Below are 543,585 nucleotides of genomic sequence, written 5' to 3' on the forward strand. Positions count from 1 at the left end.
AAACTCAACAACATATCAGTCATTGCTGTTGGTGATGTTACACTTTGTGGTGATATGGTTAATGTCTGCCTACCTCCCATTATACGCTGCTCCGCTAAGAAAGAGGCCTCAGGTCTTATTCATCATTACCAAGCACCTACTGTAACACTGTAGGATCTTGACTAAAGTAATGAGGCCATGATGAATGAATCTTGCAGCCATGAATTCAATACTGAAATCAACCCTGGCATCATGGTCAAGTGGCCCCTAAACAGAAGGCAGGAGCAGGGGGTTTGGTCCCAGCTCTGCCACTAGCATGAGTCATTTTTCCTAAACGAGAGTTCATGCTGCCCTCACCGCCAGCGCTCGTGATGTGCGCCCAGCGGGTGCTGACCAAGTACTTGCTATGTGCAGTCACCCCTCCAGGGACCCAGGACACCTAAGAAGACAAAGTCTTGCCAGCGTGTGGCCCAGGCCTGTCCTGCAGCTCTTGCTACAATTGTCTCCCAGCCTCTTCCCTGGAATGGTTTGTGAGCTCCTCAAGGGCTTGCTGCTTGGAAGAAAAGCTATGACAAACCTAGACAGCATATTAAGAAGCAGAGACCTCATTTTGCCGACAAAGGTCCATACGGTAAAAGCTATGGTTTTTCCAGTAATTGTGTATGTTTCTGAGAGTTGGACCATAAAGAAGGCTGAGTCCTGAAGAATCAGTGCTTTCAAAATGTGGTGCTGGAGAAGACTCTTGAAAGTCCTTTGGACTGCAAGGAGATCCAACCAGTCAATCCTAAAGGAAATCAACTCTGAATATTCATTGGAAGGACTGATGCTGAAGCTGAAGCTCCAATACTTTGGCCACCTGATGCAAAGAGTCGGCCCATTAGAGAAGACCCTGAAGCAGGGAAAGATTGAAGGCAGGAGGAGAAGGGGATTACGGATGATGAAATGGTTGGATGGCATCACTGACTCAGTAGACATGAGTTTCTTCAAACTCCTGGAGATAGTGAAGGTCAGGGAAGCCTGGCGTGCTGCAGTCCATAAGTCACTGAACAATAGCAGCAAGACTGGGGATCAAGCCTTTCTCATTCCTGAGGACATGTTATACTGATAAAAGATATAATCCATCAAGAAGATGGAGCAATTATAAACACATACATTTCTAATAGCAGAGCCCTCAAAGCATATGAAGAAAAGCAGATAGAATTAAAGGGAGAAATAGTTCTGCAATAATAGTAGAGATATTAGTACTCATCTTTTAATAATTAATTTTACAACCAGACAGAAATCAATAATGAAATAGAGAAATTGAACAACACTATAAACCAGTTAGATCTAACCCCCTACCCAACAAGACAAAATACGTACTCTTCTCAAGGGCATATGGAACATACTCCAGGATAAACCACATGTTAGGCCCCCAAACAAGTCTTAAGTTCAGTCGCTCAGACATGTCCAACTCTTTGCGACCCTATGGACTACAGCATGCCAGGCCTCCCTGTCCATCACCAACTCCTGGAGCTTACCCAAACTCATGTCCATTGAGTTGGTGATGCCATCCAGCCATCTCATCCTCTGTCGTCCCCTTCTCCTCCTGCCCCCAATCCCTCCCAGCATCAGGGTCTTTTCCAATGAGTCAACTCTTCGCATGAGGTGGCCAAAGTACTGGAGCTTCAGCTTCAGCATCAGTCCTTCCAATGAACACCCAGGACTGCTCTCCTTTAGGATGAACTGGTTGGATCTCCTTGCAGTCCAAGGGACTCTCAAAAGTCTTCTCCAACACCACAGTTTAAAAGCACCAATTCTTATGTGCTCAGCTTGCTTTATAGTCCAACTCTCAGATCCATACATGACTACTGTAAAAACCATTGCTTTGACTAGACAGACCTTTGTCTTAGTAAATTTTTAAAAATTAAAATCATGAAAATTGTCATTTCTGACCACAACAGAATCCAACTAGATATCAACAACAGGAGGAAACTGGGGGAAAATAACAAATATGTGGAAATTAAACAATACACCATTAAACACCCAATGGGTAAAAGTTGAAAACAAGGGATACTGAAAATATCTTGAATCAAATGAAAATGAACATGAACATACCAAAACTTATGACATGCAGAAAAAACAATGCTCATAGAAGAATTTATAGCTGTAAATGTCTACATTAAAAAGAAGAAAGATCCCAAAACAATAACCTAACTTTACACCTTGAGGACTAGGAAATGAAAAATAAACTAAGCCTGAACAAGAAGGTAATAATATGAATAAATGTAAGATCGTAGATACACAAAATAAAGAACAGGAAAACAACAGAGAAAGTGAGTCAAACCAAAAGTGGGTTCTGTGAGATCAACAAAATTGACAAATTTTAAGCTAGAATTGCTAAGAAAAAAAGAGAATAGACCAAATTATTGAAAACAGAAATGAAAGTTGGATAATACTACTAACTCTACAGGAATAAAAATGATTATAAAAGAATATTATGAATATCTGTACTCCTACAAATTGGATAACCTACATGAAATGGATAAATTCCTACAAAGACACAACAAAGTTGACTCAAGAAGTAGGATTTACTAATAGATCTATAACAAGTAAAGAGATTAAATTCTTTAAAAAACAAACACAAAATTGCAACAAAGACAAGCCCGAAACCAGATGGCTTCATGACTGAATTCTACAAAACATTTTCAAGTATGAAAACACATTCTTTTCAAACTCTCCCTAAAAAATAGAAGAGAAGGAAACGTTTCCTATCTCATTCTGTGAGGTCAGCTTAATGTTGATAGGCAAGCAGACTAAAACTTCTGAAGCAAAGAGAACTACAGACAAATATCTCTTATGAAAACAGATGTGAAAATCTTCAAGATTATAATTATATGAACGAAAGTAAAAGCGTTTCTACTTGTAGATATCATGATTTCATATGTATAAATTCTGAAGGAATAAAAAATAGAAGCAAAAAGGAACTGTAAAGCTAATAAATGAGTTCAGCAATGTTACAAGATACAGATTAGCATTCATATATCAACTGCCATTCAATACAACTATGGAAATGAAAAATTGTTATAAGTCTATAGAAATGAGCAACCTGAGGAAAATTATTCTATTTGCAAGAGCATTAAAAATAATAAAGTACTTTAAAATATATTTAATCAGGAGATACACTAGACTCATACTCTGAAAGCCACAATATATTTCTGGAAAAAAAGGTAAAGAAATTATAAATAAATGAAAAGATACCCCATATTTATGGATTAGAGGACTTATGATAAAATACATCACTCTATATATCCAATGCAGTCCTTATAAAATTGCAATAAATCTTTGTTGCACAAATGGAAAAGCTGATCCTAAAATTGATTTGGAGTTGCAACTAATAGCCAAAACAATATTGGAAAGAGTGAACAAAGTTAGAAGACACACTGCCTGATTTTTAGTTTTACTACAAAGCAGTGGTAATCAAATAACACATCATTGACATAAAGATAGACATATAGACCAGTGAAATAGACTGAGTCCAGAAATAAACCAAATATCTATGGTCATATGATTGTCAACAGATGTTGAAGTTCAACAAAGGGAACTTCGAATGCAGAAAACTGTTTTTAGCAAATGGTGTGAGGAAAATAAAATATCCACATGCAGAAGAACCAGTTTGGATCCTTACATTACATCATATACAAAACTTAATTCAAAATGGAGCAAACCTAAATTTAAGAGCTAGAACTATAAAGTTCTTAAAGGGATAAATATCACAATTTGGATTTGGTAAAGGATTCTTGGAGGACTCAAGAAAAAGAAATACAAAAAGGCAAAATGGTTGTCTGAGGAGGCCTTACAAATGGCTGAGAAAAGAAGAGAAGAAAAAGGCAAAGGAGAAAAGATATACCCACCTGAATGCAGAGTTCCAAAGAATAGCAAGGAGAGATAAGAAGGCCTTCCTCAGTGGTCAGTGCAAAGAAATAGAGGAAAACAATAGAATGGGAAAGACTAAAGATCTTTCAAGAAAATTAGAGATGCCAAGGGATCTTTTCATGCAAAGATGGGCTCAATAAAGGACAGAAATGGTATGGACCTAACAGAAGCAGAAGATATTAAGAAGAGGTGGCAAGAATACACAGAAGAACTATACAAAAAAGATCTTCATAACCCAGATAATCACGATGGCGTGATCACTCACCTAGAGCCAGATATCCTGGAATGCGAAGTCAAGTGGACCTTAGGAAACATCACTATGAACAAAGCTAGTGGATGTGATGGAATTCCAGCTCAGCTATTTCAAATACTAAAAGATGATGCTGTGAAAGTGCTGCATCAGTATGCCAGCAAATTTGGAAAACTCAACAGTGGCCACAGGACGGGTAAAGGTCGGTTTTCATTCCAATCCCAAAGAAAGGCAATGCCAAAGAATATTCAAACTACTGCACAATTGCACTCACACTAGCAAAGTAATGCTCAAAATTCTCCAAGCCAGGCTTCAACAGTACGTGAACCGTGAACTTTCAGATGTTCAAGCTGGATTTAGAAGAGGCAGAGGTACCAGAGATCAAATTGCTAACATCTGTTGGATCATAGTAAAAGCAAGAGGATTCCCAAAGAACATCTACTCTGCTTCATTGAATATGCTAAAGCTTTTGATTGTGTAGATCACAACAAACTGTGGAAAATTCTTCAAGAGATGGGAATACCAGACTACCTGACCTGCCTTCTGAGACACTTGTATGCAGGTCAAGAAGCAACAGTTAGAACCGGACATGGAACAATGGACTGGTTCAAATTGGGAAAGGAGTACGTCAAAGCAGTATATTGTCACCTTGCTTGTTTAATTTATATGCAGAGTACATCATGTGAAATGCTGGACTGGATAAAGCATAAGCTGGAATCAAGATTGCTGGGAGAAGTATTGATAACCTCAGATATGCAGATGACACCATCCTTATGGCAGAAAGCGAAGAGGAACTAAACAGCCTCTTGATGAAGGTGAAAGAGGAGAGTGAAAAAGCTGGCTTAAAATTCAGCATTCAAAAACAAAGTGATGACAACCAGTCCCATCACTTCATGGCAAATAGATGGGGAAACAATGGAAACAGTGACAGACTTTATTTTCTTGGACTCCAAAATCACTGCAGATGGTGACTGCAGCCATGAAATCAAAAGACGCTTGCTCCTTGGAAGAAAAGCTATGACCAACCTAGACAGCATATTAAAAAGCAGAGACATTACTTTATCTACAAAGGTCCGTATAGTCAAAGCTATGGTTTTTCCAGTAGTCATGTATGGATCTGAGAGTTGGACCATAAACAGTGAGTGCCAAAGAATTGATGCTTCTGAACTGTGTGGTGTTGGAGAAGACTCTTGAGAGTCCCTTGGACTTCAAGGAGATCAAACCAGTCCATCCTAAAGGAAATCAGTCCTGAATATTCACCAGAAGGACAGATGCTGAAGCTGAAGCTCCAGTACTTTGGCCACATGATGCGAAGAACTGACTCATTTGAAAAGTCCCTGATGCTGGGAGAAATTGAAGGCAGGAGGAGAAGGGGTCGACAGAGGATGAGATGGTTGGGTGGCATTACCAACTCGATGGACATGAGTTTGAGCAAGCTCCTAGAGCTGGTGATGTACAGGGAAGCCTGGTGTGCTGCAGTCCACGGGGTCACAAAGTTGGACACGACTGAGCAACTGAACTGAACTGAGTCTACATTTTCCCCAAAAGTCCACATCAAGTACCTGGAGCTGGACTGTTTGTTTATAATTTCAGTAATCATTAGCCACTTAGGCAATAAGTCCTTCTTCCAGGCAATAATATCAAAAGGCTCAAGAAACCAGAGGGCTAGTCTGATGTTTACACTAGGAAGGTGATTGGCTATTCTGACTTTTCACAAATGCTACATAACTCCAGATTAAACAGCATTTCCTACATAGTGGGTGGCTGCTTTGACTATGGACTAGGTATTACTTTTGACATATTAATATATAGTTACCATTATGCTTTTGACATAGATATTTTTCATGTTCAGACCATATCATCATTTCAATTTTTAAAACTGTTAGAAATTTTTTCTTCCAAAATAGTCATTTTGAACATTTAACAAATATTAAGAATCCTTATAACTCTATTTAGAACTAATACATTATTCTTCCTCAACCAGCACCCATGTGAAGAATAGCCAAGTAGCAACAGTAGACTGAACTAAACTGAAAGGATTCTTAGATATGACTTCCAAAGCACAAGCAAAAAAAGAAAACTAATACGTGAGTTATAAGACAATCTGTTAAGACTTAGTAAATATAATAAACTTGTGCATCAGACGACACTATCAGGAAAGTGAAAGACAACCCATGGAATGGAAGAAAATATTAGACCAGCTTAGCATCTTATATTTACAACACGTACAAAAGAATTATTACAACTTGTGATGGTCCCACATGTCAGGTTGGTGAGATTATAGTTCCTGGTTATTTAATCAAACACATCTATAATCAGCTGACTTTAGAGGATATGGACTAGTGCTAAAGAATCTGCCTGCCAACACAGGAGATGCAAGAGATGCAGCTTCCATCCCTGGGTCGGGAAGATCCCCTGAAATAGGAAATGGTACCCCACTCTGGTATTCTTGCCTGGAAAATTCTTTGGGCAGAGGAGCCTGGCAGGCTACAGTCCATAGAGCCAAAAAGAGTTAGACATGACTGAGTGACTAAAAACTCACACGCCTTTGAAAATGTAGTAGGTTTCAGTCATTCAGTTGAAACATTTAACAGGCACCCAAGGGATCCCTCCGTCCTCATTCCATCCAGGTCCTACCTATTCTCATAGATGGGTGTAAATAGCCCCTACTCCGGGAAGTTGTCCTTGATGCCAACCCCCTCCCCCCGTATGTGGAGTCAATGGGTCTCCCACTTCTGTCTCACCAAACTCTTCCAGTAAATGTAAGATGCAGAGGACAGAGCAGAGAGTATCCTGCCCAGAGGGTCTCTGATTTCCACTCTCTACCACTCCCCACCAGTGAGTGCCACAGCTGTTCACCTTATTCTTTTCACAGAGGAATATTCCTTTTCTGTAGGTTGATCTGATTTTCCTAGGAGGAAGACGGCCAATGTTCTTCAGAAAGAATCCTCTAACACCCCCAACCATCCTCCTTCATGTTGCACTACCACAAGGGACCTCGGGGGGACAGTGCACACCCACAAAACAGGACGTGGACCTGGGCGGGGCCTCAGTGCAGGAAATGGGTGGCAGACAAGGGAGCCGAAACTCCGGCAGAAAGGGACTTGGAGGAACCCAGATCTCTTTCTCCTCCATGGTACCATCTGAGGGGGAGGCTGACTCCAGCTTCAGACCAAAACCTCCTGAAGCTTTGCAGTCCAGCAGCGCTGCCGCTTTGCCAGCCAGGAAACAGGATTGGGTGTCTTATGTCCCTGATCCTGCCATTTAGACCCAAGGTTTGGCCGTCTGTTCATTTGTTCACCTGGCGCGTGAGAGTCCCCAGCAGTGCCCATCCGTGCTGCAGGCAGGGTGCCCTCCCCTGGGGTATGGAATGGAGACAGGAGGAGCAGCAGAGGCCTGACTTCCTGAGAATAGACTGGCTGGGATAGTGAAGAAAGGAACCTCCACCCACCCCGACAGCCTGGAGGAAGCTAAGTGCCAGCAGGATGGACCAGCATGAAAGCCAGAGAGTGTTGATTCCGCCAGCTCAGCATCCCTTCCTGGAATGGCCAGCTGCCACCCTTTTATCCTATTACCGGGGCCTCCTACTCCCAAACTGTCTCCTACCTGCCCACAGACCAAACACACGCCTCTTCCTGTTTATCTAGACAAGACTGGAATTTTTCAAAGGCTTTAAGTGAGAAGCTCACTGCGCCCCATCTGGTGCCCCTTCCCTGCTCGCCCCGGCCCTCCTCTCTAGACCTCCAGCCTCCACTCGGCCCTGATGAGCAGCTCCTGGCTTTGTGAGTGTCTTTGCAACCAGCTTTTGAAAATCTAGGGAACCTTTCCTCAGGGGAGGGGAAAAGAAGGAGAAATTTGTGAATAATGGGAGCGGCATGAGAGCAAATCCCTTCTATTTGAGAACTCAAATGATCCAGACTGTCCAGATGCCAGCGGGTTCCTCTGAGCTCAGAAGGCTCTGTGGGCTCAGAGGAAGCCCTTGCGTCAGTCGCCTTGGGCCTCCACTCCAGTTTCTTCTGATCAGTTTTCATTTTGGCCAGATTCAGTTTCAAATGAACATAGAGTTTGTTGCTATCAAGGAAGCACTTGAGAACCTCCGATTTGGCTCAGCCCAGTCTCTGACATTTAAGGAAACTGAGTTTTGAAGCAGGACTGGTGGCCTAAGTTCCCAGGGAGGCTTAGAGATTCCACCCAGCAGCCCCGTCCCTGTCCCCAGGGGTTGCTGCCTCCCAGGAGGTCCGGATTATTCAAAGAGAGGGCAGTGCCAGCCCTATGGGAGACTCCTCCTCCACCTGATGCTCCTAGGGAGAGAGGCCTGCACCTGGAAACTTTTCGCCAGGATTTCTTTAGATGGTGAGTGGAGGTGCTCTGCCCAGAAGGAAGGACGTCATGCACTGAGAAATTCCTGAGGTTCGGCACTCCTGGGGAAGGGCAGAGGGTGAGCTATCAGGTGGGGAGCTGTAGCCCGGCTTGCCCTCACTGAGCCTTACTGAGCACTCTGCTCACTGAACCCGCAGCTCCGCTCGGGATGTGTGTTCTTTGCCATCCTCCCCCCCCCCCCACCACCACATGACACCTCTGAGTACCCCAAGTCTCTGGAGCAGCACAGGCACCCCAAAGCACTTGGGGGGAGGGAGTCTATGCAGTGCTGGATCTGGTGAGTCTGGAAAGTCTGGAGAGGAGGTATCACTTTTGTATTTCTCCCTCAACTTTAAAATGAATTGTCACACTTTAAAATTTCATAATTTTGTGCTATTATTTATGACTGAGCTGAAGTATTTACCCAAGAGTGGAATTTTTGGGTCAGTGAGTATGTATAAGTTCATTTTTAGGAAATACTACCAAAGAGTTTTTGAAAGTGGTTGTAGGAGTTCACACACCCAGCAGTGTATGAGTGTTCTAATTGCTCGGATCTTCACCAACACTTGGTATCGTCAGCATTTTCCAGTTATTCTGGTATAGGTGTAGTGGTGTTTCACTGTGGTTTTTATTTGCATTTTCCTGATGAGTAATGATGTTGTGCACCTTTTCATGTCCTTTTTAGCCAGTTGGTTATCTTTTTGTAAAATACCTAGTCAAATCTTTTGCCCATTTTTTTTTTCAGGTGTGTTGTCTCTTTCATCTCATTCATGGAAGTCAGTTACATATCCTTTATGAGGCTTTTTCCATATGACACATGTTTATTTTCATTCTGTTCTTGCTTTCTTACTCTTGAGGGTGTTTTTGATGAAGTGAAGTTCTTAATTTTGATAAGGTCAAGTTTATTAATTTTTGTCTTTATGCTCCAAGGTCATGAAAATATTCTATGATATCTACTGCAAATGCTATTATTTTTAATATTCCCCATTTAGATTTAAAATCCACCTGGAATTGATTTTTGTCTATGGTGTGAAGTGGAAGTCAAGACTAATTTCTTTCCCATATGAATAACCAGTGGCCCTGGGCTGTTTACTAAAACTGTCTTCTCCCCATTGCTTTGCTGGTCACTTTGGTGTTTATGACATAAATGTTCACATGTGTGGGTCTGGACTGGACTCTGTCTCTCCTAGTGTTTTTCCTTGTACTTCTATGGCATTTTGCCCTGTTGACTGTAGCTTTATACAAAGGCTTAATATCCGGTTGTGTAAGCCATCCAAGTTTATTCTTGAGATTGTCTTGACTGTTCTTGGTAATTGGCATTTTTATGGAAAATTTGAAATTGAATAGTCAGTGTCCACCAGATATCTGGACAAACATGGGCTTCCCTGATAGCTCAACTTGTAAAGAATCCACCTGCAATGGAGGAGACCCCAGTTCAATTCCTGGGTCGGGATATGGAGAAGGGATATGCTACCCACTCCAGTATTCATGTGCTTCCCTTGTGGCTCAGCTGGTAAAGAATCCGCCTGCAATGCAAGAGACCTGGGTTCGATCCCTGGGTTGGGAAGATCCCCTGGAGAAGGGAAAGACTACCCACTCCAGTATTCTGGCCTGGAGAATTCCATGGACTGTACAGTCCATGGGGTGGCAAAGAGTTGGACACGACTGAGCGACTTTCACTTTCACTGGATATCTGCTTAGATACTTTATTGTGATTATATAAATCTATGGGTCAATTTTTGGGAGAAGTAACATCTTAACAATACATAGCAAAACAAACGAACAAAAACACACAAAAAAACCCCAAACCAACCATCATAATAAAAAGGAAGAAATTATAAACTGAATATTTGCAATTCATATTAAAAAGGGGCTCACATGCCGAATATGCAAACAACTGCTAGAAACTGATAAGAAAAAGAACACACACACAGTAGAAAACCTGGCAAAAGACATGAACCCAGAGTTCACACAAAAAGAAATAAAAATAGCCTTAAATATACGAAAATATGAATAGAAATAGAATAGAAATGCCTACATATGTTCACCATGCAAAAGAATGTTCAGAACAGCATTATTTGGTAATTCTCTAAACTGGAATGTGCACCAATAATAGAAAGAATAAATATTATGCAATGGGTTCTATTTTTTTGTAATGGAATGCTATACAGAAATAAAAGTGAACTACAGCCACATTAAAAAAGATATTTGAAATTTAGAAATACAATGAAAGTAGTCCAACATAAAAGTCCAACATTCTATATGATTCCACTGAAGTTCAAAAACAAGCAAAACTAATTCAGGAGTTAGAATATCTGCTACCCTTGGGGAGGAAAGGGCAGTGACTTGGGATGGGTACATGTGGGGGGCTCCTGGAGAGCTGGTAATGTTCTATTTCGTGTGGTACTGGTTACCAGGTGTGTTTCCCCCTGGATAATTTACTAAGCTATACACATTATTTCCATAATTTTCAGTATGTGTGCTATGATTCAACACACAAATCCTATCAATTGGATCCAGAACTTGTTTTCTGGCAAGTCCCAAAGTCAGATGGCGTAGTGTTTGGTTCAAGACTCTGAATTACGTGGTCTAGATTCATATCCTGGATTTAACCATTTTCTATCTTGGAGATCTTGGCCAAGTTACCAACTCTCTGAGCTTCAGTTTCTTCATCTGTAATATGGGCTAATTGTGGTAGCCCTCTCATAGTTATTGAGACTATTAAACCCTCTCAATAAATATTAGCTCTTGAGTGGTCCTTCTTGGTCTTCTTTCTGTGGACTATGGAGAAGATGGATGAAGGCCTATGGAAGAGAAAGGAAAAGGATGATGTTCGAGTCAAGAGACATTTTCAAATGGGGGAAGATATGATGTTAAGGTGCAGGAAAAAGAGTCCAAAGCCTTGGCTTCACGCCTTCCATTCCCTGTCTCACCTCCTATGCCTCTCTAACACAGGAGGTAGACTCACCGGGTGATCTCTAACTGGTTATTCTTTCCAATTACAACACTTTTGAGTTAGAGAGGTAATACAAATGCCATCCAAAAGCCAAACACAAATTTTCATGTTTGCTCCAAACCCAAATCAAAGGCCCAGAAACTTGGGAAGTAAGGAAGGCAAATTCTCAGCAATGATAATATGGGTTATTTTTATTTTCTCCATTCATTTTTTTTTTCTATTTTAAACAATGTGTGTTGCTTACTCTGAACAAAACATCATACCTGATATATCCATGCCTATGTATTTATATCTATACATTAAAAAATTTTAAAAACCTACATTATAGATATGCCAGAAAGCATTTGGGCAGGGAAAACATGGCTTCTGATGTACAAGCCAGTAGGACCTCCTCGACAAAACAGAGATCTTGCTAACTGTAAATAATTCCTGAACATTTCCAATTGTTTTACTGTGTTTTTCATCCATAACCTCAGGTAAACATACTTTCTCTGTTTCCAGCTAAAATTAGTCCAATCATTTATTATAATATTTCACCTTGTTAGTAAAATCTGGGACCAAAGAAGGGGAATAAAAGGGCTTTCTACTCACTGTTTCTTAACTGGCAGACAGAATGACCACTTGTTTAAGGAAGTTGTCATAGGGAGCATTTATGAGCAATTGGGACAGGGATCCCTCTGAGAGCAGTCGGGAACCCCAAGTCTGTAGGAAACCTGCACTGCGTTCAGCGTCCACCACAAGTACCTTCTGCCCTGGCAGTGCAGAACTCTGGGTGCTTGTGTGGGAAAGAGCCACCTCTGGGAGTCAGACCAGGACACTCCGGTGTTCATGCACTTACCAGGAAGCACTCAGTACGTCTGAATTATGTGCAGGACACTGTGCTGAGGGCAATCAAAGCTGGATGAAAGATAGGAGGCCATGCCTTCCTCACAGGAAACACCTTCCAACAGGATGCCCTTAACTCCTGCATTTGACAACAACCAATGCACAAGCAATCAATGCAGAGAAATAGAGGAAAACAATAGAATGGGAAAGACTAGAGATCTCTTCAAGAAAGTTAGAGATACCAAGGGAACATTTCATGCAAAGATGGGCACAAGAAAGGACAGAAATGGTATGGACCTAACAGAAGCAGAAGATATTAAGAAGAGGTGGCAAGAATACACAGAAGAACTATACAAAAAAGATCTTCAGGACCCAGATAATCATGATGGTGTGATCACCAACCTAGAGCCAGACATTCTGGAATGAGAAGTCAAGTGGGCCTTAGGAAATATCACTACGAACAAAGCTAGTGGATGTGATGGAATTCCAGCTCAGCTATTTCAAATACTAAAAGATGATGCTGTGAAAGTGCTGCATCAGTATGCCAGCAAATTTGGAAAACTCAGCAGTGGCCACAGGACTGGAAAAGGTCAGTTTTCATTCCAATCCCAAAGAAAGGCAATGCCAAAGAATGCTCAAACTACCGCACAATTGCACTCATCGTACACACTAGTAAAGTAATGCTCAAAATTCTCCAAGCCAGGCTTCAACAGTATGTGAACCATGAACTTCCAGATGTTCAAGCTGGATTTAGAAAAGGCAAAGAAACCAGAGATCAGAGATTACCAACATCTGTTGGATCATCGAAAAAGCAAGAGAGTTCCAGAAAAATATCTATTTCTGCTTTATTGACTATGCTGAAGCCTTTGATTGTGTGGACCACCACAAACTATGGAAAATTCTGAAAGAGATGGGAATACCAGACAACCTGACCTGCTTCTTGAGAAATCTGTATGCAGGTCAGGAAGCAACAGTTAGAACTGGACATGGAACAACAGACTGGTTCCAAATAGGGAGAGGAGTACGTCAAGGCTCTATATTGTCACCCTGCTTATTTAACTTATATGCAGAGCACATCATGAGAAGTGCTGAGGTGGATGAAGCACAAGCTGGAATCAAGATTGCTGGGAGAAATATCAATAACCTCAGATATGCAGATGACACCACTCTTATGGCAGAAAGTGAAGAAGAACTAAAGAGTCTCTTGATGAAAGTGAAAGAGAGTGAAAATGTTGGCTTAAAACTCAACATTCAGAAAACTAAGATCATGGCATCTGGCACCATCACTTCATGGCAAGCAGATGGGGAAACGGTGGAAACAGTGGCTGACTTTATTTTCTTGGGCTCCAAAACCGCTGCAGATGGTGAATGCAGCTATGAAATAAAAAGACGCTTGCTCCTTGGAAGAAAAGTTATGACCAACCTAGACAGCATATTAAAAAGCAGAGACATTACTTTGCCAACAAAGGTCTGTCTAGTCAAAGCTATGGTTTTTCCGGTAGTCATGTATGGATGTGAGAGTTGGACTGTGAAGAAAGTTGAGCGCCGAATAATTGATGATTTTGAACTGTAGTGTTGGAGAAGACTCTTGAGAGTCCCTTGGACAGCAAGGAGATCCAACCAGTCCATCCTAAAGGAAATTGGTCCCGAATATTCATTGGAAGGACGATGCTGAAGCTGAAACTCCAATACTTTGGCCAACTTATGCAAAGAACTAACTCATTTGAAAAGACCCTGATGATGGGAAAAATTAAAGGCAGGACAAGGGGATGACAGAGGATGAGATGGTTGGATGGCCTCACCTACTCCCTGGACATGAGTTTGGGTAAACTCTGGGCGTTGGTGATGGACAGGAAGGCTTGGCATGCTGCAGTCCACGGGGTTGCAAAGAGTCAGACATGACTGAGTGACTGAACTGAATTGAATGTACAAGCATGTTCAGAGGAGAGTGGGTGAGGTGAAGAAAGGGAGAGGAGGTCAGATTGAGTGGATGGGATCTTGTCACTGGTAGTGGCTGGAAGTATGTGGGGGTTTGGAGTGTGTAGAGACAGAGGGATCCCAGCAGAGGAGCAGGGTGAGGAAGGGCGGGTGAGGAAGGGCGAAGGAAGGGTGAGGAGTTTGCTGAAGTAGGAGACTCAGGGTGGGAGCCAGATGCGGGGGCCTCCGTGGTCATCTGGGGACTGTGGCTGGGTTTGGTGGGGGCTGCGGTGAGGGCCTTTTGAGCGGGAGAGAGAATAGGTGAAAGAGCTGTATTTAAGGAGAGTTACGTGGCATGGTGAGTTGGGTAAATGGAACTCAGGGTCTTATAAATTAGCCTTTTCATTAGAATTCCATTCAACCCTGAGGCCTGGATTCTAAGCCCTTATGAGAAAGAGATGGTCTCTTTTAGAGATGCTTTCCAGTTCTTACTTGTAGCCAAGCACCACTCTATGCTACTTCCCAGCAGAGATTGGTTTTAACCAAGACAAAGAAGATAAGGCGGTTTTTCTCGACCACAGCGGCTCAGAGCTGCATCTCCTATTAGTTTTCGGAATATTCAGTGGGCTGCTCTGGATGCTCCGGCCAGCCCTGAGATATCCCTCCGCCAGAGAAAATGGCCAGGAGTTTCACTACTCCGCGTGGGGGCTCCGGTCCCCAAGGGCAGCCAAGCCCCCTCCCCGGAAAGGAAGTGAGGGCGGGGCCAGCGGAGCTCCCGCCCCTCTGTGTTGCCTCGGAGACCAAGTGTGTTTTCGTCGCAGTTGAGGTAGGACGCGGCCCGGCTGGCTGGAGTGCTACTTTCTGCCGGTGTGGCCGCAGCCGGGCGCCTGAACACAGGGCCTCGCTGCAGGCGGGGCTGAGAGGGCCTGTCCTGAGACCGCCGCCCTCCGCGGGGGGCTTGGGGCAGGCGTGAGAGGAGGGGGCTGCGCTTCCCAGCACTCAGTAGGTGCGGAGGTGGCGTAGGCGGCCTCGGACAGCTCCCTCCTACCCAAGTGTCCGTTTTGGGGAGGGGGGTGCGGCGGCGGAGGTCCTCGAACGGCTTCCAGCGCCAGTCAGGAGTTCAAGGCCAGGCTGAAATCTGCGTTGACTCTTCCCCGAAGAGTTTGAAAGAGTGAAGTACAAAACAGTAACCGTCATTCTTTGCCCTCAGCGTCAATCTCGAATTTGCGCCGGGCGCGTGGCTGGGAGCCCAGCCTTCTCGGTGAGTTCCAGTTAGGTTCGTGCCTGAGGGCTGCTTCCTTTTTGCTTCTTCGCACCGCTCCCCCCGCCCCCACCTCCGATTCTTCTTTTAAAGGATCAACCCTGAGGCCTGAGAGGGGCTCTGGTGCTTTCTGCTAGAGCTGGGGCGCCTCGGCCCCGGTGGACTCGCCCAGCCCGTCTGTCTGTCTGGAGACACTTGTCCTCCAGGGAGGACTTTTCCTTGGAGGCGGGCGGAGAGGCTTCTCGGTATCCGCCTGGTCTGAGACCAACCCGCAGACGACGGCTTCCCTGCAGGGGGTCCCGCTCGAGGCCAAGATGTCTTCCGTGGGGAAGGTGACCCAGATTCCCAGCGGGAAGGTCTACCAGCAGATCTTCGAGGCTGAGGTAGGCCTGTCCTTCTAGTCCCCGTTTCCCTGGCCCCCTGCTTCCCTCAGCTTCCCGGGAACTTCCCTCCCTCAGAAGACTTCCTTGCCTGGGAACCTAATGAAATAAGGGCTTTGAAATTGTGTTGATGAAAAATAATTATTGTTTCCTAAAATGTAGGAATACAAAATTAGAATGTCTATTCCTGAAAATTGTGAAATCTATTTTAAAATTTAATTTAAATTCCTCAGAAATAGCCAAAATTAACCATTGGGTGTCCTGGATCTTTTTTCTATGCATGAAAGCATCTCTAATTTTTCTGTTTAAAAAGTGAGTGTGAAAAAAGACAACCTCTTTAACAAGTGGTGCTGGGAAAACTGGTCAAACACTTGTAAAAGAATGAAACTAGAACACTTTCTAACACCATACACAAAAATAAACTCAAAATGGATTAAAGATCTAAATGTAAGACCAGAAACTATAAAACTCCTAGAGGAGAACATAAGCAAAACACTCTCTGACATAAATCACAGCAAGATCCTCTATGACCCACCTCCCAGAATATTGGAAATAAAAGCAAAAATAAACAAATGGGACCTAATGAAACTTAAAAGCTTTTGCACTACAAAGGAAACTATAAGTAAGGTGAAAAGACAGCCCTCAGATTGTGAGAAAATAATAGCAAATGAAGAAACAGACAAAGGATTAATCTCAAAAATATACAAGCAACTCCTGAAGCTCAATTCCAGAAAAATAAATGACCCAATCAAAAAATGGGCCAAAGAACTAAACAGACAGTTCTCCAAAGAAGACATACAGATGGCTAACAAACACATGAAAAGATGCTCAACATCACTCATTATTAGAGAAATGCAAATCAAAACCACAATGAGGTACCATTACACGCCAGTCAGGATGGCTGCTATCCAGAAGTCTACAAGCAATAAATGCTGGAGAGGGTGTGGAGAAAAGGGAACCCTCTTACACTGTTGGTGGGAATGCAAACTAGTACAGCCACTATGGAAAACAGTATGGAGATTTCTTTAAAAACTGGAAATAGAACTGCCATATGACCCAGCAATCCCACTTCTGGGCATACACACCGAGGAAACCAGATCTGAAAGAGACACGTGCACCCCAATGTTCATCGCAGCACTGTTTATAATAGCCAGGACATGGAAGCAACCTAGATGCCCATCAGCAGATGAATGGATAAGGAAGCTGTGGTACATATACACCATGGAATATTACTCAGCCATTAAAAAGAATTCATTTGAATCAGTTCTAATGAGATGGATGAAACTGGAGCCCATTATACAGAGTGAAGTAAGCCAGAAAGATAAAGAACATTACAGCATACTAACACATGTATATGGAATTTAGAAAGATGGTAACGACAACCCTATATGCTAAACAGAAAAAGAGACACAGAAGTACAGAACAGACTTTTGAACTCTGTGGGAGAAGGTGAGGATGGGATGTTTCGAAAGAACAGCATGTATATTATCTATAGTGAAACAGATCACCAGCCCAGGTGGGATGCATGAGACAAGTGCTCCGGCCTGGTGCACTGGGAAGACCCAGAGGGATCGGGTGGAGAGGGAGGTGGGAGGGGGGATCGGGATGGGGAATACGTGTAACTCTATGGCTGATTCATATCAATGTATGACAAAACCCACTGAAATGTTGTGAAGTGATTAGCCTCCAACTAATAAAATAAATAAATAAGTAAAAAGAAGAAGAAGAATATATTTTTTTTAAAAAGTGAGTGTGATTCTACAGCAGTGCCTTAAAACCTCCTTTTTCCCTGTTTACAGTATCTCAGCTTTCTGTGTCAGTGCAAATTCAGGTACTTCACAATGTTTAGTGGCTGCCTGGTTTTTTATATAGGACTTCCTGTAATTTATTAAAGTAATGCCCTCTTGGTAATTATATAAGTTGTTGGCATTGCCTTGTCATCTATAAAAAACTGCACGGATGACATCTTAAACACATACTCAAACCCTTCTTTTGAAGTTCTGTACTGCTTATTTAAAGGGGATTTTTATTCCTACTTTGAGTCCTAAGTAATGCTCTTTGTGGAGGGCTTGGAAATTATAATAGTGTAAAGAGACCGTAGAAATTGCTCACATGATCCTGCTCCCTGGAAGCAACCATTCTTAACCTTTGGCATATTTTCTCCTTGTTGTTTCTCCATGCGTTTAAAATTTTGAAATCATAATGTATAATTTTCATCATAATTTTCTTTTATGCTCTTAATTACTAGGTTTTGTTGTATATCATATCATAAGTATTTCCTCATGCCATAAAAAATCCTTTGTAAGTCTCGTTTTTAATAAATTCCTAACATTCCATTGAACGGAGATACTGGGTTTACTTAACCAATCCCCTCTTGTTGGACAGTTCCATTTTTCCAATTCTTTGTGATTATAAAAAATGATGGGATGCACATCTTGGTTCTCATTAAAATTTCTTAAAAGATGACCTCCCAGAAGTGTCTGAATGACCAATTTGGGGAGTAGAGAGCCCTCCTTCATGGGGTATGCCCTGGGGTTGAGGGCCTCCCTCAAACTGCCTTCTTGCTGGCAGGCTCACACTTGACCTTCTAAGGTGCACAGGCAGCCTGGGTGCTCGGGAGTCTACAGTTCCAGCTCCCTTCACCTGGTTCTTCCATGGATTCAGGTGCAGCTGGTCCGCTCCCTGGCATCCTCTAGGAAGCGAGCTGTGGAGCGTTCCATGATCCCAAAGGATGGCAAGAAGCCCTTGATGAAGAAGGTGGATGTTCGTGAAGGCGAGATGGTGTCTCCTCGGCAACAGAAGTGGATGCGCAGCCTACCCAATGACTGGACCACAGAAAACCCTGTTCTCTACAGGTGGGTCCTGCTTTCCAGGCCACAGCCCCACACACCAGGCGTGGTTAGGATTTTCAGAAATGCAAGAAGAGCTCCCACAAGATGAGTACTGGATGGGAATGAAGTCCCAGGTACCTCCTCTGAGAGACGGAAATAATAATGATGTCTACTTTGCAGGACTGTTTGCTTCTCCTTCCCTCCCTCCTTTGACAGGCAGCAGGTATGCAGATCCCAACCTCCTGGAACTTGAATTCGACAGTAAATAAATAAGCAGGTCTCCCCAAAGATGGAAAGGTTCTGACACTGAGGACAGGGTGGTGGGGACAGGAGTCAGGAGACCTCCACTGAGGCCAGAGGATGGGAGCAGGGAAGTACAGGGCGAGGCTCGGAGGCAGTACCACTTTGATCTTCTCCAGAAGACCGGAGACATCAGCGGGCCTGGGGAGGGGAGTGGGAGATGAGGCCAGGAGAGGCTTGCCGGCCACAGGCAGTATTTCGAAATTCACTGGAGTGACTAGAGTGAGCAGTGATTTGCATTTTTGTTTTTTGTTTTTTTAATGGGTACAGGGTTTCTTTTATTATTTTTTAATTAATTTATTTTCATTGGAAAAGAATTACTTTACAATACTGTGATGGTTTTTTCCGTACATCAACATGAATCGGCCACAGGTTTACCTGTGTCCCCCCCATCCTGAACCTCCCTCCCACCTCCCTTTCCCTCCCCACCCTTTCCCTCAGGGTTTTTTTTTTTTTTTTTTAAGACTTTCAAGCAGTGGTGTGCAGAATGTGGGGGGCTGCAAGGAGGGGCAGAGAGGCCAGGGAGGAGGCCACGGTAGTCCATGTCAGCTCTGTCGGGCTGTGTCAGCAGGGCACTTTGGGTTTATTTTGGAGGCAGAACCCAGGGGACCAGGTGACGGATTGGGTGGGAGGAGAGGGCTCCTGAGAGTCCTAGGTCTCTGGCCTGAGTCCTTGGATGGACAGCCATTCCCTGAGATGGGAGCCAGTGGGGTAGGAGCAGGGAGCTGAACTTGAGATTCCCGAACGTGCCATTTCAGCTCCCTGGGCTCACACTCCTCAAGTAGGAGGAAAGGAAAAGGAGGGGTTGCATTTTCCTCGGGGGGTGGGGGGCACTTTGGAGAATGTAGCAGGAGCTGGGCTGCCCCTAGGTTCTTTCATCTCTGCACCAACCATAAACGCTTCTCAGGTGTGGGACGCTGGGACAGGGAGTCAGTCCAGCTCTATCTGCCTTTGTGTCCCCTTTAACCTTGTTGGAGCAGGGACTGACCCCCTGCTGGGTGAAGGTCTCTCCCCTGCCCTGCCCTTCGAGTCTCCCCAGGCAAAGTTCCCCTACAGCTCCTGAGACTCAGCACCCTGAACTGTTGGGCAGACCCATTAGCCGCCCAGGCACAGGCAGGAGGTCAGCACTCTCCAGCTCATGTCCCTGACGCTCAATGCAAGGATCCAGAGGCACAGACAGCTGGGATCTGACCATGATCCCCCCATCTCCCAGGGGGACAGTCTCGCAGCCTGACTGTAACTCTGGATCCTTTAAAGGACAGGCTCCTCTCCGCTGACCTGTTTTCTATTAGTCCCAGGGTCTCCTGAAGTCCCCCTTTCCCCTGAGTTTAGGCTTGAACCACCCATCATCCCCATAAGTGGATATGACATCAGTTAGGAGCTCTTGGCACCCACAGGACAGTATTTGGGGAAAGGCACTGCTCATGGAGGGCGCTGGCATTGTGCCGGCTTCCTGGTGCAGACTAGGTCCACTCTGCTATGGATGTGAATCCAGAGCACAACTCCCTGCCCAAGAAGAGAGATGTGTTTATAACCAACCGGGCCCTGCTACCCTCAAAGCAACTGAGGTCACTAACTCAGCATCAGCACTTCTCTGAGGGCCTTGTCCCCTTCTTGAAAATTCAGCTAGCTAAACCAGTCAACTTGTGCATTCATTCACCCAGGACAGGACATCTGGGTAAGTGGAAGAGGAACTCGGGGTACGGGTAGGTCACCACTAGCATAAACCAAGTCCCCAGGTTCTGGGGGCAAGTGACCGAGAAGCCAGAGCTGTAAGCAGCTCCCATAGTCGGGGTACCCCGGCTCCAGTGCAGCTGCCTTAATCCAGGGGCATTTGGTTGACAAAGTTGAGAGATTCGCCTCTGGAGGGTCAGCCTGGGCCCCATCAGCTACCGCCTTGCAGTCTCCCTTGGCAGTAGGTGTCCATGAGGACTACATCAGACAGTGTCTGGAAAGTGCTCCATGTGTCGGGGCCCCCAGGCACAGCAGGTGTTGCTGAGAACTGCGTTTCTGGGCACTTGTCCTGTGGACTGCACATTCCAGGATTTTCATTCCAAAGCTGAGTTGTGCTCACCCAGCCTGTGCTCACCCAGCTCCTCCCTGCTGAGACAGTTTGTCCTGGGGTCCCAGCTTCCTCCTCCCTCACCCAAACTCTGTGGACCATGGACCTGGGCATCACAGGCAGGGATCTGGGCGTCCCAGGGCCAGTTTGTCCAGGGACTTCCCTCCCACATCCCCCACCCTGGACAATGGGGTCACCCCAGGTGCCTCATCTGATGGGTTGCTGAGGAAGCAGATGAGGGCCTGCTGAACACTGAGCCTCGGTCCGGCCTTCCCAGGCTGGCCGAGCCCCCAGTGGCCCCCAGTTTCCACGTGCGGAAGACGGCTCATGCTCACCACCCACACTTGGTGTGTGGCCAGGATGGAGCAGGCCCCTCTTCTCATCTGAGGACTGTGCGGTGTCTTCTGGCCGCAGATACCCTGGCAGTGTCTGTTGGGGGTGCGTCTTCAGGGCATTCTGGAATTGGGTGGCCCCAGGCCATTGCCAATTCCCAGGGTCTCTGCGGACACTGAGAGCTACCCTGGGGGGCAGGGGTGGTGAGGCGCCTGTGGGGGTTAGTATTTCCCTCTGCTTATGCCTCAGGGAAAAGGAAATAGCCAAAAAGGAAAAAGCTCAAGAGAGTGAGAACACCATCGCCGCCAGAGAAGTCCGGGGCCTCACGGATACCATTGGTGAGCCTGTGTTCAGCTGTGAGGGCAGGCGTGGCCTGGGCCAGACAGTGCTCCGTGGGGAGCTCCTGGAAAGTCTAATGTGGAGGCACCTGCAGGGCCCACTGTTCCTTGCTCAGCCTCATAGGACGCCATCCGCCTGGACCCTCTCCCCTGGATCTTTCTCCCCACCTCCTGCCCTCAGCCTTGTCCCCTGAACTTCCTCCCCTCAGCCTTGTCCTCTGGGTCTTTCCCCTGAACCCTTGTCCCCCTTTCCCCTGGGCCTTCTCCTCATGCAGGGAGCTGGGGGAGGAAGGGGGCCGCCTGCAGTCAGCACTGACTGATGAGACCGGTTGGTGAAGGGTGTACTGTAGCTTGATCTTCTGTGCTTTCACGGAAGGATCTTTCAGCTGACATTGCCTTCCTTCATACCTTCACACGCACATTGTGCTTCCCGGGTGGCTTAGATGGTAAAGCGTCTGCCTGCAACGCAGGAGACCCGGGTTTGATCCCTGGGTCAGGAAGATCCCCTGGAGAAGGAAATGGCAATACACTCCAGTACTCTTGCCTGGAAAATTCCATGGACGGAGGAGCCTAGTGGGCTACAGTCCATGGGGTTGCAGAGAGTCAGACACGACTGAGTGACTTCACTTTATTTCCTTCTTTCTTTTCCTTCACACCACATTACCCTAGTTTGACTTTATCCTGATATGGAAGCTGTTTCTCCTTGTGATTAAAAAAGTAGTACTCGCTCAATGTAGAAAAACAAAGGAAAGAGATAAAGCAGAAAGTGAAAAGTCCACCTCCACAGTAGCACGCATTCTCTTCCCAAGAGTGCCCACTACCCAAGAGACCACATAGTGTCCAGGGTCCCACATGTATTCAGGGGACAGCAGGGCAGAGGATAATGGAACCTACCTCTTGGCTTCATCCCTAGAAGTAATTGACTTAGAACAATAACTAGCTGGTAAGTGCTGGGAAGTGTCAGTAATTCTTATCTGTGTCTGTATTTTCTTCTATAAAACTTTTAATTAAAACCTAGATGGCCTTATTCTGTACATACCATTTGGAACATTTTTCCAGCATTCAGTTGTATATGCAAGTTGTATATGTAACTCCCTATAGCACTTAAGGATCACCTTCTTTTTCCTTAAGACTCTGATGAGACTCTGGGGGTGGGCATCTCCTGAACCCAGGCACCTGCTGTCTTGCTGTCTTCCCCTGGGTGCTCTGACCTCACCTGGAAGCTCTGAGGGCAGCCTCGTCACCTCTGTTGTTCTCTAGTTCCTGAGAGGATCAGCACCACCACCTTTCAAAAGCAAGGAGATAACAAGAGGAGGGCCTACGAGAGTGCCCTGGCGAGCTTTAAGGAGGAGATCGCTCGGATCGGGATGGTGAGAATTCTCCCTCTCACCCCCCTTCTGTTCCTGGGCCATTCCGACGGGAGGGTGGGCTCCGTACAGCACCCGTGCCCCTCCCCCCTGGCCCTCAGTGGCTCGCCGCGGTGTAGACGGAGTGGTGTAGACGGAGTGGTGTGGACAGGATTGCCGGAGTCACGTGTGGATGGCTCATGGCAAGTGCTGATGGTGAGGGCAGCCCTGTATGTCAGGTACTGTCACAACCCCCGTTTTACCGGTGAGGCCCAGAAAGTCCTGCCTGATTGGGCACATAAGGGCCAAGTGGGAGTTGGACTCTGGGTCTGATGCTTAAGCCAAGTCTTTGATCACCCTGCTCGATCCTGCTAACAAGGGGCCAAACGTCCTGCCCTTAGGCACTACCCTTACTTGGCTCCCTGTTCCTTTCCGGAGACCTTGTCTGTAACCAGACTGACCCCTTGAATATTCCCTAAAGAGAGCTTTTTTGCCCTTCCGGGTCCATATCTCTAGGCCCTGAATCACACTCTGCACTTTCTGTGTGAATTCCCTGGATCCTGGGAGACGGCTGTAGACCCAAAGCCCCAGGAACGCACTCTTGCAGCCAGCTCCTCACTTTTCTAATACGTCCCAACCGGACATGCGCTCTGCTCTCCATGAGCTCTGCGCCTATGGTCACACCACCTAACTGAGCCTCAGCTTCCTCATCTGAAGTACTCTTGGAATTATTTCCTTGGCCACTTCTTTAATGAATACTTGTGGAGCTCCACCCATGGGCCGGGCATAAGGTCAGCCCCTCCTTCACAGGCTGTGACGAGGACCATGTGAGTCTGAGGACGAGGGCTCCCACACGCTGTGTGTCCCAAAGGGTGCTGCCCTCGTGCCGTGGCTGTGCACAATGAGTAAACCTTAACTCTTTAGGTCGAGTTACGAGTCACTGTTTTTGAGAGGGGGCCACAGCTGGCGCTTCCCTACCACAGGGTTAGGGAGGAGTCCTTCCTGTCCCAGGGGTGTTGATACCATCGCCCTCGCCCTCCTGGCCTGTTTTAGGAAATGGAACCTCTCATCTTGGAACCAGGAGCACTTCTTTTAAAAAAGCTGGCTGAGTCTGAAGAGGATGTCGACAATCTCTTCAGAAAGGTGGAAAACGACAGCAACCTCGAAGACTACACCATCCAAGTAGGCGTCCCCCTCGTGGTGGGGCCTGCCCCGCCTGTGGCCCGCTCCTGCTCCTCCTTCCCTCTGTCCCACCAGCTCTCACAGTCCAACCCAAGCTTCTCTGCACAGACCCTGTTGGAGCTGAGGGATCAGGTGGCCGAGAAGTTCCTGCTGCAGAAGCAGGAGATCAAGGAGCTGGATGAGACGCTGCACTCACTTGAGTTCTCCCGGGTAGATAAAGTGAGCTGGCCTGCAGATGGGCTCTGGGTGACTCTCACTCTTGTGCGATTTATGGGGCATCCCCTGTTTTCAGTCCGCTAGGAGAAGAGAGTCACTCACTGTGGTGCCTTTTCATTTCTAGCTAAAAAGCGTGTTGAAGAAATATGTGGAAATCATAGAGAAAACTTCCTACCTCATGCAGCCCGACGTATATAGGCTGATCAATAAAGAAGCCATGGTGAGTGGTTTTCACGCAAACGGGATCAGCCTGCAAGAGCAGGACCACAGGACGCCCTAGAGCCTGGGTCTCAGCAGCGATGGGCTTCTCACATGTAACGTTTCCAAGTAACTCAGGCTGGCCACTTGAGTTCAGAACCGGAGTCTTTGTTAAGTACTTCCAGTGGAAATCCCTCCAGTACATTTTGTGCTTCCCTGCCATGTTCGTCCCAGTGAACCTAGCACAGTGTCAGCAGTCTGACCGACGCTGATTCTGCAGGCACCTGCGGGGCTGTGTCTCAGCAGCCGCGTGCAGTGCGGTGTGTGCTGCATGACAGAAGCGTGATCTCATAGCTCTCGTGGGCTCAGGGTGGTGTGTGCACTCATAAGTGACCTCTTGGGATTAAAAAGAAAAAAACACACAAGAAAATCAATGTTATTCATGACAGGATACTTCTTCTGGCTCCTCAGAGGCACATTTTCTTAGGTGGGTTTCTGCGTCTGGTGCAGAAAGCTGGGCTTGCCAGGTCACGGGCCTCCTGGCAGCACGCAGAGTGGAAGGAGCACCATATTCAGAAGCACAGATGGGCGCCAGCCCAGGCGTGTGCCTCGGGGTCCTGGACGAAGCTCGGACGGGGAGGAAGCACAGACCCCTTCCTCCACCGTCCAGACATGAATGTTCCCCAAAATTGCTGCACCTGGAACTCCGTGTCCGTAAAATGAGGACAGTGATTCTCAGGCGCCAGTACTTGTTGGGAGGGCTCCATGAGAGGGCCCAGCCGTGGCCGCTCTCATCTGAGACAAGCAGGAGTTCCTGACTCTGAATTAACCATTTGCTCGACTAGGCGTGTCAGAGTTAGCAGTCTCCCAGTTGCATTTCAGCGTTTGACCTCGCTGGGCTCATCGTCCACAGAAAAACGGGTGCTTTCTCCTTGCTCTGTGTGCGTCTGTCTCTCTCACCTCCAGCAGTACCCTATGCTGTGGAGAGCATCGTCTTCACATTATGGCTACAGATTTGGCGGTTCGGGAAATACTTGCCAATGCCCCTCAGCTAGGAACAGGTGGCATCAAACCTCAGCTTCTGGTGGAATTTTTATGACTGGAATTTCTGCCCGCTGTGTGTAGTGGTTCTCAGCCCTGCACCAGGGCGGTGCATAGAGGGCTCTGGGACATGTAGGGAACATTTTTGGCTGTTCCAATCCTTGGGGACATGGGAGAGGCCATTCTTATTGAAGGGGCTTGGGGAGGCTAGATGACAGATGAGTACCACCCAGTGAAGAATCGTCTCCACTGCCATGCCAAAGGTGCCCTTGTGAGGGCACCTGGGAGGACTGCTAGAGAGTGTTCTAGCTTTGGCCTCATTTGGTCACTGGGTGCCGGTTCTCATCACAACCATGTGTGACCGGTCCCTGGTAGCATGAGCATTCTGCTGTTGGAGCAAATTTACAAAAAGAACAGGTCGACACTGAGAGCCCGCTGAAGTGCCTAACTCTAGTGAATTTAGAACCACCTTTTTAAACACTCTGAGATGGCCTTGGGGCTGGGTTGAAACTCACCTGGCCAGGATTCACTGTGAAGCCTTCAGGACAGACCCTTGTCACTGTCTGTAGCTGCTGAATCCCGGGCAGCTTCCTTGAGTGCCCAGTGACCTCCCCTCCCAGTACTCCTCAGATGCTGCCACCACCCTGCTCGGTGCTCGGCCCACAGCTCACCTGGCCCCTCTCCAGCTGCCCACCACCCCTGTCCTACTGAGCCCTGTTCTGACCTTGGAGAGCCCCTGCTCCATCTAGAACCTGCCCGCCTATGACCGCAGATCATAAACCGCGCCCTGCTGGGCAACCGGAGGGCCCTTGCCCAGCTGTTCGTCAACCTGATGGAGGCCAGGCTGCAGCAGGAGCTTGATAGCCACCGCCGCTGGCAGTGCCTGATGGACGCCTGGAAGGCGCTCAAGAAGGACAGCCTGGTGCAGGCGTTCAGGTCAGCGGCTGCCCGCACTGCGGAGGCTCTCCCCTCCCCACCCCACCCCACCCCCCGCCAGCATGGGTAGGAGAGAAGAGTGCGTTCTCCCTCCGTTTGTCATTACTTTAAAATGCCGTTGCTTTTTCTGATGGTAAAAGTAATAGGGGCTTCCCGCCCCCGCCCCCCCCCCCCCGCCTTAGAGTCAAAATAGATAGAAGTATAAGGAGAAATTAAAAGTCACCATTAATTTCTCATCACAGTGAGAAGCACAGCTGATATTTTGGTATTATTTTCTTCCGGGCTATTTTAAGACCCATACTGCATGCGTAGATTTGTATCTTATTTTCTTCATACACATTTTCTCATATGTATCTTCTTGAAAGTGCAAGTGTCATTCACTCAGTTGTGTCCGACTCCTTGTGACCACATGGACTGTAGCCCACCAGGCTCCTCTGTCCATGGGATTCTCTAGGCAGGAATACTGGAGTCAGTTGTCATTGCCTTCTCCGGGGTCTTCCCGACCCGGGGATCAAACCCAGGTCTCCTGCATTACAGGTAGATTCTTTACCATCTGAGCCACCAGGGAAGCCCAAAAGTGAAAGTGAAATTCGCTCAGTGGTGTCCAACTCTTTGTGACCCCATGGACTATACAGTCCATGGAATTCTTCAGGCCAGAATACTGGAGTGGGTAGCCTTACCCTTCTCCAGGGGATCTTCCCAATCCAGAGATCGAACCCAGGTCTCCCGCACTGCAGGTGGATTCTTCACTAGCTGAAGCCCACTGTACAAGTGGTTTGAAAATGTTAGCCTGATCACCTGCCCACTGTCCACTCTTTACTGTTACGGGGCCAAGGAGAATGGCCATCCCTCAGGCTTGGGCCGCTTCCCACCCCGTGGTAGCAAGTTTCACTCCTGGGAAGGAGGGTGAAGAGAGGGCCCAGCTCCAAGCTTCCCCCATCACGTGGCACCCTTGTTAATACTGACGCAAGGGTCGTGGAGGTTTGGGCCAGCAAAGAAGGCTTTCTTTTGCTAAGAAAGGGGCACTTGGAACCAGGATGTCTAAGGGCACCAAAGAGTGTCTGTCTGTGCTGTAGGTGTGGTGGTGAGAGGCCCGCTGTCCACCTGCATTTCTAAACGGAGACCACCGGAGTCTGAGTCTAGGACGGGTGGAGAAGTGTACCGAGGTCTGACTGCCCTGTATTTTCTCTGTGACCTTGGTCAAGGGCTTAAACATTCACAGGCCTTGTCTGCAGATACCAGGATGGACTGGTGACAGGGTTGCAGTGATGATCAACAAGATGCTCTGTGGAAAGTACCTGGTCCAGGCCTGGGCTTGGACCCGGGAGGTTAAGACGTCAGTAACCATCACGGACAGCAGTGGGAAGAGGTGACATTTACTGGGCATTTCCCAGGAGTGAGGCATGGTGCTAATGGTTTTGCGCGCATTATCTGGTGGGGTCCTCCCAAGTGCCACTTGAGGAAGGTATTGTCATTACCTTGACAGAAGAGGAAACCAGGTTTCAGGGCAGGGGCGACCTGCCCAAGGTCACAAGGCTGGAGGCAGTAGTCAGGACCCACACCTGAGCTGTGCCTGCCGACCCCTCTGTTCCTCCCTCCCCCACCCTCCCTCCCTCTCTTCCCTCCTTTCCTCAGTGTCCCTGAGGCCCGGATGTGGGGACAGGGTTGGGAGTGGTGTCAGGGTGCTGAATGTTCTTACTGTGGGTCTCATGCCTTCTCTCCCACCCACCCTGCCCCTCCTCTCCTGTCCATGGTGCCAATGTGTCTGGACGCCCAGTGAGTTCATGGCCAGTGAGAAGATCCAGACTCCTCCGGCTGTGAAGAAGGAGCTTGAGACCATGATGAAGGACCAGAGCATCCTGCAGCAGAAGCGCCTGGACCACCTGTGCACCATCTGGTACAGTAGGAGGGGAGGGCCCCCTGGGGAGGGGCACCTTTGGGGGTCCACGGGGGAGGCAGGCACAGTCCTTACTGTTGGCTTTTCTCTTGAGGCATTGTCCTCCAGACCAGGCCATCTCCCTGTTCTCGGGCCCTGGGCTGGTCACCTGGGTCCACGTTCTGGGGTGTCCCAGCCCAGTAGCAACAGGGAACGTGACACATTTTCTGCAGAAGGAAGTTTAGTGTGACTCTGCCAAAGAGCTTGGAAGGAGGCAGTGGCTAGGGGTGAGGTCAGAGGAGAGTAGGGGAGTTGGGGGGAGCCAGGTCAGGAGTTGGACTTTTTCCTGAGGGCAGTGAGGCATGGAGTGGCTCCATCAGCTCTGCAGTTTGGAGCGTGGATGGAGGGATGTGGAGCTGAAGGCCCAGAGGTTGGTAAGGAGGCTGCTGTCATCTGACAGGGACCTGTGAGAGGCTGTGGACAGAAGCTTTGCTTAGGCCTGTGTTCACCAGCTCTGATCCCATGATAAGCTGTTTGGTGGGGGCACGCTGAATGTTCTAGATCCTGGGAGTCTGTAGCATCCACCCTCAGCATCAGGATGGAGCCTGCATGGTCCTGCGAGGCAGAGTCATTTCATGTGCTGGGAGCCATGCACCTCATTGGTCCCTTTCATCCTGGTCCCTCTGGGATACAGGTTCCTCCCATCACCTCACTACAGAGCCCAAGTTCTCCTAGGATGTTAATGACTGTTAGGACCCTACACAACTCGAGCCAGAGAGACTCCACCAGGATGGGCATCTGCTGCCCCAGGTGCAGCCACATCTTCATGCAAGCATGAAATTCACAAGGTGGATTAAAAATCTCAACACAAGGAAAAGTGCTTCTGTTGTTTTCTATGACTCCACTCGGGCTTCCCAGGTGACGCTAGTGGTAAAGAACCCTCCTGCCAACGCAGGAGACATAAGAAACGCAGGTTTGATCCATTGGTCAGGAAGGTCCCCTGGAAGAGGGTGTGGTAACACACTCCAGTATTCTTGCCTGGAGAATCCCATGGACAGAGCAGGCTGGCAGGCTATAGTCCATGGGGTCGCAAAGAGTTGGACATGACTGAAGCAACATAGCACACACACACACATGACTCCACCTACTTCTGACATTGAGTCCCTGTTCATAAAGGTGGGCAAAACTTAGTCTTTCTTGGGGATCCTGCCCATCAACAGAAAGCCAGGGAATCCCACCCAGAGCCAAGCCTGGGAAGTCTGGTCGTCAGTGTTTGGTCCACACACGTTGTTCAGTCGCTCAGTCGTGTCCGACTCTTTGTGACCCAATGGACTGCAGCACTCCAGGCTTCCCTGTCCTTCATTATCTCCTGGAGTTTGCTCAAACTCATGTCCATTGAGTCAGTGATGCCATTCAACCATCTCATCCTCTGTCGTCCCCTTCTCCTCCTGCCCTCAGTCTTTCCCAGCATCAGGGTCTTTTCCAGTGAACTGGCTCTTCACATCAGGTGGCCAAAGTGTTGGAGCTTCAACTTTAGCATCAGTCCTTCCAATGAATATTCAGGGTTGATTTCCTTGTGGATTGACTGGTTTGATCTCCTTGTAGTTCAAGGGCCTCTCAAGAGTCTTCTTCAACACCACAGTTCAAAAGCATCACACATGCTCCTGGGCCACTGCTGCTGCCTCCACACAGCTGGATACAGGAGTCTTGAGGAGACTGCTCTGAGCCCCTGAGTGCCCCCACCCAGGCAGCCGTTTCTTTCCAGAGACCTGGGTCTTATAGTTGCTCCAGCAGTGGCACCAGGAAGCAGGACCCACCTGCTGGCCCTGCCAGGCGCCCGCCACCCTGCTGTGTCCGCCTGTCCCCCAGCCCCTTCCTGTTGGGTGAAGAGAGTCCTGGGCCACAGCATCCGCTTCCTCCCCAGGGCGCTCTGCCCAGTCCTCCAGCGCCTGCTCATCACCAATGCTCTCGACTCCCCTAAGCACTTAGACTTTTGCAAACCAAAAGCAGAAAGAGTTGTAGGCTGATGTCTTCTCTGCCCCAGCACTTCCTTCATACAGGCTGTGAGTGTGGGGCTGGCTGCTGCCCACGTGGAGGGGAAAGTTGGGGCCAAGCACATGGAGAAAAATGCGTCCTTTGGTGCTTCTGGCCACAGCTGGGGCAGAGCGTATAGTGGCAGTGTCTTCAGGCAGCGTGTGCAGCTGGGTGTGTGATATGACCTGGCTTGGAGGAAGTTGTGGGCAGCTCTGAGATAGCAGAAGCAAGAGCACATTTATAGGACAGAGGACCCGGCAGTGGGGATATATAAAAAGTGAAGTCAGGACATAATTCCAGCATCTGGACGCATTGCAAACACATACAACTTCAAGGTAAAGTTGCAAAGTCTTGATCCCAGGATTCCAGTGAGTGTCAAGCAAAGGTTTGGGTTTGTGGTATCTGTGCAGGCAGGTCTGGACAGCTCCCACAAAGTACACCAGATGGACCCCACTTCTCCTTGGCCTGTCAGAGCTGGGGAGCCTTCTAATCAAGCCCGAGGAGCTGCCCAGGGAACTTAACCGCCTCATGTGGGACCTCAGGCAGGCCCCACGTCCCATCCCAACCCGTGGCTGCAGGCCTCCCTCTGGAAACCCGAGTCCCAGCCACCCGGTGAGAACCTTTGTTCTGGCTCGTGCCAGGTCCTCTGTAGGCTTGTGGGTAGTGATGGCAGAAGGGTTGGGAGTTTTATTAAGAGTCCCAGGGTCTCTCCCAGGAGAATTCCCGTGGATTTTCTTGGATCCAATAAATACATGTGCATATAATTTTTTAAAACAAAAATTTCATTTTGGAGTAATGTTAGATTTACGGAAAAGTTACAAAGATAACACACAGAATTCCTATATGTTCCTAATCCAGTTTCCCTAGTGTTGTCATCTTACCCTGCCACCGGATGCTCGTCAACACTAAAATTAACTTTGATGCATTTTCACTAACTATAAATTTCACCAATTAATTTTTCCACTTTTCCATTTCCATTCCATATCCTTTTTCTGTTCCAAGACCCAATCTAGGACACCACATTGCCTTTAGTACAATGTTTAGACTTGAGATCATGCCCTGCACACTCTAGTATTTCCCTTTTGCTCTTTTCAGTTCAGTTCAGTCACTCAGTCGTGTCTGACTCTTTGCAGCCCCATGGCCTGCAGCACTCCAGGCTTCCCTGTCCATCACCAACTCCCGGAGTTTACCCAAACTCATGTCCATCGAGTTGGTGATGCCATCCAACCGTCTTATCCTCTGTCATCCCCTTCTCCTCCTGCCTTCAATCTTTCCCAGCATCAGGGTCTTTTCCAATGAGTCAGCTCTTCACATCAGGTGGCCAAAGTATTGGAGCTTCAACTTCAGCATCAGTCCTTCCAATGAATATTCAGGACTAATTCCTTTAGGATGAACTGGTTTGATCTCCTTGCAATTCAAGGGACTCTCAAGAGTCTTCTCCAACACCACAGTTCAAAAGCATCAATTCTTCAGTGCTCAGCTTTCTTTATGGTCCAGTTCTCACATCCCTACATGACTACTAGAAAAACCATAGCTTTGACTAAACGGACCTTTGTTGGCAAAGTAATGTCTCTGATTTTTAATACACTGTCTAGGTTTGTCATAGCTTTTCTTCCAAGGAGCAAGCATCTTTTAATTTCATGGCTGCAGTCACCATCTGCAGTGACTTTGGAGCCCAGGAAAATAAAGTCTGTCACTGTTTCCATTGTTTCCCCCATCTATTTGCCATGAAGTGATGGGACCAGATGCCATGATCTTTGTTTTTAGCTCTTTACTATCTCACTATAAGTAGGCTGCCCAAGACCATCTTGGGCTACATGTCTTGTCTTGGCATAATTGTTCTTAGCATCTCCCCTTCACTGTCAAAATATCCTAATGTGGACAATAAGTAATTTGTGATATTCATTTTTTCCACACCACTAAACACCACCTGAAACTTAGTGACTTACAGCAACAATCATTTTTTGCTCCTCATGATTCTGTGAGCCGGCTGGGCAGTTTCCTTCGGCTGGGGCTGGATGGTCCAGGGTGGCCTTGCTCCTGTGTCTGGAGCCTTGGGTGGGACAGCTGGGGCCTCTGTCCACTTGCTGTCTCACCCTCCAGGAGGCTAATCCAGGCTTGGAGGCCCGGTGGTGGTGCTGGTGCTGGCAAAAGGGCTCCCTGCAACAAGAGAGGGCAAGCAGAAGTCTCAAGCCTCTGCTGAGACTGGTAAATATGCTGAGACATATTTACTGGTGTTTCATTGGCCAAAGCAAATATCATGGCCAAGCCCAGAACCTGGAATGGGGAAATAAACTCAACCTGCTGGTGGGAGGAACTAACAATGTTGACAATTTTTCAATCCGCCAAATTCTTTTTAGTGACTACAGTAAAGAATTCATGTATTTTATTTAAGAAATTCCCTATTGTTGGACATGAATGTTGTTTTTTATTTTTTGAGTGTTTATAAACAACTGTTAAGCAACTGTCTTAATGCATAAACTTTGTATATATTTTATATTGTCTGTGATTGGGTTCCTTGAAGTGGATTCCTGGGTTGTGTGATACAAACCATTTTTTCCCCCATTAGGAAAATTCAATTTTATTTTCTAAGTAACAGGCTCACTGATATTAATAGACCTTTTCATATGTTTTGGCACCAGAAAATCCCCAACAAGTCACATATTTCTTCAGTGTCTGTGTAGATACTCCCCTGGACCGTTGTTCCTTGAAGATGCTTCCAGTCTTGGTCAGTGAGTGTTTTACTCAAGCGTGGCTTACGTGTCACACCTTCCTTCCCCAGTGACCTCCTGCCCCCCAATTACAGCAAAGCTCAGCTGATGGAATGGCATTCTTCTCTCAACTCGTTGAACAAGCACCTCGGTGAGTGAAGTTTGTGGGATCCCACTCGGGTCTCTCCAGAGCTCTGTTCAAGCAGAAGCTTTGGAGCAGTTTCCGTCTGTCGGCCAGTTGTTTATGTCAGGGTCTATTATAAACTCAGAAACAGGTGGCAGGTCACTCCTGGGGAAGATGAGTGGGGGCGTGGAGGGAAGAGTAGGCTCTGGGGGTCCATATCGGATCCCGAGACCTTACCTGGAAGGGCCCCCCTCCTCCCCCCACCTGCCACGTCCCTGCTCAGCCCACGGCCGTGGCAGCGCCACGCTCTGAGCCCTGACCACAAGCATGACCTAGAGGGGTGGCTCCCAGGCCAGATCCCGGGTGTGTGAGGCGCGCTGTGCCTGCTCTGTGACCTCGGGGGAGTCACGGCCTCTCAGTCTCACATTCCTCTTCCGTAAAGTGGGGATCTCAGGAGTAATAAAGATACCTACCCTGTGAGGTTCACGTAAGAAACACATACAGTTCTGTGGTCCAGTCGTAGTTCAGTGCCTGGCTGATTTGGTGCTCAAGAATAAATGGTGATGTTTAGAAATTCTCTATAACCTGTCCTCACACTCCAACCCATCGTCGGTAAATAAGTTTCCCCGGGACACCGCTCTGCTCATGTTCACGTGCTGCCTCTGGCTGCGTCTGCTCTGTAACAGCAGAAATGAGTGGTTGCGGCAGAGACTGTATGGCTCTCAAAGCTGGAAATATTTACTATCGAGCAGTTTGCCAAGCCTTCCTGTAGAATGTATATAATACTTTCATCTCCTTTGAGATGACCCGGTGAAGTCAGTGGTGTCATTGCCCCCTGTGATGGAGAGAGATTCAGAGGCACAGAGGGCTAAAGCATCCTGCTCAGGGCCCACAGCCAAGGACACGTCACAGCTGGACTTGACCTGACTGCTTTGGTGAGCGGTACCCACCACTGCGCCCAGGACTCTCAGACTTATAATTCTAAAGATACTATAACTGTATTATAACACCAAAGGTCAGAGCCCTGAGACCCTAAATAAAAGCAATGGCGGCCATTCATCGGGCACCGCCTAGGAACAAGCAAGGTGCTGGGCCCTGATAACCCACAGAGTAGGTCTCTAGAGTCCAGACCACACAGGATGTTACAGCAGGGGGTGGACGGGTGACCAGCTGCTTTCATTTGGATTTGGGACAGAGCCTGGTTGAGGGTTATGTGAGACCTTGGCCAACGAAGTGACCGTCCAGTTGAAAGCTGCAAGATGAGTACAAGTTAGACCCGTCCAGGGGTCAGGGTGGCTTTCCAAGCCAGAAGGCTGGTATGTGGGGAGGCTGAGAGGCCAGACAGAGCCGGACCTTTGGGGGACAAGAGAAGAGGCCAAAGGGCCAGGCTGTGCTGGCCACGTGGCCACGTGTGGGAGGCTGAACTTCATCCTGAAGGCAGTGGGAACCCGGTGGAAGATTCCGAGCTGGGAGTGATAAGGTGGACAGTGGGCAGATCAGAGGGGAATAGGAACAGAAGCACAGAAACCCTGGAGAGGGGGGCTTCATCACAGTGACTTCCTAGGAGGGGTGGGGATGTGCTGGCCTAGGCGGTGGCCCCGGAGATGGCAGGAACCAGCTTTATGGCCTCTCGCCACCAGTTCTACATCTACCCTCCCCAGGGTCCTCACTGGCCCCTAACCTGCCCTCCTCCCCAGCTCTTGTCAAGGAGCAACCACCACACCATCTCTGGGTCATCTTTCAGTTTCTAGAAGTGACAGGAACATTAAACTTCAGTTCCTTACCTTAGACACCAAGAGTCACACTGCGGTGACTATAAACCAGAAACAGCAGGGAGGAGGAAGAGGAGAAAGACCAGTCGGTCACATTCCGAATGTTCTGCTGGTCCCATCACTTCTTAAGGGATTCCTCCCAGACCTGATCTGTAAATGCGCTTAATTCGCACCTGGTTACTGTTCTGTCACTCAGTACAGCTACCCTGAAAGAGTTTCATCAGCCTTGAAACCGATTCAGGGGTCGGAATCAGAACAGAAAACTGTGGTTGCTCATTTGAGGTCCTTGTCTTGGGGTATTGAGGACTTTGAGGTGAGGGAGACAGCACCCCCTGATGTAAATGGCCCCTGCTCTGGAGGCACTTTGCTGGGGAGAAGCCACTTCCCGCGAGGTGGGAAACCCCTCCTCCCGACCTGCCCTCTTCTGGAAGAGCTGCTGACGTGTTTTTTTCCCCACCCGTGGAGACGCCTACCACATGGACTGCATGATGCGGATCCGCTTGCAGTATGAGAAGATCTGGCAGGAGTGCCTCGCCCAAGTGCAGACGTGCAGGGTGGGTGTCCCTCCCGGCCCTGCCCCTGTCCACCCTGCAGCCCCAGCTTTCCCTTCGCCTTGGTGTCTGGCCATTCTGAAGCCATTCCCTCAGCCTGGACTTCCCCCTCCCCAGCTGTTCCCACCTACCCCTCCATGGCCCTGACCGCCTCCAGGGAGCCTTCCTTGACCCCACAGACAAAATTTACACTCTGGCCACCTCAGCCTTCACCCTTGACCCTCTGTATCACTTGACTTTATTTATTCAGTGGAGGTGATGTCATGGGAGTTATTCCACCAGTTCCCTTTCATAAACAGTGTTGCCGTTGCTATCACACCCAGCTTCACTCTCTACCGGCCAGCCTCTGTTCTTCAGAGTGTGAGACAGTGAGACCTCCCACAACCCCCTTCAATGCCCAGGCCTGGTTTCCTGAGCTATGAGGACATATTGTGTCAAAAGGCCCCTTCCCTGCCTCCTTTGTCAGACTGTTTAGATGAAAATCCCCCACACCTAATCGTTTTGAAGACGGTCTAACATGCTCGGTGGCTGTCGGAGTCTCCAGGCCGTGACGGTCTTGCCTGTAGGCCCCAAGACGCGCCTGCTGCCCCAGGCCTCACACGTGTGTCTGTCAGGCTTTGGCTCTCTGCCATCAGGACTCTGAACAGAGTTCACGGGAGCAGAGGGCTTTCCAGTGCGCTCCACCCTGCGGGTGCTGTGGTCCCGGGGGCTGTGCCGCTCTCTCGCACCACTCGTCAGATCCTGCGAGGTCCTACAGGGTGGGTGTCGCTGGCCCGATCTGAAGATGAGAAGACCAGTTTGCAAAAGGTCCAGGGGCTGTCCCAGTCCACAGGGCTCTGCCTGCTTGCTCTGGGGCCTTCGGGGCCATCACATGCCTCCTAGTCAGCCCTTTAGGGACATAGACCTTAGGAGCAAAGCCTGGAGGGAAGCCTTGTGCTCCAGAGAGCCTCCCCAAGACCACGCCCCCAGCACTCACCTCCTCACTCACCCCTGCCCCTGGGGCTCCACGGCCCTGTGGCCCTAGAGTCGGTTCCTTGTGCCCCTGCTCACGGCCCTCTGCTGGGCACGTGCTGGGTGTGAGTGCAGAGCTCACCATGTCCCCCGGGAGCACTTTGAGCCTGACAGAGGGCGTCTGATGTTCCTGGGCAGCAGCATTGGAAGTCTACAACTGGAGACACGTTTCACGTTTTATAATAATGGGGGGAGGTTGATTTATTCTAGGTTTTGTGCACAGATCAACTCTTTATTAATATAGAGAACTGGCTTTCCAGTTGGCATAACTCCAGACAGGAAATGGGAGGCCTGCTGAGAGTGTGTAGCAGCAATGCTGAGGGTGTGCAGGATGGCAGTTTATGCCTGTAGGGTCAGAAGTAGGAGAGTTCAGGTCCCAGGCCCACCACTTGCCAGGTTTGTGCCCTCCAGCAAGTCCCTTCACTTCTCCCCCAGCTTTAGTTCCCTCATCGGCCAAGGGGGGCCAATGAGAACACCTCTGGCGGAGTCAGCGGCCAGGGGTGGCACTCAGCCAGCACCTGGACACGGTGGGCAGATGAAGCTGGCCCGACTGGGCACTGTGGGGGCTGCTGCCGAGGCTCGTGGAGACGGGTGGGAGGCTGGTCTTGGGGCAGGACCTGTCCTGAGGCGAAGCCCCCAGCAGCCTAAGCCGGGCTCTGCCTTGTCCGCCTCCAGAAGCAGCTGCTGGACTGGAAGGCCTTCACTGAGGAGGAGGCAGAGAGCCTGGTGAGCCCGTCCTTCTTCCAGATGGTGGGAAGTCTCCAGAGCAAGGTGGAGGAGGAGCTGGAGGCCTTGGACGTGCGTAACTGGGGACCTGCGCAGCTGGGCGGTAGGGTGGGGGTCACCCGGGATGCTGGGCTGTGAGAGGGGTGGGAGTCCAGGGGCTTCCAGCGTTCTTGTCGCTGGTGAGTGCCTCTGCCTCGTCATGGCCAGCCCCTCTGGAGCAATTCCCCTGAGCCGCCAGGCACTCCAGGCTCACCCCTGGCTCCCCAGCCACCCCCAGACTCCAGTCAAACGCTCTCGGACAGTGAGTGCCCCCTCCAGGCCCTTGCCAAGTCTGGGTGCTAGAGATCAAAAGGAGCAGTTAGCCCGAGTCCCAGATGCCTAGAGTCTGGAGCAGGATTCAGCAGATGTTTCCTCTAAACATGGTGAGTATTTTAAGCCCTGTGGGGCGGCAGGCTTCTGACCCAAATTCTCACTCTGCTCGTATCACAGAGAAGCAGCCCTAGGCAACACAGAAATAAATGGGTATGGCTATGTTTCAATAAAACTTTATTTCTGGACACTGAAGTTTGAATTTCACCTAATTATTACATGATTGATTATCTTCTTTAGTATTTTTTTCCCCCCAGCCATTTAAAAATGTAAAATCTGTGCTTAGCTCCCAAGGTTAAATACAAAAGGCAGAGGGCTACATGTAGCTCACGGGCCATAGTCTGCCAACCCCAGGCCCTTTGAGAGTATAAGAGACACATATGAAAGAGGGAGAGGTGAGACTTCAACAGTAGGCTCTGGTGTTTGGCTCTAGTGCTGTGTCAGAGAGCTCCAAGGACGGAGAGATGCCCAGGTCAAGATGGGCATGGCCCACTGGATGCCAGAGCGGTGCCTTTCTCCTTCCAGGCCCCGAACCCCGTCTTCAGTGGACAGGGTCCAGGTCTAGAGATGGGACTTCATGTCAGCCAGTCTGAGGGTGTGGCCATGGACAGACCAGGAATGCTGTCCCGGAGAAGGGAAGGCTGGATGTGAAGATAACCTTGAGGGATGGTGTTCAGACCCCAGTCCCTGGAGATCTGGGCCTCCACGGGCTGGCGAGGCAGCCCCACGAGAGGGGCCCTTCTCCTTTCCCCGGGGGCCGGTTGACACTTAAAGGCCCTTCCTCTGGGTTCTGCCCCCGCAGAAATCCTTCGAGATCGTGGCAAAGCAGACAGAGCAGCAGAGCTCAGACCTCTTCAGCTACTTCCAGGAGGCCGTGAGCCTGTGGGAGACACATCAGAGTGTGCTGCTGACGCAGGAGCTGGAGCTCGAGAAGAGGATGGAGCAGCAACGGCAGAAGGACAGGCGGGAGAACCAGGTGTGGCCCCGGCATCCAGGTGACCCCAGCAGGCGAGGAGCCAAGGGCCACACCCAGATTGTCAGCTGCCCGTGGCTCTGCTTGGGGGCCCGTGAATTCAGCTAGCATTCAGGTGCAAAAAAAAAAAAAAAGAAATACATACTTCACACCATATTTTATTTTTATGTAAAAATAAGCCCCCAGTGTATCTTAGACTCCAATGTAAAACCTCAAGCTATGAAACTTGAGCAGGTGAGAAACTGAGGCTCACCCTGGTCATGGGGAGTGGGTGGCAGTAAAGTTCTGGTGGAATTAGGTCTGGACTATGCAATGAGTCCCAGATCCAGACACGACTGTGATGGGGCTTGCCTGAGAGACAGACTAGGGGGCATGGAACATCTCCCTCTGGCAGTCATCCTGACCCCAAGGACATGAGCTGGCCCCCACCCACCTGCCTTCACGTAGCCGAGGGGTGGAAGGGATGCCCTCGGCGTCTGACATCAGGCACAGCAGTGAGAAGGGGAGTGAGGCACAGGCGTCTCTGGAAGGTGTAAGGGGGGCCGGCCCAGGCAGGGTGAAGGGAAGGGGCATGTCCCTGAGGAGCCCCATCTAAGTGGGGTCATCAGGGATTCAAAATAGAGAAGAACAGTCCAGGCAGGGAGAAGCGCCCACAGGCCCAGAGCAGTGAGAGTAAGAATGGTGCTTCTCGTGTAGAAAAGCCTGCCTGGGGTACCTGGACCTCATCTCCAGGGGCAGGGTCTCTGCATGTCACATCCTCTCTGGGAGCGCTGGTGACTCACATCTGCTTCCTTCCACTCCTGGTGTGGCTGCCAGGCCCAGGAGGCTCACCTTGACAAGCTCTTGGACCAACTGAGGCAGCAAAGCTATGAGAATAACCTGAAGTCACACCTGGAAAAGGCCAAGGATTTTCTGAAGAATATGAAATGCAGGTAGGCAGACCAGACTCTAGACGAGGATGGCCTAGAATTCATATTCACGGTCAGAGGCTGCCTGCCTGGGAGCCCAGCCTACGGTTGCCTCCCGCTTCAGAGCCCATTGTGCTGCTTTGCAGCTCTGCCCTCGGTCAACACAAAAGCTTTCAAGGAGAATTTAGATCAGAAAAACTTATGGAGGGATGTTTCTGGGTCGTGTAGTTTAAAGGTCAAGAGCGTGGGTCCTCCCTGCTTAAATTTTAAAACATACATGCTTTGTTAAAGAAAAAAAAAAAACTAACCAGTACTAACATATAGGAAATTCTCATTTCTGCCCAACTCATCCATTTTGTGGACATAGGCATTTATAAATGTTGGTATGTATACACCTGTAAAGTGTCTTTAAAATGAGAATTGTTCTATAACTTTGTTTCATTTTTAAAGGACCATCCATTCGTTAATATGGATGCTTCATAATGATTTAACCGTGCTCTAACTGATAAGCTTTTTAAGACTGGTGCCCGTTTCTCCACATTAAAGACAGTTCCCTGTGAACTATCTTACATCTTTGTACAACTAATATTATAAGAATTGGGATTCTTATAATATTAATAATCCCACAGAAATGGGATTGCACTGCCAATTGATTGCAGTACTTAGATTCAGAAGTACATTGTAAGGCAAATAAATAACTCCCAGAACCTTGGCCTTCTGACCTCAGGGACAGATGAAATCTGGGGCCTTGGTTTTGGAGCGTTTGATGGGATGATGTAGGTGAAGTTCTAGGACGGGGTTAGGACTGTAGACAGAAAGTGGGAACCCTTGTTACCATATGCAAAGAACTCTCTCTGTAGGTGTTTTCTAAAATGCTCTACAAAGAGTAGGCACTGCTTGTATGATCAGGAAAATAGCAGAACAAACCGAGGACCGTTACTGTGAAAGGAAGCCTCCACAGCAGCTCCGCACAGAGCTCAAGGCCGGGTGCTCGCCTGCCTCCGTGAGGTCCGAGGCGTGGCCCTGGCTGGGGTCCCTCGCCCCCAGCTGGCCCTCCCACTGACAGTGCTGTCACCCGCCTTCCTCCAAGGTACGAGGCTTTCCATGGCCTCCTGACCAAGGAGGTGGTGGGGTACCCAGTGACCACGCTGAAGGAACTCAGCTCCTACAGCTCCCGCCTCAGCCGACACTTCTGTGTGCGTGAAATCTTTGAACAGGTACGAAAAGGGATACAAAAGCTCCCAGCTGCTCACCCAGAAGTGAAGAGGAGAGGATGACTTCTAGTTCATATTCGCCTCAATAACCCAGGGGGAGTTAGAGTCTATGCCAGGATATCAAGGAGTGAGAAACTAAAAGCGTCTCCTAAAGAGACTCTCTTTTTCTCAGACTAGAAGAGGTCAAAGGCTCAGAATCCAGGCCTCAAGTCTTGAATAGAATTATAATTAAAAGGCTGATTTTATAGGCCTCCGAGTCCTACTCATCCAACTCACCATGCCGCATAACCATCCTGAAGTCCAGCTCTGACCTACCCATTCTCCTGCTCAGAAAGCCCTCCCCAGGTCTGCAGCCCCAGCCAAACCCAGCCCACAGTCGCTAGATGACCATGGAGGCCGCCGCCTCTGACTGCCCTGCTTCAACCAACTCCTCGCCCTTCCTACACGTGCCACTGCCCCCCGCCCCTCCTCACCCTGCTGCTCTGCGGGGATCCCTCTGTCCCACACACCCCAGCCCCTCAGACACTTCCAGCCACTACCAGTGACAAGGCCCCACCCACCCAGTCTGGCCTCCTCTCGCCTTCTTTACCCCGCCGCCTCGCCTCTCTCCGAGTGTGCTTGTGCGTGGGTTGTTGGCAAATGCAGGAGTTAAGGGCCTCCTCCTGGAAGGCGTTTCCTGTGAGGCAGCTGTGGCCCCCGTCTTCCGTCCAGCTCTGATTGCCCTCAGCACAGGGTCCTGCACGTAATTCAGACGTACTGAGTGCTTCCTGGTACAAGCAGGAACACCCGGAGTGTCCTGTCTGACTCCCAGAGGTGGCTCTTCCCCACACATGCACCCAGAGTTTTGCACGACCAGGGCGGAAGGTACTTGTGGTGGACGCTGAACCGGGCTCGGGTTTCCAACAGATGTGGGGTTCCTGACTCCTCAGAGAAGCCTCCTCTCAGCAGAGATCCCTGTCCCGATGGCTCGTAAATGCACTGTGTGGCTCCTGGGTTGAAGTGGAACTCAGGCTGTCCAGAGGTGGAGCTTTGAGATCAGTCTGGATGCCTGGGTTAAAACGGAGGCGCTGCTATGATGGGAGTAACACAGGAAGGACCTGGGTCCCTCGGGTTTAAGGGGCTTGTCCACGGTCACCCAGCTTGTGAGGAGCTCTAGTTCCAGCCCACTGCTGTCAGTGACACGGTGTTTCCACAGCTTCACCCACAGCCAGTGAAACAGGGAACATGTAGAGTGAAGAGGGGGCCCAGGTCATGCACATCACGGTCGTTGTGATGTTTACATCCAGCAACAGGTGCGGCAGATTCCTGCCCCTTGGATGCATCTCTCCATTTACACTTGCTTGTTCTTTGCTCCAGATCAGTACCAAAAATGTCAGAATGAGGGTTTATTCCGCGATTTTCATTGTATGATAAACAAACTTTGCTAACGTGCTTGAGATTAAGGAAAGCTGATCAGGAACACCCTGCTCACCCCTGTGAAATAAGTGGTCAGGGCCTGCATCAGATGTAGAAGGCAGGGAGGACGGGTTTTTCCTTAAAGCAAAGAGATGCCCTGAGAAGTGGCACATGGAGGAAGGCAGCTTTGTGTACGTGTCTGTGTTTTTGCCTCGTAGAACCTGGAGGGAGAAGTCATTTTCCAGTTGAGGGAACCAGGTAACACTTTTACAATTCAAGTCTGAGTCTCCCCAGCTTCACGCTTATGTATCTGGGGGCTAGGGAGGCCCAATCAGGCTGCATTGGTAACCTGTCTCTTCCTGTGCTTTGGGGCCAATCATCAACAGAACCACATGAAAAGCAGTTCCAGAAGAGAACGGGAAGTCCGAGAGGAAAACGAAGGTTCAAAGCAAATACGCGCAAACGTGACAGAAGCGGCAGGAGGAGGAGGAGTTTCCTCAAGCCAGCAGAAGAGATAGAAGAAGAAGAAGATCAAGAGGTCGAGTCCTCCACCACACAAGAGGTGGTCATGAGCCCACAGAAGTCCGTACTGAGTGAAGAGACGGATGAGTCCAGGGAGGACTCTATTCCAGGACTGGAAGAGACACAGGTTGACAGAGACAGCTCCTTGAGATCACCCCCAAACCAGGCCAGTGTGCTGGTTCACGAAGAAGAAGAGGAAGAGAAGAAGAAGGTGGAGGAGGAGAGGGAGGAGGAGGAGGAAGAGGAGGAGGAGGAGGAAGAGGAGGAGGAGGAGGAGCAGAGGAGCTCATCTGTGGATGAGGTAGGCCAGCAAAGGTTCGCTCTTGGGTTTGGAACGTGTGCTGTGTTCACTGTCTGTGTCCCTAGCACAAGCCGGGGTCCCCAGTGGGGACCATTAGCCCTAATGGAGACCAGCAGTCTCCATTAGGCTGTGTCTAAAGAATAACAAACGTATGCACACTTTTCATTGCTGCCAGCAGAGATCCCGTTCTCACGTCCCAGCAGTACTTTTTAAATTTCACCTTCCTGTCCTCACATCCCATCCGGCAACCGACTCTGTCGTCCGCCCTCGACTCTTCCCCCCTCCCAGGTCCTCTGTCTTCCCCCAGCGCCTCTTTATTGCAGAGACCAGCTTAGCTGCTCCGTTCCGCCTCTCTCCCCATTCTCTGGTTGTGTAAGAGCACAGATCCATATCCAGGTTGGCAGACAGCTCTCCTTAGAGTGCAGGGAAATGACTCTCATATGAATAAATCTCATCCTCAAAACACATGCAGACTCACAGGACAGAAATTTGAATTCCATAACCATGACGTTGCAAAGACCCCTTTCCTGTAGTGCTGTGGAAGAGTTGGCGTATGAGGCCTCTGGACAGGGACCACGGGCAGGTAAGGGAAAAGGGCTGGACGCCAGGATAAAACAGTGACTTGGTGAGGCCTCCTGTCTTGGTCGGTTCAGGCTGCTATAATGGAATACCGTGGACTGGGTGGCTTATAAACACCAGAGATTTACTCCTCACAGTTTTGGAGTCTGGGAATTCAAGGTCCAGGCACTGGCAGCTTCAGTGTCTGATGAGGACCTACTTCTTGGTAATAAACAGCTCTTTTTTTTTCTGTGTCCTTACATGGTGGAAGGGGCAAGCTCTCTGATATTTCGTTTTTAAGGGCACTACCGCCATTCATGAGGGAGGGCTCTGCCTACTTGCCCTAATAATCTCCCAAAGTCCACCTCCAAATACCAACACACTGGGGATATGAATTTTGGAGAGGCACCAACATTCAGTCTATGGCAACCATGCAACCATTATTCAGCTCCAGCCAGTGATGCCATATGGGAATGCAGACTCAGAATTGTCAGATTTTCTGATTTTTAAGAGAAATCAGAAATTCAGATTTTTAGGTGGCATTTCCCAATTTTAAAATATAAACATAGAAATATATAAATGTATATTTATATAGAAACATATATATAAACATAGACAACTTTCATCCCACAGGTTTACAACCTCTGATGTCAAAGGACCTATGGTAAGGATTACCAAGTCTGTTCAATGACGCCGAGCTTAAAGTCTTGTTTTCTGCTTAGGTCAAAGCCCAGGAGGAGAGTCTAGGGGAGATCTCCCAGGAGGAGATGGAGTTCTTCACAACCTCTAGTGGGAACACTTACTTTGTTTTCCTACCCCTGAAACAAGAAGAGAACAGCAAGACACCCCATTCCAACCTTCCTGCCATTTTCTTCAAGGACATTTCCAGTGCCAGGGTCTTAGAAGAAGTGATCATTCCATCCAGACTAGTTTTAGAGATTAAGAAACAGTGAGTGAAAATCCCTTTTATTCTCATTCTCTTTGAGTTTTATTAACAAGGTGAAATATAATAACAAAAGATTGGACTAGTTTCAGATGGAAAAGAAAGCAAATACCATATGCTAACACACATATATGAAATCTAGAAAGACAGTACTGATGTATCTATTTGCAGGGGGCAGCAAGCATTCTAACTTCTGAATTAGTTTTGCCTGTTTGTGAATTTTATTTAAATAGAATCATATAGAGTGTATTCTTTTATATCCAGCTTCCCCTGGTGAGCATGTGTATATATTTCTGTTAGATATATAACTAAGAGTGGGTTATTGGGAAGTTGACTTATATATGTGTGTCCATCTTGAGAAGATATGACCAAAAGATACTACCAAAGAGTTTTCAAAAGTGGTTTGTTTTAACAGTTTGCAGCAATGTATGAGAGTTCAGTTGCTCCATATCCTCACTTGGTATTTATTGTCGGTCGTTTTTATTTTAGGCACTCTGGTGTGTGTGTGTAGTGGTGCTTCATTTTCCTGATGAATAACAATGTCGTGTGTCTTGTTATATACTTATTGGCCATTTAATCATCTTTCTGTGAAATGCCTCATTAAATTCTTTGCTGATTTGTGGTAGATTACCTATCTTTTTTCTTACTGATTTATGTGAGTTAGTTGCCTGACTTAGACCGGAGTTTTTTTGTTAGTTAAACACATCATGAATGTTCGTACATTCTCTGTGCTTGTCTTTTTTTTTACTCTTGTAAAGATAGCTTTTGCTGAAAAGATATCTTTTTAGTAAGGTCTTAGTCATCAGTTTTTCCACTAGGGTTAGTGTGATTTCTGTCTTCTCTAAGAAATCTTTGCTTACCCCAAGGTCATGAAAATACTCTCCTGTGTTATCTACCAAAAATGTTATAAACTTTCATAGTTAGATGTACAGTTCAACTGGAATTGATATTTGCTTACGTGTGCGGTAGGAGTCAAATTCACTTCTGTCCTGTATGAATAGCCAGTTAAGGCCAGGCCATTTGAGAAGACTCTTCTCTCCCCACTGCTCTGCCAGGCCTCCCCTGACTGATGGTGTGTGTGCCATGTACTCAGTCATGTCCAGCTCTCTGCTGCCCACCAGGCTTCTCTGTTCATGGACTTTTCCAGGCGAGAATATTTGCCTGCAAGTGGGTTGCCATTTCCTACTCCAGAGGATCTTCCTGATGCAGGGACCCCGACTGATTACCATAGCTTTATACTAAGTCTTATTATCTGGTTGTGTAAGTCCTCCAGACTTGATTTCTCCAGAATTGTCTTGACTATCCTTGGCCCTTTTGTATTTCTATATAAATTTGAAATCAGCTCATCAGTTTCTGTAAGAAGACATCTGCTGAGCTTTTAATTGTTATTGAATCTATAGATACATTTGGAGAGAACCAACATCTTGACAATACACAGCCAAGAACATCATGCTGCATTTCTAACAGGATGAAACGATCAACTAGCAAAAATATTTGCAGTTCACATCTCAGTCAAAGGACCTTGTGTTCCCAATATATAAAGTGCTCCTAGAAATTAACAAGAAAAAGCGAAACTACATACTAGAATGATGGGCAAAAGATATTAGTGAATGGTAGATAGAAAAAGAAATTTAATAGTCTTGAACTCATAAAAATATGCTCAGTCTCGTCATAATATGACAAAATTGTCAGATTCAAGGGTTTGACAATACAGTCTGAAGCTATGGAGAAATTGTTGTTCAGTCACTACATCGTGTCTGACTTTACAGACCTGACTGCAGCACGCCAGACTCCTCTGTCCTCCACTACCTCCCAGAATTTGCTCAAATTCATGTCCAGTGAGTCAGCGATGCTATCTAACCATCTCAGCCTCTTCCTCCCCCTTCTTTTACTTTCAGTCTTTCCCAGCATCAGGTCTTTTTGATGAGTCGCTATTTGCACCAGGGGTCCAAAGTATTGGAGCTTCAGCTTCAGCATCAGTCCTTCCAATGAGTATTCAGGGTTGATTTCCTTTAGGATTGACTGGTTTGATCTCCTTGCTATCCAAGGGACTCTTAGGAGTCTTTTCTAGCACCATAATTTGAAAGCATCAATTCTTCAGCACTCAGCCTTGTTTATGGTCCAACTTACACCTGTACATGACTACTGGAAAAATCTTTGACTGTACGGACCTTTGTCAGCCCAGTGATATCTCTGCTTTTTAATACACTGTCTGAGTTTGTCATAGATTTTTCTTCCAGGGAGCAGGCATCTTTTATTTTCATTGCTGCAGTCACCGTCCACAGTGAGAAATGGAGAAATAGGAACTTTTATTCACTGTCATGCAACAGAAGCAGTTTGGCCATATCAACCAGATCCACAAATGTATTTTAGGTTTTGATTCAACAATTCCCTTTCAGGGAATTTATCCTATAGAAATTATTCTACACTTGACATATATATGAGGTTACACATTACAGTCTTCTTGGTAAGAACAGATGAATGGAAACCACGCTATGTCCACCAACCAGGGGATCTGGCTAAATGAATGATGGTCCACCCAGACAAAGAGATACAGTGTAGTGGGAAATTAAATAGGAAAGAAGGAATGGAAGAAGGAAGCACTTTATGTATCAACCTGGAGAGATCTCTCCCTGGTCACAGTTGCTGACTCTCGCTGGCCTCTCCCTCAGGCTTCGAACTGGCTTTTTTGAGCACTTGGAGAAATGGTTTGACCAATGTGCCCTCAATGCTCGGGTCATCATGGCCAGGAAGATTGATGAACTGGATTCAGAACTGGAGCTGCGTCTGCACCTGCACCAGCCAAGAGCCCAGCGCATTGAGAAGGACATCCACAACGTCAGGGCAGGTACCGTGGCTCTGCATTCATCAGGCAGCCCCGGTTTGCACCGCACAATGCTGAGCATGTTGTCGTCACACCCTGGAAGATGTGTGTGAGGGTTCACACCTCCCAGGCTGGCAGAGAAAGTTGTACCCAGAATCCTCATCTAAGATCTTTTAAAGAGGGTGTTAGATGCAGAAATGAAGAATATTGTCTTATTTTAGCTTTATCAGTCCCAGATACATTCCCACACCTGTCACTCACACTTTCATGACGGATGCCCTAGAGGCAGGCCTGTAGCTCAGGAATCGGAGCTAATAGGCTCAACCTCTCTAGCTGTGTGACTCTGGGCAGGTTATGTGACCTCTCTGATCTGTTCCTAACCTCCTGAGGGTATTTTGATGGTGGTAATTAACTCTCCTTGAAGTGGTACAGTGCAGAATCATGAACAACTGGTATAAGCCAGAGTCTCCAAAAGTGGTAGCCATTATTTTCAGCTTATAGTTTTTGATACTTAAAAAGACATGCCATTTCTCTCTAAGGCAGAAGGCTCCATCATTTGGGGGGAGGGCACTTTTATTTGAAAGCTTCAATGGTGCCCGTCAGGTTTTCACCTGAGTCATACTTTAAACTTCATCATAGATCCTGAGAGCTTCCTGTGGCCTTAGGAGACCTGCTTGACTTTTTGGGGCCTCGTTGTCCTCATCTGGGAAATGTGTGCATTAAATATAAATATAAACAAAGATGCTCCCTGAAGTCTGGTTTCCTTTCTCTTCCCTGGCTCCTGGCCCAACGCACAATGTGAATCTGGAGGCCAGAGAAGCGAAGCCCCAGAGTCCCGCCTTTGTTTTTGGCAGAGCTGAGCCCACAGCATATCCCCCATTCCTGGCAATAGGAGGTCAGATGAGGTAACTCAAGGCTCTCTGCTAGCTCTTAAGGCCTATGATGGAGCTCTGAAAGTCCGCCATAATTCAGGCTTGTTGGAAATCAGTAACCACTGATAGAAAGGGTCAGATGCCAACTGCCAAACTTTGTGGTGGTCTTTTGCTCCCAGACCCTCTCACCAAAATCCCTGCCCTCCTCAACACTCATCCCACTGCTCCCAGAATGGGAGATGCTCTAGCTCCCAGACCTTGTTCCCTTCCACTTCTGGCAGGGTATTTCCACCACTCACAGCCAACCAGAGCCTCCTCTCCAATTAAGGACACTGGGACTGTCTCGGATGGGTTCCCCTGAGATCTGAGTCCACTCCCAGGCTGAGCCCTGGAGAGGGCAGTGGGGACTGGACCTTGGCTAAGAAGTCCCTTCTCTGTAGCTCGCCTGGGACAGGCGCATCACTATCCAGGAGAACGCTGTCCGGAGCGGACCCAGGGTCCCAGAGGGCCTCAGCGCCCCCGCCCCGTGTCCTCTTTCAGCTGAACTCTTGCTTCACCAAGAACGGCTGGACAGCCACTGTGCAGGGGTGATGGAGACACTGAGGAAGGAGAGGATGATGTTCTGCCAGTTCCAAGAAGAGCAAAACCTGAAGAGCAAACACTTCCGCCGCAAGATTTCTGACATGGAGCACATCTTCTTGAACGCCACCAAGAGCCAGAAGTAAGGGTCTTGGGGGACTCAGTCATGGCCTGGCAGCCCCAGAACCCTGGCCAGGTGTCTCTGCTCAGAGAAGCAGTCCTCCCATCCGCTGTGGGCAGCAGAAGAGTTGGGGTTTCCAGAAGGATTTTCATCTCGTCATGAGAGTAGGAGTCCAACTGCGGTGACACATCTGGCCAGGGGCTTGGTTCTGGGGGTGGGGGAGCAGCCAGAGAGAGAAAAGGGTGCGAATGTCAGAGTGCAGGGTACCAATGATGTGCCCTGACATGTCCATGGTGGGAAAGACCCAGGGAAATCAGGACGAGCTTCCTGGAGGTGGCCCTGGGCATGGAATGGAGGGAGGTGAGGAGGAGGCGGAATTCTCCCACCAGAGAGGCGCACTGGCCCAGCTCCAGGTGGGGGTGTGCTCAGGTAGAACCAGGCTTTCCTGGAAGGCCATTCAGGGATTTGAGGTGAGGCCCCGGAAGGCCTCCATCTGGTCACAGGTGAGGAGACTTCACAGGTACTGTGGTCAGGTACCCAGGAGGCAGCTGGTTAGGGTAGACTCGGATGTAAAGAGGAAGCCTGCAGGCTGCTCTTTCCGGAAGTCCCAGGGCACAGGAGCCATATTTCTTGGAGTTAAGAGGGGGTGGCGGTAAGGGGAGGCCCTGGGGATTCTCTTAGCAATTTGGTGGCAGGAGCCAGACGGGGGAGAGATGCCCTCCGACCCAGCTTCCTGAGAGTCTGGCACTCTGTCTGCACACGCTGGCATTCTGAACGCCCTTCTGAGACCGCTTTGTCTGCCCTGTGAAGAGAGGCGTGCTTCTGCTGACCGCACAGCTGGGCTCGGGGCGCACGCCATCCCCCAGGCAGCCCTCCCGCGCCCGGTCGCCGCCCTGCCCTCCTGCTCGGGGCGCACGCCATCCCCCGGGCCGCCCTCCCATGCCCGGGTCGCCACCCTGCCCTCCTGCGTCCTGCACAGCTGGGCTCGGGGCGCACGCCATCCCCCGGGCCGCCCTCCCGCGCCCGGTCACCGCCCTGCCCTCCTGCTCGGGGCGCACGCCATCCCCTGGGCCGCCCTCCCGCGCCCGGTCGCCGCCCTGCCCTCCTGCTCGGGGCGCACACCATCCCCCGGGCCGCCCTCCCGCGCCCGGGTCACCTCCCCCCGCCTCCTGTGTCCCCCAGGCTGGCGACCCTCAGCAGCACTCTGCACCGGGAGCTGCTCAGCTATGTCGACGTCATCCAGGTGTCCCTGCGCAGCTTCCGCCAGTACCTGGGAGAGAGCCTGGGCAAGCTGCGCGACACCAACATTGAGTTCATCAAGCGCTGCAGGTGGGAGCCAGCGCCGGGCCCGTGGGCCCCTGGGCTCTGTCTGTCGAGAGGTGGTCTTGTGTGCCTCTTCACCTTTCAGTTATGACGAAACACCCGTGGCATAAATGTGTCCATTTTAACCACTGTGCGGTGGTCCAGCGGCGTTACGTGTGTTCACGCTTTTGTACACCATCCCCACCATTCATCTCTAGGACACTTTCGCCCTCTCAGCTGAAGCCCTGAACACTAACTGCCCGTTAGGCCTTTCTTCAGCCGCTGGGAACCACTATGCTATTAGTATTTTCGGTCTCTATGAATTTGACTACTCTAGGGGCCTCATGGAAGTGCAATCACAGCACATTTGTTCTTTTGTGTGCTTGACTTTTTCACTTAGCATGATGTCTTCAGTGTCTGTCCGTGTGTCAGAATTTCATTCCTTCTTAAAGCTCAATAATACTCCATCATGTATGATGTGTTTATCCATTCATGCCTTGATGGACATCTGGGTTGTTTCCCTGCTCGTGTCCTTGAACTTTTTCCATGATCTTGTACTTTTAATCTAAAGCCTTGCCTGCCACAGTAGTTGGGATGGGTGGAATGGTTCAGGGCTGATCAAAGGCTTTTTTTTCTCCCAAATTATTTTCAGATTGTTTTCAGAGGGAGGCAACTTTTCTTCTGAAGAAATTGACTCGCTGTGTCATCGACTAGAGAAGGAAGCTGCCCGGATAGAGTTTGTTGAAAATTTAATCATGATCAACATGGAAAAGATGGAGAGCGATTACCTGGACCAGGTGAGTAGGCCCCACCCTGACCTCTAGCCAGACTCCTGTGACACCCGGTTACATAGTTGCCTTGCTCACTGCCTAATAGGCCAGCCAAGCCTCCTTTCCACCCATTAATTGGGCCTGTCCCCCTCTGCTTCCAGAGTCCAAAAGTTCCAAATTAAGTCCCACTCCTTTACTTTTTTCTCTTTCTTTAAGGCTAATGAGTTCATCAGCAAGTTTGAAAGTAAATTCCATAACCTGTCCGTGGACCTTATTTTCATAGAGAAAATCCAGCGCTTGCTGACAAATCTGCAAGTAAACATCAAGTGTGAGGTAGGACAGATACGTTCTTCATCTGCTGGATGTTTTTGTGGTGTTTTTTTTTATCTTCTTCTTCTTCTTTTTTTTTTTAATTGTAGTGGGTTTTGCCATACACTGACATGAATCAGCCATGGATCTACATGTGTTCCCCATCCCGATCCCCCCTCCCGCCTCCCTCTCGATCCCACCCCTCTGGGTCTTCCCAGCGCACCAGCACAGGCACGGCCCCAGGTGCTGGGGATGCCGGTGTGGTCTCTGCCCACCTGGGACTGGCACTCCAGCCAGGAAGTCAGAGATTAAATCATAATAGCTTCTAACATCCACTGAGTTATCAGGCAGCATGCATCTTAGTGGGCTTATTTTGATGAACTGTATGAGTCCTCACAAGAGCTGTTCTTAGCCCACTTTAGAAACAAAGAAATTGAGGCAGAGAGTCATTAAGAACACAACGTCCCTAAATTGTGGGGCCAAAATGTGAACCCATGTCTGTGACACCAGAAATTCAGGCAATGCCTGGCCATTTGGGCGACAGAGGACTAGAGGGCCTCATGAGGTGTGTGGGGACATAGAGGAGAGGATTTCATCTGGACTGCGGAAGTAGTGCTTCCCAAGGCTTGATGGAGAAGGAGGAGCCAGCCAGGCAGGAGGGTGTGGAGCAGTGTCCTGGAGAGATCATGAAAAAAACCCTGGGGGAGTTGGAGCCAAGGAGAGAGAGAGAGCTCAAGGAAGACGACGCGGGGGTGCATTGAGGCTGGAGCTGTGGCTGGGTCAGCAGGGTCCCATGAGTTGGGCTCCGTGGCACTGGAGTGAGAGTCAGGGCAGTGGGGATGAGGGTGCTATTGATTACAATTTTTTAAGCTGCAGTAAAAACTTTTTTTAAGCTGAAAAGTTTCTTCAAAAACATCACTTTGATGGCTTCTGTCTCCCAAATGTGTTGCCATCTTTATTTAACCATTCCTATTTGGAGGAATTCTTAGTGGGCTTCACTTATTACACACAGAGGTGTGATAGACGTGCTTTCACTGGAAGCCCTGATGGTGTCCGTAGGGTGCCTCCCAGAGCTGGAATTCCTGGGCTAGAGCAGGAGTGTTTCAAGGCTCTTTGTGCTTTCCAGGTGGCTTGTACAGATACCCGCTCACCAACAGGGCCTGAGTGTGTCCTCCTAACACCCTCAACCAGTACTGCAGGTCACCAATTTTATTTTTGAAACTTATTTATTTGGCAGAAAAAAACAATCCTTTAAATTTGCATTGATCTAGTTTCTAATACAGCTTTGCATTTTTCCCTCCAATTTCATTTTTCTCATATTCAGCCCATCTCTCGGATAATGATTTGCTAAACTTTTTCTTGATCAAAATAAGTATTCTGGAAGTAAATCTCTGAACCTCTGGTTTTTCTAGGTAGCAAAATCCAATTTGCAGACAGAGGGATTAAATTCTTCTCTAGAACAGCTTCAAAGCAAGGTACAGATGTGCCGAAGCTCAAAAGGGGATAAACAAGTAAGTGTTCAGTTCAGTTCAGTTCAGTTCAGTCGCTCAGTCATGTCCGACTCTTTGCGACCCCATGAACCGCAGCAAGCCAGGCCTCCCTGTCCATCACCAACTCCCGGAGTCCACCCAAACCCATGTCCATCGAGTCGATGATGCCATCCAACCATCTCATCTTCCATTGTCCCCTTCTCCTCCTGCCCTCAATCTTTCCCAGCATCAGGGTCTTTTCCAATGAGTCAGCTCTTCACATCAGGTGGCCAAAGTATTGGAGTTTCAGCTTCAGCATCAGTCCTTCCAATGAACCCCCAGGACTGATCAGTAGATGCTAAGCTGTGAATAGTAAAGATGCATGCTAGAATTGTTAACTGGAAATAAACTCACATTTGTGGTCTAGATTTCTCTACCACCAGCAGGGCCTCTGAACCTTCCTACTTCACCTCTATTTTATTCAGTGGAATTAAGGAAGAGAAGAGAAAGCAGCCATTGCCCCTGGCCCCCAGCACCTCCCTGGCAGGCATATAGAGGCCAGTGAGCCCGGGGTCTTGAGTCTGGCCTCCCTCCCACTCTGAAGTCATGAGGCCTCCCTCCTTATAATTGGAATGCAGCCCTGGATGAGTAAGGGAAGCAGGACTCTGCCCTCTGAACAACCATCTTTTGTTCCCTTTGTTTCGACTGGTTACTTTGTGCGTAAACTGGTTCCCTTTGTGCGTAAACTGGTTACTTCCATTTTCTATGTGTAAGTGGTGAAAAGTCCAAATTGGAGTGAAGTCTGAGAGAAGTGAGGTTCTAAGTGCCCGCAGGGCCCTGATCAGCAAAGCAGGTCTCGGCACGCTTACATCGTTGACTTGCTTGTTCTGCCTCTCGTGCATGTCCCTGTCCCCTGTGACACCCCTGTGGTCAGGGTGTCCTGACCACCCTGAGCCCTTTTCTCCCCAGCCCAGCCAGGCACTTGTAGACCTGGCGTCCTGGCCAGCAGGTCTTTGCGCTCTGGTTTCGGTAACCGAGTTGAAGTTTTATCATTGTTAGCACTGTTGTTTGCTGTTGTTTAGTCGCTCAGTTGTGTCCAACTCTTTTGCGACCTCATGACCTCTGAGGCCATGGCTCCTCTGTCCATGGAATTCTCCAGGCAAGAAAACTGGAGTGGGTTGCCCTGCCCTTCCCCAGGGGATCTTCCTGACCCAGGGATGAAACCCGGGTCTCCTGCACTGCCGGCAGATTCTTTACCCATCCTCTGAGCCACCAAGGAAGTCAAGTAAGTTTAAGCCATTTGCTCAGAACAAACCCATAGAACCAGGATTAGAACTCCTGATGCCCCATCCAGGAAGGGCCCGCTGCCCAGTAGAGTTGCCCAAGAGAGCTGGCCCAGGGCTCCTCATTCTTCCAGGGCCCTCCCTGCAAGAGGGAGGCCTCCCTGGAGCCAAGAGGTGTCCTCGCCAGCCAGCCGGTTCCTGCAGTCCACATGGAGTCAGCCTGCCCGCCTGCAGTCTGCTTCCTGTGGCTTTTTTCCTCCATATCCTCACTAGGTGGTGAGCACAGAAGACCTCCTTGGCCTTATTCGAACTTGGAAAGAAAAACTGAGCCAAAGGATTGAGTATCTCAACTGCAAGCTGGACATGATATCCATGACTCACCTGGTCTTTTCCGTAAGGAATGGGATGGGGCAGCCATGGGGAAGAGCATCTGAGCTGTGGGGGCTGGGCTCCCAGGTGTCCTACAGGGCTCAGCAGATCCCAGGGAGAGGAGACCCCTCAGGCCCCTGCTGGACATCAAGCCTGCAGGGATGCGTTAGAAAGGCCACAGGCTGTGGTGTCAGATCTGGGTTCACATCCCAGATGGGCCACTTCCTTGCACTGGTCCCTTTGGAGATCTGTCACCTCCTGGCAGCACCTCCCCACCCCATGGGGCCCTCAGCTCTCAGGGAAGTCTCACCTCTCAACTTATTCCTTCCTACTCGTTCCCATTAGCAGCCACCAGCTTCTCCCCACCCCACCCCCACTACCTTGTCCAAGACTCCCATCTTTTGTACATACGGCTGTCCTGATCCTCGCACTTCCCCCTGTGATCCATTCCCTGAGCTGCAGCCAGGCCTCTTGGACAAGGCCAGTCTGCCCATGTCCCTCTCCTGTCCTCAGGATAAGATCCAGATCCCCACCAGGCCTGCCTCGACCCCTTCATTTCTCTGGTCCCCCTAAGAGCTCACTTTCCCCGAGGCCTTCACTCACCCACTAGTTTGGGCCAGCATCTCCTGACCCCCGTGGCATGTTCTACTTCCGCATGAACCCACAGACCATTCAGTGAGGTCCCCCTTTTAGCAGCTGTCTCCCCTAGACTGTGTGCCCCAAGAGGGCAGAGCCTGTCGCCCTCAGCCCACACTCAACCTCTCTCACCAAGCTTTCACCAGAGGTCTCAGCCAGCTTCCAGGAGGACCTGTCCCAGAGCCGATGGCATCCTAAGTGGATGCCCCGCGAGCTGAGCTCTGCCCGCCCGCAGGCCCCGCCTCTCGCGGCCGTGCTCTGAACCAGCCCTGCTTCCTGCTGTGCTGCCAGCGCCAAGCTTTCATCACAGCACCAGCGCTGAGCCCCGCTGGACGAAACTCAGGAGTCCCGCTGGAGTCCTTGCCTCCAGGGCTTACAGGGCAGCCATGGCACAGAATAAAACAGGGCAGAGCTCACCTAGGTGCTCGTCGTGGGTCCCGCGCTCACTGTTTCTCCAAGGTCCCACTCGAGGTGGAGGTGGCCACTCACTTATCCACGCACTCGTTCATGTACTTGTCCTTTGCTCAAAAGCACCACCTGGGCACATCTGCGAGTAGCCCAGTTCGTGACCCTCAGCCTCAGGGAAGATGCTGTAACTTTGTTTTCATTGCACTGGCCCCAGTTGGACCATTTATTTGTAGAGGTCCATATTAAATGTCTTGTCTCTCTGACCAGACTGTAAGCTCCATAAGGATAAGAGTCACATGTGGCCCCTTTATCCTGTGTCCCAGGCCCAGGGAGAGCCTTGCAGAAAGCAGGCACTCAAGAAATACTTTTGAAGGTCTCGTCATGCACACATGAATGAATGAATGAATGGCCCTCTAAGATATATATAATCCGTGCTGCTTCACAGAAGGGGCAAGAGAGTCTAAAGTGGTCAGCCTGCAGCACCTGGGCCCAGTGGTCCTGGGATGGGAACCCAGCCTGCCTGCCTCCCTGATGCCCACAATCAGGCCCTGCTCTTTGGCCTGCAGGACAACGTCTTGACTGACCTGGAGGTAGACAGTGACATCTTGTTATCTTCAGAAGTCTATGAAGAAGAGGCTAAGGCAGACATAGTCACCCCTGAGTCCTTTGCCCAGCCAAGCCGCATGGGGAAGTCCATGATTGAAGACCCAGCTGTGGAGGTGGTCAAGAGGATCCTGCAGTGAGTGGCCCGGGTGTGAACAGTGGGGCCCAAGCCTTCAGGGGCCGGTCCCCATGTGAGCCCACCCTAACAGCTGTGGCCTTGTGCAGGCCTCCTCCTCCCCTCAGAGCCTCAGCTTCCTCCTCCGAAGTGGAGCTCACGATTGGGCGGATTCACATGGCATTGTGGGCTAGCCAGGATGGGGCCCCGTGCCTGGCCTCAGCCATCCTCTTGGTCATTGGGGAAGAGCTCACATCCTTTCCTTTGGTTTCAGGTTTCCCGACTCGAAGTCCTCAACCCATCAGTGTGACAAAGAACGGTCCCAGACAGGTAGGGGCAGCCAGGCCTGTGGATTTAGGGCGCTGACAGTGGGGTAGCCAGGGGTGCCACCTCGTCCCTCCTCACCTGGGATCCTCTGTTGTTCTCCTGGGTGCCCATCACCCAAAGCCTTGAGGCGACTCCGGAACCGAGCGGAGCACTCCCTGAAGAAGGCCGTGTCCATCGCCAGTGCCACCTCGGCAGCCAGGTAGAGAGGCTAGGCTGCCTGCAGCCTCCCCTCCCCAGACCCGACCCCGACCCCCAGATGGAGGCCAGAGGCTGCCCTGTACCAGCCCATGTCCTCAGAATGTGCCTCCTGTGCTCACAGGCTCGCCAAATAGGGGCCCTCCAAGTTGGGACCCCGCAAGGGGCCGGCTCCAAAGCCTGCCTTAGACAGGTCTGTTCTCATCCCTGCCCAGTGGCTTGACTCCCAGAGCCCTCCACCTGAGAACCTGTCAGGGCGTTGGGGGGTTATCCACAGTGACAGCTACCTCCCATACACACTGTCGGTCAGAGGGCGTGACCTGGGAGGTGGCTTTCCTTGGATGGCATCACAGAGTCTTGGGAGCTCTGGGTCTCTGCATCCTGGCCATGTGTTCTGCCCACTGTGCCCTGTCAGGCTTGTTAGAGTCATGGCTCAGTGAGCGTGGGCCCTGGATGGCCCCTGACACCGATTTTATAGAAGGTGGATGACAGAAGCCACATGGCTGACCTGACTTTCTGAGTCTTTGATGAGCCATATTGACCTAGTTTAATTCTTGGTTTTGAAGCAGTGACACTGAAGAGGTTCCTGCTTTGCATACATCCAGAGAGTCTTTTTGAACAGGCGTGCCATCTGCAGTGTGGACATAAACAAAGACCAACCAAATGGGAAAAGCAAGCGCTATGCAAAGCTTGCTACAACCAGGGAAGCAGCCACTGTCACTTGCATTTTAACAGAGACACAAAGGCAGGCAAGAGAGTGGGAAAGGGGTGTAGTGGAGAAAAGGGAAGGCTTCAGATGTACCCTGTTGGTGGTGGTTGCCCCGGGAAGGCTGGAGGAGGCCCAAGAGCAGTAGGCGTCTTGTGTGATTGGTTAGGGGTATACATTTGACTTGTTTGTCCTAAGTCGGAAGCAGGGACAAAATCTAAGGGAGCTGTCCTACTGAGCAGGTCCTGGCCCCGTGGGGTGAATTGTTACAGGGGGTATTATTTGGCTTCCTGGATTGTTAGTGAAGATATCAATCTGTCTTCCTGCAAGTCTGGCTTCCAGCAGGCCGCCTTCCTGAATGGTTTATTGTAGCTAAGGGCTTGGTGTCCTAGGCAGATTGTTACAGCTCATGAGCCAGGGTTCTCTGTTTATACATGGTGTAACCATTGTCCATTTGTATAATCAACCTCTCAGTGGTTACCAGTGACATATACGTGCTGCTAAGGCTGCCAGATGAAAATTCAGGATGTCTAGTTACATTTGAATTTCAGGAAAACAACACAATATTTTTTAATATGAGTATGCCCCAAATAACACATGGTGTGTATGCAGAAAATTGCTTATTGCTTATATGAAATTCAAGTTTATTTTAAAAATTTATTTTATTGAAGTATAGTTGGTTTATAATGTGTTAAGAAATTCAAATTTAAGATGTGCTTGTATTTGAAAATTTGGCATTGCTGCCTGCAGCTCTCAACCTGTGTTTCTTTGGGTCCTCACCACAGGGAAGCAAGGATTCTACTTTCGGGGCTGGAGCCCCTCCATCCCTCCCCCGGCCTTGTGTGGGTTTCATCCCTACTCTAAGGCCATCTGCAGAGCTGTCGAGGGGGGGGCCAGCAGCTCAAAGGGCTGGGCCGCACACGCGGGTCTGGGCAGGGCTCCTGCAGACGCAGGTCTGCTTGTGTCCGGCTCCGGCTTGCAGAGCACTCACTCGCCTTTGCCCCACAGCGTCACGAGGTACACCAAGCCCAACCGACTGGATAGAAAGTACCAGGTGCTCGGCGACAGGCCTCCTCCGGCGGAGTAAGTGTCAACGCCATTCCTTTAACTCTGCTTTAACCTGTCATCGTTGTCACTTGGCAGCTAAATCTGACTCACTGAGGGGGAAATAAGCAATAGAAGGACAGAGCAGGAGAGGTTTCGAGGGGCTGGTAAGGGTCAAGGTCTGTCTGTCTCAGCCTGTTTCACCTAAATCTATTGAGAGACGTTTTCACCGAATGTAGGCATTCATCAAGAAGACATTCTTCTTTCCTTTGAACAATCTGTTTATTTCTGTTCAGTCACCTGTTGTTTATTAAAGGCTGGCTGCTCCATCTCTTGCGGCTTGGTTGTAGGGCAGCCAGCCAAGGAGCTTTCTAGACATTGGGCCTGAAGCCCCAGAGTGGCCCACTTGGGAGCAGCTCCTGGCGTTCCAGTTGCCCATCACCCAATTCCACCTGGCGGGGCTTCTTTGGATCCTGGAGGAAAAGCCAGCTATAGAACAACTGCGAGTCCCAACAGGGACCCGGACAGTTAGGGTTCAGCTGTCAGTGGCGTCGTCAGGAGGGTGGGAGAAAAATTAGAAATATTAATATGAGGAGTTGTAGCCAGATATGAAGGAGGCTAGAAAGAGTTGAGCCTGGAGAAAGGAATGGCACCCCACTCCAATATTCTTGCCTGGGAAATCCCATGGACAGAGGTGCCTGGTGGGCTACAGTACATGAGGTCACAAAAGCGTCAGACGTGACTCTGACTAAACAACAACAGAAGAGTTGAGATTTGATAAGAATTGACAAATATGCGTGATGGCAAGATCTGGTCCAGTTTCCAGGGAAGTCGTGAATCCTCAAGGCTAACAAATAAGGTTCAGTTCAGTTCAGTTCAGTCGCTCAGTCGTGTCCGACTCTTTGCGACCCCATGAATCACAGCACGCCAGGCCTCCCTGCCCATCACCCAACTCCCGGAGTTTACTCAAACTCATGCCCATCGAGTCGGTGATGCCATCCAGCCATCTCATCCTCTGTCGTCCCCTTCTCCTCCTGCCCCCAATCCCTCCCAGCATCAGGGTCTTTTCCAATGAGTCAGCTCTTCGCATGAGGTGGCCAAAGTATTGGAGTTTCAGCTTCAGCATCAGTCCTTCCAATGAACACCCAGGACTGATCTCCTTTAGGATGGACTGGTTGGATCTCCTTGCAGTCCAAGCGACTCTCAAGAGTCTTTTCTAATACCACAGTTCAAAAGCATCAATTTTTCAGTGCTCAGCTTTCTTCACAGTCCAACTCTCACAAATGGGGTTGGGATCTACTAATCACGAGAGAGTGCTATAGTTATTGAAACGTAAAATTTCTGTTGCCGTTCTTTTTGATTCTTGTTTATGAAACAAGCCTGGTCTCTTAGATTTGGCCTCTGATTATTCACATAAATGCAGCAAGAGTGGCAGCTGACCACTGAAACTTCTATGTTTGCATTTTTGCTGGAGCTTTTCATAAAGAATCTCAAATTAGAGTCTTAAAAGCCTCTTGAGACTAGGAAGACAAGTCAGATTTCACGCACAGTACCTATCGATTTGGGTGAAATCCTCTCTTCTTAAGGTCCCCACAAAACTGTAAGGTTTTCCTTACCCACCTGTGAAGCTGGGAACCCCGTAAACCAGGTGCCAGGTTGATTTTCCAAACAGGGCTTAAAAGCATTTCTCCATCAAGACGATCTTAGTTTCTTTAAAATGTTTGATCATGTCCTATCTTATACATTGTTGTTCATATGACATTTCCGTCAAAGCCTCTTTTATCTATCAGTGTTTCCAATTATATCCCATCACAAGAAGGACAACTTCTTGTTGAACTCACATAAATAATTATAAGAGGTTTTGAATTCTAGAGCACATATGAGTGGATGAAACGGCCAGCATGCTTCTCATTAACCTCTTTTCCCCTTTAGCCTCAGGCAGTTGCTTTCAGGAGTCCCTCAGTCCCTTGAGAGCCTTGATAGGATCAAGGGCCTAAACTTAGTTCAAGTATCTGTAGGGAGTTGACGGCTGGAGTGGGAAGGGAAAGGATTGACAGGAAGGACAGAGAGGTGGAGGAGGTAGCAGTTTAGAGGGGGACGTATCGGAGGAAACTGAAGGGAAGGTGGAAGGCGGCAGAATGGGGAAGAGGGAGCAGAGGTGCTGATGGGCAGGGAGGGAGAGGTCTTAGAGGAGCCAGTTTAGGGAGATCTTGTTTTCCCACGAGGCCAATAACGTTCCAAACTATCCTTAGTAAAGCCACGCCAGGAGCGTGAGTCAGGCAACAGAAATTGGGGAAGGCACAGTGAACGCACATAGAGAACCTGATGCTTGCTCAAGGGCAGCTTTTGTCAAGGTCAGCAGAGAGCAACTCTCTTCCTAGAAAGGGTTGGGAAAAGTAGTGGGGAAAGCCATGAAGTTAGACCCTTTGTGCAGCTCCCTGGGTCCCTCTCCCAAAGAAGCCATCTCTCAGGAAGGAAACGTTTGCATGAAGATGTACCATGCAATACTTTTTATCCCAGCTAAAGATGGGGGGGAAACCTAAAGTCCAAAAATAGGGGATTGTAAACACAGTACATACATACCCAGTGGTGTTACACAGCCATTTAAAATGATATCATCATGTAGGGGGAACACCTTAAAGGGTGCAGAATGTAAAAAGCACATGAGCCTAATTCCAAACCAATTTAAACATCAGCAGAAGGAAATATAGTAAATGTTAGCATTAATTTTTCCATCTTGCTTTTCAGCTTATTTCTAATTTTCTTTAATTATGATGAGTGAATTTGTAAATGAAGGATCACATCACACACACATACACACACAGATTTTTCGGCAAAGAGGCATGCAGGGTCTTAGTTCCCCAACAGGGAACTGGACCTGTGCCCCCTGCAGTGGAAGAATGGGGTCTTAACCACTGGACCCTCAGAGAAGTCCCTTTTTTAATTTGGTGGTGGTTTAGTCGCTAAGTTGTGTCTGACTCTTTGCAAGCCCATGGACTGTAGCCTGCCAGGCTCTGCCCGTGGGATTCTGCAGGCAAGAATACTGGAGTGGGTTGCAATTTCCTTTTCCATTTTTTTTTAATTTGGGGGACTTTAAATATATATATACATATATTTTAGAAACTGGTCAAAAATGATGTGTGTGTAAAACAGTCACTGCATCACTTTACAGAAAGTTTGAAAAGATAGTTGTCCTCCAGGTGTGTGCAGTTCTAACACATCAGTCCCTTATTTCACTCTTAGCATTGAGACAGCTGACCTACTGACAGGAATATTCGCTAGATCCGGGCAGATTTGTTCAGTAAGGGACCTCGTGTGCACAGTCAGCCTAAAGGCCAGATGTATCAGAAAGAGGATGTTTGGTCCTACAGGCAGTCCTGCCATTTGATGAATGTTTATAAGGAATCGTTCTTTCTCCTCTCAACCAAGACAGAGACACTGATGGGTGTAGGCAATACACTAGACAGGGGATTCTATGGGGAACGAAAGCAGACAGTGTGTGTCCTGCTGGCCTTTACCAGCTGCTGGGAGAGATGGGGCTAATCAATCAGCCAGCCACACATATCAATCCCCAGAGCTCCTATGGGGAAGCTAGAAAGCTGAGAGCTGCTCAGGGCGTTGGAACGAGGCAGTCAGGGGTTGCCACTGAGCCAGGGCCGGAGGAAAAGCAAATGTGACCAAGAGGAAAGTTATTTGTGTTCCCTGGAGAGGAATCAGTGTGAGCAATGGCCCTGGGGCAAGAGTGAGTAATTCCAAGGAGTAATGAGGAACAGAAGAGAACAGAGACACTTGGAAGGGGCCAAACACAGCTCGGCACATGCACGCAGCATTCAACGCGACAAGCAGAAGTGCCAGGTGGGAGCGTGCTTAGGCGACCCACGCTGCCCAAGGCCACTTCAGGCTGGGCCGCTGAGTGCTCAGAATGTTGTGTCCACTTGGTCTTGTCCACACCATTTGCTGTGATTAGACAAGCCCTCTCAGGGATCTGTCTCCTGTGTGTTGCAGGGATTTTAAAGGCATCATCCTGAGCCTCCTCTGGGAGAGCAACGAGCTCCTGCTGACGGTCGTGGAGGTGAGGGCTCTGCCTGCCCCGCTGCCATCTGCTGGCCACACGCCCCCAGCAGGCTCTCCCCCCGCCTTCTGCCAATAACGACCTTTGGGTAAAACTGAGGAGAGGGGAGTACAGCCCCCGTGACCACAGCTGCCCAGCTTCTGTCACCTTGTGTGGCGTTTCTCATCCTAGAATTAAAGCTCATCCATCCATTTACCCATTTATTCCGCCACCAAACATTTCCTGGGTCCTGTGTGTCAGACATTTGGCACACCCGATAGCAGGAGCAAGCCTGGTCTCTGCCCCGGAGTGGCCAGCGCCCAGCAGAGAACGACATGTGATGGCACCACAGAGGGAGGGTGGGGCCGTGGGGGCAAGTGTCTGGGGCGGGCGGCCTCTGGTAGGAGCAACCCAGGGCCCCGGTCCAGTGCATCCCACACGGGGTGTCTGTGTGCTCCCTGTCGGCGTCCCCCTGGGTGTGAGTCTTTGGAGCAGAGCTCCGGGCCATCTGTGTTACTGGCCCCGCTTGGCAATCCGTAGAAAGCTCTTGGTCTCATGGTAGAAGACCCATCTTTGTCTTGAAGGATGCGTAGAGTTTTACCATTGACTTGCTTGTGCCTTGCGTAGCCCTGGGACAGTGACAGTGGGGACAGGGACAGAGGGAGGAGGGAGACCCCAGAGGAGGGGACAGGGACAGAGGGAGGAGAGACCCCAGTGTGGGGACAAGGACAGAGGGAGGAGGCAGACCCCAGTGTGGGGACAAGGACAGAGGGAGGAGGGAGACCCCAGAGGAGGGGACAAGGACAGAGGGAGGAGGGAGACCCCAGAGGAGGGGACAGGGACAGAGGGAGGAGGGAGACCCCAGAGGAGGGGACAAGGACAGAGGGAGGAGGGAGACCCCAGTGTAGGGGACAAGGACAGAGGGAGGAGGGAGACCCGAGAGGAGGGGACAGGGACAGAGGGAGGAGGGAGACCCCAGTGTGGGGACAAGGACAGAGGGAGGAGGGAGACCCCAGAGGAGGGGACACGGACAGAGAGAGGAGGGAGACCCCAGTGTGGGGACAAGGACAGAGGGAGGAGGGAGACCCCAGAGGAGGGGACAGGGACAGAGGGAGGAGGGAGACCCCAGTGTGGGGACAGGGACAGAGGGAGGAGGGAGAGCCCAGTGTGGGGACAGGGACAGAGGGAGGAGGGAGACCCCACAGGAGGGGACAAGGACAGAGGGAGGAGGGAGACCCCAGTGTGGGGACAGGGACAGAGGGAGGAGGGAGACCCCAGAGGAGGGGACAGGGACAGAGGGAGGAGGGAGACCCCAGAGGAGGGGACAGGGACAGAGGGAGGAGGGAGACCCCAGTGTGGGGACAAGGACAGAGGGAGGAGGGAGACCCCAGTGTGGGGGACAAGGACAGAGGGAGGAGGGAGACCCCAGTGTGGGGACAAGGACAGAGGGAGGAGGGAGACCCCAGAGGAGGGGACAGGGACAGAAGGAGGAGGGAGACCCCAGTGTGGGGACAAGGACAGAGGGAGGAGGGAGACCCCAGAGGAGGGGACAGGGACAGAGGGAGGAGGGAGACCCCAGTGTGGGGACAGGGACAGAGGGAGGAGGAAGAGCCCAGTGTGGGGACAGGGACAGAGGGAGGAGGGAGACCCCACAGGAGGGGACAAGGACAGAGGGAGGAGGGAGACCCCAGTGTGGGGACAGGGACAGAGGGAGGAGGGAGACCCCAGAGGAGGGGACAAGGACAGAGGGAGGAGGGAGACCCCAGAGGAGGGGACAAGGACAGAGGGAGGAAGGAGACCCCAGTGTGGGGACAGGGAGAGAGGGAGGAGGGAGACCCCAGTGTAGGGGACAAGGACAGGGAGGAAGGAGACCCCAGAGGAGGGGACAGGGACAGAGGGAGGAGGGAGACCCCAGAGGAGGGGACAAGGACAGAGGAAGGAGGGAGACCCCAGAGGAGGGGACAGGGACAGAGGGAGGAGGGAGACCCCAGAGGAGGGGACAGGGACAGAGGGAGGAGGGAGACCCCAGTGTGGGGACAGGGACAGAGGGAGGAGGGAGCCAGTGTGGGGGACAAGGACAGAGGGAGGAGGGAGACCCCAGTGTGGGGACAAGGACAGAGGGAGGAGGGAGACCCCAGAGGAGGGGACAGGGACAGAGGGAGGAGGGAGACCCCAGAGGAGGGGACAGGGACAGAGGGAGGAGGGAGACCCCAGTGTGGGGACAAGGACAGAGGGAGGAGGGAGACCCCAGTGTAGGGGACAAGGACAGAGGGAGGAGGGAGATCCCAGAGGAGGGGACAGGGACAGAGGGAGGAGGGAGACCCCAGTGTGGGGACAAGGACAGAGGGAGGAGGGAGACCCCAGAGGAGGGGACAGGGACAGAGGGAGGCGGGAGACCCCAGAGGAGGGGACAGGGACAGAGGGAGGAGGGAGACCCCAGAGGAGGGGACAAGGACAGAGGGAGGAGGGAGACCCCAGTGTGGGGACAAGGACAGAGGGAGGAGGGAGACCCCAGAGGAGGAGACAGGGACAGAGGGAGGAGAGACCCCAGTGTGGGGACAAGGACAGAGGGAGGAGGGAGACCCCAGAGGAGGGGACAGGGACAGAGGGAGGAGGGAGACCCCAGTGTGGGGACAAGGACAGAGGGAGGAGGGAGACCCCAGTGTAGGGGACAAGGACAGAGGGAGGAGGAGACCCCAGAGGAGGGGACAGGGACAGAGGGAGGAGGGAGACCCCAGAGGAGGGGACAGGGACAGAGGGAGGAGGGAGACCCCAGTGTGGGGACAGGGACAGAGGGAGGAGGGAGACCCCAGTGTAGGGGACAGCAGTTGAGAAGATCAAGGGGTGAGGAGAGCACAGAGGAGGATGCCAGGATCTTGGGCCAGGGCCCCCTGAGAGGGGCCTGGCACCCACCCTGTCCACCCTCTCCTGTAGGAGTATTACCGCAAAGATAAACGCTCAGTCGCCAGGCCCGACTGCATGTATGAGACCTTCGACCAGTGCGCGGAGAACATCTGCAGGAAGATCCTGGAGTACCACAGCCAGGCAGACGATTACCACAACTCCTGCCTCATAGGTAGGTGTGACCGGTAGGCAGGGGCAGGTGGGGCTACAGGAAGGTGGTGGCCACTGACGGCCTGAATGGTGCCCTCCTGACCTGGAGGCACATGGAGGCAGAGGAACCTCCCTGTGAAAAGCTGACATCTTAGAATGAGGCAAAAACCTTGATCAGATTTAACTGGGGAACAAACAATGCCCTCCCCGCAAAAAGGTTAAGTTTTCTTGAGAAATATAGTGATTTGTATCACTAAAAATGTTTCACTCTTTGAAAATTTTTTGCAGCTTTATTGAGATATTCCCTCAATGAAGTAGGGGGGAAAGGGGGAGTGGGATGAACTGGGAGATTAGTATTGACATATATATACTACCATGCGAGAATCTGCCGGCAGTGCCGGGGGTGTGGGTTCAGTCCCTGGGTCAGGAGGATCCCCTGGAGGCGGAAATGACAGCCCACTCCAGTATTCTTACCTGGGAAATCCTGTGGACAGAGAAGCCTGCTACAATTCAGGCTACAACTCAAAGGGTCACAAAGAATCGGACGTGTGACCGAGCAATTGAACACGCACACAAATGTGAGCTAGATAGCTAGTGGGAAGCTGCGTTACAATTCAGTGGATCTTAATATGTTCAGAGTTGTGCGACCATCGCCACTGTGAACTTCAGAACCGCTATCCCTCTATCATGTCCCCAGCCCTCAGCAACCACTAACCTGCTTTCTGTTCGTCCACTGTTGGTATGTGTCAGGTAGCCTTTTTATGGCCGGATCATATTCCCTAGTGTGCGTATACCATAGTTGGTTTGTTTATTCAGTGACAGACCATTTGGCAGTTATGGACGGCGCTGCTATAAACATTCATGTGCATGTTGTGTGTGGATGTATGATTTCATTTCTCTTGGGTGTGTACCTAGGAGTAGAACTGCTGGGTCATATGGTGCCTCTGTGTTTAATCATTTGAAGAATCCTTCCACCGTGTCTAGTGTGTGCCTGGGCTGTGATGAACTTAATAGACACAGCCTCCTAGAGAACAGGGACATGAAAACAGGCAGGCGGGATATATCTTGCCATTTATGTTGATTATAACAACATAAAAGGAGCTGTGAGAACACACCCATAGCCGCCTCTCTCCTTGCCCAGTTCTCCATGTCCACAGCCTTATGTGTTTTTGCTAATTATCTCTAAGTCGTTAACTCCTGATTACCTCCACTTGTAAGGCAGGGGACCTAAGGGCCCATCACAGGCCTGCTATGGGTTGAGGGGCAGCAGGGGTAGAAAAGGAGAGGATTAGGGGGTAGGCAGACTGAGATCAAGACCCGGCACTGCCGTCCCCAGCTGTATGACATGGACCAAGTCCCCTCCCCTTGCCTGTAAATGGAGCCAAGGATAACAGCCACCATGCAAGGGTTTTTTGAGGACTAAGCCCCTCACAGCCTTGCCGTATCCAGGGGAAATCAACAATGGCTCTCATTCCTGCAGTTGTAGAATGACTGGAATTGAAACCACAGGCAGCATTTGGTTTCTCTAGGTCAGAGCTTCCCCCGATGTGGGGTTCCATCCTACGTGATCTTCCTCAAAAGAAAGGTTCCATGGTCACATGGGTTTGGGAAGTGCTGCGGATCATGTCCCTCCCGGGAAGGCTGACAGTTCACGTGAAGTGAAGACTTCCATTTCCTACAGGGAGTCCAAGTATCCTGGGCAACTCGCCCACTGAACACATGTAAAAATCCTGGGTATAACACTTTTGTGATAAACTTTTAAGTGCGTGGATGAGCTAGCTGTAAAGTAAGAAATGCGTAAGGCCTCAGGATTAAGCGAGAATAGGAACACAGACTAACCGAGCAGTGACTCTGGCTTTGGCCCTGAGGGCTTGGCTGACTCTCAGGCCCTCTTGAGCCTCTGTTGTCACCGCCTCCAGGGCACCGGGGCCAGAGACCAGGCCCCAGACCGCCCAAGGCGTGCAGCCTGAAAGGGCACGAGCCGCAGAGAGCTGGGACTCCCCGGGGCGCCGTCTGCAGAGTCAAGGGAATGAGACAGAAACCAAACCTCCTCCCCCACTAACTAGAAGGAAAGTGTCTTGTTAAAAGCCATGGCGCTGGGCAAAGAAGAAAAACTCTAATGAGAATCTATAAGTCAGGTCTTTTGTGATGTTTAAACTGAAGTTGCACTCAGATAAACCTAAATTCAACTTTGTGTTTGTGGATCATCCAAAAGATTTCTAGATGATAGCTTAAAATGATTTGGAGTGTGTCATGCCCAGATGCTTGTTTAGTAGAGATACTACAAATCCTCTCCAGGCCTCCAGGGATTCCCACACATAAAATGCCCCCAATAAGAGCTCCCTGTAAAACAAAACACACACACACACCCAGCAAAAAGGTACCCTCAGCATGAGGCAACATAATGAGATCAGTAAGGACTTCAGATATTGAATGTGTCAGACACAGAATATAAAATACAGTAATTATTTCGAGTTAAATAAAAGAGGAAATTAGAAATATGAGTAAGGAGCAAAAGACTATTAAAGTGAGCAAGTAAATATGAACCAAATAAAGAGAAACCAAATAAAAAGAGAACCAAATAAAGCTTATGTATATTGGAAAAATAAATTGTTGAAATTTTAAAATTATGAGTGGCTTTAGTGCCACACAAAATAACCAAAAATGTAACACAGGAAAACAAAGGACTAGAAATACAGGAGAGAGGTGAAGAGAGATGAAGGAAAAAGTAGGTCTGGCATGCAGCTACTTAGAGGTCCAGAGGGAGAGGAGGAGACCTGGGTCTGGGTAATATTTGAAGAGAGAATGGATGAAATAGAACTGCTTAAAGATGCAGTGCGGTTTATAAGGTGCTGGCAAGTCCTACAGTGTGAGACGTCCTTTGAACTTGCTTAATCCAGTGTCTTTAATACCAGTTTGCCCACGGGACCCCTTTTGATGGAATAGCTATTACCACACTGGAGACCGAGCCTCTCTTTGGGAAGCTGCATCGAGCCTTTGTTGGAGAGATGGCCTCGGCAGCTGGCTCGGCTCAGTCCTCCCCCCGGCCCCCCGCCCCGATTCCTACAGAATTACGGGCCCAGATGAGGAGATTTGAGGAGCTTCTGCCCCAGGCGTGTTGGCTGGTGATGGAGAATTTCAGGGAGCACCACTGGAAAAAATGCTGCGCCTCCACCAAAGATATCCGAAGACAGTTCTTGAATCACCAGGAACAGCTGGAGAAAAGGAAGGTGGGGCCCCGGGATCACCCTGGGATTCAGACATAGAGGCAGGGCATCAGCAGAACTGAGTCCCAGGAAGGAGCTGGGCCAGGCCTGGGGTTGTTGGGTGGGGGTGAGGGGCAGTAGGCACTTAAGAGCCGAGCCAGCTCGGCTGCTGGGTTCAGCACGTTCCTCGTTGGATATAACAGGTAGGTTGGCTGGTTCTGTGGGGCTGTGGACCCTGAGGTCAACAGTGATTGTCCACTTGGTCCTTGGAACCAGGGGACGTTCATGCTGTTGATTTTATTGGACTGAATCCCGTTTGTTCCAGGGAAGATGCTCAGCTCTCCCACTTCCTAACCCTCGGAGTTGGCTCCAGCCGTGCCTCAGTCTTGCGTACCCTGCCACTCCTCTGCCTGTCCACAGCCCTTCACACACACACGGGTCAATGCACACATCAGTGTAGCCGTGGCCATAATTGGCAGAGGACATAGGCCAGTGACGTCTTAATCCTGACCTCAAGACCGGGTCAAACAACCCACTGATCTCTGGATTGTCTGAAGGATGAAAATGCCCAGAAGCTCCACCCGAATCTCGGACACCCTGCGCAGCTCCAGGATATGGAGTCTCTCTGTCAAGTGGAAGAGGAGAGGCAGGGAGATCTGGACAGCTTGATTGTGGTAACCAAGGAGAAGCTGGAGGTCAGTAGTGCCTTCTGCTCCCAGGTTTGGGTGCTGAGGGCTGCCCTGCCCTCCCGAGGTCGCCCCAGCTGACAGCCCACCAACAGCAGCGCTGAGCCCGGCCCTATGCTGGCACCCTGGCCAAAGCAGCACGTGAAAGTGGGCAGGTTTTATAGTGAGGTGGTCTTTATTGGCTGTTTTAGCTTGCCTTTTAGAATTTCTAAATTAATTAATTAGTAATGAGAAATTTTTTTCTCCCAAGATCCATGTCAAGTTGTCTTTCGTCTTTGGTAAATTGTGTGTATGCCTTGGCCATTGCAGATTCATATCCTGTCTTCAAGTCACTCTCAGGAGAAGCCTCCTGGAGAAGACCAGACGCCCGTTAACTTGGACACAGTCGACTCATGGCCCTGGTTTTGTCTCACGCATAGCTCTCCAAACCCATCTTCGGCCTGCCTTTGGAGGCAGGGTCCTCTCCTTATAACACCGTGCTCCCCGTGTCTCCTCCAGGAATGCACACGGAAGTACGCCCGGTTTTTCATAGCCAGCTTGGCCACCTTCACCGAGAAGTTCCTGCTGCAGTTGGATGAGGTGGTCACCATTGACGATGTCCAGGTTGCAAGTATGCACCCCGCTGGCCTTGTGCCCTGGCTCCAGGGGGTTGGTGACATAGGTGATGGGTCTGGAGGGGTCTGCTTTCCCCCAACTCCACCAGTATGAAAACAGATACTCTAGACCAATGGGTTTTTTTGCTTCTTTTTTTAATTAAAATTATCTTTTTTTAACTAAAACAAATCTCCAGTGAGTCAGATTATATATAAAAAATGAAATCCTAATACTAAATATTTTCATAATCTTGGGGTAGGGACAACTTTCCTAAGTTTGAGAGCTAGAAGCTATAAAAGAATGGTGTGTACCTCCCTGTGGCCAAAACAAAAATAAGGGAAAATGTCAAAAGATAGAAGGACAAACCACAAACTGGAAAAATATTTCTGATAACTAATAGGTCAGAGAATGGCCTGATATTCCTGTGGTATGAAGCATTCTTAACAGGTCAAGTTTTTAAAAAGGACAAACATGCAATTCAAAAGGTCAATAAATGTTGAAAGATGCTTGACTTCACCAATGATGAAAAGTGCAAATATAAACATTGTTAAGATATCATTTCTCTCCAAGAGCCTGGCAAAGCTTTTAAATTCAGTGACACCCAGCTCTGATGAGGCAGGAAGCCCCAGCACCGCAGAACCCCTCGGAAAGGTGTACCCCCACCCCTTCTCTTGGAAAACCCTCCGTCGGTGACTTCAAAGTTCTGAACGTGTATGCTTCGACCTAACTGTTCTAACCGTGGGAACTTATCCGGCAGAAATACTTGCATACTTTTCTAAACATATATTTTCAAGCATATTCTTCACAGCAATGCTTGAAATTGCCAAGAATTGGAAACAGTGTTAATATCCGTGTATAAAGGACTGGATAAATTATGGCCCAGATATAGGAGGGAATTCTCTGCAACTGTTCAGGTGGGTGTGGTAGGTCTCTGTGCCAGCTGGAAACCCCTGAAGGAAAACTGTCACAGGAAAAAGCAAGGTGGCAATTATACTTACCCGTAATACTATTTTAAAAAGCACATAGGTGCCATAAACATGCACCCTCACTTGTATATAAATGAGTCTGTGTGAGAGAGAAACAGAGGCACAGAGGGACAGGTTCCCTCTCAGGCAGGTACCTGACTGTTGATGACCACCTCTGGTGAGTGGGATTGTGAGAGGTTTCTGAAGGCTTTTCTTTTTCCCCATTAGAGGATGTTTAAATTTTTTATACTGTGTGAATTGCTTTTATAACTATGCAAAGACTCAAATCATATTTATCTCTCATCTATTAAGTAATTAAAATGTTATTTTTATTTTTTTAAGCTTGTATTGCAAAGACAGTGACTATTTTTATAGTAAAATAAGAAATCCAACATGAGTTACAAAGAAAGAGAAGAGTATGGTCCTTCCTCCCAAATAGGTGCCAGTAACATGGGCTCCTGGTCATTCCCCTTTGGTCGCTGGCCTATGTGTGTGTCAGTGGGGGGGTGGGAGGGTGGATCCCAGGTGCGTGCTCCTTTGTAACCTGATTTCCGCCTGGGCGGATGCTGGCCAAGCCAGTCACTGTCTCCGTGAGCACTTCAGTTGCTGTGCATCTTACTTTATTAGTTAGTCCCCTGCGGGTGCATACGGGCCATGTCTAACTTTTCACTCCTCTAATTGTGCTGGAAGCAACATCTGCATTGATATTTCTCTATTTGGAGGCAACAACTTCCTAGAAGTGGATTTTCCAGGTCACAATGTATATGCACGCTGAGGTGTTGGCCACTGTCTAGTAGTGGAGGTCTCTTTGGCAAGTGTGAGCCTGGTTTGGGAAAGTGGAGCCTGCAGAGATGCTGGGGTTCAGACTGGAGGGGGAACAGTGGATCCGGCAGGGAGGCAGCCTCGGCACCTTGGAGGGAACTCCTGGGCCAGGAAGACCCCCTGCATCAGGCCCATGGGATCCCCGCCTGCTCTGTAACTCGGGCTTCTGAGCCAAGTGGCCTGGCCTGGCTGTGCCTGCAGACCAGGGTGCAGAGAGCTGCTGTGACCTGCTGGTCTCACTCCAGGAACAGAGCCCCCTTCTCTTCATGTCAAACAGCAGGGCAGTGAGCCAGACATGAGAAAGACAACCTCGAATGTGTTCATTCCAGGAGAAATTCTTAGTTCAGGACCCCTTTGAGCTAGTATAAGCCAAAGAAGTCTCCAAAGAGCATATTCACGAGCTCATAGAAGCTGCAAGAAGGTCAGAGCATCATACATAGGATTTTGGAGCTGGGATGCACACCCAAACCACACCTCACATATTCCAGCTTTAACCCTCCTGCCTGAGACTCTTAGTGTGGAAGAGGGGAGCAAGGTTTCACTGCTGTAAATGTAAGGTCGGGGGTCCCCCTGATATCAGGCTGTGGGTGAGGCCCCCATCAGTAACCCATCTCTTGCTTGCCAGAGATGGAGCCACCCAAACAGAAAACCTCAATCCTAATACGGAGGAAACTGGCCGGGCTGTCCCTGGAGGAAGAGAGTGAGAAGCCCCTGATTGAACGGGGGAGCAGGTGAGAGCTGAGAGCAGGCTGTGTTTGCTGGGAGGGGTGTGGTGGGATGGTGAGGGGCACGAGCTCTGAAGTCAGACAGACCTGATAACTTTGGAAAGGCTTTGTGTCTTAAGCCTCAGTTTCCTCATCTGTGAAATGGGCATGGCGGCCTCCCTCACATGATATTATGAAGAGAAAGCTCAATGAGATTGTGCTTGAAGTGCCCATGGCTCAGCAGCTGTTCGTTCGTGTGATAAGGACCCATGAAAGGACCCCCAAATAGAGAGAGGCCTGTCCCAGTGTGGGGCACCTTCTCAGATTGCTGGCAGTCCTGGGGTTCACTACAGCTCTCTGTCATGTATGACAAGAGCTGTAGATGTGCTTGTCCCCGGTACCCCAGGAATGTGACTCTGGAAGAAGTAAGGCAGTGATTTACCCAGCTAAATTGTCAGCAGTGGTTTTTTTATCATGGTAGGAAAAGCAAGCCAGGAACTGATGGCTGGCATCCGGCTGGGCGAGTGATAAGGAAACCGAGATCCAGAAAAGGGAAACCCCTAGAGGCATGGGATTCCGCTTCCCCATGCAGAACCCAGCTGTCTATGCACATGGATATAAGCTGTATGAAAATGCCAAAAAGAACCTGAAGGAGCTTAATCTTAAATGCTCGGTAGAGTTTTTCTTTTAATTAAGGCATTTAAAGCATGATAATTTTTTTTTAAAGAAATGCTAACCGTTTCCACCAGAGACAGAGGGTGCATAGTAAATGATGAAGCTAAGCCTGTAGGACTTTTCACGCATGTTTATTTGTAGAAAGTGGCCAGGAATCAAACCTACTGAGGTCACCATCCAAAACAAGATTCTCCTCCGGAAAACGCCATGTATCACAACCACCAAAACGACCCTGGGCCACCTGGCATCCGTGGAAGCCCGAGATGCCGTCTACCTGGTGAGTGAAGAGACGCGGTGGAGGGGGTGCGGCCCCGGGAGCACGGGGCAGCTCCGTGTGCTGCCGTGGGAAGGAGGGAGGGGGCTTGTCATCACCAGGGGCCCTGGCGTCTGGTCAGATGGCATGCATCAGGGTACCGCAGGGCACAGCCCTGGTGACAGCCAGCATCCTCAGGCACCGGGACAGGGGCCACAGCTCCGGTCCAGAACCAGCAATAGCTCAGGTCTCTCGGCGTGAGCCCCAGTGCCGCAGGAGCCCAGCTGAGAGACGCCACACCCAGGCTGGAGGGCAAAGGAAGGCGCTCCAGCGAACAGTGAAGACAGTGCGCGGGGACAGGGTCGCCAGAGGCTCGGAGGCCATGGGAGCAGGCAGTGATGATGGGTGGGATAATTACCGAGCACCTGCTGCAGCTTCTGTCCTCGACACAAGGCTTCCGCTGGCTCCTTGTAGCAAGCCCATGAGGAAGGTAGAAGGTCCCCGCGTTACTGCAGAAGACAGCGAGTCATAAAGAGGTGTGTCCCCTCTATGCCACCAAGAGTCACAGCCAGGATTGGAGCCAGGCCTGTTAGACCCGTGGGGCTGCCCGAAGAGGAAGTTGCTCCCAAGGCTGCCTGCAGGACCTCACAGCTCCAAGGATGTCTGGACTGACGGTTCTGGTTCCTCAGAGAGAAACCTCGTACTGCCCAGAGATATGCTGACCCTGGTATCTGGATACCCCTTAGTGCGTAGGCAGGCCCTTCCCCAGCCACCATGCTAAGCCCCAGGCAGTGGGCACAATTCTGCTGCCGAGTTCAGTGAGGACTTAAGGCCTGTTGGGCTCAGCCTCTCGAGGAAGCCAGGACCCCTGCGCTTCACGGAGACTGCAGTGTGGTGGTTAGGAAGGAGGGCAGAGTCCAGAATCAGGGGGACCGGGAGCCTAGTCACTGCTCAGTCAGTTCTTAGTTACGTAACCTCAGGCGAGGCTGTGAGCCTCAGTCTTCCCATCCATAAAACGTGGAAAACAGCGAGGCCTGCCTGAGCTTTACTGGACAGAGTACATGAGAAATGACCTGTGGAACTCTTGCCAGTGCCTAGAGTGGGTTCCAAGCCCCCCGCCAGCAGGTCACAGCATCCCTCTAGAGCACAGAGTGTCCTCTAGGGGCACAGTCCAGAAGTCCTTCCTCACGTGGCCTCTTCCTGCTGCTTGCTCCCAGAAATATTTAGCGTCATTTGAAGAGGAGCTGAAGAAGGTCCAGGAGGACAACGCGCTGCAGGTGAAAGAGGCTCAGCGCTGGAAGGACAGCTGGAGACACTCCGTGAACATCATCCAGGGCCTGTACTTGTGACACTCTCAACCCTCCTTCAATAAATGGCTTATTTTGTGTGGATTCCTCATCCTTCTACCCACCCTTCCATCCATCCGTCTCTGCCCAGGGCTGTAGCCTCACAGTGATGAAGACATGGCCTAGTTCCTGCCCACACGGAGATTACTTCCAATGAGGAAGACAGAGGTGAAAGGGGGCATTCCACCTGATCAGCCAGGATGGTGGATAACAGGGGTGGGTGACTTAAATAGAGACCCACAGTTCAGGGGAAATAACTTCCACAAGGCATGATGGGCACTTCATCTTGGAAAATGAAATAATTAAAACTTAAAGCTTTACAACTTAAAGTAGCTCTTAGAAGGAAATTTTAAAAAAATAAAACTTAAAGCTTACAGGGAAGAGTATATTGCACATTTAACAAAATTCGAGTTTTCATTGCAGCTGTGCACTGATTCCTAGACACAGCAGAGACTTCATCCGGTGTTGGCTGGGTATCTGGTTATTTGTATGACCAATGATAACCTTTTGGCAGAAATCTCCTAGGCCTCCTTAACTTGACTACCGGTCTCTTAGTCCGGTGACAACTCAGATCACTGTCTCTGGAAGCTGGCTTCCCACCGTCGTCCTTGTCGCCCTCCTCTTCCTCGGTGGCCCCGCAGCCTCACTATGACCAGTGGCAGTGGTCGGCAGCTGTCTGCGCCCTGTGGGCCGGCGGCTCACGTCCTTCCTCCACTTCCTGAGAGCCTGCTGTGCCAGTGTGGTTTGTATGTTGATGGTGCCTCAGTTCCTGGTTCCATGCGCTTTGTCTCGACTTGATGAGGTAAGTATCACCTGCATTTTACGGCTGTGGAGACGCAAGCCCAGAAGGTCAAAGCCAAGGACTTGGAGGCACATTGTTTTGGGGATGATCCCAAGAAGCATGAGTGAGGACATGGGAAAAAGGAGCCTGAAAGCAGAGAAGTCACTGGAAGGCGCGTTCAGGAGCGGCCCCTGCTAGGGGTGACCAGGCTGTGACTCACTGGAAAACAGCCTCCCACCTGGCCTGACTCTGTCCATGCGGGCGGAGAGTTGCCCGGGCATTAGCGCCGCCACACTATCCCTCGCCCCAGCCTGCAGGACAGGAATCTCCTGTGGTACCAGAAGAGCCCCCCGGGCAGGGGCGTCTCTCGTTACGCTGGCTGGACGCAGCGTAACGAGCTCCCCAGCCGCAGGTGGACGCAGGTAAGCCACGGGGGTGTGAGTGCAGCGTCACCGCCTGCGGGTTTCCAAACCTGAAGCCAGGCCCCTACGCAGCGCTCTGCCACGGCGCCCTCTCTCCTCCAAGTAGCAAGTGACGCCTGCACAGCCCCTTCCAGCCTGGGGCACGCTCTGCGGGTACACGCTCTAATTCAGTCCTGCCGCGGGCAGGGTGGCAGTCACCGTGTAACCCCTATTTTGTAAGTAAAGAAGCTGAAACGTGGAGAGAAGATCTCTCCAGTCACTCAGCGCCAGTGTGCTGCAGCCGGGGTTCCAGCCTGGCTCTGGCTGTCCCGGAAACTCAGCCTGGAGTGAATACACCTGGGTGCTTTGTAAGTAAGACAGGACCCAGAGAAACGAGGGGTGCTCCCTCTCCCCTCTGCCAGCCTTGGAGTCTCTGCATCACCACCCACTCCGGCCAGCCACGGGGCAGCAGGATGGAGGACAGGGTGTAGGCGTGGGAGCAGGACAGCCTGTGGTCAGTCCCTCTCCGCTTTGATGTTGCTGAGGTCCCAGTGGGCAGAGAAGGCTCGAGGAAGTGCGCCTGCTACGGCAGGAGCCCTGGGAGGGGGCACAAGCCTAGGGCGGGGGTCGGGGGCCCCCGCTGCCCAGACAGAGCCTGCACACAGTGGTGGAGCCAGGGAGCTGGAGGGGGCGGCGTTGGGAGGCCCGGGCCAGCCCCTCAGTGCTGTGTGTCCCTCTGAGTCCAGCTTGCTCACCTGTGCAGTGGGGACACGGGCTGCGCCCTCCCAGCCCACTGCACCCGTGAGACCCGGCCTGCCTGGCTGGGCCAGCCTCTGGGCACCAGGCCACAAAGCTCAGGGCTCAAGGCAAAAGCCATGCCCTTTCCACTTCTCATTCCCCACCTAGGGTGCCGCCGTCCACTGTTTTCCTTACGATTCCAAAGGGAAGAGACATTCGTCACAGGAAATAAAGGACCAAAGGAGCAAAAAGAAGACTATAAACACCCTGGCATCCAGAGATAGCTGTTCCCTACACCATTTTTCATGTGTGTGTATGTGTGTGTGTTGTATTTGCCAAATGGAATCATAATGTGCGTTCGGTTGTATACATTGGTTTTCAGATTTCAGCTGGGTACACGGTCTCCTTATCTTTAAATAGCCACTTACACCCTCGGTTTTCATCCCTGCCAGCTCTGCCCAGCATGTGGAGTGGACCTCACACGTGTCAGTGTCCTCACACTCCCACAGCTGAGACTGAAGCAGGAAGCAACACCCATCCTTACGGGGAAGACTGCTCTCCAATATTTTTGTTTTTTCTGGACCCTAACATAATCCACTGACTGAGTTCATGGCCCACCAAGGGGTCTTGTCTGCAGTGTCCCACTGCCAGAGGAGCCAGGTCCCCTGTCGGACAAGGTGGGGTGTCCAGTGTGGGGCTCTTAGACACAAGGCGTCATCCACCCACACGGACTCTGTGCACGTCTCTAGCCCTTGCCTCTGGCTTCTGGAAGCTGACTCCCTGAGTCAAAGGGGAAGGCATCTGGGGACCCGGCACAAATCACCCTCCAGGAGAAGACTCGGGGTCCCTCCCACCACGGAGGACTCAGCGCCTGCTTCCCTCACGCACACCAAGCATTGTAGTTACAGCAGCTTTGGGGGAATTTTTTTTCTTTTGGCTGGCTCAGCAGATGACGAATGACCTCTAATTCATAGTCTTATTTTTAGTTTTCTAAGGATGAGTGAAGGTAAACTTTTCATCACTGAGTCATTTCCAAAATGTGGCCACTTTGCCCAGTCCTGGGGTAAGCCTGCTGGTCACGACCCCCTGGGCATCTCCAGGGGGCACAGTCCATGTTCCATGTCTAGCCAAGAAGCTCCACTGCTTGTGCTGTTGCAGAAACCAGTGATCAACAAACCAAGCCCCACACCTGGAGAGTTGGCAAACTCAGGTTTATTACATCAGCGGGCCCAGAGGAGTTAACACTCCAAGCTCTGAGCCCCGAACAAAGGGGTTACAGAGTTTTTATACACGGACAGGCATGATTAAGCGGGTTTGCGGGTTTGCAGGGGCCGGGCAATTGCAAAGAGCAGGACAAGGGTGAGTGAGATGAGCTCCAGTCTCTAGTGTTCTAAGTCCCCACTTTCTGAGACTACGTGACCTATGTGATCCAGACTTTGCAAGAAGCAAGCTGAGTTACAGAGGCAGAAGGAACAGGAGGTTATGTAAAATTTTAACTTTTCCTCTTCAGTGCAACTGCTAAGTGGTTAGTGACTGACTTGTGACCCACAAGATGCAGGAAGCATGATGGGAGGTCACTTCCAAAATGTAATGACAAAAACATCTGTCCCTTCCCTCTTACCTGCTCCCTCCTGTGTTCCCTCTCCGACCCTCCCTCCTGCTCACTGCCTCCCCTCCCACTTCTCTCTCTCTCTCTGTTCTGTCTCTGGATCTGTGGAAGCAGGCACCCGTGTTGTGAGCTGCCCGGAGTAGTTGTCACAAGGAGAGAACCAAGGAGCACTCAGGCCAACAGACAGGGACTCAGACTCTCCGTCCAAACGCAGCCCTGCAGCCTGCGGGTGACTTGGGAACAAATCCCCCCCAAGTTGAGCCCAAATGAAGCCACTCACCAGCCTGTGGGACACCCAGAAGCAGAGCAACCTAGCCAAGCCGTGAACAGTACCCAGACCACACTGGGTTGGATAGTAGGTATTTGTAGTTTTAAGGTGCTAAGTTTTGGAGCAATGAGGAACCGACAGCTCACACAGTCCATGGGCCCTAGGTTCCAGTCCCACCCTCCTCCCCATGACCTGCTCCTCCTCCCTGGGCTCGCTCCAGCCGCGCCAACTACCTTCCTGCCCCTCTGCTCAGACTCACCTCTGCCTGACAGTCTCTGCCCGAGCGCTGCCTTCTCCCTCCCGTCACCTGTGAAGTGAGTCGCTCAGTCGTGTCTGACTTCTTGCAACCCCATGGACTGTACAATCCATGGAATTCTCCAGGCCAGAATCCTGGAGTGGGTAGCCTATCCCTTCTCCAGCGGATCTTCCCGACCCAGGAATTGAACTGGGGTCTCCTGCATTGCAGGCGGATTCTTTACCAACTGAGCTATCCGGGAAGCCCCATCTGGTTCCTACCAATTTCACCCCAGGGAGGTCTCTCGGACTGTCCTACCAAGTGACTCCCAAGTCCTTCCTCAGAGCTTCATCTCAGGCCCTTGAAAGGCACTCTCCTTTCACATGTCCTTAGTTTCAGGCTTCTGTCCTTGTCCATCTCCCTCCAGACTGTGAGCTCATGGCAGGCAGAGACCAGTCCGTCATCTTCAGCATCACACCCGACCTCCAGGGCACCTGGGCAAGGTGAGTGACTGCTCGGTGATGAAGTGGGGGGATTTGGGAAACCCTTTCTTGATTTTGACCAGCTGAGTCTGGAGTTGAATGCTAATAACAGGAGATGAAGTTAGCTCTGAGGCTGAGGGACAGCCAGAATGACCTATGCATAACTCTTTCTGCCCCAGTTGCTCCCCGGAAAAGCTCAGTGGGCACCTCAGACAAGGGAGGCTGCCTGCCCCCTGGTGTCCAGCGCCAGAACTGCAGCCCTAGGAAAGAACGTCACAAAACCAAACACGCATACTTCCTTCTGTGACCTTTCAAGCCAATGGCTCTCAAGTCCCAGATGAGCAAAGAAGCAGGACCTTCAGGCCCCAAGGGACATGCCAGGGACCTTGGTAGCCTCACTGGCCACTCTCTCTGTCCACCCCAAGTGTCCTCTTCACACATGAGACATCCTCAACTGGGCCAGGATGAAGCCCACCCTCTCTCCAAGCTGAGAGCCCCGAGGGTCCAAGAAAGACCAGTCCTGTCCCTGGACCCTGGACTTGGCCTGCAGTGCCTGTGCCACTATGGAAAGGGGATATATGCTGGAGGAGAGACCTGGCTTGTCCACGGTCACACAGTGATCCAATGGCAAAGCTCATACTTTGGCCGGGATTAGATTTGGCTACATACAGCGGCAAACCCAAAATAATGGCATAAACAGGGGAGAGAGATTTATATCTTTCTCATGTAAGAGAACCCTAGAGGCAGGCAGTCCGTGCTCATCCTGGGCTGCTCTTCATGGAAGGTGATAGGTGATCTGTCCTGCTCAGTACCTCAGCACGTGATTGTAAAAATTTTTTTGCTGGTTAAGCACAGACTTACCTAAGATTTGTGTGTGTGTGTTGTGGTTTAGTTGCTCAGTCATGTTTGACTCTTTCGACCCCATGGACTGTAGCCCCCAAGGCTTCTCTGTCCATGGAATTAATTCTCCAGGCAAGAATACCTGAGTGGGTAGCCATTCCCTTCTCCAGGGGATCTTTACCACCCAGGGATCAAACCCAGGTCCCCTGCATTGCAGGTAGATTCTTCACCATCTCAGCCACCAGCGGGGTGGCTTCCTAAGATTTTTGGTTGTGTATTGAAACTTGCTGGGAGTTCCCTGGTGGCCTAGTGGTTAGGATCCCAGGATTTCACTACTGTAGCCTGGGTCCAATCCCTGATTGGGGAACCAAGATCCTACTTTCTATCATCAAAATGGTCCAAAGTGGCTGCTGGGGCTCCAGTCTGAACCCGCCACCATTGCTGCCTTTCAGATGCAGGAGGGAGGCAGGCGTGAGGGCAAAGGGGACCGGCTCAGCGCTGGCAGCTCCATCTGACCACCTGACCTCCCCCCAGAGTCCCACACCACACTTCTGCTCACATGTCATGGGCCTAAACTTTGTCTGGTCACTCTTAGCTGCAAGAGAGAATGGGAACTCTGGTCTCTTAGTCTGGTGAATTGCTGCCTATAGTCAAACTGTCTCTGTTTTCAAGCAAGGGGAGAATGAAGACTATGGAAACAACCAGCGCTCTCTCCCTACACGGAACTCCAAGATGAGGAGTAGGAGACGGCTTGTTTTCGGAGGCACGGGGCATTTGTTCACCTACCACAGCCTGACTTGTCTTGGTGTTTTTCACTCACCAACAGAACAAAAAGTCTTGGTTCCAAACCAGGATATATGAGCGGGACGCTTGCTTTTAGTTCCCAGAAAGATTATCAAAGCCACACTATTGGCCCGTCTGCTTATCACTTGTAAGTGGGTCTGAGAAAATTCTTTTCTATTTCATAAGCGGGGTGGGGTAGGGATTGTGGGGATTTAAAAGCAAGCAGCATGTTTATTAAAAATCTATTCAGAATTATTTCTCTGTAAATAAAAGTATAAAATGCATTTTCCTCAGCATTTTTGACCCTCATGATAAATGTGGTAGGAAAGATAATCCACAAAAAATAAAACTGATAGTGGTTAAAACTGCTCACGGTAAAATGTATCATTAACTAAAATTAACAGAAGGAAAACTATATTTGAAAATATTTTTACATGCATAATTTGACCCCAGTAAAGTGACTTAGTTAAAATAATGATCCCTAAAATTTATAATAGCAGAATCCATAGTCAATAAATTGCAATGTGGACCGCAAATCAAGTAATTTAGATTTAAAAAGTGATCCTGACAAAAATAATTGCAGTGAATTAAGAATAAAAGTGGGCAAACTAGAATTGGTTTTCTGTGTTATATGTTTTGCATGATATCATCTCATGTACTTTTTAAGATTTATTTTATTGTATAGTTTAATTACAATATTGTGTTAATTACTGCTGTATAGCAAAGTGACGCAGTAATATGTTCTTTTTCTTTATTTAATTTACTTATTTATTTTTGGCCGTGCTGGGTCTTCTCTGCTACATGGGCTTTTCTCTATTTGGGGAGAGTGGGGGCTGCTTTCTCGTTGCCGCGCACAGGCTCTTTATTGCGGTGGCTTCTCTTGTTGCGGAGCGCGGCTCTAGGGCATGTGGGCTTTAGTAGTTGCCGCGCGAAGGCTCGTTAGCCATAGCTCGCAGGCTCCAGGGCAGAGGCTCAGCAGTTGTGGTCACAGGTTTAGTTGCAAGTGGGATCTTCCTGGACCAGGGATTGAACCTGTGTCTCCTGCACTGGCCAGCAGATTCTTTACCACGGAGCCACCGAGGAAACCTACATTCTTTTTCAAATTCCTTCCCATTATGGTTTATCACAGGATGTTGGATGTAGTTACCTGTGCTATACAGTAGGACTTTGTTGTTTATCTGTTCTGTATATATCAGTTTGCATATTCTAATCCCAAACTCCCAATCCAACCCTCTCCCACTCCCTCCCCTTTGGCAAACACCAATCTATTCTCTATGTCTCTGATTCTATTTCTGTCTCATAGATAGGTTTCTTTGTGTCATCCCTTAGATTCCACATTAATTTACTTTTTAAATACCGAATAAGCTTCATATTTTAGAGCAGCTTCAAGTTTATAGAAAAATTGAGCAAATAGCACAGAGTTCCCAATTATTCCTTCTCATTAACCCCTCTTCTCAATTTACTCTATTTTTAATCTTGCAGTAATACAGTTCATTTGCTAAAATTTATGGGCCAATATTGGTACATTATTAACAGCTAAAGTCCATAGTTTGAGGTGTCTATGCATTTTGACAACTTCATAATGTCACGTATCCATCAATACAGTATCACCCAGAATAGTTTTCCCTCCTCAAAAATCCCCTGTGCTTGACCTATTCTTTCCTCTCTCCTTCCCCCAAACCATTGACAACTGGGATCTTTTCACTCTCTGTGTAGTTTTGCTCTTTCCAGAGTGTCAAATTGTTGGGATTGCACATTATGTGGTCTTTTCAGACTGGCTGCTTTTACTTAGCAATATGTATTTAAAGTTCCTCCAAGTCTTTTGGTGGCTTTTTATTGCTAAGTAATATTCCATTGTATGCACATATCACTGTTTGCTTATACATCAGCCTATTAAAGGACACCTCGGTAGCCTCCAGTTTAGGACAATTATGAATAAAGCTGTTAAGTATTTGTGTGGAAGTTTTTGAATAGACATAAATTTTCAACTCTTATTGGATAAATGCCTAGGATCATGATTGTTGGATCATATGGTGGGACTACGTTAAGCTTTGCAAGAAATTGCCAAGCTGTCTCCCAAAGTGACTATACCATTGTTGCCTTCCCACCAGCAATTCTGTTTCATACCATCACTAACATTGGATGTTGTCATTTAGCCCTTCTGATAGCTGTTTGCTGATATTTCATTGCTGTTTTAATTTGAAATTTCTTAATGACATATGATGTTAGACATCTTTTCATATGGTTATTGCTATCTGCTTATCTTCTTTGATGAGATACCATGTTCAGATCTATTGCCTGTTTTAAAATTGTTTGAGTTTTGTTTCTTGAGTTTACAAGAGTTTGTTTGGTTTGTGGGACCTTGTTTGTTGAGTTTTAGGGGTTCGTATGTTTTGGATATCCTTGTTTGCCATCTTTATTCCTTCTTCCTGAGGTATCTATTCAGATCTTTCAACCATTTTTAAATTGGATAATTGTTTGTTTTCTTATTGTTGAGTTTGAAGAGTCCTTTGTATATTTTGCACAATAGTCCTTTATTAAATAGATGTTTTACAAATATTTTCTTCCAATCTGTGATTTATCTTTTCATTTTCTTAACAGTGTTTTTTGCAAAGCAGAAGTTTTTAATACCAATGAAGCTCCAACTTACCAACTTTTTCTCTCATGGATCAAGATGTTGGTGTTTTATCTAAAAAGTTATTGACAAACCTAAAGGTCACCTAGATTTTCTCCTATGTTATCTTCTAGGCGTTTATAGTTTTCCGTTTTACATATAAGTCTGTGAACCATTTTGAGTTAGTTTTTGTGAAAGGTCTATGTCAAAGTGTTTTTTTACATGTGGATGTTCAGTTATTCCAAAATCCTTTGTTGAGAAGACTATCCTTCTCCACTGAACTGCCTTTGCTTCTTTGTTAAAGATCAGTTGACTACATTTACATAGGTCACTTCTGGTGTCTCTTCTATTCCGTTGATTTCTTTGTCTATTCTTTCACCAATACCATACTGCATGATTATTTTAGCTCTACTTTATGGTAAGTCTGAAAATCTGGTAGTATCAGTTCTTCAACTTTGTTCTTCTCATTCAATGTTGGGTTAGTTCTGGTTTGTTTTTTGTTGTTGTTGTTGTTGTTCTTGTTTGGTTTGATTTGGTTTTTATCTTTCCATATAAACTTCAAAACCAGTTTGTCAATAGTCAAAAAATTACTTGCTGTGATTTTTATTGAGATTACATTTTATCTATAGATTAATTCGGGAAGAACTGACATCTTGACTACTTTGAGTCTTCCTATTTGTGAACATAAAGTCTCTCTTCACTTATTTAGCTCTTCTTTGGTTTCTTTCATCAGAGTTGTTCAGTTCAGTTCAGTTCAGTCACTCAGTCGTGTCCAACTCTTTGCAACCCCATGGACTGCAGCACGCCAGGCCTCCCTGCCCATCACCAACTCCCAGAGTTTACTGAAACTCATATCCATTGAGTCGGTGATGCCATCCAACCATCTCATCCTCTGCCGTCCCCTTCTCCTCCCGCCTTCAATCTTTCCCAGCATCAGAGTCTTTTCCAAGGAGTCAGTTCTTTGCTTCAGGTGGCCAAAGTATTGGAGTTTCAGCTTCAGCACCAGTCCTTCCAATGAATATTCAGGACTGATTTCCTTTAGGATGGACGGGTTGGATCTCCTTGCAGTCCAAGGGACTCTCGAGAGTCTTCTCCAACACCACAGTTCAAAAGCATCAATTCTTCTGTGCTCAGCTTTCTTTATAGTCCAACTCTCACACCCATACGTGACTACTGGAAAAACCATAGCTTTGACTAGATGGACCTTTGTTGGCAAAGTAATGTCCCTGCTTTTTAATATGCTATCTAGGTTGTCATAACTTTTCTTCCAAGGAGAAACCTTCTTTTAATTTCAAGGCTTCAGTCACCATCTGCAGTGATTTTGGAGCCCCCCAAATTAAAGTCTGTCACTGTTTCCACTGTTTCCCCATCTATTTGCCATGAAGTGATGGGATCGGATGCCATGATCTTGGATTTCTGAATGTTGAGCATTAAGCCAACTTTTTCACTCTCCTCTTTCACTTTCATCAAGAGGCTCTTTAGTTCCTCTTTGCTTTCTGCCATAAGGATGGTGTCATCTGCATATCTGAGGTTATTGATATTTCTCCCGGCAATCTTGATTCCAGCTTGTGCTTCTTCCAGCCCAGCGTTTCTCATGATGTACTCTGCATGTGAGTTAAATAAGCAGGGTAACAATATACAGCCTTGACGTACTCCTTTTCCTATTTGGAACCAGTCTGTTGTTTCATGTCCAGTTCTAACTGCTGCTTCCTGACATGCATACAGATTTCTCAAGAGGCAGGTCAGGTGGGTCGGTATTCCCATCTCTTTCAGAATTTTCCACAGTTTGTTGTGATTCACACAGTCAAAGGCTTTGGCATAGTCAATGAAGCAGAAATAGATGTCTTTCTGAAACTCTCATGCTTTTTCAATGAGCCAACAGATGTTGGCAATTTGATCTCTGGTTCCTCCGCCTTTTCTAAATCCAACTTGAACATCTGGAAGTTCACGAGTTGTGGTTCTCCTCAAAACTATCTTATATGTACTTCTTAACTCTCTTTTTTCTTTTTAAGCCTCAGGTGGCCACAGCAAGGTACTCTGGCTGGATAATAGCATATACTGTGTGGTTAGTGCTATTTCTTGACCCACTCAATTCAACACACATTTCTTGGGCACCTGCAGCATCCTAGCTATGAGTAGGTAGAGTAAAGGTAAGGCAGAAGTATCTCTAGCCACCACCCTGAGGAACCTTCATCATGGAAGAAAAAAATACACACTTGAATAAGTTGTCATCATTACCTGTTCTGAGCCAACAGTTACTATGTCAAAGGCGGTAGTAACCTAGAGGAGGAAGTGATTATCCACACCCAGGGCAGAGCATGGAAGCTTGCCAGAGGAGTTGATATTTGAACTGGGCATGGCACAGTGAGTAGGAGGTCAACAGGAATAAAGATAGTCCTGCCAGGCAGAAGGAAAAACATGAGCAAGTGTTCTCAGACATGGGACTACATGGCCTTTGGGCGAGGAGGTTAGAGGGAGGGTGGACTACAGGAAGAGGTATGCAGGGCTGGGTTGTGAAAGTTCTTGAGTGACCACGTCTACCTCTGTCTGCAGACTGCCTCAGAGGTGAGCCTGTGTGGCATGGTGAGCGTGTGCAAGTTGGTATTGCCAGGAGAGCCTGGAGATGCTCCCAGCGCTAGGCATTCTAAATCTATAGCAAATCCAGTTTGAATTGGGACTCACTTAGCCTCGATCGCACACGAAACTCTGCTCCTCATACAGCTCCTTCGCTCCGCCTGTCCTTTACGCTGCTGTCACAAATCTTACCTTTTATATTATGTGCCCAGTGACATAGATTTATAATTACTTCTTGTGTTTGTATTTTAAATTATGTAAGAAAAAAGATTCACAAGCCAAAAGTACAAAAGCACTGCCTTTTATATTAACCTATGTAATTACCGTTACTGGCGATCTTTATTTTCCCATATGGCTTCAAGCGGGAGAAGGAAATGGCAACCCACTCCGGTGTTCTTGCCTGGAGAATCCCGTGGACAGGGGATCCTGGCGGGCCGCTGTCCATGGGGTCGCACAGAGTCGGACACGACTGAAGTGACTTAGCGTGCATGCGTGCGTGCATGGCTTCAAGCTGCCGTATTACATTGATCCTACTACTGAAATGTGTACAGACAGCATGTCCTTGTGTCCCTTATACAACCCTAAAAAGCAAAATAAGTTTACAAACTAAAGTTATTGCTTCATTCAACAAGTACGTATTATTTATGATGTGTTCTGTGTCCCAGGGGTTCAGTGTTGTATAAGAAATAGACAAGGTTTCTACCCTCTCCTGATTGGTATTGTGGGTGGGGGATGAGGAATGGGAGAATCCGTAAACAGATAACTCTCGATGATAATATGCTCCTGAAAAACAACATGGAAAATGCGCCAGAGATTGACTAGATGTGTGTAGATAGGATGATCCTCACAGAGCTGAGGTTGAGCCAGAAAATTGAACTACAGGGGTGAGGGTTTGTTTAAACAAACAAAGAACCTGACAAAACAAGCAAACTGTCTGCATTTTCACTTATTGTTGGCCTAACTTGATTTTGATCTTAGCGAGCCATTGTTTGAGTTACTGTCATTACGACTTGCTTTATTTTTCACCTTGAACAATAAAAAGACCACTTGACCTTCAGACACATTATAAGATCAGGCCTGAGAGAGGATGACTTGAACTCATCTAGAGCCATGCTTTTCTCAGCTTTAGCATTATGGCTCCAAGTAACTCCAAGGAAAGATCTTGACCAAGCAGTTGCTAATTCTGCTATTTAAAACATCCAGCCACTGTCTGACTAAGTTACATATATCTTTTTAATGGGTCTTGTTTATTTGCAAGGAAATAACCAACTGGAATTTAGAATTTTGTCCGGGTGCTATTTTCAAGAACGACATCATTTGATTAATTAAAGCTTGCTTAGAAGAGGGAAATGTGACACGTGGCCAAGATAAGACATAGGAAAGTTGTGACAGCATTCTCCAAATTATCAGACAAGCCCCGCTCCTTAGGGAGGATTCTACTCTTTAGCCAGTGGGTGGAATTAGGGCCCGTGGGTAGACACACTAGAGAGGGGTCTGTGAGATCAACACAGCATTGTAACCTTCAAGCACTGCCTGCCCAGTAAGGACAGGCTCACACACAAGGGGAAGTCCCCTCTGACACCGAGGTGGTCCACACAGAGGTGTGACATGTTGGAACTCGCCAAGAAGGGCTCCCAGTTGATTGACATGTTGATGTCAACAGGAGGCTGGAAGAAAAGTCGGTCTCAGTTCTCCAGCCTGTTCTCCATTGTACCACCGAAGACCCACCAGGCCTGGAGGCGAGCAGAGAGCCTATCTAACTTCCCTAGGAAGGAAAATGTGCAGGGAAGAAAATCGAAAGAGTGAAAGAAGAAAGAAGAAAGAAGAAAATCTGAACTCTGTCTGAAAAGAGATACTCTATGGATAAAGAGTAACAAAGTAAAACTCAAGGCTCTTTCTGAACAATTTCCAGCCCATAAATTGGTTTCTAGATTTGGTGCAAGCTATTTGCTAACCTATATTATACAGATCTATGGCTCCTCTTAGAGGTTTTGATAGGGGAAAAGCTTTTTACTCTGTCTTTATGCTTTTTTATACATTTTCTTTCATTTGCTTCTTAAATCCCGTATTTAATTCACCAGGTATACAAAGAGGTGGCATGGCATTGTAGGAGGAGGATAGACTTGACATTTGTTGAATAAATGTTTATTACAAGCCTATACATGCCAAGTATTGGAACACTGTGGTGACTATGACTAGGGATATATAATATGCTTTGTAAATAGAACTCCCATAATTACAGTGGTATTTACAAGTGGCTTATAGATCAACCTTCAAACACATTTTCAGCAACATGTACTGCACAAAGGGAGGGAAATGCCATGTTAGTGCTAACATATTGCACTGCTCTCAGATTAATTATCACTTTCCTAGAGGAAAATCTCCTTTGGGGGTTTACTCTAGCCAACAGTTTCCTAGCTCCTTTCTTAGCCAATGGGCTTCACTGGTGGCTCAAAGGTTAAAGCGTCTGCCTCCAATGTGGGAGACCTGGGTTCGATCCCTGGGTCGGGAAGATCCCCTGGAGAAGGAAATGGTAACCCACTCCAGTATTCTTGCCTGGAGAATCCCATGGACAGAGGAGCCTGGTAGGCTACAGTCCACGGGGCTGCAAAGAGTCAGACACGACTGAGTGACTTCACTTTCTTAGCCAATAGCTGGTCCCCAGGACTATAAACTTCTAATTGCAAATATAAAACATCCTGTTTTAAGAAAGTTGCTGCTGAGAGTGAGGAGCCCAGTTTTAAATGAAAAAGACTAAGTGTGAGGGGATGAGAAGACAGTTGGGCAGAAGACCACCTCCTCTACTTAGGGTAGGGAGATACAACTTAGTGCAAAGTGAACTCCAGGAAGAACCCCTCTAAGAGTGGTTTTAACTTCCTCAACTGACGGTGAGTGGTAGGGAATGTCAGGTGATTTGGTAGTGGGGAGATGCAGAATTCTAAGCAATACATGCGTCCATCCCTGTGTCTGTGGAGTAAATAAGAATGTCTTGTTCAGCTTCTCTTTGGGTGGGATTGGCTGCTGGGGAGTTTCTAAAAGCAGCACCCAACCCTACACAACTCTTTTAAAACAAATATTTTGTAATTCCGCTCTTCTACTGCCCTGAAATGAAATCCACAGATAAAATAACCTAGAAAATCAGTTGTATAGTGAAACTGTTAAAAAAAAAAAAAAAAAAAAGCTACTTGTGTTTATACGTAAAGCAGAGCTTTTCTCACCTACAGGAGTGACTGGCAAGACATTCACGTGTTGACTAGGACAAGGACAAGGCTAGAGATGTGGGGGACTCTTGTACACGGCAGGACAATGAGCATCCAGCTGGCCCACTAAATGCCCCTGATCATTGTGACAACCAACAATAACTTTGTGAAAATCCAAAGTGCCCCTGAAGGGAGAAGTTGCTCCCATGGAGAACCACTGGTGAACGGGGATTGACCAAACATCCCCCAAAGAAGCTCTTTTGCTATTTATTGGGTTAACTTGGCCACTTAAGGGAATCTGAGGCTAGAACAAGACCAAAGGGCTCCTGATTTAACAGATCAAGAGCCCCAGATGATTTATCCAAAGTCAGACAGCACAGGGACAAAGGTCCTCACCGAATAGTATACTCTTAGTCTGAAGCCACACTTTGTGAATACTGACTGCCTGCTTCTTTGATTTCAGGGTCAGCTAACTTGCACTTGAACACCCCCTGTGTGGTTTCTTCTCCCTGCTTCCTCTCTTCCTCCTCCCTAGCACCTAAGACAGTGTAATCTTTGTACCAACTGGTTTATGGACTGTTACAGAGTTAGTAATGTTGTAGTTAACTGCCTTGCTTACAGTATTTGTTACCCTGCCTTCATGCCCTACCCCAAAACTGGACCCTTAACCAGCTGCTAACTCATACAGGGTTCTAACTGTTGCTTCTGACCCTCATACAGGTTTCATCCGTGGAATCATCCTTGCATATGGGCCTTGTCCAAGGCCAAGCCGTGTAAATGACCCACAGCTTGAGAAGGGATAGAGGCAATCTCTTAGAGAGCCATGACTCTCCCCTGTTGGTCTATGACCTTTCTCTATACAATATGGCTTAAAGCTTTCATTATCCCCTGTTTTCCAGTATTCGGTGCCTGTGTGGCCTCTACGGCTTTAGCTATCAGTCCCTTCTAGGGATTAGCCTCTTTCAGCTGACTCACCTTGGAGGCCTTTGTGGGCAGATTAGGGAGTTTTGCTTGATCAGCACATCCTTAGCTTTACCAGAGCCGGGATTTTAGCAGGGTTCCTGGAATCTGTCCCTTTTATTTTTTGTTTTGTTTTGTTTTGTTTCTCCTTACTCAGTTAAAATGAATGCAGTTGTCTAGAAATTTCTCTGCATTTGTTCATGAAGCAATAGCTGATGGGAGAGGGAATGATCATAATGTTAATGATTAACCAAAAATAGATCTGTCTAAAGATTCCTTTTGTCATGGATCTATTTTTCCTGACCTTTTATGAAAGCAGAAAGTACCCAGGAGGCTGGGTTTCATCCATATACATACCTTTGAACATGTTGTTGTCTAGTTTCAAGAAGGAGTTAAAATTGTTATTACTAAAGATTATTTGCAGTTAAATAACTCAGGGGGAAAAGATGAATAAAATCTAAAGTCTTTTCAAGTTGTTTACAAGGGAGATGAAACATGGAATCACTTCCTACATCCTCCTCCACAGTGAGCAAGTTTGAGGGATAAATAAGGGGCTCCAAGAGCTCAGCCACAGGAGGCATCATTTCCAGGTCAGGGCCTCAAGGAAGATTACCTGGGAGAGTAATTACATAGGACACTGATTAATGTCACAGTCAGGTCCCTGGGACTCATTTCGTGGTACATAAAGTGATAGATACATAGGCTTCAGCATTATGTGAACCAAGAACTTCCAGATGTCCAAGCTGGGTTTAGAAAAAGAAGAGGAACTAGAGATCAAATTGCCAACATTCGCCAGATTATAGAGAGAGCAAGGGAATTTCAGAAAAACATCTCTCTCTGTTTCATCAACTACACTAAAGCCTTTGACTGTGGGGATCATGACAAACTGTGGAAAGCTCTGAGAGAGATGGGAATACCAGACCATCTTACGTATCTCCTGAGAAACCTGTATGAGGATCAAGAAGCAACAGTTAGAACCCTATATGGAATAACTTATTGGTTCAAGATCAAGAAAGGAGTATGACAGGGCTGTCTGTTATCACCCTGTTTGTTTAACCTATACACAGAGCACATCATGAGAAAGGCCAGGCTGGATAACTTATAAGCAAGATAAGCGGGAGAAACATCAACAACCTCAGATACGTGGATGCCACTCTAATGGCAGAAAACAAAGAGGAAATAAAGAGCCTCTTGATGAGGGTGAAGGAGGAGAGTCAGAGAGGTGGCTTAAGACTAAATATTAAAAAAGAAAAACAACTAAGATCACAGCATCCAGCCCCATGAGTTAGTTTCAATCCAGTCGCTCAGTCATGTCCGACTCTTTGTGACCCCATGAACCACAGCATACCAGGCCTCCCCGTCCATCACCAACTGCTGGAGTTTACTGCATGGCAAATAGAAGGGGAAAAGGTGGAAGCAGTGACAGATTTCCTCTTCTTGGGCTCCAAAATCACTGCGGACAGTAACTGTAGCCATAAAATCAGAAGACAATTGCTTCCTGGCAGGAAAGTGATGACAAACCTAGACAGTGTGCTGAAAAGAAAAGCAGAGACATTACTCTCCTGAAAAAGGTCCGTCTAGTCAAGGCTGTGGTCTTCCCAGTGGTCATGTACGGTTGTGAGAGCGGGACCGTAAAGAAGGCAGAACACCAAAGAATTGATATCTTCAAACTGTGGTGCTGGAAAAGACTCCTGAACGTCCCCTGGACAGCAAGGAGATCAAACCAGTCAATCTTAAGGGAGATCAACCCTGAATATTCACTGGAAGGACTGATGCTGAAGCTGAAGCTCCAGTATTTTGGTCATCTGATGTGAACAGATGAGTCATTGGAAAAGTCCCTGATACTCGGAAAGATTGAGGGCAGAAGGAGAAGAGGGCATCAGAGGATGAGATGGCTGGATGGTATCTCTGATGCAATAAACATGAACTTGGGCAAACTCTGGAGATGATGAAGGAAGAGAGGCCTGGCGTGCTGCAGTCCATGGGGTCACAAAGAGTCCAACACAACTGGGCAACTCAACAACAAAGTGATAGAAATAAGAGTTTTGGTTTTGGAGAGTCTTCTTTTTGGAGACAGTATAGAGAAGAAACAGGTAAGTTCAGATGAGAAGTGAGATGAGGGCAACCAGGGGTATCTGAAGTCACCGCTCTCAATTTTGGGGTGTATTGCAAACTCCAAAACATCCATCAGGTGAGATAAAAACAAGGTGAGCTATTGGTGTATTCTTGGAACACTGTCACTATCTCCCCTTGATTCTAAAGGGTGCTTGCCGAACTGAGAAAAGGAAGGGATTCAACTCAACCGACAGCTTTAGTTCTCTCTGTTTTTACAGGTGTTTCGGTGCTTGTGTTCAATGTGGTGCCTCTTTCCAAACAAACAGGCCCCCAAATAGAAAAATGCTTGAAGGGTTTTAGATGAAGGTTTCACGCTTGAGATATTTCCACCTGTCTCAGCCCAGGATAAACTGGCAACAAATCCATCTTCCTTCCTCATCCTTGGGCCTCTCACCTGGGCATGCCCTTTCCATGATAGCCTCTCTTGAGAAATATCTGGATGAGCCTGTCAGGCTACTGCCTACCCCTGAAAGCCACCTGAGCAGATCACTGAGGACCTCTTGACAGCCCTTGGGAATGGGAAGTGTGTCTGCCTTTCCTGAAAGAGTGACCCAGATGTTCCTGCCCCCAGATCCTGTCTTCCAAGCTTGAGCTTGAGCTTTTGCTGAGAGAGAATGCCTTTGCAAGAGGCAGAGAATGAACGCCTGAGTCTTGTCCATTCTGAAAATTCTGCTTCACGGCCCCATAACATAGGCTTTCATCTAAGGAAGTTTTTAACACAAGTTCGTAGTAGGACTTCAAGAACTCTGAACCCTCTAAAATCATATGTCAAATTTTGTGTCTGTGTGTTGCTTTCACATATTCTAACCCCACCCCTCACAAAATGGTAAGAAACATTGCTTAAAGAGTAATCAATTTGTGTCATCTCTGATGTCCCTTAATTCCCCTGAAATCCAGTTATATTCAGGGCATGGAGGTTAATGTTTAAATTCCCTGGACCTTGGACCAGTCCCAGAGAAAATTAAAAAAAAAAAACTTCCTAGTCTGCCCTTGGTATGCCAGCTATTCAAGGACTTCTGAGAACCTTCTGATATGTGTCAGCCAAAAATCTGTAGAATGGACACTTCACCCAAAAACAAATCTGAAGAGACAATCAGCACACGAAAAGATACTCGGTATCATTAGAGATGCGAGCGTGCTAAGTCGCTTCAGTCGCGTCCGACTCTTTGTGACCCTATGGACTGTAGCCCGTCAGGCTTCTCTGTCCGTGGGGTTCTGCAGGCAAGAATACTGGAGTCGGTTGCCCTGCCTTTCTCCAGGGGATCTTCCTGACTGACCCAGGAATTGAACTGGTGTCTCTTACGTCTCCTGCAATGGTGGGTGGATTTTTTACCACTAGCGCCACCTGGGAAGCCCCATAATTAGTTATGGGGAAACACAAATTAAAATCTCAATGTGATATCTTTATACATGCACTGAAACGGCTAATATTAAAAAGACTGACAATTCCAAGTATTAGAGAGGATTTGGAATACCTGGAATTCTCATTCATGGCTGTAAGTTAGAAGAAGGGGAGCCCAAAATGATACAGTCACTTTAGAAAACCGTTTGACAGTTCTTAAAAAGTCAGACATACACTTATCCTAAAACTAGCAATTCTATTCCCAAAGTCTTTATGCAGGAAAAGCACATGATCACACAAAGACCTGCATGTAATTGGTATGGCAGTTTTATTTACAACAGCCCCATATTGGAAACAACACAATTGTATATCAAATGTAAATAGATAAAAACACTATGACACAGCTATACATTTGATGACACAAAAAGGAAAAGACTGCTGAGATATGTTACAACCTGGTGATTCTCAAAAGCATTATGCCAAGGGAAAGGAGCCAAAAGGACTACAAATTGTATGATTCTGTTTATATGACATTCTAGAAAAGGCAAAGCTGTAGTGACAGAAATCATTATCGGTGGCTGCCAGGGCCTGGAGGTAGGAGAAAGAAATTAACTGTAAAGGGCCACAAGGAAATTTTTTGGAATGACGAACTGGTTCGAAAAGTGATTGTGGTGGTAGACACATGATGAAATATATTTGTCAAAATTCATCAAACTTTAATTTAAAATATTTATTATATGTAAACTATTCATCAACATGGCTGATTAAAAAAAAAACTAGCTGCTGAGCATTTACTTTATATATAGGACAGTTCAAACATGGAATTCTTTTTTGCAAGGATAAAGGATCTCAGACTTGGGGTCAATGAACATCATTTTTAGGATTTATTTTACATATTGGACCCTGGAGTTTGTCCTAATTTCCTACTCCAACTGGCACTCTTTCAATTGGAAGCTGCTGTTTTCATCTTTCCCATCTTAAGGGTACAGCCAGAAGATGTTATGAGCACTGCAGAGTCCAAATTGTGTCTGGTTGTATATTACATCTATTAAATCCACTGCAGTGTTTGGAGCTGACTGAAGCAGAGAGAAGGAAGAGAGAGAGAGTTGAGATAGAATGAAACACAGCAGCAGGGACAGAACAGGTGCCGGGGAGAGACATTTCAGCAGACTTTGTCAGGGACTAGATGTAGGAGTATAAAAGACAGCAAGCATTGTTCAGAGGGGACTTTGAACACTTCCTCGTTGCCTTTGAGAAAAAGCCCAAACTCCTGATCATGAGCTATCAGGCCTTCCATAATCTACTTCATATCTCCCTCTTCATTGCCCACTACCCGTTTTCACTAAAGCTGAAGCTCCTCAAGCACAGGCTTGTGCCTTATAACAAGCAGTCCTCCATAAACATCTGTTACTTAACAGCAGTTGTTCAGTATAAACTGGTTGTATTATAGATATGTACAAATGTCCATTCACCTACTGATGAGCATTTGTATTGTTTTCTTTTTTGGCTATTAGAAACAAGAATATGTTTGTATGTTATGTATGTATGTTACGAATATTCTTGTCCAAGTCATTGTGTGGACATATGCTTTCATTTTCCTTAGATAAACCCTGGGAATGGAATTGCTGGGTCATACTGGCTCAGTTGGTAAAGAATCTGCCTGCAATGCAGGAGACCAGGTTTTGATCCCTGGGTCGAAAGGAAGATCCCCTAGAGAAGAGAATGGCAACCCACTCCAGTATTCTTGTCTGGAGAAATCCATGGACAGAGGAGCCTGGTGGGCTACTGTCCATGGTATTACAAAGAGTCAGACATAACTGAACGACTAACACTATGTTATGTTTAGTAGATCCATACAAGGGAATACTACTCAGCAATAAAAAGACATAAACTTTTGGCGCACACAACAACATGGATGAATCTTAACATGCTTACGCTGAGTGAAAGAAGCTGGATGCTGCCCCACTCCACCCCCTGAAAAAGACACCCCCTCCCACATTGTCTGATTCCATTCATATAAAATTCTAGAAAAAGCAAACTAATCTATAGCAACAGAAAGCAAACTAGCAGTTGGGAGGGCAAAGGACAGTGAGGCACATCGGTTGACAGTTATAAAAGTACATGGGGAAAGTCTTTTGGGGTCATGGATATGTTCATTATTTTTATGGAGCAATAGTTTCACAGCTGTATACATATATCAAAACATATCATATGTGTTTAAACAAGTGCACTTTATGTCAATTATTCCTCAATAAAGCTGTGAAAAATACTGTTTGAATAAAGAGCAGGCCCTCTGTAAATGCACATAGAATGAATGTAGAGAAATGTGCAATGTTGGTTTAAGGGACACAAACCAGTATGCCCAATAATCGTTGGTAGAATTAATGTACAGAAGAAACAAGTGAATAAATAGTAGGTGTTCAACAATTTTATAATGAATGAATGAATTTGACAAATGTTTAAATCAGCCTATTGTGTGCCAGGGATTAGGGAACAAAACGAATATCCCAAGGCTCACAGAGCTTTAATTTGAGGAGTAAAGAGATAAATAAAACACGTATTAGGGTGCTAGACAGTGCCAAGGAGAGAAAAAGCAGAGAAGGCCCACCGGGACTGTCAGAGGAGACTGACAGTTTTGAGAGTGTGGCCACCCTTCTCCCAGGATGACGCCTGAGAAAAGACCTAAAAGAAATGAACGGGCCAGGTGGGTGTCTAGGAGAATAAAAAGTAACTGCTCTAGAACTGAAGAAAGGAATGAGCAAGACTTGAATGAAACTTATGACGCGTGAACGCAATAGCCGGCGCGCGTAAAGGCTAATAAGATCGGCCGGGTCCAAGGCCCTCCCGGCCAGTGAGTCCTTGCATGGTCCGCGAGGAAACGCCCCCGCCATCTCCTTTCTCCGGCCCGTGCGTGGGCACGCGCAGAAACCGCTAGACGGCGTCGGTTTCCCTTCCCACGCGCGGACGCCGGCGTGGGCTGACGCGGCCGGGGCGCCCGCGCGTGCGCAGAGCCGAGGCCGGCGGCGCCCGGGGCGGGGCGGAGCGGGGCGGGGCCGAGCAGGGCGGGGCGGGGTCTTGAGGTGATTTCCCAAGCCGCGGCGGCGCCTCAGGCGGTGCGGGGAAACCGAAAGTGGGCGGCTGCCGCGGCTGTGGCGGTGAAGAAGAGGGCGGCGGGAGCCGGGCCCAGAGGCGCTGGGACGGGCCGCGGGCCCTCAGGACGAGGTGAGCGCAGGTCCTGCCGGCTGCGGGAACGACAGGTGCCAGGCGAGGTCTGACGAGGTTTGGGGCGGGCGCGGCACACCTGTGTTCCTAGCGGGACAGGCGCCCGAACAGGACTCCAACGGGCTGGGGCCTCTTCCCTGCAGCCGCAGAGGCTGCCCCGGTCCCCACTTGACCAAAGCAGGCTGGGCGCCAGGGGAGTTGGAGTTCCACAGCGTTGTGTTTTAAATCTGTGACGGGACCGTCTGGGCGTTCACCCCGGAGTCGGACGGACCTCTGCCGCTTGGAAAGCTCAGTGCAGAGGAAAATACCGCGCGGTGGGTGTGGACTAGGGGCGGATGGTGCTGACCAGGAAGTGGTTCCCGGCACCAGCGCGGCCGGCCTCAGCTGCCCGCCCGGAGGAAGGGATATCCGAGCCCCCTGGCTGTTTGAGCTCGCGTCTTTTACACCGTCCTCTTTAAGTTCGTCTTTACAGACGAGCCCCTGCAGGCCGCTTAAGCAATGCAGGACACAAACACTATCCGTTTCTCTCAAACCGTGAGCAAGCACCCTGAACCCTGGGTGGGTACAGAGCTTCAAGTTAGGAGGGAAATATGAATCCATGAGTGAGTATCTCTTAACTTTCACCAAATCCCCCAACAGGATCAGGTTCTCAGCCTTCATTTAATGGGAGGGAGCTTGAAGCCCACACAACTGTTCTGCTCCCATTTCCTTGAGGGGGTAGGTACATTGCCATACATAACCAGACATCACTCCTTCCCAAACCATTTCAAAGAACCAGAAAGGGAAATACCTTTATTCGAAACAGCCTTGGCCCAGTTCTGAAAGCCACCCTACAAAACAGAAACAAAAACACCACTGACCTGGGTCATCCCTCCCTCCCTACCCGCCAGCCCTGGTGCTGGCCGGTAGGGAGGAAAGACTGCAGGTGGAAAGACTGCAGAAAAGTGCCCTGCCTATATACAACAACTTAATGACAGAAGTGAAACTTAGACCAACTCCTGGCTGCTTTGATGTGGAGGTGTTGCATAATGCAAATAGCATGGACTTTGCAGATTCACGTTGGATTCTGGGTTTCTCCGCATATTAACTGTATGCTCTTGAACAAATCACACGCTTGCTTTGAGCCCGATTTTCTCTTTATCAGTTGGAAATATTTCACTTACCCTGCAAGGCTTTTCTTAGATGGCTACTGCAATTCATTTGACTCAGAATAATAGCCAAGAAGTGTTAACTCTTTTCCTCCCACCAAACTTCCTATATTTTACCTGATTGGATTTCAGTTTTCTTGCATGCAGGGACACATTTTTAAGTTCTCTATATAATGTAAAATGGCCCATGGTAGAGATTATTGCAGTTCCACTCAACTGAGCTTCATGGAGCATCAGTTACATGCACAGTCCCAGCTGGGGGAAGGAAATAACTCTGGGGCCAGCTGGATTAGAACCCACATCTTTTGTGCAGCGCCCTTTGCTGGCCTATAGCCTCTCTGCTAGTTCAACACAGTGAGACTCTGAAGCAGCAGTTGGTGGTGCCTTCAAATTTCAGTCCCTGTAGATTGGAAATGTAATCCCTGCTAATGCCCTTTTAAGTGTATCGGTTGAACATGGCTGAATGAACTATTGAATTTTGTACCAAGAGATTTAAACTCCTTGAAGGACCTCTCTTTAAATTCTCTCTCTTTAAATTCTCTGTGCAGTGTAATCTAGTTGGAGACTTAATATGAATGTAAGAAAAAAACAGTTTGTAAGTATTTTAACTCTTAGGTGCCTACTCTGTGTTTGGTCAGTTGCTATTTGTAAGGTCTAAGATTTGACGTAGAGTGAGCGCTTTGCTTCTGGACACTTTCAGGGTCAGCACATAAATCCAGAAAGGACAGTTCCTTGGTGCTTGGAGTGAAATCTAATTTCATATTTATATGAACTGATTTTTCTTTCTTTATGCAAAACCGACTTTCTCCTCCTTCTATTCCCACCTTTGTGCTTTGAAAAGCTTTGTTCTTTTCACTCTCCTCATTGGGCCAATTTTTAAAAAATTTTGTCTTTCAAATAAACCACTTAAAAGTAATTTGTCATTTTTAGCTAAAGGTGTGTGTTAGGATATACGGCAGTTAGTGCTTCTGATTGGCACAAAATACTCAGTGGGACCCCAAAACAAACTCAGTATTTAGCTCTGCAGCTTTGTCCAGAGGAAGCAAACCCATTTTCATTAGATCTTTGGACCCTCTTTCAGCCCTTGAAGGACTCCAGGGAAGGTTGAGAACCATGGATCTTGCCCATCCTCCTTAGGTTCCATATGAAAAAAACAACCTGAAGTGACTTCCTCAAAGGGTCATAGCTAATTAGAAGCAGAACTGGGATTAAGGCCCAAACTCCTAACTAAGCCACTTATGATCTCAGAGCTTTTTCTCCAGTATGTAGATATATGGAGAGCTGTTATTTATTCATACTATGTAATTAGTAATGCATGTATAATTTGGAGGTTGAAAGTATAGTAATAAAAAAGAAAACTGCCCTCTGAAGGAAGTATATCACCACCTGAGGGCATTAATTACCATCTTCAAAAAAAAAAAAAAAAGAGTTGGTAAAGGAGTAACTCAGGTGGTAACAAATAGACTGTAATTGGAAATAAAAGATAACATGTAAACTGTTGCCGGATGAGAAACTGCCTCCAAAGGGTCTTAGACAAAAATCTTCCTTCTTTTAGGCTCAGTTTATTGATGCATAATGAGGGGTTTGGGATAGACTAGATTATGCCTAAAGTCTTTTCAGCACACACATTCTGGATTTTAGGGGCCTGACTCATTGCTAAAATAGTATCTTCATGGAGAAGGGCAACCATTTACCAGAAGGATGTGCCCTAAGGAGACACCAAAAAATTGAGTAGCTGACCAAAGAAGATATGAGAGATTGGTGATTTCAGTTTACCCTAATAATTCTTTAGATTTATTTAAAGGTTGAGTGCCACTCTTTTACTCAAATTTATGACACAAAAAAATGCAACAAGGAAAATGAATCAAATAGTATAGTTGGAAATAGTTGAAAAAAGAGAAACTGAGAGGAGAAAGCATAGATGGGAGCATGACCAGCTTGACCAAAGGTCTCTGGGCAGCAGGAGTGAGGAAACCGAAGCTACGGAAAGCAGATCAGATGTGAAATGACTGAGCCAGGGAGGATGAGCTAATGGTAAAGGCAGGTGTCCAGAGGACACCAAAACCTGCTTCTGCAGAATAAGACTCTCCAGGGGCCATTTTCGGGTGTATTAGAAAAACTGAATTTACACAATGTAATATTGAAAGTGAAAGTTATTTTAGGCTGTTTACATTGTTTAAACCTTGCTTTCCAAAAGGTGGTCATTACTTTCCCCTGCCCCCTGCCCCACTTGGTGCACATTGTTGGCATTTTGGGGTACTCGTGATTAATTGTGTAGCAGAATAGAAAAGTAATAGTGTAAAAGAATTGAATTTTTACAGCAGTTGGAAAGTATTTTGGATTTGAGTGCCACACCCTTAAATCAGAATGTGACAGATCCCCATTTCATGCCACTTTAACAGCTAGTCACTAAATACGCCTCAGGGTTGCTCTCCATGTTCTCCAAGTCAGATTTACTTTCAGAAGCCAATGCTGTACATTTGGAGCAGCTGTCTGAAAGCAAGCCCTACGTTTGGGAGCCAGACCTGGATTCTTGTTGTGGTTCTGGCCATAAAAATGTGTGAGTCCTGGAATAATCACCTTGTACCTCAGTTTCCTCATTTTTAAACTAAGCAGTTTGGAGATGGTGAGAAGGTGCCCACAAGCATTCCACGCTTCTCTCAGCTCCCCACTCTGAGGTCAGGCCACCGTCCTGTGCTGCCATACAATGGTCCAGGGACATTGTATTGACATAGCAGTCAAGTGACTTCTGCGTACAAGTTAGGTGAGAAATCTTAGGGGAGATCTGGTGGTTTTACTAAGCTTGCCTGGTCAAGTATGTTAATGAGGCAAGTAAGAAAAACTGGGAAAGTTGCAATGTTTCAGATTTGATGCTGTACTAAAAATGTCTCCAGTAGGCCAATGCCTGTATCTTTGCACTCTTAGCCATGTAATGCACATATTCATAGGTAGTTTCCCATCCATACCAGGCTTCTAGGAAAATATAACCACTGAATGCCAAGTATTGTGCTAAGCACATATAACTCTATTTTTGACACTTATCATTCAGAAAGAGAGGCAAGGAAAGGAGGAGAAAGGGTGAGAGGAAGGCCATGAAAGTCAAGTGCAGTCTGTTGTGATCATTGTGGCTGATTTCTTTCTCCTTGACTGAGGTCTTTGCTAGCTGACCTTGGTCAGTTTCTGAGATTAAAGTATCGTGATTAAATAATTCCCCAAATTCACCTCCACTTTACTCTTCTTAAGCAGGGGATTCTTACTCAGCTCAAGCAGCCCCTTTATTATCCAGGGAAACCCTTTAAGAATTCTAACCTGAATTTTAAAAGATGACCAACCTTATTTCTCCCAGCCTAGCCTAACTTACCATCATCAGGGCTTGCATAACATTCTCAAAGTAAATTGAATTCTCTTAAACTCTAATCACAACACTTTTAGAGAGTAGAAATAAGGAGGAAGATTGAAAGAACAAAATGGCAGCTTAAGCAGTCGGGGAACCACTTTGAAAGGATTGCCGTTGAGGCTCTGCACTGAGTTGAAATTCCCATGGTAAGCTTTCTTCTACGCTTCTAATGGATGACACCCAAGATAATAAACTTGATTTTTATAGTTAGAGGAAAGTACTCTTCTGTGTATACTTTTTATAAAAGTTCTTGAGAATAACTGCCATCTTCAGGAAAGCTGAGAAAATGCCATGATAACCAAGGAATTAACAAAACTTAGAGCATTCTACAGCTGTATAGGAGATTAGAAAATAACATTAGGTTTTTTAAGCTTTAGTTGTAACATTGTTTTTGTTCAGTGCCTGAACTGATATTGCTGATGTAGAAATTGCAAACTGGACAGACATGAGAACACAGACCCGAGAGTAAGACGTCCATCTAAACAAGATACACAACCACATTCACCCTTCCAGGTTTTATTACGCTTCTCACCAGCTTTGAAATCCTCAGTCATATAGTCCAATGGACTGCTCTTCCCTCCAAAACATTGTTTACTAATGGAGAATTATAGTATTCCATGAAAATAGCATGCTTAAAAAAGGGGAGGGAGAGAAATGCTTTTCATTTTAGTCATGTGGTCAAGTGTTGCTTCCCAGTCTCCTCAAGTGTCAGGCGCTTTTTTTAATGTTTAAAAAAAACTTTGTGAAACTTCACACACAAGTAGTTGTACTTCTAATATCCACTGGTTGACAAAATATATAACTACAAAAAGCTATTGAAAATTCATAGCTTTTGAACTGAATGAATTGAATGCATTTTCAATTCATTCACAAAGTTGTGTTTTTGAATCTCAACCATGTCTGCATATTGTTTGAGAAATAGGAATACATGTTAGTATGAGACATTTACCAGTGTTCAAGCAGTACATGCTTACACATCGAGGTGTGTGAACTTCTTGCAGTAACTCTATGGCCCAGACCTGAGCCTGCTCATTGAGAACTTGGAGTCAGAGTGGAAAGGCCCAGAAATAATCTATGTGATGGATCTCAATCATAATTTGACATAATTAACTGTCTCAATCAGTTTACAACAGCCATTAAAATTTGAAAATAATTTTTTGAAATTAAATTGAGGATTATTCCTTTAACTGCCTGCATACAATATGCTATTATTTTAGTGAGTAGGAGAGAAAAGGAGTGGTGCTAGCTAGATAGAGAATTTTTCATTCACTCACTCAGGATTTACTGAGCTCTGGTTGTGGGCTGGACACTAGGGATTCAGCAGTGAACAAAACCCATCCAAATCCCTGCTTCCATGAGCTTACATTCAAGTCAGAAAGTTGTTACTCAGTCCCCAAATCTTGTCCTACTCTTCACCCCCCATGGACTGCAGCATGGCAAGCTTCCCTGTCCCTCACCATCTCCCAGAGTTTGCCCAAGTTCATGGCCATTGAATTGGTGATGTCATCCAACCATCTCATCCTCTGTCATCCCCTTCTCCTCCTTCCCTCAGTCTTTCCCAGCATCAGGTTCTTTTCCGATGAGTCAGCTGTTCACATTAAGTTGCCAAAGTATTGGCGCTTCAGCCTCAGTATCAGTCCTTCCAAAGAGTATTCAGTGTTGATTTTGTTTAAGATTGACTGGTTTGATCTCCTTGCTTTCCAGGGGACTCTCAAATGTCTAATCCAGCACCATAGTTCAAAAGCATCAATTCTTTGGAGAAGGAAATGGCAACCTACTCCAGTATTCTTGCCTGGAAAATTCCATGGACAGGGGAACCTGACAAGCTACAGTCCATGAGGTTGCAAAGAGTCAGACACGACTGAGCGACTAACACTCTAACACTGCCTTCTTTATTATCTAGCTCTCATATCCGTACATGACTACTGGAAAGACCATACATTTGACTATATGGACCTTTGTCCACAAAGTCCACAGTGGTTTTTAACACACTGTCTAGGTTCGTCATAACTTTTCCTGCCAAGAAACAATCTTCTAATTCCATGGCTGCAGTCACCATCCGCAGTGGTTTTAGAGCTCAGGAAGAGGAAATCTGCCACTTATTCCACCTTTTCCCTTTTTATTTGCAGGAAATGATAGGACTGGTTTTTTTTACTCTCCTCCTTCACCCTCATCAAGAGTCTCTTAGTTCCTCTTCACTTTTTGCCATTCAGTTCAGTCACTCAGTCGTGTCTGACTCTTTGCGACCCCATGAACCGCAGCACGTCAGGCCTCCCTGTCCATCACCAACTCCTGGAGTTTACCCAAACTCATGTCCTTTGAGTCGGTGATGCCATCCAACCATCTCATCCTCTGTCGTCCCCTTCTCCTCCTGCCTTCAATCTTTCCCAACATCAGGGTCTTTTCAAATGAGTCAGCTCTTCGCATCAGGTGGCCAAAATATGGGAGTTTCAGCTTCAACATCAGTCCTTTCAGTGAACACCCAGGACTGATTTCCTTTAGGATGGACTGGTTGGATCTCCTTGCAGTCCAAGGGACTCTTCAAGAGTGTTCTCCAACACCACAGGTCAAAAGCATCAATTCTTCTGCACTCAGCTTTCTTTATAGTCCAACTCGCACATCCATACATGACTACTGGAAAAACCATAGCCTTGACTAGACTCATCTTTGTTGACAAAGTAATGTCCCTGCTTCTTAATATGCTGTCTGGGTTGGTCATAACTTTCCTTCCAAGGAGTAAGCGTCTTTTAATTTCATGGCTGCAGTCACCATCTGCAGTGATTTTGGAGCCCAAAAAAATAAAAGTCAGCCACTGTTTCTACTATTTCCCCGTCTATTTGCCATGAAGTGATGGGACTGGATGCCATGATCTTAGTTTTCTGAATGTTGAGCTTTAAGCCAACTTTTTTACTCTCCTGTTTCACTTTAATCAAGAGGCTCTTTATTTCTTCTTCACTTTCTGCCATAAGGGTGGTGTCATCTGCATATCTGAGGGTATTTCTCCCAGCAATCTAGATTCCAGCTTGTGCTTCTTCCAGCCCAGCGTTTCTCATGATGTACTCGGCATATAAGTTAATTAAGCAGCCTTGACATACTCCTTTTCCTATTTGGAACCAGTCTGTTGTTCCATGTCCAGTTCTAACTGTTGCTTCCTGACCTGCATACAGGTTTCTCAAGAGGCAGGTCAGGTGGTCTGGTATTCCCATCTCTTTCAGAATTTTCCACAGTTTATTGTGATTCACACAGTCAAAGGCTTTGACATAGTCAATAAAGCAGAAATAGATGTCTTTCTAGAACTCTCTTGTTTTTCGATGATCCAGTGAATGTTGGCAATTTGATCTCTGGTTCCTCTGCCTTTTCTAAAACCAGCTTGAGCATCTGGAAGTTCACAGTTCACGTATTGCTGAAGCCTGGCTTGGAGAATTTTGAGCATTACTTTGCTAGCGTATGAGATGAGTGCAATTGTGCGGTAGTTTGAACATTCTCTGGCATTGCCTTTCTTTGGGATTGGAATGAAAACTGACCTTTTCCAGTCCTGTTACCACTGCTGAGTTTTCCAAATTTGCTGGCATATTGAGTGCAGCACTTTCACAGCATCATCTTTCAGGATTTGAAATAGCTCAACTGGAATTCCATCCTCTCTACTAGCTTTGTTCATAGTGATGCTTCCTAAGGCCCACTTGACTTCACACTCCAGGATGTCTGGCTCTAGATGAGTGATCACACCATCGTGATTATCTGGGTCGTGAAGATCTTTTTTGCCTTTACAGTGGCATCATCCAGATATCTGAGGGTGTTGGTATTTATCCTGGCAGTCTTGATTCCAGCTTGTCACTCATCCAGCGAGGTGGTTCACGTGACGTGCTCTGCATGTAAGGTAAACACACAGCGGGACAGTCAGCAGCCCTGTTGAACTCCTTTCTCAGCCCTGAGCCAGTCAGCTGTTCCCTGCAGGCTTCTGACTGTGGCTTCTTGACCCGGTTCTCAGGAGACAGGTTTGTTATGTTCCGCGTAGTCACAGGCTTCAGTGTAGTCCCACCCTTCTCCTCCTCGGGAAGCATAAGTTCTGTTTTTCAGTACCAGTCAGGGTAAAATGATAAAATAGACCTGGACTAAAATCCTGGCTTCCACATATCCTGTAATATGTTGATTACTTAACATCTCTGAATTTGGTTTTCTCATCTGCAGAATGAGGATAATACGTTCCTTGTGTAGTTATTATGGATGTTAAATTTTCAGAAAATAGAGTTTACACAAGAATAAGAAAAATAGCTTTGCAGAGCAGCTTTATTTACTCTCGTACTGAACTGTGGTGGATTCGCAGCGTTGTTCTGGGTTGTTTTTGCCGCACAGCAGAGTGACTCAGTTATACACATATATACATTCTTCTTTTTAATGTATCCTTTCTCGTTATGGTTTATCTCAGGAGATCGCACGTAGTTCCCTGTGTTATACAGCAGGACGTTATTGTTTATACATTCTGAATGTAATAGTTTGCATCTATTAAAACTAACCCCAAGCTCCCAGTTCACTCCTCTCTCACCCCTCTCCCCTTTCGCAACCGTAAGACCGTTCTGTATGTCTGTGAGTCTGTTTCTGTCTCATAGATGTGTTCATTTGTGCTATATTTTAGATTCCACATATAAGTGATATCATATGATATTTATCTTTCTCTTTCTGACTGACTTCACTTAGTATGATAATCTCTACTTGTACCCATATTGCTGCAAATGGCATTATTTCATTCATTTTTATGACTGAGCAATTTTCTATTGTATATACGTAGCACATCTTCTTTATCTGTTCATCTGTCTATGGATATTAAGGTTATTTCCATGTCTTGGCTATTGTGAATCGTGCTGCTATGAACATAGGGTGTAAGTATCTTTTTGAATTATAGTTTGTCCCAGTGTATGCCCAGGAATGGGATTGCTGGATCATATGATAACTCTACTTTTAGTTTTCTGAAGAAACTCTGTACTGTTTTGCATAGTGGAAAGCACCTGACCTTTTTAAAAAATTATTTATTTATTTTAATTGGAGGCTCATTACTCTACAATATTGTGGTGGTTTTTGCCATACATTGACATGAATCAGCCATAGGTGTACATGTGTCCCCCATCCCGAACCCCCCTCCCACCTCCCTCCCCGTTCCATCCCTCTGGGTTGTCCCAGTGCACCGGTTTTGAGTGCCCTGTTTCATGCATCAAACTTGGACTGGTCATCTATTTCACATATGGTAATACACATGTTTCAATGCTATTCTCTCAAATCATCCCACCCTCGCCTTCTCCCACAGAGTCCAAAAGTCTGTTCTTTATATCTGTGTCTCTTGTTGTCTTGTATATAGGGTCATCATTACCATCTTTCTAAATTCCATATATATGCATTAGTATACTGTATTGGTGTTTTTCTTTCTGACTTACTTCACTCTGTGTAGTAGGCTCCAGTTTCATCCACGTCAAATGTGTTCTTTTTAATAGCTGAGTAATATTCCACTGTGTTTATGTACCACAGCTTTCTTATCCATTCATCTGCTGATGGACATCTAGGTTGCTTCCATGTCCTAGCTGTTGTATACAGTGCAAGCAGCTGAACTTTTAATACTCCAAAAGTGGAAACAACCCACATGTCTATCAACATGGATGAACAAATGGTGGTATATCCATACAGTGGAATACTACTCAGCAATAAAAAGCAACAAACTCCCGGTAACTGTAGTAACATGGATGATATTCAAGAACACTGCTACTGCTGCTAAGTCACTTCAGTCGTGTCCGACTCTGTGCGACCCCACAGACGGCAGCCCACCAGGCTCCACCGTCCCTGGGATTCTCCAGGCAAGAGCACTGGAGTGGGTTGCCATTTCCTTCTCCAATGCATAAAAGTGAAAGTGAAGCCACTCAGTCGTGTCCGACTCTTCGAGACCCCATGGACTGCAGCCTACCAGGCTCCTCTGTCCATGGGATTTTCCAGGCGAGAGCACTGGAGTGGGTTGCCATTGCCTTCTCAGTCCTAATCTGTACTGACAGCAGATCACTGGACAGGTTGGAGCCAGGACAATATATGTGTGATGGGGAGAAAGTTGACTGCAAAAAGGGCACAGCTTGAAGGAACTTTTTTTCGGGTTTATTGAGATCTACTTTATGTAAAGTAAAAGTCACCACTTTTGGCTTATAGGTCTATAGGTGGTGGTGGTGTTCAGTCGCTCAGTCAATGTCTGACTCTTTGTGATCTGGTGGACTGCAGCATGCCAGGCTTCCCTGTCCTTCACCATCTCCTGGAGTTTGCTCAAATTCATGTCCATTCAGTCAGTGATGCTATGCAACCATCTCATCCTCTGTCATCCCCTTCTCCTTCCCTCAGTCTTTCCCAGCATCAGGGTCTTTTCCAGTGAGTCAGCTCTTCATATCAGGTGGCCAAAGTATTGGAGTTTCAGCTTCAACATCAGTCCTTCCAATGAATATTCAGGGTTGATTTCCTTTAGGATTGATTGACTGGTTTGATCTCCTTGCAGTCCAAGGGACTCTCAAGAGTCTTCTCCAACACCACAGTTTGAAAGCATCATTTCTTCGGTGCTCAGCCTTCTTTATGATCCAACTCTCAGATCCATACATGACTACTGGAAAAACCATAGCTTTGACTAGATGGACCTTTGTCGGCAAAGTAATGTCTCTGCTTTTTAATATGCTGACTAGGTTTGTCATAGCTTTTCTTACAAGGAACAAGTGTCTTTTAATTTCATGGCTGCAGTGATTTCATCTGCAGTGATTTTGGAGCCCAAGAAAATAAAGTCTGTCACTGTTTCCATTGTTTCCCCATCTATATGCCATGAAGTGATGGGACCGGATGCCATGATCTCAGTTTTTTGAATGTTGAGTTTTAAGCCAACTTTTTCACCCTCCTCTTTCACTTTCAGCAAGAGTGTCTTTAGTTCTTCTTCGCTTTCTGCCATAAGGGTGGTGTCATCTGGATATCTGAGGTCACTGATATTTCTCCCCACAGTCTTGATTCCAGCTTGTAATTCATCCAGCCTGGCATTTCGAATGATGTACTCTGCATTAAAGTTAAATAAGCAGGGTGACGATATACAGCCTTGACATACTCCTTTCCCAATTTGGAACCAGTCCATTGTTTCATGTCCGGTTCTAACTGTTGCTTCTTGACCTAGCTACAGGTTTCTCAGGAGGCAGGTAGGGTGGTCTGGTAGTCCCATTTCTTTAAGAGTTTTTTCCACATTTTGTTGTGATTCACACAAAGGCTTCAGCGTAGTCAGTGAAGCACGAAGTAGATGTATTTCTGGAACTCTCTTGCTTTTTCTATGATCCAGTGGATGGATGTTGGCAATTTGATCTCTTGTTCCACTGCTTTTTCTAAATCCAGCTTGTACATCTGGAAGTTCTTGGTTCTCATACTGTTGAAGGCTAGCTTGAAGGATTTTTTTTTTAATTAAACAGATTTTATTAAACTTTTTAGGATGAGGAAAACAAGTGATATAAAATAAGTCATAAGAAATGCTCCCTGGTACTACTATCTCAAACCATTTTCAAGGTTTTACAAAATACTCATACAGCAAATACAAAAAGCTTCAACATACTCTTCTGACTTCTGCTGCAATAAATGCAACATTAACAAACATACAAATTTCCTCTGTACTTCTTAAAAGCAGAATTACTGAATTACTAATTTTTACAATGTTATTCATACACATTTTTATTCATATGCTACTATGAGATCATTGCCAATACATACATTATTTTCCTTTAAGCCAAGAGATGTCATGCAGCCATCAAAAACCTTATAGTAAATTACACAGGTTTGTAGTCCAAGTTACACTCTAGCTTCTTAGAACCAGCCACTTTCCTGACTGCTTTCATGAAGTCTTCCTGTACTCCAAAATCATGATCAGCACGAATTGCAAACAACCTGCTTCAGTGCAAACATTTCTCAGGTTTGCTCCATTAAAGCCGTCTGAAAGCTTCACAATTGCTTCATAATCTATTTCACCGTGCTTTGTAACAGGACCTGCATGGATTTTCAGTATATCTAACCTTGCTTGTTCATTTGGTAAATCAATATGTACTTTTCTATCTAATCTGCCTGGACGAAGCAAAGCAGGATCCAGTGTATCTGGTCTGTTGGTAGCCATGATCATTTTAACTCTATGCAGAGTATCAAATCCATCCATTTGATTCAGTAGCTCCATTAAAGTGCTCTGAATCTATCTATCGGCTGAAGTACCCTCAGAAAACCGACGACCGCCAATAGCATCTATTTCATCCATAAAAATGATGCGTGGCTGATGGTCCCTGGCATTATTAAACATTTCTCTGATCAAACGAGCACTTTCACCAATGTACTTGTCTACTATAGAACTAGATACAGCCTTTAAGAAATTGCAATCCAGCTGGCTAGCCACAGCTCGTGCCTAGAGTGTTTTTCCTGTACCTGGTGGTCCATATAACAAACAGCCTTTTGGAGGTATTATTCCTACACGCTGGAATAATTCTGGGTTTGTAAGAGGTAATTCTATTACCTCTCTTAATTCCTGAATCTGTTCTGAGAGTCCTCCAATCTCAGAATAAGTAACATTCCCAGGGTCCTCATGAGACATGTTGTAAACCAATGGATCCACTTCTCTTGGCAAATATCTCATGATAGTTAGTGTAGTCATATCCAAAGCAACTCTTGTTCCTGGCTTCAGCTTACTTTTGTCAAGCTGTCGACGACAACCCACAACATATCTCGGTCCATTTGTAGCTTTAACAATGAATTTTTCTTCAGTTAACTGCTTAAGTACTTCACCCACAATCTGCCCAACACTTTGTAGAGCCTTCAGATCATTTTCAGATTTTTCATACTGCTTGGTAAGTTCTTTTAATTGTTCCCTTAACTCCTTGAGACGGCCGTCAGTCTCTTTGTGCTCCAGCAGTTTCTTGCGGTAGTCCTGAGCACCTTATCTCTAGGGTCCGCCATGATGAGAAGCCATCGCTCATAGGGGATGCCGGGAATGGCCATGGCCGCCCGGCATTAAGGTAATTATTGATAAGTATGATCCTGTTGCCATTTACTTTGTTGTTTTGGGTTCAAGTTTATAAACCTTTTCTGTGTTTCCTGTCTAGAGAAGATCCTTTAGCATTTGTTGGAGAGCTGGTTTGGTGGTGCTGAATTCTGTCAACTTTTGCTTGTCGGTAAAGCTTTTGATTTCTCCTTCATATTTGAATGAGATCCTTGCTGGATATAGTAATCTGGGTTGCAGGTTTTTCTCTTTCATCACTTTACGTGTGTCCTGCCGTTCCCTTCTGGCCTGAAGTGTTTCTATTGAAAGATCAGCTGTTATCCTTGTGGAGATCCCCTTGTGTGTTATTTGTTGCTTTTCCCTTGCTGTTTTTAATATGTGCTTTTTGTGTTTGATCTTCGTTAATTTGATTAATATGTGCCTTGGGGTATTTCACCTTGAATTTATCCTATTTGGGACTTTCTGGGTTTCTTGGACTTGGGTGGCTATTTCCTTCTCCATTTTAGGGAAGTTTTCAACTGTTATCTCCTCAAGTATTTTCTCATGCCCTTTCTTTTTGTCTTCTTCTCCTGGGACTCCTATGATTCAAATGTTAGGGCATTTAACACTGTCCCAGAGGTCTCTGAGGTTGTCCTCAGTTCCTTTAATTCTTTTTTCCTCTCTGCTTCATTCATTTCCACCATTCTATCTTCCACCTCACTTATCCTATCTTCTGTCTCAGTTATTCACCTGTTGGTTCCCTCCAGAGTACTTTTGATCTCATTTATTGCATTATTCATTATTGATTGACTTTTTTTATTTCTTCTAGGTCCTTGTTGAACATTTCTTGTATCTTCTCAATCCTTGTCTCTAGTCTTATTTATCTGTAACTCCATTTTCTTTTCAAGATTTTGGATTATCTTTACTGTCATTATTCTGAATTCTTTTGTCAGGTAGACTCCCTGTGTCTTCCTCTTTTGTTTAGTTTGGTGGGCATTTATCATGTTCCCTTACCTGGGGAGCATTTCTCTGCCTTTTCATTTTGTTTAGATTGCTGTGTTTGGGGTGGCCTTTCTGTAGGCTGGAAGTTTGTGGTTCCTCTTTATTATGGAACTTGCTTCCGTGGGTGGGGTTGGACTAGTGGCTTGTCAAGGTTTCCTGGTTAGGGGAGCTTGCGTCTGTGTTCTGGTGGGTGGAGCTGGGTCTCTTCTCTCTGAAGTGCAGTGAAGTGTCCAGTAATGAGTTCTTGTGTGTCTGTGGGTTTGGCATGGCTTTGGGCAGCCTGTGTTTTAATGCTCAGGGCTGTGTTCCTGCTTTGCTGGAGAATCAGCGTGGTCCGTCTTGCTCTGGAGCTTGTCGGCTCTTGGGTGGAGCTGGATCTCTTGTCTCTGAAGTGCAATGAAGTGTCTGGTAGTGAGTTTTGGGGTGTCTATGGGTTTGGCATGGCTTTGGGCAGCCTGTGTTTTAATGCCCAGGCATGTGTTCCTGCTTTGCTGGAGAATCAGCGTGGTCCGTCTTGCTCTGGAGCTTGTTGGCTCTTGGGTGGAGCTTGGTTTCAGTGTGGGAATGGAGGCCTTTGGATGAGCTCTTGTCTATTAATGTTCTCTGGAATGAGGAGTTCTCTGGTGTTCTCAAGTTTTGGATTTAAGCCTCCTGCCTCTGGCTTTCAATCTTATTCTTACAGGAGCCTCAAAACTTCTCCATCCATACAGCACAGATGATAAAACATCTAGGTTAATGGTGAAAAAATTCTCCACAGTGAGGGACACCCAGAGAGGTTCACCGAGTTACATGGAGAAGAGAAGAGGGAGGAGGAAGATAGAGTAACCAGGAGGAGAAGAGGGGGAGTCAGAAGGGGGGAGAGCACTCTAGCCAGCAATCAGTTCCCTAAGTGTTCTCCACAGCCCAGAATACCCAGAGAGGTTCACAGAGCTAAGCAGAGAAGAGAAGGGGGAGGGAGGAGATAGAAGTGACCTGGGGGAGAAAACAGAGAGTCAGAAGGGGAGAGGGCAGTCAAGCCAGTAATCACACCCCAAGTGAAAATAGATACTGAAAATTAGATTCTTATAGGTACAAAATTGATAACAAATACCAAAAAGCAAAGTTTAAAAATCTAGAGTAGAGGTTAGACTCTCAAAAATACAATATTAGAAATCCAAAACAAAATCAGTCACAAAAATTATAAAAAATACATATGAAGTTTGCTTTAAAAATAGGGTCTTTTTTTGGCAAGGTAATAGTAGGTTATAAAAATGAAAATAAAAGGAGTAATAAAGAACTTAAAATAAATTTTTAAATGATAATAGTAAAAATATATCTAGGAATTTCTCTGGAGCTGTTGTGGGCAGTGTGGGGTCAGTCCAGTTTCAGATAGTTCCTTGTTTCAGCTTGTACTTCTGAAGGTCTATAGGCCTCTTCCAGTGCTTAGTCAATGTTAACTACAGGGTTTTAATCTGTTCACCTGTCACTCCCAGGGCTTTTCCGTCTTCTTTGTTTATTTTGCCTTCCTCTGCTTGCAGGTCTCTTCAGTGTCTAATTTCCGCCCTGACACAAGGGGGTGAAGGTGGTCACTTATTTAGACTCACTTGTTCCGTTGTGCTGCGGGGAGGGAGGGACCCTGCAAACAAAGGTCAGTGGTGCGTGTGGGGAGTGCTCGCAGCGTGTGGACCACACTGGGTTTGCCCCAGCTCAGGGCGGCGTGTGCTTTCTGGGTCTGCCCTGCTCAGGCTCCAGGTTGCTCTGCAGGGGTACTGTCCAAAGTGGGCCCTGCATTTCGTGCACTTCCCAGGTGTAAGCTGCTCAGGTTCAGGTTCTTGGCTACTCCGCAAGGGCACAGACTCAGCTGGGCGTGCGTTTTGTGCCCTTCCCAGGTCCGAGCAGCTCAGATGGCCAGGTGCTTGACGAGCGTACTGTCCCAGGTGGGCCGTGTGTCTTGATCACCACCCTGGTCCCGGCCGCTTGGTTTCCTGGGCAAGCCCCAAGAGCATTGTCTCAGGTGTGCCGTGTGTCTCCTCTGGGGAGCTGATCTCGGGCTGCGACCCTCCTGGCAGATGTCAACCGTCTAGGATCCCAGGAAGATGTGGTTAGCAGCTGGGAGCCTGCTCACAGTTTGGTGGAGGATGCCGGTCCCTGGGGCTGAGATTGCCCCTTGCCTTCCAGCTCTGGCTGTCACACACCTGCCTCTCTGCCTCGGGCGGGGGGCAGTGAGGGGGCCCTGTACCCAGCCAGCTAGCTCTCTTTTGCTGTTGGCTCAATTTAGGTTAGAGCCTTTTGTGGGAAAGTTCTCTCTCTTTTTTTCTCTCTCTCTAGCTGTCCCACAGTTTGGGTTACTATCTCACGTTAGCTCCCTCAGATTGTCCTCAGGGCATTCAGGCCCTGTCCTTACCCTAAGCATGCAGCCCGTGCTGCCCTATCCAGCACAGATGTGAACATCTGGGCTACTTCTCCACTGGGAGTTGTGGTTAGGCGCGTATTCTGTGGGTTGTTTTTTTTTTTCCCCTCCCAGTTATGTTTCCCTCTGAGATTCCAAAACTCCCCACAGACCCACTGGTTTCCTGCTGTTTGGAAACTTCTCCTCCTTCACGACTCCCTCCCCATGATGGGTCTCGGTCCCTAACTCTTTTGTCTCTCTTTTTATCTTTTATATTTTGTCCTACCTCCTTTCAAAGAGAATAGGTTGCCTTTCTGGGTGCCTGGTGTCCTCCACCAGCGTTCAGAAGTTGTTTTGTGGAAGTTGCTCAGCATTCAAGTGATCTTTTGATGAATTTGTGGTGGAGAAAGTGGTCTCCCCATCCTATTCCTCTGCCATCTTGGGACTGCCCCCTCTCAAGGCCTTTTATGGATACTCCCTTCTCTGCCCGTCTCTTAAATGACAGCCTTCCACAGGAATCCTTCCTTAACCTTATTTTTTTGACTCCTTGAATACCAAATACCACATATATGCTGAAGACCAACAAATCTATAAGCAGCTCAGACTTGTAACCAGAGTTCCTAGTGAATATAACTACATGGCTGCCCTAAAGGCATCCCAACTGCCATATGTCCAAAATGATTTCACTCCCTCCCTCTCCTGCAAACTTGTCTCTTCCCATTACTATCCACCATGCTTCTAAGCTAGAAATTTGGAGGCTTCCCTTGTAATTCAAACAGTTAATCAATTCCTATTGATCCCACTTTCTGATTAGCTCTGATACTGATTTTTTGTATCAGTATTCCAAGGCCCTGTTTTCTGATCTTCCATATCTTCAATTCATACAACTCATTTATCTTTCTCTTTCTAGTTTATTTATTTCCCCTGATACTAATGAGTGATCTTAAAATGCAGAGTTGATCATTTTATTATGCTATTTAAAATCCCTCCAAGGGTCTCACATTAATTTTGGCAAAAATGCAAACATACTAACATAATATAGTAAATAGTCTCTTCTGGGTCTGCCTCTCCTCACTTCTCCCATTTCCCTCTTTCAATCCTTAGCTTTGGAGTCTTTATTCATTCATGTCCTACCACTCAACTGCCTAGAGTTCCCAGAACCAACCATGTACTTCTCTCTCACCTCTGTGCCTTTTGAATTTTCTCTTCCCTCTTCTTGTGGCGGATACCTTTCCCCATCCCTGACCCCAACCTCCACACATCCTTTTCTTCCTTGCCTGACTGATTGTACCTTGTCCTTTAGAACTCCATCAGACCTCCTCTCATCTGGGAAACATTCCCTGATATGTTCCTTTTCCCAGGCTAGTCTTTATGCCTTTCTGACTTCCCTTGTTTTCTCATAGTATTCCATGCTTTTCTCTACCATAACAGTTATTTCCCTGTATTGTAACAGCACATAAAGTATTCAGTAGCAGTTTATGAAATACACAAACAAGTGAAAACTCTGAAAATATATTTGAATTCACAGCCTAATGCATCGTTATAGTAACCTTTTACCATGTTCTCATAGGTGAAGATGCTGGAAGCAGATCTGGTTTCAAAAATGCTTCGGGCTGTTCTGCAGTCTCATAAGAATGGAATAGCATTACCCCGGCTCCAAGGAGAGTACAGATCCCTAACTGGAGACTGGATTCCTTTCAAGCAATTGGGCTATCCTACGCTAGAAGCCTATCTGAGAAGTGTGCCAGCAGTTGTCAGGATAGAGACTAGTAGGTCTGGAGAGGTAAGAAGGTAACTGTGTTTCAGAAGAGGCAAGCCAGTTCTTAATTGCCTGTCCAGTACTTCTAGTCTCATAATTAGGATAGAAGTCAAAGTGAAAAGCACTAGCCAAGATTAGTGAAGAAGTGAAGGGAAGTGAAGTGAAAGACTCATGTCCAACTCTTTGCGACCCCCGTGGACTATACAGTCCATAGAATTCTCCAGGCCAAAATACTGGAGTGGGTAGCCTATCCCTTCTCCAGCAGATCTTCCCGACTCAGGAATTGAACTGGGGTCTCCTGCATTGCAGGCGAATTCTTTACCAACTGAGCTATCAGGGAAGCCAGGGTTAGTAGTGATAGAGAATTGCATCCAAAGCACAGCCTAGATTCTCATGTCTTTTGTTTTACTCTCAAATTCTTTGTTATAAAAATTGGATTTTAACCATATTCAGTTAAAAAATTTGAAGTTTACTCAGCCTCAGTGTACATACAAAATAACTGTATTAGAGACCTTAACTGCCTAAATATCATACCACTCATTATAGGCCTGCCACAGCTGTTTGGCTAGGTCACTAGTGACCTCCTGATTACCGAATCCAATAAATACTTTAAAATTCTGATCATCTGACCTGACCCCTATCTGTTCCTATTGTCTTGATCCTAGTCAAGCCTCTGCTTGATCATTCAGCACTTCTGGTTATTACAGGGCCTTCCCTCCTGTTCTCCCTGTCTTTAGTCCCTTCCGTCCCTAGCCTGTCATCACCTTTACTTTAGTAATAGTGATTATCCTACAATCTTAAATCTTCTAGTTCCTCTGGAATCATGTTTTATAAATAATGTGGGCAACTGAGTGGTAGCAAGTAAAATTTTTTATTACATATCCCCTATGACTCAGTAGTTTTGATTCTGGTTGTCTGCCCAATATACAGTATGAAAGATTGGACAGACTACCACCCAAGACAGAAAGGTGCCCACCCCCCCCCCAAATCAGTATATTTGGGGATATGTTTCATATGTAAATATGTAGGACAGGTCTGGGGTATTTCTCACAAAAATTAGAATAGTTGTTCCTCTGGTGAGGGGGTGGGTCAGAGAGGCATTGGTAGAGGAGAAAAGGGACCCAGGGGTAGGAGCCTGGCCTTCCCTGGTGGCTCAGATGGTAAAGAATCCACCTGCAATGCAGGAGACCTGGATTTGATCCCTGGGTTGGGAAGATCCCCTGGAGGAAGGCATGGAAACCCACTCTAGTATTGTTGCCTGGAGAATCCCATGGACAGAGGAGCTTGAGAGGCTACAGTCCATGGGGTCACAGAGAGCTGGACATGACTAAAGCGACCAAACAGCTCAGCACGCAGCAGAGGTTTGCCTAATCTGTAATACATTTTATATAAGGAGAAGGTATGAATTAATCAAATATTCTATTAATAGTAAAACTTTCTTCAGTGTCCCTGGTTCTCCCAGAAATATTTGAGCCCTCCTTTCTGTCTGCTTGGCCTGTTATAATACATTCAATATAACACTTGACATAATGTTTTCTGTTCAGTCTCTTTGCCTCTCTTTCCTTCATAAGTTCCTTATGGATAAGGGATTTGTTTTTTGTTTTGTTTTGTTTTGTTGCCCCTAACTTTTGGTGCTTAATAAATATGTGTTGAATGTATAAATGATCAAATGTCTGAATGAATTAATAATTTAGTAGTGCTTCATATAGTTACTGTGCTATAAATTACTCAACTCTTTATTCTTCTTTTTGGGACATTTTTAATGTTTCCAGGTTTTGACTATTAAAATAACCCCTAATGCACATATTCGTGTAGGTTATTTTTCTTCTTTTGAATTGTATTCTCATATTTTCACAAATAGAAATACTGGATGAAAGATTATGAGCATGTTTTGGCTGTGGTGTAAAGCCTCCTTGCTTTCCTGTCTTGATTTCAACTTAAAATTAAAGACATTACCGCTAGATGGGGCTCTAGAGATCATCTAACCTCAGCAGTCTACATTCTGTTTTCAAATCCTTTTTCAAATATCCTGTATATCCTATCTTTTTTTTTTTTTTTAATATAAAAAGCTGAGCTACTGTATTTTAAGTAGATGCCAGAGGCTCCAGGGCCTTTGCTTGCCCTGTCTTGCCCTCACACCTATGAGGCACCTCCATGGAATCCTATGACTCCACTGAACAGTTTGAAAACCCCAGATCTAAGCTATTCCCTGTTTTGTAGCTGATAGTACTGGGGTTTTTGAAGTAAACTGATTTGCCCCAAGTCACTCAGGTAATCCATTTCACTGGCAAGACTAGAATTTAGTGGTCTCTTGGAGGTAGTACAAATAGCAGTTACAAGTATGTACTTTGAATTCAGAGAGATAGCCTCGCTGCATGGCTTGAGGAGTTTGCTTAACTTTCCTGATCCTCTGTTTTCCCATGTATAAAATGGGAATAAAATAAATCTCACAGAGTATATGAGATAATAGATACAAATCACGGGTTTCTTTTGGTTCATTTGTTAAGCCTATATACCTAGCACATTTTAGATGCTTAATGGAAACATGTTTAAGAAATAAGTGAACTTTTCAGTTTAAGGAAAAATGATTATTTAGTGTGCTGGACTATGCTTGGTTTCTCTTGCAGAAAATATAATTTAGCTCTAACATTATGAAAGAGAGAGACATGAATATTTGCATACAGCTTGATTTGGGACACGTAAACTCACAAAGATACACTTTGAAAAGTCAGCCTCTGGTTACCAGTGAATCTGAGAAATGTTTCTCCTCTCCCTTACCTTTCATAATTAGATAACCTGCTATGCCGTGGCCTGCACAGAAACTGCAAGAATTGCTCAGCTTGTGGCTCGACAGAGGAGTTCTAAAAGGAAAACTGGTCGGCAAGTTAATTGTCAGATGAGAGTAAAGAAAACCATGCCATTTTTTCTAGATGGTAAGATCTTTTCGCATGCTAAAATTGTAAAGCCTGTTTATGAATACATTGCCATATGAAAATATTGCTTGTATTCATGATAAACACATATGTTTGTTAACATTCAAATGTCAAGGGAGAAATCCTGAAGCTAGTGCTTCCATTTGAATTTAAGTGAACATAATAAGAATGACTTATTAAGTGAAGTAACTCAGTATAACTTACTATGGCAAAGTGTGGTTTTGCTCTTTATTTGAGGGGAAAGCCTCATATAGAATGTGGGATGAACCAAGAACCTCTGAGTTAATACCTTATTTAGGAAATTGTATCTTTTACTATAAATCCTCTATTTTCAGAAAAATATGAATTATATAGTACATAAAGATATAGGCAACTCAGCCTGTATTTACTGATCATTTATCTCACGGAGCTTATAAAATAATCATTTCTAAAACTAAGTTCTCAAGAAATAGTCTAATGATAGTATAGAAGAGTAGATGCTGAATACCATGACGAGCATTTTAGGCAAAAGAGCGATCCTTGTGAGAACCGCAGTGGAGAGCATCATGGCAAGGGGGAGACCTGAAACTAATGTTCGGGAGACCTGAAACTAAGTTAGGGAGACTTGCAACCAGACCCCTAACGATTGGAAGAATTCAGATTGGTGGGGAAGCAATGGGAGGACTAAGATACCGCTACGTATGCTGCATTTGTAAGAATGTGAGGTGACTGCTACCAGGTTAGTTGGTGAGTGGAGGAAAAGTAACAGGCTTGCCCAGCAGATGAAGCCACATTTTGAAGAAGCTCATCTGCTAAATACACACCAATCTGCTCTTCCCCTGCTGACCGACCCTTTGATGGCCACCCCCTCATATTCTTACAAACTGTTCTGAGCATAGAGACCAACAGAAAACATCTGGGCAAGGGAGTGACGTAATGAAACCAGGGTTTTGGGATGGTAATTGATTCCATTATGTTTGCCTGACTTCATAGGAAAACCAAAAGCAACCCTCAGACAACCAGGATTTTCTTCAGATTTTCCTGTCAGCAAAAAACCTAATTCAACACTATTAAGAAGCAAAGGAAACTCTCTTGGAGTTAAATCTGATGCTGAAATGCTGCCTTACACATTACAAACAACTATTGGAAATGAAGTATTCAAAGATGTTCCAGTGCAGAGTCATGTGACCATGTCTACCAACAACAGGTATTTGGGCTTTGTCTGGCTAAAAGGAGAAGTGTGGTGAATCTAGGATGATAAGTCTTAAACATGTGTGTCCAGGTGAAGAAGGAAATACTTTGTTTTGTGCAATGTACACATATGAGTAGAGAAATGCGTCGTTACTAGTTTCTCCACTGTTTCTGGCTGCCTAAACATCATTTTCTGAATGTCTCCATTTTGTATTTGCTGTGCATTGTTGGTAGTCTCTGCTTGTAGCATTCATTTTAGAAGGTCTCACAAATTGTCCTGAGATGCTACTTCAGCATAACTTAGTTTGGCTGAAGATCTCTCTTCCAATTAGTTTTGTAAGTTTTAAATAAAATCTCATTGATTTGTGTGCTCTACTGTGTTCCAATAATCATACCCATAATGCAGTAGATTACACGCCCATGCATCAGGAGACTGAGCTGGAAGTAATTCCGCATCCTTGAAGTTTTTGTTTGGATGCTGCCATTCATTGGCCAGGTGAAATAACTGAAATTATTTCATCTACTGGGGCTGTGGTATCCTCATTTGCCCAATAAAAATGTTAACTCAGTGATCTCACAGTTCCTTTCTGGCTCTGAATTTTATGCTTTCATGAGGTAATTCAGGTGAGCAAACTACAACATACGGACCGAGTCTGGCCCATTGACTGTTTTTATAAATAAAGTTTTATTGGAACACAGCTACATTCCTTTGTTTATATATTCTCTGTGACTGCTTTTATACACCTGCAGAGTTGAGTAGTTGTGCATAGACAGTATGGCCTGCAAAGCCTAAAATGTATACTGTTAGACCCGTCACCCCAAAAGCTTGCCATCCCCTGATGTAGATGAGTCAGCGTCACATTCTTCCATCCTGTTTGTACCTATACAGAACAAAATTTTTGTATCATTTTCCTTTAAATCAATGCTCGAAGATTCCATTTTGTATAAAAGATAGTTCCCCTCCCCCTAAGTGATCCCCCCACACTAGAATATTTAGAAAGAAAGAATATTTTTAAGTAGGCAAAAGGGTACTAGTTTTTTATATTTTAGTATTTTTTAATAAAGCAACCTTTAAATATTTTTCATAATGGTGTATATTTAATTGTGTTTATGATTAGTTATTATAAATTTTTAATAAAGTCTAGAAAATATATAATTAAAACTTGAATCTTGACCCAAAGCACAGTTGGTGACTTTGGTGACTGAGGTACTGTTGTCTCTGCTGGTTCTGGGCCTAAATTTCAAGATTTTGAATTGAATTTATAAGATGACAGCAAAACCAGGTATCCTGGATTGTGGGCCCAGAGGAGCACTCTCTACCCATGGTCTGGTATCTTCAACTTCTCATCTAGTGGCACTGTGTGGCCTAGATGAGAGCCTTCCATCCCTGCAGGTAGCACCAGCAGTGACTGAGTGGAGGACCTTGCCACACCATGCAGCCCTTAGGGCCCAAGGTAGTGCTGTCTGACCTGCTGCATATCATTTTCCCGCCCTCCCACCTGGCAGCACTGGGCCTGGGGAAGTGTGTTCCGCTTGCATGGGCAGCACCTACAGAAATCAAACAGGAACTCCAGCAATAAGCAGGAGCTCCATCAGCAACAGGTGAGTGTACCAGACCAGAAGAGTACCACAAGGGCCCTGAAAACTAAATTATTACTGAAACCGCAGCCTACAAAAGTGGGCCAGGAGGTATGTGATAAACCTAAACAGAAAAACTGCCTGCTAAAATTAGACATTTAAATAGGATTCCGAGTCTCCTAATATGTGTTCAGATGTGCAGGTTACAATGAAAAATATCAATCATTATATAAAGAACCAGGGAAATGACAACTTGAATGAGAAAAAACAATCAACAGACACCAACATTACCTTGAATCAGATGATGGAATTATCTGACAATGATTTTAAAGCAGCTGTTGTAAAAATGCTTTAATTTGCAATTGCAAATCTTTTTGGAAAAAAAAATAGAAAATTCACCAAAGGAAGAGAACATACAAAAAAGAACCAAATGTTCATGGTGTTTTTCAAGTCTACTATATCCTACTTTTCTGTATATTTTAAAAAATAATTTTATTTGTTTGTTTATTTTTGGCTGTGCAGGGTCTTCACTACTGTGCAGGCTTTTTCTCTAGTTGCAGAGAACAGGGGCTAGTCTCTAGTTGTGGTTTGTGGGCTTTTCGTTGTAGAAACTTCTCTTGTTGTGGAGCATAGGCTCTGGGACTTAGAGGCTTCATTAGTTGCAGCACATGAACTCAGTAGTTGCTGCTCATGGGCTCGAGAGTGCAAATTCAGTAGTTGTGGCACACGGGCTTCGTTGCTCCATGGCATGTGGAATCTTCCCAGACCAGGGAAGGAAACCTGTGTCTTTTGCTTTGGCGGCAGCTTCTTTTACCACCGAGCCGCAAGGGAAGCCCCTACTTTTCTGTATATTCATTCCATTAGTTTTTGAGAGTTTGATATTGAAACTCCAACTAAAAATCTTAATTTATTTACTTAAAAATAATCATAATATATAGTGGGCTTATATATAACTTTGTTCTATATTTTCCAAGTTTCCTGTAAATGTATTATCATACTTTCATAATTTAAAAAATAAAAAAGAGGGGAAAAAAGAACCAAATGGAATGACCAAAATAAAAATTCAGTGTATGAGCTCATTGGCAGAATGAATATGACAGAGAACACAATCAAAGAACTTGAAGCTAGAACAGTAGAAATTACCCAATCTGGACAACAGAGTAAATAAACTTAAACAAAACAAAATAACTAGTTGAGACTGAGAGTGCTGTCTCAGGGGGAAAAAAAAATCTAGCAGAGTCTTAGGGACCTGTAGGGAGAATAAGAAAAGATCTAGTATTTGTATCATCAGATCCTCAAAACAAAGAGTAAGACTGAAGGTATATTTGAAGGCATAATGGCTGGAGCTTCTCAAATTTGGCTAAAAACATAAATCTGCAGGTTCAGGATGCTTAGGAAATCCCAGATAGGATGAATTCAAAGAATCCCACACCAATAATGAAACTTATGAAAACTAAAGACAAAGAAAAAAATCTTATAAATAGCGAGAGAGAAATGATACATCACCCATAGGGGAATACCAGTTTTAATGACAGTGGTTTTTCATTCACAGTCATGGAGAAATCATGAAGGAAAGAAATGGCACATTTTTAGTGGTGAAGGAAAAAACCTGTCAGTCAAAATTCTATATCCTCCAGAAATGAAAAGGAAATAAAGAAGATATTCTCAGATGAAAGAAAACTAGGAGAATTTGTCATTAGCTGACTTACTCCTAAAGAGGGACTAAAGGAAGTTGTCTCAACAGGACAGAAATAATCTAAAATGGTTTGGAACTTCAGAAAGTACAGGCATAAGCCCTAACATAACAGTAATTACTTTAAATATAAAAACACATAAAAATATGTTCAGCTTCATTAGCTACTGCTGCTGCTGCTAAGTCACTTCAGTCGTGTCCAACTCTGTGTGATCCCATAGACGGCAGCCCACCAGGCTCCCCCGTCCCTGGGATTCTCCAGGCAAGAACACTGGAGTGGGTTGCCATTTCCTTCTCCAATGTGTGAAAGTGAAGTCGCTCAGTCGTGTCCGACTCTTAGCGACCCCATGGACCCCAGCCTGCCAGGCTCCTCCATCCATGGGATTTTCCAGGCAAGAGTACTGGAGTGGGCTGCCATTGCCTTCTCTGGTAAATTAAAGCTACATTGAGATTCAACTGGCCAGTCGGGGTCATGAGCTCTCCATCCTAGAACCATGACCCAGTTTGTCCATAACCTCACAGAAAAGGTCCCAGCACTGCTGTGGCTTACTCAAAGCCTCGATTGGCCACATTTTGGCACTATGCCAAGGTTGATCTGGTGCCTCCAACTCTGCTGAGATCCTTATAGCTATTCAGAGCTGGGGGAAAAATATCAATAGTGCTCAAACAAGTAGCTTTAAACAGCTCCCAGTTAAGGAAACTCTACTGAATGGTGTGGTGACCACTGAGATGTGAATGTGGTTTTATGTTGGTGAGATTGTAGGCAACAGTGACATCATTGGCTATGATGTTTGAAGACCAGTCTTTAATATATGATTATATTTGCTTTATTATTTGAGTGTTCTTAGATTATGTGTGAGCAGGCTGTTAATTGAAGATGAGATAAGATGATAGTAATAAGATAATGTGTCAGAAAAAAAAAAAAACCTATATTGAGACACACCTATCAGAATGGCTGAAATAAAAAATAGTGATACAGTAATAATAGGGGACCTTAATACCCACTGACATCAATGGACAGGTCATCCAGACAAAATCAGTAAGGTAACAGAGGTCTTAACACAGCAGACCAAATGAACCTAATAGATATCTTGTTTTTCAGTTACCAAGTCGTGTCCACCTTTTTGCAATCCTGTGAACTGTAACATGCCAGGCTTCTCTCTCCTCCGCTGCCTCCCAGAGTTTGCTCAGATTCATGTCTATTGAGTTGGTGATGCTGTCTAACCGTCTCATCCTCTGCTGCCCTTTTCTCCTTTTGCCTTCAGTTTTTTCCAGCATCAGGGTCTTTTCCAGTGAGCCAGCTGTTCACATCAGGTAGCCAAAGTATTAGATCTTCAACTTCAGCAACAGGCCTACCAATGAATATTCAGGGTTGATTTTCTTTAGGATAGACTGGTTTGATCTCCTTGCTCTCCAAGGGACTCTCAAGAGTTTTCTCCAGCACCACAATTTGACACCATCGATTCTTCAGTGCTTAGCCTTCTTTATGGTCCAATCTCACATACATAACACCTGGAAAAACCATAGCTTTGACTATATGGACCTTTGTTGGCAAAGTGATGTCTCTCCTTTTTAATATGCCATCTAGGTTTGTCATAGTTTTCCTTCCAAAGGACAAGCATCTTTTCATTTAATAGATATCTATAGGACATTAAATCCAAAAGCAGCAGAATACACATTCTTTTCAAGTGCACATAGGACATTCTCCAGGATAGATCATATACTAGGTCACAAAACAAACTTCAACAAATTTAAGAGGAAGAAATTATATCAAGCATTTTTTCTGAGCACAGTGGTATGACACTAGCAACCAACTACAGAAAGAAAAATGGGAAAAGAACAAACATATGGTGAGTAAACAGCATGCTACTAAAAAAAAAATGGTCAACAATGAAATCAGAGAAAATCAGAAAATATCTTGAGACAAATGAAAATGGAAATATAACTTTCCAAAGTTGGGAGGCATCAAAAACTGTTTTGAGAGGGAAGTTTATAGTGATACAGACTTGATGTCTATATCGATGTATCACCAACTCAATAGACATGAGTTTGAGTAAACTCTGGGAGTTGGTGATGGACAGGGAAGCCTGCCGTGCTGCAGTCCATGGGTCCACAAAGAGTTGGACATGACTGAGTGACTGAACTGAACTGAGACTTCTCACAAGAAACAATGAAAGAAAACCTCAAAAACCTAACCTATTGCCTAAAAGAATTAGAAAAAGAAGAGCAAACAAAGTCCAAAGTCAGCAGAAAAATGAAATAATAAAGATCAGAGAAGAAATAAAATAGAGATCATAAAAACAATGGAAAAGATCAATGAGACTAAGAGCTGGTTCTTAAAAAAGATTTAAAAATTGATAAACTTTTAGCCAGGCTCACCAAGAAGAAAAGAGGACCCAAGTAAGAATTGAAGAGGAGAAATAACAACTGATACTTCAGAGATACAAAACAATCCTAGAGAATATTATGCACAGTTATGTGCCCATGAATTGGACAATCTAGAAGAGATGGACTTCCCTCATAGCTCAGTAGTAAAGAATCTGCCTGCAATGCCGGAGACCTGGGTTCGATTCCTGGGTTGGGAAGATCCCCTGGAAATGGCAACCCACTACGGTATTCTTGCCTGGAGAATCCCATGGACAGAGGAGCCTAGCAGGCTACAGTCCACGGGGTCGCAAAAATCAGATGCCACTTAGCAGCTAAACCAGAAGAGATGGACAAATTTCTAGAAACATACAAATAGCCAAGACTGAAACAAAAAAACAGAAAAGACAGTTTGAACAGGCTGGTTACTAGAAGTGAAATTGAATTTGTAATAGAAAAGCTAGAAGCAAAGTCCAGGACTAGATGGCTTCACAGGGGAATCCTACCAAACATATGAATAAGAACTAATATCTGTTCTTCTCAAGCTATTCCAAAAAATTGAATAGGAGGGATCACTCCCACATTCATTCCATGGGTTACCATTGTCTCAATACCCAGAGATGCCAGAGAGAAAATCACAAGCCAATATCTTTGATGAATATAGATGCAAAAATCTACAACAAAATATTAGCAAACCAAATCTGCCTGTATAAAAAGGGTCATATACCATGATCAAGTTGGATTTATTCCAGAGTTGTAGGGATGGTTCAACATTTGCAGATCAGTCAATGGTGATACACCACATTAACAAAGGAAGGCTCAGAATCACATGATCATCCCAACAGACACAGACAAAACATTTGACAAAATTCCATATCTACTCAGGATTAAAAGCTGTCATCAAAGTGGGTATAGAGGGAACTTCTCTCAGCATAATAAAGACCGTTTATGACAAACCCACAGCCAAAATCAAAGTCAGTGGTAAAACCCTTCCCACTAAATTCAAGAACAAGACAAGGATACCCGCTCTTTTTACTTCTGTTTAACATAATATTGGAAATCCTAGCCACCGCAGAAAAGAAAAAGAAGTAAAAGGTATCCAGATTGGAAGAGAAGAAATAAAACTGTCACTTCTTGCAGATAACATAATACTTTATAGAGAAAACCCAAAAGTCTCCACCCCAAAACTATTAGAAATAATAAATGAATTCAGCAAGGTTGCAGGGTACAAAATTAATAGACAGAAATCTGTTGTATTTCTATATGCTAATAATGGAATATCAGAGAATAAGAAAGCAATAGCATTTATAATGACATCAAAAAATAAAATAACTAGGAATAAACCTAGGTAAGGAGGTGAAATACCTATGCTCTGAAAACCATAAAACATTGATGATGAAAGTTGAAGATGATACAAAGATGGACAAAGTGCTCCTAGATTTGAAGAATTAATATTGTTAAACTAGCCGTACTGCCCAAAGCAATCTACAGATTTAATGCAATCCTTATCAAAATACCCAGAACATTTTTCACAGAACTGGAACAAATAATCCTAAAATTCATATTGAACCATAAAAGACTTTGAATTGCTGAAGCAATCTTGAGAAAAAAGGAGCAAAGCTGGGGTATATCCCTCCTAGACTTCAGACAGTACTGCAAAGCTACAGTAATGAAAGCAGCATGCTGCTGGCACAAAAACAGACACAGGTCGATGTAACAGACTAGAGAGCCCAGAAGTAAACCCACACACCTATGATCAATTAACTATGACAGTGGAGGCAACTATATACAATGGAGAAAAGACTGTCTCCTTAACAAGTTGTTGCTGGGATAACTAGACAACTACATATAAAATAAGATATTAGAGCATTCTCTCACACTGTATACAAAAGTAAATTCAAAATGGTTTAAAGACCTAAATTATTATTATTAAAGACCTGAAGCTATAAAAGTCCTAGAAAAACATTGTATAGCACAGGAATTATCTTATTAGCCATTATCTGTAATAACTTACAATGGAGTATTATCTGCAAAAATACTGAATCACCATCTGTATACCTGAAAGTAATTACAAATTACAGTATTACAAATCAAATATACTTCAATTTAAAAATCTAACACTATCTGGCAAGCATACAGAGAAAATGGATCACTCATAGCATTGTTTTTGGGAATATAAAATTGTACAGCCATGTTAGAAGATAGTTGAGGATAAGTTAGAAGTTAGAGGATAAGTTAGAAGATAGTTTCCTTAAAAAAAAAGAAAGGTAAACAAATTTCACTCCTAGACATTTATCCCAGAGATATGAAAACTTTGGTTTACACAAAAACCTGTACACAGGTGTCCATAGTAACTTTATTCATAATAGACCCAAACTAGAAACAACCCAGATGTCCTTGAGAAGTTGAAAGATTGAACAAACTGAATACATCCGCACTACAGAATATACCTCTCAACAGTATAAAGGGATGAACTATGGACATATGCAACATCAGTGGATTTCAAGGGAATTGTGCAGAGTTGAAGGCAATCTCAAAAAGTTACATGCTGTATGACTCTATATAACATCCTTGAAATGACAAAATTTTAGAGATAGAGAACAGAGAAGTGACTGCCAAGATCAAGAGCTGGAGAAAGGGGAAGGATGTGGCGACGCAAGAGGGAGCCTTGTAGTGATGGGGTGGTTGTGCATGTTGGTCCTAGTGCTGGCTCCATGCAGCTGTGTGTGTGGCAGAACCGTACACACATACATGTAAGTGAAAGTTGAGTGTGCTCTGGATTATACCAGTGTCAGCTGCTTGGCTTTGATATCGTACTATGCAAGCTATTACTCTTGGAGGAAACTGGGTGAAGGGTACATGAGACGTCTATGTACATTTTCTTGAAAATTCCCATGAATTTATTATAAATATTTCAAAACAAAAGATTAAAATTGATAGCAAAATCTTTCTATATGGTTTTAGTTTTGAGAATTAATATAGGATATGCTTTTGTTTTTTGCCTTTCACCGTAAGAATTTTGAATTCCGTATAGTGTAGAATGTCTTCTGGGCTTCCCAGGTGGCTCAGTGGATAAAGAATCTGCCTGCAGTGCAGCAGACACTGGTTTAATCCCTGGGTTGGGAGGATCTCCTGGAGGAGGGCATGGCAACCCACTCCAGTATTCTTGCCTGGAGAGTCCCAGGGACACAGGAGCCTGGTGGGCTATAGTCCATGGTGTCACAGAAGGGCAGACGTGACTGACGCAACCAGCACGCACGCACAGAATGTCTCCTACCTTCTTGTGCAGTGAGTTCTAGAACTGCACACCTGTCTTCAGTTGTCTGTCTTTGTACGGATGTGTTCAGACTATTTTAATTAAAGCTGTTGAAGTTGTTGTAAAACATCGTCATCAAACCTTTTTTTAAAGAGTATAGTACAAATTGAAAGTTACATAAGAGGAATCTAAACACCATCTGGTGGCAGAGGGTATGGGCTGCCTTTCAAATTATAAAATCAAAGAAGTTGCTCTTACCAAAATACAATAATAGCAAAAGATTTTATTTCTAAACTTACGAAATATTAAGGAGTAATCTTAAGTAGTATAAGCTATTATGAGTTTAAACTTTTTAAAGTCACCATATGTTTTGAGAAGCTAATGAAAGCTATGTAATCTTCCCAGAAAAATTAGTTGGTGCACATATGCATGCATGTTTGTCTACGAATGCAGGAAATATATGGACCCCAGAGCCCATTCTCAAAAATTCTGCTTAAAGAACTCATGGCTGCCAGTTAACAAACTGGAAGATTCTAGAAAACTAATGTAACTGATATTCTCTAGTATTGTAGGTATCAATCTAAGTTTACTATGGTCTATAGTGAAATAGAAAGAGGAGTCAAAAGTGAGGATATGTGATTGATTTGTGGTTTTTCTGGGAAATGTTTATTATTAAAAAAAATATAATTCACAACCATTGTATTTTGTTAAAATGATGATTATTAAAATGGGGTGTTTAAATATATGTATGCATGAAACATAGGTGAATATGGTGCTGAAGACCAGTGTTTCATTAGGCCTAGAATGAGACAAGAAATCACTGTATGTATATCATAGTAAGATCATGGACTTTGGATATAAATAAAGGACTGTTTGGCATTAGCCAATGGGAACCATGATTGAAAAGGTATCTTGCAAGTATTAAGCTAAAGTAAATGAATGTATATTTTTGAGATCTTGTAGGTTTTAAAAGTTGTATACTAAATAATTATAGGAAACATTTTCTAAAATACATTTATTGTTTTGTTGTGATTACAGAAGTATTAATGTGTATTGTGTGGAAAATTTGCAAAGTATAAACAAGTAAAAGAGAAAAAAATCACCTCTAATCTAAACACAAATGTAAACATTTAAAAATATCTTTCTATATTATTTATGTAAGTTTTAAAAATACAAATTGGGCCATGATGTATATTACTGTTTTTTAACCTGTTTTAAAAGACAACATATTAACATTTTCCATATTGTTAAATACGCATCTACAGTATCATTTTTAGTGTCAGGCTCATCCATAGTCTAGTCATTTATTGTTAAATATAAGTGATTTTCACTATTGCAAGCAATTCTACAATGAACATATATGTAGAATAATCCTTGCCTGTATTCACAACTAGTTATTTAGAGTAAATTAGTAGAAATAGACTCTCTGGGTAAGAGGGTATACACACTAATGCTTTATTAATTTGTACTCTAAACAATGATACCAGATAGAGTTTTCTAGAAGCACATGGGAATGATAGTTTACTTGTGCACTCGCCAACACTGGGCATCAGTTTTTTATTTGGTGTTCTAAAAGGTAAAAAGAAAATGTACCTATGCTTTAATTTCTATTTCTTTGATTCTGATTCTTAAGGAAGTTATGTTTTTCGTATGTTTATTAGCCCATTTAGGATCTTTTATAACTTAGATATTTTGTCATTTGTTGGTTTTTCTTTCTAATTTGTGAAAGTGATTTATAAATTACGATGTTGACCTTTTTGCCCTGTAGTATGTTGGCAGCGCTTCCTCAGTTTATTTCTTTAATTTTACTTATTTGTTTATTAAGGCTGTGCTGGGTCTTCATTGATGTGCAGGCTTTTTTCTGGTTTGAAGAGTGGAGCTACTCGGGTTGCAGTGCACAGGCTTCTCGTTGAGGAGCACAGGCTCCGGGGCACTCAGGCTTCAGTGTCTGTGGCCTGTGAGTTCAGTAATCATGGCCTGTGGGCTCAGTAGTTGCAGCTCCCGGGCTCTAGGACGCAGGCTCAGTAGTTGGGGCACACGAACTTATTTGCTCCACAGCGTGTGGGATCTTCCGGGATCAGGGCTTGAACCTGTGTCTTCTGCATTGACAGGCGAACTCTGTACTACTGAGAGCCATCAGGAAGGCCCCTCCCTTGTTTATTTAATTATGATATTTTGGGTATACAAAAACTTTAAAATTTTCTAGTTACATCTATTAATCTCTTCCTTTATGGCTTTTGCCTTTAGGTGTTATGCTTAGAAAAGCATTTCTACCCCCAATTTATGTAGTATGTCTTCTGTTTACTTTTAGAATTTTGATGGTTTTTTTTTTTTTTTTTTTTTTTTTGCATTTAAACCTTTAATTCACCTAGAATTTATTTTGCTGTATAGTGTGAGAGATGACTCAGTGGGTAAAGAATCCACCTGCAATGCAGAAGATGCCAGTTCGATCCCTGGGTTGAGAAGATCCCCTGGAGGAGGAAATGGCAACCTACTCCAGTATTCTTGCCTGAAAAATCCCATGGACAGAGGAGCCTAGGGGGCTACCGTCCATGGGGTTACAAAGAACCAGACACAACTGAGCGACTGAGCATGCACATTGAAATTGTGTGAGAGTAGGAATCTTTCCTGTTATGATGTCCTAATATCAATTATGACATAATACTTTCTTTTCCTGATGGTTTGAAATGCTGTGTCTGCCAATACTAAATTGTTATAAGTATATGATTCCATTTCTGGGCTTTCCGTTCAGAGTCATTGACTATACCTATCTCTTCTTTCACAGTGCCAAACTACTCAGGTTATTATAAATTTATAATAAGTGTTCATACCCTTTCCTTTCTACTTGCTTCTTTCTGTACCTCCTAATTTGGTTTGTTGCTTTTGTCATGTGCTTTTATTACACCTACTGCCCCTATTACAGCACTTGGTAGACTTTGTTTTTATATATATATTCAGTCAGTGCATTAATTATCTATTATGTAACAGATAACCACAAATTTAGCAGTTTACAGCACATGCTTATTATTATCCCATAGCTTCTATGGATTAGGAATCTAAGAACCACTCAGCTGAGTTTCCTGTTTCAGAGCTTCTCATGCAACTGCAGTCACACTGTCAGCTGTGGCTGGGGTCGGCTGAGACGAATCCCCTCCCAGGCCCACTTACATGGTTGTTGTTACAATCTATTCCTTTTGAGTTGTGCCTTAGTTTCATCTGGCTGGCCAAAGACCAGCTTCAATTTTGTGCCATGTAGGCCTCCCTAAGGTGGCCATTTGCCTCATCAGAGCCGGCAAAGAGAGATTATGCTAGCAAAGTGGAAGTTAGAATCTTCTGTAATCTAATTATGTATAATCCCCTCAACCTTGAAGTACCCCATTGATTAGAAGCAAGTTCCTCAAAGGGAGGGGGTTACACACGGCTGTGGCACCAGAGGCAGGGGCACTGGGGGGCCGTGTTCTAGCTGCTTGCCACGGTCAGTTTTCTCAGTGGTATGTGTAGTCCATGAGACTAACGCTGTCTTTCTCTTGTGTATCGTTGATCATTACGCTCTGACACAGTGGCATGTAATAGTAGGTCCTTAAATACTAGTGGGATAATAGTGTGTCTCTAATAAATGGCATATGTTTAAATATGGCTTTTTTTAGGAGGGGACAGCCTAAATATTTGTCTTTTAAGAAACAAAGTAGTAAGTCTTTTATACTGACTGTTACAAAACTGGTTGGACCTGTGTTATCTCCTTATGTTTGTTTTTCATGTGCCCCTGTGGTTTTCCTTGACTATTTTTCTTTTGCTGTGTTGACTGTTTTCTTTTCTGTGCCTTGGACCCAAAGGCTTGAACCAGAGCAGCCCCTACCATATCCTTGCTGTGCTTTCTGTCATTCTTCACTCGTGACCCCCTGCTTCCTGCTCAGGTCCTCACAGCTGACTCAGAGCAGGCAGAGGTTCCAGTTTACACTTCTTAGGGTTCTGAAGCAAGGGAAAGGATTGCTGTCTCCCTGCCAGTTCTGCATAAGTAGAAATTGGATATGTTTTTGGCATCTTCTGTATTATCCAGATGCATTAGTACACGAATGTGATGCTCTTATAATTGCAGAGCATTGTATACTAAATAAACGTTTGCTTGTAGCCTACAGTCTAATCATTTCTTTTAGAATTTAGCAGATGTGCTTCATTTCTTTTTTTTCCCTCCCGGTTATGTTGCCCTCTGAGATTCCAAAACTCCCCACAGACCCACCTTGTGGAAACCTCTCCTCTTTCATGACTCCCTCCCCGGGGCGGGTCTCCATCCCTAAATCTTTTGTCTCTGCTTTTGTCTTTTATATTTTGTCCTACCTACTTTCAAAGAGATTGGGCTGCCTTTTTGGGTGCCTGGTGTCCTCTGCCAGTGTTCAGAAGTTTTTTAATGGAAGTTGCTCAACATTCAGATGATCTTTTGATGAATTTGTGGGGGAGAAAGCAGTCTCCCCATCCTGTTCCTCCACCATCTTGGGACCTCCTCCGATGTGCTTCATTTCAGAGAATTGATCTAATTTTTAGAGTATTCCATACTGTTGAAAAATTGTGAAATAGGTATACTGTGTCACAATCACCTCTAGTCCCATACTCACTGCTGGGAAGTCTTTGATTCATTCAATCATCCTATTCCTTCTTAGAGCATTCCGTCCTCCTTGCATGTACCAAGCACTGCCTTAGGCACTAGAAAAACAAATAATTAGTGCTCTAGGCACTGGAAACACAAGTAATAGACATCTGGAGTCTAGTGAGACAGGCAGACATGAACACAGATTATTTCTGTTTGTGGGTGGGGATGGTATTTCCTTGTCCTTATGTTTAGAAAATTTTTCTATGTATTTCCAGTACAATTTACACAAAAATTATTTTAGTGAGGGTATGAGGTGGGAAATCTACCTTTCTTTCCTAAGTCGTTAATTGACCATCCCCTCTCTGGCTTGAAATGCCACTTTTATCTTGTGCTGAGATATTAATATAATGTAAATTGAGTATTTATAAGCTCTCTACTATTTTACTTATCTGTCCAACTATTTATAAGCTCTCTACTATCTTACTTATCTTGTCCAACTATGTTGTACCTGTATAACACATTTCAGTATCTGGTAATGCAAGTTTTCCATTTTTTAGTTACATTCAAAAATATTCTTTATGTTCAACTGTTTGTTCTTTGCATAGCTTTCTTTATTTTGGATTGCTAGTTTCTTAATGCGCTTGTGTGCTCTGTCGTGTCTGACTCTGCAACCCCACGAACTGTAGCCCACCGGGCTCCTCTGTCTATGCGATTTTCCAGGCAAGAATACAGCAGAAGGTTGCTGTTTCCTTCTCCAGGTTATCTTCTGGACCCAGGGATTGAACCCGTGTCTCCTGCATTGCAGGTGGATTCTTTACCCACTGAGCCATTGGGGAAACGTGACTTCCAAGTTCTTTTAAATTACTAGTTTAAATTCAGCCTCTAATATACTTTCCTTCAGTGAATATGAAAGCTGTTACAAGGTATCATTTTAATTTTCCCCTTTTGAAATACTTTAGTGACTTATTTTGCTGCTCAATGCCACAGAGACTTTAAATGAAAAGTATAGTGTTTGAAACTTGGTTACTGACTTTGCTATTTGAATTCTAATTTACCTTTGTTTTATACCTTAGGTTTAGCCCAAAGGCATCCCTTCCTCCACCTTTTCAGATGCATCTTTCAAGAACCTGTACTAAGGAAATGAGTGGTAGGTTTTCTAAACATTATTTGTGTGATACATTATGACTTCCTGAGCCTCAGAACCCTAAGAAGAATATCTAGTGGTGGCTTTTGACATTTGTTCTCACCTCCCACTTGTAATATCTCTCTCCTTCTCTCTTTTCTGATTTCTTTAAGTTATGAATTGTAGTGATCTAAAGACAAAGTAATACCTCCAACGGTATCATTATTGTTCTGACTTGAGACTTTCCTCACACCAGACCTGTTCTGTCACTTCCGCTTGTTACCTACAGAGATCCTGTGTCCCTTGTCACTTTCACTCATTAGAGAGTAAGATTTAAAGCACATAAATAGGGAACTTTGACTCAAAAAATAGTTTCAGATACTCATAAAATACTTTCACATACTTAACACTATGTGAAAACTGGTCTCCTAAACTGTGTGCAATGACCGTAAGCACCTAAATATGAATATAAATATATACAATCCAAAAGGACAATAGAAGACATAATAAAGTTGAAGAATCTGAAGATCAAAAGTGCACACACTTGTCTTCTCCAACCAAAGTGTAAATCCCTTGCTCTTAGACTCACCGGAGGAATACATGGTTTTCAGAATTTGTACTTATACTGCATGAAATTTATGTGGTTTTAAATGATTTGCTGCTTTACATGTGATTCTTACTGAGTTGAAATTATGGAAATTTTTTTCCATAGGAATATATCTCCAGTATTTCTCATGAAAATTGATGGAACAGTTTGATTTTTGTCTTTATCAATTATAGTTACCTATGCATTTTCTGAAAAATGACCACTTAGTAAAGCCACATACCTTTAGAGGTTGTAAATCCTTTAAATTAGAATAAGCTTTTTCTGCAGAACCAAGAGGACTTGTTTCAGGAGGATTACGATTCACCCAGGGGCTGGGTTAATAACCTCTTACACATAACGTCTTCTAATTGCTGGCAGCCTTGATTACTTCCTTGATTTGTTGAACAAAAGGCACAGAAGCTTAAATAACTCCAGTAGCCCCACAGAGCAGGTGCATTTGCAGGCTCCAACTACATGCCAACTGCTGACTCTCTCTTTAAGGGAGGGACTGGCCAATTCCAAGAAATTCATCTTTTCCTTCTTCCTAGTTCTTTTATATACCATTATTTAGGAAGAACTTTATAAATTAACTGTGCCTTTAATAGGAAACAGATGTGGAAATCTTGGACCCTTCTACTGGCTGAGCCAAGCTAAGTCTCAGCAAAAGGAAGTTCTCATGCCCTCTGGTGGGTAAGGCAGAGTCAGCATCCAGCCATCCCCAAGGGATAGCTCTCCTTTCCGTTTCCTAGCATCCTCAGAGGCCAGCAACCACAAACCAGCCTAAGTGTCTCTACAAGCCAGTTTTTAAAATAAGATAAAGTAAAAATTGTTGAATCCCAGCAGAAATACTGTGTGATTAAAATGTGAACATATTTTGTTTACAGACGGTAATTTTTCATATACTCTGGTCTGTATCCCAGTAAAATTTTAAAAAGGTTTGGAATGAATTTCGTAGTTCTTCCAGAAATGTCAGCTATTGTGGACACTTAAATTAAGATATTAACTCAGGTATTCTAAGTTTTAAATAAAAAATAAATGTAAGAGAGCTAGCCAAAGCTCTGTAGTATTCACTTATGAAAAATGAATGACTTGTTTTGGGGAAATAAAAGCAAATCATTAATAGTTATCTGTGGGTATCAGATCTTTTATTTATGTTCATAAACTGAGGCTAGGTTGTTTATTACATGTGCATCAATTTTTGAACTTTTGCTTAGTGCTTAATTATTTTTTCTTATTAATAAAGGGCAAATTGATCATGTCTTAAAACCTGGACAGTTGTTTATTTTTTATGAAGTGTTTCTTTGATCTTACTATTAAGGCATTATTCTTACACTTTGTAAAATACAGCTTTAAATTTAGCATTACATATATACTATTATTGTCTAAAATTTAACCTTTCTTGGTTGGAATTAGAAAATAATTGGTTAAATAATTTCATTATTCTTTATGAAGCAAACATCATCCTGATGTTTAAATTAAACTGTGACATATCTTTGCAAAATAAAGGGGCTAGGTTCCCTCTTTGAGTGGCCGTTGACCTTCCTGATTATTTCAGGATTAAAACTTAGAATGAAGTTGTTACGGTCTTGCTCTCCTAATCCTGTTCCCTTTGAAGTCCCTTAACCCCCACAAGCCTGAAGTGCCACAAAGCCTAAAGACAGAAATACTGGATAATAGGGATAATCTGAAATGTTAAGCATTCTGGTTAATTCTATCATTTTTTTAATTTAAAGATAATTTAAATCAGGCTGTTGAAAAACCAAATGTCACGCCTCCTGCCTCTTACACTTATAAAATGGATGAGGTTCAAAACCGCATAAAGGAAATGCTAAACAAGCATAGCAATGGCATTTGGATATCTAAGCTTCCACATTTTTACAAAGAATTATATAAAGAAGAACTAAATCAAGGAATTTTACAACAGTTTGAACACTGGCCTCATATTTGCACGGTACGTTTCTTCTTATTCTTCCCTCTTGATGCTTCCTCCCTGCCTCACTTTCAGATTTTGAGTTATTAGTCGTATCATCTTTTATTTAGGGAGCACAAAGCACTTTACATAATATTGCTTCATTAATCTTTTATCACTAAGTTTAACACATATAAGTTCTTATTTATAGGAGAAATACGTCTTGGTTGAGAGCTGTGTGTGTTGTAACTGCTGTGTGTTTAATATATGATCATATATATATACACATACACACCATTTAGTATTGAACTGTTACCAGTAGATACTGATGGCTCTGTCAATTTAATAATTTAAACTTAACTGGTAATAGAACATTTTTTGTTGGCCTCAAATTTTATATGCTTGTTCCTGAGCATTTTTAAAGACATTCAGCTGAACAGATTTTAGTTATTTGGCTAATTATTTATAGAATACCTTAAAAAATTAATATAGAATTCAGATTTTAAATTTTTAAAAACTCCTTTGAAGGAAAAAATTGAAAGGTGAGCTAACATCAATTTTCATGCCTGTTCCTACTTGAGAGTCTATTATGGTAAAATGATGGATCAGAGTAGTTTATCAGAAACCTTAGTTCAGCCAGAGATAGAGAAAACTAGCTTCCTAAAGGTAAATAACTAATCTTTAGATATTTCTCTTTTTTAATATAATTATTTATTTTCGGCCACACTGGGCCTTGGTTGCTGCTCGCAGGTGTTTCTCTAGTCGTGGCGACTGGGGTCTACTCTCTAGTTGCAGTGCACAGGCTTCTCATCCCTGTGGCTTCTCTTGTCGGGAACACGGGCTCTAGGCGCCTGGGCTCAGTAGCTGTGGCACACGGGCTTACCCCACAGCTTGTGGAATCTTCCCAGGGCAGGGATCAAACCCATGTCCCCTGTATTGGTAGGCAAATTCCCAAACACTGGACCACCAAAGAAGTCCCTTAATGTTTCTTAATGCTGTTTACATAGACTGTATTCAACAAAATAACTTCTAAATAGTAGCATTAGCTTTACTTGGTGCTTCTAAGCTTATAGAATTAGATATGCATGACAATTATTATTTGACACAGGGCTTTCATTTCTTTACCTTAATGTATATTTTGGTCCCCAACGCTGGGCGCAGTATGGGCCACTCCCTCTTATAGGCACCTGGCCTAAAGACGGCATGTATTTTTATAACCGCTGCTTCCTCCAGGGCACTAACACCTGCCCCAGTCCCGTGGGCTTTCCAGACAAGGGTTATGTGTCCATCCATCCATCCATCCATCCATCCATCCATCTTGTTCGTTCTCTACACCTGCAGGTACCAGGCAGTGCCTTAGGTACTGAGGCCACCTTAGGGCAATGTAATATGCTGATGAATACACAGTGTGAAGTGAGAAAATAACAAATACCAAACTCTGGAAGTATGGCTATTTCCTTCCCTATAAAGTCAAGAATGATCATAAGAATGTTTTCCCTGATTTATGTTGAATATGGGGTTTGTTCTTGTGGTAGGAATTTCTAAGGTCGCTATTTGATTTATTCCATTTTTATTCTTTTCTGGGAAGGATATTCTTACTGGATGCAGGCTGAGCAGCATTGAGGAACCTCTCAGGTTTTCATAATCTTGAGGAGATTTTTGAGGTTTCACCAGGCCGCTCAATCTGAAGGTTCAGGGGCCTGGAGCTTCTTTTTGAAATGCATATGGTTCTTTTATTTTTTAAATCCATAGGTATTCATGAACTTATGTTTTCAATGAACTTTTAAGTCCTCTTATTGTGAAGATACACGTATAACTCACTATTAAGTTTCCAAAAAGAAGGATCGTCAGAGTAAAAGAATTTTAAATTAACTTCACAGATTCTTCCTAATGTAGTATATTTCTGGTTGAGAGTTCCCAGGTGGCTCAGACAGCAGAGAGTCTGCCTGCAGTGCAGGGGACTTGGGAAGATCCTCTGGAGAAAGGGATGGCAACCCACTCCAGTGTTCTTGTCTGGGAAATCCCATGGACAGAGGCACCTGGTGGGCTACCGTCCATGGGGGTTGCAAGGAGTCGTACACTATTGAGCGACTAACACTTTCTTCACTTTTCTGATTAGTTTGTTTTAAACTGCATGATAATAACTAGTATTTGTGTAGCTAAATATATGGCTTTGGGAGAGAAATTCTCATCCTTACTACTTTACATGTCTCCAGACCCTCACAATTTCTTTTGCCAGGATTGCAGGTGACAGAAGAGCTGTCTCTTTGATGTTGAAACTTTACCTAAAATGGGTGGTTTCCTGCTAAATTTCAGGTGCTAAAATAATTTTTAATTTTTTGGTTGCTCAAATGCATCTTTGTTGCATGATTATTTCTGTCTAGGCAATGAGGGTAGAATATGAAGCAGAAATAAAATGTTATCTTTCTTATCTTCATGCTGTTTCTCTCAATTTTAATAGGACTGTTTCGATGTAATCACTATCAGTTGTCAGGTGTGAGAAATTGATTAATGAAGCATTGTGTCTAGGATGACAAAAACTGGCAGTTTTAATGAGATCTATCAGTATTTTTCAAAATGGTCTTTTTAGTAGCCTGATTTTTTAAACAGACTGGTAGTAAACAGTTTCAAAATGTTACACCATGGTCAATTTTAGACAGTTTTAAATAGCTACACCATGATTATTTTCCCTTTCTTCTGACTTCTTGCTTTTCACCTTGCTGGAAAGCAGGAACACTGATAGAATTCCCAGGGCTGATTCTACTGCAGATAGGTCAGACAGGTGAGAACGACTTAGTGCTATGTATCTCCATATGGCTTGTTGTGTAACTGAAGAAGAAATCTGAGTGCACTGTATTTCTTCCTTTTTTTTTTTAAAGTGCTTTCTCTCCCAGTCATATAAAATATCCCATATAAAAGTACTGAAAAATAACATTGTAAAAGAAATAAAAATCACCCATCATCCTAGCACCCAGAGATAATCACCTTCAGGAGTTCTATTTGAGTGTAGCATGGGTCGCATCAGCTCAAGGGACCAAATAACAGCTCTGAAATTTTACCTTGACAAAGGTTTCATCAGCTCTATGCTACAAGTCACTTTACAAGTTTTTTAGATGGCATCTTGATGCAGGCAGAAGTATGCTTTGAATCTGTTGTTTTTAACCTTTTGATCTCTCTAGCAGCAAAATGTGTACTGAGAGTTTTCAAGGCTAAAGAGAATATAGAGCCATGTTAACAATGATGACCCAGTTCCATAGTGTTCCTTAAGAACTTGTGCAGAAGCTGTCTTGGAAAGCCTCAGAGCCCAAGATGGCAGACTGTTGACCAAGGATACAAGCATCTAAGAATCGCTGTTGGATCCTAGGAGAAAGATAGCAACACCTCCTGGCTGTTCTGAAAGGGTGGCCTTATTAATAATGTTTTCTTTAACGGTTGTATTTGGCTGGTATTATATTTATAAAATGCTTCTGTGAGCCACTCACTGACCTGGGTGCTAAGAATAACAATAAACAAGACAGACCTGAGTTTTGCCCTTCTGGAACTTAAGGAACTTTTCCCTGCCCAACAGGGAAAATAAGCATTGAGCAAATAAGGGTAAGCCTGCACTGGTTATGAAGAAGAAATGTAGGGTGTTAAGGAAACATGTAAACAGGAGGGTGTGGCATCGTCAGCCAAGTCAAGAAAAGCTTCCCCGAGGAGGTAGCCGTTAACACAGAAATTTCAAATCTCGTGACAGTGACTGTGGAATACCAGAGGTTTTGTTGGAACCCTCCACTTTCTGAAACATGGGTGGCGAGAGAAACCTCTCCATTTGTGCATGGCATGGAGTATGTCTTCAGTGCCTTGGCTGAAGCTGTGTGGAGAGCTGGGGGGTGGACGGGGGCTGCTTCAGAGCCAGACAGGATCAGATGCACCTAGCTGAGAAGACTTTGCTGGTACCTCAAAGGCCTCGCAGAGGAGCACGGGGGGGTAGCTTCAAGATCGTGGGAAACATTCTGAGTTCAGCTAGAAGCACATCAAGCCTTAATCACAGAACATAACATCAGTGAATAATAACATAAAATGATATAAATGAGAAAAGTACCTAATGATGCTAATTATTCATGCTTTTATAAAAAGGTTTTACTGTTAGCCTGTATTTTATATGCATTTTTTTGTTTGTTTGTTAGAAATCACTGAGCTTTAAGTCATTTAGTCCTTCTAATACCTCAGACTTAAAAATACCTGAAGTTCTAGATTGCAATTTCTGTAATATCAAAGGCGGCAACAGCAGTTATGCCACTTACATACTTTTGTATGTTCAGGAATTTGCCTTAACTTTATTTTTTTTTCTGCCTTAACTTTAATTATGATAATTACATAAGATAAAGCACCTGTCAGCCCATGCAAAATGAATTGCCTCTTTTTTTGAAGCCTGGATATGTCCGTGTAAAAAACACCTTGAATTCTAAGGAAGTGAACATAAATGAAACAGCAGTGATGTATCCTCAGCCTTAACAGTATTGATACAATCTATAGGGCCATTCCAGCAGAAGCAGCTGCTGCTGCTGCTGCTAAGTCACTTCAGTCGTGACCGACTCTGTGCGACCCCACAGACGGCAGCCCACCGGACTCCTTTGTCCCTGGGATTCTCCAGGCAAGAACACTGGAGTGGGTTGCCATTTCCTTCTCCAATGCATGAAAGTGAGAAGTGAAAGTGAAGTCGCTCAGTCGTGCCCGACTCTTAGCGACCCCATGGACTGCAGCCCACCAGGCCCCTCTGTCCATGGGATTTTCCAGGCGAGAGCACTGGAGTGGGTGCCGTTGCCTTCTCCAAGCAGAAGCAGCACTGAGGAGTAAAGCCAGAACTTGAAAGTACGGCCGTAATAGCAAATTGAAATCCAGTGTCTTTTCTGACTTTTCATCAGTAAAAAGAAACACAGAATGAACACATTGGAACAGTTTTAAAATTTAAATTCAGTGACTATCTGAGTAGGGGAAAGATAAAATTGCAATGCAGTGAAATCAGAATAGGACACTTGGGGAGTAATGTGATGTTGCTGTTCCAGAACTTGAAACAGAAAACTACCCACAGGCCCAACAGTACAGGTGAGTTTGGTCTTTGGGGTTTGGTTTTTGCCTTGACCATCTGTTAGTGGTATTACTTTCAGCATACAGATCAGGGCCTCACTCTGCTCTAAAACATGACTGTCCTTCCCGTCTCTTAGGGTTGTTAGAATTAAGTGATAGAAACGTTATTATAAAAGAGCAGCTGCCAGTACAGTCTAGAAACATAGCAGGTATATAGGAAAAGACAGCTGTTCTTTTTCCCGGGGCAGCCCAGCTTAAATGAAAGCAGGTTAAAACCCACTGGTAAAGCAGAGGCGTTACCAGCAAATGCTACAAAGGAGCTTCTATCAATGAAAACAGAGGTAACGCTAAAAAGGACAGAAAAATGGAAAAATAAGGAGCAGTGGATAAAGAAAATGATACTCTTAGATGAAGTGAATCTCTGCCTTCCTAAAGACGCAGATCCTGCTCCCCCTAGAGGTAATGAGAAGCGTATCTAGTACCTGCTTGGCTTAGAATACACAGTGAAAGCCAGAGCTGCCACCCAAGATCATGCCCCAAAGACCTCCACACATTTAACCAGGATAATGTTTTCCTGCGGAGACCTGTGAACAAGTGCTGAACCTCAGGCCATGCTAAAGGACAACGGCTAGAAATTGATCCAAATACAAATGATTGTAGTCAGCATCAGTGCAAAGTCCTTAGTAGAAAAGGGGTAAGAGTGAAAGAGTATTGACCTTGAAATATTATAATGTCTATAAAACTACTCACACAAGGTGGTGGAAAAAGAGTTTCTCTGGGTAGATGGTTTGTGAACACATCGGGTACCATCTGCAAGGAACTTTCTCCTTTCCCTCTGATTAACTCTTTCTGGAATATACCACAAACACCTGTACTTTCTTAAATAGAAGTGACTAAAAATTATAATTTTCTGAACTATCCTGGGCATAGCGGGAGCCTCTACAGAGGAGGGTGGCAGATGTACGTGGCCTGGAAAAGGTAAGTTGGGTACTAACTCATCTTCATGTAGTATACTGTGTGAAGTATAAGCCCCACCCACTGCCCTTAGAGGCTTCAGATCTTAACCTATCAGTTTTTTCTTCACTGGGGACCATTTCCTCATCTCTTTATCAATTGTCCAACTCTTCCAGAACTTCTTGGCTTTAACACAAAAAGCCTAAGCTCTGTAGGAGGTCATCAACCAGTCTTTCTTTCTGTGAACTGGCTAATCATAGGGTGCATGCTTCTGGTCAAGGACTCTCTGATGTTTTAGTTGTTGCTAGGTACCCAGGGGTCTTTACTCCTTGCTGAAATTGACTTTTTTAATTGGTTTGCTTTTGAATTACAAGCCATTGCTAATACTTGGGATACTGGATGGCAGGTCTCCAGGTGAATGTGATTTATCATCAGTTGAGTTCAGTCGCTCAGTCATGTCTGACTCTCTGCAACCCCAGGGAATGCCTCACGCCAGGCTTCCCTGTCCATCACCAACTCCTGGAGCTTGCTCAAACTCACATCCATTGAGTCGGTGATGCCATCCAACCATCTCATCCTCTGTCGGCCCCTTCTCCTCCCGCCTTCAATCCTTCCCAGCATCAGGGTCTTTTCCAGTGAGTCAGTTCTTCACATCAGGGGCCAAAGTATTGCAGCTTCAGCTTCAGCATCAGTCCTTCCAATGAACACCCAGGACTGATCTCCTTTAGGATGGACTGGTTGGATCTCCTTACAGTCCAAGGGACACTCAAGAGTCTTCTCCAACACCACAGTTCAAAAGCATCAATTCTTCTGCGCTCAGCTTTCCTCACAATCCAACTCTCACATCCGTACATGACTACTGGCAAAAACCATTGCTTTGACTAGATGAACCTTTGTTGGCAAAGTAATGTTTCTGCTTTTTAGTATGCTGTCTAGGTTGGTCATAGCTTTTCTTCCAAGGAGCAAGTGAGTGCCTTTTGATTTCATGGCTTCAGTCACCATCTGCAGTGATTTTGGAGGCCCCCCCCAAAACAAAAGTGTGTCAGTGTCCATTGTTTCTCCATCTATTTGCCATGAAGTGATGGGACCGGATGCCATGATCTTAGTTTTCTGAATGTTGAGTTTTAAGCCGGCTTTTTCACTCTCCTCTTTCACTTTCATCAAGAGGCTCTTTAGTTCCTCTTCACTTTCTGCCATAAGGGTGGTGTCATCTGCATATCTGAGGTTATTGATATTTCTCCCAGCAATCTTGATTCCAGCTTGTGCTTCATCTACCCTGGCATTTCACATGATGTTCTCTGCATATAATAAGCAGGGTGACAATATACAGCCTTGATTTACTCCTTTCCCGATTTGGAACCAGTCTGTTGTTCCATGTCCAGTTCTAACTGTTGCTTCCTGACCTGCATACAGATTTCTCAGGAGGCAGATAAGATGGTCTGGTATTCCTGTCTTTTGAAGAAATTTCTACAGTTTGTTGTGATCCACACAGTCAAAGGCTTTGGCAGATTCAGTAAAGCAGAAGTAGATGTTTTTCTGGAACTCTCTTGCTTTTTCTGTGATCCAAAGGATGTTGGCAATTTGATCTCTGGTTCCTCTGCCTTTTCTAAAACCAGCTTGAACATCTGGAAGTTCTTGGTTCATGCACTGTTGAAGCCTGGCTTGGAGAATTTTGAGCATTACTTTGCTGGTGTGTGAGATGAGTGCAATTGTATGGTAGTTTGAACATTCTTTGGCATTGCCTTTCTTTGGGATTGGAATGAAAACTGACCTTTTCCAGTCCTGTGGGCACTGTTGAGTTTTCCAAATTTGCTGGCATATTGAGTGCAGCACTTTAACAGCATCATCTTTTAGGATTTGAAATAGCTCCTTTTTCCTATTTATTGGATAGTGATTTATCATACTGTCTCAGGTTTGTATTGAGTGGTGCCCATATAAAGTGAAATTTAGGACATAATTTAAAAGCTTCAACACAAAGAAACCACTACCCAATGGAAACAAAGCTGTGGCTGAATAAGACCCATACAACTGCTTTGAAAACTTTGATTTAATTGAACAGTACCAATTCCATTACAGAATCCCAAGGAAAATTCTAATTCCATTAGAAACAGGAAGTTTACCTTAGCAACCCATGCTGCATAGTTAGCAGGTGAACCTTCATAGATTCAAAGGAGTTTGGCTTCAAGAACTTTACAGCACAGGTAAATTAGGAAGAAGTGAAGACTTCTTAGTATTAAGAGATAATTTCTAGGCATATAGGATGAAAGCTTTTATTTTTTGAATGTGCAGAGCTCCTGAAAAAGTTGATGTTTTAAATCCTTGGGTCTCACATCTACCAAACCTCATCTGTCAACTGCAAACTTACAGAAGCTCAGAGGGATGTGAGAGAAGTATGTCATTCAAGTTGTGATTCCAGACGAGGCAGAAATCAAACTAAATACAGTGGACTTGTGGGAATAGTATGTTTAAGACATGTTGGATTCTAGAATATTCTGGTGATCACCAGAGGAGACCGTGCCAGTTCCCAGTCATGGGACTGGTGATATTTGGGGTGGATATCCAAACCCAAAGGAATAATGTAGAGCCCAGAACAAAGAGAATGTGGAGGAAAACGGCAGGACCATGATCCCGAGGCCCCTATAGACAGGAGGCCTTTCGAGCCCCTCCTCAGGTATGTACCTGAATCAAGTAGACTAAAGGGTCGAGAAGTTGTAAAGCACCCTCTTGAGAGACCCAGTGGGAATGTTCAGCAGCAGGTTATCACACTAAGGAAGTAATAGCAGCCATGTTTCAAGTAGCAGTTGACTTCCCTTGGTCGTCTGTGAAGGCCAGAAGACAGCTGTTCTGCTCTGGGGGGTGAGCCAGTAGAACAACATGTAAATCTGGTCGGATGTACCCGAGCACAGTGCAGAGTGGACACCATCCTGTAACCGCATTCCAGCAATTTCTTGCCTCTGGAGAGATTCTCACAGGCTGGGGATAGGTATTGTAATAGGTGTATTTTCTCAGGCAGTTGACCAGCAAATTAAAAAAAGACAAGACACATGCTGTGGAGGACAGATGGTGATCACATTGGAATTCCTGAGAAAAAATAAATTTTCACTTCCATGAAAAATTTAAGACTTTAAGTTAGAAGAATTTTATTTGTCTTAAATTACATATATTTTTTAAAAATATGAGTTCCATGATTTTTTTCCTTTGAGTTGAGTGACCTTTTCAGCCATTCCCCAAAGATTGGCTAATGAAGTATGTGGACAGGGCATGTTTTCCATGTCACTAAATTATCCATGAATATTTGTCTAACCTGTTGAAGGACCTCTGAATCAACTCCAGTTAAGTGTCAGGTTCAGTTCCTAAAGTCAGGCCTATGTTTAACTTTAGTAAATGCTAATTTGAATTTAAAGAGGCCAAATCACTAGCCAACAAAGTGTATTTAGGCATATAACCAACCTTCTAGAGATCAAAAAGAAGTCAGTAAGAACTGGAAAGTGCCTGCAATTCAAGGAACTAGTCGTTTTGGTGATTGGCAGAGGTGGGATAGGGTATCGACCTTAAACAATGAAAATAAAACTGCTGAGGAAACAAATATACCTTCCAGATTAGATGATTATTTGGCTATTGTTTGTATTTTGGATAAAATCAGGCTTATTGGTCAAAGATCTCTTTCATGGGCTGACTGGCAAAGCTTAATATAAATGCTCCAGATGGAGCCCTGGAAGCTTCCTACTTAAAGGTGATTTTTAAACATTAGTCTGGAATAAAGGCCAGAAAAAATGTGAATTCTCCTCTTGCCCTGAACAAGTTCACATCAAGTGGACCAAATATTCATAACTTCTGTTAAGACAGGAAGCCCTAGTTGGAAGAATTCAGTGTATTGGTCATGTTTAGAGGTCATGCTTAGAGCTTTGACAAAGTACATTGTTAGGTAATTGGTTCTGATTACATCTAGAGCACAGATGGGAATGGAAGCTTTGGGGCCAAGAGTGGGGAAGGCTAGTAAACAAACATTGAAGTATCTCATATTCCCAGTTAACTCATTGGAAAGAAAAGGATCATAAAGCTAAAGAACTCTTATCCTCATTTGGATCAGAAGAAGCTATGGCAACAGTTGGTCATGGGGCTAGTGAGAGTTATTTTAGATACGTAAGATGGGCTATATTCCATTGAAATGAGTCTCTGCCATCTAGCGAGAGAGTTCCAGAAAAACATCTACCTCTGCTTTATTGACCACGCCAAAGCCTTTGACTGTGTGAATCACAACAAACTGTGGAAAATTCTTCAAGAGATGGGAATACCAGACCACCTGACCTGCCTCCTGAGAAATCTGTATGCAGGTCAGGAAGCAACAGTTAGAACTGGACATGGAACAACAGACTGTTTCCAAATCGGGAAGGGAGTACGTCAAGGCTGTATATGTCACCCTGCTTATTTAACTTATATGCAGAGTACATCACACTGGACTGGATGAAGCACAAGCTGGAATCAAGATTGCTGGGAGAAATATCAATAACCTCAGATATGCAGATGACACCACCCTTATGGCAGAAAGCAAAGAGGAACTAAAGAGCCTCTTGATGAAAGTGAAAGAGGAGAGTGAAAAGGCTGGCTTAAAATTCAGCATTCAAAAAATGAAGATCATGGCATCCAGTCCCATCACTTCATGGCAAATAGATGGGGGAACAGTGGAAACAGTGACAGACTTTATTTTGGGGGGCTCCAAAATCACTGCAGATGGTGACTGAAGCCATGAAATCAAAAGGCACTTGCTCCTTGAAAGAAAAGTTATGACCAACCTAGACAGCATATTAAAAGTAGAGACATTACTTTGCCAACAAAGGTCCATCTAGTCAAAGCAGTGGTTTTTCCAGTAGTCATGTATAGATGTGAGAGTTGGACTATAAAGAAAGCTGAGCGCAGAAGAATTGATGCTTTTGAACTGTGGTGTTGGAGAAGACTCTTGAGAGTCCCTTGGACAGCAAGGAGATCCAACCAGTCCATCCTAAAGGAGATCAGTCCTGGGTGTTCATTGGAAGGACTGATGCTGAAGCTGAAGCTGCAATACTTTGGCCCCTGATGTGAAGAACTGACACTGGAAAAGACCCTGATGCTGGGAAGGATTGAAGGCGGGAGGAGAAGGGGCCGACAGAGGATGAGATGGTTGGATGGCATCACCGACTCAATGGATATGAGTTTGAGTAGACTCTGGGAGTTGGTGATGGACAGGGAGGCCTGGCATGCTGCATTCCATGGGGTCGCAAAGAGTCGGACCCAACTAAGCAGCTGAAATGAACTGATCCACTTTAGAGAAGGTGTTGCAGAGAGTTAAGAAGATGCTTTTAGGTGAAGACTGAAGAAGGGTTTTAAGATGGACCCAGAAGGCTCAAGTGACTTTGGATAATGGAGGTTTGCCATGTCTAAATCTAAAATTATAAAAAGTAGGATTCTGCATGATAAGTGAATAACTCACATAAAAATAGAATTCTGGTTTATTTTTTGCATTTTCTCAAAAAGTATGTTTTTCAAACTTTCTCTGGATAACTGATGTGTGTTCATGTATCTTAAGTGTCTTAAAGCACAGTGAAGATTGGCGTTTTAAGATACCAGATGTTAAGGCATGAGCCTCTAGAGAGGTGGGCTAACCATTGTGAGCAAGATGAGGAGTGCCCCAGACGTTTTTGTTTCTAGCCTTAACATTAAGGACACATCTGGAGTATCTAGAACCATCTAGAAGGTCTCATAGTGTCAGCAGGGGTGCACCAGTGATGACAGGGGATGCCTGCAGATGCCGAACACATGCTGTATTCCTTCTGCTTTCATTGATGCCTCAAGTTTGTCAGGCATGGACCTTTCCCAAGTCTTAAGCACACGTTGGCAGAAGAATGAGGAGGAAAACCTAACATTTTACATGTATACTAGCATTCTTAAGATGATCTCTTAGCTGTCATCCAGAATATAGCAAGATTAAAAGCAATCTAATTTAATATTAAATTGACTTGCGTCTTTTGACTTATTAAAGCTCTTCTCTGGTAACAAGAGGATACCTTCTTTATGCATACATACAGTTGACCCTTGAACAACACGGGGGTTAGGGGCACCAACCTCATGTACAGTTAAAAACCCTTGTATAGCCTTACAGCCCCCCATATCCACACTTGCCACATGTATTAGGCAGTGTTTGCCCCTGAATTTTCACAATCGAGATGCAATTCACACATCATCGAATGCATTTAAATGTATTTTATTTATTTATTTTTGGCTGTGCTAGATCTTCATTGCTACGGATTGTGTAGTACTCTAATGCATATTTAGTGAAAGAAAAATCTGCATGTAAGTGGACCTGTGAAGTTCAAACCTGTGTTATTCAGGGGCAAACTGTATTTATGGTCTCTCTTCCTAAGCATTATACAGAAAATTAGTATTAATGAACTCAATGTTTTTGCTGACAAGCTACGTACCCAGCATACTTTAACAGTCTGTTCTTTTGGGAGAAGAGGGTATTTCTCATAAGCTTGCATTATCACCTTAGTGGTCTGGGTAGCCTCCTAAGGGCTTAAATTTTAGCTAAGGAATAGGTGAATAGGATCTGACAAAACAGAAAATTTTGGGAGGGCTATGCATACTAATTCCTGTCTAATCAGAAGTCGAGAAACTTTTTCTGTAGAGGACCAGGTAGTAAGTGTTTTAGGTTTTGCAGGCCGTGAGCGATGTGACCGTCACCCACAGTCTGGCACGACTACTTGGCTCTGCCGTTGGAGCGCAAAAGTGGCCACGTGCTCTGCATAGAGCATGGCTGGGTACCAATAAAACTTTGTTGGTGTACACTGAATTTCATTTTCATATCACAGAGTAATTCTTTTCATTTTTTCTAACAATTTAAAAATGGAGGGACTTCCCTAGCAGCCCAGTGGTTAAGACTCTGCTTCCACTGCAGGGGGTATGGGTTCGATCCCTGGTTGGGGAACTAAGATCCCGCATGCCACACAGTGAGGCCTAAATAAACAAATAAATAAAAGAAACACCTTTAAAAAAGTAGAAAAGTCATTCTTAGGTCACAAACTAGGCAAGAACAGGTGGCTTGCCGCATTGGGCTGTAGCCTATAGTGTGTGGCCCCTGGTCTAGAAGTAGACAGTCTTAGAACTCGGGGAAATGGTACCAGGCTTGTTTTTCTTCTCCTTCTCTTCCATTAGGAGATGCCATCATGCCATGCCTCTCTGGAATGTTGCGAAAAGAAAATTGGATTATATGCAAATGCTGGGCATTTTTAAGTCTTGTTCATTAAAGGGGCAACACATTTAGTTCTTTCTAGTGTGGTGATTGGAAAAAGCATTCCTTACCACTGGAGCGACCTTTCTCTACAAAATGAAAAGCTGAGGGTTTTCTCAGGATATTGCAGGAAGAAGAGAGCTAGCGCTTCATTTTTGCCTGCATATTTCCAGCTTTCTTCCCAGTCATTTATTCCTGACAGTCCTGATACCTTTCCATGGTTTCATTCCTCCTCATATTCTGTCAGTTTTCTAAGCTGCTGCTTTGGCTTTGTCAGAGAGAATGAGGTGAGATGTGGTGTACAAGGCAGAAGCGCCTGTGGTTTCCTAGGGTTATTGGAAGTCAGATCCTTCACAGGGAGATCCATATTATTTCATTTCCCTGCCTCTTTCTGAAATGCAGTGCATGATCATGTTCACAAGTAAAGGCAGTGATTGAGAAGAGTACAATGTACACTTTTGTGTTCTCTTCATTCATTTGAAAAGTTTTTCTCAAAGTTAAAATGCATTCATGTGTTTTCACATTGTTGATAGCCATTAAAATATCTGTAATTTGCTTTATTTAAAAATTTCAGGTGGAAAAACCTTGCAGTGGTGGTCAGGATTCACTTCTTTATCCACCTAAGAGAAAGCAGCTTTTGAAAAGTGAACTGAACGCTGAAAAAGTGCCTCCATCCCCACTACCTGCTCCAAAACAAATCCCACCGCTCAAAGGGTGTCCAGCAGTTATGCCAGGAGACTTTAAAGAGAAAGTCGCAGAGCTGCTGGTGAATTACTCTAGTGGTCTTTGGGCCAGTGCACTCCCGAAAACATTTGAGGACATGTACAAAGTGAAATTACCCGAGGATGCCTTAAAAAATCTTGATTTGCTTTCTGACGTATGCACCATAGACTACATTTCTGGAAATCCCCAGAAGGCCATTCTCTATGCTAAACTTCCATCTGCCGCTGACAAAATCCTAAAGGATGCAGAGCAAGCACGTGGCAATTATGATATCAAGTCTATGGTTGAACAAGAATATTTGCAGATAGAAGAAAACATTGCTGAAAGTACGGACACCTTTATGGAGACTGTGACAATTCCTCCGTTAATCATTCCAACGGAGACATCACCATCAGTCTTGGTGGTTGAACTGAGCAACACAAATGAAGTGGTTATCAGGCAAGTTTATTTTCTAATTCTTTAGAATTCTGGTAAAGATCTCTGGGAGAAGGAAATGGCAACCCACTCCAGTATTCTTGCCTGGAGAATTCCATGGACAGAGAAGCCTGGCAGGCTACAGTTTCATGGGGTTGCAAAGAGTCAGACACGACTGAGCAGCTAACACTTTGACTGTCACTACTGTTGCTACTTGGCTTTTCTTCACATGGGTGCTGGTTGAGGAAGAATACTATATTTTTAGTTATAAATAGAGTTATAATGATTCTTAATATTTGTTAAATGTTCAAAATAACTATTTTGGAAGAAAAGATTTCTAACACTTTTAAAAATTGGATGATATGGTCTGAACCTGAAAAAAAATCTGTCAGAAGCTTAATAGTAACTATATATTAATATGTCAAAAGCAACCACCCACTATGTAGGAAATGCTGTTTAATCTGGAATTATGTAGCATTTATGAAAAGTCAGAATAGCCCATCAGCACCTTCCTAGTGTAATATCAGATTAGCCCTCTGGTTTCTTGAGCCTTTTGATATTATTGCCTGGGAGAAGGAATTATTGCGTAAGTGGCTAATGATTACTGAAATTATAAACAAACAGTTCAGCTCCAGGTACTTGATGTGGACTTTTGGAGAAAATGTAGACTCAGTTCAATTCAGTTGCTCAGTTGTGTCCAACTCTTTGCAACCCCGTGGAATGCAGCACGCCAGGGTTCCCTGCCCATCACCAACTCCCAGAGCTCGCTCAAACTCATATGTGCTGAGTTGGTGAAAAATATGATCCAACCGTCTCATCCTCTGACGTCCCCTTCTCCTCCCACCTTCAATCTTTCCCAGCATCAGGGTCTTTTCCAATAAGTCAGTTCTTCGCATCAGGTGGCCAAAGTATTGGAGCTTCAGCTTCAACATCAGTCCTTCGAATGAGTATCCAGGACTGATCTCCTTTAGGATGGACTGGTTGGATCTCCTTGCTGTCCAAGGGACTCTCAAGAGTCTTCTCCAACACCACAGTTCAAAAGCATCAATTCTTCTGCGCTCAGCTTTCTTTATAGTCCAACTCTCACATCCATACATGACTACTAGAAAAATCATAGCTTTGACTCGATGGACCTTTGTTGGCAAAGTAATGTCTCTATTTTTTAATAAACTGTCTAGGTTGGTCATACTTTTCTTCCAAGGAGCCAAGCGTCTTTTGCTTTCATGGTTGCAGTCACCATCTGCAGTGATTTTGGAGTCCAAGAAAATAAAGTCTGTCACAGTGTCCATTGTTTCTCCATCTGTTTGCCATGAAGTGATGGGACTGGATGCCATGATCTTCGTTTTTTGAATGTTGAGTTTTAAGCCAGCTTTTTCACTCTCTTCTTTCACTTTCATCAGGAGGCTCTTTAGTTCCTGTTCACTTTCTGCCATAAGGATGGTGTCATCTGCATATCTGAGGTTATCAATATTTCTCCCTGCAATCTTGAGTTCAGCTTATGTTCATAGCTCAGTTGGTAAAGAATCTGCCTGCAATGCAGGAAACCCCAGTTCGATCCCTGGGTTGGGAAGATCTGCTGGAGAAGGGAAAGGCTACCCACTCCAGTATCTGGCCTGGAGAATTCCACAGACTGTATAGTCCATAGGGTCGCAAAGAGTCGGACACGACTGAGCGACTTTCACTTTCACTTTTTTTATCCAGCCCAGCATTTCACATGATGTGCTCTGCATGTAAGTTAAATAAGCAAGGTGACAGCATACAGCTTTGATGTACTCCTTTCCCAGTTTGGAACAGTCCATTGTTCCATGTCTGATTATAACTGTTGCTTCTTGACCTGCATACAATTTTCTCAGGATGCAGGTAAGGTGGTCTGGTATTCCAGTCTCTTTAAGAATTTTCCACAGTTTGTTGTGATCTCCACAGTCAAAGGCTTTAGCATAGTCAATAAAGCAGAAATAGATGTTCTTCTGGAACTCTCTTGCTTTTTCTGTGATCCAGCGGATGTTGACAGTTTGATCTCTGGTTCCTCTACCTTTTCTAGATCCAACTTGAACATCTGGAAGTTCACGGTTCACAAACTGTTGAAACCTAGCTTGGAGAATTTTGAGCATTACTTTGCTTGTGTTTGAGATGAGTGCAATTGTGTGGTAGTTTGAATACTCTTTGGCATTGCCTTTCTTTGGGATTGGAATGAAAACTGACCTTTTCCAGTCCTGCGGCCACTGTTGAGTTTTCCAAATTTGCTGGCATATTGAGTGCAGCACTTTCACAGCATCATCTTTTAGGATTTGAAATAAATAGCTCAGCTGGAATTCCATCACCTCCACTAGCTTTGTTTGTAGTGATGCTGCCTAAGGCCCACTTGACTTCGCACTCAAGGATGTCTGGCTCTAGGTGAGTGATCACACCATCGTGGTTATCTGAGTCATGAAGATCTTTTTTGTATAGTCCTTCTGTGTATTCTTGCCACCTCTTTTTAATATCTTCTGCTTCTTTTAAGTCCATACCATTTCTGTCCTTTATTGTGCCCATCTTTGCTTGAAGTGTTCCCTTGGTACCTCTAATTTTCTTGAAAGATCTCTCGGCTTTACCATTCTATTGTTTTCCTGTATTTATTTGCATTGATCACCTAGGCAGGCTTTCTTATCTTTCCTTGCTGTTCTTTGGAACTCTGCATTCATATGGATATATCTCTTCTCCTTTGCCTTTTTCTTCTCTTCTTTTCTCTGCTATTTATAAGGCCTTCTCAGGTAACCATTTAGCCTTTTTGCATTTCGTCTTCTTGGGGATGGTTTTGATCACTGCCTCCTGTACAATGTTACAAACCTCAGTCCCTGGCTCTTTCGGCACTATATATGTTAGATCTAATCCCTTGAGTCTATTTGTCACTTCCACTGTATAATTATAAGAGATTTGATTTAGGTCATATCTGAATGGTCTAGTGGTTTTCCCTACTTTGTTCAATTTAAGTCTGAATTTTGCAATAAGGAGTTTGTGATCTGAGCCACAGTCAGCTTCTGGTCTTGTTTTTTCTGACTGTATAGAGATTCTCAGTCCAGCTGCAGAGATATAGTCAGTCTGATTTCGGTGTTGACCATCTGGTGATGTCCATGTGTAGAAGTGTCTCTTGTGTTGTTGGAAGTGGTTGTGTGCTATGACCAGTGTGTTCTCTTAGAAAAATGCTGTTAGCCTTTGCCCTCTTCATTTTGTTCTCCAAGGCCAAATTTGCTTGTTACTCCAGGTAACTCTTGACTTCCTACTTTTGCATTCTAGTGCCCTATGATGAAAAAGACATCTTTTTTTGGTGTTAGTTCTAGCAGGTCTTGTAGGTCTTCATAGAACCGTTCAACTTTAACGTCTTCAGCATTACTGGTTGGGGCATAGACTTAGAATACTGTGGTATTGAATGGTTTACCTTGGAAACGGACAGAGATCATTCTGTATGTTCCTTGAGCCTTTTAATATCATTGCCTGGGAGAAGGAATTATTGCTTAAATGGCTAATGATTACTGAAATTATTAAAAAAAAAAAAAAAAAAACAGTCCAGCTCCAGGCTCTTGATGTGGACTTTTGGAGAAAATGTAGACTATATAGGAAATGAAACAGTAATTTGCCCTTTCTGACTTGGGATAAACAATAGGAACCAGTAGAGCTGGATCTCCAGAAGGAGCAGCCCAAGGTGTGGCTGTGGATAGACAGACTGGGCAAAGGCTGAAGCAGAACAGGGTCCAGGCTCCTTCAACCAAAATGTCCCTTGTGATGTGGGCTCTCCCTCCTCCTCAGGGTCGTAGCTGAGCTGGGAAGACCCAAAGAAAGGCCACAAAGAATTGTGGCCAAGTTCTTTAATAAAATGTTGCCGCAAAACTATTAAAGCTGTTCTATATGAACAAACTAAGTCTGATAAAGAAGTGAGAATCAAGTATCTTTGAATGTTAAAACTCCAACATGCTGAAGCTTTGTTGAGGTCTGTTTTATATAGGGGTGGTAAATGCATGGAGCTTTTATTTGAAAGGTGAAGTATGGGCTGAGGATAGAAAGCGCTTGCTGAGGGTTTGGGTTCCCACTGTGGGTCACTAATAAATTGAGGTTAAGGAAGGATGTTGAGCACATTGCTAACATTTACCGTTTGATGTTATAAAGGAAAAAGTCTAAATCTGCTTCCTCGGCAGGATCCTTGGGTTTGTGTTACCAATAGTCCCTGGGGCCACTTTCAGAGACCAGTCACCCAGCACAGGACTGAATCAATCATGTGATTTCTTAAGTTCTTCCCAAGAGTTGGCAGGAATCTGGATCAGTTCCAAGACTTCAGTAGGAGGGTTCCAGTCTATTCCAGGATGATTAGGTCCAGAGTCCTCTGGTTACCTGAATCTGCTTTTTCAGTGTAAATTAGAATCCCAGTGTCAGCATTCTGTGTGTTCAGCAGGGTGGCAGGCAACCAGCAAGCATGGTAGGTGCTATCTGCCCTCGGCCATTGGTATCCCCCAGCTACCCTGAAGACTTAGCAGATCCGGCAGGCTGAGCTCTCTTCTGTACCCATAGCTTTACCCAGGCAGGCAGTAGACTCTGGAAACCTGTAGGCTTGTAACTCACAAAGTTACACAGAGGTGCTGTGGCGGGGACCCTTAGGTCAAGTAAGGGAATCTGTTGTCATCAATCTCAGAAATTAACTTTGTATAACCTTTATTTGTGGCCCACCTAAGTGGGCCTACATATCATTCTTTGTTCACTTGCTCAGGTAATTTGGGGGTAATGACCTCATTCTTGCCACCACCCACTATTAAACCAGCTGTAACATTACCTCCCTATCCCCCGCAAGGCACGTAGCTGCTAGCATCGTTCTCTGCTGGTGGCTGCAGAGAGCAAAAGCTGCCTGCAGAGCTCATGCTGCTTCTCACCACCTTCCTCCTTCCTGGCAGGATCCCATGCTAGGCAAACCACCAAACTACGGCTGGAGCTAGGCCTCTGCCAGTGGAACATCCAGGACTGCATTGCTACCAGGAGTCCCCGTGAGACTCCAGGTCCCAGGAAAGGGCACTCAGGCAGAGGTGCAGATGTCCCAGGAGACCCCAGAGCCAAGAGTGCAGCCAGTACCTTAACATTTGTAGAGCTCAATAAACAAGTGTTAGAGTGTGGAGTGAATAATATGCACGTCATATGTGGGTTTAAAACAGGCTTTGCCTCCCAAAGAGACATTATTTCCATTCTGTGTAGGACTTTTAAAAGCTTCTTTTCTGCTAGTAACAAATAGGTTGACTCTAGCGTTTTCTACCCTGCTAGTAGTTACCAAGAATATAGGAAGACACTCCTAAAGGAATAGTTTCTTAGAGCTCTAATAGGACTCTTTGGGCCCCAAGTAGAAGCTGGAACAGTTCAGAAAGCCCTGTTCTTGTGGCATATCCCCATCTCCCTGGCCAGGGGACTCTAGTGCTGGTGCAGCATAGCCTTAAAACTCAAAAGGCTTCATCCCATGGCTGAGATAGCTCCTGTTACAGGAGCCACACTTGATTTGCCAGGTTTTCCATTCTGGAAGGAGGCCTTTGTTGGAATTGTCTCTGAGTACTTAGGGCCAAGGAAACAACAGCCTATTTATGGCAGAAAGGAAAATAGTGAACTGGGACAAGGTGATTGCAGTTATCAACAGCAGAAAATTATAGAAGGAGGTAGAAGAGTATCCTGAAAAATAATTTTTCTTAGGAAGCGTACAATTTAAAGAGGCATTTATCTAAAACATGTCATCTCTTTAAGGGTGTCAGAACTCAGCAGTTTGATGTGATTTGTTCAGTAAGTTGGAGGGAGGGATTGTCACGTGATTTTGTTTATTTTCTAGGGTTTGTTTTTCTCTTGGAGAAGTTAAGTTTCATTGGTTTTTCAGAGCTTGAGACTTGTCCATATGCACCTTAGTTAAGGCAGAACTACTAACTAGATTTTCTTCTCAGTAATCCACACAAATCTCCAGCAGCCTGAGTCAGAATCTCAGGTTGATTCCTGCTCATCAGGCCTCCTCTGGTGTCTTTCTTTCCACTTTCTTTCTTCCCTTCCCTTGAGTCTTCTCTCCGCCTAGTCCTCCTCTAAAACTCCTTGACTGCTTACTGTTACATCCGCTAGGTCATTGCATTGTTGTTGAACATTTGCTCTGCTTTGTGGTGTGTTGGACTTTGGTCTTGTTTTATGATCCACAGTATTGCATTCTCCTTTTTCAAGATATAAATGTTTACTAAATCCACATTCTCCTCCCTGTTGATGTAAGCAAATCTGAGCCTGGCACCAAAGATGACAGTAGAAAAACAGAGTAATATTAATGAGTCCCTGTAGCTTTCCTTCTTCCAGCTTGTTTCATCTGTGTTCTTTTCCTTTAATTCAGGTACGTGGGCAAAGACTACTCTGCTGCTCAAGAATTAATGGAAGATGAGATGAAGGAGTACTACAGTAAGAGTTCTAAGGTCAGCCCGGTCCAGACTGTGCAGGTTGGCCAGCTGCTGGCTGTAAATGCTGAAGAGGATGCTTGGTTACGAGCGCAGGTCATTTCAACAGAAGAGGGCAAGATAAAGGCAAGCATTATGAAGACAAGCACATTATTTTTCAAATGAAAATATTGCTTCTAATATTGTATCCTCTAACTGTATTTAGTTTCCTCCAGAAGTTAAAAAGATAATATCTGTTAAAAATAATAATAATTATCCCTGTCAGCTTTTAAGTCAGTGGTAGTTATATTATCTTAGAGTTTTAGTTTAAACAAAGAAAAAATTCTTCTCCATTGGAATACCATAACCCATGATGTAATTAATCAGGAAAACAAACAAACAAACCTGTATTCCTATTCCTCAGGGTTACCTAATGAATACTGATCAGAGCTCTGTGGGCTTTTTATCAAGGTCAGTACTGGGAAATGAGGGAAATCATACAGATTGGGAGAGATGACATTCTGTCCTCTCTTGCACAGCCAGCTGAGGGGAACCCCAGATAAGACTCGACCGTGCCCCAAGTCTTGCCCTCTTGGTCATCTCAGAAAGGTCAGAGGGCTCTTTCACTAGTCTCTTCCATCAGAGGCTCCAGTACTTCCAGACTTGGCCGCGTTCATGGTGACCAGCCCCTGCCCTTGCTGCCTTTTCTTTCCTTCACCTTAGAGACCCAGAATGAGAACTTGCTCGTCAAGGCACCGTTTTGTCTAAACTTTGGAAATCAGGGTTAGCACATCTTAGAACGCTTAGCACTGCAGGGGGTGGGAAGTCCAGATGCCTGGGACCCCAGGCAGTATGTGGCCCTGTTGCTGCTGTGTGTTTGGTGAGAAACCTGAGTGATCTCTGGATGAAGGGGAGTAACTGTCCTAGATGTTAGCTCAGCTTCAGTCCACTTCCTGACTGTTTCCCTGTCCTTAGGAAGTTCAAAAATTAGCTGCCTGAAGGCACAGGGATCGCTTATGAAGAGAAGAACCGTACAAACCCTGATGATATGTTAAGAGTGCGTCAGGGTTTATGATAAACACTGCAAATCCTCCACAAGGACATCCCCCAGTCTGAGATCTACAGGGCAAAAATCACTTGGGCCTCCCTTCCTTCCTTATCTCTGCTTTGAGAATTTAAACTCTGGAGTCAGTCAGACCTGAGTTTGAGTCCCAACTCTGCCACTTCTAGCTGTGTGACCTTGGGACTTCTCTGATTCCTTACCTATAAAATCAGACACTGTCATCATGCTAGTATCTGCCTGTTATACTTTTCATTCATTTTTTTTCCATTGTCTTAGGGAAAGAGACAAGACTGACAAGGCTTGTTCTCGAGAAGCTTTTATGCTAGTAAAAGAAGACAGATAATGAACAAGTATACAATAAATGAAAAGGCAGGGAAAAGCAGTGAAGGAAATAACCAGGGTGCTGCAATAGAAAATAACTGTGAAGGAAGGGATAAGCAGGGAGATGTTATCTGGTTTATTTGCTTCGAAGGTTGTTCCACTGCCTGTGTGGGGCATAGGTTGTAGTGTAGGGCAGAGATCAAAAGTAAGACCTGTTAGTTGGCTGTTGTGGTAGTCAGCAGTTGCAACCTGAGTTAGGGTGGAAACAGTGGAGCCAGAGGTAACAAGACAGACTCAGGATGTGTATGGAGGTAGAACTGATAGGACACTAATTCATTGGATGTGGAAGAGAAGAAAGGAGAAGGTTCAGGATGGCTGATGAGCTCAGGACTTGAGCAGCTGGGTGGATGGTCATGGCATTTATTGAAACTGGGAAGTCAGGGAGAAGAATCAATATATAGGAAAATCAAGAATTTTGTAGGACCTATTAGGTTTGAGAATAGCTATCTGATTTCACCTGGATGAGCCTGGAGCTCAGGGAGAAGTCAGAACCAGAGGCGGGGCATCGGCATATAGGTGCCACTTGCAGCCCTGGGACTGGGTCAGGTCACCTACAGGAAGAATCACCCGTAGAGCAGAGAAGGGGGCCCAGAACCAGGCTCTGAAACACTTCAGCATTTAGGTGGTGGGTGTGAGAGGAGCAAAGGAGACTGTGAGAATGGCCCCAGAATGAGGAATACCAAGAGGACCATGTTATGGGAACCAGAACACGGAAGTGCCTCATGGAAGGAAGACAGAACAGGAAGCAGCCCGCTGTGTCATTGCTTCTGAGAGCTGTGGGCTAGTGTTAGGAATAAAAGGGGTAGCTTAGTGTGTTGTAGATAGTAAGCTCTTTAAGATAGCAGTAGTTGTGGCAATCCTGGCCTGATCTTGTTCCCATATCCCTGTGAACCAGACAAAGATGAATTTTACCCCTTACTAGGAGAAACACTAGCTACTCAACAAGTCTTGTTTCTCTTGACTTTTTCTATGCCTGATGGCAAGTATCCATTCCCTCCTTGATTTCCACAGATTTTGGTGAACATGAGAAACAGGAACTGGTGGTCACCCCTCAGGTTGTTGCCAGTTTTACCTGGTCCAGACCCATGTCCCAGAGGTGTCTGCTGGTTATTCCTCAGAGGGCACTGTGAGACCTGTGGCCACTTGAGGGAGCCAGAGAGCCAGGAGTGGACTGGGGCCCACCGCCAGGATCGTGAGCCTGCTTGTGCTAATCCAGGGGCTGAAGGGCAGAGGGCTGTGAGAGTCCAGCCGGATGTCCACGGGCAAATGTTTTATGAACTAACAGCTGACATGCAAATACATGGTATCGTGATTCCAAAGAATAAAGAAAGAAAAGAAAAGCTTCAGAGTTACAGAAACCCTTTGAAGAATTTAGAACAGTATTCTTTTGTCTCTTGCTGCTGGGATTACATTCTGAATTGCCCAGGAATCATGATTTCACATATTATGTTCTATTCTCAGAACACGTTGTCTCCATTTTGGGCCTAGGAAGAGCAGAATCCAGGTTGTGGGTGGTGATTACTATTAAAGGAAACAAAAGCTGCGTGAATCCTGAGGTTTTGGGGAAGGAAATGCAGGTGCTAATTTGGGGTTGGAGAAATTGCTGGCTGCAGTGTGGGGACCCCGCCAGGGATTGAGGCCTCAGGGAGCATTGAGTCAAGATATGAGCTCCAACAGATGATCCTTTTCAACCTGGGATACATAAGCTGCACAGCCCCAGTTATCAGGTAGCCAGGGAAAGACTTTAGTTGTCTCTCTGTGCTTTTCTTCCTTAGATTCTCTGATGGGGGAGAGTTTTTGGTTTTTATACTTAATAGCAGAATCTCAGTACTCAGAAGCTGTGGACTTCATTTTACTGCAGAAAGCAAAACTCTATATTACTTGGTATTTCTTTGCCAGCCTTTGCCCTGATTTGTTTTGTCTTGTTTTTGTAATAACTATCATCTGCTTTAATTAGAGAAGTGTGCTAAATTTTCAGCACTTTCCCTCCTATTCCTAGGTGTCATTATAAATCAAAGCTTAAGGTCTCTAGATTTTATTTTTCTCCAAATGGAAAAAGGCTTTGGTTATATAGTCCTTTTCAAATAAAGTTTTATTAATACACTAAACATACTGTCCAGGCCCTCAGTGTTGGTGATGAGAAAGCATCATGCAGGTTTCTGTAAACACAGAACTCTGTCCAGCAGACTTGGGATCTTTACCTGAGCTGGATGAAAGCCTAACCCAGCTTCCCAGCCCTGAGAAAAAACAGAATTGTCTACTTTTACAGTGTAGGATTTCATGTTATCCAGCTGCAACATCCTTGCTGTCATGGACAACATCTCACTCCCTGGGAGCATAACAGCTGAGAGCAGGCCATCATAAGTGCTGCTTTGGGGGTATAGAATCTGACAAATACCCTAGTGTGTACCTACTCTAGAAACAAATAATGGAGGGGTGTAGATCAGAAAAGAAGGAGGTGATGCAGGCATTATGATAGTAGGGCAAGAGTGGAGCAGCCAGGGTCGGCAGAGCAGATACGTGTGCTGCTGACAAGCTGGTGACGGAAGGTGTCGGAGCTCAGCAGTCCTCCCTCTGCTCCCTGTTGGCAAAGGAGCAAACTGAAGCCACTTAAGTGCATCGTGAGTTTTTTTTTTTAAGAAGTAAGGATAAAGAATTTTATTTGAACCTAAACGTTGTTTCTGTTATCATTAGGTTTGCTATGTTGACTATGGTTTTAGTGAAAATGTCGAAAAGAGCAAAGCATACAGATTGAACCCGAAGTTCTGTTCACTCTCATTCCAAGCTACAAAGTGTAAGCTCGCAGGTAAAAAGAAACTTTTTTAAAAGAGCTCTCCACTTTGGTGTGTATTACCATTGTACTTTGGGGTAGTTAAATCCTAAAGCATACTAAGTATTTACAGGTGTTAAAATGTGTTATTTCTTGAAAGATATAAGTAAATTCATGTTTAATGTTCTCTCTATAGGATATGATCATTACACAAATGTTATAATGTTTTTGTATGTTTTTGTTGCATTATACATAACATATGGGCTTCCCTCATAGCTCAGTTGGTAAAGAATCTTCCTGCAATGCAGGAGACCCGGGTTTGATTCCTGGAGAAGATCCCCTGGAGAAGGAAATGGCAACCCATCCCAGTATTCTTGCCTGGAGAATCCCATGGACAGAGGAGCCTGGCAGGCTATAGTCCGTGGGGTCGCAAAGAGTCGGACACGACTTAGCGACTAAACCACCATTCAAACCACCACCATACATAACATATAGCATGTTTAGTGTTATTATTCGGACATCTGCTGGACATCTGAGAGGGTTTAGTGGTTGCTGCCCTAACTGCCCTAGCAGCAGCTTCTCGAGGCCCTGTGTCGTGGGATTTGGTCAGTTTAAACTGTGTCATCCAACCTGTTGTGACGTGACTCCCAGCTTTCCTGCCGAGCTAGACTCTGCCGGTACTGCTTATCACCATGGAGCACCCTCTCACGCCCTCAAGCAGGAGCCTGGCTGTAGGTCTTGGTCAGTCTCTGGTACTATCAAGTACTACTGCTCTTTTTTCCCCTCCTCGAGGAGGCATGGAGAAATGCATGTGTGTGAGGATGACGTGTCGAGATGGCCTAAAAGTATGGGGGACAAATGTTAATGTTGAGGAAAGGCATGGAAATATATGTGCATCATGCAGGAGAGCTGGAGCTAGATTCAGAAAATGATCAAAATTGTTTTCATGAAAATTAGACCTGTGAAGAAATACCTTCTCCCAGCAGGGCTAAGTCTCTGTGTCAGAGGAGCTGGATTCAGCTCTGTCTGTGAGATACATCTTGAGTAACTTTAAAATCTTGTGACAAACCTGTGGAAGTTAGTTTTGAAAAGAACATACCAGGAGCACAGGTGAAGATTTAGGATGCTGAAATGAAAGGTTTAATAGAAACTTAGCTATGGAAAACAGGATAAGACCAAGAGAAAGGTAGGTCATAAGGAGTCTGTGAACTTTTGTTTATGGATTTAAAGGGGGAAAACATAGAAATAGACACTGTAGTACCATTGGGGAAGTGATGCCCTAGTTTAATAGATTAACTTTGAGTGGTCATATATATGATCTATGAAATTGCAATTTTCTAAGAATAAAGAATAATTAGACTATGATAAAATTCACCTAATACCCATATTACATTAAACAGTATTTAATCTTTCTTTCATAAATCAGAAAGTTCTTTGGTATTCTCAGTGCCATCATGGTGTACTTGAAAAGAAAGGGCGGGGGGACGCCATCTAAATTTTCAATAAATGCATGTTTGTGAAAGAAATAATTGTGTATACTTACTTAGAAACTGGAAAAAAAAAAAAAACACCAAGGTTATACTTTTAAGGAGAATGTTACAAATCCATGACTATAACACATAATTGGTTGCTAATTTTTTATATGCATTAGTCTCTTTGTTTTAAATATGTGCTTGTATATAAAGTGAAGCCTATTTCTCCTAAGGTAGAAATTCAGATTGATCATCAACTTCTCTTCTTGCTGTAATATTGCCTGCAGCTAGTGTGATCATTCAAAAAGACTCACATTATAATGAATATTTTTAAACCTAAGGCTGGATATACTACAAAGAAGTTTGTAAAACAAAGCTTCCCTATAAAATTTCAGAATTTTGTAGCAGATTCATAATTGTAATAAGTAGCCAGAATGAATACAATCAATGTATCTTAAAATGTTTCTTCTAATTAAATAGAAATTTAAATATTCAATATTTTTCAGGGTTGGAAGTTCTAAGTGATGATCCCGACTTAGTGAAAGTGGTGGAATCTTTAACTTGTGGGAAGATCTTTGCAGTGGAAATACTTGAAAAAACTGACATTCCACTGGTTGTTCTGTATGATACCTCAGGAGAAGATGACATCAACATCAATGCCACGTGCTTAAAGGCCATATGTGACAAGTCACTAGAGGTTCACCTTCAGGTACCACCGTGACCCCTGTTGTCTGTTCACACATATCACAGGAAAGAAATTCACCAGAATAGAATGCGGTACATTTTAGGTTAACATTAGATAGGGACAGAATACATATGTATTGAGAAAAAAAAAATAGAGGGGAGTTAAAAGTGGGGGGAAATGCCAAAACATGAATAGTAATTGTTAAGCATTGGATTTTATTTTCAAGTTTCTACAAAGAGCATATGTTAATTTTATATGAAATTTTTTGCAAATATAAGGGAAGATAATTCAAAAGAAGGGAAAATTAGATCAGTGAAGATGTACATTGAATTGCTAGCTTTAACATTTTTAAAATGTGAAGAACATAGATGTCTGTAGGAAAGGACACCTTTAAATAAATTATGGAGCAGCCACTCATAAGAATAGGATTAGGTGTTAAAAATGATTATTTTAGAAGCTTCATAACAACATTGGGAAAATATTGTTTTAATAATTATCAATAGAACAAGAGTGAATTGCCTTCATACTTCATATTATTATTTGACTAAAAGTGGCTGAAACTAAACCTTTTCTGTTTTTTTAAAGTTACTAAAATTCACGTGGGCCATTGGCAAGGATTAGAAAGTAGACTAATGATGGGATTGATCTTTTGAGAGTTGTTTGTTTTCATTTCTGTTAATGTTACAAAAATATTTATATAATAATTCTTTTTCTAAATTAATGGGACTAAGATCTTGCCATCCGGTCCCTTCCATGGCAAATAGATGGGAAAAAAGGGGAAACAGACATTATTTTCTTGAGCTCCAAAATCACTGCAAATGGCGACTGCAGCCACAAAATTAAAAGACGCTTTTTTGCTCCATGGAAGAAAAGCCATGACAAACCTAGTGTTGGTTGCTCAGTCATGTCTGACTCTTTGCCACCTCAAGGACTGTAGCCCGCCATGCTCCTCTGTCCATAGGATTCTCCAGGCAAGAATACTGGAGTGGGTTGCCATTCCCTTCTCCCGGGGATCTTCCTGACCCAAGGATTGAACCTGGGTCTCCCTCATTGCAGGCAGAGACTTTACTGTCTGAGCCATCAGGGTAGTCTCAAACCTAGACAGCGTGTTGAAAAACAGACATCGCTTTGCTGACAAAGCTCCGTGTAGTCAAAGCTGTGGTTTTTTTCCAGTAATCATGTACAGATGTGAGAGTTGGACCATAAAGAAGGCTGAAAGTGAAAGTGAAAATCACTCATTCGTGTCCGACTCTTTGCAACCCCATGGACTATAGAGTCCATGGACTTCTCTAGGCCAGAATACTGGAGTGGGTAGCCTTTCCCTTCTCCAGGGGATCTTCCCAACCTAGGAATCAAACCCAGGTCTCCCACATTGCAGGCAGATTCTTTACCAGCTGAGCCACAGGGGAAACCCAGAGAAGGCTGAGTGCCAAAGAATTGAAGCTTTTGAATTGTGATGCCAGAGAAGACTCTTCAAGAGTCCCTTGGACAGTAAGGAGTTCAAACCAATCAATCGTAAAGGAAATCAACTCTGAATATTCACTGGAAGGACTGATGCTGAAACTCCAATATTTTGGCCACCTGCTGCAAAGAGCTGACTCATTGGAAAAGACCCTGATGCTGGGAAAGATTGTGGGCCGGAGGAGAAGGGGATTACAGGGGATGAGATTGTTGGATGGCATCATTAACTCAATGGACATGAGTTTGAGCAAAGTCCAGGAGATGGTGGCGGACAGGGAAGCTTAGCATGCTGTAGTGCATGGGGTCACAAAGAGTCAGATAAGACTGAATAGCTGAACAACACAATTAATGGGGAGAAGTAAACCAGAGTTAAAGATACTCTTAGCCTATTAGACAGGGGAAGGTGGTAATAATATAATGCATGCAAAATGTCTACTCTGTGCCTGATACAACTGAGAGCAGATACTCCTTTTGAAAGAGAGACAGCCACACTAGTTTTTCACATCTGCATTATGAATTTCATTCTGTCCTATCTGTCCTCCTGCTTGCTTCGAAAATTGTAAAATGCAGAGACTGTGAGTGAACCAGGTCTGTCCCCTCAGGGAGGTGAGAGCCGCACTCTGTTCTCAGCATCGTGGTGTGCCCTTTGTTCCAGGTTGATGCCATGTACACCAATGTCAGAGTGACCAACATCTGCTCCGACGGCACCCTCTACTGCCAGGTGCCCTGTAAGGGTCTGAACAAGCTCAACGACCTGCTGCATAAGATAGAGGAATACTTCCACTGTAAGGTATGGCTGCGCAGCATCTGTTCCCGAGACGGGTCCTAGCGTTGCAGACAGGAGGAGTCACTAAATTGTACTCTTGTAGTGAATTTTGAACAGTTTAAGGTAGAATCTCTAAAATAGAGGGTAAGAGCCCCAGACTTGAGAATTTGAACAAAACCCCTCACTGGTTTCTGCAGGGTAGAATGAGGATGGTAATAGTGAGTATCCACAGGACGGTCGTGGGGACTGGTCACAGGGCTGCTGAGCCCAGGGCCTGGCCCACAGAACGTGCTCGGCGACGGGTCGAGGTGCAGCTGGGGAGCCTCCAGTGCAGCCGCCTGTGACTGTCCTCGCGTGCAGCTGGCTCCTCTGCCTGGACAAAGACAGAGCCATGGAATTTACAGGAGAATAAAACTTCCACGGCATCATTCCCCAAGCTCTTTATGGTCCCCGAGAGAACCTGTACCCTGGTAAATGTGGTTCTACAGTTATACTTATTAATAATCTCTTACCGCCTGTGATGCAGGAAACCTGGGTTCAATCCCTGGGTTGGGAAGATCCCCTGGAGAAGGGAAAGGCTACCCACTCCAGTATTCTGGCCTGGAGAAGTCCATGGACTGTATAGTCCACCGCGTTGCAAAGAGTCGGACACGACTGAGCGACTTTCACTCTTAGTTTACCCTTTAATTCTAGTATCATTTTCTCTGAATCAAGATCTGTAGAGGTTTTCTTTTAAGTTCCTAAAGGGATATCCTTGCCTCCATCAGGACATTGTAGTCATAATCCACAATATGCTGTGGTTTCCGAATGACAGAACTCCTATGCCCCTTCAACTCTGACCCCCTTGCCCTGGAAGTGAACGCTTCTCGCTAACCTGCAGAACACCCCAAGGCCTCTGAGTACTTGCTTGCAGCATTGTTTCAGCTGTTTGGACGTTTGTTTGCTTTACTAGAGTGTAGGCTTCCTGAGGGCAGAGACTGAGCCTCCCCAGGTTCTGGTAAGTACCTAAGTCACTTAGGTACTGTAGTACATTATCTAGTGTCTTACATAAAATCAGTTTTCCAAAATATTTGCTGAATTGGAATAAACTTGTGTTCAGACTACAGCCTAGAATCAAGATGTTAGATCTGTAACTTTACCTCTTTCTCCATTGCAGATGTCTTAGAGGTATCTCAGGAGCATTACTTAAGTTTGATTTGCTAATCTATCCTGAAGAAATCTGAGACACCCAGAGGGTGGACTATAGTTATTCATTTACATGCATGTGCTTATTATCTACAGTAATGAAAAGCACCCTTGATAGTTCTTAGTGCCCTGGGAACTCAAGGGGAGGGAGACATTGCCTTTGGGGAGAGTGGAAACATTTACCCTGAAGGAAAGAACCAATGGCAGGTCCCCAGCTTCAAGCTACAGAGAGGAGGAGGAGGAGGAAGATACTGAACTGGCGCTGATGGCCACATTTGTGTTGATAACATTTCTTTTGTTTTCGAATTAAAATCTTTTATTTGAATCTGAATGTTAGCAGAAGAGAAGAGAAGGCCTAATGGACAGCTAACCTAACCACCTCCCTCTCATCCAGGCTGTTCTTTTTATCAGATTCATCCTCCTCCTTTGTATTTAACTGATGTTGCCAGAGCCTAGATGAATCATCCTGACCTCCATGCTATCATTTTTAGACATGTTTTAACAGGGCTGATTTGTGATCCATGTGCAAGGAAGGAGAGTAGAAACATTCACACTAAAGGAAAGAGTAGATGGCTGCCGCCAACTAGCACTGGAGAACAAAAGCCGAAGCCCTGCGAGCCCAGCACACGCGCTGTGTCCGCTGTCCTGCAGGCCTCACGGGAAGTCTGATCATGGACGGGGACACAGGCAGCCTGCCCTCGGCAGTGGTGTGGCAGCGTGCGCTTTGCCGGGAGTCATGAAAGTGTCTCGTCTTTGTGTTTTGCAGCACATGACCTCTGAGGCCTTCGTTTCGTTGCCCTTCTGTGGGAAAGTCTGCCTCTTCCACTGCAAAGGAAAATGGCTACGAGTAGAGGTAAAATTAGTCACTTGACTATTTTTTAAATTTAAGATGAGCTATTTCAGATGTACAAACAAGATTTTTTTGTTGTTGTTTAAAAAAAAATCACCAGTTTAAGAAATGAAACATGACTGTTACCGTTGACCCTGCCTCTCGGCAGCCCTTGTTTTTACTTCCTCCCCTGGGCACACCAGCTGAATTTCTTATTTCTCATTCCCCTTCACTGCTTTATATTTTTACTATATTTGTGTCTATATAAACACACTTTTTTTTCATTTATTTTATTAGTTGGAGGCTAATTACTTTACAATATTGTAGTGGTTTTTGTCATACATTGACATGAATCAGCCATGGATTTACATGTATTCCCCATCCTGATCCCCCCTCCCACCTCCCTCTCCACCCGATTCCTCTGGGTCTTCCCAGTGCACCAGGCCCAAGCACTTGTCTCATGTATCCAGCCTGGGCTGGTCGGTCATCTGTTTCACCCTAGATAATATGTTTCGATGCTGTTCTCTTGAAACATCCCACCCTCGCCTTCTCCCACAGAGTCCAAAATTCTGTTCTGTACATCTGTGTCTCTTTTTCTGTTTTGCATATAGGGTTATCGTTACCATATTTCTAAATTCCATATATATGCGTTAGTATACTATATTGGTGTTTATCTTTCTGGCTTACTTCACTCTGTATAATGGGCTCCAGTTTCATCCATCTCATTAGAACTGATTCAAATGAATTCTTTTTACCAGCTGAGTAATATTCCATGGTGTATATGTACCACAGCTTCCTTATCCATTCGTCTGCTGATGGGCACCTAGCTTGCTTCCATGTCCTGGCTATTGTAAACAGTGCCGCGATGAACATTCGGGTGCACGTGTCTCTTTCAGATCTGGTTTCCTCGGTGTGTATGCCCAGAAGTGGGATTGCTGGGTCACATGGCAGTTCTATTTCCAGTTTTTAAAGAAATCTCCACACTGTTCTCCATAGCAGCTGTACTAGTTTGCATTCCCACCAACAGTGTAAGAGGGTTCCCTTTTCTCCACACCCTTTCCAGCATTTATTGCTTGTAGACTTTTGGATAGCAGCCATCCTGACTGGCGGGTAATGGTACCTCATTGTGGTTTTGATTTGCATTTCTCTGATAATGAGTGATGTTGAGCATCTTTTCATGTATAAACACACTTTTACTGTCTGTATATTTCAAAATAGAAATAATCAAAATACAGAAATGAATAGTATATATAATGTTGTTCAGTTGCCCAGTCATATCTGACTCCTTACAAGCCCATGGACTGCAGCATGCCAAGCCTCCCTTTCCCTCACCATCTCCCAAAGTTTGCCCAAGTTCATGTCCATTGCATCGGTGATGCCATCCAGCCATCTCATCCTCTGACGCCCTCATACTTACAGTAATACTTACAGTAAAACATAAATACTTAAAGTAATACTTACAGTAAAAACGTGAATAAAGTATAACTGAATGAATGTTTTAAAAATTTGTATCAATTGTAAAGTGTGTTGATTCTTCTGAAACATGCTTTTTCATTCCTTACGCTTGTGATGTAACCTGTTCTCCTGCTGTGTGATGTAACCGTGTGTGAAGATGCCGACCTTACCACTCCACGCACCTGACAGAGGGTGTTTAGCTTGTGTCAGATGTTCTGTCGCAAACGGTGCTGCCCTGAAACTTCCCCTGCACACCTCACAGGTGCATGTTCAGGAGCTGGGTTTCTGGGTGTAGGGAGTTGCTCTCCAGTCCCCCTCCCTTAACGGGGTAACCCTTTGAAAGTCCTGACTTCATGGGGGGGGTCTCGTGTCCTCCCTCCCCCTTGCCTAGGATTGCTTGGGTTCCAGTTTTCATATACTGTTTCCAGTGCCTAATAATTGTTTTATTTTTCTTGCAAGCTCAGTTATGAATTTTAAAAGAGGTTTGTTATATTTTATCATATATTTCTTTATGTTTTTCAGAGGCAGGTTTTGGATTTTTGTGGTTGCTATTTCTTTCTATTTCTTTCTTTTCTTCTTCTTTTTTTTTTTTTTTTGATACCTAGTTTCCTCAGTTACTAAATTGCAAATCTGGGCTCAATTTCATTTTTCCTGCTTTTCCTTTGTTATAGTGGTTCTTAACCTAGGTGCAAAGACCTCTACTTACAGGGGGTGCCTGAACCCATCTACCATAATCATATGTATATTGTGTGTGTGTATGTGTGTATGATGTATTTTGGAGGGAAAGTATTCATAATTTTCATAAGATTCTGAAAGAAACCAACCCTAAGAAGGTAAGAATCATTGCTTTATTGAGTTTTAATACAACATAGCAACATTTTGATAACTTAATTGTACTGATTTTCCCTTTTAGTAAATCTTAATCATGACCACTTCAATAAAAGCATCAATTTTGAAATAATTATTGTCATTAATGTGAATGTGTCTTAGAAAGTCGAGATCTGGGTATATGACTCAAAATTATATGCTTATCTATAAAGGTCAAAGCATGACTTGTTAAAAAGAACACAACATTATTTGAATTTTAAAGCTCTGTGCTGTTTAGTGTATAATGTATAAATGCATAAATACTTAATTTTTAAGCCTTTTATTTTGAAATAATTTCAGACTTTTAAAAAGTTGCAAAAATATTTCAAAGAGTTCCCATATACCTTTTACCCACCATCGCCAATTGATAACATCTTGTATAACCATTATCAAAACCAGGAAATTAACACTGGTACAATGTTATTAACTAATCTGCAGAACATACTGACGTTCCCAGATTGCCCTCCAGATGTCCTTTTGCTGGTCCTCCAAGTTGTAGTTAGTGGTTCTGTCTTAGTTTCCTCTGACCTGACAGTTGCTCAGTCCTTGTTGTTTGTAGCCTTTTGAAGAATAGCAATATTTTGTAACGTATCTCTCAACATTAGTTTCTCCATGTGTTATAATCAGGTTATACCTTTTTGGCAAATACCTTCTCATTGCATGCTCAAATACTTTAGATAAATATCTAGTATTATTTTTATTGCTATCAAATTGTGATTATCTACCTTTCAGGTAGCAGAGGTATTCATTCTCTTAATGATGCATAGAAAGTTAGGGAAAGATGATTAATGAAAAGCAGATCCTTAAGTGATGTATTTGCTCTTGACATTTTAACTTGTCTAACTTTAGCACATACATTTTTTGAACTGATTCCATACATCCAGGCAACTTTATTCAATGCAGAGGCCATTACTCTCCGTTTCCTTGTAGAAGTGATCAGCCTTCACTCTGCACCATCTTCCAGTCAGTCTTCAATCACGGACACTTGACTTCTGCCCACACTCCATCAGAGAGCCTGTTCTTGTAAAAGCATCTTTATTATGCAGTCAAATCAGTATCTTCCAGGTCTTGTCTTTCCAAACCTCTTCACATCAAATAGTGGTGAAACCTGAAATTCTCTTCTCACTAAGCTACCATATTATCAGATCCTAATCTTCCTTGTGATAGTCTAATGATTCTTTCTCTTATTTTTCACCCCACACCTCCCTCCATCCCCATTTCTGAAACGTCAGTGTCCCCAAGTCCTATTTTGGCTTATCAGTCTTCTCCACCTCTTTATCCTTCTGGATAATCCTATCTCGTAGTTTCAGGTACCATTTCAGCCCTAATGACTTCCAAATTCATTTCGAGCCCCTGGTGAACTGTAGATTTAAGCAAAAATCCAGCCTAATTGTTCATTTCACAAACTTTAAGTTCTCTGTGTCTGAAACCAAAATACTTTCTCCCCATCCTTACCTTTCTCCCGTGTCTCTGTAGTGGTGGTACCTCCCTTTGTGCAGCCGTTCAGGCTGTTTCTTAAGAGTTATCTTTGAATCCTACATCTTCCTCAAGCCCGCAGTGTAACTTATCACCAAATGCTGCTGATTTTACATCTTCATCAATTCTTGCCCAGGTCACTGCAGTGCCACGCCAACTGTTTCCTCTGCCTTCACCGTTGTCTTCCTCAAGTCTGTACCTCTGTACCACTAAGAATGGGCAACCCAAAATGCAAATATAAGACATCCAGCTTACGATGAGATTTACTGTTTCCACAGCACTACTTCGTTAAACATGACTGATCTCATTTAATGTTTGCAAAACCCTGTTATCTCTGTTTGTACTGATGAGGAAGGTAACTCAGCTGATAAGTAGGGTAATTGACATGTAACTGTCTAAGCCACCAGGGAAGCCCAAAACCAAATTTATCAGAGCCCAAAGCCCTCATTCGCAATTTTATAAAGTTGACCACCTCATTCTTCTACTTAAGGCTTGACATTGGCTTCTTATCTGCAGAGTAAAGTCTCAGTTCTTGGAGACGTGTCTGGCTCTGCTGACCTTCCCTGTGCCTGTCTCCCAGCCTCGCCTCTTGCCTTGGCCGGCCTCTCACTTGATGCTCTGATGTAACCACAATGCTTGTAGTCCCCACATGTGAGAAATACATGTGTGCCTTTGCCCATCCTCTCCCCTCTATTTGAAATGTCACAATTAGCCCCTAACTAGACTCCTACATTCAGAAAACTAAGATCATGGCATCTGGTCCCATCACTTCATGGGAAATAGATGGGGAGACAGTGGAAACAGTGTCAGACTTTATTTTGGGGGGCTCCAAAATCACTGCAGATGGTGATTGCAGCCATGAAATCAAAAGACACTTACTCCTTGGAAGGAAAGTTATGACCTACCTAGATAGCATATTAAAAAGCAGAGACATTACTTTGCCAACAAAGGTCCATCTGGTCAAGGCTGTGGTTTTGCCAGTGGTCATGTATGGATGTGAGAGTTGGCCTGTGAAGAAAGCTGAGCACCGAAAAATTGATGCTTTTGAACTGTGGTGTTGGAGAAGACTCTTGAGAGTCCCTTGGACTGCAAGCAGTCCATCCTAAAGGAGATCAGTCCTGGGTGTTCATTGGAAGGACTGATGCTGAAGCTGAAACTCTAATACTTTGGCCACCTGATGCGAAGAGTTGACTCATTGGAAAAGACCCTGATGCTGGGAGGGATTGGGGGCAGGAGGAGAAGGGGACGACAGAGGATGAGATGGTTGGATGGCATCATCAACTCGATGGACATGGGTTTGAGTAAACTCCGGGAGTTGGTGATGGACAGGGAGGCCTGTGATTCGTTGTGCTGCGATTCATGGGGTTGCAAAGAGTGGGACACAACTGAGCGACTGAACTGACTGACTGACTGAGACGCCTACTAATCTGGTTTACTCCCGTTCATCATTTAGGGTCCAGCTCTGAAAGGATATAAATTTGTGAAACTTATGAAACTTCAGTTTGTGAAAAAGGAAATACTCATATCTAATAAACATGATGATTTCTTAAAAGTGACGACAATTTACACAACTTAAATTATCCAAAGTGATTTGTTAGATAAGTCACAATGGATAGACTTAGGTAAAATTACATAGAAGACAGATGACATGAAATATTTTTATGATACACTGTGTGAAAGGCAGTAAACTATGAAATAGTATCTACAAACATGTTGTAATTTTTGTAAATCTAATTTTTGTGAATCATAGATAAAAGACTAGACAGAGAACTGTAACGTAGATGACAAGTGATTTTTATATCATTCTTTTTAGGTATCTAAATGTTCTATAGTGTAGGCATTTTATTAAAATAAGAAAAGTAAATTTGGGGGGAAAAAAAAGTACCAATTCTAGGCTTTCCTTCCTCCTGAAAGCTAGCTCTGACACCTGCCTCCTGCTGGATCAGTTAACCACCCTGTGTGTTCTCATAATACCCCATGCATGTCTTCATTATCACCCTCACTACAGTATAGTGTGGCATGTATTTGTATCCTCTCTCATAGCACTAGGAGCTCTTTGAGAAGGGGTGATATATCTCTGTAGCCCACTTATGCCTGGATATGGCAAGCATCCATTCCAATGTATCTGTTCAGTATGTGTGTATGAATAAATGAATAACATTTTAAAATATTGTTCCATGGGACTGTTTGTGTTTATCATGTCTTAAGAGGTTTAGAAATTTATGCTGTTAATCAGGCATTACCTGGGGCAGTAGAAAAAGGCTTCACTTTTGGTGAATCGGACGTCAAGCTGAGAGTGGCCCAGTTCTTGACAGTCATCGTTTTGAAGGCACCACCACCACGCTTAGGTAGCAGTCCATGCAGTTGTAGATGTGAAATCTTAACCCAGATAACCACCCCAGTGGGGTTGTATTTGGCCAATGTAAATACTTAAGGGGCTTTTCTGATGGTGAAGGGAAAGCCTTTCAGCAGGTAAAGAGTCCACCAGCAGTGCGAGAGACACAGCAGACACAGGTTCAGTCCCTGGGTCAGGAAGATCCCCTGGAGGTGGGCACGACAACCCACTCCAGTATTCTTGCCTGGAGAATCCCATGGACTGAGGAGCCTGGTGGGCTCCAGTCCAAAGAATCATAAAGAGTTGGACAGCTGAGCAGCTGAGCCCAAACACACACAAATATTTAACAATGGCAGATACCACAGTGGCATTTGGGGGGCGCATTAGAGGAAACTGGACTCACCTGGTGGTTCAGACGGTGAAGTGTCTGCCTATAATACGGGAGATCCGGGTTCAATCCCTGGGTCGGAAAGATCTCCTGGAGAAGGAAATGGCAACCCCACTCCAGAATTCTTGCCTGGAAAATCCCATGGATGGACAAGCCTGGTGGGCTACACAGTCCATGGGGTCGCAAAGAGTTGGACACGACTGAGCGACTTCACTTTAGGGGAAACTGGGCATTTAAAGATACTTCCAGAATCTTATATTGTGATGTTGCCATTTGACCACAGGTAGGTGATTATTCAGTATTCTTGGGCTTCCCTGGTGGCTCAGCTGGTAGAGAACCCGCCTGCAATGCAGGAGACCTCGGTTCAATTCCTGGACGGAGAAGATCCCCTGGAGAAAGGATAGGCCACCCACTCCAGTATCCTGGGACTTCCCTAGTGGCTAGATGGTGAAGAATCCACCTGCAGCGCTGGAGACCTGACTTTCTTAGTTCCAGTTTGTAGTTAGGCCAAATGATACAGATTATCACTGGGCTTTCTGACTAGGCTACGAAATAGCAAAATATGTTTTAAAAATATATAGTATTTACCTACTACAAGTGAAATTCTGTCTCTGAATTCTATTAATTTCCTCATTACTGCGACACAATAGTTTTTCTGTCCCTCATGTGCTAATATTTTGGAGAACAGACTGCATCTTATACTCAGCAGCATATAATGATATACCAAATTGTTTTATAATCAGTAGTGTCCTAGAGTTGCAAACATAGTAATTATTACTATATTTATGAATTAACAGCAAGGTGTCAGTTCTACTGTGCAAGAATACCTATTTGAGAAACAAGTACATTTTAAAATAGGAGAAAATTTAGCCAGCATATAGTCTTTGTTGTTTTCTATAATGCATTTTAGAGTTGTGCGGAATGGAATTGAACAGAACCATTTGGCCTGTTGGGTGTGCTCGTAAGTCAGCCAACACTTGTCTCTTTGCAGATCACAAACGTGCACAGCAGCCGGGCCCTTGACGTGCAGTTCCTGGACACCGGCACCGTCACGTCCCTGAAAGTGTCCGAGCTCAGGGAAATCCCCCCGCGGTTTCTCCAGGAGATGATCTCAGTGCCGCCCCAGGTACTGTATGCGCAGCCCGGGAGACTGCCTGGGGGCTTTGAACGCATTCATGGTCACTCTGTGAGACGCTCTCTCAGGTTCTGGTAACGACTGAGCTTACAGCAAGACTGGAAATGACCCAAATGTGCAGTGGCTGACTGGGCTTCAGGTGTAAAATTTTGCTTAGACAAGAAGGCCAGTCAGAGAATGTTGTTTGATAAATGTTTTTTCAAGCATGTTGAGTCATCAGGCTTTATTGTCCAGTTAGAGATTATGTTTTAATAATTGGATGACAGTGCTGGCTTCTACACAGTTTCAGGATATTATATGTCGATATTTACTTCCAGAGTTCTTAATTAAGTAACCTGTCTTGGATATGTTTATGTTTAACCTTTTCCACATAGGTTTTGGGGTCTTGCCTGATAGCTCAGTTGATAAAGAATCCGCCTGCAAGGCAGGAGACTCTGGTTCGATTCCTGGGTTGGGAACATCCACTGGAGAAGGGATAGGCTACTCACTCCAGTATTATTGGGCTTCCCTTGTGGCTTTGCTGGTAAAGAATCCACCTACAATGCAGGAGACCTGTGTTATATCCCTGTGTTGCGAAGATCCCCTGGAGAAGTATTCTGGCCTGGAGAATTCCACGGACTGTATAGTCCACAGGGTCGCAAAGAGTCAGACATTACCAAGCAACCTTCACTTCACTTCCATAGGTTTCAGTGAAAAGATTAACTGCAGTCTATCATTCCCCTCTTGATAGAAATCCAAATGATAAGAAGTTTGAACACCTCTGGCCTCTGTACCCCTTGTTAGAACACCCATCCAGGGCCAGCCTTACCTAGAAAAGGCTCCCGGGGCTGGAGTGGAAGGGGGGATCTGTCCTGCTGCTTCTGAGTGTCTGAAGGTTATGCAAAGTGTACCATCTTGGTAAAAGCCACTATAATTTTTTCTGTTAACCTTACTGGATTTGTCATTTGATCATTGTGAAGTTGGGAGAACCTTTATAACAGCATCTCCCTAGAGGTTGAGGGTAGCAAATGGATCGCCTTTGGCCACGGCTGACCCATGAATGTTGGATCTGAGCTGTTGGCTCGTATAGTGTTTTAAAATGTGAGTTAGTCGTTTGCCTCTATCTTCTGAAACTAGAAAATATGACTGTACTGAGCAGGCCCTGTTACAGGACAGCGCTCTAAGGGAGCTTGGGAGTGCCGCTCTCTATAGGGGAGGGTGCGAGCTCACCAGTGCCCCGGCCCAGCCGGCCTGCCTCACTCCCTCATGCCCACCAGGCAGAATCTGCGCTCTCTGCTCTCGGTGACCTCCACACCCGGAAAGGAGCCTCATCCAAGGGGCACAGTGGGAGATGGGGGGCCCTCATGGGTGAAGAGAGGCGTGACAGTGAGGATGGGGCGCAGAGAGGAGAGGAGGAATGTCAGATCCTGGAAGTGAGTTTGATCTCCTTCACAAAACTGCCTCCATCAGTTCAAAGGCTCCCGTGAGACTGGAGGGAGTCCCTGGGGTTATCTTTTCCTCCCTGAGGTAGACATTCTACAGACGCTTGTGCAGTGATGGTGGGAGGTAGAAAGCCTCAGGAAAAATGAGGTATCAGGAAGAATGAGCCTCAGGTATCGACGGGTTTCAGTTTTTCTTAGCCTTCTTAATTCTCATAACAACCTCCTTCAAAAGTGAAAGTGGCTCAGTCGGGTCCGACTCTTTGTGACCCTGTGGGCTACAGTCCATGGAATTCTCCAGGCCAGGCTACTGGAGTGGGTAGCTTTTCCCTTCTCCAGGGGATCTTCCCAACCCAGGGATAGGACCCAGGTCTCCCACATTACAGGTGGATTCTTGGCCAACTGAGCCACAAGGGAAGCCCTCCTTCAAAAGAGTGAGCACAAGTGCCTGAGGTACTCCAGAAATGCTTCATTCAGCAGTAAATCTCCACAAAGAGTTCTACAGTGAGTCAGGTTTCCTCCAAATGACACTTCGGGTTTTTTTTTTAAGTTGGACTTAGAGGGAAGACTTCAGTATAAGTCCTAATCTTGTCTTCATGACTTTGTGACCTTACTTAAACAGGTTAGTATGTCTGAGTCTGTTTCACCATCTGTAAAATCAGATGGCAACACTAGCCTGCCAGTATTGTAGTATTGTATTGTAGGGTGAGAAGTCCGTACCAGGCCTTTATAACCCTGGCTCATAGGAATAAAGATAATGGTAGTAATATAAATAGGAACACAGACGCTCCAGCCCAAGAGCTGTGATTGTCACTATTAGCTGTTGCTTGCTTTCTGTCTTGGCAACATTTGACTTGTATGAAAATAATATTGACGTTACTCTTAAGTACCTATTTTAAGATGGTGTGCCCTCTTTTCCATTGTGTTTTCGTTTCAGGCTATCAAGTGCTGTCTAGCAGATCTTCCACAATCTATTGGCATGTGGACCCCTGATGCTGTGCTTTGGCTAAGAGATTCTGTTTTGAATTGCTCAGACTGTAGCATTAAGGTTAGTTATCTTAATGGTCTCGATAAATGGGAGCTTGTCAGCCAGAAGGACTCGTTTGGTTTTTGTGAAAGAATTTTATCTTCCTGTAAATTGATGTTTTCGCATCTGACACACTTTTGTAGTTAGGAGATTGATTACATATGTAGCTATGAGACATTTTGTGGTTTAATTTTTATTTAAGAATTTATCCTGTATCTGCAGTATTATGTTTAAATATATATATTTTATATATATAAATAATATATATATTATATAATATATATAATAATATATATAAATAATATATATAATATAATATATATAATAATATATATAATATAATATATAATAATATATATAAATAATATAAATTATTTATATAATTTATTGATTATTAATAAAGTAGCAGATAGTTTTCAGCTCTTAATTTGCTCCATGATAAGGAATTAAGTACCCAACAAAGGACCACATCTCTCTCTCTCTCTCTCTCTTTTTCTTTAAGATTTATTTATGTATGTTTGTTTTTTCGGCTGTGTTGGGTCTGCATGCTGCCCGAGCTTTTCTGTAGTTGGGAGGGCAGGGGCTGCTCTCTTGTTGGGGAGCAAGGGCTCAGCGCACTGGCTCAGCAGTGCTGGCACGTGAACTGGTCGCCCCGCAGCATGCGGGGCCTTCCCAGACCAGCGTACAAGGTAGATTCTTATTCGCTGGACCACCAGGGAAGCCCTGGAGCATATATTTCTTGATAAATCTTTCTAAAGACCATTTAAGTAAGTCCTGTATTTCTTTTTTTTCCTAAAGTAAAATGAATTATAAACAAATTTTGCTTATCATCTTGGTTTTTTGTCTCTTTTCCTAAAACTTATATAAACTGCTTTCTTTCTTTCACTAATGTGTTTCTTTTTCACACTCTTCAATCTTCCTATCAAAAACACTGCTCATATTTCCAAGAATAGAAATGCAACATTAAAAAAAAGAAATGTGAGATAGTATTTCTCTATTTTAGCTAATATAAATACTGTTATCATTTTATATAAGCATGTAACAGTTAACAGTGAAATGTCCTTGAGAAATCTCTTCATGAAGATCTCTCAGTTATTCTAGCCCACACTGATTTTCCTGTCTTCATTCTCCTCTAGGGCTTATCATGTACAGTCACACAGTTATGTACCATTTTGTAATCATCAGTTACCACACAAATATTGTTTTCTCAGCTACGTTTTCAGCTCCTAAAGCCAGGGTATTGGTCAATAAAAATATTTTTAGTGGTTGATGTTTGAAATAGTGTTTCTGTACCATTAATATCAAAATGAATTAGCAGTCAGCACTTCATTAACCCTCCAAAAGATGAATTTAAATTGACTCCTCTTGCTACAAGGAAAACTTTTAAAAGTAAATGACTTTAGAAGGATTGCCATGTGGTGTTTCTTTGTCTTCACATCTGTGTTCCTGCCTTTCATTTCTTAGCCCAGTTTGATCAAAGATAGAAGTGTCTCATTTTTGTTGTTCCTGAGATAAACCAGAGGAGCTGGTGAGAAGAATTAACAGACACCCAGCCCTCGGGGGCATACAGCAGCCTAGCCCCAGTCACCAGCATGTGGGGCTTCTGTACAGACCCCCCCCCCCCACTGCCAACAGAAGAATGTAGACAGGTCGTCAGAGGTCTCCTGGGCAAAAGATGCAACGTGGCGACTCATTTTGGCCTATTCAGTGGAGCTTTCTTCCTCTTTTTCTCCCAAGGCCCCTCTCCTCTTATGTAACTAGGGAAGAGGAAGAGGGGTGAGAACAGATATTAGGACCAAATAAGGAATTTGGACCCAAGGTCCCAAAAGATACGGTGAAAGGTGAAGCTTTTTCCTTCCCCTCCCTGTCTGAGGGTGCACCAGCGCTAAACAGAATGCTTCTGGGATGTTTTGCTATTTTTATTGTTTTTATTGTTGAAGTTGGCTGATGAGCACATGGGGATTCATCATGATATTCTTTCTGCTTGGAGTGTTTTCACATATCGTTAATTTTTAAAAAATTAGTCATGGTAATAAGAATCAGACCTTTAGCAAGTCATAGGTATTTTCAGTTTTAGAGGTTAGTAAAATTTCTATTTCTACAAGGTGCTACTGGTTTCTAGATTGCTTGGATCTACGAGCTTATTCTTTGCTTCCAGCTGTGATAGACAACTCATCTGACCTTAAATAAACTGATTTTTAGCAAGTTGGGTTTTTTGCAGAGTACTGTTTTTTAATATTTAAAGTTAACATAATGACCTCTGGGAATCCACCATGAACTTGGATTTCTTAAATTGGTGTTTTGTGTTTTCCAAAGGTTACAAAAGTGGATGAAACCAGAGGTATCGCACATATTTATTTATTCACCCCCAAGAACTTCCCCGATCCTCACCGCAGTATCAATCGCCAGATTACAAACGCCGACTTGTGGAAACATCAGAAGGATGTGTTTCTGAGTGCCATAGCCAGTGGAGCCAGCTCCCCCAACACCAAAAGTGCAAACACCCCCATTTTGGGCAACACTGGAGAGAATTTCAGAAAGAGCCTCACGGATGTCCTCAAGAAGTCTGTGGTCAACCACCCCAGCTCTTTCTTTACAAAGGAACTGCCGCCTCCCGTCCACTTATCCAAGCCAGGGGAGCACATGGACGTGTACGTGCCTGTGGCCTGTCACCCCGGCTACTTCGTCATCCAGCCGTGGCAGGAGATACACAAGCTGGAAGTTCTGATGGAAGAGATGATTCTCTACTACAGCGTGTCTGAAGAGCGCCACGTGGCCGTGGAGAAAGACCAAGTGTACGCTGCCAAAGTGGAGAATAAGTAGGTCCCTAGACAGAGCCTTTATTCTCCTCCTAAGAAAAGTCTGTAGAGTGGTGCCCAGAGCCCTTAGCCCTGCAGGGGGACTTGTGTTAGTCTGTCGGTCGTGCCCGACTCTTTGGGATCCCGTGGGCTGCAGCCTGCCAGGCTCCTCACTCCATGGGGTTTTCCAGGCAAGGATCCTGGAGTGCCATTTGGAGCTCCACACGTGGGAATTCTGAATGTGAAACAAGACCAGTGAATTATGTGATTTTCTAATATTTAAAATGATGTCGTTTAGCTGAAAATCTAATGACCATATTCCTGTTAAAACGTAATTATATCAGAAGTGAAGGTTTAAACATCTTTTCTACTTTCCTGTGAGAAAAAATATTTAGTATTTATTATTTAGGAAATAATGTTTTTTATGGATGACTTTTAAATTTTAAAAATAAGATATTTACTGGAGAAAATTTAGAAAATCCAGAAAAGTATAAGAAAACAAGGTCAGCCAACCAACATAACCCCTGTTAAACTACTTATATATTTCTTCTAGGTTTTTCTCCTATACATATTTCTACAATTAGTATATTACTATATGTAATTTCATACCTACTTTTTTCACTTAACATAATTCTGTGAACTGTTTTTCATGTGACATCATTTCTTCATAAATGCTTTTAATGGCTAAATATCATAAAGAGAAATCATAATTTACTTACCATTTTCTTTTTTATAGGTTTTTTTTCCTCCCAGACTTTTCACTGTTGTAAATAATGTTGAACTGAAATCTTTGTTCAGCTCTCTGATTATTTATGGGATAGAGTCCTGAAAGAGAAATCCCTTGTTTAAAGGTTACAGGATTTTTTTTAGGCGGTTGGTTGCTTCCTAGAGAGCTTTTGCCACCTTTATAAGGTGCAGCAATGCATATTCCACTGCTCTTTAGACATTGGACTTCCCTAGTGGCTCAGATGGTTAAGTGTCTACCTACAAAGTGGGAGACCCGGGTTCAATCCCTGGGTCGGAAAAATTTCCTGGAGAAGGAAATGGGAACCCATCCCAGTATCCTTGCCTGGAAAATCCCATGGACGAAGGAGCCTGGTAGGCTACAGTCCCTGGGGTCTCAAAAAGTCGGACACAACTGAGCGACATCACTTTCTTTCTTGGCCGTTGGACAGTGAGGCTCTGTTGAACACTTTCGGTCTGTTTTCTCATGTTTGCACATTTGGATCCACACAAAAGAACTGTCTCTCCCCCTACCCTTCCTGTCCCAACATACATACAGGCACATACCCCTAAACTCAGTTTAAAAGGTCAACTGCTTATTTTTTCTAGAAAGTACTTTCATTCATTCTTACGATAAATACCTTAACCATACTTATGTATGGTTATGTATGTATATGTACCTAACCATAGGCATTTATAGAATTTTGCTATTTTTGTGGGAGAAGAAAAAATTTTTAACTCAAAAGTGAAAAGTATAATAGCTTTCATTCTGAAAGGCATTCAAGTTATATGTCACAGCTTTTCATCTTTAAAAAAATATTTTTACTATGTCATGTTATTTACAGTCATAGGCATAAATGGGTTTCAATACAGGAACATAGTATAAATTTACCCTTCAGAATTGCTGTTGGGTAGTTTAATCACAGTTAAAGCCAAACTGATGCTAACTCTTTTCTGAGGAGCAGATTAATGGTGACTAGTGGTGGGGAGCTCCCACTGGAGGGAGGGGTCCTGCAAAGAGCACCCAAACACTGGAGACTGTATTCAGGACTTCAGACTCCACCCCCACACCTCCATGGGTCTGACAGCTCTACTAAGTGAGGACTCTTGGGTTAAATCAGTTAACTTGTCCTAAATAATCAAGGGATGCCTTATCTGTAGGAAGAGATTGTCTAATATCTTTTGAAACTTCACAAACTGAATCTGTTTAAAGTGCTTAGAGCTTCTATCTTGCTTACAACCCAGGACTATTTACTCAACTTTGTTCTCAGCTCTGGCAAGTTAAGACTTAGGAATTTCACATACACTTTTGATTACAGTGGTTTCCACAGTTATCACAATATAGGAATAACCTAGACAACTTATTAAAAATGCAGGCTCCCCTTCCTCGCCCCAGGACTCCTGAGTCAGAATATCTGACAGTGGAACCACAGAATCTAAGTAAACTCTCCAGGTGATCCACATGCAGCCTTGTACTAAAATTGGTAATGTAGTCAAAACTGAAGCCTTATTTAAGCAGTTAGTTTTGAAAATTGAAAGCTAAATAGAAATGCAACACGTGATGGTTCTCTCCTCACTGCTCTGAACCTTTTTTTAATAGACTGAAAGCACAGACCACTGTCAATCATTTGCCTGGTACAGTTTAAAGACAGTGATATTGGTGGAAGCCAAATGTTTTTATCTCCTTTTATACTTACACAAATTATACTTAGAGCCTGCACCAAACTGGCATTTCCACAAATGGAAATTTCTCTTCAGATTAATCTAAGTCTTATTTGCACAGCTTATCTTCATTTGAATAATACTTACGATAATAGCTACCATTTGCCAAGTGCCTGTTATATGCCAAATGAATGTGTTAGGTACTTAAAATGTATTATTTCTGCAAGTAAATTAAAACTAAACATTACGCATGAGGTGACTGAGGCACAGAGAGGTTAAATGAAGAGCCCAGAGTGGCATGATGGGAAAGGGGCCCAGATGGGACCCCAGCTCAGGTCTCTCTGGCCCCCAGAGCTCATGTACTTTTCATGACACCTTTGTGTGCCCCTGTTGTCTCTGTGGTGCGTGGATTATTGCTTCCCGCTCTTTGGGCTTATCTGAAGGCTTCTGGAGTTCATCCCAGAAGCTCAATCACACAGAATGTTTGAAGTCAGTCTCTCTGTAGCTTTCGTACTGTGTTCATGCTATAGCATCTGTGTGTGGGCTCCTGTACCTGTTTTCACCCGGCATGCACTGGCTGGGGAATCGGTTGCTCCAGCCAGCCCCAGCCCAGCCTGTGTTGCAGTGATGAGGCTGCTGTTCCCCTGGGCTTGTGGTTCATAATCTTGTTTCAAGGGGTGGCTGGGTCTGCTGCCTAAGGCAGAGCCTGACCCACACCTTTCGGGAGCAGAGACACTTTCATTTTAGACATTATTGACAGTCATCCTTTTCTTAATGTAATAATACTCTTTAATCATGTAGTCAAGATATAGGACTTTTAAATGGTCCTTCATACCTAAACTTTGAAGTCTAGGTTTTTCTCATTTTGATTGAGATGACATAGGTCCAGAGGAGGAACGTATATTCATGTGAATTCCTTTCTCACATCTTGAACTTGAGGTCTAAAATCATACTCTTCTTCCTCCCTCCCCCGTGCCCCCCCCACACACACTGTGCTTTCCTATCCTTTATAGGTTCTTTATTTTAGGTGGTGGATTAAATTTTGTGTTTCATGTTATCTCGGGTTTGTAATTCCTTACTTGGCAAAATTAAAATGATCAATCAGTGTTCAAAACCTCTTGTCGTCTTTTCCCAGCCTGGCTTCCCAGTCTGACTGTTCCATTCCTCCGCATGCTCCACCTTCCAGAGGCACAGTAGCCACCTCGCTGCTCCACCCTGCCCCTCACAGTCTTCTGTGTCTGTCTTTTTTCTCCTGCTTGTCCTCAGCCATCCCTGGCTTGCTTTCCTCTTTCTGTCTTTCACACATGGCGTGACTAAGTTGCGTCCGACTCTTTGCAACCTATGAACTGTAGCCCACCAGACTCCTCTGCACATGGGATGTTTCAAGCAAGAACACTGGAGCGGCCATTGCTCACACTAGCAAGTGGGTACTCTTTCTGCCCCCTTCTGATGTCTATATCAGAAGCTTTCTCTATCTCCTTTATACTTTAATAAAACTTTATTACACACACACAAAAAAAGAATACTGGAGTGGGCTGCCATTTCCTCCTCCAGGGAATCTTCCCCATCCAGGGATTGAACCCGTGTCTCTGGTGTCTCCTGTCCTGGCGGGTGGGTTCTCTACCACTGAGCCACCTGGAAAGCCCCCACACAAGGGCCTTGTTCCAAACTTGTGGCCATCTCCTTTCTCCCCATCAGAGGGAAGGGATCCATTAGCCTTGTCCTGGTCGTCATCCATGCCACTGTTTCCTCCTGCTTAGAGGTGGTTCTCCTTTATCAGCTCCATGAGGCTTGTAAAAGGGTATTGAGTGAACACATTCCATCAAATGAGCCAGTGGCAAAACAGAGAATAGTAACCTCTGGAAAAAGAAGAAGCAGTCTCCTTAAAAACTTCTATAACAATATTGTTTTTATATTTTGATGAACGACATTTATATTAATTTTTCTTTTTATAAAGAAAAATGTTGCCCTTAAAGCAAGTGTTGACTTTTTCTTCTCTTTTAATCCAATGCACATCTAGGTGGCACAGGGTGCTTTTAAAAGGAATCCTGACCAACGGACTGGTGTCCGTGTACGAGCTGGACTATGGCAAGCATGAACTAGTCAACATGAGGAAAGTGCAGCCCCTGGCGGACATGTTCCGCAAGCTGCCGTTCCAAGCAGTCACTGCGCAGTTGGCAGGTAAGTTCTGGGGAGTCTGAACGCCATTGTTTTCCAGTGTATTGTTGAACGTCTGGGTTGTTCATGCTTTTATCGTAGTGTTAAGAAAAAACCCACAGCTACATATACTAGCCAAAGTAAACACATGAAAACAATGAAACAACCAACAGGAGAACATTGCATGAATAATATTTCATAATTTATTGCATAAATTATAATGCATCTACAAAATGGACTTTCACAATTATGAAACATTCCTGGCTTGTAGAATATGACCATTTTCATGGCCAACATTTGCATTGCAACTAACAGCACAGAAGTGTGTGATTTCAGCACACTCACACCAGCCCATTGACTGTCATAAAATCTGAGGAGCTAAACTAATAAGCATAGAGTGGTACTTCCATGACAGTATCTGATGAGATGCGTTTTTATCTTCTATGAAAGCAGTGCAGTGTCGGCGGCCCCTCCGTGTGCCCTCGACCAGTAGTTAACGTGGGCGCCTAGCTGAAGCTCTGCCCAGACAGCTGGCAGCATCAGCAGAGGGTGTGGAGGTCAGGAGGGCCGAGGGCTGCCGACATCTCCAAGCATCTGGGCCGTGTGTCCTGCTGTGCTGGGGTGTGGGGGAGTTAAGACCATAAGTGCCGCCCTCATTCTTTGACCGCCACTCACTTCATATACTTAGTAGTGGCAGAACTAACTTGATCTCAGAAATGAGAGCAATTGTGTATGTAAATTCTTATTGACAGCTTTTATTAAAGAGATAGGGATAGATAGATAGAGATGGTCTTACTTGCCAGTTTCTTTGTCTCCTCCTAGACGTCAAAGGAAACTCTCATGGTAGGCAGATGTGAACCAAAACTGGCATCTTACGCGTGGCATGGCTACCATTGACCTTGTCTGAACTCAACATTCTAAATAATTAATGGCTACATTTTCACTTTTTAATGTTCAGGTTTTGCTGTCCACACCAATTGTTAAACATAGCAGTCAGACCTTCCAGTGAAGGTGTCTCTGTGAGTGAGGGGTGCAAGGCACCATCATCCCCACCCCCAGCTCCGTGGTGCTCCTTGTGCGGGGGGCTCTACAGCCACTTCTTGTCACTGAATTCAAACCATGCTGGGAGGTTTAGGCTCTGTTACTGTCGCTGAAGCAGTAGTTTACAGACTATCCTAGGTTTCTCTCATCAGAAGTTCTTAATAATCCAAGAGTTTAGCCCACTCACTGATAGGTCTTTAAAATCATATATGAAACTCCCATACCTTCATCACTATGGGACATAATTTATAGTTTATCTAATCTAGCATAAGTGAACTTAATTTTTATTAGTTTAATGGTATTTCTTGAAAAATACTTAATTCTTATCTCAGTTTTGTTTTAAAACCTAATTCAGAATTCTCTGAGTTGAGCTCTCAAGTTTAAAAGTCATGGGGATGGCTGATTCATGTCAGTGTATGGCAAAAACCACTACAATATTGTAATTAGCCTCCAGCTAATAAATAAATGAAAAAAATAAATAAAAGTCATGGGGATTTATTAATAGATACACATGAGATTTTAAATTCATCTTTTCCAACCACTTTATTTTGTGAGAAGTAAACTGAGGCCTGAAGGATTAGCTGGTTTCCCCGAGATCATGCCGTTTCATAGAGGAAGGGCTGGAAATACTAACTGAATCTCCAGACTTTCATTCCAGTGCTTTTACCATGATGATGTATGTGACTTTAAACACTTGAAGTGTATTAATTCTTCTTCTTCTTCTTTTTTTTTTTTAACTCTCTCTGGTTCATCAGAAAAAAATATGTGACTAAGAGAAATGTCATTGATACTGGTATTTTTCTCATCATCAGTCTGTTATCTATGTATACTTTAGGGAAATGGGCAGCCTTTATTATAACTTCTTTTTATAACATTCAAATGAAATTTGTGTCTGTAATTGGAGGTCTACAGGAGTAACCCATTCGGAATAGAAAAACCATAAGCAAGACTATTTTAGGATTGTTTGGCATCTCTGTTTTCAGTTAGGCAGGTCTAACCTGGTATGCTTAAGCTACTTTGCCACTGACTAAATAGCTTTCCATTATAACAGATAAAGAAAGGCTCGTTTGACCCTTCACTGATCTTCGAACCCTTGTCTTTCCCTCAGGAGTGAAGTGTAGCCAGTGGTCTGAGGAGGCTTCGATGGTGTTTCGAAATCACGTGGAGAAGAAACCTCTGGTGGCACTGGTTCAGACAGTTACGGAAAACACTAACCCTTGGGACCGGAAGGCAGTGGTCTATTTGGTGGACACATCGTTGCCAGACACAGATATCTGGATTCATGATTTTATGTCAGAGTATCTGGTAGAGCTTTCAAAGGTCAATTAATCACTGATTCTGAGACCTTGACAACTAATTCAGATTTTTTAGCAATAACAAAAATGTAGTAGGCTTTTAAAAAAAAATTACCTCTGCTACATGGCTTTGACTGCTGTGGGAAGTTGAAAAGAATATGCTTATTTTTTTTTTTTAAGCTTATGTTTGATGAAAGATATTTAACAAGTTTTGTCTTAACGGAGTTGACTTTTCAAAGAGAATTGCACTTGAATTACTACTATAATATTAGAATTAAAATGTTTATCAATACAAAAACTGATTATCTTATAATTTCTTGGCTTTATGATCTTAAAGACCCCTTTCCCTCTCCTGTTCATGTTTTCTTCCTTGCTGTGCTCAGTTCTTCTCCCGTTAACTTGAGAATTTCATGACGTAACCCTGCCCTAGTATAGCGTGGGTCCCACAGCAGGTGGTCACCACACCATGTGAAGTCTCTCCCAAGTCTTCAGCACATCAGCATTGCTACGAGTGGTGCAGCTGGAGGAACAGCCCAGGCAGACCAGCACCTCCCTCACCCCAGATCACCCCAAATCTCGAGTCATTCCTCATCGCCCAGAGTGTGTGGACCGAGAACCCAGGCCTCTGCCATCTCCCTGCCCCACTCACTGTCCACTGCTGTCCCTGCGTCAGTCACACTGAGCCTCCCTCTGCTTCCCAAACCCCATGCAAGCTCATCGGGGGCTGCTGATGTGCTCAAGCAAGTCTTCCGCCCCTCCAGACCACTCTCGCTGTCTTCCCTCAGCCTGCAACTCATGTTGTCTCCACCGTTCTTGTCTGTCAGTATCCTCCCTGACTGCCCAGGCTTGTCTGGTGCCACTCCCCGATTCCCCTCCTACTGCACTGTACTTCCAGCTCTGCCTCTCATGGTGCCCAGACCTCACTGAGCTTCCTACCGTATCAATAGTTGTCGGCACCAATCACTCCAAATAGACTGTGAGCACCTGGAGCGGGGGAGGGAGGGAAGGAGGTGTCTTAGTCATCTGTCCAGTCATATCCTGGTAAATATTGGACAACTAGTTCTAGTGGGTATTTGTGGGGGATGGGGTCAGTGAGCCTTGGTTTGTAGTTTCTGATGATTCCCGTGTTATAAATATTCCTACTGTTGTTGAGTTCCAGGTAACAGTGTGAGTTGAGAAAAGATGCACCCAAGTGGCTCTTGTGAATTCTAGGGTGATGAGCTCAATTTGACTTGGGAAGCTTAAAATTTTGATTTTGAACATATACTGAGTTTAGGCTAGTTGACCTCTGTGTGAGGAGATGCATAAATAATTAGAAATATAGAGTGGATTTCAGGGCCAGAGATAAAAATTCTTAAATATTTAGACCAGGCCAGAGATAAAAATTCTTAAAGTCATTTGCTTATTTTTATTTGTGAACATCTAGGAAAGGTAAGACCAGAAAGAAAGTACCAGATGTTTAAAATTTTTCATGTAAAATGTGTTGAAATTATCTTACTAGCTTTTTAAAAATTTACATTTAGCCTTTATAATTAAAGTGATTCAAAATTCAGGAATGATTATCCCAGTGATTTAAATAATCATTTATGATAAAATAAAAACATTCCAAAACATAAATATTTAAGTAAAATAAAGTAGTATAAACTTTTTTTTTAAATAATGCTTTCTTTCCCTAATAACAACCAAAGAAAAACCCACAAATATCTTCAAATTGTCTAAAGTTAAGAAAAGGGTGGTTTCTACTACTTCACTAACTTTAGGAGCACTTCTGTCACTTTTTAAAATAAAACAATTGTTGATATAACTGAACAGTTAAGCTAGTGCTGAAACAGTTTGACAGACGAATGAGACTTGCCCCCTCCTCATAACATATTCAGAAGTCCATTCCAGGTAGACTGAAGCCTGACAGTGAAAGGCTACTGTCAGAAGATAACACCGGAAACTACCTTTATAATCCAGGAGCAGGAAGGATGCCTTAAACTGGACGCCCAAAGTGCTAACGATAAAGGAGAAGATTGACCCTTGAACACGGTGAGGGGAGGGCGTTTAGTGGTGCCAACCCTCCCTGCTGTGGAAAATTCCCGTGTAACTTCACAGTTGGACGTCCTCATACATGTGGTTCCTCCATGTCTGTGGTTCCACATCTTCAGGTTCAACTGTCCAAAGATGGTGCGGTACTATAGTATCTTCTATTGAAGAAAGTCCATGTGTATATGGGCTTGCACAATCAAACCTGTGTTGTTCATGGGTCAGTGTACTAGACAACATTAAAATGAAGAACATCTGTGCATTGAGCACGTTATTATGAAGGTGGAAAGGCAAAGCACAGATTGGAGGATATACACACACACACACACACACACAAACAGATTACATATATTCAATAAATTATCCAGAAGCAAAATGGGCAATACATCTGAACAAACACTTCACAAAAGAGGAACTCCAGCAGGGCCGTAAACGTGAAAGATGCTCAACCCATTAGGACACAGGGAAATGCAAATCAAACCTCAGTGAGGTACCACTACTCAAGTGCCAGAATGGGGAACGTTTCCATTTCTGTTAATTCCAAGTGTGTTGAAGATGTGTGCACTTGTGCAGGGAGATGCTGGTAAAGAAAGTTCACAGCTAAACATCTGTAATATCTAAAACCCAGAAATAACCTATATGTCCATTAATAGTAAAATGGGTGTGTTTAAAAACTGATATATTCATCCAGTGGAAACCTCTGCAGCAATGAGAGTAAGCAAACTACAGTCACGTGAACCAGCACGCGTTGATGTTAAAACACAGAGTCGAGCAAGTGAATGTAAACTGTGGGGAAAAGAGGCGAGGAAGGAGGCGACGACCGTGCGACTAAAGCAAGTGGGAGCTTTCGCAGGGACTGGGACCCAGAAGGGCGCAGGCTGACTGTTGCCGGCCGTGTTGCCTGCAACAGGGGCTCGAAGGATAGAAATGTTGGACTTTCTTGGTGGTCCGTGGTTAAGAATCCACCTGCCAATGCAGGGGAAATGGGTGTGATCCCTGGTCCAGAAGGATCCCACATGCCACGGGGCAGCTAGACCTGTGTGCCACAACTCCTGGGGCCTGCCCACTGCAGAGTCCGTGCTCCACAAGAGAAGCCGCAACTAGAGGTGCCCCTGCTCCCTGCAACTAGGGAGAGCCTGCGTGGAGCAGCCAAGACCCACTGCAGCCAAGCATAAACAAACAGAAATTGGAAGCTGCACACTTATATTGTATGCCCTTCTCTCAAATGTTTGATTTCACAACAAAAGGATTTAAAATTTTAAATCTGAAATGTTACAACATTGCATTGTTTAAAAATATAGGGTATGTGCCCCTTGACAAGAGTATTTTCTTATAGCCTTGAGGGTTTTGCAATGTAGGAATACATTTCGTGGAAGCAAGTTTTCAAAGGTGTTTCTCATTAGTGATCTGTACACCAATATTAAAAAGTTTATATAAACAGGCTCTACCCCACCAGAAACTTTCCTGTGATAATCCAAAGATACATTCCATCTACACAAACTCCTTTTTATGAGCCATGTTTAAAATTAAAACAGAATTTTAATTTAAAAAAAAAACAGAAAAAAGTTTCTGTTTGGGTTTAAGTGGTTTGTTCTGGAAAACACATTTGGCTTTTAACACTTTTGAACACAAAAGTAAAAATAAACAAATGGGACTACATCAAACTAAAAAGCTTTTGCCCAGTAAAGGAAATTCATCAACAAAACAAAAAGGCCACTTACTGAATGGGAGAAAATATTTGCAAATGATATATACAATTATGGGTTGAGGAGGCCTTACAAATAGCTGTGAAAAGAAGAGAAGCTAAAAGCAAAGGAGAAAAGGAAAGATATACCCATTTGAACGCAGAGTTCCAAAGAATAGCAAGGAGAGATAAGAAAGCCTTCCTCAGTGATCAATGCAAAGAAATAGAGGAGAATAATAGAATAGGAAAGACTAGAGATCTCTTCAAGAAAATTAGAGATACCAAGGGAACTTTTCATGCAAAGATGGGCTCAATAAAGGAATTTCTGAATGGTATAGAACTAACAGAAGCAGAAGCTATTAAGAAGAGGTGGCAAGAATACACAGAAGAACTATACAAAAAAGATCTTCATGACCCAGATAATCACGATGGTGTCTGATCACTCACCTAGAGCCAGACATCCTAGAATGTGAAGTCAAGTGGGCCTTAGGAAGTATCACTACAAACAAAAGCTAGTGGAGGTGATGGAATTTCAGTGGAGCTATTTCAAATCCTAAAATATGATGCTGTGAAAGTGCTGCACTCAATATGCCAGCAAATTTGGAAAACTCAGCAGTGGCCACAGGACTGGAAAAGGTCAGTTTTCATTTCAATCCCAAAGAAAGGCAATGCCAAAGAATGTTCAAACTACCACACAATTGCACTCATCTCACACGCTAGTAAAGTAATGCTCAAAATTCTCCAAGCCAGGCTTCAGCAATATGTGAATTGTGAAATTCCAGATGTTCAAGCTGGTTTTATTATTTATTTATTTTTACTTTTATTATTTTTTATTTTTTCCATTTATTTTTATTAGTTGGAGGCTAATTACTTTACAATATTGTAGTGGTTTTTGCCATACATTGACATGAATCAGCCATAGATTTACATGTGTTCCCCATCGTGATCCCCCCTCCCGCCTCCCTCTCCACCCGATCCCTCTGGGTCTTCCCAGTGCACCAGCCCTGAGCACTTGTCTCATGCATCCAACCTGGGCTGGTGATCTGTTTCACCCTTGATAATATACATGTTTCGATGCTGTTCTCTCTAAACATCCCACCCTCGCCTTCTCCCACAGAGTCCAAAAGTCTGTTCTGTACATTTGTGTCAAGCTGGTTTTAGAAAGGAGAGGAACCAGAGATCAAATTGCCAACATTTGCTAGATCACCAAAAAAGCAAGAGAGTTCCAGAAAAATATCTTTTTCTGCTTTATTGACTGCCAAAGCCTTTGACTGTGTGGATCACAATAAACTGGAAAATTCTGAGAGAGATGGGAATACCAGACCACCTGACCTGCCTCTTGAGAAACCTGTATGCAGGTCAAGAAGCAACAGTTAGAACTGGACATGGAACAACAGACTGGCTCCAAATAGGAAAAGGAGTACGTCAAGGCTGTATATTGTCACCCTGCTTATTTAACTTATATGCAGAGTACATCATGAGAAACACTGGGCTGGAAGAAGCACAAGCTGGAATCAAGATTGCCGGGAGAAATATCAATAACCTCAGATATGCAGATGACACCACCCTTATGGCAGAAAGTGAAGAACTAAAGAGCCTCTTGATGAAAGTGAAAGTGAAGAGTGAAAAAGTTGACTTAAGGCTCAACATTCAGAAAATTAAGATCATGGCATCTGGTCCCATCACTTCATGGCAAATAGATGGGTAAACAGTGGAAACAGTGGCTGACTTTATTATTTTGGGCTCCAAAATCACTGCAGATGGTGACTGCAGCCATGAAATTAAAAGATGCTTACTCCTTGGAAGGAAAGTTATGACCAACCTAGACAGCAAATTAAAAAACAGAGACAGTACTTTGCCAACAAAGATCCATCTAGTCAAGGCTATGGTTTTTCCAGTAGTCATGTATGGATGTGAGAGTTGGACTATAAAGAAAGCTGAGCACAGAAGAATTGATGCTTTTGAACTGTGGTGTTGGAGAAGACTCTTGAGAGTCCCTTGGACTGCAAGGGGATCCAACCAGTCCATCCCAAAGGAGATCAGTCCTGGGTGTTCATTGGAAGGACTGATGTTGAAGCTGAAACTCCCATATTTTGGCCACCTGATGCTAAGAGCTGATTCATTTGAAAAGACCCTGATGTTGGGAAAGATTGAAGGCATGAGGAGAAGGGAATGATAGAGGATGAGATGGTTGGATGGCATCACTGACTCAATGGACATGAGTTTGGGTAAACTCTGGGAGGTGGTAATGGACAGGGAGACCTGGCGTGTTGTGGTTCATGGGGTCGCAAAGAGTCGGACACGACTGAGTGACTGAACTGAAATGAACCCAAAATATACAAAGAACTCATACAACTAACATTTAAAAAAAAATCCAATTTAAAAAATGGGCAGAAAATCTGAATAGGTGTTTTTCCAAGGAAGACATATAGACGACCAATAAGCATATGAAAAGATGTTCAACATTACTAATCAGCAAAATACAAATCAAAACCTCAATGAGCTCTTACCTCACACATGTCAGAATGTTTATTATCAAAAAGACAAGACATAAGTGTTGGTGAGGATGTGGAGAAAAGGGAAGCCTGCTACAGTGTTAGTAACAATGTAAACTGGTGCAACCACTATGGAAAATGGTAGACGTTCCTCAAAAAATTAACAGAACTACCATACAATCCACAAATTCCCTCTGGGGATTTATACAAAGAAAACAAAATACTAACTTGAAATGATACATGCAGCCCTAGTCAAGATACAGAAGCAACCTAAGTGCCTATCAATAAATAGATGAATGGATAAAGAATATGTGGTGTGTGTATATATATATACACAATAGAACATTACTCAGCCATTAAAAAGAATGAAATCTTACCATTTGCAACAACATGAATGGATTTAGAGGGTATTGTGCTAAGCAAGATAACTGAGACAAATACTTTATTGATTTCACTCATATGTGAAATCTAAAAAAGCAAAACAAATGAACAAATATAAAACAGGAAGAGAGTTATAGACAGAGAACAAACAGGTGGTTGCCAGAGAGGAGCAGGATGGAGGGAGGAGAGAAATAAATGAGGGAGATTAAGAAGTACAAGCCTCCAGCTGTAAAATAAATGAGCAAAGTATGAAATGTACAACATGGGGAATTTAGTAACTATGTAATGTCTTTTTATGGTGACATTATCACTGGGCTTGTGATCAGTTTGAAATGTATAGAAATATCTAACCACTATGTTGTGCAAAAGGAATTAACATGTTGTAGGTCAATTTTACATCAAAAACAAACTCTAGGAAAAAAGATAACATTTTTTTGTTTTGAGAGCGGGGGTTGGATGAGCAGTCAAAAGGTACAAACTTCCAGTTGTAAGATAAGTAAGTACTAAGGATAAAATGTACAGGATAAATATACTTAACACATGAAAGTTTTTAAGAGTAAATCCTGATTTCTCATTACAAGAAAAAATTTTTTTCTTTTATATCTATGTGAGATGATGGATGTTCACTAAACTTGTGACAATAACTTTATTATGTTTATAAATGAAACCATTATGACGTGCACCTTAAACATGCAGTACTGTATGTCAATTATATCTCAAAAAAACTGGAGGAAAGAACAGGTGGGGCTTTTTTGGGTGGTTGTGATTATTTTAACCATGTGCCTCTGTTGGAACTACGTGTTCACAAACTGATCGTGACTAAAGCTTGGGTTCAAACAAGACTCAGCTGGGTTGCTGATGAGACGGGATGGGTCGTTGCTTCAATTAAAGCAGGTAAAGGCGTAGCAACCGCTTGGCTGGCTTTGCTCCATCCGAGGACCTACCGATTCTTACGTCTTAGACCCAGCAGGAATGAAATCCGCCCACCTTTTTCTAGACCTGGTACAAGAGGGGGAACCGAGACGAAGACAGGAGGCGACGTGCACCCACTTGGCCAAGGAGCCCATCTTCCGGGGGGCTGGAGCCCTTGCCCCGCGCTTCCCCAGCGGACGTCTCTACCCGGCGGGGGACTGTGCGCTGCGCCCCGGCGCCCCCGAGTGGAGGGAGAGGTAAGGAGGGAGCGCCGGGCGGGTGGGGCGGGGCGCGGTGACAACGCAGAGCCGGGCCCGCCCCTGGCTCCTACCCCCGGAGCCCACAGCGCCCGCCCGCTCGCGGCCGCCCGGGAGCTCGTCCAGCCCCGCGCTCCGCTCGCCCGCGCCCGTCCGCCGGCCGCCTGCGCTCGCCCAACCGCCGCCCGCGCCCGTCCGCCGGCCCCCGCGGCTCCACGGCTCGGTAAGCGTCCTACTGGCCAGGGGTCCCCCTCGTGCTCGCGGGGTTCCCTGCCCCCGCGCCGGGGCCCCAGCCATATCTGGGCAAAATATTCAGCTGTCGCCGCCGCAGCCGCCAGGAGGGACTGAGCGTGGCTCCCTCTATAAATAGCCGCCGCCTGGGGTTGCCTCCGGGGCTGGAGAGCCGGTGTCTGGGTCCGGAGCTGGGCGCTCGCGTCCCCACCACTCGGCGCGCGTGGCCCCGGCCAGGGCGCCCTTCTCTCTGGACCCTGGCGCCGCGTCTGTAAACGGGAGACGGACCTGGGAGCTCCGGAGGGCTGGGGTCATGGCGGGGCCAGCGTCCCCGCCGCGCGCTCGATTCCAGCGCGGCGAAGCCAGGCGCCCCGGGCGCTCAGCCGGTACAGGTGCAGCCGAGCCGGCGCTCAGGCGCAGCCTCGGTCCGGCTGCCGAGGCTGTGCGGGTGGGAGCGGGGCGCCTCCGCGCTCAGGTGGACTTGCTACCTGGGCTCGCGCGACTCCTGGTTGCGGCAGGAAAAGTTTCCCAAACTGCGGGAAGCGACAGGGTTTAAAGCCCCACGGTAACTCGCCCTTCGCTCGGAGGCGGAAAGAAGAGGGGGAGAGCCTGAAGGCAGAAGTCCCCCCACCCCCGCCCCGGCTATCGTCTACCCACTGGGTGGACTTGATAAGCCTCCTCCCTCTCCGGGCCTCGATTTCCCCATTTGTGGGGGCAGGGTTTGATTCCGCGCAGGAGCTGGTGGCTGGGCCGAAAGCAGTAGGGCGCGCTCTTGACCGTCGGCGCTCCCCCCACCTGTTCACCAGCTCCAGGCCTGGGACCCTGGGGGGCACAGACGCGCACATCCAGAGGGGCTGCGGAGACTGGCGACTTTGCCGGTCCCTCTGACTCGGATTTTATACTAGACCTAGCAGGCCCCTCGGAAAGCCTGGGCCGTATACACCCAGGAAGCGCGCTCCACGGTAATTATGGGCATCTCTGCTGGGTGGCAGCCATCACCTTCGCAAAGAAGCTTGTGAGTCAAACAGCTTTAGATCTACTGAACTGGGCAGGGCTAGAGGCTCCAGTCCCACTGCTCACTGCCCTCTGTTTTCACATCTGATGCTGCTGCCTCGGAGCCCTACACACACCTCCTCCCCCTCCCCATCTCTTCTGGCCTTGACCTTGGCCCTCTCAGACCCTTGGAGATGGCCTGGCCTAAGCTTTTCCCTGTCCGAATCACAAAACCAGACTCTAACCCAGGTTCTAGGCACTCCGCGGGGGCACCGGGAAATTTCCCATTTTTCTCCCAGTGGTGACAACCATTTCGTTCCGGGGGAAGGGACGGCAGAGCCCCCTGCTCAAGGTCACACACTACTGGGCATGCCAGGCAGCCTCCACCAGCCATTTCCACTCTTTTCTGACACTTGATACTCAAGCAGGTCTTGGGGATCCACGAGCACCCCACCAATGCTCCCCCCTTCTTTGGTTTGCTATTGTCTAGGACTTTCTCTTGCTCAGACAACAGCACCCTCGTCTGGAAGTTTCGTTTTTGTTTCTCCTTTACTTTGGATCTTCTTTTTTTTTCCCCCCTAAAACCATCTTAAAGCCTCACAGAATTAAGAAGAAATGGAGACAAATAGTAAGGGTCTTCTCCATCGCAGCGACGGATCAAGTAGGCTGAGCGTGAGAGCAGAGAGTGCTGTCTCTCTGATGTGTTCATTCTTTTTAATGAACCAGCCTTGCAGATCCAGGATTCAGAAGATGTTGACTCCTAAGTTTAAGTGGAAAGCCTGTGTTGTCTAAAAATAGCCTCTGCCCCACCTTATCAGGGTCTCACACTTTCTCCCTCCTCTGGGGTTGGGCTGCTTCCTGCTGCTCAGCAAAAGCACAACCAGGAGAAGGTAGTGGCCGCTGTGAGTAACAGGCGACCTGGATGTTAGGACACCCTGCCTGCCACTGACTTAGCGTGACCTTGAGCACGTGGGCGTGATGTCTCCACTGGATTCCGAGTTTCCCTTGGAAGGTTTTCTATCATGAGAAGAGTGAAGGGCCAGGGATACAATTCAGGGGAACCCACCCTGTGAGGAGGAAGGAAGGAGCAAGGGGAAACTGGCTCCCAGGAGCCACGGGAGGAGAGGTTGGCGGTGCCAGTGGGCGCAGAGAGACAGGATGAGGGCTGGGACAGGGCCACCATGATTGGCAGGCGCCATGGGTGACTTTGGCCAGGGCATTGCCGAGGGTTCAAAACGGGATCTGCTGCTGCTTTACTGAAGCCAGTGGCCCAGCCGGTCTGAGCCCATTTCCTCCTCCACACAATGGGGACAATAAGAGCACCCATCTCATGTGGGTTTCTGTGGGGACTGGTGTCAGGGCGATGATGCGGGGAAAGCCCCGGTCCTGCGCTTGTTCCCTGCGATGCTGTGAATGCGGGCGAGAGGAGGAAGAAGCTAACGGGAGCTGAGGGTGTGGAGACAGAGCCCACGGCTCTTCTAAGAGCTTGGAGGAGAAGGCAGGGAGAGAGAAGGTAGTAGGAGCTGACAGGAGCCGCAGGGGTTTCCAGGCTGAGGAGTGTGAGAAGGGGCTGAGCCAGGCCACAGACCCCGGAGAGGGGAAGAGGGAGAGGAGTGCATCTGACGGACTGTGCATGGGAGGCTGGGCCTTCCTTCATCACCTGCTGAATGTCACAGGCTCTGGAATTAGTCTCAAACATCACATTCCTCTAGATTCAGGCTGAGCGAAGAAAGGGTAAAATGAAGCCAGTCATGGCTCAGAAACTGGTGTCCCCTTGGGAGACTTCAGTATCTGTGACGGGGGGTAGTGATGGGCCACAGAGGGTCGTTTGTGGCTGCCAGAGGCCTTGTGACCTTGGCCGGCTTATTTCTGAAATGACATCATCTATCGATGACTCCTGCTGAGCCCAGTCATAATGGCCTTTTCCAGGCAATGTTTTGATTTTTCGGTCGTACTAATGGGCCAGCCAGGCTGCCAACATTTCTAAAGAGGCCATTTCACTTTTCACTTAAAGCCAGAACACCAAGTGATCAATTATTTGGCCACTAGGAGCTATTACCAGTTTAAAGCCACAAATGTATCTGTATGAAAAAACAGGAATCACATGGCAGGATTGGGGGACCGTCTCCTGTTTCTTGTTGTGTAAAATCCTCCTTTGATTAATCACGATAAGACCAGACTTTCTGCTTTTAACAATAGGAAAGAGTGAGCTCATTGAAGTCAACCTAGGACAGCCTGGGAGTTTTTCTTCAATGTTAGGATGTGCTGGATCCAGATCATTTCTCATCTGAGAAACGAAACAAGCTCAAGCATTTCTTTTGTTTCTCCTTTTCTTACATCCTTTTGTTTTCCTCTTGGAGAAAAACAGATCTGTCTGTCTCGGTTCTTCTCAGGGCCCCAGCCCCGGCCCCCACTCACTCTGGGGCTTCTAGAGAGGTCCATTTCTGGGAGATGCTTCTGGTGGGTGATGAGCAGAAGGGCCCTGAGCCTCACTCAGCCTCCTTCCTGGACTCATCTCTGCCATCTCTTGAATCTTAGTGCCACTCTCAACCCTGTTCCTTTTCACCCCACACCCTCCTGCTGTCCCGTTCACTCCCAGGGCTCCTACCACCCGCTCGACACTCAAACTCCCAAATTCACGTGCCCAGCCTGGACCACTCTTCTCAGCTCTAGGCGTCTATGACTCTAGCCTACTGGACAAAGCCAGAGGGTGTCCCGAGCGCACCGCGCACCCAGCAGGCCTGACTCAGGCTCAGCACCCACTCTCCTTCCTGTGTCCCCACCTCTTGGTTAACAGTGACGTCCTTCACCCAGGCTCGGAGCCAGAAAGCCCCTGCCTTTCACCATCCCATTCGTTTGGTCAGCAGTCCTGTCAGTCTCCCTTACTTAGTATCTCTCCGCTTCACGTCTGTCCCCATAGTCACTACACCAGTCAAACACTTTGCCATCTCTCCCCGGAGCTAGCATCAGAGCCTCTTAAGTCTTTCTGCCCCAGTGTTTTCTTCTCATGCTGTAGTGAAAAGATCTTTGTGTTAATAAAACGTAGCTTAGACAGCATTATTCCTCTCCATTCAGGGACTCCCCACTTCCTACCAGATTCCTTGGCATTGATCCCCAGGACCATCAAAGATCTGACCCTAAGCTACTTCTCCAAAGCCATCCCTTGACACTCCTCCCAGTTCTCTGTACCTTCTGGTCACGGTGCAAACATATATGACTTGATGCCTTGCTGCCTCGCTGCCTTTGCCCCTGCTGTTCCTTCTGCGTGGAATGCTGTCCTCTTCCTTATCTGCCTGGCGAACTTGGGCTGTTCATTCGCTAAGTCACCTCCGACTCTTTGCCATCCCATGAACTGCAGCACGCCAGGTTTCCCTGTCCTTCACCATCTCCCAGAGTTTGCTCAAACTCATGTCCATTGAGTCGGTGATGCCATCCAGCCATCTCACCCTCTGTCGCCCCCTTCTCTTCTTGCCCACGATCTTTCCCAGCAAACTTGTAATCCTCCGTTAAAGCGAGCTCCTCATTGCTCACCTGCGCTCCCCCAGCCCCAGCTATGGGGAGTTCTAAGTGTAATCAGCTCTTTCATCCTTATCTCTGACCAGATCGATAGGTCCTTGAAGGCAAGAGTTTATGGCTCATTTATTTCTGCCTCCCCAATGTCGAACCCTGGGCAGAGTGCAAATGTTTTACATTTTAATCAATGACAGATCACCGAATGAATGAATATATAAAAGAATAAGCAAATGAAAGCCCTGTGTAACCGTGATGATTACACAACAGCTACACTGTTTTCCCATCCCACCACCTTGCCAGTTCCCTGAGGGCAGAAACCACACCTGTTCTGCTCCCCACCAACCCTGCAACCTCTTTGGGCCTTCTCACAATAAATGGAATGAACCCACGATCTCATTGGAAACTCACAGTAATCCTTAAAGGGAAGGAGGGCTGGTATAATGACCCCTTTTTGTAGCTAGCCCAGTGAACCCCAACAGGAATCATCCCAGGTCATCCAGTTCGGGTGTGCTGTCCCTGGAGAAAAACCCAAGTGCTCTCCAGGGTTTGGTCAACTTGAGAAATCGGAGTCTTTCTGTTCTGTACTAGTGAGTCTCTGGCATTAGCATCTCTTAGGATATTGTTGATGCAGATTCTGCCTCTGTAGGCCCAGGAGGGGCCTGAGACTCCGAGTTTCTAAGAAGCTTCTTAAATAAGAGGCTTAACAATTCCTAATAAGGGCTAATGCACAACTCATAACGTGAGGGTCATCCTGCACACTCTGACCACCAAACCTTGGGCACCAAGGTGCCCATGACTTCTCTCAGTTTTCCCTTGGTGATTGCATTTTTTTGTTGTTTGGTTGCTAAGTTGTGTCCGACTCTTTGCAACTCCATGCAAACCTCCCTGTCTTTCACAATCTTCCAGAGTTCGTTCAAACTCTTGTCCATTGATTCGGTAATACTATTCAACTGTCTCATTCTCTGATGCCCTCTTCTCCTGCCCTCAGTCTTTCTCAGCATCAGGGTCTTTTCCAATGAGTCAGCCCTTTGCATCAGATAACTAAAGTATTGGTGCTTCAGCATCAGTCCTTCCAATGAATATTCAGGACTGATTTCCTTTAGGGTGGACTGGTTTGACCTCCTTGCAGTCCAAGGGGCTCTCAAGCATCTTCTCCAACACCACAGTTCAAAGGCATCAATTCTTGGGTCAAAGGCATCAGCTTTCTGTGTGGTCCAACTTGATGGGCCATTGCATTAAGATAGTGCTTTTATTAAAATCTACAAATGAATTAATTTAAGCCTTGACTCCGAATCAAAAATCCAGGGCTCTTTCTGTTTTGTTGTTTGGTTGGTTTTGTTTTTGCCACAGCAGGGGCATGAGGGGCGTGACAAGGCCAGGCGTGAGGTGTGCAGTGGGGCATGTGGGAAGCCGGGGTAATTGGAGGTGCAGGGGGCGGAGACTAGCAAGGGGGCAGGGTGTTGGGGAAGGGCCTAGTGGCCAGGTGTCTGGGGCACATGGTGGGGTCACGTGTCCTGAGCACACTGGCAAGGAGGAAGTCCCAGGAATGGCAGGCTGCTGGAAGGGTCAGGCCTGCAGCTGTGGGTTATTTCCACCTTCTTCTATCTTCCTGCCTTCTCCTTTCCTCTTCAGAGAAATTTAGGTCCAGAAATGGCTTTAATGTCAAGCTGCCGAGTTCCTGGTCAGCCTAGAATCCCCCCTGAGTGCCAGAACTCCAGGTTTCTTGTCTGATTGGGTTTTTGCAGGGCACACCGCTTACACGTTTGCTGTCTATGAACCCAGGGTGAGCACCTGGCCCGTGCAGGGGTGGGAACCCGACTCCTGCCTCAGAACCATTCAAAGACAAGAAAGAGGGGAGCCGGGAAGGTGAACTTCCTCCTTGCAAATCCAGGAAGACTTAAAAAGTCAGACTGAATGGCAGCATTGAGCACCTTTGTTTATGGTTTTTCTATTGCATTTCACTTACACCATTAAAAGGCTATGAGATTGCTTAAAATAAACCCACACCAGCCACATAATCAGTAAGAAGAGAAGAAAGGAAGAGAGGAGGGAGAAATGGCAGAAAACTTGAAAATTAGGATCATGAAACTCTGAGAATCTGGTGGGAGTCATGGTCCCTTGCTCTAGAAAAATGAATATACCCATGCACACAGCAGTTTGCATGTCGTTTCTGTGGATACATGGGTCACTCTGAAGGCCTTTCAAAATGGACAACACAGAATAAGGAGAGGAGTTATTTCATGTCCTAGCTGAAGATGGACCTTCCAATCAGCTCTGAGATAAATCATGATGGCCAAAGGGGAAAGGGAGAAGAGATGAATTAGAGGCCACGTCATGTCTGATTGAAAAACACCAGTCCTTCAGGAGAAAAAAATGTTTTCTTAGCCCCGGTTCTCAGAGTCTTGGGAGATAGTTTTGCATAGTGGTTATAAACATAGCTTCCTGGGTTCAAATCTAAGTTCTGTCAGTTACTGGCTGTGTAAACTTGGGTAACTGTTAACCCCATGTGCCTCAGTTTCCCTATCTATAATGTAGGGCTACTGTGGGGATCTCAGTTCACACATGTATGAAGTGGGGTTGTTGTGGGGACTCAGTTATTATAGGCAAAATGCTTAAGCCAGTATCTGGAACATTATTCATATTAGAAAAGTGTGTGCCATTATGAGAAGGCGGCATGGAGCAGCGGTGATAAGTACGGGTTGCCTGTCTGGATTCAAGTCCCGGCTCTGCTACTTACGAGCCTTGTTACCTAGGCCACTGTAGTAGGCTAAATAGTGTCCCCTGAAAAGTCATGTCCACCCAGAACCTCAGAAGGTGACCTTCTTCAGAAATAGAGCCTTTGCATATGTAACGAGTTAAGACGAGGTCATGCTGGGTTGGGGAGGGCCCTAAATGCAATGACTGGGGTCTTTCTGAGACATAGAGTGGACTGACCCAGGGAAGAAGGCTGTGTAACCATGAGGCAGAAATTGGAGGGACGCAGGTACAAGCTAGGGAATGCCCGAGGTTGCTGGTCATCACCGGACGCCAGAGGAGCATGGAGCAGGGTCTCCCTGGGAGGCCCCCGAGGGAGCCAACCCTGCCCATGTCTCAATTTCCAGTTTCTGGCCTTCTGAACTGCAGCAGGGTGAATTTCTGGAGTTCAGAGTCATCCAGTTTGTGGTAATTTGTTATGGCAGCCCCAGGAAACTGCTGCAGTCAGATTACTGCTTTTCCGTTTCTTCAACTAAAATGGGAGTTAAAAAGTACCTACTTCACAGAGTTATTAGGATTGCTTGAGATAATCCACATAAAGGGTTTGGCACTGTGCTTAGCTTGTGGTACATATAGAAAAATGGTTGCAATTAGAAGGTACCTTGACATAATAAGCAATGGTAGCCTCAAGGATGGTGTTAGTAGCATCCTATTGTACATCTGCATTATAATTCATCTGTCCTATTGATGAATTTTTATGTGGTTTCCAATTTTGGGATAATATAGATAATAACCAGATTCTCTGGTTATTCTGGTTATTCTCTGTCCCAGATGGTAAAGAATTGGCCTGCAATACAAGAGACCTAGGTTCACTCTCTGGGTCAGGAAGATCCTCTGGAGAAGTGAAAGGCAACCCACTCCAGTATTCTCGCCTGGAGAATCCCCATGGACAGAGAAGCCTGGCAAGCTACAGTCCATGAGGTCGCAAAGAGTCAGACACAACTGAGTGACTGACACTTTCACTTTCAGATAGTAACCAAATAATTTGTATATATATCTTTGTACAATTCAATGATTAAACTAGCAGAATAAACTCCTAGGAGTGGAATTGCTGTGTTAAAGCATGTGTGCATTTGGGTAGATGTGGCTTCACCCGTCCTGAGAGACAGTATACCAAAGCATCCTTCTATTCTGTGTGAGAGTGTTGATCTCCACATCTTGTGAACACTAGGGATTCTCACTAAATCTTACTCGTCCTTTAGATATAACTCAAATGGTCCCAAATTATGAGGTCTTCCTTATTTGTCTTACTTTCAACCAGAATTTATGTCTTCCTTCCCTGTTTCCCTTGGAGTCATTTATGCATCCGTATGTCCATCCCTCCCTTTCTCCAATCTTCCCTTTCTCTTTCCTCCCCTCTCTCCATTCTTTCCTCCTTATATCCCTCCATCCATCCATCTATCACCCAGCATTCAAGGCACTTCTTATCTTTTTTGATCTGATAGAGGAGAACTGGTGTCTCATTTCTCGATTTACTTTTCTCTTATTATGGGTGGATTTCATTCTCTTCTCATAGGTTTATTGGCTATTTGTGTTTCTTTTTATGTGAATTGCCTGTTTTTTTCCCTCTTCCCATATTTTTGCTGGGCTCTTCTTTTTTTTTTTTTTTTTCAATTTAGGAACTTTTGTCTATTAAAACAAATTAGCCCTTGTTCAATGTACAACAAATATTTCCCCCTACAGCTTGCCTCTTGGCATTGCCCATGCTACTTTTTCATCTTGACTTTTTAGAAAATACAAAAATGTGCTTCATAAAACTGTACCTATGTTGACTGCTGCTGTAAGGCAAGGTGACAGAGTTCACAGGTGTGGAATGGAGAGTGAGAATAGGAGTGAGTTCACAAGCTTTTCTACAAGCCAACTTTTAATTCCACCAAGGCTTTTGTTTTATGACTGTCAATGCCAGTAATAATGCCAGGCATTCATTCATTCACTTATTCCACAAACCTGATTTCAGCCCCTGAGAGAGGCAGGACTCTATGATGGACCATGGGAGACAAGGATGTTTGTCTTGAAGTAGCTTTCAGTCTTGAGGTAGATGGGGTACAATAACATGATGCTTCTGATGGCAGAACTCTGATGGCCTTGGTGTTAGCTATTTAGCTTGCTAGTACCCTTTTCAGCTGGTGTGGAGAAAGACATCATGGGTTAGGGTTAGGGCAAGAGGCTGGTGAGAGACTGTGGTGTCCTGAGTCGGGGCAGTTTCAGAGGGGCAGGAAGAAGGAACTATAGTGGGGAGTGTGGCAGGATTTGCAGGGCAGGTGGACCGGCCAGCTGGGACAGGGCAGTGGGTTCAGCATCTTCTCCTGGAACACGGCTGCTTACAATGATTCATGTGGTGACTCCGACAGAGCGATGACCTCAGGAGGTGCAGAATGAAAACACACCCTGGCGCTCACACACACACGCGCACTTTTCTAATTTAAACCTGTTGACCACTTTGACGTTTGGACCTTTGAAGCTCCGTGTGAACTGGGATCTGGCTCACGGCCACTGCAGAGAGTGATGGAGTCAAATGATGTGTTTTGTTGCCCTGCTTTTTTCAGAAGGCCCCTTGTGAGTAAGAGAATGAGATCAGCCACAGAGAATAAGGCAAACAAACCAAAGAACAAGTCTTTCAAAGAGAACTGATCATCTCTGAGTCCCCACATTCTCTCCTCAGGGGCCCCAAACGTATCTTTCATAATAGAACCAGGTCTTGAGGGGCCTTATAATCTCATCTTGTCAATTCCCCAGACCCGCCATCAGTCGAGACGCCAGCCCTCCCTGGGAAACCTCATCTAGGGCTCTAGGCTCTCTGCTCACATGCCTGGCATAGCAAGTGCTCACCACCTCCTGAATCAGCCCAGCTACTCCTCGGGCATTTTGTATTTTTAGACAGTTTCTTGTGCTGATCAGAAATCCACACCCTGGTCACCTTGGTTTTAAATCTGTGTCTTCTGAGCGCTGAGATCCACAGACCACTTTTGTTCCTCCCTCCACAGGTCAGTCCATTAGAAGTTTGCTGAGTGTGACCGTGTTCCCTCTGTCCTTCAGCTATTCATATGACACCCTGCCCCCCTTCTCTGGACTTAGCTGGAAATACTCAAGAGAAAAGGCCAGAGGGATGGGATGGGGAGGGAGGTGGGAGGGGGGTTCAGGATGGGGAACACATGTACACCCATGGCGGATTCAAGTGAATGGATGGCAAAACCAATACAATGTTGTAAAGTAAAATAAATAGTTAATTTTAAAAATAAATAAATAAATAAAAGGCCCGCTTCACAGGAGTGGTCACCCATATGGCCAATAGTCATATGAAATGTGCTCAGCTGACATCCTTAGTCATCAGGGAAATGCACAATGGAATACAACCACCCACCACTGTAATGGCTAAAATGGAAACTTACTGACAATACCAAGAATTAGCAAGGATGTAAAACAACTAGGTTGCTCAAACACTGCTGGTGGGAATGTAAAATTATACAATTACTTTGGGAAACTGTTTGACAGTATCTCCTGAAACTAAGCATATGCTTACTCTGTGATCCAGAAATTCTACTCCAGGTACATACTCAAGAGAAATAAGTGACTATTTCTACCCAAAGACATTCATAGCACTGCTTATAATTACCAAATCCTGGAAATAACTTAAATGTCCATTGACGGTAGAGTAAATAAATTATATAATTCATGTAATGGACTACTACACATCAGTGAAAAAGAACAGCCTGCCACTGTAACACACAGCATGAAGAATCTCACAGATATAATGTTGAGTGAAAGGAGGCAGACAGAAGAACATAACCAGTGTGTGTGTCCATTTACATGATGTTCAAAAATAGTCAAAGCCAGTTTATTAGATGGTGTTAAAAGGTCAAATGCTGGTTACCTTGGAGGGTGATGAATTGGGATGGGGATGAGAAAGCCTTCTGTTGAGCTAGAAATGGTCTGTATCTCCATCTGAGTGGTGTTGGCATGGGTGTATGCGTATGGGAAGATTCAGTGAGCTGTGCTCCTAAGACTTGCCCACTTGACTGTATACAGCCAATGCCTTATTTAAAAAGAAGAAAAAAAAATCGCACACCCCCAGTGCAAGAGTTGGAGCCCAGAGGTGAGCTCCAGCCTGAAGCTGAGCAAGACCATCATGTGCTTACTTTGTCCACTTTATTAATGCAACTCAGGTCACACCATGGCTCTGGGTCCCACATTGATTTATGTTGAATGGACAGTCTCTGGAGAACCCCCGAACCTTCCTCATGGTTGCCCAGCCGTGACCACCCTTCTAACACATGTAGGGTAGGCTTATTGGGCTGGAGCTCTGTGGGACTGAGAAAGAAGAAAGAAATCAGTTTGTGCCCTCACCGGACAAACGAATCCATGAAGCTCAGAGGCACTGACGCGCCCGAGTCTGCCCAGCCAGTTAGAGGCAGGGCAGGGATTTCAGCCCAGGACCGCGTGACCCCTGGTCCATGCTCTCACCTACCATCAGCTCAGCCTCCCCTGAGGGTGGTGGGTGAAGAGAGGATGTGTGTGATACCACTTCAGGAATTCCTATGTGGGTCTTATCCTCCCGACTTAATTGTAAGCTTGCTGAGGATCGGGACTCTCCTATTAACTTCTGTCTCTCCCAAGAAGCAGAGAAGGCGATGGCACCCCACTCCAGTACCCTTGCCTGGAAAATCCCACGGACGGAGGAGCCTGGTGGGCTGCGGTCCATGGGGTCACTAAGAGTTGGACACGACTGAGCGACATCACTTTCACTTTTCACTTTCATGCATTGGAGAAGGAAACGGCAACCCACTCCAGTGTTCTTGCCTGGAGAATCCCAGGGACGGGGGAGCCTGGTGGGCTGCCGTCTATGGGGTCGCACAGGGTCGGACACAACGGAAGTGACTTAGCAGCAGCAGCAGCTCCCGAGAAGGCCCTCGATGCCCTGCACAAAGTGGGTGCTCAGTAAACACTCAGTGAATCAGCTTGTGGAAACAGACCCAGAGAGGTATAGCAACTTGCTTGAGGCCACACAGCCAGCCCTCAGCCACAGTCAGGACGGGTGGTCGGGTCCCCCGGTTCGGGTCCCGGTGTCCCTCTGCCACTGTGCCATGCCTCTAGCTTCCTGTGGAGCCCAGGGGCTGGAGAGTCCAGGGACTGGAGGATACTAGGGAAGAAAAGGACCCTCCTCGGTGAGCCAAGGCTGAGTCTGGCCCTGGGGCCTCGGGGCAGGGCGGTGCCCTGGGAGGCAGGCTGGGAACGGGCTGCAGTCTGCGCAGCTGTGTGGACCCCTGTTCTCAGAAGTGCCCTGTGCTTGGCAGTCATTTTCCTGAAGTTCTTCATTTTACTTTTGGATGTATATTTTTAAGTGAAGCCCTGTGGACAGTGGCGCACACACCGGGGCTTTGAGTCTGACCTCGCATGAGCTCTCGTCTGCTGCTGCCTACCTGCTTCCTGGGGACAGGTTCTTAGACTCCAGCTGCCTGGCCTCCTGACACCCCCAGATCCAAACCGCCTCCCCCTCCCTACCCCCACTCCGCGGCTACCCAGGCTCTCGCCCCGGGTGCATTCAGCTGGGAGCCCTGCAAGGCAGTGTTCTCGTGATCCCTGGATCCAGGCATTTAGTGTCCTGGTGCAGAAGTTGGGGTACCATGGGGATCACCCATCTCTGGGTATTGGACAGTGGTCCCACTGGAAGGGCAGATACCTGGCCCGACTGGCGGGTGCCCTCCCAGGGCAGAGCGTGTGTGTCCCGCCCGGGGCAGGGGAGGGAAGCCGGCAGCCAGAGGGCTTGGCCTGCGTGCCCTGAGTCGCAGCACCCAGGCATCTGTGTGCACCATGATATTCAATCGTAAACGTGAAGGACAGTGTGACAGGTCAGGGCAGAGACCATGAGAGAAAGGGAAAGCTCTGTGTCTTGGTACTTTTAATGGCAGTTTTTCCCTGTGTGAACTCAGGATGCCACAGTCCTCTCTGGCGCTGGGCTCGGCGGGTTCTGTAGCCAGCCCTGGCTGGCAGAGTCCGTCCTCAGGCCGAGGTGGGACTCGGGCTGTCACGCAGGAGATTTGGCGCTCCTGGTCCTTCTCCCTGTCTGTCTGGACCCAACCACAGGTGACAACACGCCGAGGCACCCGTGTCTTGCCTTGCACGGGGACGTGAGACTGCAGGCTTGACTGGTGTCTTGGTTTTGTTGTGTTGATCTGCAAAGTTAATCTGCACTTTGGAACTGTTTCGCTGTAATCGTTGCCGCATGTTTTATGACGCTGTTCCAAAATGTAGACATTGAGGAAAGAGCCGCAGCCTTCCAATACCCACCGGTCTACCTCTTCCACAGCCTAGCCCGCCCCATCCCGTCAAGGGACAGCTGACTTTCTTCCCTTCGCAGTCCCCGGCCTGGGCTAGAGTTCAGGTATCCCCCCGGCTCCAGGCCTTTGTATCTCCGGCTGACCTGCGGTACCGGCGCTGCAGCGAGGCCTCAGCCCTCCAGTGTGGAGGTGGAGAGAGGGCGTGCAGGCCGCGGGCACCCGAAATGTCTGGGTGCCCAGGGAGGGGTGCTGGGTGCCACTGGAGGGGCGGCTTTGTGGGGGCTGGGAGCTCTCCGAGCGCCTCAGGCCCCGGGCTGGGGAGTCGGCCCTCCATCTGTCATAATGGGGACTGTTCAAGGCGGCTTCACCTCAGGAGCGGCATCAGGGCTGACTTTCACAAGCATCGTGTGGAGGCCGAGGGACATGCGGACAGAAGGTAGGAGAACTGAGGCAGGGAGCCTGCTGTGACAGCACAGATCCAAAACAGGCAGTCGCCGTGACGACGGGGAGGAGGGACAGGTACCAGGAGGACAAGGAGATGGGAGTCCGGTCCCTGAAGGACAGTAGTGCGTGGTTCCGCCCAGACGAGTCTCTTGGAGCAGTCAGGTCGGTAGAGACCAATAGCAGAACGGTGGCTTCAGAGGCTGGGGGAGGGTGGGGGGCTTAGGGCTTCGAGGGGGACAGAGCTTCCGTTGGGGAACATGAAGAAGTTCTGGGGATGGTGGCGGTGATGGTCATACAACAGTGTGAATGTATTTAATCCTACAGAACTAATTGCATGCTTAAAATGGTCACATTCATTTTGTGTTGGGCATTTTACCACGAACAACAGCAACAACCAAACCTGTACCATTCAAAAGAATAAATGGGAGGGAGGACTGACAGGTGTGGGGACCTCCCAGAGCTGGGGGAGTCGAGGGGTGGGTTCTGGGCTGGCCCCCAGGAGCCTGGATTGGCCGGCTGATGGCAGCAGGGTGAGGAGGTGGCAGCCGCAGCAAGGTGGCCACACGCAGGGCTGGGCTCATGGAGCCAGAGGGGCTCCCGGGGACGTGCAGCAGAGCCTGGGCCGCAGAGACCATGGGAAGGTCATCAGCTTATCACTGGTCACTGACCCCCCGCCTCGGAGATAGCCCCCGGGGAGGGTGTGAGATGTAAGCAGAGGGCAGTAGCCAGGCGAACAGGCGGGCCAAGAAGAACCTGTCACCAGGAGCCCGAGAAGGAGAGGGGAGAAGGGAAGGAGGCAGATGGAGACAGTCACGTACTTGTTAGGCTGCAAGGGGCAGGGGGGGAGCGTGAGGAGGGCCTCACATGGATGGTGGTGGACGAGGGTCTGATGGGAATCCAGCATGAGCTCCAGCCGTCCAGGCCCGAGGAGCCGGGACGGGGCTCTTCTTGCGACGCCGCGATGCCCATCTCTCAACTCACTGTCAGAGCCTCCAGACGGAGCCCTCCCCACCACACCTAGATTCTGGACTTCCAGCTCCTGAGCTGAGAGACAGTGATTTTCTTCTGTTGAGACCCCTCCATTTGTTGGAACCAGTACAAAATGCCAGGAAATGAAGGAGCTCATTCATCCAACTCTTCTTTTTTTTTTTAATCCAAGTCACCACATAGGTCATCGATTAGCCAGTGGATGGGCTGTCCATGAACCCACCATCCAGTCTGTCCAGTCATCAGGGGCGGTGGGGCGTCATGTGGTCTAAAGCGTTGCTGCCCCCAGAGGTGCCCTCGGGAGGAGGGCAGTGGGGAGACTGCTCTTGCAGAAGGGACGGGACATCTGGGGCACTCTTATGTCCCGGACCCAATGGAAGGGAGAGGCGCAGGGATCATGGGCTTAAATCACATGTGGCCAAAATGTCTCCCCAAAGAGAAGATGAGACAAAAGCAGAGGAGAGAGGCTGTGAGGAATCAGCTTTATTTTGTGAATCCACCTCCCTTTCCTGTGGCTGAAATAACAAGACGGTATAACTGGAAAATAATCATTTGAACTTGTGACTCAGCTCTTCCCGACCTCGGGGAAGTGTGGTCCGTAAATCAAGATGCGGCTCCAGCACCTCCCACTCAAGTGTCCCTCGGGGCAGACGCTGGAGGAGCCATCAGCCTACGTGACTGCGCCCGCCTCCTGGGAAAGATCTGTTGGTCCTCTGGGGGCTGCTTCCAGAACTTCCATTCCCGAAGCTTCCTGAGAGGTGGCCTCAGTGCTTGACCCGTCCGTTTTTACTGTCCATCCTGCCTAGTTTTCCTCTGGCACAGGTGGCAAATTCTCTTTTTTGCATATTTAGCAGCAGCTTAAGGCTCCTGCCGGGAGGCCAGACATGCCATTCATGTGAAAATACACAGGGTTTGGAAGACTTCCGTTTTTAAATGTGTTTTAAATTGTCCTTTTCTTTTTCTCACCAGCTCTCGCTCAGGAGCCCGTCTGTAAGGCAGGCAGCAGCATCACCCCTTCCTGCCCATCCCTCCCCTCTTGGGTTCCCAGCCCTCCGAGATCTTTCCACTTTAAAGATGGGGAAGCAGAGGACCCGAGAAGAGAAGGACTTGCCCCAAGTTCCCAAGACACTAGATCAAAGCCCAGATGTATTCGTGCCCAACTGACACCGTCCCCAGGCGCAGGGCTAGGCAGCAGGGCCATGAGGATAAGACACAGCTCTTTACCTGGGGCATGGCAGTCTGAGGAGAGGGCAGGGGATGCAGGGGAAGGGAGCAGCCGCAGCAGTGGCCGTCGCCATGGCAGCCTCGTAATAACGCGTCTGATGGGTACGGTGCCCATGCCAACCACGCCCCAGCCCCAGGCTTTTGCCCCTTACCCGCGTGCCGCAGGCTCATCCTCACAGCACCTGTGGCTGCTCCTGACTCAGAGCTTGGGTACTGTGATCCTCTCACTGTGCAGATGAAGAAACTCAGCCCACTGGATATCAACCTTTTATTTTAGTAGGTGAAGCCTTTTGTCAAGAGCAATCTTCTGTGGAATCCCCATAAATCAGGCAGTACTGCGGAAGCACCCTTGCTTAGCCTCTCCCACTTAACCCCCTTGCAGGGGTCTGGGAGACCTGAGGTCTCCCCAGAGCACAGTGTAGACACCACCCCTGGGGACTAGGTTACGAGTAGAACTTCCTGGTCCATTGATACTCATTTTACCGATGAGCAAGCAGAGGTCCGGGGAGGGGAGGGATTTATCGAGGGTCACTCCAGCGAGTTACCAGCTCAGCTAGCACTCCGGCCAAAGTCCTGTGCATCTCAGGCTGTGTCCATCTGTGACACCTCTTTTACCAGGAAACAGAGGCTTTTACTAACAGCCATAAAATACCCTCTCTTCCAAGCCATCATTTAAAGCCGAGCTTTCAGTGGGCTCTTGTTAACACGGTGTTTCCACCTCCCTCCCGCCCTGTCTCTCCCCGACCTCCAGTTTCCACACGTCACTGAGCACAGGAGAAGAATCTCACTTTAGAGAAACCACCCCTGGGAGCCAAGTGGATGAGTGTGGCTTGACGCCGACAGCTTCATGGTTTACCTTTGGCGTTCTCCGTTCCTCTCAGCTTATTTAATGAAATGCCTGGTCGCTCTGTTCACAGGACACTTGACATTAGAAAGGGCCTTTTAAATCCTTTGAAACAGGACTTTTAAATTCACTGGCACCTCGGAGTGTGTAAGTGGAACAGTGACTTTCCTGTGTGCCCTGAGATGGAGACTTCTCAGGAGCTTTAGTGATTACAGCCCTCAGGAGGGCATCCTTGAAGGTGCCTGCCAGCCAGCCCCACCGCTCCTTTAGCAGGCCCCTAGCTGCCACCTGTGTGTCTTCTGCCTCTTCCCAGCTCCTTTCTCCGCAGACTGCTTTGACATGGATTCCTCTCTCCCTGTCTGTTCCCTTGTCCCAGTGTGTCCCTTCTCCGGGGTCTGTCCATGACTTTTTCTAAGGATTTTAGTGCAAACCATCTAGGAAAATGAGCCAACCGGCTAAGGACTCAAGCATGGGCAGCTGCCGGGGCCCCAAATGTGTCTCAGCTGGCCCTCTCCCCGAGTCCCTTCTTGTCCCTCATGTGACCCAGAGGTGAATCTAAGGCTGTGTTTCCCACACTTTGTTCCGTGAGACTCCGATTCCAGGAGAGGCTGCTCAGAGATTTGGTTTCACGGTCCAGAGGACAGGGTAGCTCTGCCTGCACCCACACCATCGTGGTGACGGACCTCTGCCGCAGCAAGCTCACCGACAGGTTTGAGAAGTCGGAGGGAGTCCAGAGTCCTGTGCAACTTTGTCCAACCCAGGACCTGTCTGAGCACCAGAAACGTGTTCTGCAGCCCACCTGAGAGATGCTAGTTTGGAGATGTCTCTGTGATGGCCTGGAAGCATCTGAGCCCTTCACTAGGGTCCTCTTGGCCCCGAGATGGAAATCACAGGGCCTCTCCTGGCTCCCTACTCAGGAAAATCCAAATTAGGTTATTCTCTGAAAGCCTTCAGGAAGGGTTGTTTTTTTCCATCGATATCAGAGCATTGTCAGTTGCTTGTGTTTTCTTTGGAAACAAATAGAAATGAATCGAGGGGGGCCCATTTATGGTCTGAACACTGCAGTCTTGGGGTCTGGTCAGAGGAAGACATCAGGTCAAGCTGAGCTATGCTTAAAAAAAGGGATAGCGCTGGCCTTTTCTGTATTTGGGAAGCAAGCCCTTTCTTATCAAACCAGCTGTCACACACACGGGCTTCTCCTACAAACAGGCCCACACAGGCACGGGCTTGCACTAATAGCATGGGTCTCTGCTTTCTTCCTGAAATGGAGGCTGCTTCTGGTAGCTGAGTCAACTTTGGTTTTTGTTTATTTTTAATTACTTTGTTTTAGATTAACAATTACTCTCAGCTTTTTGATTGATAAGTTGGTTTTTTCCCTAGGTTTTGTTTTTCTCTACTCTGGAAAATTCCATCAGTCGTTTCACAGATGAGCCACGGGTTTTGTTTGTATTTGTTTGCACTGGAGTCTGAAACCACAAACTGCTGCAAGAAAGGTGATGCTGATTGTATTAGTTGCTGTGGTTGCCATTAATAAAGTACCACACACTGAGTGATTTAAAAAGCAGAGATTTATTGTCTCAAAGTTCCAGAGGCCAGACGTCCAAGATCAAGGTATTGACAGGATTGGTTCCTTCCAAGGGCTGAGGGTCCGTTCCAGGCTTCCCCCCAGGGTCTGGTGGCTCGCTGGAATCTTTGGTATTCCTCGGCTTGTAGAAGCATCGCCTCCGCTTCTGCCTTCATCTTCACGTGATGCTCTTCTTGTCTGCCTGTCTGTTTACATTTCCCTTTTTCATAAGGACACCAGTCCTATTGAATTAGGGGCCCACCCTTCTCTGGCATGACCTCACTGAACTTTAATTACATCTGCAACACCCCTCTTTCCAAGTACTGTCACATTGTTTCTTGGAACATGGTACTGGGTTATTGAGGTGGGGTAGGGAGGTTAGAGTTTCAACGTAAGAATTTGGAGGGGATACAATTCAGTGTTAGGTGAGAGGTGGGGTCCGGTGACAGGGATTCTGAGTCGAGGCCTAAGCCATCCCTCAGTTTCTTTGTTGATAAAATGGTTTTAGTTAAACTCAATTTACAGGGCGTGGCACCAGGATTGATTGAGTTCTCAGGTGTGGAAGCGTCCTGGTGATGGAAGTAGCAGAGACGGGATCCAGACACGGGTGCCAGGTACCCCTGTGCTGTGGGGAACGCGCAGTAGGCGTCTCCAGCAAGGAGGACAGCTGGGAAGTGGCAGACCTGGACCCCCTTTTCCCAGAGCCCCTCCCTCCCGTTATTCACTGCCTCTCTCAGCCAGCTCCCTCAGAGGTGAAATGAGAGGTCTGGATGAGGAGGTCTCCTTCTGGCCGGGAAGTCAGGGGATTCTGTGAAAAGGTGCAGGTGCAGAGGCTAGAACACTGCAGGCTTGGAACACAGCAGATCTGGTTCCAGTCGTGATTCTTCGGCCTCTTAGTAGTGTGATTTGTGAGTCCCTCAACCTCTCTAAACTCAACATCCTCATCTACAGGATGGGAATGAATGCCTGCCACAGAGGTTAAATTATTAATAGGATGTCCTTGGGAATTACTTAATCACAGCCTGGTGTATGGTAGTATAAGTTAGCTATTAATGTCAGCTGTTCTTTGCGAAGATTGAATGAGATGTTGTGGGGAAAGAGCCTGCATACAGCAGGTGCTCAATGAACCACTGACGCTCACCCTGCTTTTAAGATAGGCCTTGGCAGGATGTCCAGCCTTCATGTTTTCCATAAGGGTATATAGGGTGGAGAGTTATACAGAAAATATTTGAACTACTTGAAGAATGAAACACTTTTCAGGCACTCATAGGCCATTTATAATCATCTATTACTTGTAACAAATGGCCATGCCAATTACAACAGTTACATTTTGTTAAACCGCATATGCCCTCGGGACTTTTACCTTGCACAGTTTATTAGAGAACTAATCCAGCTTAATTCAGGATTCCATTATAGTAATTATTATCCTGACAATTCATAAAACATGCCCAGGCCTCCTTGTGAGTGACAAGCATCTACTTGCTCTGAGAATGAATCCAAGGAGGATCTTTCTAAGACTTTTCTCTTTCCAGTAGGTCAGCACAGAAAGCTCTTTCACAATGTCATACAGACGAGAACTAGAGAAATACCGTGACCTGGATGAAGATGAAATCCTTGGAGCCCTAACAGAAGAAGAGCTGAGGACCCTGGAAAATGAGCTGGATGAGCTGGACCCTGATGTGAGTAGGCACTAAAGGGGGCACATTGTCACACGTGCAAGGACGGTGACACTTACCGCCTGGGGGAGGGGCAGGCTGACCGCCTGGAGTACCATGTCTGCTTTCCTTCTACGGCAATAGCTCTAGGGTCATCTTGCCTTTGTGAGGGTGTGTGCGTGCGTGTGTGTATGTTGTGCTAGTCACGATTCTCTAAAGTAATAGAACAAATAGGATATATATATATAGATAAATAGATTTAGATATAAAGAAATTTATTATTATAAGTAATTGGCTTCCATGATGATTGAGACTGACAAGTTCCAGGATCTGCAGTTGGCAACCTGGAGACCCAGGACAACAGAAAGTGTCATTCTAGCCTGAGTCCAAAGGCCTGAGAACCAGGAAAGCTGATGGTATAATTTCAGTCCAGTAGCTGGCAGCCTCAAGACAAAGGAAGAGCCAGTGTTTCAGATCAAGTCCAAAGACAAGAAAACAAAACAAAAGCGATGACCCAGCTCAAAAAGGTCAGGCAGAAAGAAACTCCCTCTTGCTGGTAGGAGTTTCGGCCTTTTTGTGGTACATGTATTCAGACCTTCAACTGATTGGATGGGGCCCACCCACCTTAGGAAGGGCCAAATGCTTTCCTCAGTCTCCCGATTCAAGTGCTAATGTCATCCAGAAATACCCTCACAGGCACATTCAGAATCATGCTTAGCTAAATGTTTGGGCAGTCTGTGACCCTGTCAAGTTGATGCATAAAATGAATCATCACATGTCCACTTGTGGTCAACTTGGCACCCATACACATCTTTTAAAATCACACTTATCTCCATATAGGACAATAGCAAGGTCATAATTCTGCCCAATGTGATACAACTATCCTGGGTACCTGCCAGAAGAAGTCAAGTCCTTGCATGATGTTTACTTTTCTCCTTGATAGCCTGAAGCTTAATCCTATGATACAAAATTAACCATATTTAAATGCCACCATATAAAATCAGTACATGCCTTGTGACATGTTAAGAGAATGAGGGAAGAAAACAAAGATATTTACTTAATGCATACATACATACATGGACTCACACATACACAAACATGTTCATAAAAAATACAGAGGAGATGCTCATAACAGTATTGTCCTCATTTGTCTAACTGATCACGTGGCCATAGCTGGTGTTTATAACTGCCTCTTCTCCTACCCATTCTCTGCTCCCTTGGCCTTCAGCAAGCACCTCAGTCTTTGCCTGATGGAGTGAATCTACTGAAGGGCCTGGACCATTAGTAGTCCTGCCTGGATTGAGTTATTATAGTTTTCCATTGACTTTAATCCCTGGGCCTTGTAATACTGAGAAAGCCCTATAGAAATACAAGGAATCCCTTGTATTTCAGGGGATGCCCTTCTTTACCACCCCTCTGGAGCAGCAGGCTAATTTTCCCCTCAGTAATCAACACACATCACCCCAGCCAGCACAGAAATTCCCTTTCTGCCTATTCATTCAGAGGCAAAATAAGGAGCCGCAGAAGTGGCAGTTTTAACTTCCAATCCAATGGAGTCATTGCTGTGTCTCCTGGTAGAAGTATTCCTCCCTTTGGAACGAAGACCTTGAGGCCAGCAGAGCATAAGGTCTTAGGAACAGGAAGCAAAACTTTTGCCGGTGGGTCACTAGGGTCACCGGTTGTGATAGTGAGTGGGTGGTTGTTTTTTAGTCACTCAGTCATTTATGACTCTTTGCGACCCCATGAGCTACAGCAGGCAAGGCTTCCCTGTCCTTCACCATCTCCTAAAGCTTGCTCAAACATATGTCCATTGAGTCAATGATGCCATCCAACCATCTCATCCTCTGTCATCCCCTTCTCCTCCTGACTCTAATCTTTCCCAGCATCAGTGTCTTTTCAAATGAGTTGGCTCTTCACATCAGATGGCCAAAGTATTGGAGCTTCAGCTTCAGCACCAGTCCTTCTAATGAATAATCAGGATGATCTTCTTGCAGTCCAAGGGACTCTCAAGAGTCTTCTCCAACACCACGGTTCAAAAGCACCAATTCTTCAGCTCTCAGCCTTCTTTATGGTCCTACTCTCACATCCATACATGACTACTGGAAAAACCATAGCTTTAACTAGACGGACCTTTGTTGGCAAAGTAGTGTCTCTGCTTTTTAATATGCTGTCTAGGTTGGTCATAGCTTTTCTTCCAAGGAGCAAGCATCTTTTAATTTCATGGCTGCAGTCACCATCTGCAGTGATTTTGGAGCCCAAGAAAATAAAGTCTCTCACTGTTTCCATTGTTTCCTCATCTATTTGCCATGAAGTGATGGGACCAGATGCCATGATCTTCATTTTTTGAATGTTGAGTCTTAAGCCAGCTTTTTCACTCTTCTCTTTCACATTCATCAAGAGGCTCTTTAGTTCTTCTTCACTTTCTGCCATAAGGGTGGCGTCATCTGCATATCTGAGGTTGTTATTTCTCCCAGCTTGTGCTTCATCTAGCTTGGCATTTCGTATGATGTACTCTGCATAGAAGTTAAATAAGCAGGGTGACAATATACAGCCTTGACGTACTCCTTTCCCAGTTTGGAACCAGTCCATTTTTCCATGTCTGGTTCTGACTGTTGCTTCTTGACCTGCATACAGGTTTCTTAGGAGGCAGGTAAAGTGTTCTGGTATTCCCATCTCTAAGAATTTTCCATGATTTGTTGTGATCCACACAAAGTCTTTGGTGTAGTCAGTGACGCAGAAGGAGATCTTTTTCTGGGACTCGCTTGCTTTTTCCATGATCCAGTGCATGTTGGCAATTCCTGGATCCCTGTGCCAACCCTTGACTCCGGGGCCCGTGAGTCCTGGTCGTGGGAGAAGCAGCAGCACATCCTGGACACTGAATCAGAGCGTGCAGGGACTCATGGGGATCCTCGCCCTGGCCCTGCAGGGTGTCACCGCCCGGCTGCGCTGTAACTGAGTTTTCAAAAGCCCTACCCACCATTCCCTCAAGCCAGCTGCTTCAGGGTGGTAGGGAATGTGTCATGGCAAGACTTAAGTGAGAAGTAGAGGGCTTCCCCGGTGGCTCAGGTGGTTAAGAATCTGCGTGCAATGTGGGAGACACGGCTTCGATCCCGGGTTTGGGAGGATAACCTGGAGAAGGGAATGGCAACCTACTCGGATATTCTCGCCTGGAGTATTCCATGGATAGAGGAGCCTGGCGGGCTGTAGTCCATGGGGTTGCAGAGAATCAGACACAACTAAACAACTAATGTACAAAGATCTAGAGGAATCCCTTCCACTGATGTCTTTATCTTTGCATTTCATAAGTAGTACATGTAAATGTGTTTAAGCTCAGAATTTGCCTCTGCAGCCAGGTGATGGCATCACAAGACAGGAAGCTCACTGGTCACATCTGTGGCTTGGCCAGTCACCACAGAGCTGCGGCAGAACCAAGGGCGGGGCCCCGAGGTGGCCTGCTGCACTCTCGTTGTGTCTGTACATCCTGGGTACCCCGGCCGATGACCAGTTCAGAGAAGGTACAGAATGAATATTACTGAATTAAGTAAATTTTCCATTTGATATACTTTTATTTAAAAATGGGATATTTCACATCTTTTTTAAAAAGCTGTCACTCTTCAAACCTAGTTTAACAGTGATCCGTACAGTAAATCCTACTGTACCGTTTCACTAACCCTGAAGTAGCCACAGCTCGTGTAGAAGGCAGTGTAGGTTAGCAGAGAAGATGCAAGACAAGAGCTTAGATGTTCCAGGGCAGCCCTGGCAGGGTCCCTTACATTCACATCACCGTGAGCCCGTTGCTGTCCTTCAGACCTTATTGCCCCGGTCCATGGAATGATGGAGCCTCATTGGCCCCACTCAGGGCTAAGTCTCCATGAGCTTATAAACTGATCCTACCTCCAGATTTGACTAAATGTCATCTTTTAGATAACCTAGCATCCTGGTCTGGGGGTCCTGAGTTTTAGGTCCCACAGAGTGACAGACCCCTCCGGGAACGTATCCTCTGCTTGCTCTTCACAACCTCTTGCCCACACTGACAGCCAACCAGGGGGAGATGGTGCCCGAGGTGAGGCCACTGGAGTTGACCTTCAGGCGCTCAGCCCAGCGGGGAGCGGGCCCGGTGAACCACACCCCCCGTGGAGGCGCGCAGAGGACTCAGGGAGGGGACGAGCTCCGCCGGGAGGAGGCTTTACAGAGCAGGTGCCACTGAATCTGGGCCCTGGGTCTTTCTAAGCCGTGAAGAAAAACGAAGAGTTCTGTGCTGAGTGAAGGCCACAAGCAGAGGCTCGGGCACAGAGCCGCTGGTGCAGGGGGTGTAGGCGGGGTCCCGGTGGAGGGCCAGCCGAGCCTGGAAGGGAGCTAGACCTGGGGGGAGAGGGAGGTGAAGGCAGACTAAAGACTGTGGATTGTCTCAGCAGCCCGGGGAGTTCCGAGGACAGAGAGTGGTGGGTTTGCTGACAGAGATCTTTCCTGAAGATCAGCAAGGGCCCTGCCCTTCTCTGCAACCCGTCCACCATCTTGCAGAATCTTTGCTGCTCCCAGGGTGAAGTGCAGACTCCCCGGGAAGCCAACAAAGCCTTCCGCCTCTGACTCTTCAGGCTGTTGGACTTGCCCTGAGTCCCTAGACGGAGATGCGTTAGGATTAAGCTGTGGCTGCAAATTGGATGTGTGATGACAAGGTTCAGAGCCAGACGTCAGACCTTGGAGTAGGCAGAGAGAGGAACCCTCTCAGAGCAGAGCCCCTGAGAACTGTTTGAGCCTCAGCTGGGAGCTCCATTTCCCCTTCCAAACTGGCAAATGGCCCCACTCCTAATATCAGAGTATCTGGCCCCAGAAGCAAATTCCCAGGGCCTCTGTGCCCTGCCACACCCGAGCCCTCCTCGCAGGTGGTTAACAGGAAGGTCTCCTGTGAACACAGGTGGGATGGGGAACCTGGGGCACAGAGAGCTGACTATCTTGCCCTGCATCACAGGACCAGGGTGTGGAGACTCGGATTTCAAGCAGGCTCCAAAGAGCGCCACCTCCCCCTCTGGCAGGAGGAAGGTACAAGTACATTTGAATTTTGGAGTGGGGTTGGCAATCCGAGACCTGCGATCCTCATACCACTGTGGTTTCAAGTGGACATTCTCAAAGACCGCTTTCTCTCTAAGTTCAAGAAAAAGAGATGAGAAATCAGAGCAAGGATAGGAGATAACTGAGACCAGTGGGGTTTTTGTCTCCACCTCACAATTGGCCCTTCACAGAGGTGCCTCTATTACCTGATTTGCAAGTCAGGATGGGAGCTTTGAAAAGATCTAGTGGGGCTCCATTCCTGCTGGGAGCACAAACATTCCAGCTTGAGTTTCACCCGACCTCCACCCGTGTTCTGAAATCACAGCGCAGGGAGAGGCTGAAGGTATGCAGACCACAAGAGGCCTCCAGCCGCTGGCCTGGAGGGGACGCAGAGGCCGGCGGGTGTCCAGCCCTCCAACTCACAGAGCAGAACCAGAGCCCAGAGAGAGGAGGGAACTTGCATTGGTCGCTCGTCTGAGGAGAACCAGCCCAGGTCCCGGGCCCACTGTCCTCTCTCTTATATGCTCCACCCTTCCTGTTTTAATTCTGGTTTAACAAGGGCTTAGATGGCACTTTTTATGTGCAGACACTGTTCTTGCATTTTGAAAATATTAATTCATTCAACTGTCATCCTAATCCTGCGCTGCGGGCATCCCCATTTTGCAGATGAGAGAACTGAGAGGTGAAGTAACCTGTCCACGAAACTGCAGTGAGGCGGTGGCGGAACCGTGACACGGCTCTGAGTTCACTCTTAGCCCCAACACTCTAAGGCTCCACTGGAGTCCTCAGGAAGATAGTTTGAGCCATGCATGTGCTCTGGCCTTATAGTTGGGGGTGGGGGGGGGTTATTGTATGAAAACTTGTCCCCTTTCCTTCCTAGGGACAACCTAAGATGCAGAGATCCTTATTCAATCCTGGCTCTGCTCCCAACTTAGGCAAGTGCTTTTCCCTCTCTGGATCTCAGTTTCCCAGTCTGCAAAATGGACACAGGTGGCCTAGCTGCCCTCTGACACCCCCTCCAGCTCTAAGCATCTCTGAGTTTATGAGCAGTTGTTGGCAGTCTCATGACCTGAATTCAGTTAACAGGTATGTTTGCAGCGATGCAGTTGTTAAGCTCCAGTGTCATGTGACACAGTAGAGTACGCAGAATTGGAAAGCTGCTTTGTTTGCAGCAGAAGATTCCAAACTTGTGCACAGTTAAAAAAAAAAAAATCCTCAAAACTGTCTTAGTCTGCGGCCTGGAAAAACTCGAGCTTATCATGAGATTGTTGCACTTGGACTCCCACGGGAGAGGAATGCTCCATGTGCTAAAAGTATCCGCTGTGACTGATTCCCCAAGGGGCCCTGTCCTTTCTTGTCTCTGTGGGGTTAAGTGGATGCTTCTCTGAAGCTGAGCCAGCTGCTCGGTTCAGACTGCCTTTGTACCAGACGGCGGGGAAAACGGGCAACGTATAGCGATGTTTGAGAATGACAGGTCACACCACGACTTGAGCAGGGTACAGTATATGAGCTCTTGGAGCATCAATAGACAGTCGACATTTACTGCGACAGAGCCCTTCATGGCTTATCTTCTTTAGTCCTCCGAAAGCTTTGGGTATCAGCCCCATTTTGCTGGTGGCTCACACAGTACAGAAGCTGCCTGCAATGTAGGAGACCCAGGTTCAATCCCCGGGTCAGGAAGATCCCCTGGAGGAGGAAATGGCAACTCACTCCAGTATTCTTGCTGGGAAATTCCATGGACAGAGGAGCCTGATGGGCTACAGTCCATGGGGTCGCAAAGAGTTGGGCACAACTGAACGACTAACACACACACACACCCATTTTAAAGATGGGGAAACTGAGGCTTAGAGAGATGAAGTAGCTTGCCCAGGAGTTGGGACTCCAGCCCAGACAGTCAGACCCAGTAGCCTGTGCTGTTAACTACCACCTCCAGTGAGGGCATGTGGGATGAGCCTGGAAGGGACCTTGGAGAGCAAAGCTGGGAATTACCAGCAAATTATTTTTTCTAACTCAGTTTCTTTTGAAGTTGTTACATTATTTTTACATAAATACAAATCTTAGAGAAGAAAAAAAAAAAAAAAAAAACTACCAGCCTAAAGAATTTAACTATACACGTTACTTGTTAATGAGGCTTTGAGGAAAAGGAGTAATATTTTTTAGTGTCTCAGTAAAAGGATGAAAATATTTGCATGAAAGAAGGTAGAGATAATCCCAGACTTATAAAGAAATTGGATCCTTCAAGTGGATTCTGAAGTCTGCAGTTGGGAACCTGTGACACATTATAGAGACAACAGTAGAAAACAGCAGGCCCCTGCCAGCAACAATAATTTAAAAACTGCAACTATTCTCCGTTGAGATCATCTCACGTGTCAGGTGCTGGCCTGTGTTTTATGGGCCTTGTCTCATAAAATCTCCACGAGGATTCTATGAGATTGATCCTTGCAGGTTGGGGTTAAAAGCACTCTAAGGAAAGGGATGCCCGAAATCACACAGCTGGTAGGCGACAGACCTGCCTCCCCCAGCCCATTATGTGTTCAGAATTCTGGGACCATGAATTGCAGGGAGAAAGGATGGTGGAGAAGACCTCTATAACTGCAGGATCTCAGAACTAGATGATCTAAGCCCCACCCCAACCCCCGCCTGTACGAACACAGTGCAGGTCAAAGAAACCCTGGTTTGCAGAGTTTCTCCGCACACGTGTCACTCGCCTGGTGCTTTCTGTAGCTCATCGAAGCGTTACTCCTGAGGTCAGGAGTATTATCTGTGCTTTCTGTAGCTCATCGAAGCGTTACTCCTGAGGTCAGGAGCATTATCGCCACTTTGGTGATGAAAAGCCAACGTAACAGCAGCCTGAAACCCAGGGGAGGGAAGGGACTGGTTCAGGGCCACACCGCAAATCAGCCGCTGCCCCAGGACAGAATCCTGGGACTCCTGGTCACACTGCGTGGCTTCCAACCACAGTCCACAAAATCATAAGCCCTCCCTATTCGTGGCCCACATCCCATCCTATACACCGAAGACACTCTTGGCCATGCAGGAAGCAGCCACGTCTGGTCCATGGGGCTGTGGTTCTCCCTTGTAACACAAACCGGCAGATTCACAAGCCCAGGACAGAAGTAAACAGTTGAAATGGAAAGAAAGAAATCTCTGCTCTAAAAATAGGCACACATCCTTAGAAACACTGCCGGCCGCGCAGGGAGCCAAGGGTGGGCCTGGCGGGGTGAGGGCGAGTGAGGCCCGGTGTCCCTGTGTCCCCAGCCCACCCTCGGTCTGCTGGCACCCTGACCACCTCCCCACCCTCCTCTGCACCCCGCTACTTCCCCCAGGCAGGCCTCCAGCCTCCCCGGAACCCCCTCCTCCCCGCCTCTGCTTCTGGGCGACCTCTTGGATCTGGAGCCCTTTATTCTCAAGTCAGAACCCTCCCATCTCTCAAGGCCCAGCCTCTCCACCCCTCCCTTGGGAACCCTTCCTGACCCTCCCCTCCACGCTCCCAGTGAAGAGCCTGCCCCACTAAAGAGGGCCCCCCTGAGCCGTTTCCCTTTTGATTGTGATGTTTTTAATAGGCAATATGTTAAAAATACAGTAGTGTACAGAATACACCTGTGTTCCCATTATCCAAATTTCACAAATGTAAACATGTTGCTTTATTTGATTCCGATCACCCTTAAAGAAAAGTGATGGTAAAGTTTTAACCCGGCCTTCCCACCTCCCCCAGTTTCTTCCCCATCTCTCTCACTCCCTCACTTTCTGCTCAAGAGACAGCAGACAAAGCCCCCACAACATCAGGGAGGTAATATAATGAAGGAAGGAAGCTGGGCCAGTTTTCTTGAGGCACATGGCCGTCTTGGGTCGTTTCTTACTTTTCTGCTCTTGAAAAGAGATGGTGGACGTAAGGCAGTTCTCATTTACCATGTCACCCTCAAGGAATAAAAGCAACAGCAGAGCTGATGATTGTTAACTGTTTGTCGGCCTCTGTGTCAGAGACAGTAGGGAGTGGTGGGGACTGAGGCAGGCAGGAGGGTTTATGTTTGACCAGACGGCACCTGCTATTCCAGTCCCCCAGCTGCTCCCCGGTACTGTCACATCATCTAAGTCTTCAAGAAATGCTGGAAATCTGAATGTTTATGTGCAAGTTTCCTATCTGAAAATGTTGGCTGGCTCATTCAATTATACAGACAAAAGCAACCAAGTTTTGCCATTTGATTGGACTTTAGACCTCCCCGTTTCCAATTTTGATGACTCACATGACAGATTTTTAGACAGATAAACAGACAGATGGAAAAGTACCTATCCCAGTGTCTGGAACATAATAGGTGCGTGATAAATGTTTATTGAATGTGAATGTATGACCTGCCCACTGGAATCTAGGGTTTTTGCAGTTCAGAGCCACATTGTACAAGCACAGATGTAGGGCAGCCAGGCACAGCTGTGGAGGTTGCGCACTGCATAACTCCAGGAACCACTGCTCGTATAAACCAGAGGACGTATCACGCCCGTGGAGTTGTGCAGTGCACAGTCTGCGCAGTCAGAAGCTGCTGCCCTCACAGGGTTTCCCTGTAATGCGGCGTCTTTTCAGTTGAATGGAAGTGAACAGTTATGCCCTCTGGTGACGGAACTGATCACCATCATCTGCTCATATAGAGTTCAAACCTTTATTCTGAAGTTTCAAAAATGATGTTGACCATTTTACAGAAAGGGGAGTCAAGGTCCAGGAGCACCGGTGCCCTGTGTGTGGCCTCAAAGCCCTGGGATGAGGACCCAGTTGTCAGTTAGAATGAAGTTTGTCTATAAGTAATAGAGATTCAAAATAACATAACATAAGCAGTGGTAGCTCAGAATTTGCTTGCATTTTAGGAGAACTGGATTTGATCCCTAGGTCTGAAATATCCCCTGGAGAAGGAAATGGCAACCCACTCCAGTACTCTTGCCTGGAAAATCCTATAGGCGGAGGAGCCTGGTAGGCTACAACCCACGGGCTCGCAAGAGTTGGACATGACTTAAGAGACTAAACCGCCACCAAGAGGTGTTTTATTCATCTCTCAAGTACGCCCAGAGGTGGGAAGTCTAGGGCAGGTACGGAGCTTAGGTCCCCAAACTTCCCAGAGTCCCAGGTAGCATTCAGCTCATCTTCCTTCCATCGCTAAGGTGTAGCCCCCATTCTCATGGTCCAAAGTGGTGGCCATAATCACTGCAGTCCAGACATTAGAATAGAGGGAAAGGGTGGGAGGTGGGGAGAAAAGGAAAGAAAGCCATTTTTCAAGTATCTTTTAAGGAAAGTTACTGGAAATCGCCCCTGGACATTTCTCATACTGGGACCCAACCTAGCCACAGGGGAGCCTGGGAAATGTAGTCTTTTACCTAGGTGGCCATTGCACAGCTAAGCGCAGAGTGCTTCTATTATTGCAGAGGGGGAGACATGATACTGGGGGCTATTTGAAGCCTGTCGCTGTGAGTTTGGCAGTTTTATGGCCTGATGTTCTGCTCTGCCGAAAGTTCTGAGGGGAAGTGAGAGGAGCTCACTTCCAAACCAAATCCAGATCCCTGAAGGGAACGTTACAAAGGTCTTACTCTCTAGTTTGGCATTTCCCCCAGAATCTCCATCAGTAAATTCTGGCCCCATGGTGGGCACCTCCACTCTAGCACCTTTCATAATGTTTCCCCTTCCCCAGACCTGCATGGGGCGGCAGTTGGATAGATCAGCAAACATCTCAGGGTAGCAGGTGTGATGCTGACCTGAAGGGCATCTAAGAAATACCATCTTTTCCCTGCTGGAGCGTCAGTGCTGTGTGATTCTGGACAATTCAAAACACATGAGCACCTATTACTTGGGATTGGGGATTCAGAGAAGACTAGGATACATCTCAGCTGGCCTTTGAGGGGCACTCAGTCCCTTTGGGGAGAGGGATATGGCATAAATGTGCTCCAAGACAAATTAGGAGCATTATATAAGAACTGGCAAGATGCCTTTGGGTGTTTGGAAAGAGAATCACCAGATCGGTGTGGGGAGCACTGCAAAGGCTGGACAGGGTGCCCAGGAGAAGGGCTTTGAAGGATGAATGCAGTGGGGGAGGAGAGGTGGAATTCCAGGCAGAGGGCATAGCTTGAGTGATGCCCTGGCAGGGTGATGGTGTGGGGCGAGGCTGCGGAATGCGGAGCAGCCTGGAGTGGCTGGAACATGGAATACTTAAAGCGAGAAGATGGGGAGGCTGGAGTCAGTTGAGGTCAACTCAGGAAAAAGCTCTCTCTGCCAGCCTGATGAATTGGATAATGATTCTGTGGGTTAGTGGAGGTGCTGAGTATCTGTGACTGTGCTGGGGAGTGACCTGGTCAGGTACACAAGTCGGTGCGGTACCCACGCCAGCCTGAGGCTACCCTGATGCTTCAGCAGTAGACACCATGGCTTGAGCTGGGCTGGTGTCTGTGGGACAGAGATGATTCTGAACCCTGTAGCCTCCGGCTCCTTCCCCTGACAAGCCAGGCGCCCTCCTTCTGCCAAGCCTCCGTGCTGTGCCTTCTGTCCCCCGGTAACCTCCCTCTCCTCTCCTCTTCACCTGGCTGTGTCCCGCCTGTGCCCTGGGACCCATTCAGCTCAGGAGCCCCTCCTGCAGGAAGCCCCGGGGGAAGGAAGCTGCTCACACTCGCGTGTGTCTCCCCATCTGAGAGCCCCTGTGGAGTGCGGTCACTCATTCATTGTCTCAGGATGCCCAGTGTCCTCCAACAGCAGGGAAATGGGACATCTTCCTTGAACGTGAGGCAGAAAAGGAGGATCAGGAGAACGCCCAGAGGGACAGGTTCAGCCCTGCCTTGTGTCATGAGACCCGCTGTGAAGAATCAGGTTAAAAGACATTGTGTATATGCTGAACCCCTAGTCTGAAGACAGCCATGCTGATCCTCGAGATGCTAGTTATGGACACTGTCACCTGTATATTAGCTCAGGCTTCCTGGCTGTGTGACGAACGAGGTGTGTGACTTTGGGCAAGTGACTTCAGTTTCCCAAGCCTCAGTTTCCCCAACTGAAGACGAGAGAGTTGGCTCAGGGGCTCTCCCCAGGCTTTGCAGCTCTGAGCTGCCCGTCTGAGGTCCTTTTAACACACGTGTGTGTGAGCGTGTGCATGCACGTGTGTGTGTGTGGCCTGTGTGTGCATGCATTGTGCACATGTACTCTGCTAACCATCCTGCAGTGGTTCTGGCCGAGATGGCTCCTCATGTAGCCCCGACTATCTATAGTAGTGATAATTGTGCAGATACTTACTATTTGGCCTTCACTGCACCTGTTTCCAGTGTGTTAGAGCTCCCAGCAGCACAGCTGAGGGTTTGTCCACGTTTCCATCATCCTCTGGGCAGCTGGATTCCAGAGCTTGGGTGAGAAAACTAAACAAAGATGCCAACCTATCAATCTGTACATCCAACTTTTAAATTTTACAACATTTGAAAGAGAATTGCCATTTAAAAAACTACAGCTAGGAAACTACAGGAAGAGATTGCTTAACTTTACCTCTTATGATTATTAGAAACAATTTTTAAAACCTCTGGATTAAAAAAAAAATGTATATACCTCTTTCTTCCTCTAGCCCAGAGCCTGAAATGAGCAAGATAGTAAACATTTGAGGGATAAATGAATGAGTGTCTTGACTTTCTCTATCTGGAATTTTAGTCTGATAGGAACTCAGATCAGAGGTGGCAAAATCGCAGCCTGTGGGCTGAGACTGGCCTGCAGCTGTGTTTTATTTGGTCTGAACATTGTTTTTAAAATATTTGGATCATGTGTCAATATTTTAAAATCAAGAGCTTTCACATAAAGATCAGCAGATCTAATAACACCACCCACGGCAGTTCTTAGCTAGAGCTGTGTAGTGTGGAGGCATTGAAATCTCCAGGATGCCACAGTCCTCCTCACTCCCAAGTGTATACCAGCTCTAATTTTATATTTTGGCTAAGATCAAAGAGTACCTAGAAATTCTTCCTCCTTAAAACCAACACTAGGGACTGCCCTGGCAGTCCAGGGTTAAGACTCTCTGCTTTCAGTTCAAGGGATGCAGGTTTGACCCTTGGTTGGGGAGCTAAGATCCCAATGCCACATGGCTTGGCCAAATTAAAAAACCAAAAGCAAAACAGCACCATCAACTTTCCTGTTTGGAGATAACAAAGAGATCGCGCGTACATGAGCCACTGCCCTCCTCACGTGAGCAAATTTCTAAGTAAGGACCTTGAAGGCATGCCTCAGGGTCGTATACCCCAAAGCTATCTCCCAAAGCAAATCTCACCCTAATCCACTGGTCTTTGGAGTGAAGATGTGTGTATGTGTGATGGGTTAAGGTTAGGGTTAGGATTCCCTCTTGCAGAAGTGACATCTGTCCTGGAGAAGCAGACTGCTGCCTCCCTTTGAACTAACCGTAAAGAAAGCACATCCCCAGCAAATTTACACTGTGCAGACGTCAAGATTGGGAAAACGAGACTGAAGTGCCTTGAAGGTTAGATGCTTCCACTTACCCGCGGGCACCACGGACGCATGTGACTTTTACAGCAACGTAGAGGCTAGTTATCAACTATTCTTTGCTTTCCCCGTTCACCTTCTGTCTCCTCAGTCACTCCAGATTACGGAGTCCTTGGTGGGGTCCTGGCCCTGTGTCTTAGCACACTGCCTGGCTTTGTAATACTCACCCTGTAAATGTTTGTAAAATGAGTAAAGAATTTAAGGAAAGATACATTCTACACAAACATCTTCAGCAAATATTCTCCTGGTCAAAGGTGATGATAAAATGTTGTAGGAACTCTTTCTTTACCAATTGGATAGCTGGAACTGAGAGTCAGTTTTAGGTTCTAATAGTTATGAGAGATCTAAGGCAATATTTTCTAACCCATGTAACACCTCCATGCCTAGTTTACATAGTACGGCTCCTCACTCTGTAAAACAAAATGCCACATTAAATCTGGCCAGCTCCAGCCTGCCCAGTCTCAGCATCATTTTTGGCCACGGACACACAAAGAGCCTTAGCATTCTATGGGCACTTAATGTATTGCATTGACCATTTTTGTAATCTTTCCCTCAATAACATTTTTAAAAAACACCTTTTTTTGGAGATATAATTCTCATGCCATAAAATTCACTCATTTAAAGTGTACAGTTCAGTGTTTGTTAGTATATTCACAGAGATATACAACAATCACCATAGTCAATTTTAGAACATTTTCATCACCTCAAAAAGAAACCTGTCCCTGATAGCTGGCATTCTGCATTTCTCACCATCCTCCTCAGCTCTGGGGCTTCCTTGATAGCTCAGGTGGTAAAGAATCCACTTGCAATTCAGGAGACCCTTGCAACGCAGGTTCGATTCCTGGGCCGGGAAGATCTGCTGGAGAAGGGACAGGCTACCCACTCCAGTATTCTTGGGCTTCCCTTGTGCCTCAGCTGGTAAAGAATCTGCCCGCCATGCGGGAGACCTGGGTTCCATCCCTGGAGAAGAGAAAGGCTACCCACTCTACTATTCTAGCCTGGAGAATACTATGGACTGTATAGTTCATAGGGTTGCAGAGAGTTGGACATGACTGAACAACTTTCACTTCACTTCCTCATCTCCAGGCCACCATTAATCTACTTTCTGTCTCTATAGAGTTGATGTTCTGGACATTGCATATAAGTGGAATCAGACACTGTGTAGGCCTTTGTTACTACTGGCTTCTTTCACTAAGTATGATGTTTTCAAGGTTTCACCTATGATGTAGCATGCACCAGCCCTTCATTTCTCTCTATTGCAAAACGGCATTCTGTTGTAGGGGTATACTACATTTTCTTTACCCACTCATCATTGATAGAGATTTGAGTTGTTTCTACTCTGGGGCTATTATAACTCAGGTTACTATGAACATTCATGCATAAGTTTTTGTGTGAACATATTCTTTTATTTCTCTTGGGTTTTACCTAGAAGTGGAATTGCTATCTCATATGATAACTCTGTTTTTAATCTGTTGAGAAACTATCAGCTTTCCAAAGGGGATGCATTTTTTACATTTCCCTCCACAGTGTATGGATGTCTCAATGTCTTCACAGTCTCACCAACACTTGTTTTTACCCATCTTTTTTATGGGTAAAAGGGTGTGAAGTGTAATATCTCATTCTGGGTTTGATTTGTGTTTTCTTGTTAGTTAACGATGTTGAGAAGCTTTTCATGGGCTTATTTTTTATATCTTCTTTGAAGAAATGTCTATTCAAATCTCTTGCCCACTTTTAAATTCTGTTATTTGTCTTATATTTTAAGTTAAGAGATCTTTATGTATTCTGCATACTAGATCATTCTCAGATATATGATTTGTAATAACTTTCTACCAAACTGTGGGTTGTCTTTTTACTTCTTAGTTTCCTTTGAAGCACAAACATGGTCAATTTTGGTGAAGTCAAAGTTATTTTTTCTTTTGTTGCTTATTGTTTCAGAATCATATCTAAGAAACCATTGCTTAATCCAGGTCACAGAGATTTATGCCTGTTTTCTTTCAAAAGTTTTATAGTTTTAGCTCTTACATTTAGGTCTTTGATTTATTTTGAGTTAATTTTTGTATATCAGTTGAGTTCATATGCTGTTTTTTCTATCATATGCTGTTTTTGAAAACAAGTTAAAATGATAAATAATCAAGAGTTTAAAAATATGCAACTGGCTATGGTTTTAATTGAAAATCATGTTGTATTTCACTAAACGTACCATTTAATGGAATGAAAATAAACTCCTAACAAGGCTAATACTCTCAGTGTTTACTTTAAGGAGTCAATAAGCAGAGAATGGTTAGAAAAATTGTTTTTGTTTTTTAAAAATGAACTGCTTTCAATGAAGATAAATAGAACTGCATTTTAACATGCCACATAAGTAATATTTTTAAAACACATGACAAGCATCTTTACTCCCATATTATAATGATATGGGTTTCAGTTCTAACACAGTGGTTCTTAGTCAGGGGTGATTTTGCCCCCCAGGAGACATCTGGGGGTGTTGGGGGATATTTTGGTTGTTACAACCTGGAGAAGTGCCAGTGGCATCTGCCAGGCAGAGGACGGAGATGCTGCCAAACAGCCAAGAATGCACAGAACAGCTCCCGTGACAAGGAAGCATCCAGCCCCAAATCTCGCTTGTGCCGAGGTTGCAAAACCCTACTTTCCCCATCCCAGTTTTATTGAGATATAACTGACATATAGCAATGTAGAAGTTTAAGGTGTACAGCGTAATGACTTGACTTAATACATCATGAAATGATGACCACAATTAGTGAACATCCGTTATCTCATGTAGATACCAAAAAACAAAATTGTGAAAAAACTCTCCTTCAAATCGCTGGCCTCTATCAGATATATTCAAAAAGAGCTGTAAGTTCGCAAACCCCTTTCCCCTCAGTTACAACCTCGTGGGTTTTTACCACCACAATACTGATCCTTTCAGAGGCTAGAATGCACCCCAGCACCTCACCACCATCAAAATCCTTTATGGTAACAAGAATCTGTCAGATCTTCCCTTGTGGGGATCGTTGGGAACCACTTGCTTTACATGCTTAATTCATTTTATATTTGTATTTGTTCATTTTTTAAATTTTAAGACATATTTGGATAACACATCCCCTGTCCAGCCTACATATTTGGGTAGCCTACCTCCTGGAAAAATGTATTTTATCTGCTCACAGAGCAGCAACAATCCTCAGCATTAATTTGTGTGCTCACTGTGTCAGGCCCTGAGTGCTCAGCCCTCTTCCGCGTTATCTGATTGAGTGTTCTCAGCTGTTCTGAGAGAGTGACTGTCATTATTCACATTTTACAACTGTAGAGATGGAGGAACAATGAGGTTAGTTGACTTGCCCAAGATCACAGTGCTGGAGATATCGTTACTCCAAGTGAGGGCATAAGCCTGGGGTGGGGTCAACTGTGAATTGCCAGCATGTCACAAAGAATTTGATTGCTCATCACGGGCAGTCACAGATGGACATTTGCAGGACGGGTAGGCTGTCCCCTCACTCAGCTGAGCTATAGTAGATGTAGTTACTCGGAGTGGACGCACACAGGTAGCCACAGGAAGTCTCATCTCACCTGGGACATGGCTCATCCACGGACCGTCATCACGTGGAAAGTGTCTAAGGACTGCTGCTTGGGGAAAATTAGGGTGTCTGTGATACCACTTACGTTCCTGATGGTCACCCACGAACCAGTCAAGGCTCGGTCTTCTACCTGCTGGCCATTCTCTCATACTGTCCTCTCCAGTTCCCAGATGTCCCTCCTGGCTTGTGGCCTAAGTCCACTTGCATGGACACCAGCCCCACTCTCTGAGCCCCGGTATGTACTGGCCCTGATGTCTGTGCCAGGCCCTGCTCACCCCGACTCTCCCAGAGCTGGGCTCACACTCCAGTGTCCTGATCTCGCACCTACTGCTCTTATGGAAATGGCACAGTGGTAAACTGTCCTGTAAAAAAAACATCAGACTGCAGCCAAACAGTAGTATTTCCCTCCCAAGCTTTATCCCTCCGTATGCCAGGCCCAGAGCTCTCTTCGTGTGCCCGACAGCATTCTCCTCTCAGAGGCGGCGTTTAGGAAAGGATCTGGAGTGTGAGTGGGTGGCTGAAGAGATGCATGTTCTTACTGAATGGTACAGAGATGGGAGATTGAATGGCTCTCTGATTTGCCCAGTTAGGGAGTACAGCAAGGAGTGAGGTGAGACTCTGCTCACATCACCCTTCCTGGGATCCTCCTGACCTCCCTGAATGAAAGAGGGTCGGGGAGAGCACTGATCTGACCAGATTTCCCTTTTCCCTCAAGTCTGAAGAAGGAGCCTGATTTGGGTTCTAGATTTGCGCAAGTCTTTCTCTGCCCTTGGCCTCAGTTTCCTCCTGAAGGGAGTGAGTGTGCACTGGCTGATCTCTGAGCATCCTTTCCAACCATGAGTGTCTTTGAATCTCTGCATTACTGAGTTAAAGTGAAGCCCGTGTGATTCAAATCCACCCTGATTAGGAGCCTGCTTTTGTAGTGAGCCCACACCTAGAAGCCTGCCCATGTTTGAAGAAGAAATCACGGGGATTGGTTGATGATATCTTTCTTGAGAGACCCATCTCCAAGGGCAACGTTCAAAATATTTAACAGCCAGCGTGCATGAGCACGCGGTCAGGAGGGTAGGAAGCAGCGGGTAGGGCCAGCCGGGGCCTGCAGCCTGCCAGCCTGCCTGGCCCTTCCCGCCGTCCTGCCCCACTTTCTCTGCCTGTTTTGGGGGGCCTGCCTCTTCCTGCCTGATTCTGCATCCAAGGCCCTAACTCGTCCGCCCCCTCCAGGCTGCTTCTGTCCCCAGCTACTTTCTACGCAGCAGCTGGAAATACCCTCCTGCATCCAAACCCCAGTGTCATCCTATTTCCCCCTCAGCAGATGCTCTGGCAGCCCCCTGCTGTGCCTGGCCCCTGGGCAGCTGACCCTCACCCTCATGCCTTTGTAGAATGTTCCAGACTGGGAACGGGTTTGGTTACGAGAGCTGAGTCCTAGCCGAGCTCGGCCCCTGTCTGCCGTGACCTCTGGTGTCTCTCCGTGACCTCGGCCAGTCCCTGCCCCTCCCAGGGTGTTAGTTGCCTTACCTGTGAACGAACAACTTAGATGGCGCTCCCCTGGTTCCGTGAGGAGTTTCTCCGGCAGCTGACCGCTCTCTCTCTCTCTCTCCCTCTCTCTCTCTCTCTGCACCCGCCCCGCAACCACCACGGTAGAACGCACTGCTGCCCGCGGGCCTGAGGCAGAAGGATCAGACCACCAAGGCGCCCACAGGCCCCTTTAGAAGGGAGGAGCTCTTGGATCACTTGGAAAAGCAAGCAAAGGAGTTTAAGGACCGAGAAGATCTGGTCCCCTACACGGGGGAGAAGCGAGGTACTGGACGACGTTGCGCCTTTGAATATGTCAGCCCTCCATGCACCCCTGAGTGCCATCTGTCAGCCAGGCCCCGTGCCGGGCCAGATGTGACCGGGCCGCCTTGCCTTCATCCCTGCCCGGCCCGGAGTTACAGCCCAGCTCCAAAAGCATCGATGCGTGGGGTAGATTTAGTGAAGTTTTGGGCTCAACCAGGCCCGCAGCACTTCCCCCTAAGCCCCCTCTAACTGGGGTGTCCTGATTACTCTTCATCCAAACCTGATATGGTTGAAAGGGAAAGAAGGGACTATTAAAATGATATCAGGACAGGAGGCCCAGACGAAGCCTGTTCCCTCCAACCAGAACCAAGAGCTACCTTCTCCCTAGCCTAACTGTCCCCGCTCTTTGCCCACAGCTCCTCTCTCCTTCATCTGTCCCCCTATGACTCTCTGCCCCAGCCTAAGGCACACCATCTAGAAGAGTCGGGGAGCAGAGAGGCACCCCGACTACCCAACCCTTCCAGAACTTCCCCTGCACTCCAAACCCTCCTCCTGTCGTCTGGGATCATGATCATCCTCGCTTACTGCCCTGCTGCCCCCACAGGCCTCTTTCTGTCCCCCAGGCACTCCCAGCTCTTTTCCGCCTTGGGACCTTTGCACAGATGTTTTCCTCCTGGAATGCAGGCCCTCTGTCTGGCTCCATGCTGTCTTCAGGGCTCCCCTCTTCTGTAAGAGATGTGATGGTTAGAAGCACAGACCGGAGCGGGGTCTACTCTGGCTGCAGCCTGGGCACTCCCCCTCACTAGCTGTGTGAACTTGGGTACGTTTGTTTGCTTGTTGGCCGCACTGCAAGTCTTGTGGGATCTTATTAGTCCCTGACAAGGGATGGAGCCCGCACCCCCTGCAGTGGAAGCTCAGTGTCTTAACCACTGGACTGCCAGGGAACTCCCTCAGGTGCATTTTTAAACCTGCTGTGCCTCCATTTCCTCATTGGTGAAATGGGGGTGATGAAAAGAATATTCTTACCAGCCTCCTGAGGGTGTTCTGAAGATTGAGTGAAGATATATATATATATATAAAGCACTCAGCAGAGCACCTGGCCCATCGTGAATGCAATATCAGTATCAGCTATTATTACCCTCTTGGTCTCAACTGTACTGTCTCCTCTTTCAGGAAAGCCTTTCCTGTCTCCACTGGTTAGCACATTCCATCCATTCATCTCCCCCTCGGTTAGTCTCCCTCTCGGAAGCCTTTGTGTGTTCTTCAGAACGATTTATTCACACTGGCCTGTAAGCTCCATGAGGCAGGCACTCAGACACGTTCGCTCACAGTTCCCCCAGCACCCAGCAGGGCTCAAGGGAGAGGTGCTGAATGAATGAATGAGTTCAAATTGACTACGTGCATAATGGATCTTGCAGACTTTTTCCTTAGAACATAAGCTCCGTGGGTACTAGTACCACATCTGTCTAGTTCATTGTTATATTCCTGGACCTCATAAACCCTAGCACGTCGTAGGCACCCAGTATATAGTTGTTGAGTGAAAACATTAGCTCTAATGAATTAATTGAGTAATTGTTTATTTTCTGCCTCTTCCGTTGTCACCCCCCCAAGGATGAGCCGCGGGTCCCTGTCTGTGGCTGTGTCCCTGTGTCAGCTGAGCTACTGAGCAGGCATGCCCTGCTGTGTTAGCACAATCCAGTTCGCAGAGTAACTGCCTGGTAAACGATGAAATGAAAGAGCAGGCAGGGGTGGACGGTGCAGGGAGGATGTCAAGCCATCCAGCGCTTGCCGCTGGCGCTCAGCCTAGATTTTACCAAAAACTTGGAAGGTCAGGTAAGACCAGGAGGCATCTGGATCACGGAGCTTTGGAAAAACTGTGCTCTGAGGCATCCTGGAGTGGGAGGCAGGGGAAGGGAGCCTGGACCTTAAAGCCCGGGTGTGCCTGGCTGAGAGTATAGGTGCACGCTGGTTTTAAGCAAAGTACTTGTGCCTTGAGGAGTGATTTCAGGTGCAGCAGGTAAAGATTAAAAAAAATCTGTGGATTTCAAGGGGGTCTTAAAACTCCCACTAGCCCACCTACGCATCTGAAAACTGGGGAAAGCAGGGCTGTGAGAGTCAAGAGCAGACCTGGGTGGACAGTGAGTCATCACTGCCATCTGCTCCCTGGTGTAGCCCTCCCCTGCCCAGGGGAGCAGCTGGAGATGAGATGGGAGATGGGCAGGGAATCTGGGCCGCACACCAACCAATCCTGCTGCCCCTTCTCAGAATGCTGACCTGGCCCTGAGCCTGGAACAGCTCTCCAGACTCCCAGAGCCTGAGTGCCTTCATCAAAGACCAGGCTGACCCAAGCAGGGTAGAATAAATATAGTTTATTCTATTTTCACAGTAATGACAAGCCTAAAAGGTTTATCATCACTGACATCATCACCCCAACATCGTCATCATCATCATCATAAAAGATTTACACGATGATCGTCGGAGTCCATGTATATTGAATAAGTGCGGGTCTCAACAGAGAGTGTGTGGAAGGAGACATTCCGGCTGTAACAGGCAGACTCGGGGCCATTCAGTCCAGCCTGCTGAGCACGTGCCCCACACCAGGCCTAGAGGGAGCCTAGGCTGAGGGGAAATAGCGTATCAGTCACTACAAGATCTGGCAGGATGTAGTAGGGGCCATAAACTGGTGCAAAGTCCTGAGGAATTTGGATTTTCCTTCACTTTCATTCAAGTGGGGGAATCAGAACAAAGTTCCAAGCAGGGTATTTTCATTATGCAGATTTGGCTGCATGTGCTGGAGAAACAAGTAAAGTAAAAGAGGCTTAAGATGAAACTTTAGGTTTCTTTTTCTTAGTAGAGCTGCAGGGTTAGACATTCCAAGGCTGGTAAGACGTCTTTCTTGGGGTTAGGAATCAAGAGCTTTTCCAGTTTTTCATTCTGCCATCCTTGCAATACATCCTTGTCCTGATGGTTCTTTTGGCTGCTGAAGCTCCAGTCATCATAACCATACCCCAACTAGTAAGATGAAGGAAGGGAAGAAGTCTGAGTCTTGTAAAATCTGAGTCACCACCTCTATGGAGGCCCCTGCTACCGTACTATAATAAACCATAAGTCTTAAACATTTACTGAATGTTCGTCCTAGTCACTGCATCAGCTGTTTCCACAGTTTGTTTTCTTTTTCGCCATTTTTGCCATTTTCCAGATCCACCTCTGGTGAGTTATTATACATTTTATCCCAGATGATTTTTTGCCTGTTCTGCTTATATAGGTAACTGATCCTTGCTGTAAATATTTTTAAGTAATAAAACAAAGTAATTCTTTCCACTGAGAGATGGCCCCCTGGTCCTATTTTAATGAATATCCTTGTGGACATTTGTCTGCACTTCCCATCCCTCTTCATCTGTGGTCCAAGTCACTATTATCTCTCATCTAGACTTTTGCAGAAGCCTCCTAACCATCAACCACCTCTTGGCTTCCATCCTGGCCCCATTTCAGGTTATTCTCCATCAATAGCCAAAGTGAGCAGTTGTTTTTTTTTTTTAATTAAACTCACATAACATTAACTATTTTAAAGTGAACAGTTCAGTAGCACTTAGTATATACCCAATGTTGTGCGACTACCATCTTTGCTGCTGCTGCTGCTAAGTCGCTTCAGTCGTGTCTGACTCGGTGCGACCCCATAGACGGCAGCCCACCAGGCTCCCCCGTCCCTCTCTATCTAGATCTAAAACATTTTCATCCAAAATAAAACCCTGTGCCCAATAAGCAGTTAGTCTCCATGCCCCCCTGTCCCCCACCCCTGGCAATCACCAATCTGTTCCTATAGATTTACCTATTCTGGATATCTCCTCTAAATTATATCATATAATATGTGACTTTGTGTGTCTGGCTTCTTTCACTTAGAATATAGTTTTCAAGATTCATTCATTCCCATTACTGAATGATATTCCACAGTCTGTCCATTTATCCATTGATACACTTTTTGGTAGTTTTTGGGCTATTGTGATTAGTGCTGCTATGAACATCCCTGTATAAGTATTTGCTTGGGTAATTGTTTTCAGTTCTTTGGGGTATATACCTAGGAGTGGAGTTGCTAGATCATATGTAATTCTACGTTTAACTTTTTAAAGAACTACCAAACTGTTTTCCAAAGCAACTGCACCGTTTCACATTCCCACCAGCAAATATATGAGGGTCAGTCTCTCCACACCCTTGCCAGCACGTGTTACTTTCCATTTTAATTTTTGATTTTTGTTATAGTCATTGTCACAATTGTGAAGAGGTATCTTGCTGGGATTCTGATTTGCATTTCCCTAATGACCAACGTTGTTGAGCACCTTGCCACATGCTCGTTGCCCATCTGTACAACTGACCCTCCATATCTGTAGGTTCTGTATTCAACCAACCATGAATCAGAAATATTTTTTAAAATTTCACAAATTTTAAAAAAGCAAAACTTGAATTTGTCTCACACTGGCAACTATTTACATAGTATTTACACTGTACTAGGTATAAATAATCTGGAGATGATTTAAAGTACACAGGAGGATGTGTGTAGGTCATATGCAAATATTATGCCATTTTATATAAGTGACTTGAGCACCCAATCCCCCTCAGATACCGTGAGGCAATTGTATATCCTCTTTGGAGAAATGTCTATAGGCCCTTTGCTCATTTTTAAATAGGTTGTTTTTCTTTTGGTAGTTGAGTTGTTAAAGTTCTTTATATATTCCGAATACTAGACCCTATAAAAATATATGACTTTTGAATATTTTTTCTTCTTCTCTATGTTGTCTTTCTACTTTCTTGATGATGTCCTTTGATGCTCAAAGGTTTTAAATTTTAAATTCAATTGATCAATTTTTCTCTAGGTGCGTATTCTTTTTTGTCATATATGGGAATACTGTGCCAGATCTAAGGTCATGAAGATTTATGTTTATGTGTCCTTCTAAGAATTTTATAGTTTTAACTAGTATACTTAAGTCATTGATCTGTTTCCAGTTGGTTTTTTGTGTATGGTGTGAGATAGAGATCCAGCTTTATCTTTTTGCCTATCGATATCCAGTTGTCCCAGCACCATTTCTTGAAGAAACTATTGTTCCCCATTCAATGGATTTGACAAGTTCATCAAAAATCAATCTGCCTAAGATGTATGGGTTTATTGCTGGACTCTCAATTCTACCCCATTGTGTTCTATGTCTATCCTTATGTTTGTGCCACATGGCTTAATCTTACAGTAAGTTATGAAATCAGGAAGTCTGAATCCTCCAACTTTGTTTTTATCAAGATATTTTGACTGATTGGAGTCCCTTACAATCATATGAATTTGAGGTTTGGCTTTTCTATTTCTGCAAAAAAAAAAAAAAAAAACATTGAAATTTTTATAAGGATGGCTTTGCATCTGTGGGTTGTTTGGGGCAGTATTACCATTTTAATATTGCCTTCCAATCTTTGAAATTGGGATTCTTTTTTGCTTGTTTAGCAAAAAAGCAGTGTTTTGTGGGCTTTCCAAGTAGCTCAGTAAAAGAATCTGCCTGCCAGTGCAGGAGATTGTACAAATCCTTCACCTCCTTGGTTAAATTTATTCCTAAGTATTTTGTTCTTTAGGATGCTATTGTAGATGAAATTATTTTTCTAATTTCCCTTTAAGATTTTTCATTGCTTCTGTATAGAAATACCACTTAGTTTTGTATGTTAATCTTGTATTGTTTCTTTTGTGTGTGGAATCTTTAGGGTTTTCTACATATAAGATCATATCATCTGAGAACAGAGATAATTTTACTTTTTCATTTCCAGTCTGGATACCATTTATTTCTTGTCCATTAGGTCTGACTAGAACTTTATGTACACAGTTGGGTAGGAGCCGTGAAAGTGGGCATCCTCGTCTTGTCACTGATCTGAGGGTCTCATTTCCCCACTCTGTTAGATTCCAGCTCACAGATCATCTTCCCTGACCACCCTACCCCAAAGAGCAGAGTCCACCTCACCCACACCCCAGCCTGGAACTTCCTAATCTTTTGCTTGGCTTTATTTTCCTTTGTGATGCTTAGTACTATCTGCTATCTTTACATGTTTGCTAATTATCTGTCTTCTTTCACTGAACTGTAAACTGTTCCCTGCTGTCTGCCTAGTGCCAAGAAAGGTACCTAGAACATAGGAAGGACTCAATAAATTGTTAATTGTTGTTCAGGTGCTAAGTTGTGTCCGACTGTTTGCAACCCCATGAGCTGCAGCATGCCAGGCTTCCCTGTCCTTCACTATCTCCCGGAGTTTGCTCAAACTCATGTCCATTGAGTCAGTGATGCCATCCAACCATCTCATCCTCTGTCTCCCCCTTCGCCTCTTTCCCTCAGCCTTTCCCAGCATCAGGGTTTTAATGAGTCAGCTCTTCACATCTGGTGGCCAAAGTGTTGGAGCTTCAGCTTCAGCATCATTCCTTCCAATGAATATTCATGGTTGATTGCAACTCAGTAAATATGTTGCATGAATAGATATGTGTGTGTGTGTCTGTGTATATGCAATTTTTCAGGCTTCCCAGGTGGCACTAGTGGTAAAGAACCTGCCTGCCAATGCAGGAGACATAAGAGCCGTGGGTTCAATCCCTGGGTCCGGAAGATCCCCTTGAGGAGTGCATGGCAACCCACTCCAGTACTCTTGCATGCAGAATCCCATGGACAAAGGAGCCTGGTGGGTACAGAGGGTCACACAGAGTCAGACACAATTGAGCAACTTAGCACGCACACATGCAATTTTTCATAACCAGAATTAAATAATTTATGCTATTCTGTAAGCTTGCTTTTGATAGCTTACAGAGAACGGTGTTGGGTTCTTGATCTCCGAAGAAGAAGATTTAGCTTCGGGACCAGGGACCAGGCTTGATCACTCAAGAGCTCTTGTGTAGCAGAGTTTTATTAAAGTAAGAAAAGGGACAGAGAAACCTTCTGACAGAGACATCAGAAGGGGGACGGAGAGGGCCCCCCCCCGCTAGTTTTAGCGAGCTGTTTTATGTCTGTTAGAAAGTGATTAATCAGATAAGAAAGACACGTCGAGGCTGACGGAGCTTCACCAGGCCCCTCTCCCACAAGTGCCTTTTTGAGATAGGGCGGCGCGGAGGTGTGTCATCCCCCAGCCATAAAACAATTGATATGAATACGGGTTTTTTTGAGCTATTATCAGCCAAAAGTTAGTCTTAGGTGGAACCATTCTGAAGAAAGGCAAATTCCCAAGCAAATACACAGTTTTCATTAACATAGCTTAAGGAAAACATTTCCATAAGAAAAACGCATTGGTTAGCTCAAGGTTTGAGAAAAGGTAAGCTCAGGTGGAACCAGGTGTCATCATAGCAACACACAGTTTTAAGAGACACTTACAGCCTATTTCCTCCATTTGGAGACCCCTGGCCTTCCTGCCTGTTAAGCTGTCACCTTTTCATACATGTTGTCTTGGGCATTTCCCTTTCTTAGTGAGTAGAGCTCTCCATCGTCCTTTTGTGGGATCGCCGTTGTGAGGATGCCCCATAATTTCTTCAAAAGGCCACCTTGGTGCACTCTGCGGCCGCCAACCATCCCCGTGTGTGCCTCTTTGCTCTGTCATTCAATTATGAGCCTGACACTTTAAAAATATAATGTCCCAAGTTTCTCCCTATTCCTCTTTTACTAATCTGAGTGTGTGTATTTGTGTTAGAAATGTTTCTAAGTTTTTCTGTCATACGAGAACCCTTGTTTAGAGCATTCCAGACCCTGGCACTCTATTATATTTTTCTTTTGCATTTTTTTCTACTTACTGATTGTTAAAATTAATGACCAGTGTTTTCAATAGTGAGCAGTCTCCTCTGACCAAGTTCTAAAGTTCTTCTTTTTAAACATAAGGGGTGCTCTGCTGGAGATCTCGGATTCCCTTTCTCTGAGCCAGTTTGGCACTGGATCCCCAGAGAGAGAAGCTTTAAGGGCACCTTGGCATGGAGGAATCCGCAAGACTCTGGACAGTCCACCTGGGGTCATCGCCAGAGGCTGCCCCGGTGCAGTGGCGCTCCGTGTAACAGGCATCTCATGTGTTTTCAGGAAAGGTCTGGGTCCCCAAGCAGAAGCCGATGGACCCCGTGCTGGAAAGTGTGACGTTGGAGCCAGAGCTGGAGGAGGCCCTGGCCAATGCCTCGGATGCGGAGCTCTGCGACATCGCAGGTAGGAGGCGCTCCTGCCGCTTCCCCACGTCCTCGAAAGCCTTTTTTTTTTTTTTTTTTTTCCTCTAAAGCCTTTGACCTGCATCAGCAGGGGAGCCTTGAGTGATTCATTTCAACATAAATACCCTCTCTGTTTCTAAAAAGGACTGGAGGAGATGGAAACCTATTACCAGGAACCAAAATGAGTGAAATAGAGATAAAAACACCCAAACCCTTTCCACCTCGGAGCCCATCCCAGAGGAATGTGGGAGGCAGCCTAAGCCCTTCCCCAGCCATTGCATCAAACCCTGCCCAGGCCTCCTGGGAAGAGAGGGGAGGAGACAGAGGGCTGCCGGTATCTCAGGTCCAGGCGGCTCCCAGAGGCCTGGAACAGGTCACCTGATGTTACCACTTTGCACAGTTCAGAGAGCTGGGCTTGGAGCCGATCACTGCATATCTCATATTCGTAGAGCACCCTCCATCTTCATGTGTGCTTCCATGTGATCTCACAGACAGCCCCTAAAACTCCAGAAGGTGGCCGGGCATCCAGAGCCCGTCACCACCCGCTCCCGTCCCCCTCTTCCTGTCTGGTCCCCGCCCCGCTTGTGGGTATCGCTTTCTCCCCGGGGGTCAGGCTCTGGCCGTGGCGTGCCCACCGTCATGCTGTGCTCCCTGGCCCCATGGGGTAGGTGGTCTTTTTATTCAGCAGTCTTGGGGGGCTACTAACCCTCACCCAGATGATGACAGGAGGGTGGATGGGATCGGGAAAGACTCAAAGCAAGTGGGAAGGGGAGAGGCAAGACAGGGTCAACTGTGAGGTCAGGGGAGGAGTCCAGTTCTCCGGAGACTAAGTCGGTATCACTGGTGAAGGTAGGTTCCCTAGTCTGCTTGGGCTGCCCTCACGAGATGCCACAGGCTGGTGACTTAAACAACAGCACTGTGTTTGCTCAGTAGTTCTGGAGGTTAGCTGTCCAAGGTCAAGGTGTCCCCAGGCTTGGTTCCCTCTGAGCCCTCTCTCCGGGCTTGCAGATGACCGTACCTCTCTGATGACCGTATCTCTCTGTGCAGGGGTCCCCTGGGGTCCCTTTGTGTCCTATCTCCTTCTTGTAAGTACACCAGGCAGATTGCATTAGGACCCATCTTAACAGCCTCATTGTCATTTAATCACTTCTTTAGAGACCTTATCTCTGAAAACAGTTACAAATTCTAAGGGGCTAGAAATTGAACTGTGGTGTTGGAGAAGACTCTTGAGAGCCCCTCGGACAGCAAGGAGATCCAACCAGTCCACCCTAGAGATCAGTCCTGGGTGTTCATTGGAAGGGCTGATGCTGAAGCTGAAACTCCAGTACTTTGGCCACCTCATGCGAAGAGTTGACTCATTGGAAAAGACCCTGATGCTGGGAGGGATTGGGGGCAGGAGGAGAAGGGGACGACAGAGGATGAGATGGCTGGCTGGCATCACCAACTCGATGGACATGAGTCTGAGTAAATTCCGGGAGTTGGTGATTGACAGGGAGGCCTGGTGTGCTGTGATTCATGGGGTCACAAAGAGTCGGACACGACTGAGCAACTGAACTGAACTGAGAAATTACCTTATTCAACATAGTAGAAGGACAAAGCAGGACACAATCAACAATTTTGGAGGGACAAAATTCAGCCATAAGAGTGAGGGAGGGACAAGTGTAGGGGAAATAAGGCCAATGGCCACCCACGGGGGGCAGGTGTATATGAAAGTCCTTGAGTTCTTCCAGGGTCCACGCTGCAGATAGGGAGGTGGGTATTATCAGTATCGTCAAGCTCTAGGGTGGAGGGCCTGGCAGGAGTGGGGTCTGGGGCTCTGGATGCTCGGGCCCTGGCTGGGGTAGAAGTCTTTGGGAGAAGAGTGGAAATAGGATGAAGGTAGCCACCGTGGATACCACGAATCCGCTGCGAACCCAAGGCTGAATCAAGATGGGCAGAGCCTAACGCGAGAGCTAGGGAGACAGTATGAGGGTTCAGGGCCTGCCGGGAGACTCAGAGGCGAGGCCAGAGGCCAGTGAGGCTGCCGTTGCCAGGGGCCTCAGCTGGCTGCAGTGTCTTATGCTTTTTGCATCCTCCAGCTTTTTGTGGGTGTTGTGGACCAGTATGATGACATTCTTAGGGGAGAGGAGGAAGGGGAGCCAGAGCCAGGTTGCAGCAACCTGCAAGAGTGAACAGGGGGAGCCAGTGTGCAGACCCTCAACCCAGATAGCCTTTCCTGGGGAGGCAGGACATTTGGGAAAGGACAAAGGGCCGTGGCTTGAAGGGTGTCAGGGCTGAGGGGGAAAGGTGTCCACTTTCACTGTGAAGTACACAGCAGTGAGGGTGTGACCCTGGAAATGCAGCACTTAGGTCAGGATACTCAACTGCTGTGCTCATCAAAACCCACACATGTCCCATTAGATCCCACGTGAGGCTCCGGTATTAGGACCCAACTGTCTTCCCGGCTCAGAGTTTGCTTGAGTTCCGGTTCATCTGTGCACCTGGGCAGGGGGTGGGGGACACAGCTGTGGACCCAGCGTCTGCACACCGGCTCACCCCAGTGACTGTGTTTGTCCTGGTCCTTCTCTGATCCCCCTCGTGACGTCACGCTCCTCATTAGGCAGCTCAGAAGGATTATCAAATGACTCCACCATCAGAACCGCCAGTTCCTATGCCAAAATAGAACTGTAATATCATGCTAAGTTTCTGTCTTGATTTCTTGAAACTCTTCCTCCTTGTTTTTGTTGGCATGGCTAATTACTAGTATCTGTTCATGATACCATACACTTCCAATGCCCAGAAAGGAGAGGGGGAGCTGCAGGACACCACCAGTGTTCACGGGCTAGCCTTGGACGCCTATCGTTGCATGTCAGCTGCTTGAAAGGTGGCCGTGGTGTGGAACACTTGTTGACCACCAACTATGTCCTCGCTGCTGTGGGCGTTGCTTTCCACACCTTGCTGCATTTATTGACCACAGCGATCCTATGAAGTGAGTTTTATTGAAGTCCCCGTGTTACAGATAGAGAAAGTTGGCATCGTGAGGTTATCCTTGCCCACGGGTTTGAACTCCGGCAGCTTGGTTCTAGGGTCTGCTCACAGCATCACCACCCAGTCCACCCTGGATAAAGCCTTCCGCAGAGTAGCGGAGTGGACACAGAGTAGGGAGGGGGTGCATGGTTGAATCTCAGAGTCGGCCGGGGCGAGGATAGGAATTAGGAAAGGCTCTAGATGTCACACTAAAGCATTGAGGCCTGGGCTGGGGAGTTTTGAGAGAGGACAGATGAAAGCAGAGGTTTGGGCAGAGAGGTGGTAGTGTTGGAAGGATGAGGGGATGGAGGGGACAGGCCCCAGGTGAGGCCAAGGGCCAAGGTGGCCTGTGTCTGAGATATGTTTCTGAAAGACCAGCTCCTCCTAGAGCTGGATCAGAGGACAAGAGGCTCAGATGATGAGATGAGTGCAGGCTTTTGGCCTGAGGCTCCAGAAAACAGAGCTGGGTGCCTGCAAGGACTGAGGAGAGCTGCCCAGCCTGGAGTCAATTTAAGAGATGGAGTCGCTGGAGGTGGGACATCTTGTTGGAGTGCTTGGGGGTGTTGCCGGCAGTAGCTGGAGCCCCGAGTGAATGATGCATTAGGGAACGAAGAGGAGGGCGTGCTGGGCACAGGGTCTGCAGGTCCTCTCTGCTCCCTGGGACTTGACTCTCGGGCAGAGCATTTCTGTTAACTAAGCTTCCAATTGCGCTGGACTAACGGTAAGAAAGCAGCCTGGTTCCTGCCCGTGCAGAGCTGAGGTTAAACAAACCCCGAGGCCAGCATGCAGGGACAGGTGGGAGCAAGTGTCGCAGGGAGAAAGGGCTGAGTGCAGGAGGGGGCTCGGCAGGTGGTGGGGCCGTCAGACGAGGTGGGGACCGAAGCTGGGCCGAGAGGAGGAAGAGCAGAGGTGAGCTAGGCCAGGAGATGGGTCCCAGTGGGAAAGCGGCCCTGAGCTGGGGCTGAGGCAGCCCCCCTGAGCCGTTGCTCCACAGGTGCACGTGTGGCAGGCCTGCTACCTGGCTGAGATGGGAATGTGTAGGGGGACACCCAGGAGGTGTGTCACACGAGCCAGACCTGTGAGCTCTCACTCACTCGTGTGTTTTCTCGTCTGTGCATTCCCTCACCAGTCAGCGTACACTGCTGGGATGAATCAGATCCAGTCCCGGACCGGGGGGCCCCAGGATGTGATGAAGAGGACAGAGCAGAGACATACAAATATCCACATGCAGTGTCATCATAGGTGATGAGCAATGTGCTGGCCCCCAACCAGGCTAACTCCTTGGCATGTGGCCTTGGGTTGTGGCTCCGAGGCCACTGGGAGTCAGCTGCAAGCAAGTACATGATCACTGCCTCCCCTCCCCAGTCAGGGGTATGACCTTGACTCACTTTTGGGGAACTTTCAGGCAGGGCAGGACCCAAGAAGGAATTGAGGGTAGGGAAACTTACCTTTCAGAACCCCCAGGCCACCCCAGGGCGGTTGGTACCCCCAGCTCCTGTGACGATCAGAGGCGGTCTTAGTCAGACCACCCAGCTTCTGCTGTACTTTGATGTCCTTGGGCATCTCTTCTCCTCCGATAAACAAGGGTCAGGGTATGGCTTATTCAGGAGTAGCGGGTTCAGCTGCTCTGAGGTCCTGGGCTGGAGCCAGCTTCTCTCACCTGCTCCCAGGATGCAGGAAGTACCTTCCGGCCGTCTGCCCGAGTCAGCCCAAGCACTTGGCAGCTTGAGGAGCCAAGGATGTGTGCCGCTGTCTCTCTGTGTCCTAAGTCAAATTACCAACTGGGTGAACCCTGCCAAGGCAGAGTGAGCAAAGAGAACTTGATGTTCTTTTTCAGAGTTCAAAAATAGGCCTTTTTGAGTTTTGAGGAAGATCTAGACTTTTTTTGTAAGAAATCACATTCCCCTGTGCTAAATTCAGCCCTGCCAGTATCTACAAAGAATGAAGCAGCAGGCAATGTTGATGTGCTGTTTTTCTCTGTCACTCACTCCTGGTGACATGGGGTGTGCAAAGCCAAGCAAGGAGAACGTCATGGTTTGGTCCTTAGGTCGGGAGAAGGAAATGGCGGCTTCGTAGCCACGGGCAGCCTGCTCGGTGCTGGAGATTTTACCCGGCCCCTCCCCCTCCAGTCCTCCTCCCTCACCTTCTTAGAACTTTAATCTCTGAATTGCAAAGTTGTTTTATTTCCTCTTCTGGCTGCTACTGATACACATTACCTCCTAGAATATATGTCGTCTGTCTTTAGAATTCTGAGGTCGAGGGGAAATTTTAGAACTTTAGACCAGTCGGTGACCTAGTATGTGGAGGTGTGGGTGAGGACATTAACTTAGAAGCCAGGAGGGTCTTCACCAAATGGTCTTTGACCAACCATTACCCTCTTGAGCCTGCTAGGAAAATGGGGGTTGACGGTACCTGTCCTGGATGCTGCTCATAAAAATCAAACACATAAGACAGTGAGAAATTGTCAAGTGGCTATTAAGGCCCATGAGAAGGTAAGAGATTGTCCCTCATATGTGACCCATTTTAGAGGTGAGTACACTGAGGCGCAAAAAGTGGAAGTGATCTGGACAGAGTTACTCGGTAAGTTAGCACCAAGGCTCAGGCCAGAGTCCAGGTCTCCTTCCTCTGTTCCCCGGCACTTCCTCGTAACCTTCCTGCCTTGGCCCCCTCTTTCTGGACCATTAGGAAAAGCTATCATTCAAGCACAAAATGCATTTCCCATTTTCCCACCACTCTATACACTCTAAGCAGGAGAAGCCATCTGAGGTTACATCTTTCCAATGATTCCCAGCAAACTGTTTTTCCAAACCTAAAACTCAGCAGCAGCCCAGAACCACCATCAGAGCCACTGTCTGGGTGGGGGCTGGAAGAGCCCACCCCAGAAGGTGATTCCAGGTGATCTGATTCACCTGCTGCTGACGCAAGCCTCGGCTCCCTCTGCCCACGGAGATGCAGCCTAAATTAAGGCCCAAAGAGCTCAAAGCAGTGCAGAAGCCTCTCTCCTTACCAGTTCTTAACGATGAGCAGGCAGGTCTAATTTTAGCAGAGAAGACTCTCAGAATGTGAGAAACAGAAGGGACTTTCAGATCATCTTGTCTTGTGGTTCTTAGCTCCCACTGAGCATCAGACATTGTCCAAGGAGATTAAAAATACATTTCCAGAGATTAGATCAGTTTGTCCAGGAGGACCACTGGTATTGTTGTAAAGTTCCTGGGTCATTTGTATGTGTAGCCATGATTGAGACCCAGTGGTCTAGTCTTACCCTTCATTGTACAGGGGAAGCTGAAACCCAGAGAGGGGAGTGGACTTATCCAAGGACACAGCAGCATCAGAGGCAGAGTCAGGACTGGAACTTGGGTCTCTTGACTCTTCGCTGAAGGTTCCCGTGTTGTCTAACTAGAAATCGCATCTAATGAAATGGCCAGGGGAGGTTTGTTTTTTGTTTTTTTTTCATGAACAAATGTTTACCAAATATCATCTTCTGAAAGAGGTCCAAGACAGAGAATACTCTTCCCTGACCTCTGGAAGCCCGGACAGCTCTAACACTGTGCTGACTCTACAGGGACCCCAGGTGCTGTGAGAGAACTAGAGGGGAGGCGGAATGCGGGGGCTTCTGGGAAGGAAGCGTGATTCCAGACTCAGAGTATGGGGAGGTAGAGTTGTTAGATACTGGATGTTCAGTTGGATTTGAATTTCAGATTAAACACTTAAGTTTCCCGTAGAAAAAGTTCTCAAATGCTGAACGGGGCGCGCTCATATCAGAACATTATTCATTGTTTATCTGAAATTACCGCTTAACTGGGTATCCTGTCATTTTATTTGCTAAATCTCAAAACTCTCCGGTGGGGGTGGGGCTGCATTTCAGCAGTGGGGGGTGTAGATGGAAAGAGGATCGATCGCCAGCGAATGGGTGGCGTTGGCAGAAGCAGGAGCAGCCGCTGAGCATTGGTGTTGCCGGAGCAGAAAGGGCCTGGGCGAGGGACAGGGCGACTGAAGCAGGACCAGCCCAGGGAGGATGGGTGAAGCCAGGCCTTGGGGTCACAAGGCATTGTCCTCCCAAGTGAGCACTGCACCAGCCTCGCAGTCCCACAAGCTTGTCTCTCCTCTCTGTGGTCAGTGCTCCGCATTCAGCCTGAATAACGGGAACCTGAGTCAGACCATCTCACTTCCTGCTCAGGCCACACCTAGAAAAAGATATCGGAACTTCTTCTCTCGACCTAGAAGGCCCTAGAAGGTGTGACCTGGCCTATTTGAATCAAATCTACTCCAAAGCATTGTTGTAAAGATTCAGGCAGTGTTCTCAACCTTGGCTGCCCACTGAAACCACTTGGAGAGCTTTTAAAATTTTTCTTGGAATATAGTTTTGATTGATTTACAATGCTGTGTTAGTGTGGGGAGCTTTTAAAAAGGCAGATGCTTGCCCCCAGCCCTGGGGATTGTGGTTTCCTTGGTCTGGGGGAGTCTGGGCATCGGGAGTCTGGGCATCAGGAGTCTCAAAAGACTCCCAGGGATTCGGATGCACGGTGACTGAGGGTCACTGCTGTAGAGCGTGCTCTCCAGCCCCACCGCAGCAGCTGGTGAGGCCACGTTGCCCTCTGCCATGGGTCCAGCTTCCCCTCTGTCCATCTTCAGTTTCCCCTTCTCTCCCTGGCCTGTGGCTTCCTACCCACCATCCCTCTGTCCAAAATATTCTACCTTCTTTCTTTCAACTTGGCCACCATCTCATTGCTCCCATCCTTCTGTCCTCTTCTCCCAGAGCACCTTGAACTTCTTCTTGACGACACTGGGCATCCTCTGCACTTAGGTTTTCAGTTGTGTGGGTACTTGCTTAGTCTCTAGTTCCCGGCAGACTGTAGGCTGCATGGCAGAGGCCCCGTCTCTCTTAGTCCTCACCATCCCCACCCCCACCCCAGCCCACCCCGGAGCTGGACACATGATGCTGGATTTCAGTAGATGCCGAACAAATGAAAGGATGAAAGAATGACTGATGAGGAGAGGGATACGGTCAGGTTTGCATTTCCAGAGAGATCTTTCTGGCTGCTCTCTGCTGAATGCTGCTGGGGGAGGGTCGGAAGAGACTGAAGCCAGCATCCCAGTGATTCCGCAGCTGGAATCACTGGCGAGAACTGATAGGGCCGTGACCAGGACAGAGGTGATGGGGTGGGAGATGGGACAAACGAGAGATCCCGTGCAGGAGGGTGAGGATTTGGGGGGAAGGGTGCCATGTGACTGAGGTTCTACCCCAGGGCACAGGCAGGGTGAGAAGATGAGAAGGAGGAGTTCTGTTTTGGCCAAGTTGGGTTGACTATGTCAGAAGGACACCTAGGAATCTGAGGCCAGGGACTGGAGACACCTAGGTTGGGGATAGAGATTGGACAGTAACATCAGGAGCAGCAAGAATAAAAACCAAAGTGTTTCTTGCCATTTCTGTGAGCAAAACTTCCTGGGGCATGGAATGTCTGTGCCTGGGAAGCCGTCTGTCTGAGAGGCGCGTCACGGGCCCTTGTGTCCCCGCAGCTATCCTCGGCATGCACACGCTTATGAGCAACCAGCAGTACTACCAGGCCTTGGGCAGCAGCTCCATCGTGAACAAGGAGGGACTCAACAGTGAGTACCGGCCCCGCTCCCTGCCCCACCATGAGGGCATCTCAGAAGTGAGGGATCCTCCCGAGTCTTGCTACCTCCACCCACTCTCTGCAATCTCATTGCAGAAGGTTTCAAATTCTACTAGCTAAGACTGCCCACCTCTTCTTTTTACCCTCCTGGGATCCTTGTGGCTTGATTACAAAGGCGTTCCCCATCCCAATATTATCAGAACATCCTCCTTTATTTTCTTCTGTAAGTTTTAGAGATTTACTTCTTATACTCCACTTCTTAATCCTCCTGGCGTTCATGTTTGTGTGCAGTGTGAAATGAGAGCAAGCTTTCATTTTCTTATGTCAATATTCCATTGTCCCAGCACCACTCTTTGCAAAGTCCATCCTTTCATCCCTGATATGGGGCTCCACCCGGATCATAAATGTTCATGTATCCACACGGGTCTGTGTCTGGGTGCCTCTCCTCTTCCACAAGTCTCCTTGTCCCTTCCTGTGCCAACACTGCATTGTCTGAATTGCTCCACTGCATTGTTCCAAGCTGGCAATTTGGCCCCAAAGAGAAATGAAGGTGCCCAAAGCACAATTACCTTTTCCTCTGGAAGGCCTACACATTTCTTTCCCATCTAGTCTTCATTTTATCCTCACAAGAACCCACTGGGTAGAACGACTCTTCCCACTCTACCGTGAGGACTCCCAGCTTCAGACAGTTTAGTGAATTCACCTAGTTCTTGCAGGTCGGCAGAGGCATTGTCCAAGCGGGGCCCAGACTCCTGGCCCCATCCATCACCATCCTCCTCCAGCCCCTCCCCTCGTAACCCCCGAGAGGCCCAGGCTTCCACGTCCCTGGGCTCCACCGCCACTTCCTTCTGAGGTCCTGGTGTCGCGGGAAAGTGACGCCCGTCTCTGTGAGCCATCTCCCTGTTGTCGGTCACTCTAGGTGTGATCAAACCTACACAGTACAAGCCTGTGCCCGACGAAGAACCAAATGCCACAGACGTGGAGGAAACCCTGGAGAGGATAAAGAACAACGACCCGAAACTTGAAGAGGTCAACCTCAACAACATCCGGGTGAGGCTGCCTTCACTCTGCCTCCCCTGCTCTGGGAGTGTGGGGGAGGCCGAGTCCACTCAGACGCAGACAGCCCAGGCCAGGCTGCACACGGACAGCAGCGTCCTGCTTGGCCTCTGGGTGCTTCTGCAACCCTAAGTGGGAAGCATTTGCCCAGTGTCCAAAGACATACTCTAGGCTGTTGGCCCACATCTCTCTCTGGGCCCTTCCTGTGTGACCAGCAGGCAGAGCGGGGACGGGTGGCCAGGCTGTGGGAGGAATGCAGAAGCAGGCCCAGCTGCCCGCTCACCTGCTCAGCCCGGGAGCCAGAGAGATTAGCTCTCAGGGGGTGTGGATGTAAGATAAGAAGTGGGCCCCTCACTTCCCCCCAGCTCCCTTTCCCTTTCTTCTCCGCTTTCTTCGGAGTGGCTGCCAGCCTCATGGCATGATCAGATTGGAAACCTGCGCCTGCAGCGTCTGCCCCACCTGCGCTTCTCTCCCACGGGGGCTAAAGTGACGCTCTGAAACGCGAGATCCCTTCGGGTGCCTCCGCTGTCTGCCATGTGCCGTGGGAGACACTGGCACAATTCAGAACTGGGCACCCTGGCAACATCTATGGGCTCAGAGAAGTGTGGGATGGGGGGACCTGGCCAGGCACTGTGCCTTCCCCGTGGGGCCTCAGGCAAGGGCTTACCCTTTTCAGGCCCGTTTCCCCTCTGCATGTGAGGTAGTTGGACTAGGTCAGTGGTTTTCACTTGAGATTAAAATAATAATAAATACCAATGCCCAGCCCCTCTTCCCACAGACATTCTGATTTTACTGGTCCAGGGCAGGGCTGAGCATCAGCATTTTATGAAAGTTCCCTAGCACCTCCAATGTGTGGTAGGGCTGAGACCCTCTGGGGCAGATGTCTCTTAAAGATTATCTAGGGCAATGCCCCACCTTAGTTTATGGGAACAAGCTCAGAGACGGGCAGAGACTTCCCCAGAGTCACACAGCAAAGTCAGAGACATCGCCCGTTGCCCACACCCCCAGGCTGAGCTCTCAGCACGACACTCTCCTGCAGCTTTGCCTTGATGTTTTCTGCTCCTCCGGTCTCTGCGTGTACAAAGAAAACTGCAGGTGCTATCTGAAATGTTCAGGGAGGACTTTCTCAATCTGCTTACCAGAAAGTTCTCCCCAAATCTCAGCCATCCGGGGCAAAGCAAGAACCCTTTGCCCTTTCAGCTCTTTGGTCAGAGACGTGCTGGGCATCAGGTTGCATCAGGTTGTGAGAGAATTACTGCCCCATCTCTCTGCCCTGCCTGCTCCCGGCAGGGCTGCTGGTCACTGCTTGCCTTTCTCTCTGCAGAACATCCCCATACCCACTCTCAAGGCGTATGCAGAAGCCCTCAAAGAGAACGCGTACGTGAAGAAGTTCAGCATAGTGGGAACACGAAGCAATGACCCTGTGGCATTTGTACGTACCTTTCTGTTCTGTTGCATTGAGAGTGGGAGGCCTAGAAACAGGAAAGTTGACATTTGTGGCCCCAGGACTGGCCATGTGCCACCGATGAAAAGCCCTGTGTGGTGAGGTGTGATGTGGTGAAAGGCACACGGCGAGGAGCCAGGAGGGAATGTGGACGGAACAGCCGTTAGCCAGGCACCGTCTGTGCATTATCCTAGTTAACCTCCACCATCATCCCCGATCCCGGAGGTGCAGAGCTCCCCACGTTACAGATGAAGGACCGGGGGTAGAGGGAGCTCAGACAACTTGCTTTGTCCAAAGTTTCACAGCAAGTGAGAAGTGGAGTTGAGGTTGGAATGCAAGTCACACGGACCTTAGAGTTGGATCTCTGTCTCCACTCTGCGTAGACAAGGGCCTGCCCCTGCTTGGTCCTCAGTTTCTCCATATCTAAAACTATTGTCTTCACTGGTGGTTCCCAATGATCAATTTTATTTGATTTTTCCTGTGTCAGAAAAATATTTCTGATTAGATTCAGTTCAGTTCAGTCACTCAGTCGTGTCTGACTCTTTGTGACCCCTTGGACTGCAGCATGCCAGGCTTCCCTGTCCATCACCAACTCCCGGAGCCTGCTCAAACTCATGTCCATCGAGTCCTCTGTTGTCCCCTTCTCTTCCTGCCTTCAATCTTTCCCAGCATTAGGGTCTTTTCCAATCAGTCAGTTCTTCGCATCAGATGGCCAAAGTCTTGGGGTTTCAACTTCAGCATCAGTCTTTCCAATAAATATTCAGGACTGATCTCCTTTAGGATGGACTGGTTGGATCTCCTTGCAGTCCAAGGAACTCTCAGGAGTCTTCTCCAACACCACAGTTCAAAAGCATCAGTTCTTCAGCACTCAGCTTTCTTTATAGTCCAACTCTCATATCCATACATGACTACTGGAGGAACCATACCTTTGACTAGATGGACCTTTGTCAGCAAAGTAATGTCTCTGCTTTTTAATATGCTGTCTAGGTTGGTCATAACTTTTCTTCCAAGGAGCAAGCATCTTCTAATTTCATGGTTGCAGTCACCTCTGCAGTGATTTTGGAGCCCACAAAAATAAAGCCTGTCACTGTTTCCACTGTTTCCCTATTTGCCATGAAGTGATGGGACTGGATGCCATGATCTTCGCTTTTTCAATGTTGAGCTTTAAGCCAACTTTTTCACTCTCCTCTTTCACTTCCATCAAGAGCTCTTTAGTTCCTCTTCACCTTCTGCCATAAGAGTGGTATCATCTGCATATCTGAGGTTATTGATATTTCTCCTGGCAATCTTGATTCCAGCTTGTGCTTCATCCAGCCCAGCGTTTCTCATGATGTTCTCTGCATATAAGTTAGCTAAGCAGAGTGACAATATACAGCCTTGATGAACTCCTTTCCCAATTTAGAACTGTCAGTTGTTCCATGTCTGATTCTAACTGTTGCTTCCTGACCTGCATACAGGTTTCTCAGGAGGCAGGTCAGGTGGTCTGGTATTCCCACCTCTTGAAGAATTTTCCAGTTTGTTGTTATCCACACAGTCAAAGGCTTTAGCATAATCAGTAAAACAGAGTAGATATTTTTCTGGAATTCTCTTGCTCTTTCTAAGATCCAGTGGATGTTGGAAATTTGGTCTCTGATTAGATTAAATTGTACTTATTATAAAGTCGCCATCAACTCCTTTTTTAAAAATATTCAATGCATATTTATGGAGTGTTTATGTCCAGCACTGAATTAGGCTCTGAGAATACAACTGTGACCAAGATAGTCATAGCTCCCACTTTCATGAACATAATGGTCCATGTAGACAGATAAAGGATAACAGTACAGTATGATTACTACAATACTAATAGCAGGTTAAAAGGTACATGAATTAGCCTACCAGCCATGGTAATTAACCATTTAGTAGCAATCAGTTTTGTTGATATCCACAAAATAACTTGCTGGGATTTCAATTGGGATTGCATTTAATCTATATCAAAATGGGAAGAACTGATACCTTGACAATATTGAGTTTTCTTATACATGAATATGGAATATATCTCCATTTATTTAGTTCTTCTTTGTTTTCATACAACAGAGCTTTGTGGTTTAGCTCATATAGATCTTGTACATATTTTGTTAGCTTTATACCTAAGTATTTCATTGTTTGGAGTGCTAACATAAATGGTATTTATGTTAAATTTTAAATTCTGCTTGTTCATTGCTATCTATGGGAAAGCAGCTGACTTTTCTTTATTAACCATATCCTACAACCTTGCTATAATTGCTTATTAGTTCCAGGAGTTTTCTTTGTCAGTTCTTTTGTATTTTCTTTGTAACCAATAATGTCATTTGCAAACAAGTGCAGTTCAGTCGCTCAATTGTGTCCGACTCTTTGCAATTCCATGGACTACAGCATGCCAAGCTTCCCTATCCATCACAACTCCTGGAGCTTGCTCAAACTCATATCCATCGAATTGGTGATGCCATCCAACCATCTCATCTTTGCACACAAAGACAGTTTTATTTCATCTTCCCAATCCAATCTATATGCTTTTTATTTCCTTTTCTTGCCTTAGTGCATTGGACAGAACTTCTGTTACAATGTTGAAAAAGAGGGCTGAGAGGTGGCATCTTTGCCTTGTACCTAATCTTAGAAATAGTTTCAAATTTCTTACCACTAAGTATGAAGTTAAGGGTAGGGATTTTTTTGTAGATAATCTTTATCAATTTGAGGAAATTGCTCTCTGTTCCTAGTTTACTGAGACTTTTTATCATGCATGGATGTTGGAATTTGTCAAATGCTTGTTTTCCGTCTATTGAAATGACTGATTTTTCTCTTTTAGCTTGTTGATGTATTGAAATGTCCCACTTAGTCATAATTCAAAATACTTTTTAATTTATCTTGAGATTTCTTCTTTATTAGAAGTGTTATTTAGAAGTGTGTTGCTTAATCTCCATGTATTAGGGGAGTTTTCTACTTATCTTTTTGTTATTGAACTTCTAGTTTGATTCATTATGGTCTGAGAACAGACATTGTATGATTTCTGTTCTTTTAAATTTGTTATAGTGTGTTTTATGGCCCAGAATGTGGCCTGTTTTGGTGAATGTTCCAATGTGCATGAGAAGAATGTCCATTCTACTGTTGTTGGATAAAATAGTCTATAGACATCAATTATCTCTAGTTGATTGATGGTGGTGTTGTGTTCAGTTATGTCTTTCCTGGTCTTTGACCTGCTAGAGCTTTCCAATCCATAGAGGTGTATGGACGTCTCCAGCCATGATAGTGGATTCATCTCTCTCTCTCTTTGCAATTCTATTAGTTTTCGCCTCATATAGTTTGATGCTCTGTTGTTAGGCACATTCTCATTAAGGATTGTATGTCTTCTTGGATAATTGACCCCATACTTTCCTTCTTAATCCTGATAAATTTCCTTACTTTGAAGTCCATTCATAGCAATCAATTATTTTCTCATTTTTAAAATACACAGGACATTTCCATGGTTGTTTTTGAAATGATAGGAATAGCTCATAGTCTCACTGCTGCCGGTGGAGAACCTCTGGTTAGATGTTCTCTAACCTCAGGATGTCTCCCGTGGGTCCTGAATTTGCCCACAGAGACTCAGCTGGCAAAGTCACATGCTCTGCCCACTGCTGTTACTGGATCAGAAACCAAGCCCATCTGTGCTGGCAGCCAGCTCCGCTCCTCAGATATTTACGGGGAATTGACCCTGCGCCAGATCGACAGCTGATGTCATCCCCTTCACACCAGGAGACCCATTGTTGAAGATGAAAATTCTTCTGGGACGACTGGGAACAAGCTCCCAGAGCTCCCTTAGTGTCCGCACTGCCTGCCCCAGCTCTTCTCCTGCCCACTTCTTTACTCTGGTCCAGCAGACAGAGTGGACACCTGGTCTGACACTGTCTATAGGACCAGCCCAGTCACTAGTGTGTCTACTTGGATCAGCCTGGTACACTTACATACTAGCTGCCAAGTATTTTGATTATCAGGCCACCCCTTTCCTGGGGAGCAAGAGGGATGCTGTGGGTGGGCACAGACTGGGTCCATCCCCACAGGAGGGTCCAACCTTCGCAGGGCTGGAGAGGAAGCTGACATGTCATCCCGGAGTATGTGAAAGCAGGGGAGCTGAGGATGTGGGCTCTGAAGGCATCCTAGGAGCTGAGCCTTGTGAAGGCTTCAGCAGGCAGGGCCAATGGAAAGGGCATTCCTGGACCAGATCGTCATTTCAGACAACCAGGACCCACTGATCTTACATCCTGGCTCATCAGCTGCTGGTGTCTCCTTTCCTCCATGACACATCATTTCCACCACCTGCTAATTACTTCATTTCCTCCAGAGGCTCTGATTGTCATCTACACCCCCTGGCTGAAGTCCTCCAACGTGCTGGGGCCACCCGGGCTCCTGTCTTCCGGTTTGCGCTGGTTACCTGCCCAGCGGATGGCTTCCCAGGCTCCCCTCTCTGCTGTTCACAGAGAATGACAACTCCATGGAATTCCAACAGGGACACAGAAGAGACACGTTGAAAGCATACAGGGGACTTGGGACTCTGCTAGTCTAGTGACCAGTGGCTGAGGACCTACTATGTGCTGAGCACTGTGTGGGTGGGAGGCTCCCTTGGGGTGAATGAGGTGCACCAACAGCCCACCAACAGCATATCGGCTAATGGAGGAGACAGAACCGCTATGAAAACAGCTCCGAACACAGGAACACAGGTTCCATGAGGGAGGTTATGGATAAAGTCTGTGAGGTTCAAGAGGGCAGGCACAGCAAGCTAGCGGGCAAGACTTTTAGAGAAAGGGGAATCAAGAGTGGCCTGGGAGGATGGGCAGGGCTTGGATGAGTGAAGCAGAAAGGAAGGGCGTTCCAGGCGGCGGGGAAGGATGAGGAAAGGCAGAGGGGAGGGAGAGCGCTGGGTGCCGGGGCGGGGCGGAACTGACAGCAGCACCACCAAGAGGGGCAGCTGGAGTTGAGGCTGATCAGGGCGGGGGAAGCAGGTAATAGAAGGTTTGGATGCAGGTTACGGAGCTGAAACTCTCCAGCTGGAGTTTGGGGCCACGGCAAGCCAGAGGGGAGCAGAGACGCAGAACGGTGCTTGGTGAAGGACGCTGAGACCTTCCTGGTCCCTGACTGCGTGTGAGGGACTCTCACTCCCAGCAAGGCTCCCCCAGTATTTTAGGTTCTACCCACAGGGGTTCCAGCCTTAATCAGATCATTCATGGGTACCCTACCTTTTTCTCCTATGGCTCAAGGCCCTTGCCGAGATGCTCAAGGTGAACAAGGCATTGAAGACGCTGAACGTGGAATCCAACTTCATTTCCGGAGCCGGGATCCTGCGCTTGGTGGAAGCACTTCCGTTCAACACTTCTCTGGTGGAACTGAAGATCGATAACCAGGTGGGATGGGCAAGGGCCTCCTCGTGTCCTTCACTTGATGCTTGCAGTTCTGCACTTTCTCATTTGCTGCTGCTTGTGAAAGCTCCAGAGCCCAGCTTTAAAGAGACCTCCAAGGTCATCCAGTCCATCCCCTCTACCATGCTCACAGTTCCTTCTTCATCATCCCCACCAAGTGCTCCGCCAGCTTCTGCCTGGGTACCCCTAATGATGGGAGGCTCACTCTTTATTGAGATCACCCCTTTCATTCTTAGTGAGGATATCCTTCCTTATATCCAGTAGAAGTCAGCTCCCTGTAAGTCCTGTTTGCTGAGTTTAATTCTGTTCTCGGCAGCATACAGGGCACATCCGATGCACAGATCTTATAAACCACTGGAGCCTTCCTCACTGGGCAGAACAACACCATTTTTATCCATCACCCCCCCACACCCCACCACTCAGTGGGCGTTTGAGTCTCCTTACCATCAAGGTTATTCACTGGGCAAATTCTCGTTTGCCTTTTTTCCTTACAGGGTTATCATTTCTCTATAACTTCCGTAGTTCAGTCATTTATTTTCAGGGCAACCATTTCAGCTCTAACTCTCTAAGATGATCCTGATAACAGTATCATGTCTGTTGCATGTGTTGCGGGTTCCCTGTGGGCCGGGCTCTGTGCCGTGGCCGGGCTCTGTGCCGTGCACCCGATACACATCATCTCTGATCCTCCCAGCTGCCCTGCAGGATGTGAGTGTTACAGTCTCAGTTTTCAGAAAAGAAAGCAGCTCAGAGAAGCTGAAGGCTAGCAGCTTTCTCAGGGCTGCCAAGTGAGCACTTTCAGAAGCAGGATTTGATGCAGGTCTCTGACCCTGAAACCCACTCTTTTCCAGTACACCATGTTGCTTCTCATGCTAAAATGCTTTCTTCTTTATGGTCTGATAGACAGCTTGCTTTTTTTCCCTACATGAAAATGTTTGCTGAAGGGTCATGTAAATGTGTGCATAGGAAAACGATTGGATGAAATATAACAAAATTGTATACAGTGGTTGTCCCTGAATGAGATTATCTCTACTTTTTATCCTCATTAAAAAAAATACTACAGATATATAGAAAAGTGCATAGAAGTTAAGTGCACAGCTTAATGACTCATATAGGCAGGTAACCTCTGTCGAGAGGTTAAGCATTACCAGCTTCCAGAAGACTTTGGCAGTCCCTTCCTTGGTGGCTCAGACAGTAAAGAATCTGCCTGCAACGTGGGATACCCAGGTTTGATCCCTGGGTTGGGAAGATCCCCGGGCGAAGAGAATGGCTACCTATTCCAGTATTCTAGCCTGGAGAATTCCATGGACAGAGGAGCCTGGCAAACTACAGTTCATAGCATCAAAAAGAATCGGACACGACACGCTGACACTCCTCCCAATCTTAAACCTTCACAACTCTTCACAGTTTGCTCCCTACTTACGTTCATGGCTCCATGACTTAGAGCTATACTTTTCTCTCCCGAGGAACGTCCTCCTCTGCTCTGACCTCTTCTCTGCCTAGAGAAATCCTCCTCTTCCTTCTGGATTTGCTTGTAGCCTCTCCTTCTCCCAGTGGTTCTAGAGCCAGCCTGAACCAGCCTTCTGGAGCTAACTGTATAGATCCCTTCCCGACTCCACTTGAGTGATGGCATACTGGTACCGTGAAGTCACTCCTAGTGAGAGCATTTACACTGTGGAAATTGGCAAACACTACAAATCCAACCTTTTTTTCCCCCGCCAAGAGCCAGCATATAACTGCTTTCTCCCTTCAGTCTGCCACAGGGCCTCTGAGCCTCCCTGGAGAGAAAGTTTAAGCGCTCCTTCCCTGGTTCTCCTAGCACCTTGGCTTCCTTGTGACCATCTCAGAAGTGGGGCTGTGTCCAAGTCATCTCCATATCCCAATACCCAGCTCAGAACTTGGTCCTGCAGTGGCACCTGATAAGCAGGGCTGCCCTGGATGGTTGTATGTGTTGTTCACTGTACAATGAGGAGACAGGGGACAAAACCCAACTCATAATCTACTCTTTAAAACTTTGTACAGGGCTTTATTCATCCGGAGAAGGCACTTTTCTCTAATTCATAAAGAGAGGCGACATGAGCCTGCCGCAGCCATGTTGTGTGAATTTGCTGCATTAAATTCTTTCCGTCTCTCACATGCCAGTAGCCTGCTGTAGCACCCATTCCCAGCCCCCACTGCTTCCATCCTTTCTTCCATTGCTGACCCTGCTCTATTGCAGGCAGAGGGGGCAGATCAGATGGAACAAAGGCATGTAACAGGCTTGGCAGTAGCCTTAGGCCAAGCCCTGGGATTGGCTACTCATGTGACGCCAGGCCTACCCGGGCAGGGAGTCAGGATCTACCCAGCGTCAGCTGAAACCTGATTCCTGGGGCAGAATGTCGGCCAAAGATGACCAGGGCACTGGCTTCAGGTCATTGTGGTAGCAGCTTACAGAGAGCAAGCTGCCCACTCCCCTCCCAGTGCTCCCGCCCGGAGACAGATCCCGTGCCGACCATCACCCTCACCCTGGCTAAACATCTGTGCAAGGACATTCACTGCCCTGAGCCTCAGTTTCCTCATTTGTAAAATGGGGATAATACAAATCTCTCCTTCTTAGGAGCTAGGAGATGAATACTATGAAGTTGTCCACTTTTATATTTACTCTGAAGGTGACCTAGGGAGTTCACACATTTTTCTAAGAGTTAATGTACTGAGCAGGTACCATGTATCCATTATCTCATTTAATGCTGGCAAAGACTCTCTCAGTGGATGTCACAGCCTACTCTAGTATTGTGGATGAGGAAACTGAGGCCCAGGCAGGCTGTGTAACCTGCCTGAGGTCATACCGGAAGTAAGAGAGGCAAGGTTAGAATCCAGGTCTATGTGACTCTAAAGTCCGTGAGCTGTGCCTGTCTGGGTTCTTGAATCTCCTGTAGTTTTGTGCAGGTCTTGGTTCTTCTCAGCTGTCCCTTCCCCTTGACTGGTCACCACCTGCTGCCACCCCATCCTAGGAGTGTCTCCCGTTGTTTTATCTCAGGGTTTAGTAAGTGCCTGCGGGACCCAGGGCTGTGCTGGGCTCTGTGTGTGAATACTGGCTCTGTCCTCTCGAGATTCCACACTGGATGAGATGACAGACAAGTGTACAGTTGATCATCCAGCCAGGTGCTCTAGCAAGCCACACACAGTGGGGTACTGTGGGGAAAATTTTCAGTCAGGAGAAGGCATCAGGGAGGGCTTCTTGGAGGAGGTGGAATTTGAGAATAAACCCTAGGGTGGACAGTATGTCAGAGGGTAAAGGGGAGGCTGTGGCATCCCCGGTGTAGGGGACCACAAGAACAAAGAGAAGGCGAGAGGACGGCTGTGGAGTCAATTCAGAATCGACTGATGGGACCACCTGAAGAAAGCCAGAAAGGGAGCTGGGGGGACCCCAAAGGGCTGGGAGCGGGTAGTTCGAGGGGAAGTGGCCTGCGGGCTGTCATCAGCACCCCTCACAGTCATGCTCTGCAAAGATGGTTCCCGGCTGGATGGGAGAGGGTTGGGGGCAGGAAGAGGGCATCAGGGCTTGGAGACCAGAGGGGGCTCTGACCACCCACATGCAGGGGGCCTGTGGGGAGGTGCTCCTGAGAGCCTGAGTCTGGAGAAACAGGTCTCGAGGAGGGGGCTCTGCTGGCTCGGGCTCGGGGAAGGCCACCCATGCCTGTCTCAGTGCCCCGGGAGGCATGGGCTCTGGGGGAGGGTGGCCAAGAGGAGGTGATGAGTGGTGTTGGATTTATTCCTCGTTCTTGTTAGTCACCGAGGTCCCCAGAGGCCACAGCTTTCTCCTCGGCCCTGCGCCTGTAACCTGTGTCAGAGTCCTCCCTTCTCCTTATACGGCCAAGGAGAGGGACTCGGGGAGTTCTGCCCAGGGTGTCACAGAGCCTCGCAGGACGCAGACAGGATAGGGCTCTGAGGCTGCTTGCTGACTCAGCCAGACCCTCTTTTCCTTCCACGCTCTTGCTGCCTGGAGTCACCCTGGGACAGTGATGAGTCTGGGCACGCGGGAGGGCAGGGGGCCGACTGCAGCTGAGGGCACTGAGACGTGTCTAGCCCAGCCCCCCTTTTGCAGATGGGGAAACCAAGGATTTGAGAAGGGATGGAACATGCCCAATGTCACAAATCAAGTTAGGCTCAGAACTGGGCTGGAACTGAAGCACCCAGCTTCCAAACAGGCTGCATTTATGAGCAGACAGGAAGACTCTCCCAGAGCCCAGGAGGCAGGTAGGACACATGGGGTGCCTGCAGGCCCATCCGTCCCGAGCCAACCATGTCCCAAGCGGTGGCTCTTCGCCCCTCTTGATCCACTTTCCTCTCCCACAGAGCTCCCTCCAGCAGGCCCTTCCCAGGACACTTGGGGCATGGGATACGCCCTGCCCCTCGGCAGAGACGAGGCCTGAAAACAGGCTCCCTCCCCACGTGAAGACATGTGCAAAGTTTAGGGGGATTTCGCTGGGTGTCTCACATTTCATTCCAATATTTGACAGCAAGAATGTGCTTAATATTTTGAAAAGAAGCTAAAGGGAGTGGATCATGTTTTCTTGTTTTTCCAGATTGGATTGTTTTCCTAGTGGAAGTAAATTTAGAAAACAAAAGCTATGCTAGAATAGGATCCTGAAGGTTTTCACAAATGGTGACACCCATTAATTTTAGATTCCACAGTCAGGGCAGCTTTTTAAATGAGGCTGAATATAGCTTTTGGTGTTGCAAGATATAAGGAAAACACACTCTTGAAAACCAAGAGAGCAAGACCAACTGTGTTTTATTTTGTTCCTTATAGTTTTAGCTTCTACGCAGCAGGTCTCCGTCTGTGCATGGCTTTTGAGTCTGCAGGCTCGTTTTGTACTGAAGTAACTCAGTCTGGAAGTATTCAGCCTCCTTAAGAGGCCAGGCATGTGTCACTGTCCCTTCCTCTAAATGTCAATTATGCTCTTTTACTGACCTCACTCTAAGGGAAAGATGAGATGAAGTCAGTGGAAATGACAGAGAAAACCCTTTTCCTGTGCAGATCAGAATAAGCCAGAATAAAGATTTGGGACCGTGACCATCCCACACCATGTCAGGTCCCCACTGGAGGCTGTACTCTGTTTGGAAAAGCTAGGCAGGAGACGGGCTGACCCAGGGGCTCCCTGGCTTCAGATCTCTGACGTTTGAAGTCAAACAAGGGATCGAGTCCTGGCTAAGCCCCAGCTGTGTCGTGTCTTTCTGGGTAACGGGGGAAAGTCACTTATTGTATCCATGCCTCAGTTTCCTTACATGCAAAATGGGAATAATACTCACACTTGCCTAATAGGCCTATGCCTCATATACCTGACATATAGTCTCTCCGCAATCAAGGGGGGAGATGTTTCTATTGTTAATTAGGCCCAGTCGGTGGTGGGGAGGACATCCAAGAGATTCTAGCTCATGCAAGGAACAACTTTTAACCACTTTCTTTTCCTCTCTGAGTCCCTCTCTTCCTTTCCTACTTGAGTTTATTTTTTATTGACGTTAACTTATATATAGTGAAGCAAATGCATCTTGAGTAGACAACTCAGTGGATTTACGTATTTATGTGTAGCTGTGTGATCCCCACCAAGTTCAAGATGTGGAACACTTCCAGCACCCCAGCAGGCTCCCTCAGGCCTCTTTGCCAATCAGCACTCTGCAAATGCGTGAATATTCTAATTCCTGTCATCAGAGGCGAGTTTTGCCTGTTCTTAAACTTCACTTAAATGGAATCTTTCTGGGTTTGGCTTTTTTTGGTCAACATTGTGAGTCTATCAGCTGTCTACAGCTGTGTAACAAAGTATGCTCCCTTCCCCCCAAAAACTGAGCCTCTTAAAACAATATGAACGTGCATTTAGCTCACAGTTTCTGAGTCAGGAATCCAGGAGCAGTTTGACTGCATAGATCTAGCCCAGTCTCTAATGAGATTACAGTCAAGGCTTGACCAAGTCTGAAGGCTTGACCAATGCTTGAGGAACCGCTTCCAAGTGGCTTCTTCCATGGCTGTTGGCAGGAAGCCTCAGCTACTTGCCATGTGGACCTCTCCACAGGGCTGCTTGAGTTCCTCATGGCATGGCAGCTAACTTCTCCCTGAGCTAGCGATCCAAGGCAGGGAAAGAAGAACGCCCAGCCAAAAATGCCTGTTATGAGCCAACCTTGTGTCTGTTAGAAATGAGTCCCTAAGCAAAACCACCCTCAAGGGGAGAGGAATGAGGCTCTGCCTTTTGAAGGGAGGAGTGTCAAAGAGCTTGCAGGCTGTTTTATTTTGGCTGCACTGGGTCCTTGGCGCTGCGCTCGGGCTCCTCTTTATTGTGTGAGGGCTTCTCGCTGCAGTGTCTTCTCTTGCTGTGGAGCACCGGCTTGAGACCGCCCTGGCTCACTAATTGCATACATGGGCCTAGTTGCTCTGCAGCATGTGGGATCTTCCCAGACCAGGGATCAAACCCATGTCCCCTGCATTGGCGGGCTAATTCTTAACCACTGGACCACCAGGGCAGTCCTGCAGGCATGTTTTAATTGGCAGAGTGAGAATCATTTATATCCTTTTTCATTGCTGCAGTTTGACCAGAAAGGCCTTTCTAACCAGCAGAGCAACCCAAGGATGGAGTAGGCACCTCAAAGAGTGGTGTACTGCCATCCCCAGGGGGTGTGGAAGTGGAACAGAACAATCTGGGAGCTGTAATAAAGGAGGGAATGTTAATATCAGCCAGGATCTGGGACTCTGAAATTGGATTCGATAATTCCCAAGGCTCCTTTCTGTTGTTTTTTCAAGTGTTCTCAGTTGTCTGTATTTTCTGGATTAAAGAAAAGGCCATAACTGGCCCCGTGAAATGTATCAAGTGAGCTTCTCGGTGTCCATGGCACCTCTGTCCAGCTCCAGGTCACAGCTCAGCTGCACCTGAGTTGTTGGATGGTTGTTTCGTTAAGTGGGGAATCTGATCATCTGCTCCTCAGATTGATAACACACGGCCAGAGTAAAGGCTGAGGGAGCAGGAGGTGGCATGCCCTCCTGAAGGACACATCAGTGTTGGTGCCCTTTGCGCACGGCAGTCACACGTTTCGTTCAAAATATGCTTATCTTTTTAACCCACCAACACTGCGTCTCCACATCCAGCCTGAAGAATCCTCCTCCCTCTCCAGCAAAGCCCACTCCTGCATCATCTGTGACAGGGAAAACTGGAAGCACACACGATTATCTGTCTCTACTCGGGCATCCCATGAAGCAGTTAGAAGGGATGAGGTAGTTCTCCATGTGCTGACCTGGAAAGAGTCCAGAAAACATTAAATGAAAAAGATAAGTTACCTAACAATAAGTACAGTATGAATCCATTAAGGTAAAACATGAAAAATAAGAAAAATCTGTATATTTTTGTTACATATTGCATAGAAAAAAAAATGCATAGGAACACATCCTGTTGGTCATGGTGGTTTCTTCTGTGGGAAGTGGGTAGGACCGAGGATAAATGATGTGAAGGGAGACTTTTAATTTACTGCATCTGCTTTAGTATCATTAGAATTGTTAGTAATGAGATTATACTTACTCACAAGTGATTTATTTAATTTTCAAGCATGTCTGAAGTGGGGCAAGAGTTCTTCCCGACCCCCTCTCCCTGGCCCTGCCAGAGTCTGCTGCTCCACTTCAGTCTCCCCGAAAGAGGCTCCTAATTGTCTCATACACACTGTCAAGGTCACCTCTTAATTTTTTATGCCCTCCCAAACAAGCTAGTGATAGACTGAATGCAGGCTCTGGAGGCCTTAAAGGTCATGGAGCCTAAGCCTCCCCCAACAACATCTAGGAGACCCTTACGGGATGCCGTCTGCCATCTCGTCCCCAGGGACGAGCAGTCCACTCGCTCACCAGACACTGTGGATGGTTAGATGATAATCTGCACGCTGAGCCAAGCTCTTTTAGAGGCACTTGACTGAAGTGGAAACTAGCACAGGCTCGGAGTAAACTGTGCAAATCCTTTCTGCAACTGACTAGCTCTGTGATTGGAGGGACATTTCTTAATATCTCTGCTTATCATGTCTCTTGTTTATAAGATGAAAGTTATAAGAATACTACATATTCCATTGGTTTATAGGGAAGAGAAATTGACTTAGCTTATGTAAAGTGCTTATGCCATGCCTAGGACATAATGATCACTAGATAATAAGAGACCAGAGTTTTAGTCCTGACTGTCTGCAAGGCTGCCTCTCTCATCTGTGAAATGATTGAGGTTCTTCTGGGCTCAGAGTCCCTGGAGAAAGGAAGGGCTTGAGAAGGTAGTAAGTAGGAAGCTTCTTAAGATGTATGCACATTTTCTATTTTAATGTAAAAATGTGGTTTGGGTCAGAGATTAACACTCCAGGCAGACAGGCAGTGATTATCTAATGTACCCTCTGGCGTACACCTGACATGTCTGCATGTATTCCAGGGCTGTCGGAGAAGGTGGTGCTGGAGCATCCTCTGAGGTCCTTCCAGCTCCAGCCTCAGCTCTAGCCTTGGCTCTCATTTAAGCAGAGGAAGCACAGCCTGGCTCCCATATGCACACGGGCTCAGTTTACTCATCCCCAAGCCCGGGGTTGCCTCTTCTTGCCTGCCCTGCCAGCCTCCCAGGGAAGGAGGGCAGTCGAATGGGGCAGTTTGCATCTGAGTGCTTCGTGCCCTAGACCAGGCAGCACGATGTGCCAGCTTTGCCGAAGCGGCCCCTGCGGTCATTGGCAGTCCCTCCGCTCAGGGGACACTGGTGCTTTCAAGACTAGTCCATCTTGCTTTCTAGCAGAGCTTGCCTGACAGGTGACAGCAAGGACAGGCCAGGTTTCCTGCTTAGTGGGGGGGCAGGGGACATGCCGGTTCCTTACCGGGGTCTCAGACCGTCTGAATCATCTGCCAGGCCGAGCCAGCCAGAGCCCAGGACTGTGCTGGGTCCTTCGAGGACAGGCCTGAGCCCTTCCCAGCACTGTCAGAAGCCTTGCCAGATGGGCTGGTGGAATCTTACCATCCTCCCTCTGCCTGCTCTAGTCAGCAGTTCCGGCTCTTTCTGAACCCACACAAGCTCCAGTGAACTCAGGAGACCTGGGAGGAGTTCTCTATCGAGAGTCTCAGCTGCAGTTCCACACCTGTCCTTCTGGATATTGGGCTGATGTATCTTCTCAACCTCCCCAAGCTGCTGCGCACTGATCATGTTCCTATTTTTTCCATCCAGTTCAATGCCTTGCCCTTGCCCTAGAGATGCAGGGTACTGTGGGCTCTCTAAGGGCTCACGGTCTGGGTGAGCCACCATCCAACAGAATTTTGTGTTGATAGAAGTGTTCTGTATTTGCACCAACATGGAAGCCACTCGCTAGTGGCTCTTGCACACTTGAATGCAACTGAGGAACTGAATTTTAAATTTTATTCAGCTCTTAATTCAAGGATAGTTGCTTTACAATATTATAGTTTCAGATGTACTGTGACTCAGTATTTTTACAGATTATACTCCATTATAAGTTATTACAAGATAATGTTTATAATTCCCTATGCACTACAAGATGTCCTTGTTGCTTGTCTGTTTTATATGTGGTGGTTTGTAGCTTTTAACCCCCATCTGTATACTGCCACTCCCCACTTCTCTAACCCCTCTGGTAGCCACTAGTTTGTTTTCTATATCTGTGAGCCTGTTTCTATTTTACTATATATATTCATTTGTATTTTTTTTAGATTCCATATAAATTTTATTTATTTAAATTTTTAAGAAATCAATCAAAAATGGGCAGAGAATCTGAACAGATAGTTTCCCATAGAAGACATACAGATGACAAACAGGTACATAAAAAGTTGCACAAAATCACTAATCATCAGGGAAATACAAATCAAACCACAGTGAGCTATCACCTCACACCTGTTAGAATGGCTATTATCAGAAAGACAAGAATTAACAAGTGTTGGCGAGGATATGGAGAAAGGGAACCCTTAGGCACCGTTGGTGGTAATTACAATTGGTGCAGCCACTATGGAAAATAGTATGGCTGTTCCTCAAAAAATTAAAAGTAGAACTAACATACGATCCAGCAATTTCACTTCTGGGTGTTTAGCCAAAGAAAATGAAAACACTAATTTGAAAAGATATGTATCCCTATTCATTACACCAGTATTTACAATAATCAAAACATGGAAACAACCAAAGTGTTCATTGCTGGGTGAATAGATAAAGTAAATGTGGTATATCCAATGGGATATTATTTAGTCATAAAAAGAATGAATTTTTGCCATTAGTGACAGTGTGGATGGGCCTAGAGGATATTGCGTGAAGTGAATTCAGAGAAATATAGATACCATATCCTCTCATCTGTGGAATCTAAGGGAAAAAAAAGATTAAACCAACCAAGCTCATACATACAGAGAACAGACTGGTGGTTGCTAGAGGCAGCGGGTAAGGGGTGAGCGAAATGGCTGACAGATGTCAAAAGGCACAAACTTCCACTAATAAGTAATGCATGGAGGTATAATGTACAGCATGATGATTATAGCTGATAATACTATATTGCATATTTTAAAGTTTCTAAGAGAGTACTTTTTTTTTGGTTGTGTGGCTTGTGGGATCTCTGTTCCCTGATCAGGGACTGAACCTGGGCCACAGTAGTGAAAATCCGGAATCCTAATCACTGGGCCACCAGGGAACTGCCAAGACGAAATCTTCAAAGTTCTCATAATAGGAAACGATGTATGTGACTATGTATGGGGACGGACATTAACTAGACTTAGTGTAGTAATCATTCACAGTGTATGTAAATATCAAATCATTATATTGTTATGTCTGAAACTAATGTTATGTCATTAAAAAAAGATTTAAAGAGCCCCATGCAGCTGGTGACTGCTCTGCTGAACAACACAGGTCTAATAGGAGAGACAGTTACGGAGGCAGGTGACCCCATAATGCAGATTGACTGGGCTGGGAGTGGAGAGGAACATAACAATGCTTGAGTGGCAAGTAGGGAAAGATGGTTTCCAGGGGTAAAGATCGGGAAAGGCCTTGTCAGGGAGGGGCATTTCCACTAGCTATCAAAGCACTGATGCTGGGAAAGAGGAAGGCGGGAGGAGAAGGGGATGACAGAGGGTGAGATGGTTGGATGGCATCACCGACTCAATGGAAATGAGTTTGAGCAAACTCTGGGAGATGGGGAAGGACAGGGAAGCCTGGTGTGCTGCAGTCCATGGGGTCACAAAGAGTCGGACACGACTGAGCGACTGAACAACAAATTAAAGCACCAGGGACACATCAGCAGGAGGGTGAGGGAGGGTAGGCGCATTCCACGTGGAGGCAAGAGGACACAGGAGCCTTGAGAGGTAGACCTCTGCCTGCATCAGGCATCAGGTACCAGACTCTCCACCCCGGGGTAGCCAGCCTGAGGAAAGGAAGGTGAGGACACAACTGTGCAGGGCCTGAGCGCCAGGCTGCAGAGAAGGCAGGGTTTATCCTGTCTGCTTAGTGAATGAACTGAGACCCTACAGGTTGGGCACAGGGCACTGAGAACATAGTGAACTCCCAATAAACGGCAGCAGTTATCAGCCGTGGGGAGTCGTCGATGGTGCTTCTGTGTTTCGTTGCTGCTTCTCCAGGTCAATTTGGGAGTATTGCCCTCTTAGCAGTACGAAGTCTTCTGGTCCATGAATATAGGGTGTTTTTACATTTATTCAGGTCCTCCTTAATGTACAATGCTGTTTATAGTTTTCAGCATGCAAGTCTTTGTTTCTTTATTGAATTTATTCCTAAGTGTTTTAATGTTATTGTAAATGAAATTATTGCCTTAATTTCACTTTGGGGTTGTTCATTGCTGGTGTGTAGAAACCCAGGTGGGTTTTGAATACTGATCTTAAACACCCTGCAAGCTTGCTGAATGTGGTGATCAGCTCTAATAATTGCTTTTTGTGGATTCCTTAGGGTTTTCTAGATACAGTACTGTGTCACCTGCAAATAGAAATAGTTTTGCTTCTCCCTTCTCTGTATGGTGACTTTTCTTTCTTTTTCTTACTTAATTGTCCTCCAGACAATGTTGGTGAAAGTGGACATTGCTTTGTTCTTGTTATGAGGGGGAATGTCTTTAATCATTAAATAATACTGTGTTAGCCTTCCTTCTGTGTCTAAACCTTTTTAAAATTATGTTTACTTTTTAATATCTTATTATACATGGTAACAGAAAACTCAAAACAATACAAAAAGAAAACAAACTCCCAAGCTCATCACCATCCGTTTGCATATGTATGTGTGTGGGAAATATAGCTAACTTTACATAGTAAGTACAACCCATCTTGTCACTAGGCTTTGTCTGTTCAATATTGTGTCACAGCATCTGTCCAGGCTTGGGCCCAAAGAGTCACATCGCTATTGTAGAGCTGCCCATGTTCTACTGTAAAGCTTAACCATCTTTTATTTGAGAAACTGCCTCTTGATGAATGTTTGTTTCCCTTTTATTCCCACCGTTACAAACAGGAAGGGTGAATATCCACATCATATCCTTCCCAACACTGTGTATTGTCATGTTTTACTTTCCTTTTCTTCTTTGTCAGATGATCACTGTGGATCTGGGAGTAGAGAATTAGCATAATTAGAGTGAGGCTTTAGGAGGCTAACTCTGGCAGTCCCAACTTTCGGTGTGACCTCAGACAAATCCTCTTCCCTCCCTGGGCCTGTTTCCTCATTTGTAAATCGGAGAGATTTACAAATCTCTAGTCTAAAGGACTGGTTAGCCAACCTGACCTTGCCTGGAAATCACCTGGGGAGTTTTAAAAACCATGGACACAAGAGTACCGCAGCCAGTGATTTAATTAGTATGAGAGATAGCCTGGGTTGTAGGATTTTTAAATCTCCTTGAGACTAAACGATATGCAGGTCCTTCCTGCTCAGATAGTCCAAAAAGGGTGCTGTGGCGCAGCGTAAAGATCTCTTCCTGGCGTTCAGCAACCCAGGGTTTGAATCCCAGCTCATTGGCTCCCGGCTGCCCGACCTTTCAACTTCTCCACACTTCCGGCTTCCGGTTGCCCTGCTCGTGGAGTGGGCGGGGGCAGGGAGGTGCTAAAATCCCAGCCCCGGCGTTCAGGGCTTCTGCGGGTAGAGATTTAGGTACCTCACAAGTGAGCGAGAAGTGACTGTGTGTGTTTTCTTTCTTTCTTTTTTTAAATCAAAGAGCCAGCCTTTGGGCAACAAAGTGGAAATGGAGATTGTGAGCATGTTGGAAAAAAACGCTACGCTCCTCAAATTCGGCTACCACTTCACCCAGCAGGGACCCCGGCTGCGGGCGTCCAACGCCATGATGAGCAACAACGACCTTGGTGAGTAGACCTAAGCCCCCCAGCCGCCGCCTGTCATTCTTCGTACCTGTCGGACGAGATATGGCAGGGAAAACTCCACTGCCGATTTGCCCAAGGCAGGCCTCTTCCTGGGCCTGACTCTCGGTTTTCATACCAATCCCATATTCTTGTTCTCGGTGTTTGCGCCTTGCTTCCCCCCACCCGGAACCTTCCCCAGACTGCCAGAGCCCTGGCTGCAGACGCCGAGGCCAGGCCCTCCTCCCCAGAGGTAGCTCAGCTCAGCACAGGGCTGGGCCCAGAGCGCACCCTCAGCCTGTTGGCCTAGAGAGTGAAACGTAGGAGGCCCAGAGCCAACGCTGAGTCTCTACGTCTTCTGAATACCTTTTTTGGAGCCCAGAATTCTCTCCAAATCATACAGTCTGGCCCAAGCCCCAGATCCCAAAGCCATCAGTCAGCCTTACCACCCACACCTGAAGCCTGGGGGACTTCATGTTGCTTTTAAAGTAAAGCTTGAAAATGTTGACTTCATAGTCAAGTATAACAGGTTACATTCTCAGTTACAGGCACAGTTTGTATTTTTTCCTTAAAAAATAAAAAGAAAATGTCACAGTCTTTCTTAGACAACACTGAATAGACAAGTCAGTTGAAGAAAAAGAGAGATCAATCACCGACTTAGTTCCAGACGCTAATTGTTCTCAAGCTCAGTGGGTAGTTTCTCCTGTGTTTTCCTGCTGCTTGCTTGAAGAACTCGATAGTGTCCAAAGAGGAGTATGTCTGATGAGGCTATAGGAAAATAAGAGAAAAAAAAAAAAAGAAAAGGAGTAGGCCTGTTAACTTAATTGATCATTATATTTAGCTGTGAGTTACCTAGACTCACAAGGCAGGAGGAAGACAAAGCAAGTTATACTATTCTTAGAAGGAAACAATGAATTTTTTAAAAAGAAGAAAGCTTCTTTCTGAGATTGAATTATGAGCTAACTGTGTTTCTAAAGGATGATGTGTTCAGTGAGTTTTTCATCAGATTTGAACCTGCTCTAAACATGTTTCTTTTTGTTTGTTTCTGACACTCAGTAGAATGCAAGGAGCTTAATACTAAAGCACATCTCAGAGTTCAGGTGTATCACTTCCTGGTGATGAATCCGAACTAGGTTAATACACGGAAGGCCTAGAAGAATGGGGATGAGTATGTAGGTGTGTATGCACGAGGCAGGTACTCAGAACCTGTGCATAGATAGCCACAGAGCTACTCAATTCAACAAACGTTTGTCAGAGACCTATAGTGTACTGGGTGTTGAAGGTATAGGTTCATGTTCTTAAGAAGCTGTTTATTCATTTATTACCCCAGCTGTTACTTTTTTCTAGAGCTGCAGGTCTAGAAAAGTCCATCAAACAAAAACCCACACCAGGTGTCCTGGTTTGTGAAGTGTCCTTGTTTGAAATAAAACATGAGCAAACACAAACCACTAAGAATTTTAATTATCATGTGTAACAGAGGTTACTGTTGTTAAATCACTTAGTTGTGTCTGACCCTTTGCAACCCCATGGACTGCAGCATGCCAGGCTTCCATGTCCTTCACTATCTCCTGGAGTTTGCTCAAACTCGTGTCCGTGGAGTGGATCCAACTGTCTCCTCCTCTGTCGCCCCCTTCTCAGCGACAGCTACACTGAATTGTTGAGGACGGCCCACACCCTGGGCTCTCTTGGCTCTGTGGTGATCTGGCTGCAGAACCAGCACTAAAAAGCCTTGAGATCTAATATGCGGTCACCTCACCTTTTTTTTTTTTTTTTAAATCTCAGATTAAACGTCTTATGTGTCCCTCGGTCCCTGTCTCAGGGCTGATTGAGCTTTGGCCTTCCAGTGGCAAGATGGCTTGGAGGACTTCTTTCTAGGGTTAGACGTTTCCAGATGAGTCAGGAGTGCTGTAGGGGGGACTCCGGTATCAGCTGGAGGCTAGAGGAAATGGCCCTTGAGGACACTATGTCCTGAGAGTCTGTGTTCCAAAATCCAGGCCCAGGTCCTATCACCAGAGACTTGGTGAGGTCATGGCAGGAGCCTCACGTGCCTTTGCGGACGGGACTTTAGGCTCCTCCTCCCGTTCTCTTCTGGAGGAACTGAGGCCTGGGAGGGACTGCACTTCGAGGCAGTGGCTCGGTCACGTCGCACCTTTGTTGGTTCCAGTGTCACACCTTAGTTACAGTGAGCACTTTGTGAGCACCCTTTGTGTGCCCAGGGCTGTGCGAGGCGACATAAAGTGGTAGCAGAAAGCCAATTCCCTGACTCAAAGACCTTTACAACTCTTAGGAGAGAAAAAGACTCCAAGTCGGACCCCTAGGTTCAGGAAGGCCTGCAAACCGTATGCAGACGAAACAAGCAGATAATTTGTGAGGACAGAGGCCAGCTAAGCCATGCCTCCTGGTGGGGCTGGGCCTGAGTCAGCCTCGTGAAGAAGAGAGAGGTTGTGCGGGGGGTCGGCCGCAGTTCCTGGTGGGGTTGCTGGCGAAGGCAAAGGCAGGGTGACGGGACCCAGCTTGCAGGATAGGAGAGACAGGAAGTTCTGAAGGGAGGAGGAACTGATACAGGAAGTTCTGAAGGGAGGAGGAACTGATACAGGAAGTTCTGAAGGGAGGAGGAACTGATACAGGAAGTTCTGAAGGGAGGAGGAACTGATACAGGAAGTTCTGAAGGGAGGAGGAACTGATACAGGAAGTTCTGAAGGGAGGAGGAACTGATACAGGAAGTTCTGAAGGGAGGAGGAACTGATACAGGAAGTTCTGAAGGGAGGAGGAACTGATACAGGAAGTTCTGAAGGGAGGAGGAACTGATACAGGAAGTTCTGAAGGGAGGAGGAACTGATACAGGAAGTTCTGAAGGGAGGAGGAACTGATACAGGAAGTTGCACCTGGTAGGAGAAGCAGGAGGCCTCAGAGAAGGGAGGGAAGGGCATTCCAAGCAGAAGGAACAGCATGGGCAAAGGCAAGGGCGATGGCCAGGCCATGGTGTGCTCGTGGGAATGGGGCTGAGGGGGCAGGGGTGGGAGGCTGAGAGCCACAGGCCTCTCATGCTGAGCTCAGGACTTTGGTGAGGAAAACCGGCGGGTCGTGGGACAGTGGCAGTTTCCTAGGCGGGAATGACCGGGTATTAAAATGGGGTCCCCCCCTCCCCGGACCTGTGCGGCAGTTGCCTTGGGTTTTCCCACAGAAGGAATTGGAGCAGAATGATCTAAGTGACTGCCCACTACAGAGTACCAGTTGGTGAAGTAGGATTTTTAGCTTTAAAAGCAAATTGTGCCTGTCTGCTAACTTTTTGTGAAAGAAACGCTTCCAATCCTGATGGTGCATCAGTGTCCTCCTCTCAAAGAAATTCTGACTTTCTTTCCAACGTGGCTTTTTCATCCTGCTCCTGATGCTCTGATGAAGCCGACAAGCTTCCGCATTTCCCAGCTGAACCCATTTGTCATTAGAGCCCAGCCCCGGCGGTTGTGACTCGTCTGCTGCTGCAGTCCAGCGGCAAGGGGCAAGCTCTAGATGGAAGGGAACAGGCCTCTCCGGCTTCCTTCTCACTCCGACCAGCCTCTGAGCTGGGCCCTGGCCATGGGCCAGGTCTGCGGGACTGTGGCATTGCTTGCCTGCAAGGCACGTGGGCTCCTCCTTGGGAGACATGGGTCCTCAAGGCCATGGGTCAGCCAGTGGCTCTGCAGACAGACAGCCTGCCCAGGACCCATCCTGACTGGTGCGTCTTTGGTCCTTCCCGCCCTGGGCTCTTAGCAGTGTTCCATGGGAGAGAGCAAGGTGTCAGGAAGGAGCCGAGGATCCCCATCTCTGCTTTCCCAAGGTGATAGTTCAGATGACTCCTGGCTCTGCACTATTATAGCTGACAGCCAGGCTGCTGCTCAGGGTCCTGTAACTCTGCCACTGATGCTCTGGTCCGTTAACGAAATCTGAATTGCAGCCTCCAGGTTAAGACAATTGTATGTTTTTTGGGGGGTGGGGTGAGGAGAGAGTGGCATGTTGAAAAGCAGAAAACATCTCTTTCTGGGAAAGTCACTCCTTTGCTGTTTTCTCAAGGAAGACCTAACAGGCACCCCGGACACAGCACACACACATACCCCACATCAGTTTCATCATCTTGGGAAAGAGCACTGCTTTCCTCACCATTTCCAGCCAGAACTCGGCACTTCTGTCTGCGCTTCCCTCAGCCCGGCCAGCCACCTCCTCACCATCCACGTCCCCTGGTCCCTGGTCCCGCCCTCATCACCTTTACCGGCATCCTGCAGCGTCCTCGGGCCCCTGCAGCTCCTCTAGGGCCTCTAGGGCAGGCATCTCTCTCAGTGCTCATCCCAAAGCTTGTCCCAGCACTCTGCTTAGAACCCCGCCCGCGTTCCCACTGCTCTCAGGGTAGCTCCGTGACATGGCTTTCCAGTTCCCTTTGCAGTCACAGCTGACACCTGCGTGGCCATTACTGTGTGCCAGGCACTGCCCTAAACACCTCAGTCTTACTGACTCGTGTAACGTTCCCAGCAACCAGGTGAGGCCGGCACTGTCGCCGTCCCCACTCTGCGGTAAGGAGGTGGGGCCTAGAGAAGCAGTCAAGGTACTTGCTGTCGGCGGGCGGAAGTGGGCCTGGACCGGGTGGTCATTCTGGCCCCGGGACCTGTGCTGTCCACCTCTGTTCCAGGTGGGGCCCTGCCAGATTTCATCTCTCGACACCCCAACAAGCCATCCCCTTGCCATATTGGTATCAACCAGTCCAGGTAGGCTGAGTGTCTCCCAGTGACCCAGGCAAAAGCTGCCCTTTCAGAGACTATTGCTCCCTGCACTTTCCCACCATCTACCCCTTTACTGTTTAAGATTCAGTGGACAACTTACCCACCATCCTTGGAAGATCTGACCACTTTGTTCACTGGGCCTCTCATACTTAATGAGATCTACCAGCATACTTGTGATATTTTACCTCATTTCTTGTAGGTTTATCTTTATTATAGGTATAGGTATATACCTTGTATATACCTATATGTACCTTGTAGGTATATCTTTATCTGTTGATCCTTATTTCTGATCCTTGTGCTTGGCACATCACAGCACTCAGTCAATGCTGCTGCATATAAATGTACATACGATGCGCCACAGAGGCATGATGGAGGTATAAAGCTTGGCAGGAAGTGGTGGAGGGAGCGTTAGATGCTGATGGGGATTGGCCCAGATGACTTGAGATGCTGGAAGGCTCTGACAGTTGTAATGATAAGCAACATAGAGGAGTTTGCTTTAATGGACGTAAAAAGCAGGTTGATTTGAAGGAACCTGGAAGACCTGGCTTCTGCTCCCCGTTGTGTCTCTTATTCACTGTGACTTGAGGCAAGATACTTTTCCTTTCTTGGCCTCAATTTTCTTCATTATTAAAGTGGGGGGAAATAATGCCGAAGTGGTGTCTTTCTTTTCTCCCCATCCAGTTCCTGTAGAAGCCAGTGCCTGGGGAACCTTGTGCATGTGTAGCCCAGCATGCTTACTGAGGGCACGTTGGGGTAGACACCACGGGGTCCCTTTCTTACCTCAAGCCACGGACTGGCGCCTCAGGTTCCAGTCCTGGCTCTGCTGCCTCGCCCTCAGGAGCCCTGGCTCCCTTCTCTTCTCCGGGGGAAGGGAGCTGTCCCCTCGTGAGCCCCAGATGAGACGTATATGTGGACAGCCTGCATAGACAGGGCCTGATGTGCCGAGGGAGGCGCTGGGCTGAGGCTCGAGATGAGTCACGGCCTTGGTTCTGTCTGGTGCCGGCTCTGTTGTTTTGCTCCTGCCACACTTCCCTCATCCATGACACAGCAGTGGTGACCACGCTGACACCCTGGAATTGCTGGAGGGGCTCCAGTGAGGCTTGAGTGCACATGGGGTGTAATGCTTACACAGCTGACGTGGAGATGCTGCCAAGCCTGGTTTGTGTAAACCCTCTCATCACTCTGGGCAGACCTCTTCTGCTCTTTGGGCGTTGGTGGTGGTTCCCCCCACGTCTCCCCCCAAGCTGCTACACATTCTGATGGTCCCCAGGAATCTGGCCAGACACACTGTCTTCTCTCTGGGAGACGGCCCGCTGATTTGCGTCCATGGCTCTTTCCAGGGAGGCGCAGGGGAGAGGAGGGCCCAGGCAGAGGCTGAACTCCAGGCCCCAGCTGGGTGAACTGTGCGCCCCCAGGCCTCTCCCGCCAGCTCCCAGCCGCACCCGGAGTCACACACCTTCCCGCGGGGTTCCGCTCAGTGCCACTCACAGGCCGATTCGGTTCTTGTTGTAGCCTGTGAGCATCCACCTGAGATCTAAACTTGTCTAGCTCGGGAACTGGAAGTTGTCCAAGTATAGACAAACTTTTCCTCTCACAGTAGCATCCTGTCTCTGCCACACCTGCAGCCCCCTTTGACGGCCATCACTGGCTCCACAGCCTCTCTGACCCGCCTTCCCTCGTAGCTGACACGGCCTGCTGCTTTGTTTTCATCTGCAGACACTGTTTTGTTTCAAACACTCTCCCTTATCACAACAAAGGGGATCCTTCCCCCTGCCCCCCGCCGTCGCCGCCATCTCCTAAGCTAATGACCCCGCCTGCAGTTCCCTGGCTAATGCTTTCCTCTTTGCGACATTTTAACTCCCTTGCTATGTGAACAGTGTTTGGACTTGATACTGTCTTGCCTCTGGGAAAATGTCAAGGTTAACCGTAAGGGGATACAGATAATGCAGAGTAATCTTCAGGGCAGATGCTGTTGTCTACACAGGCAGGCCAGGGACCCGGAGGAAAGGCCGAGGGAAACCTTACCAGCAGGTTAAGATTTCACTAAGATGGACTGAACTTAACCCCTGTCTGACCTGGAGTAAGGGTCGTCAGCCGCGGGGCCTCTGTACACAGAGGCTGACGGTAGAGTTGGATAAAGCGGGTTTTACACCCGTGTGGCCAGCGCTTCACAAGTGCTTTATGAGCGAACCTACGCCACCTCAGGCCCTCCTCACAGTGAAGACTCACACGCTGTCCTTTAAAAACAACAGACTTCAGAGCGTGCTCGGCAAAGTTGTCAAGAAGATTCCCAGCGCTCTCCGAGCCACGGTGGTGGTTCTGGGACCCAGGGACAGCTGCTCACGTCTCATGTCCATTCCTTTCCAGTGAGGAAGAGGCGGCTGGCAGACCTGACCGGGCCCATCATCCCCAAGTGCCGGAGCGGCGTCTAGTGTGTGCGGGCGCCGACCACGCCTTTGAACTGGACGTGTTCTGCTGATAAGCCCTGCTCTGCGGTGGGAGCCGGAAGGCAGAGTGCAGCGCAGACCCTGCTGTGGTTCAGTTCTTCATGCACTAAGGTTTTAGGTTAGCTAGTGGTTGTAGCTGAAAACTTTATAAACCATGGTTAATGTGAAGTTTTTCTTTAGTCACAGAAATTCAGTCTGTTTATTATTTAAAAACTAAGAGGCCCCTGAACTGGCAGATCTTACTGAAGACGATGTTAGAGCAGCACTGACTTAGCCCCGGAAGTCCAGTCTCAGTGACCTAGGAGTGTGGTGTTTCAGGTGTATTTTAAATGTGTAACACGAACAAACAGCACCCTCTTCCACATGGTTGAAAACCATTACAATTATTACAGATTTGATCTTAGCTCTTTAACAAACAGGTCATCATTCTTTATTAATTCTCCTTTAAATTTTAAGAACCTCAAGATTAAAGTTGCTAAATTGATTTCTGGGTCAAAAACAGTTTTTTGTTTTGTTTTGTTTTGTTTTCACCTCAAGAAAGACAAGCCCACAGAGCTCTGCCAGCAATCAAAGAACGATCCTTTTGCTGGTTACCAGGAAATGACAGAAAAAGCCAGTAATGAAAATTCAAATTTTAAAATCATCCTTTTTTAAAAAAACAAAAACCAATTCCAGGCAACAAGCATTTCCCTGGATGTTCTTTATCAACATCTGGGATTTATTTACAACACTGGAGTCAGAAAGAATTGTTTCCTTACTGAATGCCAACCTCACAGTGGATGTGAGAACCTCTGGCCAAATACTTGAGAGCACTCATAATTGCAGTCAGTAGTGGGCCAATGCCTTATGTGAAGTAAATCATTATCGAGATGAATTTCCAGTCCATCATGGCTTATGCTTACAGCGTTCAGCCACCCTGTCACATCACTTACTAGACAAGTCACCACTGATCTCGCCTGTAAATGAAACCTCTAAAGGGCAATGGTGAAGAAAATCTAGATATTGAAGAATTAGGAAACCTGGCCAAACCACCCAGGAGGGTGAATTCTGAAAATGTAATTTTGGCATCTCCGTCAGATCCCTCTTTAACATCACGTGCCTCCTGGGATCCAGCAAAAAGGCTAAGCCACATTGCCCTTGTGCCTTTTACTATGCCACAGTGCCAGTTAAACTAGTATTTCTGTTGCTTGGGGAGTTCTTTTTATGAGTGATTCGGCAAATCTTACGACAAAGGAGAGGCCAAAGAGCAGACGAACACAGACTTAAGCTGCGGAGCACGGAGCAGAGGCTTTTGATGAAAAAGTCTCGCACCCGGACTGTAACTGTAACGATGTGGACAGGACAGGGCAACCAGAGACGGAGCCAGGGCCTCCCCTCCACGGAGGGGCATCTACGGAGGCTGCAGACGGGCCCAGGGCTGGCTCCGTGCGGCAGGCACGGCCAGCCCTGCTCGGCTTCTCCTTGAAACACAGTTGCAGCTGTATTCTGCATCACTGGAAACTGCAATATAACATTAAATCTGTTGGTCTGTGGGTGGCTGTGCATGTGTTTCTTGGGACGTGTGGGCCAGAGGCTGGGAAGCCGCCGCAGCAGTGCCCAGCAGCCTCACGCAGGCTGTCTTTGTTCTGAGGTGTAACCTAAAAACTACAGCCCAGATGTCCGTGTCGTCGAGCTCATAAAGTGGTTCTCTCAAAGACGCTGAAGAGCTAGTAGTGTGGGTGTTGAGGGAAGCAGAAACTATTACAGGGAAATCTCTCAGAAAACAAACCCATAAAAAATGAAGATGGCCACATCTTTAGGACTCTCCTTCACCAGATGAGCTGTTCATCCAGACTAGAGGTGGCAAGGTTTTTTTCTTTTTTTTTTCCTGTAAAGGGACCGATAGTTCAGGCATACCTTGCTTTACTGTGCTTCACAGATATTTCAGTTTTTACAAATTAAAGGTTTGTGACAACCCCACATTGTCAGATGATAGCATTTTTTAGCAATAAAAAATTCTAATTAGGTGATACACAGTTTCTTTAGATACAATGCTATTGTACACTTAATAGTCTACAGCATAATGTAAGCATACCTTTTATATACACTGAGAAACTAAAAAGTTTGTGTAACTCATTTTGATGTGGTAGTTTGGAACTGAATCTATATCTCCGAGGTACACCTGTAAATACTGTAGGCTTTGCAGGCCATAATGTCTTTCTTGTAAATGCTTAATTCTGTCAAAGATCATATGTAAGTGAATGGCTGTGGCTAGTCCAGTAAAACTTTACTTACAGAAAGAGGTGGGCCACATGCTGTAGCTGGCAGACCCTGGTGCAGTGCTGAGGCTGGCAGGGAAAAGAAGGGCAGGGGTGGATGGTGGATTGACCTAAGAGGCCCGGTTCTGAGAAGTCTGCTTCTCGGGCCGCCCGGCTTTCATTTCTGCCATCAGGACAGACAGGTTTGCTGCTAAGAGCAATGACCGGCCAGTCCTGCTGGTGCAGAAGGGGCAGGGCAGGTCACGAGGCTCAAGGCTCCCCCTTAGGAACTTTAGGGCCCCACAAAGCTCACCTTTTTCTGTGGTCTAGCACCGCTGAGCCAGAATGTCTCTGGTAAGAGGTCAGCACCCAAATAAATTCCTCTTCCCTTCTCCTGTGGAGGACAGGGGCCAACATGGTGGCCAGCTGACCACAGTGGCTCTGGCGGCCCTGACCTTCCCTGTTCCTGTTAGCGCAGCCCTGACATCCTCCAGACCTAGCTGTGTGAGGGCCTGGGGGATGCAGAGGGGGCTGCTCCCGTCAACGTCCAGCCTGGGCCCCGGGCGGGAGGGCAGAGGCTCCTGCTGCGAGAGGCCCCCGCTGTGAGCGCTCCCTCGGTACCCGTGGCCGTCGGGCGGTACACTGGCATTCCTCCTTGAAGTTGCTCTGGGCTGGGCTTGCAGCCTGTCTGCTCCCCTTGTCTTGACACGGGACGCAGCAGGCTGTGCGTCCTCGTTCCTGGCAGGCAGGGCAGGTCAGGACGAGCTGGCGGCACCGGGGCGTGGAGCAGAGCTTATAGTGGTCCCAGGGGACCCCACAGTAGGAACATGCTGGGGAGACAGCAAAGCCTCGTTATGAACACAAGCACACGTGTGCGCGCACGCCACGCAGACAGGCACACACGTGTGTGCACACCACGCAGACAGGCACACGTGTGCACACACCACGCAGGCACACGTGTGCACACACCACGCAGACAGGCACACGTGTCTGCGCACACACCACGCAGACAGGCACACACGTGTGCGCGCACACCACGCAGACAGGCACACACGTGTGCGCGCACACCACGCAGACAGGCGCACGTGTGCGCGCGCACACCACGCAGACAGGCGCACACGTGCGCGCGCGCCATGCAGACAAGTGCGCACCACACCGACAGGCGCGCACGTGTGCGCGCGCACCACGCCGACAGGCGCGCACGTGTGCGCGCGCACCACGCCGACAGGCACACTTCTCCAGGTCCTAAACCTGGCCCTTTGCTCATCAGCATCTGACGTATCCTTTCAGGCCTGGGGAAGGTTTCTACACAGTGTAAACCTCTTGTCTTCTAACCAGCAAGGTTCCCCCATCCATCCCCACTTTTTTGGGTTAGGTTGCTCCTGGGAATTGTCTTTTGATTCTAGCATTCATGGACCATATTTCTTTTCCCCATTTAGAAAACAGGTAGTAACTTTTTTCTGTTCCCCAAGCTGGCCAGCACCCTTTGTTGGCCTTTTTCCTTGACACCATTCCCTTCTGCCCTGAGACACACCTCGCCTGAATACAGGTGACTGCACGTGGAAATTCTGCATTCCACACCCATCTCCCCAGGCTGTGGATCTGCTCTCGCCAGGGTACACTCCGCCATACAAGTCCTAAAGCTCATGGATCTACTTTCTCAGCCCCTTTCCCTGCTGACTTCCTATGGCCACTGATAACATCATTCTTCAAGTCTCCTTACCCAGCTTATCTAAGCTACCTTTGGGCCCTCTCTCCCTCCTTTCTTCTCCCTCTAGCATCATTAGAGATCTGAAGTTGCTTCCAATAAGACAGACAAAATAAGACCATTAAAATGAATAAAAAGATTAAGAAGAAAGGGGAGAGGAAATCAAACTCCCATCTTATTTATTATCCAGGTGTTAATTCAATCTCGGTCCCTGGTCAAAGAAGTTCTAAAAAATTCTGACAGTCACTAGGGTTGTCTGCTTATGACCTTTCCCATTCAAAACAGTGGCATCCAGAAGGAAGATCCATTTTCTTAAAGATTAATTTCATCCTCCTCCTCCTGACTGCTCTCATCTGGTACCACATGTTATTGTGGACTCCAAACTACAGTCTCACCACAGGCTTCCTGTAGCCACTCTGCCTCTGGCCCTGGGCTCAGCTCCCACCCTGGAATGCCCCACCCACCACTCTAAACATGCATAACACATGTGTCCACACACCATCTAACTAGGGGTTCTTTGACTTGTCCCATGATTTACTTTACAGTCTAGTGAAGACTATTCTTGGAAAATGTTTTTAAAATGTAGAAAATAAAATACATAGGATCACAAAGGAAACCAACTATATAGAAATACAAAATAACAATATTCTTCAAAGTCTGGGATACAGTATGGTATTTAACACAGAAAATAAGATTTAGTGATGGGCCTAATAACTTTCCATTTTGAATCAATGATGCCCATAAATGCTCTTTTGAAATATTCACAGCAGCTGTAATAATGAAAATACTGTGATTTCTATTAATGACAAAGTCACAAGTACATCCAATACACCTGATTTGCTTCTTACATTCATAATTGAAGTGCTATATTTAGTGAGGGGTTATGAAACCAAACATGAAATTATTTTCCAGTCCAGATCACAGGCCCCCTTAGTACAATATTACCGACTCCAGGTTAAGACTCTAGATTTAGCCTATTAGTTCAACTCTTAGCAGGTGGATAGAGGTTACTCCCATTTTAAAGGGCTTGTCTAACTAGTAAACAATAGAGTCAGATCCCAACCCAGGCCTCCTAATGGTCAGGGTTCTGTCTGCCCCACCACTGCATCCCCGGCTCTGGGGGGAAACGGTGGTGCTGTACAATCCTCCCCCTTGCTTCATTCGTCAAGTAGTCAGTACTGGCCTGCCTTCCAGAAGGTTCATACAGAGGGTGTGCCTGCCTGCTCAGGAGCTCCGGTTCTGAGCCGGTGCCGACCTACCTGACACTATGTCATTGTTGAAAGATAAGGCATAACGCTCATCGAAAACAAACAACTTCCCTTTGTAAAAACCATCAGGAAACTCCTCCAAGTACTTGTGGATGCCACCCTTGAGCTGGAACACTTCCTTGCACACTCCCTGTGTGTGGAAACACAAGAGGAAATTTGAGGAGACTAGCAGAGACCAATAGGAAGCTCTGCAGAGAAGTGACATGTGGTAGGAACAAAATGGGGCTCCTGGTTCCCCTCGTGGGACATTGAAGAACTGCTGACCAAGGCGGGGCGAGGAACCAGCTGGCCAGACCTTGCCTGCCAGGGGGATGGCTGAGGACAGCAGTCAGGGCCTTCACTCTCTAGATCCTGCGAAGCCCAACTATTTTTGTGGCTCCCTAAATATAGGTAGACACCTGTTGGGACTTGTAATGTTACTGAATTTGCTCTTCTCCGGATCAAGCAAAAGGATTAGGAAAAGGGAGATGCCAAATGATCTTTCCCTTTTGTACTTGATTCGTCTCTAAGACTGATGAGTGCTTTTCACATCTTGAGATTTAAGAACTTCAGACTTTATACTTAGAAACTCTATGCTGGAGCCATGCAAGGGGACAGTAAGTCCTGCTGGCTGGGGGGGGGGGGGGGGGGGGGAGCTTCCTTCGCCTCCAGGCCTGCAGCGCGCTGAGGTTGGTAACTCACCTTGGTTTTCAGATAGGCTGAACCCCGCTCACAACGGATGCCCCCAGTGCAATACATTAGCACCCTCTTCTCTTTGAAAAGTTCTAGATTTTCATCAATGTAGCTAGGGAAATAACTGAATTTCCTGATGTCTGGGGCTAAGCAGCCCTGGAATCGTCCCTACAATATAAAAGCAGCAGAAATAAAATTATCAGAAAAACATACCTGGTGAGAACAAAGATTCTTTCTGTGTCAAACACCACTCCCCAGCCCTGCCTTGGAAAGGAAGCACTTGCTTGCTGCCATTTTCATCCCATACTCTGAGCTTTCAAACTTCAAGAGCTAAAATTTAGAAACAAGGCTGGGTAGGCTGCGGGTTACCCATTCAGAGGCCCTGGGGAACTGGAGAGGTTGCCCAAGGCAAACTTGACAAGATCCTGACATGTGTCTAGGGGTAGGCATATGGGAGACAGTTCATCTTGTGCACGATGTCTTTAATCCATATTTTCTTAGCCTTTCTCACCAGATGCTGAGTTCAAAGGCTTGGGCTTTCTCTGCTAGCAGCGGGAGGAGAGCCAGTGACTGGGCCACAGGTGGGCACAGCGTCCCCTTCAGAAACAGGCCATGCTGCGGGGACTCAGTTGGTTTTCTTACTTACTATTTTGCTTTCATAGAAGTTTCTGCAGTCCAGTAGGATAGTATCACTTTCCTCTTGATTTGCCTGAGACAGAAACTTTTCTACTTCTTTATGAAATTCACCTGGGGATAAATGGATTCCTAAAACCAAAAAAAAATTGGGTAAAAACAAAACCAAATCACACAGGGCCCAGCCCAATGATTTCCATTTGTTCCTCCCCACCTAAACGTTTCCTCTTTATAATTAACAGTTATGTCTGAAAATAATGCTACCTGATCAGCATAATGACAGAATGTAGTTAATTCCATGTCCTCACTCTCCCTCCTAGGATGAGCACTGTAGAGACCTGGCAGTTTAGAATTAGTCACAGAATCCTGCATCCTCATACTCGGCCTCACCCAGTGATATAAGCCAGCCTGTAGAGGTGTAAACTGCCATGTGGGTTTGCTGGTCTATGTGACGGCCAGTGCTCAATTGTTCCTGTATATGGAGGGGCCTGGACATGTATATGCTTGCTGTAGGCTTTAGAAACTGTTCTATACCAACATCAAGTCCAAGGTTAAGAACCTCAGACAGACAGGTGTGAGCATATGGTTAGGGAACAAAGTTTGAATAGTCTTTAAAAAATATAACAGAGAAGAATGTGTCTAAGTTTGTGTGCATGAGTAAAAAGAGAAAAGGGGTTGACAGCAGGAATGAAATATGAGAAAGAAGCAAGAGAGAAAAGAGGAAAGGCCAGAAGTAGAGAAAGGAGATGAAGTAAAATACAAGGAGACTAAAAGAAAAGAACCTGTCTGCTGGGGCCTTTTGCCTTCTCTACTCTCCAGGGGAGAAATACTCCTATACCTTTAGGGGTCCAGACATCTCAGTAGCTTGTGAAGAACTTTCGGTGAATCTGGCAGGGGAGCAGCCACACCTCTGGTGCGCCAGTTAGCACTCATGATTGATCCCGACAGCCCCCTGAAGCTGCTGGGTACCCAGGTGGGGTTAGAGACCCAGAGCACGACCAGGGAATCTAGATCCCTGCCTGCCCGTCCGAGGACTGCAGGGAGAATGTAACAAGGCCGGATTTTATGTGCGATTGTCACATAATTACACAGTCACCAAAATAGTGGGGTGGAAAGGGAGGTTCAAAAGTGCGATGACAAGCATGGAAATCCACTGAGCCTTCCCTCACAGGGAGCTGCAGGGAACCCAACCTGTTCCTGCTGCTGCTGCCACTGTGGCTACTCTCCGGGCCCTCTGTGACTCACGTGGACCTGCTTAGAAGAAGTGCCTTCAAACAACCCAGCCCAGACGAAGGCAGCACAGCACTGCCTGGAGCCTGTTCTCCCCTCACCGCCGCGGCGAGGTCCTCCTGCCCAGGTGAGGGCGCTGAGCAGACAGGGCGCTCACATGCTGGTAGCTTACTCCCATTTCCCTCTGGTTCAACTCTTATCCTCTTTAAATATTTACATATTAAAAAATGAACATAGAGCCAGCCAGACCTTTCTGTTTCCTGAAGAAAGGAGACAATGCTACCTGTGAAGTAGACTTGGGGGGGGGAGGAAGGAAAAGAAAAATGGAAATCAAACCTGCATCTCATCAAGTCTCTAGATGTGAGCTGTCTAATATGGTAGCCACTAGCCAACATGTGGCTAACGGGCACTGGAAACGTGGTTTGCGATGTGCTGTGATAAGGGCAACACGTGCAGAATTTCAAGGACTTACTATACCAAAAAAAAAAGTAACATATCTCTTTGTTGTTAGGATTTTTATTTATTTTTGGGCAGTGCTGGGTCTGTGTTGCTGCATGGGCGTTTCTCTGGTCACGGTGAGCAGGCTCCATGTGGTGGTTTCTGTCGCTGCAGAGCACACGCTCTAGAATGCGCCGGCTTCGGGAGCCGTGGCGCGCGGGCTTCGGGAGCTGCAGCTCCCTGGCTCTAGAGAACAGGCTCAGTACTTGCGGCACACGGGCTCAGGTGCTCTGCAGCCGGGTGGGACACTCATGTCTCCTGCGTTGGCAGGCGGAGTCTTTACCACTGAGCCACCAGGGAAGCCCCTATAAGATCTTCTTAATAATTTTTTACATTGGGTACAAGTTGAAATAATATTTTGGCTACACTGCATTAACTACAGGGTATTATTGAAATTAATTTCACTTGCTTCCTTTTGCTTTTTAAAATGTGGCTACTGGAAATGTAGAATTCCATCATGGCACACATAATATTCCTGTTAGACAGCACCACCGTAAGTGTGACCAGAACTCAGAGGAAACACAGAAGACAGAGGAACAGTACATGGAGATGCAGTCAGCATCATCCTGACTGTGGGAAATACTACAAGCAAAATTTTCTAATTCCTTCAAAAAATAAACTGCATGGGAAAATAAAAGATGGAGGCACTAGGTTAAAAGGGACTTAAAAGGCTCAATCACAATGAGTAGATCTTACTTGAATCCAGATAGAAACAAACTTTAAAAATTATGAGATAACTGGGAATTTTAAGACCTGGCTGGATATTCAATAATATTAAGTAATTACTATTAAAATGTTTTGGATATGATGGTTTTATAATTATTTTTTAAAAATCCTTTTAGTTTTTAGCAATATCTACTAAAGTAGGAATGAAATGACATGACATCAGGATCCTCTTCTAAATAATTTAGGTTGGGGGAAGGGAGTGGGGATTGATGAAAGTTGGCCTTGAATCTGTAATTGTTGAAGCTGCAGGATAGGAACATGGGCGTTCACTGTAATATTTTTTCTGCTTTTTAAAGTGTTTGAAATTTTTCATAGTAAAAAGTAAAACAAAACCAAAAACCCCAGCCAAACAATGTCTTTCAACCACCTATGGTACCCATGAGTGAGGGGGAAGAGAACATTCTAGAGCACTTGCAAACAAACTGCTTTTGTGTTGAAAGCTGCTTGCTTCCTGTAGCAAAAAGTCTGTATGTCTTATCCATTTGATGAACTATTTACAACTAATAATTATACTCTTCCCAAATTGCTATCTTTGGAAAGAGAAAACAACTTCTTTCCAAACCATCACCAAGAAGAATACTAAGCCAGGTCATTCTAAGCAGTGAGTCTGCAATCACCAGAGCGCCAAAGAGAAGGGCCAGCCTGAGCACTGAATGACCCGCGTGTCAGCCACCCCACAGCTGTTGCAAAGAGAGAATTCGTCACAACCCTTGCTGATCAGAATGTCTAGCTTTCACATTTGTCTCTATATTAAGATTTGTCCCTATGAAGAAAAGGAAAAAGTTTCTTAAAGCAAGCATACCAGGCTTCTTATAGGAGACCTTATTGGGACTGATCCCCATGGGCACAATTTCTTCAAACACACCAACACGCAATTCTGGAAAACAGCAAGCTCCTCCTTTGCTGGTCTAGCCAATGAGAGACAAAACAGAATACAGTCTTTCTTTCCCATCTCCAGGTATAAGATATTAATTAAGTTGAATTATCTGGAACATTCTATGCTCTAACTCCCTTCTCCCACTGAAACAGCTGTTCCTAATTTGAGGTTTCTTAATACTTCAGCTACCCTATTATTACACAACAGATGTAATCTTATATTTGGCACTTCTTTATTGCGTATCTACCATGTGTAGAGATGTCAAATTGAAAAGGTGTTTCTATAGCAATAAGCATTTAACTATAAAACTGAAACACCACTGAGCAATGTCTATATGTAAGACTGCATCCAAGCTTTTGTTCAGGAGTCACAGCCTTTTCTTTTCGTATCATCATCACCAACGCTAACACTAGCAAGGTATTTCCCACCACCTCTGTAACCCATGACACCAAAGCATAAAGTCACTCCAACATAAAGCCTCTCCTTCAGAGAGCAACGGCGTCATTCCCGCTGTGGTGTGAGTGCTGATCTGATCCCACCAGGTTTACTAAACACGCAGTGACCCCCTGAAACAGGTGGTCTCTCAAGTGAGCAGACATGGCTAAGTTTGAGTTTAGTGGGTGTAAGCTGTAACGTCCTTATTCTATATAAAAAGGCCCATGGTCCCGTGGTGGCCACTTGGAAGATGAATTGGAAGGAGCACACTCTTTGCATGAGCTGCCTCAGGACCCAGAGGGGAAGTGGTTTTCTGCCCGGCACCGCTTGCTTCTTTATGGTGGTCTTCATAGCCTGGAGTGGGAAGAGGCACTGAAGCAGAAGCAGATGGCTCTCAATCCATTTTATTTTCAATCTCTCTTACCTTAAAATCATCCTTACAGAGGTAATCCTTAAACAGTGGGCAGGAAAGCATGGCGCTGACATAGAGTCTGGTGGCCAGTCTGCTCCCACCAACAGTCCCGTTGATTCCTTCCGTAGCAATTCGAACCTGAGACACAGAACAGCAGAAAGGGAATGCAGCCGTCCGCGTTGCTCTTTGTTCTGGTTGGCAAGTTGTGTATGACTCTTTGTGACCCCGTGGCCCACCAGGCTCTCCGTCCATGGTATTTCCCAGGCAAGAATACTGGAGTGGGTTGCCAAGCCCTCCTCCAGGGGATCTTCCCAACCCTGGGATCAAACCCGCGTCTCCTGCGTTGGTAGGCAGACTATTTACCGCTGAGCCACCGGGAAGCCCATATTTGCAGCTCAGTTCCGATTTCTGCAGGGCAGAACAGGTTCATGTGTATTGATGAACTTAAGAGGAAAAGCAGAAACACTGCTATGAACACACCGGAGTGTTACCACACAAAGATGCCTGTAGTTTTCTGAAATGGCACTGACCACAGTTCAGTTGAGGTACTCAGTTAACATGTTGCTGAACCAGAGAATAAAATGGATAAAACCATGGAAAGCCCCATTTGCTATGATGTTCCAGCTGTCCAGTGGCCAAAGCTTAACCTACATTCAGGGCAGCAGATCCAGAATCAGGATTCAACTTTGTCATTTAAATTGCCAAGTGGCCCTGAGGAAATTCTCTTTTCTGAACCTCAATTTCTTCATCTTGATAAGAGATGAAAAAGAACCAATAATGAAAAACTGCTGAGGAGATATTCCTCAAGCCCTAAAGCACAGAACACACCTGAGGGCCAGGAATGCACGCGAGCACTCTCTGCATGGTTTGGGGTGGGGGGGGCGGGGGGGGGGCGGGGCAGGTAAGCCCACCACTGCAGACCCACCTACTGGGAGGAGCTTGCGTCTGTTTTATTCTTTGTTGCATACTCAGGGTCTACAGTAGTACCTGCCCACAGTAGACATTTGATATGTATTTGCTGAGCAAATGAGTGAGTATCCAAACCTGAGGCTTTCTGGCTTCTCAAACCCTCTGTTCTCTTTGAAATGCTTCACTGGTTGGGGGACATTAAAGCCTGGATTAAGGCCCCCACCCTAGGAGGCAATGCTCTGGGGGGCCTGCCAAGTTAGTTGTTCTGGTACCACAAAACCCTTCGGATAAGTTTAAAGATGGATCATCTTTAGAAGAGCTCCTTTCTAAAGTTAGAAAGTGCAACATTGTGTATCATGGTATTCTCTGGAAAGAGAAGTAACTTAGAGGGAAGTTCTATATTATTACATTGTTACTTATATAACAATTATAACAATGATACCTACCAGTGCCTTAGAATTTGAAAACTTTTAAAGGCTCCCCTTTGATTAGGGCCTAGAGAAGGTACTTGTTTGTTGCCTCACTTGGCTCAATTCTTTAGAGCATGGATAGAAATGGATTTCATTTCACAAGCCAGGGCCTACTCACTGGCAGTAGCTCTCCAGAGTACCATGATTCTGAGTCACATCCAGGCTCCTTGAGAAAGAGATGCAGTCTAGTGAGCCTGATCTGGGCTGACAGAGGGAAGCAGGAAGCATATTCCATCTCTGCTGTAAAGGTTTCTGCACCTATTACCAACTAATTTTTTTAAGGGACAACATAGAAAAATAGAGCTGAGCCAGCATTAACTGGAAACTACCCTAAAACCGTCTCTGACAGGGGCAAATATGATGAAGAGGTACAGGCTTCTATGTAACTGTCTTTTGGGTAAGCCAGAGGACTCTTTCCTATGTTATTTTAATCCCAGAACCCAAATAAAATATAAGTATGTGCACTCCCTGAATACTGAGGATGGGCAACCTCTAAAACCCATGCATTAGACTTTCAACTCCTGTTCAAGTATTCCTCAGCTGAAATCTTCAAAGTAGCTGCTAGGTGAGGAAAGCCTTATACCTCAGAGACGAAGAGCAACAGTTAGCATTTAATGAGCACCTTTATATTATAAAGTTCCTGTCTTTATATTATAATCCTGAAAGGTAGATATCATAATTCCCACTTGACAGTAAAGGAAACAGAAGCTTAGAGAAATCAAGTAATTTACCCAAGGGCACAGAGTTGAGGGATGGTGGATCTAGGATTCAAAACCAGATCTTTTGAGGTCCATCTCTCATAATTTTCCTTTCTAAAGCCTCTAATGCATCTGCTCAAATTTCTTGAGGCAGTAAGAAGTATATAGCAAGGGGTCAGAAGCTTCTTTCCATAATTCTAGAATTTTCAAGTTCTCCCCTTTCCCCACAAATGCCAACATTCTTCCAAATCTCCTACCAACACGAAACTTGAGAACTCGGTGCGTTTCCCGGAAGCTTTAGGATTTAACCCGAGAGCCAGGCACGTGCTGCCACCTTGTGGGTAGAGACCCTCACTGCCGGCTCACCTTGCCCCAAACCACAGAGATGAGTGCCTGTTTTGTGCACTCGGGTTTACGTTCATTTTTCAAGATGTTCTCTAAATACAGATGATGATATATGTATATAAGCCACAAATGTTCATTTTTTTTTTAAACAGTGCACCAGCAATTTTTCCAGAAATTGTGGACATCGTGATTAAAAAATACATAGTTTTTGCCCTTTGGGAACTTACAAACTAAGGAAGGTCACAGATATTAAGATAAAAGTCACAAACTGACAAGTGCTATGAAAAATAACTGCAAGATGCAGTGAAATAGTATATCTGGAAAACTGAATTTAGATTAAAGGTCTGGAAAGATGTCTTTGACAAAGTGTCATTAAAACTGAGAAGTGGAGACTGAGTAACAATCAGGAGAAATGAGTGGGTGTGGGAAAGCTCCTTGAAGAAAGTGTTCTTGTAAAAAGGCCCAAAGGCACCAAAAAAAATTTTGTGGGCTCCAAGAAACTGAAAGGCTATTTTGCTGGAGTGTAATGAGTAAAGAGAGAAGGAAACGGCAACCCATCCAGTCCTCTTGCCTGGACAACCCCAGGGGCGGGGGAGCCTGGAGGGCTGCCGTCCACAGGCCGCACAGAGTCAGACACGACTGAAGCGACTTAGCAGCAGCAGCAGCAGTGAGTAAACGGCATCAGACAAGTAGAAAAGGTGGAAGGGGCCAAGTATGCAGGAAACCTAACGGCACCTTAAGGATCTGGGTTTTACTCTAAATACACTGCATAGACACTGAAAGATTGTGAGGAGGGAGGGAGAGGATTTCATTTACTCTTTAAGATCACTCTGGCTGCTGTGTAGAAAATGATTAAATGGGGGCAAAGATGGAAGAATGGAGTGTAGTCTAGAAGCTACTGAAATGAATGAGGTAAGAGAGGGTGGGGCTAGGTCTGAGGTGGAAATGGAGGATCAAAGGATATGTTAGAGGCAGAAATGTCAGGACTTGGTGATGAAGCGATGAGGTAAATGCAGCTTTCAGTCACTATCTGCAAAAAAACATGGGTGTGAAAAATATCACTGATCAAGTGACTGCCTCAGGGAATAAAAACCTGGGACAAGTGTAGGAAAGGTTAGTGTCATAACCAGAGGATATATACATATATATATATGTATACATATATATATGTAATTATCAAAGTTTTTTTAATTCATAATCCTATCATGTAGAGATAGTCATGACTTAACATTTTGATATTTACTACTTGTCATCTTTTTACACACATGCTTGTGGTTTTGTTACAAACATTCATTTTTTATTCTACCTTCTCCACATATTTACTGTCTGCTATATTCAAAGCCCTGTTCTAGCACTGACAGTACATCAGTCGATTAAGACGCAGTTCCTGTCCTCTTGAATTCAAGAGAGAAAGGAAATAAAACCATAAAATGATAAAGGACTGCCATGTTCTAGGAAAATTAAGCAGCAACTTGGTATCACACCTGTATCTACAGTTCTATAAAACATTTTTCCAGTTGAAGTGAAGTGAAAGTCGCTCAGTCGTGTCTGACTCCTTGAGACCCCATGGACTATACAGTCCATGGAATTCTCCAGGCCAGAATACTGGAGTGGGTAGCCTTTCCCTTCTCCAGGGGATCTTCCCAAGCCAGGAATTGAACCAGGGTCTCCTGCATTGCAGGCGGGTTCTTTACCAGCTGGGCCACCAGGCAAAGAATCAGAGCACAGTGCTCACTTTATGCAGTTTTACTGGGACACGTGCTGTGCTCAGTCACTCAGGCGTGTCCGGCTCTTCGTGACCCCACGGACTGCAGCCCACCAGGCTCCTCTGTCCATGGGATCCTCCAGGCAAGAATGCTGGAGTGGGTTGCCATTTCTTTCTCCAGTTATCTTCCCAATCCAGAGATCGAACCAGGTCTCCCACATTGTAGGCAGACTCTTTACTGAGCCACCAGGGAAACCCCTGGCCATACCCATGCTTTTACCTATTGGCTATGGCTGTTTTCATATTAAAATGCCACGGTTGAGTAATTTTGTGCAAAGTCTAAAATATTTACTATGTGGCTCTGAAGTTGGCCGACCCTTGGTCTGTCTTTTATATAGTCTAACACACCGTTTCCTTCTCACTGAAGTGCAGCTGATTTACCGTGCTGCACGAGTCTCCACCGTGCAGCAGAGTGACTCAGTCACACACGACACACTCAACATTCTCCCCATTGTGTTCATCACAAGGTCCTGACCGTAGCTCTCTGTGCCTCACTGTGGGACTTGGTCATTCACCCATCCCGTGTGTAACAGCTTACGTCCGCTAACCCCAGCCTCTCACTCCATCCCTCCCCCAGCCTCTCCCCCCTGGCGACCACGAGTGTTCTCTATGTCCGTGAGTCTGTGTCTGTTTCATAGGGAGGTCCATTTATATCATATTTTATATTCCACATATAAGTGATATCACACGGTATTTACCTTCGTCTGACTTCACTGACTGTAATAATTTCTAGTTGTATCCATGTTGCTGCAAATAGCATTATCTCATTCTTTTTTTAATGTCTGAGTAGTGTCTCCGTACATGTGTATGCACCACATCTTCATCCATCCATCTGTTGATGGCTATTGTGAATAGTGCTGCTATGAATGTAAGGGGGCATGTATCTTTCTGGATTAGTTTTGTCTGGATGTATATTATTGTAAGGAATGGGACTGCTGGATCATATGGTAATTCTATTTTTAGTTTTATGAAGAATCTCCACACTGTTTCCCACAGTGGCTGTACCAACTTATATTCCCACCAACAGAAAACATCATGTTAATAGCTATTTAGTATTCTATTTAAATGCTTAGCAGGATTTCGCTAATTTCTAAGAACCCAACTGGGGAACCCTTTTTGTAACAAGCAAACCAAGGAGGCGGCAAGATAAACCCCGTGAAGGATAAGTGGTCAGGGAGACAGTGTTACCTTGCCCGTGAGATGCAGGTGCTGACACAGAGCTGTCTGCCAGGCACAGACCCAGTCGGGATCCTGCAGGTCACAGTAGCAGTAATAAAGTAGCACCTCCCCTTCATCGTCGCCCTGGCCACTATAAAAAGAAAACCATGCGGAAAGAGCAATTGAGTCAGACATGAAAAGGCTACCGTTCATAAAGTAGATTCAGACAGTCAAGAGGGAAGGCCTAATGGAGCGACTCACGCCTGCCCTGGCCCCTAAGTGTCATTCTCCTCCTGGACTGAGAAGCAACTCTGGCCTGTATTTGCTCTCAAGAAGACAATGCCTGCACCTAACTCCTTCCTTTCTAAAAAGTGAGCTTACTTTGATTTCCTTGTTTAATCATCATATCCCTGAAACAGATACTAATAACCCCTTTTTAAATTTGAGTCCATTCTGGCTGATCCTCTAAGAAAAGGCAGTATCTGTTTTAAATCTCTCTGTACAAAAAGGTTTCACTTTCCTCTTTTCATGTAATCCTCTTGCCCATGAGACAGGCTGTTATCATCCCCATTTTATAGCTCAGTGGACTGAGCCCAGTTCATCCGGCATGAAATGGATGCAGCGTGACAGTCAGGGCTGGAACACCAGTCTTCCGACACGAGACTCCACACTTTCCCACTGCCCTGTGCTGACTCTGACTGACTAGTCACGGGCCCTGGGTGGGTGTCTGATCGCTGAGCCTTGACTTCCTCAACTGTAAACCCGGGGGCCGACACCAACTGCCTCTCTCAGAGCTTGCTCTGCAGCTGTCCCATGAAATCGCCCGTCTGAGAAACCCTGCAGACAGCATCTCCCTCTGTGAGAGTCACAGCGAAAGCCCCTCGTATACTGAAGGCTCTGGGAAGCTCTGCAAAAAAAGAACATTTTAACCTCATGTGTCCCCAATTTAAGTGTCTTTAGCACCTCTTTTCAATACCTGAGAGCACCCTCCAGAGCTAGTGCTGTAGAGGCATTTTAGAGAACGCTGTCATAGATGGTAATTCAGGTCCCATCCAGCTCTGACTCTGTGACATTCTCATCAATGCTCTCTTATTTCAGGGCCTCATCTCCTCTAACACCTGCTTGTCTATTAGTGTATCTGTTTTCCTCTCTCTAAATTCCTGTAACAAATTACCGTCTGAGCCACACATTTTAAGTGATAATTGCATCGCTTGTCTTATACCATCTGCTAAATGTTTTGTGTATCCTTTTTCTTTGTTTTTCTAACTAAAAAGCAGCTCCATACAGAAATGAAGAGATCACATTTGTATAGCACTTTACAGGTCACGTGAGCTCTTACCATCATCATTTTATCTAATTCTTAGAGCAGTTCTGTGAGGTAGCAGAGCAGGCATTATTTCCAGTTTTAGAGTTGAGGATGTAAAGGTATGAAGAATTTAGTGACTAGCTCAAGTCTAACTCCAAGTTCAGTTCTCTTTCTTTCTCTTCTTTCTAATAAGCAAAAGGAACTGGCATCAAGACCAGTGACAAAAGTGTATCAAATGTAGGCATTTTCTATTCACTGAATAGCTTAGGAATTCCTTAAAGTCAGAAATCTATCCTCTACGATTACATAATATTATGATGCGGTAAGGTTTTCAAAGGCAGATCTGAACTTCTAACCCTATGCCTTAGTTCTAAAAGTTAACTTACTTTCTTAAAACATATTCAGCTCAGAAAACCAGATCTGGTAATGTGACACTTCAGGGTAGAGGAATCATGAACATGTCTGGGCCTTCCGACTTCTCTTTGGAAATAACATTTTCTGTTCTTTACCTCTCCCTGGAGAAGTCAAGACACAGGATGGCTTCCAAGATACCGAGAGCGCACTGCCGGCTGCCCATGCTGTGGTCTTCTGTTACGCACAGAACATGTTTATTGGCCTAGCTTAGGCGGTAGAGGAATGCCGTGCCTTAAGGGTCTGCCGTTTTAGTGGATGGGTGGTATCTCATTCCAACTGGAAAAACATGTTTCAGTGAAACAAAAGGGACAGAATGACATTCTTACCTTATCAGCTCATCGGGGCTGAAGCAGCTTGTATCCGGCAGCCAGGCAGACAGTTCTTGGTTACGGGTGAGGGCATCTCTGAAAGGGTTCCCGCTGTCCGCGGACTCGGGACCCGTGGAGGGGCTCGATGTCGCAGCCAGCTGCTTCAGAACAGCAGCGGTCTCACGGCGGATCTCGTCAGCATGCTGCGTCGCCACATGTCTGTGGATGCCGGTCGGGTCTGTAAATCGTTGCTGACAGCATTTCCACCATTTTTCTTTACATCCACAAGGAGGTGCTGGAACTTCTTTACTTTTAACGAAAACGGCAAATGCCTGCAATTACATTTCAAATATGTCACTAGTAAATAACCTTAGGTTTTAGGTTAGAATGAAAGTCTCAGTGAAATTTTTTCCATTGGGGTTTCTAGTTTTAGGTCCTACAATTCTGCAGAACTTCCTGAGAGACTGAACTTCCTCCAAAAAGGAAATAGTCAAAAGAAATTATGGAATATACTTACTATGGAATATTAAGCAGCTAGTTTCAAACTACATGGGAAAGTATATATGGTATAATGTTAAACGGGAAAAATTGAATAAAATTTGCTTATATCATGTAATCTCAATTACATAAAAAAGCACGTTGAGGGACCTGCTGGTGGTCCGGTGGTTGAGAACCCACCCTCCGGGGAAGGCTGGTCTGATCCTTGGTCCAGATAGTGAGGCGCCACGTGGGGTGGAACAACCGGGCCCACTGAGCCTGCGCGCTGGAGCCACAGAGGAAACCCCACACGTCCCGGCTGAGGCCCGCGCAGCCAAAGAAATGCATTGCTTTTAAGTATATTGAAAGGCATGGAAAGAAATGTACCAAATGGTTTGATTTGGTTTTTCAAGATAACTTTATTGTTATTATAAAGAGGATTTAGGCAAATTGTTAAAAAAAAATTAAACGGAAGAGAAAATGATAGATGTACCATAATTCTTTTAACCAATTCTAAGTGAATGAGCTTTTTGGGTTTCCAATATTTGCAATTATAAGCAATGGTGAATGAGCATGTCAGCATACATCTTTCTATACTTCTTTAACCAGCTACTTAGAATAAATATTTAGAAGAAAATTTTGGAGGTGAAGAAGCATAAATTTTAAACTGTGATTAAGTAGTGACTACCTGAAAAATCATTACCAATTTATACATTCAGCAGCAATGCATGAGGATTCCATTTTATCCACAGCATTTTATCAGTATTAAATTTTTTGTAGTCAGTATTTTCAATTTTGACCCAAATAAAAAGCAAAATAAATACCATGTTTTTATTTTCCAATCTTTGATTAGCAGTAAGGTTGAATATTTTTTCATATTAATTCTATGTTCTAGTTTGCCTATTCATACCTGTTACTTATTTTTCTACTGTGGCATTTATCTTATTGATTTGTAAGTAGTTTTAGTGACCTTTTATTGATCATAGTTATTCCAATTTGTTTCTCTGCTTGTCATTTGTTTTTCAACTTTTCAACAAGACCTTTGTTTTTTGATGTCAAAATTGAAGTTTATACATTATGGTACAGTTTATGGCATCTATGATTACCAGTCTTTCAAGATATTTTCCCTCTTGGTTTCTAGAAAGAAAGGTATTAATATTTTTACATTTTATATATATATATACATACACACATAGTGCTTATATATATAGTTTTAAATTGTTTAAAATACATAAATAACAATTTATATTAATGTAATATGTAAAGTTTTCTTAGTGCATCTGAAGACTACTGTAAAGCATCCAAAATTGGGCACTCTGAAGGATAATAATTACAAACATGGAGCATCATTTTTAGATCTTCCTCAATCTGTGCACAACCATATCTGGGTTGTCCCAGCCTGCAGCAGGATGGGGTAGTCTGAAATTACACTGGAGGGCACTTTTTAGCCTCTCGTGCAGTTGATCATTCTGTATAGGCCAAAAAAAAAAAAGAGCAGTATGTCAACTTGAGTGCTTCTTTGTATTATACTTAGAACTTCAAATCTTGTTCTCTTATTGAGGGGACTAAGAAGGAAGCACTTAGAAGGAAAGGAGAACACTTTTTACAAGAACAGGCTGAGCATTACACAATTATTTTAGTTGACAATTACTGTACATCAATAATTACTATGACTATTAGTTTATATATAAATGTAAGGTATTGCATCCAAGGCCTCATTAGCATCATTGAGGCCTTAAGAAGTCATGATCCTTAAAAACATGCAGTATATAATCTGAATTTTTTTTCCTTCTTTCCTCCCTTGTTCCCTTATCAAAGGTCCTCAGGCAGGCCTGAGTGAGGTGGGAGGCCCAGTGTGAGTGAGGCCTGGCACTGGTCTTTTAGGGCCTTTTGAGCAAGGCACTGAGGAGCCAGCAGCAGCCAGGGCCCGCGTGGGTCTGCTCAGGAGAGAGAGGCAGGCCAGCGCTAGGGGGGTGGCTCAGAGCGGGTGAGGCCTGTGTGGGGGAGGCGGGCCCTGATGGAGGAGGCAGCTTGGCAGAGCGGGGGACTGACTGCATGCAGGCGAATAAGCAACTAAGTATCCATACTGGGACTAGAGAGCGCTAGGTCTGCCATCACACGTCATCACATAGGGAAGTTGCAACTATAAGGAGAGAGAATAAACCTGGCAATGTGGGAATGGAACTGCAGGTTCCGTGAGTATGAACTCGTCTGGTTTATGCTGATATGAAAGTAACTGTGAAAGTATGATAGAGAGAAATGTATGTGTTTTCATCTATATGGACTCTTGCTGTGTCACCAGATGTCCTGAGAAGCAGCACCTTAGTGGCAGTGAGCTCACCGAGCCCCTTGGTTTCGGTCTTCCGCCTCCATGAGAAAGAACCAGTGTTCCTTGAAGAAACGTCTGACTCCAGGGATGAGACAGAGAAAGAACAATATGACCCTGAAACATCTTGTTAAATCAGAAAGCAAGGAAATGCTCAAAGAATGATGGGGCAAGTCAAAAAGACATAGATACTAGCTGGAATCCCAGCCAAATCTGAGATGATCTGAGAATCAAAATGAAAAATGATGATAATGGATTATTGCCCACTGAATAAAATGGCATTCTTGAATACACAGTGATACAAATAAATTGGGAGCAAAGAAAGCTCTTCCTTACAGAAGACTGCCAAGTAAGAAATACAGAAGGAATGAAGCAATTAGAAAGTCACCATTTAGAAATCATCACAGTAATAATCAACTGAAGCAAAGAAACACCAATGGATCTAAAACTAGTAGATGAAAGTTCACTGTGAAATAGACTATTTACATAGTCTCAAACTATTTTCCCTCAAATACTGAATAACTAAAAGGGAAAAAAGAACAATTTTAAAGCAAAGAAACCTGACAAGGCACTTCCTTAATCGGGTACCCAGGTTAACCTCGCCAGTGATGGGACAGGTTGGCACATGACCGCCAGACAGAATGCAGCCAGCCGAACAGTGTCTCTCACGGAGCAGTCTTGTTAACAAAAACCGTAACTCGAATCTAATCAAAAGGAAACATGAGTGAAAAGTCATGAGACGTCCTACACGTAACTCAATTATCACCTTCCAAAAAGTCCCGGTCATGATTTCAGGGGAAAAAATGAGAAAGTGGTCCAGAGTGAAGACTTTGAGACATAACTAAACGCGGCCTTCGAGTGGATCTGTAAAAGCCCTTTGAGACAACTGATGAGACACGGATGGAGCCGCTGGGCAAAGGGGGCCTCCGGGGAATTCTGGCAGCCTTTCTGTAGGTTTGAAATTGCAAAACAACAACAACAAAATGTCTGTATCCTTTGGGTTTCATTTTCAAGGAAATCTGTGTGGGATGCGGGCAGAAGGGTGGCCTATAGAACTTATGAGAAGAGACATCTATTCTTCATGGACGTGGAGCCAATATAAGATGATTTTGCAAGAGAAACAAAAGCCTGGAGGTAAAAATTAAGTCTCAACTGTATGTCTTCAGTCAAGTCATTTCCCTTTGAGCTTCAGCAGGAGAAGAAAGGTTTAGTCAATGATCCCTGAAAAAAGCATAAATGGCCCAGAAGAACAGCGTCCATACTACCACGCTGTAACACAATTCTTGGTAAGCCTGCAGCATTCCAGGCCACTCTGTTCCTTCTCCTAACCAGGCGAGCCCTGCCAGCTGGACCGGAGCGGGAGTCTCAGACAGCAGCTGCCCCAACACCTGTCTGTTCTATGACTCAGGCTCCTGGGAGTCTTCCCATAACCCCAGGCGGGGAAAGGATTGGACGTGAACGTGGCAGCAGCCTGGTGTCTCACCAGTGCCCCACTCCCTGGAGGACAACCTTGATGAGCTACTTCTAGATACATCTACATTAACTGTACCTACATGATCCTGAAACATCAACAGCAATTTTACCTTTTTCTTTGCAAATGAGTATTTCTTCTTTGTACTGACATCTAACTCTGCTTTGAGACTGCTACTGGGATTGATAAGACTCTTGTCTTTCAAATCCAAGTCTGAAAACCTTAAAACACAGGCCTCTGGGTCATCATTTCCTTGGTCTGGTGAAGTGGAAGAAGGCATCTGGTTTGGCTCCAGCCGTGGGGTAGGTTCCTTTCTGCTGTCACCTAGGAAGTAAGCAAGGGAAAAACAACAATGTCCAAGTCTTTGATTACTTCTTGAAGTAAATCAATCATGCAAATGAGCATTGCCCAGTAGCCCAAGCTATCCATTCATTCACTTGTTCATCCAAGAAATATTTATTTAGCACCAACTCTATGCCCTGCACTGTTCTAAGCCCTGGAGATGTAATAGTGAAAGAAACAAAGTCTCTTCTTTCTTAGAGCTTACTTTCCAGTGGGGAGAGAGAGGAGGTAAACAAATGAATTAAACTGCTTTTTTTAAAAAAAAAAAAAAGACAGTAGAAAGGGCTGTGAAGACAAATAAGCAAGGTAAGGAGACAAGAGTGATGGAAGGACTCTTTAGAACTCAGAGGGTAGTTCAAGTCTTTCTGAGGCAGAAGCATTTCAGCAGAAACCTGAATTAGAGGGTAAGCCATGCCAACGTTTAGGGGAAAACATAGCAAAAAAAAAATAGTACCAGGTGCAACCAAAATCAATCAAGCTGTGTGTTAGTATCTTTAATTCGGAGAAGACAACGGCAACCCACTCCAGTACTCTTGCCTGGAAAACCCCATGGACAGAGGAGACTGGTAGGCTGCAGTCCATGGGGTCACTAGAGTTGGGATACGACTGAGCGACTTCACTTTCACTTTTCACTTTCATGCCTTGGAGAAGGAAATGGCAACCCACTCCAGTGTTCTTGCAGGGAGCATCCCAGGGATGGGGGAGCCTGGTGGGCTGCCATCTGTGGGGTCACACAGAGTCGGACATGACTGAACCAACCGTCTTAGCAGCAGCAGTATCTTTAATTATAAATACTTTTCTTTTTTGTCCCCTAGTTTTTGAGCTGGTCAAATTCCCTTCCTTAGAAGAAATAACTATCTAGAGAACCTCATTTTAATGCGTCAAACTTACACTTTGTATCGCTCAGTCGTGTCAGACTCTTTGCAACCCCATGGACTATACAGTCCATGTAATTCTCCAGGCCAGAATACTGGAGTGGGTAGCTGTTCCCTTCTTCAGGGGATCTTCCCAACCTAGGGATGGAACCCAGGTCTCCTGCATTGCAGGCAGATTCTTTACCAGCTGGGCTACCAGGGAAGCTGAAAGAAATGAGCCAAAAGAAATATACAAACTGCTACTATGGCCAAGTCTTGTCAAAGGGAACACAGCACACCGACAGGGTGCATTCATTTGTAAAGCAAATGTTACAAGTGATAAATGTGAAGAGTAACAAGAACGACTAGGGAAAGGATGGGCTTTGGCTTGTGGTGCAGCTGGGTGCAAGTAAGTGAACCTGGGCAGGATATTTACCTTCTCTGAGTTCTAATTCCCAAAAGTGTATGGGGATGACAATGTCTACCCTGCAGGACTGTGGGGAGGGCTAGGAAGCTGTTCAAATGCAACTGTTAAAACCAAATTCTTGCTCTTCCTGTCTTCCTTACCTCAGTAAACAACAATTCTTTTCTTCCTGTTACTCAGACAAAAACTGTGGGATTCTCATTTCCTTATTGTTTCAGATGATTGAGAAGCTTATCAACTCTGCTTTTGAAATACAGTCACACCAGACCACAGAGCACCGCCTCCACTGCCAACCTCCTTCAAGCCATCATTTGACTGAATTACTACAGTTGCCCAGCTGCCCTGTTCCTGTAGAAGCCACAGAGGTAACTTTTTTAAAATGTTTATTTATTTATTTTACTTTTAGGTGCTAGGTCTTTGTTGCCGCACACAAACTTTCTCTACTTGTGGTGCAGGGGCTTCTCCTTGTGGTGGCCTCTCTCGTTGTGGAGCATAGGCTCTAAGACCCCAGGCTTCAGTAGTTGTGGCTTGCCGGGCTCTAGATCTCAGAGCTCAGTAAAGTTACGCAGGATTTAGCTGCCCCACACGGCATATGAGATCTTCCCGGACCAGGGATAGAACCCGCGTCCCCTCAATGGCAGGTGGATTCTTAACCACTGGATCACCAGGGAAGTCTCTGAGGTAGCCATTAAAAAATAAGTCAGATCACCCTCCAAAAGCTTCTAAATGTACCAGGATAAAGTCCAAGGTCCTTACAGAGCCCCATCCACCGCCTCCCTAATCTCATCTTCTCCCCCTTTTACTCACTACCTGGTTGCATTGTTTGCTGGTTCCTGAATTAGTTGTCACCACTAAGAAAGCAGGAGTTTTCTTTTGTTCACCTCTGCATCCAGGACACTGCCTGGCACATGACATATACAATATATTTGTCTAATGAAGTTAGAGTGATTGGGTGGCCAGGGAAGACTTCACTAAGGGCCCGATGATGTTTGAACTGAGACAAGGAGCCATCCATGCAGATTTAGGAGCAGAGATCTTCAGGCAAAGGAGATAGTATAAATTCCTCAAGTGGTAAACAGCTTGACTTACGGCAGGTGCAGAAGTCAGTGGTTGGAATACAGTGATGATGAGAGTAAAACGCTGTAGAAGAGGTTATGGCGTTTACAATAGAAAGTCACTGGAGAGCTGGAAACAAAGGAGTAGCGTGGTCTGACTCCGATCTGTTCTGACGGTAGAGCCGGCAGCGTCTACCGGTAGAATGTTCTTTAGGAACTGAAGGAAAAGAACTGAAGAATGACTCGTACCCACGTTTTTGGATTAAGCAGTAGAATGGATGGTGCCGTTTACTGAAATGGGTAAGACTGAAGGAAGAACAGATTAGGCCAGGAGAGTGAAACAAAAGTTCCGTTGCAGACATGTGACAATTTCATATGGCTAAGGACACGGCCGTGAGCGGCTGTAGCGCTCACCAGAGATGTCAGAGCGAGGGATATTCAAATACACGTATGGAGGTACCCGATAACTATTGAAAAGGTTACTGAAGCAATCACTCGTTACTTCCTAAACCACAAGTCGGAGGAGCGAGAGATCAGATGACGGCCAGAGAGTAACCCTGGAGTAGCTGGCTCAGTAGGAGGGTCCTCCTGTCCCCGGGTCGCTGGAGCCGCCTCCCACCCCGGCCTCACCCCGCGCACCGGGCTTGGCCTAATCTCTCCGCCCAGCTTTCCCCAGCGGCAAAGGCCGGGAAGTGGGAGAAAGATGAGCACGTACCCGCCCGTCCTGATCCTGTCTCAGATCTTTCTTCACCGAGCGGTCTCCGCCTAGCAATTGCCGCCGCTCGCAGCCCTCGCGCTCCCAGCCCCGCCTGTGTTTAGGAAGGAACGCCGTCCCACACCTCGCTCCGGAAGTCAGGCAGTTGGCGAAAGGGCCGCCGGGAAAACCCCCGGGAGGCCCCGAGAGAGGGGCAGAACTGGAGGCGAAGACTAGAGGGTCCCCCCCAGACGACCCGCCTCCGGGCGTGGCTCGCGGCCTGCGGGCTCGGCCTGGCGGAAGAGGCGGTGCTCTCCGCGTGGCCCCGGAAGGGCTTTCAGCGAAGGCGGGCGAAGGAAGCAGCCGAGAGGCGGAGGTAACCCGAGAGGGTCGCTGCGCGCAGGGCAGAAGCCACCGGCCTGGTGAGCTTCCAGAAGCCGGCTTTCCTGGATCCGGACTCGCGGAGCCATCCAGCCGTCCTGCCGTGTGCTTCCGGGAGCCGCCGAGACCGAGAGCGCCTGCGCGCCGGCCACTCCGCGCGCCTCGCCGCTGTCCTCCCGCCGGCCGGCGGCCTGACGGTTCCTGCGGCGCTTCGTGAGCGGTGTCTCAGCTCCGCGGAGCACCAGCGTGCGGCATGTCGCGGCGGCGGCACAGCGACGAGAACGATGGTGAGTGCCCTGAGATCGGCCGCCGAGGCCGCGCTCAGGTGGGCCGAGGTTTGGCTTCCTTGGTCTTCGGTTCTCGAGAGAAGGGACGGGAAGCCCTTCCTCCGGGAGCGTTCGGGGAGCCGCGGCGAGAAGGGGGTGGCACTGCGGGAGCGCGGCCGGGCCGCTTTGGGAAAACCCCTGCTTGCCGGGTCCCACTTTCTCAGTCGTTGGCCACCAGGAGGCCTGGTGGACCCCGGTCCCTAGGAACTCTTCAAAATTTGACTCTTAGCATCGCCGAGCAGGGAATTACACCTGTCTGTGCCTCCGCTTCTTGGGGACCCACTCGACCCAGTGTCTCGTTTTGATCCTCAAATTGCACCTAAAAAGGACTCTCAAAAGATGAGCGATCTGAGCGTTCTCCTGTACCCGTCATCCGTCGTCTTGCCTTCTTCCAAGCGATAGGGAAAGAAATCGGTGTCTTATCCACACCCAAGAGGTCTCTTAAGAGAGATGTACGTAGATTGTTGAGTTAGATTTTGAGCTGACCGTAAGCATCTTTCCCTCGTGTAATAGAGTGTCGGAAGACTAACTGGAGAGCTCCTAGAGATTTCGATCAAGCATTTGGATGGTTGCGCTCATAGGGATCATGGAGTTGCCATCGTAATAAAAACCAAGAATAATTTTGCTAGTTAAAAGTAGAAAAGATGTTTATCTTACAAAAATCAGTTAGGAACACACATTCAACAAACAGAAAACCTAACGGTTGTTGTTATTAATAGTTTAGGGTATTGTTCTTTGAGAGTGTAGTTCGGTGGTTAAGAGGCCAGACTTTGGAATCAGAGAGCTTTTCAAAGCCAGACCCTGCTGTTTACTTTGTGATCTTGCCTGGGTTATATTACCTCTTTAAACCTTAGTCTGTAACTTAGAAATAATGATACAGACCTTTTAGTTTTGTGAGAGGTAACACATGTAACTAATTGCTCATCAAGATGTGTATTTTATCACCTGATAATGCTTAAGAGCTGATAAACTTTGGCAGATGGTGACTCTAAGAAAAAGTACAGAACAAACAAAATTGAATTACTTTTCTCCACTGACATTTTTCTCTCCTTGAATGTTGGGGCAACTTAGGGGTAGGAGCAGAATCCCCCTAATTTAAGGTTTTTTTGTTTGGTTTGTTGGTTTGGATTTTCTTTCTTTCTTGGCCGTGGTATAAGGATCTTAGTTAGGGTTAGGAATTGAACCTGTGCCCCCTGCATTGGAAGCACGCAGTCTTAATCACTGGACCACCAGGGATGTCCCCCACTTAGTTTTAATAGTGAAGTATCAGATTTCTGCTAGAACTAGGCTTGGGAGGATATTCTACCCCAGCCTTCTCACCTCACACCTGAGGGTCTACAGTTTTAGTGTAATTAACATGGAGACAGCATTAGCAGTGCCTAGATACCAGTGAAAGCAAGTCAAGAGTTACATTACACAGGTATTACTATGCTGTATCTTTGATTTTTATTAAACACAACATAATGTACATACAGGGCACAGAAAATAGTTTTTGTGTGCTTTGTATCTGATTAGTTAAGAACTTAATCTCCTAGAAGTCATCACTTGGGATTTGGAGAACTTGGGTCGTTTAAAGTTCTTCCCATTGTCTTTGTTCTTCTCATGCTTTCTCTACTCTTTTATCTTCTCCTTTCTAGGGCATCCCTAAAGGGAGAGAAAGTCTTTCCAAGGGGCATCCTGGAGAATTGGATGTAAATTTGTAGAAAAAAAACTTTTGCTTTGGTTATTGGGATGCTGGTATAACGTTCTTAGGAGTTAGCTTCTGGCAGCTAAATCACTGTCCATTTCGGTCTTGCTGCAGGAATCTCAGAATAAATAAGTAAAGACAAAACAAAATAAGGAGTTAATTAAGCAGCGTTTACTATAAATAGTAGTTGAAGGGCAGTTTATAACCCCTTTGAGATACTACACCAAGTCTGAAGCTTTCATAAATTGCCACAATTTGGGTAACGGTCATCTAGGGTTTATACTAAATGGTGATCTGAGTCAAATATTTTAGATAACTTTCTTTTGGTTAAATGCCTACTGAATTTTTTTAAAATCAGAAATTTTGAAAACTTAAGTATTATAGAAGGCTATTTTAAAATAGGCCAAATTATTGTTGTGTTAGATGCATCTAAGCATTTCTGGATTATTGTCAGCTCTTACCAGTCCCTGACTCTCCATGTGCTTGACTAGACACAGTAATTTATTCAACAAATATTTAACAGTGCCAGGCACAGTTCTAACTCCTGGCAGCACAGCAGAGGACGATAAAAGGTGCAGTCTCCCTTTTACAGGCAGAGAACAATCAAGTAAATATAGTGTATCATATGTGTTAAGTACTGTGGAGAAAAATAAAACCAGTTAAAGAGGGTAAGGCTCTTATCGTGGAGGTGTTTCTGTTTTGTATTGGTTTGTCAGTGAAGGCCTCACTGAGAATGGCATCTGATCAAAAACCTGCAGGAGGTGAGGGTGTATTTACATTTGATTAATTAAAAGGTGGGGGAAAGCAGTAGTCTAAGCAAAGGGAAGCTTGAATGCCAAGGCCTTAAGGCTAGAATAGTCCTGTCGTCTTCGAACAGCGAGAAGGCCAGTGCTGCCGTAGTGGAGTGAGGAAGGGGAGATAGGAGATGAGGTCAGAGAGGTAACGGAGGACGAGCTCACAGATACCACTTAAAATTGTCTCTGTTGAGACTTCAGAGTCCAGGACCCAAGGCTATACCAATGAAGTTCACCTGGAGATGGATTTATAGACAATGAAAATGGAAAGAAATGTGTGTGGATACTGGTCCAGTGCTAAAACTAACTCATTTCTTAGACTCTTTTTAAGAATATCTGAAGCTCTTCAATTATTTTGGATATGCATACAGTAGCTGTTCAATGTACTGTTTTATTCTTGTAAGAAAGTATTTAGATTGTCCATAACCTTGGCCAAAAACCTCCTTAGTCCCTTTTAAGCTACTTAGTATTAGATGCTTACCTTTTAGAGTGTGACTCTTTTTTTTAATTGATACTTAACTATAGAAAAAATAAATAAAAGTGCAGGGATTTGTTACACTGAGGAAGAGTATAGTTTGTTTCAGAAGTGATTGTTATACCTCTGCTTTAAATCTGCAGGACCAAAGGTACCTTACTTTTCCCTTTTCTCTTGTTGGTTTTTTTTACTTTCTCTTCCACATTAGTTGGTTTTTGTTTCCACTTTGTGGGTCTAAAATTTTTTGTAGTGCATTTAAATTCTAAATAAGGATATAAAATATGTAGTATAATGTATCCATATAGAATTAGGATCATCTTACAGGGGGGGAAATTATTTGGCTTATTAAGATTTTTTTCTAATGGGTTTTAATAGAGACTTCCTTCTCTCTTCTATACTAACCAAGGGTGTCAGAATGAAGTGCTAATGTGTAACTTTAATTTCCATTGTAAAACTTATACTTAGGTACTTGTTAATATAAAATCTGTTCTTGTTTTGTGAACTACCTTAGGTATATTTTCTTGAGGATAGGTGAAAATATTCAGCTGATTCCGCAAATTTTATTCTTAAAGTTTTTATTCTCCTTGCCTGTGATCTTGCCCACGTTCTCTTGAGTTCAATATCCTATTACTGTGTGTGAGTTTACATGGTGTCTGTTAAGTCCACCTCCCCTTAGAGTCTCTCCAGTATCAGCTGAGAGTCGGGCATCTTCTACTTTCTGCCTCTTATTCTCCAAACATACAAGAAGTAGGAAGAAGAGAGGAAAAAAAGGTTGCAGTTCAGAGAGAGGACTGAATATTTGTATTTTCCAGTTTTTCTTCAAAAATCCTGCCTTCTCTCCCCACAGCAGTATTTTCTTCTGTTCAGTCTTACAAGAGTGCCTAGGAGGCTGCTTTAAAGTCTGGGGTATGATTCTAAACTGATTTGAAAACAGGCCAGCTGGATAGTTAATTTAGAGATGGCGTGGAGGTGGGATGCGAGTTAGCGAAGTAGATGGGCCAGAAAGAAAGGAACAACGGTTAAGGTTTAAAAGAAAACAAAAAACAACTGCTCTGCTTCAGTCATTTTTTAGCATCTGCATTCTCCTAACCTTGCTGGAATCTGATTCTGAAGAACAGTATTATTCTGCTTCCTAGAACAGAGTTACTCAGCATCAGCTCTGCTGCCATTTTGCGCTGGATTGTTCTTTGTTGGTGGGAGCTGTTCTCTGCACTGTGGTATGTTTAGTAGAATCCCTGGCCTCTGCCCACTGGAGGCCAGTAGCACTCCCCCCGTGTGACAGCTAAAAATGTCTCCAGAGATTGCCAAGTGGCTCCTGGGGGACAAAATCCAACCTAGTTGTGAGAACCATTGCTGTTGGATACGGCTATTTTAATGTCCTGGCTGATAGCTTATGTAAATGTTCCTTCAAATATGCAATTTTTTTCAGTGAATGAGTTCTGAAAATAGAAGTCCTTTTGTGTTGGGTTTGGCTCTTTGGGTGGTGGAACCTTTATGCAGATTCTGTGCCTTCAGCCTGATGTATACTAGAGACTCAGGGTTACCGGTACCGTGATACTGCACATGTCCACAACTTTACATGGACAGGTGTCTTCAGGAATATGTTGCAAAAGTTATGTTGCATGCTTGTTGTATTTTTTTTTTTTTTTTTGCATTATCCCTTCTAATCTATAGTCAGTGATTACTTAAACTAGATCCTAATGATCACTGAGGGGTTGGGGAGTCAAAGCACACAGTGTTTTGCCCTGTGGCCTTTTATAACACTGATTGTATTTAGATGGTAATCAGTTTAGTTCAGTCGCTCAGTCCTGTCCAACTCTTTTGCGACCCCATGGAATACAGCACGCCAGTCTTCCCTGTCCATCACTAACTCCCGGAGCTTGCTCAAACTCATGTCCACTGAGTCAGTGATGCCATCCAACCATCTCATCTTCTGTCGTTCTCTTTTCCCCCTGCCTTCAGTCTTTTCCAGCATCAGGGTCTTTTCCAGTGAGTCAGTTCTTCACATCAGGTGGCCAAAGTATTGGGGTTTCAGCTTCAACATCAATCTCCTAATGAATATTCAGGACTGATTTCCTTTAGGATGGAGTGGTTGGATCTCCTTGCTGTCCACGGGACTCTCAAGAGTCTTCTCCAACACCACGGTTCAGAAGCATCAATTCTTCAGCACTCAGCTTTATAGTGCAACTCTCACATCCATACGTGACTACTGGAAAAACCATAGCTTTGACTAGATGGACCTTTATCAGCAAAGTAATGTCTCTGCTTTTTAATATGCTGTCTAGGTTGGTTATAGCTTTTCTTCCAGGGAGCAAGTGTCTTTTGATTTCATGGCTACAGTCACCATCTGCAGTGATTTTGGAGCCCAAGAAAATTAAGTTTCACTGTTTCCATTGTTTCCCCATCTATTTGCCATGAAGTGACGAGACCGGATGCCATGATCTTAGTTTTTTGAATGTTGAGTTTTAAGCCAGCTTTTTCACTCTCCTCTTTCACTTTCATCAAGAGGCTCTTTAGTTCTTCTTTGCTTTCTGCCATAAGGGTGGTGTCATCTGTGCATCTGAAATTGTTGATATTAATCCCGGCAATCTTGATTCCAGCTTGTGCTTCATTCAGGCTGGCATTTTGCATGATGTTCTCTGCATATAAGTTAAGTAAGCAGGGTGACAGTATACAGCCTTGACATACTCTTTTCCCGATCTGGAACCAGTCTGTTGTTCCAGTCCAGATCTAACTTTTGCTTCTTGACCTGCATACAGATTTCTCAGGAGACAGGTAAGGTGGTCTGGTATTCCCATCTCTTTAAGAATGTTCCACAGTTTGTTGTGATCCACACAAAGTCAATAAAGCAGAAGTAGATGTTTTTCTAGAATTTCCTTGCTTTTTCTATGATCCAACGAATGTTGGCAATTTGATCTCTGGTTCCTCTGCCTTTTCTAAATCTAGCTTGAACTTCTGGAAATTCTTGGTTCACGTACTGTTGAAGACTAGCTTAGAGAATTTTGAACATTACTTTGCTAGCATGTGAGATGAGTGCAATTGTGCAGTAGTTTAAACATTCTTTGGCATTGCCTTTCTTTGGGATTGGAATGAAAACTGACATTTTCCGGTCTGGTGGCCACTGCTGAGTTTTCCAAATTTGCTGGCATATTGAGTGCAGCACTTTCACAGCATCACTTTTGAGGATTTGAAATAGCTCAGCTGGAATTTGATCATCTCCGCTAGCTTTGTTTGTAATGATGCTTCCTAAGGCCCACTTGACTTTGCATTCCAGGATGTCTAGCTCTAGGTGAGTGATCACACCATGGTGGTTATCTGGGCCATTAAGATCTTTTTTGTATAGTTCTTCTGTGTTTTCTTGCCAGCTCTTCTTAATATCTTCTGCTTCTGTTACGTCCATACCGTTTCTGTCCTTTATTGTGCCCATCTTTGCAGGAAATGTTTCCTTGGTATCTCTGATTTTCTTGAAGAGATCTCTAGTCTTTCCCATTCTATTGTTTTCCTCTGTTTCTTTGTATTGATCACTTTGGAAGGCTTTCTTCTCTCTACTTGCTATTTGAAGCACTGCATTCAGACAGATATATCTTTCCTTTTCTCCTTTGTCTTTTGCTTCTTTTATTCAGCTTGTGTTCACGTGGTAGTTCCCTGAAGGTCATGTCAGACATTGGGAAAAAAGCCTTTGACTCCCCAGGTTGTAATAGCCAGGTGCTGTGTTTTATGGAAATTATCGGGTTTTTTTCCACTGCCAGATGTTCCAGTGGCAAGTAAGTTGTGAGCTCTAAAAATGGTTCAGTTCCTCTGGCTGTACAAGTCTGGAGATTAAAAATATAACTTGGTCCTGAGTGACCCTATATCTGCAGATTTTCATTATTAACACTGATCCCCGGTAGAGTTACAGATTATTGCTTGCTTGTCTGCTTGCTGTCCTAATAATTTAATTTGGTGGAAGTCAAAAATTGAATTATATTGAGAGAGTGGCCAACAGTCTGTGTAGCAACAGCATCATTTTTCATATTTAACACTAGTATTTGAAATTTTTTCAGCCTTATGTTATTCTACAAAAGGATGTGAGGTAGGAGTATTGAGGTTTTAGACAAAATGGTAAGAGATCACTAACACCAAGACTAAATGATAGACCATCTGGTCCTTAAGGATGCCCATCATGTACTTTCTTCCGCACCAGCTCTCTGATATCGCGCTCAGGATGTTTCTCTGCGTGTCTGCCGGTTGTGAGTCTCATTGTTTGGGATAAACTAGACCCTACTGCCTCTGTGGTCTATAGAACCAAAACCATTAATTGAAGACTTCAGAGCTCAGAAACTAGTAAAATTAGTAAACTAGTAAAACTTTTGTAAAACTAGTCCTAATGTTTTATGCTTCCTTTCCCATCATTTGAAGTTTCCTCTTCCTTTCTTTTTAAACAAAAGCTTACCCCCTCATCTCGTCTTTCCAAAATGTTCAGCTTGGTCTTTATACCCATATTTCATCAGTTTACATAATTTTCATTATTAGAATAATGAGCACTACTGACACTGACAGGTTTTAGGAACACTGAGGATGATGAAACAACTCAGGTTAAGCCCTTAAAGGATGGGAACAGCCATGCATGAGTGTTCTAGGGAGTTTTCCCACTGCTAGTGGCTAGCATGGTATGGACACCTTTGCTACCTATCCAAGAAATGGACAGGGCTGCTGCATTGCATAGTTCTATGGGGACACTATTCTTGCAAAACTTACATAATGCCTCTTGGAGTTATGATGCCCCGGGGTATGGAGACTTTGGTTGTGTCTAGCCTTGTTTATTGGTTGTATCTAGCTTGTCTGAGTTACTAAGCGCTTCTGCTGTGTCTAAACAGTAGGGCTTCAGGTAGAAAAGAGATGATAGCATTAAAAAGTTAAAGCTTTTGGTAACAGATTCGTCCTGTAATATTCATTTTTTTACATTCTTGAAACAGGGGGACAGCCTCACAAAAGGAGAAAGACCTCTGATGCAAATGAAACTGAAGATCACTTGGAATCTTTAATATGCAAAGTAGGAGAAAAGGTATGATCGGAATAGGTACAGATTGTGCTGGGCCTAGAGTGTTAATTGACTGTGCTTGATTAATTTCTGCATCTGAAAACTTGATGGTCTAACTTATGGTCAAAGTTTGTATGGCCATGCATCGACATCCCAAAGTAGATGCATATTAGAAGCTTTGGAATGCAGATGGTTGAGAGTTAAGTGTTTTTAGTAATTTTCATGGAATTTAGGTCTTAGAGGAGATCTTAGGAAGCAGTCTGCTCAATTTGCAAATGAAGACCAAGTACGTTCTGGATACTTGAGGTAGTTTGCCCAGTCATATAATGAGTGAATTAGTTAGAAAAGTATCAGTAGACAGAGCCTGGGATGTCCTCCCACTTCTAATACTTGTTACGCTGCTTTTTAAGTTTCATTTGTTTTCTTTACAGGGTTTTCTAAAGAATAATAACAATCTGAATTTATTTACACTAAACTCTCAGAGTGCCTCTTGTGTAACTTTTTTTATCACAACCTGGAAAATTTTAATGCACTAACTGCTGGGTACCTGACATATTTAATATGCTTTCCAATCCTCTACAGAGTGCCTGCTCTTTGGAGAGCAACCTTGAAGGCTTGGCTGGTGTTTTGGAAGCTGATCTTCCTAACTACAAGAGCAAGATCTTAAGGCTTCTTTGTACAGTGTATGTATACAAAAGATTTATGAATCCAGGTGATAATGGATTATCTACTCTTAAATGCTTGGGAATGTTCAGAAGATGTGATTATGTTCCATATGTCATCTACTTTCATTCCATGAGGAATTTGTCAGATGAAATGACAAATTTCATTGGCCCTTTGGTGAACTCTTAGAGATAAATAGCATGAAAATTGAGCATTTTTTTGTTTCTTGGATCCTTAGACTCATTTGAGTTGACTGCTTTTAAGTGAGAAAGCAGACAACTTCACGTTTAGCAATCTTCTTTTAAGCACATACAATTAAATGTATATAATAGAGTTTAATTTATATTTTTAATCAGTAATATCAAACAAATTTGAGAACTAGTCAGTCACTCAAGTAATGGCCCTTCTAGAAGGCTGAAGATGCTTTTGGAGCTATGACGTAATAGGCAGCATCTTTCTCTGAGCTAGGTTAGCTGGCATGAGTATCGGCACTTAGTTTGTAAGGATGTTAGTGTGGGAAGGTCTCGTGTGAGGTCAGGAAACACTCGCTCCCAACAGTGCAGTTAGCAGTCCAGGCTTCTTGTCACTCCAGTAGACAGTGATTACTCTGAACTGTATGCTTTGCAGAGAAGTAGCTGTGATTTCTGGATAAAAGAGTCTTTATTATGAAAGTGACTTCAGTTGTTATTTCAGTTATTTTGAAACAATGTTTTTGTCTTAAATTACCTACAACTCAGTTTTTAAATTTACAAATGTACACACAGATTGAAACTATAGGTCGATTTTTAACTTCTCATAAAGTATGAATAAATTCGATGCAGTTTTTTGAAGGAATCCAATTAATATTCAGGAAGACATGTGCTCACACTAGGAAACTACTAAGAAAAATAACTTGGCTATAGTCATCCATAGATTCCTTATGTTCTGAAAGCATTTATTGGAATGGTGTAGATTCATGTTTAAACTCTGGAAGCCATGACTTTGAGGTGGGGATGGGCTGAAGAGAATGGTTACTATCTGTGCAGGTATTTTTTTTAAGCCTGAATTGTCCCTAACACTGCTAGGAACCTTGGGAAAATGCAAAAAATGTTAAGAGAATCTGAATGATCATGAGTTCCCATTTGCTTTTCTTTTTCAGCTAATTGCTAAAGGCTGCCTAAATTAGGGATCAACATTTGCTTTTTTTCAAAAATTTATTACTGTGATCCTCTGCTTTTCAAGTAACTTTAATGAAAATTAACACACTTGAGTAAGCAAATTGAGATGTAAAGAAATCTTACTATATTAGAGTACTGTGTTCAAAATTGAGCAATTTAACTAATAGGAACTGGCATTAGTTCTGAACTTTTTCTAAGGAACTAGAATCGTGTTTCTCAAAGTGGAATTCTGATCCCATGACATTTGGTCAGCTGAGTTTAGAAATGTTGATTGCTCTGTCTCCCCCTTAATGATTCTGTATTTAAAAAAACTTGTTTCATTCAACAATACTCAGGTATTTTACCACAGAAACCATTTTCTGTAAATCTGCCATTCGATTCCACTCAGCATATTGGAAGAAAAGCTAGTCTAGAGTTTTATCTATATTAGTTTGATGACTTCACAGTTAGAGTGTTTTATTTTCTTAACTCTAGGATTAACTGATTAGAATCAAAGTGAAAAAATTGAGGTAGCTCTGTCTACAACTCTTCTCAATATTTATGCCTTTTTTGAAGTAGTTTTAAAAATAATAGTTAAATGTAATGTTTTTCTAAAGTTAATAAAATGATTAAAAAATTATATAGTATAAAATTCAGCAACTTAATGTTGTTGTGTTTGGGTCTTCTTGTCGTACTGGCTTCTGAAATCAGTGCACGTCTGTTACCTGAGAAGTTGACCATTTATACAACATTAGTTGGACTACTGAATGCCAGGAATTACAACTTTGGTGGAGAATTTGTAGAAGCCATGATTCGCCAACTGAAAGAATCATTGAAATCAAACAATTATAATGAAGCTGTATATTTGGTAAGTTTTTGGCTTTTTGACTTTTGGGAGGTTTTGGCTGTTATGAACTTAGTGTCGGAATGGAGGAGAGAGGTGAACCAGAACCAAATAATTTATCTTTTCTCTTGAAATACAGTTCTCCACTCGCCATAACAGCTACCCTTTTGAAACCATTCTTCTTAAAGATACAGAGTTCATTACCAAATCCATTGATATGGCTTCTTTTAACTCCAAATCCAGGTTGGCCTCCCTGTAATAAATGATGCTTCACACTTCTTAGCTCTTGGTTTCTGCTGCACCACTTTTTTCAGGACCTCCTGCTGCCACCTGTGTTTTATTTCTCAGGCTCCTTTTTCTGGGTCAGCTTCCTCTGCCCCTTTTAAGTTTCTGTGTTTCTCAGAATTCTGTCCTCACTTCACTTTTTTTCAAACATTCTGTCTGAAAGCATTCCCATTCTCTCTCATAGCTTTGTAAACTACCTTTATTTTGATGACCCCCCCTCCCCACTATAGTTTTAACTCCTGCTTCCAACATTTCTCCTGAGCTCCGGACCTATGTTCCAGATACTTCCTAGATAGCCCTAAGATATCTTGCCTGAAAGTTTGTCCCTAAATTAATTCATTATTCATACCTCCTTTTCTCAGTCCTCACCCCAACCCACACAAGTGGCTGGTATTTACTGGATAGCTGCCCCAAAACCTGAGCATTGACTTTTGTCTTCCTTTGCCCCATCATACTCTAAGCAGTCCCCAGGCCCTGTCATTTCTACCTCATAAATTTCTCTCCAATCTGTCCCTTCTCTTCTGACTCCAGGGCCTCTAGTATAGTTCATGCCTTCCTAAATGGAAATGGAATTAAGCCTTATTAATATGTAACATGTAGACTGATGGCCTTATTAATATGTGTACACAGTGGGCCTGTGTATATTAGGAATAAATATATGTGCGTGTTGAAGCTATGTGATCAAATTCTTTTCTACTGAGTATACAATCAGAAGAGTTGGACACTGATTAGGCTATAAGATTAAGCTCAAACCTCATTAAGCCTGACTGGTCGTGGTTGCCCCTGCCTGTCTCTCTCTCTGCCGTCCATATCCTCCCGGCTCTGTCAGAATTACTTGTGGGGCCCTGAAGACACCTTGTTGTTGAACGTCTTGTTTAGAAGCCTCTCCAGTTGAGGATTACTTTACTGATTCTTCTTGACCTAGTTTGATTGTTACCCACTTTATGATGTTTTCCCTGCTCCCTTTATCTCTGTTTCTGGAGCACGTTTTCTTTATCTTCTGGCATAGGCGTCATCCTTTTGGGTCTAGGTGGTGTTCATCCCACTCGTCTGTGAGCTCCCATTTGAGAGACTTCAGTAGTGCTTAGCAGTGGCACACAGGGACACCCAGTAAATTTCTGTTCGTTTCCATTTCTGTGGTCCAGTTTCACAACCAGACGAAAAAGATGATTGGTTGTAGTAGCTAGAATATTACAGTTTAGGTTCCTAGTCTAGTGGACTTCCCTTATAGCTCAGCTGGTAAAGGATCTGCCTGCAATGCAGGAGACCTAGGTTCGATCCCTGAATCAGGAAGATCCCCTGGAGAAGGAAAAGGCTACCCACTCCAGTATTCTGGCCTGGAGAATTCCATGGACTGTGTATAATCCATGGGGTTGCAGAGAGTCAGACACGACTGAGTGACTTTCACTTTGACTTTCCAGTCTAGTATAAATGTAGAGCTATACCTGTGGATTCCTGCCCTTCATGTGGTCTCTGTAACAACTCCTCAGCCCTGCTGCTAGACCACAAGAGCAGCCAAAGGCTGCACGCAAACAAACGAGCTCGGCTGTGCAATAATGGGTTTGTGGGCACTGAAATGTAAGTTCGTATCATTTATATTATTTTGTTTTTTTCCAAGCCTTTAAATATCTAAAACACCATTCTTAATTTGCAGGTTCCTTAAAAAAAACAGGTAGTGGTCTAGATTTGGTCCTTGGGCAAAATGCTTGTTTTATAAATCTTATAAAGGACATTTAGATTTAATAGAAATTGCTTTCCCCAATAGGTCCGTTTTCTTTCTGATCTTGTGAATTGTCATGTCATTGCTGCCCCATCAATGGTTGCTATGTTTGAAAATTTTGTAAGTGTAACTCAGGAAGAAGATGTGCCTCAGGTAAGAAAACCCCTTGTGCTGAATCTCATTCATATGGTATGAGGAATTTTTTTACTAATAGCCCTTTAGCAAAAAAAAAAAAAAAAGGTTAATAGATATCACATTATAAATTCTTAATATCTAAAAATTAAGCCAACTGGCATAATGGTCGATCCTCATGACATATGTATATTAGTTAAATGATTCTGCCTAATAAGATTAAAACTAATATATCTGAGAATCCTCGAATGAGCCAGATGTCTTTGTTCAGCCCTATTAAATAGTGTCCATAGGATTTCATTCAGGAATAAATGTGATGCGAATGAAGATTCACTAGTGCCTGTCTTAAAGGTACCTTTTAAAAAATTCTACAGGTGCGGCGGGATTGGTACGTGTATGCATTTCTGTCGTCTTTGCCCTGGGTTGGAAAGGAATTGTATGAGAAGAAAGATGCAGAGATGGACCGAATCTTTGCCAACACTGAAAGCTATCTTAAGTAAGGGCGCAGCAGCATGGTAATGGTTTTGTGTCCCCTTAAGGTTTTTCACAGGGAATTTTGTTTTTTTTTTTTTTTTTTTTTTTTTGGGAATTTTGTTTTAAGTTTGGTTTGCTATTAATAGGTACCTCTTTAGATATTGTTAATATCTACATAGTTACAAATAAAGCTGAAGAAGTCTAAAGATGAAAATCTGCTTTCTCATTACACTAAGCTACCTTCAATATTTTTTAAATGTTTCATATTATTCAAAAGTTGTAGTTTTATTTTTAATAATATATACATGTTCGCAAAAGAAGAATGAAAATACGAGTGTGACTATTCCGACCTTTGAATGCACGCCTCCCTCCTTTTATACACGTGACGGCCCGCATACAGGTGCTCTTCTGTGCACACCCCCTCCCCGTGACGCAGCTTGGACTTGCGGTGTGGGGCGCCTCGCTCTGCCCCGTTCTCCCAGCAGCTCTGTGGTACTCCACTCCTTTAACGTACCGCAGTTTCTTTAATTCGGTTCCTGTTGGTGACGCTGAGCCTATTGCAAGGCTTTGGCTATTTTAAACTGCGTTTCAGTGGATATCTTTGTAATATGTCTTTGTGTACATGTGCAAGTGTGTTTGTGGGTTATGTGAATTTTTAGAAATGGCATTACTAGGTTGAAGTGTCTTAACAGTTTTAATTTTGATAGATTGTTTAGTCAGATTGCCTTCCGAAGAGATTATACTCTTCCAGATCTCTTCTAAAGTGATTGATTATTTATCAGTTAGCCTTCTGCCAGCAGTGTTTTCAAAACTGTGTATTTGCCTACATTTTGGCAATGCAATACATTATCAACGATATCTGGTTAAAGGTTAAAATGTTTCACTCCTATAATTTGCATTTTCTTAATTATGAAAGAAACTGAACACCTTTTCATGTTTTTAAAAACCTAAATGTAGATTTTCATTCTAACCTTTAGAAGACGCCAAAAGACTCATGTACCCATGTTACAAGTATGGACGGCAGAGAAACCACATCCGCAAGAAGAGGTAAATTGACTTCAGTCTCTTGTGATAGATACAAGCACAGAGTAGATCCTTAATCTCTGACATACTCAGATCATCCCATTTGTATACCACAGCTACGTTTTCACACTTCATATCAGGGGTTCAGCTCCTCGTAGCCCTAGGCATATAGTGTATTTTTAATAAATGTTAGAATGTCCTTGAAACGTTCCCTATTCTGTGGGATTCCGTGTATCATAGAGTTGATGTATTTTTTACTTAAACGCCCAATTTGAAAAAATAAGACGTAGCAGCCCCAGACAGACTTTGTAAAGTAATTAAAATGTGTACAGAAACAGCACCATTCCTTTGTATTATATTTAATAAGTTAGCTTGCTTTTGAATCCTGTATTTTAGAAGGTAGTAGATTTTTGGTTTTGTCTAGTCAAAATGTTATTTCACCTAGTCTCCAAATATCTATTAATTGTTAAAAATCAATCTGTCTTTAGTATTTAGATTGCCTCTGGGCCCAGATTCAGAAATTGAAAAAGGATCGCTGGCAGGAGCGGCACATCCTAAGACCTTATCTTGCCTTTGACAGCATCCTGTGTGAAGCCCTGCAGCACAACCTGCCTCCCTTCACGCCGCCGCCTCACACCGAGGACTCGGCGTACCCGATGCCCAGGGTCATCTTCAGAATGTTTGACTACACGGATGATCCCGAGGTGCGTGCCTGACCGGCAAAGGGCCTGTGCTGTGTTGTACTTCTGGTTTCATCTTGTTAGAATTATACCTGTGGGACATTTTAATTTTGAGTCGTTTATTGTCTGAGAGGGTCAGTGGCAGTGAAGTTAACGTCTAATTCAGCGAATGGTATCACCTCAATATGCAAGAAATCATATTTAGCTTATATAAACGAAGAGACAGCATGGTGTACAATTGAAAAGTGTACGTTTAAGAGCCACGTTGGTTTGGGTTTTAATCCCAATTCAGGCATATCGCAACTGTGTGATCTTAAGTGAGTTATTTACCTTAGTTTCCCAAATAGAATAATAATTAGGATATAGCTCACAAAGTTGTAATGAGGATTAAGTTATTAATATACACACATAAGGTATATAGAATGATATATGACACATGGTAAGTGCTCATATTTAAAATATAAATATACATTTATATACAATATATGTTTACATAAATATACATATATTTATAAATTATAAATATAAATTATATTTTATATAATTATATATATCTCATTTATTTAAATATATTTAAATATATTTGTATAAATATATTTTTTATTATGAGGTCAAGTTGTTGGTAGCCTTTATACTTTAGCAGTCTAAAAAGTGTATAATTTTGACAATAACATTTAGTATAAAAATGTACATTTTAACTGTGCTTTGCTTCATGCCTTTGTGTTTAAATGACGGTGTTAACTTTAACACCCAAGCGGCAAGCACAGTGATCCTGGATTGGTCCTGAATGGAAACTCGCCCTGTGCTGGTGGTGGTGTAGTCGTGTCTGGCTCTTCATGGCCTCATGGACTGCAGCCTGCAAGGCGCTCTCACACCTGTTGCTTATGTGATCCAGTCAGCATAGAGCAGGGTTCCTCAACTTCAGCACAGCTGATGTTTTGGGCCGGGGAATCCTTAGGTGTGAGGCTGTCCTATGAATCGTAGGATGCCTAGAATTCTCCCTGGCCTCTACCTTCTAGGTGCCAATACATAGGTGCCAGTGGCGTGTCAGTTGTGACAGCCAGAAATGTTTCCAGAGATCACCAGACGTTCCCTTAGGGGCAGAACTGCCCGCGGGTGAGGGCCACTGGCATAAGAGCCCATATTACCACCTAAGGTCAAGTTTGAGTTTTCTTTCCCCGCCTTCTCTCTTCTACTCTATGGAGAGTTGATTTTAATCAGTGAAATTTTAGTGTATGTATACTCTTTAGAGTAAATGGTTGTTGGGTAATGGGTTAGTTAGTGTTAGTTGCTCAAGTCATGTCTGACTCTCTGCACCCCCATGGACTGTAGCCCTGCCAGGCTCATCTGTCCATGGAATTCTTCAGGCAAGAATACTGGATTGGGTTGCCATTTCCAGGGGATCTTCCCAACCCAGGGTAATCAGTTATAAATATAGAATTATCAGCTTGCTACCCACTTGCAGTATTCCATATATAATAAAATGCTTTTAGTCAGCTTTAGGTAATGGTCTCATTAGGTATATGTAATTGAAAGTCTACTTTGTAGTAAGACTGTTAGAATCTTTGTGATTAGTGTTTATTTGTGCAGAGGGAACATTAGAATAGGACCTCAAAATCTGCCTCTCCTGCACTGTTTGTAATTGGCATTGCCTCTGTGATGTGCCCATCATCCTTGCCAGAAGAGCATAAATACACAAGATATCTTAAGAGGATTTGGTTGTTTAGTTCTGGTCTTTCAAAAAAAAGTTTTTTAATTAGAAATTATAAAGTAAAGTAAAAGTCACCATTAAGAGTCTACAGTGGTGACTAAAAAAGTAAATAAGAATAAACTCATTGAACCTGTTTGCTATGCATATTTTTTAAAATTAAACAATACATAGATAATGTTCTTTAATCTTTTTTAAAAACAAAACAGTGTGGATACCTTTCAACATATATGTGATTTTTTTAATGTCTACATAGTGTTTTAAATAAAGTTTCCCCCCCTCCATGTGTTTTTTTCCCCTCTGGTTTTATTTTTTAATTTATTTTATTTTTGGCTGTGCTTGATCTTGTTGCGGTAAGTGGGGGCTCCTCTGTGTCGCAGTGCTGGGCTTCGCATTGCAGGGGCTTCTCCCGTTGCGGAGCACAGGCTCTGGGGCACGCGGGGTCCAGCAGTTGCCGCTCCTGGGCTCCAGGGTTCGGGCGCGGTGGCCGTGGTGCACAGCAGTCGTCGTGGTCTCAGTTGCTCTGCAGCACGTGGGATCTTCCCGAATCAGGGCTCGAACGCGTGTCCCGTGCGTGGGCAGCTGGATTCTGTACCATCAAGCTGCCATGGAAGCCCCCTCTCCATGTTTTTTATGGAAGTAATCCATTCTCATTGTTGAAAAACATAAATCAAGGGCTAATAATAGTTTGCTTCATTTAAGACTTGAGGTGGGCAGAGATAGTAGTGTCAGGTAGAAGAAGAAAAACTATAACTGATATTCTAGTTCTCTTATAGGTAGGTGAACACAGAAATAAAATTTGTTGAAATACAGAGCTTTCATGCTTGTGAACTTTTATCCTCAGCATCCAATATAAAAAGTATCTGGAACATAATAAGCTCTCATATGTTTTGTTAAATAAATATTTTGTCTGGGTCTGTAGTATATAGCTGTTGTTTTGGTTCCAGGGTCCTGTAATGCCAGGGAGTCATTCAGTGGAAAGATTTGTAATAGAAGAGAATCTTCACTGCATCATTAAGTCCCATTGGAAGGAAAGGAAAACTTGGTAAGATGCTTTTCATGGTACTTTTACTAGTGTGGTGAAAAAGTAGCGATCTTGATTTAGAAAGAGCAAAATCTACGTTAAGAGTAAGAAAGTCTTTCCTCTTCCTGGTTTCCGTCTCACTAAGACCAATTTCAGAAACACTGGGCTTGCCTCCTGGCGGCGTCACCTTCAGACGGCGCTTCTCTGGACGCTCTGTGGCACTGCAGTGCTTTCTAGTGTTATGCCTATGACGCCTGCTCTTTTATGTGGATATTTGCCGTATGTTCTGGATAAATTAACTTGAGTGACAAAAGCTATTTTGGGGATGAATGTTGCAGGAATAAATGAACACTAACGGTTTTGCTCTGTTTCCTAGCAGTTAGAAATCAAGCTTTGGAAAAGTTTATTTTTAATGTTTTCTAAAACCTTGCAAAGTTTCAATTTGGATTTTAAGACGGAAAGGGATATAGCATTTGGGGGATAGTCTACCATATAGAACTTTTTAAGTTAGTAGATCTGAATGTATTCCTTACTATTATTTACATTCTTTCTGATCTTTCAAGGAGTTTTGGATATATACGTTAAGGAGTTTCCCTTAAAGTAGAAAAAATAACTCGTGCTGTAGTTAGGTGAAGTAGCTGAAATCCAGAACATTTCAGAGAGTATTCCCCCTGTATCCACACGCACTGTGTTTGAAACTGCTTCTTTGGTTTTTCATGTATCTTTGTCTGCTCACTAAACTTAAATTACACTTTTTATAGCGCCGCGCAGCTAGTGAGTTATCCTGGGAAGAACAAGATCCCGTTGAACTACCACATAGTTGAGGTATGCATTCCAGATGGAGCTGGTTTCACAGTCTCAGGGGCTTTCTGTTGACTGTGAAGTGTAATCTGCTTCTGGCCTTTTGTTATTGTTCTTGCTGCTTGTCAGACAATGAAAACTAACAGAGAAAAGAGGAAGCTGCTTTCAGTTTTGGAGCTCTGTTAACCATGTTAGTAAAGAGGAAAGAGGAGGTTAAGCCCAGCAAGCAAACAGAGTTTTGAGCTGCCTGTAATTTATTTATATAGGATGTCTTCATTCAGGGGTAGTTATCAGTGATACTGTGAGTTACCTCCAACTCTAGCGGTACCTTGTCCATGTAACAGACGTGTGCGTGCACGCGTGTCTGTGTGCCCTGCTGTGTCCCCCTCAGTGACCCCATGGACTGTAGCCTTCCAGGCCTCCTCTGTGCATGGAATCTTCCAAGCAGGAATACTGAAGTGGGTTGCTGTTTCCTTCTCCAGGGAACATATGTATAAGCGGCTTAAATACTTTATAATATTCTTTAGGCAGATAACCCATTTTTAACTGTGTTTATCTGGTTTCTCACTACTAGCATACTCTGGACTAGTATATTATTTCCTGTATCACAAGAGTAGGGAAATACGAATCCTTATTTATTTTTAGAAATCAAAAGAGTCAATTGTTTTGGAAGTGAAAAAAATAGATCATGCTTTTTTTCCATGTAAGTCATACAGAGGAGGATATTAGTACCGTTGAACACCTTATAGAAATTTATTTCCCAAAAAACAGTATTTTCACTTGACACGAGTCAAACTGTCAAATACATTATTCCTTTATGTTAAAACGCTCAACATGAACATAATTACAGTGTATTATTTAATTCACTTTGTATTCATACTATACCAGTGTGAACAGTGGTATAGTGCATCTGTTCTATCTTTACAAAACTTGAGAGCATGCTTAGGCTAATGGATTTCACTCATTGACATGTCAATTGAAGTGCAAAACTTAAGTCACATTTTAAAATTGCAAAATGTATAGAAATTCATACAAAAGTGTGGGAGATAGGAGTGAGGAGGAGGAATGCGAACTAGGCTTTAGAAGTCTAGGTATGTGGCCCACAAATTATATATGGAGGATGAAAACAAGTTTCTGAACAAGAGCATGGCCAAAATGTCTTGGACTACCAGAAAGGTAGTAACTGTGCAGAATGACTTAACTGTCTTCTGATCCCATATCCTCAGAGTCTACAAAGGGCTCTTATTTCTTGTAGAGCTGAAACTCTGATGGCTCTGTGAGTCCCTAGTAAACTGTACCTCCCTGAATTAACTCTGATACTTTCAAAGTTGAAATTTAATTCTCTGGAAATATCAGCTAAGCATTAATTTTTGCATATTCTTATTGATTGAGTTACAGAGATAAAGAAATCTTCATTACGGTATTCAATCATAGATCTTTGTGTTTTAGAAAGCATAGTTTTTAAGGTTAAAAAGTTACTTTTTAAAATTATGAATATCATAGAATTTAGAACACTGAGGTCTTTCTAAATAGTAGAAGTGCATGGATAGCTGTCAAATTGAGTTGCTGACTTGTGATTCCCTTGTAGGTGATCTTTGCAGAGCTGTTTCAACTTCCAGCACCGCCTCACATCGACGTGATGTACACAACGCTTCTCATTGAACTGTGCAAACTTCAGCCTGGCTCTCTACCCCAAGTTGTATCCTTTCTTTTGTTTTTAAACGTACTCTGTTTGGCCTGGTTTTACAAGATTATTAAATATTTCTGCTGGTGGGTTTAAATCACTTCATGAAAAGAGTTTGGCATTTCTTTAAAAGTTAAAAATCACATGTACCATACAATCAGCCACTCTTTGACTGTTTACCCAAGAGTATTAATGTTTATAACTTTATGTGTAACAACCCAAAACTGGAAACCGTCCAAATATCCATCAATACATGAATGGATAAGCAAATTTTGTTACAATTATACAATGGAATACTACTCAGGTTAAAAAAAAAACCAAAATAGATTTTCAGTGCAGGCATCAACATGAGTGAATTGCAAAATATATGTTGAATAAAACATGCCAAACAAATATGAATTCATAGTATATGATACCATTTACACAGAATCCTAGAAAATGCAAATAATGTAGTGACAACAGACCAATATTTGCTTGGAGGCATAAATGGGAAGAAGGGAGGATGGATTATAAGGAGAATGTGGCAATTTTGGAGGTGATGTAAATGTTTATTATCTTGATTTCACAGGTGTGTACAGGTCAGGTGTATTGTATATCATTGATACCTCTAAGATCAGTTACTTGAAAAGAATTACTAGTCATTACATAGACTTCTAGGAAATGTTATTTGTTTTTTCTATCATAGATTATTTTCAAAGAGAGTATAGTTTTCCTTATCCTGAAATTCACAGCTTGCACAGGCAACTGAAATGTTATATATGCGTTTGGACACAATGAATACTACATGTGTAGACAGGTATAGTATTCCCCCCCCCCCCCGCCACTTTTTTTTTTTTTTAATATTTGCCTGCGGTGGGTCTTAGCTGCTGCAGGTGAGATCCAGTTCCCTGACCAGGAATCAAACCCACGTCCCGTACGTTGGGAGCATGGAGTCTTAGCCACTGGACGACCAGGGAAGTCCCTGCCTTATTTCTGTAGAGTGTTAGCAGCTTCTACTCCCTGTACTTTATAAAAGTGTATGATCAGAAAAATATTTGCCCTCTTAAGAATTTCCAAGTTGGTTTTTCTTTCTTGCCTCCTCCAAATAATCCTGTATATAATAAAGCTCATACTTGTTGTAATATAGCATTTCACTTTCTAGTCTTAATTTTCAATATGAAATGATACCCATGCTGAAGTTTTCTTTAATTTCATTGCTTATTTGTTTGGTGCTTTGGTATGGTTACACTTTCCCTCTGTAATTAGGTAGGTAAGCTTTTAAAATAGGCTCTATGCTAATTCATATGTAGAAGCAGAGTCTAATCCTGTATATTTATTATGTTTATATATTATGTATTTGTTTATAGATAGTGTCTGTTTTTAAAACAATTAGCTTCTCTATAACTACAACTTCAAGACTGAGTTTATACAAAAGACCGTATTGGATTTTTATGGCTGTGTTAGTTGGCATGCCCCTGTTGTCTTTTGGTTGAGATCTTACTGCCTGTTAGCTAATATGCTCTCTTACTGTCACTTTCCCAAATTAGCTCAGAACAGAGAGTGACTATTTTCCATAATCTGTCATGTTCATTGTTCAAATGCATATTTGAAAACTATCAGAAAAGGCTGTCCTGTGTGTTGACCTATTATCTTGAGTAGTTTTAATGATTGAAATTATAGGGACATAAATGATGTGCTTTAAGGTGTCTGCTGAGGTTTTTCCCAGTCTAATTAATAAACTGCCAGTTGCTCTGGGCATTCCAACTATGCCATTCATTCAGCAAGTATTTGCTGGGCTCTTACAAATTTCACAGCATTATATAGTATACTAAAGTGATCCCTATCTAGTTGGAGAGATCAGGGGTGTCTTTAAGAGAAAAAGGGGCTTTGATGGTATGTTTCATTGTTTGTGGTAAAAAGGGCATGGTATGATAATGAAAGACTGTGCTTTGGCTCTTGCGTTTATAAAATGTTCTTAATCTTTTTTTGCACCTCACGGAGTTTCATTGTCAGTTAAATGGAATAATACATCCCTCAGCAGTTACTGCGAGAATTAAATTATATAATATAAACACATAGAAGGTTCTTGATATAAAACAGGCACTTGAGTTGCACCTGTTATTCTCTTGAAAAGGATAGCACTGTTAGGAGGAGTGAGATGGGTACTGTTTTTTTTTGAAGTAGAAGATGAGTTGCAGGGTTTGCACAGAGAGGGGTAGGTGGCAGAAGAAAGGAACAGCTGTAGGTAGGGTGAAAATAGGGTCTTATTTGTCTGAAGAATTATGTGAATTCCTATTATAAACTGCAACCTTTCATCCTTTTCCACCCCCCCCCCCCCCCACTTCTTTGTGTAGGTTTATTAATTGGTTTTCCCATCATCTAAGTAACTTCCAATTCCGTTGGAGCTGGGAAGATTGGTAAGTAGTGTTATGTATATCTGTCTTTCTCTACAGTTTACCATTTTAAAAAGTAATATTTAAAACTATAATATAAAAACAATCTTTTTTGTGATCTGAAAGATTTAGTTTTTTTAATACATATATATAAATGAAATAATGTAGGTAGAAGGGAACTATTTGCAGCTTAATACAAGGTAGATACAGATGCGGATTATGTGTAAGAACTTGTAAAACTGTATTTTGTCATTAGGTCAGATTGTCTTACTCAAGATCCAGAAAGTCCCAAACCAAAGTTTGTAAGAGAAGTTCTAGAAAAATGTATGAGGTAAGTTCTTTGTGTTTTCTCCTTAGCTTAGGTTGTCTCATTTCTGTGGGGGAGGTTTCCCTTCTCAAATGTATGTCCAGAATATCATATCATTAAAATCCAAGTACCTTTCTTTCTTCCCTTTCAGATTTATGCTGAAAAATAGGGCAGCCATGCCATCTGGATTCTATGTGAATTAAGTCAAAAAGTTTATTTTTGTCAAATATACTTTGAAATAATTTCAAATTTTAGGAAAGTTGCCAAAATAGAACTCTGTATGATGTTCATCTAGATCCCCTAGTTAACATTTTACTACATTTGTTCTAATGCCTAGTCCTTTTAGCCTCTCTGTATAATATCTACCCTTTATATTGGTCTTTCTCTGAACTTTTTGAAAACAAGTTGCAGATATGATGTCTGATCCTAGTCGGTTGTATATTTCCCCCAAACAAAAAAACACTTCTCCATGACGAGAATACAGCCCTCCAGATCAGGATGAGCTGATACAGTAATACCACTTGTACAATCCACAGATGCTGCTGAAATTTTACCAACCATCCCAACAATATTTTTTTCCTTTCTGGCCCAGAATTCTATCCAGGAGCATGTGTAGCATTTAATTGTCATTTTCTTCTGATTCCTTCACCTTGAACTGCTGTTACTCTTTCTCGTTCACATCACTGTCAGCTTTAAAGACTGTGGGCCTTTGCTCTGTTGGCTTGGTGCATCCTCATGAGTCACGTCTCACACTGTCCACCACTGAAGATGTTAATCTTGATTAGATGGCCACGTCAGGCTTCTCAGCCTGGAACTCGCCCTTTCCCCCTTTGTAGTTGATCGGTGTTTTGTGGAGAATGCCCTGAGGTGGCGCTCAGGTCTTAGAGCAGACCTCCACTGCAGCTTGTACTTTTATCGCCACCACTGTGATGATCCCCTTTTTCCATTATTCCGTCTACGTTTATTAGTTGACTTTCCCCTGTAAGAAAGAGCTTTCCTTTTTTAGCTATTAGTTCCTGCGTTTATGTATCAGCAGAGACTGTTTTGTTCAGTGACACTCATCACTGTCGGTACTTACTCTGATGCTCAGATTTTGCCCCCATTTGTCCACTGTGAGTCCCTTGTGCCTGCTGTGTCCCTGTTTTTCCCTTCCTTTAATGTTCCCCCTCCATTCATTGAGCATTTCCTTATTTCTGGCACAGACGTTCCAGGCTCTTCTTACGTTTCCTTGCCCCTTTCCTGGAATCATCTATTCATATTCAAAGAGGAGGAGCTTCTTTTATGGGGCATGGTATTTAAGTAGCAAGGTCTGGACACTTGATGTGTTTATTGCTATTGGGTATAAGTGGTTTTCTGCCCTCTAGATGGACAAGCATAGTGAATATATTTATGCAGACATGTACCCATACATACACAAATCTGTTTTTATATCCACCTAGATGTGTGTATCTTTCCAGTTCCATCCCAACATATCATTTTTCTCCCTAGCCTTCCCCTTTGCCATGATTTCTAAATACCTTGGCAGACATTAAGAAACTTGTCTCCCATGGTCTGGATAAGTATTTATCTACTACAATATAACCAATCTTCCAACCGTACAAACTGTTTGCTCCACCTCATCACACCCTGCCATCACCACCTCACATCCTTGGCCACCGGGCTTGTGGACCCACTGGCCCACATCTCCGCACAAAGCAGGAAGTTCTGAAGAAGACGTGGGTTCTGGTGTGCTGGCCCAGACGGGAGTTAAAACGACGCGTTGCCCTTTACTTCCTGGTTGTCAGCTGAGTGCCGGGTGCTGCTCTCCTGAGTAAAGTTGGCTATTACCAAAGAACGAGACTGGTGAACGGTATTTTCTGAGGCTTTTATTTATATTGTAGGTTGTCTTACCATCAGCGCATATTAGATTTTGTCCCTCCTGCCTTCTCAGCTCTGTGTCCTGCAAACCCGAGCTGCATTTACAAGTACGGAGATGAGAGCAGCAGTAAGTAGCGAGCCCTGTTCCCAAAGGTGCTAATGCAAGGGCTGGCTCAGTTTTCTAAGGTGGAGAAAGTAAATTATTCCTCTCCTTGGGTTTATATTTTCTCTGTTTGAAAGGTGATTCTCACCAGCCTCTGTTGTTTTCTTTGCCCTGTCATAATTTTAAACATTTACTGTGATTTACTTAGTAATTACTGTCTTGTAACTGTTTTTAATATTGTTTAAAATGTTTTCTTCATGACATTTTAAGTGTTGTTAAGTACAGCAAGATGAATTTATAGCCAGAACTTACTGAAATGAAAGTATGTGTTTGTCATGGCAATTTTGATTACATGAATTGGTTTATCATCTGCTAACAGTACAGGAGTGGGAATGTAGATGCACATGGAGACTACATGTTTTACCTGCAGCGAGCCTCTAGTCTAAACACACTTTTCTTACTGTTTGGTCACGTCATTTCTGAGATTTGCACTGAAAATCAAAGGGACTGTTTGATGTGCCGTATTGTGCTTCAAACTCACTCCTCCCCCCTGCTCTCATGTTGCACCCCTGCTTCTGCCCCTGCACTTGAGACTACACCTGTTTCCCTTGAAACAAAACTCGACTCCAGTGCTGAGGATTCCATTTCCTATGTTACTGTGTCACTTATTCCTTAAAACAACTTTTGAGAAATAGGTATGTTCTTAACAACAGTTTTACAATGAGGGAAGAGCTTCAAAGAAGCTATTCTGGGCTAAAGCCCAGACTTAAATACTGAGCAGCCTTGTTCTTGAACACTGTGTTTTCTGCAAAAAGCAAAGCTTGATGCGGTACTTATAAGTGCCACATTTTGATTTCTGCTTTGTACTGGCTCAGAGAACCATAAGATACAGTCTTTGATATCAAAGAGTTCAGACTTTTGTTGAACACTGAGCTTTCTTTTTTCCCCACAGAAATAACTCAGCCTTCAGCCTAACACTTAAGGCCCACCTAACTGTCGTTTCTACTTTATGATTTGTCACTTCTTCTCAAGTGACTGCAGCCAAGCCCACTTTGTTTTTTCCATGCTTCTCATTCTTGGTCTTACCTGTTTGTACCATCATCCCTTTCTGTTCTCTGGTTCCTGTTCTCTCTCCAGGATCTAGCCCGAGCTCCACTCTTGTAAATATTTCCTTAACCTTTAGCAAGCCAGTTTTGTGTTACTCTCTGGCTACTTTTTATGTATCTTGGTTCCTTACCTAGAATGTAGTCTTGTCGCTGGTGGGGGATTTTTCTTCCCTTTCCCTCACACTTTCAAGAAAAGTACAGAGCACATGTGAATTGTTGGAACTGACTTTATTCATTCCAAGTGCTTAGTAACTCGTATTCTGTGTCAGAATTGCCTTTTTTGCTACCTCTTTGTCTACCTTACATTAAAAGTAGAGTTCCCGCTGCTCTGGTGATGCCGTGCAGTGTGTGTCAGCTCAGACTGTACACAGTGAGGACCAACAGTAAACGCTGGGGTCACAGCGCACGAGCATCTGGCTCATACAGACTCACGCATGCGGGTTCAGCAAAAGAGCAGAGCAGCGTCGTCTTAAGTTGGCAGCCTTCACCTTGCTCAAACCCAAACTTAGTTTCCACTGTATCAGGGAAAGGAGGTGCACTGACCAAAATGAAAGAGAAATACATTCTCAGCCTTTGAGCTTACAGAGGCCTAGGGATCGGAGACCATCCAAGGAGAGTTGCAGCTGTGTTTCCCGAGGAAGATCCATACCTGCCTCACACTCTGAATTCCAATTAGCTCCGTGTTCTTAAGGAAGTATTGAGGCAAGAAACCTATTATGCCTTATTTCAGGTGAAAAGCCATTGACATACTGAATGAAACTTTCATGTGTGGTTATCTTTATACAGAATAAATATTAACCTTAGGATAGAGAGTACTCTATTTTAAAAGAAAGTCATTTCTTAAAAGTTTTTCAGTTATTTAACTCTTTGCATTCTGTGCTTAGACTCTCTTCCTGGACATTCGGTTGCCCTCTGTTTAGCTGTTGCCTTTAAAAGTAAAGCAACCAATGATGAAATCTTCAGCATTCTGAAAGACGTCCCTAATCCTAATCAGGATGATGATGATGGTAAGGGAATTAAATATTTGTTGAATGGAACTATGTATGGGTCAGGCTTAAGTAAAAACATAATTCTCGTACAGTATATTTGTTTAGCCTGACAGCCTGTCAGTTATTCCCCAGAGCACAGGTATTCACTTAACTGAATTCACTTAACTGTGAATAAAAGTGCACACACTGTTCACTGAAACACTGCCTGCTTTCACTTTAGAGAGGTTCCTGCATAGGAAGACTTGGTGTATTATAAAGTTGGGTGTTCTCTCCAAATTGAACTATAAGTTTATCATCAACAAAAGATAAGACAAAAAGCCATGAGAGGGACTTGCTTTGTCATCTGTTAAAACATCTTGGAAACTACAATAACTCAAACAAAAAAAGACGAATTAATGAAACAGATCAAGTCTCCTGGGACAACGGGGTAACCGTTTAGGAGGAAAATTTTGTTAGATCTGTACACAGAGAAAAATGGCTTAAAATATTAATGGTGTTTAGATTATTACTGAGATTTTGTTTAGATTTTTCTAAGAAGTTTGTATTATGATGTTAGAATATATTTAGAAAGTATAATTCAGAATGTTAAATATAAACATTGTCAGACATCTTAGGACATGCACCTAAAGTGTAAAGGGCTTAGTGTATTTTTTTCTTTTACTGTATTATCTTGCCACCCATGTAGAGAGATAAGAACAAAGAAATCTATGTGGTATTTGTAAAAAGAAATGGAACATATAGAATAATTTGGGAAACAATCCCCAAAAACTTCAGAATTAAGGTCATGCTTAGTTTTGTATTTTGAGGACACGCGATTAATCAGTGACGGTCTTTTATTGTCTGTTAGTGCGCTGAGACATTGCTTGAACGTGGGACTCAGTATTTGGATATGAGTGTGCCATCTGCTTAGCAATACAGGTTAGGGACCAGAGAATTGCTATGCTTAATCTTCCTGACTCTCTCTGCTGTTGTTCAGATGAAGGATTCAGCTTTAACCCACTGAAAATAGAGGTCTTTGTACAGACTCTGCTACACTTGGCAGCCAAGTCGTTCAGCCACTCCTTCAGCGCTCTTGCAAAGTAAGTGCGGCCAGAGCACACATGCCCTCTTGAGGGTTTCAGACCTCGCTGCGTGAATACAGTGGTGTGGTGGTTTTTACCTTACGATGGTTGAATAGAGAGATCTTAATAGCGTCATATAACTTGATACAATGGGCTCTGGCTTGTGGTAGCTACCATCCCAGTCGGATGGCTCCTGTCTGTGGTTTGCATGTATATATAAAGTGTACATTTTTTCCACATAAACCTTTAGAGAGAGAAAAACCTGGGTCCATAGGACAATCAGAAAGTTCCCACCTTGTCCAAGGATCTTCCTAAAAAGAGGGTGAGCAGAATTGAGAGCCAGCTGCATTTCTGGGAGCCACCCAAAGGTTGGCATCTAAAGACAGAACTTTTTAACTCATCATACAGTCTAAATGAAGAACGAACATATAGATATTCTTCCCAGTCAGGCAGAGAAACTAGACTCCTCACCCCATCTCAACTTCCTGGTCTCTCTATGAGACTTGCAAGGCTCCCACAGAAGATGCAGGCAGACTACTACACGGGTGTTAGACTATTCCTTAGCCCTCATCTGTCCTTAAATACACAGTAAACTAGAGTCCTTGGCTAATGACAGTACTTTGTAATTCTCCTAAGATTTTGAGACAGATGCCATACAAATTGAATTCCTAATCATACCTTTTATATTCCTCAATGATTAATGATGTTTGGTTATTTTGTATTTTATACTGCACTGGAAATTGAGTAACGTTGTAAAGCTTTGAAAATGTTAAGATGCTCAATAAGTTTATCTGTGCTATTTCTGCCCCCACCCCCACCAACCATGAAAAGGTTTCATGAAGTCTTCAAAACCCTAGCTGAAAGCGATGAAGGAAAATTACATGTTCTAAGAGTCATGTTTGAGGTCTGGCGGAACCATCCACAGGTAAAAACTAATTAGACATGTTGAGATGCTGATTGTATAGGTATAAAAAGAAGGCACTTGATATCATTGTTTTAGTTTGTAGAACATGAAATTTAACTGTGCCCTTTGAACAGTTTTTAAATCTATAATTTTAGTGCTGTGGAAGTAATGATGTTTGAGTCATTCTCTAAAGAGCAAGTGTTATGATTTGGTATGATGTTATAATATCTCAACACATTTTAAGTAAGAATGCTTATTTCTTGGAAGGTTCTCCAGTTGGGTAGGAAATAGTTCTTTAGTCTATCCAGTTTCTATTTTTAAACAGGCCCCAGATTTCTCAAATCTCAATATACTATTTTAATACCATGTGTTATAAAGAGGCATTAAAATAAGTTTTGGAGTATATTTACGACATTTTTCATGATAAAACTTTAGGATTAACTTTGACACATTATTAACCAGGATATTTTTGCACTAACGCATGCTTATGGCCAGCAGTTTATTATATAAATGAATACTGAAACATCTGTAGTCAATAACTTCCAGGTAACAAAAGATGTGTTACTAAATCTCTGGTCAGTATGTTTTAAGTATTAACATTCAGAGTTTCTTTTTGCTCAGTCTTTATTTGTGTTATTGTATTCTTACAAAAAGTACCAGAGCCAAGCAGAAGGGAAAACAAATCTTGAGACCTAATGGTCAAATTGTTCAGTTCCATAGCTACTGAATGTTCACACCCATCCTATTTTAACTGTTTAGCAGTGGGATTATTGTGGCCTACATATAACTGTGACTTCCCTGAATAACGTCTCTCCTCTGACCATAGATGATTGCTGTTCTGGTAGATAAGATGATTCGCACGCAGATTGTCGACTGTGCTGCAGTAGCAAATTGGATCTTCTCTTCAGAATTGTCTCGTGACTTTACTAGGTAAAATGGGTTATTTTACAAAGTTCTTATTCTCTCAGAATTCTTATACATGAGCTCCACATTCTGGTCCAGACCAGGTTATACTAGCATCACAGTGGTCCAGCCTGGACTCGGCAGAGATTCTTGCACAATGGAAATACACACAACCAGTCTGGTTGCAGTGTGTTTTAGGGACACACACATAAAAGGTGAATTAGGACTTAAAAGTAGAAACGCTTACAGAGGGTCCAAACTGTTGGGCGGGGAGATTGGGCTGTATGTCAGGGTCTCAGCTAGACAATGGGACGTGGCAGGAGTTCACAGTAGGAACCGGCAGAAATCAGTCTGTTGTAGATTAAGTGCGCATTACGGAGGGATTGAGGAAAGCCTGGTGGGCACCTGAATGCCACTGGGGGAGGAGGTCTCACCTTAGTCATAAAATTCCTAGATGTAATACACAGAAAATTCTCTCTCGACTCGTTCCCCCTAAAGGAAAGAGACTTTTCTTTAAGTTTGGTTCTTATGCATGAAGCAGAGTCCACAGGCTTTATACCTGATCCAGGGCTAGGACAACAGGAGTTGATACAAAATAGGAAACAAAGGAACCCATTACTTGCAAAGACATAAATATCCATCACAGCCTTTATCCTCTTCACTGTGTTTGTTATTGGCTTAGGACACTAAGCTGAACCTTTAGGCTGAAGGAATGTGGTCTAAGATGATCACACCAGCCAAGCTGGCACTCAGAAATAAGGGCAACAGAAGGACATTCTCAGATGTGCGGCATCTCAGAAAACTGCCCACTCAAGTCTGTCAGCCGCCAACCCGTAGCGCTTTACGTCTGCAGCTCTCCCTCCGCAGGGCCTTTGCTGACCAGCTGCCGGAGGCAGCGTTCGGGCACTCTGCTGCTTCACCCTGTTTGCTAACACTCTACACCTTGTTTTATTATGTTCCACTTGGAACTGTCACCATCCAGATTAAACTTGTAGAAGGAAGTCCTCTCCTGCGCGGTATACCCTGGGGTTAGGAGACATAATGTTACAGACGTAAAAAGGAGTTAAGAAGCTACTTAAGCACACTCATATTTATGCGGCAAACATGTAACACTCCTACAGGTGACCCTGGTACTTGAGTAGTTTGAAAAAGTAGTTGACTTAAGTGTCTCATTCCTAAAGGCCCAGCAGTTGATAGCTCTTACCAACTAATGAGGTTCTTACATGTTCCAAGAGAATTGGCTGAGTTTGTGCTAGTATAAAGCATGTCAGTGATCCTCATACTAGGTTTCCATTTCAAAAAAACCACAACACATAGTGTTTACATTCAAAAGAGAGAAAAATGTATTTTTGTTTCTAGGGTGTTTTCTTCTGGTTTGCCATTTCATTGACTATGTACACATACGTTCTATGTGTGTCTAGTAGGGGGTGGAAATAAATAAATGACGAGGACCCCAGTATTGCCTTTAGGAAGCTCATCTGAATCTAATGGGTAGAGATAGATTGTGTGCATGATTGATAGTACAAGAAAAATTATGTTGCTGGAGAAATATACCTTATTCTGCCTAAAGAAGAGAAGGCTATATCAGACCTTAATAAGTATGTGTAGATTACGAAAGTTGAGAGGGCTTATTTTCTTTAAGTATAGTTTAACATACAGTAACCAAATGCCTTATTACTTTAAGACTGTTCGTTTGGGAAATCTTGCACTCCACAATTCGTAAGATGAACAAACACGTTCTCAAGATCCAGAAAGAGCTAGAAGAGGCTAAGGAAAAACTCGCAAGGCAACACAAACGGGTGAGTCTTGTGTCGGCTGCAAATCGTCAAAATAATAAAAGAAATCACTGAGAATATTCATTACCTTGATGGGAGCTTTTTTTTTTTGAGACCAAATCATGCAGAGCTGTTTGTAGAAATGGAGGAGGGGGAAGGACTGGCGTCTGCTGCTCTCTGTCGTTTTCCTGCATGGTGAACCTGTTTAGCAAAAGCCACAAAGCTTGCTTTTTCCATAGTTTACCATCCTATTGCCTTCCCGAAGGAGAAGGGAGGAGGACACTTGTGTTTCTATAAGAGTTTCTGATGCAAGATGGAGAGAGAGAGAAGATTGTTAGGGTTCACCCCTTCCCTGGCACAGGGGTGGGGAGGGAGCAGAGCAAGAGGAGACAGCCTTTTCCGGACCCATAAAATACTCCTCGTATTATTAACATGTTTAGCGTTGTAGCCATCTGGGGCAGAAGCAGTGAGCTGGATGTACCTTGAGATTTAACAGATAGTACTGGTGTTCTTCGTGACCGTTTTCCAGGGTCAGGCACATTTCCCAGAGAAAGGTAAAGCCAAGTTTAATGACTCATACAAACCCAGAGCAGTGTCAGGCGCCAGTCACCGTGCGGGCACGCACACATACATGAGGGACAGTATGCAAACACAAGCCGCAGACGCTGTGAGGTAAACGGCATCATCCCCATTTTACACGTGTACCTGCTCCAGAGACTGGACTTCACACCACCCTCTTCTCTAGATATGTGGTGTCCGTGTGATATTCACTAGCCACATGTCACTTTAATAAAATTTGAATACAATGTAAAATTCAGTTCCTTGGTCACACTAACCACATTTTAGTGCTCAGTAGTCATGTGTGGCTATTGTAAGGGCAGTGCAGATTTATGTTAACAAAAAAGTTTTGTGATGAGAGGTTCCCAAGACCCTAGCCCTATATTTCTCCTAGGAGCAACAGTTCAGCGTTCACAAACTCAGGGTTCACAGCAATTTGATAAAACAACCATTGTGAATAACAGGAATCAACTGTACATTTTCCAAAGCTGTTTTCATTTTGAATGAAGACTGTGACATACATTTCCTCCTTGAGTGGACTATCCTGTAAAAGGCATAACTCATTCTGCTACATAGGAAACCCAATGCCGTCACCCAAGACAAGTGCCACTGAATCTCCCTGGCCTAGATAAGCACTCACAGGACTTTGGATGTTTGCCTGTATGTTTGGTTCTCCTCTTATAGAATACAAGTCTTCAGATAGTATTTGACCAGACACAGTAAAATTCTCAGGTCTGCTTGTTGGAGTTTGTTTAATATACTGGAATTCTAAATGGTGGTTTCCTTTTGTTCCTCTGCATTCTGTAGCGAAGTGATGATGATGACAGAAGCAGTGACAGGAAAGATGGGGCTCTTGAAGAACAAATAGAAAGACTGCAGGAAAAAGTGGAATCTGCTCAGAGTGAACAGAAGAATCTCTTCCTTGTCATATTTCAGGTATCGTGACTTGGGACATTGATAGGTTCAAAAAAAACCAGTATATTTCTTTAGTTTTAAAAAGTTTTTAATCATTAGAAGTAATACATGCTTATTTGTAAGGTCTTAAATGTATAAAAATTTACACAGGAAATAAAAGTTCACTAACTGGAGGTCATTCTGTTGTTAATTAGCATGTATATTTCTTCTTGCTTAAAAAATGGGGGATGCTATTACTAAGTACTTGTAGATCTGTTTAGATGATTGCTTTCCTTCCTGAAGATTTTTGTGTATACATTCCTGTTAACATTTCTGATTATGTCCTTAAAACAGATTCTAAGAAAAATTACTAGCATAAGTAATCTAAATACTAAAGGTTAGATTACTTTTGTATTGCCAAAAATGATGTGCTACTCACCTCATCAGGCTCCCCAGGTGTCTCAGTGGTAAAGAAGTCTTCCTGCCAATGCAGGAGATGGGGGTTTGACCCCCTGGAGAAGAAAAGGGCAACCCACTCCAGTATTCTTGCCCAGGAAATCCCGTTGACGGAGGAGCCTGGCGGGCTACAGTCCATGGGGTTGCTAAAAGTCAAAAGCAACTTAGGGACTAAACAACTCATGTTATCACTGGTCTGCCTTTCCACACCTCACTATTTATTGAATCATGAACGTTAGGGATACATACCACAGAGATAGGGTGAAACAAGCAATACCCTTGAGGTCTCTTAGCCAAAAATGTGATTGTTTACTAACACCTCTGGAACTTTTTACCCTATTTCCAGCGCTTCATCATGATCCTGACCGAGCACTTAGTACGCTGTGAAACTGATGGGACCAGTGTGTTAACACCGTGGTATAAGAACTGTATAGAGAGGCTCCAGCAGATCTTCCTACAGGTTTGTGGAAAACTTTGATTAGGATAATAAACTCACTATTCTCAGCCATGGGGATTCTCTCCTAGCTCAGTTAGACTCTGCAACCTGTAAGTAATAGAGCTTCAAAATGACACGACTTAAGCAGCGGTTGCTCAGTTGGTAAAGAACCTGCCTGAGAAATCCCACGGACAGAGGAGCCTGGTGGGCTGCAGTCCACGGGGTCGGAAGCGTCGGATACGACCCAGTCACTAAGCACAGCGCATCCTCAGCCGCAGGGCTCTCCATTTTACTTATTTATCATCTTTTTTTCTCCGTTTTAAAAAGCACCGAAAAAAGCACCGACTCTGTCAGGTTATCTAGTACCTGTAAGTCCCTCAGTTAGTGTCCATTTGTTCCTACTGCTGCTCGTCAGGATATTCAGGCTTAAAACTGGCTCTGTGTCACTGAGACTCCTAACTGCCATTCTCTTCGTTGGAGAGCCTAGCTGTAACACAGAATAGAAAAATGCTAAGGGAAGCGTAATAAGATTTTAAGAACCTCTGTAAATCCAAAGTTCAAATGATAACCGTGCTTCTGGAGGCGCTATTAATAATGTAAGTTCCCTGAGGTTCTTAGAGAAAGCAGACTGCAACACGTCCTCCGCTGGATTTAAGTTAAAGATTTGAAGTAGAGTGGTGTCTTCAGACACCAACACCCCAGGCAAGTCCTTATCTGTTTGTTCTAGACAAGAGTCATTAAAGCAGAAGGCTTAAAGGGGAAAAAAGGTTCCTAAAAAAATCTAGAGTAAATTTTTGGTTGAAGGCTTATTTATTGTCAACAGCCTGATCGTATAGGAATCTGAGTATATTAAAGTTTATATATGTACATGTAGAAGAAACTTTCATTTTCTGACAATTTTTTCTAGTTAGGCTCAATAAGTCACTGATTTTCAGTAACACAGATGACCTCTATTTTAAAAGATAAAAAACAGTGAGGTTTGGGTTTCCTGTTTTGTGGAATACTTAAGAGATCACTGGCTAATTCTGAAATATAAATAGGTTAATTTTTTTCTTAACACATCTCTTTGCTTAATGCCCTAACCAAAATAGGGAATGATTTCCAAAATTTCTTCTTCATAGTTCATCCTTTGTCTGGGTAACTTTTACAAAGTCACACTGTAGGGGAAGGGCTTCCCTGGTGGCTCAGATGGGAAAGCATCTGCCTGCCGTGCGGGAGACCCGGGTTCGATCCCTGGGTTGGGAAGACCCCCTGGAGAAGGAAATGGAAACCCACTCCAGTATTCTTGCCTGGAGAATTCCATGGACCGAGGAGCCTGGTGGGCTACAGTCCACGGGGTCACAAAGAGTCGGATGCAGGTGAGCGACTTCACTTTGAATTAGAGAAAAGCACCAGCTGAGCCCGTCCAGCACTGGAGCAGTGCTGCTGCCACGGCCTTGGAACATGAGCTGCACAGAGACAGACCAGAACTGGTCCTTCATTTCCCCCTGTGTTTTCTCAGTACTTGGGCTTTCCAGGGTTATTATTCCTACCAGCCAGACCACTTTTTTCTCTGCTCTTTGGCATCACTCCACAGTGTGGGTGGGCTTTAGGGGAATGTTCCGTGAGATTGCTTATGTGCTCCTTTTCCCAACCTAAACTTTACCCCCTTTTCTGTGTCTGCAGCATCACCAAATAATCCAGCAGTACATGGTGACCCTGGAGAACCTGCTCTTCACTGCTGAGTTAGACCCGCACATCCTGGCCGTGTTCCAGCAGTTCTGTGCCCTGCAGGCCTAAGGGTCATTTTTTTTCCCCCTTCCTGTCAAGATTTTTTTAAAAGATCTCAAAATAATCTGTCTTATTTTTGATTGTTTGAATGCTTGCTTTCTTGTAGCATCCTGTCACTTTTTTAAAAGAAAGAGAGAGGAGGACAGTGAAGAAATATGGTATTGATTACCCTTAACTGCCCCTAAAAAGCAGATATTCCGTAATGACAATAATGTGATAATGACCATAGGATATATTGTATATGTGATAAATACAGCTTTTCTGATATTTTTTCCTCCTTAAGGCACAAAAGATAACTAATTTGAGGTATGTGAAACACTAGAGGGTCAAGCTTATTTACCAAGTAGTATATAGAACTGATGAATTTTATCAAGTAGCATAGCTTTTCACAGCTCATGGGTACCTCTAACATGGCTGAAATAAAAACTAAAAATGTTTTTTAAACTTTGGTATTTAATGATTTATCATCTCAGTCTACTTTAGTGATTTCTTTGTAAAATAACTCCATCTGAAATTTTCTCTTCAAAATACTTTTAATTACTGTAGTATTTTTAAGATACTATTAAAAAGTTACTAGAGTAGCAAATTCCTAAATCTGAACACAAATCACCTGGGGCTGTCTAAAAAGTTATTTTTTAAATTAATATTAAACCACAGTCTTTCAAACACAGACATATCTGGTAGTTCTTAAGGCTCCCAGGTAATTGCAATATGCAGACAAGTTTTGGAATTATCATCTTAGAAGATCTGGTCATCTCAAATATAGTGCATTTCTTGTTAAAGTGTGACTCAGAAGTAGCTAGACTGACTAATGCCTAGGGTTAGATGTAGGTTTGGATTTTATTTCTGTGGAATCTGGTCCAAGTAACTACTAATTCCTAAACCTGTTTCCTATATGGTGTTGAGGCTTAACTAAGATAAGAAAAGTACATTGTAAAATAACAAGGCGTTATCTGACATTCCAAATTTCTAGGATCTTTAGTTTTTTTTCTCATTGAACCTTTGAAAAAACTTAGCAATAATCCCACAACTGAAGTAGCTTTGTTCATTTGTACAATATAGGTTTTTTTTTTTTTAAACTTAGTACATCATAAGTTTATGGTGCATAATATATGGGGTCTCTTTGGTTTGCCATATACTTAGTGGCTACAGAATATAGTCTACTCAGTAGATGGAAATTCCTAGGATTTTAAAACACCATACCATTTAAGACAAATAATCACAAGATTAAAGTTGCATGGCAAGTTACTGGCAGGGAACTAAAAGCCAAGTGCTTAGCTAAATGTTCTTTTGTTTATACTGTTCCTCCTTCCCACAAACTATGTAATTAGTTAGAAATGGCTCCTGTCCTCAAGAAGCTAAAGGGTAACATTCAAGGCTTTGGTAACTTTGACCCTGAAGCTGCTTTGTAATCCTTTCAGAATGTATCGCAAAGTCTGGCTACTTAGACTTTTACCTGATCCACCTCCTTTCTCTGAGACCCTCTTCACGTGTAATGGTTGCTTCTAACAACTGCTTACTGATGTGACCCTGCTCTGATCCAGTCTGGCAAACTAGGTGTATGGGAAAACCAAACCAGAGATTGAATTCTGAAGAAACACATTCAACAATCGCTCTCTCCACAAATGAAGCTCACAGAAACAAAAGAATGGCATGTCACACTGTACATCGTACCTTACAATAAATCAATATTCTGTTAAACTGAACTGACGCCATTTAACATGCTTTTTTGTCCAAGTAAACATAATTTTTGTTTTCCTTGACTCTAAATCTCGCAGGAATTACTCAGAAAGCAGTCCAAATGAAGATAAAGTTTGCTTGCTTTTCCTGGAAAGTACTTAGCAGGGATTTCTAGAACTTACTAATAATCTACAATTATATCTGAAAATGAAAGATGAGGACAGAACGTGGCAAGCTGAGCAGAGCATATGTGGCTGTCAGTGATGTCTGGACACCAGGACTTACATTGAAGGTAAAGAGTGACTGACTAGAAGCCCACCCCAACTGGCAAGTCTTAGCCACACTGGTCTCGGTAGTACATGCTCATTAATAACGTGTCATTTGCCATATTTAATCAGGACAGTCATTAGATTATTATGCCTATAAGACAGATAAAAACAGGCCCACTGAGCAACTCACCCAAGGTCCACAGCTAGTAAATGGAATCTGAAACTATGTCCATGTGGTGGTTCAAGGGTTCCTTATCTCTCAATGCAGTAATGCTGTGGTCAGCAGCCTGAAGCCCTAGTTACTTGCTGGAAGCTTTTGGTTTTGTCCAAAGAAGGTCCTGCTGCCCATTCAGAATCGATTTTTACTGAGCTGTAATATTCAGCATAGCACATGAAAGAAAATCAACATTCAAAAAACATAGTAAACATTTCTGTATTGAATACTTATATAGAGAACAATTAGTAATTACAGTTTCAAGTCTTTGGCTTTGACTTGTTTTGACTTTTGCTCTTCTTCAAGCATAATCTCCAAGAGCTGATATGAAGAAAAACATGAAAATGTATAAAAAACTTCCTATTAGTAAGATAAAAAGTCCTGTCAAAGAACAACTTAAAATGATCTATCTTGAATTTGTATAAAAAAGAATGCATACACCCTGTTAATCAAGCACTTGGGATCGATTGCTCTTACCAAGTAACTACCTTGTAATCCTTTTGACAAGATAGGGTAATATTTGACTATTTAAACATGATCCAAATGTCTGGGGTGACGTCAGGTTGTAGGTTACGATTCCTTTAGAAGTGCTACATAAGCACAGAAGCAAGCTGTCTTCCCTCCCAGGATTACATGAGAATACCCGGAAGGCACTTTGCATAGTGTCTGCATGACACATGGAAAATGCTCAGTAAATGTTAACAAGTTATCATTACCTTTGATCAACAAACAGTATAGCTGTTTTTCTGTTCTACCCAGATTTGAAAAGGGATATCCAGACACTGATAGATTATCATAAACCCTAAGGATATAGAAAACTCGCCCCAGCAAAGCTCCCACACACCCTGACTTAGAGACAGACATGGTCTAGAAGACCTGGCCCAGGGTCTGGGGTGCAGTGGTCTCCCACCATCCCTGCTGGTTCCTGGGATATGAACCCAGCTCAGCCAGCTTTTGCCTTTACTGCTAAAAACGCCCTCCTACCTCAGTCGAGGGTTTGCCTTGGTCGCTTATTTCTCAGCTTTAGCTCTAAGCTAACACTTTTGAACCCATTTTACTGCTCAGCTCCCACCCTTATTACAGTAAAAATGGTCACACACACAGTGTTCTGCCCACCAGGCCTGCTGGACCTTAACTGAAACCCGCTGTTCAGCCAAAACATACATAATTATTGAAGCATTATTTATACAAGTGGTTCATTCATTTATGAAGACTTTACATTTTGAACAGGACACTAAATGTCCACAGATCACTTAACTAAAAATCACATCTTCTCATATGTCAGTTCATGGCCACACACAGTACAAGTCTTCCGGTACATGTCATCCTCCAGGCTTTCTTCAGCCCCATATTCATGTTGATGAGCAACTGTTTCCTTTTTCCATAGACTGCTTCTTACCGCTCGCCGTAACTCTAAGGAAAAAATAAAAGCCAACTGTTCAGTGGCGCTATTGCGCTGAATTAAAAATCCATTGCTTTTCAGCTGTGTTTAACCAAATATGGTCTATGCCTTAATTTTATAACAAGTCAAAACTAATGATACAGATTTGGCAGGCCTACTTTCTTGCCTCACTAGTTTGGCCTGTGGAATCATTTTGAAAGATTGAAACAGGAGGTTCAGAAATGGGGTATGTGGATTAGAAGAACAGCAAGAAACTAGATTCAGAAGACACGCAAAGAACAGTTTAAGCAACTGACTGTAGAAAGCAGGATGCCAAGAATGCGAGGGGAACCAACTGGGATGACTGAGGACAAGGATTTAAGTTCCTGATAGTCAGGATCTGCTTCTCTAAGAGGCAAGTCAAACTCGGCAAGAAAACTAGAAAGCCAAGAACCCAGCCACTCTGCTGATGTTTCACCTTAGAAAAGCTGCTCCTGCAACTGACCTTATGTCTGCTGAATTCTTTATTTTACAGAATGACAGCAGTATTTTAGGAGACAAGTTGCTAGTAATTGTTACAAAGTACAACAAATAAAAGAATCACTGGCTATTAAGAGCTGGAAAGAACTAGAGAGTTATTTTACTTCATTTTATTTTGCAGGTAGGAAAAGTGAACAAAGATATGAATAGCAGGGGAACCCAGGTCATGTATTCCAATGTTGAGAACTTTTCCTACTACATCATGCAAAACAGCATTTTCACAAAGAATCATGTTGGATGCTCTGAAAAGCACCCAGGACATGCTAAAGTTCGCACTGCATGTTACCTGAAGAAACCAAATACTTTGTGTTAATTAGAAACTAAGCTAATAACATCTCAGTTTCTAGTTTAATGAATAAAAAGCAAATTTTCTCTACTCTGACCAATGATCCAGCATTGTCTTTGATGGCCCCCCTACCTAAGGGAGAGTATGATCACTACCTTCTATGATCTCAACCTTAAAAATCAAAGTACACCAAGTAATCACACATTTTCTTTCATCCATTTTACTATAAGTAGTATCAAAATACCACTTGAATCTTTTTATGTTTAGCCTTTACTATATCATATGGATAAGCAAACAAACAAGGCTAAGTATCAGGCACTGTCCTAAGTACTTTATATAAACACATCCAGTCCTCACAACACTTTGTAGCAAGTACAGCTATCACCCCAGTTTCACAGATGAGAAGACTGGCACACAGGGGCTACGTAAGCTGTGCCCGAGGGCAGACAGGCAGAGGCACAGTGCGGCTCAGTCCGTGTTCTTCGCCACCGGGCTGGGCTGCCCTCCCATAGCGTCCAGTAGGAAAAGCGCCCTATCTCAGGCTACTTTCAAGCCTCAGGGCACACACGTCTAGATAAGTGTGTATCTATCATGTTCTTCTAAGCTCTGATCTTTATTCCTATATCCTCCCATATCCTGAAGAACCTTATTTTAAAGTGGGATATTTTAAAATAAAAAACAGTATGCTAACCAGAACTGCACAGATACCTCATGGTTTCAGATAATGACAAGATGATGTTTCTGGTCAAATTCCAGTACCTACTTTTCAACTTTGTTCTGATGTAAAGTATTCCGGCCACTTCTCCTTTACTACCCAATGAAGACAATCTCAAAATGTGACTGCATGCCAATCACTAAGCTAACCTCTGCCCCATTTGAGCATTCTGTGAACTTGAGAGATAAGAAAATTGTTTTCTTAACACTAAAAGAATACTTAACAAAAATATACCTTACTATCCATAATTGTCACAACTGAACATAATGTTTTATTCTGACTTCATGGCTTTTCTTCCCCATTCTTCAGCTAACCTCAAGGTCTATAATGACAAGAACAAAGCCTGTCTTTAGGACATTCCTGAAAAAACTTGTGCTAGAGAGGAAGTAATAAAAAATTTAATAAAAACCTGCTGTCTCATTTTTTGCCACTTTTCTCCACCTGAACAATCTAGTCCTAAAGCCATGAGGAGGAGCAAGTAAAGCCAGCATCTGTGGTAGGGTGGGCAGAGCCCAAGACAAATGAGGAGGGTCTCCTAGAGAGGAGGCAGCACGTGAAGGGGACTTAGTTACATTCAGGAGCACCAATCAAATAACTACACATATTATAAAGGATAATGGAAATCAGGCTTCTGACTGTCAGAGAAAGGAATTACAAATAAGGAAAGGGAGAAAATCAGAATAAACCCTAAATTCTGGATTAGAGCTGGGTGTGAACTCAAGGTTTCAACTATACATTATAGATATATAGTGTATACATACTGGCCACCTGATGTGAAGAGCTGACTCACTGGAAAAGGCCCTGATGCTGGGAAAGATTGAAGGCAGGAGGAAAAGGGGATGACAGAGAATGAGATGGTTGGATGGCATTACTGACTCGATGGACAGGAGTCTGAGCAAACTCTGGAGTTGGTAATGGACAGGGAAGGCTGGGGTGCTGCAGTCCATGGAGCTGCAAAGAGTCAGACACGACTGAGCGACTGAACTGAACTGATACATACGTGCGTGTTTTGAGCTAGAAAGGTGTGCTCAAAGAATATGAAGACACGCCAAAAGGACACAAGAGCTGGTATGGAGAGGCTTCTGTTGGCCTAAATCTGAGGCAATTTGAACATCAAAATAATTGAGGGCAGAAATTAACCAAAAGCCACTGAGAAGAACAGGAATTAATGAATCCATACCAGTAACAAATAAGCAGGGGAGACGATGCTATCAGGGCTGACCTCCAACTGTTAAATGTGGAATCAGTGCTGAAGTCAGAAAACAGTCTTTGCAGCCATCATCCTAGGTTCAGGCAAGAACCACCCATGGATGGATGCTAAATTAAGGGGAAGTATTGAACAGAAGCAGGCACTTACATGGTCTTACAGGACTTTTGCCTATCAAATAAAAAATAAATACATCACCACTAAGGGCAGATGGATATCACATGCCTCCAGACGTGATACCCTGGAAAAGTCACATCAGTTGTGTACTACCCAACCTGAAATGAATAACCTGAATCTGACCATCAGGAAACATCAGAAAAACCCCACATGAAAAACATTACTGCAAAAAAGATAGGCAGAGGAAGGGGAAAGACTTCTTGAAAAATGCCAGTGTCATAAACAACAAAGGCTATGAAAATATCCCAGAATAAAGAAATTTAGAAAGACGTGGCACCTAAAGACAATACCTGGTCCTAGACTAGATTTTACTGGATGAATAAACCACACAAGACGTAACTGGGTCAACTAACAAAACTGGAATAAGGATGACTAAGTAAAAACACAGATACTAAACTTTCGTAAGACAATCTCCCTATTCTTTGGAAATTCGCATTTTTAGTATTTAGGGATAAAAAAGGCTGGCAGTGTACACAACCTACTCTTAAGCGGTTCAGAAGAGGAAACGTGCAGAGAGAATGCACATGGCATGAAGTGCCAACAACGGTAAATCCAGGTGGAGGATATGCAGGCGGCCCTTGTGCCACTCTTATCCTTGCAATTTTATGTAAGTTTGAAATCATTTCCAAAGAAAAACGTTTTTAAAAAGACAGGCGCTGGATTGAAGGGACATCCACTGGCCAAATTTGGGCATTAAGAGGAATAATGGAAAGAAGTACAACAAGGCCATACACTGTCACCCTGCTTATTTAATTTACATGCAGAGTACATCACGAGAAATGCCAGGCTGGATGAATCACAAGCTGGAATCAAGATTGCCAGGAGAAATAACCACCTCAGACAGGCAGATGATACCACTCTTAAGTGCAGAATGTGAAGCGAAACTAAACAGCCTCTTGAGGGCGAAAGAGTGAAAAAGCTGGCTTGAAACACAGCATTAAAAACCTAAGATCACGGCATCCAGTCCCATCGGTTCATGGCAAACAGAAGGGGGAACAGTGGAGGAAGTGACAGGTTTTGTTTCTTGGGTTCCAAAATCACTGCGGATGGAGACAAACCTATACAGCATATTAAAAAGCAGAGGCATCATTTTGCCAACAAAGGTTCGTATAGTCAAAGTTGTGGTTTTTTCAGTAATCACATGCAGATGTGACAGTGAACCATAAGGAAGGCTGAGCACCAAAGAACTGATGCTTTCGAAAAACTGTGGTGCTGGATAAGACTCTTGAGAGTCCCTTGGACTGCAAGGAGATCAAATCAATCAATTCTAAAGGAAATCAACCCCGAATATTCACTGGAAGGATTACTGCTGAAGCTGCAATACTCTGGCCACCTGACATGAAGAGCCAGCTCATTGGAAAAGACCCTAACCCTGGCAAAGACTGAAGGCAAAAGGAGAAGGGGCTGGCAGAGAAGATGGTTAGACAGCATCACTGACTCAATGGACACGAATTTGAGCAAACTCCTGGAGACAGTGGAGGACAGAGGAGCCTGGCGTGCTGCAGTCCCTGATGTCGCAGAGTCAGACACAACTTCAGTGACTCAACAACAAAGAATGGACAGACTGTAACACTGACTTGAGAATAAGAATCCATGATTCCAACTGCTACTAAAAAAAAGCTCTTCTTTCCAAAAGAAGCCAGATAATAACTATAGAAATAACAGAAATACAAAGTCACCAGTTATATTTACTCTAATAATAACCAACTCACTCAGACAAGATGCAACCTGTGTGCTAAAACCACTGAATGAAACTTAAGGAATGAGAGATTCACACAGTGTTGAGTCACCCCACAGATTTTCTATTAATTATAAAGGGGAAGGGTCCCTTTACAATGGGGAAATCCGGAAGATACTGCCTGCCTTAAGTGATACCACGCGTCTCCTAGGTGACTGATCCAAATATAGTCACGAGAAAACAAACTGCTAATAAATCAGATGGAGGGACATTTCGGAAAATGGGTAGCCTGGACTCTTCAAAATTATAATAAAAGAAGAAGGCTGAGGGAAAAAAGAGACTCTGGATATGTATCATCCTTGATGGGCCCCTGGATCCAACAACTGAAAAGCTATGAAGGACATTGGAATACCTGGGGAGAGACCACATAGATTACATGCTGGGTAACAGCATTATATTAATGTACAGTTTGAGTGTGGTATTTTTTAGTCAGTAGAAAAATGTCCTCGTTTATAGTAGATAAATGCTGAAGTATTAAGAATCACAGTGTCTGCAAATAACTCTTAAATGGCTCAGCAAAATGTGTGTGTGAATGAATGAGAAAAAAGCAAGTGGAAAAATGTCAACATCTGGTGAAATAAAGCATTTGTTTAATTACGGATTAGTAATAGGTTTTCACATTTCTTCATTTAAGCAACTTAAAATTTCGGAAAGTAGAGGTCAACTACTACTGCCGAGATTGACAAGAGGGTAGTGAGGTCAGAGACTAGCAGACTGAGAGAAGGTCCGCTAGGCCTCAGGAGAGCTGGGGAAACCCTGGGGGTGGAGAGGGGTGTGCCAGGCAGGCCGGAAAAGCCTGAGACTGCAGGAGACAGCAGCAGTTTGCCATGTTCCCGCCTCCTGGTCCCACTGGCCGAGAATTCCACAATGCAACGAACTGTGGACTACTTCTGTTGGAAGGTTCCAAAAATGCTCATGGTAACCATCAGTCTTGCTACTGCCTATCTTCGGAGACTGCTTCTATTTTTTACCCAAAGACATTTTCCCCTAAATGCTTGTTTCAGTGAAAAATATATTTTATACCACTCTAAAATTTGTATTTCATCCAGCTTAGTACCTTAATTTTGCAAAAGAGGCAGCCTGTATTCAAAGAAGCCCAGTGCTGCTTATGAGGTAGACTCACAATAAAAGAACCAGTGGAGGGAGACCAGGGACTTCGAGATACCTGATGGGACCCAGGGCAGGAAGTTCGGACACAGGGTGCCCGCCGGTAACTAGAGGGGGAAAATCGCAAGGAAATAACAACACATAGAAGCTTTGATTTTACTTTGTCCTCCAGAAGCCAAGCATAGGAAACTGTGTCCTTCCGACTCTCCCGAGAGAAGCCCCCAAATACCCATAAATATAACCACAGGCCTAGAATGTAAAATGTTCACAAACTGAGAAGGAGCCCCCAAATAGGATTTTCTTACCCACTTCTTTTGGGGAAAAAAAGTGGACACTAACAAACGATGAAAAGTAATCATTCTTTTTAAGAAGGCTAACCTCTACCAGTATTAAGAGAAAGCTGAGTATAACTCTAGAGAAAAACTTTACAGCCACCTTATCTGTGGACAGGAGCTGTGCAAACCCAGAATGTTGTGTATTTGCACCAGTTCAAAGTTCCATCCAATATCCAGGCGAACGCATTTCGCCTTTATAAAAACCTAGTTAAACTAAGTACCAGGGATGCCATCATTTCTACTTCTGCCTTCTCAGGTCTAAGAGAGTCAATGTGAATTTGAACAATTTGAATTTGCCAACGAGAAAATTCTCTTTCACTTTATCTAAATTTATACATACATACACACACACACCTTATATACTATCTATAATTTTCTTCTCTAGTAAGATCACGTCTTTCTCAAATTGCTAAAGGAGAAGACCATATTCTAAAAGCAGGTAAATGTAATCTCTTACCTTTCTATAAAGAAGTAAACTTTGTGTCAGCGTCTTTGTGGATCAAAATCAGAAGGCCAAGAGGAACCAGGTTCCAATTCTTTCAACTAAAAACACTTTCAGACTCGCTCCTCCTCCTCTCTGTCCCGAGCCTTCTGAGCAAAGTGCACAGCCAGCCCCTCGTCTCTAACCTCTAGTGTCTACGCCACTCCCAGCCCTCTGCGGCCCAGTCAGGCGGACAGGAACATCTCCACCAACCTCTGAAGCAAATCAACAAGGAGAAGCCATAGTTAAAGCAGGCACGGCATGGACCTCTGCACATTAAACACCAGAAGACGATGGAATAATGCTTATACAACTCGGAGAGAACTCAGGTTTTCAAATGCAAGAGAAACAGAAAAACATTCTTAGATTTGTAACAGGGTCTTAGAAAATATACCCCTCTAGTAACCACTTGGAAAAATTTCCTCAAAAAACATGCTTCATCCAAACAAGGAATAAACTAAAGAAACCAGTCGTAAGAGCTCCAGGAAAAACTTCAGGGAAAATTCAAAATCTTCAAGGATGAGAAAAATGCACAGTAGTTCATCTGGTGGTTAATAGCAGAAATTTAACACAGTGAGAAATGTAGTCAATTATATTTGAGTTTATACTTCTTTTAAAAATTATCTAGGCTAATTGTGTAAATCTTGAAAGAAATGTTCTATTCATGCTATTTAGTAGGTGTGACTATCTTAATAGAACTGTTTTATTAAAAAAATTAAACAGATGCCTTTTGTTGTCAGTCAGATCATCAGAATTCAGCCGCCTTTAGAGAACATCTTGACCAAACTACAGAAACAGTATCTAAGTAAAATTACAGACAGACCTTTTTCAAAAAGTATTTTACTCTGAAGGTACAAGTTCCTAATTCCTTTATCTGTTTATTATTGTCTATGCCAAAAGACCACAGCTGCTGCTGCTAAGTCACTTCAGTCGTGTCCGACTCTGGGTGATCCCATAGACGTCAGCCCACCAGGCTCCCCGGTCCCTGGGATTCTCCAGGCAAGACCACTGGAGGGAAGTGGTTTAAAGAGGCAGCTGAAAGGGAAGAGCTTACAAGATTCAAGGAGCTGGGGTTAACAAAAGCCTGAGGCTGATATGTGATTAGTCTATAAATATGCCCTCCTCTCTCACACCCCTTAAGGTGTCACCTTACCCCTCCCATCGAGGGACTCCCTGATGCCGGAGAGAGGAAGGCTTGGGGCAAAACATGGAAGAGATTAAAGAAAAGGACCAAATTCAAAAGAAGCCTTTCCAAATCCTCTCAATTGGCCCCGCAGGTATTTTGGAAGACTGTGGTACAGCGGTGGCTAATGTGGGGATGATTCTTCAATGAAATCCTCTTGCATGGCACAGTCTGCTATAGGAAACCTCTCTACAAAGCCATAAAAATGTGCTTACTCTCTGATTCAGCAAGTATGTTAAGTAACTATAATTTATAAAAAGATGTATTTATCATGAGACTACCTGTCTTAATAAACTTCTTTTAAATTCAACTTTTTTATTCTTCACTGTTAAGTCTATCAATTTATATATCAAAATTTTCATTTGTAATCAAAATTAAGAATGTTAAAATGGAAACTTGAAACACACCTAACTCTTCTTCCCCGTCCCATAATTAAAGAATAAAGTAATAACTGGCAAATACGTGAACACTTATACCAAGTCCAAGGATATATAAGTGAATTTTTTACCTGCCTCCATTATGTAACATCTATCGGGGAAAAAAATGAAGCTTTTCTCTAGAGTACTCTTTCACAGCAGCACATGCCGAGCTGCCGCGTTCTCGTAACAGGTTTAATACCGCGTGGTGGTGGTACCTCCGGGACAGCACTCTGTCCGCGTTCTTGTCTAAGCAACTTACACATAATGTCTCAATGATTCCTTACAAAAACTTATATAAGGTGGGTGGTATTATAATCATTTTTATAGTTGAAGAAACTGAGATACAGAGGTAAAGGGTCGATAAACTGTTTATGAACTTCATACATCTCCAATGGTGCTTCCATTTTTATATAAAAAAAAATTTTAAGGGCCTATGCACAAAAAAGAACTGGAAACATAGACATTAAACTGTTACTGATGACTGTCCCTGGGTAGTAAAATTATGGGATAGAAAAGTTCTTTGTAGTTTTCTAACTTCTCTGTACAGCACATGAATTACTCTTATACTGAAAAGGTGGAAAGCAGTCCCTCACAATAAGAAGCAAAGTAGGCTGACATTCCATTTTTTTTTTGGCTCTTTTGTTTGTCTTTAAGACATCTCAGCTATCTTCATTCACCCTCCAAAACCTCTTCTCAATCCTAAAAAATAAGCACAATTACTTATGATGGCCAAGACACTCATTTTAAATGGATCTATTTAGTATACGTATAACCCTGTATATACAGAGAACGTATGCTGTCTGTATAAACTAGACACCCCAGTGGGGCTCCACGGCTACCGAGGAGCACGTGCGCCTATTTATTTAAGCCTCTCTGGGGCTCCTGTGCCATAGCAACGGGTGTTCTCTGCGCTCCTCTGACACCCCATGTGCATCGCTAGCCCAGCATTTACCACATCAGGATAACTTGACCAGTTCTTCTCCTCTGATCTACTGTGATTTCGGCATCTGTATTAGCACTGTGCCTGGGACACAGTAATTGTTGGATACACTAACGGACAGATGGACAGACAGACTTCTGCACATATGCATACACGGATGGATGGATGGACAAATAAATACAGAGACAGATGGACAAAGGAGGAGAGTAACACAGATGGACAGATGCATGGTCAGAGGAATGAATGCAGACTCTCAGTCATGAAATCTTGGCTCCAGTCCCAACTTTCCAGCAACTGTGTAACAAGTCACTCTACCTTTCCAGGTCTTTTTTTCATATAAAAATAAAAATGATTAGACAGACTATCTGACCTTAGAAGGTACCTTCTAGTTGTTAAGTCAGATGACTAAGACTTAACGACATTGCCCCTTCATGTTAAGCGATTAGAGAGGTTTGCTGGTAGAAATCTTCACTTTGGATAACCCTGTGGGTCATATTTAAGACTGAATTGATGCCAAATCCTTAACCAGAGGCACATCCCTGACCCTAGTACCATTCCTATACAAAACCATGATTCACTTTAAGATGAAGGCTTACATGCTTTTTTAGAATTGCAGTATTGTGAGGTTTGGACTCAAGACTTTCAAACACCAACCTACCCAAACTTTAAGCCTTTTGTTCTTAAATTTATGGGAAAAAAATAAAATTCAATTGTATCTTTAAACTGGAAGAACTCAGCTAAAGGCTTTTTGCGAAGCAGCAGAGCACAGTCCTTCATGATGTAAATGCAGCCACTTACCTTTTACTTTTTTATCAAACTTCTTCTGTTTCATTTTTTCTCGATTTTTCTGTCGAACTTCCTTCGCTTCTTCTAATGCTTCCTGACTACCCCAAACTTCAAGAGACCTCTTCACAATCTGGAATACAGAATCCACATTTAAATTAGTTGTGATTCACTGCTGTAAAATAGTTATAATTATTAAATCCATAGGTCCCAAAGAATGATCAAGTGTAATTTTATAAATACTTATTTGAAATTTAAAAGGTTTTACATATTGGCTAAGGAAAAAAATCTAATAATATCTGTATCTAAACTTATGAAACCCTCAGTAAATAAATGATGAATCAGATTACATACACGTGAAGCACAATAGAATCGGGGATGCCTGTGTATATAAATAAAGCTGCCCTCTGAGTGCCCTTGCTTTTTTGTATTCACATGAATCAAAGATTTGATGAATTTTGGCAGGATCACCAAAAAAAAAAAATTGCTACCCAATTAGCTATAGCAGATCTAAATATGAGGTCATCTCTCAAAATCTCCCATCATAGGAAATCAAACAATGCTACTCTACTTCTGAATCAATAACAGTTTACATCCATTCAACTAATTTCTGATCTTCAAAATATGAATTTTTTTTTACAACTTTGGTAGCTGAATGATCTAAAAAGTCTTTATTCTGGTTTAAAACCTTTGAATTTAATATATCTAAAATACATAAAATATTAAATATTATAAAGAGTATATACATAAAAATACTCTTTGCAAACATTTATTTACACTTAGGGAAATAATACACACACTGAGAGACTACTCAAGATATCTCTCACAATATGTTAAGGGGACCAAAATGTCCATCAATGAAGCCAAGATGAAATTTCTTAACACAAAGTGATATGTACTGTTATTTCATAAATTCTAACATCACATTTCCCACAATTTAACATCCCTGAAAATGCTGCATCACTAATGTAGTTAATGGTATTTTAACAACTGAGTCAAAAAGTGGTTCAGAAAAAAAAAAAAAAGTGGTTCAGAAGAATTGGACTCTGAATGTAAGGAAGTTCAGGAATACCTTAATAAATCTGTGGTACCTGCATTTTCCTTTTGAAGTACACACAAGCATGACTTATAGCAAAAGGGAAAAAAAGCTACAGTAAATCTAATGACACTAGTTCAGTAAAATAAAAGCACCAAGTGGAAAGAGAGCACTGGGTCTGTTTCAACACCAGGACTTTTATTTTTAATGGTGCATAAAATAACAGTGAGTCTTTTAATTAACAGTGTCTAACACTTAGTGAAAATTCAGTATGTTTGGTTTTACACATGCCTTCTTTATTAGAACATACAGGATTTTCTCGTATATTCCAATCAAACTGTGCTCGAAAGCAATGCCTCCCAGCATTTTTTACATAATGGCATGAAAAAGAGTGTTATTATATGTGTACCATTCTGGGGCAGATACAGGAAACTGGAATTAGATTCTAGGCATTTGGGAAATTCCTAAAAATTTTTTTATGATTTTATTTGGGGGGTGGGTGGGCAAGGGAAACACGGGCTGACTTCTCTATTTCAAGCTTTCTTTAGTTTCCAAATGGTACTTCTAACATGACCCAACAGTAATATATTTGCTCCAAACTGCTACATCAAAAACATAATAAGTAAACATGTTATTTAATGTCATTATGTATGACTATGACTCATGCAAAACAAAAAAACAAACAGGATCTTTTTAAGTCAGTAAGTAAAAACTAAACTAATTATAACTAGTTTGTTGCTAAAACGTCACCTAAACGAAGGTTTAAAATGACTGAACATAACTTATTAGAGACCTGTAATTTTAAGTAGAGTTTCATATCACCCCACTGTGAATGATGAGGATTCTTCTTCACAATAAATTTAAGAGCTGGTTCTCTTTTTTCTAAATCACAGTCTTTCAGAAGGTATTCTTCTTTTGCTTCTGTTTTAGTTATAAGCTTGTGTTTATCATCAGCATCTCTGAAAACAGATTAAGTCCATCACATAAAGGAAATAAACTTTCAAGTGGCTCCAAAACCTAGGGGCATACATGCCGAAAGAAACACAGAAATGCTTTTTCCTAAAACTCTCATGGTCAGATGAGCAGCATAAGAATTCCAACAGAAAAATATTTTATTAATTCTGAGAAGCTGTGTCAGCAACAGGTCCATGTTATTTAACCTTTTAAGAATTTCTTTTTACTTAAGTTCCTCTTTTCCACAAGGAATTAGAAAAGACATGAGTACAGCAAATATAAATGATGACTAAGAAAATATAAAGCTTAAAGTCAGGATATAAGGAATATAAATACACAAGGTCCAACTGCACCAAATATAGGTGAGTTTCCAGTTGGCTCTTTCTCAAAGCCCAGGTAAAAATGGAGACACAGACAATGACATAGCTCTTCTCATTCACTGGTTCTCCATCTACATGCTAGGTATTATTCAAGGCACTCAGAATAAAGGAAATAAAATAAACCTTGTTTTCATGAAACTTACATTCTATTTAGGAAAAGACAATCAATAGCAAACATGACGACAGATCAAAGTGCTATAAAGTAATACAAAGCACAATAAAGGCATAGAAATTTCCAGAGACTGGGTAATCAGAAAAGGCCAGTGGTGAGGGAGCATTTGAGCAGGGCCTTTAAGAAGTCAGAGAACAATTCCGAAAAGCTGGAGAAAAAATATCTCTAGCAGAGAGAAGAGTAAATGCAAAAGCTCTAAGACAGGAGTGTGCTTTGCAAATGGAGTTCATAGCAAGAACGTCAGTGTGACCAGAATGCTTAAAGTTAAGTGATGGTGAGGAGCGATGGGAGATAAAGTCAGAGATAGGCAGGGGCCTTGTGAGTAATGCTGAAGACAATCTTATTCTGAATGGATTCAGTGCAGCTCAGTCCAGTCGCTCAGTCGTGTCCGACTCTTTGCGACCCCATGAACCGCAGCACGCCAGGCTTCCCTGTCCATCACCAACTCCCGGAGTTTACTCAAACCCATGTCCATCGAGTCGGTGACGCCATCCAGCCATCTCATCCTCTGTCGTCCCCTTCTCCTCCCACCCTCAATCTTTCCCAGCATCAGGGTCTTTTCAAATGAGTCAGCTCTTCACACCAGGTGACCAAAGTATTGGAGTTTTAGCTTAAGCATCAGTCCTTCCAGTGAACATCCAGGACTGATCTCCTTTTGGATGGACTGGCTGGATCTCCTTGCAGTCCAAGGGACTCTCAAGAGTCTTCTCCAACACCACAGTTCAAAAGCATCAATTCTTCGGCGCTCAGCTTTCTTATAGTCCAACTCTCACATCCATACATGACCACTGGAAAAACCACAGCTTTGACTAGATGGACCTTTGCTGGCAAAGTAACATCTCTGCTTTTTAATATGCTGTCTAGGTTGGTCATAGCTTTTCTTCCAAGAAGGAAGTGTCTTTTAATTTCATGGCTGCAGTCACCATCTGCAGTAATTTTGGAGCCCAGAAAAATAAAGTCTGACACTGTCTTCACTGTTTCCCCATCTATCTGCCATGAAGTGATGGGACCGGATGCCATGATCTTAGTTTTCTGAATGTTGAACTTTAAGCCAACTTTCTCACTCTCCTCTTTCACCTTCATCAAGAGGCTCTTTAGTTCTTCTTCACTTTCTGCCATAAGGGTGGTGTCATCTGCATATCTGAGGTTATTGATATTTCTCCTGGCAATCTTGATTCCAGCTTGCGCTTCATCCAGCCCAGCATTTCGCATGATGTACTCTACTGCTGCTGCTGCTAAGTCACTTCAGTCGTGACCGACTCTGTGCGACCCCATAGACGGCAGCCCACCAGGCTCCCCCGTCCCTGGGATTCTCCAGGCAAGAACACTGGAGTGGGTTGCCATTTCCTTCTCCAATGCATGAAAGTGAAAAGTGAAAGTGAAGTCGCTCAGTCATGTCCAACTCTTAGCGACCCCATGGACTGCAGCCCACCAGGCTCCTCCGTCCATGGGATTTTCCAGACAAGAGCACTGGAGCGGGGTGCCATTGCTTTCTCCGGTGAACTCTGCATATAAGTTAAATAAGCAAGAACACAATATACAGCCTTGATGTACTCCTTTCCCGATTTGGAACCAGTCTGTTCCCTGTACAGTTCTAACTGTTGCTTCTTGACCTGCATACAGATTCCTCTGCCTTTTCTAAGTCCAGCTTGAACACCTGGAAGTTCACGACTCATGTCCTGTTGAATCTGAATGAATTAGAAAGTGTTAAGAAGCCTTGAGTAGAAGGCTCCGGGAGAAGAGACCGATGGAGCAGAAGTGGGAGGAGAGGCCGGTTAGACGGCTGCACGCGGTGGTCCAGGTGAGAGCCGCTGGGGGACCAGCCTAAGGCATGACGGCACAGAGAATGGGAAATGATCAGATTCAGGGTACGGCTTACGCCCTTAAACACAGAACCAGATGGATCTGGAATTAAACATGGAATACCAACCAATGAATGAAGCTGTCCTTTACTCCAACAGTGAACCCTGAGGAGGTACAGGACGGGGGGCGGGGGGGGACAGTTAATAACCAAGAATGACTTCAAGATGACGAAATAATTTGGAAGTACAAACCAAAGGAAGGAAAACTATCATTGTATGAATTCTATCATTGTCAAGGATGTTGGAAAAACACAGAACGGATGGCTATATTCCCAATTATGTTTAAACTTCTCGAGTACTTTTCCAGACTGCTACATGTGCCGAGCTCACTCGGTCACGTCCGGCTCTTTGCATGCAGCCCACCAGGCTCCTCTGTCCGTGGGATTCTCCAGGCAAGGATACTGGAGTGGGTTGCCGTTTCCTGCTCCAGCAGACTACTACATAACTTTAAGCTGATGATCACTGGCTTCCATTTTCTCATGGAAAAAGGCTACATGCGGTAATTTAGTTCCTGAATGCTATCTGTACTTTAAAGAGAGAACACTGTGGCCCTTAACCACTGTGTGCATCGATGACATTGTTATGCATAAACACTGGGGACAGAGTTTATGATTCATAATTCCAACGGGTACCAGAACATTTCCCATCACTGATTATGAGACCAGAAACACCTCCCATTCTATCTTCCAAGGATTCTACTTGGCAACAGGTCGATGGTGCCGGCTCTCAACATCTGCAGCAGGGACTCTGCAAGGGCAGGTCCACCAGGCATATGAGCAGTTGATCTGGGGCTGAACATAGAAGTGGGCGCAGGGAGCAGATGGGAGGCTGCGTGAGAACCCAAGGCGGGATCTTCAGGTGTGAAAGACACCAGCACAGGACCTGGCTGAGGTGAGCAGGAGGCACAGAACCGACAGAGCAGTGAGGGGCAGCCGTGGTGATACAAAGAAGAGAGAAAGGCCAGGAGAGAAAAAGGAATGACGGAAGAATCTGATTCTTCCTCATCTATGCTCTCCCCTGCCAATTCAGGAGAACAGAAAACGAATGGGAAGGAGGTGTTCTGAGCACCAGCAGGGTGGTTACACTCTCCTCCTCTCACGGAGGTGCCAGTCCTCTAACCAAGGTGGTCCCACGGCGGTCAAAGAGAGAAAAAGACAAATGGATCCTTCGGGGCGGGCTAAGAGAAGGATTAGGAGCCTGCTACTAAGAGACGGTTAAAGAAAAAAGCAGAAGGACGTATCCACGGCAGACCCAGGCCGTCCTTCCTACTGATGCGGCATGACTGGTAAGCACAGGCTTCCTGTATTTTTTTGGCAAAATGGAAAACACAAAAATCTTAGGAAACTCTCAAAACAAAAAACAAATTATGAAAATGTTGAATCCAAATGGATCAAATCATTATTTTGCCCTAAACCAACATGCAAACGTTAAACTTCAGTAATTTAGAACATGCTCTGAAATAAAAATAAGTACCTGCAATTATCACAAGTTGCCAAATCAAAGTGGTTCATAAGGTAAGAATCCATGAACTCTTTACCACATTCTTCACATATAACATAATCAAATTCCATAACAGGTCCTAAAGAATGGAAAATTCATTCTTAAGTTCCCTTTTTGTGTGTAATTAGAATACATTTTCCTCTATTTTATTAGCTTACGAAATGTATTTTATGACTGATACAAATATATTTACATATGACAACATAACACTTGAAGTAATCTTCCATTTATTAAAAAAATGTTTAGAGGAAAAAAGAAATGAGAAAGGAAATAATGTAAAGGAAAAAATTATCAACTCGTTCAGTACTGTTGAACACAAACCACATGTAAAGTACTTGTATTAGTAATACTTCTGTATTGCTGCTATAACAATTTACTACAAATTTAGGGGCTAAAATAACACAAACTTATTTTATCACAGTCTGGAGTTTATACGTCTGACACAGGTCTCAGTGGGCTAGAGGCAAGTTGTTGGCAGAGTTGCACTCCTTTCTGGAGGTTTTGGAGAGACAATCTATCACCCTGCCATTTCCAGTTATAGAGGCCACCTGCATTCCTTGACTCACGACTCCCTTCCTCCATCTTCAAAGCCAGCAACTGTAGCTTCTTATATCACTATGACTTCTCCCATGATCACATCTACCCCAGACTTTCTCCTGCCTCTCTCCTACTTTTAATGATGCTTGTGATTACAGCTGGATAACCCAGAATAATCTCCTCACCTCAAGGTCTTTAACCTTAATTTTATCTGCAAAGTGCCTTTCGCTCTGTAAGGTAATAAATCCACAGATTCCAGGGTGATTAGAAGGTGAGCTTTGCTGGGGACCATTACTCAGCCTACCACAACACAGATGACAGCACAAAGATTAGTCCCAAGGTGGAAGCAAGGCGGGTGAGCTGCTGACACATAAGGGAGATGGACATAACATATAGCACAGAAAAGAACAATGAGCAAAACAAAAGTAAAGGAGAGACAACACAGAATTCACTTTCAAGTGGGAAACTCCCTCCATTCCACCTCCTACCAGCAGACTAAATGGCTTCCTCTTCATCTATCTCCACCACTACATTGAAAATCTCTAAAGGGTAGAGATTGTACTTAAGCTATACAACCTCAACACCCACTATGGAAACTACTCCAGGTAAAGTAAAGCAGAATTTTTTAAAAAGATTTCAAATACCCAGCTAAGGGTCTTTATCCTGTAGAATTGTTTTCTTTTTATCAGCAAATCTGAAAGTTTTACTATTAAGTCTTTAGGATGACGGCCGCTGCCCACCCCCAACTCTGAGAACTGCCACTAGTCCCAGTGGGAAGAAAGATGGAGTTGTCATTTGTTTGTAATTCGTTCAACGTATTCCCATCACTGCCTCTCCTTACCTACTTCCAACACAAGAAGGTCAATTAACATTCCAGCACTTCTTAATCTCACTAATCTCCAAGCCCTAACCAAACCCAAGTTACCAGATGTATGATCTGCAAATATTTTCCCTCATTCAGTAGGTGGTCTTTTCGAAGGTTTCCTTTGCTATGTGGAAGCTTTTTAATTTGACCCATTTGTTTAACAGTTCTGTTTCTTTTTTTAAAATTTTTTAAAAATATATCAGCTATAATTTATTTAAAGCTTTATTTTCAATTATGAAGGTTCTGCCTCTATTGCCTCTGCTTTTGGTGTCATATCCAAAAACATCATTAGCAAGACCAATGTCAAGGAGCTTTTCATGTTTTCTTCTAGGAGTTTTACGGTTTGTCTTATATTTAAATCTTTCATCTATTTTGAGTTATTTTGTATGATGTTAAGACAGTGGCCTTATTTCATTCTTTTCCATGTGACTGTCCAGTTTTCCCAACTCCATTTATTAATGTCCTTTCTCTACTGCATATTCTAGGCTCCTTTATCATAAATTAACTGACCATACATGTAGGTTTTTTCTGGGCTCTCCTGTTCCACTGATCTATGTGTCTGTTTTTATGCCAATATCATATTTATTTTCATTATGATGGCTCTGAAATATAATTTGAAATCAGGGAGCATGAGGTCTCCAGTTCTGTCCTTCTTTCTCAAGATTCAATGGCCATTCAGGGTCTTTCATTGGTCGTGTGAATTAAAAATTTTTTCTATTTCTGTGGGAAAATGCTATTGGAATTTTGGCCGGGCCTGCACTGATTCTGTAGATTGCTTTAGGTACTCTGGACATTTTAACATTAGTAACTCTTCCAACCCAGGAGCATAGAATGTCTTTCCATTTAGTTGTGTCTTCTTCCATTTCTGTCTTAACAGTTTTCAGTGTACAAGTATTTCACCTCCTTGGTTAAATTTATTCCTAAGTATTTTATTATTTCTGATAAATAGGCAGTTGTAAATAGGACTGTTTTCTTAATTTCTCTTTCTGATAGTTCACTAGTAGTGTACAGAAATGCAACAGATTTCTGTGTATTGATTTTGTTTCCTGAAACTTTACTGAGTACATTTATTAGTTTACACATACACATGTGTATACACATATACATGTTTCAGAAATCACGAGTTCATACCCATGATTTTAATCTATCCAATTTTGATCCATTCCCATAGGGTTCTTTCTTGCCTTCTCCCATTCTATATTTGTATGCCCCTTCTTCCACAATGAGAACCCTGGCTCCCAACATCAAGAAATACATTTGTCTATTTGAGCCAATAATACATCTAAAATAATCTCAAAACTGCTTCCCTCATATCACTCTATAAAATGAGTTCAGGAATGTTGCAGTTTTTCCCCTTACCCCACCGATCTCAAACTGAGGATATACCGTCAAATACTACGCTCATAAATCATGTGGACTAGTTCCTTCTGTCCTCCCCCTCTTCAATATGTGTTAATTCATTTGGAAAAATACATCCGCTTGTTTATTTGCTTTTAGGTTGTTTACTTTTCTATATATGTTAACTTAACTTTTTTTAAATATGTAAACTTTACCAGGAGTATACATACTATTGGGCCAGTTACCCAACTGCTGCGAATCGGAGAGCTGGACAAAAGTTTACCTCCAAATATATTCACTGCAGGAATAATTATTAGAATAGAGAAAAGAAACAAAAGAGCTGCATTTAAATGAACCATGGTACAGCCATCAAATGGAATACTATGTAGCCATTAAAAAGAAAGCTCTGAAAGAATATTTGAGAAATGGGGAAACCACTTTTCCTCTAAACATGAAGAAAGAATGTGCTAAATTTTATCTCTTGCATTCAAGACCCTCATTTCAACCTATCAAGATAATTTTAAGTATTTATTCTATCAACCTATTATAAGACCAAGAGCATCAACTCTAAGCATATAAACCACATTTTTAAATGAATCTGCCAAATTTGTTTAATTTTTAATCTACTAGCAAAACCGCCAAATTTTATCATTCTTATGAAGTCCACTTGCTCACTGACTAAATGTGCCATTTTTAACATCAGTTTGCAAAAAATCATGCCTGTTATTCAAAACGACCAGTCTAGATATCTGTTTTTTGAAAACCCACTTTACCTGGTTGATGAACAACTTTTCCAACTGTATGTTCTTCTTCCTCCACCTCCTCCAGGATGAAGCCTCCTCCCGTGTCAATTATCTTTGGGGCTGCTTTTACATTAGCCACGCCTACAAAAGTTAAGAAGTGGTCAAGAAATGAACCAGGTAAGCCCGTATGCTCCCCTGTGTATAAACAGGAACTTTCAAAAATTTACTATATCTCAAACAAGACAAGATGTCCACTATTACCACTTCTATTCAACATTATACTGAAGGCCCCAGTCACTGTAATATGGCAAGAAAACAAGACAAGCATAAAGGCTGAAAAGGGTAAATCAGTATTTATTCACAGATGCTGTGATTATGTAATAGAGGACATCCATAAGAATCTACAATTAGAATTAAGAAATAATACCTAGGAATAGATGTGTAAAACCTCTATACTGAAAACACCACAACAGAAATCAAAGTCACTTCTCCCCAAATTCACCTAAAGATTCAATGTGATCCCAGTAGGTACTTGCAAGTGTGTGTTGGGGGTGAGGAGGAATAATGGGAGCTGACAAGCTGATCTAATGCTTATATGTAAATACAAAGAACAGAGAATAGACAAGATAATCCTGAACAAAACTAGAGAATTTACACTACCCAGATTTAAAGATTTACTACAAAGCTTCAGTAATTATGACAGTGTAGTACTGAAACAAAGACAAAGAGACCAGTGTAATAGAGTCCTGTTAATAGATCTCCACATATTTACAGCAAAGGCTTAACTTACCACAAAGGCTCCAAGGCAATTCAGTGAGAAAAAGATAGTATTTTCAATAAACGATGCTAGGATTTATGACTAAGGCACTTCTACAAAACAGTGAGGAAAAGATGGTCATTCCAATAAATGAACTTTGACTCTATCGCATATAATATACACAGAACAATTTTTAAATGGATCACAATCTTGAACATAAAAGGTAAAATAAAGCTTCTAGAAGAAAACATAAAAAAACTTTATGAACTTGAGGTAGCCAAAAACTTCTTACACATGACATACACATATCCACCATAAGAGAAAAACTGCTTAATTGAACTTGACTGAAACTATTATAACTTCAAATTTTATCAAGATGGTGGAGTAGAAGGATGTGCACTCATCTCCTCCTGCAAAAGCACCGAAATCTACACTAGCTGTTGAACAACTAGGACAGGCGAACACTAGAACCCACCAAAAAACACACCCCATGTCCAAAGACAAAGAAGCCACAACGAGAAGGGAAGGAAGTTTACAGAAGCCTCTTAGCCTCATTCACCAGAAAGTGAAAGTATTGATCAGTTGTGTCTGACTCTTTGCGATCCCGTGGACTGTAGCCTGGACAGGCTCCTCTGTTCATGGAATTCTCCAGGCAAGAATTCTGGAGTGGGTTGCCATTTCCTTCTCCAGGGAACGTATGTATAAGACCATCAGAAGAAGAACCACAATCCCACAGCAGCTAGAACAAAAATCACAGGACAGAAAATCAGGATGAAAAAGAGAGTTATGTCCCAGGTGAAGGGACAATATAAACCCCCTGGAAAAACAACTAAATGAAGCGGAGACAGGCAACCTTTCAGAAAAAGAATTCAGAATGATGGTGAAGATGACCCATGACCTCAGAAAAAGAACGGAGAAGATGCAAGGAATGCTTACCAAAGAGTCAGAGGCACTAAAAACACACACACACAGATGAAGGATACCTAGAAGGAATCAACGGCAGAATAACTGAGGCAGACGAATGGATAAGTCACCTGGAAGGCAGAATAGCGGAAATCACGGCTGCAGAACAGAATATAGAAAAATTATGGGGGAAAAAAAAAATGAAGACAGCCTAAGAGACCTCCGGGACATGAAACACACCAACATTCGCATTATAGGGGTTCCAGAAGGAGAGAGAGAAAGGACCAGAGAAAATATCTGAAGAGATAATAGTTGAAAACTTCCCTCACACAGGAAAGGAAATAGTCAACCAAGTCCAGGAAGCAGAGTCCTAGGCAGGATAAACCCAAGGAGGAACACACCAAGACACGCAGTAATCAAAGTGACAAAAATGAGAGACAAAGACAAAATGTTAAAAGGAACAAAGGAAAAGTGACAAATAACATACAAGGGAACTCCCATCTGGTTATCAGCTGATTTCTCAACAGAAACTCCACGAACCAGAGGGAACCACACGACATACTTAAAGTGTTGAAAGGGAAGAGCCTACAACCAAGAACACTCTACCTAGCAAGATTCTCATTCAAATTTGATGGAGAAATCAAAAGCTTTCCAAACAAGCAGAAGTTAAGAGAATTCAGCACCACCAAACCAGCTTTACAACAAATGCTAAAGAAATGTTTCTAGACAGGAAACACAAGAGGAGGAAAAGACCTACAGAAGATAAACCCAAAACAATTAAGAAAATGGTAATAGGATCATATATATTGATAATTCCCTTATATGTAAATGGATTAAATGCACCAAGCAAAAGACAGACTGGCTAGGCAGGTGAAATTGTTCAAATACACACTTCCACTTACCACATCACTCTGCTTGACCTCCCAAGCTGTATGTAATTATTTTATATTGTTAAGTTAATCTTGTTCCCATTATGGCTTACAACTGTAACTATCTTTTATTTTTTTGTCTGGCTATTGATTGTGAAAACTGATAAACATCTTTTACTATTGTGATTATGTAACTATTACTCAATACTGTTGTATCATGATTGGTCAACAGAAAAATAATTCTTTGTCACCCAGACTACCATTTAATAGAAAAACCCTGTAATCACTTTTTAAAATCCAGATGCATATCAGAATTATCTTGGAATTTTTAGAAAAATACAAATGCCCAGGTATTGTTTTTCTTCTCCAAAGCTCCAGATATGTCTCTAATGAGCAGCCATGTTTAAAAACAACTGGACTACATGATGATCTTTTACTTTTATCTAGTTTGTTTCACATTTTCTATTTCATATTCAGTGCTCCCATTTCATTTAATTTTCCAATTCACTGTAAGTCAACTCACTTCAATAAAATACATAAAGGAAAAAACCTCTATTCATCAAAAGACACCATTATGAGAGTAAAAAGACAAGATGAAACCTGGCAGAAGCTATTTGCAATATGTATATCTGACAAAAGACTCATATCCAGAATACACAGTGAAATCCTATAAACAGGCGTCCCTGGTGGCTCAGATGGTAAAGAATGCTCCTGCAGGGGACCCCAGGTTTGATCCCTGGGTCGGGAAGATCCCCTGGAGAAGGGAATGGCAACCCACTCTAGTATTCTTGCTTGGAGAATCCCATGGACAGAGGAGCCTGGCGGGCTACTGCTAAGGGCTCGCAAAGAATCGGACACAACTGAGCAACTAACACTTCCACTTCAGTAAAAGAAAGACGGAGCCTTAAAAAAAGGCAAAAGCCCAGAAGGGAAACTTCACAAATGAAAACACGCAAATATCCAGTAACCACAAGAAAAAAGTCTATCATCAGAAATTAGGAAAATACAAATTAAAACCATAATGAAACACCACCACTCCCACCAGAATACTCAAAATGAAAAAGACTGACAACACCAAATGAGGATGTGGTATTGAGACTCTCATACATTGCTGGTAAGATTCTAAATTGATATAATCACTGTTTGGCAATGCCTCAGTTCAGTTCAGTCGCTCAGTCATGTCCGACTCTTTGCGACCCCATGAACTGCAGCACACCAGGCCTCCCTGTCTATCACCAACTCCCAGAGTTTACTCAAACTCATGTCCATTGAGTCGGTGATGCCATCCGATCATCTGATCCTCTGTGGTCCCCTTCTCCTCCTGCCCCCAATCCCTCCCAGCATCAGGGTCTTTTCCAATGAGTCAGTTCTTCGCATCAGGTGGCCAAAGTATTGGAGTTTCAGCTTCAGTCCTTCCAATGAACACCCAGGACTGATCTCCTTTAGGATAGACTGGTTGGATCTCCTTGCAGTCCAAGGGACTCTCAAGAGTCTTCTCCAACACCACAGTTCAAAAGCATCAATTCTTCGGCGCTCAGCTTTCTTACAGTCCAGCTCTCACATCCATACATGACCACTGGAAAAACCACAGCCTCGACTAGACAGACCTTCGTTGACAAAGTAATGTCTCTACTTTTTAATATGCTGTCTAGGTTGGTCATAGCCTTTTTTCCAAGGAGTAAGGGTCTTTTTATTTCATGGCTGCAATCACCATCAGAAGTGATTTTGGAGCCCCAAAAAATAAAGTCTGACACTGTCTCCACTGTTTCCCCATCTATCTGCCATGAAGTGATGGGACCGGATGCCATGATCTTAGTTTTCTGAATGTTGAACTTTATTTAAGCCAACTTTTTCACTCTCCTATTTCACTTTCATCAAGAGGCTCTTTAGTTCTTCTTCACTTTGTGCCATAAGGGTGTTGTCATCTGCATATCCGGGGTTATTGATATTTCGCCCAGCAATCTTGATTCCAGGTTGTGCTTCATCCAGCTCAGCATTTCTCATGATGTATTCTGCATATACTAAAGCTAAATATACATTCCCCCTAGGAGCCAGGATTACATTTCTAGGTATATACACAAAAGAAATGTGTGCATATGTCCACCATAAAACATATATCAAAATGCTCACAAATGTTTTCCTTTTAATAGCTCCAAACTGGAAACAACCCAAATTTCCATCAAACGGGAAATGGAAAAACTAAAATGTAAATGTAAAATGTAAAAATGTAATAACATAAAAGAGTACTATAGAACATAAAAACGAACAGATTATCAATACATGCAACAACAGAGATGAATCTCTCAGGTATTACTTTGAGCAAAAGAAGCCAGATACTGTATGATTCCATTTATATAATGTTCAAAAACAGATGGTACTAATCAAATCCGCAGAAGAGTAGTTACTTCTGAGGGTGAGTAACTGACCAGGAAGTGACAGTAGGGAAACTTCTAAGGTTCTGGAAGTGTCAGTACAGTATATTGATGCCATGGTATTAGACACGAGCACTCACACAGGTAAAATTCAGATAAGTGCATTTTACATTAATGTATAACTAATTCTTTAAGACACAGAGGTATTACTCTGCTTAAATCACTCCCCTTCCCTGGCCTCAATTTCTTTTTCTATTATATACAGGGACTAGAGTATAATAAACCTGTTTCTACAGTTAACAGCAATTTTCATATTTTACTATACCGCCCGTCCATCTCCTTACATCCCTGCATTAGCCTGAGCGCTTTTATGTCTGTAATTCTGAAAAATAGTTCAGCATTCCATGAATATTTACTGACTGGATAGAAAATGTACCAGAATATGATTTTGATTTCATGAATGTCATAAGAAGAAGGGAAGCTGTGGTTATTAAGACTATAATTAGAGCAGGATCCTGAACAATGCTGCTGCTGCTAAGTCACGTCAGTCGTGTCCGACTCTGTGCAACCCCACAGACGGCAGCCCACCAGGCTCCCGCCCCGGGGACAGTGCTAAATCAGGCCAAAAACCAAGCCCCATTTCTCTCCATGGCTGTGCCTTGCACTTCCCCAGGCCCTCAGCACTACTCTTAGCAACACATTCTAAGCAAGTGCTTCTCAGTCTTTTTCAAGGCGTATGTCACAGCACACACAGAATATGAAAACTATACATATGGAAATAAAAGTATTACAAAGAACAAAAATCTCAGCACCTAACTCGAAGCACAGATTGTCTATAATGCTACAACACAGTTCAGTTCTTTGGTAAATGCCCAAGAAATCTTACAAGATATTCATGCTGCCTTGCTTTCCTTTATCAGACATTTAATACCACTTTATGCTCTACTTTCCACCCCTGTCCCATAGCCATTTTACACATTTAGAAATCTTTATGGAATCATGAATATGAATTAATCCATGCAGATGAAGAACATTTTGTCCTGACCCTAGAATGCTTAAAAGTGGTCAAAATGTGCAGATTCCATGTCAGTATGAATGAATACAGACATGCAGCTAGCTCTTTTCACTCTTCCTTTCTTCTGGCTGATGAGAGGGGGTAGTAGATGACACAGTTCTGACTGAGCTCAACTGCTCAGGTAGGTTTGGACACAGGTTTAGGAACACAGGTGCTTCACATTATAGAGGCAGTCCTGAAGAACCACATGTCAACCAAACTGTACTTCTCTGGGGAAAATGATTAGTTGACCCCACTGGAGAATTACATGATAGGCAAAGAGATAGGCAGCCAAGTGCTGCTCCAAGAAAAGGGAAAGATGAAATCCAAGCAAGAATAACAGCCCTTCATCTAAGAGTGAGAGAAATGCCTAGTATAGCAGAGGCAACTAGTGAGCAAGGAAGGGCCCTGAATCCAGGGTCAGACGACCTGAGTTCTAGTCCTGATTAGCCTTTGCACTTACAGGGATGAACCTGAGCAAACCCCCTTTCCTTTACTGATCCTCAGTTATCATCTCAGGACAACACGGATACCAAGCCCTGCCCTAAAGACCTCCAGGTTAGCTGTTTGAATCAAATGAGCCAATCTGAAAAACGTGAAGCACAACAGGTGCACTCTGCTACCCCCACGAAGGCAGGAGCTAGGGTCTGTCTGCTCCCAGCGCGTAGCAAGCACTGCGTATCAGCCCGTGTTATACGGATGCATGAAGGAGCTGGCGCAGGACTACTCCTCACATGTGCTGCAAGGTCTAAGAGCTTTACACAAAGACCACCCCCGGGACCCGCGGAAATTGCAGGAAGAGAGCAGAGAGGGAGAGCTGAGACACTGGCTGGCACCTCCAGACGGCGAGGGAGGCTGCATCCCCAAACTAAGGACGGTGGCTGGACCGCCCAAGGCAGGGAGGAAAGGCCAGGGCTGGGAGTCAGGGTCGCCTTGTGGTCGTGGACAGTCCGCAGGGACAATGTCCGACGAGCGGATTCCCTACCCTCTCCCCTACCCCTTCCACCCGCCCCGGCCCGGGACTGCACCAGCGTCTGCGCTCAGACGCGAGAGGAGGGACGCCCCGTCCAGGATGCGCCCCCGGCCCCCAGAAGAGAAGAGGCAGGCGCCGCCAAGGGCCCAACGACCTCCAGTAGTTGCAGCTCCCGTGGCCGGGTAAGGCCGGGCCGCCAGCCGGGCCTGGCGCAGCATCAGCGCCCGCTGCCGCTTCCGCTCGATGCTCGCCCGCACTGAGGCAGGCAGCTCCGTTGGTTGTTCTGAAGCCGCCGGCTCCGACGAAGCTTCCCCGGCGGCGGCCATCTCCAACCTGCCCGAGGGTCCGCGGCTCTAGCTCCGCGCACGCGCACTGGTGGCCCACAGCGCGCCCAGGGCTCCCCCTCGCGGAGCCGCCAGCACCGCCCCCTAGAGGGAGCGCACCTGCGCAGTCAGAGAAGGAAGTGGGGGAGGAAAGGGCGGGGCGTGAGGTCTGCGCACGCGTCGGCGCCGAAACTTCCTGCGGGTTCCTAATCCTGCGCGAGAGCCAGTGCGGAGATCAGTGATCAGAATCTGGTCATCTCTGAAATAACAGTTTCGCTTGGTAGTTCAGAATATGGGCTTTGGAGTCGGTTCAGTTGCTCAGTCGTGTCCGGCTCTTTGTGACCCCATTGACTGCAGCACCCCAGGCCTCCCTGTCAATCACCGACTTCCAGAGCTTGCTCAAACTCATGTCCATCCAGTCGGTGATGCCATCCAACCATCTCATCCTCTGTCGTTCCCTTCTCCTGCCTTCAAAATTTCCCAGCATCAGGGTCTTTTCCGATGAGTCGGTTCTTCTCATCAGGTTGCCAAAGTATTGGAATTTCCGCTTCAACATCAGTCCTTCCGATGATATTCAGGACCGATTTCCTTCAGGATCGACTTGTTTGATCTCCTTGCAGTCCAAGGGACTCTCAAGAGTCTTCTCCAACATCACAGTTCAAAAGCATCAATTCTTCAGCACTCAGCCTTCTCTATAGTCCAACTCTCATATCCATACATAACTACTGGAAAAACCTTAGCTTTGACTAGACAGACTCTGTTGGCAAAATAATGTCTCTGCTTTTTAATATGCTAGGTTGGTCATAGCTTTTCTTCTTAGCAGCAAGAGTCTTTTGATTTCATGGCTGCAGTCACCATTTGCAGTGATTTTGGAGCCCAAGAAAATAAAGTCTCTCACTGTTTCCATTGCTTCCCCATCTATTTGCCATGACGTGATGGGACCAGATGCCATGATCTTAGTTTTCTGAATGTTGAGTTTTAAGCCAGCTTTTTCACTCTCCTCTTTCACTTTCATCAAGAGGTTCTTTAGTTCCTTTTCACTTTCTGCCATAAGGGTGGTATCATCTGTGTATCTGAGATTATTGATATTAATCCCTGCAATCTTGATTCCAGCCTGTGCTTCATCAAGCCCAGCATTTTGCATGATGCACTCAGCATATAAGTTAAATAAGCAAGGTGACAGTATACAGCCTTGACCTACTCCTTTCCCAATTTGGAACCAGTTGATTGTTCCATGTCCGGTTCTAACTATTGCTTCTTGACCTGCATACAGATTTCTCAGGAGGCAGGTCAGGTGGTCTGGTGTTCCCATCTCTTTAAGAATGTTCCACAGTTTGTTGTGATCCACACAAAGACTTTAGCATAGTCAATAAAATAGAAGTAGGTGTTTTTCTGGAACTCTCTTGCTTTTTCTATGATCCAATGGATGTTGGCAATTTGATCTCTGCTTCCTCTGCCTTTTCTAAATCCAGCTTGAACATCTGGAAGTTCTCGGTTCACAGGCTTGGAGAATTTTGAGCATTACTTTGCTAGCATGTGAGATGAGTGCAATTTTGCCGTAGTTTGAACATTCTTTGGCATTGCCTTTCTTTGGGACTGGAGTCAGACTTGGGTTACACCCTATCCCTGACACTTGCCATCTGCGTGACTTCAGAAAGTCATGAATTAACCTGAATTCAGTTTCTCCAGTAGTAAAATGAGGATAATTATGGAACCACTTCCACGGTTGTTAGGAGGATTAGATGCAGCCTTTTAGCACAATGCCTGGCACACAGAAAGATTCCAAAAATGATGGCAGCTAGTAGTTACAGTAGTGCCAATTCAAGAGAGATCAATAGATGATTGGTCTGAATATATTGAATGCCTGGCCTAGGGGGACAGGGTCTTTTTAGATTTTGGTTTAAACAGCAAAGAACACCTGGGTTTTCACTTGCTGTGTGACATCATACAGATGTAGCACCAGGTACCCAAGGCTGGTAAGCAAGAGCTCAGCTATCTTTTCCTAGAATATTTCTTCAGTGTGGATGAGTTGCCACCAAGTAGACAGTGGGTTTGGAATTTGAGCCAAATCCTAACTTCCCAAATGTGTGGCAAATTTAACAAATGAAACATTGCATGATTTTCTTAAAATGTATGCTTTTTCTTTATTACAAATAAAACTTAACTAAAGCCAGCAAACATTAAGTTCTAATTACTACATGTACCATTTGGAACTAGGTTTTAGAGCAAGCTGGCACACTGCAGTTTCCCTCAATATTCAATGATTCAAGTTTGAGAAACATTAAGTTAGTGGTTCTATCAATTATACATATATTCAAGCTGAAAGACCTTATATAAAGCATACAAGTGCTGAGATTTTCTGGTTGAACTGGAGACAGAAACCTCAAGCCATCACTACTGCCTTTCCCCAATGGATTGCTCCCTATCCATTGATCTTGTCCAGGTGATAAAATCTCAAATTCTATTTGACACCAAAAGCATGAGCAGCAAAAGAAAACTCAGTTAAGTTTAACTTCATCAAAATTAAAAATTTTTGTTCATCAGAGGACACCATCAAGAAAGTGAAAAGACAACTTACAGAATGGGAGGAGATATTTGGAAATCATATACAGGTTCTCAAGTCCCCTATCCAAAAGTAGACCATTGCTAAGAAATCTTTTGTAAACCAAAATGCCACAAAGCAAAGAAGCAATTAGCTTAGAACACATCTTGCTAATGAATGTGTATGCACAAAATAAGTGAAGATAAAGCACAGATGCTCAGAGACAGTTCACAGCTTGGTGACTGGATGCCAAGGTGCTGAGGGTAGATCCAGGGGAAGGAGCTTCTTGGTGTCACTCTCTCAAAGTGTGCTACTTCTGTAATGGCTCGTTGCAAAACAAATATGACACATGTAGAGAACAAAGGTTGGATACCAAGGAGGGAAAGGGAGGGAGGAATTGGGAGATTGCTATTGACAAATATAGACTACTATGTATAAAACAGAGAACTTATGATAACTATCAAGCTACTGTATAGTGCAGGGAACTCTACTTAGTGCCTGCTGGGACCTAAATGGGAAGGAACTCCAAAAAAGATGGGATATATGTATATGTATAGCTGATTCACTTTGCAGAAACTAACAATGTAAAGCAATTATACTCAAATACAAATTAATTTTTTGAAAATGCAAAAATGGGTACTAGTGAAGGTCTTTCATAAGTGCAAAATGACATAAAGCAAAGTTGAAAAGCAAGAGATATACCTGTATCTAAAAAGGGAATTCTTACAACTAAGTAACAAGAAGACAATGGTTTGTAAATGAGCAAAGGACTTAAATAGATATTTTTCTACAAATGGCCAAACAAGCACAATGAAAGGATATTCATCATTAGTGAAATGGAAACAGAAAAGCATCAGATCAAAGTGAGGTGAGAGACCATTTCACACCAACTACATGACTAGAATTAAGAAAAAAAGAAAACAAAATAGCAAGTGTTAGCAAGGATGTGGGAAAATTGGCATCCTCCTAGTGGGAATGTAAAACAATGTTGCTGATGGCAAACTGTTTGGCTATCCTTCAAAAAGCTAAACACAGTCAGCAATAAGTCAGCAATTTCACTTCTGGGTAAAAAGAACTGAAGGCCTCAAAGACTGAAAACAGGTGTTCACACAAAAACTTGCATACATGGTCCAGTGGTTGGGACTCCATGCTCTCAATGCAGGAGACAAGGGTTCAAACCCTGGTCGGGGAACTAAGGTACCACATGCCATAGAGCATGGCCAAAACAAAACAAAAATAAATAAACACCTTTATTTAAAAAAAAAAAAAAAAAACTTGCATACAAATGCTCATAGCAGCACTATTCACAATAACCAAAAGATTGAAACTACCCGAATGTCCATCAAATGATAAACACAAATACAATGTGGCATATCCATACAAGGAAAATAATTCAGCCATAGAAAGGAAGTACCGACACATGCTACAACATGAATGAACCTTGAAAATATTATGTGTTTCTTTTATATGAAATATTTGGAATAAGCAAACCCATAGTAACATAAAAAGCATATTAGTGGTTGGCAGGGACTGAGGGGAGAAAGAGATGAGAAGTGACTGCTTAATTAGTGTGGGGTTTCCTTTGGGGGTAATGAAAATGTTCTATTGTGGCAGTTTCACAACATTGTGAATGTACTACATGCTACTAATGGTAAATTTTATAATAAGTTTTTTAAAAATTCAAATTCTGACTGGGCCCAGGCAGGTAATGGAAGTTAATGAATCCATCCAGGTGTCGCACTCCGGTAAAGTGGAGTGTGAGGGCCCCTCTAAGGGAAAAGCTACCGCCTAGCTCCAGTGAGCAGACAGAGTTTGGGCCCCTTGTTGCCAACTGCCCAATGTTTGAAGAAAAGTAACTGCTTCTCAAATTATAAAGCACATACAAATCACCTGGTGATCCACTTAAAATGCCGATTCTGATTCAGCAGGTCCTTGGTAGGACTCGAGCTTTGCATTTCTAATGAGCTCCCTGATGGAGTTGCAGCTCCACCAACCACAGGTCTAACAGTAAGGGTCAGGTCCACAGGTTCCCAAACTTGGCTGCACCCTGGAAGCACCCAGGGAATTTAAAAAACACAGATTCTGATGTCATTGGTCAGGGGTGGGATCTGGGTATTAGGATTTTATAAAGCACCCCACCCCTATGATTCTAAGGGGCAGCACACTCTGAGCACCCTAAATGACCCCCCTAGACTCTGCGCAGCTCTAAGAGCCTCGGTGGACATGAGTTTGAGCAAACTCCGGGAGACGGTAAAGGACAGGGAAGCCTGGCGTGGTGCAGTCCGTGGGGACGCAAAGAGTCAGACACAACTGAGCGACTGAGAGTCAGACACAACTGAGACTGAACAAAACAAAGAGCCTTTGAGACTGCAACATTTGTTTCTTTTCCCTTAGAGAGACAAGATAACTGTTCTCTCCCAAGGTAACCTTTTGAGAATAATTAGCCCCTAGAACCTCCTCCCCAAGAAAGCACTCCAAGCTTGAATACTGAAGGACATGGACCACAACTCAGATGCCACTCCGGTCCTGGTATTTTGTTAACTCTTGACGAGCTTCTGGGTTTTCCTTTTACCGGTAACTCCCTCCCCTTGGGCTTCCTGACCTTCCTTAGCAAGTTTCGTGTAACTGGGTCTGAATTGTTAGCTGAAGCCTCAACCGGGCTAAACCAAGGCTCCTCCTTGAGAGAAAAGAGGAGAACAGGCCCCAATCTGCACATCCCACGCAGTGACAGAGGCTGCAGGGCTTGCCCGGAGCCCAGCGGCATGAGTCATCCTGGTGGGGCACAGAAGGGAAACAGGCGAGGAGAGAGAGAGCGGTAAACAAGTTCTTGCCTCACCCGTTCAGTCAGGAAAAATCTGTGACTAACCTATTTTCTTGCCTTGCGCCTCTCGCCTCCCAGACCAACCGTGCTCCTGGCTGAAAGAGGAGTAACGAGCAAAGCAAAGGAAGAACTGAAAGCCCCAGCGGAGCTTGAAAAGGAGCAGGCAGGTACGAATGGAAGCCAGGAGGGGGGATGAAAAGCTTGGCAGCACTTCCTGATCGACCTCCTCTCTGAGAGCATCACTGGGGTTACTCACGCCCGAGAGGACAGGCTGTGAACATACTTGTCTTCATCCTCTAGTAAACAGTCCATGTGCATGGCTTTCTTTTTTTACTTCCATTTTTACCCCTGGTTGCTGGGCTTTACATCTTAAGGTAGCCACTTTGAACATCACTAGCAGAAATGTACAATAGGAGAACACCCATGGTAAGGAGCTCACCTAGTCGGGCAACTGTCTGGGATGAGCACACGGGAACACAGAAATTAGCCTGATCCTGTAGACCTATGTTGTATTGCTTTAGTGGCCCAGGAAATGCAGACTCTTTTGTCTGTAACTGACACCCTTCTGGAAAAACTTAAGATTTCAATCTCCCTGAACCAAAAGATAAAGCGATTGAGGCAAAACCATCATATTGAAACCTTGATCCATAAAATGTATGTGCAAAGGGATTTAGAAGACATCTTAAAGACTAACAACAATATTCTTTCCAGAAGCAATAAGAAGTAGGAGGGTCCAAACAATTCAATTAAGGACAGGAACTAGGAAAGATGATTATCAGTGCTGAAAGCCAAAATCTAGTCACCCACTGACCAGCACGGGCAGATCTTTTCCCACTCTGCATTCCCCAGGTCCTGAGTGTGGGCCAGGGGACCTTGCTTCTTACTGCCTTTTCCGGAAACCTGCCCTGTCTCCTTCCTTGGGCTCCTGTCAACCTCACGTGTGCTGGTATTGTGGCTCCTCCACATAAGTGATACCTACCTGCCTCCTTAACTAAATTATCAGGTCCTTGAGAGTTGGGACCGTCTGGTTCATCCCAGTATCACCAGCACAGCGTCTGCACAGAGTAGCTGCTCATTAAATGTTTGTGGAATTAAGTAAACAGAATGAATAATGCTGAATAAACCTACTCAGAGGCCTCACCAGTGCTGAAAACTCAATGTCCAAAGCTGAACCTGATAACCAACTCAGCTCTGGTATTTATACACCTTTGGAAACAGGGAACACTCTACTTCAGAACAGCTCACTCCACTGTGGCCTAGCTTTCGCCATTATTTTTTGTAATAATAATAATAACAGGAAACACTTCCCAGTTCAGTTCAGTTCTATGGTGCTTAGTATATTGTAGGTGTTTCTAAGCATTTAAAATTTATTAATTAATTTTTGTAGCTACTCAATGATTGTATTCACTATTCCCAGTTTATAGATGAGATAATAAGGTACAGAGATGTTAAATAATTTATTCAAGGCCATAATCTAGTGACAGAGCTGAGTTCAACCAGGCACAGCCCAGCCCCGGTATCAATAATTTCAACCACTAAACTCTAAGTCTCGACATTATTAACAGAATGTCTTCCTCTTACTTCTCCACTAGTACTCATTCAGAGCAGGGATCAGAAACCAGGTCCTTGCAATATGCTACATGGCTAATGCCCTAATACATGGTCCCTGCAATGCCCTTCGTGACTTGAAACAGACAGGACTGTCTCTGTTTGAAGCCTCGTTTGAGAGTTATTGTTGCCTGTCTTAAACAGGGCCAAAGGAGGATGAACATGACCCAGGGCTCATTCATTATGTGGGTGAACTCCAATCCACATAATGGGGTGACAGTCTTACGGTTCCCTGTTTTCTTACTACCCCCAATTGGGGTTTTTGTTTTCCTTTCAATTACCTTTATAGAAAGTGTGGTCGCAACTTCAGACCACAAGCCACTTAAATTTTATTGGCAAGTACTTCCTCTAATAGTTGGAGTCCCATTGAACAGGGAACTATTTGTCACCAGACACACTTGTTTTTACAGTTTTTATAATGTTTGGGAATTGGATGAGGGCCTCTGCCTTCCATCCCTTCTCTGGTCCTACTGCAGGCCTAATTCAGCTCCCATTGTCTTCTGCCTGAACAGCCTCCAGGCTGGTCTCCCAGTCTCTGCTTCTGACCCATCTTATACTTGGTCTTACAGTTTCATTTTTCTAAAGAACAGCTTTAGGGAATTCCCTGGCGGTCCAGTGCTTAGGACTCCATATGCTTTCACTGCTGAGGGCCTGGGTTCAATCCCTGGTCGGGCAACTAAGACCCCACAAGCTGCAGTGTGGCACCTCCCCAAGAAGAGAGTACATCTTTAACCGCTTGCTCAAAAATCATTTGACCCCAGTTCAGTTCAGTTGCTCAGTCATGTCCGACTCTCTGCAACCCCAAGGACTGCGGCATCTGACACCAAGCCTGCAGTTAATCCCCAGCACGTGTTCCAGCTGCCTTGGGGTGGGGACTTACCCCCCATGAATTTTCACTGAACTTTATGCTCTATCTTTTTATCTTCTAGGCTGGTCCTGCATTCCTCTTGCTTCTGGACTATTTCCCTCCCTGCAATTCTTTTGTTCATACACTCCCTCATTCTTTCATTTGTACATACATTCAATCAGCAACTTTAAGACCCCACGCTCCAAGCGAGGTCTTCTGCTGAGGACCAGGGATACAGCGACAAATTAATGATGCGCCTCTCAGGAAACTGATTTCCATTCCTTAAAGATTAATTATGTGGAGTATCTTTTCATGTGCATATTGGCCATTTGCATATCTTGTTTGGAGAAATGTCTATTCAAGATCTTTGCCCATTTAAAAATTGAATTGTCTTTTTATTATTGAATCATAAGTTTTTATATCATAGATATCCCAGTTTTCTAATTGTTTCCTTAATGCTTTTGTATTTTCTAAGTTTTCTACAGTGATGAGTGACTCTGATAAGCAGAATATCTAAAATGTGATACCAACCTACCTGAAAATGTAGAAATCGTACTAATCAAACTTATGAATGATATTAAATTAGGAAGAATGTTAATGTATTTGGGGGTTTTTGCTTTACAAAATCAAGATCCATTCTTGGAGGAGCATAACTATGGGTAAAATATTCAGTGTATTAGTGTGAACTTCCTCATTTCAACAATCTTGTCAGGGTGTTTGATGAAGTGGTCTTTCTCTGTGTAAGTGGGAGCTGAAATTATATCCTGCATGTTCAACCTGCACTGTCTATGATTTTCGGTTAAGGTAGGGGTAGAACTCTCTTGACAAGTGTTCATGAAAAGGCAATCTGAAGGTCTTGGTGTCTCACAGACTCAGTGGGGATCAACATGTGATGTGACTGATGAAAAGAGAGGATGCGATCTGAGATGACAGGAATCAAAGCAGGGTGTCTGAACTGAGGGCGAGGTCTGTCCTGCTGACTGAGCTGCTCAGACCACACCAGAAGCATGTCCCCACTTCTGAACAGCACTCCAGAGCACCATCCGTGTGGTTGGGTTGGGGAAGGAAGGGCTAGGAGGAAAGTGCTGGGAGGATGGCCACTTCAGGAAAGTCGTGATCAAGGCACTCCATCTCTGAAGGGTTTCCCTGGGCAGAGGCATCAGTGTGGTCTGCCAGGCCTTTATCGTCTCACTTAACTGGAAATTCACAGCAGCCTCTCCGGGCAGGATTTCTTCTTACCTTACACCACGAGACCCAGGACGACACTCACGGCAGTTCCGACGGCCCCTCATCTCGGAAGCTGAAGACCCAAACGGCAGTCAGGTGAGAATCTGACCAGAGGTCCACAGAGCAGGAACAAGGAGACACCAAGGACACTCTAGGGCAGCAAACTCAAACTGTCCTGGGGTCCAAGCTGGCAAGGGAAACCAACAGAGCCAGTCGAACCCTGCCTTCTGAATGTATGCAAGTTTCCTCACTTTCACGGATAAGTATGTTGGGCTCCATTTTTTTTTAAACAAATGACTTGGTCTTTTACTTTTCCTCTTTTTCAGAAAGAACTAAAAAAAAAAAGTTTTATTTTTATAATTAAAAAAACAGCAATGTACAATGAGAAATGGCATCCCAGTCCTCATTTCTGGGAGGACAACAGGGAAATGAGGGGACAGCCGTGAAAAGACTGCAGCAGGCCCAGTGAAGCCAGGCCTTCCACTCTGTTAAAGAGGAGCTGAACATCGGGATTTTTATGTGAAATCATCCAATTTCTAAATCTTGATGCTGATGGGGGGGGGACATATGTATACCTATGGCTGATTCACATTGATGTTTAACAGAAAACAACAAAATTCTGTAAAGCAATTATCCTTCCATTAAAAAATAAATTAAAAAAATTTTTTTTTTAATTTAAAAAAGAAAATATCATACAGGAGCTGGAAATCCCTCTACAACATCTCTGCTGGGGTCATCTTAACTCTTCTGCTTGCGAATCTGGGAACTGGACCCAAGCCTACGAATTCAGCCATCTCTGTATGTGGACTGCTCCGACTGATAGGAACGGATTCTTCAAATGAAACTGAAATCAATCTCTTTAGAGTATTCAATACACCCGCCTGACCACCGCTGACCTGCACAGCCTCTGCCACTCAGCCACTCCGTCGATCCATTCACTCATTACACAGACACACAGACACACCAGGGGCTCTGGAATCATGCAGACAGGGTTCCTCACAAGCTGAATATGTGCTTTCTCTATCTTTGAGTCCCTTGGAGCCTGGAACACAGGTAGGTCCCCTGGGTGGGAAGACGGTCTCCCAACCCCTCTCCTGTGTGAAGACTGCCCCCGGAAGAAGTTCCCTTGTGGACCCTGTGTGTGCTTCTGCTGGGCAGCAGCCTGGCAGAGAGTTTACAGGGCCTACTGGACATGAACCCTGGACACATCACTGATGTTGCAGCCCAGGCCTCCCTACTGTGCAAACAGGCATTAACATCCAGGTCCTGGCGGATTTTGAGGGATGAACAGGTTGTTTTAATGGGACCGTGCTACACACAGTGTCAGGACTGTGACAAGTGGTATTGACACAGAGGAATGGAAGGAACTTGGGATCCCACAAAACTAGGTTTGAATCCAGGCTCAGACACTTTGGGCAGAATATCTGATTTCTCAGTTCAGTTCAGTTCAGTCACTCAGTCGTGTCCGACTCTTTGTGACCCCATGAATCGCAGCACACCAGGCCTTCCTGTCCATCACCAACTCCCGGAGTTTACTCAAATTCATGTCCATCGAGTCGGTAATGCCATCCAGCCATCTCATCCTCTGTCGTCCCCTTCTCCTCCTGCCCCCAATCCCTCCCAGCATCAGGGTCTTTTCCAGTGAGTCAACTCTTCGCATCAGGTGGCCAAAGTACTGGAGTTTCAACTTTAGCATCAGTCCTTCCAGTGAACACCCAGGACTGATCTCCTTCAGGATGGACTGGTTGGATCTCCTTGCAGTCCAAGGGACTCTCAAGAGTCTTCTCCAACACCACAGTTCAAAAGCATCAATTCTTTTTTTTTTTTTTCTTTTATAACAAATTATATTGGTTGAGGATCACTACACAGACATTTCAATTTGTACACAATTCTTCACATACGTACCAGAAATGTAAAATATCATGTAGTTGTGATTCTTAACAGTTATTCCAGTGACTTTGCAGCTTAAAATTTGGAGCAAACTTTCCTTAACAGGATATCAAGTACCAATATCTTCATATATTGATATGTTATTACATCATAAGTCCCACTGATTCACAATTTAATATCATATACACTACATACCCAAACTATCAATTGTTCACAGCACATTAACCAAGTTACTAGGAAAACTGGACTACCATGACCAAAGATGTTATAGTATAGTGCACAAAATTCTGACCAGGAGAGCCAAGATCAAAAAGTGGTTTGCTGTAGGAAATAATTCTACCAAAACAATGTGGGAAGAGAAGTAATATAAAGTGTTCAAGACATTAAATGCATAACTGACTCCAAACTCCATTTAGTATGCTTTTGTATTATAGGATATAAAAGCTACCCCCCATCTATGGAATGTTAAGCTGACACCCAAGACAATCAAAGCCTCCCGTATCCAATATCCCACTATTTTCTGGTTGTACCAAAAAATAAACAACCAGCAAATGATTTCACCTCTTAAAAAAAAAGCATTTACACTTAAAAAATGGGATGAGGTGGGATTCCCTCCTTTTTAAAAATGTTTTTAGAGCTACTAAAAAACTTGCATTTACAAAACAGTTGATAAAAATATTCCTCTGGATTGTACAAGAAGGGAAACAGGGACCACTGACAGGCCTGAGTGTGTGGTTATTAATCAGACTTGGCTTCTTACTCTTCTGCTCCATCAGAGGCTGGGCTCTCCTCGTTTTCTTCTGCTCCATCAGAGGCTGGGCTCTCCTGTTTTTAGTCTCCCCATTTTCGGCAGGCAAGTCTTCTTTAGTCTCTTGGTTGGCCACTTCCGCCTGTTTTCCCTTTGCTCCTCTTTTCCCTTTTGTTTGCACTTTTTTGTCTGAAGATTTATCCTTTCCCGCCGCCTTTTTTGGCTTCGTTTCCACTTTTGCAGGAGCCGGTTTAGCTGACAACCTCGCCGATCTCCTCTTGGGCTCCTCCTGCGCCGCCCCTCGGCGGAGCTGACCTTCCTCGCGGGCATCGTGGCGGCGGGGCGGGCGAGAGCCGTGTGCCTGAGGGCCCGGCGCGCCGAGACCCTTCGCGAAGCTGAGTAGCCTGACCGCGGCCGCTCCTCCCGCCGCCCGAGCTGCTGGGACCCGCAAAAAAGCATCAGTTCTTCTGTCCTCAGCTTTCTTCACAGTCCAACTCTCACATCCATACATGACCATGGGAAAAACCATAGCCTTGACCAGACGGACCTTTGTTGGCAAAGTAATGTCTCTGCTTTTTAATATGCTGTCTAGGTTGGTCATGACTTTCCTTTCAAGGAGTAAGCGTCTTTATTTTCATGGCTGCAATCACCATCTGCAGTGATTTTGGAGCCCAGAAAAAGAAAGTCTGACACTGTTTCCACTGTTTCCCCATCTATTTCCCATGAGGTGATGGGACCAGATGCCATGATCTTAGTTTTCTGAATGTTGAGCTTTAAGCCAACTTTCTCACTCTCCTCTTTCACTTTCATCAAGAGGCTCTTTAGTTCCTCTTCAGTTTCTACCATAAGGGTGGTGTCATCTGCATATCTGAGGTTACTGATATTTCTCCCGGCAATCTTGATTCCAGCTTGTGCTTCCTCCAGCCCAGCGTTTCTCACGATGGACTCTGCATAGAAGTTAAATAAGCAGGGTGACCCTAACCCTAACTCTAACCCTAACCATCTCTTAAAGAATTTTCCACAGTTTATTGTGATCCACACAGTCAAAGACTTTGGCATAGTCAATAAAGCAGAAATAGATGTTTTTCTGGAACTCTCTCGCTTTTTCATTGATCCAGTGGATGTTGGCAATTTGATCTCTGGTTCCTCTGCCTTTTCTAAAACCAGCTTGAACATCTGAAAGTTTACGGTTCATGTATCGCTGAAGCCTGGCTTGGAGAATTTTGAGCATTACTTTACTAGCATGTGAGATGAGTGCAATTGTGCAGTAGTTTGAACATTCTTTGGGGTTGCCTTTCTTTGGGATTGGAATGAAAACTGACCTTTTCCAGTCCTGTGGCCACTGCTGAGTTTTCCAGATTCGCTGACATATTGAGTGCAGCACTTTCACAGCATCATCTTTCAGGATTTGAAATAGCTCAACTGGAATTCCATCCTCTCTACTAGCTTTGTTCATAGTGATGCTTCCTAAGGCCCACTTGACTTCACATTCCAGGATGTCTGGCTCTAGGTGAGTGATCACACTGTCGTGATTATCTGGGTCGTGAAGATCTTTTTGTACATTTCTTCTGTGTATTCTTGCCACCTCTTCTTAATATCTTCTGCTTCCGTTAGGTCCATACCATTTCTGTCCTTTATCAAACCCATCTAAGAGCCTCTACTTCCTCATCTATAAAATAAGGATAAAACTGCCTAGTGGAGGCCTGTTTTTTGAATTTTAAATTAGCAGTTACGGCACACACTGAATGTCCTGCACTGTGGGCACCCAGGACAGGGTAAGCTGGTGGTGGTGTGACTGGTAACCAGTAGAGGGCACCAAACTACTCCATAAACGAGGCTGGCCTGCCATACTCAACCACAGATGCAACAAAGCCTTTACCTAGGCAAAGCCAGTGGGGGACACACACACACACACACACACACACACACACACTCATACACATCTTCGTTGAAAAGTCAGAAATTACGCTTTACACCGTACTATTGGGCAGGGGGTTCATTTATTAACAAAAGCAGCTTGGGGTAATGGAACGAGCACCCAGAAGGAAGGGAAGCCCGTCCCGGGACAGGGGTTCTTGTTCGTGCTCTGTGACCCTGGGAAAGTCTGGACCCTTTTTTGAAGCCCAAGAGGGCTGAAGCAGTTGATCTCTAAGGGACCTTCTAGATGTCTATGACTAAGATTCTGGGACATGTATTTCACGAAGCATGCAGGTGGTCAGGGTTGCAATGGGGAGAAATGGACTGAATGACCTCTGGATGCCCTCCTGGGGCTGCGATCTGACGTTTGTACACAGTCACGGGAAGCCTCGCACGGGCTAATCCTAGCCTCACAAAGGAGTGCGGTTAGAGTCGCTGGGTGGTGGCGAAGTTTTCCTACACGCAGTCATGATGCTTATCATCTTTTGTGCAGGCTGCTGCTGAAGCCGCAGAGACCACCCAGCCTGACAAAGAAAGGAATTCTTGTCTGCAGTTGACAGCTTTCAGGCTGACGGCTTTCCATTTGCCCCGGAGGCTGTCACTTGCAAACAATGGCGAGGAGCAGGGTGGCTCTCACCTGAGACGGGGGAAGGGGGGTCACTGCGGTCTCTCCTCCGGGACGTGGAGGATGTAAGCCAGCAGCTGGCATGCAGGAGCCGTGCCTGGAGAGGCTGTGGAGGATTATTTCCTGTGTAGATGGGGTTGTACTCTACAGATCAGAAAGCAGTAAGTGCTTGGCACATTACTGTTCATTTAAAAAAATTATAATGAATTATTGATACACACAAAACATAGATTAATCTCAAACCTCAAATGGAGTGAAAGAAGCCAGACACAAAAGGTTACATACTATATAATCCCATTTCTGTGACCTTCTAGAGAAGATAAAACTTAGCTATATGGTGCTAGAAATTAGATCAATGGCTGATTCCTTAGGAGGGGGAGAAGCTGACTGCAAAGGAACAGAGAAGAACTTTCAAGGAGGTGAAAACTCCATGTCTTAATTGAGTGATGACGAGATGGTGCACCTTTGTAAAACTGAACTGTTTACATAAAATCACTGCATTTGATTGTCTGCAAATTATATTTCAATAACACTGATTAAAAAACTGAACTGCAAAAACAAGTTTAGGGACTTCCCTGTCAGGCCAGTGGTTACAACTCAGCATTTTTTACTGCTGTGGGCCTGGGTTCAATTCCTGGTCAGGGAACTAAGATCCCACAAGCCACACGGCGCAGTTAAAATAGAAGCAAAAGCAAATTTAATGACTTTCTTATTATCAAAAGAAACACACACTGGGCGTTCTCTGGTGGCCAAGTAGTTAGGATTCTAGGCTTTCACCGTAGGGGAACTGAGATAGCACAAAGGTGCGCAACTCAGCAAAAAAAAAACAAAAAAACTATGCTCACATTAGAAGACTGAGAAAATACAGGTATGTTTAAACAAAAATAAAGAAAAGTCATCCATAATCCCATCACCCAGAAGTAAACATGGTTATCATTTCGATAAGGCTAGTGTCAGACCTTTATTATCACAGAAATGAAATAATAATCTGCATTAATTTATTTGTGCATTAAATAGCCAACATAGGTACATAGTTACAAAAGGGCATAAAGTAAAAACTAAATCTCTTTCCCAGTCCCCCTTTCTAGAAGCAATTACTTCCATCATTCACTTGTATATCCTCCTGGAGATATGTTATACGTTTACAAGAATATATGTGAAATGTTCATGAAGGAAAGATGGTAGCATACTCTGTGTACAATTTTCACCTGTATTAATCTACATTTTAATATGACATGAATATCCTTCCATGTTATTGAAATTTTCTACAGTGTCATTTTTAAGCAACTTTTGATTCAAGTAGAACATAAAAATCTAAAATTATAAGTGTAAAGTTCAAAGTGTTTTCATATATTGAATCTACTTTTATATCAAGTACCAATGAACCAAGAACTTCCAAATGTTCAAGCTGGATTTAGAAAAGGCAGAGGAAGCAGAGATCAAATTGCCAACATCCGTTGGATCATAGAAAAAGCAAGAGAATTCCAGAAAAACATCTACTTCTGTTTTATTGACTACACCAAAGCCTTTGACTGTGTGGATCACAACAAACTGTACATTCTTCAAGAGATGGGAATACCAGACCACCATACCTGCCTCCTGAGAAACCTGTATGCAGGTCAAGAAGCAACTGTTAGAACCGGACATGGAACAATAGACTGGTTCCAAATTGGGAAAGGAGTACGTCAAGTCTGTATATTGTCATCTTGCTTTTTTAACTTATATGCAGAGTACATCATGCAAAATGCCAGGCTGGATGAAGAACAGGCTGGAATCAAGATTGCAGGGATTAATATCAACAGCCTCAGATACACAGATGACACCACCCTTATGGCAGAAAGCAAGAGGAACCAAAGACCCTCTTGATGAAAGTGAAAGAGGAGAGTGAAAAAGCTGGCTTAAAACTCAACATTCAGAAAACTAAGATCATGGCATCTGGTCCCATCACTTCATGGGAAATAGATGGGGAAACAATGGACACAGTGAGAGACTTTATTTTTGGGGGCTCCAAAATCACTGCAGATGGTGACTGAAGCCATGAAATTAAAAGACACTTGCTTCTTGGAGGAAAGCTATGACAAACCTAGACAGCATTTAAAAAAGCAGAGACATTACTTTGCTGACAAAGGTCCATCTAGTCATAGCTATGGTTTTTCCAGTAGTCATGTATGGATGTGAGAGTTGGACCATAAAGAAAGCTGTGCACTGAAGAACTGATACTTTGGAACTGTGGAGTTGGAGAAGACTTTTGAGAGTCTCTTGGATCGCATGGAGATCAAACCAATTATTCCTAAAGGAAATCAGTCCTGAATATTCATTGGAAGGACTGATGCTGAAGCTGAAGCTCCAATACTTTGGCCACCTGATGTGAAGCACTGATTCTTTAGAAAAGACCCTGATAGTGGGAAAGATTGAGAGCAGGAGGCAAAGAGGATGACAGCATGAGATGGTTGGATGGCATCACCGACTTGATGGACATGAGTTTAAGCAAGCTCCAGGAGTTGGTGATGGATAGGGAAGCCTGGCATACTGCAGTGCACGGGGTCACAAAAAGCTGGACATGACTGAGCCACTGAACTGAACTGAATATAAAACAACAGGTCATTACCAGCGTTCCAAAAATCCTTTCACTGTCTCCTCAGTTCAGTTCAGTTGCTCAGTTGTGTCTGACTCTTTGCGACCCCATGAACCACAGCACACCAGGCCTCCCTGTCCATCACCAACTCCTGGAGTCCACCCAAACCCATGTCCATCAAGTCAATGATGCCATCCAACCATTTCATTCTCTGTCGTCCCCTTCTTTTCCTGCCCTCAATCTTTCCCAGCTTCAGGGTCTTTTCCAATGAGTCAGCTCTTCGTATCAGGTGGCCAAAGTATTGGAGTTTCCACTTCAACATCAGTCCTTCTAATGAACACCCAGGACTGATCTCCTTTAGGATGGACTGGTTGGATCTCCTTGCAGTCCAAGGGGCTGTCAAGAGTCTTCTCCAACACCACAGTTCAAAAGCATCAATTCTTCTGTGCTCAGCTTTCTTTATAGTCCAACTCTCACATCCATACATGACCACTGGAAAAACCATAGCCTTGACTAGACAGACCTTTGTTGACAAAGTAATGTCTCTGCTTTTTAATATGCTGTCTAGGTTGGTCATAACTTTCCTTCCAAGAGGTGAGCATCTTTTAATTTCATGGCTGCAATCACCATCTGCAGTGATTTTGGAGCCCAGAAAAATAAAGTCAGCCACTGTTTCCCCATCTATCTGCCATGAAGTGATGGGACCGGATGCCATGATCTTAGTTTTCTGAATGTTGAGCTTTAAGCCAACTTTTTCACTCTCCTCTTTCACTTTCATCAAGAGGCTCTTTAGTTCTTCTTCACTTTCTGCCATAAGGGTGGTGTCATCTGCATATCTGAGGTTATTGATATTTCTCCCGGCAATCTTGATTCCAGCTTGTGCTTCTTCCAGCCCAGCATTTCTCATGATGCACTCTGCATATAAGTTAAATAAGCAGGGTGACAATAGACAGCCTTTGTGTACTCATTTTCCTATTTGGAACCAGTCTGTTGTTCCACGTCCAGTTCTAACTGTTGCTTCCTGACCTACATACAAGTTTCTCAAGAGGCAGGTCAGGTGGTCTGGTATTCCCAGCTCTTAAAGAATTTTCCACAGTTTATTGTGATCCACACAGTCAAAGGCTTTGGCGTAGTCAATAAAGCAGAAATAGATATTTTTCTGGAACTCTCTTGCTTTTTCGATGATCCAGTGGATGTTGGCAATTTGATCTCTGGTTCCTCTGCCTTTTCTAAAACCAGCTTGAACATCTGGAAGTTCATGGTTCACATATTGCTGAAGCCTGGCTTGGAGAATTTTAAGCATTACTTTACTAGTGTGTGAGATGAGTGCAATTGTGCGGTAGTTTGAGCACTGTCTCCTAAACACTGTCTCCCGTCCTGCGAAAGAAGCCACGATCCTGACTTCTAATTTCTAATGAGTTTTGCCTGTTTTTTTTTTTTTAACTTTACACATTATTTATATACTAATAATAGAATTACACAGTATTTATTCTTACATCTGTATTCTTTCACTCCACAGTATATGAATGAGATTAGCTCATGTCATTGCATATAGCAACATTTCATTCACACCTACTGCCATAGAGTATTCCTTTGTATAAATATATCACAATTTATCTATCCATTCGGCTGTTGATGGACACAGGGGATGTTTTCAGGTTTTGGCTATTATAGCTGTTCATGTTCTGTAGAACATGAACATTCTGTAGATGTCTTTTGGTGAACATATGTGTGCATTTCTGTTGCATACATGGCTAGGAGTGCAACTGCTGGGTCATAGATATGCATGTATTCAGCATTAGAAGAAAAAAAGTCTCCAAAATGGTCACACCAATTTAAACTCTCTCCTGACTGTGAGAGTTCCAGCTCCTCTACATTCCACCTACAAAGCCAGTTTTAATGGCCATATAGCATTTCTTATTTTACACAAATATGCCATACTTTATTTTACCTGTTTCCTGTAGTCCAGGGATTCCTAACTCTTTTGGGGCCATAGGCACACTGATGTTCTGACAAAACTTGAGGACTCCTTGTCCGAATATGACATAGTAAAATATGGCTTTACTATTAACATGCTAAGTGATAATACCTAGCAGCAGGTCTAATAATCACAGTAACATCAAAATTCCAAAGTGAGCATCAATATTAAAATGCTTATTGGCCTTTAGTGTTGCTTCTCCTATGAAATGCGTATCTTAGTTTTTGCCAATTTTTTTTTTTTAGTTTTTGCCAATTTTTAATGGCCTTTTTATTTCCAAATTTTTATATAAGCACTCATTTGTTATAGATATTACCCATCTCTGTGAAATGTTACAATTTTTTATTTGTCATTAGCTTTGCCATTATGTTTGTTTTTAAATAATAGCTTTATTGAGGAAAATTTATATACCATAAAATTCACCCTTTTTAAAGTAGAGACTTTGGTGGCTATTAGTATACATCAGCGTGTTTTCAGGGCTTATCCATGTCATTGCAGGTATCACTATTTCATTCCTTTTTATGGCAGAATAATGCCCCTTGGTATGGCATGGCAGATCAGATTTTTATCAGTTGATAGTCAGGTGGGTTGTTTCCATTTTTTAATTATTATGAATAATGCTGCTATGAACATTCAAATAGCAAGTTTTTCTCGGGACATGTATTTTCATTTATGTTGGGTATATACCTAGGAGTGTAATTTCTGGGTCATATGATAATTCTACATTTAAACACTGCTAGACCATTTTGCAAAATGGCCACATCATTTAAAAGTTCCACTAGCCATGTATGAGATGTTTATGGTTTTTTAATAAATTAAAAAATTTAATTTTACATAGAAAAATAAGTCAAATCTGTGTTTTTCTTTATGCTTTTGTCTTTGAGTTATTCTTAGAAAGACTTTCACCATTCCAAAATTATAGAAATAGCCTCCTATACACACACACACACACATTCTTTTAGTACTTCTGTGTTTTTCCTTTTTGTAAATAGAAGCTTTAAACAACCACTTGGAATCTACATTATACAATGCCAGGCCTTCCTACTCTCTCTGCCATTTTTAATAGACTCTTTTTTTTTGATAGATTTCTTAATCCAGTTCTGTCTGCCTTATAATTAACAGCAATTTCCCTCAGATTCAGAGGTATGGTGAATTGTGACTAGACTCTTTTCTTGTTTCTTCAGTTTTTATGGTTGTTTGGGATAATTCTAGCCATGTCTTTCTTCTTTCTGACACAGGATTTTTAAATAGAGTGCTCATCTGAATGCATTTCTCAGCAGTATAAACATTTTATCAGAACTGAGGAGAAAAGGATATGGATGGTGTTCTAGACACACTTTATTGCATGTGTCCTGCCTTTTCCTGCTTTCATCATCTTTAGAGTGAAGAGAAACTCTGTGCTCGGCAGGAAGACAAAGGCTGTCAGATAAGTGCTGAAGGGACTAGCCAGGGCTGAGAGAAGTGTGGGCATCTCTGGGGAACATTCGGTGGGTTTTCCAGCCTGTCCTGTTTTTCCTCATTCTACCCACCACCTCAGAACCAGAAAGTAGACTGTTTCCACTTGAAACAGTGTAATGAAGCCTTATACTTCCAAATTCCCACACCATTTTTATTCTGTTTTATCCTTATCACAGTCCGGGGAGGTGAGACAGGACCAGGGTTTATGAGCCCCATGTCACAGATGAAGAAACAGGGGAAATGCTGAACCCATAAGCCTGGGACCTGGTAAAGCAGGATCTTAACAGTCCAGGACTCCTGACTCAGAGCCTCGAAAACCCCCGTTCAGCAGGCAAAGAGGGTCAAAGGTCCAGGGTGTGCACACACAGCCCTCAAAAGGAATGTGGGGTTTTGTGGTTTGGGTTTTTCTCCCCCTTTCTAAGCACGCTTCGCATGCCAGCCAAGGGTGTGCGTGTGTGCGTTGGGGGATGGGAGGGGTGAGTTTCAGCAGTGCAGGTCCTTCCCGAGCCGTTTCATAAAGGACGTCAGAGCACGGAACATGGGATGAAGCTCACAAGTCCCTTCTGCTCGTCTGGTGTCTTATCAGCGCCCAGCGTCCACAGGGGATGACGGCATGAGCCTCAAGCTGATGGTAGGGGCTGGGTGACATGACCCATCCAGGGGTTTACTGTGACGCGCACCTGAGCTTCAGACAGAAGCTCTGTGACAACAGAGAGGGCCACACTCCGCTTCATGGGCCCCCAAATTAAAGCTGGTAGGTGAGAGCTCAGAATCCCAGCCCTGGACTCCGGCATCCTAGTCCCTGGCAGAGATCCCTGCCACCTCTCTGGGCAGACCTGCACCCCTGCTTCCAGGCAGGCATAAAATGCCATATAAAATGTTGCACCAGGGATTCCTCTGGCAATCCAGTGGTTAAGACTCAATGCCTCCACTGCAGGGGGTCAGGTTCAACCCCTGGTCTAGGAACTAAGATCCCACATCCCTCTTGGCCAAAAAAACCAAAACATAGAACAGAAACAATGTTGTAACAAACTCAATAGAGACCTTAAGAAAATGGCCCCTGTTAAAAAAACAAAATGTTAAACCCAAGTACAGCTGTCTTTGTCTGTGTGCCATTAGACGATGTTTCAACCCAACATAAAATCACTGGTGGCTCAGACGGTGAAGTGTCTGCCTGTAACGCGGGAGACCTGGGTTCAATCCCTGGATCAGGAAGATCCCCTGGAGAAGGGAATGGCAACCCACTCCAGTATTCTTGCCTGGAAAATTCCACGGATGGAGGAGCCTGGTAGGCTACAGTCCACGGGGTCGCAAAGAGTCAGACACGACTGAGCGACTTCACTTTCTTTCTTTTCTTTCTTCCTTTCGACCTGACAAAATGAATGGGCTCTTATTACCAAATCCTTGTAATTCCTCAGTCAGCTTGTCTGAGCCCCAGTTCTGGGCCCTCTGCGGCTGGGTGTTCACCTGTGGCTGACGGATGCTGCACATTCAGGATTAAAAGCACGCAGAACTGGAAGGTGGCTTTGGTTTTCACAATGGCCACAGGTGTTCTGCTCTGCCTCGCTGCTTCTCCCTTTATACGCTTTGCCGAACGACACGGATGATGGTGAAGACGGGTCTACCTCTCTGAGGTGTTACATAGCAAGGACGATGTGCTCTGTGGGGCAGCTTTCATTTGCCTCCCTGTGTTTTCCCTGGGAAAGCGGGACTCTTAAAAATAGCTTCAAAACTTTGAGTTGGGGGAGGGGGGCAGTTCAGCTTCTAAACTTAGTAAGAAAACATTAGGAAAAAATTAGAGTGATGTATAAAGAAAAGTCACACAGGACATGTATAAGACTAGGGTTGAAATTTGCTGGTGATGGCCAGAGAATAGTAAGAAAGAAACCAAACTGTATTTTTCTTTAAAACAGGCAAACCTCACCACGAAATGCATGCTTTTTGCCATCTGACATCATTACAAATAAATACAGTTTCCCAAATGGAACCTTTCCATTTTTTATTCTCATCCTTCAAGTTTTCCTGAAAGACTGGGCTAGAAGATGTAATTTCCCAGTTTGGGTCTTAGTTTCCCTGTCTATAACATAGAAGGACTTTGAACACAGAACCACGCAGGATCCTTCTAGTATAGTTTCTATTATTTTTACATAAATTCAGCTTAACACACACCACTGAACCCTTATCCTAGATCATTTCTTGTTCCTGGCTCTGAGCATGCAGAAGATGCTTGTTTCCTGCCCACAAGGAGCCACTGTTCACTGGGGCGGATGAGACCAGTGGAGAGGCTTGTAATTCAAAGCCAAGCCTGGTATACACACAGTCAAGGGATGCAGACAGCCAAAGACTGATAGGAGGAGGGATGCTGGCCTTGAATGATAAGGTAAGGGGTGTGCAGTTCATTTGGCAGGAACTGAGGAGCCACTGAAGGCCTGAAGGAAGAGATGTAATGTCATCAGAATTGTACTTTAGGAATATGAATCTGGCAAGATGGGACTACTGGCTTTCCTAAGGGTCCCCCCAGGTGGCAAATGGAGGTACTGACAGTAGAACCCACACAGGCTGACCCCCAAGCTTGGGCAAATAACTCTCCAAGAAAGCCACAGAAACACTCTAGATAAGCTTCAAAGCAACGACTGCCTAGACTGTTTAGACCAGCATCCTATCCAAAGGATACACTAGGGGAAAATAACCTCTGCCAGGAAGGGCTGAAGATTTACTGCCTAACTCCTAAGTATCGAAAGCTGACCCCAAAATATATGTCCACACCCTAATCCCTGGTGCCTCTTGTGTGGCAAGAGACAAGAATAAATTAAGGATCTTGAGAGGTGGAATTTACCCTGGATTATTCAGACAGCCCTACATGCAATCACATGCATCCTTACAAGACAGACACACAAAGGAAAGGAGGAAGAAGCCATGTGACCACAGAGACTGGTGTGACGTGGCCACGAGTTAAGGAAAGCCTGGGCCCACCAGAAGCTGGAAGAGGCAAGCCATGGATTCCCCTGAGAACTCCAGAGAAGAGCGTGGCCTTGCAGCACCTTAAGTACACACATCTGGCCTCTAGAACTGTGAGCAAATAAACGCCTGCTGTCTTAAGCCACCGAGGCGATGGTCATGTGTGACAGCAGCCACGAGAAACTAACATACAGATCACTTTTTGTTACATTTAATTAATTCACTTGAATTGGTAACGCATGCATGCAGGGTCAACACTCTGAAAGGGGAAAGGATAAATAATGAAAGGGAAATCTCCCTCTTTTCCACACCCACCAGTCACCATTTTCCTCATCAGATGAACATTAAATCTTGTGTATGTGCGCCTACAGATGTGCAAATTTCCCCCAAATTATGTGGGAGGTAGCATGTGGTCATGGGGTAACAAAAATAGACCTTATTCTTGCAGACAGACAGAGGGACCTGGTTCAGATTCCACCCCAATTCCAACCCATATACGGAGATGCTCTGGACAAGCTCCCCAACTTTGAAGAGACTGTGTCTTCCCCTCTGTGAGGTGGAGACTGGGACTGCGATGAGGATGGAATGAGATGACGCGGGTGAAGCTCCCAGCAGAGAGAGGTGTGTGAAGTACGGTCGCTGCTGCCCGCCTGGCCTGTTGGGGGCGCTTCTGAGCTCAGCCCTCAGGATCAGTCAGCACCTCTTCTGCTAGCAAGCCTTGAGAGACGGCTGCATTCTTGTCATTCCAGGGTTGTTTCTGATGATCTGTCTGTCTGTGGGCCCTTCTTTCAGTGTTGATGGAAAACCAAGGGTATGTAACATCAATAAGCCAATTCTTAAAACCATAAAGAGAAAGCAAGGAACATGAGGAAAGTAAGGAACCGACGTGCCTGGGCTACACGGACAGGATTCCGGGCTTCAACCCACACTGTTCCTTCACCTGCGGGAGTACAGGTGAAGGAGTACAAAAATTCCAGTCGCAACTCTGCATTGGGGTCTTCAGTGTAACAGAAAGACTGAACTGAACTGAAGGCCACCATTTACTTTTACAGATGAGGAAAATTGGAACCCAAAAGAGACAAATTACTTGCCTAAATTTACACAAGGAGTCAGTAGCTGAGGCTGAAACTCAGCCTTCAAGAGACAGCCCTTTTCTCTTTAGCACACTGATGAGACATAGGTGATAAACCATCATATACTATGTAAATGTCATTTGAGGTCACTGGTCTTAATGATGGCTGGACCTTGGCCTACCTGTTTGTTTTTCTAAAGCTCTATTCAAAATGGATGCAAGCCCCAATCTTCTGCTTTTCAGCCTTCGAAGGAAGAGTTAAGGGGGTATGTCAATTACCCTGACAAGAACTATGAGCCTCTGGTCCTAATTCCCAACGGCTGCTCCCCAACCTGTGTGCCCTGGATCAGGAATGCAGAGAATGAGCCGTGTGCAAGGCCACTTGACCTTCTGCAGCAGGGCATGGCGATGCAGACAGGGCAAGGGCATCTTCTCAGTTCAGGTCAGTCGCTCAGCCATGTCCGGCTCTTTGCAACCCCATGAACCACAGCACACCAGGCCTCCCTGTCCATCACCAACACCTGGAGTCCACCCAAACCCAGGTCCATTGAGTCGGTGATGCCATCCAGCCATCTCATCCTCTGTCGTCCCCTTCTCCTCCTGCCCCCAATCCCTCCCAGCATCAGGGTCTTTTCCAATGAGTCAACTCTTCCTATCAGGTGGCCAAAGCACAGGAGTTTCAGCTTCAGCATCAGTCCTTCTAATGAACACCCAGGACTGATATCCTTTAGGATGGACTGGTTGGATCTTCTTGCAGTCCAAGGCCAAGGGACTCTCAAGAGTCTTCTCCAACACCACAGTTCAAAAGCATCAATTCTTCAGTGCTCAGCTTTCTTTATAGTCCAACTCTCACATCCATACATGACCATGGAAAAACCATAGCCTTGACCAGATGGACCTTTGTTGGCAAAGTAATGTCTCTGCTTTTTAATATGCTGTCTAGGTTGGTCATAACTTTCCTTCCAAGGAGTAAGCATCTTTTAATTTCATGGCTGCAGTCACCTCTGCAGTGATTTTGGAGCCCCCAAAAAATAAAGTCAGCCACCGTTTCCACTGTTTCCCCATCTATCTGCCATGAAGTGATGGAACCAGATGCCATGATCTTAGTTTTCTGAATGTTGAGCTTTAAGCCAACTTTTTCACTCTCCTCTTTCACTTTCATCAAGAGGCTCTTTAGTTCTTCTTCACTTTCTGCCATAAGGGTGGTGTCATCTGCATATCTGAGGTTACTGACATTTCTCCTGGCAATCTTGATTCCAGTTTGTGCTTTATCCAGTTCAGCGTGTCTCATGATGTACTCTGCATATAAGTTAAATAAGCAGAGTGACAATATACAGCCTTGACGTACTCCTTTTCCTATTTGGAACGAGTCTGTTGTTCCATGTCCAGTTCTAACTGTTGCTTCCTGACCTGCATACAGGTTTCTCAAGAGGCAGGTCAGGTGGTCTGGTATTCCCAGCTCTTAAAGAATTTTCCATAGTTTATTGTGATCCACACAGTCAAAGGCTTTGGCGTAGTCAGTAAAGCAGAAATAGATGTTTTTCTGGAACTCTCTTGCTTTTTCAATGATCCAGTGGATGTTGGCAATTTGATCTCTGGTTCCTCTGCCTTTTCTAAAACCAGCTTGAACATCTGGAAGTTCATGGTTCACATATTGCTGAAGCCTGGCTGGGAGAATTTTGAGCATTACTTTGCTAGAGTGTGAGATGAGTGCAATTGTGCAGTAGTTTGAACATTCTTTGGTATTGCCTTTCTTTGGGAATGGAATGAAAACTGACCTTTTCCAGTCCTGTGGCCACTGCTGGGAATCTTTTAGTGGCAAACAATTCTTACTTGGGCTAGGTAAACATTCTTTGAACCCACACACACCTCTCAAACCCCTGTCTCCATGACTTGGACTTTATTCTCTCCAAATTGTATGAAACTTAAAAACAACTTGGGAGGTTTCTAATAAATGTCTACCACCATCCAAAATGAAATGTCTTCTTTTTTTTTTACCTATTATTCAAAATAAAAAAATATACTATCTGGGTAAACAAGGCTGTTTACATTGATGGGGGCGGGGGGGGGGGTGGTATTTGAATTAGCAGGAATGGGCAGAGAGGAGATAGGCCACCCAACCCTACAACTACTAGATAGATCCAATACTGTTTCCCCTATCTCATAACTAGAGATGCCAGAAATAAATGAATAATTAAACTCAGTAGAATTTAAAAGAGTCAATCAATTTTCATTTACAACAGATTAGTCTCGAATGAAGATGACTATAGGGAGGTCTCCTGGAAACTACCAGTGTGTTTTATACTTCCATTTGTTTTCACGTTACTAAGCAGCATCCTTTCATTTCAGCTTGAAGAACTTGTGTCAGCACGATGATTCTTATTTCAGCGAAGCTTGACCATGACGGTTGCAAAACAAAAATCTTCCAACCCTAACATTCTCTTCACATTTACTGGCGGACATTTTACTGTAAGTGAGAGCCTTTTCCTCCTGTTTGTTCATCCATTTATTATTGGTCTATTTATTATCAGTACAGATTCACAGAATCCTATTTTTCAATGGTCTGTTGTTCCTTATTTCCTTAATTATTTTGATGCTCAAATTATCCCAGATTGGCTGGCAGGCTCCTCTTCAAGCAGATTCCCGTGTCCTTTTGACTTGCCCCCATCTTTTTTTTTTTGAGCACTGCTTTACTTTCTAGCACTGGATATACCAAGCTCATCTTGTGGAAAAAAAAGAAAGCATGGAGATTAGAAAAAGATAAAGGGGCATTTACAGATCAGTAAAGATGACTGTGCATTGGCAAAGTACGGTAGTAACCAAGAATAATTATTCTAAGTTTTTAACACATAAAGAAATAACTATGCACAGAAAAAAGAAAAGAACTGAAGAAAATGCTGGGAAACTAGAAGACACTCTATATAGGGATTATGAAAATTTTTTTCATATTGGTTTTTTTCTTAAAAATCATGTGTTGAGCCAGCCTCTGAGAACATTACATAAGGACTTATAAGTATGCTAACAAACACTATTAAAAATCAGTGAAAACAATTCATCCACTATTCTATGAAAACAAAGCCCGGTGGTATGCCACACACACCAGGGCACAGAGAACGGGCTGCTACACCCGGTTCTGCCCTGTATCCCTGGGTAACTTCAGGCAATTCACTTAATCAATTTGGGCCTCAATTTCTTCATCTGAGAAAGGAGATATACTAATTTCTTCCTCTATCAGCAATGTAATGAGGCTCAAATGAAATCATGTGTGTGAAAAATCCTTTAAAATGCTGCAAAAGTAAATTTTTTAAGAGCTTTAATAAAAAGTTTGCTTAATGCTTTATTGAAAGGCTAACCTTTTAGCAGTTTCCTTTTGTGGTATTTTTCTTCCAGCTTTATTGCGATATAATTGATCTACAGCACTATATGAGTTTAAGGTGTACAGTGTAATGATTTGACATACATATATAATGAAATGATTACCACAATCAGTTTAGTGAATATTCAGCATCTCATGGAGAAACAAAATAAAAGAAAAAAATTTTTTCCTTGTGATGAGAACTCAAGATTTACTCTCTTCACAGCAATATTAATTATATTAATCATGTTGTATATTACATTCCTGGTACTTACTTACAACTGAAAGTTCACACCTTTTCCAATTCCTTCTCCCTTCAAAACCCTAGCAGATTTCTTTTTAAAGTGAGTGACAGAAAAACAGAGGAGTCTCTGTGAGCCTGCTTGAGTTCTGTCTTACAGTCAAGACAGCAGCATCTCCACGGCTGCCCCTTAAATCAGGTTCTGTAAAAGCAACTTTGGTGGGAGGAGTCATGTGCAAGTGATTTACTAGGGAGAGATCTGGAGCAAACTGGTGAGGACATGAGGAAGAAGAATCAGAAGGGAAAGGGGGTCCAGCAAAGGTAAGTATCAAACAAGTCGCTCAGAAAACATCTTTGGCTCACCCCCCAAGGGAACGCTGGCGAAAGTCACACCCCAGAGCTGTCCTAGGAAAGGGCAAGGAGCTGGAGGGTTTACACCTCTGCATCCCTGGTTACCCCTGGTTATGGGGGCAGGGGGGGCGGTAGGCAATCTCCTGGTCACTTCCAGGTCTCCTGGGTGCAGGCAAAACAGGTTGAGTGACTTGCCCAGGGTCACAAAGGTGATCACACAAGACTCCAGCCTTGGGCTGTCTGGGAGAAGTCCCTCCGATGTGACCACAGCCCACAGGCCCCACTGTATGCTGTGTCCTCACTACACTGGGACTAATGCCTTTCCTATCGAGGGCCACTCAACAGGGAATCCTTCACGCGCCACAGACGCTCACAGACCACCGGCTGTCAGCAATCCCAGAGTCACCGTGTGCGTCCCAGGATGCCATCAGCGGCTCTTTCCCCATAGTCACCCTTCTCTTCTAGAATTGTCCAACACAAGGCACCAGGATGGGCTGAATCATGACTTTGTGAATTCCAAAAAGAGACGCCCATGTCTCAGGTACAGGGTGGCCCGTCTCCTGGCTGCAGAGACATTGTTAGTGATTTGGGGAGAGTCAGTTAGATAAACAGGTACCATCCCAAACAAAAGACCTTGTGAGCTCACCTGCTTGGTTCTCCCCTGTTGTATTAATACTTAAGGGCAATTTCCCCACATCCTGCACGCTGAACATGAGCGAACATGTGAAGGAGCAGACACACAGGAGCTCAAGTCACGCAGACCTTGCATGTAGGTAGCGAGAAAGGGTCCGGAGCCCCAGGTCCATGGCCAACCCCCACAAGCTAGCTGAGGGATCTCGGGTAAGTCAGAGAATCTTGCCAGCCCTGAGCATCCCAGTTCATAAAGGGGTTAAAGCAAAAACTACCCCATTCGGGTGCTGGGAGGATCTATGACATGTTTCAAGGGCTTCATAAAGTGCCAAGCTGAATGCACATGTAAAGGTATTGCTATCCACATTTGTCCTCCCAGTGTGATTTTTTACAAAACCAAACACGGTCGCTCCTCTTTCTTGGGATCATTGATCCAACATCCCCAGACACGCAGACGCCAGCCGGGAGTTAGGATATAAACCTGGAAGGCCTCTGGGCTGCTGAACCACATGACAGGCACCTTCTTCACAATGAAGCAACCGGGCTCCAACGCCCAGCGCGTTCTCTTCCCGGCAGTTCTAACGAGCGTCCTTATTGTGTCTGGTTTTTAGAGGAGAAGCAAATAAAGACTCAAGAAGCTGGCCTGCCGACCCTAGGAAAAAGCGGCATTTAACAGCCCGGCAGGAGAGATGTCCGCAAGAGTGTAAGTGACAGCTGCATTCACTCAGTCACGCTCTGCATTGAGAGTCTACACATTCCAGAGCTGCTAAAGACACAAGCCACTAAGAATCAAGCTGCTTTGTGATCTGGGCTCTCTATTTAAGACTGCAGGACTTTGCAATAACTGTTCATGGATTGTAACCTTTAAAAATTGTATAAAAATTTAAAAGACAAAAAAGGGGTGCTGGGATAACTAGAAAAGTTGACAGAAAAATGTCCAACAACACTGGAAACTAAAACAAAAGCACATCACACAATCATAAAGTCTGTGACGTTTAAATTCGCATGTATTTTCTGAAATGAAAACACTTCATGCTGGTGATGATCAGGTAAAACTGGCTCTACACAGAAAACAAAAACTGTATACATTTCTCAAAGGAAAGGTAAAGTGAATTTTAATTAAATACGACATTATGCATTCACTAATAGTGAAATTTTTGAAAACTATACAGGAATGTGAAAATTGCTTATGATACTACATGAGAAGCCATAAGACACTAAAAAAACAATAGCATGCCCAGACCGAATATATTAATAACAGCCCATAACTATATGCCTAAGAAAAAGAGACTGGAAGGAGTGTCACTGTGCTTCCTTCTTTCCTTCCCCTTTTTACACACAGGGAGACTGAGGCCAAGTGGCTGCCCTGCCATTGGGAACCTGTCCCTACGGTTTCCATGTGGCCTACAGGGCCAGCTGAAGGGTCAGGTCATGGAAGGCCTCTGGGGCTGGGGTGGAGAGGACCAGTTCAACATGTGGCCTTGGCACATGCTTCCTCAATGACAGGCCCTGAAGGACAGAGGTAGATCAGACCCCGTGCCCACCCTCAGAGCAGCTGGGAGAAAGAGAAGGCTTCTGCCTGAATTAATCAGAGAAGACATCAAGGAGGAGGTGGCATTTGGACCCAGAATCAGAGTGAGGACACCTGGCATGCTGGAGCCAGTGCATGCCAGCTCGTGAGAGCTGACTGCTAAATTTTCAGGAACATCGAGTGTTGGTGCCTAAACATAGCCATGATTAAAAATAAATTATATGAACTTGTAATTTCATAAATACTATTTGAAACAAAGGTAATACTCAATACGAATCACTTCCAAATTATTTTACTTTACTTTGCTAAGACCTATGTCCTTGCGGTTGTTCTCACCTGTTGTTAACTGTATGGTCTGCACCCACGCGTTCGTTCCCACCTCCATGCTGTTAGTGACACCCTGTCTGTGGCCTGAAACTGGCAGTGGTGGGAGTATTTACACCATGGAAATGGGTGTGATGCTTTGTTGCTTTCTAGAGTCTAGACTCTCGACTTTAAAAAGTGATAGAGAAAATATTAATAATGCAGATTAAATTTAAAGACAGTCATGTCTACGGTTTTTTTAAACATGAATAGCACCAAAATATGAGGAAATACTTCTAATACTCACACTACTATCTGATTCAGCAAAATATTTGTCATTGATGAATAAGTGAAGTTCCATTAATTATTCTTCATTATTTCATTTTTGTCTTACTCATTAATGTAAATGAAAATACCAGCCAACACTTATGAAGGAACTTGACTCTGTGACATGAGTGACTTCTTGGCTGAATTCTGTGGTAACCAAGTATTTGTTTATAGTGTGATTTTGTAACCCTATTATTGTTGATAGAGTTGTACACACTAATAGTGGATTTCACAAGGAACGAAAGTGAAAGTGTTAGTTATCCAGTCGTGTCTGACTCTTTGCGACCCCGTAGACTGTAGCCTGTCGGGCTCCGCTGTCATGGACTTCTCCAGGTAAGAAAACTGGAGTGGGTTGCCATTCCCTTCTCCAGGGGATATTTCTGACCCAGGGATCAAACTCGGGTCTCCTGAGTTTGCAGGCAGATTCTTTACCCACTGGGCCACCAAGGAAGAGCAGCGCTAAAGTTTAAGGTGCATGGAATTTACCAAAAGAGAGTATTTCATGTTATTGTTTGTAAAGTGTGTGCCATACAGCCTTTATATCAGGAAAACATAAACTTACGCACAGGTATCTATGCAGGTATCTTTTTCTAAGAGAGTTTTTGTTAAACATTTACTAACACACCGCTGGCAAGGCTCAGTCAGGAAGAGACAGGGCGGGCACGGGTAGAGAAGCGCATACAGTAGGGATGGTTCAGTGGGCTCTGCAGTAGAGCGAAACTGTGGGAGACGATGCGACTGCTCGCTCTCAGCAGGGGACCAGCATCCTCACCACCCTGGATTCCTCTGGCCTGGGTCCCTGGCCCAAACAGTTCTCGGGAGGAAGGAGGAGGTCCTGGGTGTGGCGGCTCCCGACCTCCCACTGAGTGAGCCTGGCTGGAGATACACTGAGCCCGACCACCCCAGGAGGAAGTGCCCTGGGGCAGCTGGAGAGAGGGACCTTCCACATCCAAAGCATCCCGGGGCTGAAACAGCCAGATCTAGGAGAGCCCAGAGATCTCTGCACACAGTGCCAGCCCTCCTAAGGTCAGAGAGGAGGCAAGCGCTGGGGTGGGAGGTCTGATGGCTGAGCCGTCTCCAGGAGGCCCTGCACACCCAGTCTGGAGCCTGTGCTTCCGCCCTTCGAGAACACACACCATAACCCCTGACTGCGCTGCTTTTCTTGCCCGGTTCTTGCCCGTTTTGTTTTGCTTTTTTTAATATTGGGGGTGGAAAAAGGAAACTTCATCTGACGCAAACCCGTTTGTATTTTGCTTTTTGTTTTTGTATACCTGAAGTATAGTTGACATACAAAATTACATTAGTTTCAAATGTACAACGCAGTGGTTAGGCATTTATATCTAAAACAAATTGACTGCCACAATAAGTCTAGTAATCATCTGGGGCCATACAAAGTAATCACAATGCTACTGACTAAATTCCCTATGTGTATTACACTCCCATGACTTGTTTATGTTATAACTGGAAAATTTCCTCTCAGCCCCCTTCACCTATTTCACCCAGCCCCCCATCCCTCTCCTGCCATTATTACTTTGAATCTCAGTGAGACAGGAAACTCCAGGAAGCTCACTGGACGTGCCCATCCGTAAGTTCCTTTTACCACACTTACCTCACTACTTGTTTTCTACAGTTTTAAATGTCTGTGTCTATAGTCAGATCTTCTTTTAACCCCTGCCCTTATTTTTGTTCCTGGTGTTGTTTGTGTCCTTTTCTCCCCTTAGTTATCCCTAAGACCAAACTATTTTATCAGCTTTTCAAAGAACTGGTTTTTGTTGTGTTGATCATCTGTACTGGGTTTTTAGGCTTGATTTAGTCGTTTCTTTTTCAATAATTTCTCGTTTTAGCTGTATCAGTTTCTTCCTTACACTTCTCTGGGTTTGTTTTACTGCTTTTCTAGCCTCTGGGATTGAAAGTTTGCTGATTCCATTCCTTAAAGCTTTCTCTTTTAATAGTGAGGACAGTTAATGGTATAAATTTCCTTCTGAGTATTACCTTGACAACATCTCACAGATCTGATATCCAATCATTCGACAAATATTTAAGTTCCTTCTATGTACTAGGAACTAAGAAATGGTGCTCCTATCATAGAGTTCTAAATAATGTAATTTCCACTTGGATTTCTCTTTAACTTAAGAGTTATTTATAAGGGTTTTTTTGTTTCCAGGTGTATGGAATTGCAAGGGGGAGGTATCTGTCAATAACTGAATTCTAGTTTTGCATTCAGGTGAGTGAATACAGTTTGCTTGATGGCAGCATTCTGTAGTTCATTGAGATTTCCACTACTTACTATTTTTTAATGTCAAAAAAAGTGACGTATAATACATTCTCAGTAAAGTGCGTTACTTGCGTACAGCTTGATGAATTTCCACAAATATATATGCTTGTGTCCATGCTGTATTACCTAGACCACAGAAGACTTCTTGCCCCTCTCCAGTTAATACCCCTCAGAGTTCCAAATACTAAAAATAAAACTACCATATGATCTGGCAATTCTACTCCTGGGTATATATCCAAAAAAAATGAAAACACTAACTTGAAAAAATACATGCACCTCAATTTCACAGCAACATTATTTGCAACAGCCAAGATATGGAAGCAGTCTTAGTGCCCACCAACAGATGAATGAATAAAGAAGATATGATATATATATATGATGTATGTATGATTCTTCTTGCTTCTTGATATTTTTTCTTTTGTATTTATATATCTAGGATTGAGTTGTTTTCTTTTATTTGCCTTTATTCTAGCTAAAAATGTTGTTGTAAAATTCCTGGTTTACCTGGCTGCTTCAGGATCAGTATGTAAATCAGTGAAGTTAACCCCCTCACACCATACACAAAAATAAACTAAACGTGACTTAAAGACATAAATATAAGACATAATACCACAAAACTCCTAGAAGATAACACGGGCAAAACAGTCTCTGACATAAATCATACCAACGTTGTTTTTTATACCAGTGTTTTCTTAGGTCAATTCCACAAGACAATAGGAATAAAAGCAAAAATTAACAAACGGGACCTAATCAAACTTACAAGCTTTTGTATAGCAAAAGCAACCACAAACAATATAAAAAGACAGCCTATAAACTGGGAGAAAATATTTGCAAATGATGCAACCAACAAGGTCTTAACTTCCAAAATATGCAAAGGGCTCATACAACTCAATAACAACAACAAACAATGCAATCAAAAAATGGGCAGAAGACCTAAATAGACATTTCTCCAAAGAAGACAGACAGATGGCCACTAGAGACATGAAAAGATGCTCAACATCACAAATTATTAGAGAAATGCAAATCAAAACTACAACGAGGGGCCACCTCACACTGGTCAGAACGGCCATCACTGAAGTTTACAAAGAATCAGTGTTGAAGAGAGCGTGGAGGAAAGGGAACCCTTTACACTGTTGGTAGGAATGTACATTAGAGCAATCATGGAAAACAGCATGGCGGTTCCTCAAAAAACTAAAAACAGAGCTGCCATATGATCCAGCAATCTCACTCCTGGGCATATACCCAGACAAAACTACAATCTGGAAAGATACACACACCTCTATGTTCACGGCAGCACTATTTACAACAGCCATGACACGGGAACGACGCAGATGTCCACTGACAGACGAATGCAGTACACCCTCACACGCACGCACTGGAATACCACTCAGCCACGAGAAGACTGACATAATGCCGTTTGCAGTTACTTGGATGAACCTAGAGATTATCATGCAAAGCAAGTCAGAAAGAGAAAGACAAATACCACATGACATCACTTATACGTGGAATCTAAAATATGACATAAAGAGGAGTCTTCCCTACTGGTCCAGTGGTGAAGACTCTCTGCTTTCAGTGCTGGGACTGTGGCTTCGATCCCTAGTCGGGGAACTAAGATCCCACATGCTGCATGGTGTGGCCAAGAATAAACAAATAAACAAGTATCCCTTCTGTGGTAAAAACTTACTGCCATGTTAAAAAAAAATCTCAAAAATTAAAAAAATAAAGTATGGTACCAATAAACAAATCCACGAAATAGAAACAGACTCACTGACGCAGAGAACAGACATGGTTATCAAGGGGAAGGAGGAAGGGGAGGGAAGGATTGGGCGTTTGGGATGAGCAGATGCAAACTAGCACATATGGGACAGATAAACAACAAGGTCCTACTGTACATAGCACAGGGAACTATACTCAATATCCTGTGATAAACTATAATGGAAAAGAATACATAAAAGAATATATATGTGTATAACTGAGTGACTTTCCTATATAGCAGAAGTGAACAAATATTGTAAATAACTATACTTCAATAAAAATTTTTTAAAAAGAAACAGAAATGATCAAGAAAAAAATGCACAGTCATGTTCCTCCTGCCCCAAACCTATCACCCCAGTCCTCCAGGATCAGAACCCAGGAATCTGCATTTTAGCAAGTGTCCCTGGTGATTCTGCAGCTCATCAGATGTGCAAGTCTTCCTGGGTTCCAAGTTTCCATGGGCTACGAACCCAAAAGGTGACTTATCACCACCCCAGGCAGCCTGAGTCCTTCCCTGCCCCCTTCTGAGGACAGCTGTTACCACTGGGGCCTCCCCCTGCCCCACTGCCTCCTCGGCTTTGCTCCTAAAAGTTCGAGTAATGAAAGTGGATGATTTGTCAGAACTGTCAATAAATTTTGGTGGATCTGGTCCCTGCCCTCACTGTACTCATAGGAAGACCGAGGTCAGAGGATGAAGGAGAGGCAGGGCCCAGGAAGAGCCTCTCCTCCCTACCTCTATAATAAGAAAAACATCCCTGCAGAGGGTGATCGCCTAGTCCCAATCTCCTGGGAGCATCAGGAAGATGTCTGTCTTATCACAGAATAAGCATGGCCTTGGGAATCAGACAGACCTGAGGTCCAGTCCCACTTCCTCTCCCTGCAGCAAATAAATGAAGGTTTCTGAGCTTCAGGCCCCCATCTTGAAAATGGGATTAGAGCTGATTAAGATTGTTGTTCAGTCACACAGTCTTGTCCGACTCTTTGCGACCCCATGGACTGCAACATGCCAGGCTTCCCTGTCCTCCAACATCTCCCAGACCTTGCTCAAAGTCATGTCCATGGAGTTGGTGATGCCATCCAACCAGCTCATCCTCTGTCGTCCCCTTCTCCTCCTGCCTTCAGTCTTTATTAGAATTAACATATATGAAGTGCCTGGCACATGGTATGTGAAATAAACAGATGTGATCTTTCGTAGGAGACTCTGCCACCTGCTACACAGGCTGGGTGGCAGGAGCCGAGGGGCAAAGGAGTGTTGGCTTTCCCAGGGCTTTACGTCCTGTTTTCCTTCCTCCTGTGACCTGCATGCCTCCACTCCAAGTCTACCTGGGAGCCCCCCCACTTCCTGAGCAGTGACTGTGGGCTGGGTCCTGTGAGGGGCACTGGAGTTTTGGCCCCTACTGGGAGGGGCGCCCAAGCTGGCAGACGTTTGGGCATGTGAATGGAGAGCTCAGTAAGATCGCCAACTGAGAGTCAGGGGGAGGACGTGGGGGCTGGGGCAGACCTGAGGGGCCAGGAAGGTGGGAGCCAAGAAGAGCAGCGAGCATAAGCCTGGAAGTTCGCAAATGGGAAAGCCCAGGGTCAGGGACTTAGGCAAACACTCCTAGTGGCCCTAAAACCCAGCTGCCTTGCCTCTATTTCAGAGTTTACCTTTTAGGGAAAGCGGAATGGATACACTGTCAATAAAAAGCCTGACAGATATGCAAGGGCTTAGTGTGAACTTGTAGGCAGAAAGCAAATCAAATATGTGAAGCACAGATTCACAGTCTTTTGTATGCCTATCTGAGCTAATATTTCACAAAGAAAGAGGACCCTCCCAGCCTTACCTGCGAATTTGTGATAATAAATGCTGTTTACAAAGCATTGTGGTCTCAAAATCACATCCACGTGGATGCTCAAATGCAAGAGCAAGAACTTGCTTTCAACAGTGCTTTGCTCTCTTCAGGGCCATGCTTGGTGAGTCAGGAGGCCTGTGTTCCAGCCAGACTGTGTCTAACTTGCTCTGAGTCCATCTCTGGGCTTCAGCATCTCTGTCTTGAAATGTGAGCATTAGGCTAATTGCCTCCCAGGGCTCCTTCGGGTTCAGAGTTCTCAGACCTGCCTTCTTTTTTTAGATCCTTGTAACAACCCCGGGAGGCAAACATCATCGTGCCCATTATACAGATGGAGAGACGAGGCTCACAGGTCACCAGAGATTCAGAGGCTGAATCAGAATCCAGAGTCCCAGATTCAGAACCCAGAGTCCCAGACCTTTCCTGAGTACTCCTTCTAGAGAGTCACATATGTACACATGTGCAAGTACATACATACGTGGGAATCAGGGCACATGTTCCCACATGTGCCCCTGGGCTCCCTGCAGTCGTTGCTGGACGCGGCATGTGCAGACTCACGGGCTGGGCCAGGCGTGTTCCAGGCAGTTCCACCCTATGGGGAGTGGGGGTGGAGAGGGAAGGGAGGAGCGGAAAGGGGGCTACACCCACATTTTTCTGCTGCCCGCTGATTTCAGTTGCTGCAGCGCAGGCTCCTGACTGCTGTGTACTTAGCTGAGTCTGAGTGACTCCATACATGGGCAGTGAGCTGGAACGCTTCCCTCCAAGCATCATAGCTGTGAGTTCCTCTCACAGCTGGGGTCCAGGGCTACGGCAGCACCCATGTCCCTTCTTACACATGCACGCAGAAACTAACACATATACATACACACAGGCATGTCACAAATATTTTTCCCCACTCTTGTCCCAGCTTTCTCATCAGTAAAATGGGAGAGAACTCTTTGCCTTGCCAGAGGACCTTCTGAGTTCAGAGACACTGTGGTTAACTTTGCAACCTGTAACGAGCTGGGAAAGACCCTGCTGAGATAATGCTTATCCATGGAATGGCAGAGAATGGGACTTTTTTCCTTTTTCTTATGAAAGGAGCCACATGAGCTTCCTTTGAAGGAGACTACATAAATTTACTCTGGTTTTATCTTAATACAAAATTGATGATTTCAACCTCAGAATCACACTGTCTGGGGTACCCTCCTCCTGCCAACACTGGAACAGTTTGCAGAAAATATCCTGACTTCAGCAGAGGAAGAGTTGATTCGATGGCATCACTGACTCAGTGGACATGAATGTGAGAAACTCTGGGAGACAGTAAAGGACAGAGGGGCCTGGCATGCTGCAGTCCACGGGGTCACAAAGGATCAGATGTGGCACAGAGACTAAACAACAACCCTGATTCCCGATTCAAAAGGGAGACAACACAGTGAGGTGGCGAACAGAGTGGACTCTGGAATGAGACTCCAGGCTTCTAATCGCAGTTCTGTTACTTGCTAATTGTCTCACATTGACTCGGATGTGCCATTAACTGCCTTGTGCCTCAGATTCACTGCCGGGGGCGGGGCGCGGGGGAGACTATAGTGCCTACTTCATTCGATAGCTATGAACATCTGCACATTCAAAACTGCTTGATAAGAGTGGCTATTTCTGATGCACATATTCAAGGTCACTCAGAGCTTCACTACCAGTGCCAAGGCTAGCCCTGAGCGCTCCTGTATCCCCTCCAGTCTACACTGGCTTTGAGGGAACCCTCTGTTTTTGGAGAGAAAGGCAGTGACTCTGCCCCAACTCCCCGTCCACAGCCTTGTCTAAGGTCCCACGGGAGGTTTTAAGGAGGGAAAGTCAAGCTCTCACCGGTTAAAAGCAAGAAGGTGGGGCTTTCTGCACCAGCCTCTGCCAGGGATAGCATCAGTATCACTGTCACCTGTGTCTGGACACGAGCATCTTGTGGCCGAGGATTTGGAAGCCTGAGGGCTGTAAGGACTCAGAAATGTATTGGAAAAGGAATAAACTAAATGAAGGACTGGGCTCCAATTTCTGCTCTGCCCTGACAAGCTGGGCAACCTTGGCAAGTTACGTTACTTCTTTAAGCCTCTGTAGAGAACAACACTGGCTGCAGTTCTTAAGACTAGGATTTCCTAGGATCAGAAATGTCACACTCCCAAGGACGTTGATTAAAAAGCACTTGCTCAGTTTGGTGAAAGTGTGAGGAGAAATCAAACATGGAGGCTGACTCTAAGCTGCTGAGGGCAATCATAAGACCTCAGTACTGAAAGTTTATTTATGATGATAACTTTATTTGCAGTTCAGTCACTATCTAAGAAGCCAAGACACAAAATGTCAAGTCAAGGAAACTGTTCTGAAGGCGGCTGCCCAGAGGATGAAAACCAGAGAGGCTTAAGGCTGTGAAAGAGTCTTGTGGCAAAAGGGCTAAGCACACAGCCTTTGGTGTCAGCCAGACCTAGGTCTGAACCCATGCCTGGCCACTTCCTAACAGCTGATTGACCTTCAGTAACTTCCTCAACCCTCTGCATCTCAGCTTCCTCATCTGTAAAATGAGCATTATAAACATGGCCCGCATGGCTGTGTGCAGGATGACCTAAGGGGATGCAGTGAAAAGCTCCTGGCGCATGATAAGCTCAATAAATGGAAGGTGCTGCTCTCATTTCAGATTCTCTTGCCTGGAGGTGAGAAAAATAAAGCTCAAGTAAAGTTTTGTTTCTTAACAAAGAAGACTTAGGTAGAGAAGGCATTTTATTATTTTAAGTAACCATTAGGGCAAGGACAGAGCCGGCCTCAGGGAGGTCTGGGACCAGGGACTCAGACACCAAGACACTTTGTCCTCAGCTTCTCATCTCTAACTGTTGGCTTCATTCCATCCTGCCACAAACAGGCTTCTCCTTGGGTGACAACACGGCTTCCAAAAGCTCTAGGTTCACATCGCCATCATATCAGGACAGAATTCTTTCCAACGAGCTAAAAGAAATTCCAAGAAAAGGACTCTAATTTGCCTGGTTTGGGTCACATGGTCATCACTGAACCAATCACAGTAGCCAGGAGGTTGGCGTCCTCTGATTGTTTCAGCCTGGATCATGTGCCTAGGGCCTCGAGAGGTGTTTCTTCCTAGAAGAAATGGGGGAAGGAGATGCTGTGCAATTTTTTCGTTAGAGAGTCCAACACGTGGGTGGAGTCAGGGAACAGCTCTCTGCAGCAGGCGCTGCGCATGGCATGAAGCCACTTCTTATTAACACAAGCGCTACATCCTCTTAGCGTGTCTTTGGTGCCATGTTTATCCTAAAATGTACTCTTTGTAGAAACAGCTCAACTTAATACAGCTTAATGCTGCCCAAATCCACCATCTTCAGCTGCTGTTTGCAGAGCTTACACAGTGCTCACGGCAGATGGAGCCCAGGCACGATGGTGGGCTCCCTGGAGGGCTCAGAGGGAATCTTTCCCTGCCTCCGCCCATCACCTCCGGACACAGAGGGGCCCTGGCCTCTGGTTCCTCCACTGACCCCAAGCTGCAGATCTTGAGAAGACTGGGGGTTTTGTACTTAAAGTAAAAAATGATAGCACTAGAAGGGACCCCAGGAACCGCCTGGCCCATTTTACAGGTGGGAAGACTGAAGCCACAGGAGGACAAGGGGCTTGCCCCCCTCTACCGAGGACACAGAGCTCCTTTGGGAACTGTGTCATCATTGAGCACCCTCAGCCTGTGGATATGGTAGGTCCTCAATAAAGGAATATATCTGGGCTCCTGATTCCGTATCATTCTGCTTCCTCTTGAGCTTAAAAATCTTAATTTCTAAATCTAAAGTCCTTTCCCTTTCTAAGGAGGATGGATGCTTTCTAAGGGGGAGGGAGGGTAGGAATGACCAAAATGCTCACAATCCCAGCTGAAGTGCCTGAGAGCTGGTGTGTGGTAATGGGGACAGGCAGACGAGGAGAAACAGAGGGAGCAAGGTGAATATACGGTGGTGATGGTGTTCAGTCCCTCAATTGTGTCTGACTCTTTATGGCTGCAGGGACTATACCTCAACAGGCTCCTTTGTCCATGGGGTTCTTCTGGCACGAATACTGGAGTGGGTTGCCATGCCGGTCTCCAGGGGATCTTCCTGACCCAGGGATGGAGCCCAGGTCTCCTGCGTTAGCAGGTGGATTCTTTACTGCAGAGACACCAGTGAAGCTAAGGCCAATATATACGCGTCATCTTACAATTTATGATTTGGCCCTCTGTGTGACATGCAGGGCAGGGGCTCCCTTCTCTGGACGAAAAGACTGAAGCTCCCAGAGAACAACTGACTTGCTCAGCGTCCTCCCATCCCCTACGCCCCGGCAAACTCTGGAAGCACTTAGACCCCTTCTCTGGTGTTGGAGTCGCAGCTCTGGCTTACCAGTCGTCTGTGGCAAACGCTGTGTTCCCCGCCCACATGCCCACAGCTCCCGCCACTCTGCCGGGGGGCTCTCTCTACTGGTCATTGCCAGCACAGGCCAGATGTGCTGGGGAGTTAGCAGCCCCTCCCTGGCAGCAGTTCTCCACCGCGGGCTGACATGGGCTGGGGGGCGCTGTCTCGCGCCTCAGGCGGGCCAACCCCGAGGTAGACACGCTCATTCCCAGAGCCTGCAGGACATTCACGCTCCGGCTGCTCACAGGGGCCACTTGCCGGGTAGCATGTCATTCACTGTGTTCTTTGCATCCCTGCTTTACTTTCAGGCTTCCTGGCAGCATTTCCTGGGATCCCATCCCAAACACATCAGTTGCCTTAGAGTCTTAGACAAAGTCTTGACAAAGTCTAAGTCAGACCTTTGTTTTAGAGTCTCCTTCTCAGGTAACCTAAACTCAGACAATCGGCTTCGTTTAAAATAAAAGAAGGTGGACCAACTGGCTACGTAATGACAAATACAAACATAAGAAGTGAACTGAGGTCAGGGCTAGAATGCCACAATGCCGGCCTGCCCCTTTCCTGGCCCCACCCGCACCAGTTCTGCAAGCTTCTCCACCACCCATTGGGAGGGCGCTACGTGTGAGAGAGTCACAGGCCACGCTCCTGAGAACCAGCATCGTGCAGGGCTGACTCCATCCCTGAGCCCTGGGTGACACTTTCCCAGGGCTCTCCCAGGCTGTCGGGAGTGAGACAGCACACACTCCGCCTTCTCAGGCAGGCGGCTGGCCTGGCCTGAACTCACATGAATTCCACCTCAGGTCACCCATTGCTGGACTGGCCCTCCCCCACAGGATGACCTGTGTGGGCCTGAGACCAGGGTCGTGGAATGGGCCATGGAATGCTGAAGCAGGAGACAGTCCCAGGGACTGGGAGGGCGGGGGCGGGGGACAAGGTCTGTCCAAGGTCACACAATGCATCAAGAGTGGAATAGGGTGTGAACCTAGGCACTTTTCCTTTCTTTTTGAGTCTGATGTATTTGCTTCTCCCTGTCAGACTGTAGGGAAAAGGAGATGGGAGCACTGAATCGAAGGCAGGCAGACCTCGGCTTAAAACCTGCTTTCACTGGCTGTGTGACCTTAAGCAAGTAACTTGGTTTCATGTGCCTCAGCTTCCACAATCGCTAAGTCGAGATTCCATTACCTTTCTAAAGGCGCTATTGGGAGGCTCAGCAGAGATAAGGGAGGTGGAAGACACCTTGTTCACAAGAGATGCTCAACAAATACCAGGCGACTCTCAGTCTCAGAGGAGATCCCTCCCATCGTACAGGCTCCCACGTGGGTTAAACTCCAGAGTTTAAATAGAAGTATCCTCGCCATCGTCATCATCACTTCTGGAAAGCCTATAGCATGGACTAGTGCAGAATTTCCAGACAGCGTGCTTTAGAATAGGTACTACTTCTCTGTGAGAAAAGGTTCCACCCGAAAAAAAGAACTGCACTCCAAGGACGCCGGGAAAGGGCAGCATTAACACCGACCTGCACGTGCCCTCCACGCCTCCACACATGTGGTCCCCAGGCAGCATCTCCCAGCACATCTGACCATAGAAGTCTTTGTCAGGAGCACTAAATGTCTCCCAGTAGTTGCAGATGCTCCAGGAAGCAGCCTAGGAAACAACCGCTATCCACTGGAAAGGGCACCTGACTGAAGTCAGCTACTGTCCCTTTCTGGTGTGACCTTAGACACGTCCCTGACCTGTATGGGCCTCAGTTTCCCCATGCGTAAAAGAGAGGGGGAGTGGAATCCCTAAGGCTGCTTCCAGTTCTGACATGCTAGGGTCCTGAAGCTCCTTTCCTCCACCCTGAGCTCCCTGCTTATAATCCTGGCTCACCCAGCTCTGGCCAAGGACAGTTCTGGAGAAGGGCAGAGCGCTCTAAGCGGGCTCTGGCAAGCAGCCCGACGGCTGGTCTCACATCTTGCCTTTGAACGTAGGTGGAACGGTGCCGGGCAGGGCCGCACCAGCCTCCTGCCTGAAGAGAAGACAGGAGAGCGGCCGTCCTCCCCTACTTCCTCCTCTACCCCCTTCCGGGACAGTCAGCCGCTGGGGGATTAAGAGTTGGCCCAGCACCCATTCAAGCCATTCAACCAGACAGGAAGCCAAGCTGCTCCTGCCTGCCTGCCTCGGCCGGGCAGGTCGGCAGGATTACACGCACCGCGCTGGGGAATGGCCCAAAGGCGGGCCCCGCCCATCAGGGGAGGCCTCGCCTGGGCAGGACCGCACTGCCCAATGGCCGGGGTGCCCAGGGCCGCCCTCCACCTGCACGTGAATGGTTCGGGGGTCCCAGGGGCACCACGCGTGCCGTCCCTTGCAGCGCCTCCTGAGACAAAGTCCCTGCATCCACACACGCAGCTCCAGCCTGCGTGTAGCAGTCTTTTCTGAGCACGCGGCAGACGGGTGCAAAGGGCAGGCGGGTAAGGACAAGTTCACCTCCCTGAGCCGGAGGCTCCTGAAGGCCTCCGGGGAACAGCATGTCCATCGTCACTGCCTGCTTACTGCAACCATCAAATCCTTAACCAGGAGAATCCGGATCTGCCTTTGAGGGCGACCTCAGACAGAGATGTCTCCGTGGGTTCCCCTGGGCCAATGGGCCAGAGCTGACTGGACAGCCAGGCTCCGTTCAGGGGTGTCCCACAGGGAAATATGGGCATTCATCACATAGCATCCCATGGAGATTACTGCTCCAGGTGGTGGCAAGTGCCCTGAACTCCACTCACGCCTGATTTCAGCCATATCTCTGTGTGTGTGTGTCCGACTCTGGGCGACCCCATGGACGGTAGCCCGCCAGGCTCCTCTGTCCACGGGATTCTCCAGGCAAGAGTACTGGAGTGGGTTGGTGTGCCCTCCTCCAGAGGATCTTCCCAACCCAGGGATGGAACTCATGTCTCTTACATCTCCCGCATTGACAGGCAGGTTCTTTACGACTAGGGCCACCTTGTAAGTGTGGTATTACTGACAGTGTTTTTCTTTTTATAAACTTACTTTTTAAATTGAAATAGCTTCTTTAGCCTTTTGCTAAGCAATAAAATCTATAAAATCATGGGTCTTATACATGCTGGTATTTACTAATACAATAAAAATAATCTCCCAACCATAAAAAATGGTATGTCCATAGACCACCTACAGTCAGCTTGGGAATTATCAGTGGTAAGTGATATAGAATGACACTAGGTAGTCTCTAAGGCCCCTTCAACTTTTGGGAGCTGGGTTTATAGGATACTGAGAACCCTCAATGCCACTGATTCCAAAATTCTCCATAGTCACCTAAGCCAGACCCTCAGGAGTCCTTCCCAGACTCCCCCTGCTTCCTCACTCCTCTGAGGTAGTCACCAGGCAACCCTGCCTCCGGAACACCTCTGCCAACTGGGGGGCCACTGCCTCGGTTCAGGCTTGCCCACTCTCACCCAGCGGTAGCCCTGGCTGGTCTGCCTGGACCTCCTGACTGCCTCCAATCCACTGTCCACCCTGCAGCCAGAGCACTCTTGTGGCCATGCACATCTAAAGCACCTGGAACACAGGAAACACGCCATTAATGACAGCTGTGATATTTTTTAAGAATACAAATCTAATCATGTCTCTTTACTGCTCAAAAGCTTTCCATGGTTCCCCAGACACCTCAGGATAAATGGAAATTCCATAACCCAGTATATGGGCATGGAGCAGGGTGCCGGGATCTTGAAGAATGAACAGAGGAAACAGATGTCCCTAGGAACACTTCCCTAGGCTTCCCTAGGCTTGCACTTGTCACACGCTCTTGTCATAAGATAAGCCTAAAGATGGTCTTCAAACGTTAATAAGGCCGCGAGACAAGAAAACATCTCCCGCTTGCAGGTGGCACAGGCGCCCAGAGAAAGATGTGTGAACATGGAACAAGGCAGACCCATAACGGATTCAAAAGGAGGCCCTCCCATAGTCAAGTGGTTCTTGATCTTTGGAGACTGGGACAAACTTTCAACGACAGGGCTTCTAGAGGCATGGATGAGGGATTATACTGTACCCCAGGGGTGCAGTATTTGCTTGCTGGTCTCCCAGCATCATGACAGTGTTTAATAGGACTGATGGCTACCCAGGCTGTATGCCCTTGTGAGTGTGTGTGTGTGTGAATGTGAGAGTGAGTGTGTGTGTGCGTGAGTGTGAGTATGTGTGTGTGTGTGTGTGAGTGTGTGTGTGTGCATGCACGCGTGCTCAGTCACTAAGTCACATCTGACTTTTACAACCCCATGGACTATAGCCCACCAGGCTCCTCTGTCCATGGACTTCTCCAGGCAGAAATACTGGAGTGGGTTGCCGTTTCCTGCTCCAGGGATCAAACCTGCCTCTCTTGCGCCTCCTGCGTTGGCAGGCAGACTCTTTACCGCCGCGCCACCCAGGGAGCCCTGGAAGCCCTACATACCCACAAAGAAGAGCTCTGTGTGTGACCCCACTTCTCGCTCCCAGGGAGCTGCACTGCAGCTACCCTTGATCCTATAATCTCTCCAGCTCAATATTCCAACCACATCCGGAATTACTGTCACTGAAATTGAGTCCACACCTTTGTAGTACTCCAGAGTACACGGGTTAGGAATTGCTGTCTTAGCCATACAGTTAAGTCAATGAGACCCTCTGACAAGGAGCTGAATATTTATGTCAGAGATCACTGATTTGTACTATACTGCATATACTCTTATGCATGATAAATATGTTAAAATACATGTAATTCTTGCCTAATAATATGCTTCATTCTTTTTTAGTAGTCCATTTATTTAAGGTATTAAATGCATAAAGTACTGCAAATGTCTTTTATCTTGATTTTGGTATATACTTATATATTCCTATAAATGTTGGAAGAGGGTGTTTGCTGTGACCAGTGCATTCTCTTAGCAAAACTCTATTAGCCTTTGCCCTGATCCATTTTGTACTCAAAGGCCAAACTTGCCTGTTACTCCAGGTATCTCTTGACTTCCTACTTTTACATTCCAGTCCCCTATGATGAAAAGAAATTTGTTTTTTTCTAGAAGGTCATGAAGGTCTTCATAGAACCATTCACAGAAAAAGCAAGAGAGTTCCAGAAAAACATCTACTTCTGCTTCACTGACTATGCAAAAATCTTTCACTGTGTGAATCACAACAAACTTTGGAAAATTCTTATAGAGACAGGAATACCAGACCACCTTACCTGCCTCCTGAGAAACCTGTATGCAGGTCAAGAAGCAACAGTTAGAACCGGACGTGGAAACAACGGTTTCAAATAGGAAAAGGAGTACGTCAAGGCTGTATATTGTCACCCTGCTTATTTAACTTATATGCAGAGTACATCATGAGAAATGCTGGGCTGGAAGAAGCACAAGCTGGAATCAAGATTGCCGGGAGAAATATCAATAACCTCAGATATGCAGATGACACCACCCTTATGGCAGAAAGTGAAGAAGAACTAAAGAGCCTCTTGATGAAAGTGAAAGAGGAGAGTGGAAAAGTTGGCTTAAAACTCCACATTCAGAAAACTAAGATCATGGCATCCGGTCCCGTCACTTCATGGCAAATAGATGGGGAAACAGTGGAAACAGTGAGAGACTTTATTTTCTTGGGCTCCAAAATCACTTCAGATGATGACTGCAGCCATGAAATTAAAAGATGCTTGCTTGCTCCATGGAAGAAAAGCTATGACCAACCCAGACGGCATATTAAAAAGCAGGGATTACTTTGCCGACAAAGGTCTGTCTAGTCAAAGCTATCGTTTTTCCAGTAGTCATGTATGGATGTGAGAGTTGGACTATAAAGAAGACTGAGTGCTGAAGAATTGATGCTTTTGAACTGTGGTGCTGGAGAAGACTCTTGGGAGTCCCATGGACTGCAAGGAGATCAAACCAGTCCATCCTAAAGGAAATCAGTCCTGAATATTCATTGGAAGGACTGATGCTGAAGCTCCAATTCTTTGGCCACCTGATGCAAAGAGCAGACTCATTAGAAAAGAACGATGCTGGGAAAGATTGAAGGCAGGAGGAGAAGGGGATGACAGGGGATGAGATAGTTGGATGGCATCACTGACTCGATGGACGTAAGTTTGAGCAAGCTCCAGGAGATGGTGAAGGACAGGGAAGCCTGGAGTGCTGCGGTCCATGGGGTTGCATAGAGTCGGACATGACTGAGTGGCTGAACAACAAGATTCCTATAAATACTATACGTTCCTGGCTTCTTCTGTTCAGCATAATGTTTTTGAGACTCATTCACACATTATTATATATATCAGTTGTTTGTTCTCTGCCACTGCTGAGAAATATTCCATTGTGTGAACATACTGAAATTTGTTTATAGACACTAGGACACCTCCAGTTTACAGATACTTTGAATAACATTGCTATGAATCATCTCATCTTTTGGTGAGCTACATTTCTTTTTGATTTATAGTCAATAGTGGAATTTCTGGATCATGAGATAGGTGTATATTTAGCTCTAGTATGGGATTTTAATAAGTTACTGAGGTTTTTTCCCTTCGTAAAGCCCCTCCGGGTAGTTAGATGCAGACCCCTACACTGACTGGATTCTGCCTAAACTTCAGCCTATATAATATAGAATGCTATCTTAAAAAAGCATTTTTCTACCTTGTCTGTGCTACAGACCACAAAGGCGCTGTCTCACACTCCATTGCAAACACTGTTTTATATTCCATGCCCCCCTCCAATCCCCACTAGACTGAGTGTTCTTTAAAAGCAGATATTCTGCCAACTATATAATCTCCCTTGCCTGGCATGCAAGGGGTAATTAATGTTTAAAGATTAAATACTAAATAACTAATTTATCAGCTAGCTGCTGCTGCATGACAGATTACCCTAAAGCTCAGTGGCTTAAAACAACATTTGCTATCTCAGAGTTTCTGTGGGTCAGAGAGCCAAGAGCTGGGGAGTCTGGCTCAGAGTCCCTCATGAGATTGCAGTCAAGGCGTGGACCGGGGCTGCAGCCATCTGAAAGCTGGGCTGGGACTGGGAGATCCGCTTCTGAAATCACTTGCTGTGGGCTGATGTTGGAAGACCTCAGTCCCTTCCCAGAAGGTTCTTAAATAAAAGCTGGCTTCCCCAGAGCGCGTGGTTTGGAGAGAGAGAGAAAGGGCCAAGCGACAGCATCTTTTATGACCTAGATCTTGAAGTCACATTGTTATTTCTGCTTTATGTGCTTCATTGTCAGTGAGGCACTTGGTCCAGCCAATACTTCAGAGGAGAATTAAGCCTCACCTCTTGAAAGAAGGAATACTAAAGAAGTTGTAGACATATCCTAAAACCATCAACTGTAATAGTAGTTAACATTTATTGAGTGATTACTATGAGTCAGGGGCTATGCTGTGTGTTTTTACAGAGCATTTTGTTTAATCCTTATAAAAACCCTACAAGGGAGATACTATCCACAGTTTTTTCAGGCAAGAAAACTGAGGTGCTGAGAGATCAAGGAATTTTCCCAAGGTCCCTCAGCCAATGACAGAGCTATGATAGGAACCCAAAAGACTCCAGAGCTTTTGCTCCTAAGCACTGAGTTACTCAATGAATGGGAGGCAGCGGATGAGCCTATGAATCTAGGTTCTCAGATGGAATGGTGGGCTCAACAGTGCACCAAAGATATGTCCATTTCCTACCTTCCCAAGACTACTACCTTTCATGGCAAAAGACGTGATTAAGTTAAGGATCTTGAGAAGAGGAGCTTAATCCTGGATTACCTATGTAGACCCTACATGTAATCACATGTACCCTCCTGAGAGGCAGAGGGAATTTTGACACAGATGGAGGAGGAGAAGACACAGAGGAAAGGTGATGTGAAGACAGAGGCAGAGACTGCAGCGATCCAGTCACAAGCAGAGGAATGCTGGCAACAACCAGAAGCTGGAAGAGGCAAGGAGTGAATTCTCTCCTAGGGCCTCCAGAGGAAGCACAGCCATGCTGACACTTTGATTTGAAACTTCTGGCCTCTAGAACCGTAAAAGAATAAATTTCTACAGCTTTAAGCCACCGAGTTTGTGGTACTTTGTTACAGCAACCACAGGAAGCTAATACAGATGGTGAAATGTGTTCTATCTCCCTATTCAACAGTGTCGCTCTTGAGGACAGGAATGGGGTGTTTCGGGTTTGTTAGCATGGTTCTCATCTTCGGATCAGCTTGGCATCAGCTCAACCTGAAACGCAGCAGCAAATTAAAATCGGGTTTTTTAAAAAAAGGAAGAAAATGTATAAAAATAACCTATATTGTTATTTGTTTAGTTGCTAAGTTATGTCCGACTCACTGGCAACCCCAAGGACTATATGGCCCGCTAGGATTCTCTGCCCAAGGGATTTTCCAGACAAGAATACTGGAGTGGGTTACTATTTCCTTCTCCAGGGGATCTTTCCTGCCCAGGGATCGAACTCATGTCTCCTGTGTCTCCTGCATTGGTAGGCAGATTCTTTACCACTGAGCCACCTAGGAAGCCCCACATTGATAGTACTGAGCTTAAATTTTACTCTCATCTTCCTAGTAGCTGAGACTAAAAGAAAAGAAGGATGGATTACATAATTTTCATTTTCTGATAAATAAAGGAATCTGTTCTTCAGGAAACACACATCTTTCCCTCATATTATATTCTAATAAGAACAGAGCAAGTAGGTCTTCATACACTGAACAAAACAAGAGAGAAAATGTCAACAGTAGCTTAAGAAGGTCAAGGGGCTCTCCTCACGTGGGGGTTTCTCAGGGATAAAAACTACAGCCCAGCAGAGAAACACAGTTCAACACCCTGGCCACACAGGCTGGAGTCCAGGGGTGAGAGCTCACGTGCATAGAGGGTGCCAGGGATCACAAAGTGCTTCTACATCCATCATCCTAGATGTGCTCAAACCGCTCCTGAGGGCCAGGCAGGGCAGAGAGTGTAATGTGCATTTTACAGATGTATAAACTGAGGCCCAGAGAAGTGAAGAAAGTGCCCAGGGTCCCATAGCTGGGGACTGGCAGGGCTGAGTTTCAGTGAGACTCCAAGAAGAGACCTCCAGGCACACTGGAGCTTAGTCAGCTGCTGCTGCTACTGAGTCACTTCAGTCGTGTCAGACTCTGTGTGATGGCACAGACTGCAGCCCACCAGGCTCCCCGTCCCTGGGATTCTCCAGGCAAGAACACTGGAGTGGGTTGCCATGTCCTTCTCCAATGCATGAAAGTGAACAGTGACAATGAAGTCACTCAGTCGTGCCCGACTCTTAGCGACCCCATGGACTGCAGCCTACCAGGCTCCTCCGTCCATGGGATTTTCCAGGCAAGAGTACTGGAGTGGGGTGCCATTGCCTTCTCCGGAGCTTAGTCTACACCCCTCCCATTGTTCTCCGAGGATTTCATGCCCATCTGTTGTATCTCTCCAAGCACACTGCGCCTCTGCAGGAAGGGTCCTCCTCTCATACTTCTTAGGAAACCCTTGGTACCTGGGGTGGTCCTGAAAGATGTTCCTCCACGTGCCAGGCCCTGCCCCAGGAGAGACCATGCCCCAGCCCCACCCTGGCCTGGTCCTTTAGATCGGGTCCCAAGGCAGCTGAGAAAGCTGCCAAAAAGGGAGGAGTTAGAGGTTGGACTGGGGGCTCAAACCCAGCACCTCACAGAGGGATCTAGGAGTGAGTGCAATGCCCCGCACAGTCAGGCGCTGTCCACCCCACAGTGCTGACCTGCTTCCGGCTGCTGGGAAAAGATGGGACCCCCGGGGGGGCGGCTTTGGCCTCCCCACCTCCCCACCTTCCACAACCAGCGGCTGAGGTGGCTGGAGACATCTGGACCCTTTGGGACCAGGAAGAGAAAGAGAAGGGGGTGCTGACCACTTCTGCTCTTGGTCCTCACTTTCTCCCCACCCCATGGCCTCTGGTGCCTCTTTTTTCCCTCGATTCACCCTCTTCCTGGGCTTCACCACATTCCAGCCTCCTTGTCATTCCTCTGGAGTCACTTTCTGTCCACCTCCCTCATCCCCATCCTCTTCTCTGTTCTTCCTACCTCCTTTTTTTATTAATTCATAATATTTGTTTCAGGTTTATGACAGTGATTCAAAATTTTTATACACTGTACCCCTTTTAAAGTTACTACCAAATAATGGCTATATTTCCCTGTGCTATACATTACATGCTTGTTGCTTATTTATAATTATACATGGGGGTATGGGTTTAAGAGACCCAAGCTACCATCTCACCCCTCCCCACTTCCCTCTCCTCACTGGTAACCACGTGTTCTCTATATTTGTGGGTTTGTCTCTGTTTTATTATACCCATTCACTTCTTTTTTAGATTCCATATATAAGTGATAACAAGAGTATTTGTATTTCTCTGTTTTACTTATTTCACTAAGTATAATACTTTCTTGGTCCACCCACATTGTTGCAAGTGGCAGAATTTCATTCTTTTTAATGTCTGAGTAATATTCTATTATGTATACTAAAGGCTCGGATACTCAGTTGTTCCTGACTGTCTGTAATTTCATGGACTGTAGTCCTCCAGGCTCCACTGTCCATGGGATTTTCCAGGCAAGAATACTGGAGCGGGTTGTCATTTCCTTCTCCAGAGCATCTTCCCAACCCAGAGAGGGAACCCACATCTGCATCTTCTGCATTGGCAGGCAGATTCTTTACAACTGAGCCACTTGGGAAGCCCCCTATTATGTATATATACCATATACTCTTTTTTTTTTTTTTCTGATCAAAACACTTTTCTACAGTGTTTTTTCTTTATCCATTTCTATTGATGGCACTTAGGTTGCTTCCATATCTTGTCATTGTAAACACTGCTGCTATAAACAATGGGGTGCACATACCTTTCCAAATTAGTGTTTTCATTTTCTTTGGATATATACTCAGCAGTGGAATTGCTAAATACGGTAGTTCTACACTGTTTTACACAATGGCTGCACCAAGTTACAATCTCACCAACAGCGTACTAGCTTCCCTTCTCTCTACATCCTTGCCAATGCTTGTTATTTTTAGACTTTTTAATGACAGCCATTTTGAGAGGTGTAAGATGATATCTCATTGTGGTTTTGATTTGCACTTCTCTGATGATTAGCAGTGTTAAGCAGTTTTTCATAACCTCTTGGGGAAAATGTCTGTTCAGGTCTTCTGCTCATTTTTAATTGGGACATTATATATCAAGTTGTATGAGCTGTTTATAGATTTTGGATATTAACCCCTTATCAATCATAACTTTGCAAATATTTTCTCCCTTTCAATAGGTTGTCTTTTCATTTTGTCAGTGGTTTCCTTTGCTTTGCAAAAGCTTTTAAGTTTAACTAGGTCCCCTACGATAAGGTACCACCTCACATTGGTCAGGATGGCCATGATTTAAAAGTCTGCAAATAACAAACGCTGGAGAGGGTGTAGAGAAAAGGGAACCCTGACAGACTGTTGGAATGCAAATTAGTGCAGCCACTATGGAGAAAAGTACGGAGATTCCTTAAAAAACTAAAAATAGAGTTGCCAAGAAAGTGAAAAGTGAAAGTGAAGTCACTCAGTCGTGTTTGACTCTTTGCGACCCCATGGACCGTAGCCTACCAGGATCCTCCGTCCGTGGGATTTCCCAGGCAAGAGTACTGGAGTGGGGTGCCATTTCCTCCTCCAGGGAATCCTCCCGACCCAGGAACAGAACCCGGGTTTCCCGCATTGTAGGCAGACGCTTTACTGTCTGATCCCCCAGGGGAGTCCACCTGAGTTTCCATGTGACCCAGCAATTCCACTCCTGGGCAAATATCCAGATAGAACTAGAGTGTGAAAAGCTGTATGTACCCCTATGTTCATATCGGCCTATTAACAACAGGTAAGACATGGAAACAACCTAAATGTCCATTGATAGATGAATGGATAAAGATATGGTGAATGTATCTATGTGTGTGTGTGTGTACACACCCACACAGTGGAATATTACTCGGCCATAAAAAAGAATGAAGTAATGCCACTTGCAGCTACGTGGATGGACCTCAAGATTATCATACTAAGTGAAGTAAGCCAGAAAGAGAAAGGCCAATAGCATACAACACCATTCATATGCAGAATCTAAAATACGACACAAATAAACTTATTTATGAAACAGAAACAGACTCGCAGACACAGAGGACAGACGGGTGGTTCTGCCATGAAAGGGGGCAGGGGAGGGCCAGGCCAGCAGTTTGGGACTAGCAGATGCAAACTATTGTATATAGGATGGTAAACAAGGTCCTACTACAGAGCACAGGAAACTAGATTCATTACCTGCAATAAAACATAATAAAAGCTTTAAAGTCTAATTAGGTCCCATCTGTTTATTTTTGCTTTTCTTTTCCCTTAGGAGACAGATCAATATATATGTATGTACATATGTATGTACGTATATATGTATCAATATATATATGTACATACATACATATTTTGCTATGATTTACATTGAAGAGTATTCTGCCTATGTTCCCTTCTAGTTTTGTGGTTTCAGCTCTTACATTGAGGTTTTTAAACCATATTGAGTTTACTTTTGTATACAATGTGAAGAGATGTTCTAATTTCACTCTCTTACATGAAGTTGTTCAGTTTTTCTAGCACCACTTATTTTGAGAGACTGTCTTTTCCCCTTTACATATTGTTGCCTCCTCCATCATAGATCAATTGACCATGGGTGCCTGAGTTTACTTCTAGGCTCTCTACCCTGTCCCATGATCTGTGTGTATATTTTTGTGCCAGGATGATGTTGTTTTGATTACTGCAGCTTTGTGGGATCACAGTCTAAAGTCAGGGACCATGGTTCCTCCAACTTTGTTCTTTTTTCTTAAGATTGCTTTGGCAATTCAGTCTTCTCCTTCCCTTATTTTGAAGCATATCTCAAATATCACATATTTTTGTCCACAAATATTTCAGTGTAGGCCTTTAAGTGACAGTTAACTTAAAAAACATAACCAAAACATACTTCAGTTCATTTCAGTCACTCAGTCCTGTCCGACTCTTTGCGACCCCATGGACTGCAGCACGCCAGGCTTCCCTGTCCATCACCAACTCCTGGAGCTTGCTCAAACTCATGTCCGTCGAATCAGAGATGCCATCCAACCATCTCAATGCAAGAGACACAGGTTAGATCCCCGATCCAGGGGGATTCCACGTGCCACAAAGCAGCTAAGCCCATGTGCCATAACTACTGAACCTGTGTTCTCGAGGGCAGGAGCCACACCTACTGAGCCCGTGAACTACAACTACTGAGGCCCGAGAGCCTAGAACCCATGCTCTGCAACAAAAGAAGCCACTGCAGTGAGAAGCCCGCTCACTGGAACTGGAGAGTAGCCCCCACTCGCTGCAACTAGAGAAAAGCCTGTGAAGCAACGAAGACCCAGCATGCTATAAAGTTTTTTTAAAAAAAACAGTAAGGGAGCATTCACATTTCTAACTATTGTCATGTTTCTCTGCTCTCCCCTTCTGCCTCTTTTAATAAAAATACGACACTTCTTTCAGTGTAAAGCTCTCCAAACACACTAATGCAAAGCCCTCCAAACAGATTATTTAATGCTCATATGTGCCCTTGGAGGATGTTCCTCCTTCTAGAAATGAGGAAAATGAGGCTCACGGAGGTGAAGAGACTTGCCCAAGGCGCCACGTGAGCTGGAGGCAGAGCCAGGCCCTGGCCCAGGCCCTGCGTCTCCCAGCCCTTGCTTCTCTCCACCCCAGGGACCTCACAACGGAAGATTTCAACCGTCAAGCTCAGAGGCTCCAGAAGAGTCTGGAGAAACAGGCTGAGAGACTCTCCGCCAGTGGCAGCAGGCTGAAGGGTGTGCATCCCCAGCTAGGGAGGTACCTCCAAGCCCTTTCCTCCAGGGAACAACAGGACTAATTCCTTGGCTTGGGCTTACTTGCATGCAGGAGCTCCTCAAAGCCCAGGCAGTGGCCGGGGCTCCCCACCCCGCCTCCTGAGCAGCAAGCCTTAAGCCCCCAGCACTATGGCAGATTGGCTGCTGACACCCGAAGGGCAGGCACAATAGCCAGATCACTCGGCCAACCTTACCCTAATTCTGCTTTTTGCCTAAGTGCAGGCAGAGGGCAAAGGTCTCTCTGTTTTTCTTCTGGCAACCTCCTTGCCTAGCCAGCCCTGCACATGCAGAGAATGCCATGGATTCCATTCTAAATCCCCTGGCTTTTGTGGCTAATTCTTCCATTAGTCTGCAGACTGCAGAGCAAGCCCCTCAGCCTGGCATTCAAGACCTGCAGTCTGCCCAGCACCACTGATGTAACCTATCATAGAGACCAAAGGGACCATGCTACAATTTCAAGGGAGGCCAAAAAAAAAAAAAGCGTTATACTAGTTAATTCCTGAAATTATCCTATTTGAGCTTCACTTCTTTAGCTTTAGATGATGCATCTGTTTAAATGCAAGCACTGTTCCTGTCAGCAGTGCCCATTAACCTCCTTCCACACTTTAAATGTAATGCCCTAATACTTTCACTTGCTACTTGTTTGCCCACATAAACCGCGGCACGTCGTACCGCCTCACCTTTGCTCATTGTTTCCTCTGCCTAGAACTTCATTCCTTCCTTCTTCATCCACTAACTAATGGGGTGCTACCTCCTCCGCGGAATCTTTTGAATGCCTCCTCCCCTCACAGCCTTCCAATCCCCACACTGGGCAAAGGGCGCTTTTGAAGGTTTAACTTGACCACAGTCACACCTCACTGCATGGTAACCAGCCCACTGTAAGCCCCGACCCTGCACCCACGGGTTAGGGAGCAACGCTGTTCATCTAACCCTCTGTAGGCCTGAACACAGGGCCTGGCATACAGTAGCATCTCCACTTAACGGGATGGCTGAAATACTTTATCTCAATGAACGTATGCAGCCCCGTGGGTTAGGCTGCTCCGGAATGATGGTTCCTCCCATTTTACAGACACGGAGGTTGAGACACAGCGAGGTAAAGCAACACGTCCCAGGGGCCCAGCACCGAGTCGGGGCTAATGCTCTCCCCGTATCTCCTGTCTCCTGAGGCAGCCACTGCCCCTGCTGCTGCCCTCCACGGCAGGCCCTGGATCCCGGGGGCAGAGGAGCCACACAGCTGGGGCAGACAGATGCCAGCGCCCCGGGCACAGTGGAGCAAGCAGCTGCGCTCAGACACCTCAGCACGATTCCCCGCTGCCCGGGGCGACGTCCACATTCCTCACCCCCGCCTCAGGTCCTCACTCGAGCCCATCTCTGCACCTTCTTCCTCCACGACTCCCTCTCACACGCCCCTGCTCCCACCGCACCTGCCTACTCAGCCTTGTCTGGGCTCACCTGGCTTTTCAGAACCCAGGATGGGGTGCCCCGACTCTGCCCCTACCACTGACCGCGACGATCAGTGCAGCTGCATGAAGAGGCAGCTCCGATGCTGGCGGGAGTCCTCCCGCGTCAGGGTGACGGAGCAGCAAGCGCAGAACACGCGGATCGATCATCCCCACACTGTTCCCGCAGCAGCAGCATCCTGAGAGGTGCCCAGAGCTCCCTCCACGGGAGCCCCCTGAACGAGGCAACAGGAGCGACGTGCTGAGTGCTGTGTCCCGGGCCCCTGCAGAGGCTTTTGCACGCGATGCTGCCCTCTGCCCTCACAACAGTCCTGAAAGGCAGGCTCCACTTCATCTCCTCTGAACCACAAACGAGGAAACTGCAGCTCAGAAGGGCGAGTGAGCTCCCCCACGGGCACAGAACTAGAAGGAGAACCAGGATCCAAAACCCAGCCTCTGCTCTTATTCTGTGAGACTGCCTTTGTCTCGTCTGCTGTACTGTTCCTTGAGGGAATTCCAGGTGTGATGAAGACCTGAGGATTCTTATTTAAATTTAATGAAATACTCTGCGACCCCCCCTCCACCGCCCCTGCCATTTGAGGCTGGAACCTCATCACCACCTTTATGTTACTGAACCCCATTCACACCCCACAGAATACAGCGTTTCCCTAAACTCAGTGTGGGGAAAGTGGCACTAGAAGCAGCAGCTCTCACTGTCCTCACAGCCTCAGAGCAGCGGGTGGGGAAGGAGCCCTGCAGACCTGGGCACAGCCCCTGCGTCGCACACGCCGGGCTCTGAGACCAGACACCGGCCCGGGCTCGCCTCCTCAGGGCCACTGAGGGGAGGGGACTCCCAAGAAAGGCCTTCACTCAGGGCAGGCGGGTGAGGCTGGCAGCTCGGAATTCTCTCGGCACGTGGAATTCACACACCTTCCTGCAGAGGCCGCACAGGCTTCGGGGGATGGAAACTGTTGGAAGCAGCACCAACTTAACGAATAAAAACCCTAAGTTCCAAGGACCAATGAAGCAGGACAGCTCCGCAGATCACACCAAACTTAATTTCTCCAAAGTAGAGGCCCAGAGAGGGAAAGGCACCTGTCCAGGGCCACACAGCAAATTCAAAGCATAGCCGGAACTGGAATTTAAGCCTCCTGCCTCCTGCTCCAAGGACCTGGCTGGCCTTTCTTGAAATGCTATGTGTGTCTGTCTCCTCAGCCTGGCCAGAGGCCCATCGAGAGTCAAAACAGCGTCCAGTTCATGCCTGACTTCCTGGCTCCGGACACTTAGGGCTAAAGAAAATTTTACCCAAAACTCTTTCTCAGCTTTATCACTTAAATGGTTGCTTCTGAAAATGACTGTACCCTCAAAGGGTAAACATAGTCTACCAAAGAATAACAACACCACCTGGAGTATGCCTAATATGCATGTGTGTATACACACACACATCTACACACACACATAAAACACCACTCTAAGAATTTTACCTATAATAATTATATTTAAATCTTACAGTGACCATAAAAGGTAGGCATATTATCAATATAATTATCATCCCCATTTTGTATGCAAGAAAAAATGTGACACAAGAAGTTAACTAATTTGTGTAAAGTAACACAGCTAATAAATAATAGAATCAGGATTTGAGCCCAGCGAGCGCTCTAACACACAAACCACCACTTCTCGAAGGTCCTATCTTTATCATACCTGTAAGATGCTCCAGGCACCATGTTAAAGCGTCAGTTACATTACCTGTGACGCTCACAGCAAAGCCCAGAGCTAAACGTTATTTTCTATTTTGCATCTGGAACAGTGGAGGCTCAGAGGTATAAAAGGACTTATTTGCCTAAAGCCACACAGCTAGGAAGTGGCAAAATTGGGATCTGAAGCTGTCACTTCTAGTGATGTGCCCAGAGTCATCTCTTATGATTTATGGCCAAAAAGCCATATACAATTCAGTCAAAACTTAAGTAAAAACTAATGCGCTATCATCCTCCATAGCATCCTGTGAAACATCTTCCTCTTGTTTGTTAGTTTTGCTCCTAAGGTCCTCATTCGTTTGTTCGTGCAAATACTTACTGGGTTACATACACATACACACATGTGAGGCATGTGCAACCGGCCAGCATGTGCTATGAGGGGTATGATGACAAACATCACAGATGCTGTCCGTACCACCCTTGCCTTCAAAAACCTTACATTCTGGGACTTCCCTGGCAGTCCAGTGGCTAAGACTCTGCACTCCCAATGCAGGAGGGCCTGAGTTCGATCCCTGGTCAGGGAACTAGATCCCACATGCCACAGCTAAGACTCCACATGCCGAAACTAAAGATCTCACATGTTGCAATTAAGAGCCGGCACAGCCAAACAAACAGACACATTTTAAAATAAACATTTTTTAAAAACTGACATTCTGATTAGACAGATCATCATTCAACAATTCATCTCACAGTTAATTAGCCAATTAAAATGATGGTAATGGCTACAAAGGAGAGGTAGAGAGTGTGATTACCTTGCTCAGAGTAGAAAGTATCAGTTAATCTGCTGAACCTTTTGAAGGCTATCATTAAAATTAAATTTTCCATAACTCCATATGGCAGTAATTTTTTAAAAACAGAAAGAAGAAAGAAGTTCTTATTTATCTGAGGGAAATACGAAGTAATCATTGACTAACCCATATTCCTAGATAACAGGACTACTTAAGAGTAAATTAGAGAGAAGACAGTCAAGACACACTCAAGAAGAATGTGTCCTGAGCACCTGCTACACGATGCAACTCTCTGGGGGGCTTTCCCAACATTACTATTAAATAGAAGCTTTTATCCCCATTGAAACAGGAGAAACTGAAGATGCAGGGAAGCTAGCCAACTCGCTGAAGGTCAGCACACAGCTATCAAGTAGGAGCGGGATTCAAACCCAGGCTGATGAGACAGCAACACCCAGAATCTTTCACTGAGCCACGACGTATTTTCTAATCTTAAAAGCTGATCAGCCAAGAGTTGAAACTTTGGACTCTGACATCATAGGTATGCAGAGCCTCTTGTCAACTCCATCTCTCCTCCATGGGGCCCTGGAGAAGAAACACTGGGTTTTCCGGGAACCAAGAGGATCGAAATGAGAAGATCATATATGATGCAAACCACACTTCTTGGGGGAATTGTTAATTACTGGAATGATTGCATTCCTTTCCCCTGAGATATAGGTTTCTTGAACAAAAAGCTTTAATATTTTGTTTATGCAAATAGAGAAACCATTCTCCATCTCTCAAATAAGATGCCCAACTAAGGTCTTTTCTCTGTCTTTCTGTGACTTAAGCAAACAAACATTGTTCTCTAAAGCAACTCCACCTCTTGGTGCAGCCAAGCCTTGCCCAGAGTTCCTGACCCCGATTTCAGGAACAACACCATTTCCTATTAATCCAGTTTTCTCAGAATTTAAAAGGGACAGTGAGGCTTGACTTTTGCTTTGAAGAAATGAGGCTCATCTTTTCTAGACTCATCCTCTGAACTACGGATGATCTTTATCTGATCACCCAGTGAGTCTGACACTACACAAATGCCCTTCTCCATCAACAGCAGTTTGGAACGTTTTCCAACATTGAGAAAGAATTCAACTTTGGAATAGAAAAGTGTAGATCGTGCCGCGGCCAGGGTGCATCCTGGCCTTGAAGGCCTACTGCTTCTGCTGCCCCCCAGCCAGGCCCACCACAGGGGCTTGGGAGCCCAGATGTCCACTGAACTGCTGCTCCCGAAACAGACATTCTGTCTTCTTGAGAGTCAACAGGAAAGAGGGCACCTAGACAGGCGTGTTTGAACAGCCCTCCCGCCTAAAGAGCTTGCCTTGCAGGTTTCCTAAGAGCTGATGTGCCTGTGGATTCTATAATGAGGAGGGATTTGTTTGTTGAAGGATCTTTTCAGCTTTATTGCTTAACTCAGAGGTGAGAAGGGGGTGGGGGCAAGAAGAGAATTACTCTGCTTTGCCTCCAAATATCCACATTTAGGCTTTGTCTACAGCCGCCCTGAAACAGCAGCCAAGACGGTTTTAAGAAAGTGGAGCCAGAAGTCTGACTCCTGGACTGGCCTTCTAACCTGCTCTGTGACTGGGACAAATCCTTCCTTTTTTCTGGGATAGAGTCCCCTCATCTGTTCAATGGGAAGGTGGGAAGTATTTTGTGTGTCTCGGTTTCCTCATCTATGCTATCTAACTTCACTCTCTGGGCTGTTAGAAAGACCAACATGGAATAATATAAACTAGATCTGAGAAATGAAGGCTTCCGTGTGTAAGCACTGTGTTAGAACACTGTTGTGTTAGAACAGGATGTGTTAGAACTATAAAGCTGCACCACATTCTCACTGGCTTCGAGATTTCCTTGGTGGTGGCTATTAATTTCTTTGTGCAATAGATATATTTTCTTTCATAAGTTTTTATTTTGGAAAAGCTTTCATGTAAGAGTTGCAAAAGACAGAACAGAGAGTTACCGATCATCATTAACTGCATCTTTCCCTGATATGAACATCTTACAGAACTGTTGTAAAAGTATCAAACTGATAACTACAGACTTCATTGAGATTTTACCAATTTTCCTACTTGCGTCCTTTTTTTGTTCCAAAATCCAATGAATGGTAACACATCACATTTAGTCATCATATCTCTTCAATCTGTGACAGATTCTTTTTTTCTTTCATGACCTTGACATGTTTTGAAGAGTACTGCTCATGTATTTTGTAGAATGCCATGAATTTGGGAGCATCTGATGTTTTCTCAGGATACAACAGAGCTGATAAGTTTTTAGGAAGAATATCACAAAGATGAAGCTTTCTTCTCATTGCATCATATTGTGTCCGACTCTTTGCAACCTCATGGACTGTAGCCCACCAGGCTCCTCTGTCCACGGAATGTTTCAGGCAAGGATACTAGCATGGGTTGCCATTTCCTCCTCCAAGGAACCTTCCTGACCCACGGGTCAAACCCGAGTCTCCTGTGTCTCCTGTGTCACAGGCGGATCCTTTTACCACTGAGCTATTAGGGAAGCCCCCACGTCAGGGTATGATATACACGATGTTATAAATGGTGATGTTAAACTTGAGCACCTGGCTCAGGTGGAATCTGCCAGGTTTCTCCACTATAACGTTACAGTTTTTCCCTTTCCACATCCTACTCGGAGATGAGAAAGACTGAGTTCAACCTACACGCCACACCCAGTTCAAGGGGTGAGAAATTAAGTTCTACCTCCTGGGAGAAGAATATCAAAGAATTTGTGGACATATGTTAAAACTACCATGTTTGGGGGAGGTCCCTTGAGGCAATACAAATGTCCTGTTTCCCCTTAAAGTTTTGCCTGCCAATTTTACCATACTCAGGGTTTCTTGCAGTTACGACTGTGGTGTCTACTAGTGACTTTCTACTTTCCTCATTCCTTCTACATGAATTATCTGGAATTCTCGTGTGGTGAAGATTTGGCACCTTTTCCTTATTTATTAACTATTTGTCTGTATCAATACAGACTCATGGATCTTTCTTCAATATAATCTGGGTTATAACCTAATATGATACTTATTCACTTAATCCACTGGGAGTTCTTTCAGGTTGACTCTGATGTCCTCTTTTCAGACTCCATCTTTTTTTTTTTTTTAATACTTCCTTCTTTCTGACACCACTTTAGGCATTAGAATTACCTTGTACTTTCCCTGGCTTAGTCCTGTAACTGGCCATTTCTCCCTGGTGGGGTTGGTTCCTTTCATTGGAGAATGACCCTTAGGAACCAAGGTCTGAGTTCATTGCTTCTGGGGTGTCACTGTCCATCTCTCAGCAGACAGAGCAAGGCAATGCAGAAGTATGCTAACCCATGCATGCACATGTATCTACATTTGTTCCTGTGTCTATCTGTACATATATTAAAATAGACATGAATTCATACTGAGACTTCTAACTCTGTCCCCACAGAGTTCATTCTAGTCTTTCCCCTGTGCTCACGGGAGACTTCTTCCTCTGACGTGAGAAACCCGGCTCCCATTATCCACAATTCATTCACTTATTTAACTCTCATATACATGTAGCTTCAGAATGCTAACTTCTACTCCTATGACAAATACATTTAACAACTAGAGTACAGTGTTTCTATTCTTTTTGTCTTTACCCAAACATAATTTTTAGTATTTAAAAGCATGCCCAGGGCACTTCCTGGTGGCCAGGATTCTGAGCTCCTAATGTGGGGGCAGGGTTCGATCCCTGGTCAGGGAACTAAATCCCAAGTGCTGAAACTAAAGATCCTGCAGATTGCAACTAAAAAAGATCCCACTTGCTGAACAAAGATCAAAGATCCTACATGGTGCAGTCAAATAAATTTTTTAAAAAATGCATGGATTCAAATCCCATCTCGGCCACACAATGACTGTGTCAGTGTGAGGAACATACTTAACATCTGTTTCATCTCTATTTGTTCATCCATAAAACCAGAATAATAGCCTATCTGCTTCATAGCCCTGATGGGGAGGGAAGAACGAGAGGAGATAAAATATGCAAAGGGGCTCAGGAAAATCGCCCCGCACTCCTCCAATGTTTGACGTATTCTTAACATCACAGTCACTGTGCTCCAGGGCTGGGCCCTGCAGATAGCAGCTCCTGTCCTGAGGCTTATCCTGCTCTAAGGCACATACAAGGGTCACAAGGGTCCACTCCTTTCTGCATCCAACTCAGTGAGTCCGATCCAGGCCAAGCTGGGCGGGAGACCGGTCTCTGGCTAAATAAACACTAAGAGCAACGAGGCTCTGAGAGGCTCTCACTAACTGCTGGGGCATCTCAGCCTAACTGCCTGGCCAGAGCTCTTCACTGGCCTTTCTCTCCTCAGCTGCCTTTGCTTACACAAGCAGCAGACCCTTCCGGGGGGGACCCCTCTCCCCCTTTGTTGGGAAGATCCCCAGCATCCCGAGATGGGAATGTTTGTTCACACTGTGCTTTGCAGACTGGCAGGGCCCCTTCCCTCCTCTGGTCTTCAGTTTTCCCATCTGTCAAATGAGGGTGTTGGATCAGGTCAGCCACCCAAGCTGGTAGCTGGATCCAGCAGGCACATGTTATATTTGGCCCATGGGGCACTTCCAGTATATATATTTTTTAATTAATAGCCCTTACTTTTAGTGTAGCTTTAGGTTTACAGAAAATTGAGTGGGAGGTTGAGAGCTCCCATATGCCTCCTCTTCTACTCCTATCTTCTGTCCACCAGTTTCCTTTTTGTCAATATCTTGCATCAATGTGGTACATTGGTTACCATTGATAAGTCAACATATTATTAGCCAAAGCCCATTATTTATATTAGGGTTCACTCTTTGTGTTGGACAGTTCTGTGGGTTGTGACAAAGACAATGTCATGTATTCACTATTTCAGCAGCATAAGAATAGTTTCACTGTCATAAAAATCCCTTACATTTTACCTATTCATAGTTTTCCTCCCAAACTCCTGGCAACTGCTGATCTTTTCTCTCTATGGTTTTATCTCTTCTAGAATGTCATATGCTTGTAATCATATAGTATGTAGCCTTTTAAGACTGGCTATTTTCACTCAGCAATATACACTGCATCCCCCTCCCCATGTCTTTTCATGGCTTCATCCATCATGTCTTTTTACTGCTGAATAATATTCCACTGTATGCATGTATCACAGCTTCTTTATTCATTCACCAGAATAATTTTAAGCTGGGATTATTTGCCAATAGTTAAGAATGGAAGGCATTATACTGAAATCCTTCTTTTCAGTTTCTCTTAAAAATGGGAAGATCCGTAACACTGGGCCTATCTCTCCAGATGGCAAAAAAAAAAAAAAAAAAAATGGCTTGACTTGAATATTATCAGGCCTTCTTGGATAAAGCATGGGTGACTGCCCACTACGGTCACCTCCTGCCTTCCTTATGTGACCTGCCAGTTCCTGATAAGCATGTATCTGTGATTAAACAATCCAATTTTTAAAAAAATTTTGGCTGGCCCTTTTCCGGCAGTGATGACCTCCTCACGAGAACATGCCTCCCACAAAGGATCTTCTTCATCCCTCTCCAGAAGAGGAGAAGAGGAAACACAAGAAGAAGTGCCTGGTGCAGAGCCCCAGTTCCTATTTCATGGATGTAAAATGTCCAGGATGCTATAAAATCACCACCGTCTTTAGCCATGCACAAACAGTAGTTTTATGTGTCAGCTGCTCCACTGTCCTCCGCCAGCCTACAGGAGGAAAAGCAAGGCTTACAGAAGGATGCTGTTTCAGACGGAAGCAGCACTAAACGTACCCTGTATCAAGATGAAAGGGAAACCACCCCAAAAACACGTTTTGGATTAAAAAAAAAAAAATTTGGCTGCAGCACGCAGCTTGTGGGACCTCATTTCCCAAACCATGGGAATGAACCTGGGTCACAGCAGTGAAAATGCCAAATCCTAACCACTAGACCACCAGGAAACCAGGTGAGCATTTAGACTGAATTTTTTTTTCATATTATTAGCAGCGTGACTTCAAGCAAATGTACTGTTTTCTATTTGCACCATTTCCTATCCCTTAGTCCTATGCCTACAGTTTTTTTGTCCTGCTCTGGGGTCTGCATAGACTGCATCTCCCAGGTTCTCTTGCTGGTCGTCTTCCAAGCGGGCTTGGCTACAGGAGAACTGGCGAGAGATGAGAAGTTGAGGAGAGCGAGCGCCCACGCCCACGCCCATCATGCTGCCCCCACAGCTCGGGCCCCCACCGTCCAGCAGGGGCTGCAGCCCTCCCAGACCACTGACGGCTCTTGCTGAGGCACCTGCCCTGCAGCGCCAACCTCTGGGCATGATCAACCCCGTCCCGCGGTGGCCAGCCTCTGTCGCGGTCAACATCTCTTATCTAGTCCCTTAAGGTCGCTGGTCCCGTGCCAGCAGCCCTTTTACTGAAGTCTCTCTGTCTGAACCATCCAATTGACTCCATTTCCTACTGAGACTGATATAGCAAGTTGTTTATGCTGTTGTGCCTCGGCTTCCTCACCTGGAAACAGGGATCAAGTTAGTGCCCACCTCACAGGGATGATACGACAACTAAATGAGCAAATATGATACCCAGCACAATCCTTGGCATAGATAAGTGTGCAGTGAATGTTCATTAATATTATCATCATCATCATTATCACTAAAATGTATGGCCCCAGGGCTACATCATTTCTATAGTTCTTTATAGCATGGATAGAAATGAATGGATGATTCACTACACAAAAGCTGCTGCCAATAAATCTCCAGAGATCACCTTAATCTTTTGCTCCTAAAGTAGAGGTGAGGCTTGGACAGTGTAAACTGTAATTATCTTTTGCCATTTATAAGCAAGAGGACTGGGCCCTTTACAGGGACTTTGATATCCAATCTTTCCTCACATGACTGGCCATATAGGAACTTTCATCCCGCTTACAGATAATGGCTAACATTTATGGAGTCCTTTCTCTGTACAAATAATCCAAGTCTTCATATGTGGAACTATGGGACCACTGCACATCAGTGCCTCCACAGATGAGAAAAATGAGGTTTGTGAGAGACTAAATGACCTGTCCAAGTTCATACAGTCACCTATGGACTGAGACTACATCCAGCTGCTCAGGCCCCAAGTCCAGTGCACTTTCCACCACAAACTCTGCCCCTTCAAAGGCAAGGACTCAGCCACACCGATGCCCAGGGCTTTCTTCACCACAAAGGACCCAAGGCTGAGATGTCTCCCAGGAGGCTGGCCTGGCTACCCCACTTCTGCCCATGAGGCTCAGGAATGGCATTCAACCCCAGAGTCCCTGGGTAGAGCCAAGCTTGGGGACCCCAGGGCACTTGGCTGCCCACAATGCCTTCTCTAGCACTGCCCCTGACCCAGCTGTCACAGGTGAGTGGGCAGTCAAGCAGGTGCTGGGAAAGAGGTGGCCAGGGCTCCAGGGGACACTTGACTTGTCTCTCAGTGGAGCCAGGTACATGCTCCAGTGACACCCACGGATGCTTCTTCTGAGGCACACTGCCTTCGTCCCTGCCAAAAGAAGCCAGTGGGAGGTAGTGAGAGGGGTCCTGCCTGAACTAAGCAGCCAGAAGGGTCTGGGTGAGCAGAGAGTCATGGACAAACTCATGCATTTCCTTACTGAACAACTATTCACCAACTACCGGCTCTCTGTCAGACTCTGCACAGGGGGCTAGGGATTCTGTAGTGAAATGGGCATGTTTGCTCTTTATAATCTAGCAAGATTTGGGCCCAAGTAGCAAAAAATACAAAAAAAAACAGCAGAAACTGGCAGGGTCCTAGAAGAGGAACTCCAGAATCATGCTGCCTGGTCCAGTCTGCACCTAACCCCACAATGCTGGGTGACCTTGAACAAGTTGCTTAACCTCTTAATCTCAGCTTCCTTCATCCAAGAGCTATTCTAAAAGTGAAATGAAACAATCAGCTTGTAAGCACTCTGCAGACAGAAACTGAAGATGATTACTACTGCTTCATAATTTCATCATTAATGTAAAGGCTACTTATTCAGCATCTTCAAAGTGCCAAGTATCTATCCAGTATCAAATGTAGTTCTTCCTACAACCATAATGACAATGTTATTACTAGCTATATTTTGAGAGATGGGGAATGGAGGCTCAGAGAGGAGTGGTGAGTTACCCACAGTCACACAGGCTGTAAGTGACAGAGCTGGGGCTGGAACCCAGGCCATCGGGATGCCAGAGCTTGTGTTTTTTCTGGATTTCCCTCTATGGCTTCCTTCCGCTTCAGTCTTTCATTCAGCAATGGCTTACTGAACCCTTTCTACGTCCCAGGCATTGTGCTAAGCTCCAAACATACAGTGGGAGTAAAACCGACCTGGAGCCTTCCCTCAGAGTTTCACAGTCTACTGGGAAGGAAAGCAGTGAAGAATAATAACAAGCATAACAACTGCTGCCAAAGCAGGGGGTCAGAGCCTCACGGGAATGTGAACCTTACCTAGGAATCAAACAAGGCCTTCAGGAGAAAGTAGTCTTGGCGACAAAATCTGGAGGCTGACTGAGAGTTGGGCAGACAAGATCAGGAGGAATAGGAAGAGCGTGAAACCAGAGCCGCAGGTGGTCAAGGAACATAAGAGAACACGCAGTTCGAGGAACAAAGAGAGACGGGAGTGCAGGCTCCAGGGGAAAGCCGCACGAGAGGCTGGAGGGGCAGGGAGGAGCCTCAGAGCAAATGCCAGGATTGGACTTGACCCTGAGGGTCCCTGGGAGCTGAATCCATAGGGTCTCAAACCCTTCATTTTATGTCTTGCATTTTCCTCTTCTGCCCTCTGACTGGCTGGATCAGCAGCTGAGGAAGTAAATACAGACGGGGCCAGAGGAGCTGAGAATGACCAGACAAGTGAAGGTCGGCACAGAACTGCAGGAAGGGCAGGAAGAAGCTGGGCTGGGGCAGCACCAGGGACAGCTCTCAGTGGCTCCTGGGGCTCAAAGGCCATCAGAGATCAGCCACTCTCTCATTTGCTCATTCATTCTACAAATATTTACTGAGTGCCATACTATGAGGGCACTGTTCTGGGCACTGGAGGATACACCAGAAAACTCAACAGACAAAACTCTCTGTCCTCCTCAAGATTAGTTTCTAGTAGGAGAGGACATAACAAATAAGACAGGCATGCATTGTATTAGAAGGAGACATGTGTATGGGAAGAACAGAGCGAGAAAGGGGAATCAGAAGGGAAGTCAAGAAGGGCAGAGTTTATAAGTTTAAATAGGCTGGTCAGAGAAGGCTTTACCCTGAAAGTGACATCTGGGCAAATACATGAAGGAAGTGAAGAAAGGGTCGAGAGCATTCACAGGGAGGAGTGTTTCAGGCAGAGGGAAGAGCTGGTGCAAGGTTCCTAAGGCAGGAAAATGCCAGCCATGTTGGAGGCTCTGTGAGGAATCTGGGGCGGGAGAGCGGGGGTCAGGGATGCAGAGATGGGAGTCAGAGCGTGGAGGGCTGTGCAAGGACTTGGCTTTTACTCCAGGTGAATGACAGCCATAGGTGGGATTTTGAGCAGAGAGGTGATATTACTTGACTTATATTTTCATGGGATCCCTCTGGCTGCTGGGTGGATATTAGATTGTGGGGTAAATATCTCCACTTTTCAGACAAGGAAAATGAAGTTCAGGGAGAGGAAGAACTCGTCTGGAGTCACAGTTAACAGAGGTGGAGCTGAGATGTGAACAGAGGTTCCTCTGATGCCTTCAGGCCCTGCTCTGGCAGCGGTGTATAGTCCAGGCAGTATTCCCACTGGGCTTTAAAAGCTGTTAGACTTTGGACGTGAAAAGGGAAAACTGGGATGTGGAAGGGAATAAATGAAAGGAATAGCATTGGGAGGAGAGTAACTATGGGTTTCTGGATTTAAGGATAGAAACATCCTTGCTTTAAAAAAATAAATAAATAACAGAGAGTACATGCTGGGGAGTAGCTGGAACTAAGTCTAAGAAGGCCAGTTTATGAAAAAGAGCCTTGAATGCCAGGCTAAGAAAGAAGGATCAAGGAGCAGCCCCCTTCTCTTGCACCCAGAAAGCTTCCAAACTGGTGGCCTCTGTGGCAAGGATTAGAGAGGAACCCAACAACACGAAAGAAAATGGTTTCTTGTATCACATCTAACCAAGCAATTTTAGTAACCTTTGGAAGAGAAAGATACCTGCCAGACTTTGCTTGATGGTATCTACAAGGGAATTTTGGAAACATACAGCGTGTGGATCAAAATATAATGCTCACCACTTAACCAGCTTTATTTCTCAACAGTTATGTAAGTCCTTAAACCTCTTGGCATAAGGGAAGTAACAGGCATCACTGCCCCTTGTGGAAGACAGATATCCCAGTTTGTGGAGACCCTAGGCCCTAGCTCAGATCCTAAGGCGGAAGTGGTTTTGGAGGATGCAAGAGGGCAGAGGAGCTGCTGGGTGGGGAGGTATGTCTTCTTAGATCTTGTGCCTACCCTCAAGCCCCACCCTGACCCTGACGCCTAAAAGGGAAATATTTTGAGGCCTATTAGGGGCTGAGGAATGGATTTCAAAGAGTCTCAGTTTCCCACTACTCTCAGCATCTTGCTGGGCTTCTATTTGCTTTGCTCTGGTCACCTACCACTGCAGGGCTTTACCATAAGAGAACTGTTAAAAAGCCATCTAGCTACCCCTGGCCCATCCTCAACAGCCCACAACCCACCCACAGAGTACAGGTCTACCAGCCTCTATTAAAAGTCAGGAAGAACAACGGAATTGCATCCATAAAACTTCAAATAGAACTCTTCCAAGAGTCCAAAGCAAAGTAGTATCAATCCTCTACAGGAGGTCTCCTTGTGTTTCTTGCCTTGAAGACCACTTCCTTTTCCCTTCTCTGTCAGTCCTTCACCAGGGGAGCCTCTGCGGCTAGGAAAAGATCAGCCTGAATCACAGGGATGGCATTAACCCAGAATCAAGGAGAGCCACAGTATGCAGTAACCCTCTGACAGTATCTCTCCCAGAATCTGAATCTAGAATAACCACGCAGGGCCCTAGGAAAACATGGTGTGGGCTTGGGCCCTCCAAGGATGGTGCTCATCCATGTGTCTCCACTAGGATGAGATAAAAACGCCTACTCGTTCTTCCCATCATCCTCCAAATGGTAATGCTTGGAACACACACACACACACACACACACACACAATCTTCCAAAGAAAAATCGTAATTCTCAAAGTCACTACAGGCTCTACACCATTAGAAGAAAGTCATTTTTCTAAATCCACATAATCTGCCTGGATTTCTCTGCCCACATGGGGATCCATCTCATATTATCATGCAAAGCAGTACCACCTCCCTTCTTTTGCTCAAGTCAGTTGGGACTGAGTTTCTATCAACTGAAACTAAAAGAGTCCTGACCAATGTACCTCACCTCTCTGAAGTGATTAAGAAGCTTTTAGCTGCAAATAACAGAAATGTATTATCTCACACGGGATGGACTTCAGGGTGGGTTGATTCAAGGATTTAATGATGTCTTCAGGCTCTTTCAAGCTCCCCATTCTGCTCAGAAACAAGGTGACGATATCTGATTTCAGATATCATATCCACATGACATCAGCCCAAGGAAGCAGAGGGACCGATGTCTACTCTGTCTCATCTGTGGGGTGAGTTTCTCCTGAAACTGTCTCCAGCAGATATTCTCTGTGCTTCACTGGCCAAAACTGGATTTCATGCCTTTCCTCAGCCAACAAGTTGGGGCAGGGACAACACCAAGTAAAATGGTTTTCCTGAGACCAATCAGATTCATCTCTGAATGAGGTGCTGGTCGGAGTCTCCCAAGGGCAGCTGGCTGTGACCTAGTGTGTGTGATGGGGCTTCTGTTAAGAGGGAGTCAGAGGAAAAAATAGATAATAAGGACCTACTGTAGAGCATAGGAAATTCTATCCAATATCTGTAATGATCTATACTCTATATGGGTCAAGAACCTAAAAAGAGTGGTTATATATACATACAAGTTATTCACTTTACAGTACTGCAGAGACCAACACAACATTGTAGATCAACTATACTCCAATAAAAATTGGAAAAAAAAAAAGAGAGAGAGAGAGCAACAGGAGGCAGGTATTGAGCTGGCAGCCAGTGATGTGTGCTGCCCTACATCCAAAGGCTACCCTCGCTGAAGCTTTCCTTAAACTTGGGCCACAGCTAATCCTTTTCTCCTACTAGTTTCTGCAAGAAGTAGGACTGGGGTGAGGCAGTGTTAGGGGCAAGAGTTCCAGTGAGGAAGTCAGCCAGGCTGTCAGCCCAGGGCCTGGGAAATGAGGAAACGGGCCAGCCCAGTAATGCAGAAGCCTGAGTCATGAGCAAGTTTTCGGTGGGAAGAGTGAGGACAGAAAGGGTGTGCCCTCGAAGAGGACTGTCAGGGATTCTGCGAAGGGTGAACAAGCAGGACCCTGAGCTCTTTCATCAAGACCAGGCAGGGAGACGAGACTCTGAGTAAGGGGCAGACGGCGGGGACCCCCTCCAAAGACACCTCCTTAACTTGCCCTGAATGGTGCCAGGCCCTCACCAGGCCTGCCCCTGACGGCCTCCACCCATCAACGCACTGGGCATACCTTGGGTGACTGCAACAGAGAATCTGGGGCTATCTCCTGCCGTATGTGCCCTCCTCTATCCTCATATCAGCCTTCACTCTCCGGACACTCTGTGCTCCTTCTTGCCTTCAAGCCCTTGCTGATGCTGTTCCCTCCACAGGAAAGTTTTCCTGCCCAGATGCCCAGGTCATCATTCATATGCAGTCTCTAGAGCACCCCCTGAGTGAGTGGCTCCCTCCCTTGAGGTCTCCACAGCTGTAGAGCTGTATGCCTCACCCTGGGTTGTGGTTTCTGTCTACAGTACATGCCCATCTGTCCAGAAGGAGAGGTGAGCTCCTCAGGGCAGGACCCTGCCGTGTTCACCTCGGTGGCCTCTGCAGTGCCCAGGGAATGCGGGACCACAGCACCTACTTAGGATGAAAGAATAGAGAAGACGGAAGGAAGGAGGTTCAAGGAAGGAGGTTCCTTTAGAGCTGAGGAGTCCAACATGGTAGCCAAGTAACATTTAAAATGTAGTTCCTCCGTTACACTAGCTGCTTTTCAAGGGTTCACTAGCTAGTTGTAGCCAGTGACCATTGATTAGATAGGACATTTCCATCAGGACAGAACGTTCTAGTAGACAACACTGTTCTAAGAGATTCAAACTTGCTGCAGCTGAGAGGAGCAGACCATCTGCCACAAACTCCCTCTCCTCCAATCCAGCACCCAGCACAGAGCCAGACACCTCTCCATTTCTCCTCCCTCTCCACCCACCTTCCTATCTCCCCATGGGCTCAGAAGAATTCACAGTGGCTTCAGAGTTCTCAGAGCCTTTTTATTGCCTGTGTATCTCTGACCCTTCACTCCATTCCTGAAAGCTAAGCAGGATAGGGATTATAATTTTCATGTTATAGGTAAGCAAGACAAAGCTCAGAGAGGTGAAGACTCTTGCCTAAGGTCACCCAGCTGGCGAACGCTGCTGTCTGGAACAGACCTCAGGTTGGACTCTGGCCCCTTCTTTTCCACCAGTGTCATATCACCCCTCACTAAGGAGTCACCTAGTCTAATCTGCCGTCTGAGGCACTAACCCTTGCCACAGCATTCCTTCCAAGCATTTACCTAGCTTCTGCGCGAGTGCTCCCAGGGATGTGAACCTCACCATCGCCCCCTGAAGCAGCGCCATCCACCTTCAGACAGTGCTGCTGGAAGGCTCTTGCTTATGCTGAGTCAAAATCAGACTTCCTGTAGCTTTTCTGTCCTGAGACCTTAGAAATCACGTGATACAGCCACTAACAGGCCTTCTGCAACACCGGTTAGCTTCCACCCTCTGCCTGTACACCTCCAGTTTGGGGGAGCTCAACACTGCTCAGGGAACCCCTCCCTTCTTTGGTCCTTTGAAAAGCAGCCTCAATCCTGCAGCTCTCCCCACTGGCTTTGCCTTCTGAGTCCCAGACTGTATCTGCTCTCTCTACCCAGGGCACCCCCTCAGAAACAATGACCGTGCCTCCTACTCTGCTTCTGTCCTGGCTGCAACCTATACACATCATCAGAGACAGGATGCTCCCTTCTTCTGGCTTTCCTCTCCCATTAGCACATGAACCCCGCCACCCCCTGCACTCCCCTTATTCCATGGGCCCCATAGGAAGCCAAGATCATGTCAATAGTAATAATCACTGCCATTTATTATGTGTTCACCATACGCCAGGCAACTTTCAAAGTGCCCTGCTTCCATCTCCAAAACCCTGCAAGGTGATCATTACTATTCCCATTTCAAAGATGAAATGACTGCCTGTGTATATGTCTGTCATCCCAGGTGAGAGGACAATGGCAGGATGGATTTAACCTGAGATGACCCAGATTTGGGTCTGAGTCCGACCCAGGTCCCCAGGCCCTAAGGAGGGTAGGAGTGCAAAAGTAATGTGCACAGGCTATAGGGGCAGAAGATTTGGGTTTACACAGCCTCTTACCAGCCGTGTGACCTTGAGCAAGGTCACACCAGTTCTCCAGCAGTACGGGACACAGCTCAAGGGTCCAGTGAATGCTTAGCACCATGCATGGCACCGCGTGAGGTCTCAGCAACGGGAGCGAACGCCGATATTAGCATCAACACTATTACGGAGACACCATACCCAGGGCCGAGGCAAATGCATCTCACAGTTTCCCTCCCACACGGAGTCTCGTCAGACCCAGGGGCTTTTTGTATCCTATTGTGTCTCCCAGAAAATGCCTGGTGTCTGAGTTCAGATGTGCTGATGGGGATGGGGCATGAGGAGGCATGAGGACCCGGGCTGCTCTTCAGATGAGCCAGGCATCACCTATACTTCTCCACTGAAGAGACAGGAGAACACACAGGAAATAAAGGATAAGGGAACTGGACGTGGCAAGAAAAGAGACTAACAATAAGGATATCTCACGTCTAAAGCAAACACAACTTTGGACAAGTTCTCTTCCTCTCTGAGGCTCCATGTGCAACTCTGTCAAATGGGGTAACAACACTCTTGCTGTCTTAGGACGAGGAGGAAGGAGCTGCTTACATGGAAGCCCCCAGCCAGGGTGTCGCCCACGGGAGCACCTGGTGAGGGTATGGCCCCTGAAGCATCATGAGCAGCTGTCTAGTGAGCTCTGGCAGTCACCACAGTCAACAAAAGCAACCTCGTAACAACATAATACTTATTTCCTGAATTCCTGCTCTGGGCCAATCCTGACACAACCCCTGAGGAAGCTGTCATTATCCCCATTTACGGATGAAGCAGCTGACAGTTCAGAGTGAATGGGGTGACACGCCCCAGCTCACAGTAAGCCAAGACACCAGGAGTGGTACGCAGGACGGGCCGAAGCCAAGTTCTGTTCCTTGATACCAAGCTATGGAAACCCTGGAACCAGGCCAAAGGTGTGGCAGCCTTTCGCTTCACCTTCCATCCCGGGAGAGGGACCACCACCACAGCCCGGGACCATGACGCGCATGAGGGGCACGCTGGACAAACGTCCAGAGCCCTGAGCTCTGGGCCTTGCTGCCCTGCAGAGCGGCTGTACACTCCTACTCCTTCCCCTCGGCCTCAGTTTCTCCATCTGTAAAGCGGGAGTAAAAAGTCAGACTCTTGGGATTTTTCAACTCTTTGAGATTGTGCAGTAGCAGGAGCTCAGAGGAGGAAAGCTGCCCTAAATGGAAACAGTGCACTGTGTTGCCCCATCCCTTAATAACCACTAATTACTTAATCCCCACAGCAGCAGGGTGAGTTATCAGGTATTATTATCCCCAATTTACAAGCAGGAGGTTGAATGAGAGAGGGATTGGCCCCAGGCTCAGGGCAGGGATGGGATCAGTGAAAATGCTACAAATTGCTTCAGAATTGGGGGAGGGCTCAGTAGAGGGATGAGGGAGGCCTCAAAGGGGAAAAAACCACATAGAAATGTACTTCTGAGACTCAGGGAGTTGAAGTCCCTTCCAGGGCATCTGAGCCAGCTCCCTCTCTGCACAGATGGGTAGATGGAGGCCCAGAGAGGGAGAGAGAGTGGCCCAAGGTCACACAGCCAGAATCACAGACCAGAAGCACACTATTCCTTGGGTTCTCAGCTGAGGCTGCTCTGAATGGGGCTGGGGGGCGACAGATGGCTCTTAGGAGTTGGGCTCCCTCTGTGGCCCTCCCTGAATTCCTAGAGAAAGCAGTAAGCCCGCAGGGATTCTGTGTGTAGTAATGGCCTGTGACAAAGGCAGCAGGATAAACAGCCTGCTCTGCAGACTAAACAAGATGCAAGAAGCCAAGTCACACGAAAGCTGAGGTTTGGTGCTGGCCTGGCTGGGGGGCTCCAAGCAGCCGAGCCTCTCGGGAGGCCAGGCCTCGTGCCCCCACCCAGAATCTCCTCTGGAGGCCTTTTCCCCTTTTGCTACCGAGGACTGGACAGAAGTATGTCCAGGACACACGACCATCCCCATTCACAGCACAGAAGGCGCTTTAATGATGTGGCCCCCAAGTTGAGGAAACCGCGGGTCGGGGAGGGGAAGGAAGATTCTGTCCCAAGTCACATGGCCGGGGTTTGGAACCCAAAACCTTTTGACTCCCCGCTCCACCTCAGCCTCACAGGTTCTTCTTTTAATTAGAGCTGAGTCACAGAGGGAAGTGGAAGGCTCTAATTTCTATCCAAAGTGTTGTCCTGCCTGTTATCTCACTAGAGTCCACAGCACAGGCTTCAGGGGCAGAGAGGCCTGGATTCAAGTCCTGCCTCCACCTCCTTCTAGCCCCATGGCTTTGGCAAGTTACTTCACCACTCTGAGCCTCAGTCTGCATCAAAAACAGAACAAACAATAGCACCCCACTCATAGACTTGCTGGGATGGTCAAAGGAGTGGATGGATATAAAGCATTTTGCTCTGTGCTTAGCATACGGGAAGCACCTGATTACTGGACCTACTGGGTAGCCCAAGACCGGGCCCTCAGCCACTCTAAGCTCCCGTAGTCCTCTCCCTCTGAGACGTCACAAAGACTTCTTCTGACTCCAGAGCTTGGTGGTCTCCACCAGCAGCCTTTCCCAACCTAAGTGAAACTGCAGACTCCAGAGTCAGCAGAGTGGGCTGGAAGCCTCTGTCACCTTCTAGGCCAGGCTGCTTGCCCCGCCCTCAGCTCCGCACACCTGCTCTGGGGTGTTCTGGGTGTGAGTCCCCTCAGCAGGCAGTCTGTCCATCCCCACAGCTGGTTCTGAGTCAATCCTGTGCTGTTCCAAAGGTTTGCAAGTGACTGCAAATCATGAGACCATGGGCCTTGCAAAGCTCGGAGCACGTGGAGAGCAGGGTAAGGGAGATCGGGGGCTGCACGGACAGCATCACAGGCCGCTGCCCTGGCCATGCTGCCCTGCGGGTCCAGGGAGTCCAGTCCTCCTGCCTGTTTCTGGTAAAAACAGCCGAAGACCCTGCTACCTCCAGAGACTCAGGAGCGGCTCTCAATGGACTCCTTCAGCCATGTGTCAAAGGGGCCCTCTCCACAGGGCTAATTGTGCAGGGATTGCTCTGCTTGTTTCTGAAAGTGGCTTCCTTTCTATATTGTAGAACTTACTTCTGCAAAATAAGAATGATCTGACTTCAGGCCTGGGGCCATTTCTCACTCCTTCCCTCCTGGTTCTCAACAGGAGCAAGAAGAGATCTGCCTGGTGGGGATTAAGGCCGCCTGTTCTCTAGCAGGCAGGGAGGTGGCGTGAGGAGATTACCTCCCTGCCCCTGCTCACCTGTCTGTATGTCAAGTTTAAGCCCCTGGAGGGTTTGTGTAACACTGTTTAGGAATTTAAAAAGTAGAGACCCTCTTTACAGGATTACAGGGTGTGGAGACATTCTTGGCCTTTCACAATGAGGCTGCCAAGCCCACCCAGTCCTGCCAGTTGCTGAGCCCTGCAGAGAAGCGATTTATTCCCATCTATAAAAATGAGTCACATCCCAGGAACCCCTCGTTGTTGGGACACATTCTGCCACTGACCAATTTGGACTCAAAGTGATGTTTCCAAACGCAAATGTAGTTGGGAAAGTGCTGGGCTGCATTAACGGCTCTGCCCCTTCTAGGTGCTTCTCTGTGACCTTAGGCAAGGCATTTTCCCTCTCTGACTTTCCATTTCCTAACCTGTTACTGTGTAACTTTGATAAAAATAAAAACTTTTTAAAATTATGTGTTGATAGCTGTTCTACAGTTCAGTTGAAATAGTACAGAGTCACTAGAGAAAAGTACATAGAAAACTAATCAAAGCAGGAAAAATAAAAATGAGTACAAAGAAGAGAAACAGAATTTTACTTGGCTTAGCATTAAACAATATTTATGAAGTCACACTTGTGAAAACACTGAACACTGACTGAAGCAGATATTGTGACAGTGTAGTAAGAGGCCAAAGGGAGGGGGAGTTAGAGGAGGTTAGTTAAGAGGTTACATCCTCTTCTTCAAAACAGAAAATCAACAGACAATGGCATCAAGAAATACCAGTATAAGCATACCAATTGGAAAGGCAGATATAACTAACAGAAGAACAGGATATAAAATGTTGGAGGGGGCAGCCCTGGGGAACGAGAAAGGACGAGGAAGAGTCAAAAATGACTCTCACTTATTATAATAAGACTTTCAGTATTATTTTACTATTCAAGTTGTGTGCATATATTCTTGGATTAAAATTAAACTTAATTTTTAGAAAAGAAGCAAGTGACAGCTATGAGGAGACTAATTTAGGTTCCAGATAAGGAAGCACTTTTAATATCTAGATCTATCCAAAAATGGAACCTCCGCAGATGCTGAATTCCCTGTCATTAGAAACATCTAAACAGAAACTGTATGTTCATCTGTCAGAAATAAGGTAGAGAGTTCTAGCTTTGGCTGGGCTTTACTAAATAAGCTTAGGGATCCCTTTCAATTCTAAGATCCCTTCTAATTTCATGCATCTGTGGAAGCTGGGGTGTCCTTATCATTATCTCATACCTAATTCATTTATCTGTGTATTTAATTAGCATCTGCTTAGTACTTATTTTGTTTCTGGTGCTATACCAAGTCTGGGTTGGGGATAAAGGAACCAAAATAGATGACATAATGCCTGCCAACACTGAATCACTGAAACTCAGTACTAGAAAGTTCCTCAGCGTTTGTCTGATCCAGCTACTCAATATGCAGAGAAGGAAACTGAGGCCCAGAGACAGGCAGACACTTGCACAGCGTCACACAGCATTAGTGCCAAAGTCAGGCTCACATCCAGACCCCTTGATTTCTGTGCTAGTAATCTTTCCCTCACAATCCTGCCTCTGAAGAGCATTTCCTCAAAAAATAGTTCAACAAAAATGAAGTTCATTCTTCATGGTATTTTACTGATCTCAAGTAGACACATCATTATTGTGCAATGAATCATTACTATTTTAATTGTAGCAAGGTTTGGCTTCCTGGATATCTGCTTTAGCAGGGCAAGCAGTGAGCTTTCTGGAGACACCCAGTAAAAAAAGTTCACTGAACCCAAACTCCAAGTCATTCACCAGAAAGATCTAAAACAACAGAAATAAAACTAATTGGCATCACATTGTCTCACCATCTCAAGAGGTGCGTGAGAATTCTTAGGTAGAGAGTTACTGCCTCTGTCATGGGTAAAATCCCAAATCATTTTGTGGAGTTTGTTATTATTCCAGCAGTGGTGAGAGCCAACATTTGCATGTACCAACATCTCCGTGGAGTATCACTTCCTGGATCTGTTTTGCTCGATTTAGTAGTCTTGTCTTTGCCACTTTGAAAAAAGTCCCACAGCTCACTGAATTTCAGTTTTCCCTATCTGCTTTGTTTGTTTAGTTGGTTGGTTAGGTTTTTTTGCCTGTTTGTTTTAGTAATAATCACCATGAGTACTAGACTACACCAGTGGTTCTCAGCCAGGGGCAGTCTTGCCCCACCCCCAGGGGCCATTTGGTAATGGCTGGAGACACTTTTGATCGCCACAATTGGGATGGAGTGATACTGGCATCTAGTGGGATAGAGTCCAGGGTGCTGCTCAACATCCGAGCATGCAGAGAGCAGCCCCTCCCAACACAGAATCATCTGGTCCAAAATGCCAATACTGCTGCTACTGAAAAATCCTGGGTTTACCTCTTTGGCTGAAAGGGACGGGAACCCAAGTCCAGCTTGCTTTAGTAAAAGAAGAAAAAGAAGAAGAAAAAAAAAAAGCAGGGTAATTATTGGAAAAATGTTATTTTAAAAAGAGAGACCTAAGAAAAAACTCAGGATGGATACACTTTGGAAATCAGCATAAGTAATTCAACTCCCACCTGGACTACCTCTCCTTTCTGTCTTCCTTCTGTTTTCATTCTTTTGATATGACACAGGCCTATCCATTCTAGTTTTGAGCTCATATCTTCATAACTTCACAACCAGAAGGAAAAGATCCTTTCCTTTCCCAGATCCACGATCATAAATCCCAGGGAAGGATTCTGATTGGTCAAACTTGGATCACATCCTCATCCCTTGAACCAATTAAGGCCAGAGAAGGTGAAGTGCTCTATACAATGACTGACCTTGCCTGGGCCAATGCCTATACCTGTGGATCGAGGGATGAAATCTGTTTCCTGAAGTGGAGGAAGTAGGTTCTGGATAGAGAAAAACAATAGCCACTATAGCATGAAATAATAAAGTACTGACTACCAGTCAAACATCTGGATACTATTCTTGGCTTGCCTCTAACTTGCTGTGTGATCTTGGACAAGTCCCTTTCCCTCTCTGGGCCCCAGTTTCTCACCTGTACAAAGAAAATATTTGATAACTTTTGATTGGTTGTTAAGGATTATTCATGTTTCCAACAATGACACTTGAAAATACTTACTAAACCTACCTAGCTTTTAAACCACTCCTTTCAGGATACAATACAGTCTTGTTGTTGTTCAGTCACTAAGCATTGTCTGACTCTTTTGTGCTTTATTTTTAAATAAATTAAAAATATATATGAATAAAATCTGCTTTCAACTTGGTATATACATTTTATATTAATCCTTACTTTGAAATGTATATAGTCAAAAGAAATAGATGGTGTTGGGAAATTTCCAACAATATGGAAGATGAGGCAAATATTTCAATATCTCCAACCACTCATTCAACAAAGAGTTCCTGAGTACCTATTATATGCCAGACACTATTGAATGATCTGCCCCTATGTAACTCACATTCTAATAGGTACAGCTATATTCTAGTGGTGGAAGAAGGATTTTTTAAATCCTAGCCCATCATCAATGAGATGAAGTCCACATCTCTCAGCCCTGGGCCAACCTCTCCAGCTCCAAGAGAACTCCCACTCATAACCTGCACCTCATCAAACAGAACTGCCAGATGGCTACCTCCAAAATTCACTAGCTCACTCACACCTCTTCTAAATGGAACCCTCCTGCCTTCTCCACACTTGTATCACCGCCTCTGGGAAACCTCCTTGAATGATTCTTTCCTCCTGCCCTCCTCCAGGGTCCCCAAACCTCACACAGATCTCCACCACTCAGCACCTCTCACTTTATGTCAGAAATATTTTCTATGTTTTTGCTTCTCTCATTGGAATACAGATTCCTCTAAGAAAAGGAAAGGCTCTTATTAATACCTGAGGATTTGGCGAGCTTGGCGATCAGCATACACACAGACCAGGTCTTTCTGCTCTAATTCCCCTTCTCAGGGAGTGGTACCCCTGCCCCCATTCTCCAAGATGCTCAGTTTAAAAGCCTGGGCATCCTCCTCAATGAATCCCTTTCCCTCACCACCCACATCCAAGCAAGGCTCATCACCTCTGGGCAAATCCATTACTTCCCTTGGCCTAAATCAAACCTGCCCCATCTCGCATATCCTGGGTAGCTCATCATTCAGGGTTTACTTTAACCTTGACCTCCTCTCGGAAGTCTACCTGAATTCCCGTCCCTCCAGGTTGGGCTGAGTGTCCATTCTCTGGGCAGTTTAGGTTTCCTGTGCCTCCTAACTTATGGCAATTGCTCTTCTCTCCTAGTAGACTGTACATACCAAGAGAGAGTTCTTGTTTATGACTGCACCCCCAGCTCCTAGCTTATTTCCTGAAGTATGGTAAGTTATGACCAATGACTTTTTAAATGAATGAAGGAACAAATTCATTTGAAGTCAGAAAGCCTGGATTCTATTCAGATCTGCCATTAACTACTTGGGTCACCATGCACTTAACTTCTGAGTCTCAATGTTCTCATCTGTGAATTCCTCCCGGTCTACCTCCAGGATTGAATATAAAAAACAGATGAGATAATAAATGTGAAAGCTATTTATAATCTCTGGGTTGCTCTACACATGTAAGGAGTTTACTGCTAAATGTTTTAGAGTTCTTTTTTTTGTTTTTTTGCATTTTCTCTGGTTATTTTAAATATAATTAGGTACTGCTTCTACTTGGGAATTTCCTGTAGGTACGGAATACAAGAAGAAATATGTTGCTGCTGCTCATCTCTGAAAAGAGTAGTAGTTAAATGTCTTGATCTTTTTTTAATGTTTTAAAGAACTGTACTGGAGGCACTGATAAAAATAATCTAAATTTCACTTCAGTGACTAATACCAAATTGATATAAATTAAACAAATTAATCCCTTATAATACTGACAAAAGAGGGAAAACAGACAATTTAGAACAGAATAGTAAACAAAAATATTCAAAAAAAACTAACTTTAGTTTTACACTTACTAAATTAACAAAAAACATTTTAAAATAATTATCCATGCAGTTGAGGTTATAGAAGACCCAGCAGGCACATACACTGCTGTCAGAATGTAAGATGTTCAAAAAGCAAATTGATAAAATATATCAAGAGCCAAAAATAATTCTATTCTTGGAAATCTATCTTAAGGGAAGAATTTAACAGAATAATAAGGTTTTGTGCACAAAAACATATAGTATTACTCATAAATCATCAGAAAGTGCAAACAACTACAACAATGAGAAACCGTTTGGTAAAGCATGTTGCATCCATGGGATGGAATATTTTACACCATTAAAAGCAATCTCTATGGAGGCATGGCCACAGCACTCTTCGTCCTGCCCACAGAACTCCTGTGATTTTAGAAAACTTACGAATTTTTGCCTAACTAAAACATTCATGGCGTTTTGCTTTCACTTGTTTGACTCAGTATGAACAGAATGCTAATTTCTAATGTAAAAAAATAGATATGCAACAAGCAACAAAGGTTTACTGTATAGCACAGGGAAAATAATGGAAAATGGAAAATATATATAATATATTGGAATATAATGGAAATATATATATAATGGAAATATAATGGAAAATAATTTCAAAAACAATGCGTGTATGTATAACTGAATCACTCTGCTGTGCCCCTGTAACATCGTAAGTCAACTATACACAGCTGAGAGACTAAGACATACGTACATACGTCAATAAAATATATACAAACAAAATTCCTTGTACGTCCTGCTTGACGGCTTCTTCATTATCAAGGGAAGGCCAAGCTCCCAGAACAGACCCCTTCTCAAGCCCTCAAGCATTCAGGGCCAAGTTTTCCAAGATGTTACTGATGAAAGTGTTCATCTAAAGCTAGAGCCTACATGATTCTGGCAGTGGTGGCAATGGGCATACTGACATTTCAGGAGCGTGGTACCTTACTACTGACTCTGTTCATGACGAGGCTGTCCATACCCCGCTGACCTTGAGGAAGACTATGGACACCTGGAGCAAGGCTGTATCTCTTGCAGCCAGTTCCTAACCAAGAGGATGGCCAGACTCCCCGGGGAGGAGTCCAGTGCATCCAAAGATGCACTGGGTCGGGGAGGAGGGGTGTCTGACACTGGACTCCCTGTTTGTAAGAGGGCCTCAGGAACTGCCTCATGGTATTTATGTGCTTGGACAGTACCCTCTTCTTGACCTGGACCAGTCCTGGTACTTACTCACTTGTAACTACAGAATATGGCAGAAGTGAAGCTCCTGAAACTGGGTTAGGAAAAACTCTCAACCTTCTGCTGGGAACACTCTCTGAAAGTCACAGGCCACCATGTAAGGAGCCGCATGACCGCCGTCCTAGAGAAGTCACTTTTAGGTATCCTGGTTGACAATTCCAGCAAAGCTCAGCCTTTCAGTCATTCCCAGTAAGGCATCACACATCCTTCAGACTAGTCCATCCAAGAGATGAATCCGCCTCCAAGTGACTTCAGCACCATATGGAGCTGACAAGTCGTTCAGCCAATCCTGGACCAAAATAATGAGACATAACTGAATGGTTGTTGTTTTAAGCCACTAAGTTTTAGGGTAATTAAAACACAATAGTACGTAGCACATCACCTTTGGAGGATGCTTAAGAATAAACTCATAATTCCAGAAATAGGTAACGGTAAAGAATCAAACATTTATCTTGCCTTTCCTTTATGAACTGTGCTTCAGTGTAACCAAATAGTTGATGAGATCAAGCTCTTCTTTATGAAATAATTATAGCTAATAAATAGTGAATATCAGAATTAGAATATCACCATTTTGAAATCCCTGATAAATAACAGCAATCATCAGTGACTACTAAAATCATTAGGCAAAACCCCAACAAGGAACATTATAACAGAATAGGCTAAAAACACCTCAACCTGCTGATCAATATCTTTTTAATAAGCCAAGGAGAGAGAAAAGCAAACATTATGTGCCTCCTGATGTGAGGCATCAAGAAGTACATGACACAAACTTTAAAACTGTCCCCAAATCAAACCTGAACCTGATAACACTTCTAGATTTCATCCCAGGGACCAGAGGACCACATTATATTATCCCCTCTGAATGTAATCCACAAAATACAAAACATGGAAAGTTCTACAGGACAAAGAACCAAATTTTATCAAAATATAATTTTTTTTTAAATAGAGGAAGGGGACCCTATTGATTGGAAGAAACTCAGGAGATATATCAACCAAATTCAATGTGTAGACTATCTCTGGATTCTGATATCTATTTATTTGAACATATTTATTTATTATTGTGGCTATGCTGGGTGTTCGGTGCTGAACGGGCTTTTCTCTAGCTGCAGGGCACAGGCTTCTCACTGAGGTGGCTTCTCCTGTTACAGAGCACAGGCTCCAGGGTGCACGGCTCGGGAGGTGCGCCTCATGGACTCTAGAGCACAGGCTTAGGTGCCCCGTGGCGTATGGACTCTTCCCAGACCTGGGATCCAGCCTGCGTCTCCTGCATTGTCAGCTGGATTCCTTACCACTGAGCCACCCAGGAAGCCCAATGAACATTTATACATTTGAAATATATATTATATATATATATATGTATAGGCTTTATAAATAATTTTTAAAAGACCTTTTCTGTTTTAGAGATAAAAGATACACGTATTCCAATATATCTGGGATTTTTTTTTTTTTTTTCAAAACAATCCAGTGGGGGCGTGGGGCAGGTAAGAGTGGATAGGATATAAATGAAGCAAGATTGGCCATATGTTGATATTTTAAAGCTAGGTGACAGGGATATGGAGGTGTGATATATTCAATACTAATACCTCTACTTTTTATATATAATTTAAATTTTCATTTAAAAGAAAACTTTAATACACATAGCTCTAGCCAAAAAAAAAAAAGTGGGGGAAAGGATTTCCTGTGATGCATCTCTGAGTGGTTTGAGTGCAACAGAGGCGGTCTTTACCTCGTCCCTTCTCACCAAATCCCCCTGCACTTACGGAAACCTACAGAGGCATCTGAAGCCACATTTTAAGGATGCATAATGGAGGGGAGTTTGGAGAGGGAACGAAATCATTAAGGAGGATTATACTGTCACCATCCGACACAATGGGGATTGCTGCTTTTAACTGCTTTAAACGAGTCTTACTTCATACCAGAGCTTCGACTCAAGAAGGCGTCGCCATGGGAAGTGATCCTGCCCAGAAGATCAAGTCTTTCTCCCTGGCTGAGTCTTTGAGTGCATGCTCCTGCCCTCCACAGCATGAGAACAGAGGGGCTTCTTAGAATGCACTTCAAATTCTTTTTTCCTCTTCATAATGTCCTTGCAGGCAGGGCTCTTGGAAAGACTAGGAAAGAAGGCGCCTTGGATAAAGTAGCTCCAGGGACTGGGGGGACAGGTCAAGTTTCTGCCTTTCTGTGGGTCTCTACTTCCTGCACATGCAATGAGAAGCAGTATAGCCTAGGGTCAGCCAGTGGCCTCTGGACACAATTGGTTCTGCAAGGCACCAGCTGTGCAAATGTACCTTACTGCACCCCTGAAAGTTACACAGTTCATCAGGAGCTCTGCTGGAGCCACCCACAAAAATCAAGCGGAGTTCTAACTCTTACTGCATCTGCTCAAACTGACACTGACTGATCGGGAAATACAGCCTAACTGTGTGCCACCAGTATTTCCATCAGTCCACGAAGGATACAGGCGTCATCAAGGAGAACTAAGTGATCTTCCTTGAAAGGATTATCCAAGACGTCTACCTGACAAAACAATGCTAGCTCCTTGTACAAAAAAAAAAAAAAAAAACCTAACCTTAAAAAAAAAGCAGGGATGATAACTTTCAGCTCACATTGCTCCTGAAAGGATAAAATCAGGTAACGTATGTGAAGCACTCAGCATGGATCCTAGAACTGAGTCAGCTCTCATAAAAGGTTATTACTATTATTTATTTCTCCACAAAACGTGGATCTAAAGATCCTTATGGTTCCTCTAATTCCAGTGCATGAGGATTCATTCATTTATGCAAGAACCATTTATTTCCAAGCCCCACACCAGACGCTGGTGCTAAGGTGGAGACCCCTGACATGGGAGTTGGGGGGGGGTGGTGTAAAGCCAGCATTTAAGGCAAACACTCTGCATCCTCAAAATTACTCTTGAAATTCCTCCACCATCAACGGACCTCCCGATCATTTGCTCCTCAATTCAGAGGTGCTGCAGAGATGCTGCTGGTTGAAAGAGCAGCATGTTCTGGGCCATGGAGTGACAGTGGCTAAAGAGTCTCCCAGGACACTTCATCTTGTCTCCACCCAGGACCCGGAACATGAAAGCCTTAAGTTTTCCTCATTCAGAGCAAAGCTGGTTCCCGCCTTTGCCTCTGAGCCCTGAACCCCCGTGTTGGATGAGAAAATCGAGGGCAGTCTCAAGGGACACATTCCATCAAGTTCAGAGTTTCCCAGGACCATGTAGATGCAGACTCCAGCCACAGTTAAGTAGGGTCAACAAGGCCACAGGAAGGCTCAGAGATGGGCGATGAGGAGCAGGGGAGAGAAAGAGCGCCGTGCCCTTCCTGGGCGATGACACTGAACCTGAGCCCTGGAGGCCAGAGAAGACCTGGGGGCAAGACATCAGGGAAAGGGTAACCTGGGCCGAGGAGACAGCGAGAGGCAGTCTGGAGGCAGGAGATGCAGGCTGGGCCTCAGTCACAGCAGGCGGACCACACGTCTGGGTGAAGCAGGAGGTGAGGCTCGAGAGTCAACGGGGCCAGGTGGCAAAGGCCTTAAGGTCAGCCCAAGGGAGCGGGCTTGGGTGTGCAGCCAGTAAGGAGCCGACGGCCTGGAACAGTCTGAGAGAGAGGACCCAGCTGGGGCGAGGCCCTCCTCCCAGGGCCTGCCCACACCCTCTCCCAGGACAGTGCCCAGCACCCTCCCAGCTTCGGAAAGCCCCAACTATAAATTCCTCAGCCCCGAGATTGAAGCTTGCCATAATGGCTTCAGCAGCAACCTTAGGGTCAGGAGAGGCAACCCTTTAGGTTTCTCTGCACAACGGCCCTGCACCGTGGAGGAGCCACCCTGAGATGGAGTAGGAGCGGCAGAGGAGAGGAAGCCTAAGCCTGGGGAGAGGGGCTCCTGGCAAAGACGGAGACTAAATATTCTCAAAGCTCCCTGCTACGAAACCTCCAGAAATGCCGGGTGATGTTTGCTTTAGTCATCTGAAATGTATAGGAGGTGTCGCGGGAAAGTAAGGGTATTTCCAAGATCAGAACAAGGGCAGAGCCGAGAAGCAGCGCAGGCCGAGGGCTGCTGTCTTGCAGAGGTGCTGTCAGGGTAGCGGTGGAACTAGGGGCTTGGACACCAAGCATGCAGGAAGACTGGCCAGGACTGTGCTAGAAGGGCGGGCCCCTGCGAGTTTCACTCTGCATGCACGACTAAGCCCCTGGCTGCCCTCTGCTTACAGCGCTTGGAAAAGCCAGGAATGTCCTGTCTAGGGAGACAACTGGTGTGGGGGAAAGAACCCGTGACCCGGCTCTGCTTCTAACCTCCTGCCTTCCTTCTTCCCTTCTCTTAGCCTCAACTGTATCATCTTTGAAATGGAAATGATGCCACAACTGCTGCCACAGCTGACCTCAGAGGGTTACCAATGCAGCCCAGCGCCTCCGCAGCATGTGGGCAGTGGCTAAAACCACAGGGGGCAGTGAGATTGCCCAGAGAAAGCCTGTAGGGTGACAAGAGCTACAAGACAAGAACAGATCCTGAAGAACAAAAAATTTAAGGAAAGGACAGAGGAGGTGCCCGCAAAGCAGACAAGAGTAGAAAGAGGAAAATTCAGTGTTGTATGGGCCAAAGGAGAGACGCCTCAACTGTGCAGTGCAGTGAACAGGTTGAATCAGATAAGAACTGAAAAGTTTCTAATGGGTTTGGCTGTTAGTGGCTCTTGGTATCCTTAGGGAAACTTAGAACAGAGGCAGTAGATAGGGTACAGTGGGTCGAGGAGTGAATAGGCAGTGAAGTAGTAGAGACAGTGATTTTAGACCATTCTTTGAAGAAATCTGGTAAGACTCGTAAATCAGCTGAAAGGCAGTTACAGGAGAGAAAGGAGATAATTGTTGGAACATGGTCCTAGAGAGAGTTAGAACAGATGAGGTCCAGTAGCTCGAAAAGAAGGAAGGATACTCTGAGAATGAGATAGAGGGGGCAGTGCTGGATTTAAAGACAGGAACTTAGGAAGACAGGAAAGATCACACTCGATGGTCTCAATTTCTCCAGGAAGTAGACCACACAGAGAAGATGGGAAGCAATGGGATACGAGTAAAAGTTGAAAGAAGTTGTGGGGGGAGTGGGTACAAAGATTAACAAGTGGCACTGGGAGTCTGGCTGAGACTGAAGACCTTGAAGTTGTTTCTACGTGCGTTCATTCACTCATTCACCCCTCTCAGGTCACATCAGTGGTTTTTGGTTCCCAGTGGGACCATTATTCAATAACTCAGTTTGGGTCATACAGATACACGTCAGAGTATCAAGCCAAGAGTTTGATTTGGGACAAGTCAGGATGGAGACACCTATTAAACATCCAAGTAGGGGTACTCAACAGGAGGCTGGATGCTTCTGAGTCAAGTTCCAAGAGGCCAGCAGAGCTGGAGAGAGAGTTTGGGGAGACAGGGCTGCACAGAGTGTTCTCAAAGTCTGGGCCAGAACACGTCACCCACGGAGAAAGTCATAGCTAGAGAAGAGGACGATGGCCGAAACTTTGAGCACTCTGACACTTGGAAGTCAAGCAGCAGATGAGATCACCAGCTAGGCAGACCACAAAGGGGCACCCAAAAGCATACACTCCTCCAAGAACCAGGTAAAGAAAGTAGTTCAGGGAAGTAGTGGTCTACTGCATCAAGCGCTGTTAAGAGATCAAGTAAAGATGGAGACGTGACCCCTGGAGGTTATCGGTGACCTCATCAAAAACAGTAGGCTGGAGAGAAGGTAAGCCCACTACAGAGGGCTGGGCAGAAAACAGAAGTGAGGAAGGAGAGACAAGTCCGTGGGAAAGGCTGCTGTGAAGGACAGCAGGGAAGAAGGCCATCAGCTGAAAGAAGATTGCGGGGGGGGGGGGGGAAGGAGGGGGAGGAACAGCTCTGCAGAGGCTGGAAATGACCGAACAGGTGTGAGTTTTGTTGGAAATGCTGAGGGGAGACAAAGAAACTGGGGATGCAGCAGAGATGGGAGAACTGAAAAAAACCAGAGGCCAGAGGATTCAGCTCACAAGTTAAAGGGATATCTTTCAGGAAAAGTAAGGAAACTTCAACTGTAGCAATATGAAGGCAGGAGGGAAAGAGAAACACAAATTCAGATGGATTAAGAGGTGTGGTGGGAGGATAAGGGTGTTCCTTCGTAACTGCTTCTTATATTATCAATGAAATAGGAGATAAGGTGATCAGACAAAGATGGAAGAGGGGTGTGGAGTGGATGGCTCCTACCAAGAAGGAGGTAAAGATGTGAAAAAACTGTCTTTGGGGACGGGAAGTGAACCCCTAGAGAAGGGTGGCAGGACTGCTGAACAGGACTGGCTGATGATCTGAGATTTGTTGTCATGAATTTAAAGTGAGGCCAGTTGGCTTAGGTGTGTGTTTTCTCTTATGCTTGAGTTTCAGCATGTAGTGGAAGAGATGTAGGCTTTAAATAGAGCAAATAAGAAGGAAGAAAAGTGTGATAAGGGAATTGGGAGTGTTTGAAAAGAATTTGTCAACAAAGATCCATCTAATCAAGGCTATGGTTTTTCCAGTAGTCATGTATGGATGTGAGAGTTGGACTGTATCAAAAGCTTAGCACAGAAGAATTGATGCTTTTGACCTGTGGTGTTGGAGAAGACTCTTGAGAATCCCTTGGACTGCAAGGAGATCCAACCAGTCCATCCTAAAGGAGATCAGTCCTGGGTGTTCATTGGAAGGACTGATGTTGAAGCTGAAACTCCAATATTTTGGCCACCTGATGTGAAGAGCTGACTCATTTGAAAAGACCCTGATGTTGGGAAAGATTGAAGGCAGGAGGAAAAGGGGACGACAGAGGATGAGATGGTTAGATGGCATCACTGACTCAATGGACATGAGTTTGGGTGGACTCTGGGAGCTGGTGATGGACAGTGAGGCCTGGCGTGCTGCGGTTCATGGGGTCACAAAGAGTCGGACATGACTGAGCAACTGAACTGAAAAGAATAGTTACGGCAACAAACACAGAAATACTTGCTGGTTAAGGAAGACAGAGAACTTAAGGGAAATGAGATGTGAAAAAGTGGGAGGGGGAGTGCATTAGAAGTCTTGATGAGACAGTGTAGAAACATTACCCTCTGGGAGCTGCAATGAGAGGAGGTGGTGGTCAGAGAGCAGGATGCTTGGGTTCCGGGTGATGATATAGTCATGAGTATGACAAAGGAATGAGTGGCTAGGGTGGGACAGATCAAAGGAAAAAATCAAAGAAAGGCATGAAACCAAAGAGGCCAACATGTTAGATGGCTCATCCATATGGACGTGAAGTCACCAGGAATGATGTCAGGAAAAAGGACAGACAGGAAGACAGCGTGTCAGTGCTAAAGACACTCGTGAAGGAGGATAAAGAGTGGGTTCATGTGAACTTCAAGGGAGTGGAGTTTTAAAGGAAAAAGGAGAAGAATTGGATTTAGAATCAACAACATAAAGCAAGGTGGCCCCACCTAACCCACCACACTTACCTCACCCACCCCACCTGCTTCACCTCCGGCCCTCAGTACCCAGTATTTAAGAGGAAAAACACCCTCCACTTGAAAGGGTTGAGAAGAAAGACTATCGTAAGTAGACACTCAGCTTTCATTTGGTACAGAAACAGAAGTGAACAGTCAAAAAAGAGGTTGAGGATATTGGAGAGTGTAACTGACTCCATGAGTCCCCAACCCACAGAGGAAGGGTCTGGGCATTCCAGAAGGGGTGGGAAATTGAGTCAGATCAGAGACTGAGGTTAAACAGCGTTCCAGCATCTCAGGATTCGTCTCGAGGGTCTCCTAGGGGAAGGCAGACTTGACACGGTGGGCACCAATTCTCTTCCGTGCCAGCAAGTGGGGCAGAAACCACAAAGCGAGCCCCTGGGGGACTACTCTCTCAAGTGGCCCGCACCGGAGCTCCTTGTGAAGACTCCTGGGGAGCGGCCACCTGCCCTGAAAGCAGACCCTCAGGGTCAGCGTTCCTCTCTGGTGGGTCCATGCGATGGAGATCAGGAGCACAAGTCCGTGGTCTGTCCCTTCGCTGCCGGGTCATGCGGTGCTGCAGTGGGTAGCTTCATCTGGAGGCAGGGTTACTGGATGAAACCCAAGACTCAACAGATAAATCGGAATTTCAGATAAATGACTTCTTAGTATAATGTCTCCCAGCTATTGCATGGGATATACTTACTACTTAAAATGTATAGCCTATCCCTGACTACTGCCACATGATGTCAGCGCTTGTATCAGGCAGCGTTCTCCAGGGATCTACAGGGTGAGGGACCAAGCTGGGGACGAAGCAGAGCCAAGTGGTTCAGTTCTGGTCCAAGCCCAAAGGCCCAAGAACCAAGAGAGTGGATGGTGCAGCTCTGGCTTAAAGGCTGACAGGCCTGAGATTCAGGGGGGGAGAAAAAGCCAGTGTTTCAGTTCAAAGGCAGTCAGGCAGGAAGAATTCTCTCCTGCTCAGGAAAGGGTCAGCCTTTTTATTCTAGGCAGGCCTTCAGCTGAGTGGATGAGGTCCGTCCACATTAGGAAGGGCAATCTGCTCTCCTCAGTCTATCCATTTGAATGTTTCTCTCTTACAAAAACACCAGCACAGAAATACCAGACTAATGTTCGCCCAAATATCTGGGTACCCTACGGCCAGTCAGGCTGACATGTAAATTAACCGCTATAGTGCCCCTGTGTGTACTTTCTGAGGGAAGTGAAACTAGGCAGCGGTATTTTAATTATAATAGTTAATGAGAAGAGAGAGGCAGGCCTAATCTCAAGGCATTAACTGAAGACTGAAATATCACAGGCCTGTAAGCTTACAGCAGCTCAAATGGAGAAAGCTGTGGGAGAACGAAGTCATCTCACACACACAGGAGAATGGGCAAGACGGAGCCCAAAGAACCTTCCCCTTAAAAGGTCAGTCCCACTCTGTGGGAGAAGGCGAGGGTGGGATGATTGGAGAGAATAGCATTGAAACATGTGTATTACCATACGTGAAATAGATCACCAGTGCAAGTTCAATGCATGAAGCTGGGCACTCAAAGCCAGTGCATTGGGACAACCCAGAGGGATGGGATGAGGAGGGAGGTGGGAGGGGGATTCAGGACGAGGACACATATATACCCGTGGTTGATTCATGTCAATGTATGGCAAAAACCACAATATTGTAAACTAATTAGCCTCCATTTAAAATAAATAAATAATTTTTTTTTAAAAAAGGTCAGTCCCAGAGCAGCATTGCAAATAACTGTTTAGTGTCAGCAAGAAAAAAAAAATCCATCACATTAAATGCATTAGTCTGGATTTGATAGGTTTTGTAGTGTGGTATTTGTTAGATTTGTTTTGATTTTATTATTTATAAAGAGGCTATACCTAGTGTTATATCCGTGCATATTAAGATTAAACTAAAATACACCTAAGTCAATACTGGGGAATCTATGAGATTTTTGTCCTTTTAAATGGATCCATTAAACTATTATCCTCAGTTTAAGAAACACATTTATATGTAATTTAAATGTATTTCAGACCCTTTTATTAAGGGATTTATGTTTTGGAGCATTTCATTTGTAGAATTCATTAAACTAGATATTACTAAAGGGTTTTTTAATAAAAAGTTTCAAAAGTGTGTACCATGTGCTACACTGGATTTGGAAAATGTACATCCTATCTGCTCTCTGCCAACACAAAGCATTTTATCAAATAAAAGGCTCTGAGAAATCCAACAGAAAAATATACCAAATGTTGTTTTACCCGGTGTTTCCCAAGCTTATTTGTGCAAAGAATACCTCTATTGCAGCAGCTATTAATATCCTGAGGAATAGCTTTCTTTGAAAAACCAAAGTTAAAACACTCATGTATAATGCTATCTAGAATAAAAATATTTTATTCAACATTTTTGTGCCAAGGACCTCTCTAGCAGTCTAGCAGAGCCAACAGGCATCTTAGAATGATGTATTTAAGGGCATAAGATAAAACACTATAGAGGATTACAACAGAAACTAATTATACTGAAATATAATTTTAAAACAAATGGGAGTACCTGAAGGAGAAAGAAAGAGTTAGAGACAGGAAAAAATATTTAAAGAAATAATGGCCAAGGACCACATATTATATGATTCCCTTTATATGAAATGTCTAAAATAAGTAAACCCACAGGAATAAAAACCAGATTAGTTGTGAAGGGGACCAGGGAGTTTGGAAACAGACAGCTAAAGAACAGGGCTTCTCTCTGGGATAATGAAAGTGCTCTAAAACTGTCTGCAGTGATGGATGTGCATCAAACACATAGATAATAACATACATTTGTACACTTTAAATGGCTTAATTATATGTTACACAAATTCTATCTCAATAAATCTGTTTAAAAAACAACGACCCAAAACTTTCCAATCATTTGTACTGAAAACTAAATATACAGACCCAAGAGGCCAAATAAATTCCAAATAGAACAAACATGAAAACTACATAAAGGCATATTGTAATCAAATTGTTCAAGACAAAGAGGAAATCTTGAAAGTACTCTGATAATGATACATATAAAAAGACAAAGATGACAGCAAAATTGTTGTTGAAAACAATGCAAGCTAGAAGAAAGTACAGCAAAATTTTTTAACATCTGAAAGAAAACACAGGCAATCCAGAATTCTACACGCAGGGAAACTGTCTTTCAAAAACAAAGGCAAAACAATAAGATGCCACTTAATACCCATTAAAATGGCTATTATCCCCCCAAAATGGAAAATTGCAAGTGTTTGTGAGGATATGGAGAAAGCAGAACCCTGATGCCTCACTGGAAGGAATGTAAAATGATACAGCCACTGTGGAAAACTGTTTGGTAGTTTCTCAAAAAATTTAACATAAAATTACCATATTATCTAGTAGATGTTCAAATAACACAGTACCTCTAATCAACAATAAATGTGTTTATTATACACTTAAAACTTTGTTAGAGGACTTCCCTGGTGGCCCAGTGGTTAAGACTGTGAGCTCCCAATTCAGGGAGCCTGGTTTTGACATCCGGCCAGGGAACTTGATCCCACACGCTCCAACTAAGAGTTCCACTGCCACAACTAAAGAGCCCACGAGCCACACCTGAGACCTGGCTCAGTTAGATAAATATATATTTTTTAAATGTGTTGGAAAGGCAGATCTCATGTTAAGTGAACCTATACACAGTATCTACGGTCAACAGTAATGTATTATACACCCAAAAATTCGTTAAAGCTCACACACTGCAACTAGAGAGCTGCCTCCACTCCCTGCAACTAGAGAAAACCCACACACAGCAACAGACCCAGCACAATCAAAAATAAATAATTTTTAAAAATTGTTAAAAGGTAGATCTCATGTTAAATGTTATCACAATAAAATTTAACAATTTTAAAAAGCTATACACAAATGCTTGTACCCACTATTCACAAAACCCCAAAAGTAGAAAAAGCCCAAATGTCCATCAACTAACGAACGGATAAACAAAATGTAGTATATACATGCAATGGATATTATTCAGACACAGAAAGGAATGAAGTTCTAATACATGCTACAACATGATGAACCTCAAAAACCAGCTAAATGGAAGAAACCAGTCATAAAGGACTACATGTTGCATTTTTACACCATTTATTTCATATTCCATCATGAAATATCCAGAATAAGCAAATCTACAGAGACAATAAATAGATTAGTAGCTGCCTAGGGCTGAGGGAAAGGGTACTGGAGAGTGACTTAATGAATTTGGAGTTTCCTTTGGGGGTAATGAAAATATTCTGTAACTACAATGATTTATAATATTATTAATATGCTAAATACCACTGGATTGCACACTTTAAAATGGTTAATTTTATGTTTTTGTGTATTTTATCCCAAGTTTAAAAACCACAATGAACTACACTGCACATCTATTAAAGTGATTAAGGTTAAAAAGACCAAAGGACTTATGTGGCAGCCTGGATGGGAGGGAGGTTTGCAGAGAATGAATACATGTGTATGTATGGCTGAGTCCCTTTGTTCACCTTAAACTATCACAACATTGTTAATTAGCTATATCCCAATACAAAATAAAAAGTTCAAAAGAAAAAAGACAAACAAACAAAAAGACCAAAGAACTAATGATACCAAGTGTTGGCAAGGATGTGGAAGAACCAGAACTCTCCACATGCCACTGGTGGGAATGTATGCTATAACCACTTTGGAAAAGAGTCCAACAGTTTCTTAAATGTTCAACATACACAAGCTCCATATGATCCAGACATTCCTTTCCTAGGTATTTTAAGAAAAATGGAAGCACATGCCCATACAAAGACTTGTACATAGATGTTCACAACAATTTTACTCTAAATATCCCAAAACTGGAAATAACCAAAGTCTATCAATAGAAGATATATAAACAAATTGTGGTCTATCTATACAATGGAATAGTATTCAGCAATATAAAAAGAATGAGTTATTGACTAGAAAAATCTCAAAAGGATTATACTAAGTTATAAGGAGACAGACAAAAAGGAGCACATACTATATGATACCATTTAAAATTCTAAGAAATGCGAATTAAGCTATGATGACAAAAGCAGTTCAGTGGTGGGCTTGGTGGGAAGAGACAGGACAGAGAAAGACACAAGAAAACTTCTGTGGAAAGGGACATATTCACTATCATGACTGCAGTCATGGTTTCACAGGAACATACATATGTCAATACTTACCAAACTGTATACTTTAAATATGTGGCGTTTGTCATATTTCAGTTACATCTCAATGAAGCTCTTAAAGACATTTTTAAATATGTGATAAGGTATATATAAGGAAGAGATGGAAATCAAGCTTATGTTTTCTATTAGACTGTGCAGCTGTAAATCTATTTTTAAATAAATAAATCTTGTTTCAAAAGTTGAAAGTTATGTTTAAAAAATTGACTAAGCAAAAAAAAAAAAAAAATTGACTAAGCATTCAATGTGTTATACTGATTGATTAAACTATAGTAACAAAAATGCTCGAATCTGAGTGGCTTAATATCACTGAGGTTTATTTCTCACTTGCTCTGTGCATGCATAACAGTTGATATGAACCCAGGCCAATAAAGTTCCAATATCCTGGAATGTGACCTCCTCAGTCAATGCAGCGGGAGAAGAGAGGACTAGAGTCAAGCACCTGCAACTCGACCGTTCTGTTCCGCAGGTGACGAGCACCACTTCTAATCACATTTATTGGCCAAAATTAGTCACATGACCATGCTTTCAAGAAGATTGGAGATTGCAAGACACAGGGGAGAAGTGGATATTGGTGAACATTAATAATCTACCACAATTACCCATAACACAAAATTATTTACACACCAAACGACAAAAAGATTGAAATAGAACATACTCAAAAACTGTGAACTGTCCAGAGGTTCCACCCAGAAAAGGCAGGAAAATTGCAACTCCATCCACACTCAGAAGTCCTATATTCTCTCAGTATGTTCCCTGAATGGAGAGCCACAGCTCCAGATAACCCAGGGACAGCTGGGTGGCAACTCTATTTCACTTTTAAAAGTCTCTTAGCTGTCTAGATATCACCTCTTTCACACTTGATATGCAGTCCATCAAATACCTCCACCACTCACTCCTTCCGTATCTGCCCCTCACCACTCAGATGCTGAAGAAACCCATCAGGTGGGGCCTGTCCTCAAGAGGCCTAAACAAGGTGCTACGTGAACACAGAAGAGGAAGCAATGAATTTTTTTAAAGATACTTTACACTCTGACCTGTCCCATTCTTTTCCTGCTTTTGTGACACTAAGTACCAACACTGTCACTTACCAGCTTCATGGCCACAGGCAAACCCCTTCGCCTTTCTGAGGCTCGGTTTCCTCACCTGTGAAAATGGAACAGTAAGGCTTACCTCCCAGGATTGTTGTGAGAACAAGAATGAGATCATGTCTAATGGAATTGCTTTGTAAACTTTTTGTCAGCCCAACTTATCAGCAGCATCACCATCAGCATGGCGGTCTTGCACTGCCGAGAAGGGGAGCCCCAGGGTTGGGGGAAGGCCCAGAGGAGAGAGGGGCTCCCAGCCCGACCCTGGAGTCAGGGCCTCTCTCTAATTAACTCTTCCTGGCAAGAGTTCCTTGCTGGACATGTTTGCCTACCATCATAAAGCCAGGTGAGGCTTCCAGGGGCCGCCCACTGGCCCTGACACATGGGGGAGGAATGGTGAGTCACCAGCCCTCTAACAGCCTCGCTGACAGGGCTCCCGGCCCAGCCCCTGGCAGGGGATGCAGGGGCTGGCAAGGGTGCAGCAGGGCCATCCAGGCTTGTAAGGAAAGAGAGAGCAGTGATGGGGAGGGGGTGGGGGGAGAAAAAAGAGAGATAAGGGAAAAGAAAGAAGGGCACAGAAAGACAAAAGGGAGAAAGGAAAAAGAAAGATGTGATGGCCGGGGACTGGGGCCGGGGGAACCGGGAGGTGTTATCCAATGGATCTGGAGTTTCAGTTTTGCAAGATGAAATGGTTCCGGAGATTGGTTGCACAACGTGAAAGTCCTTAACACTACTGACTGTGCCCTTAAACATGGTGATGACGGTAAATTTATATTGTGTGCTTTTTACATAGGTAGAGATTAAAAATTATTTTCAAAAGTGAAGAAATGAAAAGGGGAGCAAGCAGAAGCAGGGAAGAAGGAAAGGAGGGAGGAGAGGAAGGAGAGCAGAGGCAGGGAGGAAGGAGAAGGGAGCAGGGAAGGAGGAGGCAGAGCCAGAGGAAGGCAGGAGAGAAAGCGCGGAGCAGGGCAGGGAGGGAGGAAAGAAGGGGGAAAGGAGAAGAAGAAAGAGGAAGGCAGGAGGAAGAGGGCGGACCGGCAGGGATGATAAGGGAAAGAAGGGAAGAAATGAAGATAAAAGGGAAAGAAAGCCTCTCAGGAGATCACCCGGCAGTGTACACACCGCCCCACACGGCTTTCTACCTGAGGCGGTGGGGAAAGCGGGGCGCGGGGCGGCTCCACGTGACATCACCGCGCGTCCCGCCCTCGGTCCCCGCGCCCGGCGGCGGCGGCGTTGGGCAACGGCGCGCAGAGCTGGTGGCTGGCCCTCCCGCTGGGTACCGCTCTCCTTGGGTGGCTGCGAGTCCCTTCGCCTTTGGCCTTCTGCCGGGCCAGTCCCGGCGGCGGCGGGAGGGCGATAATTGCCCAGAGACGCAGCACTTATCCGGGCAGGTTGTGCAAGGACCGCAGGAGCGAGGGCCCCGGGCGTCCGCTCTCACGCCTCAGCGGCCAGGCATGCGCGCGGGGGCGAGGGATGGGCGGGGGTCCCGGGGGAGCCTCCAGGTGTTCCCACTGGAGACTCTGCCTTGCTCCACGGGAAAGAACCGCCGCGATCATTACTGGCAGTAAGGAAGACCTGGGTTCCCAACCCGGCCCTGCCACCTGCCACAGTGTGTGATCTCGCATAAGTCACTTGCCTTCGGGTCCCCAGGCTCCTCGGTGCACTAGGAGCAAAATCACTGCCTCCCCTTGTGGTGGTGAGGCTAAGAAACAGGGCAGGTGGGGCCTAGAGCACTGAACGCACGCCGGGGGCGCATGGTGATTGATGGCCGCTAATTACTTCTATCACCTACTCCGCGAGCTCACACTAAAAGTCCATATGCTAGCGTCTCCTGCTTGGCCCACACACTGCCTATCAAGGCCTGCGATCAGATTTGGTCTGCCACTGGCTTGCTGGATGACCTTGGGAAATTTGCCTACCTTCTCTGTTCTTCAGTTTTCTCTTTGGAAACAGCGTGATGAAGGTCTCCACTTTGACAGTTTGACGGGAGAATTAAATGAGGTGGCCCTTGAAAAGTGTGAGGGTCATACCTGTATCAGATTCTGCCAGCCGCTGTCCTCGGAGAATTCTTTCCCCTTGACTTCCATGACAACAGGCACTCCAGGTTTTCTTCCCATTTCTCTGGTCCCTCCTGTGCAGTCACGCTGCAGGCTCTGCCTCCCTTACAAATCCCTTCGGAGTTGGTGTGCCTTGGGGTTCTCTCTTAGGCATCCCTCTTTTCCTTGGTGAGGGGTAACTACGTGAGTGAATTCTCTCCAAGACCTCAGGTCCCAGCAGTTGCATGAAGGCCAGACCTCCCTTCCATGGCTCCCAATATTTACGGGCCACCTCCGCTCGGATGGGTACCGCAGGAACCTCACATTCAACATGTTCCAAACTAAACACATCATTTCCCTGCCCCAAAATCAGACGGCGATGTCCAGGCTCTTCATTCTTCCCAGGTCAGCGAGGAGCCTGAGGACCACCCTGACAGCTTCCCTCTCTCCCACCCTCCTACCAGCCAAGCACTCACTGTGTCCTGTCCGTCTCCCTCTTTAATGTCCCTTCCGTCTGTTTTCCGTTCTGTCACTGTCCCAGTCTTGGCGACTGCTGTGTTGCTCACTTGGGGGACTGCAGCAGCCCCCTCACCTGTCGCTCTGTCTGCAGTCCTGCCCCCAGTCAGACCTCCACGCTGAAGCCAAAGTGACCTTACTAAAATGCAAATCTCACCACATTGCTCCATGTGTTACTCGCCTTCTCTCAAGATTCCAACCACATGGAAGTTATTTCTGTCCTCAGTTGCTGTGCCTCTGGGCCTTCTCACATGCTGTTGCCTCTGTCAGGAACAGACATTCCCTTCTCGTCTGGCTCAGTCCAACTTGTTCGACAGATCTCCACCAGGACACTTCCTTTGCATAGCTTCCCCTGCCCGTCAAATCCCTAACTACCTCAGGGACCTCTCCTAATTGCTCTTAGAGTAGGAATACATGAACGTCTATCTCATGGTGAATTTGTTTTGATACCAGCTCTCTAGAAAACAAAAGGAAATGTGTATCAAAAGCCTTTAAAACACCTATATTCTTCTTTGTATCTGATTCAAATACATACAGTGGAAAGATAAAACAGTTGCTCTTTCAGTGGAAATGGATACCAGAGGAATTTTCATTCATTTGAGGAACTTGGCTTGGGAATTTCTAGACTGGTGGTATTTACTAAGATTATGGAGATCTTCAAATTCCACCCCCTCATCTTGGAACTGGGGAGCTGGAAATCCAAAAATGATTGGTGACTTTCCAAACCTGTTCCATCATACAGGAGGGTAGTGGCAGAGCTGGAATTTGAATATGTTTTCTCACTCCCTGGTCTCTGCTCAGTCTAAGTTATGTTCCCACCCCATTCCCAGCAATCGACCCCAAGACTCCCTACATCCTCCACACACACACACCACACCGAGGCAACCTGCTGGATTTCCATCCAAAGTCCATACATCCAGAAAGCAGACCACCCTTGAATTTACTTAATTTTTTATGATCTCTCATACTAATCTTTGAGAAGCTGACCCACCTGAATCCCCTACCAAGCTCTGTTCTAAAACATATCCAACTCTGTAACAATTACATTCCAAACTGCACAGTTTTCTGTAAAGAGCATCCTCTGTGCTAAGCACTTTCCATAAGATACTTTCTTTGGGGTTTTGTTTTTTGGGTTTTTTTTTTTTTTTGGTATTTTTAATTTATTCTTCCAATAGTGCTACAATGTAGCTAATATTGTCCTTTTGCCCTGTGAGGAAACTGATATTCAATGAGGTTAAATAACTATCTCAGGGTCACAGCCATAAGTGCCACCTTCGGCTTTCAAGCTCCTACACTCCATAGAACCTGCCATGTGCCAGTCTGGGCCTGCCCTCCTGGTGTATACACCATACAGAGCAGGCGTCCCTTGGTAAAGTCTACTGAGAGGCATCTCTGAGATGCACGGGAAATCAGAGCTAAGAGACCCAGAGGTCATTTCACAGTTCGTTCCATTCTTCAAACAAGTCATGTTGTATGAGTGGTTTATACCATGAACTCTGGACAGCGGAACTTAAACGCTGGCTCTGCCACTTACTGTGTGACTTTGGGTGAGTTACTCAACCTCTCTGTGTTTCATATATCTCACCTGCAGAGATAATAATACTGTTTAATTATAGACTTGTTACAAGGATTACATGGGTTACAACAAACGCACATCAAGCAGTGTCTGGCACACCGTTACCTCTGTGAGTGAAGGACTTTTACCGTCATCATTACGATACCATTATCACTGCTGCGAGGAGGTTACCACGCACAAGGCATGACAAGACAATGAATGGGAAAAACACAGATGACGCAGACACTGTCTTCTGCTCAGGGAACTCACAGTACGGGAAAGAGACTACAGGAACTGTATATAACTACGATGTAATAAGTGGGAAATGCAGCAGCAGAGACTTGTGTGGACACGGAGGGCGAGTGTGACTTTCCAAGGGAGCAGCACAGTCAGGACGTGAGCCCAGGTAGCCCAAGACTCTTTCTAGCCCGCCTCATCCACTGGCAATTTGCCCAGGGCACATAAAGGTGTGACCCAAAGTCCTTCCACATGGCACCAAATCAGACTCTGAAGGCCATGACTGCCTTAGCTGAAGTTGTTACTAACGTGTCAGTGTAGTTCGGTAGCTCAGTCATGTCCGACTCTTTGTGACCCCGTGGACTGCAGCATGCCAGGCCTCCCTGTCCATCACCAACTCCTGGAGGTTACTCAAACTCATGTCCATTGAGTCGGTGATGCCATCCAACCATCTCATCCCCTGTCATCCCCTTCTCCTCCTGCCTTCAATCTTTCCCAGCATCAAGGTCTTTTCAAATGAGTCAGCTCTTCGCATCAGGTGGCCAAAGTGCTGGAGTTTCAGCATCAGTCCTTCCAATGAATATTCAGGACTGATTTCCTTTAGGATGGACTGGTTGGATCTCCTTGCTATCCAAGGGACTCTCAAGAATCTTCTCCAACACCACACTTCAAAAGCATCAATTCTTTGGTGCTCAGCTTTCTTTATAGTCCAACTCTCACATCCATACATGACCACTGGAAAAACCATTGTTTTGACTAGATGGTCTCTGCTTTTTAATATGCTGTCAAGACTGGTCATAGCTTTTCTTCCAAGGAGCAAGTGTCTTTTAATTTCATGGCTGCAGTTATCATCTGCAGTGATTTTGGAGCCCCAAAAAATAAAGTCTGCCACTGTTTCCATTGTTTCCCCATCAATTTGCCATGAATTGATGGGACCAGATGCCATGATCTTTGTTTTCTGAATGTTGAGTTTTAAGCCAACTTTTTCACTTTCCTCTTTCACTTTCATCAGGAGGCTCTTTAGCTCTTTGCTTTCTGCCATAAGTGTGGTGTCATCTGCGTATCTAAGGTTCTTGATATTTCTTCCAGCAATCTTGATTCCAGTATGTGTTACATCCAGCCCAGCATTTCTCATGGTGTACTCTGCATATAGGTTAAATAAGCAGGGTGACAGTATACAGCCTTGACATAATCCTTTCCCAATTTGGAACCAGTCTGTTGTTCCACGTACAATTCTAACTGTTGCTTCTTGACCTGCATTCAGATTTCTCAGGAGGCAGGTCAGGTGGTCTGGTATTCCCATCGCTTTAAGAATTTTCCACAGTTTGTTGTGATCCACACAGTCAAAGTCTTTGGCATGGTCCATAAAGCAGAAATAGATGTTTTTCTGGAACTCTCTTGCTTTTTTGATAATCCAACAGATGTTGGCAATTTGATCTCTGGTTCCTCTGCCTTTTCTAAAACCAGCTTGAACATCTGGTAGTTCATGGTTCCTGTATTGTTGAAGCCTGGTTTGGAGAATTTTGAGCATTACTTTGCTAGCGTATGAGATGAGTGCAATTGTACCGTAGTTTGAACATTCTTTGGATTGCCTTTCTTTGGAATTGGAATGAAAACTGACCTTTTCCAGTCCTGTGGCCACTGCTGAGTTTTCCAAATTTGCTGACATATTGAGTGCAGCACTTTCACAGCATCATCTTTTAGGATTTGAAATAGCTCAACTGGAATTCCATCACCTCCACTAGCTTTGTTCATAGTGATGCCTCCTAAGGCCTGCTTGGCTTCGCATTCCAGGATGTCTGGTTCTAAGTGAGTGATCACACCATCATGGTTATCTGGGTCATGAAGATCTTTTTTGTATAGTTCTTCTGTGTATTCTTGTCACCTCTTCTGAATATCTTCTGCTTCTTTTAGGTCCATACCAGTTCTGTCTTTTATTGTGCCCATCTTTGAATGAAATGTTCCCTTGGTATCTCTAATTTTCTTGAAGAGATCTCTAGTCTTTCCCATTCTATTGTTTTCCTCTATTTCTTTGCATTGATCACCAAGGAAGGCTTTCTTATCTCTCCTTGCTATTCTTTGGAACTCTGCATTCAAATGGGTATATCTTAGCTTTTCTCCTTTGCCTTTTGCTTCTCTTCTTTTCACAGCTATTTGTAAGGCCTCCTCCTCTACTAACGTGTAGAGACAGTCAATAAACGTTTGCTGAATGAGTCAATGAGTCGAAGGTGTTAGTGAGATGACAGCCAACTTTCCCCTCGACTATCAGCTCTTCAACCTGCAGGTATGACCCCCTGGCAGACAGCGGGTCACCCTCTCTCCACCCTCAACAAGGTGGTTTATTGGGGCACCACCATTCACTGGCTTCTCCTTCCCTGCAGTTGTTTCTGAAATTTTTAGTGCACTCAATTTAATCACTTTCATCCACAATTCTATATTATTTGTATATGTCCAACTCTGTAAAGAGGAAGGTAAATCAGCCCCAGTCCCTGCCCTCAGGAAGCATGAATTCCAGAAGAAGAAATCAGTCAAGACAGATTGCTATCCTGAAGATAGAAAGCGCTCACGGCCCCAAGAAAGATAACAAAGACAATTGAAATCCAAGTAATAAGAGCTCGCACAGAGAGGGTGGCAGGCTGAATACTGGCCCTCAGAGAGGTCCATGTGCTGACCCCTGTGACCTGTGAAGAGCACTTTACGTCTCTGCAGATGCGTTTAAATTAAGGATCTTGATATGGGGACATATTTCTGGATTATCTGTGTAGTAAATTACACAGATAATGTACTTTAATGTCAGGCCCTAAATGTAAACACACGTATTTTTGTTAAGAGGGAGATTTGACTACAGAGAAGAACAATGATGAAAGCAAAAGGTTAGAATATTTCCAGGAAAGGGCTGAAAATGAGGGGATGCAGGTTGCCTCCAGAAGATAGAAAATAAAAGGAAATGCATTCTCCACGAGACCCTCCTGGAAGAACCAGCCCTGTAGACACCTTGAAATTAATCCAATGAAACTATTTCTGACTCCTGGTCCCTAGAACTATAAGACAATTAATCTATACTGTTTTAAGCCACCAAGCCTATGGTGATTAGATTTTTTTTCCTCAGTCATATCTTGAGCAAGTAGTTTATTTTTACAATGCAAACATAATACACTGAATAATGAAGCACAGTTATCTAAGGTCACCTAAGTGGGTTCCATGGGGTCGCTGAGTCGGACATGACTGAGCGACTTCACTTTCACTTTTCACTTTCATGCATTGGAGAAGGAAATGGCAACCCACTCCAGTGTTCTTGCCTGGAGAATCCCAGGGACGGGGGACCCTGGTGGGCTGCCATCTATGAGGTCGCACAGAGTTGGACACGACTGAAGCTACTTAGCAGCAGCAGCAAGTGGGTTTTGTACATGAACCAGACTGCCTGGGTTCAAATCCTGGCTTCACCTTTTTACATCTGTGTGGCTTTGGTCAACTTACCTGTCTGGGCTTCAGTTCCCTCATTAATAGGAGAGAAATAATACTTAGTACCCCTCCCTTGGGCTTCCCAGGTGGCGCTAGTGGTAAAGAACCCACCTGTCAAAGCAGGTAGACGTAAGAGATACAGGTTTGATCCCTGGGTCAGGAAGATTCCCTGGAGGAGGGCACAGCAACCCACCCCAGTCCTCTTGCCTAGAGAATCCCATGGACAGAGGAGCCTGGCGGGCTACAGTCCATGGGGTCGCACAGAGTCAGAGATGACAGAAGTGACTTAGCAGGTACGCATGCACCCCTCCCTTAGGAATGGAATGAGGAGGGAATTGTAGGGGATATCACTGATGCTCACCATTATGTGATCCTCCTCTCCTTCCATGGGAGTCTACACGTCCTGCTGTCTTGCAGTAAGGTGGCATCACGTGACTACTGGTCAGTGAACTGTGAGCAGTGAAAACCCCTATGGAACTTGAGCCACATGTGCCTGTGAGCCAGTCACAAGCTCGTTCAGACTCAGTGACTCGATGAAACTTTCCACATCCTTTCTAGTACTCACTCTCCAGGACTCTGAGCATCAAGTGAGAAGACGGACAGTAACGGGAGAGGAGGCGAGAAGAGATTTGAACGGATTGTGGGGACAGTGTAGAACACATGCGGAGGGGGTGTGGTTTGGGTTCCCCAGAGCAAATGCACACACCAGCAAAGGAGAAACTGGGGTGAACGTACTTATAATAACTAATTAATTTAATTATCATAGATGACACTAGGCTTCCATTTAAAGTGTCTTTTTAGAATAAATTTGTGTTTCCTAAATAGTGAATTGACTCGAACAAATATTAAGCAGTCTCACAGGTAGTTGATGGATATGGTACAAATTGTAAAGGAAGAATCAAAAGACTAAAATCCAGTAACTTCCCTAGAACAATGAAAAGAACATAGGCTTTGGAGTCAGACAGGCCAGGGGTTGAATCTAGTCCCACTACTTGCTGGCAGTGTGACCTCGGTCCACTAACTCAGGCTCTCTGGGATGCTATCCTTATTGTTTTTTCATGAAGATCATTATTCCTACTTCATAGGGTGGATAAGAGGATTACAACTTACTTTCACCATTGCTGACTTTGTATTCTTCTTTCTTATCATAATTTGTAAGTCTTGACTCAATTTGTATGTTGGGAGTCAATCCAACCCATGTTCCCAGAAGGCCTGGCCAGGCTCTGGGAAGGCAGAGCCCAGTTGAGCCAGCTTCCTGCCCTCCAGGAGCTCCCAGTCTTGTGGGGCAACTGGACACAAACTCAGAGGACCACAGTCGACAGCCTGAGTGCCGTGGGAGAGAGATACAGCGGAGGTAATGAGGCGGCTCCACGGAGAGCTGTGGTAACAGAGATGGGTCTCAAGCCACGAGTAAGATTTCAACAGGCAGATGTGGGCAGGGAGTGCATACTAGGGTGCCTCACCCCTCTGAGCCTCAGTTTCCTCTTCGGTAGAATACAAATCCTGCCACCTACCTTTTGCCTGCTACTGTGAGGATTAAGTGGGATAAAGCCAGGGAAGCACCTACCACAGTGTCTGGTTCATACTAGGCACTGGATAAACGAGGGCAATTACTTTTCTATTATGCTGGATAATAAAGCCCCATGGGTGGCCCCCTTCCATAATGGAATTATCTTCTCCTTCCCTGTGAGTCACCTCCAAGAGCTGGCCCAGGGGCTGGGATGTCCCAAGCTCCTGGGCAGGTTGGAACTACCAACCTCCCTAGAGTAAGACCTTTATTCAAAAGAGATCAGTATTCAGAAGAGCTCACCTCATCTCACACCCCCACTGTGCAAACACAGATCCTTGGTCCCCAAGAGAAAGCTTGACCTCAAGTCCAGATTTCCACCATCTCAGAAGAGAAAGTCCAGGTCCTCCCAGCCTTGTCCTAAACAGCCTGCAATGCAGGAGTCCAGAGAGACCTGCTGGGAAGAAGTGGGAGCACGGGGCGCCAGAGATCTGGGTTTAAATTCACCCAGTTGCTGTCTGAACCAGAGTCACAGCCCTTCCCCTTCTAGGCCTCCATGTTCTGAGACTGGCTGGAGTGGGTTGAAATTCCCACCCTTGGCTGACCGTCAAAAAACCACGAGGACAGCATAGGCCAACCAGTACAGACACAAGCAGGGTCCTGGTGGTCCTGTCCCAGGCTGGGCATGAAACATTTGCTGGTGTGGGAAGGACAAGACGTGCAGAGCATGCAGGACGTATTTCCCCAAGTGAAAACGAGTCAAGCACAACTCCCTGCCTGCCCCCTCCTCCTCTCAGGGCCCAGCGCCGTGTCTGATCCGTGCTGGCTCCACCTCAGGATGGCCAGTGTGCAGCCTGCTGGCGCCTATTCCCGAGGAAGGTCCATATTCCTCAAGAAGAGGCAGGGACCTCATGAGTTTTTTTTAACTGAATTGAAGTACAATTTATACACCATTAAATTAATATATTCTAAGTGTATAATTCAAGACTCACAACACAAATCTACAAAGCTGTGCAACCACCACCTAGTCCAGTTTAAGGATGTTTCCAGTCTCCCCCTAACCCCCTCATGCCCATCACTCACCATTCCCAGCCCCAGCCCCAGGCAACCACTAATCTGCTTTCTGTATCTATAAATGTGCTTTTCCTGGACCCTTCAGATAAGTGGAATCATATGACATGTGGTCTTTTGTGTCTGGCTTCTCTTACTTACCATGATTTTTTTTTTTGGAAATTCATCCATGTTGTGGTGTGTGTCAGTACTTCATTCCTTATCTCATTCATTTCACACCCCTGGTATCCTACCAGTGCCCAGCACACAGTAGGTACACAGGGGCTGAGGGCTCTCACAGGGAGACCAGAAGACCTTCCAAAATGAGAGCAGTTACGAACCAAAGAAATTCCAGTCAATCCCCAAGCTGCTAGATGATTGAGGTGTATGCCCACTGCCAATGATGTGAATATAGTGATTTGTTATCAAACCCATGATTGTACACCAGCTCTCAACTTCAGAGGTGTGCTGCAAATCCATCTACTTATTCTGAATTACTCTGCCCTTATTCCCCCCTCATCCTGTTTCTGAAAACCATGGTGACTCATTGCTCTGCAATTAACTCTCTTTCTTCAACAATGAATTGCCTGAACTAGGTGGAGAAAAATGATATTCCAAATACAGGTAGTCTCCAACTATTACCATAGAATTGTCTCTCTCTCCCCTCTAGTCTATCCATTATTCTTCATATATTTGGGGGACTCTATTTTCAGGTATATGCATATTTATAGTTGTTACCTAATTTAATACTTATTGATGGATTAAATTTTTATTAACATGTATTGTCCTTCTCCACCGCTTGTAAAATTTTTACTTAAATCTATTTTATCTCCAAAAGCACAGGCAACAAAAGCAAAAATAACAAATGAGACTCAAACTAACATATTTTCACACAGCAAAGGAAACAATCAACAAAATGAAAAGGCAAGCTGTGGTAGGGGAGAAAATATTTGCAAACCATGTATCTGATAAGGGCTTGCCAGGTGGCTCAGTGGTAAAGAATCTACCTGCCAATGCAGGAGACACAGGAGACGTGAGTTCCATCCCTGGGTCCGGAAGATCCCCTGGAGGAGGAAATCGCAACCCACTCCAGTACTCTTGCCTGGGAAATCCCATGGACAGAGGAGCCTGGCAGGCTACAGTTCATGCGGTCGCAAAGAGTCAGACACAGCTAAGCAATTGAGCACACACCTATCTGATAAAGAGTTAATACCCTCAAGTATATAAAGAACTTATACAATTCAATAGCTAAAGAGCAAATAACCCTATTTTTTTAATGGGCAAAGGACCTGAATAGACATTTTTTCAAAAAAGACATACAGATGGCCAAGAGATACATGGAAAGATGCTCCACATCACTAATCATCTGGGAAATGCAAATCAGAACCACAGTGAGGTACCACCTCACACCTGTAGGACGGCTATTATCTAAGTCAAGAGATAAAAAGTGTTGGTGAGGATGCGGAGGAAACTGAACTCTTGTGCTCTGTTGGTAGGAATGTAAATTGATGCAGCCGCTGTGGAAAACAGTATGAAGGTTCCTCAAAAAATTAAAAATAGAGCTATCATATAATCCAGCAATCCCACTTCAGGGTATACATCTGGAGGAAATAAAATCACTGCCTTGTGGAGATATCTGCACTCTAGTGTTCAGTGCAGCATTATTCACAATAGCCAAGGTTTGGAAACAACATAAGTCCATCAACCGAGGAACTGGTAAAGAAATGTGGTACATACATACTATGGCATATTTTTCTCAGCCTTAAAACAAAAGGAAATTCTGCCACTTGTGACAACATGGATAAACCTGTAGAACATCAAGCTAAGTAAAATAAGCCAGACACGGAAAGACAAACATCACACGATCTCACTTATACGTGGAATCTGAAAAACAAACAAACAAAAGCAGCAGAACTCATAGCAACAGAGAGTAGAATGGCCAAGAGGTTCCCATCAAGGGTGCAAGCTTTCAGATACAAGACGAATAAATTCTAGAAACCCAATCAGTTCTAGAAAACTAATGTCTGTAGTTAACAATAACATATTTCATACTTGAATTTTGCTAATAAAGTAAATCCTAAGTGTAAATTCTAAGAAAGTAAATCCCACACAAAATGGTAACTATGGGAGGTGATTTTCATGTTAATTAATTTTATAGGGATAATTAGTTCATATGTGTGTGTGTATATATATATATATAATATGAAAGAAACATGTTGTATACCTTATATATAATTTTATTTATAAAAAATAAGTTAAAAAATTTTGATCTGGGACTTCCCTGGTGGTCCAGTGGCTGAGACTCCTTGCTTGCAATGCAGGGTGCATGGGTTCGATCCCTGGCCAGGGAACCAAGATCCTACATTCTGTGTTGCATGGCAAAAAACAAAAAGTCAATATTTCATTAGTGAAAACATGTTAAATTACTTAAAATTTTTTAATCTATTTTGCCCAATAATACTGTAGCCATCTCAGTGCTCTTTTGCTCATTATTTGCATAGACTATGTTAAAAACATCAGATACCCACTTCCACAGGACGACTAATAGACCTGTTGTATCCAGAATGAGGCACCAGGTCTCCATAAGTCTTGGTGGTGTGACCATTAAGAAGTTTCCTATTTCCTGTTTTCCTTTCCTGTGAATCTTCACCATAGTTCACTAGCAAAGCAGTAACCTAAACTCTTCTTACCACCTGAAGTGGTTGAATTATCAGAGCCTACTAATAGAAGAAAAAAAAAAAAAACCCATAAGGTAGGAGGCAAGGCATCCCATAAATATGTACATCTCACATCTAAGATGCTGTGGAAGACCTTCAACTCACGTGGTTCATTCATCCCTTATCCCGGAGCCTCTGAGCGCCTCTGCTATGCTGTGGCCCGAGACGACACAGCTCTGGGGCACTCTTGACCCTGTGCTCTATGATTTAGAGGATGATGCAGGCAAGAGGGGCCATTTAAGACGTTCACATGCTATACTTATTTCCAAGTCTTTGAAGTGGTGACAATAGCAAACCTCATAGGACTGCAGTCAGGGTCAGATTAGTTTAAAACATGTAGCACACTCAGCCTAGAGTCTAGTACAGTAAGCACTCAGTGAATGTCACTTCTCATCAATCATCAACATCGTCACCACCAACAACCGTAATTACTTCTTTGGAACCTGTATCCCGCCAGTTAAATTTTAAAATATTGTACTATAAAAACATTTAGCATAAACATTTTACATTCTAGTGTAAAAATGTCTTAGTATAAAGTAAGTTGGAGAAGGCAATGGCACCCCACTCCAGTACTCTTGCCTGGAAAATCCCATGGACAGAAGAGCCTGGTAGGCTGCAGTCCATGGGGTCGCTAAGAGTCGGACATGACTGAGCAACTTCACTTTCACTTCTCACTTTCATGCATTGGAGAAGGAAATGGCAGCCCACTCCAGTGTTCTTGCCTGGAGAATCCCAGGGACGGGGGAGCCTGGTGGGCTACCATCTATGGGGTCGCACAGAGTCGGACATGACTGAACTGACTTAGCAGCAGCAGCAGCATAAAGTAAGTTATTTTTTAGAGCTTATTATTAATTTCATATTTGCAGTTTTCTTTTTATGTTTGGGAGCTAATACACTTTTCAAAAGTGCTTGAAGAGCTCATAAGACCGTCCATCCGGACTCCAGGGGATAAAGTGGTGCTGCCCAGAGTGACCACATAGAGCTGACGGTGGTTTTTCCTGCACACCTCTAAGGAAAACCAGTCTCGTAGACCATGAAGGGAACGCCCTCATCCCCATGTCCAGAGATGTGTACTGCTGCAGCCCTGGCCCTGCAGGTGAGGAAGTCAAGACTGACACACACAATGCAATAAAGACCACCTCCAGTTGAGAGAAAAGAGAGGACTTCATGGAGGGATGACATCTGAGTCAAGTCACGAAGAGCAGAAACACTTCAGCCCACAAAGATGCAAAGATGCAATCCAGGCAGAAGGGATAATAAGGGCAAAAGCAGGGACTTCCCTGGTGGTCCAGTGGTTAGGACTCTGTGCTTCCACTGCAGGGGGCATGGGTTCAATCCTCCCCAATCCTTGCAGAGCAAGATCTCGCATGCTACTTGGCCAAAAAGAAAAAAGAACAAAGGCAAGATGTCCATCTGTGGAAGAGTGAGTAGCTCTGTTTGGTTAGAGCAAAAGATGTGTGAAGGGCACGGAAGAAGGAAATGAGTTTGGAGAGAGATAAAGGAGCTGGATGAGAGATGGCCTTGAATGTCAGGCTTACAGTTTACACTTTGTCATCTGGGTAATAGGAGTCATTGTACATTTTTGAGGTGGACATATCATAATCAGAGCTGTGCTCCAGGACAGCTCCTCTGGCAGCTGGTATTGGGGGGGTGGACTGGAGGAGGCAGAGGCTGGAGACAGGAGCCCAGTAAGAAGATGGTTACAATTCATGAAACTAGAAGTCCAAAATCAAGGTGTTGGCAATACTCCCTCCAGAGGTTTGAGGGAAATCCGAATCCATTCGTGGCCTCTTCTGCTGGCCATAGGTGTTCCTTGAACTGGGCTCTTCTCCCCAGTCTGTGCCTTCTTCAGCATGTGGCTTTCTCTTCTCTTTGGTCTCTCCTCTGTGTCTCTTTCATAAGGACATTTGTCATTGGATTTAGGGTCCACCCAAGGTCTCAACATCTTGAAGTTAATTATATCTGAAAATAATACCCTTTTTCCAACATTCACAAGTTCCAGAGATGAGCACATGGACATGATTGAAAAGGGGCTCCCTTTCAACCCAACCTGTTGGCAAAAATGTGGAAAAATTAGAACCCTCATATACTGCTGATGTGAATGTAAGATGATACAACCACTCTGGAGAAGAGTCTGGCAGTTTCTCAAATGGTAACATAGAGTTACCATGTGATCCAATGATTTCACTTATACATTTAAATCCAAGAGAAATGAAAGCATGTCCACACAAAAACCTGTACGTGAATGTTCATGGAAACCTGTACGTGAATGTTCATGGCAGCATTATTCATAATAGCCAAAAAGTAGAAAGAACCCGAAGTAGAAAGAATCCATCAGCGAATGAATGGATGGATAAAACGTGGTACATCCATACAATAGGATATTGTTCAACCATAAAAAGAAATTAAGTGCTGACTCATGCTACAACATGGATGAATCTCAAAGGCATCCCATTATGCTAAAAGAAAGAAGCAGTTCACAAAGGGCCATGTATTGTATGATTTCATTTCTAAGAAATGTCCAGAATAGAAAAATCTATTAGTTAAGATTAGCGGTTGCCTAAACTTAGGCATGGGTTGTAGAAGAAGTGGGTGGGGTGGGGAGGAACCAGGAGAGACTGCTGATATGCACAGGTTTAGCGAAGTGATAAAAATGTCCTCACACGGACGGCAGGGATGCCTGCACAACTCTGAGACTGCATCAGAAACACTGAAGTGTACCTCACCGGGTGAATTTTATGGAGTGTGAATTACAGCTCAGTAAAGGTGTTCTTGAACGAATAAACATGGGGCTTCCCTGCTGGTGTGGTGGATAGGAATCTGCCTGCCAATGCAGGGGACACAGGTTCCATCCCTGGCCTGGGAAGATTCCACCTGCCGGTGAGCAACTAAGCCCAAGCCCCACAACTACTGAAGCCGGAGTGCCTGGAGTCCGCGCGCCTCAACCAGAGAAGCCGCGCAGTGAGAAGCCCAGGCACTGCAGCTGCCGCGCGGCCCCGCTCACCACGCCGGGACAGACAAAGGCGAGCACAGCCGAACATTAAGTAAATACTTTAAAAAAATAAATGTCTAGCACTGCACCTAGCCAACAGAGGTTCCTCAGTACCCCCGAGTTAGCTCCCACCGGCTGGCTTCTCTGTGAATACTCTCCAGGCCCCACCTGGAGACAGAGGTGCGTAAGTTAGGGGTGCATTCAGATTAGCTGGGCACGGTTGCTCAGACACATTCAAACATTTCCTGGATACCAGCTACACGGAGGAAGCTGCAAGGATAGTGAAGACCCAGAGATGAACGGCCCATGCACCCCACCCGCAAGATGCTCTTTCAGGGATTCCCTGGTGGCCTAGAGCTTAGGATTCTGGGCTTTCACTGCAGGGGCCTGGATTCAATCCCTGGTTGGGAAAGATCCCGCAAGCCTCACAGGAGGGGCCAAAAAAAAAGTAAATAAATGCTCTTTCACATTATGAAAAAGAGTGTGGTCTTTGCCTTCCTGCTCCTCCAAAAGTGCCTTAATACTCTCCCTGGGACTGCCCTGGTGAGCCATTGGTTAAGAATCTGCCTTCCAACGCAGAGAACTCGAATTCAGCCCCTGGTCAGGAGGAAGGAAGAGCCCCACCTGCTGGGGGGCAGCTAAGTCCACCCGCTCTAGAGCCCAAGCGCCACGAGAGAACCTAAGCGCTGCAACAAAGACCCCGCCTGACACGGCCAAATGAATTAACATGTGTTTTAGTCCCTTTCCTCTCCCCGCCCCCGACACCACAAGAGTCTCAGAGAAAACTGCAGTAACCATGTATTCACCATGACCACCCTTTTCTCTTTTAAAGGAAAACATATTTAACCTCAGCAGATTTCCCAGATTCACTTGCCCACAGAACATCTTACAAATGATCTTGCCCAACCTCCTCATTTTACCGATGGGGAAAATAATACCCTACAGGGGTGGGGAGGAACCTCACTCATAGTCACAGAACATCAAGAGCAAAAACCAGACGCACACCCCAGGCTTCTAACCCCTACCCCAGGCTCTCTTCCCTTTAACAAGATGCTGGTGACACAGGTATCTTGTCTGTCGGGATGCACTGATCTCTGATTACCTCTGTGTCCCTCAGTGTGAGAGTGACAGGTAACCCAGAGGAGTGGGTAAGAGCATGGATTCTAGAGCCAGGCTGCCGGGTTTAAGTCCTGGCTCCACCACCAGCTAGGGGTCCTTGGGACAGTTAACAGAATCTCACTGTGCCCAGATATCCTCATCTTCAATGCGGGGAAAATGAGACTAGTACTTCCCTCACAAGGTCGTTTTGAGGATTACAGGATGTAATACGCATAAAGAAATGTGCATAACTTGCCTCAAAGTATGCCTGGTAAAAAAAAAAAAGGAAAGAAATCCTGACACAACAAATGAAACTTGAGGATGTTAAGCTAACCAAAATAAGCCAATCACAAAAAGACAAATACTATATGATTTCACTTATATGAGGAACTTCCCTAGCGGTCCAGTGGTTGAGACACCTGTTCTTCCACTGCAGGGGACACGGGTCTAAGTTCCCAGGGAACTAAGATCCCACATGCTACATAGTGTGGCCAAAAAAATAAGCTAAAAAAAAAAACGGTATACCACTTATATGAGATTCCTAGAGAAGTCAAATCCATAGGAACAGAAAAGAGAATGGTGGTTGCCAGAGTCTGGGAGAAGAGGGGAATGATGAGCTGTTTAATGGGTACAGAGTTTCAGAGCTGCAAGATGAAAAGACTCCGGAGACACAGTGCACAATAATGTGAACAGACCTACCACTGAACTGCACACGGAGGCTGGTGTATCTGTGTCACGTGGAGTTTCCCATACTCCTGGCACTCAGGGACAGCTGCAGTCACTTGCTGTCCAGTTCTCCCGCGGTTTGATGAGCGGAAGTGACTGGGGAGTCAGCACTCAGCCTTGGTAGCTGCTGTAGGTTCCCTGGAGGCAAAATGTCCTCGTGTAGAAGTTCCTCGCTCCCTACCAGGACTTGAACTCATAACAATTGCACCACAGCAGTGGAAGGAGTTGCCAGCACTCCCAACATGTTCCCTCCCCGGGGGCTCCCACCTGAGTCTCCTTCTAGCTGCAAATTCCCCCATTTTTCCTCTTCCAGAGCTGAGGCCAAAGCCCTGCTCTCAGAAGACCTCCTCCACCTCCAGTTCTATCTCCAGGCAGGCTGCCTCCAGTTCTTCTGCTTTTGAGAAGAGCTGACAGTCTCTCTGTGGCCTTTCTACCTAGGATTAGGGTTCTGGTTTTAGAGTCCAACAGCGTGTGAGTTCCTGCGGGCAGGATGCAACCCCACCAGCAGAGGTGCTTAGCATGCTGGATGCACGACTGAATGGATGAGCTGAACTTTCTTGGAGCTTCCAGATCCACAAATACTTCCTGCAGAGTAATGTTTCCCTTTCATTTCATGCATCTGTATTCCATTCCTCTCTCTGACAGCACTGAGTACGCCCCGCTTTATATAACCGAGGCGTCTCTCCACTCAGCACCATGAGCTCCCCGAAGCAAGGGACCAGGGCTGAACCATCTTTGTATCCAGGGTATGTATCACAAAATTTTACTCAAGGTTGAGATATAAATATGTTTAACTAAATTGTTTTGCTATTTTTAAAAAAATATTTTATATTCCAAAATATTAACCATATTTTTATACTAGAGAAAAACTGAAAAGAATTTAAATAACCAACAATAAGAAAATGACTGAGTTAATTACAGTGAAGCTTGATGAAATATTCTGCTGCCATTCAAAATAATAAGCATGAACCATGAGTAACAAGACTGAAAAGTTTTATGAATTGAAGTTAAGCAGAGAAAGTAGGTCATGGAGATGTTACACACTCTGACTACAGATCTAATTATCAACATGTATGAAATGCTAAGCACTATATAAACATTTTCTCACCTACTTCTTATGACTCTTTGGATTAGGTATTATAATCCCACTTTCACAGAAAAGAAAACAGAGGTTTGTAGAGGTTAAGCACCATGCTCCAGGTCTCATAGTTCGTGAGAGACACAGGCATGATGACCCAGACCCAGGTGGTCTATGGTGGCCTCAAAGTCCAAGCCCTTAACCACTTTGTTATACCGTCTTCTAGCAAAACCAACTCTGTAAGTAGTATTCTCAGAGAAATTAAAGCTGAAAGTTCAGGAAAGAGGTAATGTTGTTGCTTAGTTGCTAAGAGTTGCTAACTCTTTTTCAACTCCACGGACTGTAGCCCACCAGGCTCTTCTGTCCATAGGATTTCCCAGGCAAGAATACTGAAGTGTGTTGTCACCTCCTTCTCGAGGGAATCTTCCCGACCCAGGGGTCGAACCTGCGTCTCCCGCCCTGGCAGGTGGCTTCTTTGCCGCTGAGCCACAGGGGAAGCCAGTACCATCTTAATAATGTCATTCAACATTATCTGAATAGTAATTTTAAAAGATTTTAAGGATAAGAAACAGGGTGGCAGTGATAGAATTTCATGAGGGCAGCAAAGGGGAAGGATATTTGGAGACAGGGTTAACAGCTGAGAGCTGTCTAGATCGCTGGGTAGCTCCTTTAGTGGGAAGGGGAGCATAATTTGTTCAGTTCAGTGAGGCCAGCACAAGGCACCTAAAGCTTGGGAAGAGCTTGGTGGATGAATGAATGAGCGAGTGAATGGGTAAGTGACCCTGAGAGCTGCTTAGCAGGCTACTGGTGCTAACTGTTGGGAGAAGTAATGGGCTAGTTCCTGAAACAGAGTGTGTAAGTCCCAGGAGAGAGAGAACGTGTAGGTGGGACGGAAGGCAGGAGGAAGAGGCAGGAGCCTCTGAGAGGCTGGGATCCAAGCAGTTTGGGTTTAGTCATTCTCTCAGCTCTAACCTCTCTCAGCCAACAGTGTGGATCCAGCTTGAGATCACCAATAAGCCTTGGAGCGTCCAGGCATCCATCCTGGCTGTCCTACCCCAGCCCGAGTCCTAGGCTCCACCTCAATGCCCACCCACGCCAACCTCGGTCGTCTTCAGTCTGCTCTCCCATTGCCTGAAAGGTTTGGGCTTCCTGCGGACACATCGTGACTGCTTGCTGCTTCACCTCTGTTATTTCATCCCACCAGCAACTCTGCAAGTAGGGAGCATGATTGCTCCCTGAGTATAATGTAAATACACTGGGAAAGACCAAATAGGTCTGTGCCTCCAGTTCCTGGCACAGAGCTCCTCAAGCCTTTGAAATTTCCTGAGTGATGGGGATGACACGGCTGTCGTTTGTTACTTCTTTCAACCATACAGAGTGTATGCTAATGAGGTCATGCTTGAGACTTCCGAACAGCTTCAGATGAAGGCTAGTTACCCAAAAGAGCAAGACTTGATTAGAGAAGGTTGAAACTTTCAGCCCTGCCTTCCCACCCCTGACCTGGGAGGGGGCGAGGGGCGATCGGCTGGAAATTGAGTTCAATCATCACTGGTCAATGATTTGTATGAGTGTATACAATCAATCGTATGTAATAAAACCTCTATTTTTTACCATCTGAAACACCAGGGAAGCCCAAGAATACTGGAGTGGGTAGCCTATCCCTTCTCCAGGGGATCTTCCTGACCCAGGAATCAAACTGGGGTCTCCTGCATTGCAGGTAGATTCTTTACCAGCCGAGCTAAGCCTCTATTTAGAAAAACAACAACAACAACAACAACTAAAAGCTGAGTCTGGAGAGCTTCTGAGTCGAGGAACACGTCAAGGCGCTCAGGCATTGGCACACCCTCCCTCCATGGGGAAAGAATCAGCTCAACTCCGGACTCGGGGATATTATCCTGTGTACTTCCTCACTTGGCTGTTCGTTTATATGCTTCATAATAAACTTCAATTGTAAGTATAGCATTCTCTGGAGTTCTGTGAATTGTTCTAGCAAATTACTAAACCCAAGGAGGGGAACTGCGGGACACCCTGACATTGTAGCCGAGTGATGTGGCACGTAACCTGGGACCCCACTACTTGCAAAGTGAGGGAGTCTTGGGACTGAGCCTGTACCCTGGGAAGCCTGACACTGGCTCCAGGCAGTCAGCGTCAGACCTGACCTGAATGGCAGGACAAGTGGTTGGTGCCAGAGAGCTGAAGAAGCGGTCCTGGAAAAGAGAGCATGTATTTGATGTCAGGGGAAGAAAAAGAAACCCTCCTTCCCATTTAACAGACGAGGATCCTGAGCCGGGAGAGGAAACACATTGTCCACAGTCACAGCCCCGGCAAAGGCTGAGCCCAGGGTCGGCCGGGCTGAGCCGAAGTTCTGACTTTGTCATTAACTCCCTCACCTTCCACGGGGGGTTAGGGAAGCCTGCTTCCTTCCTTCATGAGAGGCCGCAGGGATCCGCTGAGATGATGAACATGGAGCTGCTTTGTAAACTGGGGCTTTAAGAACTGAGGAACTTGTGAAGTAATTAGCCTCCAACTAATAAAAAAATTAAAAATAAATAAATAAATAAAAAAAAAAAAAAAAAAAAAGAACTGAGGAACAAAAGGGTCTGACCTGGGTTCAAATCCCAGCTTCACTGTTCGTTTCCTGGGTGACCATGAATCGTTAACCTCTCTGGACTTATTTCCTCGCCTACAAAATGAGGGAAATAGCACTGACCAGTGAGGATTTAATTAGATATCAGATGTCAGGCGCTCCACACACTTCCTGACACAGTAAGGTCTAGTAAATAGTAGCTCTTAACCATAGCAGCATGTTAAATACAGAAGCTCACTAACCATAGTGTTTATTTTTTTAACCCAAAGACAGGAAGACATAGTGTCAAAGCCAGACTGATACAAGGAATGTGATTTACATGGAAATAAGAAAATTGTGAATAAACAAAACTAGCCACGCCAGGTGTGAAAATTAGACCCCGAGGCTCTGGTATTTTTAGAAGCCATTTTGCCTGTCACTCTTGCTTCATTTCCCTAGCTCTCTGTGGATCTGGGTTTTTAAATAATTTGACTGCTGATCTGCAAACAAATCCTCATTCAAGGTGATCAACAAGTGTCCTCCATTCGTTTTCATTCATCCAACTATGTGACCATTTAGCAAACATTTACCCAGCAGCTGCTTTGGGCCAGGCCCTGCAGTGAGTGCTGGTGACACAGTGGTGAACCCAGACCCATTCCTGGCACCAAGGAACTTCGAGTCGAGTCCAGAAAAACAAATCAATCATCTGGTGCCAGAGGGGACAGCTTCCCTGAAGAGGAGGCACATGAAGAGCCACCTGGTGAATGGTTGGGACAGAGAGGTGAGGGCAGGTCAGGACCAGGTAAGAGAAAAGCCAGAGAGCTGCTTCGGAGAAAAGGGCAAGTGAGGCGATGTGGTGGAGGAGGGGCCTGGTGATACATATCTCATATGTGTATGTGTATTAATATATCTGAAAACAAGAAATAGACGTGTCATTACTCACAGATTATAGGGTTATCTACATTGAAAACCCAAAGAAGTTTAGAACAAATTATTAGAGTTTTTTTAAAAGAATTGAACCAGTTACTGGATACAAATCAAACTTAAAAAAAAAAATCAGTTGATTACTATCCATCAGTAACAAACAAGTAGATAAATGCAGTTTAAAAACAGCTAACATTTCTTAAGTCAGACAAAGATAAATACTGTATGATCTCACTTATATGTGGAATCTAGAAAAGCTAAATTCATAGAAGCAGAGAGCAGACTGGTGGTTGCCAGGGGCGGGGGAGTGGGAGGAATGAGAAGATGTTGGTCAAACGGCACAGACTTCTACTAGAAGAGGAGTGAGTTCTGGGGATCTAACATACAGCATGGTGACTATAGTTAACAACACTCTGTTGTACACTTAAAAGTCATAAAGGAGTAGATCTTAAATGATCTTATCACCACCACACAACAAGAAATGGTAATCATGTGATGTGTTTACTAACTTTCCTGTGATAAACATTTTGCAATATACACATGTATCAAATCACTACATTGTACACTTTAAACTTATATAATGTTGCATGTCAAATATATCTCAATAAAGCTGAGAGGGAAAAAAATAACACCGAGCATATCCAATTTTATCCAAACAAGACAAAGTATTAGAAATAATTTTAATAAATGTGCATGATCTTTATGGAGAAAAATAGAAAATATCATTGATGGACATCAAGGAAAACCTAAATTAAAATGATAAGTAAAACATGTTCATAAATTGGAAGCTTGAATGTCATGTAAACTTTTAGCCCTCATCACCAATGTATGGGATATACAGAAGATAGAAAATATGTTAAATTGTACCATAAGAACACAATCCAAAACATGGGAAACACTATAAAACCAACAATCCAGTTTCTTCAACAAAGTCCAAGGAAAAAACTAAAGATAGAGCTGAAATTTCTATATTAAATGAAATTTAAGACCAATCAAGACCAATCCCAAGTGTTATCACAATTTTAAAAATTGTTTAAATCCCAAAATATGAAAATAAAATAATTATATTTATGAGCAATCAGAAACCTGAACCTACTTTTAATAAGTCATCAAGTTGCCCTTGATAATATTAAGGAATTATTATGGCTTTTCTTTTTTGGGTATTTTTTTTTTTTTTGGTTCAACAATGATATCAGGGTTTTACCTTTTACAGATACATATTGAATTACTTAGAATGAGTGTATATGAGGTCTAGGATTTGTTTCAAAATAAGGTGATAGTAGGGGAAGATAGGGATACAGATGGGACAGAAGTGAACAGGACTGATGGTTTTGGAGCACCAGTGTCTATGATATTAAGTCTTGAGAGTACATCATATTATTTATTTTGTATATGTTTGAAGTTTTTAATTTTAGGTTAAATGTATATTAATTATACACAGAATTTCTCTAATTCATTTATAGATTCAATACAATCCTAATAAAAATTTCAAGAGACTGATTAAATAAATGTAACATATGTGTTAATAAAACCCTCAGCAGGTTTTAAAATGCTGCTCTTGAAAAATATTTAAGCACATTGAAACTTGTTTACACATGTTGTTAAAAGGCCAATTAAACAGCATTATGTGTAGTCAATGGCATTTATGTAAAAAATAGACCAGCTGAGGACCAGAACTGAGATAAGAAGTTTCCGCAGAAGGTTAAGTATTGCTACTGCTACTGCTAAGTCACTTCAGTCGTGTCCGACTCTGTGCGACCCCGTCCCTGGGATTCTCCAGGCAAGAACACTGGAGTGGGTTGCCATTTCCTTCTCCAATGCATAAAAGTGAAAAGTGAAAGTGAAGTCGCTCAGTCAGGTCCGACTCTTCCGACCCCATGGACTGCAGCCTACCAGGCTCCTCTGTCCATGGGATTTTCCAGGCAAGAGTACTGGAGTGGGGTGCCATAGCCTTCTCCGAGGTTGAGCATTAAGAGAGGTTAATTTAGATGAGTAATTCTTAATCTTCACTATGCATTAGAATCACCTATAAGAACTTAAAGAATATGCAGATACCAAGGTCCCACAAAAATATTTCCATTTTAACTGGACCAAGATGAGATCAGGCATCAGTAGATTTTAAAACCTTAACAGGTGATTCTAATATGCAGGGCTGAGAACCAATGATCTAGATTTGCAAAGAGAAGCACAGATATATGGATGGAGAGTAGAAAGATGGACAAATGATAGATATATAGACAGATAATTCATAGATAAGTCATAAATAATTCATACAGATTTTTATTGCTAGATAGATGACTGGTACATATTAGTTGATGTGGAAGTCTAAAGGAAGGGAAGATGGGGGGAGGATAGGAGAAGAAAGAAGGGAATATGGAATAACATATGCAGATCAGAAATAAGCCACAACTGAATGTCTAATTGAACAAAGAAGAGAATGATACCCAAGTGAATGTGGGAAAATACGATAAAATAAAAAGTGAATATGTCTAGCTAATACATGAAAGTTGAATTGTTTATTCTTTTATTATATTTCTTTAGAATCCATACTCTCTACTCACTTTACAAGGATCCTTTGATATCTTAAAAGCTAAAGAACGGGGAATAGCAGCTTAATGAGTAAGCAGTTTCTGTGTGGGGTGATGAAAATGTTCTGTAACTTGGACAGTGGCAAAGGTTGTATAGCATGGTGAGTGTAATAAATGTCCCTAACGGTAAATTCTACGTTGTATATATTTTATCAAAATAAAAAACACATTAAAGAAAGACTAATAAGGGACTTCTCTGGCAGTCCACTGGTCAAGAATCTGCACTTTCACTGCAGGGGGCACAATTCAATCCCTAATGAGGAAACTAAGATCCAGCTTGCCTTACGGTGGAGCAAAAAAAAAAATGATTAAAGATTGAGATGAGAACCAATTAAAAGGAGCAGAGGATGTTACCAGGCAATTGGAATGAGTTAACTATTGCTCTAGTACTAAATTTGTTCCAAGTCTCCTAGCAGTTAAGGCAAAAGAAGAAATGCATCAGGGTTATCAGACCCTCGGTATAAATTGAGGCTCTTTGTACATCAGGGGCCACCTCTTGTTTCATGTTGCCCACTTGCGATATCACATGCCCCGAATTGAAAATGGGAGTCCTTTTGGAAGGCTTGACTCAGCTGAGAAAGGAGGATTTGCCTCGGCCGTGTGAGGCAAGTCGGAGCTTAGCTCCTTCCTCACTAGAGCGCATGGCACCTGCTTAGACTGTCGTTAAACTGCTCCCAAGAATCGCAGCTCCCGCCGCTGCACAGCCTCAGCCTCAGCTGGTGGGGCTGAAAGGCTGTTTGTTCAGCCTGAGCCAGGCAGAGTCAGCCCTGACAGTGATGGCCCGGTCGGCATTATGTAAGGAGACCCAGCTTACCTGCCTGTAGACAGACAAAGCGGGTGATTTGACAGGCAAAACAGAGCCAGCCTCTTCACTCGCAGGCAGCCAAGGGGCTATTCAAAGCCAGGGCCTGGAAGATTTTCATGAGGTGCTGACATATGAAGCCGGAATGCAGCAGGAACAAGGCAGAACTGACACCCCGTGCAGTCAGGCATGGCAGGTGTCTCCGGCATCCAAACGGGGCCTTCAGGAGCTTTGACTGGGCCCCACCCATGAGGGAGGGAGAGAGAGTGAGCTTTGCGAGAGAGGCCCCAGTTTTCAGGCCTGAATCTGCAGGGAACCTCACCTTTACCACTGCCCTCTTTATTGTTCAACCGAGGAAAACATTCCAAGCCTTTGTCATGAGACACAGGACTCAGGCGTAAGAGCCAGGAGCACTTGAGGCCTTGGTTGGTGGTCAAGCTGCCGCACCAGGGCTAGGGGAGGCGGTGAAGGAACAGGTTCTGAGTGCCCACCACACGCCAGACCCTATCTACGGGCTTCACCCCACAGGCACTGATTTCACCCTCGCAGGAGCCCTACGAGGGAAGCAATCTCTACGCTACACACGAGAAAACAATCTTCCAAGGAGGAACTTGCCCAAAATCACTCAGCTGGGAAATGGGACACCTAGGATTTGAACCCAGGTCTCCTCAGCACCAAAATGTATGCTCCTTCTACCTAAAAGCTGGTTCACAAGACCCACAGGCCCCGGACTCACACCCTGTTTGCAATCAAAGTGGCTTCAGCACTCTCTGGCCCTGTGCCCCTGGTCATATCCCTTCCCTTCTCAGGGCTTCAGGAACCCCATCAGTAGTGTGAGGCTCTTGGGAATACTGGATGAGATAGTTGCTGAGGATATTTGGTTGTTCAGTGGTGTTGGGTCAGCGTTTCTGGGCTTCATCACACTTTTCTTTTAAATCAGTGGTTGTCTTTATTTTTTTTTAATTGAAGGATAATTGCTTGACAATATTGTTTCTGCCATACATCAACGTGAATCAACAATATGAATACATATGTGCTCTCCCTCGTGAACCTCCTTCCCACTTCCTACTCCTTCATCACACGTTTTGATTGTTCTCAAAAAACCACCTCCATTCCCAGGGCGGTGGGGTGGGGGGCGGGTTATATATATAGGCCAGACATACATAAATAACTTTCTTGGTCCCCTCTCAGGATTTTGAAAAAACATTCTCTGCCCAGTGCCATGAGCACCTTGAGAGCAGAATTGCATCCAACTTGTCTGCAGACAAAATAGTCAGCACAGAGCCCAGCATTTACTAGGACTTAACTGAGCAATCAAAAACGTGAATGAATGGTTTGCCACAAGATATATCACGTATTGTGATGAAAGCAGCTGGGCAACCGAACACCTGGTCCCGACTTTGCCATTAACTCACTGTGCGGCTTTGGGCCCTCTCTGACCACAGTGACCCCATTTATAAAATGCATTAGGCACTCTCTAGCAGCCCGTATCAGCTCTGATTTTATAGGGTTAAGAGGAAAGAAAGATCACACTTTCTGCAGTGATCTTCCCCCGTCCTTTAAAAGCTAAAGCTATACCACAGTCACATAACGTGGACAGTCAGGGGACATCCTAAATAGATGGCACATCTGCTACCCCTGGTTCAGTCAGAAGCAGACAAGCAACGTTCTCAAGTCAGGTCCTTTGGTCTACGGGACAGACACTCCCTCAGGTATGCCCAACACTTTACAGTTTGCAAAGCACCCCGCCTCCCTTCTCTCGTTCAAACCTCAGCACAGACTTACGAGGGGACAGGACAGATGTCACCGCCACCTTCACTGACTTGCCCCCAGGGGTACACGGAGGAGAAGTAGTAGACTTGAGATGTGAACCCAGAACCAATTCCTGACCTCAAAGTCTGCTTCCTTCCCTTCACGGGGCTCACGTGTACACCGGAAGTGAGATGACCTTGTTCAACCAAAACAAGATTCGGAGGGTTTCCCATCCACAAGGTCACCGTCTGGGTGGAAAACCTGTCCGGCACGATGGAGCATTTTAAAGTCAAACTGGGGGAAGAAGGGTGTGGTGGGCCTGTGGCCACAGAGAGTCGGCTGTGCAGGCGGGAAGCGCCCGGGCCCATGTCCAGGCTTTGGACGCCATCTCCATGCAGCCGCCAGAGACTAAGATACTGAAATACTGCGGTGCCCCACAGATAACCAGTCACTGCTGAGCCCCATGCCCCAAGCTGCCCTTCCCTGTGCCTCCCTGGAATGCCCCTGAGATTCTGTAACTAAAAGGTTAAAACCTGAAACAGCACGAAGAGCCAGGCGGCTACTGTCCTAGCAGGCTTCCGTTCTGATCCGGCCTGGTCCGGCACATATACTCTAACTGGTCAATACCCCTGGCTTACTGATTTTTTTTAAACAGCTTTATTGAGCTTTAATAAGTACACAAAAACCTGTGCATGTTTAATGCATTATTTTGATAATTTTGGACATATGCATATATCTGTGATACTATCGCCACATTCAAAGTGACAGATCTGTTATCTCAGAAAGATTCATTATATCCCTTAATTTCTGTGTGTGTGATAAGAACATTTAGCATGCAACCTACCCTCTTAACAAGTTTTTAAGTACACATCTATAGGTACTATGTCCTACAGGAGATCTCTACAACTGATTCACCTTGTATAATTGTAACTTTATACCCATTGAACAACACACTGTTTGTTAAATACGTTTACTAGTATACCATCTGGCTAGAGAGGCCATAGGGAGTCTTTTAGTGCTTTTCAACTGTTTTGAGTGTGAAAATACTTTTTAACAGCTATAAACTCCACAGTTCTCATAAAATGCATATAAGGTAGACATATTTTTCGGTAAACATTGATAAATTTCAGGTCCAAAAAATGACCATTTCAGTAACATCTTTAAATGGATTTGTATTTTATTTAAGACAAAACTTTGCACACACTTAAAAAGTAGTCATATATATAGAGGCAAGACCTATGAATGACTTAATCAATAGACAAGGCCTAGTCACCTCGTGGACTGGAGCATACTTTACCTTCTCCTCTTCCATGGGGTAAGGACGACTGCTGACTGAGCCAACCAAATCTTCCGCTCCCATTCGATGGCTGAAGAAACAGCCTGGAGAGGAAACAGAAGCTTCTCAAACCCACTGTTGGGCTGCAGTTGCAGGCCTGCAAGCCCTAGACTTGCTCAGCCACAAGACGGAAGAGCGAGCTCAGAGACGGGGACACAATGCTTTATTGGACAGGGGATCTCATCACGGTCCTGGAATGACACCCCTTTGTGCATGTGGACCGCAGGCAGCCATCTTTGCTACCGTGGTGGGAGGGAGGTTAACAGTTATAGAGGGAACTGACATCAGATGTGTCCATTGGTTACCAGGGAAATGGTCAGAGGCACGTGCCCCTCACTGCCCTTTGATAAATGGTCCTAAGGGAGACCTTCTGAGCTAAAGTTTAGAAGAATCAGTAGCTGGGGCCAGGGGGACAAGTACCTAGGCATTTGCTGATTAGGTTCTATGATCAAGAGGGAAGGTCAGTCAGATGAGTAGAGTATAGGGGAGGCAGGGCCTGGCTGGCAGGGGAGGCAGAGAGAGAGGAGAACAACCACCTTGGATGGCCTGATCACACACCCACTCACTACTTGGAGCTAAAACTTGAAGCCGTTTCACCACCAAAATTTGTTGCATCTAGGGGCACTGAAATAGGGGGTGTTGAGTGGGCAGAAGACATCTCAAGCTGGGCCACAGGTGACTCTTCCTTTATAAGGCAGGTATCATTCATGAAGATAGCCAGAGTAGAGACTTACTGTCTTTCGCTGATGGAGGTCAACCTCACAGAGGCCACTCAGGCCTTTCAGAGGAGGGGCTGCAGGGAGCTTTTGCACCACAGCTCAGTCTCCAAGGAGGACCCAGGCTGGCAGCTGAAACTGAGGGATCAGAGGCCCTGCACATTTTACCGTCCACTAGAACTTACTCCGAGAGGCCTTCTGAGCCCCGGAGGCACAGGACGCTGTGAGGCCACGCTGAAAGTGTAATAGCGTGTGAGCAGACGAGGGGGCCACAGTGAGAGGCCATGGGCTTCGACAGGAAATAAAGCGGGTTCAGCTCCTTCCCAGGCGTACGGCCTTGGTGGAGTTTTACTTAACTTTCCAGATTTCAGTTTCTAAATCTGTAAAATGGGACTGTTCTGAGGACTGACTAGATGAACTACCATCAAAGCCTGATACAGGTACATTGTTCAACAACTGTTCTGTTTCACAGAATCATCAGGAAAATGCAAACTCCTCATCCCGTAAGGAAAACGACAGCTTGACAAATCTTTTTTCCCCCCAGAACTGTCAAAACTGACAAATTGTCAAAAATAACAATTCTGTCCATTTTTCCAATGCTTTCTTCTTTCATTTCTTCTTCTCCCCAATTTCCTCAAATCCAGCACTATTCGAAAACAGCTTTAAAGCTAAAGCTTTGACCCATTTTAAGATGGGTCAGTTCTGCTAACCACACCCGGCTAAGCCACACCCAGATTCCTGAACCATAGAAACTGTGACATAATAAATAATTGTGGTTTTACGCCACTAATTTTGGGGGGTAATTTGTTACACAGCAATAGATAATAAACATATCATTAGTCCTGAGGGAAATGCAAATTAAAGCTATATGAGATACCACTATATACTAAAAGGGGTAAAATTTAAAAGATCGTATTAATAGGTTTTGGTGAACAGATGAAGTAATTCAAACTCTCATCTACTGCTAACAGAAATAAAAGAAATACAGCCACTTTGTGAAAAGTTTAGCAATTTCTTAAAAATTTAAGAAATTGGTCAGATGGTAGACACTTCTCCTACGTATTTATTGAAGGTATTTAGCCACACAAAGACTTATACAAAACTATTCATAGCAGCTTGTTTAAAAGAGCCAAAATTGGAAACAATCCAAATGTCTAGCAACAAGTGAATGGATAAACAAACTGTGGTATGTCCATGTAATGGAATATTATTTAGTAAAAAAAAAAGAATTTGATTATCATCATAACATAGATGAATATCAAAATAATTACACTCGGTGAAAACAGACAAAAAATACACTGTTATTCCATTTACATAATGTTCTATAAAATGCAAACTAGTCTGTAGTAGCGACATAAATAGATCAGTGATTGCCTACAGATATGGCGGGGATGGGGAGTGGAGGAATCAATCACATGGGGCAGAAGGAAACTTTTTGGGGTGATGGACATGTTAATTATCTTTTTTTTTTCATGTTAAATATCTTGATTGTGGTGAGCTGCAAGATGTCCTGGAGACAACATGGTAGGAACCATATTTAAAAACACAAAAATGTTCTTTATTCCATAAATCTCACTCTTAGGAATTTATCTTAAGGACAGTTCAAAGTAAACACAAAGTTCTTTATACAAACACATAGCAACATCACCTATATCAGAGGTATTGGAAGTTACCTGATTGCCGAGCTACCATAAAAGGATTAAATCAACACAAGACCACGTCACTCCCAACTAAAGATGAAAACCGGGAAGTAAGGGGCAACATACAGCTATGTTTACAAAATATTGTAAACGAACTGTGTATAGACTATAGAACTGTATACACTCTATTGTTACACCTATGCAAAAATACATAGATGCATAAGAACACAAAGGAGAAAAAAACAGAACATAGAAAAACTCAGTCGATGAACGATAGGTAATTGGTATGTGGGTGACGGTTTTCTTCCAGCTGTCTTCTGTAATGTTATGATGTTTTTATAACAGTTTTTTAAATGTCTTCTTGTTGGTTCTGGCTCAGTCTCCCAACCTGGTGATGATTCTGAGTCTTGCACCTGTCAGCTACCAGCATCAGCACCTCAGTGTGGTCGGCCCGCAAGCCCAGTCAGCTGGCCTTCTGTGCCTTCTTCTGTATCACTGATCAAATGCCGAACAGAGCTGTGATGTGGTGTGAAGAGCACACTCTTTCCCTCCATTGCTGTGAGTCTGTGTAAGTTATTTCAATTCCATAATTGACTGAAAGCCAGTTCCCAAGGCACGAGGACTAGGAGATGGAAGGAAAGTGAACCAGAGGAGGTGGAGATGCTTACCTGAGTTTGGACTGTATGAATCACTCATTGAGTTAAATGTCAATGTCAATGATCCAAGGCCAGCAAATGCCCCCACAATCAGCTCCACAAACTACATATAGGCCATATATGAAAAAGTTAGAACTTAGTGGGGAAAAAAACGATAGAAGCCTGTAGATAGAAGCTACTGTATTATTGCACTGACCCAGTGCTAAATTCCAGCAGTCCATTTGGTGCCAGCACCCGGGGTCAGTTTGGCCTGGCCAGGACTCAAGGAAGACAAGGAGCCACATACAACACTTACCAAGGGTGAGACCCCCTAAAGGCACCCCAGGAGCAGTCTCTCACCTCTTCCCTACTCTTGGTGTATGTCCAAATCCATATCAGGAGGGTAAGCCCATGGCCCCCGGGCTTCTACCCTACTGGGCGGCATGTCTTCAGGACTGAAAAATATGCCTCTAAATATGCCCAGTTCCATGTTGAAGCTCTCCTCAGCCCTTGTGCCATAAGTTGGGCCAGATCTGCCTAGACAGAAACCAGAGATGCATGACAGATCCAGGGCCCTAAGTTACCAGGACACCACAGGGAGAAGCCCCATGACACCCTCAGACTTCAGTCCAGCAGGATCAAGCTGAACCAACTGTGCCTCTCAGATGGCCCCAGGTTCATCCCAGAGGCCTCCACACCTGAACCTAGGGCAGAAGATGCTGTTCGGCATCTGAACCTTCCTTTAGGCCCCGTCTACCATGGCATCTGGTCCCATCACTTCATGGGAAATAGATGGGGAAACAGTGGAAACAGTGTCAGACTTTATTTTTTTAGGCTCCAAAATCACTGCAGATGGTGATTGCAGCCATGAAATTAAAAGATGCTCACTCCTTGGAAGGAAAGCTATGACCAACCTAGACAGCATATTAAAAAGCAGAGACATTACGTTGCCAACAAAGGTCCATCTAGTCAAGGCTATGGTTTTTCCAGTGGTCAGGTATGAATGTGAGAGTTGGACTATAAAGAAAGCTGAGCGCCGAAGAATTGATGCTTTTGAACTATGGTGTTGGAGAAGACTCTTGAGAGTCCCTTGGACTGCAAGGAGATCCAACCAGTCCATCCTAAAGGAAATCAGTCCTGGGTGTTCATTGGAAGGGCTGATGTTGAAGCGGAAACTCCAGTGCTTTGGCCACCTGATGCGAAGAGCTGACTCATTGGAAAAGACCCTGATGCTGGGAGGGATTGAAGGCAGGAGGAGAAGGGGATGACAGAGGATGAGATGGCTGGATGGCATCACCGACTCGATGGGCATGAGTTTGGGTGGACTCCGGGAGTTGGTGATGGACAGGGAGGCCTGGCGTGCTGCAGTCCATGGGGTCGCAAAGAGTCGGACACGACTGAGCGACTTAACTGAACTACCTGTGAGACCCCTGCTTCTGGGCTCTGTTGCAGCTGTCCCCCTACCCAGATGACATACCAAGTCACTATACCTTCTGCAGCCCACGCTCCGCCGGTTCTCCTGGAGGTCCCCCCGGTGCCCAGTGAGTCACAGGTCAGAGACTTGCTGCCAGGTCCTCCTGACACATTAGTGCACTTCATGCACAAAATGGCTTAAAACTGCATCTGTAAACAGCAGAGTTCTGCAAGTATTTGCAGTTAATAAAAGTTACCTTCACAGCTGTCTTATGACATTAGCATTATCCCCATTTTGTAGATCAAAAAGCTGAGGTTCCGAGTGAATAAGTGGCCAAAAGTCACACAGCTGAGAAGAGGTAAACATAGGCACTGCCCTGGGACTGGTGACTCTGAGCGACTGGCTCTCACAGCAGGGCCACATTTTTTTTCCTGGGCCAGGCTCTGTGCTGATGACCCAGGTGCCCAGTTGCAGGAAACTATACTTCCTGCCATCAAGAAACTCCCAGAGAAGAACAGCAACAGTCACATAACCAAATTACTACACCACAAAAATGTGTGACAAGTGCCAAAACCCAAACATGCTGGGGCAGGCTGAAAGAGGGAGTGTTCGACTTGGGCAGATCAGGGAGGACTTCCCAGAAGAGGAGACATTTGGGCTGATGGGGGAGTGGAGGGAGGCCAGTCCAGGCAGAGGGGAAGAACTTATGTGAGAGAACTTGAGAAGACTTGCCAGGGCGTCCTCTGAAGCTGGGGCAGAGAAGACCACGGGAGACAGCAGGGGTGGGAAGGGGCTGTATTGTGCTGAAGGGCTCTGACCTGCCAGGCCAGGGAAGGTGTACTTGATCTTGCCCTGGAGGAGGGGAGTCATTGAGGGCCTTTGAGCAGCCAAGTAGCCCAATTTGTGCAGAGACAATCAGCAGAAGAACCGTGCTGATGAGGCCTATTTGGACACTCAGATTCTTCCAAGAGGCTGGCACGGGGAACCTTGTGATCCCCGCGTCCCCAGCCAGGCTCAGCGGAGTTCAGCGAGCTGAGGGCTTCCAAGGTGCCTGGGCAGAAACGCTGAGGATCAGGACAGAACCTGTGTCTGTCCCAGCCCCGACACTGCCTGCACCATCCTCTGGGAGGGAAGGGCTGGCATGGGCAGCCCAACCCTGGCTGAAGTGTTCAGGCTCTCTTCCAAGCGACTCTGGGGAAAGGTACCCAGGAAGGGAGGATGTGCAGGCCGGTTCATACAGACAGGCAAAAAAGGCGGAGGGTAAGACTCAGAAAGATATACACCCTCAGGCTAGACAAACAATGCCAAGGAGCCCGAAGGAAAGAGGCCAGAGGAAAGCCTAGCCTCCCATGCACGCATGCATCCACAGACAAGGGTCTCTGGGCTCCCTCATTACTGCCCCGCGGCGCTGCGGGCCGAGCAACCAGCAGCTGGGCTGGGTCCCCGCCCAGCACTGCACCACCTCTAACCTTCTGGGTCCGCGTCCCGCTCCCACCCCAGAAGCCGAGAGAGCGCCAAGGTGCAGTGCCCTGAGGGTCACAGCTGGGCAGAGGGCCTCAAGGAGTAGAATCAGAGGCCAGGGGCTGAGCCTGGCCTGGGGAGGGAGGTCAAATCACTGTTTCTTCCTGTCTCCGACGATACTTGAATCCAGTCTGGTGCATTTCCGCTTTGAGGGGGAAAGAGGATAATCACTGGCCCTTTGAGATCGTCTCGCAAACAGGGAACTCTGTCAGCTGAAATGAACATTCACAATCTTCCCCGCTTCTCCGAGTCCCAAGGCCGCAGGTAGAGCTCAGAACACCCAAGACACCAGGATGCCGGGTGATTCTGGAGAGCCACTCCTGCCCCACAGGCCCTCGAACCCAAAGGAGGACGTGGGCCTGCTGAGAACTCACCTCCTCCTCCGGGGGCAGGGCCACGGCTTCCCCAGGAGAGGCCCCCGCCTTTCTCCCGCTGGGTCTGAGCGGAATCTACCTCGCGGCCCTCTGTCCTCGGCTCAGGACCCCGCAGAGCGCCTGGGGAAGGCGGAGGAGCTAACCTGCGGGCGGGGGTTGCTCAGGCTCCCCTCGGACCCCAGCTCGCGGCACGCAGCGGGACCGGTCCGCGTCCTCCGGGAGGTTCGCGCTTTTCGATGCAGCCGCCGCGGAGCTCCTGGGCCGTCCCGGCGGCTCCTGAACTCCCCATTCCGAGACCGGGGGGCGGCGCTGGGAGAGGGCTCGGAGTCAGGGGTTAGGAGCTTCCTCCAGGTGAGCTGGGAGGCTGGCGGCCGGGAAGCAGAAAGCTCGCCTCTCTGGGCCCCAGGTTCTCTGCCGCATGATGGGAATTCTCTGTCCGCGGTAGTGAAGCAGCAGGAGAAAGCGATAGAAACCGTGCTGTCCTGACTAAGCTCCGGGGGTCCCTCTGCCTCCGTGGAGCAAAATAAGGCCATACTCTTGCGAACTCGAAAACTTCCAACACTCTCCCTACACACATACTGCCTTCTAGGCGAACAGAAAACAGTTTGCTTTAATCTACGGCTACTTCTTTGAGGAGAGCATCTCATTCCCGCCTATGAGTGGGAACGACTTTAATTTTCCTCAGCAGCCTGTCTTTTTTTAACAACCATTTTCGTCTTGAAAACAATTTAAAAGACAAGATGATCATGGGTTGGCGAAGCGCCCCACTTCATCCTCTTGACCAGGTGGAAATGAAGTGACAGGAAGTCCAGCACTTCCCAGATGGGGAAACTGAGGCCTAAGAAGGACAACAAATAGTTCAAAGCTGCTGGGCCCAGTGACAGCTCCCACGCAGTACCACTGCTGCAACCAGCGGCCTGGCTGAGTGTGAGGCAGACTGACTGCCTTTGTGGCGCTCTGAGGCCATACCTGCAACCCACTGACCCTGACTGACTGTCCCAGAGTAATCCAGAAGTCCCTGTGTTCTAGCTGCCCCGAGCCCCTTAGATCTGATTGGCAAGCATCTGGGCCCAGGGCTTCCACTGTCCCCCTGTAAGGAGACTGGCGAGGGCCCAGACTTCAAGCCCAAGTGAGGACGGAGAACTCAGGAAAAGACAGAGGCTGCAGGCCCAGAAGGTAAGGAGCCCAAATACCTGAGTTTCCCTTCCAGTGTAGAACCTCTTCTGCACAACTTTAAGCAAGCCCCTTTGACAATCTGGGCCTGGTTTCCTTCCAGCTTGAATTTCCAAGATTTCCTTAAGAGCAGGGTACCTCTGCATCTGCCTTCAGGGGCATCTGGGTCAAGAAATATGGGTCAAGAGATAATGCCATAACTCGTAGAATCCCCTCCTTTATATTTACGAAACTCTCCGAGGGCACTTCAAAACTCGGTAGTTAGGGGAAGAGCTCTAGCATCTTCTACAGATCACCAGCACTCCTCCTCTCCCCCCAAAATTTAACATAAAATAGCCTGTGAGGGGGCAGGTTTTTCCAAAAGGTGCTGAGGATACACTCAGGGCTGTAGGCAGTCTGAAGAGGATGAAAATCACCCAGCATCTGTCCACAACATCAACCCACCCCAGCTGGACTAGAAGAATGATTTCCAAGGGACAGGAACCAACTCTGGAGCTCTCAACAGGCCTCGATGGGTCTGTTAACCCTACGCACTTTCAGGAGCACTGCCCCAGAGAAGAGGTGAAGACTGGGTGAGAAAACTGAGGAAGTGGCCTGGCACTGAGCGGATCTTTCTGCATAGTTTTGATCCAAACGGGTTAACTGTCCCAGTGCACTCAAATCCTTTAATTCAAATTTTACATCTTCAAAGTGCAGAATTTTGAAATGTGTTGTTAGAATAAAACATTTATGGAACAGCATTTTTAGCACTCTTTGTTCATGAAATCCTAGAATCATAATCTTAATACTTCTAATCTCAGGATGCTAACGCTTGGTCTGATGCATAGGCAGAGCTCAGTAGCTGAAAAGTTTGAGAAAAAGGAATCGGGTTTCTAGAAGAGTGTGTCCACAGTCACAAAACAAAGAGGATCAAAACATCCTGAGACATGAGGCTTCTAACGATAGTAACTGGAGCTTAAAAGTCTCCATCCATCTTAAAGTCATTAAAGCATATGGTCATAAATATTATAAGAATTGTTAGATTATTTGAGTTATAGAATAGTGGATCTAGTACTAATATTTTAGAATTAAATAAGAGAGATGTGGATTTATAGGACCCAAATCTTCCAATCAGACATTCCTAGACAGGAATTAAAATTAAGCAATATGTACCTTAGAGCTGTAAAAATGTCTAAAACGGAGAAGCTACAGCTGCCAACAGTGGCATCGCATTTTCAGGCACAAAATCTTACTCCCGGCATCTTAAAAATATAAGGAATATGCTTTTACACTCTGAAAAGAAGTTTAAAGTCATAGGAATATAATCACAGTCAAAGAATTTAGACACTGGTCATAGAATCTCAGAATTAGAGAAACACATTATTTGATTTAGGGATTCATGCTAGGATAGTAGTCCAAATTTTAACATTTGGAAATCTGAATCTTGGAACCATAAAATTCAGTATTAAAAGACTGCTATTTTGTAATCTGGTTAAAATTTAACAATTTTAAACCTTTTCCCCTTTTGGAAAAAAAATAGGATGAAACCTGGATTTTCGCAGCGTGGTTACTTTGGAAGAAGGAAGCTGGGAGTGTTTTGAGCGAGTGAAAAGCCTCCCCAGTCGTTCCAGTGTGCATCCGCGGAGGAAGGTCCTCATGCAAATTGTTCGATTGGCTTCCACACCCGGGTCGGCGGAGCGAAGACTTGGACTCTTTGCCCCCTGCTTCCCGAAGGCAGTTGCCCAGTGCTTGGTGGGGCTGGGCCAGCCCGGAGCTCGTCGCCACGAAAAATGCGACTAAAACCCTTGAAGGCTGGGCGCCCGCGCTCTCCCGGCTCGCTCCTCCCAACCCTGCACCCGCAGCCGGAAAGCTGCATCTCGGCCGGAGCCTCTGGGGTCGGCACCAAGTCTCGAAATCCTAAGGATAGAAGCCTTCCTCCCTTCTCTTTCCAAGATCTGCACGTGCTTTTCCGCCTTCAATTCTCAGAAAAGAAAACTGTGGGCTTGCGACTGGGAAGGGACTGGCCCAAGGTCTACCTGCAAATGATCATAAAAAGAATCCAGACCTGCGGGGCCACCGATGCAGGAAGTCTTGGGTGAGGCCGAGCTCGGTCTTGGGAGGTGGCAGGAAACGAACTCAGAAACCAGACACCCTCGAAGCAAAAGGGTCCCCGGTGCCCGCCCCTTTCCAAGGAGACTCGCGGGCCTACGGCCAAAGCACCCCCTCCCCCGGCCCCCCGCTTCGGGATGGAGCAGCTCGTCTTCTTGGAGCCTGCTTGGCCTGAGCGAACTGGAGGAGAAGATCACCACGAGAGGGCAGAAGCCCAGCCTTCATCCTCTTTAAGCTGTGCTTCACTCCCCATCATATAAAGAGGGGTCCCGAGCCACCCAAAGATAAATGATTGGAGGTGGGGGTAGTGCGGTGTTTCCCTAAATATCAGCAATGGAAGGACATGAGGTACAAAACCTCGGTACAGTCGGGGAGCCTGGCACCCAAAGAGGGGAAGTGTATGCCTCTGGCACATGGCGAGGAAACGCACTAACAGACGCAGGCAGGTGTGAGGTTTGGGGAATCCGCGCGAAGTCGCGGTGTAACTGTAGCAAGTTACATCCTCTATAAGACCTAGGAATTATGTCTGAAAGACGAGGGACTGGATGGACAATGGCCAGGGCAGCCTGGACTTAGGGTTTGAGAATCATCCCAGAGACCTTGCGAGCCAATAACCTGGGGTGTCTTCTCCCTTCCGCCCGCCCCCCCCCACTCACAAGAACCAAGCGCCCCCTCAGTCAATTCTCACCCTCTTCAGCCAAAAAAGTGAAGCGAGCCCTTCCTTTCACCTGCGGGTCCCAGCCTTCTGTACAGGCTGATAAAGTCCGGAAGCGCTGAGTTTGAGCGCCGACAGCTCCTGCCTCTCTCGGCCTCATTCTCCCCGTCGGTGCGCAGAGAGGACAGGCCGGGGGGATCTCCAAGCGCCCTCCGCGCTCCGATCGTGTGGTTCCCGCCGCGCCGCCACAGCTGCTCCTACCTGGGGAGGTGCGCCGGGGCCCAGGGGGCGGGTAGTCAAGGGGGTGGGGGGCGGGCGGGGAACCGGCACCGCCCCGAGCTTCCCGGCGCCTTTAAGGAGGAGAAACCCGCGGAGGGAGGAGCCGGTCCGGGTGTGTGCAGGGGAGCGCCTCGCCAGAAGTATTGGCTGCTGGAGGCCAACCCTACGGAGAGGAACAGTGGCTGGCCACCGCGCCAGGCCCGCGCCGCGACCTCGCCACCGTCGCCTCGCCTCCTTGCCCTCCGCGATTTCAGCGGCCGCCCCCAACACGGTGCCCCCACGCCTGCACTAACTGCTACCGTTTCAGGCTTTGGGGCCCGCAACCTCCTCTGCACTGGCGACCTCGACGGTTATCCTCAGAATCAGCGGGAAGCCCAGAACTGATGCCGGCGCCTCAGCCCCAAGGCCAATTCCAGACTCGTTGACCGCCTGGCACCAGCGCGCAAAGGACCCTTCAGCCCTAGACAGAAGTCTAGTTCCAGTACCAGCGTCGCTGCCGGCGCCTGGCTTCGAGGCCCAGAACACGAGCAGCGCCGTCGGTGGGCGGGACACTTGAGCCTCGGTCCGCAGACCGCCAGTCCGGAAACCGCGGGCGCCAAGCCTGCCGCGAGCCCCCTCCAGGGAAGCTGTGCTCCCGGTGCCAGCTGCGAGGACCCTCTCAGCTCTCTGCAGAGGGGCCCAGCGTCGGCCCCCGTGACCCGGTGTCCCGGGCCCCGCAGCTCCCAAAGCCGCCGCCCGATTCTCGAAGGCAGCGGGGACGCCTCGGGGACGCGGGACGGCTGCGCCATGACGGCCGAGAGCGGGCCGCCGCCGCCGCCGCCGCAGCCGGAGGCGCTGGCGGCCGTGAAGGAGGAGCGCGGTGAGGCGGGGGCCGGCGGGGTACCTGCGGAGGCCGCGGGTCGCGGCGCCGGTGGGCGGCGGCGGAAGCGCCCCCTGCAGCGGGGCAAGCCGCCCTACAGCTACATCGCGCTCATTGCCATGGCCATAGCGCACGCGCCGGAGCGCCGCCTCACTCTGGGCGGCATCTACAAGTTCATCACCGAGCGTTTCCCCTTCTACCGCGACAACCCCAAAAAGTGGCAGAACAGCATCCGCCACAACCTCACGCTCAACGACTGCTTCCTCAAGATCCCACGCGAGGCCGGCCGCCCGGGCAAGGGCAACTACTGGGCGCTCGACCCCAACGCCGAGGACATGTTCGAGAGCGGCAGCTTCCTGCGCCGCCGCAAGCGCTTCAAGCGCTCTGACCTGTCCACGTACCCGGCTTACATGCACGACGCGGCCGCCGCCGCCGCCGCCGCGGCCGCCGCCGCCGCCGCCGCCATCTTCCCGGGCGGCGTGCCCGCTGCGCGCCCTCCTTACCCCGGCGCGGTCTACGCCGGCTACGCCGCACCGTCGCTGGCCGCGCCGCCCCCGGTCTACTACCCGGCCGCCTCGCCAGGCCCGTGCCGCGTCTTCGGCCTGGTGCCTGAGCGGCCGCTCAGCCCGGAACTGGGCCCCGCGCCCTCGGGGCCCGCCGGTTCCTGCTCCTTTGCCCCGGCCGGCGGCTCTGCGGCTAGCACCGCTTACCAGCCGGCCGGCTGCGCCGGTGCCCGACCCGCCAACACTTCCGCCTATGCGGCCGCCTACGCTGGCCCCGACGGCACGTACTCGCAAGGGGCCGGCGGGGCCCTCTTCGCAGCGGCTGGCCGGTTGGCCGGGCCCGCTTCGCCCCCCGCGGGTGGCAGCGGCGGCGGCGTCGAGACTGCGGTGGACTTCTATGGGCGCACATCGCCCGGCCAGTTCGGAGCGCTGGGGCCCTGCTACAATCCTGGTGGGCAGCTCGGAGCGGGCAGTGGAGGCGCCTACCACGCTCGCCACGCGGCTGCCTATCCGGGCGCGGTGGATCGGTTCGTGTCCGCCATGTGAGCGGAGCAAACAGGCGAAAAGTCATAGATACCTCGACTGTCCTTACGAACTAAGTATCCACGAAACCTGAGGACAGGACTGGACAGACGGCCGGATTGAGAGCCACGTGGCAGGGACCGAGCCGGCGTGACAGGCGCAGACTCGGGGCACCGCGTACCCCGGGCGCCTGCCGGGCGGCTTTGAAAACGGGAGGTGGGGAGAAGCGTCCGAGGCCCACGGACTGGGACAACAGACCCTCATAGAGGCGCAACTCCAAAGGTCTTGCCTTTGACATTCTACCGGGGAGGGCCCTCGGCTCTAAAAGGGGCAGAAGGTAGCGTCTACTCCAGAGTCTAGAGGGATGGTGGAAAATCACATGATTTCACTCTTCCCGGTACTTTTAGAAACTCTATTTACACAGTTCGACCTCTTGTGCCTTTGACTACCTTATTACAATAAAAGACTCCTATAGCGTCTTCCTACATAAGGTGAGGAAGACTAATTTGCAAAAGAAGTAACTTTTTTTTTTAATGGGAAAGATCTCTGTTTAGCTTGACCGAGGCCTGCTTTTTCCAGCCTCTAAGAACTGCAAACCCGGCTCTGAATCTGGACTGTGCTGGGTTGCCACAGTGTGACCCAGTTCCATCACTCACACCCCCAGTGTTCCCATGTGATATACAGGAAGGCTGCAGAATTCAACCGGGCCCCATATGATCTTTAAGGGCCCATCAGGGTTGCTGCCGCCCTGCACATTTGGCAGCATGAGTGGGCCACCCAAGGCCCAACCTTACTCCAGGGAATGGGAACAGAGCTCATGGCAAGCAACTCTGGATTAGCTCCAGGCCCCGATTATGTCATAATTTCTTGAATCTTTTCAGCATGATGTGCTGATCATTCGGCAGCTATTACTGCTGGGTCATAAATGTGGTTTTCCAATGAGGCAGGTAGAAATACATTTGTCCATTGCCCACTCTTTCTTTTCATTAAGCCCTGGGCCCAATGGGTGAGTTAAAATTCAAAGAGATGACAAAACTCTCTTGAGTCTCTTGGTGACAGCTTTCATTTTGTGGGCTGGCCCTTCCATCCCCGGCACCCTTTGCCGTACCTCCGTAGCTTCCTCATGCAAAAAAGAAAGAGAAAAACTAACAGGGGCAGTCAGTTAGACTTTAGAAAGAAACCGGCATTTAACTTTGTTTTGTTTCCATTTATTTCTTTTAAGCTACAAGATGACCAAGATCAGAAAAATAATAAATCCAAGCATTTCCCCACCTTTCTCATGAGAAATCTTGTAAGTTTCAATTCTGGAGCAAAACTTTCTAGCATTAAATATTTCAGAGGCTCATTGTGCAGTTTCAGATAAACTTGAGTGTTCATATGAACTGTTTCTAATAAAAATCTTTGAGTGAGTTCTGGCAAGAGAAAGGCAGCCTCTTTCTGCGTAATTAATTTACTAGGGAAGAGTTGGGGAGTGTGGGAAAGAAGACTGAAAACCATTGGTAATTTTTATTTTTAATTTCGCGGATTGCTCTATCCTGTTCACAAAGACATGTGAACGTAATTCAGTCCAGAAGTCTATCTGTCTAATAAGTGCTGCCCAATAGAAATATCATGCAAGCTGCCCGTGTAACTAAGATTTTTCTGGTAGCTCCATTTATTTTAAAAACAAGTGAAATAGATTGATAATATACTGTATTTAACACAATTTGTCCAAACTATCATTTCAAGGCATAATCAGTGTAAAAATTGTTGAGGTAGTTTATGTTTTTCCTACTAAGTGTTCAAAATCTGGAGTGTATTTTACACTTATAGCTCATCTAAGTTTGGACCAACCACAAGCCAGGTGCTCAATAGCAGTGTGTGGCTGATGGCTACGGTGTTAGCGTGAGTCTAGACACTGGTCCTTCCTGACCCTGATGGTAGTGAACGACCACCTGGAGGCAGGGAGGCAGCTGCAGCGCTGACCCTGCGACCAGTAGGTCCAGATTTCAGACCTAGCCCTGTGACCTTGGAAATGCCTGAGTGTGAGGCCTCCCTTGTCTCCCTATGGATCCTTGCAGGTTGAAATTCAGAGGTTCCCGTGTGCAGCTAGACAGTCTGGCTCTCCCAGGCAGAAATCAGGATGCCTTGCCTAGCTGGCAGTAGTCAGAAATTGAAAGACTTCCACCCCAGGGTCTTGTCCTTGGCTGCCTAAAGCCCAGCTAGGGGATTAGGGCTGGAAAAGGGCAGTCTATGCGCCCGGTTAATGTGGCGGTTGACCCTTTCTCTGTGTTTTATTTAGCAAGTCCAATGCTTTGACAGCGTCATTAACCAGTCCCTTCTCTAGGGTCCTCATTTGTGAGTGGGAATGTGTGACCCCTCACTTAGAGTCCTCCTGAAGTTAAACGAATCAGGAGAGGTAGATACGCTATGTAAACTGTAAAGCGCTTGGCACACGAGGGAAGAAGGGCTTTAAAATTAAAAAGTGCCGCCTTACCCCGAAGCCTCCTGGAGCGTCGAGGTAAAACCCGGGCGAACGAGAAAGATGGAGAGGCAAAGTGCACGCGTCTTCACTCCCAACTCTCCCTGGAAACTGGGACGACAGGTGAGATGGGGCCAAAAGCCAGAGTATGTGACAGGGGAGGGGGCGCTGCGAGCTGGGAGCCGGGTGCGCAGAGCGAGCGCCCGGAAAGACAGCGGGACCTCGAGGTTTTGGAGAACGTCGGCGCTTTTCGGCCTCCTGCCTGCCGGCGGCAGCCAAAGCTCGCGGGCCAGCCGGGCGCTTCAATCACAGACGGACCGAGCCGAGCCGAGCCGACCCTCCACGCGGCCGAGCCGCTCGCGCGATTCTAGGACCTTGAGAGCAGCCACTGCTGCGTCTAGCGACAGCCCGACTCTCCGAACCCCCAAACCGCGAAACAGGACCTCCCCGTCTAGGGGCTCAGAGTCGGGGGGTGCGTTTGTCTTTTTTCTTCTTCCTATCTTGAAACCAAAACAATCGTGTGCCCCTCTCTGGGCCCTGCACCCCCAGCGTCGAGTGCAGGCGCCCCCGGGCTGTGGGTAATTAGATGCGTTCTTCTCTAATTTCCCAAGGCTCGTTAGAATTCGCCCCAGAGCTGTAACACTTATTTTCTTTCAAATTAACTTTGCTTGCAATTAAGTTTAAGAAACCAGCAACAAAAGGCGTCTTGGCCCGAGGTCGTTTACTACGAAAACGGATTAAGGAATCTTCCCGGGTTTAAGGGGGAAGATTCCTGCAGCGCCAGGGGAAGCGTTCCCACAGCAGAGGCCAAGCGGGCGTAGGAAGCTGCTGTCGGCGGCTGTGGATGGTGACGGCATCGCCTTCCTCAACTGGACGACCCGTGCGCCCGAAAGAGTAAGGGTAACCTCGCTGAAATGAACTCGTGAGCGTTTGGGCTGAATTCCACAGTCATGACATGAAGCTGCTGTACACAGTTGCAGTTTATCCAGAACACTCATAAACATAATCTCATTTACTAAGAACTTCGTGAGAATTTTTTCATTAAAATTACGTTTTTATTACAAAATTGGTACACTTTCATTGTAAAAAAAAAACACAACAAAAAAGAGTCAAAGTAACATTAATTCACCCAGAGAAAGCACAGAAAACACCTCGGTGAGTATCTTTTCTAGTTTTCGTTTTTGTCTTTCCTTTTGCTAGAGGCCTGAGTCCCAACTTTGTCACTGAAATGCTTCGAGATCTTGAGCGAGCTTGCACCAGCCTATGTTGCACAAAGCTGGCGGCAGGTCCCCTTTCACGCTCACATTCTTGAACTCCTCTTTTTTTGGTCATCTGAACCCAGGGTGCTGTTCTCCAAGAGCCAGTAGAAAGGCTGAGAGCAGGCTGCTGTCCCTGCACAGGAGACAAAGGCCTTGGAGCTCTAAGTGTGGCCCATAGACTACCAGCATGGGCATCCCCCGGGAGCTCGACAGAAATGCAGACTCCCAAGCTCTACCCAGATCCACTGAAGCACAAACTGCATTTCAACAAGACCTGAAGCGATTCTCTGCCCTAGGTAAAGAGGCAAAGCTTTAGAGAAGTGTGGGGTGGGCGGCGTGGAAGGGGCGGTGAGGAGTAAAATGTTACATTGTTGATCAGAGACCCCAGAATAACTTCCAGAAGCAAGAACCCCAACCAGAGATGGCTGCGGAGAGAGACAGCTGGGGTGGAGCCCTTCACCTGCAGCCTTGGGTATGCTTTACAGTCTTGGAATCCTAACCTTTCGAACGCATCTCATCTCATGTTCCGTGTCTGATGGGTGTGACTGTGACAGTGACTTAAATGAGTGTATCTGAAACCATCTTGAAAGCTGGGGTGTCAGAGCCTGGCCAAGAACCCAGGCTCCTGACTCCCCGCTGAGCCACCTCGGAGACCTTGGCTCTGGGCTCTATCCTCCAAGTGGCAGTCACTTGCCTAAATGCGGATTAAGCTGGGCAGCTCTAACCCCAAGTCTGGGCTAGTTGGGGTTTAGGAGAAAAATAAAGCTCACTTCTCAGGACCCAAGAGCCAGCAGGAAGAGCTGAAGGATCCTCCAGTAAAGCAGTTTAAGGGTCCCTGGAACAGCCCAAGATTCTGAGTGCCCTAATGAGTCTTCCCCCGCCCCCATCCCCACAGTCCCCCCATCCCCACCCCAGATACACACAGCTTTTTAGAGAATTTAGTTTCTGTGCTCATCCTGTTCCTGAGAAGTGCTGACTGCTGGGGCCGGCATGACAGGATAACTGGGGGGGCTGGCAGCGGGGGGCAGGGAAGGTCCCTGATGAAAAGTGGTTCAGACAAGGGGCATGTACCAGACTGGATTCTCTTCCCGGGATCACAGAACAGCTCAGTGGAAGAACCAGGACTCTGATCTCAGTGCTCACATGAGTTTTCAATAATGGGAGTAAATAGGAATACGATGTGTGTGTATAGAGCTTCTACAGAGCTAAAAGGACACATGACTTAACCCAGCTCTCAGAGCTCTAAGTGTCCAAGCCTGACTAAAACCTATGCCTCCCTCAAGGGAGACTACATTTGATTATCATCCTCATAAAAGGCAATGTGGAAATGGAAGTAACCAAATGGTGGTGAAGATGGGGGTTGAGGGATGGGGAAGGAGTGCAACTGGGTGGGGGGCCTCCATTGTATGGATGGGTAAAGTGAGCCTGGGATCAGTTAAATACACAGCTTAGAATTACCCAGAGGGAAGGCAGTGTGGCTAGCGCTTTTCAGCCCAAACTGAGTAGTGAACTAAAGAAAAAGGGCAGACAGGTAGGGCAGAAGGAGGATGGGAGGCCCTCCCTCTTCTCTCCAGGTAGGGGCCAAAGCTAGCGTAGCTCCTGGGATGGAAAGGACAACTGCTCCGGGCAGAGCTCCCCATGCCCCTCTGCCAGCCCCACAAGCCCTCTTCTGAGAGCTGAGGCTCGGATTTCCAGCTCAGCCCAGAAGGGTTAACCGGCTGCAGAGGCATGTAGTCAGAGAGGCCCTGGGGATCACCTGTCAGCCCCTCCCAGGGTGAGGAAGGGACTGGGAGCCAGAATCAGGGTGGATCTCTGCCCTGGTCAGAACACCGGCTTATCTCACTATCTGAGAACTTGGAGCGGCTGCCCAGCTATGATTTTTCATGCATGGAGGCAATCAGCAACCAGAGATGAAGTGTGAGAAGCACAGCCTCATACAGCCCAACTCTCCTCCGCTCTCAGCCTGTCGCCAGCCAAGCCCGCCCCTAGATTCTGTTACCTCCACCCCCCATTCTGCCCACACTGCCAGCCTCACTTCCAGAAGCTGAGCTCCAGTCCTGTGGGCACAGGCTCCCTTTTGTCTGTAGCAGAGAGCCCAGACTCCTCACCTGGCATTTGGGACCCTGCAGAATCCTTATGCCAACCCTCTTCCTGGCCTCATCTCCCACAGTTGCCCTTCCTACACCTCTAGGCTCCAGCCAACACCCCACTTGCTGTTCCTAAACACCCCTGTGTGTTCCAGTCACCCCAAATTTGCTTTGACCATTACCTCTCCAGGAACCAGCTAATCCCATCTTGCACCTCCAAGCACAAAACCCAGCAGGAGCCTCCATCATCCCTCTCCTGGATCACAGCATCAGCCTCACACACAGAGCTCCCCAATCCCTCCACTCCTCTCCTCACTCATTGCCCACAGCAGCCAGTGTGTGACTCAGCTCAAACGTGAATGGATCATGTTATTCTGCTGTGGAGGTCCAGACCTCAGGACAAGGGAATGAGATCAGAAGCCTGTGTGTTCATGAGCAGCCTTGTGAAGGGTTTCTTTTTTTTAAATTATTTATTTTTAGTTACGCAGGGTCTTTGTTACTGCGAGCAGGCTTCCTCTAGGTGCAGCAAGCAGGGGCTACTCTTCGCTGCAGTGGATGGGCTCTCCTTGCAGTGGCTTCTCTTGATGCGGACCACAGGTGTATGGGTTTCAGTAGTTGTGACACACAGGCTTAGCTGCTCTGAGGCATGTGGAGTCTTCCTGGACCAGGGATCGAACCCATGTCCCCCTGCACTGGCATCAGACGCTAATCCACTGTATCACCAGGGAAGTCCAAGTGTTTCTTACACTATGAGAAAATTATACTTAATATGAGCATTTTCAAAATCTCCCCCTCCCATGTAACACTTTCCTTTTATCCTAGATTTCATCCAAGCTTCATACAACGACTCAACATTGGGGTGTGCTCACGTTTTCTCTGTACTGGTGCTCAAAAGAAAGAACAGTGTCCCATCAAGGGGACTGGACAAAGGGGTCTTTACGGTAGAGCTGAGACGCAGCATGCTGGGGACAACCGAACAGTGGGCAACCCTGGACGGAAGTAAAACAACAAGCTCTTTCTGGCTTATTCAAGAAGAAGGTGTGCCAGGTACGGATAGCTGTCTACATTCATTCTGCCCCCTCTCTGCTCACAAGACCCTGATTTTGTTCAGGTTGCAATTGGTCATGTGTTGTAGGGCATGTCTTACCCACTGGAGTGCCCACTGGCTCAATTTGGACTTGTCTAAGGTAGACATGGTGATGATTCCATCACTCCTGCCACTGATTATTGTGAAACAGGCCCAGGATACTTTTCAGGCCAGTGAGATATACAGAAAAGTCTGCTCAGGACTTCTGGGAACTATTTCCTTGTTTTTAAAGCAACAGGGGGCAAGAAATAGCCATTTTCTTCCTCTTACTGTTGTTAGAGTGTGACTCCTGCAAGTGTGACAGAGATGTTGGGCTTGGGAGGGTCCCAGCCTAAGAGAACAAGCCAACCTGCTGAGGATGGCAGAGCCAAAAGGTGGGAATAACCTGGGTACCTAATGACATCACTGAGCTACTGAAAGAACCAACCCTGGAGCAATTCATTATACCTGTGTGTCACAGCAAACATCCTGCCATTTAAATCTCTCTGTTACTTGCAGCCAAATGCATCCTAACTAAAGAAGGTGACCATTTTGGAGGCAGGAAAAAAATTGATTCTTGGTTTTCCCATTGAGATTTCCTTTGCCATTCTTATATTTAAAAAAACAAAAACAAAAAACATACAGCTGAAAGGTAATCTAATCTTACCCCTTGATTTATAGAAGGAAAAAGCAAGGTTGGGCTTTCCCAATGGCTCATCAGGTAAAGAATCCAACTGCAATGCAAGGGAAGGGAAGATCCTCCAGAGAAGGAAATGACAACCCACTCAAGTATTCTTGCCTGGAAAATTCCACAGACGGAGGAGACTAGTGGACTATAGTCCATGGGGTCACAGAGTCAGACATGACTGAGCACATAAATAAAAAAGGTGACTTTCCACAGCTGTACAAGGAGCTAACATCTTAGATCCTTGTCCAGGGCTCAGCACACCATTGCTTTTCCCCAGCTTCAAGTGGCTCAGCCATGGCGCAGCTGACTAACATAACTCACATTATCCAAGAGTGGCTTTGTTCATGCTGTTCTAAGAACTTCCTTCCACATGTGCTCTCCTTTAGATCTTCACAACTGCCCTGGGAAGTAGCAGGTTTCAGGTGCATTTCTTCAGATGAGAAAAGTAAGGTCCAAGAAAAGAGGGCAAGCTCAAGGTCACAGACCTTTGTCTGCAAGGGACTCAATCCAGGTGTAACAAAGTTCACAGCAAAATGAATCAAGCATGTGAGGATTTGTGCTCCTTGGATATGGGAACCGGGAGGCTTGCGTGTGGGTTTGACTGCAGCTTGGGGGAAATCCTTTCCCGTTGAGTAGGGTGGATCCTCCACACGCCCCTGACTTACCTCCACGGGGCGTGTGAGGCTTAAAGATAAAGTTTGCAAAGTGTGTGGATCTGCTTGCTCCAGATCCTACAAAGCAGGACGGTTAGTGCCAAAGCTGAGGGGGACGTGGCTTAAACGAGCTTTACCACCAGGGGCCTCTTCACCCTCCTGTCACCCCACCCTGACCCACCCAGCTGCAGCCAGCGATGGTCCCACCAAGGCAGAGGCTGCAGGAGCAGGCCTGCGGTTTACAGAACACCTGGGAGAGGCTGTGGGCAGCTGGGTGGTTTCCAAATTAATTGTAGGAGAAACCTAACAAAACAATCTGCAGGCTAAGCGTCCCGGGAGCTCTCCACGAGACTGACAGCCTGGAATCCGGCAAGTACAATGCAGCGACCACAGACGGGAGGGCCTTTCCTCCTCGAGGGGAGGAGGGCCAGCTTCCTTCCAACAGGGGCCGGTCTGGGCCTGCAGCCGGCCTGATAGGAGAGCAAAACCCCAGAACTGAAACAGGCTTTCCACCCAAACCCCAAACTATTAATGAACATAAATGACTTTTCTGAAACACCACTACAAGGCTGGTTGGCCGGTGAGTTACATGCCCTGGCAGACACCTCACTTCTCACTAAGTGGCTTTCAGGTCTCTCTCCCTTTTTTTTAATTGTATTTATTTATTTATTCTGGCTGTGCTGGGTCTTCCTTGCCGTTGAGGCTTTTGTCTAGTTGCAGCGAGCAGGGGCTCCTCTCGAGCTGCAGTGCGTGGGCCTCTCACCGCGGTGGCTTCTCTTGTTGCGGAGTGTGGGCTCTAGGGCGTGCGGGCTCAGGGGCTGTGGTTCCCAGGCCCTACAGCACGGGCTCAATGGCTGTGGCGCATGGGCTTACTTGCTCCGTGGCATGTGGGATCACTCTGGAGGGATCGAACCTGTGTCCCCTGCATTGGCAAGCGGATTCTTTACCACTGAGCCACCAGGTAATAAGCCCTTTCAGGTCTCAGTTTGAAGATTTCCTCCTGAATCTATCCTCAGGAAACCTGGGCTGCCCCCCCCCCCCCCCGCCACTACACACAAATGCACGAAATGCATCTAGAGTCGGACACACTGTTAGTAAGGGTCACATCTGAACACTGTTTGGTACTTTCCTATTTTCTGAGCAGTTGCCCGCCTTTGTCACAAATGCACTGGTTCGAATCCTGGCTCCGGTACCTGCACACGTCTCGGCCTCAACTTCCTCAACAATAAAATGGGCACGACGACGCCTTCCCGCTCTGATACCAGTCTCAACAGCTAACACTGCGGGGCGGCGGGGGGCGGGCACTATCTAGAGCTTTGTCTCCACAAACCCCCCTGAAAGGTAGTGATCATGAACTAGAACAGGGGGGGCAGTTTGAAGCCAGGCAGTTGAGCACCAGAACGTCTAAGTGATAACACTTTGCATCATGAGGCTCCTGGGTTAGAGGAGCACTAAGCTAGGAGTCAAAAGACTCAGGGCTGCTCTCTGATTGCACGGCCAGCCTTCAAGCTGGTGCCGAAGAGAGACAAGGAGGCCCAAGAAGTCAACCTGGAAGCTTAATTTGGATCTTAATTATCCAGGAGAAGACGGGATTTTTGATTCTGGAAATTTTGAACCGTCTCTATGTGAGAAGGTTAAAATGAATGGAAAACCTGGAAATCTTGGGAACAGTGTTTGCACTGAATGCTTCAAGAATAAAATCATGGTTGTTTCTGAGAAACAGTTCTCTAAAAGGTATCTAAAATATCTTACCAAGAAATACCTTAAAAAGAACAGTTTTGGTGACTGGCTTCAAGGGTTGCATCTGACAAGGAGACTTATGAACTTCATTACTTCCAGATTAGTCAAGATGGAGATGGACCTGAGTCTGAGGAGTAGTGAAGCCACCCCTTATAGGGCTTTGCTTGCCAATAAAACAAATGAAACATACAAGACAAAGAAAGATCCAGAAATTGACTTAGTTTATCAGTGAATGGAAAACATTGTGCTCAGTGTGTTTCTAAATAGTCCATGGGTAAAAGAGAAACTCTAGGAGTCGGGGGAGAAATTAAATATGGAAGTGAATGAAAATGAAAATACAGCATACCAAAAGTTGTGGGAAATAGCAAAAATAAAATGCTAAGAGAGAAATTTATAGCACTAAAGGTATACATTGTGAAAAAGAGAAAATCTCAAATCAATAACCTAAGCTTCCCCCTCAAGAAAATAGAAGAAAAGAATCCAATCAGTAATATTATAACTGTATGGTGACAGATGATAACCAGACTTATCAGGGTCATTATTTTGTAACATACAGAACTCTTGAATCACTTATATACCTAGAACTAACATACTGTTGTAGGTCTGTTAGGCTGGAAGGAAAGAAGGAAGGAATCAGGGAAGGGTGGGAGGGAGCAATAAAGAGTCAAAATCATTGAAACTGAAGATGGAAAAACAACAGACGAAATCAAGGAAATAAAGAGCTAGTTCTTTAAAAAGATGAATAAAATGGACAAACCTCTAACAAAACTGATTAAGGAAAAAAGATACAATCACCAATATCAGGAATGAAATGGAAGCTATCACTACCACCCTACAGATATCAAAGTATAATAAGGGAATTCTACAAACAACTAAAAACACGTAAATTTGACAACTTAGATAAAATAGACCAGCGTCAAAAAACCAAAAATACCACAACTTACTCAATATGAAATAGATAATTTGAATAGCCTTATAAGTATAAAGGAAATTGAATTCATAATTTTTTAAAACTCCCCAAAAGAAATGTCCAGGCCCAGATGATTTCACTAGAAAATTCTACCAAAATTTTAAAGAAATAATACCAATGACACAATCTCTTCCAAAACATAAAAGAGGAAAATATACATCCAATTTATTTTCTATAAAGTTAGTATTAACCTGATGACAAAATCAGATTAAGGTCATATGGAACAACAACCATTAACCAGTATTTCTCATAAATATAGACAGAAAAGTCTTCAATAAAATATTAGTGAATAGAATTCAGTGATATATGAAAATAATTATATAGCATAACCAAACACAGTTGACTTCAGAGGATGTGAGGCTAGTTCAATAGACAAAAATTAATCACTACAGTCCACCATATTGATAGACTAAAGAAGAGAAAAATCACATAATCATATCAATCACTGCATAAAAAGCATTTGACAGAATTAATACCTATCAAGATAAAAACTCTCAAAAATACAGGGACAGAAGGGTTCTTCCTCAACTAGACAAGGAATATCTACCAAAAATCTATAGCTAACATACTTAAGACTGAATATTTTTTCCAAAGATCAAGCTCAAGGCAAGATGTCCATTCTCACCGCTCTTATTCAACATAGTACTGGAAGTTCTAACCAGTACCAAAAAAAAAAAAAGGCTAGAAATTAAGAGTTACATAGAATGGAAAAGAAGAAATAAAACTTTCTCTATTGGCAGATGACATGACTGTCTACAATGAAAATCCAAGGGACTCTACCGGGAGAAAACAACACCAACAAAACTCCTAGAACTAATGAGTTAGTCCAGAAAAGTCTACAGGCTATAAGACAAACATACCAAAAAAGTTATATTCCTATGTATTAACAGTGAAAGTGTGTATATCAAACTTAAAAATATAATACCATTTATAATGACTCAAAAAAACAGGTGGTAAATCTAACAAAACATGTACAGAACTTGTATGTTGAAAAGTATAAAATGCTGATGAAAGAAACCAAAGACAGTCTAAACAGACAGACAGACCATATGCAAGGTTGGAAAACTCAACATATGAAGAAGTTGATTTTTCCCAAAGTAGACATACAAGTTTAGTAATTCCTATCAAAATTTCAGCAAGAGTTTTTACTGATATAGACAGGATCACTCTAAAATATATGTACAGGCAATGGAACTAGAATAGTTAAAACAATTTTGAAAAAAGAGAGTATATTTTTAGTGAGTTCAGACTGCTATAACAAAACAGCAGACTTGGGGGCTTATAAACAGTAAAGAAGTTCTTTCTCACAGTTCTGGGAGGGTGTGCCAGCAGGGCCTAGTTCCGGCGAGAGCCCTCTTCCGGGCGCAGGCTTCCGACCTCCCCCTGGATTCTCACATGGTGGGAAGAGGACAAGGGAGCTCTCTGGGGTCCTTTAAAAAGGACACTAATGTCATTCATGGGGGCTCTACCCTGACCGAATGACCTCCAAAAGGCTCCATCTCCTAACACTCTCACATTGGGGATTAGGATTTCAACATTTGAGTTTTGAAGGGACAGGAATATTTAGTCCATTTCAGGGAGAGGAATCATTTAACCAAATTCAACACTTCTTATATCCTATAGTATTCAAGACCATCTTGGTATTGGTAGACAGACAGACACACAGATCCGTGAAAAAGAGCAGAGAACCCCAGAATGGACCCCCACGTAAATAACCAGCTGATCTGGGACAGAGGTGGAAAAGCAATCCAACAGAGGCAAGACAGATGGTGCTGGAGCGACAGGACAGCCGTGGGCCAAAAAAAAAAGAAATTTGATCCTCAGTCTAAATCTCATACTTTAGGCAAAAATTAACTTTACGTGGATAATGGACTTAAACATAAAATGTAAAAGTACCCAACTTTTAGAAAAAAATGGGAGGAAAATCTTTGGGATGTAGAATTAGGCAAACAAAAAGTTCTTAGAAATGACACAAAAAAGCACAATGCATAGAAGAAAAAAAAATTGCTAAATAGGACTGTGAAAGTTACAAACATTTGTCTAGGAAAGACTTTGTTAAAAGGAAGAAAAGACAAACCACAAACCAGAAGAAAATATTTTCAAACCACATATTTGACAAAAGATTCCTATCTAGACTATATAGACAAATCTCAAACTCACCAGTAAGGAAACAATCCAACTACAAAATGGACAAAAGAGATATTTGCACCAAAGAGGACACACAGATGGCAAATAAGCACATGAAAAGATGTTCACCATCATTAGTCAATAGGGAAAAATGCAAATTAAAGCCGCAATGTAATGTTGCTACATACCTATCACAGTGACTCCAAAAAAAAAATCCAAAACAATGACAACACCAAACGCTGGCAGGGAGTTAGAGAAACTGGATCAGTCATACGATGCTGATGGGTATGTAAAATGGTACTGCTGCTCCAGAAAATCGTTTGGCAGTTTCTTATAAAGCTAAGTAGGTAACAACCATACAACTCAGCAATTGCACTCAGGGGCACTTTTCCCAGAGAAATAAAGACTATGTTCACACTAAACTTCCTATGATAACAGCCTCAAAACTAGCCTCCTGACTTGTAGTCAAGGGCTCATCCTCTACACCCAGACCCACAGCAGAGCTGCCTTTAAGTTCCATTCTCCTGAGCATGACTAGTGTGTTAAATCTGACAGGTGAAAGTCATCCAATCCAGTGCTGTCTGGATGTGTAACTCCAGGGTCACCATGCAAGTATGATACCGTCCACTCTCTTCTCAGATGTCTGCTTTCATTCCCAGAACATCCCCTTCAAGGCACTCTGACATCCAGGCCAACTAACCACGCCTCTGACACAGCCAGGAAGGAGCAGAGTAGGGAAAATCTTGTCTACAATGGGTTCTCAACTCAGCATGTCCACCCCATTCCTTCTGCGCTTTGCCAGTAGACAAACGGCAAAAAAGGAGGAGGGACCTACTCAAGATGACCCACCAAGTCAGTGGCAGTGCAGGACTCTGAGCTGCCAGCTCTAAGCTGGTGGCAGTGGGGCCCATCCGCCCATCCTGCATGGAAGCAGTCCAGGGAATTAGCACTGATGCCAACGCCCCATTCTGGAGCTCCTGACACCTCTTCTTGGGCCTATGCCCTTTCAAAAAGAGCATTTCAAATAGGAGCCATCAACACTTACAGAGGGTGGGTCTTAATCCATAGAGGATCACTAGCTTCACCCAAGTGATGGGACATCCATCGGCACCTCCCATTCTTCCACCAATTATCTATCTGCTAATTATCTGGGATTAAGACTTGACACGGAGCAACGTGGCCATTAAACACATATTTGCACGGCTATTCATGTCAGTGGGGCTGCTCAGTCCAACTGGACACGCCCACAACACTGCACAACACACCTTCATCTGGTTGGCTGTCAACAGCCAACAAAGGACTGCAGGACGTGTTTCCTTCCAAAGGGACTTGGCTCTCAGCGAAAGCTTTCTGCAGGCAAGCTGGGTGCCTTGGCTTTCTGGCAGTACTGGCTGAGGCTTAACTCAGAGCTTGCATTCAATCACCTGTCAGATATTCGTTAGCTTGAGCACTGTAGCAGCCACAACACTGGCTCCGGGAGATTTTACAAAGGTGAATGGGACAGTGTTCCTGCCGCCACAGAGTTTACCACCAGCCAAGGAAACACACGTAAGCAGAGAGAGCTGAGGGCCCTGAGAGAGGGGGAAACAGCATGCCGTGTGAACACAAGCCCAGGAGAGATCTGTTTGGCCTGGGAAATCAAGGGAGGCTTCATAGAGGAGGTGGCATTTTCAGCGCAGAGACAGAGGGAGGAACCAGAAAAGAAGCAAGGGCCCAGAGATGTGCCGGCAGAACGGGGTGTGACCCAGTGTGGACGGCACATGCGCCGTAGGCGGGAAGGCAATGCCCTGGGTCCTATCACAGAGGGCACTGAACGAGCTGCTGGGCTTTGGAGATGTTTCTGCTGGTTATGAGGAACGTGGAAGGAATTTTGCTTTGGTGTGTGGGTGGGTGGAGGGGTGTTGGTAAACTTTTAATTGAAGTATAGCACACATACAGAGAAGTGCAAACATTTTCACAAACTGACCACACCTTTGTAAACAGCATCCAGCTAAAGAGAGAAATCATTACTAAAAACCCAATAGCCCTCTTTCAGGAACTACCCAATCACAAGAGAAAACAGTATCCTGATCTTAACGCCATAAATTAGTTGTCCCTATTTTATTGTATTTGGCTTCTTTCACCGAACACAATGTTTTCAAGGCTCATCCATGTTGCCATATATAAAAGTCATTTGTTTTTCATCTTTATGCTAATATCCCATTGTATGAAGATATGACAATTATTAATATTAACGAGCATCACCTAGTTTCCAGTTTGGGGCTATAAAACTTCTTGCATCTGACTTCTGGTACTTTCATGGATGTCCATCTGTTTGGTACATATCTAGGAGTGAATTGCTGGGTCATAGAGTATGCATGGGCTTCCCGGGTAGCTCAGCTGGAAAAGAATCTGCCTGCAATGCAGGAGACCCCGGTTTGATTCCTGGGTCAGGAAGATCCCCTGGAGGAGGGCATGGCAACCCACCCCAGTACTCTTGCATGGAGAATCCCCATGGACAGAGGGGCCTGGTGGGCCACAGTCCATGGGGTCGCAAAGAGTTGGACACGACTGCAGTGACCCAGCACGGAGCAGGGGGCACGTGTGTCTACCTGAATGGATACGACTAATTCTCTACAGTCCTTTTGTCCACGTGCACACCCACCTAACACAGTGAAGTGCTTAGAAAAGGGGGGGCTGGCACACAGCAGCCAGCCAGGAGGCCAAGCAATACAGCCCTGGGGAGGCATAATGAAATCAACTGCAACAGAACTGGGATTTTAAAAGGCTGATAAAAAGAGGCACTATAAAAAAAAAAAAAAAAGAGGCACTATAGGATGGAACACATTGGATGTGGAGGCAAGGGAGAAGTGTACTTGAGAGAGAGAGACGGAGAAAGGCTCCTGTGTGGGGTGGCTGGTTGGGTGAGGGGTGTCAGGTTCGAAGGCAGGAGAAAAACGTCTTAGTTTGGGACACATTGTGTTGAGATGCAGCACTGATGAGATGATGATGTCCCATAAACTGCTGGCTACCTGGTCTGTTTGCTAAAGGATGAGGTCAAGGCTGGAGACACAACGTTAGAATTTATCATCCCAGAGACAGGAACTGAAGCCAGGGGTGTGGCTGAGGTTTCCCAGGCGGGCTGTGTGGAATGCAGAGGAGGCAGAAGACCAGCCCACCTTGAGGGAATGAGCGGAGGAAGAGGAACAAGAGACAACATCGCTTCCCTCTGAAACGCTGGCGGGGGCTGTGAGCCGTGAGTCAGGCCCTCCCAGCCGCAGCAGCATCCTGGGGTCCGACTCACCAGCCGCAGTTTCCTCCTGAATGAACTTGCATCACTAACCTCAAGGCTGCGTTGCGAAATCCGCATCAGATTGCGTACCTTTGGCGGCCGTCCTAGGGACAATGGGCACCAAAGACTCATAGCATCTCGGGTCTGGGAGTTCGCTTCCCACCGCCACAACGGCTCTGCCGAGATGGTATCCAACACCCCAGGCAGGAAGCTCAAACTTCCCACGGCAGCCCATTCCACAGTTGAGCAAGTGAGGCTACAAGAAACACCTTCCCTTATAAATGCCATCTCATGACACTGGAAGTCAAGGGAAGAGAAAACAGCGACCCTTCAATGGTTAGGACCCTGGATAGAGTAAGATGCAAGGGGCTTTGCATTCCGGAAAATCTTTCTGCTAACGTGTCCACGACCACCTTCCTGTCGGGGTCAGGGCGCTCCACTCCTCACCGGAAGCTGCAGTGATTTCACCGCCGCTCGCACCTGGGCTGGGAACGTGCTCACCGCTGCAGGCACTGCTCTGGCTTCAGCAGGCAGCGAGTCCTGCCCTGGATGGTGGCCAGGCTCTCAGGACTGCGGCGGTGCATGCCACGGCATGGATCCACCGGGCTGGACACGCGGAGAGAACGAGCGGCGGCTGGCAGAGCAAGCCCACTGCATGGCACTCTGCCATGCGGTTCAGCATTTTTTCTAAATATTTACCTGCACCCGCTCTGCGTGGGTCTCTGGGGAAGAAGAAGGAAGCCAGACAGGATTAAGAAATGACTTCCCCCATTCCCTGTCTTGGGGAGATCTGTACAAGAAATGGGTATAGGAGACGGGACGGTGGCTGAAAAAAAAATTTTTTTGTTTGTTTTGCTTTTAGAAATTTTCAAAATACCCACCTAAGCAACCTCTGCATGATCTGAAATATGGAGAGCTGGTTTCTGGAAAAGATATCAAAGGAAAACTGCCCTTGAGCCTTGATAGAGAGGGTCTCATCAGCCACTGTTTACTGACAGCATGAACCTCTGAAGTGTTATCCTTGGATACACGTCTGCCAGCTGAAAAGACATGCCTCACTTTCTCCCGACTACAAACCATCCAGTCCATCAGACCACAGACAAGATTCTTAGGAATTTTCCAAAACTGGCAGACTTTGGAAGTGGCTAGCTTCTATCCGAGTTGACAGAACAGGATTAACTTTCTGATTCTACAGAATCCTTTTTCTTTCCCTTTGCTTTATATAGACACTCATCTTGCCTATTATTAAACAGGACACCCTCTGTTTTCTCAATACGCTTCCCATTATCTTCATCCTATTACTTTGACCCCCTATGGGCATAAGAATTGCCTAATCCACAGGCATGGAATCCCACCCAGCACGGCATATGACCAGTCAAAGTGGTAGGGGGATGGCCCATGGTCATAGGATGAATAGCTGGATAATCACCCAATGAAGCCAGAGGGAGCCAGCCTCACAGAATACTGAAATGCCCTTCTAAAGGCACAAGTGATGTACCATGCAACACGCTGAAAGAACAGAGTGACATTCTTCAGGACGCAGTGCACTTATTCAGTCGGAGACCTCGATAGGTGTGCGCGCCCCAGCAGGAAGGCCAGTGGCCTGGGAGGCATCTGTGGCCCACCACTAGACCCAGTGTCCTGCTACATGCATCTTTGTGCTTTCCCAGCCCAGCACCTCTGGGCTCTGCAGGGTCACACCTGCTCAATCTCATATGAAGCCACCAGTATGGGAATATATATTACAGTTTATCAGTTGGATTTCTTGATTGGAACTTGTTTTACTAGTTTTCTCATCTTGATTGTGGTGGTGGTTTCACTGATGTATGCCTATGTCAAAATTCATCAAATTGTACATTTTAAACAACTGTGCCTCATAAAGCTGTTAAAAAAGAAATTTTGACTATATGAAATGCATGACCTCAAAAGACAAAAATGTTGAGATTATTTCAATAGAGAGGGTGGTAAAAATATGAAAAGTAGATGAGAAAAATCAAGAAATCCTACATGGAAGAAATAACCTTAGGCATGATTCAAAATTGAAAGAAAGTGAAAGTTGCTCATTTGTGTCCAACTCTTTGCAACCCCATGGACAACACAGTCCATGGAATTTTCTAGGCTAGAATACTGGAGAGGGCAGCCTTTCTCTTCTCCAGGGGATCTTCCCAACCCAGGGATCGAACCCAGGTCTCCTGCAGTGCAGGCGAATTCTTTACCCGCTGAGCCACAAGGGAAGCCTGATTCAAAATTAACAAAGTATATTTTCATGTGTAATCCCAACTACTGCCTTTAAAAGTTGGAATGCTTAAAGAGAAGGGCTCGCCTACTCTTCAAATCAGGATGGGTTTGCATATGCAGGTTTGGGCAGGGCTTTAGGAGAGGGGAACTGCAGTGTGTAATAAGGGAGAAGCATTATAATGCTGGGAAACGGGGAGGCACCTGGGAGAGAGGAGGGAGGGACCAGCAAGGTGGACACTGCAGGGGTGAAGGAGGGAGAGCTGAGAGCCCTGAGAGGCACACTCAAGGAAAGGGATTTTGAAAGAAAGGGAATTCATCAGAGAGGATTTTTAAGTTGTTTACTATGGTGTATGTTTATGAGCCTATCTCCCTCTGGTCACTCCCACACTGTCTTTTAAAAAAGGCTACATTGCTCACTAATTATTTTATGTGTAAGTGGATTTTTCTGAGAATAATGAAGGGAGCAAAGGATGAGTTGTGTGTCTGTGTTGATGCAAGGCAAAAACAGATTACATGGAGAGGCTAGAACTAAAGACTTCAGTGTAAATCCCTGGAAATGAGCAAAAAATTCCGGAACTGAAAGAGTTTCAAAGTCTATGGAATTGATGAAGTTCAGGTTGAGATTTCCCAGGGGTAAAGAAAGATCTGGTTAATATCTAGTTCTAGGTGGAAGAAATAGGAAATGGCATAAGATAAATGACATGATGAAAATATGGAGTGGAGAGTAAAAAAGACCCAGAGAAGAGTGGAAGAATTTAGAAAAGCTTGAGGGACTGCTAGGCTGAGAGGCTATCTCCCCACCCCCCCAACCACCACCCTAGAGAAACTGAAGATGAGTCCCCAGCAGAAATTGAGGGTTTTTCTTTCCCTTCCCTCTTCCCAGTTTTCTAAATTAACTATGTTGGCCCAGAGAAACAACGGAGATGGGAACTCTCATGAAAGAAGACACTACCATCTTTGTGGGAGAGAGAGGCTAGAATATAGACTAACAGGGCCTTTGTCCAATACCCACAGGCCATCTGTTTGGTGTTGTAACTGGCTCTGGGGAAAAACCCAGCCATGCAATTCAGGGGCCATGGATTGGATTATTAAGAGAGTTCAGAAAAACTGAAGAACAGTCCTCAACACTGGCTCATCAGTCATATCCCACCCCAACCCTGCATCCAGGTGTCTTGGCCAAGCCTCTCCTTTGTGTTGGAGCTATCTAAACAGCAATGCCGAGCCTCTAATCAGACGCTGAAGCCACAGTCCTGTCGTGGATCAGAACCTCACCTTCTGGAGCAAATCCTATCTGAGAGTGTGTCCCTTTGTTCAGGAGAGGTCTACCAATGGAAGAAAATCAACTGGGGACCCCACACAGACAACTTTAGATATATATATATATATATATATATATATATATATAAAATCCATTTTATAAATGAATAAAATAGAAACATAGGGCTCTGTTAATGCAAGGTAGAAAGATTTATCTGTGAGTAATGATTTGCCTAAAGAGGGGAGAACAAGAATTGAATCCAAGCCCCTCATTCTCTTCTGGTTTTTCAGCATCAGTGTGGACGGAGGAAGAGAAACAAAGAGGGAGCATTTGGTAGGTTAAGGTTCTGACTATTCAGTCCCTAGCACTCAAGGGTTAACCTTAATCTCTCCTTTTTCTGAGACCCAGGTAGACATCCACAGTCTGCTAGAGCTCAACCCTCTTAGAAAACAAAGCCCTCGTCGGAGAGAGTCACAGGAAGGAGCGACAACCAAGCCGACTTCCCTGGGTCCCTGCGAGGTCCGTCCTGGGAGTGCAAGAACGGTGGAGCCGGCCGGGGTCTTGCCCACCAGGGGGCAGTGTGAGACACAGTGGAATGGATATCCGGAGGCAGACCTCCTGGGTCCTGATTCAGGACAGATTGTTTTAACTTTTCTAAGGCTCAGATTTCTCGAGACACACGTGACCTTCACCCCTCACAGAGTGATTGTGAGGATCAGATGGGATAAAGTATAAAACACTATCCCATCTTGAGCCTGTCTGCTGTTGTCACTGTTTGACCTTGCATGCTGAGGCTTGGGGCTCTTGAAATCTAGTCTCCCAAGAGCTTCCCTCAGAGGGCAGTTTTCCACCCCCAATCATTTATTCATCTATTCTTTGTTCCTTTGTTCATTTACACAAAATTTTCCCTTTAACAAAAACACCGAGTATCTGCGATATATAAGCCACGGAGCACAGAGCTATGCTCGATTCAAAGATGTATCAAAAGCCGCCCCAGTTATCTAGAAGACTGGTTCATTTGGTTTTGCTCAGTCTCATGTAAGATTCTTTGCTCCTTCCTTCCCTACATGTGACCAAGTCTTCTGATTTCCTGGGGGAATTTTCTAGAAAGGAGTGCATATGACATGGGACCCGCTTGCTCTTTGGGAAAGCAGGTATTGATGAATTTCTTGTCTTGTCCCCCTCTTCCTAGGGTGGATTCTGTGATTGCAGGGCCCCCGTGCAACCGTGGTTGACATGGGAGGGTAATTCTACAGGGAAGGGGATGTGAGCGGGACCCTCCTTGAGGCATAAAAGTAGCATCTTCGAGTCGGTGATCTGGAGAATGTGACTCCTGCCCAGCCTGCTGAGCCCTCACGTCCCCGTCCTGCTCCCAACCGTAGTTTAAACATCCTGTTTTTGCAGCCATCTGGGCAGGCTTCTTGATGAGGATAGTTTGTGGAAGATCCCTGCTAGGAGCACCATGACAGGGTGATTGTAGCAGTCACCTTCCAATGTCTGGGAGGCTGGGAAGTTGCAGTGGCCGCCACGTTCCTTTGCCTTCCACAGTTCAGAGCCCTCCCCTCCCTTGGAGGCTCCATCTCTGGGGAACTCAGCCAGCAAGTGTGCTGAGCTGGTAGCCTATCTTCCTCAGCCCTGACCTCCAGGGGCTCCTGGAGACACAAGTCACAAAAAGAGCGCATTTCCGAGTTATGGAGGAGAGAGAAAAGGAGGAAGCAACTTACCAAGCAACTGAGGCAGACTACCAAGGAAATCTTCCAGGACCACTTCAGAGTCTTTTGTGGACCCACAGGGCACCCACAGGCTCCCAAGCCCTGTAGAGCATCATAGACAAACCACCGGCGCTGCAGTCTGCGGCAGTTCACAAGTCCCAAAGCTCGAAGGGACTCTCTGCAGCAGAAATGGAGCCAGCTCTTTCAGGGTCTCCCCTCTCAGCATAGTGAGTCCCTGGGGCTACTGTCCTGACCTTGGGTGGCTGGTCCCCACTAGTGACTCTCTTTGTCTTATTCAGTAGATTCCCGGTCCATATTCAGGCTAAAGAATCCCCACTGTAGCCCCAGTCCACTCTGATCTTGAATCCCACCCCTAACTCAGGCCTACATGCAACCTCTCTCCTCCTCTGTCACCCCAGACAGGGCCTGGGCAGTGTCCTTCTCCGAACCCCGGGATGAAGTACAGCCTCTCAGGCCTAACTCCCAGAGCGGCACTTAACAGCAGAAGCAGCTGGAACTCTTGGTCCAGAGATCTCAGGAAGACTTTCATCTTCTCACTCCCAGCATTCCTCAGTGTAACATGGCCTCTCTGCCCCCAGGTACGAGGCTCCACCCTGTCTGGAGAACCTCCTACTAGCATTGAGATCTGGGAGCAGCTTTTATCCAACACTGGGCCCAGCTGGTGCAGAGACAGCCTCGGGGCAAACCGCAGGAATCACGAAGCTTCGGAGCCCTCTGTGGTGGGGCCAAAGCAGCAAGGAAGAATCTCGGCCACAGGACACTGAGGCAACCAGGACATTTCCATGTCAAAGTGCTGGCAAAGTGGCCCACGAGAGCCCTGGCACACTGCCCGAGGGAGAGCTCTCAAATAACCCAGGTTTTTAGAAAGCCACCCTGTGAGGAGGACAGGGTCTGACTCTGAGGAGACAGGAAGTGACCTGTATGTCACCTGGGGGACTCAAGGGAGAAATCAGATCAGAGGCAATTGGAGAACACCCTGAAGATTCACCTGGACAAGAAGTTGGGTGGATGACTCTGGCAGGAGCCGTGTAGGTGAGTGGAGTTCATGGCGTGTGGCCCCCTCTACACTGCTGCCTCCTGGGAGTCAGGAGCACCATCTGAATACCTCTTGGAAACTCTTTAAAACATTATTTCTTTATCACTGTTCGTGCTGGGTCTTCCTTGTTGTGTGGGGGCTTTCGTCGTGGTGAGCAGGGGCCACTCTTTGTTGCAGTGCCTGGGCTTCTCATCGTGGCGGCTTCTCTTGTTGCAGAGCACAGGCTCCAGGCAGATGGGCTTCAGGAGTTGCAGCTCGAAGACTAAGGCTTGGGCTCATTAGTTGTGCAGTATGGGCTGAGTTGCTCTGCAGCACAGGGAATCTTTCTGGACCAGGGATCAAACCCTTGTCCCCTACATAGGCAGGTGAGTTCTTATCCACTGTCCCATCAGGGAAGTCCCCTCTTGGAAGTTTTCTTGCCTGATCCAGATGTTAGACAAGCACCAGAAGCCCAGATTATATGGTTTGGGGGTACAGCAAAGTTAGGGCTTACCTCTCAAGCTTCTTGAATCCATAAAACCATTTAGCAAATAGAGACTCAATCATGGCCTCTTCCTCAGTCCACCTTGCTCTCTCAGCTGCCCTTGGGATGAGGAATGGCTAGCTGAGGGAGAAACCCTTGGCAGGTCAAGAGACAAGCTGATCACAAAAGTTCAGCCCCCATCTTGGACAGTCCTCTCCCGGTTCCTCAGTTGTAAACAAGGAAGCTCAGATGGCCCTGAGATGTTGGCCATGGTCCACACAGGACCTTAAGTCTGAGGAGAAGAGCAGACAAACTTTTTAGCTTCTCACACCCATCATCATGGACAAATTGTGGCAGAGCAGGAATGAATGGGGGACAAGAGAGGCAGTCTGGAGTCACTCCAAGTCAAATAATGGCAGGACATGACCCAAGAGATGAGAGTGGGGTCATGTCCCAACAGACTCCAGTCACAGAGGAGCAGAGACTCAGAGGCAGAGAAGAGAAAGGAAGAGGTCTGGAGGGGAGCATCTTCTTTCTACTTTAGGAAAAGGATGTTGGAGATTAATTTAGGAATGCCTTTGAAGGCCAAAAAGTCCAGGGAAGAAGTCCAAGAAGACTGCAAGAAGACTCCTGAGCCACAACTGAAGGATGTCCTGAGAGCCAGTGAGCTGGGAGATGCACAGCAACTCAGTGGGCGTCCGAGTGGTCAAGGGGGTCCAGGGACTGAAGAATCGTCCTCCCCCCTGAAGAGTGCTGGTTGCCCAATATCTGGAATGGCCAAGACTTAACGAGTAGCTTGCTGATCGACTGAGGCTGATACTGCAGGTAGAGATGCAGAGCCGGTCTCAGGATTTTCCCACTGAAGTTCTCCTTGGCTCAGAGAATCTGCCTGCTCCATTTCCTTCCATCCATAAACCAATTTGAGGAGAGCTTATATTTTATTTTAATGATACCATGTTCTCTAATTCACAAACACTGTAGATCTCTCAATGTATTTAGGCCTTCTTCCATTTCCCTTGGCAAAGTTCTGTAATTTTCTGTGTACAGATATTACACATACCTTGATAAATCTTATCTCTATTTCGTATTTTTACATAAATGCTATTTTAAGTTTCCAATTGTTCACTGCTAATAGATAAAATTGATTTTTGTTTGAAATTCCACGGTGGTCCAGTGGTTAGGACTTTCACTGCCATGGGCCTGGGTTCGAACCCTGCTTGGGGAGCTAAGATCCTTGCAAGCCATGTGGTGCAGCAAAAAAAAAAAAAAAAATTTAACTTTTTTAATTTAAAAATTTTTGGTTTTTTGACCTTATATTCCATATAACTTTTGGTAAACTCACTTATTAGTCCTGTGGCTTTTTCTGTTGACTATTTAGGACTTTCTACAGAGATGTATCACCTGTAAATAAGGAAAATTGTATTTCTCCCTTTCTAATCTGTGTGCCTTTTCTTTTTCTTGCCTTACTGCATTAGCTACCACCTGCAGCACAATACTGGGTAGAAGTGGTATGTATAGACATCCTTGTCTTGTTCTTGATCTTAGTCTGGAAAGCATTCAGTCTTTCACACTAAGTATGATGTTGGCTGTGGATTTTTTTGTAGATGCCCTTTATCAAACTGAGGAAGTTCCATTCTATTCCTGGTCTTCTGACAGTTGTTACCAGATTGACTATTTGGTCAAATGTTTTTTTGGCATCTATCAAAATGAGCATAGAGTTTTTCTTTTTCAGTTTGTAAATATGGTGAATTGTGTTGATTTATTTAATGTTAAAACCAACTAGACATTCCTGGGGTAAGCCCTACTTGGTCATGATATATTATCCTCTAATGTGTTGTTATATTAAATTTCCTAAAATTTTGTTTAGAATTTTGCTTTTTTTCCAAATGAGAGATAGTGGTCTATAGTTTTCTTTCTTGTAATATTTTTGTCTGGTTTTGGCATCATGGTAATGTTGGGGTCACAGAATGAGTTGGAAAGTATTCCCTCATTTTCAGGATTTTAAGAGCTTATTTAGAATTTTTTTTCTTCCTTAAATATTTGACAGAATTCACCAGGGGAGTCATCTGCACCTGAAGTTTTCTGTGAGAAAAGGTTTTTAACTACAATTTTGATTCCTTTAATAGATATAAAGGTGCTTCAAGTTACTTATTTCTTTAGTCAGTTTTTGTAATTTGAATATTCATAGTTTTTATTCATTGCATCTATGTTTTTAAAGTTGGCACAAAGTTGTTCATAATATTCCCTTTAAATATCAGCACAGCCTACAGAGGTGTCACCTCTCATCCCTGACACTGCTAATCGATGTTTTCTGTTTTTCTAATCAATCTAGAGAGTTTATCAAATTGACCCAAAATAACCAGCTTTTGGTTTTACTGGTTTCTACTTTTAATTCTCTGTTTCCTTGATTTCTGCTTTGGGTTTAATTTTCCCTTTTTGCTGCAATTTATTGGGATTTTAGCGGGGAGCAGAAACAACTGCATGGGTTCACTAAATGTTTATCCAGAAGTCAGAGATGTGATTTGAGGGAGAGAGGTGGTGTACTTGGTTTTAGTTCCACTTTATGGCTCTTCCACTGGAGTTTATGGAACCACGATTTGTAGATTCTTCTAGGCTGGAAGGCTTCCCAGGTAGCACAGTGGTAAAGAAACTGCCTATCGATTCAGGAGACACAAGTTTGATCCCTGAGTTGGGAAGATCTCCTGAAGAAGGAAATGGCAACCCACTCCAGTATTCTTGCCTGGGAAACCCTACAGACAGAGGATCCTGGGGGGGCTATAGTCCATGGGGTCACAAAGAGTCGGATACAACTTAGTGACTAAACAACAATAAAAATGTTTCTGGGCTGGAAACCTTGGAGTTATTAATGTTTAAGATGTTGTTTGTGCAGTCTGATAGACTCAGGATTTATGTCCTAAATTTTCCCACTTTCTAACCATGAAACCTTGTAATTTAATGTCCGTGAGCCTCAGCATCCCATCTGTACAACAGAGATAACAGTCTCTTTCCTTATAATGAGATAATCCATACTCACACTCTTAACTCCAGTACCTAACATGTGAGTTATTATTACTTTTTCATAACTTTCATCACAGAAATCTATCCTGCCTTAAAAACCCATTTTTCATTTAAGCATTTTGTCATGTTAACCCTCCTGCTAAATAAACTCCAGTCTTCCACTGCTCCTCTCAAGAGAGTGGCAGTTAAATGCATAAGCTAGCTTTTCTTTTATAGCAAATCAGCCCAAATACAGTGATATAAAAAAATGAACAAGTTTCCCCTCAAGATTCTGTGTGTTGGCTGGGCCATCTAGGCCAACTCAAGAGTTGGATGATGTAGGAGAGCTTCACTTAGATGTCTGGGCACCAGTTCGGTGTCAGCTAAGACTCAGCCATGTATCCCTGACCATCCAGCAGGCTAGCGCAGGCTTGTCTGTGTGGTGGGATCCCGAGAGGAAGCGGGGGCAAGCTCTGAGGACCAGGCTCCTCCCACCGCAGGACCCAGCAGATAGTCCGTGCACGGCTTCACCAATCAGCCCACTTTATGTTGCTGATTCTCCCTCCCCGCCTTCTTATTTCCAAGCACTTCTTACTCCTGTCGTCCTCCGATATGTAAGGTAACTTTGAAGGTGATCTTTTATCTTGGCTAATATAGGATGCTGGGCAAAGAACTAAGGAATAAAAATCTCCAGCTCCAATGTGAGGGGGTCCCTGACTTCTTGCTCCTGAAGTCCCTGGATAACCCACCTACCCACTCTGGGGCTCCATTCTGCCTTGGCTCTGCCAGTTCTTTCAGACCTCGATTCCTCCCCAACCCAGGGAGAGCCTGAGCCTCCAGCCTGTCGACAGCCCCACTCCACCACCACCGACAGACTCGGCTCTGCCACCTGCCACTGGGCCAGCCTGCCCCTCCGCCCAGTCTGCCCACTGCCACCTCCCCCTGACCTAAGGGAGCAGCTCATTCCCAGTTCTCAGTCTCTGCTTTCCTGCTGACTGAGCTCAGAATTCCTAACCAGCGGGTAAGGGCCGGCCCTGGGGGCCCAGGGAGAGCAACCCCCATCAGCCACACAGCCTGTGAACTCACTGAATCCAAGTAGACGGACAGCTAGTGGGTGTAGCTGACACATAAATGCATCCTGCAAGCAGAGACCCATTCCTTCTTCCAGATTGGATGAACTGCACAGGTTTGGCAAGCATGGGTCTAAGGTGCTCTCAGCGGCTCAGCCCTCTGCCTGAAACACCATCCTTATAGGTGCCTGTCTTCTGCCTGGAGGCACAATGCTTTATCCAGAACCTGGTCTCTGGGAGGAGAAAAGGTCCGTGCATACTTGGGAACAAGCTGCCCAGCACCAGCCAGTTCACCTGCCCCAAATGGCTCAGCTCCACAGCTGTGTGACCTGGGTGGTTTCTGGTTCCCTGATCCACAGGTGATGCTCTAGGAGAAAAAAAAAAGTCTCTATTTACCAGATCTTTTTTTGGGGGGAGGGGGAAGAGGACAAAGATACATAGTTTCATATTTATGTAATTGAACTTATTTAAGTTAGGACATTTTATTCTCCTTGTGCTCCACATATAAAAACAACAGGGGCCAGACTTCCCCAGTGGTCCAGTGGTTAAGAGTCCACCCACCAATGCAGGGGACGGAGGCTCGATCCCTGGTCCAGGAAGACTCCACATGCCATGGAGCAACAAACCCGTGTGCCACAGCTACTGAGGCCAAGAGCTGCAACTCCTGAAGCCCACTCAGCCCAGAGCCCGTCCTCTGCATCGAGAAGGCCCACAGTGAGAAGCCCACGCACAGACAACAGCAGCCGATGCTCGCGGCAACTAGAGGAAGCCCGTGTGCAGCAACAAAGGCCCAGCGCAGCCAAGAAAGTAAATAAATAAAAATTACATGCTCACGATTAGAAAAAAATCTACAGTAGACTGTAGAGAAAAAAGTGAAAAGTTCCCTTAGCTGCCAAAGAACATGCCTCCCCACCAAGCAACCATTGTTAGCATACCTATCTTTATCCTTCCAGAAGTTTTCTACATATGTGTAAACATGGATTTGTTATAATTCTGCTTTACATGTATGAATAGAACATTGTAACAGATAGTTTACTGTTTATATTGTATTGGTAAATTTTCTCATGTGGCTATATGACTAAATCTTTCCAAAATATACAGTCCATGATTTAGAAGCACGTGATAACTCAAAAACCTATTTCATAAATAACTTTTCTAGAACTCAAAACACCCTCTCAGAGAAATAATGTTCTAAGTCAGGGTCCGTAAATGTCTGTAAAGGGCCAGATGGCCAGTATTTTCAGCTCTGCAGGCCGTGATCGCCATCACTGGTTCTGTTGGGGGGCTGTTTGTTTTTGTTTACCACCTTTTTAAAAAGTAAAGCTCAATCTTGTCTCTTAAGCTGCACAAAAACAGGCTGTGGGCTAAACTGGGCCTTCAGACTACAGTCTACTGTGCCCTGTTTGAAATACCAGTTAGGCTCCCAGCTTAGCACCCAGAAGCAAAATCCACCCAAAATGTTGCTAAGATACCAAATGAGTCAATATATTTTCAATGGCTTTGCAAACCATAACATCTACACCACTGTGAAGAATTACGACACTTCTTCCGTGGTTAGCCTGTGGGTAATTTTTTTAAAAAATAAAATTTTTTAACACTGAATTTAAAAGCTTTCTATATCTTGAATTGCCTGAAGAATTAGTGAAGAATTAGTGAAGAATCTGAATAGAATTCTCCAGTTATCTATAGGGTAGAAGAGGTGGGGAACTGTATTACATCCAATCCTACTGTTTTTGTGAACACAGTGTAAATATACGTGGGCCCAAACTTGGTTGGTTTGTGTGGCATAAGCTCATAGGCCAAGCAGCCCCCTCCCTCAGTAAAGAGAGAGAGTACCACTGAGTTCCCGCCTCTTCCCCCAACTCCTGCGGCAGCTGAAAGGCTTCTGGTGTTGGCACTGACATTCACATGCACGGACCTATGTCTCGAGTTCTCCGTGAGTTGCATTTCTGGTAACTCACAAAGGCAAGAGAAGGGGCAGACAGCAGAGTAACAAGGATGCTGCAGAGTCATTTGATAACTACCTAGATGAGGAACCTTATTTCTAACAATGGCCAAAAATCCTTATTGTATTTCATTGAGCTTTAATCCTTATGATTCACCTCTTTTCTGTCAGAGAGGTAGAACTTACCTTAATAACTGCACTTCATGACTACAATTCTACCTTCATACAAAAGAAGTGCAGACTACCCTGAAATACTTGGGCTGGCATCAGGAAAGAAGGCAGGAGAGAAAGGGTGCTGAGAAGGCTCATGTGTGAGGAAGGGCCTGAGCTGGGGATGGTGCGCGGGCAGTGAAGGCAGCCCCTGATGCATGTACAATTTCAGGAGGGAGAGCCAGGTGGGCAGGTGGCATAAAGTCACCTGGGTCCTTAAGATGGGGGCACTTTGTGACAGATCCCTCAGCAAAACATCCTGTAACTGGCGAAAAGTCCTTTAAAAGAAAATTCTGTAATGATGATAATCATCATCATAAAATAAGGCCTTCCATACGCTGGACATTAAGCACCCCTTGATTCTCCTGAGTCTGCTTATCCGGTCCGTAAGCCAGAGCAGACTGTCAGAGAAAGCGTGTTGATGATGACAGGTACAATTTAAAAATGACCTAAGTTGGACTTCCCTGGTGGTCCAGTGGTTGGGGAGTCCACCTGCCAACGCACGGGACACGGGTTTGACTCCAGGGCTGGAAGGATCCCACCTGCCTCGGAGCAACTGGACCCGTGAGCCACAGCTGCGAGCCCTCGCACCCTGGGGCCCGTGCTCCGCAGCAAGAGGGGCCCCTGCGATGAGCAGCCCGCGCAGTCATTAGGGAGTAGTCCCCATTCACCACAACTGGAGAAAAGCCCCGCAAAGCAGCAAAGCCCCAGCACGGCAAAAATCAATCCATCTGTGAGTCTGTTTCTTAAGAAATAAAATTAAAATGACCTAAGTTTACAGACCACAGAAGAGTTTAGAAAACACTTTCCTAAGCATTGTCCTTGTAACAACAGGTCCATGGCGTCAGGGAGGTGGAGATGGGCTCGGTGACCCGCCCAAGGTCACACGGGTAGCAGGGCGTGAACTTTCCGAGGCCAGTCACGGTGCTCCCACAGCTCCCACACCGCGGAGGTGCCAGGCAGAGCTAGTGGGAATGGGCATCTCTGCCCTTATTCTCCTCCCTCTTCACTGATGCTTAGACCCCCATTGCGCGGTTCTTCATTTAGTTGTCAGCAGCACGCTGTGCTTATGAAGCATCTATGTGTGTGTTAGTTGCTTGGTCCTGTCCAACTCTTTGTGACCCCATGGAGGGTAGCCCGCCAGGCTCCACTGTCCATGGAATTCTCCCGGCGAGAATACTGGAGTGGGCTGCCGTTTCCTTCTCCAGTGAAGCATATGGAGCCTCAAGTACAGCAGCAGGGTCAGCGGAGCATCCGCCCCTGCCCAGGGGGAGGCGTGAGAGCCACGCTGGGAAGGGAGCCGACTCCAGGGCCAGGTCGGATGACAGGGCTGACACCCTCAGTGCCTGGCTGACCCTGAGCACACCACTTAACCCCTGGTCAGTGGAGGGAAAGCACGCAGCCCAGTGCCAAGGACCCACTACAAGTGTAGTAGCTGACACAGATGTCATTATAACGGCGCCTTTGTCCTTTGGGACCGTAGCATAAAGAGAAAACTACCAACAAGAACTTGACAAACCAACAGCTCATGAGTTTAGCTAATTCCAGCCTCCACACACTGGAATAATCCATCCCACACCTTGAGCCAACTACAATATTAAAATGTAATAAATGGCACTCACCCTTCTCCTTTCTATATATATGTGGTTGACAAGGATCAGCATTCCCTGCACTAGTGACTGTTCTGGAAAGCTGGAGCCCATGGGCGGAAAGCCAAAATTACCTGAACGGCTTGAGCTCCTGGAGTTACTCTCCAAGCTAGTGAAAATTATCAGCTTTCAGGGCTCCCCCTACCGGCACCGGAAAGCCAAGGCTAACCTGGAAGGTGGACGTCATCTGTGTCCCTTTCTTCTGAAAAAGTTCCCGGGATGAGAAGGAATAGAAGGTTTACTTCCAATGATTTCTCTTGCTGAGGGATGGAAGTTCATAACCCAGATAGGAATTTCCTCACAACAGGACATTTGCTTGCCTAGAGACAAAAGCGCACATGTGGGACTCAAGGTTTGGGGGTAGGTAGAGGCTGGAGAACATGTTGTGTGAGAAACAGCTAAAAAAACACACGAGAGGGTGATCAGCCTCACGCTCTATGGCCCCGCCAGAGAGTGGAGTCGCCAGAGAACAGATCTGATCTCATGTAAAGGAAGAAGCCTTTAATAATGAGCTACACTGGGCAGGGGTGAAGGGTCGTCACTGAGGGGCTCATGCAGGGGGAAAAGGCCAAACACAAGGAATACTGCAGAGACTGATGAGCTGGCAGAGAACTAAGCTGGGTTACATTTAGGGTTTCAGTTCCAAAACCCTGAGAATGTATATTAAAACCGCAAACAATGGAAGAGTCCTCTTATTAGAAAGTTGACTGCTATGGTCCTCAGAGTTATTTTCTCCATATTAAATATCAACATTTTGTGTTTCAAGACCTGAAAGTGAAAGAGAAGTCACTCAGTCGTGTCCGACTCTTTGCGACCCCGTGGACTGTAGCCTACCAGGCTCCTCCGTCCACAGGATTTTGCAGGCAAGAGTACTGGAGTGGGTTGCCATTTCCTTCTCCAGGGGATCTTCCCAATCCAGGGATCGAACCCAGGTCTCCCGCATTGTAGACAGACGCTTTTACCATCTGAGCCACCAGGGAAGTCACTCAGTCTCAAAGAATTTTAAGAGATAGGAATTCAAAATCAAAATAAAGTATGGATTGTTACCAATGTCAATTTCCTAGTTTTAACATTATACCATAGTTATGTAAGATGTTACCCTGAGAAGAAGCTGGGTGAAGGGGTCACGGGCCCTCTGCACTATTCCTGCAATTTCCTATGAATTTATAGGGCTTGCCCAGTGGCTCAGTGGTAAAGAATCCGCCTGCAATACAGGAGATGAGGGTTTGATCCCTGGGTGGGGAAGATCCCCTGAAGGAAGGCATAACAACCCACTCCAGTATTCTTGCCTGGAGAATCTCCATGGACAGAGGAGCCTGGCAGGCTACAGTCCATAGGGTCACAAAGCGTCGGACACATTGAAGCGACTTAGCACACACATGAACCTTTTTTCTCTAAATAAAAAGCTTTTACAAATCAAATTAGTAATACTTCCCCAAGAGGTTCTAGGTAACCTCAAAGACAATGCGGTTTGTTTCCGGAATGCAGTGCCATGAGCCACAAATGACTCTGCAAGTATCTACGGGCAGCAGGGCTGATTTCAAAACCATGATCAATCAGCTATTAAGATTTATGGTTATGATTAGGAAAGTCTGTGTCATGTCGACAGGTGCCTAATTTGGTTACGCTGATCATAAATCTTCAGCTATCTGGGATCACATCGCTAAAATCACCTATGGGCAACACATTCTTGAAGCTGCTTCCCGTGTGGTGCTCACACAGGAGCCGTGTACAGACTTAATTACTCTGTTTATCTGATGTAATACAACAGTGCGCTTGTGTCTTCTTCCTCCACAACTGTGGCTGGCAAGAAGAACTGCATCCAGTTTATCTCATTCCACCACTGAAGCCCCACTCACGGCAGTGCTCAGCGAATGGTCACAGAATAAACAAGAAAGAAACCAGTAGCTAGGCTATTTTTCTTGGACTTCTCAGAATGACTTTCTTTTCTGATACAAAGGCATCCAAAGACATCCTAAAGTCACCATTTTGAAATCAGGATTAAATATATACACATATGTGGGTGCGGGGAGCAAAGTCTCTAAAGAGCTTCATAACAACTTTATTTTGTTAGTTTCTCAAGA

At 45.3% G+C, this 543,585-nt stretch overlaps 8 protein-coding genes, 1 long non-coding RNA gene and 3 pseudogenes across 16 annotated transcripts; 9 read left to right on the forward strand and 3 right to left on the reverse strand.

Annotated features, from left to right (window-relative positions):
* The first annotated feature begins 15,021 nt into the window (after nt 1-15,021).
* On the forward strand, nt 15,022-75,128 carry CCDC180 (coiled-coil domain containing 180). The gene is made up of 38 exons (XM_043891473.1): nt 15,022-15,462; nt 15,756-15,845; nt 18,507-18,697; nt 21,618-21,706; nt 22,967-23,076; nt 24,106-24,234; nt 24,343-24,453; nt 24,575-24,670; nt 26,462-26,625; nt 28,403-28,522; nt 33,318-33,397; nt 35,608-35,696; nt 37,380-37,502; nt 38,602-38,775; nt 39,589-39,704; nt 40,771-40,897; nt 42,508-42,547; nt 42,676-43,112; nt 44,393-44,619; nt 47,286-47,461; nt 48,850-49,030; nt 50,192-50,338; nt 50,964-51,108; nt 51,298-51,414; nt 52,803-52,901; nt 54,416-54,535; nt 56,122-56,294; nt 56,548-56,603; nt 56,721-56,799; nt 58,510-58,584; nt 62,551-62,617; nt 65,531-65,672; nt 68,720-68,880; nt 69,414-69,551; nt 70,041-70,152; nt 72,549-72,654; nt 73,444-73,579; nt 74,773-75,128. The coding sequence occupies exons 2-38, from the start codon at nt 15,777-15,779 to the stop codon at nt 74,902-74,904; spliced, it is 4,854 nt and encodes a 1,617-aa protein (XP_043747408.1). The 5' UTR covers nt 15,022-15,462; nt 15,756-15,776; the 3' UTR covers nt 74,905-75,128.
* Nucleotides 75,129-96,856: 21,728 nt separating this feature from the next.
* On the forward strand, nt 96,857-188,447 carry TDRD7 (tudor domain containing 7). Of its 3 annotated transcripts, XM_043891050.1 has the most exons (18): nt 96,918-97,065; nt 105,381-105,487; nt 115,549-115,761; nt 118,529-118,670; nt 119,643-119,856; nt 134,390-134,463; nt 136,759-136,976; nt 150,797-151,383; nt 157,721-157,907; nt 161,899-162,010; nt 163,953-164,155; nt 166,248-166,382; nt 168,310-168,396; nt 175,885-176,019; nt 178,384-178,494; nt 180,790-181,292; nt 185,677-185,837; nt 187,963-188,447. In XM_043891050.1, the coding sequence occupies exons 3-18, from the start codon at nt 115,555-115,557 to the stop codon at nt 188,181-188,183; spliced, it is 3,297 nt and encodes a 1,098-aa protein (XP_043746985.1). In that variant the 5' UTR covers nt 96,918-97,065; nt 105,381-105,487; nt 115,549-115,554; the 3' UTR covers nt 188,184-188,447. The 3 variants fall into 3 exon arrangements, with proteins under 3 accessions (XP_043746984.1, XP_043746985.1, XP_043746986.1); XM_043891049.1 differs by lacking the exon at nt 105,381-105,487 and having other exon boundaries at nt 96,857-97,065; XM_043891051.1 differs by lacking the exons at nt 105,381-105,487; nt 115,549-115,761.
* Nucleotides 109,419-110,628, reverse strand: LOC122685982 (annotated as a pseudogene).
* On the forward strand, nt 123,467-124,357 carry LOC122685983 (annotated as a pseudogene).
* A 7,532-nt stretch (nt 188,448-195,979) lies between the features above and the next one.
* TMOD1 (tropomodulin 1) lies at nt 195,980-280,965 on the forward strand. Of its 2 annotated transcripts, none has more exons than XM_043891172.1 (10): nt 195,980-196,129; nt 216,271-216,414; nt 235,150-235,306; nt 243,342-243,461; nt 251,984-252,073; nt 253,001-253,131; nt 254,462-254,569; nt 259,828-259,971; nt 273,130-273,274; nt 280,387-280,965. In XM_043891172.1, the coding sequence occupies exons 2-10, from the start codon at nt 216,295-216,297 to the stop codon at nt 280,449-280,451; spliced, it is 1,080 nt and encodes a 359-aa protein (XP_043747107.1). In that variant the 5' UTR covers nt 195,980-196,129; nt 216,271-216,294; the 3' UTR covers nt 280,452-280,965. The 2 variants fall into 2 exon arrangements, with proteins under 2 accessions (XP_043747107.1, XP_043747108.1); XM_043891173.1 differs by having other exon boundaries at nt 195,998-196,129; nt 216,268-216,414.
* Nucleotides 280,867-306,459, reverse strand: TSTD2 (thiosulfate sulfurtransferase like domain containing 2). Of its 4 annotated transcripts, none has more exons than XM_043891168.1 (11): nt 306,200-306,331; nt 305,519-305,614; nt 302,922-303,133; nt 298,554-298,867; nt 296,538-296,658; nt 291,175-291,300; nt 290,241-290,346; nt 286,998-287,116; nt 286,361-286,519; nt 285,671-285,809; nt 280,867-283,533 (listed from the first exon to the last, which is right to left on the reverse strand). In XM_043891168.1, exons 3-11 carry the CDS (start codon nt 303,087-303,089, stop codon nt 283,244-283,246), a joined length of 1,542 nt encoding a protein of 513 aa, XP_043747103.1. In that variant the 5' UTR covers nt 303,090-303,133; nt 305,519-305,614; nt 306,200-306,331; the 3' UTR covers nt 280,867-283,243. The 4 variants fall into 4 exon arrangements, with proteins under 4 accessions (XP_043747103.1, XP_043747105.1, XP_043747106.1 ...); XM_043891170.1 differs by lacking the exon at nt 305,519-305,614 and adding an exon at nt 304,573-304,777 and having other exon boundaries at nt 306,200-306,308; XM_043891171.1 differs by lacking the exon at nt 305,519-305,614 and having other exon boundaries at nt 306,324-306,459.
* A 49-nt stretch (nt 306,460-306,508) lies between these two features.
* NCBP1 (nuclear cap binding protein subunit 1) lies at nt 306,509-344,232 on the forward strand. The gene is made up of 23 exons (XM_043891167.1): nt 306,509-306,846; nt 314,797-314,885; nt 315,444-315,544; nt 317,372-317,528; nt 319,555-319,662; nt 320,016-320,137; nt 321,093-321,162; nt 321,627-321,842; nt 324,474-324,571; nt 325,312-325,375; nt 326,940-327,050; nt 327,767-327,831; nt 329,369-329,431; nt 329,664-329,738; nt 331,595-331,698; nt 333,665-333,787; nt 334,746-334,848; nt 335,662-335,755; nt 336,561-336,664; nt 338,322-338,436; nt 339,778-339,906; nt 340,667-340,780; nt 342,422-344,232. The coding sequence occupies exons 1-23, from the start codon at nt 306,813-306,815 to the stop codon at nt 342,533-342,535; spliced, it is 2,373 nt and encodes a 790-aa protein (XP_043747102.1). The 5' UTR covers nt 306,509-306,812; the 3' UTR covers nt 342,536-344,232.
* A 660-nt stretch (nt 344,233-344,892) lies between these two features.
* On the reverse strand, nt 344,893-372,723 carry XPA (XPA, DNA damage recognition and repair factor). Of its 2 annotated transcripts, XR_006338614.1 has the most exons (7): nt 372,451-372,723; nt 365,399-365,509; nt 361,859-361,964; nt 357,811-357,976; nt 355,997-356,114; nt 352,633-352,871; nt 346,072-346,102 (listed from the first exon to the last, which is right to left on the reverse strand). XR_006338614.1 is itself a non-coding variant. In XM_043891174.1 (6 exons), the coding sequence occupies exons 1-6, from the start codon at nt 372,620-372,622 to the stop codon at nt 345,954-345,956; spliced, it is 822 nt and encodes a 273-aa protein (XP_043747109.1). In that variant the 5' UTR covers nt 372,623-372,721; the 3' UTR covers nt 344,893-345,953. The 2 variants fall into 2 exon arrangements, 1 of the variants encoding a protein (XP_043747109.1); XM_043891174.1 differs by lacking the exon at nt 352,633-352,871 and having other exon boundaries at nt 344,893-346,102; nt 372,451-372,721.
* Nucleotides 372,724-377,977: 5,254 nt separating this feature from the next.
* LOC122685985 lies at nt 377,978-382,275 on the forward strand. The gene is made up of 3 exons (XR_006338600.1): nt 377,978-378,149; nt 380,520-381,897; nt 381,991-382,275. It is a non-coding gene; the product is annotated as an uncharacterized LOC122685985 (long non-coding RNA).
* A 54,849-nt stretch (nt 382,276-437,124) lies between these two features.
* On the forward strand, nt 437,125-437,379 carry LOC122686137 (40S ribosomal protein S27-like). Its single transcript, XM_043891248.1, has one exon. It carries the CDS (start codon nt 437,125-437,127, stop codon nt 437,377-437,379), a length of 255 nt encoding a protein of 84 aa, XP_043747183.1.
* Nucleotides 437,380-509,348: 71,969 nt separating this feature from the next.
* Nucleotides 509,349-511,999, forward strand: FOXE1 (forkhead box E1). Its single transcript, XM_043891418.1, has one exon. The coding sequence runs from the start codon at nt 509,483-509,485 to the stop codon at nt 510,602-510,604; it is 1,122 nt and encodes a 373-aa protein (XP_043747353.1). The 5' UTR covers nt 509,349-509,482; the 3' UTR covers nt 510,605-511,999.
* A 1,105-nt stretch (nt 512,000-513,104) lies between these two features.
* On the forward strand, nt 513,105-520,672 carry LOC122685917 (annotated as a pseudogene).
* Nucleotides 520,673-543,585: the final 22,913 nt, after the last annotated feature.

This window comes from Cervus elaphus, chromosome 29, assembly GCF_910594005.1.
Source record: "Cervus elaphus chromosome 29, mCerEla1.1, whole genome shotgun sequence".
Lineage (NCBI taxonomy): Eukaryota > Metazoa > Chordata > Mammalia > Artiodactyla > Cervidae > Cervus > Cervus elaphus.

Excerpts from the sequence above, each read along its gene's own strand:
- CCDC180 (XM_043891473.1), top strand. The coding sequence starts at position 15,777 with ATGTCTTCCGTGGGGAAGGTGACCCAGATTCCCAGCGGGAAGGTCTAC. Across the intron at positions 28,523-33,317 it reads GACCACCTGTGCACCATCTG|TGACCTCCTGCCCCCCAATT; the intron begins GTACAGTAGGAG and ends TTCCTTCCCCAG. Across the intron at positions 35,697-37,379 it reads CCCAAGTGCAGACGTGCAGG|AAGCAGCTGCTGGACTGGAA; the intron begins GTGGGTGTCCCT and ends GTCCGCCTCCAG.
- TDRD7 (XM_043891049.1), top strand. The coding sequence starts at position 115,555 with ATGCTGGAAGCAGATCTGGTTTCAAAAATGCTTCGGGCTGTTCTGCAG. Across the intron at positions 166,383-168,309 it reads AGGAATACTTCCACTGTAAG|CACATGACCTCTGAGGCCTT; the intron begins GTATGGCTGCGC and ends TGTGTTTTGCAG. Across the intron at positions 181,293-185,676 it reads GCTGCCAAAGTGGAGAATAA|GTGGCACAGGGTGCTTTTAA; the intron begins GTAGGTCCCTAG and ends ATGCACATCTAG.
- TMOD1 (XM_043891172.1), top strand. The coding sequence starts at position 216,295 with ATGTCATACAGACGAGAACTAGAGAAATACCGTGACCTGGATGAAGAT. Across the intron at positions 243,462-251,983 it reads GGAGCTCTGCGACATCGCAG|CTATCCTCGGCATGCACACG; the intron begins GTAGGAGGCGCT and ends GTGTCCCCGCAG. Across the intron at positions 273,275-280,386 it reads GATGAGCAACAACGACCTTG|TGAGGAAGAGGCGGCTGGCA; the intron begins GTGAGTAGACCT and ends ATTCCTTTCCAG.
- TSTD2 (XM_043891171.1), bottom strand. The coding sequence starts at position 303,089 with ATGCCTTCTTCCACTTCACCAGACCAAGGAAATGATGACCCAGAGGCC. Across the intron at positions 296,659-298,553 it reads AGCCCCGATGAGCTGATAAG|TGGCCAGGGCGACGATGAAG; the intron begins GTAAGAATGTCA and ends TTCTTTTTATAG. Across the intron at positions 286,520-286,997 it reads ACTTCTATGAAAGCAAAATA|GGACGATTCCAGGGCTGCTT; the intron begins GTAAGTAAGAAA and ends TTTATATTGTAG.
- NCBP1 (XM_043891167.1), top strand. The coding sequence starts at position 306,813 with ATGTCGCGGCGGCGGCACAGCGACGAGAACGATG. Across the intron at positions 319,663-320,015 it reads AGGAAGAAGATGTGCCTCAG|GTGCGGCGGGATTGGTACGT; the intron begins GTAAGAAAACCC and ends AAAATTCTACAG. Across the intron at positions 325,376-326,939 it reads TGAACTACCACATAGTTGAG|GTGATCTTTGCAGAGCTGTT; the intron begins GTATGCATTCCA and ends ATTCCCTTGTAG.
- XPA (XM_043891174.1), bottom strand. The coding sequence starts at position 372,622 with ATGGCCGCCGCCGGGGAAGCTTCGTCGGAGCCGGCGGCTTCAGAACAA. Across the intron at positions 357,977-361,858 it reads GCAACTTGTGATAATTGCAG|AGATGCTGATGATAAACACA; the intron begins GTACTTATTTTT and ends ATCTGTTTTCAG. Across the intron at positions 356,115-357,810 it reads AACTCTACTTAAAATTACAG|ATTGTGAAGAGGTCTCTTGA; the intron begins GTCTCTAATAAG and ends TCTGTATTCCAG.
- LOC122686137 (XM_043891248.1), top strand. The coding sequence starts at position 437,125 with ATGCCTCCCACAAAGGATCTTCTTCATCCCTCTCCAGAAGAGGAGAAG.
- FOXE1 (XM_043891418.1), top strand. The coding sequence starts at position 509,483 with ATGACGGCCGAGAGCGGGCCGCCGCCGCCGCCGCCGCAGCCGGAGGCG.